The 576,716-nt window shown below is 34.9% G+C and overlaps 1 protein-coding gene, 1 non-coding gene and 2 pseudogenes across 2 annotated transcripts; all 4 read left to right on the forward strand.

Annotated features, from left to right (window-relative positions):
* The first annotated feature begins 24,903 nt into the window (after window positions 1–24,903).
* On the forward strand, window positions 24,904–421,474 carry KLHL1 (kelch like family member 1). The gene is made up of 11 exons (XM_059144513.1): window positions 24,904–26,145; window positions 152,033–152,215; window positions 172,258–172,394; window positions 197,379–197,575; window positions 258,285–258,497; window positions 299,095–299,281; window positions 327,037–327,261; window positions 373,094–373,256; window positions 392,979–393,191; window positions 413,431–413,602; window positions 420,363–421,474. The coding sequence occupies exons 1-11, from the start codon at window positions 25,646–25,648 to the stop codon at window positions 420,420–420,422; spliced, it is 2,250 nt and encodes a 749-aa protein (XP_059000496.1). The 5' UTR covers window positions 24,904–25,645; the 3' UTR covers window positions 420,423–421,474.
* LOC131814187 (U6 spliceosomal RNA) lies at window positions 218,944–219,050 on the forward strand. The gene has a single exon (XR_009347188.1). It is a non-coding gene; the product is annotated as a U6 spliceosomal RNA (small nuclear RNA).
* Window positions 389,390–389,552, forward strand: LOC131814246 (U2 spliceosomal RNA; annotated as a pseudogene).
* A 24,525-nt stretch (window positions 421,475–445,999) lies between the features above and the next one.
* LOC131813598 (spindle and centriole-associated protein 1-like) lies at window positions 446,000–451,142 on the forward strand (annotated as a pseudogene).
* Window positions 451,143–576,716: the final 125,574 nt, after the last annotated feature.

The following is a 576,716-nucleotide window of genomic DNA, read 5'->3' on the forward strand; positions in this document are numbered from 1 at the left end:
AGAATTAACTGAACCAGTAAGTGAGTGGTGGAAAGTGCTTTATGTGGAGGAAAGAGGCAGTCCAAAGCCCTTGGGAGAAACAAAAACAGAAATTAAAAGCAAGATTAATTCCAGGGTGTAGAGAGTTTTCAAGAAAATGTGTAAAGAAAAAAAGTAGGGGCCAGAAGAAGCAGGAAGCTGCAGACCATGTCAGGGATTCTGTTCCATGTGCTAAGAGAGATAAATAATATAGTCATACTTGCAGTTTGTGAATAGAGCCCCACCTACAATTGAGAAAGGGAAGAATTGCTTCAGAGAAATAATTCAGGAGACAAGTGAAGTATTAATTCAGGTAAGAGATATTTGCAGCTTGGACTAGAGATTTGGAAATGGAGAGAAATAAATGGATTTGACAAATATCTAAGATGTATAGCATGCATACACTAAGATATAAATGTGAAAAGACCATTTAACTATTTCCTATACTGTGTATTGCCTTTCCTTAGAACACCATTCCTGTTTCATGCTTATGCATACTCCTATACAGATATTAGGGGGAGCAAGAAATGATATGAATTAGGGATAAGATAAAAATTGCCAATGAATATTTGTTCAGTGTACGTTGGTGTCACTTCTAAATTATCCTTGGGATATTCAGTCAATTCAATGTTCAAATCCTGATAAGTGCTATTTCCTCTCTGTCAAGTATGTATTTTCTTCCTGTAGTCCCTCTGCATTTGAAATGAGAGGTCTGGATACACACTCTCCGGTTGAGGGAGGATCATTTGTGTGCTTTACTGTCTTCTCTATGCCTTCAACAAGTTGTCCTTCACTTAGCCTAGTCACTGAGGTCCCAAGACTGAAATGAAGTCTGTACTATGGGGAAATAAAACATTTGTCAGTAGTCTTGGATTATCTCAGATCTATCTAGATGATTTTCCTCCTGATCTCCCTGAGGTTTAGATTGTAAATAGGAAGCCAGAACACTTTTTCAGTACTCCTACGTTTTCGTTTCTTTACATCACTTGCCCATCTCTCTCCCCCAATTCACACCAACTCTCAGTATCTAAATAGTCTATCCTGTTTCTTCTAAGAAAGGATTTTGCCTACATTATATCATGCATTGCCATATCATACATCCTTCCTGCAAAAGGCTTTATCAGAATGAAATTTGTATTTTTTCCTCCAAGTATACTTTATATTCCCCAAGCTTTATTCCTGGAATGTAAATATAAACTTTTGGAATTAGAAGGCCTTTGCTGCTATCTATAATGCCTGGACTTCAAGATTAACATTTCACCACACACGCAAAATAAATTCTAATATGAAAGTCAAAGTTAAGCAGAGAACTATTTATTCTTGACTATATCTGCCCTACACAGTATGCAAAGATCCAAAGCTAGAAAATGTGGGAGTTCATAATGGAATTATATCTACATGTAATAAAAAAAATGAAATATGTTTAGTATCTTGGCATCTGTGTCTGGTTACATCTTTTCCTCTCCAAGAATATCATTCTCTTCACAAGATGGCATCTGAGTACTTAGTAATGTTTAGATATTTTCAAGTAGATGGGGGAGAAAATCCATGGTTCATATGTTACAATTAAGTGCTGGCTAGTTTAATGTTCTTTGCTCCAACACCATTGTGAACATGAGTCAACTAATATGTAAATGATCCAGTGTAGTAGTCTTTGTCATCATCTTCTTCTTGTTGTTGTCTTGTGTGTGTGTGTGTGTGTGTGTGTGTGTGTCCAGTAGGCACTGACCATGCACATTGCCATTATTTGTGAGCACATCTTGATGTTCATACTTTGTTCCCTTCTTGATTCTGCTCCACTCTCTTCTCAACATTTCAAATTTTATATATATACTCTGCTAAGAATTTTGTCATTATACAAAGCTACCATGATTGAAGGAGAGAGAAAATTCAGGGAAAGACATAAGGAGACACATAGAAAATATTTTGCCAGTCTGAATATATTGCTCAAGTAAGTCTGGTATTAAGAACATTCTAGATCCTCTAAATAGATGCAGAAAAAGCATTTGACAAAATACAGCATCTTTCTTAATAAAAACCCTCAAGAAAGTAGCGATAGAAAGAACATATCTCAACGTCACAAATGCCATATATGAAAGACCCACAGCTAATATCATCCCCAATGGGGACATTCTGAAAGCTTTTCCCCTAAGGTCAGAAATATGACAGGGTGTCCACTCTCACCACTGTTATTCAACATAGTACTGAAAGTCCTAGCCTAAGAAGTCAGACAACAAAAAGAAATAAAAGGCATCCAAATCGTCAAGGAAGAAGTCAAACATTTATACCTCACAGGTGACATGATACTTTATGTAGAAAACCTGAAAGACTCCACTAAAATCTTGCTAGAATTGATACATGAATTCAGCAAAGTCACCGGATGTAAAATAAATGTACATAAATCTGTTGCATTTCTGTAGAGCAAAAATGAAATAGCAGAAAGAGAAACCAAGAAATCAATCCCATTTACAATTGCACCCAAAACTATAAGATAGCTAGGGATATACCTAGTCAAAGAGGTGAAAGATCTGTACACTGAAAACTATAGAACACGTATGAAAGAAATGGAAGAAGACACAAAGAAATGGAAAAACATGCCATGCTCATGGATTGGAAGAACAAATATTGTTAAAATATCTAAACTACACAAAGTAATCTACACATTTCAGTGCAATCCTGATCAAAATAACATCAGCATTTTTCACGGAACTAGAACAATCCCAAAATCTGCACAGAATCAGAAAAGACACTGAATAGCCAAAGTAATGTTGGAAAAAAAAAACAAAGTAGGAGGTGTCACAATCCCAGATTTCAAGCTTTATTACAAAACTGTAATAATCAAAACAGTATGGTACTGGCACAAAAACACACACATAGTTCAATGGAACAGAATAGAAAACCCAGGAATGAACCCACAACTAAATGGTCAAGTAATCTTTGACAGAGAAGGAAAGAATCTCCAGTGGAAAAGAATCTCTTCAACAAATGTTATTGGGAAAATTGGACAGCCACATGAAGAAGAATAAACTGGGCCACTTTCTTATGACATACACAAAAATAAATTCAAAAGGGATGAAAGACCTAAATGTGCGATAGGAAAGTGTCAAAATCCTAGAGGAGAAAACAGACAGAAACCTCTTTGACTTTGGTCACAGCAACTTCTTACTAGACACATTTCTGGAGGTAAGGAAAACAAAAGCAAAAATGAACTATTGGGATCTCATCTAGGAAAGAAAAAAAAAAAAAAAAAAAAAAACTCCCGCACAGGGAAGGAAACAATTAAAAAAAAAAAAAAAAGTCACCTTTACAATGGGAGAAGATAATTGCAAATGGCAAATCAGATAAAGGACTAGTATCAGGAATCCATAAAGAACTCATCGAGATCAACACCCAACAAATAAATGATCTGGTTAGGAAATGAGCAGAAGACATGACAGACATTTCTCTGAAGAAGACATACAAATATTTGACAGACATGTGAATAAAATGCTGAACATCACTCATCATCAGGGAACTACAAATCAAAACCACAATGAGATACCACTCACACCTGTTAGAATGGCTAAGATTAACAACTCAGTAAACAGTAGATGTTTGTTGGCAAGGATGCAGAGAAAGGGGAACACTTGTGATGCTGGTGGGAATGCAGATTGGTGCAGCTGTTCAGGACACAGGGTAGAGGTTCCTCAAAAGTTACAAATAGAACTGCCCTACTATCCAGCAACTGCACTACTAGATATTTATCCAAAGGATACAAAAATGCTGATTTGAATGGGCACATGCACCCCAGTGTTTATACCAGCAATATCTAAAATAGCCAAATACAGAAAAAGCCTAAGTGTCCATCAACTGATGAATGGATAAAGAAGATGTGATATATATATACAATAGAAAGTTACTCAGCCATCAGAAAGAATGATATCTTGCCATTTGCAACAATGATAGAACTAAAGGGTATTATGCTAAACGAAATAAGTTGGAGAAAGACAAATACCATATGATCACTGATATATTGGAATTTAAGAAACAAAACAGATGAACACAGGAGAAGGGAAGGAAAAATAAAATAAGATTAAAACAGAGAGAGAGAGTCACCATAAGAGATTCTTAACTATAGAGAATAAACAGAGTTGCTGGAGGGAAGGAGTGTGGAGAGATGTGCTTAATAGATTTGTGCTTAACGGGCATTAGGGAAGGCTTACTATGATGTGTTTAAAGGACATTAAGGAGGGTACTTATTGGGATGAGATTGGGTGTTACAGGTAAATGATGAATCACTAAGTTTTACTCTGGAATCAGTACTATACTATATGTTAACTAATTTGAATTAAAAAAATTCTAAATGTATTTTAAATATCCAACACACATAGACACATTTAACGTATTCGCTTATCATGTAAAAGACCACATATGAATATAGATTTTCTCAGGTAAAGGAGTTTGAAAACATTGTCTATCAGTTAAATTTATTCCACTATCTTATTTTAGATACATTGACTAAAAGGGATATTCATCTTGCATATATATCCACAGAGGAAACAGTATTAGAAGGAAAAACTTGAGTGTATCCAAAAGAGAAACATTGCACATTTCGTATATTCGTGAATCTGTACTGCACACACATACAGTTACACACACAAGAGTAAATTACAAACACTGATTTTGGGTTTTTTTTTTTTACTCTAATAATTTATAATCCAAATATGATAACATTTTTTTTAAGACTTTATTTTTTTTTATTTTTTATAAACATATATTTTTATCCCCAGGGGTACAGGTCTGTGAATCACCAGGTTTACACACTTCACAGCACTCACCAAATATGATAACATTTTAACACTATTAACAATACACGGATCCTTCAAGTAAAACTTTATTTTGAAAATCACCAATATGTTTTAAATTAATAACTGTGATAAATGACCATTATATTGGCATATTTAATGTATTAGACTTTCTGAAACATAATGCACTGATTGGGGAAAGAAAGTAATCCAGACAGGCCTAAGAACTCTTTTTGGGGGCCATAGCTATCATTTTAAGGCAGTATTCCATACACAAATGCCCTCGATATCTGAAAGAAATAAATGGACAAAAGATTTTTAGGGCATTGGGAAAGAGAATTTCAATATTAGAATATAGAAACAATATTTACCAGAGTGAATTTTTACAACAAGGAAAACTATGCCACTTGGTAACACTTGTTATAGTGAATAAATGTTAGCTCTTTGAGTTATGAATTTCTATCTGAATCAATAGGTCTAAATCTTTGAAATTTACTACTGTGATTCTTGCTTTTTTTATATTTATATTCAGGTCAATACAGATTAAATGGGCCCATAAATCTTAATGTTACTTCTAAAGTAAGGTGTTTATTCTCCCTACCACCACCTCCTACCCTCTCTTCCTTAGTATAAACACAGCTTTCGAGTTTTTGTTTTTTTGTGTTTTTGTTTTTGTTTTTTGTTTTTTTCCTTCGATAGAGTCAAGTGAAGGAAGCAAATGAATTAAATTGTAGAAGACAGTTATGGAGCACTAATGTTCAGAGAGAACAGTGGGTATGAACATCATTTAGCTACCCAACAGCTAAAAAGAATCTCGGTAAAGTGGACCCCAACTGTGTTATTTCAGATGCCCATTTTTTACTTACTAACCATTAGAACGAGCAACAAAGCAATTAATGGATCTCTGAAATGAAAGAAAAAGCCGCCAGGTAGATCAAGCTTTAAATGTCTAAATTTGTAAAATGATCCAAGCAAAAATATGATAAAAGGCAATTTCTCAATTAATGTTAACCTTTTATAAACATTCTTCAATACTAACTTGCCTCTAGCCTAATTTATATCTAATTTGATAAAATACAATCAAAGTATCTTAATGTAGGAAAGAGTGTCAGGGACTGCTAGCTCACCCCAGTACCACACATCCTCCTAAATCAAGAATTCTATCTACAATGGTATAAACATGTAACAATTTAGCCTCTGGTTGGATAACTGAAAACCCAAACTCACTACTTCATAAAAAAATGTTTCATTATTTGGCAGTATTTCTTTTTAATAAGTTATTCTCATTAATGGCTTAAAAAGTGTACTCTTTAAATTCCTCCACAAAATTTTAAATTGCTCTGTGAGGCAAAGTAAAGGTCCTATTTATTTTCACATGAGAGACCTCCAGTGCCTGTCTGGGTTGGGGGAGATGACATAGGTATTTCTCTTTTTCATCTGTTTTCTAATACCAATATTCCCAATACTTTTAAAAATTCCTTGTGTGAAATGAATATAATAGAAATCATGCTCATAAATTTTAACATTCATATACATCTATTAGTTTATTTCTAGAATACAAAGCTAATTTATTATGACTATTTACATGGGTAATTCCCCATAGTCTTGTCCATGATATTTAATAATTACGACTGGATTAAAGAACATTATCAACATTTTACCATGATTGGAAATATTCATAAGAAGAGTTTGCTCTTGACCTCATTGATTAAAGAACAGCTGGTAATACTCTCACTTAAATGACATACTTAATAGGATATAGATATCCTACCTTGAATAATTTTTGTCCCCTTAGGTCATAACTATTTTGAAAGTTGAGGCATATATAATTGATGGAAAGAGTTAGATGACATAAAGGAGAAGATAAATCATCAAATTATATGAATTGGATTTTTTTTCTAATTTCAGTTTTCAATCTTAAATTTGCTCAATAGGTAAGTAGGTAGATAAATGATATAAATAAAAAGAGATTGTATATATTAATTAGCATACGTTAATGTAAGGTTAGAAATACATGAATAATGAATTGAATCAATAGATCAGATTTGAGTGCTCTGTCTATATTTTCTCCTACCATGAATCAGAAAGAACACATGTATAGACATTTCTTTTATGCTATAAGAAAATTATCTATGAAGATATAGATGTATAGACACATAGATATATCTATATAACATGTATCTTTGTATTTTTGTATGCATATGTATTACTGTGCTTATAAAGTATCATAAACAGGAAATAAACTTTTAGAAATGCTCAAAAGGCAGAAAGAGGCTGAGCTTACAATGGCCAGAGACAACCAGATCTTAACACTTGGTAGAAGTGTTTAATTCTGGGGTTTTTATTAGTGGGGAGGAGGACTTCTAGGTATGCTTCAAGCATAAATCCAGAGAGGTCCTTCATGTAATTATCAGGTTTACTAATCATGAACTTGCACTAATAGAACCAGAAGATTTGCCCCCTCCCTCTTCTCTTTACACCACATGTCCTCAGCTAAAGTAGCCATATTTGTACCTTGTCTCCATTCACCCCCACACTCCTTCTCAAGAGTGGGGTTTAGGAGTAAATGAGGTAGGGCAAATATTCCAATAATGAGTAATGTCTAAGAAGAATGTAGATCCCTGAAATTCAGAAGTCATCTGCACACCATAAAAAGCAGCATATGCCACGCTACCCCACATATTTGGAGGTATTTCTGGAACCAGTTTCTGCAACTGGTTGACAAGGGAGACAAACAGGGATTCTTACACCAATGAAATATCATTTGGTATCTGAGCATGCAACCAAACACCACCAAACATTTCAGAAAAATTAAAATCAGCTAAAAGACAAAATCTCAAGCAATTTTTAAGGATACAAGATCATAAAAAGTAGTAAACCAAGATAATTAAATCCAAATCTTAAAAAATGTGGATCTTAGGGGTTGCCTGGGTGGCTCAGTGGGTTAAGCCGCTGCTTTCGGCTCAGGTCATGATCTCAGGGTCCTGGGATCGAGTCCCGCATCGGGCTCTCTGCTCAGTGGAGAGCCTGCTTCCTCCTCTCTCTCTGCCTGCCTCTCTGCCTACATGTGATTTCTATGTGTGTTAAATAAATAAATAAAATCTTTTTAAAAAAATGGATCTTAGGAATATAAAATATGAGCATCGATATTTAGAACTTGAAATGGTATGAATCTTGCTTAAGTGCCAATTCAATTAAAAAAAAAATTCAACTCAACTGGCAACCCTGGTTGATTTGAATACTCATTGCATATGTGATACTATTATTTATTTTTTTTGCTTGATAATGGTATTCAGTTTATTTTTTTTACTGAAATATAATTGACAGATAGTATTATACTAGTTTCAAGTGTATGACATAATGATTTGATATTTGTATAAATCGTGAAGTGATCACCATAATAGGTTTAGTTTACACCCATCACCACACATAGTTATAACTTTTTCCTGTGATGAGAACTTTTAGGATTTATTCTCCTAGCCACTTTAAAATATGCAATACAATATTATTAATATAGTTGTTATGCTGTACATTACAGTCCCAGGACTTAGTTATTTTACAACTGGAATTTTGTACGTTTTGACTCCCTTCACTCATTTTGCCCATCCCCCAACATCCTGTCTCTGGCAACCACCAATCCATTTTATCTATGAGCTTGTGCTGTTTTTTGTTTTTGGGTTTTTTTTTTTTTTTGCTTTTTTTTTTTTTTCATTTAGATTCCACATTTGAGTGAGATCTTATGATGTTTGTATTTCTCTGACTTACTTATTTCAGTTCCTAATGTTTCCAAGTTCCATCCATATTGTCATAAATGGCAAGATTTCATTCTTCTTTGTAGCTGAATAATATTCCATTGTAAATATATACCACAATTTCTTTATCCACTCATCCATCAATGGCCACAGGTTTTTTCTCTTATCTTAGTTATTGTAAAGAATGCTGCATTGAACATCAGGGGGCATATATCTTTTTGAATTAGTGTTTTCTTTTTGTTTGGATAAATATTGAGAAGCACTGGATCATATGATAGTTCTATTCCGTGGTGTGTTCAGAAGATATGAGCCACCCAGCCGCCCCAAGGGTTCCTTTTATTTTCACATTCTCACCAACACTTATTATTTTTTGTCTTTTTCATAATAACCATTCCAACAGGTGTGAGGTGATATCTCATTATAGTTTTAATTTGCATTTCTCTGATGATTAGTGATGTTGAGCATCTTTTCATGTACTTGTTGGCCATCTGTATGTCTTCTTTGAAATAATGTCTATTCAGATCTGTCCACTTTTAAATCGGATTGTTTGGGGGTTTTGCTCTTAAGTTGTATGAATTCTTTATATATTTTAGATATTAACTCTTTTTCAGACATAGATTTGCAAACATTTTCTCCCATTCAATGTGTTGCCTTTAAATTTGTTGATAGTTTCCTTTGCTGTGCAGAAACATTTTGGTTTATTAGTTCCACTTGTTTGTTTTTACATTTGGTGTCAGGCCATTTTGGCTCAGGTGGTGATATCACGGACACGATCTCATGGTTCTGATCTCTGGCTTGTGAGCTCAAGCCCCACACAGGGCTCTGCGCTGAGTACGGAATCTGCTTGGATTCTCTTTCCTTCTCTTCCCACCCCAAGAAATAAACCTTTAAAAAAAAAGTCATTGCCAACACCATTGTCAAGGAGTTTACTGATTATGTTTTCTTTTAAGAGTTTTATAGCTTCAGGTGTATTCACTTCTTACATTAAAAAATATATATTTTTTTCTTTAGATATATATTTATATATATTTGTACATGAAATAATGTAATGTCTGGGATTTCTTTCAAAATAATGCACAGGAGGGGCACGTTGGTGGCTCAGTGGGTTAAGCCTCTGCCTTCTGCTCAGGTTATGATCTCAGGGTCCTGGGATCGAGCCCCGCATTGGGCTCTTTGCTCGGCGAGGAGCTTGCTTCCCTCTCTCTCTCTGCCTGCCTCTCTGCCTACTTGTGATCTCACTCTCTCTCTCTCTCTGTAAAATAAATAAATAAAATCTTTAAAAAAAAATAATGCACAGGAAAGTAGGTGAATAATATAAATGTAAATAGAGATGAAAAAAATCCATGAATAGGAAAATGAAATTCATGTGATGGGTACATGAGGCTTTATTATACCAGTCTCCCTATTTTTGCGTATGCTTTCAGTTGACAGGAAAGCAGAGGATACAAAGATAGGGAACAATTTAATGAGTTAGATAATTTGAAAAAAAAAAAAACAGGGTAATTGGTCAGTATATGTTCTAAAAGTTGAGCTGTGAATGAAACACCCATAATTTATAACTGACTAATTGACATTCTAAGAGGAGGGAATAAGATATATATGAAAAAAATACAACATTGTGCTGAAGAAAAACTCATATCTTCTGAACACACCACGGAATTGAAATGAAATGAATGCAAAAAGAAACCAAAAAACAAAGAACACCAAAAGCTCTATTTAGGTACATTGTCCAAGAATTTAACATCCCAGAGGAGATAAATAAGAAATTCAAAACAATTTTAAGTGAAATGAAATAGATTATCAGCTTTGCAAGCAAAAAACATGTGTGCGCCTACAAACATCTAAGCTTCTTTTATTAGCAATCCCAGTGCATGCTGAAGGCATAGTACAAGAACTTAAGAGAACTTTGTGTAACAGCTAGACCACATTAGTGGAGGAAGGTAGAGGGCAGTGATACAACTGAGCCCAACAATGGTAGAAGGGAAAGAAAAAAAAGACTGAAAGAGATGGGTGAGGCTTGGGGAAAGGCAGATTCTAAGGTAGAGGGGAATTAGAACAAAAACAAACAAAAGCAAAAACAAAACAAAACAAACGCAACCCCTAGAAGACAGAATGTTGCAGAGATTTGTTATCAGTAGGGATAACAGCTTATTGAGTCATCCACTTGTTTATTCTTCTACCCCATTTATTGTTGCTCTCACATGCCACGCACATGCCTTGGAGGGTTTTTACTTGCCTTTTTTCTGCCCTGATGACTATTTCCCTGGTAACTGCGAGCCTCCCTCCCCCCCTCCGACCTCTTTATTCAGGCCTCTTCTCAAATGTCATTTGATCAGAGACTTTCTCTAACCATATTATCTAAAATAATTGTTGCAGCTCCCCCAGCTTCCTCTGGTTCGCCACTTACTTCATTTTTCTACATAATAATTAAATCCCCATGACATTGTTGACTTATTTATTTGCTTGTTTGTCTTTTCCCACTAGGATGTAAACTCCACTAAAGCATCTAGAATGGGGTTTGACACTAGTATGAAACAGAAAACATTATAAATTATTTAAGGTCTTGGAAAGGAAAGAGCTGAGACCCCCCACCAATGCTTCTTTGGGAAATGATGGTTTCGTGCTAATGTACAAAAGCAGAAAATTATACAGGAAAAATACATTATTTATATCTTTTTTAAGTGCTAAGGAAAGAATAGGAACAAAAATGACATATGAAATTCAACAACAAAGGCTTTTCACTGGATTTAACATTGTGTTTCTAAATATATTTCTTACAAACTAAATTAATGAAGTAAATTCAATTCTGTTTGTATTTTATCAAAGAAAATCTTATTTTCAAAATGCCTACCTTTGCTCTTTAACATACTCAGATGACATTTCAGCAATTTGACTGCAAATTGCACATAAGCAAAATTATATATTCTTTAAATATTGTGATCTTAAATAAATACAAGAATTCAACAAAATGGGATCCTTGGTGAAAGCCTTAGGCACTGACTTAAATATTTATTATGAGAATGATTTTCTATGTGCTAATATCTGCTTTCTCCTGAGGTTTCTCCTTTTGATATGTGTTCCCCATTATTTAGTGATGAATTCTTATTGTTTAAGCACAATATATTTGGAATCTTTGTTACCCAGATGATTGCCATTTGGGTCCCTCAGACTGACTATGGGACTATTACCTGTCAGTGGTATCTTTAGAGCTCCTCTAGTCGGGGAGAATGACAGTGTTTGAGCCTTTACCATCTGGCCACTAACCTCAAAGTGATCCCTTGATGCAGGTCATATAAGGTGAATATGGGTAATATTAAAATTTGGTAATATTTTCAATAGTAAATGAAACTTTGCACATTCTTCACAATCACTTTCAAGATTCACTCTGGTAGGTATGATCAATGAACAAAATTTTTGATAACACAAACCTTATCACACTTCACCATTAATTAATGTAATCACCTGCTATTGAAAACTTTATTGTTAAGTGCATGATTATTCTTTAAAGTCAACTTCAAAATATCCATTTTTTCCTTATAACTTATGGACATTAATACATTACCTTAATATTTAAACAGTGGTATTTTCCATCTATAATATCTGATTTTCTTAATTTACTCATTAACTAAGAGTTTCATACTTTATATATTAAATAGTAGCGCATTTATGGTGAACACCTCAACTGAGAAAAAGGGTATGGAAAGACAGAGATTAATATTTGTTGAGTATCTTCTATATGCTGGGACTTGTAATAAAAGATATAATTTAATTTATTTTCCTCCAAATCATTTTCCAGATTAGGAAACAGAGTCTCTGAGAGGTTTTGAAACAATGTCAGGTTGACGCAATTAATAAGTGCCAGTCTGAATTCAAAACCAAGTCTGGTTGCTCCAAGAGTAAGCTCTATCTGTGTCACTTTACTTTTTTGATCATGCTCCTCTCATATAGTGAATATTGAAGATGCATCAATATATCTCTCCTCTTGAGGTCTTCTCTTGTTATTTTGTTATCTGTTTCTACTTTCAGCAAATTGATTCTTTTCAATATACTATTTTCAAAAAGTCCCAAATCATACATATCACAGTTTTACAAAAATGTGCAGATATTTTGTTTTTCATTCTACACATTTTTAAAAAATGCCATTTTTGATTTATGGAGAGTTTCTACTTTTTATGAATCCCCCCTTTTTTTTTTTTTTTTTTTTTTTTTTTTGCTCCAAGCTAATATTTATGTAGATCATACAAAAGAAAGTAGATAGAAAGTAGATAATGGACAACATTCAATGTTTTATTAAGTTAATTTTGGGGAATTCTTGTGTATTTACAATCATGTTTTATTCAGAACTGTGTAGCTTTCTGAAGTTAAATCATAGGATAAAATGGATTAATTATACTTAATGTTTGAAAAATCACAAACTTAGTGCTCAGGGAGTGCAAATTGCAGATGAAATGCAGAATACTAGATGAGCAGAGGACAATAAGAGTGAGTTAATCTTCAAAGTACTTGGAACTAGACTGGTGAAAGAGAAGAATTATAGAGATCACCCAGATACAGTTTCTGGAGTATATGCCAACAGACCCTCTACGCTGAGAACGTAAGTTCAACATCTGTAGATTTACCTGGGTTTGTTCGTTACCAATATTTCACCTCAATATTTTCAGGAAGGGATTAGTGTGCTATGGCAATTTCAAAAGATCTATATCTAAATTCTGAAAAATGCTAGAGACCAATACAAATTTGTATAGGTTACATCATAGTTTTAACCTTTAGGTTAATAATCTAAAAAAGTGCTAGGAACCTCTCCTGTGTTTCAAAACTGCTTCTTCCCACAATATCCCTTCAATTCAGTTAAGATGCTAAGCAGTCTCCTCACCCAAACACCCAGGATGTTTGCATCTAATGTTTCTTTTTCTTCTTGCTTTCTCTGTGGTTTGCTTTCCCTCGTCCATCAGATCTCAGCTTTACTGTCAGAATGTAGAGCCGCGTTTTCTTCTTGAAAACTAGCATGGTGGTTATAAAGTGAGAAAACATGTGAAAGTGTTTTAAAAAAAATACAAACCCCAGCACTGTCATTACATCACTTTGGAAGATGACAAAATTCCTGAATTAAATTAAGATGGCACTACTCCATGAAAGCAAGTTTAATACTGCCCAGTTTTTTTTTTTTTTATTTCCAAAATTTATTACTGAATGATCCTTGTGGACATTATTGAGTCTTTCTGTTGGGGAAGAAAATATTCCTCAGTGATCTATCTTGTTCTTTTGATTTTTGCATTTTTCCAATCTAATCAAGGTAATTAAAAAAATCTTAAATTATACATTATCTCCCTGCTTAAAAGCCTTCAATAACTTTCCACTATAGGTACAATTCAAGTTGAAACTCTATACTATGAATTTCATCATCCCTTGACCTCTCTTCCTCACGCATACTCACTGACGGTGGCCTTTATGTTCCTCCAAGACCCACTGCATTTTGCTGCTGAAGTGACTTCCAGCAACCATTCTCTCTCTCATTTGCTTTTTCCCCTGCCCTTATATCAGTTTTCCTCTATTTCTGCATTCTGTCTCTTTTCTGTCTCTTCATCCATGTGCTAAGTATATCTCTTCTATTCTTTGGGTGGGTTCTAATGTCAAATTTGTGGGGAACACTTCTTTAAGAATTTCTGTGTAATGCCATTTGGTATCTCACAATGTTGATCACCTCATAACACTTAAAATGTTTAGTTTTGGTTTTAGTTTATTTAGTTGTTTATACCTCTTCTCCACAAATAAATTATAAGCTCTGTGTGGACAATGAGAAACCCCCTTCACAATGCACTTTACAGGCACATAGCAAGTGCTTAATAAACATTTGTTCCATAATTGAATAGATTCCAGTAATTAAATAACACTAAGTCAAATATCTAATCATTTCTACCTAACAGTCTAAGTTATTATTAGAAATTAAATTATTTCAATATTGGACGGTCTAACTAAATGACATATTAGTTAAATTGCTTGTTTTATTGAAGATCATGAGTAGGTCTTTTCTTACTGTTGAGTTCCTTTATTTATTATAATTGTGACATCATTGAAATTATTATGTCATTGAAATTTCCTTCTCCTTGTCTTCTGTTCGAATACTATATTGAAAGATTAGAGGTTGTATGTGTCAGTGACACCCCCCAAAATGCCCCACCATCAATAGCACTAACAAAATAACAACAATGTAAAAAATTGCATCTGTGTGAAATTCAGCGACTTCTGTAAGTTGGCTCCACTTAAAGTTTTGACACTATGTTTTAACTTCTAATAAATGTTGTTTACCCCATAATCTAACCGCTCTCTGTCAAAAAGAAATAAATGTCCAACTGTTCATTTTCACTTTAATGTCATTGACTATATTTTTCTCTACGACTTGAATCCCTTTCGTACCCTCTGTGTTTTCACGCAGGCATACACACACACACAAATATGCATGTGCTATGTGTTTGAATAGGAAATGATTAATTCACACTGCAATAACTGCTTTCTTCTATGGCTTTTTTAGAAAACACTACCCATAGGAAAGGAAAAGACATTTTAAGAGGGGTTCGCACAATCGAATGCAAAGGAAGTGGGCAACTTTAGGAATTATGTTGCATATGAAAATTAAAATTTTACAACTCTATAACCTATAAAAGTCTCTCTCGTTAACCAAAGGAATAGACTCAGGCATGGCTTACTAGGAGTCTGGGTAATTGTGTGATTGCTAACTTGGCTTCTCTATGCTTCCTTTTCGCATGTTTGGAAAACAGGCATGTGAAATAATTGTGAAAAAGTAGCGGCAAAACCTGTGTGTATATATAAGAATTTGAAAAATGTTTAAAACATCTTATGTTGTGGGATAGTCATAATTTAAAATCTTCCTTCCTAAAATCTTTCCTCCTGTTCATGTTTTCTAAGATAAGTTCTTATACCCTTCACTGCACAGGGCTAAGTACACAGCCAATTCTCAATACTAATTGATTGATTGATTGAAATATCCTGTGGCTTCAATTAGTCTGCTTGGCTAGACATTTTTGTGAGTGTCAGAAATCCATAGTCTGGATTTTCAGTGCTTATACAGAAGTATAGATTTGTAGCAGTAGATCAGAGATAATGAATGAGTCTTCTGGTAAGCTTGTTCTGTTGGATGTAAGTGTCAATCTTCGACTCCTCAGGCAAAATCTAGAAAGAGGAAATGTGAATTGTAAGGTAAATTGTTCTAGTAGTCTATTCTATTCATGCAGGCAGTTTTGGTAAGTGAAGGGACATTCATTTATTGAAAATTTGTTTCTGCAAAGCAAATTAAGTTTTTAAAAATTGTTTGATGAAGTAGGGTTAACATCCCTATGCAAAACCAGCAGTTTGACTAGCACACATACATTCTTCATTTGACTAGAATTTTTCTACAAATAAAAACAAAATGATGTCTCATAATGCATCAAATCTGGCTAATATATGTAAATCCCATGTACACAATTCAATAAATATTAAAGGACAAGTTTCATAACTGGCAAAATATCTTCTAATTTCCTTAGTAAAATTATAATTTCACCTACATTATCAGAAATTTATTTAGTGCACCAGGACTTTTCTTAATTCCTCACAGTTCAATGCCAATAATAGTTTTTTTAATCTCTAAATTATTTTATTTATTCATTAACTTCTCATTACCCTTCCCACTCACATGAGAAAGTAAAATTAACTTAAGTGTTTTATCAACTGAAACAAGGATTTTTTAATATATTTCTCCAACTTGAAATGATTTTAGAATATATCTTATATAAGAGCATTTATGAATCCTGGCCATTCCTGCAATTAAAACTATATAAAAGATCAATTGTCAATTTTTTTAAAGATTTTATTTATTTATTTGACAGACAGAGATCACAAGTAGGCAGAGAGGCAGGCAGAGAGAAAGGAGGAAGCAGGTTCTCCTCTGAGCAGAGAGCCTGACGAGGGGCTGGATCCCAGGACCGAGGGATCATGACCTGAACCACCCATGCGCCCCCAGTTGTCAGTTTTTGTCATTCGCTTGCAAAGCTCCTAGGTCACCAGAAGAGCAGGGCTATGATTAATCAGAAATCGTATATTTTAAATACTCAAATGTATAGTAAGTTGTATTTTTTATAAAAAATGTTTGCAAAAGTTGCAAGACCAACAACTAAAAGCTTTATTTCCAAAACTCTGCCTACATCAAGATGAGGTTAATTAAATATATAAATAATTGAGTTTCAAGTATAAGTAGCTTGTCAAAACACCAAGGAAGGGGCAGCTAGGTGGCTCAGTGGGTTAAAGCCTCTGCCTTATGCTCAGGTCATGATCTCAGGGTCCTGGAATCTAGCCCCACATCAGACTCTCTGCTCAGCAGGGAGCCTGATTCCCCCTCTCTCTCTGCCTGTCTCTCTGACTACTTGTGATCTCTCCCTAGGAATGCTCCACTTAGCCATACTACTGGTGCAAGCTTACATCATCTCTTTTTTTAAAAAATTTTTTCAATTTATTTATTTTCAGAAAAACAGTATTCATTATTTTTTCAACACACCCAGTGCTCCATGCAATCTGTGCCCTCTGTAATACCCACCAACCTTCCACGCCCCCCCCCGCCGCCATATCATCTCTTACCTACTCTACTGCCACAGCCTCCTAGGGTTTGTTTGTTTTTTTTTTTTTTTTACCCTGCTTTCTTCTGTTTGTTTATTCTTAACACGTTGCCCAGACTTTCTTAGAATATATGTCAGATGTCATCACACCAGTGTTTCACGTCCTCCAATGACTTCCCATCTTATTTGAATGAAAACGAACTCTTCCTGGACTGACCTAGAAGCTTTAATGGGGAACCTGGTGCTACTGCCTCCCTGAGCTCACCAGCTCTGGCCCCCTTTACTGACCCAGCTCCAGGCTGTCTGGCCCCTGAAATATTCCAAAATTGATAATAACTTGGGACCTTTGCTTTTCTGTTCCTTCTGCCTGGGACAATATCCCATATACTTGAACAGTGTACACTTCCATTTCCTTCTGGACCCGGCTGAAGTGCCACCTTATCACTGGAGCTTGGCCATGCAGACTACTTAAATATCAACTCCCTTCCCTTCGAAATTCCCTTCCTTCCTGATCTTTATCTCCTTAGATGTCTTTATCATCTGATATACTCATTTACTTGTTAAATGTTAATTTCTATCCCTCATTTTAAAAATGTAAGCTCAAAGTAGACATGGATCTGGTTTACCTTTTTCCTTTTTCTTTCTTTCTTTTTTTTGACACCTAATTCTCACTTCGAACAAGGCTTGGCACATAATAGGTGCTCAGTAAAACAACAACATATAGATAGAAACAGGTATGTATACGTATGTATGTATGTTTGAGTATATAAAGGGATAAAGGGATAGATGGATGATGGATGGATGGAATATTATTTATTTATTTACTGGAACTTTTATTTTTAAAGTAACTAAAATTTATGAATTTAAATGTGAAGACTTTAAAACTAAATTTTAACAAATACAATGAAAAATATTTTTAACTGATCGAGCCACCCAGGTGTCCCAATGAAAAATATTTTTAAATATGTTGCACATGTCATTGCCTTTTTCTTAAAATGTGTATCCAAAATATATGCTATTTTTAGTATTTTAGAGTCCCCTTTAGTAATAAAAATGAAAGTACTGAAATAGTCTAGAAACCACTGTTTTATAATTCCATTTGCCCTTATACTAAATAACAACAGACACAGTTTTTTTATGTTGCTTTTGTTTAAATATATATTTGTTGCTCTCTCCTTCATTATAATGTGTCATCCCCTGCACTGAACTGGTCATTATTATTAATTCAAAAGTGTTTATTCATTTCCCATGTCATGATGGCCAATGTGTTAGGCACTGCTAATTCAGTATTAAATAGGACATTATTCTTTTCCCTCTAGCACTATCCTAACATTGAAAGATAATCTCCATTTTTTCAAAAATTACTGCTCTAAAGGAAAAAAATCATTAATTTGATTTCAAGTCTAGGTACACACACACACACACACACACACACATACACACACACACACACAAATACACACTACCCTAATATTAGAAAGCTCACTTTTGAGAGTGCTAAAGTTTCTCTTCTATTAGAGGAGGGCAAATTTATTACTAGTTACCAGCCTTTAAACTTTGAACCATATAATTCAGAAAAGGATATAGAGACCACCAACCCATGATGAGAGTATTTTTTAAAAAACTTTATTCTTGTACATAATAGGAGAAAAAACATAGCTGTGGAAGTGTATCTAAGATAGATAACAAAAAAGGAGATATCTGTAACAAGTGGTTTTAAATTTATTTTTCCTATATTAAGCGTCTTTTATAATATGTACCTAATAAGACTTTTGGAAGGATTAAATTAAATAGCTAGCTGGCATACAGTGGGATGCTGCAAAATTATAACCCTCATCTGAGTTTCCCAGTTGATTATTTAAGAAGAAAATAATAACATTAAAAATTCTATATCTAATCTAACTATTGGAGAAAATATTCTATATTTAATCTGAGAGTCTATGTAGTATGAATAGATTTAAAGAATCTAATATAATCTGTGAATTCATCTTTTATTTTCCCACTCTCATCTTCTTTTATAATTTGTCCTAGAATTATACATTAAAATTTAAGTAAACTATAATCACAGAAACTCTATGTAGTATTATGATCTTCAGATTTATTTATCCTAATAGTTTTCAGATTCAGTGTGCCTATATTCCATACATGTCACATTTCCTCTGCTTTCCCCCCTCAAAAAAGTGACAGTTTCCATCTTTCATGATGGTTACCTAGAGATCTAGAGAAATACAGCAAGAGAGAGGTCACTGTAGGTGCAGAAGATGGTGTCAAGGACAAAGGATCCCTTGGTTAGCTTTTCCCAAGACAGAGAAGTAATATTCTTTTAGACTGTGGACTGAACAATAATTTGACTGGTAGTAAGAGTCATGAAAAGATATTAAATACCTTCAGTTCTGATATGCAAATTAGAAATTAGAGGCTTATTTACTATAAAGTAACAACATTCACAAGGAATTTGATTTCTCAGAATAAACTCCTTGAAGATCTATGAATATATAATTTAGTTGAAATAAAAATCACAGTACTATTTCTAAAGCAGTGTGTATAAAATGTTCTCAGCTGTTATAAGTTCCCATATTACTTACACATGAACATCTGGAAAAAAGAGCATTGATAAACTATGTATAATTTATTTTATATCCCTAATCAGAATTATATATATTATATTATATATACATATATTTATAATTATATATATATATATATATATATATTTGGCAAAATGGGGTTTTAGCTGCCTAAGCCAGTTTTCCCCCCCACCCCCAGCAGATTTTTAAAAGATCTGATAATAATGCAGATGAAATGAAACCAGGTCTAACGTTTGGCAGATGCATCTCGAGATGGAAAGAAAGATGAAAGTGTAGAAAACTGGCATGTGTCCAAATGAGACATGCGACCATAAAATATCATCCACTAAGTTCCATTTAGGTAGGTTTAAAAGAAGAGGGTATCTTCAGATCTCCTAAGCAGGAAAAAAAGAAACCATATTGAGACTAATATTTTAAATTTCAGTTATTTTTATCCATGTTTATATAGACATCATATACATTTTCTTAAAACTTCCAAATCTGTATTTTATACATTACAATCTTACTATTTTATTTTGATAGTAATGGTTAAAATTTCAAGGGGCACACATTATCTCAAAATGATCCTGGAAAATTTAAATAAAATAGGTAAAGTAATGAAATTACTTTATACCATGGAAATCATAACACTTGGGAAAATATAAAGTATTAATTAAGCAGTTTTCTCTTTAAAAGATTGCTATATTGTACAAAATAAGTAATATAATTCCCCCAAATGTTTTCTATAGTAGAAAGTATTCTTCAGGGGGCGCTTGGGTGGCTCAGTCAGTTAAGCATATGCTTTAACTCAGGTTAGGATCTCAAGGTCCTGGAATTGGGATTGAGCCCTGGTTCTGGCTCCGTGCTCAGCAAGAGGCCTGCTTCTCCCTTGCTCTCTACCCCTCCCCACAACTCGTGTGCTTGCTCTCTCTCAAATAAAGAAAATCAAATTAAAAAATTACTCTTGAAAAATAATTATATTAAATATATCAATATCTATATTAAATATGCTCATATAAAAATCTATATTTATATACTTGTGGAAATATTTTCATTAAAGACATAAGGCTTCCCTTAATTGTATCATATTGCCCTGAGCAGTGTGATTAATCAAACAGGACCTAGTACAAAAGTCAAAATAATGAATTTTCCCAAACCACCTTGGACATTCTGCATATGATTTCAGGAAATGAAAAGATACTTAACAAAAACCTGAGTCATCATAAATATGAGTGCATTATTTTAGTGCCATTTTGTATTCCTACATTCATGCAATTAACTCAGCGATTTACATATAAGAATTTCTCAAGTATATACATTTATTGCTTGATTCAAATCAAAAGTTCAAATAAACCAAAGAGGTAGAGTGAATTAAAATGGCCCCTGAGGCTCAATTAACACCTACAAAGGATGTTTATTAAGGAGTCACTCAATTGCTACTTAACCAAACTATACTTACACTGTAATGAAGATTAATAGACTTTGAACAGGTTATGTTTGTTTTAAGGAACAGTGGGAGTCCTTGCTATTATACATAAGATTACTAAATACTAATGTATATGCTATTGTGTTTCATTCATTTTTGGAAAGAAAATGTCATTAGAAAAAGATCTTCATTTAATTTCCACATCCACAATGTTGTACACTCATTTTGAATGATATACACTTGTTTTAAGTGATATTTTCTAGTGATGTGCATAATATGTTATTAAAATAAAACAAAGATAAACAAAAATAAAAACACAGGCACCATCATAAGGCATGATCATTCAATTGGATCGTAATTAATCATTTAAATGCTTTCGTTGAGTGCTACAATGTAGAGGTGACTTATTTGACATTCTAGAGGGGCCGTCAAAAGGAAGAGAATCAGAATTTACTTTTCCTAGATAAGCGCACCTCTAATTCTGTTAGAAAACAATTACTAAAAGGGAAAAGTCCTCCACTCAGAAAATGCTTGTGTCTAAATCCAATTTTGTTTATTGTTTAAATGTTTGAGTTATAGGAACTTTCACTGTGGCATATTTAATATCCATGTTGGATTTAATAACTATGTAAAGAGTTTTGTACATGTGTATAGTTATAAATGCTTGAGCACCCTCCAGATGTTTAGCATGCTGATTGATGTCTTTTGCTAAGGTTGTGTCAGGGAATTATGGCCATAATATGAACACTCATTTGAAAGATTCTGAGGACTAAAATTACAGTTCAGGTTAATTAAATAGGATGAGAATAATTGAATTGATTTAGTCTTTAAAAAAATGTAATGTGATTATTAAGATTCTTTTAAAAAGTGATCTTTATTATGTCAGTGTTCTCTTCCTTATAAACTTGGTTATCTTAACCCTTAATTTAATTGACTTTCAAGTCAGTTATTTATTATGACTGGCTAAACAAATCTTTTTTGTTAGCTCTTCCAGCCAGTTGCAAGGAACTTGATTCTTACATATATGCTAATACTTATCATCGGACCCAGTATGTAGTAAGTGTTCAGTTAATTTTTAAAAATTTTTGAATAGTGGATAAATAAATTAATGAGTGCTGCATTTCAAAAACCATAATTTTTCAAGGATTTTTCTTCTAATATGTAAAGCCAAGTCATGATGTCTTAGAAAATTGATTCTTTTCTTTCCTTCTTTCTCTTCTTTTCTTCCTGCTTCCTTTTTTTCTTCCTCTCCCTTTCTTCTTTGTTTTCTTTCTCTTTCTTTTTCTTTCTTTTCTTTTCCTTTCCTTCTTTCTTTTCTTCCTTGCTTCCTTCTTTTTTTCTTTCTTCCTCTATCTTTTCCTTTCCTTTCTCCTTCCTTTGTTACTTCATTTTTTTCTTCCCCCTTCCCTCCTTCTTTCTTACCAATAGTATAATAATAAAAAATAATAAATAAATACTAAATTTTAAGAATATAATCAAGCATTTTCTTCAGTCATCTCATATTATTTCAGGCATACTCTATTTTCTAAGTGCTGTATATTTTACTTGGAAAAGTAAATGAATTATGTTTAAACATGTTCCTCAGCAAGAGTGATTATTGTATACAGATTGATAAATATAGAAAAGTGGTATTTTAAATAATAGCTTGCAACAGTGTTTTCAGATCACAAAATAGTACTATAAGACTACCAAAGACTAAGAAAAAGTACTAAATATCACTACCTGACAAACTATATTAGTCATCATTTGCTAAATATGCTTTAATATTTTAATTCAGTTTCCTTTATAACAAAACTCAAAATTATGATATTATGATCTCTTTTGGATCATATAAATTACTGACCTTTAAATAGATAACTTTTAAGCTCTATAGTATTGCAGAGTAAAAGGGTAATACAAAATGGAATTTCAGAATACCAAAAAAATGAATTTTATATTACAGTTTTTGAATGGTTACAAATATTAATTAATGGAGAATATATAGAGGGGTGCCTGAGTGGCTCAGTGGGTTAAGCCTCTGCCTTCAGCTCAGGTCATGATCTCAGGGGCTCGGTCATGATCTTAGGGTCCTGCAATAGAGCCCTGCATCAGGCTCTCTTCTCAGCAGGGAGCCTGCTTCCCCCTCTCTCTCTGCCTGCCTCTCTGCCTACTTGTGATCTCTGTCAAATAAATAAATAAAATCTTTTTTAAAAAGAATATATACATATAACAAATGTATATTATTTCTGTTATTTTGTTATATTAATTAAATTTAAAATTATATCAAGTTAGAAAATTGTGAAGCACCAATTTCTATAGAAATCATTTAATTATGTGCATCTGAAATTCCTACATTAGCCCTCACAGAAAGTTTTCTCTGTCCTGTTTGTGATGTGTAATTTCATACACTGTTTCCTTCCCTGAGGGAAATACTTGACTCAGTTCTTGGATAAAAATGATCTGTCACCATTGTTTGCTTTAAAGGGTTTTTTTCTTTTTCTTTCCTTCCTTCCTTCTTTCTTTTTTTTTTAAACACTGAATACTGAAAGAAAAATCAAGGCACTGGGGATTGCAGCCCAGCTGTTGTGGCATAAATCAATATTTAAAATGCACAACAGTGATTTTTCTTCCCTTGAAAGTGGGGGGGGGGGCATGTGCTTAATTTCTTGTTTTATTAAATGTCCAACTTTGTCTAAGAAGAATCTCATATTTAGCTTTGGTTTCTATTTAAGTTTATTACTCAACTACAGGGTAACAGAACAGTAATAGAACTGCCCTTTAATATTTGATTTGTTATGAACACATATATGCTGAAGCTGTGAATTTCATGAATGGACAAGAACCACATTCCTGGTGGACTTGGGGACCTTGCTGCTTCTCCCACCCCCTTTTTCTTTCAGCAAAGGTGACTGGGTTCTATTTTAGTGGCTCATTAATGGAAAAGATGAAAATTTCTGAGTAGTCATAGTTAGAAGGCCATCATAATCCTCATCATTCTAAATATAGGTATAAAGCAAACACATCTTCCTCTCTTCAAACAGGAGATTTTTGCAGGACAGTCGTAGCCGTTGGATACATTTGTTCATTGCCTAAACTCTTCTATGCATTCAGTATCATGATTTATGCACTGGAAGGTTATACCTTAAAATTCTCTTTTATCATTTTATTCCACTGCTTGGTTTACACCGACAACAGCTTTCATTCTAAGGCTACACACCAAATGCACTGATTTTGCAAAAGTCATCCCCTGTGCTCAGATGCCCATCTTCCAATTTCTACTGTATGCCTCTGGCCCCCCAGGGTGAAGCACTGCCCGAGTGTATTAATGGCAGAATCACAATGTAAGTGTCAGAATGGTGGCATTATCACACTTTGACGCCAGCATCACTGTTTCTTCTGTGTCTCACTACAGGGAAACTAAGGCGAAAGGTTAAAGGATGCGGTTTATTAAATAATTCAAGCCATTAACCTGCAACCTGCAAACCGATGGCAGCCTATTAAGTTTACGCTGCCATGATTCATGTTTGGTGTTTACTAATGCTAAAACATAATGCCTGTTTGCTTTACTTTTATTGCTATACTGTAATGTAGTGAGGAAAGGGGATGAAAAAAGGTGACAGGACCTAGCAAGGGGACAATAAGAGCGGCAGACTCACTTGCATAAAGAAGATTGAAGCCTTCCCTCCCTCCCTCCATCTCTCCGTATAGGCCCCAGTGCACATCTGCGTCACTTGCAGGGGAGGAGGAGGCGCTGAGGCAGAGAGAAAATTGTACTGTGAGGACCTTGACAGCTTCACGGGCGGGCTTTTCCTTCTGCCTCCCTATATTTTCTGGAATATCTGTTCTTCTCTTTTATAAACTGACTATATAAAACCACCCCTTCTCGCCTTGCAGAAGGCATCTGACTTTCTCAAAGAAACAAGACAAGCTCTCAGAGCATCCTCGGAGAGGCCAGGGACAGGGGCGCAGGTGCACGGGAGAAGACTAAGGGGTGCGCTTCTTCGAGACTTGGGGCTCTTTCTCTCTCTGCGCTCTCCAGGCACTGAACTCTGAGCTGCAAGGACAGGAGAGCCGACCCTTCCCGACAGAGGCTGTGTCACCGGTGTATCCCAGGGAGGTGTATCCAGCTGCCGCCGCCTCCCGGGCTTCGGAGCGCGCAGACCTCCTCCATCACCCGGGTCGTCCCTCCCTGCCGTAACCACGGGGCACCCGCGCGCGGATCGAAGAATCTCTGCCCTCTGCGTTCGGCTCCTGCCTCTGTTCACGGCCGGTGGGCTCCCCACGCGCGGGTCCTTCCGGACCTGACCGCCGCTGAGCCGCGCGGCTGTGCGGTCCGCGCTCTGGTGGTTGCCTAGCAGGGCGCGCATCCCGCCTCGCAGCGTGTGCTCCGGGGGTGCAGAGGGAGCAGTCCTCCTCCTCCTCCTTCGCGACCCCTGGCTCTGCTGGCCTCCCCCACCAGCTGGCCCGTCTACTACCGCGCCGGGCGAGATCTCTCTGCCTTCTTGCGTCAAGCATGTCAGGCTCTGGGCGGAAAGACTTCGATGTGAAGCACATCCTGCGACTCCGCTGGAAACTCTTCAGCCACCCGTCGCCGGCCCCCGGCGGCCCGGCGGGGGGCGGTTGCTTGCAACAGGACGGCAGCGGCAGCTTCGAGCACTGGGGACCCAGCCAGAGCCGCCTGCTCAAAAGCCAAGAGAAGAGCAGCGTGAGCACTTTCTGGAAGAAGCCTTCCTCTTCCTCCTCTTCTTCGTCGTCCTCCCCGTCCTCTTCCTCCTCTTCCTTTAACCCACTGAATGGCACCTTGCTGCCAGTGGCCACAAGGCTGCAGCAAGGGGCGCCCGGGCAAGGCACCCAACAGCCAGCCAGGACTCTCTTCTACGTGGAGTCTTTAGAGGAGGAGGAGGTGCCAGGCATGGACTTTCCTGGACCACACGATAAAGGGCTGGTCCTGCAAGAGCTCAAAGTGGAGCCGGCCAACTCAAGCCAGGCAACAGGTGAAGGATGTGGACACAGGTACAGTCAGTCCCCATGGGGCATCTAGCATCTCCCAATTTCCACTCGCCTCCCCCCGCCCCCCCGCGGTGTGCTTTGGTAGTTACTAAGCTTAAAATTTTTCAGTTTGAAAATTCTGATTGAGAGAGGACAGCTTGTTTTTTATTACCCAAGTTGTAATCTCACTAGAAGTTTGCTAATTCATTTTTACTGGCTTATCCATCTATTTTTTTTTTTTCTTTTTGCAAGTTTTCAGAGTTGTAATCACAAATTGAATATATATCCATTTGGGTAAATCTCTAAGTGGAGAGGTTCTCATATGTCTGAGATGAGGGTATTCTTCTGTCATCTTTTGTCATTATATCACATCGGTCTTCCAGTTATCTGATGCAAGGTGGAAACTTGCTTTCAACACCATCCAGAAGGATCTCCTGAATGGGCCTAGAAACTGACTTAGTGTGTTATTCAGAATCCCTGTGTCTTGAATCTATATTCCAGGACTGAGGAATTGGACAAATGAGGCCACTGGACAGCAATAGTTTCTCTTTTTTTCTTCCCTGATATAGAGTGTCGTTATTCTCTCTCCTAACTTCCCTTTTTTATCCTATTTCATGTTCACTTTTGCCTTGTTTGAAGTCTCAGAATTAAACTGTTGCTGAGCCCCTCTGCATGTTGGCTAAATGTGGGATTGTGTATCTTTAGGAACCAGGTGAACATTTGTATTTTGTGTATTTCTACCGTTACATTCTTTGAGTAGAGTTCTACTTTCAAGACTTACAGAAAACCTTCAGACACATAAAACTTCTGAGTTTTACATTTTTAGAGAATTGACTCATTATTCTGCACTAGATCATTACTACTTTTGGCAGATAGTGAGGATATGAAAAGATTTGCATTTAAATTCGTATGATATCAGAATACATTACTGAAGAAACATAGGAACCAGAGGAAAATGATAATGGATATGTTAATAGAATTCGGTTACCTCTCAATAACAAATTAGAAGCAGAAACAACTTTTTAAACTTCTGGTTGGTTGAATCAGCTTCTTATAAAGTTCATTAAGTCACAAAAGGAATGCAGAGAGCAAAATAATACTACAGGTGCTCTTTAATTATGTTGACAAATGTGAAGTGAAAGACATAAAAAATTGTCCTTAAAATATTCAATTATGTGGATTATATGGATTTGAATTTGAATTTAAGGAGCCTTGAACATAATCTAATATACGAAGACATTTCAAATAATGTAAAACTATTTTTTTTAGATTTTTATTTATTTATTTGACAGACAGAGGTCACAAGTAGGCAGAGAGGCAGGCAGATAGAGAGAGAGGAAGGGAAGCAGGCTCCCTGGTGAGCAGAAAGCCCGATGTGGGACTCGATCCCAGGACCCTGGGATCATGACCTGAGCCAAAGGCAGAGGCTTTAACACACTGAGCGACCCAGGCGCCCCTAATGTAACTATTAAAGAAGGAGAAGTTTAGCTTAAAATTTTCAAGTATGATGAAGTTTTTTTCCATGTACAGCAGACCTAAATAAAAGTTTATCTATTATTCAATTAAGATATTTTACCAAAATGGTTACAACTTTAGGTACCATTAATACCATAAAGTAATTTTATTTATGTATTCATTATATATTATAGTTTTAGACCTTATTTCAATAAAATATGTTGACCTTTACCTCTTTTAATGTAGAAAATATAAAACCTCTTTTTTTCCAGTTTTCAGAAATAAGCACTTAGCAATTCAGCTTATACATTTAAAAGAAGTAAGTTTAAGTTAAATATATACTAATTACTGTATTGAAACTAAAATTTTTGTGACTCAAACAGTTCATAAAAATCATTTTTTTCAATTTTGTGAAGTCTTCAAATCAGCTTACAATATGTAATCTGAAATATTAATGTTTGATAATTTTTAAAATTTTGTTTTATAGCAAATACATTTAAGTAAATGAGATATATTTGTCATGAGTAATTTCTGAAGATTTTCATGTGAGTTGAAGAATTTGAAAATGCTAATGCAATATTGCTTTGCTAAATTACAATAAATAAAAAAATAAAACTAATAACTAATAATAGCTCAATTAGGGACAAAACACCCATCAAATGTAACTTCTGACCCTCACTTTTGAATGTATACCAGTGATTTAATTTACAAAGAGTCATAAGTAAAAAGAATTCTGAAAATAAGAAAGTACCACCAAAACCATCTTTACTGTTTGAATGAGGGTGTCCGATGAGTTCTTACATATAAGATACTGAAAATCAGGTCTTATTTAATTTTAAAATTCTTATTAAGACTTAAATCCTTTAGATAAATGTAAAGTTCTCAATGGACAAATCAGCACTGATAATGTGGATTTCATGAGTTCCTAAACCTTCATAAAGCATTGGTTCTATGCTCATGATGGATCAAAACCATGCTACTAAACTTGATAGTCACTATATATAGATATTACATATATATTATGATTATATATGTATAAATTTTAATATGTGGTAAGAATAAGGTTGACCTTTCAGAAGAGAAAGCATTTTCAAAGTTAAGTACTGAATGAAGAATATCATGTATAATAGTCAGTAGTGTGGATTTACTTTTGTGTCTATCACATCACATGCAGGGAATCTACATAGTGTTTATAATGATCAATGTGTGCATAAATTACATAAACCCTGCATGATAATTTTAATTACATGGGTCATTATTATATCACCCTACTGTGATGTCACATTTGATATTTAGCATTTTGTTTTATGAGTTCTGACTTATATGCAAAATTAATCTTCTTGTCTAAAATAAGAGTTGGCCCCTTTTCTCTTCATTTTCTGATCTTCTTTTTATTCATCTGGTCCCATGCTAGTTAGGAATATTGTTTTAGACAAGTATAAGTGGCTTGGTTGGTTTTACTTATTGTTCAAAAGCTGCTGGAGGATGCTCAGGGAAAAATTACCCATAATCTTAGAAATTCTGGAAAGGTCAAACTCTAATGGAGTTTAAGCATAAAGGTAGCAAGAAGACACTGGTAAACTAATTGATTGTCTAAACCCAGTCTTTATCTTATCCCACCCTACTAGGCATACGTAAACAGATCTCAGTATTCTAATACCTTGACCATTATACTGTTAAGAATTCTAACGTATAGTAATAGGCTCCTGACCCATGTTATTAAGTCATTTATTTTCTCTACTTAGTTCTGAACTTTTGTTGGAAAGTGTGTAATTTCCTAGCTATTCAGATTATCATGCATTTGTGGTGTGGATAATTTTAATCCAAAATTCTATAGGTAATGAACTAAGAACCAGAGAGAAATATTTATATATTCTTGCAGTTTGTAGTAAGGTAGGTGGAAGAGGAGATGCCATGTTCAACTGTTCATTTTTCTGGTTAGTTTTCTTAGTTTTCACACAATGCAGTCATCACATTCCAAGGTTTCAGTTGCTGTCCATAAACTGTATTTCTAAATTTGCATCTCAAAATCTGGACCGCCCCTCCTGCCCTCCCCTCCCTCAACCTCTGGTCTCACACACCTACCTCTCTGCTTGACACAATATACTGTGTGGATATTGCAGACACAATATAAATACAACATGTACAAAACTGAGCTCATAATCTCCTCCTCTCTCATGCTCAGTTTCCTTCTTTATCTCAGAGAATAGCTCTCCATGCATTAGGTTGTGCAAGCCAAAAATCCAGGATCATATTTGTTAACATCCTTTTCCCCATCATTTTCAATATTCCATCAAACCTTGATACTTTCATTTAAAAAATTTCCCTCTTCGGAGTGCCTGGTTGGTCCAGTGGATTAAGCGTCTAATGCTTGATTTTCGCTCAGGTCATGATCTCAGGATCCTGGGATTGAGCCCCGTGTTGGGCTCCAGGATCAGCAGGGAGTCTGTGGGGATTTTCTCTCTCTCCATCTCTGTCTGCCCCTCCCCACTCTGTCAGTCTCTTAAGTAAGTAAAATAAATCTTAAAAAAAAAAAGTTCCCTCCTCTTTCTGTCCAGTATCCCTCCATCTCTCCATTGTCTGTACATAATTCTATGATATGTCCCCTTTCAACTGAACTTCTATCACTGCTATCTGCATCATTTTCCCTCATTAATTTTGCCACCTCTAATCCAGTCTCCATAGTGGAGTGAATGAAAATTATAGAATAAAAATATGAAATAGTTTACCACATCTCTGGATCTCCTTTTCTATTTTTCCTTAAAAAAGAAAAAGAAAAAAAAAAGCATTTCCACCCCAGTCTGACCACAATCCGTATTGTGCACAGGTAGGTTCTGGTTGATTTGTCCTTTGTCTATTATCTAGGTCTTTCACTCACCAGCCTCCCCAACACCCTCTGTCTTCCAGACTCAGTGTCCTCCCTTAACATTTTCCTCTAGCTTTGGGCCTTACAAACTTATTTTGTACCCTTGTATAGTCTCCTCCCCTCAATGCACCCTTTTCTGAGTTCATTCTTATTTATCATTTAGATGTCTTAAGTAAGAGCTTTGTACCTTTCTCAAAGAGGCATTCATTGATCCCCAAGACAAATTAATTTAAAAATTTTTAAATTTATTACATCTGCTTATTTTAAGGTCTTAGAGTAAATGCTCTCTACTTTTTCTTCAATTTCTCCTTGTAACCATATATTAATATCTATGTTGTTTTTATTGTTTGTCTCTAGCAAAAATTGCCCAGGGGACAGAGTATATCTATTTTCCTCATCATTTTGTCCCTATAACAGAGCAATTAGTTACTCAATAAATACTGTTAAGTAAGTAAATATTTGTCAAAATCATAATGAGTGACATTGAATAAGAACTTCCTATTTGCCAGATAGCATGTTGAATATTTATACTGTACAACTTAGTATTCAGAACTGTCCTCTTATTCTGGCACAATTATATATCCCTTAGGTATAATGATTGCATAGATGAGATATAGACAGGTAATTAATTTTTCCAGAATCACAGGCTTCTTTTTTTTTTTTTTAAGATTTTATTTATTTATTTGACAGAGATCACAAGTAGGCAGGGAGGCAGGCAGAGAGAGAGAAGGGGAAGCAGGCTCCCTGCTGAGCAGAGAGCCTGATGCAGGGCTTCATCCTAAGACCCTGTACTTCTACGCAGTACAGCTGCACTTTTGATCCTTCCTATCTAAATCCAGACATCATGTTCAAGGCAACTTTGCCAATTCTTCTTTCCCTCTGCTTAAACAAACAAACAGAGCAGAAGAAAAGAGGCTATAGCTAAGGTTATGCTGAAGCAGTTTTCTTATTCTCCTAGTTGTAATGAGGCTGTGTTTGAATATTTAAATAGACTTCTTAAAATAATAGTGATGGACAATGTCTGATAAGACTGAAAGTGGACTTTTTTAGCCTGTTAGAAGACACTGAATTTTTTCCTGAAGTATGGATCATTCCATGTATTTTACTTTACAATTAAATACTATGAGGAAATAACTTAGGGAAAACTAATTTAATTTTGGAATCTGAAAGAGAGCTTTATGACAGAAAATCTGCTTCTGGGGTGCCCGGGTGGCTCAGTCAGTAAAGCGTCTAACTCTTGATTTTAGCTTGGGCCATGATCTCATGCTTCCTGTGATTGAGGTCCATGTGAGACTCCATGCTCAGTGGGGAGTCTGCTTTAAGATTCTCTCTGCCTCCCTCCCTAGTCATGTATGTGTGCTCTCTGTCTCTAAAATAAATAAATAAATCTATAAAAAAAAAAAGAAAGAAAGAAAAAAGAAAATCTGCTTCTGAAAATCAAAAAACTGATAAAGAAAGTTGTCACCAGAAGAAAGCATACATAAATCATTAAAATGTCATGGGCACTGGTGAGAAACTGAGCCATGTATTTGTTGGGAATGAAAAGGAATCAGCCTTGCCTCAGTCAAAAAGGAAAAGAAAATTTAAAAATGGTTAGAGACTATCTCTATGCTTCTGTGGAACACTAAAATAAAATCATGTTCATATTTTCCCTATCAACCCAGTTTTTAGTGGACAAGAGTATTGAATGATTTTACTCAATTTTATATCTTCTTGGCTTATTCATCTCAGGCTGAATATTATAGAGTCTACTACTTTTTAAACTGGAACTAGCAACAGATGATACCTTATTTGGCGAGAGTGTCTTTTACTTATTTTAGGATGGCTTCATTAGTATTATGAACTATTTTCTAAAGAAGCCCACAATTTCCAGGTGCCCTCCCCTATAAGCTAGTTTGCTTCAGAAAACTAAGGAGATCATAAGGGAGAAAGAAATGAGACCACTTGCTTGGATTTATACGTACCCCAAAGTCCAGAGCCATCTAAGAGAAAGATGTGAATGTAAGTGCAGAATGAGACAAATGCAACTTTTAATAATAACAAACAAAAAATCCATGCTAATTGAAGAATGATTTTCTTCTTTTCATTAGTGAATTTCTACTGACTGCTTTGTAAACTACATTATTAACCTCTTTAAGGTACAAGTTTAAATAATCTAAAAATAACAAGATTTTTTAAAAATCTAAAAATAATCCCTGTCCAGTCAAAATAAGCATGTGGTTTATATGGAATATAATATTGATCAGATATTTGTTATGTGGGTTTATTTTTTTCTAAGGCTCAAAAGATAATTTGTGTATTTGGGGGATAACATGCTTCTGATAACTAATTAGATGATGGTGTTTCTAAGTCAAATTTCATTGTTTTTGACCAGGAACTCTTATGAAATTTACCAAAAACTGAGATCTGAAGTATATTTTAGAGTTTCAAGTTTCTGGACATGAAAATGTGCAGCATTTTAAACAGAGTCTCTAAGTAACAAGACTCTACTGATTTTATTTTACCATCTAAAATAACTGCAGATATTTTTGTAGTAGTTGTAAAACAAATGCTCTAGAATTTACATACTAGTTTGGACCAAATAATAATTAATTACCTTTCCACATTTAAAGTATTATTACCTAAACTTTGAAGAAAATTTCTGATACAGACACATGAAATCTGAGCAGAATTAAAGATCTGAAGATTTTGTAAGTCAAGAATAGGAAAATAACAACAAAAAGCTGTTGCTGTATATGAGTTTGAGGCTGAGTACTTTGCTGACTTTTCTGGCCAGAATTTGAAAACAGATTGATGCTTATGAAAGCTTAACATAGTTTTTCCTGACCAGAGAGCATGTGTGCTATAATTTAGGATCCCAAGAAAAATCTGTTTTGAACGCAAAGCCTATGAGGTAGATCATTTTGACGAAGATCATGTCACAGAAATGTTGCTTTTTGAAAATGATCTGAAAGTTTCCAATAATAATAAAGTAGAATCAGTTGATGTTATCTCTAAATCTGGCCTTTCCCGTTCGTTTGGTGGCCTTAGTCTAGTTTAGATAGCTGATTCTCATAGGAAATCTTCCAGTTTGAGAACTTATCATAATTGTTTGTGACACTATGTCCTGGTAGGTTATCCAGGCACCTTTTTCCTTAGTGGTATTCATTGGTATTTGCTCATGTAAATCAACACTTTCTTTCTTGACTGAATTTTGGTGGAACATCTTAAATTATGATATCAGAGAATTGGGAAAGGAAGAATTCAACAATTTCATAGTTTTTCAAGAGATGAATGCCATAAACCTCTTTGTATCAACAATAAAGTATACAATTTGTTTTGTTTCTTTAGTAGATTCTAATATTACTAAAATATCTAAGATGTGTCTTTAGGTTAATATTTGAAGGTACCAGAGCTCCAGAGAAAATGGAAAAATAGCTTTTGGAAGGAAAAATATTTTTAAAATCTATTATTATTAAATTTATGAATACCAAACATCCTGAATTTCTAACTCTGAGATTCAAACATCAACTCTACTATTTTGAAAATAAATTTGGAGTTGTTTATGTCATTTGTAATAAAATTTCAAAACAATTCCCACTTTTTCAGTTATCTTACATTTGATATACTCATATGTAATTTTAGTAGAAAAGTTTGTACAAATTAATACCTAGATATTTGGCACTTGGTGATCCCCTGATGATTTAAACAGTTATTTGTTTATTTTTAAATACACACTTATGGGGCGCCTAGGTGGCTCAGTGGATTAAATACACACTTATTTTTGTATTAAACACTTATTTGTGTATTTTTTTTTTCTTAAAAGGCATAACATTTTTGTATTATAATTAGTTTATGATTCTGGTTTTGGATAGATCAGTAAACTGTTATTAGCTGGGAAATATGGCCCTATCATCTGTATATAATTTACAGACTGTGGAAAAGCAATTAAGACCAAAAAAATCCTAGACCAAAAAATATTCTAATCATTTTATTAAAGTTATCATGAAAGAGCTGGAACACTTGCCTCTAGCTGAGACAGAATAACATGGACTGGACCTACCCTCTTACCTGAAACAGCAACAAAGAATGAAAGAAGGAAGGAAAAGAAAGAAGACAAATGAAGAAAGAAAGGGTAAAAAAGGGGGGGAAGGAAGGAAGAGGATATACAAAACATTTTTCAAGATGCTGGACATCAGGTACTGAAAGAGAGTGATTCTTGAGATGTGAAAAGCAACTGAAATGACCCTGTACTAGTTCCAGCTCACTGCCCTGAAAGAGATTCCAGTTACTGATATAGGCCAGGAGAAACCAGGAAAAATGTGATAACTACTCTGAATTGAAGAGATGGAGCTGTGTCCAAAGAGCCCAAGGCAGGGAGATCTCACAAGACAAGAAAACTCCAAAATCTGTGGAGGCTCCCATTGAGTATTCAGCAGATCAGTATTCAGTAGAATAATGACAGATATGTATTTATGAAAAAACCCAAGTCTTGGGAAAGAACTATACCAGAATTAGAGGGAATAACACCTGTTCCTAACAATCAGAATGGCATGATTCATGGAATTAGATAAAGTATTTGGAGGGTTATTACACTAGTAATAGGAAATGACTAGCCCTAGAATAAACAGTGCCATGGTTTCACTTAACAAATCTTAACAGCAAGATCCAAAATTATCAAACTGTTTTCAAATAATGTCAACTGAACCTTGGAACAAAGTTGAAGAATAATTCAAGTATTCAGAAGCATTTCACACAAAACAAGGTAAATTTTGCAATGTCTGACATCCAACTGAAGATAACTAGTCAACAAAAAAGTAGGAAACCGTGGACCATAATGAGGAGCAAAATCAATCAAAACTGACTCAAAACTGTAGCAGAAAAAGTATTTAATGCAGTTAAACCATATTCTGTATATTCATGTAGTTAAATAGGGTCATGATAGACAGGAAGAGATCAGTGTCAAACTGTTAGACCAAAACAAAGTATAATGCCTGAGATAAATATATATACATATATATATATGTATAAATGAATGACAGAGCACAGACTGCAGAAAGACAGGGCACTAGCTGGTGCAAGGAATGGAAATCACCGGAAATTATAACTACCTGGGTAAAGAACTAAGATTATTTTTTAATTATTTAAATCTGGAACATTTGAAAGATATATGATGGTGAAACAAACAAATAAAACTACTATAATGAAAGTACAGTACTACAAGATTATTATACTGGTGTGAAATGGTATATCATTTGAAGGTGGTCTCAGATGTATATTATAAATCCCAAAGCAACAACCAAAATAACAAAACAATGATAAGCAGCTAGTAATCCAACAAAGAAAATAAAGTGTTCTCATAAAAATTATTTAATTAATCCAATAAAAAGAGGAAATGAGAACAAAGATGGGACCAATAGAAAACACACAGCACAATTATACAGTATGATTATAGTGTTCAACCTAACTGTATCAGTAATTACATTAAAAGGAATCGCTCTATGCATCCCTACTTAAAAGGCAGAGATTATCAGGTTGTATAAAAAGCCATATCTAAGTTTATTCTGCTAGCAAGAAATACACTTTTAAAATAAACACAGATATTTGTTAAAAGGAAAAGAATAGAAAAGATATAGCATGCTAAAACTAATCAAAAGGAAGCTGACATGAATATATTCATAATAGATAAAATATAACCTGGAACAAAGAATATAAGAAAGAAATGGGGCACCTGTGTGGCTCAGTGGGTTAACCCACTGCCTTCATTTTAGGTCATGGTCTCAGGGTCCTGGGATCGAGCCCCACATCAGGCTCTCTGCTCAACAGGGAGCCTGCTTTCTCCTCTCTCTCTCTGCCTGCCTCTCTGCCTACTTGTGATCTCGCTCTATCAAATAAATAAATAAAATCTTTAAAAAAAAAAAAAAGAAAAAATTTATGGAATCTACAAAGCAGATAATGGCTTTTTTTTAAGGAAGCAGGATATAGAATGAGCATACAAAAATCAATGATATTTCTATACAATATCAAAGAAGAATGGAAACTTAAAATATAAAAATAATAAATTTCATATTAACATCAATAAAGTCTGAAATACTTAATAATAGATACGACCAAAAGCTTCTGAAAGACTCATACACTAGAAACAATAAAGCTACTCTGATAGAACTCAAAGACCTAAATAATGGACAGATACACTATATTCATGGATTTGAAAAAGTTACTATTATTTAGATATCAATTCTTTCCCAGTTCATCTATAGATTATACACATCCTCTGAGAAAATCTCTGCATTATTTTGGTTCAAAGTGAGGGACTTATTCTAAAATCCATTGAAAATTTAAAGGCTATAGAATAAACAAAACAACTTTGAGAAGAATGAACAAATTTGAAGACTAACACTTCCTGGTTTCCAGACTTGTATGAAACTACAATAATTAAGACAATGTGGTATCAAGATAACATCACATAAGTAGATTAATGGGGAATATATAAATAATTCTGGTAATAGCCTTATTATGAAATACATTATGCTATTAAAAAAATAAACAACCAATCCTCAAACACCATGGTTAAATGAGAAAATATTTTGAGCCAAAAAGCTCACTGTGTGGTGTATTTTGTCCTTAAATTTATCTATTATAAGCAAGATAAACTTATTCATTTATTGATAATTCATACTTTGAATAGAAATTTGATTCTAACTTGCTTTGAATCATTTATTGGAGTCATATACCTCTTGAGTTTGATATATGGCCTAAGAAGTTATCCACTGACACCTTGCAGAAATTAATAATGAAATATTCACACTGAATTTTTTGCTGCCTTCCTCATGGCAGCAGATGAGAAAGAAAAGAAGGCTAAATAGTTTTAGAGTAAGTATTTCTGCAAAGAAAGTTCAGAAGGTCTTGCCATATGACCACCAAGGGACTTTTTCTTGAGGCAACAGAAGCATCTCCTTTGACAGAACTTGAGGAGCCGTAATACTGCCCATGAGCTTTACCTTGATACAGAAAAGAATAAGCTATGTCCTCTTTTCTGACTCCTCTTTGTTTTTAACCAGATGACTTGAAAGTACCATAAACTATTTTTCCACAGAGAAAAAAGGGGCTTCTTTTTCACTCCTTTTGTTGTCCTAATAGATATAAAATTTTTACATGTAATTATTCTCCCTAACAATAGACAGTGACTTTTAAATAGATTTCTTACCAAATACTTTTTCAATTGTAAAATTAAATTTGTATTAGAGCCTTTCAAAGACACAATTTAAAAATATTTTCTGAATGGAATTTTTTTTCTTTCCCTAGATTGATACACCTGTTTGAAATCTTGACTAGTTAAAGATGCCTTTTATCTGTTCTCAGTCTTAGGTTCTGTCTTTGCCTCATACAAAATTTTTTCTAAGTATGGTAAATATTTTAATTTTTCTTCTTCAATAGACTCCAGAAAAATCTTTTGTTTTTATAATATCACAACTGAAAATATGCATGGTCTATAAATATTGATAATTTTGCATACATGTGTAACTATAAGTTAATATTGCTTGCCATCAAATATATCAGCCTCCACAGTTGCATGCTACAATAGAAAGAAGACTGGATTTGGCATTAGAAAACCTTAGTTTTAGAGTCAACTCTGCCTGTTTAGGAAAATGTCACCATTGCCACTTAAATTGCTTTTATCTTATTTTGCCATTAGAATATGACAGGAAAGGGCAAGAAATACATCATACGTAAAGTCCTCTAGCCTTGCCACCATAAAAGAAAATAGTGGATCTTTCCCTATAGTTGATTCAGCTTGACTCCTAGCATAGCAGCATGAATTAGGCTGCACTTTAACGACTTAAGATATGAAGTAAGCTCTATTTTGAACACTCAAGGTATATTCTAAGCCAGATGTACCCCAAGGAAAACACTAAATGTTCCTTCACTTAACAAAAAACATTTTAAATCAGTTATTCATTTCCAGACAATACGCCAGCTTTCTGAGATATGAAGAAGCATAGAAAACTCTCTTTTTTTCAGAGTTAAAAAAAAAAAACTAGTAATAAACATAAACAGATGAGTAATTTAGAGATTTAACTTGTGCTATACTAAATATATATTAAAAGGACTTTTTAAAATACAGAAAAGGAGGTTTTCAAAAAGCTCTTAATAAAATTCAGACCAGCATCAACATGTGCAATTGCTAATTAGAAGGACAACTAGCAAGTGAATAAGCATGGCTATTCACTATTCACATAACGTAAAACGTTAAGGGTTCTGACTGGGGCGACAGATCATAGTCAGACAACAAGGGGCTTTCAACATCATGTTAAAAACTTTGGATTTTGTGTATGGTGACTGTGGATGAATCCAGCTGATGAGATTCAAACTTCAGAAAATTTCCCTGTTACAGTATGTGAAATGGACTAGAGAAAAGATGGGGAAAGATGGAAGTGGAGAGTCCCGTTCAAAGGATCAAACAACAGTCCTGGTGAGGAATCACTACTAAGAAAGAGGACAAAAGGAAAGAAAGCATTTAGAAAATAAAATGCCACAATTGCCAATTCGTTGAGGTTTCATTGTGTGTATGTGTGTGAGAGAGAGAGAGAAGAATATCTACAATTCTGGACTAGAAAAAGGATGGACTTTCTTGTTGTGCCACAAAGTGGACCATGTAAGAGTCTGGAGGGAAGAGAGGAATCGGAGTTCAGTTAAGGTGTTGATGTATATACTTTGATTTTTGCTTCAGTCCTTGTGCAGTAGTTGTATTGGGGTAAAAAAACAATATGAAGAAATTAAAATTTAGGAAAATGTTGTTAGGGAATAGGTAGAGACTTAAGATTTCACATGAAGAATAGACCTGGATAGTGACAGCTATTTGACTGTGTGGCTGTGAGAATGAGTTAAAGGTGTGGAATTCAAGGAACTGGCAGAAGGGGCTGCATTGTTTGAGAAGTCTTCTATAGATGATTGGATATACTCAGGAATATAGTTGGATTTGAGGGGCTTCAATGTTTTCAGTGATTAGAAGACACAAAACCAGAAATATGAGGTATATTAATTCAAACAAGTCACTTGAGTCTTCAAAAGAGGAAGGGTTTTGTTGCTTGAGGACGAAAGGCCCATGGGTGCGCAAATAAAATGCTACACATTTCCAGACTGTACCTCCAGGTGCCATAAATGTGAGGACTATGATAGCCTACAAATTAGAGAGTTGCAAGGGAAGTAAAGCAATGTATAAAAGCACTTTTGAAAGGAGTAGTGCAAGTTTCAGGCTGAAAATCTCAAAAAATTAGCTGAGGCAAAATTCACATCTTTATGTGTATAAGGCTATGAAAGAACAGAATGAGTAAGGGTTAGGTCAAGGATGCAATGGTCAAGGATGGTAAGGGTTAGGAGCATTAGTGAGATTAATTGGATATTGTTCCATATATACCCATGATGAAAATTTGGTGCATGTAAGTCTATTCTTTAGGTACTTTGAGAGAAGTTATGACAGGTTACCTGTCTCATCAAGCATTTGAGAGATTTTTTTCATAGGTAAGAGAGTGGGGTTGGGTGCTGTCATTATGAACAGTCCCAGGACAGATTGTGTCATCTGTGGGGCCCAAAGCAAAATGAAAATATTAATTATTAATAATTAAACAATTATCAATTGTTGTTGAAAATTACTAGGAATTTAAAGACCAAGAAGATAAGGCGTAAAACCAAGGGCCTTTCTGAACATACATCTCTGTATGACTATGCACGTCCACATACATGAAGCTGGCCTTGAATTGGAATGTGACCACAGAATATAAAATGTTGGGAGTGCCTGGGTGGTGTAGTTAGTAAGTGAATGACTCTGGGTTTCAGGTCAGATGGTGATCTCAGGAACTTGAGATCAAGCCCTTGTCTAGCTCTGCATTTAACTGCTTGGAAATCTCTTTCCCTCTCCCTCTGCCACTCTGCTTGTGCTTGCTTTCCCTCTCTAAAATAAATTAATCTTTAAAAAAAGAATATAAAGAGTTGAAATAATCTGTAAAGTGACCTCTTTTACACAATGCTAGGAATAAGATGCATTTTGGAAAGCCAAGAAATGGAAAATCACTTACAGCTTAAACAGCTACATCTTCATCTTCAGAGTTTCACCAAATAAAACTTATAAATGGTCATATGTAATTACAAAACTCACAGAATACCTTCAAAAATGCTCTTTAAATTTACTCATTTGAGGTGATAAGTAACTTCCCCAAACAATACAATACTTCTAAAACAGCCAACATACTATTATACTTGAAAGGAAGGCTATTGGAAGCAAGAAATTAGTGTCAAAAGCCTGAGCCTCAGGGTACTTAAAAGTATGTATCCTTAGCTCTACTTCAAAATAGTTTTTCCATGTTCACACACATGCCTGTAATCTCTCATATTGAGTTTTACATATTAATAAAGTTGATTCCTACATTAATTTTTTTAGAAAAAAATTAGTTTATGAGTAGCTTTATATTTCATTCAGCTTTATCCAGTTGTACTCTAGGTTGAAGAATTGCATTGTTCCAGGAGCGAGTCAACGATAAGCATATCAATGTGAGCCAATGCAATATCATCACTGTCTACATGGACATCAAAATAGTATATTCAATTCTCAAAAATCAGTATTGCCATTATCTCAGGAAACTCCCTTCTTATTTCTTATTGATCACAATTATACTATGAGGTTAAGTATAACTTTCCTTTTAAAAAATATTATATTAAAAATAAATAAAATAAAAAGTATTGTATTTTATTTAAATTTGTAGTAAATTTAACTGGAGATATAAAAGTAAATTGGCAATTGTTTTTGACTTTACGTTCTTCAGAGAGAGAAAAACTGTGGTAGTTAAAAATTGGAAGAAAGGATGACACACTTGAAATGACAAATGTAGGATTCCTTAAAATAATTATGAAAGTTTTATGATGGAAAAGGTTAATTTCTCTTAAATAGCAAACATAACTAAAACAGAAATTATATCATGATACTCACATTTCCATTAAGTAAATGGCTTAAATTTATGTAGTTATAATATATAGGGTTAGAGATAATTATGAAATATTTCATTGCTGGTAGGAATAATTTACTATAGTGTAGGGGTGTGGAGAGAGCAATGGGACAATAGCTAATAGTATAAAAGAATATAAAAGGCTTTAAATTCAGGAACACAAATTTTGAGAACATATCTTTCAGAAATAAAAACACTAGACATTAAGGAACAGCCATGCTCCATGCTTATTCATCAATAGAATTACAAAAAAAATCACTTTATATTCGTCATGTAAAAAATCATATGAAACATATGATATAAAATATATCCTGTAAATCTGTAGAGGTAGGAAAAATATAATCAAATGTAAAACGTCTTAGATAATGCTAGTGTTCAATGCATAAAGCAATTTGAGATATGTGTGTAAAAATAATGCGTGAAATATGACTACAGTATAGTTAAAATTAAAACCAAAAAATCACCACATGCATATTTATATGTGTAAATTCCTTTGTAAGATCAGAGAATAGTATAGTTGAGTCAAACAACACATTTTTACATTTCTTACCTAAAGATTATCAGATGGTTTTCTATGTTCTTGATGTGTTACACTGAACTTTATTGCTATTTTGTAATTAATAAGCTAAGAAAAGGTTGCAAAAAAGTTCATTTATAAAACTTTGGGCATGATGCATATAATGAGCGCCAAATTTTGGTAAATGCCTATTGGAGGTGTTCAGAAAGAGTAATGTTGCCATCTATTGGTCATTTATTCACATGGACGATACATGGTCCCTTAAAAACAATGTGAGAGATGATTGAGCAGTTAAAACTATGTATAATACACCAGATAAATAAGGGTGTCAACATATCCTAATATACTAATGAATTGCTGTGAAATATTTTCTTCTTATTCTTTATATTCAATTTTCACTACACTCTCAAGGAAATGATGGCCTTGTAAAATGAGTTTGGGAGTGTTCCCTTTTCTTTGATTTTTTGATGGTTTCTATACCTTTGTTGAATTTCTCATTTTACTCAGGCATTGTTTTCCCAATTTCACTTAGTTGTCTATGCGTTCTTCTAGTTTACTAATCTCCTTTAAAAGGATTAATCTGAATTATTTGTCAGTTCACAGATCTCTACTTCTTTAGGACAAGTTATTGGAACTTTATTAGTTTCCTTGGTGGAGTTGTGTTCACCTGATTTTTTGTGATCCTTGTATCCTTGTGTTGGCATCTGCGTTTGAGTAAGTGATCTCCTCTTACACAATTTTCAGGTTCACTTTTGAAGGAAAGCCTTCACCAGTCTGCTCAGCTTGAGATATTAGATAGATAGGCAGATATTGCCCACAGGCAGGCAGGGCTTACTATAAAGTTTCTTAATTGGGTGAGGCCTCTGCCCACCTTCTGAGGTTTGTAGTGGGGGGGCGGTGAGTGAGGGGGTAGTGGTCACTGACTGAGCTCCATGACTGGGTTAGCCTGCTGGTTAGGCTTATATTTGAGTGGGGCTTCTGGGTAATCTCCCTGGTTGGGCAGGACTCCTGATATGCTCTGTGGTCAGGTGGGGTCACTAGCTGGATTCTGTGATCATCTCTGGGCAGGTGGGCTCACATACTGTGTTCTCTGGCAGGGCAGTGCTACTAGTGAGACTCTGTGGTGCACAGGGCTCCAGGCGGGACTCCATAATTGCTCCTGGTTAGGTGGGACATCAGGCTGTACTCCTTGACCAGATAGTGCCACTGGCTGTGTACGCCCCAGGGCCACAGTGTGGGCTTCACAGGCTGCCCAACTTTACTGTTCAGGCTCCCTGGCTATGCAGAACCAGGAGATATGCTAAACATCCAGGAGGGCTGCTGCCTTGGATCCTAGCCAGAGCAGACAGGTCTGTAGGATGGATTCTATGACTGGCTGGATTCTATGACCAGGCTTCCTGGTGGAGAGGGACTAGAGGCCATGCTTAGCAGTTGGGTGGGGCTGCAGATTTGTTTTCCTACCCTTGCTATATTTAGTAATACTAAATAGTATATTTAGTAGTTAGGTTGAGCTTTTAAAGTGCTTCCCTGTCCAGTGGGGACATAGAATGGACTTCATGGACAGTATAGGCTGTTGGCTGGGAACTTAAACAGTCAGAATGGCCAACTGAGCTCCCTGGCCAGATGGAATCACCAGCTTAGCTCTGCAGATGGGCAGAACCACTGGATAGGATTTTTGTTTGGGTGCTGCTGTTAAGCAGGAGCTCAGTCCACCAAGATCTGAGCACTCTTTGCTATAAGCCCCATCCTCTTCTATCTCTCTATCTGATTCCCAAGTGATTGAGCTCACACAGATTTCCCCTCATGATCCCTGAGCACTGAGACCTGGGTGTCCACATGAGCCTCACTTTTCCCAGGAGAAACCCTGGGGTGGCTTCTTGTTGAGGTGCTATGCTGGACTGGGACAGGAGAGATGTGGTCAAAGTGAAACTAGTGAGGTCCTTTGCAAATTGTCTGTGGCCCAGGAAGGGTCTATGGCTTCAATCCCAGATTCTGGAATTTTTACAATAATGTCTTATCTGGATAGTTGCTAGTCAGTCTTGTGAGGGGGAGTGAAGTCAGGAGCAACCTATGTCTACATTTTCACAATGTTACTCTCCCCAATTTTTTTAATCTCAAATTTTACTTAATTTTTTCCAATATTGAGAGAGAATTAAGCCTGTCTACCTCATAAAATTCAATAATTTCTTTTTTTTTTAAGATGTTATTTATTTATTTGACAGAGTGAGACACAGGGAGAGAGGGAACAAAAGCAGGGGGAGTGGGAGAGGGAGAAGCAGGCCTTCTGTTGAGCAGGGAGCCTGATGCGGGACTCAATCCCAGGATCCTAGGATTATGACCTGAGCCTAAGGCAGTTGCTTAAGACTGAGCCACCCAGGTGCCCATAAATTACATATAAGTATAATGTATAATGTAGTGTTAAAAGAGTACTACCTATAATTCTAATGAAATTTTGTATTTTAAAAAGCACACATTCAAATCATGCAAAGCAAACTTATGGAGTCTTGATTCAAAGGAAAAATTAGCCTGCTAATCTTAGGCCTGTGTCTTGTTGAATTACATGAGGTTCCAACTCTGCCTTACCACCTCACATGTAGATTTGTTGAGTGAATTATGGCAGAGTATCTGAGAGCACGTGGAGACCAACACATTGCCCCATAACGGTTGAGCTGGCAATGTTGGGAGTATGGTCCATATACCCAGAGTTAATGAAGCTAGATTGAAAATGTTGGCATTATGTCACTTTCCCCCGTCAGACCAGAGCTTTTATAGGCTTTATTATTGCCATGTGAAATTTGCTAGAGCATTTTTATATAGAACTTGCTAAATAAAGCATGTAACCTTTCAACCAGTATTACATACTAACCTGACAACGTCTCCACAGTGGTCCGTGGGGTACTATAAGGAAAATAAAGAAATAAAAAGAAATCTGAAAACAAGGCAAACAAGAGTCAAACACTGGGCACTCTTTAAAGTAATTCTCTGAAAGTTTCTCGGATTTCTAAAATACAGTATCAGGACAACATTTCAAAGTCTTTATAGCAGCAGCACGCTTTAATTCTAACTCTAGGTATATTCCTCAGAATATCATTTTGCCCTGAAGCTAGTAATTACAACTAGAGCATTCTCATTTAGCTAATTGTTGCCTTAATATTTCAAATTAAGTTTTGTCCTCACTCAGACTAGATAATCCGACAACTGATTCCCCTTTTTATTCCACTTCCTTCAAAAGAGACTGTATATTGATAATTCCCTAATCATATCCCTCTCCAACCTAGAATGCGTGGTCAAGTTATAATACACAGAGCAAAGAACTTTGCCCCTGCTTTGAGGTTTGCTTCTATTTTTGTTTGTTTGTTTTGTTTTGTTTTTAAGTCTATTTTACCACAGAAAATATGTTTCAGAACTTTAACAATTGGAGAGTTTTTCCCGTTAAGTACAAACCCTGGTCAGTTACTCAAATGGAGTTGTTCTGAAAAGTCACTTTGAGTTTTCTCCTTAGGATATTGTTTGAAAATTCTCAAAAGCCTAGTAGTGTATGTAAATTATACTAGAATTGAATCATATTATCGAGAATGCCATTAAAATTCTAATTTGACGATTACAAAAGAAAATTTGCCCCCCGATAATTTACATGGCATTGGAATAGGGACCCATTTTACACAGCATGTGAAACAGGATCTAATCCAGTTCCAAATCCCTATTGGTCTTTTGTGACCTATGGAATTTAGATCAAACTCTTCCTATCCTTCCAGGAGCATTTAATTGATTACTGTTCCCTCCCAATCTTGCTACTGTCTTTTGATTAGAAGATTTCCCTCATCCTTAACTTATAATAAGAGATAGCAAGCCATGTTGTAATTACTCACCTTCGAGCCTATCCTAAAATAATCACAAAATAGTAATGTATTTTTAAGGGATACTACCGCTGGCAACAAAAAGAAAAGAGAAATGACATAAAAAGAAAATTACAAATTGGTACAATGTCTCAAGAAAAACCTAGCCAGGGTCGCCTGGTTGGCTCAGTGGGTTAAGCCGCTGCCTTCAGCTTAGGTCATGATCTCAGGGTCCTCGGATCGAGTCCCACATCGGGCTCTCTGCTCAGCAGGGAGCCTGCTTCCCTCTCTCTCTCTCTCTGCCTGCCTCTCCATCTACTTGTGATTTCTCTCTGTCAAATAAATAAATAAAATCTTAAAAAAAAAAAACAAAAAAAAACAAAAAAACAACCTAGCCATATTTGAGACAGCACAAATTTCATGGACATGCAATCTGCCAGTGTCTCAGGGCCCATGCTTAGGAGGGTCCTAAATTTGGTTTAATGTTCTACTCTCTCTTTCTTGAAACTCCTAATAATGTTGAATGTTTTCCTGCACTTGCATTTTTCACTAAGTCCCACAATTATTTCATCAGTTCTTGGTGATTCTGAGAATATAAGTAGAGCAAGACTTTCCCTTTCCTGTGTCTTAAACATCTTTAACCTTCCTCTTGAAACTTCTGCCAATCATTGCAAAATTTTTATTTTGAAAGTATAGCAATAAGCTCTCTCATAAAGAGTCCCAACATCTCAGGACTATTCCAGATTTCACTTAGATCCTATAACTGATACTATGTTGAAGAGATCAATGACTGAAACAATACTTATTATTTGGAACAGTAATTAGGCTTTTGATCACTCTTAAGATTGCATACATCAACACTATCTCAGAGTCATTTAAAGTACGATGTCTAGGTATATGCAGAAAGGAAAGACTAGTTTTGGTAGCATTGGAAACTAGGTATAGGACACGAGATTTATTCAACTCCTTTCCCACTTCTCTTGCGATCAGTTCTCTTGGCTAGCTCAGCATTTAAGTGAGTTGAGAAACAGGAATAATTATTTTGTATATTGGGGTGGTATGAGAAGAAAACCAGATAGGCATTTAGAAAAGAGTTTCGCAGAGGAAAGAATGATGGAGATCAAAAAGATGTCCTAAACTCACTTAAGTAGCTAAGGAAGACATTCAAGTTACCATGTAAAAATGGCAGTCTCCAGTTTTCTCCCAAAGAAATAAAAGTACACTCACAGTAAAATGGCTCCTTCTGCTTTAGATGGATAACTGAAATGTGGTGTCTCACAGCTTAATTCTAAACCTTTTTAAACACAATCTACCCAACAGCTTTCTGACAATGTGAATTTTCTATTTTAGTCTACATGAGTCTAATAATGTTACCAGGTGAACTTTTGCCATTATTCCAAGCAGACCTGTTTTCCCAAATTCAATCCAGTCAGCAATAAGTGAGTCCATATTGTCTTATATCAAAAAATTTTAGAGGATTGCATTGTATTTCTTTAACATAAATTTTAGACAAATTTCTAGAATCTTTAAGATGACCTCTCTGCCTCATATAAGAGGGCTCATTTCTACATAATATCCTGGTTAAAGAATCCAATTTTCTCATATTAGAAAGAACTACTGGTAATTTAAAACAAAATTAGTTCCCATGATTGGTAAAATTAAACATAGCCTTTTACCATGTTTTAGTAAAATGTGTAATTCCACAATCAGATATGCATATTATCCTCAAAAATGTTATTATAGAAATTCTTATTATTTAATTATTCAAGCATATTAACTAACCTTAGTTGGTTAAAATATCTTGATAAAATATATATAACAATCCATAGTATGAACTGCAGTTCTAATTGTCACATAGCTTTTATATCTTTGCCTTCATACTCCACCATTTAACACCCCCCTCAAGTCTGAATCAATCCATTTGTGGAAAAGCTGTTTGAGTATGATATAATTGGTTCAAAATACCACAAGAAAATAGAATCATAAAATACTCTGTCAAAGCCGACCGATGTCAAATACAAACTTAAATTTGGAAATAAAAAATTATTTTAAAATCTAATTAATTAAGTAACACCTCCACACAAACACTTCCTATGCCCAACGTTTTTATGAATTTTTTTTCTTTTTTTACAGTGGGGCAGATTTTTCAGGACCCTAAGAGAAAAAGTTGAAAAAAAAAAAAAAAAGACATTGCTGCTCCTTCAAAGAATATTTTTTGAAAACTTATAATGCCTAGAAATACTTAGATTTTTTTTTTCCTCCCTATTCCATTATCTACCTGAAGGTAAGAGTCTGCATTATTTAAATGATCTAAGCCTTCAGTACCAGTCCATTTCATTTGGTCTTTGGAGGTACTGTGATAGAGGACGTGTGCACTATACCTCAATAACAAAGCCACTATCACCCACGTGCTTAAGGATAGCATCCACAATTAGCATAAGAATATGAGCATAGCTAAGATGTCAAGAAATAGTTCTGGTCACAAAGTTCAAGGCAAGACAGAATGTAATAACATCAAGCAGCCAGGATTCAGGAGATAGATTATAGCAGTGCCATGAAGCAGTGCTCCTCAGTACTCCCATTTCCTCCCTTTTTGAGCAGGTATGTGTATAGCTGTTATCCTGTGTTTGTTCTACTGTCATATATAGGGACTGTTTAGGGTAGATACTTTGTCTCTACTTTCACAGATCTACAAATGAAGAAGAATACTGGAGTAGTAGCTGTACTAAGTGAACAACATACAGGATTCTCATCTGCACATGGGTCTGATTTAAATGATGGGATTTGGAGCCTTTGAGTTGACACTGTAACAGGTGGAGGCTCTTGAGAGAGAAGTAAATGCATTTTGCATGTAGAAGGAGCATGCATCATTGGGGGTCAGAGGGTGGATTGTCACAAATAGACCTTAGGAAATGGCTGTCAAGTCCACATCCTGTATAATCCCTTTGCTTGAGTACAATGTAACCAGCTTCTAACTAACAGACTATGGCAAAAATCTTGGTATTCAACTCCCATGATTAGCTTACATTATATTGCAAAGGAAATAGGATGATAGATATAGATATAGATAGTTGTAGATATAGATAGATAGAAATATAGACATAGATGATATAGATAGATAGAGATATAGATACAACTACACTGCAGCATATACAGTATAGATTCTCTTTCCTTGCTGGCTTAGAGGAAGTCTGATGCCATGTTATGAGGGAACTATGGAGAGATCCACATGTCATGGATCTGCTGATAGACACTAAGCAGCAAGGAACAGAATTTGATTAATCAGCAGAATAAGCTTGGAAGCAGATTCTTAGCCACTCGAGCCTCCACATGAAAAATCAGACCAGATTACACTTTGATTGCAACCTTGTGAGTCCTCCATCTTGACCTAAGAAAACCAGGAGGTAATAAATGTGTATAGTTTTAAACTGGTAATTTGTGGTGATGTGTTATATGGCAATAGAAAATGAATATACCAACTGTGCCAGTTACCCAGAAGTGAAGTGTTCCCCAGGATGTGGAACTTTCAGTTTTAACTCTGAGATATCCCTGAGCAAACAGGGATATATTTGTTGTTCTAAACCTCCCTTACTTTTTTGTTGCCTCTGATGTGAATTTTAAAGGATTGTAGGTAAAATTCTTCAGGATTTTTACCTAATTTTTAAATGATATTTACTTTATAATATTTTTGTAAAATGAAGAATATTTATAATATTATAAATTTTAAAAGAATATAGACATTGAATTAAAGGAATATAGACATCCAACATCCCTAAGAATAATATTAAAAGAGACAATGATCTTTCAAAATAGTTAAACACTTAACAAAGGAACAAATAATGGTTGAACAAAATTAATTTAAAGCAGTTGAATTTCTGTGTACCAGGACCAATCTGAAACTGAAATTTAAAAACAGTGTAATTTACAATGGCATCAAAAATCATCAAGCACTTAGGAATACATCCAATTAAAGATGTGCAAATCATCCACAATGAAACATACAAAATTTTTTTAAATATTTTATTTATTTGACAGATAGAGATCACAAGTAGGCAGAGAGGCAGACAGAGAGAGAGGAGGAAGTAGGCTCCCTGCTGAGCAGAGAGCCTGATGTGGGGCTCGATCCCAGGACCCTGGAATCATGACCCGAGCTGAAGGCAGAGGCTTTATCCCACAGAGCTACCCAGGCAACCCATACAAAATATTTTTGAGAGAAGTTCAATAAGATCTAAAGAAATCAAGAGACATACCCTTTTTATAGATTGGAAGACCTACTACTGTCAGTATGTCCTTTCTACTAAAACTTATCTATAGACTTAAAATGCAGTTGGAATCCAAAAGCCAGATACTTTTGTTGACAAAATTGATAAGCTGATTTTAAAATCTCTGTGGAAAATGTAAAGGATATAGAATAACCATAACAATTTTGAAAAATAACAATTTCAGGGCCTACACTTCCTGATTTCAAAGTTTAATATAAAACTATAGTAATGGGGATAGTATAAGGTACAAAATAGAGCAAATGGATCAAATAGGATAAAGAATCAAGACATACACCTCACACATTTATGTTCAATCAATATCCAATCAAATCTCTGAGTCAATTCAATGAGGAAAGAAAAGCTTTTTTTGTTTTGTTTTGTTTTAACAAAGTGTGCTTAAAATAAGCAAAAATTTGTATTGGGCAAAAACCAAACCTCAACTTCTACTGTGCTCCCTACACAGAATTTAATTTCACATGGATCACAGACCTACCTGTAAAAGCTAGAACCATAAATCTTCTAGGAGACAGTGTATAAAATATTTTTTATAACATGAATGGAGGCAAATATATTTTATACCAGAATAAAAAGCATTAAACATGGAAGAAGAAGAAAAGTGATAAATTGGATTTAATCAAAAGTTAAAATGTCTACTAATCAAAAGATACTATTAGGAAATGAATATATAAGCCACAAGAGTGGGAAGAAATTATTTTCAAGGAAATATTTTGGATAATAAAAATGGTCTATATTTTATACTGGAGTATGAGTTACACTGGTATATATAAATGTCAAAAGAAAGAAAATTACAAGTGGGTGATATAATATTTAGGCACAAAATCCAAAAGTAAGAAGATAGAATATTTAACTAAATGAAATATAAAACCTTTAATGACCAAAAATATCCAACTAAAAGTCAACTTAAAACAATGATCTGTAAAAGTCACTTTAGATGCTGATGACTGAAGGAAAATGGACATGTAATATATGGGCATATAATAATAGGGAAATTAAAATAGTGATCAAATATAATAATTTTATTCAAATTTGGTAATAATTTATGAAAACAAGAGATCTCATTCATACTCATCAACCTAGCAAAAAAAAACTTAAAGGAACTGACACATGTATTAGAAATTTTAAACAGGTAACAAAAAGTACTCTTTAATGTTTTTGGCAGAATTTTGAAAGTTACAACATTGCAGGAACATTCTGAAGACAGCTTAAATATTCACAGTTACAGGGATGCCTGGATGGCTCAGTCAGTTAAGAGTCTGACTCTTGATTTTGGCTCAGACCATGACCTCAGGATGCTGGGATCAAGCCCCAGGTCAGCCTCAGGGCTCAGCGGGGAGTCGACATGAGGATTCTCTCTCAGCAGCCCCTGCCCCAGACTCTCTCTCCTAAATAAATAAATAAATACATAAATAAATCTTTAAAAATTTTTAACAGTGCAGATATTCTTTAACTGAGACATTCTCACCTTGATTCAGTTGATCTGACAAGAATATCATGGTGGGGTCTGTCCTATGCATTGTAGGATATTTAGAACATCCCAGTGTGACTGCCTAAAATGTCTCTGGACATTGCTCAGTGTCCTTGGGGGGACTCTGTTGCCCCTAGTAGGAAACAGAGTTTTAATTCACTATATGTCAAATAATTGGAATTTAAATAAAAACTTAAAAAATGATAAACACAGTTTTAATTTAACCTCTCAAAATATTTTTGTTGCTTTGGTATATTAGCAGTTTGGTAAAGATTATGAAAGACAGCCAAAAGTACAAATGACACCATGAAATAGTATTCAGATATTAAATATTGAATCAACATTATACTATACTGATTAATTAGAGGGATGTTCATAAGACGCTACTGCGTGGAAAGAAAAGAGAAAATCAAGCTGGAAAATATGATCATCCTAAAACATAAAGAACACTTGTGATCTTCATAGGCCTCTATCCTTACATTTGAATTAAAGTGTGTCCATATGTATGTGTACATAACAAAAATAAATAAGATGGTTGAACATTAAAAAACTGAACTGTAACATGACTGTGGTTGACCAATATATCAGTCTGCCAGCATATTTGTAAAACTAATGTGAGCCAGAGTGAGAAGAAGAGATACAGCAAAGTGAAGAGGCAACATTAACCTCTAGGTTTATCTGGTGGATACAGAATGACTTTGTTTTTTTTTTTTTTTTTTTTTTTTTTTTTTTTTTTTTTTTTGGCTTTGACTTTTTATTTTATTTTATTTTTTTTTTTTTTATTTTTTTTTTATTTTATTTTTTTTTTTTTTTTATTTTTTATAAACATATATTTTTTATATACATATATTTTTATCCCCAGGTCTGTGAATCACCAGGTTTACACACTTCACAGCACTCACCAAATCACATACCCTCCCCAATGTCCATAATCCCACCCCCTTCTCCCCAACCCCCTCCCCCCGGCAACCCTCAGTTTGTTTTGTGAGATTAAGAGTCACTTATGGTTTGTCTCCCTCCCAATCCCATCTTGTTTCATTTATTCTGTAAATGATTTAATTTTAAAGCTCTTTCCTCCAATTATCGTACCTCTTTCTGCTTTTATGATTTTCTTTTGGGAAGTATAAATGATCCCGTGGTCACTTAACGGCTGCACTCCCTGAGCCCTCGCCAAATGTTGTCAGGTGTCTGAAATTAGAGCCAAGCCACGTTGGCACGCACCTCAGATTCATTCCCTGGTCCAATCAGACAGCACTCAGACTAGCAGACACACAAAGGCAGTCTGAGACCCAAGCCAACAAGCATCCTTTCAGACTCTGCCAAATTCTTACACCAGGCGGCATGCTGACTAAGGAACACCATGCCTTATTAGTGGCAGTAACCGCCCAGTGATTGAATCAAGAATTATCGGATACACAGTCGTGTCCTGGTAGAAACCTACCCTGGCGATCTGCTGTGGGATTATTCTAAAACCATTCTAAAAGAGTAAAATAAATTGGGTACCTGGGTGGCTCAGTGGGTTAAGCATCAGGCTCTTGATTTTGGCTTAAGCAGGGCGTGATCTTAGTGTAGTAAGACTGAACCCTACATCAGGCTCTGCACTGGGCGTAGAGCCTGCTTAAGATTCTCTCTTTACCTGTTAAAAAACAGTTCAGTTTTTTAATGTTCAACCATCTTATTTATTTTTGTTATGTACACATACATATGGACACACTTTAATTCAAATGTAAGGATAGAGGCCTATGAAACTCACAAGTGTTCTTTATGTTTTAGGATGATCATATTTTCCAACTTGATTTTCTCTTTTCTTTCCATATATATATATATATATATATATATATATATATATATACTTTATTTATTTATTATAGTACCATATAGTACCCTGAGTTCAAATAACAGGTCTAACACTTACCTAAAGGTGTGACCATGGTGAAATTAGTCTCTCTAAGCCTCTATTCCTCATTTGCAAAATGAGGGTAGTATTACCTACTTTGTTGGGTTGTTGTAAAGAGTCGATCTTCTTAAAACCACTTAGAACAACATCCAGCACATTATAACCATTACATAAATGTTTGTATTATTACTATTATTCCACCTTTGAAAATGTTGAGACTATAATGTATGTGAGTAGTCTTAAAATATATTACTCTGTTCTTGTACAGATGAAACTAGGATAGAAGACACCCTATTTTTTTTTTAAAAGATTTTATTTATTTATTTGACAGAGATCACAAGTAGGCAGAGAGGCAGGCAGAGAGAGGAGGTGGAGCAGGCTTACCACTGAGCAGGGAGCCTGATGCAGGGCTTGATCTCAGGACCCTGAGATCATGACCTGAGCTGAAGGCAGAGGCCTTACCTCACTGAGCCATCCAGGTGCCCCAGAAGACACCCTATTTTGGATTAGATGGGACATTACCAAACAGAAATATTTTTTTTAGACATGATGAAACAAAGTGAATAGCATAGGTTCCATAAGCCTCATGAACAGAGTTAGAAAATTATGCACCCTGATACTTTACTAGGTATCTACCATGGCATCTATGCCACAGACTAGAGACTTTAACGTACAGGGGAAATTACCTGGGAGTCTCTGAGCAGTAATTTTTGATTAGCCCCATCCTTGCAGATTTGGGTTTGGTAAATGTGGTATGGACTCTGGGAATAGGAATTGTTAAGAAGCTTATCACAGGAAACAACCTGAGGGCTGCTGCTGGGGAGGGGAGTGGGGAGATGGGGTAACTGGGTGATGGACATTAAGCAGGGCATGTGATGTAATAAGCACTGGGTATTGGATAAGACTGATGGATCACGGACCTGTACCTCTGGAACCAATAATACATTACATGTTAATTAATTTAATTTAAATTTTTAAAAAGTAAAATCTTAAAAGAAAGAACGAAAAAGGAAGGAAGGGAGGGAGGAAGGAAGGAGAGGGGAACTTGGGTGGCTCAGTGGGTTAAGCCGCTGCCTTCAGCTCAGGTCATGATCTCAGGGTCCTGGGATCGAGTCTTGCATCGGGCTCTCTGCTCAGCGGGGAGCCTGCTTCCTCCTCTCTCTCTCTGCCTGCCTCTCTGCCTACTTGTGATCTCTCTCTGTCAAATAAATAAATAAAATCTTTAAAAAAAATAAAAAAATAAAATAAAATAAAATAAAAAAGAAGGAAGGAGAAGAAAGAAAAGCTTGTATGTGACTGTCAGGGTCAAGCTGGTCTGGCTATCACTGATAGGAACAAATTTGCTGAAATTACTGACCCTGCCTTGATCCAAGTCTACATTCCAGGAAGTCTTAGAGAGTCTATATCAACTGTCATATGTATGACATGCTTGATAATTGTCTAGCTTGCATTTCTGTCAAATACTCTGGAACATTCTGTCTTTAATTACTTGGGTTGAATATCTTAAAACTGCTCCATTCCTCTGCTGGCCATCAAACTGTACAGCTTGTCAAATGGAAGAACTGATAATTTGAGCTAATGAGAAAACCAATGTATGTATTTTGAGATAGATCATTTTAAGAGCATTGGTTGTTTAAATTGATTCATTGCAACATAAATGCTTTCATTTCATGTTTTTTATAAATATTTAATCAACCATATTAAGTTCCTTATTTGCATACTTACATATTTTATTTTTGGTGAAAGAATTCTAGTTATAAATGCATTTCTAATAATAAAAATATGTTTATACCAGTGCACCGAACGGAGTGGTGATATTAAAAGAACAGTCAAGCTGGCAGTGATCTCCATTAGCTGGAATCATTCTTATTTTATAGAAGAGAAGGCAAGGAGACTAAAGCTCTCAAATGTTAATTGACCTTTACAAGGTCCCAGATCTCATTAGCAGTTTCCTGAATTCTAGAAAATTGTTTGTCTGACTACAAAGCCAATATCCTTCACTAAGCTCCCTGGCCTTCCAATAACTGTGAGTTTGTAAAAAAAATTTTTGTTGTTTTTTATTGCATATTTATGAATAATTTGAAGAAAAATTTCAAAGTTACACAAATGGAAGTTTTCTATGATTAAATTTGTCATTAAAAACCTAATGGAGTATTTAAATAACTCTTTGAACATCATTAATTTGCTAATCCCAAATACTCTTTTTGTGTGTGAATGAGGAGCCTATTTAATATGACCTTTTAAATATAAGCAGATGAAATTGAATCTACTTTCCTCACTGTGGATGTTGTAGTAAGAAGATTGTTGGCTGGTGCTTAAGTGGTCCAAGAATCTCCTGCAATATATCTTTTCCTCTTTTGCCCAGAGTGAGTTAATTCCCTTCATTAGAGAATGCCAGGCACACAGAGAGCTGAGCCATGCCAGTAAATCCTCCCTATCTCTGCTTAGACCAAGCAGAACAGATGCGGAGACTCTGCTGCTAGGTAAAGAATGCCCTCTGGAAGGGCACCTGTAAAGAACAGGTTAATAGGATATTTTCCAGTACAGGATTTTTTAAAAGAATAATAAATATGGACTGAATTCTACTTGACCTTTTATTTAATGAGAAGAAGGTCTTTGAAAACACACACACACACACGCAAAACCTAACACAGTAAATATCACAGAAAGGGCACAGAGCATATGCAGAGAGATTTTGCATGGCTTCTATCTCATTGGAGAAGACATTATTTTCCCATAACTTTCTGTGCTTATTAACTAATTCCTAATATTTATAGCCCGATATCAATTTTAAAATAATAGAATCTATTTTAGAGTGGCTTAAGTTTATGGGAAAATTGAGCAAAAAATATAGTTCCCATAAACTTTTCACTGCCCCCCCAACCAAGTTTCACCTATCATTAACATCTTGCATACATGTGGTTCATTTGGTACAACTGATGAGTCAATATTGATACATTATTTTTAACTAAAGTCCATGGTTTATATTGGGGTATATACTCTTTGTGTCGTATGGGCCTATGAATTTTGCCAAAAGCATGAAGTCATGTACCAAACATTGTATGGTACAAAAGAGTTTCACTGCCCTAAAAATCCCGTGCTCCACATACTCATTCCCCTCACCAAGACTTGCCGTTAATTTTTTTTTTTTTTTTTTACAGTCTGAACAGTTTTACCTTTTCTAGAATGTCATATAACTGGAATCATATGATATGCAGCATTTTCAGATTGGTTTTGTTCACTAAGTAGTATGCATCTAAGGTTTTTCCATGTCTTTTTGTGACTTAATAGCTCATTTTTTAATCACTGAATTTTATTTTATGGATTATTATTTATTTTATGCTTGTTTACGCAGTCATCTTTTGAAGGACATCTTGGTTGCCTCCAGTTTTTGGCAATTACAAATAAAGTTGCTATAAACATTTGCAGGCAGGCTTTTCTGTAAACATAAGTTTTCAGTACATTTGAGTAAATATCTATGAGCACAATTTCTGTATCATACGGTAAGAGTATATTTAGCTTTTTAAGAAATTGCTGAATTGTCAGGGACAACTGGGTGGCTCAGTCAGTTAAGCAACTGTCTTCAGCTCAGATCATAATCCTGGAGTCCTGGGATTGAGTCGCACATCAGGCTTCCAGCTCCATGGGGAGTCTGCTTCTCCCTCTGACCTCCCCTCTCATGCTGTCTCACTCTGTCTCTCTCCTAACTAAGTAAATAAAATCTTTAAAAGAAAAAATAAGAAATTGTTGAACTGTCTTCCAAAATGGTTTCACCATTTTGCCCTCCTGCAAACAATGAATGATAATACCTTTTGCTCCATATCTTCACCAGCATTCAGCATTGCAAGTATTTTGGATTTTAGCAATTCTTACAGCTGTATAGTGTTATATCATTGTTATTTGAATTGCAGTTCCCTAATGACATATGATATTGAACAACTTTTTCTATGCTTATTTGGATCTGTATTTGTGTGTGTGTGTGTGTGTGTGGTGTCTGTTCAAGCCTTTTGCTTACTTTTTAAATTCTTTTTTCCCTATTGTTGATTTTTGAGAGCTCTTGTGTATTTTGGATATAGTTGTTTTGTTAGATATGTATTTTGCAAATATTTTCTCCCAGTATTTCGTTTATTTTTTCATTCTCTTAAGAAAATCTTTTGCAGAGCATAAGTGTTTAATTTTAATGAAGTCCAACTTCTCAATGTTTTTCTTTCATGGATCAGGCTTTTAGTGTTGTGTCTAAAAATGCATTGCCAATCCTAAAGTCACATAGATTTTTTTTCTCTGTTATCTTCTGGAAGATTTATAATTTCATATTTTACTTCAGATGTATGATCTATTTTGGTTAATTTTTGTGCAAGTGTAAAGTCAATATCTAGATACATTTTTGATACTTTTTTTTTTTTGGCATGTGACTGTCCAGTTGTTCCACCACTTTTAAAAAGACTATCTTTTCTTCATTGGATTGCTTCTGCACCTTTGTTAAAGACTCATTGATTAAATTTGTGTGGTTGTATTTCTACATTCTTTATTCTGCTTCTTTGATCTATATGTCTGTTCTTTCTCTAACACTACACTATAGCAAATCTTGAAGTAAGCAGTGTTAGTCCAACTTTGTTCTTCCTCAATATTGCATTGGCTATTCTGGGTCTTCTGCCTTTCTATATAATTAGTCAATTTCCACAAAGTAACTTGCTGAGATTCTGATTGGAAGTACATGGAATCTATAGATCAAATTGGGAAGAACTGACATTTTAATGATGCTGAGTCTTCCTATCCATGAAAGTAGATACATTCTCCATTTATTCAGAGCTTCAATTTATTTTATCAGTTTTATAGTTTCCCTCATATATATTTTGTTTGATTTTTGTATGTTACTGTAAATAGAGTTGTGTTTTAAATTTCAAATTCCAGTTGTTCATTACTGGTATATGGGAAAGCAATTAACTTTGTTAACCATGTAGTATATCATGCTGTATATCATTGCTGTATATTATCATACTGCTTAGTAGCTACAGGAGTTGTTTTGTTGATTTGGAAAGGGGATTTTCTACATAGACAATCCTGCAAAATGAGACAGATTTATTTATTCCTTTTCAATATGTATGCCTTTTGTTTTAGTTTTACTAGTAGAACTTCTAGTATGAGGTTGCTTAAGAAAAGCAGCATCCTTTCCTTGTTCTTGATCTTTGGGGGAAAGCATCTAGTTTTTCACCATTATTGCTATGCTGATAGCTGCAGTTTTTTTCTAAATGTACTTTATCAAGTTGGGTTTTTTCTTTTTTCCTAGTTTGCTGAAAGCCGTTATTGTAAATGGTTGTTATACTTTGTCAAATGCTTTTTCTGCATCTATTTGATATGATCATATGATTTTTCTTTTTCAGGTTGTTGATTTGATGTATTCCATTAATTGATTTCTTTTTTTTTTTAAGCTGCCAGAGAGAGATCACAAGTAGGCAGAGCAGCCAACAGAGAGAAAAGGGGAGGCAGGCTCCCTGCTGAGCAGAGAGCCTGATGAGGGGCTGCATCCCAGGACCCTGAGATCATGGCCCGAGTGGAAGGCAGAGGCTTAACCCACTGAGCCACCCAGGCACCCCCATTAATTGATTTCTGAATGTTGATCCAGCCTTGCATAACTGGTATAAATTCCACTTGGTAATGGTAATAATTATCTGTATACTTTGCTCTATTTTACTTGTTAATATGGGGATTTTTGCATATTCAGGAGCTATACCAGTTTATGGTTCCCCTTACAGTCTTTGGGCTTCGTTTTAGTGGAATGACTCACAGTATAAGTTACAAAATATGGCTCCTGCTTCTATATCTGGAACAGATTTCAGGAAGCCTGCATCATTTATTCTTTAAATGATTGATAGAATTCATTAGTGAAAACATCTGGTCATCGTGCTTTCTGTTTTGGGTTGTTATTTATTTGATTCAGTTTCTTAAAGGCTATTCAGATTATCTGTTTCTCTGCTTCTGTGAGTTCTGGCAGATTGTGTCTTTCAAGAAATTGATCAATTTCATCTAAATTACCAGACTTGTGAGCATACAGTTGTTCATAATATTCCTTAATTATGTAAATGTCCATGGATTCGGTACTAGAGCCTTCTTTTTTGATATTAGTAATTTGTGTTGTTTTTCTTTTTTTGTTAGTTAGCCCAGGTAGGCGTTTATCAATCTTATTGATCTTTTCTAAGAATGAGATTTTGATTTCTTTGAAATTCTCTATTGTTTCCTTAATTTCAATTATATTGATTTCTATTCTGATTTTTATTATTTCTGCTTTATTCTTCTGCTTACTTTGGATTTAATTTTCTTTTATTTTCCTAGTTTCCAAAGGTAGAAATATAGACTATTGATTTTAGATCTTCTCTTCAAGTATATGCTTTCAATGTTAAGTTTCACTCTTGTGGTTTTGATATATCCCACATACATTGATAGGTTGTGTTTTCATTTTCACTTAGTTAAAAATGTTTTTAGATTTTTCTTGAAAACTTCTAATTGATCTGTATTTTATTGTGAAGTCTCAAAATCTCCTAATATTTTGGGAATTTTTTCTAGTTATCTTTAGGTTATTAATTTCTAGTTTAATTCCACTTTGGTCTGAGAGCATACTTTGTATAATGTCTATTCTTTTAAATTTGTTAAGGTGAGTTTCAGAATGTCATCTATCTTGTGAATGTGAGCTGGAGAAGAATGTATATTCTGCTGTTGTTTGATGAAGTATTCTATAAATGTCAATTAAATCCAGTTGATTGATGGCCCTGTTCAGTTCAATTACATCCTTACTGATTTTCTGCCTACTGTACCTGTCGACCACTGATAGAGGAGTGCTGAACTGTCCTAGTATAGTAGTGGATTCATCTATTTCTCTTTGCAGTTCAGTTGCCTCACATATTTTGACACTGTGTTATAGGCACATAGATATTAAGGATAGTTATGTTATCTTGGATAATTGACCCTTTTATCTTATGTAATGCTGATCCTTATAATTTTTATTGGTCTGAATTATGCTCTGTCTGAAACTAAACCAAGTTTTCTTTTGAGTAATGTCAGCCTGGAATCACTTTTTCCATCCCTTTATTTATAATTTATTTATATCTTTATATTTAAAGTAGATTTCTTGTAGATTATATATAGATGTGTCTTTGTTTGAGTTTTTTTTTCCCACTACTATCAGATTCTCTGTCTTTTTTTTTGTTTTATTTAGACCATTCACATTTAAAATAATTAATAGATGCATTTCTTACTATTTATATCTACTATATTAAATGTCTTCTATATGTTGTCATTGTTCTTTGCTTTTCTTTTGTTTTCTGCTTTTTCTACCTCTTTAGTTTTAATTAAGAATTTTATATGAGGGGCACCTGGATGGCTCAGTGGGTTAAAGCCTTTTCCTTCAGCTTAGGTCATGGTCCCAGGGTCCTGGGATCAAGCCCCGCATTGGGCTGTCTGCTCAGCGGGGAGCCTGCTTCCTCCCCACTTCTCTTGGCCTGCCTCTCTGCCTGCTTGTGATCTCTGTCTGTCAAATGAATAAATAAAATCTTTAAAAAAGAATTTTATAAGATTTCAATTTTCTCCTCCCTTAGATTATCAACTATACTTCTTTAAAAAACAATTAGTGGTTGCTTTAGAGTTTGAAATACATAATTATGAGTAATATAAATACCATTCCAAATAGCATTATAGCTTCACAGATACTGCAGGCACCTTATCAGAGAGATTGCCCAATTCTTCCCTCTGTTTACTTATAACATCCTACCATTTATTTCACTTATTCACAAGTTTATTAACCACCAAATACACTACTGTTTTTATTTTGAACAAATTACTAAATCAATTAAAAATAAGAGAAAACTAAATTTTATATATTACCTTCAATTATTCCTTCTCCACTATTTTTCCTTTTTTATGTAAATACAAGTTTCTGAACTATAACATTTTCCTTCTCCTAGTATAACTTCTTTTAACATTTCTCATAAGGCAGGCTCACTGATGATAAATTCTATTTTTGTTTCTCTGAGATTATCTTTATTTATCCTTCATGTTTGAAGAATAATTTCACTGGAAACAAAATTTTGTGGGGATTTTTATTTTGTTTTTCTTTCAATCTTTTAAACATTTTACTTGCTCTTTCTTCCTTACATAGAAGAGAAGTTTCTAAAGAGAGTTTGATATAACTCTTATCTTGCTTCACTATGAGCATCTTGTTTCCACCTTCCTTCTGGTTTCCTTCAAAATTTTTTGTCTTTCATTTTCTGCAGTTTAAATACAATATGCTTAGATACAGAATTTTTGGTTTTTATCCTCCTTAATGTTCTCTGAGCTTTTTGGATCTGTGGCTTGGTGTCCATCATTAGTTTTGGAAAATTTTCAGCCATTATTAATTTAACTATTTCTTCTGTTCTTTTCACTAATTCCTTTCCTTCTGGTATGCTACCCTTTTTGTAATTGTCCTAAAGTTCTTGGATATTATGGTTCATAGTTTTTTTTTTTTTTCTCTTTGCATTTCAGTTTTGAAAGTTACTATTATCCTATCTTTAAACTCACGGATTATTTCACTAACTATGCCTGGTCTTTTTGTCAATCCACCAAATGCATTCTTCATTTCTGTTACAATGTTTTTGAATTCTAGGATTTTTTTTTTTCTTTGAGTTTCCACCATTTTGCTTATATTACCTATCCATTCGTGCATGTTGTCTACTTTTCCCAATAGAATCTTTGGCATGATATATGTAGCACATTACTGTTCCCATTACAGTCGGCATAGTTATTTTAAATTGCCAGTTTGGTAATTTCAAAATTTCTGCTATATCTGAGTCTGGATCTGATGCTTGATCTGTTTCTTTGGATTGTATTTTTTTTTGTCTTTTTAAACATGACTTATAGTTTTTGTTGTTGTTGTTGTTAAAAGTTGTATATGATGTGTCAGGTAAAAGGAATTGAGGTTTTATGGTTGTCTGGCTACATGTTAGGCTATGTTTACTAAAGCTGTGGTATCAGAGGTTAAAATTTCCTCTGGTGCTCTTATTTTTGTCTCCCTTGTTTTCATTACTCTTTAAAAAGAATCCAAGACTTGCAGTTCTTTTAGCTATAAGCTCCTTTTACTTTACTGGAATATTATTGATGTGGTGGTAGAGTGTGGGGTTGTGGAAGTCCTATGATTAGTTCTTAGGCTTTTAGTGAGCCCGAAATGAGTTTTTCACTGGGTTAAGTTTCAATAAAATCCCAATAGGTTTGATACTGATACAATAGTTTAATACTTTCCCTTATGATCAGGCCTTTAAGGGAAACAGAGAACTCTTTAGGCATTTCTAAAGAATTACTTTTTTTTTCCCTTGCCCTGCTGGAAGCAAGAGGGGATTTTTCTCAGTTTCTCAGTTTGTTTCTCAGAGTTCATTGTGTCTCATGGTTCATCTCCCCACCTGATTTCTCCCCTTCACTTTTCCCTTCCTTCTCCTAATGTCTCCATGCTATTTCTTATGTTCCACAAATAAATGAAACTGATAATTGACTTTCTCTTCTTGACTTATTTCCCTTAGCATAGTCTCCCCCACTCCCATCCATGTTGATGCAAAAGTTGGGTATTCTTCCTTTCTGATGGCTGAGTAATATTCCATTATATACATGGACCACATCTTTTTTATCCATTTGCCTATTGAAGGGCAGCATCTTGTCTCTTTCCACATTTGGCTATTGTGAACTTTGCTACTATGAACATTAGGGTTCATGTGGCCCTTCTTTTCACTACATCTGTATATTTGGGGTAAATACCCTAGTATTTTTAACTGAATGTTAGTTATTTTTATGTGAAGGTGGAAAAAAGGATAGCATTAGCAAACAAATCAATCTTTCAATTATTTACATGAATTTATTAACAAATTTCTCTATCATAATTTACATAAAGCCATAAGCTCTTTAGTTATTTCTTAGATGAGCTCACACATCTCTATTTCCACTCACAAAATAGGTACATTTTAAAAGACTAGATCATATACATAACCAGTGCATATAATGACCCTGAATACAGTATTGGAATTTCCTTGTAGGTGAGGGGACATATGTGAAACTTAACTTGAGGTCCAAAACTCAAATGTGTGCCACTGTAAAAAAGATAAAGAATTGAAAAACAATCAGCTACACCCAATACAATATATCTTATTCTAGAAGACCTTAATGACTTTAAAATCATAATAATTTGCTGAATCATGTCATGAAAAATATTATTTTCACATATACTATTTGATAGTTCTAATGGTCAAAACTTGAGTGAATAACATATGGTTTCTCCTGGTCAATGAAAAGTTTGCAAAGGAACAGCACATTCTGTTGAAAGTATAACTCTGTGACAGATACTGAATTTATAAATATAAAGCATATAAAAAACTTGTTATTTTATGCATTGTGTTAAGTTTAGAAGAGTTGATACATGTTTCTGCTAGTTTTAAAACAAATTCTAAAATGAATTGAAATAATTAATATTAAGTAAAAAATAATTAGGAATATATGCAGTTCTCAGAAATCATAAGTAACAAAATATCAGTGGCATGATTTAAAATGAATATTTAGTGACATAAGCCAGACAGACGGACAAACACTGCATGGTGTTGCTTATATGAAGAGTCTAAAAAAAAGTCAAACGCACAGAAACAGAGAATTGAAAAGTGGTTGTTACAGACTGGCAGGTGAGGAAAATGGGGAGAGATTGGTAAAGGAGTAGAAACTTCCAGCTGTAAAATGAATAAGATCTTAGTATCTAATGCAAACCATGGTGACTGTAGTTGGTAACACTATATTATATAATTGATATTTGCAAAGAAAGTCGACCTTAAATGTTCTTACAAAAAGCAAAAAATATAAATATGTGAGATGATGGATGTGTTAATTAACTAGATTAGGAGAATTGTTTCAGAGTGTATACATAAACCAAATCATCACAACATAGAGTTCAAACATCTTATAATTTTGTGTTTATACCATAATAAACCTGAAAAAAATTAAGAAGAGAAAAAGGTAACATGTAAAAGCCATTTGGAAAAAAAATAAAGCTGGATCCATATATCAGAAAAGTTAAATTAAAATTGATTTAAAATTAGCTTGGTTTTCATATGATAATTGGGTGTGTGCATGTACACTGACTTATCCCTAGGAAAACAAACCCAAACATTTTTATTTACATTAAGAATAGCCTTCAGAGTTAACAGAACAATTGAATGTGCCACACACTCCTCCATAAAGGTGGCTGGGAATGATGATCTATGTATCTGACATTGTTGGTAATGTCTGGACTAGTCTGGACTATTTACTGTGCAGGCCTGTCTGTTTCCAGAGACTTCCTTCTTACCAGAGTTTTGGGGGGGTAGCAACTGTACCTTCTACTATTTCTTCTGTACCTCCTTTTCATTTGGGGTAAAATTCTGTTCCAGTGGTGGGTGGGATTACCTGAGGTTAGCAATGGTTATGGTCGAGATAATAAGGAAGGATGGTGGCTCTTCTATGGCTCCAAAGGAAATTCTGGATTCCACAGTTCTTGGAAAGTGCCATTGCTTGGGGATTTCAGCCTGTTTCCAAGAACTGTGGCACCAAGGACCTCCCTAAGAAGATTTTGTGTAGGAACCTGTCATCCCAACTCCCCTCTCTGTTATTGCATGTCCTCTTTCTATTCTGTAGGAAGAAATTCTACTTGAATGATCTGCTCATGTTGGACCACAACTTGGGAAGCAGGTGATCTGGATGACAGTTTACCACTAGTTCCTCACTGGCTCTCCCCAGACAGGGTTCAGACCCTGGGTAACCACTTAGTGGCTATGTAACATTTGACAAGTGTCTCACCTTCTCATAAACCTAACATTCTCTGAATAAAATGGAAAGGAAATTGAGATAAATATAGGAAGAGGAAAAAAAATGATACCTATGTCACAGGGTGTTTTGGAAGAAGTAAAACAGATAATGCTATTAGTTCAATGCATTACATAGAATAAACACGGACTATGGGGTATGTTTTACATATTGCCTTTTTTTTTTTTTTTTTTTTTTTTTAACGTATAAGGTGAAAATGCTGAGACACGTTTCCCCAGGTTGGATTAGTATGTTTTTTAGGTACATTCTGAACATTTGTTTAGACACTGTTTGGATGGTCATGCCATGACAGTTTCATCCAGTTGAACTTGATTATAAAACTGAATCTTATGAAAACTAGAATGTGAGAACCATGGGACAGAAATGGGGTTTTATTCTTTCTTTATCCCCAATGCTCTGGTTAGTGCCTAGAAAGTGTTCATTAAATATGACTTTGTAAATTGGATGCTGAAAGCTATGCTTTGGGAGTCCTAAAGAAAATATGAGACTCTGAACAAGGGGAAACGTGCCTAGGGAGGTGAATAGATAGATTAGCATTTAAGAGTTGTCATATAAAATGATTGTTTTTCATTCTGTTAAAATGCAATCTTTCCACTTCAGCAGAAGTGTAGCATAAACAAATTGTGGTTACAAATAGGAATCCAAGAATTTACCCAGGCCATACTGTGCCATGCAAATTATCTTATATAATTTCAGCCCTGACAGTGCCAAAGACTCTTGCAACATGCCTTGCGAGTACTGTCCCTAATGACAAAAGCAGATAAAATAGAACATCCTTTTCATTATCAGGCTCTGGGATAAACCTTTCTCATGACCCAGGAAGAATCATGGATCTGAGGCCAAAACAGAGGTAATATATGGCATTTCTGATTCCCAAACCTGTTTTTAATGTTCCCTTAAGGAAGAATTCAGCTCATTTTCTTGATTTACTAAGTCAGTAACCTGGAGTTTAATTATTCTTCAGAATTTTGTATCATGTCTCTATGTTTTATTCTTGCACACCCTAAATATCTTCTTTAAATCTATATCCTCAGACTTCTCACAGTTCCTGGCATACAGTAGGTGCCGAATAAAAGCTTAGCAAACTTGTTTCACAAAGATTTTTTCCAATAAATCTTTCATTGTCAGATGACTTAGACTGACTGAATTAGTAATTTTATCTGTAGTTAATGTTTCTAAAACGTGCTTCAAATTCTACCACCTCTTGAGAACTCAAAGCTTGAGTGTAAATTCACAGTGCAGACAGTAAAAAGCACAGCTGGTAAACCACAGGGCAAATTTGCAAACCCTTGTGTTGCTTGATTTAGTTCAGTTAATTACTGTTTATTTTGAATAATTATGCTATAGTCTGTAGTTTAAAAAACATTTTTGTCTGAGCAAATTGATAGAAATATTTATCAATGTCTTTAGTTAATGCTTTAATTTCCCCCAGATAATCACTGTGGAATGCAAAATTTAGCTTACTAGTCTCCATAATAAGAGTTGATATATGCTTAGCCTTCTCTTTTAAATATATTTTGCTTTATCTTGGTTTTGATGAAGCAATGAATGTTAGTGGTAAACCTGGGAATTCTGACTACCATCTGTCTGATCCACCTGCTAAGCCCTTACGTCAACGGATGCTCAGGTGTCATTGAACAAAGGCAATGCTTCTGGCTTTAAAGTGAATCTGTGAAGTTCTGACTATAATTGCACACTTTATTTCCCCCCAAACGCAGAGATTTAAAGAACAAAATCCAGGGGGAAATGTTATATTCCCTAAAACTTTCCATTATTAACATTCTATTTTAAAAGTAATTAATGATGCAGGTGTATTTCTTTTCCTATGTTAGTGAACAATAAAATTAAATAAAAGAATGACTGCTTTCTTGTTACCGATTGTTATAAGAACAGGCAAGCTCTGGGTCTTTCAGCCTTCCATTCTTAATTATCTGCTTCCCACCCCTTCCCAATGTACTGTCCTTTCCCTACTATGGCTCAAGGTGTAGGGAGGATTCACTAGCATAGCCATAGTCTAGAGAGATTTGACCTTGAAGCTGGAGCTGATGGTGTTGCTAAGACCATTTCCTATAAGTGAGGTGCCTTGGCCTGAATCACTCAAGGACATGAAATTTTGCATAAAAATACCACCAGATTTTAGTCACTTGGGTAGTATTTAATTTATCCTTTACCTCTATATGCACCCATAGTTAAGAATATTGCTATAAACACAAAGGAATCACTGAAAGAAGAAATGCTGGTAGATCTGTATTCAAATATCACTGTTCCTGATGGCTTTAGTCTATAAACAGCATTGTAGTATCAAGTCAGCATCAGTTAATCATGACCTGTATGGTTGTCAGAATTACCCTCTCCATTCTTTTGAAACATGGTTCATCTTTTCCAAATGGACTTTTCCTGTTATTAAATAACAGCTATGTTTTATTTAATAATATCCATATTGCTAGAATATAAAATCTCCTAAAGGTAGAAAACATGTGATGTTTTGTTGGTTGTAGAAAAGCCTATCTCAGACTTTGGGTATGTTTTCAAACAATATTAAATAAGTTTATGGTAATTTTAAGTTTTTTTTTTTTTAACAGACTTTATTTATTTGACAGACAGAGATTACAAGTAGGCAGAGAGGCAGGCAGAGAGGGAGTTGGGGGGAGCAGGCTCCCCGCAGAGCAGAGAGCCCGATGCGGGGCTCGATCCCAGGACCCTGAGATCATGACCTGAGCTGAAGGCAGAGCCCTAACCCACTGAGCCACCCAGGTGCCCCAGTTTATCATAATTTTAAAGGAATATCAGAAGTGAAGCAACAAAGAAGGTAGCAGTCAATGTTTATTTCCTCCTTCCCTTCCCTGATATGTTTCCTTCTTTCCTCTCATAACATACTTGTGTTAAGGAGTGACTCTGGTTCAGAAGGAAGAACGAATGTGGGGGGAATTGAAGTTGGGCCAGGAACTGACAATTGAACAGTTCAGTAAACATGGCCTCAAGCCAATTTGTGATGTGCTTTAGAACAAAGAAGCAAATGGGGTCAAAACTGTTCATTTTTGTTCTGTCTTTGAGAAGGGAAATCATGAACTATTTCCCCTACTCTGTGTGCATGTAGGCACATATAAAACATGTTTCAGAGATTCAGAAACACCAGGGATACCATAGGTTTGATAATTTGGTGGTCAGAAGTCCAAGAAGTAGAGACAAGAATCAAGAAGGTAAGAACTTTATTCAAAATAGCCCAAATCTGGAAATACTCTAACAAGAAAATAAATACATATATTTTAATTTACAATATATTAATAAAATGAAACTAAGCAATTTTTTTAAAGTTGAATCTCAAGAACATGCTGACCAAAAGAGAGTTAGATATAAAGAGTACATACTATATAACCCTATTCATATGAAGTACTATGAACCAAATTTATTTCCTATGAAGGCCAAATTTATTTATGGTGATAGAAATTAGATGTCTTTGCCTGATCAAAGGGTTTGAGTGGGTATTTGACTGTCAAGGGATACAACAAAGCTTTTCTGGATTAGGGAAATAAAATGTAATTCAGAAGGGATAGTTTCACACGTGTACACATTAGTCAAAATTGGGCAAACTGTATACTTTATATGTGTGCATTTAATGCATTAAAATTATATCTCAAGATTAATTAAAAGAAAGTAAATAATCAATAGACCTTAAGAGCTTCAAGCTGCAGGTAACAATGTTGAGGAAACAGTGTTTAGGACTCCGTTTCCCTCTCCTAGCCTTAGACCTAAGTCAAAGTTAGCTGCAGGAGTCTGTTATGCATGAACATGGACAGGTGGCCAAGTTAGCAGTATATTATAACTCCTCATTTATCCAAGATATATTCACTGTACCAGACACTGTTAGTCATTAGAGATACATTGGTAGGCAATGTTACTTACCTTGTGAAGCTTACATTAAGTGAATACTAATCAAACAATTGAAAACATGAAACATTACAACCCTAGTGAGAGCTATCACAGCAGATGTGTGAATGACAAGTTAGAACAACGCAGCAGCTTCTGAATGACAAGTTAGAACAACCTTGTACATGTTAACGTTGAACCTACTATGGCATTCCCGTATATTTAATGTTCACATCTGAATATTTAACTCAGAATAATTAATTCTAATGAGGCTGACCATCTCAGATCACCCTTAATTTTCCAAAGGTCTGGTGAGGTGAGCACACAAACACTTTTCTTGATTACTTTGTTCTTGTTTATATTTATGACATGAGACATTAAAAAAAATGGTATGGTTTTTGCTTATACTATGCTTCAAACAGATATTGAATTTGAGGGCAAGCACTACCTTCTTTTTGTCCAAGAAAACTAGCAAAAATTTGGTGCCAACTGGCCAAAATAAATATTGTTGCTTTGTCCCTTCTCTTTATATGCTGGTTAACTAGTCCCCATAAATCACTGTTGCTTTGTTCTGTGTGTCTCATGACCTTTAATTAGTCCTCTTAAGTTTGATAGTCAGTTTTCGGGATAACTAATTTTTATAACCATGTTATTACCTCAGTATTTTGATGAATATTTTTTTGAAAAAAAAAAAAAAACAGAATTTCACAGTTTTGGTGTTTCGAGTTGTTTTGAGTTAACCCTGCTGAGTTTAAGAATGACTCAGACCCTAGGAAGAAATAGAAAACATCCAGTTGCATAGGCAAGCCTACAAATATAATCTAAGTCAAAAGTATTGGTATTTGCAAAATTTATTTTCCAAGGCATTGCATCTCACATACAGCAAAGCAAGGCACTCATGCAACATAGTTAGTTATGAGCTAGTTTTGAAAGATGTGTTATTAGCAACACAGTACTAAGTATTTTCATTTTTTTAAAAACTAGAATGAATTCAAAATTATCTCAGTGGTTTTCCTCTTTCTCTTTTGGATTTCTTCAAAGTAAAAAGGTGAAATTATAACATTATATAAAATCAGGAATTTTACAAAGCCAAATTTCAATTTTATTTTCATTGAAGGTTCTGATAAAGTGTGGTGGAAAGTGGGTGGAATTTGAGAATTATCATCATGGTTGTTAGATTGTGAATTTGCATTTCCTTTTTATTTCTCATTTATATTTTTTTACTTAAGTTTTACCGACAGATACTTTTTTTTAAATTTTTTATTTTTTATAAACATATATTTTTATCCCCAGGGGTACAGGTCTGTGAATCGCCGGGTTTACACACTTCACGAAGTGGTGATGCAACATGGGGGCTTAAGTGGGTAGGAGAAGAACCGATAGATATGTTTTTAATTCAGATTTATTTATTTATTTTAGAGAGAGGTCATGCATGTGGGGGGGGGAGGTAGGAGAGAATCTCCAAGCAAACTCCCTGCTGAGCATGGAACCCAATAAGGGGCTCAATGTCATGACCCTAAGATCATGACTTAGACTAAAATCAAGAGTCAGAGGCTTAACCTGCTGAGCTACCCAGGCACCCCACCAAGAGATTAATTTTTAATGACAAAATGACCTGGGGAAATGAAAGTACGAGTAAAAGTGATGATATGAACATTGTATATAACATTTCATTAGTTATAATAATCAAATCAGAAGCCATGTGATGATACCAGTGAAGGTTTAGTAAATGAATTACATGTTAAAATCAGTAAAAGCAGTGGTGGTGGTTTTTAAAATGATCTTAAAATTTATCCTACTTAGAGGTAAAAATTGTACACTTATTGATGCTGTCTATGGAGTGGCTGCCTGGGGGAAAGAAAGACAAAACAAAACAAAATATCCCACAACTATAACTCCTGGAAAAATTTATTGGAATATAGAAAATACTTGTACCTCCCAAGGACCTTATATATCCCACCTAAAACAGTCTACTTAAAGAGAAGCAATCAGAAAGAGACCTGGAGGCTTAGTTTTAGGCAAAGGTTTGGAATCATTGATGACTTAAAACTGAGCTGTGTTCAGAGAAAACTTAATTGCCATTAGGAAAGATCAGAACCTGTAGCCAAATTTAACAGTACTATGTATCTCCAGGAAGCAAGCATGATGTGACTTGGAAAGCTAAAATGATAAAAAGGAACTTTAGAAGAGAAAGTAAAATTCTTTATTAATTTAAGGTAAAAAGAAGATCAGAGGTAAAACACACGCACACATCTCTGAACAGGAGAAAAAATTGATGACTAAAAAGTCAAATACATTTAGTTTTTTAAGTTCTTTTTCTTTTGTAACAAACTTTAACCTTGTCCAAAAAACCAGAATAGAATTCTGTTACATAAATGTATATTGGAATGAAACTATTGAAACTAAAAAAAAAAATAGTATGCTTGTCCACAAAGGCAAGTTTAAAACATTAAAAATAATAATAAATTCAACAAAGAAGGTTAAGATATAAAATGGGCATGGATGGATATTTACTTATTCATCAATTAACTTATTTATACCAAATTTAGAAAGTATCCATTGTTATCTTGAACTGATTAAAGGTCAACCAGTGCAGTTTTACCTAGACTAGAAGAAAAGAAAAAGTTGTGTATCTTATATTTGGAAATTTTGATCTATATTTCTAGTTCAATATGTTTATGTACCCTAAATAATTTACTTAGGTTACATGTAACAGAGATATACTTTAAAAACACACATTCTGCCTTCACATTTCTATCAGTTGAGTGGTTAATAATAAACTGGCAAATTTGGGTGAATAAATCTCAAATTTAAAATATTCATGTATACTTCAAAATTTCACCTGAGTTCAAGTTAGTTCTATATGGATTTTCTGCTGCCCTTCAAATTTATTATGTGTTGAAGAATGTAAGATATATGCCTCGGTGTCACTATGTCACAGAAGTTGGAATCAGATACACCTCCAGCTGAGAATGAAAAAATGTGTATTAAAAGTAAACAAGCACACAAACAAAACCAGAAACCAAGACAGCAAGGATTTGGAGATGCAACATCCTGGAGTATAGGGAATGGAATTGAGATGAGCTCTACGTTTGCAGCTACACTTTATCCTCAAATCCTTTGCCAATTCACAGGGCATGTAATGGATACTATGCAAAAAGCCATGAATTGGAGATTGTTGCAGCCTCTCTATGCAGTGAGAAAAATGACTTTGGGCTACCAAGTCAACAAAGATTTGAGGGTCAAAGTTCCCAGATATAGGGAAACAAAGGGGAGTGAGCCTAATATCCTGTCCACATCTTGTCCTCTTAAGGCAGCTGCTGGTTAATACACGGCTGAAGTTTTGGAAGGGATGCCAACAAACCAAGAAGTAAATGGCTATTAGAGCTAAACACTAAACAAAAATATAAGATTCTCATGTAACTGTTTTGTCTCAGACAAAAACTGGAATTCAGGCCTGCCAAAAAGGAGGGACTAAGAAAAACTCTCCAGGTGTCTTGTTGTGATCCCCAAGTGGGCTATATCCCAGGGGTAGCTACAAATTAGAATTTGACTTTCCTTACCTATCAAAAGATGATCTGTCCATACTTTATCATTTTACCAAAAGAAAATGTAATCACCTTAGAGGAAGATAATGTGAAGAATCTCTGTAATATTTCATATATAATATCTGGTCTCAAATAAAAAGAATCAGGCATCTCAAAAAAATCAGAATCAAATGACCAAAATCAAATAACTTCCTTCCCTAAAAAACTTAATCTGCAGATAAATATTTGAATGACTTTGGTGAAATTGTTAGGTGCAAGATCACTATATAAAGTCACTTTATGGGACGCCTGGGTGGCTCAGTTGGTTAAGCAGCTGCCTTCAGCTCAGGTCATGATCCCAGCATCCTGGGATCGAGTCCCACATCGGGCTCCTTGCTCCGCAGGGAGCCTGCTTCCCCCTCTGACTCTGCCTTCCACTCTGTCTGCCTGTGCTCGATCTCACTCGCTTTCTCTCTGACAAATAAATAAATAAAATCTTTAAAAAAAATAAAATAAAATAAAGTCACTTTATCACCTCTAAATTAGAATGAGCTGTCTAAACCAAATGTGTGGAAGATGATTTTTACAAGAACTTGAAAAATTTAATCACATTACAAATAATAAATCTAATTAAACATATACAAAAATTCTATAATGAAAACTGTGAATATTACTAAGATGAATTTTTTAAACTAAGTGATTAGACAGATTTAGCATATTCAAGAGTGAAAAGATTCAAAAGTATAAAAATACTAGTCCCAAATTATGTATAGATTAAGTTATATCCCAATTAGAATTCCATTTCTTTTTGATAGAAGTTGTTAAGATTGACTATAATTTTAAGAAATTTTTATGGATCAAAAGCAGTTTAAGCAATCTTAAAGAGTTACTCTTCAAAATACCAAAACTTATTATAAAGCTAAAGAAAATAAAAATATTGTGTTATTGGTGCTAGGATAGCTGGTCATCATTGCAATGCAGGGCAGAAATATGGTGTTTTTAATAAACAATGCTGGGTCAGCTGTGTATCTGAAAAGAAGTTTAATATTTTGATATCTTTCACACTATATAAAAAATCAATAATAAATTTATCATAAACAAAATATAAATAGAACAATAAAACATATAGACAAAATATGAAAAAATACCTTCTTACATTGTGAAAATCAAATATTCACAAAGCAGAAAGATTAATAAATTGGACTTTATATTGGAATTCAAAACTTCTGTTTATCAGAGCACACCATTATGAGAATGAAAAGGCAAGCCAAAGAGTAGATGTTCATGATATATTGTTCCAAAAATATATATATAGGACTTCTAACAGACAAGGTTGATATAAAGAACCAACTTTTCGAAAATAACAAACTTAGGGGCACCTGGGTGGCTCAGTGGGTTAAGCCGCTGCCTTCAGCTCAGGTCATGATCTCAGGGTCCTGGGATCGAGTCCCACATCGGGCTCTCTGCTGAGCAGGGAGCCTGCTTCCTTCTCTCACTCTCTATCTGCCTGCCTCTCTGCCTACTTGTGATCTCTGTCTGTGAAATAAATAAAATCTTTAAAAAAAAAAAAAAAAGAAAAAAAAAGAAAATAACAAACTTAAACAGGCCACTTTTCAAAAGGTGACATCCAAATGGTTATCAATGCAATAAAATCAAAACGTGATGAAGTATAACTAAGTACTCATTAAAATGGGTAAACTTTTAAAAAAAAAGAAATATTTAATATCCAATATTTTCACGATGCAGTACAACCACTGGCTTGAGTGTAAATTTGTCTACGAGTATGAAGACCGTTTGGCAGTGTGTGCTAAAGATGAGCGCACACACACTTGATGGACCACCAGTTCTGCTTGAAAAGATGGACACCTTCAAAATAATCACATATGTGAACTCAGACATAAGTGAAAGAAGTTCATAACAACATTAGTTTTAATGACTCAAACTGGAAACAACCTCATATCTGTTCTTAATGGAATGGAAAGGGGGTATCTGAGTAGCTCAGTTGATTAAGTGTCCAGCTCTTGATTTTGGTCTTGATCTGGTCTTGATCTCAGGGTCCTAAGGTGAGCCCCACATCTAGCTCCTTGCTGAGCCAAGAGTCTCTGCCTTCTTCCTCTGCCCCTCCCCACCCCTGCTCTTACACAGGCATGAGTTCTCTCTCTCTCTAACAAACAAACAAAAGCAATGGAATGGATAAAGTGTGCATCTTCATACACTAGACTATTTTAAAGCAATAAGAATTGATTCACAGCTACACACAACCCAGTGAATCTCACAGACATAACTTTAAGAAAATTCCAGACACAAAATAGTACTTACTGTACACATACATGAAACGAAACTTCAAAACAAACATGGGTTTATTTAATTTGTAAAATTACACTTTTACCAGTTAAAATTATGCCATGATATGCAGTTGGCTTTTCCTGACATGCTTGTTCTTCAGTGAAAGATGAAGACGATGTCTGTTTCATTACTTCCTCGTGGAAAGCAAATGGGATGAAGTGTATAGAGTACCTAACACAGCATGTGGCACAGAGTAAATAAATGTCAGTGAAAGCTCTTTTCCATCTGATCCTATTCAGAACCTGTTCATTTCTCCAGATATTCTGTATTTCAGAATAGAAACCTTGAAAGCATCTTTCTTCAGTTTTTCTCTTTTGTCTCCCATACTAAGTCAGCCCTCAAGCCTTTTTATCTCTCAAATACGTCGCCAGTCTTTTTTTTTTCTTTTCTCCTTTGCTTCTGTTTCAAGTAGACTTTCACAACTGTATCATAATTAATTTCCTGTATTTAACCTATTTACCTTGACAAAATCTTCTGAATTAAATTTATCTTTAAAAATGTATCTTGTTTTCACTTTTCACAAAGGTCTCAGTGTCTCCCATGGCTTATACCATAAAGAATAAAATTCTTGGCACTGCACAGAATGCACTCATCTCTCTTTCACTTCCTATATTACCCATTGGATATTTAAGGCTCTGCCATTCTGGAAAACTCTTATAGTTAAATATCCTAGAAAAGTCTTGTAGTTAAATATCTCTTTCTATGTTTTATTCATAGAACCTGCTATACTCTTTAAACTTTTGATTTCATATCATACTTTTTAAAAATGCTATGTTTTCTTTCTTTCTTCAAAACTACAACCAAATTTCACCATTTACATATAATTTTCTATCTTCTTCTCAAAGTTAATAGTCTATTTCTTTGTCTGCTCATAACAGTTCATTTAGTGTGTGTGTGTATATATATATATATATATATATATATATATATATATATATATTAAAGATTTTATTTATTTATTTGACAGACAGAGAGCACAAGTAGGCAGAGAGGCAGGCAGAGAGAGAGGAAGGGAAGCAGGCTCCCCGATGAGCAGAGAGCCCAATGCGGGGCTCAATCCCAGGACCCTGGGATCATGACCTGAGCCAAAGGCAGAGGCTTTAACCCACTAAGCCACCCAGGTGCCCTTCATTTAGTATATTTATTGTAATAATCATTTTTGCCTTATATATGTTTCTGTTAATCAGGTACTTATTTTGCCCACTTCAGCCTATTTTCATGCATATCAAGTAACATGTGTAATTCATATTTTTATTTCTCCATATTCGAGAACAGCACTTAGCACTTGATTGATTCCTCCCTCAGCTCCCACCCATGATTTTGCACCGAATTTAATATATGTGGGAAAGAAAGGAGGAGAGCCTATTTCAGTGGAAACAAACAAAAATCCAAGTTAGATTTTGTTTTCATTTCTAAAGGTAAGTTAAAAAGAACTGTTGTTAGGTCTTTAATAATAAATCACTTTGAGTAGTTAATATTGCTAAATCTTGGCACTCAAAATACACTGCAGAATAACTAATATTAAAATGTGTTATGGTATGTCTAGGACCTTTACCATGTTTAGCAAAAACATTTTATTAAATTCAAATTTTACTTTGTAAAAGTAATAGCTTCAAATATGGGAAAACCTCAGTTTGATAGTGCCTTCTAAATTTGGAAGATAAAAGATATGGATATTGAGGTTTTTTCCTTACAGTTTAGCTGCTATCACAAAAGAAGTCTCTTCTTTTAGAATACAGCTACTCAAAAACACTCCTCAGAAATACTGAAGAAGTGTGAAAAATAAATGTTCTTCAGGATTGTGCCTTAACTTTCTCTCAAGTTCTCATAGGTAAGAATATTGATTTTTTTTGCCTTTATGTTCCATGGTTAAAGGCATTATAGCCTTATACTAGTGACACCAAATATACTACATTAAAAAGAGACATAACTCTTATTTTATTATGGATTCATTAACTTTGTATTTCACTGCTGTTTGAGCAAACACATTTTCAGTGCATCGGAATTTTTGCTAGTTATTGGAAATTTGGATTCCAGTGTGAACTGAATTCGAAATCAGTGCCGACTACAACTGCTAAGAAAGCAGAGACCAATGATAAAGAATATGAAATCCAGGTGTCTGAAATATTGGAAATATTTGTTACATATAAGAATAGAAGTTAATATTTAGGGTAAATACCCAATAGTGCAATTGCTGGGTCATAGGGCAGTTCTATTTTCAACATTTTGAGGAACCTCCATGCTGTTTTCCAGAGTGGCCTCACCAGCTTGCATTCCCACCAACAGTGTAGGAGGGTTCCCCTTTCTCCGCATCCTCGCCAGCATCTGTCATTTCCTGACTTGTTTATTTTAGCCATTCTGACTGGTGTGAGGTGATATCTCATTGTGGCACGTGCACCGGAATGTTTATAGCAGCAATGTCCACAATAGCCAAATTATGGAAAGAACCTAGATATCCATCAACAGATGAATGGATCAAGAAGATGTGGTATATATACACAATGGAATACTATGCAGCCATCAAAAGAAATGAAATCTTGCCATTTGCGACAACATGGATGGAACTAGAGTGTATCATGCTTAGCGAAATAAGTCAAGCAGAGAAAGACAACTATCATATGATCTCCCTGATATGAGGAAGTGGTGATGCAACATGGGGGCTTAAGTGGGTAGGAGAAGAATCAATGAAACAAGATGGGATTGGGAGGGAGACAAACCATAAGTGACTCTTAATCTCACAAAACAAACTGAGGGTTTCTGGGGGGAGGGGGGTTGGGAGAAGGGGGTGGGATTATGGACATTGGGGAGGGTATGTGCTTTGGTGAGTGCTGTGAAGTGTGTAAACCTGGTGATTCACAGACTTGTACCCCTGGGGATAAAAATATATGTTTATAAAAAATAAAAAATTAAAAAAAAAGAAAAAAAAAGAATAGAAGTTAATATATAAAAGTATAGCTTAATAGAGTTTGACAAATAAAAATAACTTTGTAAAAGCAAAAATGGAAAAATAATTTTTATTTCCATTTCTTTAAGTTAGGATTTTTATTTTGGAGCCCATAATCAATCAATGAATCAATGAATCAGATGTAGACTTCCTTAGTGATTTACCATTATCTATGAAAAGTTAATAGGACATATTGGCAGAGTCCATAATGTCAACAAGGGTAGACAGAATCATAAATCATAGGTGGAAAAGGCCCCTAAAATCAGTGAGGCATCCACTCATCTAGTCCAGGAAACTCTTTTAACATGTTTGTCATGTGCCCCATTATCATAAATTTAAACAATTCAATTAATGTGTAATTCATTACCTCCTTTAGACAATCTCAATGCTGGAATTATCCTTTTTTTTTTTTTTTTTGAGTTAAATTTGATTCATGGAATGTCTTCATAAAAAACTTGCCCCTTAATAGGGAACATCCATTGGAGTTCTTTCTGGTGAATATCAACTACCTGCTGCATTGGTTTGCTCAAAGTAAATAGTAATGGCTAAGAATATCATATAGTAAAAGCTCTAGGATAACACTAATATTTTCTGTAATCAAAAGTAAAGTCTGATGAGCTGAAGGCAACTATCAGTAAATTCATTTTCACTTGATAAGTAGGGGCAGAAGAAATGTCTTCAAATGGTCATCTTGTGACATTTTGGTTTTAGGAAAAGCAGTATTGTTAATTAGGATTAAATAAAATGCTATGAAATCTATATATGACATAGTTAGGCAACAGTAAGAATTACTTATCAGATCCCAAATTCTTACATGGGAAAACATATTATTGATGATTTTATAAACCATCCTAACTCCCCATTCCCTATATCTATTTTGATAGAAATCTGTGATCTAAACATATCTGTCTTTCCCAGTGACATATGTTATATTCCAAATAAACTTGGCTTGGTAATGTGACTAACTTCTTCATATTCTCCAGTATTGATTTCTACCTAAAATTCTTTTAAAAGTATGACATTAGACAATAACTCACTCATCTGCTACAGCTAGCTATGGAAAATATGTTGTTCAACTTTTTTAGGGATGATAATTATTATCACAAAATTTGTTGGTGCATATAAAAACTTTCAAAATAGTAAAATGCCACACAGATATTGATGATAATACTTTAAAGACTATTGTGAAATGCTCTCATAAAAATGTTATATTTAGGGCTTGATAGTTAACAGCTACCAAGTTAAAATTTGTCTTTTACCATAATTAAAAATATTTTTTACATTGTTTCATAGGCTAGAGAAGTGGAGCTTGCATCACCATAATTAAACCTAGATATAAAAAAAAAATAATTCAAATCAGCATAGTAACTGGCCAGATTAATATTTATTTTAACTTGAGTCGCAGTACCCCAGTTATGACACATGAAAAGGGGAATCAGTCAATCACCAAGGCCCTTTAGGGAATTTCTGAAGTGCACCGTATTTTTAGTTCTTATGCTCTTCATAGAGAAAAGAGTAAGAATTTAAAAAAAGAAAAAAGAAAAGACTCAGCTCACTTTCTCTGAGTGAACATATCAGAACTTCAACCTTTATTTTAATATTTTACAGTCCTGAACCTTATAAAATTTTAACTCTCTAGATAAAAGTTTCATACAGAGGTGGATGCTGGCTTCTGAAGAAGACTTTTACGGAAAGGTTTCTTAAGAAGAAGGGTCCAGAATGATGTGTGAATATTTCATGTAACACAAGTCAGTTTCCATCAAATGGCTCCTTTTGATGACATACAGAGCATCAAAATTGACTTTCAAATTTTGGATAGATTTTATTACTAAGATTAAAGTGATAACATTAGTTGTTATTTCTTTTTTATAGTTTGACCTAATCAATTTAAATGATCAATTATAGGCAGTGTTTTCACAGTAAAACGTTAAAGCAGTAAATTGACTGTTTACAGTTTTTATTTTATATTTCACATTATGGAAAAAATATTTGTTAAATTATCACTTCTAAATAAATTATCTATTAGTCTGACTCATTCTTCATGTTTTCCTCCCATTTTAATGTTTTGCAATTTTAAGTAACGGCTTATTGTCAGTACTAATGTTCTGTCAAAGGACAGCAAGTAGGGTAATTTGGTTTTTTGTCAGGGTAAGCCAAAACAAATTTGAACAGTACTAAATTTGTATTCCTAACTCCATGTCCTGGAGACACCACATCATTTATGTGGGCTTCATTTTCCTCAATATAAAATGAGGACAAAAACTCTTTCTCATTTTTAAGTTCTGTACTCACATTGTTCTGTACTTAAAAGCACACCATAAATCATAAAATCCGGTACAAGTAAACTATGAAAAGCTGACAGAGCTTTGTGTGGTGTCATTTTTTGCCATGTCATAGATTATCCATGCTGATGTTTATGGCAATGATGATTACATTCTCTGCAGATGGTGGGAGCACAAGCGAAATAGCTGCAGGTCATTTGTGTGAGGATTTAGGGGCTCATTGATGTTTTTATTAGTAATTCAGATCAAGGTCAAGTAGTGATTGCTGGAACTCTGAGAAGTTGTTAGATGAAGTATTTTAAAATGTAAGTAGAAAATTTTAAAAAGGAAAAATGTCCTTTATCAAGAACTAACGATATTTCTTCAATTTGATTTAGAGAAAAAAATAAAAGAATTGGTGGGATGCCTCGGTGGCTCAGTCCATTAAGTGGCTACCTTTAGTTCAGGTCATGATCCCAGCATCCTGGGATCTAGTCCCATATCAGGCTCCTTGCTCTGTGGGGAGCCTGCTTCTCCCTCTGCTTCTGCCTGCCACTCTGCCTGCCTGTACTTTCTCTATCTCTGTGACAAATAAATAAATAAATAAATAAAAATCTTTTTTAAAAAATAAATAAATAATATAACTGGATTTAGGGACAAAAAAAAAAAAAATTAAAAGTTGGGTTCTATTGTCACGTAGAAGCTCCATGATGAATACTCATCTAAACCCGCTTGGCCTCAATTTTCTGTATCGCTAAAACAGGGTGTAATAGACCCCTTTTGGAAAAAAAAAAAAGTCACAGGAGATATAATATTAAGTAATGAATAAGAAAGGACTTTCTAGGGGCACCTGGGTGGCTTAGTGGGTTAAGCCTCGGGTCATGGTTTCAGGTTCCTGGGATTGATTCCCTCATCGAGCTCTCTGCTCGGTGTGGAGCCTGCTTCCCCTCTCTCTGCCTGCCTCTCTGCCTACTTGTGATCTCTCTCTCTCTGTCAAAAAATAAATAACATTTAAAAAAAAAAAGAAAGGGGGCGCCTGGGTGGCTCAGTGGGTTAAGCTGCTGCCTTCAGCTCAGGTCATGATCTCAGGGTCCTGGGATCGAGTCCCGCATCGGGCTCTCTGCTCAGCAGGGAGCCTGCTTCCCTCTCTCTCTCTCTGCCTGCCTCTCCATCTACTTGTGATTTCTCTCTGTCAAATAAATAAATAAAATCTTTAAAAAAAAATAAAAATAATAAAAATAAAAAAAAAAGAAAGGACTTTCTAAACTATAAATTGCTAATGAAACATGTATTATCAGTACTAAGATATTGCATCCAATTTGTGCATCTGAGCTGTGACAAATGAATTTTTCTTTAAGAGGAAGTATACTTACACCAATAATGGAGACCATATTAAAGCAAAATAAAAGTGGATAAAATGACTCTTGTAACCTTACCATTTTAACTGGCTTAATTTTTCCTGTATTGGCCCCTTTTTTATTTTTTCCTTAGGTTTCAGAATCTTTCTAATAGACTGCCCTACCAGATAAAGTTATTTAATAACCTCCTCACTTACCAAAGACTATGATTGAACCAATCTGTCTTTTCCTCAGATATGCTTAAAGGTAAAGCTAGAGCTAATCACAAAAGCAAAACTGAATCTTAAATTATATTCCAAAATATACACAAAATTTTGGTAGTTATACATTCTAAGTATCACCAACATTTTTGGTAAGTGGATAATCACTCACCATCAAGTTCTGACTTCTCAGAATGTCCATTTCTTGTCAAGCCAGTTTGGCTTAGTGAAGCTCTAGGGAACATACATTTGAATTATATTCTTGGAAAACATAATTTGTGTAATAGTGTCATGTTTCTTTTTCTACGATTTTCCTTGAGATAGCGTGCCAAGTTGTGGGGTGATGTATGCCAGTGATAAAGAGCTGAAGTCTTCCCCCAAAATGAAATGAAATCTTGTTGTTTCAGACTTTGAAGTGATCTCACCAATAATTTATTTGAACATTTCCATTATGATATAAAGGATCTAAGGTCCAGAGATACAAAGAGCCACATCCAAGGTTTTAAATCTGACCACTGAAAGCACCAAGACCAGCCTCTGGCTTTAAATGAGGCACTTTATCTATGCTATCTTTGAATATTGTTCTGTTTATGCCTCGAAATCCAGAAGTAGCCAGAAAAATAAGATGTAGTTACAAGCATCCATGGAAGAAGGAAAGCTACATTTTGAAGTTAAGAATTTAAGTTTTGGAGTGCGTGAGTGACTCAGTGGGTTAAGCCTCTCCCTTTGGCTGCAGTCATGATCTCAGGGTCCTGGAATCAAACCCCACAAAGGGCTTTCTGCTCAGCCGGGAACCTGCTTCCCCCACCCAGTCCTGCCCTCTGCCTGCTGCTTTGCCTACTTATGATCTCTCTCTCTCTGTCAAATAAATAAATAAAATCTTAAAAATAAAATATTTTTTTCTAATACAATGTTTCAATTCACATGTTTAGCTATATATTTTTTTTAAATTTTATATTTGTTTTACTAAATGGAAATCCCTAGAATGTGACACACATACTACTGCTTAGAGGTTAGAAGAATCTTTCTTTTCAATAAGACCAGAGTTTTATACTTAATGAATGATTTCCCTAAATGATTATTGAGAAATAGTGAATGGGTGAAGTAATGTGTCTCTAAAGAACGTGGCCTTCATAATAATTACTATACGGAAGCAAATTATTCCTATATGATTATTATGTATATCAATAAACTAATTTCCTTTTTAAGCTAATTGGGGTAATATGGATATTTTTGCACAATGAACTGATTTCTAATTTGGAATATAATCTCTTTCCTGATCTTGTTTTTAATCTGTTAAAATCAAACTGTCCAAGCTAAATTTTTATATTTTTTTATGTGTTATATCTATGACATTGTGTTTTTATGAAAAAAAAAAAAAATAGTGTTGTGTAAACATTCCAGACTCAGCTATTCCTGTAATTTGCACTGGTTCACATCAGTACTATTACGTATATGTTAGGATGCATTAGGGTGACTCAGTGCAGGCTTCACAAGGGAATAGGCATCTTATTGACAGAACTATTCATAATCTCTAACACAGGATAAATCTTGGTAAAGAAGTTTATTAAAACCGATCAATGTACCCTAAGTTTAAAACTATAAAGCGAAGATGTAAATCTTTAGAACAATAACTGCCTTAATACTTTGGATGAGATGGGAAGAGAATCCAGGATTGTAGCTTCAGTGCTTGGCGTGGTAATCTACGAACACATAAGCTGTGAAGTCAGATGAAGCTGGGCGCAGGCCTAGAACCCGTCACCCTGTGCTGATGGGATCTTAGTGTGTTATTTTATCTGAGCAGAATGTTTTTCTTTTGTAAGATGGGGACAATTATCCATACTTTCCGGAGACTTTGTGGGAAATAAATGTGATCATTAATGTAAAACTCTCTAACGATGTCTGCCACTGTGGTCCTCCTTACCGTATTTACCATCTTACTCTTTGTGACCTATTATCTCATACTCAAGCCCCAGTGACAAACACAAGAAACATTCTCAGTTCTTTGCATGTCTTTTTACCAGCTCTATCCTCTTGGTAGAATGTTTCACTCTGCTGGCTTCTTGGCCTAATTGAATCTTCTTTCTATAGTGAGTTTGCCCTGTACTAAAAAGAATTCAACATTATGCCCTCTTTTCCTTTTAAAGAAAGGAACAGAAAAAGAAAATAGAAAAGAATGGCTTAACTAAAAAGTATTTCCTTAAAAAGGTCAGTTGAGTGTTTGATTGAAGGAAAGATAGCTTTTACTGGAATGAGAAAGTTTTCAGGCATAGGGTTTAAATGTGATTAAAAGTTTTGACAAAATTGGGAGAGGAAAGTCTCTCTGCTAATCTGGAAACTAAACATTACCTCTTGTTCTTATTAATAAGTAGAATTAGGGAGGTGTTCCCTGACTCGAAAGAACTAATGTGAAACATTTGATTTTGTCAGTTAAGGAGATGGATGTTATGGGGATGCCCATTTGTCATTTAATTTTTTTTTCCTTTATGTTAGACAGGCACTTATAAGAGTAAGCCCAGCAATGTTTTAACATTTAAACATATATTGCACTGAACTTTAGATGTTAGAAGGGAATTTGTTGTGCTTTGTGTTCTTTTTTTTATGGAGCTCAAATTGTTATATTCGTTTATTAGCTCTTTCCCTATTCTGCTTCTTGCCAAGTGTAAGACACTTATCTCTGTATCTCCCACTTTTTGCATTTTAACTAACAGATGGTAAATTTCATATAAATATGTGAAGAATTAATAATGGTTTTGTTTTTAGAACACAATAGGAAAAATATTTCTAGACTATGTTTTCTAAACAGTTAGGAGAATGCTTGCAATTGAGGAATTGTACTAACAAAAAGTAAAACTTTAAAGATCAAGATAAAAAGAAAAATTGGCTTGATTTATTGGATTTATCATAGATTCCCTTGCTCCTGACTGCAGTATAGTTGACTTAATAATTTTGAAAAGTAGCGCTATTTTCCTCTTGGAAAGATCATCTTAGAGAAAGAACTCACAGCCTTTTGGATGATTTGGATGATGGTTATATGAATCAAGGCTGCATTCTTTGTGTTGTGTGTTAACTTTGGTGCTACAGTTCAAATAACAATTTGTGCTGTGTGTGTTTAAAGACGCTAAGAATAACTTCAAATATGAATTAGTGCATATAACACCCATGAGAGTTAAGTGTTTCCTTTTTATATCAACAAAACTCCATCACAGAAGGTTAAATGACTTTCCAAGGTTACTCAGTGGGTCATAATCAAAACTGGAAATAGAGCCCTGAAGTCCAGTTCAGTTCTGTGACTCCTGTATGCTGACTATTTAAAACTGACAGATTTGCTTCTGGGAAGATGGAGTAGATGGACTCTTCCCTATTCCTCTTGATAAGTAAGTTAAAACCATGACACACACACACATACACTCACACTCACACATATATATATTCAGATATGTATGTATATAAGTACGCATGTAAAAATATATATGAATGTAAATTATATGTATAAATAGGTAAATAATACACATATCACACACATATAAGTAACACATGTATATATAAGTAACACACACATGTATATAGATATATAGTAGATATCTATTTGAATAAATATATGTCAGTAAGTAACACATAAGAAGGTAGAATATAAAAAGAAGACAGACTGGTAAAGTACCTGGGGAGCAAGAAATGACATAGTGATGAATTCTCCAGTTTTTTTACTGCTTTATATACCCCAGATTGAATAATGGAGAAGTCAGCAAACTGGAAATACAAATAGGCAGAGAAAAAAGTGCCAAGAAAATCTGTTCTCTCTAACCAAATACTAGGAATGGGCAGCCTAGCAAAACAAAAAAGTTCCAAACCAGAAAATTTTAGGTAATCAATAATCTTTACAGCCAGAAACATGAGGAGAAATCAATAGCTTCATCTTCATTCCCACCAACAAATGCTGAGTGAGGAAACTAGGTACCCACCTTTGTTAGGAGATAAGGAGGTCCCATCATTGTGGTCTCAGGGAAAGCTAAGTGGGATATCTGGTGCTCCCTGCCCCCCCCCCCCCACATGGTAATAACAAGACCCCTTCTCAGTGTCTCTCCTTTACCCCATCAGTGAAGACCATATGGGAAGTCTGGATTTCTAGCCTCACTAAGGGATAATAAGACACTTCTTCCCCCCTCCCCCCACTAGGATGGGGTCAGAGAAGTACTAGTAGAGAGTACTCATCCCTCATTATTATTAAGGCCACCACTCTATGGTACCAGTGAAAACCATGTGGGAAGTAATAGTAACTTGTCCCTACCCATCCCAGTCAGAGTAATATCACAGAGACCTAATGGAGAGCCTGACCTCTCACTTTATCTCTATCCCAAAGTAAAAAATAGCACCTTACACCCCCTACTTTTCCATTACGCTGTCCACAGACAGGAGAACTTAGACTTAAATCTCAGGATGGAAATACTGTGGTGGTGCCCCCCTTCACCCAGCAGAGCAGTGCCAGAGAAGATTTGCTAAAGCACAAGATTTAAACAAGATCCAGAGTATTACAATATAAAATCCAAAATGCCCAGTTACAATTAACAATCACTCATTATACTGCTAATGGGTCTCAAACAGAGTAACAAAAGCCAACACTGAAATAACACAGGTGTTAAATTATTTCACTAGGATTTAAGGCAGCCAACATAAAAATATTTCAAGTACTATTATAAACATACTTTATACAATAGTTGATACAAACTTGAGAAATTGTTTCAGAAAAATGCACAGAAAATATGACAAAGAATCACATGACAATTACAGAACTAAAAAAAAATACAACAATGAAAATAAAACTCAATTGATTGGTTCAAAAGCAAATGTCAGAAAAATGAATTCTTTAACTTAATAGATCAATAGAAATTGCCTAATTTGAACAACAGAATGAAAAGAGATTGGAAAAAAAAAATGAGCATAGCCTCAGGGACCTGTGGACTACTATAATCAAACTTTTGTGTCATTTGAGTTCCATAAGGGGAGGAAGAGATGACACTTAAAGATTATTCATGTAAGTAATGGCTGAAAACTCTAAATTTGATACACACAACAAAATTTAAAAATGACAATACCAAGCATGTTTCTACAGAGTCCAGAAGGTGAATGAACTCAAATGAGAATAAACCACAAACATTCCATATCTTGACACATCATAATAAAATTTCTGAAAACTAAAAACAAATACAAATTCTTGAAAGCAGCCATAGAAAAACAAAGCATTGCCTATAAGGGGAAAACAATTCGGATGACAGTAAATTGCTCATCAGAAATCAGAGGTCAGAACAAAGTGGCACAATAGTTTTCAAGTACTAAAAGAAAAGAGCTGTCAACATAGAATTCTATGTTGAATGAAAACATCATTCAGAAATGAAGGGGAAACCAAGACATTGTCAGATGAAGGAAAGCAAATGAATTTGTCATCAGTAAACCTACTCTAAAAAAGTGACTTTAGGGTGTCCCTGGGGAGATCAGTTGTTAAGTGTCTGCCTTTGGCTCTGTCCATGGCTCCCGCACTGAGTCCTGCATCAAGCTCCCTGCTCAGCTAGAAGCCTGCTTCCCCCTCTCCCACTCCCCCTGCATGTGTTTCCTCTCTCACCATCTCTTTTTCTGTCAAATAAATAAAATCTTTGAAGATAAACTAATGTAAAAAGTGCCTAAAGATGTTATTTAAATATCAAAGAAATGATAAAAGAAGAAACTTTTAAAGGTCAGGAAGAAAGAAAAGAATAAAATTATTGGTAAACACAACATACATTGCTTCTTGAGTTTTCTTAATTATAATTAATGGTGAAAGCAGAAATTATAACACTGTCTAATGTTACCAATGTGTGTAGATAAATAGAGGAAAGCAAAAGAGTATGGGGGAGGTAAGGTTTTAACACTTCAATGCAACTGGCAAAATGTTGACACATAAAATTTACTGTTATTTGGGTGTAATGGAATACTTAACAGCAACCACTAAAAATGTTATAAAAAAAGATACACTAAAAGATACTAAAGATAAATCAAATTGTAATTTTAAAAATGTTCAGAAACTTAAGGGAAAACAGTAAGAAGAAAATAGAAAAATGAAAATCAGAGAGAAAAAATATAATACATAAATAAAATTAAATTAAAAACACTCACTCTTTGAAAGCCCTATTTAAAAAAAATAAAAATAAAATGAGCTACATATGGAATAAAATCTTTACTAACCACATATCTTCCAAAAGACAAATATCTAGAATATATAAACAATTCTTAAAACTCAACCACCAAAAAAAAAAAAAAAAAAAAAAAAAAGAATCCTCAAATAATCCAATTAGAAAAACCGTGGAAAGAACCAAGATGCCCTTCAATGGATGAATGGATAAGGAAGATGTGGTCCATATACACTATGGAGTATTATGCCTCTGTCAGAAAGGATGAATACCCAACTTTTGTATCAACATGTATGGGACTGGAAGAGATTATACTGAGTGAAATAAGTCAAGCAGAGAGAGTCAATTATCATATGGTTTCACTTATTTGTGGAGCGTAACAAATAACATAGAGGACATAGGGAGATGGAGAGGACAAGGGAGTGAGGGAAATTGGAAGGGGAGATGAACCATGAGAGACTATGGACTCTGAAAAACAATCAGAGGGGTTTGAAGGGGCGGGGGGGGAGATTATGGGGTATTATGGAGGGCACGTATTGCATGGAGCACTGGGTGTGGTGCATAAACAATGAATCCTGTTACACTGAAAAGAAAAAGAAAGAAAGCAAGCAAGCAATCCAATTAGAAAATATGCAAAGGACATGAAGTAATATTTCACATGAGAGCCAGTCACTTTGAGAAGATGTTCAACATCACAACCAATTAGGGAAATTGAAATTAAGACTATGATGAGATATGAGATACATTTCTATTAAAACAAGCAATATAAATACAATGATAGTATCAAATACTAGTAAGGATGTAGAAAAACTGGACATCTCTTATTATTGCTGTTAGGAATGTAAAGTGGTACAACCATTGTGGAAAATAATTTTGCAGTTTCTTTAAAACACACACACACACACACACACACACACATTGGATATGACCCAGAAATTATACTATTGGGCATTTACTTTAGAAAAATATGAATATTTATTTCTGTACAAAAATCTATACATGATATTTCATTATCATGTACATGCAACATTATGACCCCAAACAGAAAAGAGTCCAGATATCTTTCAACAGATGAGTGGTGAGAAGATATTTGCAGATGACAGCACAGACAAAGGGCTGATATCCAATCTATAAAGAGCTCCTCAAACTCAACACACAAAAAACAGATAATCACATCAAAAAATGGCCAGAAGACATAAACAGACTTCTCCAAAGAAGACATGCAAATGTGTGACAGACACATGAAAAAATGTTCATCATCGTTAGCCATCAGGGAGATTCAAATCAAAACCACATTAAAATACCACCATACACCAGATAGAATGGTCAAAATTAACAAGACAGTAACCAACATGTGTTGGAGAGGGTGTGGAAAATGGGAACCCTCTTATGTTGTTGGTAGGAATGCAAGTTGGTGCAGCCACTTTGTAAAACAGTGTGGAGGTTCCTTAAGAAATTAAAAATAGAGCCTCCCTATGACCCTGCAATTGTACTACTGAGTATTTAGCCCAAAGATACAGATGTAATGAAAAGAAGGGCCATATGTACCCCAATGTTTATAGCAGCAATGGCTGCAGTCATCAAACTGTGAAAAGAACTAAAATGCCCTTCGAAAGAAATGGATAACAAAGGTATGGTCCATATATACAATGGAGTATTATAACTCCCTCAGAAAGGATGAATACCAACTTTTGTATCAACATGAATGAGACTGGAAGAGATTATGCTGAGTGAAAGAAGTCAAGTCATTGAGAAATGACTCAATTATCATACAGTTTTGCTTATTTGTGGAGCATAAGGAATAACATGGAGGACATGGGGAGATGGAAAGGAGAAGGGAGTTGGGGGAAATTGGAGAGGGAGATGAACCATGAGAGACTTTGGACTTTGAGAAACAAACTGAGGGTTTTGGAGGGGAAGGGTGTGAAGCATTGGGTGAGCCTGGTGGTGGGTATTAAGGAGGGCATGTATTGCATGGAGCACTGGGTATGGTACATAAACAATGAATTCTGGAACACTGAAAAGAGAGAAAAAAATAAATTAAAACTAAACAAACAAAACAAAACAAAACAAAACACCCAGATGAATGGTTACACAGACTGTGGACTATCCATACCATAAAACACTACTCAGCAATAAAAAGGAAGAAACTGTTGATAGACACACAGCATGGCTGAAGCATAATGGTGAGAACAACAAAAACAACTTTTATTTACTGTATGGTTAAATTTATGTAATGTTCTCAAAATGGTGTAGTTATAAAGAGAGAAAACAGATTAATGTTTGTCAGGGGTATAGTGAAAAGTCAGAGAAAGATAGATGTGACAATAAATATGTAGCACAAGGTAGCTCTCTGAAATAAAATAAAAATACCTGTTACTCACAGGTAACAATTATTAAAGTGATCAGGATGAAATATATAAAATGTACATACAAAATATCTATAGAAATAAAAAGGAATTATATAAAAATATAATGAAAAGCCCATCAAAAAAAAAAAAAAAAAACAAAGGTCATACATATTGACCACAAAAAAATAGAAAAACTACTATTTGATTTTTTTAAATTAACATATAATGCATTATTTGCTTCAGGGGTACAGGTCTGTGAATTATCAGTCTTACACAATTCACAGCACTCACCACAGCACATACCCTCCCCAATGTCCATAACCCAGCCACCCCATCCCTCTTACACCATCCCCCAGCAACCCTCAGTTTGTTTCCTGAGATTAAGAATCTCTTAGGGTTTGTCTCCCTCCTGATCTGATCTTGTTTTATTTTTTCTCTCCCTACCCACCATGACCCCCCACTCTGCCTCTCAAATTCATCATATCAGATAAAGCATATGATCATTATCTTTCTCTGATTGACTTATTTCACTTAGCATAATACCTTCTGGTTGCATCCACATCATTGCAATTGGTGGGTGATAGGATAGCACTATTTTCAACTTTTTGATTAACCTCCCTACTGTTTTCCAGAGTGGCTGCACCAGCTTGCATTCCCACCAACAGTGTAGGAGGATTCCCCTTTCTCTGCATCCTTGCCAACATTTGTCATTTCCTGATGTTAATTTTAGCCATTCGACTGGTGTGAGGTGGTAACTCATTGTGGTTTTGATTTGTATTTCCCTGATGCCTAGTAATGTTGAGCACTTTTTCATGTGTCTGTTGGCCATTTGGATGTCTTTTTGAAGAAATGTCTGTTCATGTCTTCTGCCCATTTCTTGATTGGATTATTTGTTCTTTGGCTGTTGAGTTTGCTAAGTTCTTTATAGATTTTGGGTATTAGCCCCTTATCCGATATGTCATTTGCAAATATCTTCTCCCATTCTGTCAGTTGTCTTTTGGTTTTATTGACTATTTCCTTTGCTGTGTAAAAGCTTTTGATCTTAATGAAGTGCCAATAGTTTATTTTTGCCTTTGCTTCCCTTGCCTTTGGCAATATTTCTAGGAAGAATTTGGTGCAGCTGAGGTGGAAGAGATTGCTGCTTCTGTTCTCAAGGATTCTGATGGATTCCTTTCTCACATCGAGGTCTTTCATCCATTTTGAGTCTATTTTTGTGTGTGGTGTAAGGAAATGGTCCAGATTCATTCTTCTGCATGTGGCTATCCAATTTTTCCAACACCATTTATTGAAGGGACTATCTTTTTTCCATTGGACATTCTTTCCTGCTTTGTCAAAGATTAATTGACCATAGGTTAAGGGTCTACTTTTGAGTTTTTATTCTGTTCCATTAATCTATGTGTCTGTTTTTGTGCCAGTACCATACTGTCTTGATGATTACAGCTTTGTAATAGAGCTTGAAGTCTGGAATTGTAACGCTGCCAACTCTGGCTTTCTTTTTCAACATCTCTCTGGCTATTCGGGGTCTTTTCTGGTTCTATATAAATTTTAGAATTATTTGTTGCATTTACTTGAAAAAAGTTGATGGTAATTTGATAGGGATTGCATTAAATGTGTAGATTTCTTTCGGTATCATAGACATTTTTACATTAATGGTTCTTCCAATCCATGAGCATAGGATATTTTTCCATTTCTTTGTCTCTTCCTCAACTTCTTTCATGAATACTTTATAGTTTTCTGAGTACAGATTCTTTGCCTCTTTGATTAGGCCTCTTTCCTATCTTATGGTTTTGGGTGCGATTATAAATGGGATCAACTCTTTAATTTCTCTTTCTTCTGTCTTGCTGTTGGTGTATAGAAATGCAACTGATTTCTGTGCCTTGATTTTATATCATGACACTTTACTGAATTCTTGTATGAGTTCTAGCAGTATTAGAGTGGAGGCCTTTGGATGTTCCACATAAAGTATCATATCATCTGCAAAGAGTAAGTTTAACTTCTTCTTTGCTGATTCGGATGACTTTTATTTCTTTTTGTTTTCTGATTGCTGAGGCTAGGACTTCTATTACTATGTTGAATAGCAGTGGTGATAGCGGACATCCCTGCCGTGTTCCTGACCTTAGAGGAAAAGCTCTGAGGTTTTCCCCATTGAGACTGATACTCACTGTGGTTTTTTCATAGATGGCTTTTATGATATTGAGGTATTTACCCTGTATCTCTATACTGTGAAGAGTTTTGATCAGGAAGGGATGCTGTACTTTGTCAAATGCATTTTCAGCATCTATTGAGAGAATCACATGGTGCTTATTCTTTCTTTTATTAATGTATTGTATTACATTGATTGATTTGCGGATGTTGAACCAACTTTCGAGCCCAGGAATAAATCCCACTTGGTCGTGGTGAATAATCCTTTTAATGTACTGTTGGATCCTATTGGCTAGTATTTTGGTGAGAATTTTTGCATCTGTGTTCAAGGATATTGGTCTGCAATTTTCCTTTTTGATGGGGTCTTTGTCTGGTTTTGGGACCAGAGTAATTCAGGCCTCATAGAATGAGTTTAGAAGTTATCCTTCCATTTCTATTTTTTGAAACAGTTTCAGGAGAATAGGTATGAATTCTTCTTTAAATGTTTGGTGGAATTAACTGAAGAAGCCTTCTTGTACTAAACTCTTATTTTTTCAGAGATTTTTGATTAGTGCTTCAATCTTCTTACTAGTTATGATAACGTTTCTATTTCTTCCTGGTTCAGATTTCTATTTCTTCCTGGTTTAGTTTTGGTAGTTTATATGTCTCTAGGAATCCACCCATTTCTTCCAGATGGTCAAGTTTGCTTGGGTATAGTTGTTCATAATGTGTTATTATAAATCATTGTATTACTTTGGTGTTGGTTGTGACCTCCCCTCTTTCATTCATGATTTTATTAATTTGGGTCCTTTCTCTTATCTTTTTTCTAAATCTGGCCAGGGGTTTATCAATCTTATTAATTCTTTCAAAGAACCAGCTCCTAGTTTCCTTGATCTGTTCTCCTATTCTTTTGGTTTCTATTTCATTAATTTCTGATCTGATCTTTGTTATTTCTTTTCTCCTGCTGGGTTTAAGCTTTCTTTGCTGTTCTTTCTCCTACTCCTTTAGGTGTAGGATTAGGTTTGTACTTGGACCCCTCTTTTTTCTTGAGAAAGCTTGTATTGCTATAGACTTTCCTCTCAGGACCACCTTTTCTGTGTCCCAAAGATTGTAAACAGTTGTGTTTTCATTTTCATTTGTTTCTATTATTTTTTTAAATTCTTCTTTAATTTCCTGGTTGATCCATTCATTCTTTAGAAGAACACTCTTTAGCCTCCATGTATTTGAGTTCTTTCTAACTTTCCTCTTGTATTTGAGTTCTAGCTTCAGAGCATTGTGGTCTGAAAATATTAAGGGAATGATCCCAATCTTTTGGTACTGGTTGAAACCTCTTTGTGACCCAGGATGTGATCTTTTCTGGAGAATGTTCCATGTGCAATAGAGAAGAATGTGTATTCTGTTGCTTTGGGATGGAATGTTCTGAATATATCTGTGTTGTCCATCTGATCCAGTGTGCTATTTAAAGCCTTTATTTCCTTGTTGATCTTCTGCCTACATGATATGCCCATTGCAGTTAAAGTCCCCTACTATTATTGTATTATTGTCAATGTGTTTCTTTGATTTTGTTATTAATTGGTTTCTATAATTGGCTGCTCTCATGTTACGGGCATAGATATTTAAAAGTGTTAGACATTCTTATTGGACAGACACTTTAAGTATGATATAATGCCCTTCCTCATCTCTTATTACAGTCTCTGGCTAAAATCTAATTTATCTGATATAAGGATTGCTACCCCAGCCCTTTTTTTTTTTTTTTTTTTTAATGTCCATTAACATGGTAAATTTTCATCCCCTCACTTTAAATCTGGAGGTGTCTTTGGGTCTAAAATGAGTTTGTTGCAGGGGCACCTGGGTGGCTCAGTGGGTTAAGCTGCTGCCTTCAGCTCAGGTCATGATCTCAGGATCCTGGGATCGAGCCCCACATCAGGCTCTTTGCTCTGCAAGGAGCCTGCTTCCCCCTCTCTCTCTGCCTGCCTCTCTGCCTACTTGTGATCTCTCTCTGTCAAATAAATAAATAAGATCTTTAAAAAAAAAAAATGAGTTTGTTGCAGACAGCATATTGGTGGGTCTTGGTTTTTTATCCAGTCTGATACCCTGAGTCTTTTGATTGTGGGCACTTAGCCCATTTACATTCAGGGTAACTTTTGAAAGATATGAATTTAGTGCCATTGTATTGCCTGTAAGGTGACTGTTACCTTATACTGTGTGTCTTCCTTTCTGGCCTGTTACTTTTAGGCTCTCTCTTTGCTTAGAGGATCCCTTTCAATATTTCCTATAGGGCTGATTTGGTATTTGAAAATTCTTTTGTCTTTGTCCTGGAGGTTTTTTATCTCTCCCACTATTTTCAGTGACAGTCTAGCTAGATATAGTATTCTTGGCTGCATATTTTTCCTGTTTAGTGCTCTGAATATATCATTCCAGTCCTTTCTGACTTGCCAGGTCTCTGTGGATAGGTCTGCTGCCAATCTAATATTTCTACCATTGTATGTTACAGACCTCTTGTCCCAAGCTGCTTTCAGGATTTTCTCTTTGTCACTAAGACTTGTAAGTTTTACTAATAGATGACAGGATGTTGGCCTATTTTTATTGATTTTAAGGGAAATTCTCTGTGCCTCCTGGATTTTGGATACTTGTTCTCTTCGCCAAATTAGGGATATTATCTGCTTTAATTTGCTCCAATATACCTTCTGCCCCTCTTTCTCTTTCTTCTTCTTCTTCTTCTGGGATCCCTATTATTCTAATATTGTTTGATCTTATGGTTTCACTTATCTCTCAAAATCTCCACTTGTGGTCCAATAGTTGTTTATATCTCTTTTTCTCAGCTTCTTTATTCTCCATCATTGATCTTCTGTATCATGAATTCCCTCTTCTGCCTTATTTATCCTAGCAGTAAGAGCCTCCATTTTTTATTGCACCTCATTAATAGTTTTTTTTTTTCCCAACTTGGTTAGATTTTAGTTCTTTTATTTCTCCAGAAAGGGATTTTATTTCTTCAGAAAGGGATTCTTTAGTCTCTTCCATGCTTTTTTTGAGCCCAGCTAGCACCTTGATAATTGTTATTCTGAAATATAGTTCTGACATATTACCAGTGTCTGTATTGGTTGGGTCCCTAGCCATTGATACTGTCTCTTGTTCTTTTTCTGGAGGTGAGTTTTTCCACCTTGTCATTTGTCATTTTATCATGGTAAGAACAGATGAATGAGAGAACAAAATACTAAAAGTGTATCAACAACCCCAGAAAAATATACCCTAGCCAAATTGGAAGAGACTTGAAACTGGGGGAGAATAAAGGAGGAAAAAAAATTACACACACACACACACACACACATACAAAATCAGGTGTGTATTTTGGTCTGTTAGAAGAAACTGTATCCAAAAATTTTTAAAGAAAGAAAAACATATATATACAAAGTTAAGTACAAACATGATGAAGGGATAGAATATGACTGTTATGATGAAAATTACAAAAGATTCTAAAAAATTGATAAGATAATAAGTTGGTTAAAAAAAAGAAAAAAAGAAGAAAGAATGTGATCAGGCTGAAGACTAGAACAAAGTCATATGCTAGATTTAGAGTATATTTTGATCTGTTAGAAGAAACTGTATCCCACAATTTAAAAAAATATGTATACAAAAAATAAGGTTAAATACATATAGAATATGACTATAACAATGAAAACTTAAAAATATTTTAAAAAAGGTATTGATAGGATAAAATAGTTAAAAACCATTAAAATAGGAAAGGGGAAAATTTTTTTAAATAGAGTAAGAAAAAATAAAATTTTAAAAATGTAACTTTGAAAGACTAAAGAATCATGGGGGGGAAAATCATGAATCCTATGTGTTGCTTTTCCCTAGCTCTGGAGTTCCACAGTTCTCACTATCAGTGAACTTGGTCTTGGCTTCATGTTCTTGCTAATTTGGGGGGTGAGGGGCCTGTTGCCATGAGTCTCAAATGTCTTTGCCTGAGGCAAAATTGCACCACCCTTGCCAAGTGCAGGCTAAGTAATCTGCTCAGGTTTACTCTTGGTAGCTTTTGTTCCCTGAAGGCTTTCCGTACAGCTTTGGAGGATGGGAATAAAAATGGCAGCCTCCAAATCTCTAGCCCTGTAGGAGCTGAGAGCTCGGGGCCCTTCCTCAGTGCACCCTCAGAGAAAAGCAGTCACTCACTCCCATCTCCCTGGTCTATGGCCACACTCTGTGCTCACCCAACCTGTGACCAAGCATTTCTATCTCCGGTGTATGGTCCTGTTTGGATTCTCCAAACCCAGAAGATTCCTACAGTGTGCTCCCATGCTGCTCCTCCCAGAGGAAGGACGCAGTCTCCCTGGATCTGTCATTTGTGTCATCCCTGCTCGAAGAGCAGCAGCCCAACCTTGGATCATGGTTTTAGGTAACCCTGAGCTGAGAACCCCACTCCTTGGCACTTTCTCTGCATCTGGGTTCCCCACTCTGAAACCTGGGAGTTCTGCCACACTCAGACAGCCCTGGTCTTTTTGTGACCTGATGGGTCCTGAGACCACATTGTCCCAGTGAGGGCTCCATGCCCCCACCCCAACCCCTACTTAGCCTCTGGAGCAACATCCATCCATGGAGCAGAGTTCTAAAAGTTCTGATTTTGTGCTCTGCTGTTCTCACTTAGGAGAAGCCAGCCCCTCCCCCCGTGGCTTATCTTCTACAGGAAGATATTGCCTCTGATTTACTTCTCCACACATCCTACCTTGCAGAGAGTAGTCACTTTTTTGTTCCTAGAATTGCTGCTCTTCTTCTCTTCAAATCACCTGTTGAGTTTGTAGGTGTTCAGAATGGTTTGATAACTACATAGCTGAACCCCTGGGACCCAATGATATTGGGTCCATCTTTCCAATACTAACTGAATTTAAGAAACCCAATTAATCTGTTAAAGCATTTAGTACTGGAGGGAAAATTTGTGAACTGGAAATAGTTATGAACCTCCTACATGAAACAGAGCTTAGGAAGACAGAGAAAGATGATAAATGCTAAAGAAAAGCTAAGAAATACTGAGGATAGAGAGAGAAGTGCCCCCCCCAACAGGGGGAGTTCTAACATATATAATTGGAATATCAGAAAGAAAATAAGGAAGTGATACAAAGATATGAAGGTAGAGAATTATTTAGAAATAATAAAAGACATATTATTAGATTTTAGACTATGATTACAAAGAATATAAATAATGAGAAACTCACATTGAAACAAAACATAGTTATATGGCAGAACAAAGACCCTAAACTCAACCAGATTTTCCCTACAGAATTGCAAAACTAACTCTAAATTGTCAACAGAAATGGTAAAATCCATAACACTGTAATTGCATCTTCAAGGTGCTTATATGATGAAAGTTAAATAAGTCTAGGATATATCTAGTGACACTATCTTTCAAGAAAAATGACAAAACCATCTTCACAAAATTCCTATATCTACCTATATAAAACTGATATTTAGTTAGTTCAGTACATTATTCTCAGATAAAATAAAATTATGAAAACAAAATACATAACTGTTGTAACTATTTCAAAAACATAACTATTATTTCCAAATGTAAAATCCTTTGTAATCACTGGAATTATTCAATACATTGATCTTTATCATTGAAATATTTGTTTTGAAGCATTAGTAAATGATATTCCATTGCTATAGTTGCTAAAGCACTTGCATTATAAAGTTAAATACTTTCTCAGTCTTTATTTTTTTTAAAGATTTTATTTATTTATTTGAGAGAGAGGGAGAGAGCAGTGTGCACAAGTGAGGGGGAGGGCCAAAGGGAAAGGGAGAGGGAGAAGTAGACTCACGGCTGAGCAGGGAGCCTCATGCAGGACTCAATCCCAGGACCCCTAGATAATGATCTGAGCCAAAGTCAGACACTTAACTTGATCCACCCAGGTGTCCTTATCGATCTTTCCTTTTGATCTATTCTTTTCTCTATTTGTAACTATAGACTAAAAAGGCTCCTAATTAATATGTTAGACACATCCATTCCTTTAGCAGTATACCATACTTAATTCCATGTCAGTCCTGATCAAGTTCTCATCACCTCATTTGATTCCCCCAAAATGAAGATTTAATATCAAAGATTTTGCCCTGGGGCACCTGGGTGGCTCAGTGGGTTAAAGCCTCTGCCTTCAACTCAGGTCATGATCCCAGGGTCTTGGGATCGAGCCTCGCATCAGGCTCTCTGCTCAGCGGGGAGCCTCCTTCCTCCTCTCTCTCTGCCTGCCTCTCTGCCTACTTGTGATCAGTCTGTCAAATAAATAAATAAAATCTTAAAAAAAAAAAAGATTTTGCCCTTTTATCATCAAACTCAGGCTCACATGCTCCTGCTTTCTACTTTCCCCAAACTCTACCAGCTTCATTTCCCTAATTTCTAAATCTCCGCCTTGTTTTAGAGTGAAACAGTGGTTCAGCCTGGGTCTCTAAATCTCTATAAACAGTCCTGCTAGTAAACAGAAGACTCTTCCTTAATATTTTCCAAGACTGATTTTCTTTGAAGACCTATTGATAAAAGTGATTTTTATTTTTTTTATTTAATGAGTAATGTTAAATGTCAAATTATTTCATTTAGTCACTATGCCATTTTAAAGAGTATGCTTCATTATTCTATAAATACCACTAAATATTAGTGTTTATAACTATACACAACACTTGAATTAAATGGCATAATAAATTTTATGAAGAAAAAACCTCTTCATTATAATTCTATGACTTTCTTAAAACATTTATTTTAAAATACACATAGCAATATTGATCAGTATATTTTAGTTTTTGGCTACTTTTATAATCTGATTCAATTTCATAAGTCAGTTAAGGTGTAAAATATATTGATCTTATTCTAAACTATATGTAGTTGCTTAATGAAATTCAAATACTTGTATGTGTCTCAAGAAAAAAAATAAATATGGCTTATAATTTCCTAAATGAATGTTAGTTGCCTTTCCCAAAAACACAGACACACATACACAAACAGATACACACACAAAGACAAACATATGCACCCACATTTTTATTTTTTCCTGGAAAAGATGACTGCAGAATTTTACTTCCTGATGTTTTCTGATTCTAACAAGGGAACTTTTTTTCTCAGTCCTTCTCTTGATCCTGTACAAGCAGTGATGCATAGAAATGCAGTTGTCATGACAACTGTTCCACAAATTTAAGGCAAACCCATATCATACTAATGCTGAGACCCTGATCAGCAGACAGATGAAGATCCCAGGTTCATATTCTTTTTTCTGACTCTTCTGACCTGAAGAATCCATTTCAGCATGGAGAAGAGTTTGGTTTCTTTAATCAAAGTTGATAGTTAATACTTTCTGTATTCAAATCCTTAGTTTCTGTATTCAATCCTTAGTCTCTTACATGTGAAAGATTTTGTAGTAAAGCATTTATTCAAACATTCAATAAAATAGCAACAACAATTCATTTAGAATCTGTGTCTAATCACAGACTTTCAGAGCAGAACAGTAATATTGTGCATGATTTAAACGTTAATGATATGTAAGTTCTGGAAAGATTTTTTTTAAACATTTAAAGCTGCATGTATTATATCACTTGAAGTAATTCTTAATACTTAAATAACTGAAACACTGTCACTTTTTCTCTCTATTTTAGGGAAGTGCTCAGTTGTAGGTTGCATCTGAGTAAGGAAAGAGTATACCCAAGGCATTTGTTTAGCCTCTTATAAGGATTCACGTTTGGATTTTCATCAAGAACACTTATTAGAGTCTTTTTTTTTTTTTTTTTTTTTTTTTTTAAATTTTTAATTTTTTATAAACATATATTTTTTATATACATATATTTTTATCCCCAGGTCTGTGAATCACCACTTATTAGAGTCTTAAGGGCTGCCCTGATTATGGGGTTTAAGAATAGTTGAGAGAAAAATAAACCAGGCTTTACTTAGATAAAGGAAAGTAAAATTTTTTCTTCTAATACATGTCAGTGAAACACAAAGCTATTCAAGGAATACATAAAAAAAAAAAAAAGAAATGAGCAGTTCAGAAGGGAAATATTTGAGGAAAAATAAAGGTAATTAAAATATATCTAAGTGCACATTTTTATACATATCAGCTTACCAAATTATGTTTGTAGATTCAGATGAAATACTAAGTCAGAAAGCAACCTCACTGGATTGTGAAGGGAATCTATGCTCAAAAATGAAAAGCTTCAAATGATATTTAAGGAAGTTGAAAAGTATTATTGTATGAAATAGTTGAAAAGTATTTAATGATCATAAAAATATTCTAGTTATCTGAAAAAGTCTAAAATTTTAGTCATTATATTTAAGATGCAATATATTTTAGTCATTATTTTGAACAGAATTCAAATCAACAGATAAATATTTTTCATACACATATTTAATATATATATATATATATATAAATGCATAAAAACCCATTTGAAGAACTTTTGGAAACTATACATTTTTTAAAATGAATACTTTCAAGTACTTAATGGTCTTGGAACTTTAAGTTTTTGTTTTGTTTTGTTTTGTTTTGCCAAAGTAATATATGAGAATAAAATATAAGCTTGCTTGGCAAAGACACACACAAACATTGTAGAACATTATACTTGTTCCACGTTTATGAAATTGGTGTGCTCTACAATCTTTTACTCCAGTTGCCCTGTCATTGCATTTTCTACCAAGTTTTTCCATGAAATAAGATGTAGTTTATTATTGGAATCTCCTGGTTGATATTTAAGCACATTGTTTTCAAATCTCTCCTCTGGTAATAAAAGAACTGCCTACCCTACCCAAGCTTTGAAGCTTTGGGAATCATTTACATTTACATTTCAAAAGTAATCATGGTAGTTATTACTTTCTCCCTTCAACCTTCTCTTACCTTCCTGTTCCACTCCAATACTCCATAATCATAGCAGTATTCGTGTGTTTTGCCTTAGACATATTGATATATCTTAAAATGTCCATGATAAACCTTTAAGGGAAACATGCTATCCATATTTTACCAACTTTGATCCTGAAATTCATACCGGTTAAATAGATATGCCCAAGTCTATATATATTCAGGTATCAAACTCTACTCTTACATATTCTAAATCTTGTCCTCTTTCTTCTCTATGCCATATATTTCCATCCTTTCAAATCCTGCCATATTTTGACTCTGTTTTACGTATCTTTTTCCTTCTTATTATTTTCATGCTTATATTTTATTAATCCATTCTAGATGGTAATGAATTATTATTTTTATTTTTTCATTGCCTATTTTTCATTTCCTATAGGATAGTATATCATCACTGCAGCATAACTGGGGAAACTACCACATCCAAACTAATCACTTCTTACAACTTTCTTTCTGGCCAACAAAAGAAAAAAAGAAAAGAAAGATAAAGAAAAAGAAAAAGGACAGCGATTAGGTAAATTGGTATTCAGAGGAGCCAGCTCATTTCTAGCTCAGGATCTTGACTGATCATCCAACACCAATTTGCAAAGATTGCAGAGGTTGGCAACCTGTCCACAGCTGATATTTGGGAACCAATATGTTAGATCTCATTTAGTCTTTTGCAGTGTCTTAGACCACGCCTAAGGGAAAGAGGAAAAATATATTTTTTTTGTAGGCACTTTTCTCTCTGACTTCATCTACTCCCCATAGTACCTTATTCAATGTGGTTCATAAAATACAATTTGCTTTACTTTCTTCTAGGAATTTCTTTAGCCGAGCCATAACTTCATTATGTATATGTTCTGCCTCTCATATATTCTATACAGTAGGTTTACCAAATATTTTGCCAGTGCATAACATGGCCACTTTATTCCCTGAAACAGATTCCTGACTGATCTCTGAAAACAGATTCTTCGCTGTCCACCACTTGGCTCTGAAACCTATTCCAAATATTTAGGGTTATCTTTAGTCAGCGGTTGCAGTGATAGAGAAACTTTTTATACTGTGTGTTTTGAAAGTGTCCCCTATTAGGTGACATTCAAGGACATTTGAGAGGACAGTAACTGTCATGGTAGAATTGCAATATTGTTTTTGGTACAGTTTTTGCCTTTCCTGCTCTATGAAATGTGATCACTTTGGACTGCTACAGTAGGGAACTTATATTTGTATTCATATCTTGTCTTGGTTTTGTGACTGCAAAGTTCTGTCCTGAAGAAATGTGGGCTTTGTTGGGAGCCATAAGAGAAGGGAAAAGAGCAGAATTTACTTTGAACTGATTCTAAAAGGGATTTAGGCTACTATCATTCTCCTTAGGCATTGTTTTGTACAAAAGCACTCACTGTAGATCTGTGCTTACTTTGTTTGTCTTTCCAGATCAGCATTCAGAAATACAAAGTTTGTAAATGAGAAGTAATGTTATTTTTCTACCTTTTAAAAATGTTACATTTTTAAAAACAGGCAAAAATGCTAGAATAGTCTTTTTAAACAGAAACATCCTATATTGCGTGGTTCTCTTTCTCCATTTACTCTTTCAAGGTCACTCTTGTATTTGAGAATATTTCTTCATTACAATTACTTTAAACTGCCAACTTTATTCTCATAATGATACAAAGATACAACTCAAATAGCGTCTCCTTCTCTCTCTCTCTCCCCACACACACACAGTATATTTCTGATCCCTTAAAACCAAATTTCTGAAAAATGTCTTATCTTCTCTATTGAACTCTGCACAATACTATTTGCTGTTCAAATATTTATGTCTTAAGAACCATCCACACAATTCTATCAATTTTATATCATACAAGGCCTTTTGTTTTTAGTTTCAGTTATACATTTCTCTCATGATATGTTGGAAAATCAGTTATTTGTTGACTATTTTTAATTTTTATGTGTAACTTCCTTTGGTGCTATCAAATATTCATTTATCTAGATTGTTTATTTACCACTGATTCTGTTATGCCTTAACAAAGGAGCTCTTTTAACTTTAAAAAAACCTAGCAGCCAAAAGGATTTCCTCCTCTCCTTTAACTGCAGGATGTTCCTGCAGTGAGCAAGGCATTTTGCATGACCTCCAGAGGAAGGCTGATGTGAGGAGACAGGGCCTGCGCTGCCTTTCCTGAACCTTCAAAACATTTCACCTGAGTCAGTGCTTTTGGGACCTGTGCTTTATTAGCTTTAGAGCTTCCACTGAGAGTGTTCTGTCTCTGTTATTTGAGCAGAGTAGGCAGTGTAAGGCTAGCATAAAGATGATCAGAGTTAGTTTACATATGTAAGGCAACTGAGTGCCCCCAAATTCTTTCAATTGGAAAAAGTGAAAAAAAAATCATAAAATTAGTTTGGGAAGGTGACATGTTTGCAAATTGGGGTGATGTCCTAAACCTAAAGGCCATCTTTCTTATTTAGCTTTTCTTAACTTATATACATACAAGACTTGGATCTTCTGACTCTAGGATGGGCTGCTTTTTCAAGTAATATGACCCCAAAACGTACTACTTAAATATTTCATGCATGTTCTTGTCCAGATGCTCTGTTCAGTAGTAAGAGCATGAATAAGGAACAGAATACTAAACCCCATACATAGCGTGTACCAAAATTCTTAAGGATAAATAAAGAAATGAAATATCAAACTGAGCACCTATATTGACTCATAAAATAATCCCACCTCACAATTAACTAAAGAAGATAACCATTTAGAGATACAATCTATACTTATTTAAATAAAGAACTTGATCCTCATTAACACATCAAACTCACAGATTAACTTTAAAATATCCATGGAAACCCCTTGTTTACAATTGTATAAAATTCTGGACCTCATTTTGGAAAATTAGTCAAAAGGACTTGACTACAGTTTACGGGTGAGCAGCAACTTTGAAAAATGGAAAGATGGAGGTTTTGTAGTCTCCTGACCTGGTTAAATTCCTGCAGGGTCACATGAAATTCATGTGTATGCAAATCTCAGATTTTACATTAGAAATATAATACTTTCTTCATTGGACTCTTGCGAAGCTTATAAATAAAATATTTAAGGGGCCTGACCCATATTAGAAACTCATGAACTATTAGCTTTAAAAATGTGATTATTTTTAGACCAGAGATTTCAACACTGGAGTATACGTACCTTTCAGAGCTATAAGGATTGGACTGTAGTCAAGGAAATTGATTTGCATATCCTCAACTTTCATAAATACCCCCTTCCTAATTTGATTTATGTAAGAATGCATCTGTGCTGTGCAAATTCTTCTTTCCAACTCCTTTTCATAATTATCATTCTCCTAAGTTGAAGCAAGAAAGGAAGAAAGGAGGGAAGGAAGGAAGGAAGGAAGGAAGAAGGAAGGACGGACAGAAGGAAGAGAAAGAGAAAAAAGGAAGAGAGAGAGAAAGAGAGGAAGGGAGGATTGAAGGGAGGAAAAAAGAAAAGGAGGAAAGGAGGGAAAAAAAGAAAGTTTTCTACTCACTTAAGCCCCCATGTTGCATCACCACTTCCTCATATCAGGAGGGTTGCTGGGGGGAGGGGGTTTGGGAGAAAGGGGTGGGGTTATGGACATTGGGGAGGGTATGTGCTTTGGTGAGTGCTGTGAAGTGTGTAAACCTGGTGATTCACAGACCTGTACCCCTGGGGATAAAAATATATGTTTATAAAAAATAAAAAATTAAAAAAAAGAGAAAGTTTTCTCCCTATCCAAATCTTGAAATGGATCATTGGGTGCTAAAAATAAATAAAGAGACAATTGTAGAATATATTTTTGTTAAGGAAGTTCCCCTGAAAAGCAGAGAAAAGACTTCAGTAAGAAAAAAGACAAAGATACTCTTTATCTCCTCTTCGTGAAAACATCATGGCAAGCCTCCCTGTTTCTCTCTCTCTCTCTCCCTTTCCTCACTTTTCATATCCCTGTCTATCCATGAATTTAGAAATCATATGGCTATCATGGGAATATAAATAATCATGTTTTTTCACATTATAATGTTGTCATACTTCTGTAGTTAATATTAACTCTCATTTAGCTGGGTTATTTGCCAATTCAGTTTAATAAGAAATATTTTCCATAAATTAAATGAACTAAGTTACTGGTACAAGGTTTTGAAAAAAATATGTATTTAAAGCCCATATTAGCCAAGGTTCTCTGGAGACACAGGATACACACACATACACACACACACACATGTATACATATAAAATGTGTACACACACACACACACTCACACACACATTTTTTATGAGGAATTTGCTCATGTGAGTTTGGAAGCTGAGAAGTCTTATGACCTGCCATTTGTACACTGGAAACCCAGGAGAACTGGTGATATATTTCAGACCAAGTCCAAAGGCCTGAGAACCAGAGAAGCCAGTGGTGTAAATACCTGTGTAAAGGTGGGAAAAGATGAAAAGAAATGTCCCAGCTCAGGAGTGAGGCAGGAGAAAGGGACACATTCTTCCTTCCTTTGCCATTACTCCATTCAAACCCTCATCTGATTAGATGATGCCCACCCACATTGCTGGTGATGGGGAGTGATGCAGCCTACCTTCCTGTGTCTACCAATTCAAATGCTAATCTCATCCAGAAACACCCTCACAGACACTCAGAAATAATGTTTAATCTTAGCATTCTGTGGCCAGTCATGTTGACACATAAAATTAAGCATTATGAAACATATCAATAATGTCTAAAAATTCTAGGTCATATCCACTTGGCAACAAATTGATCTTATGACAAACATTTCTGACATCAAAATAAAATGTGTGAGGAGGGTAATTACAAAAGAAAAATAAGTACTTCTATAATGGAGGTATCTGGTAATCACCCCCGAAGCAGGTTATCAAATTTAGTAAAACAAAGAAAAGACAACTTGACATATGGAATCTGATCAATGGAAAGCATGACCTACACTTGCCACAAATGTTTAACTTTCAAATAAATTTCCAATTACTAGAAATACAAAAGGTACACAAACAAGACAACTTAGACAAAACAATAAGAAAGTGATTAAAATAATAATGTGAGATTTGCTATGGAGAATTGCCCTGGTTGTTGTAACAAAGTTAATGTTATGGAAAAAAATAAGAAATGAAAGTTTGGAGGATGTAAAGTGGCTCTAGGTTAAAGGTGTTCAAACAGATACAACAAACAAATGCAATCTGTGAAGTTGGTTAGATCCTAAATTAAAAAATAATAAAAAATAAAAGATATTTAGGACAATTAGGGAAAAACTGATATAAACTGAGATGATGTTATGGGATTATTGCTAATTTTCTAGGTGATGAAAATTGTAATGAGTTTATACTGCAAAATGTCTTTATTATTTAGAAATTCATACTGAAGCATTTGGGAGTGAAATAGTTTGATATACTGAGGATATCAAGTGTTTCAGGGAACAGCAAGTATATATATATATGTTGGGGAGGAAGGCATATAAGCACATATATGTATGGAGAGCTTTAGAGCATTAAATCACATGGGAAAAATTTTTAACACTAAATCTGGTGAAGGGTATCTGAGTAAAACATTCTTTTAACTTCTTAATAGGATAAGTCTGATAGGTTTGAACATTTTCTAAGTAAAAAGTTAGTATAAATGTTATATGTAACCCCTCAGAAATATATGAAAGAACATATATTTTTCTAATATTTGAAAGGTATAGTGAGCAAAGGAATGTGAACAAAAACAATGAAGAACTCTCCTTAAACAGAGGGACTCCTTAAGAGGACATAGATATATTATCCATCTGGAAAATATAATCCAAACTTCAATATAAATAAACCATGTTGTAGTTCTGGGCTTTGTGATGTAGTTTTACTCAGTACAGATTTTATCTTACTTGAGAACTCTTAATACAGTTACAGTTTGCCAGATTGCTTACTTTATAAACTATGCATCAAGGAAAGCATGAAATTAAGGCATAAAAAGGCTTAAGCTTCAACATATGCTTAGAGAATAACTTCACATCTGTCCATTTCATATGGTAGCATATAAAACAACTAGCTCTGTGTTTTGTTAAATTCACCTAACCTCATAGAGTAGTCCACTAATTTGCATACATTAAAAAATCAAGGATTTTTGCTTATACTCATTAGCAGTATTAAATCTTAAAGTTATATAAATAGTAATATTGGGATGAATCTAAATAAACACACTTTTATCTGTTCTTTATATGAATATTTTCATAATATGCCTATTTGTTTACCATATTTTATTACAGATATATTACTTGTCATTTCTTAACTTAAGCAGTAGAGTATAATAAAGACAATGACACAGAATATTTTGATGCATTCTGTTTATAAAACTCTGACCCCATTCCAATAAACAGGTCAGTGTCATTAGTAACAGTGGTGACAAGGAAAAAAAAAATGGAAATCAGATCAATGAAACAGAATAGAGAGTCCAGAAATAGACCTACTTAGATATAGTCAGCTTGAGAAAGGAATAGAGACAATACATGCAGAAAAGATAGTCTTTTCAACAAATGATGAAACAATGAGATAGCTACATGTCAAAAATTTAATCAGACACAACCTTACACCTTTCACAAAAATTAACTCAAAATGAATCACAAACTTAAATGTAAAATGCAAAACTGTAAAACTCCTGGCAGGGGAGGGAACTTAGAAGAAAATCTAGGAGATCTTGTAAATGGAAATGACTTTTTAGAGACAGAGCACCAAAGGCATCATCCATGAAGGAAAGAATTGATAAGCTGGAATTCATTGAAATTAAACATTCTTTATACATTCATCAGTTGATGGACACTTGGACTGTTTCATAATTTAGCTAGTGTAGATAATGCTGCTAAACATTGGGGTGCATGTATCCCTTTGAAACAGCATTTTTGTATTCTTTGAATAAAGACAGAGGAGTGCAGGTTCTGGATCACAGAGCAGTTCTCTTTTTAACTTTTTGAGGAAAGTCCATACTGTTTTCCAGAGTGGCTACACCAGAAGATGTGACATATACATACACAATGAGATATTACTTAGTCATAGAAAAGCATGAAGTCTTGCCATTTGCAATGATGTGGATGGAGCTAGAGAGTATTATGCTAAGCAAAGTAAGTCCTTCAAAGACAAATACCATATGCTTTCACTCATTTAATAAATTTTAAAAACAAAACAAATGAGCAAAGGGGAAAAATAAAAGAGGGGGGTGCAAACCAAGAAACAGACTCTTAACTCTAGAGATCAAACTAATGGTTACCAGAGGGGAGATGGATGGAGTATGAATTAAATCAGTGATGGGGATTAAAGAGTGCACTTGTGATGAGTACCCAGTGTTGTATGGAAGTGTTGAATCACTATATTGTACAGCTGAAACTAATATTACACTGTATTTTAACCAAATAGAATTTAAATAAAAACTCAAAAAATATCCAAACAGAACATTCCTGTTCTTCTAAAGACTAAAAAGAGATTGAAGGGACACCTGGGTGGCTCAGTTGGTTAAGCAGCTGCCTTCGGCTCAGGTCATGATCCCAGCATCCTGGGATCGAGTCCCACATCGGGCTCCTTGCTCAGCAGGGAGCCTGCTTCTCCCTCTGCCTCTGCCTGCCATTCTGTCTGCCTGTGCTCGCTCTCTCCCCCCCTCTCTCTCTCTGATAAATAAATAAAATCTTAAAAAAAAAAAAAAAGAAAAAGAGACTGAAAAGACAAGCCACATACTGGGAGAAAACATTTGCAAGTAGCTTATCTGATAAAAGATTATTATCTAAAATATACAAAGAACTTTTAAAATACAACAATAAGAAACCAAACAACTCAATTATAAAATAGGACAGGGACCTTAATAGATACCTCACCAAAGAGAATTTATAATGGCAAATAAGCATATGAAAAGATTCATCACCTTAAATTTTTATTAGAGAGATGCAAATCCAAACAATGAGATGCCACTGTACACCTAGTAAAATGGCTAAAATCTGGAACACTGACAGTACGAAATGCCTCTGAGGATATGTAACAACAGAAACTCTGATTCATCTTTGATAAGAATGCAAAATGATACAGCTATTGAAGATAGTTTGTTAGCATCTTATAAAACTAAACATACTCTTAGTATCTGATCCAGCAGTTGTGCTCATTGGTACTCACCCAAAGGAGTTTTAAAAAATGTTTTTCCACTCAAAAATATGTACATGGATGTTTTACAGTGTCTTTATTCATAATTTCCAGGAGTAGGAAATAACTGAGATGTTCTTAGTAGGTGCTACTCTTCAGTAGATGAATAGATAAATAAACTCATGGCACGTGCAGACCATGGGCTGTCATTCAGCACTAGAAGAAATGAACTATCAAGACTTGAAAAGACATGGAGGAAACATAAATGAACATTACGAAGGGAAAGAAGCCACTCGGAAAAGGCTACATACTGTATGATTCCAAGTATATCCGTTCTGGAAAAGGCAAAACTATGGGAAGAGTAGAAAGATCAGTGATTGCCAAAAGTTGGGGAGAGGGAGGGATGAATAGGTAGAGTGCAAAGGATCTTTAGGTAATTGAAACTACTCCACAGATTACTATGATGGTGGATATATGTTATACATTTGTTCAAACTGATTGAATGAACAGCACCCAGAGTGAACCTTAATGTAAACAGTGGACTTGGGAGGCTAATGATGTGTCAACATAGGTCCGTCCATTAATTATGACAAATGTACCACTTTAGTGGGGCGTGTTGATAGTAGGCTATGCATGTGTAGGGCAGGGAGTATATGGGAAATCTTTGTACCTTCTGCTCAATTTTGCTGTGAACCTGAAACTGTTAAAAAAAGTCTACTAATATATGTAGATCCAGAGAGAGAGAGATGAATTGGTTTAATCCATTGTCAGGGTAAAACAATAATGCAATATAAAAATAAAGCATGTAAACTAATACTTTATTGATGTACTGGAAATATGGTATTGCATATATAAAAAATAACTACCATTAATAAAGTCAGCCGACTTGTGTTGAGTGACTTTCTGCAACTTGATTAGCTATGTGCTACGATTTAGAGATAAAAGGTACAGCTCCTGCTCTCCAGGTTGTCTCAGGATATAGAGCGAGACAGTCAAATTAGCCAAAGATGAGAACACAGGTAAGTGTGATAAATCTACAACCATGATGCTGCATACTGAGAAATATGCTTAACCTATATTTTAAGGGCAAGGACAAGGGGATTATAAAAGTCTTTTTAAAGAAGTGTGATTCTGTGAGCCTTGAAGGACTAATGTGAAAGAGGTGGAGGAAGAAGGTCAGAAGAAAACTGGGATACTTCTTTAGACCATTGTAGCTAGTGAACCATTCTGGAGAAATCATACCTTCTTGCATACTGGTGCCATTATGGCTCCTTTTTTTTTTTTTTTTTTTTTTTTTTTTAATCCTCTCACCTGTTTGCTTTAGTGGCACTAATCTCTTCCATTTCTCTCCTGTCTTTTTGGCTCCAGTACTATTTTTATCTATTTAATATTGGTGTAATTAAAGTCCTTTTATTTTTCTCACTGTACCAAATGTCCTGAAGTGACCTCATTCGAACCATTGGTTTCAGCTTATACCTAAGTACTATTGAGTTTCAAGTATCTTTTCCTACCCAGGCCTCTCTTTAAATCTTAGGACCCTTTATTCTGTTTGGATTAATTACATGTACGTCCAATAATGCAACTGAACTAAGTGTTTTATTTCCAACCTACTCCTTTTCTTTGCTCCCAGTCTCAGTGATGTCACAGTCATCCCACAAGTCACCTAAACTCTAAACTTCAAAATCACTCAGTAATTTGACTAGTGTGATAATGCTGCTATCAACTTTGGGGTGCATGTATCCCTCTGAATTAATATTTCTGTATTCTTTGGGTAAATACTTAGTAGTTCAACTGCTGGATCCTAGGTGTAGTTCTATTTTTAATTTTTTGAGGAATCACCATACTGATTTCCACAGTGACTAGACTGGTTTGCATTCTCAGAAATAGTGCAAGAGTGTTCCCCTTTCTCTACATCCTCACTAACCCCTGTTATTTCTTGTGTTCTTGATGTTGGCCATTCTGACCAGTGTGAGGTAATATTTCATTGTAGTTTTGGTTTGTATTTGCCTGATGATGAGTGATGTTGAGCATCTTTGCATGTGTCTCTTGGCCATTTTATGTCCTCCTTGGAGAAATGTCTACTCATGTCTTCTGCCCATCTTTTTTTTTTTTTTTTTAAGATTTTATCTATTTATTTGACAGAGAGAGAAATCATGGCCTGAGCCAAAGGCAGAGGCTTAACCTACTGAGCCACCCATGCACCCCTCTTCTGCCCATTTTTAATTGGATTTTTCATTTTGAGGGTGTTGAATTTTTTAAGTTCTTTATTTTAGATACTAACCCTTTATCAGATATATCATTTGCAAATATCTTCTCCCATTCCATAGGTTGGCTTTTAGTTTGTTGATTGTTTCCTTAACTATGCAGAAGCTTTTTCACTTTAATGAAGTGTCATTAATTTATTTTTGCTTTTGTTTCCCTTGCCTCAGAAGCTCTATCTAGAAACAAATTGCCAAGTCCAATGTCAGAGGTACTGCCTGTGTTCTTGTCTATGATTTTAATGATTTCCTGCTTCATATTTAGATCTTTAATCCATTTAGAATTTGTTTTTCTGTGTGGTGTGAGAAAGTCCAGTTTCATTCTTTGCATGTTGCTGTTCTGCTTTCTCAATATCATTTGTTGAAGAAATCATCTTTTTCCCATTGAATATTCTTTCCTGCTTTGCTGAAGATTAATTTGCCATATAGCTGTGGGTTCATTTCATGGTTTTCTATTCTATTCTATTCTGTTCCAGTGATCTATGTGTCTGTTTTGATTTCAGTACCACACTATTTTTTATCTCTACTGCCATGTAATATAACTTGCATTCCAGAATTGTGATGCCTTCAGCTTTGCTCTTCTTTTTCAAGAATACTTTAGCTACTTGGGTTCTTTTGTGGTTCCATATCAATTTTAGGATTGTTTGTTCTAGCTCTGTGATAAATGTTATTGTATTTTGATAGGGATTGCGTTAAATGTGTATATTGCTTTGGATAGTAGAGATATTTTAAAAAATGTTTGCTCTTCCAAACCATGAGCACAGAATGTCTTTCCATTTCTTTGTGTCATCTTCAATTTTTTTCATCAGTTTTCATAGTTTTCAGAGTACTGGAATCTTACCTCTTTGGTTAGGCTTGTCCCTAGGTATCTTATGGCTTTTAGTATAGCTGAAATGGGATTGGTTCCTTAATTTCTCTTTCTGCTGCTTCATTTTGGTGTATAGAAATGCAAAAGGTTGCTGTGCACTAATTTTGTATCCTGTGGCTTTACTGAATTTGTGTATCAGTTCTAGCAATTTTTGATGAAGGCTTTCAGGTTTTCTATATAAAATTTCATGTCATCAGCAAATAGTGAAAGTTTTACTAGAAAATATCTCCATCACTCCCTGCAATCAAACACTAATCCCAATAGATTTCACCTCTCAATTTGAATAGATGAGGTCCTCATTACTTTTGGTTGTACTGTTATAACAGCTAGTTAATTAGACTTGAGGAATAAGCAGCAGGGTGGGAAAGGGGGCAATCTCTAAATCCCTATTTTCTGTGTTCAATTCTCAGCTCTGGCACTTTATAGCTGTATGACAATGGATGATACTTTGTCTCCATTTTTCAACTTCTATAAATCTATAGATCTATTTAACCTATAAATAGGTCAATATATAGATCTATTCAATCTATAAAATGGGGATAACCAGAATACCTATATCATAAGCCTTTTATAATAACTACAGTAACATAATAAAAAATCCTGTCTAATGTATGCATTATTAGGGTTAGTTGCTATTCTAGCTCCCCTTAAAATGTTCACCTATAGATTACAAGATAAATTATAAACGTTTTTTTCCTTTTCACATAAAATACGTTGTGATTTTACCCCCACTCCTAACTTGTTATAGTTATCTCTTTCCTTTTTCCAGAAAGCATCTAAGATTCAGTCACAACATTACACTTGAGCCCTACATTATGTTTTACATTTGTATTTGCTTTTTATTTCCAGGCCATCAATTCTGTTTCCTTTGCTTTTTTTAACACCAGGATTTTGTAGTCATAATTGTGTGTGTTTGTGTGTGTGAGCATATGTGCATATCTGTGTGTGTTTTTTGTTGTCATAGATGGCTAAGTTAACCACAGAGGCCTACTGGAGAATTTTCTGGGGTGAAGTGGTAAAAAATCTTTAGAGGACAGAGAGGACACCTCCATTATCGAGTGTGTTCTTCCCTGTACACAAAGGTCAGTGCATTCTTTTAGAAAAGGTTTGAGTTCTGAAACTGATATTTTCAAAAAAGCATGCAAGACATCATTGAACCTTCCTGTACATTATTTTTATTCCTCTCTAAAATAAAAAGTATTAAAAACATAGGGTCTAGGGCGCCTGGGTGGCTCAGTGGGTTAAGCCGCTGCCTTCGGCTCAGGTCATGATCTCAGGGTCCTGGGATCGAGTCCCGCATCGGGCTCTCTGCTCAGCAGGGAGCCTGCTTCCTCCTCTCCCTGCCTGCCTCTCTGCTTACTTGTAATTTCTCTCTGTCAAATAAATAAATAAAATCTTTAAAAAAAAAAAAACATAGGGTCTACCACACAAAGATGACATATACATACTCTACTACTTCCAGTTTAATGATGAATTCTGAACATGTTTATGAATCATTTCTCATTAATATAAACTACTTTAAAGTTTTTGTTATAATTTTTATCTTGCCTTATTTCTTTCATAATACAATATGCATTGTAATATTGCAATACAATATTCTGTGAAACAATACAGCCTTCTAGAAACCTACTCCAATTAAAGGGGAAAATGAACTAACACACCCTGTTTACCAGCACATTTTTTCTCACCAAAGCAAATGTGTTTTGACTGTTTCTGTTTCTTCATTTGTTTTAGCTCTCTTATATTTCAGCCCCAGAAGCTCAGTGAAAATTCATAAACATCTAACATCAGTATCATCATTCATACACTCCATTTTTATAAGACTTCACAATGCTTCACATTGATATTATATAAAGGTCCCATAGCAATTGGAATAACATTCTGAATCTTAGAGATTCTCATTATATATGCATGGATGATAGTATGAGAAGTATGAAAAACATCCAGACTTTATTTTGTGCTTCCTTATCTTCTTCACTAGCTTTCAATTTGACAGACTCAGTGATGATTTTCTTAGCTGTCACAGTCAAAGTAAGATTTCTATACTTTTCTCCTTTACTTTCTATCACATGATAAATGCTATTGGAATTCTTATTATGGACTGCAGCAGAGTATTCTGACATTCTTCAAACAAAAACAATGAATTTTATAGCCACATAAAATGATTGATTTTTGATAAAGTTGTGCATTCATTTTAGCCTCAGAATTCATTTTATGTTTTCCTTACAAAGTTTATTAATTTTGGTTATTATGAAACTGGAATATATCCAATTATTTAAGCACTAAATTGATAGGAACATTGGAAATATCAAAACCATTTCAGCTCATTTTTTGTCTCAGTTCTTCAGGAAAAAAATATTTTCTTTTTCTCATTCAAATGCATTAATCTATGTAAGCACCTGAAAAATGAAGATACAGTTATTATTTTATATTCTGTATTGATATTTTTATTAGTATTCTATTTCGTGGGATATACGTCCCGAGAAACAACATGAGTTTGAATATATTATTTTCTCCTTGAATGTGTTTCCCAGCACTCCTTGTATTAGCCACCATGTAAATGCAAAGTATTATGCAAATAATTGTGTGAATTTTTTTAATTATAAAAATTAGAGTATATGCCATAAATTCATCTTAAATCACTGCTTATTTATAAAAAGTAGTGATAAAATAACTTGCTTTATTAAATCTGGATTTTGTCTTATACCAAAAACCTGTATTTTATGGGTATGGAATTTTTCTATATTATAGCTTAAACTGAATCATAGGCATCTGTGATATGATAAGCTTCTACCCTAGCAGAATAACAGAATATATTCTAGAAATTTGTCTTTTTAACAGCTTTCAAATATTTTATAATAGTTTAAATGCAAATATCATACTGAATCCCTATTAGGAAACTCTAAGTATCATGAGTCATTTAATGCACCAACTCAGAATAAAGCCAAGCTATTAGAAATAAATAAACAACAGCAACAATGATGAAAAGCAGTTATAGCCTATTAAAATACACAGAGCAGTGCTTCAACTTTATGAGGTAACTTTCACTCTGATAAAATTAATGTAGAAAAATTAAAAAAATTAGAAATTAGAAAATTAATATAGAAATACTCCACTACTGTTATATCACCATTTGGCATTTTCTCTAAGTTGCCCACAAGGAAAGAAATCTGTGGGAGAAGACTGAAACTTTTCTTACTGTCCAGACAACTTATAAGAGTCATGAAAAACTCCTCTAGTGTAAGGCAAAGTACCAATGTAATACATAATCACAACTGGCATTTGCTGATGGGTTCTACCATTTCCTTTTTTGTCTTTTCGTGAGAATTTTTCAAATATAATTTTAAAATCTAGAGTTGCCTTCAGTGTTGTATTTTGAAATGATATTGTGTCTTCCATAATGTTCTTGACTACATTTATTTTTCACAATGTGAATTTTTCTTCATGTTCTTTCAACATAAGAGGGCAGTAGAATTTGGTATACTTGTTCTTCATTTCCTAATATTTTTATTTTTTTAAAATTCTTACTATTTTTCAAAGTTTTATTTAAATTCCAGTTAGTTAACATACAGTGTAATACTAGTTTCAGATGTACAATACAGTGAGCCAACAGCTCCATACAACACCCAGTGCTCATCAAGACAGCTGTACTCATCAATTCTCACCACCTATTTCATCCATCCCCATCCCTTCTCCTTTTGTAACCATCAGTTTGTTCTCTAGTTAAGAGTCTGTTTCTTGGTTTGCCTCCCTCTCTTTGTTCTCCTTTGCTTATTTGTTTTGTTTCTTAAAGTCCACATATGAGTGAAATCGTGTGGTATTTTTCTTTCTGTAATTGACTTATTTTGATTATCATAATACTCTCTAGCTCTATCCATGGCATTGCAAACATGGCAAGATTTCACTATTTTTAATGGCTGAGTAATATTCCATTACTTATATATGTGATGTGAGATATACAGATATCTCACATCCTTATTCATTCATCAGTCAAGGGACACTTGGACCGTTTCCATAATTTGACTACTGTGAATAATGCTACTATAAATAATAAATAATTTGGCTATTGTAAGTAATGCTCTGGGGTGCTTGTATAGCTTTGTAATATTTCTGAATTGTTTGGGTAAATATGTAGTAGGGGAATTACTGAATCATAGGGAAGTTCTATTTTTAATTTTTTGAGGAACCTCTATACTGTTTTCGAGAGTGGCTGCACCAGTTTGCATTCCCACTAACAATGCAAATAATTGCTGTCTATGCCTAGAAAAACATAAACAGCCTTTGGAGAATGTTTTGGAGAAACAAAATGAATTATAAAAAACTACATAACTTAATTAAAAATTACCTGAATAGAGTAATAAATACTTTCAAGAGGAAAACATGAATTCTAAGCCTGAACTTTTCTGAGAAGTGAATTTTCTTACCTGCAAATATTTATCTGACATTATCTATCTGGTCCTGTGTCTCAACCGGGGATATACACCCATAAAAATAACATCAGACAGTGATGTTCAGAGCAAAACTCTCAAAATAGGGATGAATTCGGGTCTTGGAACCAGTAGCCAATGTTGATGGCTGATAGAGAAGACCTAACTCCTGAATTCATTCATTCTTTCTTTCTTTCTTTCGTTCTTTCTTTCTTTCTCTCTCTCTTTCTTTCTTTCTTCTCTGTCAAAAGAGATGTTCTTCAAAATGGAAAGGGCAGAAAAGATATAGGCTAAAGCAAATAAAATATCAGCAAAGAAAGAAAGAGTGTAAATAACTACTCAAAATCAAAATAAGCTTCATATCCAGTCTACATATACTATAATGAAGACTCTCTCCATATTTTTTGAAACACACTGGCAATCCAGAATGAATCCATAAGGTTAGAGGAAAGTAACCTTTTGGGGCTGCTTTCCAAAAAAAAGGGGGAAAAGAGGTTTTTAGATTATAGTCCGATGAACCTGATATTAATGGTTTGTACTAGAAAATTTTCAGATTTTGTAAACCCTAAAAGAGAGATCAGTGATCATTATTCATGATTTGCTAGATTAATTTGGACAAATGTCATGGACAAGAGATATTTTTTAAAAGATTTTATTTATTTATTTGACAGAGAGAGATCATAAGTAGGCAGAGAGGCAGGCAGAGAGGCGGGGCGGGGGGGGAAGCAAGCTCCCTGCTGATCAGAAAGCATGATGCAGGCTCAATCCCAGAACCCGGAGATCATGACCTGAGCCAAAGACAGAGACTTAACCCACTGAGCCACCCACAGACCCCAACAGAGGATAGTTTTACTTCAGGAAGGTATTTGATTTTCTCCCAGCAGATAAAATAAAGCAGTAGGGGCATATGAAAGATTATTTGTTCTTAGTTGAACAATTCTATAAAAAAAAAAAAAAAAAAAAAAAAAACTGGTGAAGAATAAAATGATGGGAAGTTTGCCACTGTTCTTTCTATGAGTTTAATTATTCAATAGTTACATCTGTTACTTTGCCAAAAGTTAGAAAATACACTCCTTGAATTTATGTGATTGCAAGCTGGAAAATACTGCAGGCTTGTATATGACACAGTCCAAAAGAATGCTGGCAGTTTGAATCAATCAAGATACTGTTTAATGGGGCGCCTGGGTGGCTCAGTGGGTTAAGCCGCTGCCTTCGGCTCATATCATGATCTCAGGGTCCTGGGATCGAGTCCCACATCGGGCTCTCTGCTCAGCGGGGAGCCTGCTTCCTTCTCTCTCTCTCTCTCTCTCTGCCTGCCTCTCAGTGTACTTGTAATTTCTCTGTCAAATAAATAAATAAAATCTTTAAAAAAAAAGATACTGTTTAATAAACATGTAAGATCTGCATTAGTTCTGAAAATAAATGAATACAGAATATGTAAGATGTACCTTAGTAGTGCTGTATGTCAGACATGATTCAAAGTTTTAGTCGGCAGTGGTATTCCTGTCTTCTTTTTTCTTGTCGTTATCCAAAAAACAAACGTGAATTCATTCTGCAAGGAGTGTAGTTAAAGATGGCACAGCTAAGAGAACAATCAATTATTACTTATCTAAATGGAAAAGCAAAGAACATGATTTCAAAGTGCATTGTCCAGTTCAGTGGTTTCCTTGAGATATGTGTATTAGAAGCTAAGAAAAACATTTGACTCTCAACAGACAAGAGTATTTTATAAATCATCTGGTTCCATTGCATGTAAGTGGCATCCAAGATATTATTTCAACTAATTGGACAAAAATAATAAGTAAATTATTTGGCACTCCAAATTTGACTTATAAGAGTTATACAAAATTATAAGAGTTATACAAAATTAACTCTTAGTTTAATTTTGTAATAGTTATACAAAATTAACTCTTAGAAAATTAACTCTTAGCTGTATTCTAGGTAGCATTTGGATTATATTCACTTTCTATGCATATCAAAAATGATACCTTATAATAAATACACAACCAAATTATCAATTCAGAGAGACAGAAACAAAAATGAACCTCTTTATTTTCTAGTTATTCCTCCACATTTTCTTCAAAGAATACATCCAATTAAAAAAACAGAAATAACTTTGGAATTAGAAAACTTCTTGATTTTAATTTCATGAGTGCTATATTTTGGCTGGACCCTAGAGGGAAGTAAGATAGTTATTCTAACTTCTGAAAAGGAAGTTACTGTTAGAATGTGAAAAATTAACAGAAAGTGAAGAATCTTTGTATTTCCAAAATAAAATTTCCAATATTTTGGCCCACAAAATTGTTTAAATTACAGGAAAGTAATGATAATATAAAGTCTACAATTTGACTTATTTCTGTCTTTACCTTTGAATTTTTCTGTAGGCCGAGTATAAAAAACCCAGAAGCCTTCCTTTTCTTTTGTAAGGTCTCCTTTGCAACTCTGCTTACAATTCCATTACAATTGTTGTTGTTGTTGCTGTTCTTATTGTTGTTTGGTATTACATTATGGAGCCTATATTAGCCAGTGAAGGCATTATGACAGACCTTAGACAGACAAGTAGAGCAGTCAGACATTGCTCAAAGGAATATATCTTAATTAATAAAATAAATGCTATGGTGATAAGAAACATTGAAAAAGCCAACATAAAAAGAAGAATTTAGAATTATTTGAGAAGTCATAACTTTTACCACTTGAAAGTACATGATTTTGTCCATGCACATGTCCTTAGGAAGTCAGTGACAGAAAATAAAAGAGAAAATGACAAAAAAAGTTTGACTAGAACTCACCATTAGGAGTTTGCCTGGAGTTTTTCTATTTGTTTGTTTAATGCATATAATCCAATATATTGCCAGATTCTATAGCAGTCTCCCCATATTTATCCTAATAGATCTATTATTAAACCACTTACCCCCACATACTTTCTCTTTCTGTCCTTCGAGACACCAATACCTCTTGATTTGCTCTATTTCTCACTAGAAAATTCTCCTTAGTTTCATTTACTGGTTGTTCTCAGGACTCTGTTCTTGGTCATTTTACCTTTACTACATGTCACAAATATGTGATCTGACCCAGTGGCATGATTTAAATACTTCCTATTAAAAAATAAAGTAGCAAGGGGCACTTGGGTAGCTCAATCAGTGACGTGTCAGACTCTGATTTTAGCCTGGGTCATGATCTCATGGTTGTAGGATCAAACCCAGTATCAGGCTCTGCACTGAGCACAAATTCTGCTTCAGATTCTCTCCCCGCCTCCTTCCCACTTGTGCTCTCTCTCTTTCAAATAAATAAATTTTTTTAAAGATTATTTATTTATTTGTTTGACAGAGAGAGAGAGCGAGAAAGAGCAGAAGCAGGCAGAGAAGCAGGCAGAGGGAGAATGAGAAACAGAAAGCCTAATGCGGAACTTGATCCCAGAATCCTGGGATCATGAGCTGAGCCAAAGGGAGACCAACTGAGCCACTCAGGGACCCCAACAAATCAAATCTTATAAAAATATATATATATAAGGCAACCAAATTTATTATTCAGATTCTTAACTTGTCCCTGAACTCAAGAATATATGTCCAAAAGGCTAACTGACCAGTCTTCACTTGCCCCTGAGTTCTTCTATATTTTTCTATATTCACATTTCATTCCTCTTCTCCATCTCAGTATGTCAAAATCATCTCCAAGTTGCTGACACCAGAGGCCTTTAAATAATTCTATATTCCCCTTTTTACCTCATCTTTTATTACTTCATACCTAATCCAACCACACATTCCCTCAACAGTACCTTTGGAAAATATCCCAAACACATCTTCTCACTTCTTTGCTACTGTCTGTGTTCAAACCACCTTCATTACTTACAGTCGTCTCTTGCAATAGGCTTCTAATTGTTCTCCCTGATTTCACCTTTGTCCAAATAATCTATTCTACACACAGAAGCTAGTAATTCTTCTAAAGCATAATCTTTTAATAGTTTTTCATTTTACACAGAATAAAATGCAAAGCTCTTACCTAGTCCCACAAGGCCTTAAAGAATCAAGTTTCTTGCTATCTTGTACATTTTCCCTTATTCTTCCACTCCAGATACACTGGCTCCCTTACTATTTCTAAACCATTGGAAATTCTCTGACATATTTTTTTTTTCTTTTGGGGAAGCAGTCTCCCTAAATATATACATTCCCTATTTATTTACTAATTTCCTTAGGTTACTTGTAACTTGTCACCTTATCAGAAAGTGGTAATTTCCTCTTTTCCATTTTTATTCTATTACTTAACATTTTCCCCACCCTGGCTAGTCTGCCTTTCAACTCAAAGGTGAGGTATGTGAGAAAAGGAAATTTGCCTCTCTTGTTTACTGCTATGACCCTAGATTTCAGAGTAAGGCTTAACATGTAATAGCTCTTAATAGGTATCTGTTGAGTAAATGAGTGTATATACTGATGAATAAACAACAATGTAATATACATATTGATCTCATGTTACAGAAGAGAAAATTGAAGCTTACATGAAGAGAGGTTTTACTTGACCACATTTACACAGTCTGTAAGTAGGAGAGTCCATATTTCAACCTCAGTTACTTTTCTCCAATTTTGTCTCACTACTCAAGTATGTGAAGCAGCCCACCATCAAGTTACTCAAAGATAGTAGAATTTAGGACCTTATTTCAATATTCTGAGTACTTCTTCCCTCCTTTCTATTAGAAAACCCACTTTTTAAAGTCATAGTGAATTACTTCTAGTTCCCCCAATACTTCATGTAATTTTTTGAGCCTTTAAACATGCTCTTCTTGTTGAGAAGCCTATATCAATCCCCCACTCTTTACCCATGCAACTCTTCAGGATTTCTTGAAATTCACTTTTCCCTTCTACAAAGTCTTGGTAGATACTCCCCAATCCTCAGTTCCAGAGATTGAATCGAATTAAATTCCACCCTCTGATCTCACTGCACATTGTGTATTCCTCATTCAAAGCACTGTGACCCATGTTGCCCTTGATTTATTTGTCTGTCTTCCCATAAAGCTTCTTAATGGCAGAAACTGTGACTTGTGCATAGTTTTAAATTTTTTCCTCAGTATGTAATAATTCACATGCTTATGGTTTAAATAAATATGATTTTTCAAAATACACTAAATTTAAGAAATACAGTGAATGTTATAATCTTATTCTTATTTTTTTGTTTGTTTGTTTATTTTAGATAAAGCATCCTATAATCCTGAACATTAATGACAAGTTTAAAATCTAGGAGGGAGAATGAAGTACATTGTATTGTGAGAAGGATTATTATAGTATTGATCCACTTAAGTGGGTTGTTTTCTATTGTAAGTACACAATTTTCTAAATCAATGAAAACTAATTAATTTGATTACATCAAAATGGCACATTCATGCTGATGAATAATTAACTTGATATCACTTTTGGTGTATATATTCAGCACAATTCAAATGCTTGATAGAGTTTTGTCTTCAAGTCACTAAAAAAAAGATAAGCAATCAATTGTTTTTAGCAGCATCTGGTAAAAGAAAAGAGAAAAGTAGTTTCAGAAGAAAAACTGTGAATCTAAAATGAGAATCACATAATTATGGGTGAGAAACCCATGGAAAATATAGAGGATATATTGAGATAAATGGCCATTTTTGCTGTCCCCAGTAGACTTTTAATGTATATATCATATGGTTACTTAAGTGCTTACTTGAGTGCACTGTCAGGTGCACATGAATGTATCCAAAATAGGAGGCCAAATCCCCAGACACAATAAATAGATATGCACACAATTTTGTATCTGCAGGATGATAAAGATCTTTATAACTCTGAAATGATAGTACTAGAGACATGAAAGCTACCTGAGACACATGTGCATGTCTTTAACTAAATTAATCAACTAGAAGTTTTTCCATAACCTTTATTCTTAAGAGAATGAAGATTCCTTCTATGAGTTATAGAAGCCCCAAAATATTTACTTTTGAATAAATATTCAAAATGAAACATATAAATATAATTATATTTTCAGCCTGATTTTCAATGCAAAAATTTTTGAATATGGTTGTGTAATAGACACTTCAGAAAATGATACTATACTATAAAATAAAATAATAAACAAATACTTATATAAATATAAATAAATATAAAATAAATACTTCCAAATATTTGGAAATTGGAAAGGTTAAAGCTACAACTCTTAGAAGAAGAGTCTACTAAGACACTCAGGAAAACAGAACAAAGGCCACCAAGTCAGAATACACCATTATCTGTTAATGCCAAATTACATTCATTTTCAACATGAAATCATAAATACTACATAAAGTTTAAGTATGAGCATGTTGTTGAGAAAAGTACTTATCCAATTTTGGATAGTATTTCCATCTAACAAAAATACCAGTTTTTTTATTATGCCATATTTATTACCAGGATCATCATATATTTATTACCAGGATAATATAAGTAAATAAAAGCTTTTGTAGTAAAAATGAGTTTTGACTTCTAGACAATGCTATTTATTAAATTATATAAGATGGGAAAATGTGATGGGCAATGTAGGAGCTAAACATCATATCTTATTACAAAAGGTAACATTTCTGTGGTTTGTTAAAATTTTGTTTTAGTGAATTAGTGAAGAAAGTTGCAACTTGTGTGGGGGTAAGTTTGAAACTTAATTAGTGATGGAAACAATAAGTACTGTATTCTTTCAAATATGTTTCAACACCTCTTAGGAAAGCATCACCCTGGAGATGAGCTGGCTTTTTCTCAATTAGTCCAAAACCATCTGATTTTCTTTCAGAAAAAGTGTTTAGCTCTTTTTGTTTTTGTGGGTCTGTGTTCAAACCAGATTATTTACCTAATCTATATTTAAGGGTCAGGTAGCACAAAACATATGTATCTCGTCTACAAAATTACCCTATGTGCAATATCCTTTCACTGAGAGAAACTTATAGAATAGAGACCAGTGATGGGGCCAGGATGTTACACCTTCCAACTCCTGCTCAATACTTGAACATACACTCTGTGAGTGGGATGTCACACCTGCTTGTTTTCAAATTTTATTTATTTTTCATCTATCATACTTTTTACTTTTGCAGCTCATCATTTGAATTGCCACATGTTTAGGGTACAGACTTCCTTTTTTATGGCTAGAAATACATTCTTATAGTATGTAAGAAGCAGCTGAATGAGCAAATGAGATGTTGCAGTATATATAGTAGTAGAAAAATAAATTTTAAAAAGCAAACCAAAAGTCTTTCCACAGTCTCAAAATCCTCATTGTGAGTGTAAACCTCTGTATCTGTTTGTATTTGTTTTCTTGTTCTGTGTTTCAGTGAATGGTTATGGCCTGTGAATATTTGCTTCTTTAAAATATCTCAATATGTGAAGTTAGAAAGTAGGCAAGTTGAGACTCTGCTATTTAATGGCCTACCAACAAATTAAAAAGATTTCAGTAAAGGTAGATCCTATAACCACCCTAGCTGTATTATTAAAAAATGCAAATACCTATTTTGGTATTGTTCTTTATATTAGTGAAAAGTACATCAGCCCAAGTGCCATCATTATCTATTCTAGGCTATACTGTTTTTAAAGTAGATATTTTCCATATATATGTCAGACACTCAAAATGTAAGATTCACTTAAATAATGAATATATCCACACATAAATATATAAAGGTATATGTGCTTATTTGTGTGAATGGTTTTTGGGAAAATTTATTTTTGAGCAGAATAGAATTTTTGGAAAAACTTATAATGAAGTCTAACTTCTATAATTTTATTATGAATCTTAGAAGTACATATTTTTCAAAATCAAATGAATGTGCTTGATTTATTTCAATATTTAAATATAATTTTTCCATTCTAATTATTATCACTGGGTGTTGCTGATAATTTCTCAAATTATTTTCAGATTACATCACCAGCAGCCTTTCCCTTACTATCTTTGAAATCGAAGCCAACACTGGAAAAGATGCTTAACATCATTCATCATCAGGGAAATATAAATCAAAACCATGATGATATTCCTCCACACACTAGTCATAAATGGCTAAAATCAATAATGCAAGAAATAACAGGGGTTAGCAAGGACGTGGAGAAGAGGGAAGCATTTTGCCCTTTTGGTGGAAAAGCAAACTGGTGCTGACACTGGAAAATAGTATAGTGGTTCCTCAGAAGGTTAAAAATAGAACCTATAGAATTACATACATACATACATACGTAGAACTACTCTATGATCCAGCAATTGTACTACTAGGTACTTACCAAAAGGATACAAAAATACAGATCTAGAGGGGTACAAGTACTTTGGTGTTTTTAGCAGCATTATCAACCACAGCCAACCATAGTGAAAAGAAGGACCATCTTTTACCCCAGTGTTCAGAGTAGCATTGACCACAGTAGCCAAACTATGGAAAGAGCCAAGATGCCCTTCAGCAGAGGAATGGATAAAGAAAATGTGGTCCATATATATAATGGAATATTACTCAGCCATCTGAAAGCCAGCTTTTGTATCAATATGGATGGGACTGGAGGAGATTATGCTGAGTGAAATAAGTCAAGCAGAGAAAGTCAATCATCATATTGTTTCACTTCCTTGTGGATCATAAGGAATAACGTGGAGAACATTAGGAGAAGGAAAAGAAAAGTGAAAGGGGGGAAATGGGAGGAGGAGATAAACCATGAGAGAATGGACTCCAAGAAACAAACTGAGGGTTTGTGTGTGTATGTGTGTGTGTGTGTGTGTGTGTGTGTGTGTACTCAGTGACCAAAAGGAATAAAATCTTGCCATTTGTGATAAAGTGAATGAAGCTAGAGTATATTATATGCAAAGAGAAGTAAGTCAGGCATAGAAAGACAAATACCATATGATTTCATTCAATGGGTGATGCAAGGATAGCACTGTTGTGATGAACACTGGGTGTTACACAAAAGTAATGAGTCACTAAATTCTATTCCTGAAAAAAATATCACACTATATGTTAACTGACTAGTATTTAAGAATTTGAAAAAAACAAAAAGGAAGAGAAAAACTGGATTCATAATTGCAATCATGTTGTTTTCTTAAAACCTACATTGTAATAGCTTCATAGATGTTATGGTTATCATCCAAATGCCATCAATTTTTATTAAGTATAATCAAATGTAGTGGCAATGTATTTTGATTTAAAAAACAAAAAGAAATATTGTCAACAATGGACATAATGATAGAATAAAAATAAAAAAAAAATTTCAACAGTAGAAGTAATAATGGCAATAAAAAATAAGTTATCTTTAGGGACACCTGGGTGGCTCAGTGGGTTAAAGCCTCTGCCTTTGGCTCAGGTTATGGTCTCAGGGTCCTGGAATCAAGCCCTACATCAGGCTCTCTGCTTAGCAAGGAGCCTGCTTCCCTTCCTCTCTCTCTGTCTGCCTCTCTGCCTACTTGTGATCTGTCTGTCAGATAAATAAATAAATAAATAAACAAATAGATAAATAAATAAATAAATCGATCTTTTTAAAAAAAGAGAGTTATCTTTAAAACAAAAGAGAAATTTGTGCATATGTAAGATTAACCTGGAAACCTCTTAATGGTTGTTCATATAATTCTAATTATGAAATTTAAATGATCAGCAATTATTGCTTATAGTTCTAGATTTTATGATCATGAAAAATACTTTTCTTCTAACAAATCTTTCATGGAAGTAACTTAGTATTATTCACACACCTTTTTTTGTGACAATTTTTAAAATTTTTATTCTAATTAAAAAGAAACACATTCATGTAAATTATTGCAGGATCCTCAATATGAACTTCATTCAATGTTAGAATTCTCAGAGACCGATATCCTCCTCTTTCCAAAAGTTTGAGTTAACACCACTTCACTTGTAGAAAATACCCACATTAGTAGAGTAATGGCTTTCCTTGTAAAAAATGAAAGCAGGGAGATACTCTTTGCTGTCATTTTAGCTTACACAAGGTTTCATAGGTGGGCTCTATCCTCAGCAGGAGTGGGGCAGAGACTCTATTTAGTTTGGTTTTTAAATGAAGATTGAGAGAGCATTAAATCCTCCAATGACTCCACTTCATCCACAAAATGGCAGTAAAGGTAAGCAATTTTTTTCATGACCTGAACTCTGCTTTGCTCTCAGATCTTAGCACTTGTTGTTTTCTATGTCAATAAATTACAATTTCTCTTTCAAGACTTCATGATATTAATGTGTCCCTGTTGCTGCTTATGCTACCTCTATCCGCAATAGCCTTTATCTTATCCCTTCTGTCATACACACTTGCACAACTTTTGAACCTTAGTTCAAGGCTCACCATTTTCTTGAAGATTATCTTGAATCCCCAAGGCATTATGGACCACAGCTTAGATATTTCCACAAGACTCTGTATAGATATGTATTATTGAACTTTATTTTACTTATACATTTTAAAAAAATATAGGTCTCTGAAAGTTTAATTCTTACTTACTTTGGGTATAATTTTTGTTAAGGCTCACTCTCAAATATCATGTTTTTATCTCAAAATATTGTTCTGTTTTTCTAACTTTTAATGTAAGCAATATATTGGCTCTAGTACCTAGTGGCAGATAGCTGTATGGATATTTGAAGTTGCACAATTAGAATTACATTTAAGACTGGAAATTGTCCACATTCATCTTTGCTTCTCCACAGAATTTTGATATAAAAAATTCAGTGGAGACCCATAAATCTTGATAATTCACAAGAGTGAGTGGAGGGAGCCATTTAAGAAGTTATTAATGTGTATATAAGTGATTTAATTTGATTTAATGTTTAACCTTGAAGAATGTTAGTACATAAATAAATTCTTATTTATCCAGGTTAAAATTGCATTTAAAGTCTAATGGAAAATAATGTACATCTTGAAGATGATTATACATAATGCTTGAAGGAATATTTATGCCTATTAAGTAAATGAAAGTAAAATTTATTATAGCCATGAAATCAAAGCTGCTTTAGGATTAACTGCCAACAATAATTTCCTGTTATGTACTTAAAATTAATCTTTATCCTTGTCAACAGTTTTCCATTTTGGTCCTCAAGTTTTCTTCAAATAAGATAAACACTTACTAAATAAGATGAAAATATTTATTTTAATTGCATATTAACTGATCCAGTCCATTATATCAAATAAATCTAAGATATTTATTTTATAACTAGTGCTTTTAACAAATATTTATTTTTAAAATTCCTTGAAAATTTTTTGCCATTCTCAGGGATGAACTCATTTTTAACCAAGAAAAATACATTTAGTCATTGAGGGAATACTTACCAGCAAAATGTATAATGCTGGGAAACCTGGGTGGCCCACTCAGTTAAGCTACTGACTCTTGATTTTGGTTCAGATCATGATCTCAGGGTTCTGACGTTGAGCTGCCCTCTCACACTTCTCCCCCTTAAGGGGCTCTGCTCTCAACAGGGAGTCTGCTTGAGATTCTCTCCCTTGTTCCCTCACCCCCATTGTTCACACTGATATCTATGTCTATATATAGATATATACATACATATATATATGCATATATATATATCAACCAGCGTGAAGAATGTCGTGTTGTCTTTGTAAGTAATCAAGGGACACTGATCATGAAACATTCATCACTTTCAATGACCACTTTGATTTAATGAATACAGTAGGACTCTTTGCCATGTAACCCTTTGAAGTTTGAAACTCTCCTCTGTTGTTAGTCTTATCTTCTGTCAATGTACAGTGGTATTTTCAAGTAGGTGCTCTCTCTGCCCCTTAGCTCACCCTAAAAAATCCCCAATTGCCTGCCATTGACCAGGGAAAGGGACTCTTTCCCTCCTTATATCAATTATTTTTTCTGGACACTGAACTGAATATGTGCATACAATCTTGAAAAGTGATTAAACCAATTCTCTTCAAAGTCTGTAGTAGTGAATCTAAACCATACATGTTGGATGAGTAGGTCTGATAATCCTATGACCATTATTTTTTGTTTGTTTTTTAACTTAACACTTACTGTCAACTTAGGTTGTTAGTCCATGGAGGTTTGTTTGATAGGCTGGATGACAGTGCCATGAGTACCTCTCCTTTCTTCTCGTTCTTCCCTTTACTCACAATGGCCCCTAAAGAACCCTTGTTTTAAGAACTTCCTTCTCCTGAAATCCCTGTCTCTCTTGTTTCTCTTACTCCAGTACCCTTCCTTCAAATTTAGCAAGTCTAAGTCTCATCATGTGTCTTATCATTATTGAACCTACTGTTCCTCCCTGCTTCTGGGAAGAGAAGAAAGGACTTGGACTGAAGTACAAAAAAAAAAAAAAAATAGGGATATCATGGGATTATTATTATTATTATTTTGCATTTTAAGTTTATTACTATTTATTTATTTATTTATTGGTCTTTCTTCTGATCCTAAGTTAGTTATTTCTTTCACATAGTTGGAGGCTAAAGAAGGAAAAGCAAACAAATATCTTTCTCCTTGCCCTTAAAAGGAAGAGGAAAGATTCTAGAAAAATTGCCAACGTTATGGCTTGGTGAGTGGAGGTCAAGGAGTTTAAAGAATAGTGTCTTGGGATAAATGATTAGAAGCATTATAACAAATATAAAGAAGATAAATTGAAGTGAGACACATTCTCAAAGACTAAAGAATGTCTCTAAGTGGATATGCTTAAAAGTTGGATTGTGAAATTATATCCTTCATTTTTAAAAATTTTTTATTGTGTTATGTTAGTCACCATACAATAAATCATTAGTTTTTGATGTAGTGTTTCAAGGTTCATTGTTTATGTATAACACCTGATACTCCATGCAATACATGCCCTCTTTAATACCCATCACCAGGCTCACCCATCCTGCCAATCTCCTCCCTTCTAAAACCCTCAGTTTTTTCTCAGAGTCCACAATCTCTCATGGTTTTTCTCCTCCTCCCATTTCCCCTTTTCCTTTTCCTTTCCTTCTCCTAATGTCCTCCATGTTATTTCTTATGCTCCACAAGGAAATGAAACAATATGATAATTGACTTTCTTTGCTTGACTTATTTCACTCAGCATAATCTCCTCCAGTTCTGCCTATGTTGATGCAAAAGTTGGGTATTATCCTTTCTGATGGCTGAGTAATATTCCATTATATATATGGACCACATCTTCTTCATCCATTCGTCTGTTAAAGGGCATCTTGGCTCTTTCCACAGTTTGGCTATTGTGGACATTGCTGCTCTGAACACTGGGGTAAAAGATGGTCCTTCTTTTCACTACATCTGATCTTTAGGCTAAATACCCAGTAGGACAATTGCTGGGTCATAGGATAGCTCAATTTTTTAATTTTTTGAGGAATGCAACTTAGCTTACTAAAAGTCCTACTATCCCAAAGTCTTTACAACCTCTCTTCTTTTTAAAATAAAATTTGGATATATTAAACTAATTCTTGAGAGAAGAACTATGGAGCATTCCCATTCTCCTAAAGTTTTGCACATTTCATTTCATTTGCTTCATTTGAGCTATTGAAGGGGGTAAACAGGCATATAAATAGAATAGTGCCTTATTCACAATAGTGACCTGAAGGCTGGAAGTAAAGAGATCCACTTCCAGAGGACATTTCTAAAGCTAAAGGGATAATAATGGAAATAGTCATGCCTTGCTTCCCCTTTCTCCAACCAGAAGAAAAACAGATTTTGTAGTAAAATGGTAGTTTTAATTTTGGTATATACCTAGATTTGTGAATATAAGCGCAATTGCTAACCAAAATAAAAATTAAACCATCCGGGAGAAATAAAAAGTAACTTTACAATCAAGTAATCTGACAAATGCTACCTTAGTCAGATGGCCCAAGTTGACATCAATAGTAATGTCATATCATCAGTATGTATTCTTTATATATGTTACTTTACCTCTGTGATCTTCTCCCCAAATCTGATAACCCCAGTCTGTCCATGAGCAAAGGATCAATCTGATTCCAATTAGGGCATCTTACAAAATACGTGAGAAGTACTCCTCAAAACTGTTAAGGTTGTTAAAAACAGGAAAAGTCTAAAACTCTGTCATGACCAACAGGAGACTGAAGACACATACTGACTTAATGTGATGTGGTATTCTGAATAGGATCCTGGGACAGAAAAAGACATTAGGTAAAAACTAATAAAGTATGGACTTTAGAATAATGCATCACTATTGGCTCATTAATTATAATTAATGTAGCATAATAATGAGTTATTAACAATAGGGAGAACTGGGTGTGGGATATATGAGAATTCTTTCACAATTATCTTCATAAAAATTTTCAACATAGAAGGTTTGATTTTAAACTTGCTGTTTTAACTTTCAAATATAACTATAATGTACATGTCAAAGAAACAATGGTTAACATACACCTGCCACAATTCTTTGAACTGCTTTCTCTTTTTTATATAATTGTGAAATATTACAATTTCTTTCAGTTTCTTTAATTCATGCTGTTCTTAAAGGTAACAACATCAATTTTTGCTTTGAAAACAGTCCAGTTAATGTTCTACAATTGCTTAAAATCTTGCCCAGGATCTATCAATGCATAGCAATTCTCTTCCTCTTTGTGTTTTCAGCTGAAGAAAATTTCCCAAAACCTAAATTGTTGATGTACTTTTCTCAATTTTCTTGTGTGCTTCTTTTCTTTAAGTTTAACTCATAAAGTTCTATTACCAAGTTTAAGAAAAAATCTATTACCATATAAAATGTAAGATGCATACTTTTCTTTATGTCTTTCAGTGACTAGCCGTCTTTAAGAAATTTAATACATAATCTTTCCGTTTCCCAGTTTTCTTTCTTTTAAAAGATTTTATTTACTTATTTGAGAGAGAGAGAATACAAGATAGAGTTGGGTGGGGAGGAGCAAAGGGAGAGGGAGAAGCAGATTCCCTTTTGAGCAGAGAACATGACTGAGGGCTCAATCCCAGGACTCTGGGATCATGACCTGAGCCAAAGGCAGATGCTTATGTGACTGAGGCAGCCAGGCACCCCTACCCAATTTTCTAATATATTAGCTATTATGGCATATACTTATGGGCTTCTGTTATTTTTAACTAACCTATATCAGTACTATATTGATCTAATTAGAATGACTTAAGAGTATTTTCCGATACCAATAAGGCAATGTCCCTTTAACTATTCTTTTGTATTATTTTTGTTGTTAGTTTTAGGTATCTGTTTTTTTTTTTTAAGTATATATTTTTTTTAATTTTATTTATTTATTTGACAGAAAGAGAGATCACAAGTAGACAGAGAAGCAGGCAGAGAGAGAGAGAGGGAAGCAGGCTCCCTGCTGAGCAGAGAGCCCGATGTGGGGCTCGATCCCAGGACCCTGAGATCATGACCTGAGCCGAAGGCAGTGGCTTAACCCACTGAGCCACCCAGGTGCCCGGTATCTGTTTTTTTAATGTAAAATGTAAAATACTTTAATCAAGTTAAAATAAGCAAACTATGTGGTTTTAGTCACTAAAACATATAAATTGTTTTTGTTTTGCTATACTGGATGTAATAAACATACCTAAAATGAATTGTTTTTAAGCATATTTTAAAGAAACATGTTAAATTAATAAATTTATTTAGTAAATTTAGTTATTAAGTTAATAAATTTAACTGTAGTTAAACAATCTTTGGGTTTTTTAAACTATTGATTATGAAAATTCTCTAATTCTCAAATTCTCTTTGAATTGAGCAAAAGATTTTGGTTATTTATTTTGGAAATAAATTTTGTTTTTGCTCTAAGTCTGTTAAGTAACTACCTAGTTTAAATTGATATATATGATGAGTGTATGCTTATATACTTGTTTTAAAACACAACTTTTTTTACAATTAAAATCGACTCTTTAACAACATGGGCATGAACTGCACAAGTCTGTATTTATATATTTTATAAATACAGTATAGTACTAACTCTTCACTTCCTTGTGATTTTCTTTCTTTTTTTTTTTTTTTAAAGATTTTATTTTTATTTTTTATTTATTTGACAGAGAGAAATCACAAGTAGATGGAGAGGCAGGCAGAGAGAGAGAGAGGGAAGCAGGCTCCCTGCTGAGCAGAGAGCCCGATGCGGGACTCGATCCCAGGACTCCGAGATCATGACCTGAGCTGAAGGCAGCGGCTTAACCCACTGAGCCACCCAGGCGCCCTCCTTGTGATTTTCTTAATAACATTTTCTTTTATCTAGATTACTTTACTATAAGACTACAAGACGTAATACATGTGAGATGCAAAGTATATGTTAAATGGTTATGTTACCATTAAGTCTTCTGGCAAATAGTAGGCTATTAGCAGTTAAGTTTTTGTGAAGTTGAAAGTTATATGCACCCTATTTTCTACTGCATGCGGACAGGGATGGGTAGTGGTGGTCTGCCTCCTTAGTCCAATGTTGTTCAAATGCCAACTGTATATTTCTTTGTATGTACATTAGCATTTTGCATTATTCTGGAATAAGCATGTACATTTTTTCATAAAATAACATAGACAATGTTTTCTTTGTCATTCCTGGAAAAAAAAGGAGCTCAAATGAATTTTTAGCTTTGGTTACTCAGTAAATTTGTGTGTAAAAATAATGTTTCTGAATTTATTTTCGTAAAAAACATGGTAAATATACAGAGAGCTTTAAATTGTGCATTTATGCATCTAATAATGCATAAACTAATCATTTATGCATCTGATTAGTTGAGCAACTTGTTAAAGAAGATATATTGCAGGTATATAAAGGCATAGCTATGCCTCTTAATTTAAAGGGCTTTTGCAATCACATTATCACTCTAAAAACCTGCACAACAGGAAATTATTTTCTAAATAAGACATTGAGTTAACTGGATTTTCCTACTTAATTGAAAATAGTTGGCGTCTTTATGGAGGTACATATATCTCTACAAAAGTAATAAAGTGTACTTGTAGCAAATTTTAATTGTAAGTATAATTATCTAAGTGATTATACCAATTTAGTGGTTCTTTTGTTTTGTTTTGTTTTTAGCTAGTGGGTTCTTTTTGCTAGTACAGTAACTTTGGTTTTGTTTTCCCAGCATAACATTTTATTTTATATAATCAAATTATTTGAGGGTAAAAAAGTGGGAAAACAATAACATTTTAACCAAAGCACATTTAATGCTAAGACATTTGGTCTTTAAAAACCATAAGCGCCTGGGTGGCTCAGTGGGTTGAAGTCTCTGTCTTCAGCTCAGGTCATGATCTCAGTATCTTGGGATCAAGCCCCTCATTGGGTTCTCTGCTCAGGGGGGGAGCCTGCTTCCCCATCTCTCTCTGCCTGCCTCTCTGCCTACTTGTGATCTGTCAAATAAATAAAACTTTTAAAAAAAAAGAACCATGAGATAATTTTTGAATGTCATGTAAGGTTTTGGTGCAGAAAGAAATGTGATACAGGAATAGATTGAGAATTTTAAAGTTATTAATTGCATTAAGCCACCAGGAAAGAGAATAATATGAAGAAGGAAAAGTGAACTGGTTAATGGGGATGGTGGGATAAAAAGCAAGCATTTGTAATACTCAAATGAGAACACAATTACTAGATAGCCAAGACGTAGCCCTCAATGAGCTTTTCTATGACCAAAGAAAAAGTCAGGACAAAACTAAAAGCAACGTAATTTTGGATGGTCTTATCTGGTCCAGGTTTGTATCATCTCTCTTGATTACTACAATAGTCTCCCAATACATATTTTGTCTGTAATCTTTCCTTCTTATAATCCATGTATTTAGTTATTTCACTCTACCATTTTAAAATGGTTAAATGCTTAAAACAGCTTTTTCCTTGGGGTGCCTGGGTGGCTCAGTGGGTTAAAACCCCTGCCTTCGGCTCGAGTTGTGATCCCAGGGTCCTGGGATCGAGCCCCGCATCAGTCTCTCTGCTCAGTGGGGAACCTGCTTCATCCTCTCTCTCTGTCTGCCTCTCTGCCTACTTGTGATCTCTATCTGTCAAATAAGTAAGTAAGTAAGTAAATAAATAAATAAAATCTTTAAACAAACAAACATCTTTTTCCAAAGTATTCTGTGGTGCACAAGTTCCATGAGATATTAATAGGGATTTTCCTCTTGTGTCACTCTCCTCCTTGAGAAATAAACAAATGTAATAAAACAGTATGTATTGTTTTAATACTTCATTATTAATTAATATAATTAGTAATTAATTAATTGATAATTAATAAATTAATAAAGATAAATTTATTTGGGAAAACAAAGCTAAATAAAATTAAGTTCATTTTATTTCTTTCTATATCCTTTGTTATCTTCATGTGTAACAGGAATCTCTTAAGTGAGGCAATAAATGTGGCATTTTTCAAAATGATCATCTCTATTTAGATCCCGTGATAAAAGTATTACATGAAATACACCTCATTAGATGCAGCTTAAAAGATAAATTCTAATCTCTTTAATATTTCATTCATAGCATTTTCAGCCTTTACTCTCAATATACCTCTTTAGGCATCTCGGTGTCTTTAATTGCTTCCTCATATCTGAACATTGCATCCACTTTTCTCTGACTCTTATTTTTTCCCTTGAAATTTTATTAGTCCCCTTAGTCATTAAAAAATATTCTTATCAGGCACCTGGGTGGCCCAATGGTTTATGCCTCTGCCTTTGGCTCAGGTCATAATCTCAGGATCCTGGGATTGAGGCCCACATGGGGCTCTCTGCTCAGCAGGAAGCCTGCTTCCCCCTCTCCCTCTGCCTGCCTCTCTGCTACTTGTGATTTTTTCTGTGTGTCAAATAAATAAAATCTTTAAAAAAAGAAATATTCTGGGCGCCTGGGTGGCTCAGTGGGTTAAGCTGCTGCCTTCAGCTCAGGTCATGATCTCGGAGTCCTGGGATCGAGTCCCGCATCGGGCTCTCTGCTCAGCAGGGAGCCTGCTTCCTTCTCTCTCTCTCTCTGCCTGCCTCTCAGTGTACTTGTGATTTCTCTCTGTCAAATAAATAAATAAAATCTTTAAAAAAAAAAAAAAAAAAAAAAAAAGAAATATTCTTATCATGATTCCAGACAAAGCTTGCATATTACTTGTCAGTACCTTTAAATGTTTCCAGTATTGTGGACAAAAATATTTATACATAATTTGTATGTTCATAATTACTATTTCAGTTTCATCTTATTTTAATATAATTATTTTCCATTTATGCTTTGTTTCTCTTTTAAATCAAATGAAAATATGTTTTGTCTATTTTTGTTTATCTTTTTTTAATTATTTTTTTTAAAGTGCTTTGAAAATCCAGGTACTAATCCCTTGTTTGTTATATAAGCTAAATAGTTTCTTAGAGTGTGTGTCTAGTACTTAAATGTTTATGATATTTTTCTCATAAAGATAATTAAAATACTTCTGTTGTCCTTTTTCCTTTAAGAAATATGGAATTTATGACTTGAATAAGAATGCACCCCACTCAAATCATACAGCAGTCTGCCCCCTCCACTAATTTTTCTTCCAAATATTAATAGATTTGCCATGTATACTTAGCATTTTAACATATCTGAAGTTTATGATATCATGTAGTAACCTAAGTTATTTTTAATGGAAAGCAAGTTGTCCCAAGGTCATTTGTTAAATAACCTATCCTTTTGTCATTGGTTTGGGGTTTATTTAGTATTTATCCTACTTTGAGTGCACTGTGATTTTTGGGGTTGTAGACTGAAGTATTCATTAATGTGGAAATATTTGTCTTCTTTTAAAAAGTGTTGAATTTTGTTTGTCAAGCTGTCACTTGACTAGTAGTCTGTTTTGATATCACTTAATGATTTTATGCTTTGTTGGGGGTGGTGTAGAGTAGCTCTTATTCTGTTGTGTGGTCCTTACTCTTAAGATATTATGTTTTTGACACCTCAGAAGATGTGTGTATTGATCAAATTTACTTTATTTTTTAAATGGGATGAAAGAGAGCTAAGTCCTTTATTTGTTAAAATGTTGTGCATACTATATCCATTTTAGTGATTTTAGCATTTCACCACCATTTTTAATTTTTCCTTTCAACTTGTAAGATAAGATAGTAGTTTTAGCCTAATTTTTCTTTTACCACCCAAATTCAATTTCTAAGACTCCCAAGGGATAATATTGGGTACTCTTTATTTTAAAATGTACATGAGGGGCACCTGAGTGGCTTAGTTAAGTGTCCAACTCTTGATTTTTGGCTCAGGTCATGATCTCAGGCTTGTGAAGTTGAGCCATGTCGGGCTCTGCACTGAGCATGGAGCCTCCTTAAGATTCATTCTCTCTCTCTCCCTCTCTCTCTCTCTCCCTCTGTCCTTACCCCCCAGTCCATGCTCTCTCTTTCAGAATTTTTTAAATTAAAAAAGTTTTAAAAATGCACATTATGATTCAGCTATATTGTTCCAATTATGCATTTTATTGGCATTTTGATGATTATTTCTTATCTATTTTATAATCTAGATTGTTTAAAATTTTGCTTGAGTTTACCTTATAGTAATACTTTCAGAGTGAGTCTGTCATAGAGTTTTTGCAGACTTTCACATCTAATTCCTTATAAAAGTTATTTAAGTTCTCCTGGCATTAGTTTTCAAACCTGTAAGATGGGCACGAAGCAGTTGTAGATCGAATATGAGATCAAGTAGAAGAGCACCTGCCACGTTATATGTCCTTAATAGAAGTTAGCTGTTATTATCATGTTATGTTATGTCACAATTTTAAGTTTATTATATTATCATCCTAAATATAGTCAGAAGCATGATAACTGAAGGAAATTTTTTTATTTGGAAATCTTTATCACTTAGAAAAAGAATAAATTGTAGGCTAAAATACCAACAATAACTTTTGTATTTTAGGAACATCTTTTTCTTTTTCTTTTTTTTTTTTTTTAAGATTTTTATTTATTTATTTGACAGAGAGAGATCACAAGCAGACAGAGAGGCAGGCAGAGAGAGAGAGAGGAGGAAGCAGGCTCCTGCTGAGCAGAGAGCCCGATGCGGGACTCGATCCCAGGACCCTGAGATCATGACCTGAGCTGAAGGCAGCGGCTTAACCCACTGAGCCACCCAGGCGCCCCGGAACATCTTTTTCTAAATCCTACATATTTAAGGCATGTTAAGTGATGACTAAAATTTTAACTGTTTCCTTTTTTTAAAAAAAAAAATTGTTTCATTTTATTTTTCTAAAAGAAGTTTCTCTTGTGGACTTCATGCCATCACAAATAACACTGATCAGTAATTTTGCATTTAGCTTATTTTATGTTTTGATGTTTAATGAAAACAGAAACAGAATTTGTTTTCTAGTTTATTAATGATAAAATATTAATCTCTTCAGGAGGAATCAATATCTTACCAAATCTTTAATATATCATACCATATTATCATGATATCCATACAAGGAAAATGAAAGAAGGTGAATTTTGTGGCTGGTGAGTGACCTAGGTTATTAATCCCAACTTCTTTAGTTCCCCAACAGTTTCATATACATCTTGTCCTCTGATAATACCAATTTTATCAACATTATTTACCTGGTGGAGTAAGCTAAACTTTGTTCCTGAAGGTGCTGAGTCCTTACTGCTCCTCCTATATTGAATGGAGTGCCCACACTGATCTTTAACACTGGATATAGGATTGCTAAGTGGCATTACAGTCAGTCTTCAGGTTTCCAGACATATTTCTCATTAACCACATTTTACAACCAGCACAATTTCCTTCCTTAGTAATTGGGACTAATCACCCTACTGACAGAGTAACCTCTTGCCTCCCTATTGATAACCCTCTTGCCTCCCCAGTATCATGGGGAGCCTAAAGCTGGTCAGGAGAAAATTTACACTTGAAAATAGATTGCCAAAACTTTAGTGTTCAGTGTTAGTAATTGTAAGCAAGAAGTCCATGTATTATCAGAGTGATAATTTTCTTTAAAAGATTTTATTTATTTATTTGAAAGATAGAGATCACAAGTAGGCAGATAGGCAGGCAGAGAGAGAGGAGGAAGCAGGCTCCCTGCTGAGCAGAGAGTGACAAGCAGAGCTCGATCCCCGAACCCTGAGATCATGACCTGAGCCAAAGGCAGAGGCTTAACCCACTGAGCCACCCAGGTGCCCCAGAGTGATAATTTTTTTAAAGACCACTTAAATTAGGACCATCTATAAAGCATATCATAATTTCACCATCCCTGATAATGGATCATGGTCTCTTTGCAAGGTCTGTGGTATTCATGAAAAATGATCCCTGCTTTCTGGAATTCATAGTCTTAAATGACTCTCTCTGCTTGAGTACAAGAAGGACCTGAGACTTGAGTCTTCGTGATAGAATATGGCAAAATTATGCAATATTTCTCTTATGATTATGTTATGTAAAATGCCATCTTGCATTAAGATTCTCTCTAGAGATCCTCTGGGCTGACTTGATGAAGAAAGCAGCCCTAGTGAGGAGACATGTGTGGAAGAGAATTATAGATGGCTGCTAGAAATTGTGGGTGGCCGTTAAGAGTTGCAGGTGTCCTCCAAGACCTAAAAATGACCTCTAGGAAAAGCATCATCTAGATGAAAGTCAGCAAGTAGGGTGCCTGGGTGGCTCAGTCATTAAGCTTCTGCCTTTAGCTCAGGTCATGAGCCCAGGGTCCTGGGATTCTGCCCCGCACTGGGGACTCCCTGCTCTGCGGGAAGCCTACTTCTCCCTCTCCCACACCCACTCCCATTGTTTGTGTTCCCTCTCTCTGTGTGTCTCTCTTTCTCAACTAAATAAATAAATTCTTCAAAAGAGAAAGAAGAAAGAAAGAAAGTCAGTCAGCAAGAAGCCTGGTCCTTAGTTCTACAGATACAAGTAAATGAATTTTGCCAACACCCTGAGTGAACTTGAATGCAGATTCTTCCCCAGTTGAGCCTCAAGTCAATAGCTCATCCTGGCCAACACCTTTACTGTAGCCTTCTGATACCCTGATTGGAGGTCCAAAACCATGTCTTGACTCCTGACACACATGAACAGGATTGTTTAAAGCTGTTACTTTTGTGGTCATTAGTTACAATCAATAGAAAACTAATATAAGGCCCTAGGTACTGGTTGAAGTAGAAGTGTTAATAGAGCAGAAATAGATTCCAGGGAGTCTAGCCACATATTCATGCAATTTACTTCTGGAGCTCCTAAAGCCCATTCTCATATATAACATTTCCATATGAAGATAGAATGCTAATGCGCACATTCTTTTCAATTATTTCGTAAACCATAATGGGCTAGTCAGTTCACAGTTGCCTCCTGGCCAGAATCCAGTCTTTCCCAAGACCCAGTGGTAAACCAGGAGATGATTCTCAAATTGAGAATGTTTATTGGAAGAACTATGATTTTGTTCATGAAGTCTTTCCTGGATGATAATTCTCTAATAGGCCCCAGGGCTCCTTTAACATACCTGGCAGCCATAGACACTTCTCCTAATGTTTATTCTTCTGGATCATTGGGCTCCAGGAGCAGAACTAATTGTTCAACAGCTCAATCCTACAGGAGAGAGCTCTCTTGTTCTGGGCCTCTTGTTCTGAGCTCTCTTGTTCTTGGTCATAGCTGATAGATTCACGAGTTTACTGGCAAACTGAGGGGTATAGAATACCTAAATTTTGCACGCTATGTCTCCAACAAAAAAGCCCATCAAACCTGTGTCTTTTTCTTAGTGGCAGGTATCATAAGGTAAATCACTTAAGGTATTTCACTTTAAAGGCAGTTTTTTTAACATATTCAAACTGCTATACCCCTAGAACTTTCACCAATGTGATAGGCACTTTAAATTCTGCAAGATTTTTCTCGCACTTCCTGGCAAGGAAGACATCTAGCATACCTGCTATTTCCTCCCCACAAGATCCAATGACCATAACGTCGCAGATGTCATGGAAACGTGTAATGTTTTATGGATATCATGGTGATAAAAGTTCTTACACATTGTAAGGAGAAGAATAGTTGTCATTTCCCTGTGGTAAGACATTGAAATGATGCTCCCATTAGAAATTAAATAAATTCTTATTTCCTTAATAATGATGATTGAAAGAAAAAGTGTTCTGTCAGGTTGACAGCTGCATACGAACTGCCAGGGTTGTGTTGATTTTTCTTTCTAAAAATATCACATCTGGAATATATTCTATAATTATCATCACTCTCTCATTGAATAATCTAGTCATTATTCAAGATCCATCTGGAATTTGTACCTAACAAATGAACAAATTAAGGTGGACTATAATAGAATCTCTACTCTTTCATGTTTTAATTTTTTTAAGATTTATTTATTTGATATATATAGAGAGAGCTTGCTAACAGGGGGAGAGGGAAAGAGAGGTAGAGGGAGAAAAAGAGAAAGAGGCTCCTCTGCTGAGGCCTGAGCTCAACACTGGGCTTGATCCTGAGATCATGACCTGAGCTGAAATCAAGAGTCCAGAAATTAATCCATTGAGCCACTCAGGTGCCCCTTTCATATTTTACATTTTTTAATGTGCGCTGATACCTGCAAATTCCTTATGAATACAGTATAGCTTTGAATTTACTACTATTGTAGATGTGTGGTGGTAGTTCAGTTGACACATTTGTGAGTCAGGAAACCTATAAAAGAATTGTGACAGTTTCTGAATGCATTTTTTTCCAACTATGCATTCTGAGACCAGGAAAATAACTGCAGGTTGAATCCATCAGCCCAATGAGTGCACCAGAGTATGGACTCCGGCAAATACCAACTCTGTTGCTTAGCTTTCATGGGCTTCCTCCCTATCTTGTGGATGTGGTGGCAGTTTAAATTTGCAAGTCACTTGCTTTAATTCAGGGATAATATTTAATTACTACTAAAATGTTTGGGTATTTTAAATTTTATAGTGTCTAGGAACTGATGTCTGGGGAAAACATGGATAAATATTCCCATTACAGAAATGTGGCAGTTTTTCAGCATTCACTCTTCAAAGTCTTTTAATCCATGAAGAAACTCTGAATCTCTGAGCTAATTTAGATAAAATAGCATAAAGAGAAAGTATAAAGTGATGACTCAATTCAGATTGCTACACAAAAGACCTGTACTTTTTCTCATTAAAAGACTAAGTAATAGGGGCGCCTGGGTGGCTCAGTGGGTTAAAGCCACTGCCTTCAGCTCAGGTCATGATCCCAGGGTTCTGGGATCGAGCCCCGCATCGGGCTCTCTGCTCAGTGGGGTGCCTGCTTCCTCCTCTCTCTCTGCCTGCCTCTCTGCCTACTTGTGATCTCTGTCTGTCAAATAAATAAATAAAAATCTTTAAAAAAAAAAAAAAGACTAAGTAATAACTTAGTGGACTATCCATTTCATGCAGGCACTTCATAATAAAGTTGTATTTTCCAGCAATATACATTATCAGTAACTAAAATCTACCAAACACCATCCCATTTCTATGATCATACTAAAGACCAGCAATTTTCTTTTCTTTTTTCTTTTTCTTTTTTTTTTTTTTAAACAAAGGATCAGATAGTAAATATTTTTGGCTTTGGAGAGCATATGGTCTTTCTCACAACTACTGGACTTCCATGTTGTGGCAAGAAAGCAACCACGAATAGTACATAAACAAATGGGTGTGTCTATATCCCAGTAAAACTTTATTTACTGAAACTGATGGCAGGTTTGATTGGACACTGACAGTAGTCTTTGGTGACAGTAGAGTTCACATTGTATTTAATACTAAAGCTTTATCATCTAGTACAATAATGCCATTGACATTGGAGAGCTCAATTCAATTGTGTCATCAGCACCTATAGTACTTACCAGGGAGCTTCAAAGGTATGCTGTTCTTCTCCTTGACAGTAAATTTCATGATGGTAAAAAGAATGTTCCCTAGGCCGTCTACCAATTATAGTTACACAGGTTGGCTATGATAGATCTGCTCTATCATGCCCATATACATAAGCATTTTTAATTCTTCTACAATATGACTAGGAAATGTTAGCATTACAGATTCTAGGATCGCTTTTAATTCAGGCTTCTATTAGCTCAATAGCTATTAGAGCCACTTCTCTGAATCCTGATTGAGTAGAAATACAGCATTTATTTTGCCTTAATCTGATATCCTTTGAATCTTTCTCTACAGGTGCTTCTCAGGTATTTACTATCCAAGTTCACAGATTATTATAAGTCCTTTGTTCTGTGGTACATCTTCTCAGAGCAGAATTTGCATTAATTAATCATTCATATATCAATTTCCAACTGCATTTCATATTAGTAACACTTTCAGATTTTATAGCATTTCCCATTCCCTCTGAGTAGTTGCTTCTCTTCCCAGATTTAGCATTTTTTCTTGTTGAGAACTTTCAGATTCTAAATATAATTTATTTGTCAGCTGTTTTCATCATGTCCTCAATCATAATTTTCTTTATTTTTTTATTTTTTTATTTTTTTATTTTTTTTTTCTTTATTTTTTTAAAGATTTTATTTTATTTTTAAAGATTTTATTTATTTATTTGAGAGAGAGACAGTGAGAGAGAACATGAGCGAGGAGAAGGTCAGAGAGAGAAGCAGACTCCCCATGAGTTGGGAGCCCAATGCAGGACTTGATCCCGGGACTCCGGGATCATGACCTGAGCTGAAGGCAGTCATCCAATCTACTGAGCCACCCAGGCATCCCTTTAAAGATTTTATTTATTTATTTGACAGACAGACATCACAAGTAGGCAGAGAGGCAGGCAGAGACAGAGAAGGAAGCAGGCTTCCTGCTGAGCAGAGAGCCTGATGCAGGGCTGGATCTGAGAACCCTGGGATCATGACCTGAGCTGAAGGCAGAGGCTTAACCCACTGAGCCACCCTGGTTTCCCCATAATTTTCTTTATTATGAATTTAAAGTCCTTGAAAATATTTCAGATATTTCAATTTTTTTTAAATTTCAAATATTTAAAAATACTTTTAATTTAAAAAGGTATATCTATAGATTATACATTTTAAAGTTTAGAAGAGGAAAACAACAAATTATTATTTATGTTTTACATGATTATTTATTATTAAAGGTAGATTTAATTTTTCAAGCAACATATTGCACCATACTGATACACATCTAATTCAAAAAAGTACTCTTTTTATTTTAAAAATATTGTTGGTTAATTTTCTTTTTTTAAGATTTTATTTATTTATTTGACAGAGAGAGTCACAGTGAGAGCAGGAACACAAGCAGGGGGAGTGAGAGAGGTAGAAGGAGACCTCCCAGCGAGGAGGGAGCTGGATGTGGGACTTGATCCCATGACCCAGGGATCATGACCTGAGTCGAAGGCAGATGCTTAATGACTGAGCCACCAAGCTACCCTTATTGATTTCATTTTTTATGTCTGGTATTTTATTGGAAATATATTTAGTGCTTTCAAATACATATTTTAGTTCTTTCCACAAACATCCTATAAGTAGGTTTTATTTTATTTTATTTTTTAATGTTTTACTTTTCTTTCCTTTTTTTTTTTTTTTAAGATTTTATTTATTTATTTGACAGACAGATCACAAGTAGGCAGAGAGGCAGGCAGAGAGAGAGAGAGGGAAGCAGGCTCCCTGCAGAGCAGAGAGCCCGATACGGGGCTCGATCCCAGGACCCTGAGATCATGATCTGAGCCGAAGGCAGCGGCCCAACCCACTGAGCCACCCAGGCGCCCCCTATAAGTAGGTTTTAATGATACTCTATTTTTTTTTTAAGATTTTATTTATTTATTTGACAGAGAGAAATCACAAGTAGGCAGAGAGGCAGGCAGAGAGAGAGAGAGGGAAGCAGGCTCCCGGCTGAGCAGAGAGCCTGATGCGGAATTCGATCCCAGGACCCTGAGATCATGACCTGAGCCAAAGGCAGCGGCTTAACCCACTGAGCCACCCAGGCACCCAATGATACTCTATTTTATAGGTAAATTAATTGAGATTCAAAGTGTAGTAACTAATGGAGCTTAGAATATATATAGTTTTTCTCTAACTCATGAATTCTTCTTTTTTTAAATTATTTTGTCTTACCAGTGTGTGTGCATGTGTGTTTCAATACTTCTGATAAAAAGCCACACTTAAAATTCCAATTATTTTTTAAGACAAAATTGTACCCAGAAGCAACTTTAATGACTAGATTCATTTTTTTTGTTTCTAAGTAGTAGCACCTGGTGCTTGAACTCTATCCTTTCTTATATTTCCTGTATCTAAACCTCTCTCTTGGAGGTTATTAAAGGATTTGAAATTAGTGTGTTTGTATAACTAGACATTCATTCTGAACACCAGTTTACTCTGCCATGCCAATATATGATGATGATGTTTCATTTGTTAGTATTCTAATAATGCAAAGTTGATTCTTTAAATTTATTTAAAAATGTTTCCCTTTTCTTTTCTTTCTTTTTTGTTTTATTTTTTTATTTTTTTTTTAAAGATTTTATTTATTTATTTGACAGAGAGAAATCACAAGTAGGCAGAGAGGCAGGCAGAGAGAGAGAGAGAGGAGGAAGCAGGCTCCCTGCAGAGCAGAGAGCCCGATGCGGGACTCGATCCCAGGACCCTGAGATCATGACCTGAGCCGAAGGCAGCGGCTTAACCACTGAGCCACCCAGGCACCCATCTTTTTTGTTTTAAATTATGAAATATTAACTTTAGATGTAGAAGTTTCAAGTTTAAATAGGTATGCAATAATGTGTTTTCTTGTCTGAGAATATTTGCTTATTTCTTTATCTTTGATATTTTTTACATAATAATTTGTAAAAATGGCTGTATGGATTTAAAATTGAAATGACATGTGCTTCATATAAAATATTTAAGCAAAAGGAAGGAATAAAATAGAAAACTTTTGACCAGAAATATTTTTACAAGTTACAATAAATATTTTGCTAATGGAAACTTAATATGAAGAGAAGTCTGCAGTGTACACTAAATTGTATGGCGAAAACAAATAGTTATTTTTCACTTAAATAACAGCATCTTTCACTACGTTCAGGTCTTGCCCAAGAATTATGTATCGGTAATTTCTTTATCTGGTATTATAGAATTTTTTTTTTTATTATTCCCTCAAAACAAAAGCTAACATTCAAGAGAAAAAAAGAAAACTGCTTGCAAATTTATTTTTTTTCATTCTAATTCTACTCTTACATAGTGACATTAAAGATATAATAATAAGGCATGCCTGGGTGGCTCAGTCACTTAAGTGTCCACCTCTTGCTTCCAGCTCTCAATCATAATCTCAAGGTCCTAGGATCAAGCCCTCCACCCCCCGCCCCACCCCTGCCAACCAGGACTCTGCACTTAGTGGGAAGTTACCAGGGTCCTAGGATAAAGACCCACACCAGGCTCCCTGATCAGTGGAGAGTCTCCTTTTCCCTCTCCCTCTGCTGCTCCCCCTGCTTGTGCTCTCTCTCAAATAGAAATAAAATCTTGAAGAAAAAAAGAATTCTAAGTATTCTGACGTGGAAACCCTTTTTTAAATCCTGAGTCAAAGTTCAAGGTCAAAGAGTTCTACTCAAGCCTGGTTTCAGGAAATGATTTATGAGAAAATGTGAAAGCACTATGATAATAACTTTATAGGAAGGAAATCAAGTCAAACCAATTTAACCAATTTTTCTGGCAGAAAAAAAAAAAAACAACCTTCAAGAAAAAAATATTTAAAATTCTCTTAAAAAAAAAAAAGAAAAAAGAAAAAATAACTAGTTTTCAGATGTAATAGGGAGAAATTCAAAGAATTAGCACTTTTAAGGGAAAAGCTAGGAGTGAATAACAATTCTGGAAAAAAAATAGTTTGGATCCTAGTTTCTAGCTCTCTGTTCTTTTGATTTATCCTTTTAGATTACTTTCAAGTTCTTTAGAAGAGGCCCACCTCTGTATTATAGTCAAGATTTGTTAGTATACCTTGATTATGGAAAAAAAGGTTCTACCTTGAGAATAATTATCTCTAAATAAATCTTGTCAAATTCTATGCCCTGTTTGATTCACTGTCTGTGGTCTCACTAAACTCTAAAACTATATTACTATATGTCTTTCATTATTTTCTCTAATATCATGTCCACCCCAACTTGAGTGACTTGATGATAAACTACTACACTAAATTATTTTCCTGAATAACATATCCCAGTCTATGAAAATCTTAGTGAGGTATAAAACTTTCTGCCCTAAGTATGTTATTTGACTTGTAGGAAATTAAAATAAGGATCTGAATGTAGTCTTTATCCCCAATCCCCTTTAAGCCTATCTGGAGTCATTCTGCAGGACTGTTTCTAGTATCTTGATGTCAGGACACTATTCATGCAGTCTTGTACCAGACCAGAAACATAAGGATATCAATGGGGCAGTTTTTTGTTTTTTGTTTGTTTTTTTTTTAATTTTTTATTATTTATAAACATATATTTGTATCCCCAGGGGTACAGGTCTGTGAATCACCAGGTTTACACACTTCACAGCACTCACCAAAGCACATACCTCCCCAATGTCCATAATCCCACCCCCTTCTCCCAAACCCCCTCCCCCCAGCAACCCTCAGTTTGTTTTGTGAGATTAAGAGTCACTTATGGTTTGTCTCCCTCCCAATCCCATCTTGTTTCATTTATTCTTCTCCTACCCACTTAAGCCCCCATGTTACATCACCACTTCCTTATATCAGGGAGATCATATGATATTTGTCTTTCTCTGCTTGACTTATTTCGCTAAACAAGATACGCTCTATTCCATCCATGTTGTCGCAAAAGGAAAGATTTCATTTCTTTTGATGGCTGCATGGTATTCCATTGTGTATATATACCACATCTTCTTGATCCATTCATCTGTTGATGGACATCTAGGTTCTTTCCATAGTTTGGCTATTGTGGACATTGCTGCTATAAACATTCGCCTCAATGTGCGAAAGGAGTCCATCAAAATCCTTGAGGAGAACACAGGCAGCAACCTCTTTGACCTCAGCCGCAGCAACATCTTCCTAGGAACAACGCCAAAGGCAAGGGAAGCAAGGGCAAAAATGAACTATTGGGATTTCATCAAGATCAAAAGCTTTTTCACAGCAAAGGAAACAGTTAACAAAATCAAAAGACAACTGACAGAATGGGAGAAGATATTTGCAAACGACATATCAGATAAAGGACTAGTGTCCAGAATCTATAAAGAACTTAGCAAACTCAACACCCAAAGAACAAATAATCCAATCAAGAAATGGGCAGAGGACATGAACAGACATTTCTGCAAAGAAGACATCCAGATGGCCAACAGACACATGAAAAAGTGCTCCATATCACTCGGCATCAGGGAAATACAAATCAAAACCACAATGAGATATCACCTCACACCAGTCAGAATGGCTAAAATCAACAAGTCAGGAAATGACAGATGCTGGTGAGGATGCGGAGAAAGGGGAACCCTCCTACACTGTTGGTGGGAAAGCAAGCTGGTGCAGCCACTCTGGAAAACAGCATGGAGGTTCCTCAAAATGTTGAAAATAGAACTGCCCTATGACCCAGCAATTGCACTATTGGATATTTACCCTAAAGATACAAGTGTAGTGATCCAAAGGGGCACGTGCACTCAATGGGGCAGTTTTGATCTACTTGGTAACCTGCGCTCCTGACTTTATTCTCCATAACTTCCTCTAACCCAATAATGAAAAATTCATTCTAGATTTAAAAGTCCATCCTACAGGGAATTTTGTGACTTTTCTATTCAATGTGTTTGTCAATGTGTAGAAGGATGTTCTTGCCACATATTCCTGAGTCCGAATTCCTAAAATGTACTCTGGGAAATGATTGTATTCTGGAGTTGTAATTTGCAAACGTGTGAAAGGCAAACGTGGTACAGCAAAATTTCTATTAGTTTTAAATATTTAAAGGAAATGGGTAAAGTCTGATGGAAATAACCATATTGTGTAGACAAATATTGTAGGTAAGAGAAAACACACATAATTTTAGTGGATTTAGATTTGTAAACTTGTCTGCAGTTCTTTTGGATTTTCTGTGTGCACAAACATCTTCTGGAAATAATAGCAATTATATATGTACTTGCTGGTCTAACTCTAATGGGCTTTATTTCTTCTTTCCTTTTTACATTACATGGTAAAGACCCTCTAGAAAAATGTTGAATAGAGATAGTAGTAACAAATTTCATTTTCAGTCTCAAGAAAGGAAGGTTTCCATTAAATATGGTTGCTATATGAATGAATTAGGTGGTTATATGATTGAAATGTGTTCCTTAATTAAGTACAACTTACTTGTGATTCATTATACACTGTACATTTGATATACTTCTTTTTTATATACTTTTTTCTTTTCTTTTCTTTTCTTTCTTTTCTTTTTTTTTTTTTAAAGAGAACTAGGGGAGCAGAAGAGGCAGAGGGAAGGAGAAATAATCTTAAACAGACTCCACACCTAGTGTGGAGCCCAATGCAGGCCTCAATCTCATGACCCTAAGATCATGACCTAAACCAAAATCAGGAATCCAACACCTAACCAACTGAGCCCCCTAGAAGCCACATATATACATTTATTTTTTACATACAGTTCGTCCTTAGTTGCTAGTGTTTTGCTTAGGATTTTTGCAAATAAGTTTAGAAGAGAGAATGGCCATTAATTTTCTTTCCTTGTAACATCCTTTCCAAGTTTTGTTCCCATGGTATATTTGCTTCATTAAATGAGTTGGAGGAAGGGTTTTTTTTTTTTTAATTAATTAATTTATTTTCAGAAAAACAGTATTCATTATATTTTCACCACACCCAGTGCTCCATGCAATCCGTGCCCTCTATAATACCCACCACCTGGTACCCCAACCTCCCCACCCCCCCGCCACTTCAAACCCCTCAGGTTGTTTTTCAGAGTCCATAGTCTCATGATTCACCTCCCCTTCCAATTTACCCCAACTCCCTTCTCCTCTCTAACACCCCTTGTCCTCCATGCTATTGGTTCTTTTTAACTGGGAACTTTTAAGAACTTGTTTTACTGTTGATGGATAGTGAATCTTTAATTTTTGTCTTGATGTCTTTAACACATTTTTGAAAACTCTTGGCCATTATGTCTTCAGATGGCTTTTGCCCTATCATGCCTCTCCCTGTTTTTAAGACTACAATTATATGAATATTGTAATTTCTTACCATGTTTCATTTGTTTCAGAAACTGTTTATCTTTTTATCTCAACAATTCAGTTTCAATATTTTCTATTTATTTTTCAGCTTATGTTTTTCTCACCTGCATGCATTCTGCAAGTTCAGTTCCTCTATCAAAATCTTGAGTTCAATTATTATATGTCCACTTGATTTTTTTATATCACTTAATGTTCTTGATATTTTCCAGTTTGTCATCTATATTAAAATATAAAATATTTTATTATTAAGTTCTAATAAATAATACTTTAAATATATCAATATTAATATTAATCAAATATATTTAATGTAAAATATAGAATATATTTAATATAAAATATAAAATATAAATATATTTAATTAAATATTAATATATTTATTTCATTTTTTAAAGAAATAAATTTTATTTTTAAATATTTTGTTATTAAAGTACTATATTAAAATATAGTAATGATGGTTATTTTCACATCCATAACTAATTGTGATCTTTCTATTCAGAGATATATCTGTAGCACCTTGGAGCCTGTTTCTATTGTCTTGTTTTTCTCCCTAGGTCTAGTTTATTTATAGACCTGCTTTTATTTTTTACCTTAATGTCAAGCACTACATACATACACAAGAAATCAGAGTTTCTATGAGGTTATCTTTTTCTAAAGGGGTTTATTTTGACTGTTTGCTGACATTTAGATTAGATCACATTAATGCACTCAGAGACTTCATTGATTCAGATCTAAGTTTCTATCTTTATCTGTCAATTTCCATTTCCCTTGACTCTTAGGATAGAACCCTTAAGGGAGTTCAGCTGAGAGCCTGTGTATTTAGGAGGGCCAGTCATCTTTCCTGGTCCTTGAATTCAAATTTTTATCTTTCAAGCTCTATTTAACTTTTCAATCTCCAATAAACCATTTTCTGCTTGCCTGGTGGTGCTTAAGAATCACAAATATCTCTGGGGAAAGTGTGCACAGTGACAGCCTTCCCAAACTTTCCTCCTTTATGGCCCCTCATTTTCTCTCAAGTTCTGGCTACCTTTGGAACCCATAATTCCAATATCTATCTTTTCATCCAAACCCCGTGATACTATTGACCTTGGCATTATGCTGAGTTTCTCAGATTCTCACCTTGCGCTGCTTATAATTAGTAAATAGCTTTAGAGGGAAAGAAGAAGCAGTGTAGAATTTTGAGCTGACTTCCATGATTTTTTCTTTATTCTAAGATCTTGGTCTTTCAAGTCCTGGTTGTCTTAGTAGCTATTATTAAATTCATTTAGTTATTTTGATAGCATATGTAACATTTTTTTCTGGTGTTCTCAGTGAAGGGCTTAGTCAGCTACAAGTTACTGCCCTGTGATTAGAAGAGGAATTCTCCATCCTTTCTGTCTTAAAATAAGCTACTTCACTATTATTGTTATATATCTAATTCATTTTAATTTTTAAAGTTATAAGGATTTAATTAGCATGGCATCAGAATACTTGATTCATTCTTCTGGCCTATCATGCATATATTTAGAGTATCTCCTTAATATACAGTATAGTATTTTAAGGCCTTCATTGTGAAACAGTCTATGATAGTAATGGATTTAATAGTCAAACTTAAGTATCATGAATGTTTCAAAATTTAAAAATTTATCGCATATACATTCATATATATGGTTAAAATATTTGTTAGTACTGAGCTACTATGTTTTACATATTTTTTAAATTAGTTGGGTATGGAATATGAAACTCAATAATTTACTTTTTAATTTGTTGCCAATCTTTTTTACAAACCATGTCTCATAATTTCTTATCATGAAAGTCACCTACTTCTGTAAAGGAACATTTATATAACCTCACAGGAATCATAATTTAGAATAGTATAATTAGATGATCTACCTCAATTTCAAATGGATTAAATTAACTTTTTATTAGTAATCAATTTTAGAAGAGGCATGTTAGTAATTTATTATTTCTGTTACTTTCTCAGGTTTTTAAACTTAATATCCTACTAAATATAGATAACCCATCTTTTAAATCATTTTTAAACTAGAAAAAAAGATAATTAATAATTCATTTGTTGCCTCCTAGAGCAAATTATTTCACCCAAAATAGATTTTTCTGACTTACATTAATAATGATTAACATAAGAAGACATGCACTGATTTTCCCCATAAAATTCTAAAATTCTGTATTGTTTTGGACAATTCCTAGCACTTTATAAACACCATCTTTTTTGTGTGTGATTTGTAGGCTGACAGCAACTGGCCACTCATTGACCCCTCAAAGTGATATGGACTCCAGTAGCTCTGAAGAATTCTATCAGGCTGTTCACCATGCTGAGCAAACCTTCAGAAAAATGGAAAGTTACTTGAAACAACAACAACTCTGTGATGTTATCCTGATTGTCGGGAACCGAAAAATACCTGCACACAGGTACAGTAACCTGTCTTAATTGGATAAATGGATATGTTTAGAAGTGATGGTCTGGTATATAGAGTGTAAAACCTTCTATGATTAGAGAATTAATAATCCATTTTTTGTGGCACAATAAAACTTTACATTTTTAAAAGATTTTATATGACACAGAAAGAGGCAGCAAGAGAGGGAATACAAGCCAGGAGAGTGGGAGAGGGAGTAGCAGTGTCCCTGCTGAGCAGGGAGCCAGGTGCACGGCTCAATCCCAGAATCCTGGGACCATGACCTGAGCCCAAGGCAGACACTTAACAACTGAGCCACATAGGCACCCCAAAATAAAACTTTATTAATGGGCACTGGGATTTGAATTTCATATACTTTTCACATGTCATGGAATATATTCATCCTTTAATTTTTCCCACCATTAGAAATGTAAAATCTGTTCTTAGATTGTGGGTTATGCAATAGGCCACAGGCCAGATTTGGTCTATAGGCCATAATTTGCTGATCCCTATGTTAAAGGACTCAAAATTTCAGGCCTTTGATTCATAGAAGAAAGAAGGGGGTTCAAATGAAATTTGAAATATTTTGACTTTGATATTTTGTTATGAATTTCCAGGTAATTTATCATATAATAAATATGATATACATGATACTTTATTATAAAAATATTGTGTCTGTGTGTTCCTATGTGTTTATTCATTAAGTGATTATTATGCTCTCAAATGTTGTCAGGCTCAGAGATTATTAGATGATCAAAAAATCACTGAGAATCAAAGCTAAGATTTTCCAATAAGAACATCAAGAACAACTTGCTATTCCATCTATTAACACATGCCATTTTTCATAATGCTATTATTTAAATGCAAAGAATAATGAAGCATACAGGTAAATTGGCAGAATTCTAAATCACAAATGTATCCTACTAAGTTTTGTCAAATGATCATAGCTACATTTATTTATAGTAGTTGAGAATCTATATTTTTAAGGGAGCTTGAATTATTTTTCTTTTACTCCTTATTTCTTTTGTGGGAAGAATTACAGTGCCATTTTTAGTAATCTCTTTTAATAAATAAAGCAAATATAAATACCTCAAAAATGAAACTTCCTCTACCTAGTTTTGATAAATAGTCCATTTAATGTGAATCATAATTACACTAAGTGGAAATCCATTTTAACCGAGGAGAATGTACTTAAGATCTGAAATGAGATATATGTTTCTGCCACAATTAAAAAAAATTTGGTTTTCTTGGGTATATATTATTTGTTTCAACTAGGAAATTTAAAGTATTTCATGTTGGGGCGCCTGGGTGGCTCAGTGGCTAAGCCTGCCTTTGGCTCAGGTCCTGATGCTGGAGTCCCTACATCCAGCCCTTTGACAGGCTCCCTGCTCAGCAGGGAGTCTCCTTCTCCCTCTGCCCCATACCCTTCTCCTGTGTTTTCTCTCTCTCTTCAATAAATAAGTTAAAAAAAGTATTTCATGTTGACATCTTTATTTTGCATTTATTAATTTAAAAAAATTTATAACATACTAATATGATTCTTATGGTCCAATATATTTGAAAAATAATATGCTTTTAAACATCCCTTATGTATTTATGATTTATAATTCTAGGTTACAAGAACTAAACATCCAATTATTTTGTGCATTAATTTCTTACTACTTCACTTATGAAAATTCATTAAATTTGATATTTCTTACTTGTTTTTCTATTTTTTATTTTGAAATTACAATTGAGAAAATAATTTAATTTTGATACTTATTATTTTATTATTTTAAATAGTTGAATATATAGGCAAATAGCTTTAGACTACCCTGATGTATGTTATTATTATTAATGCTAGTGAATTGGTAGAAAGTGTAAGTTATCAACATATAAAAAAATATTTTCAATGTACTCCTCTTTCCTATATTTTTAATTTAAATTTTATTATTTAGGTAGTGTATTACATCTAAGTGCTAACTATTAAAAACATTCCTGAAGAATTAAGCTATATTTCTGCTATGATAGCAATATTAAAATGTGAAAGTGAATTTGATACACAAGAAATGCATAGGAGGGAACACTTAACATTGAAAAACTAATGTAGGTCTAGTAGGGTTCAAAATATCAGTTAACTATGGCAACAATTCTAATAATATACTATCCACCTGCATTTTCAAATATTTCTATGACAGTGCATTATTATCAGCAGAAAGCCATTAACAAATAGTCATTATTATTGAGATATTCAATGTTGTAATATTTGTGGCAAATATGCAAATTATCCTGAAATCTCATCTTAATAGCATCTAGTTAAAAATTCTATTGTAAAAGATATTCTTAATTTGAGAGTGTAAATAAATTTACCTCATTTAACTTATAAATTGGTTAAATAATTATATGTGTGTGTGTGTGTGTGTGTGTGTGTAAAAAGACAGAGGGACTCAATCAATTCAAAAGTATATTAGCACATCAAATGCTCATTAATATTTTAAAAGAGCAGTGTTTCATGTAATTTGCATAAACTTATTTTATAGCCTTATATTGGTAGTAATTTAATATTTCTCATTTGAAGTATTTTTAATCAGTATACTGAACAATTCTCTCATGTTAATTATATTCTACATTGTTTTCTTTGTTATTCTTTTTATCTAGATTTTTAATATTATTTTCTAAATAACTTAATTATACAAATTATTTTATAATAATCAAGATGACTAAGAAATAAACTTGCTTGTTACTTTAGATTATCCTAAAATGTCTGGGTAATTGTTACTTTTACACATATAAATTTGAACGTTTAAATATTTTATGTAGTTAGCAGACATTACAGCGAGTAATTATTGTCAACATCGATACTTTCCTTAAATGTGATAAGAATAATTTTAGCCTAAGGCTATCTGCTAAATTCATGCAAATAAGAATTTATATTTTCTTTACATCATGACTTAAGACTTTAGTACTATTTTATAAGTAATTTATGTACTTATGATTCTAAGTTAAACATACATTAACTAACATGTGGGAAAATATTTATGGGGCATGGGGAAAAGGCAAGTGCTGTTTTTAGTAATCACAGTTACATTGTATGTCCTTATTTACACTTTTGCACAGTAAAATGATGATAAGTAATGCAAAATCAGTTCTTTGCTATAAATAAATGATCATCTTAGCATCAGTAACAAACAAATGGGTTTTACTTATTTTGTTATATTTTGATTAGCACAGATGAGTATTGCCTTTGGGCAAAATATATATGATGTTATAATCACTAGCACTGGAACATGGGGCAATTATAATAATTTCAAATAATGAAAAAAAGAAGCAATTTACATTAAGATCTACTGCTCCTTTAGGAAAGACACTGAAAGCTAATCTTATAAGCACTCACTAAATATTCATTCATAAAGTAATGTATATTTAATTTCTTATTATTATCTCATCATTCAAACCTTTCAAATCAATCCCTACTTAAGTTAATAGATTATGACTATTAAAGGGCTCTCCATAAAACCCTTTGTTTTTGTTCTGGTTATATTGTATATATGTTTTTAACCTGATATAAGTCATACCTATCAATGTATTTATGAAATGTAATGTTTATATAGATACATTCAATTACTGCTAAGCATATATTTAAGTAAGTTAGTTCTAAAAAGCTAGTAATACTTAAGATAAAATGTTAATACATTTTTGTCATGGAAAATAATCAAAATTCTGAATTTATCTGTGCTTTATGTTTTCAGAGAAATTGTAAAATAAATATAAACTTCCCATAAATGGCCCAGAATAATTGATCAGCAACAAGTGTACCAAAAAAACTGAATATAAATCCCTGAGTATTAAATATAGGGAATTTTTGTTAGGTAGTCTACCTGTAATCAGGGATGTCAGATGCTAAAAATTAGACTGACAGGATCAATTTTATCATTGGACAGGCAATTTTCTTTTCATTTCTTCTTTTTTAAGATTTTATTTATTTATTTATTCATTTGTCAGAGAGAGAGCACACGCAGGGGAGCAGCAGGCAGAACAAGGAGCTGGATGCAGGACTTGATCCCAGGACCCTGTGATTATGACTTGAGCCAAAGGCAGACTACTTTAACCAACTGAGCCACCCAGGCATCCCTGGACCGCCAAATTTTCAATGCTAGGAGAATTAAAGGGTTTTCAGGGCCTACTTCGTTAAAATGTACAGGTATAGAATGAAATATCATTTAGTCTGTGAAAGTTTTTTCCCTCTCTAGCCATTATTAGGAGTAAGTGCATTACACAGAAGTAAACGAAAAAAATCTTAAACAGCTAACATCTTCTGAGTTGGAAATAGTATTATTTATAATTTTATGTGCATAGAAATACACATATATATAGATATGTGTATATATATGATACATATATATGATTTAGTATTTTTTACAGAGCATTAGTATCATGAAAATAGTTGAAGCTAAAAGTGGCAATTGAAATGATTATTTAGAAACACTTAGGGGAACCTGAGTGGCTCAGTCAGTTGTGTCTGCCTTCAGCTCAGGTCATGATTTCAGGGTCTTGGGATCAAGCCCCACATCAGGCTCCCTGTTCAGCAGAGTTTGCTTCTCCCTCGCCCTCTGCCCCTTTGCCTACTTGTGCAATCTCTCTCTCTCTCTTTCTCAAATAAATAAATAAAACCTATTTTTAAATAAACAGTTAAAACATATTAAATGCAGTAAAAAATTACTTTCATAAGTAATTTTGATATTAATATTCAGAAGTAGACATGTAGTACTATATCTATACTGATGGAAAGTTTATTTACATAGATTTTCTGTGATGACAGAAGAGTAGCTCATCTCTTCTATTTTATTAAATCCAACATCCACCTAAATCTCTCAGTCAGCCTGATAGGGTGACTTGGTGGCTTAGTTGGTTAAGCAGCTGCCTTAGGCTCAGTCATGATGATAGGGTCTTGGGATTGAGCCCCACATTGGGCTCCATGCTCTGTGGGGGAGCCTGCTTCTCCCTCTCCGTCTGCCTGCCACCCCCTGCTTATGTTTTCTCAGCTTTATAGTTAATAAGGCTCTGAAAAACTTCAGGATTAAAAAAAAAAAAGTTCTCAGTGCCTTCTGGCTTCAGTGGCCCCATGTAATAGTCACAGTTCCAGGCAGTACCCATGGTAGCCAGCTTCCAGAGGGCTTCTATGAATGCATAGACAATGCATTCATATAATACTTCCTTGAATGCATAGACAATAATGCAAAGCTGCAAGGATCATGAGCTAAGAAAATATGTCACCACTAGACATGCCTTAGAAGAAATGCTGAAAGTTGCTCTTCAAGCTGAAATGAATGGACTTGAATTAGTAACATGAAACCTTGAAAGTATAAACCATACTTGTAAAGCCAAATATACAGTCAAATTCAGAATATTTAAGGGGCGCCTGGGTGTCTCAGTGGGTTAAAGCCTCTGCCTTCGGCTCAGGTTATGATCCCAGGGTCCTGGGATCGAGCCCACATCGGGCCCTCTGCTCAGCAGGGAGCCTGCTTTCCCCCCTCACTCTGCCTGCCTCTCTGCCTATTTGTGATCTCTGTCTGTCAAATAAATAAAATCTAAAAAAAAAAAAATTTTAAACTGTAATGTCATAATGTGTTAATCATGTAACTTTAATACAGAGATTAGAAGACAAAAAAAAACAAGACAAAAATTTTAAAGATAATTATTGCAATCATCATGAGTTAATGGATGTACAGTATACAAAGAGGTAAATTGTGACATCAAACAAAATATGTGTGGAGTAAAAAAAAAAGTAGTTTTTGTATGTAATTGAGATTAAGTTGCTATCAGCTTAAAATAGACTTTTATATTTATATTTATACTTATAGGTTGTTTTGTGAGGGAACTGCAAAACAGCCAGAAAACAATTAGGTGGCATTGGACATCCTTACCTATCAATAATTATTCTAAATATAACTGGATTAAATTATCCAATCAAAAGGTATAGTGTGAATGAATGGATTATAAAATAAGACCCAACTCTATGCTGCTTACAAGACACTCACTTAGGCTTTCAGAGCACACATAGTCCAAAAGAAAAAAATGGAGAAAAATATTCCAAGGAGGAGAGAGGAGTCAAGATGGCGGAGAAGTAGCAGGCTGAGATTACTTCAGCTAGCCAGAGATCAGCTAGATAGCTTATCTAAAGATTGCAAATACCTGAAAATCCATCGGCAGATCGAAGAGAAGAAGAACAGCAATTCTGGAAACAGAAAAACAACCACTTTCTGAAAGGTAGGACCGGTGGAGAAGTGACTCCAAAGCGATGGGAAGATAGACCCTGGGGGGAGGGGCCGGCTCCCGGCAAGTGGCGGAGCAATGGCGCAGAAAATCAGGACTTTTAAAAGTCTGTGCCGCTGAGGGACATCGCTCCAGAGGCTAAACGGGGGCGAAGCCCATGAGGGGTCAGCGTGGCCTCAGGTCCCACAGGGTCACAGAAGGATCGGGGGTGTCTGAGTGTCGCAGAGCTTGCGGGTATTGGAACGGGAAAGCCGGCTACAGAGACAGAGCCGACAGAAATCTCACAGCTCGGTGTTACCTTGAACCGGCTGCAGGCTCGGTGAGCTCGGAGCACGGCCGGAGGTCAGGCAGACGGGAGTAACTGGGCGCTGTTCTCTGAGGGCGCACTCAAGAGTGGGGCCCTGGGCTCTCGGGTCCTCCAGGCCGGAGACCAGGAGGCGGCCATTTGTATACCTGTCCTCCGGAACTCTACAGAAAGCGTTCAGGGAACAAAAGCTCCTGAAAGCAAACCCGAGCGGATTACTCTCCCCGGCCCCTGGTAAGGGCGGTGCAATTCCGCCTGGGGCAAAGACACTTGAGAATCACTACAACAGGCCCCTCCCCCAGAAGATCAATAAGAAATCCAGCCTAGACCAAGTTCACCTACCAAGGAGTGGGTTTCAATACCAAGGAGAGCAGCAGAATTCCAGAGGAGGAGAAAGCAAAGCACAGAACTCATGGCTTTTTCCCTGTGATTTTTTTTTTAGTCTTGCAGTTAATTTAATTTTTTTCTTTTTCATTTTTTGTTTTTTTTCTCACCTTCTGGTAAAATTTTTTTTTAACTTTTACCTTTTTCTTTTTTAACGTTTTTTAACCAGTTTATCTAATATATATATTTTATCTTTTTTATATTTTTCTTATTTGTTTTCTTTTTTTAAATTCTTTTCTTTTTTTTTCTTTTTTTTTTGTTCTTCCTTTTTGAACCTCTTTTTATCCCCTTTCTCCCCCCTCACGATTTGGGATCTCTTCTAATTTGGTTAAAACATATTTTCCTGGGGTTGTTGCCACCCTTTTAGTATTTTACTTGCTCCTTCATATACTCTTATCTGGACAAAATGACAAGACGGAAAAATTCACCACAAAAAAAAGAACAAGAGGCAGTACAGAAGGCTAGGGACATAATCAATACAGACATTGGTAATATGTCAGATCTAGAGTTCAGAATGACAATTCTCAATGTTCTAGCCTGGCTCGAAAAAGGCATGGAAGATATTAGAGAAACCCTCTCGAGAGATATAAAAGCCCTTTCTGGAGAAATAAAAGAACTAAAATCTAACCAAGTTGAAATCAAAAAAGCTATTAATGAGGTACAATCAAAAATGGAGGCTCTCACTGCTAGGATAAATGAATCAGAAGAAGAATTAGTGATATAGAAGAAAAAATGACAGAGAATAAAGAAGCTGAGCAAAAGAGGGACAAACAGCTACTGGACCACGAGGGGAGAATTCGAGAGATAAGTGACACCATAAGACGAAACAACATTAGAATAATTGGGATTCCAGAAGAAGAAGAAAGAGAGAGGGGAGCAGAAGGTATACTAGAGAGAATTGTTGGGGAGAATTTCCCCAATATGGCAAAGGGAAGGAGCATCAAAATTCAGGAGGTTCAGAGAACGCCCCTCAAAATCAATAAGAATAGGCCCACACCCCGTCACCTAATACTAAAATTTACAAGTCTCAGTGACAAAGAGAAAACCCTGAAAGCAGCCCGGGAAAAGAAGTCTGTAACGTACAATGGTAAAAACATTAGATTGGCAGCTGACTTATCCACAGAGACCTGGCAGGCCAGAAAGAGCTTGCATGATATTTTCAGAGCACTAAACGAGAAAAACATGCAGCCAAGAATACTATATCCAGCTAAGCTATCATTGAAAATAGAAGGAGAGATTAAAAGCTTCCAGGACAAACAAAAACGGAAAGAATTTGCAAACACCAAACCAGCTCTACAGGAAATATTGAAAGGGGTCCTCTAAGCAAAGAGAGAGCCTACAAGTGGTAGATCAGAAAGGAACAGAGACCATATACAGTAACAGTCACCTTACAGGCAATACAATGGCACTAAATTCATATCTCTCAATAGTTACCCTGAATGTTAATGGGCTAAATGCCCCTGTCAAAAGACACAGGATATCAGAATGGATAAAAAAACAAAACCCATCTATATGTTGCCTCCAAGAAACTCATTTTAAGCCCGAAGACACCTCCAGATTTAAAGTGAGGGGGTGGAAAAGAGTTTACCATGCTAATGGACATCACAAGAAAGCAGGAGTGGCAATCTTTATATCAGATCAATTAGATTTTAAGCCAAAGACTATAATAAGAGATGAGGAAGGACACTATATCATACTCAAAGGGTCTGTCCAACAAGATTTAACAATTTTAAATATCTATACCCCCAACGTGGGAGCAGCCAACTATATAAACCAATTAATAACAAAATCAAAGAAACACATCAACAATAATACAATCATAGTAGGGGACTTTAACACTCCCCTCACTGAAATGGACAGATCATCAAAGCAAGAGATCAGCAAGGAAATAAAGGCCTTAAACGACACCCTGGACCAGATGGACATCACAGATATATTCAGAACATTTCATCCCAAAGCAACAGAATACACATTCTTCTCTAGTGCACATGGAACATTCTCCAGAATAGTTCACATCCTCGGTCCTAAATCAGGACTCAACCGGTATCAAAAGATTGGGATCATTCCCTGCATATTTTCAGACCACAATGCTCTAAAGCTAGAACTCAACCACAAAAGGAAGTTTGGAAAGAATCCAAATACATGGAGACTAAACAGCATCCTTCTAAAGAATGAATGGGTCAACCGGGAAATTAAAGAAGAATTGAAAAAAATCATGGAAACAAATGATAATGAAAATACAACGGTTCAAAATCTGTTGGACACAACAAAGGCAGTCCTGAGAGGAAAATATATAGCGGTACAAGCCTTTCTCAAGAAACAAGAAAGGTCTCAGGTACACAAACTAACCCTACACCTAAAGGAGCTTGAGAAAGAACAAGAAAGAAACCCTAAGCCCAGCAGGAGAAGAGAAATCATAAAGATCAAAGCAGAAATCAATGAAATAGACCAAAAAACAATAGAACAAATCAACAAAACTAGGAGCTGGTTCTTTGAAAGAATTAATAAAATTGATAAACCCCTGGCCCGACTTATCAAAAAGAAAAGAGAAAGGACCCAAATAAATAAAATCATGAATTAAAAAAGAGAGATCACAACTAACACCAAAGAAATACAAACTATTATAATAACATACTATGAGCAACTCTACACCAATAAATTTGACAATCTGGAAGAAATGGATGCATTCCTAGAAACATATAAACTACCACAACTGAACCAGGAATAAATAGAAAGCCTGAACAGACCCATAACCAGTAAGGAGATTGAAACAGGCATTAAAAATCTCCAAACAAACAAAAGCCCAGGGCCAGACGGCTTCCCAGGGGAATTCTACCAAACATTTAAAGAAGAACTAATTCCTATTCTCCTGAAACGGTTCCAAAAAATAGAAATGGAAGGAAAACTTCCAAACTCATTTAATGAGGCCAGCATCACCTTGATCCCAAAACCAGACAAGGATCCCACCAAAAAAGAGAGCTATAGACCAATATCCTTGATGAACACAGATGCAAAAATACTCAACAAAATACTAGCCAATAGGATTCAACAGTACATTAAAAGGATTATTCACCACGACCAAGTGGGATTTATTCCAGGGCTGCAAGGTTGGTTCAACATCCGCAAATCAGTCAATGTGATACAACACATCAATAAAAGAAAGAACAAGAACCATATGACACTCTCAATAGATGCTGAAAAAGCATTTGACAAAGTACAGCATCCATTCCTGATCAAAACTCTTCAAAGTGTAGGGATAGAGGGCACATACCTCAATATCATCAAAGCCATCTATGAAAAATCCACCGCAATTATCATTCTCAATGGAGAAAAACTGAAAGCTTTTCTGCTAAGGTCAGGAACACGGCAGGGATGTCCATTATCACCACTGCTATTCAGCATAGTACTAGAGGTCCTAGCCTCAGCAATCAGACAACAAAAGGAAATTAAAGGCATCCAAATTGGCAAAGAAGAAGTCAAATTATCACTCTTCACAGATGATATGATACTATATGTGGAAAACCCAAAAGACTCCACTCCTAAACTGCTAGAACTTATACAGGAATTCAGTAAAGTGTCAGGATATAAAATCAATGCACAGAAATCAGTTGCATTTCTCTACACCAACAGCAAGACAGAAGAAAGAGAAATTAAGGAGCCAATCCCATTTACAATTGCACCCAAAACCATAAGATACCTAGGAATAAACCTAACCAAAGAGGCACAGAATCTATACTCAGAAAACTATAAAGTACTCATGAAAGAAATTGAGGAAGACACAAAGAAATGGAAAAATGTTCCATGCTCCTGGATTGGAAGAATAAATATTGTGAAAATGTCTATGCTACCTAAAGCAATCTACACATTTAATGCAATTCCTATCAAAGTACCATCCATCTTTTTCAAAGAAATGGAACAAATAATTCTAAAATTTATATGGAACCAGAAAAGACCTCGAATAGCCAAAGGGATATTGAAAAAGAAAGCAAACGTTGGTGGCATCACAATTCCGGACTTCAAGCTCTATTACAAAGATGTCATTATCAAGACAGCATGGTACTGGCACAAAAACAGACACATAGATCAATGGAACAGAATAGAGAGCCCAGAAATAGAGCCTCAACTCTACAGTCAACTAATCTTCGACAAAGCAGGAAAGAATGTCCAAAGGAAAAAAGACAGCCTCTTCAATAAATGGTTTTGGGAAAACTGAACAGCCACATGCAGAAAAATGAAATTGGACCATTTCCTTACACCACACACAAAAATAGACTCAAAATGGATGAAGGACCTCAATGTGCGAAAGGAATCCATCAAAATACTTGAGGAGAACACAGGCAGCAACCTCTTTGACCTCAGCCGCAGCAACATCTTCCTAGGAACAACGCCAAAGGCAAGGGAAGCAAGGGCAAAAATGAACTATTGGGATTTCATCAAGATCAAAAGCTTTTTCACAGCAAAGGAAACAGTTAACAAAATCAAAAGACAACTGACAGAATGGGAGAAGATATTTGCAAACGACATATCAGATAAAGGACTAGTGTCCAGAATCTATAAAGAACTTAGCAAACTCAACACCCAAAGAACAAATAATCCAATCAAGAAATGGGCAGAGGACATGAACAGACATTTCTGCAAAGAAGACATCCAGATGGCCAACAGACACATGAAAAAGTGCTCCATATCACTCGGCATCAGGGAAATACAAATCAAAACCACAATGCGATATCACCTCACACCAGTCAGAATGGCTAAAATCAACAAGTCAGAAAATGACAGATGCTGGCGAGGATGCGGAGAAAGGGGAACCCTCCTACACTGTTGGTGGGAATGCAAGCTGGTGCAGCCACTCTGGAAAACAGCATGGAGGTTCCTCAAAATGTTGAAAATAGAACTGCCCTATGACCTAGCAATTGCACTATTGGGTATTTACCCTAAAGATACAAACGTAGTGATCCAAAGGGGCACGTGCACCCGAATGTTTATAGCAGCAATGTCCACAATAGCCAAACTATGGAAAGAACCTAGATGTCCATCAACAGATGAATGGATCAAGAAGATGTGGTATATATACACAATGGAATACCATGCAGCCATCAGAAGAAATGAAATCTTGCCTTTTGCGACAACATGGATGGAACTAGAGCGTATCATGCTTAGCGAAATAAGTCAAGCAGAGAAAGACAACTATCATATGATCTCCCTGATATGAGGAAGTGGTGATGCAACATGGGGGCTTAAGTGGGTAGGAGAAGAATAAATGAAACATGATGGGAATGGGAGGGAGACAAACCATAAGTGACTCTTAATCTCACAAAACAAACTGAGGGTTGCTGGGGGGAGGGGGTTTGGGAGAAGTGGGTGGGATTATGGACATTGGGGAGGTATGTGCTTTGGTGAGTGCTGTGAAGTGTATAAACCTGGTGATTCACAGACCTGTACCCCTGGGGATAAAAATATATGTTTATAAAAAATTAAAAATTAAAAAAAAATATTCCAAGGAAATGGAAACAAAAAGAGACCAAGGGTAGTAATACTTTTATCAGACAAGATAGACTTTAAGGCATAATGGTAACAAGAAACAAAGGTGGTCATTATATAATGATAAAGGAATCAATTCACCAAAAGGATACAATTATAAATACATTGTGATAATCATTTTCAACATGTATGTGCATCAAATCATCACATTTTATACCTTAAATAAATGATATGTGTTAATATCTCAATAAAACTGGGAGAGGGAGAGATAGAGAAGCTGAAAAACTTTTGTTTCACTTGTTTTCCCATCATTAAAGTATCATTTTAATGTCCTCCTTTATACCTACCACTGGTATTCAGCAGTACATGAAGCATCTTTCCTTGCATAAAACAAATGCACATTAAATATGTATGTCTTAGTCTACTCCTTGTTGTTGATGCAAAAAGATTATAAAACATAACACCATTCCACATGTGCTATTTCAGATAGTGAAAATAATACGGAAAAATAGAGAGTAAAGAATTTGTGAAACTTCTGAGGTACTGGCTTACTTAAAGTGGAGTCATTTGTATTGGAAATCCTGGAAAACTCAGCCAAAAAAATTGGGACAAATTGATTATGACAGATTTTGAAAACCAGTAGAGAAACTTGGATGTGAAATCATGTGCATAATTAGAAGTTCATGTAGATTTCTATATGAGTATCATAATTAAGAAGGGAGTATCATAATTAAGTCAATAATAATAATAATGGTCCTAATGCTAGTTAACATTCACTATGTTGGTTATGTGCAGGCCCTGCTGGACATTCTTTGAATTTACTTAGCAATTGTGTCCTAGGAGATAAGGGAATTCTTGTTTTCCTCAACTTTTTCTTACAGAGTAAAAACTGGAGATATAGAAAAATTAAGACATTCACCCAAGTTAGTAAGAGGTAGTACTACTACCTACTGTCACCTGTGAATGCATTCTGCATTTATTATCCATTGTCATTGGGCCCACTCACAGGTGACAGTAGGAGGAGGTTGTGCAGGTCAGAGATGAGCTAAGAGGAGCAGAACACATAAACTCCCAGGGAGGCAGCTCCTATTGGGCCAACTGTGATTCTAGAGAAGGGATAGATGGGAACAGATAGATGATATCACTAGCACTAGGGACCTAGTTGTGCCTCATAAAGGGGGTCTGACCACGGTTAACACAAATTCCAGTACAAAAGAAAAGATGGATTTTGTGTCTTATTTGATATAGACAATGAAAGAGAAGGCGACATAAATAGTGACTTCTTAATATCTACTGTAAAAGTTCAATATGTTGGTGGTGCACCAGTTAGTAACAGAGAGGTTAAAATGAAAAAATAATCTCACAGGGAAGACTCGGAAGTTAGTTTAGAGCATCCTGAAATACTGCTGGGCTATCTAGTGAGCAGTTTCTATAGGCGTTCAAATACATGGCAAGATTTAAAACTACCATAATGGTAATAATTAAGACCATGCTCCAGGATGATTCTGAAACAGTGAGTGTTAAAGCAAAAATTTAGAGGTCTGAGAAAAAACCTAGGCTAATGAAAGAGTCAAGAAATAAGAATAGAGGGACACCTGGGTGGCTCAGTTGGTTAAGCAGCTGCCTTCGGCTCAGGTCATGATCCCAGCGTCCTGGGATCGAGTCCTACATCAGGCTCCTTGCTCAGCAGGGAGCCTGCTTCTCCCTCTGCCTCTGCCTACCATTCTGTCTGCCTGTGCTTGCTCTCTCCCCCACTCTCTCTCTCTGATAAATAAATAAAATCTTAAAAAAAAAAGAAAAAAAAAAGAAATAAGAGGAGAGAGAGAAGTCAATGAATCAGAGGTAAGCTGAGATAAGAGAGTCTCTACTGCCTTAGCTAAAAAGGGGATTTAAAGAAGAGGAGGAGGTCAACAATGTCAAACCCTGCCAATAAATTGGAGTACAGCTAGAAAAGTTGAATAGATTTGACAGAAAATAAATTTGTGATGACCTCAAGGAGAGATTTTCCAGAATGGCTGCATGATTCACATATTTATGCATTTTCGGCTCTTGCTTTCCTTGCATTAATAGAATTTATATACATACATATAAAGATACTTCATTCTGTTATGCATTAAATCCCTCCTCCAAAATCTAATTTCCATCTCATGTGTCACTTAATCTAAATGCAGTATTAACTTGTTTGCACTTCTGTTAGTGAATGAAAGAATATAACATGTTTTGTATGTTATACTTAATTGAAAAAATTTCATGTAATTAAGATTTAATTCTACAAGTCACATATTTTTCTCTATGTGGATGTGTCCCTGTTATGAATAAAGCCTTTCTGTATGTAAGATTAAACTGGTTAACTTTATATCAGTATACTTGTTGTGCTCTAGGAATAATATATATCTCTCTGGTTTATGACAGCTTATTTTCATAGCATATAATATCATATTTAGTTCTTTTGATAAAACTGATTTGACACTGATCTATCTAATTGGTATGTAGTAAATATTTGAAGACACCTGGGTCTGCAAAATTTTGTCAGATTTTGAGAATATAAAGATATAACAGGTTTAGTTACTAATGGCTCAATTAAATGTGTAACCAATTGATAACTTTAAGTATTTTCAACATGTTTTCACCCTAGGCATTAATATTAATAGGGTAGCTAAAATCATGGGTCCCATAAAGTACTCTTTACATACATAAAGTATATATTGAAGGATTTTTTTTTTCAGTTAAAAGAAGAAATGTTTCTATTTTTTTTTTTTTAAGAAGGAATGTTTCTCTTTGTTGAAGTTAACTTTTGCTATGCCCTTCATCTATATAGAAATAAGATTACCTATGTAGAAATCTATATAGGTAGAAATCTTAGAAATCTATAGATTACCTATATAGAAATAAGATTATTACAAAATAAGTAATTGAAAAAGAATATCTCCAGATTTGAAAACTATGAAAGCTTTTAGATAACAATGCCCTGTGTTGACCTTTATTCCTTTCTTTTCCCTTACAATGTTCTTAGAAAGAAGTGCATCTGTGGCACCTGGGTGATATAGTTGGCTAGGCATCTGACTCTTGGTTCAGCTCAGGTCCTAATCTCAGGGTTGTGAGATCATACCCTAAATCAGGCTCTGCACTCAGTGTGGAGTCTGCTTGAGACACTATCTCCTTCTTTCCCCTCACCCCACACGCTCTCTTTTGCTGTCTAAAATAAATAAATTTAAATCTTAAAGCAACAACAACAAAGTGGGTCCACAGTTTACTGTTGTTTAGCTTACAGATGTAAACATCACATTTGGTTCTTTTGACATATCCCCTATCACTTTGTAACATTTCCTCGCTTTCAAGAACAGAAGATGTTCTAGGCTCATCTTGTGTTTTCCATATTTCAGCCCTGTAGTCTATTTTTTTCCCAAAGATTCCTTAATGTACATACACATGCACCAACAGTATTTCTATTTTTTAATTTTTTAATTATTTTTTAAGATTTTATTTATTTATTTGATAGAGAGAGAGATCACAAGCAGGCAGAGAGGCAGGCAGAGAAAGAGAGGGAAGCAAGCTCCCTGCCAAGCAGAAAGCCCCATACAGGGCTCGATCCCAGGACCCTGAGATCACGACCCAAGCCGAATCTATTTTGCTTTTAAATTTAGAACTGTAATTTTACACTTATATGTCTGATTTTAGTCCAGAGTCATAGGATTTATTTTAGTCTCCATTTACATATTTGTAACACCATTTTCCATCAATGAGTAACCTTTTCTGATTGTCTTTAAGAATGTACTAATTTAATCTATTCTATGCAGAAAGAAGTTTCAGAATTTATAATTTAAACAACTATGAAAAAGATACCTCTTAACCACAATGCATTTTTTTTTTTTACAGTTCTTATTTTTTGGAATCAGAATATATTGTCAAAACTTTTACTCAATGTTTTTGAAATTTATATTTCCACTTAGGATTTTAAAGATAGATTTATTTATTTATTTATTCATTTTAGAGTGAGTGAAAGTGTACGCATGGGGTGGGTGGAAGGGAGAGGGAGACGCAGACTCAGCACTGAGCATGAAGACTGGAGTATGACTGATCCCATGACCCAAAATCAGTACCTGAGCTGAAATTGAGTTGGACACCCAAGACACTGAGCCACCTAGGCACCCCTCCACTTAGGAAAAAATACATAAAAAATCTTCACTCCCCTAAAATGACAAAAAATCATCAAAAAGTGAAATATTTATATCTTTTCTTTAAAGCTATCAGAAACCTGTGGCATAAACAAGAGAAGAAATATAAATAAGCAAAGAGGAGAATGACATTCCTTTCTTAGTCTCAACTTTTTTTTTTTAAAAGGCTATTATACAACTGAAAATTGCAATACAGTGGGAAAAACAGAGGAATGTAATTCATTGTTAAGAGTAAAATCAGTAAGTGGAAACCAACCTAGAGATGATCCAGTTGTTAAAATTTTCAGTAAAGGCCTAAAGCAACTATGAAAAGTAATTTAAAATATCTACAGGAAAAAATATATATAATGAATAAAGCAGTGGGAATATTGGAAATATTTGGAAAAATTCAAGTCACTAAAATTCATCTACAGTAAAACACAGAGTAGAAGAAAAATTGAGAGAAGATGAACTAAGACTGAACAACCTGTGAGGCACTGTCAGTTACTGAAACATATATGTAATTAGAGTCCTAGAAAGAGAACGTGAAGTCTAAATTTGGATTTCAATCAAAAAATGTCCATTCATGGCTCTAGAAAGCTTAGAAAACCATAGTCAGAATAAATATGAAGTAACCACACCTAGGCATATCAAATTGTTAAAATCCTAAGATAAAGAGGGAAAAAAAGTAACAACAGTTAGATATAAAGGACATAGTAAATCAGGAAAACAATTATACGAAAACAGCTGATTTTCTATTAGAAACATTGGAGCCTAGTTCATAATAGAATGTTATTTACCTAGTCCCCAAAGCTAGAATTCTATATCAAGTGAAAATAAGTTTTTAAGATATTTCCAATGCAGCTAAATAAAGACCTTTATAGGTAAATGAAAATTGGGAGAATTTATTATTATCACACCTGCAGTACAATACTAAAAAATTTCTTCCAGTTTAAGGTTATTGATACTAGATAGAAGTATACTTCTTCAGAAATGAATAGCGCCCCAGAAAAAGTGAAGAAGGGGATAAATATAAAATAAATTTTTACTTTTACATATATGTTCTTCTTTTAAGAAATTCTTGGTTAACCAGGATTGGGTAAACAGAATTATGCTGTTGTAAGGCTCTTATAATATTCATGGTAGTATAATTTTATTTGATGATACTGCTATTAGTTAAAGATCAATATTATAATCTCTGGACAAAGTCAGCAAACTTCTGTTCAGGGGTGAAATCGGTATGTAGCTTATTTTGCATAGATCATGAGCTAAAAGTTATTTTTCTAATTTTAGTCAACTGAAAATTATTTTTTGAAAAAGAACTGTGTGATGGACTATATATATGACTCTAAGTGCCTAAAATGTGTAATATCGGCCTTTTTACAGAAAAAAAAAATTTGGATCCCTACTCAAGAACAACTAATTTAAAAAAAACAAACAAAAAATTTCATCAATATGCAAAAAGGATGTAGTTAAAATGTTAATGAGTGAGATTTTTTTTAAAAAGACAATAAAAAAATTCACCCAAATGAACAGAGAATATATATGTAGAATTAAAGCCACATGTAATGTTACATACATTACTATACACCAATAAATTTTAGAACCAAGATAAAATGTGTAAATCTTTAAAAATGTGAAATGTAAGAGTGGATAATGAAGACACAGAGCACAAAAATAATCCTTTTAGTTTATTAAGTAATTAAAATGAGATCATGTCACCTTTTCTCAAAATAGTCAAATCAAGATATTTTTTCAGGTAAGTTATACAACAATTTAAGGGAAAAATTAATTGCTTTCTTCTATAAATCATTATCCAAAATTAAAAAGAGTTGAAGTTGCCACCTCATTTTATGAGGCTTTGTAATATTAACTCAAAAGTCTGATCAGAAATTACTACAAGAGAAAATTATAGATTTATCTCTCTTGTGACTATAAATAGAAAATCCTAAAGATAATTTTGATTAATATAAAAGGCCTTTTGTGAATTTTAACACCCATATATTTTAACAGTGGTTAATAAAGCTAGAAATTGAAGGGGACTTTCTGACATGGTAAATTTACATAGTAATACACTCAGCAAGTATCTTACTAAAAGGAGAATCTTTAGATTTGTGCCTTTGAAGACAGAGAAAAACAGAAATTTTCTCCCCCTGGCACAGTGACTTTTCAACACACCACTGGAATACTAGAGGTCCTGGATGAGGTTTTAAGAAAATCAACAGAAAAAAAGTTATAGAAAACAAACTAGAATAATGTAAAATGGGATTATTTGCAAGTGATATAAATATCTACTGAGAACGAAAAATAGCAGAGTCAAAAGAACTAGTAAGATAATTCAGTAAATGTGCCAGATAAAAGATATATTTATGAAAGATTCAACTAATGAATTTTAAACCAACAAAAACCAACACAAGAAGAATTTTTTAAAAAGTTAATACACATAATGCCAACAACACTTTAAAGTATGAAAAAAATCAACCAAGAATATATAAGGCAATTTTAGGGAAAACTTTAAAATTTGAATAGAAAGCAGCAGGATATAATGAATACATGGAGAGATATTTTATACTTCTGTGCTGGATGACTTTATATTATAAATGATACCAAAAATCACCAAAATCAGAAATTCTATACATTTTTAATTAAAATTCCATTTAACTTATTCAAAGAATTTAACAAACTTAAAGATTTAAAGAATAAAACTTCACTAATAGATAAAAATAAGATGGAGGACTTGTCTCATATGGTTATAAAGACATATTTAGAATCATATCATTGAAAAGAATATTATATTGTCACAAGAGCAGGCAAATAAGCAAAAACAATAGAAATCTCAGAGATAGATAAGTTTACATTCAGGACTCAAATTCTCAATATAGAAGCACCATTAATTCAGTGGGAAATAATCAGAGTCTTTAGTAGATAGTGTGGTTTAAAAGTGAGTATATAGACAGAAATAATTGGATTCTCATCCAAAAGGATGGAAAACTAAATATGACAGAAAGAATGTGTACTGAAATGAGAGAAGAAAACTAAATGGGGGGGTGTATTTAAAATGATAGAAGGATGTTCTGTGATCAAAGGTGGTACAAAATTTCCCAACTCAGTTTTGAGAAGTAAAATCTATAAAGCAATAAATAGATTGATAGATGATAGATAGCTACAGAGATACATAGATGGTAGGTAGGTAGATAGAGTACCTTTGTACTGCATTTTTTTAAAAGATTTATTTATTTATTTTAGAGAGAAAGAGTGAGCGGGGTGGGAGGGGCAGAGAGAATCTTAAGAAGACTGTACACTGAGTGTGGAGCCTGACGCAGGGCTCCATCTCAGGACCCAGAGGTCATGAGCTGAGCTGAAACCAAAAGTCAGTTGCTTCACTGACTGAACCACGCAGGTGCCCTGTACTACATTCTTATTGACACTTAGCATCTGCTGCTTTACATTCATGACCTAAACTGGACCCTATGATTCTTTCAGGCTTGTTCTCAGCTCAGTCTCCGACTATTTTGCTGCCATGTTTACCAGTGATGTTTGTGAGGCCAAGCAAGAGGAAATCAAGATGGAAGGCATAGACCCCAATGCCCTCTGGGACCTTGTGCAGTTTGCATATACAGGTACAGTAAAAGAATTATAGCTTCATGTTGCTGTCTTGTAAATTTGAGAATTTGAGAATTTAAAGGTTAAAATGTGCTTAGTTTGTATCTTTCTCTTTTTCAGTTAAAAGGTTATCAGGGAAAAATCAGACTACCTTTTCATTTGTCATGGACTCACATATGTATATATGTATACATGTACCCTATTCCCATCTACAAAGGTCTTAATAAGCTTATAAAAATAAATAGTCAATAGAGTGAGCTTGGGAGTGGAGCAAAGAGGTTATTAATTATTAAATAAGAATTTTTTAAATGTCCATCATGAGAGCATCAGGAAGAGAAATATATTATCATTGGAAAGTATGGGTTGAAATAACTCTTTTCTCCTTAAAATTTATTATTTTAATATTAAAATCTTCATAGAACATTTAAGGTGGAATTGACAAACTTAGCTGAAAAGGACAATGAAGATACTTAGAGTTATGGAAATGACTACATTTTGAGGTTTTTTCTTCCTGATCTACTATGTGGACATTTTCTAATGGCCTTTGCATTATGTTATATTTAGTATATTCAAATAAGTTTGCTAATTTAGCAAACATTTGTTGAACGTTTCTCAGTGTGCAAGTATCAGCTGTGTCTCTGGAGAATAAACTAATGAATAAGATGTCTTCATCTTCCAGAAGCTCATAGTCTGAGAGGAGAAGAATTAGATGTGGGAATAAATATTGATATAATGTGACACCTGAAGAGTTAGAAGGCATAAACCCTGCTGTTCGAAGCATTATCAGGGCTCATATTAATTTAAAACATTTTAATAATTTTCAAGATGATTGTGGTAAGGGGAGTCATTATAATAAGGTATTGTGATACAAGCCAAGGTAGATAGTATGAACTGAAGTTGTCTATATACATATATATATATATGTATATATATAATTTGAAATGCCATGTGGCTTATTTTGCATGAACTCTCAATCATACTATGAAACAAGAAAAACTGTAGACTAGGGCTTGATAATCAAAGCAGCAGGACCCTAGTTTAAGGAGCTGTGTTTTTGTAGCGTATTTGGTTATGGGAAACAAGAGGTTGGCATTGCAAAGATCAGCTGCTAGGACCAAAATGCTGTGGGACTAGTGGGAATCTGTCTTCCTGAAGGAGGATTTGGCTTCTCATAGAGGGGGGTTTGCTACTATAACACTTAATCAGTAAATGAAGACTCTTTGAAAAGAAAAATGCTCATGCTCTGGGTGCTTTATCTCAAAGTAGCAATGTGATGGACAGACACACATTTTCCAGCCTCAGTTCTTTTTATTTATTTTCATTTTTAAATAGATTTATTTATTTATTTTGAAGAGAAAGAGAGAGAGAGAGTGCGAGCACATGCACACACAGAGTGAGTTCCCATGCAGGGTGGAAGGGCAGGGGGAGAGGGAGAGAGAACTTCAAGCTGACTGAGCATAGAGCCATACAGAGCTGGATCTCACAACCCTGAGGTCATGACCTAAGCCAAAATCAAGAATTGGGCACTTAACTGACTGAGCTACTCGGCACCTGACCACAATTATTTTTAAATTATATTTTGCCCAAGCAAATATTGCACTGGACAAAGGTAAGCGAGTGGAAAAGTATGTATTCAAGGCTGTTGCAAAAGGAGAGAAAAACAAAGTTCAGTCTTTAATTCTGCTGAAACAAAGAGAGGGAGAGGTTTTTAAGTGTTAGGATGAGAGTACACAGACCATCTGTGTTTACTGTTTGGCTTTACTTAAAGGAAAAGTAAACATTTTCCTATCTTTGGGACATAATGTAGTTTTACAACTCAGAGCAAGACATTCACTCATATTATACGTCTATTTCCCACAAAAACTGAAAGATAGGGGTACTACTATCATCCTTGAAGCTGACATTTCAAAGAGAATGCTTCTGGGGCCTTAAGAACAAGATTCCTGGGTTGTAAAACTGGCAAAAAGGCTTTAAAATTTACTTACATCTCAGAGGGGTAGAGAAAGAACTTAACAAGTACAAGTTCTCTGAAGTAAATTCTCTGAGAAAAGGGAGACCAAAGATCTGAAGTTCAGAAAGTAGCCTGTTTACAGCTCAGTCAAACTGAAGGCCATTAAAACCATCTAGTCAATTTCAATCTACATACAACCTGAAATAGTAACATAAAGGATCTTTGGCCTCCCAACCAAGAGAATAAACATAACCGCACTGTTTCCTTGAAAGGGAAGAATCATGAAACTTACATTTTAGGGATCTTTCTAGGAACAAAAAGACATAAATCCAATCCTTACAGTCTCCATGGCCTGGCAATCTTGCATTTCTCTTATTCAAAACTAGGTCAAAAGACACTCATCATCATGCAGAACAAAGTTGGAAGGTGTTTCAAAGCTCCCTGCTGAATGTAATGACCCAGATTTGCTCAGCTTTATGGAAGGCAGAAAAGATATAAAGTAGCCTTTCAGGTGCCACTGCTCCTTTGGTCTTTGATGCAACATCCATAGCTCCCTGGTCATTGATAAATTTCTTATTGTTGGTTTATAGAGATAGATGAGCAAATAATTTACAAGCTAATACTGGGAGAATTTGGGGCATAAGATAAAATACCTTATCTTTTTATAGATTTTTTTAAACAAATTACAACAATAGAAGAGATGTAGTGAGCAATGACAGAAAGGTAATAATAGGATGAATCAGTATATGTGTCCATTTAGGTAGTGTGCTAGCTAGTCTCTGAGACTTTTCTTGGTAGTAGGTTAAAAAGAATGCATCACAGAAGAGGGAAAAAATGAATGAGCAGTAAAGACACTTAAAAGGTCAGCTATTTGATATTTTCTTAAATTTTTAGGTTTGAGAGGCTTTGGAGAAATTAAGGAAGATCAACTCTGTAAAGCATTGATAGTTAACTATTAGCTGTAGAAGTAAAGTATTCAGTAGAGATCCATAAGATTGCTTTAAAATAATTTAAACAGATTAAAATTTCCATGAGATCTGGAAAGTCTGGAAGGTTTGAAAGAACCATATGTAGCTAATTTATTCATTAATGTAGAAATTAAGGGGGGAAAATGAAAGCGTAAAGTAGCTTGCAATAAATTCTTGACTAAGATAAGCTTCAGTGATTATAGGGTTTAATAATCGTTGATTTGAAGAATGAGGAATTATCCCTTAAAGAATTTCAGGTAGTAAAATTTGCACATGGTAAGTCATGGGAGACATCTTCCCTGTCTACAGCTCTTTCCTCCTACTCTAGCAAATTTGAATAAAGTGGGACCAGGGGCCTGATAGAGCTTCAGTAAGAATGAAGGCAAGTAGCTACAGATTTATTTTTCTGGTAGCTAGGAAGACGGACCTAGGTACAAAGGAGGTGACTGCGGTGATGGTAATAGCTCAAGGGTAATATGAATATTTTTAAAGGAAACATATAACAATAAAAAAGTTAATACTAGCACTATATAAAATAGGATTAAAAAAACAGTAAGGTTTTCATGTTGACAAAATTAAACCGTTCTAGTGGCATAAAGGATTAAAATACAGCAATAAAAATGATGTCTAATTATTACAGTATCAAAATTAGCTCCTTTAGGTCATTTTTTTTCACACATTGTCATAGTTCAGGAATGGAAAAGAAATGAAAATTTACACTAATGTTAGAAATAATTGTATTTCTAATATGAGGTTCATATCAATTTCCTAAGTTCTTACTTAGCTGTTTAAATCGTTTCAAAATTTCTTTTTAAAACTTTCTATTGGATTTTTTTAATGGTTTTCAACCAAGAAATCTGAGTATGATCTTAACTATTCATAGAGAGCAAAAAGGGCAAAATCAATAGTGCCTGTCATAAAATCATCTCCTTTTATAACTGGTGACTTACATTTAAAGTTTGAATTCTTAGTTATAATCCAAAAGATACATAATTACAATATTGTGTATCAGTTTTCAAAATGAAACCATAATTCAGCTAACAATATTTAAACATCCTGCATGAAAAGAGTCACACTAGGGACTAGAAGATAAAATACAAATTAAGACTGGATGGATACAGGTTAATATAACATAAACCTTTAAACAAATTTGATAATGAATGAAATTATTAGAACAGGGCATAGTGAAAAAGCTCTTTACTTCTGTTTTCAAAAGCAGTAAGATCTGTGTACCACTTTTCACTTTATGACTTTCTCAGTTATTATAGTGCAAATACTTAAAAACAGCTTTTTGGGTATTTTCCTACATGTAATGGAGCTTCTGTTCTGTAATTTTACAGAATTTCTATTCTAATTTCTAGAAAAGAAACCTGAGATAGTAATTGTTGAATCTGTAATAAAGCCTGTGATTTGAACTATGAAGTCAAGGCTGTTCTGGAGTGATTCTACAGAACATATTTACAAGCACAGAATCAAAGAAGAAAATTTAAAAAATATATATGTTTATAGTTTATCTCATTCTACTTTCATATTATATAGAAACTTAGAGATGTATAGAACTATAGAAATTCCATCCCTTACATTATAAATTTTATAGATGAACATTTTTTTCATGGCTAAGTATGTGAGGCAAAGCAGAGGCACCAAAACTGTCTTTTGTAAGAAGTGCGTATTTGGTATTTCAAATAAGCATTGAAAAATCTTCTAAGACAAATCAGAACTTTGTTGATCTCTTTTGAATTAATGTGAGGGGACAGATTTTTTTTCCAGCTTTAAGAACCTCTGAAGTTCTTCAGGCAGTCCATCAATGAAATAAAGTAACCTGACAAAGATCAATAGTAAGACACTGAATCTAATACTAGAATGAAACATCAGAACACACATTTAATGGCATTTTCTCTACTGAATCAATGTCCTTTGTAAAGTTATCAGTTATGCTGGAGTTCCTTGGAGCAGCTTGTGACCAAAATAGTTTGGGTAGCTTAAATTGACAACCACATTACTGTACAGTGGCTTACTTTGGATCATGTTTCTTCCCAGTCTTACTGCTAGTTCCCTGCACAAGGCAATAGTACCTATCAACTTAAGCACATTAATGCCTAATAGTCCTTGTCCTGTAAATGCACTGAACAACTTTCAAGTGTTACTGGATGCCTACTATGTGCTGTGCCCGATAGTCTTTGGAAGACAATTTACTTAATTACACACATTTTCTGTCTTTATGGGACTTTCGAGTTTAGGGTATAAAATAACTAGCTTTTGCTGTCTTCTTTTCATATAAACATATATTTGATAGACAGTCTAATATTTCTTCCTTACAGAATGGTATAAAGCAAATGTTGAAGGCCATTACATTGGTTGTGTGTATGTATTTAAATGAATACATATATGTAGATATACATACACATACCACACACACACATACACATATATTTTACATGTATAATATTTATACATATTTCAATATTTGCATTCTGGCCCAAAACTGATGATCCTATAGTGAAAATAAAAGAGGAAATTTAATATATTTGAAAAGGATGCTCTGGAGTTCACTATATTTTAGCGTTCTTTCAGGTTGATTGAAATTTCCTTCTGGTTTCTCTTTTATATAGTCCCTACTATCCAGACATACTTGAAAATATACTGTGTTCATTGATGCGTAAGGAAATAGAGTTCTAACAAATGTGGGAGATGGGACTGCAGGGTTACTAGCAAAGTGTCAGGTCCTGTAGAGAACTGATAAGGACACAGTTTAAATAAAGGAAGCTGTCCATCTAGCAGTGGTATTAAGAAGAGAGGTAGAAAATTAAACTGCCAAATGGCAAACATTTAATCATACTGAAGAGTTAACTTCCTTATTAAAAAAAGAAAGGTTTATGTGCCACTGAAGTTAATTAAAATCTTAGTACATGCTAACAAATGTTAAGATAGCTTCTGCTTACTGCCAAACATTTGAACAAAATAAATACACACATACAGGAGACGAGATGTTTAATGTTCTGCTTTGATATTAAAAAAGCATACATCAATATAGTCAGCCTGGACTGAATATTCTAAACTCCCCTCAGAATTTTTTATTGTAATTAAACGTAAATTATTGTTTCATTTTTATTACTGGTTTAATTCAAGTGGCATGAATTATGCAAGCACATTAGCAGAATATTAGTTTTAAAGTTAGAACTTTCACTAGTTGGAAAATTTCTGTTCTCAATTTAAGAAATTGTGACTTTAAAGACTGGCTTTATCTATTATTATTTTATGCATTAATTTAAAATATTGATTTAGTAATTTCCATAGGATGCTGACATAATCTATTCAGGAAGAAAAAAAGTAAAAATAATAAAAATAAATCAGTTATATTATCATCCTATTTCTGCCTTTTCATTATCCCAAGAACCTTTATTTGCTTGTGTGTGTGTGTGTGTGTGTGTGTGTGTGTGTGTGTGTGTGTGATGAATGATACAAGCTAATTTGGAGAAATTTTTGTATCAAAATAGATAATAAAAATTATGTACATTTTCTGAATATTTTATAACATTTTGTTGTTACTAAACTGCATCTTGGCTTCATGCTATGGAATTTCATAAACAGATTGAGAAAGAAATTGGTATATGAAACTTAATATTTACTAGCGATAGTGGAAAAGTTATGTCTCTTCTGCTCTGTAATTCACATTTACTTTCTGGGTCACCAAGTAAGGAAAATCTCCCAGATCTCATCTTATAATCAACTTTGTTTTCTTAAAAAATCTGCTTGGATTTTATTTTATTGTTACTCACAATCTTATAATTGTTGACATTTTTCCTTTGGGAACTAGGAATTGTATAGAGAAACTGTTTACATGTCCTTTTTGTCCTACGTTTTGCTTTGGATCCTCGGAAGGCAGGCACTGACTCCTGTGTCACCATGCATGTGTGCAGAATGCACGCTGTGTATTTTTTGCATTAATCTCCTTTTGACTATATTTTTCGGGGTCACTTCACCTTCACTCTAATCCCAAAATATCTGCACACTTGTTCCTGTTGTACTTGCGGGGTAGTATGTAGAATTCAACATCAGAGACCTGTGGGGTTTTTCTTGGCCTTCACCAGGACTAACATTCAACCAAAACTCACTGAGATGATTCAGCCCAGTATTCGTTCAGACTGTTGGGCATTTATTCTAATTGGCATGTTCTTACTTCTTACTTCTCAAGTATTTTAACTATATCCTTTGAGCTCCCCCAGTTTTACTTAGAGGTCTTGGTCAACTTACTTAACTTTATAGAGTCTTCATATTACTCAACTCTAAGAAAGGAAAATAATAATGTCTAAGTACATGAGCTAATAAAATTATGTGGGTTTAGCATACTGCTTAGAATGTTATAAACACTCAATTGTGATGATTATTTGTAATGGGTGTTTTTACAAGTTCCATCAAATCCTTTGTAGAATCCATATAAAAAATGAAACTGGAGATAAAACTGGGGAGTGAATCATCACTTTGTCGACCGTTATTAATTTTAAATCTGATTTATTATTTGTGCTAGTATTATAGTATGAACTCTCATCTATATATAATTTGGTATACATTTTTAGTGATTTTTACTGCCTTATATATTTTAATTATTTTGATCACCTATTGTCTTCATTATTTTAGCATATCTTATCTCATTCCACCCAGTAACAAGATGAGATGAGCAAGTAGTCAACTCTTACTGTCAGTTACAAAAATGAAAATACCTTGCTATAGAGGACAAAAAAATTCCATGGACATGGGAGCATAGTCCAGTTTTCCCACAGGCATTCCAATGTCTTTTCTGCTAGATCTGAAGGTATTCAATGTTCCGTCTGATTAACAAGAGAGGGAATGCTGCCTATATGTATTTATGTTACTACTTCCATTTTATTGCTTTCCATTTTACTAGTTCCAATTTCCTAGTACCAACTGCCATCAAATATAATTTCTTCTTACAATTAATTTCCTTTTCCACAAAATCATGAATAAACTGAAGAAAGTATGTAGATGCTACAAATGGAGAATTGTGATTGATCCTAGCAGTATACCACTGATCATCCTAAGGCTGGGACATTCACAATTTCATAACTTTGCAAATGTAAGTCTGATTTTGTTTTGTTATTATTATGTAAGTAAGAAAAATGATTAAAAAACCCTACATGTTTAACATGTAACATTTTCAGGATGTTTTACACACATCTGTATTACTTCTTATAACTTTCATGCAGTTGGGAACAATGCAGCAACAACCCCACATAGGTTTCTGAACAATACATATCTTTAAAAATATACTTGAGTTGTGTTTTGATTATTCTCAATACTTTGCATTTGAAATTGGATAGTGGGGATTCTTTCTGCAGAAGTATGTGGTGGAAAAAAACAACTAAAAACAATAAACAAGCAAAAACAAGCAAATAAAACAACTCCAGTCACCCCCTTTAAAGACTTCCAGGAATCATCATTTTGTCTGGTTATCACCTTCATTCAGGCGAGACTTCCCCTTCATGTGGAGACATGAAATTCATAAAAAGAACTCTTAAGAATTTTGTTTTTAAATGCTTTGTCTACCTCCCATAAAGGACACTAAGGGTTACCCAACAGGGAAAACATTTCAGCCAGAAGTGAATGGTATGCTGAAAACACATCAGAAGGGAATACCTTGATCTCTTGACTCATTTAGATTGTGTGCTTGAGCTTTCTTAGACACATTATAGCCCTGTTGTAGTCCTCTTGAACTCCTTTTGCCAGAGAAAATATTCCACTAAATGACATTCGTGCAAGTCTGATGCTTGTGTCTGCCAGGTCTTTTCTTCTTCTCTGGAGATGTTGTTTAGGAACATGTGTGTGTGTGTGTGTGTGTGTGTGCGTGTGTGTGCACAGTGGGGAGTGGGGGGTGAGGTACTGCAGAATAAAATATCTATAAAAAATCTAGACTAGTAATGGAAGTTCAGTCTTGTGAGAAGAATTATCAAAATCACTTTAATATATAACATGTTTATTTCTGATTCATTCATGTCAAAATGTAAACAATACTTTGAATTATATGTCATTAATTATTTTCATGTGTTTTCCCGGACCATATAGTGTACTTTCTGATAAATGGGTATTTTAATAGGGCATTTTAAAATTTTTTGACAAATTATTATTTTACTTATCAAGTCGAAGAAAATATATGTAGGAACTCAAGCACAAGCCTTATTTTTCATATGTATTTTATTTAAATTTGCCATGTCACAAACTGGCTCAAAATGGCTCCAAAGTAAAATATATTCAGGAGGGAAATAAGTGGTCAATAATGTATAGGGTAGTTTTTTGACATGTATTAGAGAGTTAACTGTATATTCCTCCAATAACACTTTGTAACTATTTTGAGGCTAAGAAATACTGATTATGATTAGGTGCTGTTAGATGTGAGGATTTCAAGAAAAATATGAATGCTTATAATCAGAAAATGAAAGTGGTTAATCTCTGAAAATGATCTAAATGATGGCAGAAAAAGAATAAGATAACATATTAAGCATATTTTGAAAGCCAGGATACTGCTCCAAAGAAAATTATCTGTTAAACAAACAAACATAAAAACATCTGGCAACTCAGAAGCCTGGCAGAACGGAGGAAATTGGGAATATGGCCTCCTGCACATGTAGAATGCTAGAACTCTCGATCTGGGCAGATTGCCAGATGATAACATATCAAAACTGTAGCCTTTATTTCCACATCACAGCCAGCCAAGTTAGTGCATAAAATCTTTAAGCATCCTAAGACGGAGCAACTTTGTAGATAACTTCAATTCAACCTAGTTCTATAAGAACATTCTTTTCCATAATGTTACTGTAACATCTGTCCAGTGAGAAGGTGTATTTTCTTATACTTACCTTTCAATCTCCCCTCTGTTTTACCCACCGAAGTAGAAAAATAAAGGAAGAGCAAATCTAAAAAGTCATTTACAGAAGCCACAAGACTGATTTGGTCTTAATTTTGTGGCTCAGAATCTGTGATGTATGTATAAGGCTTTGAAATTCAAAGAAAAAAGACCTGAAATAAGCATTCATATGCAAATCAACAACACCCCTGGTATGATTTATACGCTAAGAGTCGTAAGAGTCTTAAGATTCTGTTTGTAGTCATAGAAATTACATACTAATTTGTTTTAGCTTCTCAGGCACCAAGGTAGAGAAAGAAGCATAATCAGTTATAAATAAAAACAAGGATTTTCCTCAACATACATAGGTTTCTAATAGTGAAATCTGAGAAGAATATTTTTGAATATTTGGATATTTATAAAACTCTGTATTATGTACTTCAGACACCTTCACTAATATGCCAAAAGTGGATATAGTAATGAATTATAAAACTGTTTCTTCTGTTGGCTGATTCGGGTTCAAATGATACTGCCCAGACACAGAGATTACTAATCATTTCATACATCAAACAGGAAGATATTAAAATCCAGGGATAAATCTCAGTTGGGTTGAAGGTACTTTTAATTTAAAGAGATTAATACTGGGGCACCTGGATGGCTCAGTCAGTTAAGTGCCAGACTCTTGATTTTGACTCAGGTCATGATCTCAGGGTCATGAGGTTGGGGTCTGCATGGTGGGTGGAGCCTGCTTAAGATTCTCTGTGTGTCTTTGCCTCTCCACCCATCCCCACCTCCACTCTCTCTCTCCTTCTCTCTTAGAGAGAGCGATTGTTGTTACTGATGCTGAACTCAAAAGAATGTGTTTCACCTAAAGATATTCTAAAATATTAAATTCTGTAATGGCCAAATGAGCATATGTGTAGTATGTTTGATTCATCGGTTGACCAATTATGTTACTTACAGTAGAAGTTTGGATAACTTGTGTAACTATGAGTTGATGCTTACTTTTTTCCCCTCACAATCAAAATTTCCGTGAGTATTGAGTGGTAGCCTGGGTTACACTAAACACTATAGCAAGTAGTGCAAGTATAGCAAGTAGAAAAAAGTCTATGTAGTTTATTAAGGACAGAGTTATAAGCTATGATATACTGAAAATAAGGGGTCCACTTGATGGTTAAAGTCAAGTAAATTGAATGCCTATGTATGGATGTGGGTCAAGGGATTATTCAGAAAAAGTCAAGACTATTTCGTGTTCTTTTCCAAATGATAGATATGTGAGAATACTAGATTTAAAACAATTTAGGTAAATGAGAACTACTGAAATTTTTAGTTCTAACCTGCTACCCACTGGGCTTTTTAAAGAAAAAGGTGTGCAGGTAGAATTAGAAAAATCATGGGTTTTATGATCACAACTACCTTTTCACTGGCCCTTGCATAGGTATTTCCCTGACTTTTCTAAAAGTGAGCCCTTAAACTCTGAGATATATTTAGTGCTTGAAAAACACAAAGCATGTTTCTCTTATAGCTGGAATCCATAAAAGACATTGTTTATTAATAAGCTCTAAGTTGATAGGATTTTCCAGGCATAGCCTGTCATTCTGTTTTCTAAAGCTAGTTTGCAACCAGGATTTTCTTCCAGATGAGAGGTGGAGAGAGAGACAAGGAAGTCAATAATGTGGTGCATACTAGAATAAGGAATAATTTAATGATAGCAAAAGTCCAAAGTGCAGTAAAAATCACTTTCTTTTGGTAACTGTTAAAAAGACATGTAAGCCTACTAAAAATAATGAAATGACGTAAACCGAAACTTTCTTAACTCTCCTGCCTTTTTCAAAACACTCAAAAAATGCAGGAATTTGTTGCTATAAATAAATTATTAAGTAAAGAAGTCACGGGGAAAATACAATTCTCTTATGAAGAACTTCACATCATTTATGTAATTAATTTTTCCTCAAGGAAAGAGAGCATGATGGCCCATTCGTTAAGTGTCGTTATGCATAGCGTCCTCCTCCCAGAAATCACAGTAAGGAGACGGAGACAAAAGGATCATTTTACAGTGGAAAAACCTGACAAACACGACCTCTACTGTTGGGTGACCTGATTGTGTGGAGGCCAGAGGCACAGGTGGTGAAAGAATTCACCCAACACAGAACAAAAGAGATAGACATTTACTAAATAATAATAATAATAATAATAATAATTTATTTTTTTTAAAGAAGAAGTTTACTGAATATACTGTAAGGGAGCAGCAGGCAGAATTGCAAGGAAGTTGCAAGGAAGCAATTTTCTGCCTGGAGGCAGTGGTTGGGATTGTAGTTAAAAAAGGAAAGGTGAAGAGGTATGGGAACATATGGAAATTTCCTTTTTGGTATCTGTGTCTGGGGTATAAGTTATTCATTGTTCATGTAGGACTTAAAGATGTTTTGAGGTGGTTACCTAATAGGCCTGCCTGTATTCAACCTGAGGTCACTGTGGACCCTTTAACTAACTCAATTTTCATTTTTCAAGTTGCTTGCCTAAAAGACGCCTCTAGTGATCAAAGTTAACATCACCAATGATAAGCATGTTGAGTGTATGTGATGCAGGAAAGATGTTAGTTTCGGAAGTCGATGACCAAGAAGGAATTCTTGAGACATCTTAGGTGCAAAAAGTTGATTTTATTAAAGCTCAGGGACAGGACCTGTGGGCAGAAAGAGCTGCCTGGGGTCATGAGGAGTGGCCCATTACATACTTTCAAGTTGGGCTGGGGTTAGGGATAGCATAAGTCTCAAAGCAATTTCAGAAGCAAGGATTTCAGGACCTTGAGGGGGCTAGCTATTGTTGGGAAAGGGTCATTTATTACCATCTAATAAAACCTTAGTCACCAGACCCTTCAGATGTATATCGGTGGGCCATATGGTTCGGGGATGATTACCAACATGTATCTTGGGAGTAGAGATAACTGAAGTTTCCAAAAAAAAATTGTATATGTTAAAGTAGACTATAGGATCCTAAGGTTGCCCTAAGCAATCTGTCAACATCAAGTCATCTGAGTCCCTAGAGAAATGTCACTCTGCCTATTTCAAGGACTTGTCAATGGGCTGTAGGTAGTAAGGAAATTTAATAATTTTTCTTCTGCTTTTGTTTCCCACATGAGTATGTACTCTTGATATGATGTGATGAGACCAAAACCCATATTCCAGTGTAATCATAATTAGATGACTCGCAATTGAGGGATATCCTACAAAATACTTAACCAGGGGCGCCTGGGTGGCTCAGTGGTTAAGCCTCTGCCTTCGCCTCAGGTCATGATCTCAGGGTCTTGGGATAGAGCCCCGAATCTGGCTCTCTCCTAAACAGGGAGCCTGCTTCCCCCTCTCTCTCTGCCTGCCTCTCTGCCTACTTGTGAGCTCTGCCTGTTAAATAAATAAACTCTTAAAAAAACAAAAACAAAAACAAAATACTTAATCATAACTCCTCAGAACTGTCAGTCATCAAAAACAAGAAAAGTCTGAGAAATTATCCAATGAAGAGGACCCTAAGAAGACAAAGACTAAATGAAATATAGTATCCTGCATGAGATCCTGAAACAGAAAAAGGGGAATAGATAAAAAAGTAAATAAATCAGTAAATGAGAGTAAAGTATGGATTTAATTAATAATAATATGTTCATTAATTTAACATTTGTATCATACTAATGTAAAATGTTAATAACTAGGGAAATGGGATTTTTGGTATCTGTGTATATATATATATATATATATATATATATATATATATATATATACAAGAAGCCTCAGTACTATCTATTCAAGTTTTCTACAAATCTAAAATATTTTTAAAGAAGTTTATTTTTAAAAATTTTTAAAGAAGTTTATTTTAAAAAATTCTATGTACTTAAATATTAATTTTTAATATTATTTCAATTCTAGTGGGGTAATCATATTATTTCTCTTTTTTTCCATTGAAGGTAGAGATAAATAGATGATAGATGGATAGATAGATATATAGATAGATAATTTGATTTAGTTTATGGATTTTATAGGCAATTTTTATGATTATCTAGTAAAATGCATTTTTAAATGTGATTTTAATAGTAAAATATGGTTATACAGTACAGTTGGTAATAGGATACCACTTTTCCATTAAAATTACAACATAAATTCACATTCTTCTATTATCTTCACTTTTTCCTCCCCATCCTATTTTCATTTCAATACAGTGTAAATTTAAGCATAGCTTCTAGAAAATCACTTTAAGTCTACTACATATTTGGAATACTCAGTAGCATTAGCATTTACTTACAGTGGGACTGTACATACATGTAGCATGTACTTGGAAGTACCATATTCAAAAGGCATTCTCTTTCGATTCCCAAAGTTGAGTCTAATTCTATCTAATTCTATCAATCTAATTCATATAGGGTCAAATCAATTATTGGGGTTTTAACCCATTGGTAGCTATTGAGTGAGACATGGACATATGATACAGTTTTTGTCAAAGCAACATAGAAGAAATATTTCTGAGAAACTTTAGTAAAGATTTCTTCACTGATTCAAGGGAGACATGGAGGAAGGAATAGTTTCTCTTTCAGTGATGTTTTGCTGTCTGAATGCGAAGCTTGAAACTATGGCAGCTATGAGGGAAACGATAAGGCATTTGAGAAGATGGTTGCTTTCTGATGATGTGTTGAGTCTTTCAATTTTTTTTTTTTTTTCTGGAGACAACTATCTTCTGCACTTGTCAAAAGAGGGTATAGCTATAGCTATTTCCTTATTATTTAAGAAAATATTCTCAGGGCTTTCAGTTATTCTAGTCACAGGCTCCTTAGCTATCTGAAGTTTCATGTAGGTATCTCATATGTTTAAGCTAATTTTCTATGGAATCCAAAGTAAAAATATGTAGACTTACTCTGTTCATACATCTAACATTTGTGAATATTATGCCTTAAAAGTTAACTTTGAATGAATGTGTGGAAATATTTTTTTCTTTAAGAGTATTCATGTTTTCTTTTTAGGTTCAATTTTAAATCAAATGTTTGGTAGATTTTTGCCTTTTTACCATAAAAGACTGTCAGAGAAATAGCCAGGTTCTATATACATAGAAAAATTTTATATATATATATATAAAGAAAAATATAATCATGACGTATCTCAGTTTGTATGAACTCAAGCTTAACACTCACTAATATGCCTTCTGACTTTTTACAAAGGGTCTTTTCATTGAATATATTCCAAGTAGAAAAAAATAGAGTATTTTAACTCTGAAACAAACAAGGCTTGTATCTTCCAGATTTGCATCCAGAGTTACCATAGGTAACTTGAAAAAATTAGTCTATAGATATCCTGTGAAAATTCAAAAATTTTCTCCATTTCCAAGAGGAAGTGCCTGCTAAAATATGATCTAAATTATTATGATGTATAATGCTAGATTCAGTATTTGAACTTGGACCCTTTGTTTTAACAGACAAATAAATTGCATATCCTCTGGCTTATTACCTAGATCTAACATCTCTGAATCACTTTCCAAGTGTTGATCTGGAAAGATAAATGTACTAGCATGCACACATACCCACAAACCATTTTACATGTTACGTTTACATTTATAAGATTATTTTGACAATATGTTGTCAAGCATTTTAAGCGGTAGCATTTGAAATATAGGGCATATATGAAATTTCATAGCATATATGAACTTGCCATAACTATAATATGTTCTATATATTGTTAATTGTAAAAAAAAAAAAAAAAAAGCACACAATTTCCTTAAGTTATAATGTACTATCTTTGTGATTTTTCTAGTAAAGTTTTAATTAAAGCCTTCGGAAAATAAAGTACTAGTCCACCCAACTCATCTTTGCTGACATTTAAGTATTCTTTTTAAAAGCTTTATTGATGAATAATTGATATACAATAAACTGCATATATATAAGGTATACACTTTGACTTTTTGACATATGTATACATTCATAAAATCCTTGCCATAATCAGAATAATGAATGTATATTCATCACCCACTTTCTGATCCATCTCGTTTATCCTCCTTGCTTTTACTCCATACTCAGGTACTGATGATCTGATTTATGCCATAATAGTGTAAACGTTTAAGAATTTTAATTAAGCTGCGTCATAAGGTTTATTTATTTATTTAGTTTTTTTTTGTTTGTTTGTTTGGTTTGTTTCACTTAGCATAAGTATTTTGCACTCAGCATACATAACCATAATGTTGCATATATCAACAGTTCTTTCCTTTGTATAGGTAGTATTTCATTGTAGCCCTCGTTATTTCCAGTTTTGTTTTCAACAGTTTCAGCTATCCAAGCCAGATGATCCCCCTTCTGACATGATGTCAGAAGGCCAGCAATAAGGTCATGTTAGGTCACAAACCTGCCTCATTCACCTCACTTCATCTCATCACACAGGCATTTATTATCTTACATCATCAGTAAAAGAACGGTGTGTACAGCACAATAAGTTATTTTAAGAGAGAGACTGTTGGGGTTGATTCCATGTTAAAACATGTTAACCCCTGTACCCCTGGGGATAAAAATATATGTTTATAAAAAAAAAACAAAACAAAACAAAACAAAAAAAAAACATGTTAACCCCCTAGGGCCTGCCTGGGCCTACTTAGCCATAGTGACTCTGTGTTGCCCAGGTAGACATTTTGTTGTTTAATAAATGCCTCAATAGTTACTAGTATGGGTTTCAGGTAACCGTTACTAAAACACACAGATAGGAGACATCCAATCAGCCAAAGCCACGTATGCAGATGTCTGTGATTGTGCCCTATAAAAACTAGCCTATAAGACCAAGGGTCGTCACTCTCTTTGGAGGTGGCCCTGGCTGGTCAGTCTGACTTCTAATGCTTGGCATAGAATAAAGCTTTAGATAATTTTCACTTTGTCTCAGCCTCATTTACCTGGCTGGTCAGTCTAACATCTAATGCTTGGCATAAAATAAGGCTTTGCATAACCTTGTCTCAGTCTCATTCCTTTGATAATGGACCCAACAAGACCACATTCACACCATCTTTATTACAGTATATGGTTATAACTGTTCTATTGTGTTATTGGTTATTTTGTTAATCTCTTACTGTACCTAGTTTATACATTAAACTTTATCATAGTTATGTATGTATAGGAAAAACAGTGTGTAGAGGGTTAAGTACTATCCATGGTTTCAGGCATCCCCTGGAGGTCTTGGAAAATATCCCCCACAGATAAAGGGAATTACTGTACTAGAGTTTGTTCATCTATTCACTTGTTAATGAACATTTGGGTTGTTTCCAGTGTTTGACTATTACAAAATTAATCTACTATAAACATTCATATACAAGGCTTTATATCAACATATTGTTTTATTTTTCTTGAGTTAATACTTAGGAATGAAATGGCTGTGTCATTTGAGAGGTGAAATTGTAAACCTGTTTCCCAAAATGGATATACAATTTCACATTTCCACCAGCAGTGCTAATGCAGGTGTAGTGGTATTTCATTGTGCTTTTAGTTTCCATCCACCTGAACATTAATAATGTTGAGGACTTTTCATCCATGTATCTTCTTTTATGGACCATCTGTTTAGATTATTTGCCCATTACATTTTTTTTTTCTTGATATTGAGTTTGAGGCTTCTTTATGTATTCTGAATGCAGGTACTTTATCAGACATGATTTTGCAAACATTTTTTTTTTCCTGGTCTGTGGTATATCTTTTTGTCCCTTTAATATTGTCCTTTGCAGTGATTTTTATGAAGTCTAATTTAACAATCTTTTTCTTATGGATTATGTTTCTGATGTCTTCTTTAGGAAATCTTTAACTTAAGGTCACAAAATTTTTTCTATTTTCTTATAGAAGATTAATAGTTTTAGTTTTTATATTTTTACATTTAGAACTATGATCCATCCTGAGTCATTTTTTTCTCCCATTAGCCCATCACATTTATTGTTTTGTATTCTATAAGTTAGCTTCTGTGGATAACAGTTGCTTGTCCCCCAAATTTTTGCCCCAAGGCTAATGTCCTAAAACAACAATGATTTTTTTGTTTATAGGTTTGTGGCTTATCCGTGGGCTGGACTTGGCTGAGAATTTTTTCTGCTATTTTAGAACAAAGCTCAATCATGTGTTGGTGCTCAGTTGTCTGTCAGCAATATAACTATCTACCAACAAGGAGTCAGTTTGATGAAACAGGCTTGCCCTGGCTTAATGACATGATGGTCTCAAATAGAGCTCACACACAACGGGGGGCATGCCTCTCATGACCCTGTTTTCCTCATGTTTTCCACTTTTCCTTTCTCCATGGTATTTCCCATGGCCGTAGTATATAAGAGTATTTCTGAAGGACAAATGTATAAAGAAAGGCATGATTTATGGCCATACACGCCTTTTATCCTGCCTGCTCTATCTTACATGAAAGTCCTCTTGTGTACCCACTGCCCTCAATTTGAACACAAATTTATTCCTCTGGAAGGGCATCTAAGTCTGCTTTCCAGAACTTGACTCAGGTTCAGACCGACAAGGATATTAATCTTCGATCATGCTTACCTGTCCAAATAGTAATCATGTGTAATGCTAAATGTGAAGGAACATATGATTTGCCATATTTACTATACAACATTTCAAACTGATAAAAGTTACTGATCATATTTTAATGGGAAGCTGGGCATCTTTCTTCTCACCTAAGAAATAAAATATGAATAAAATCAAAACTCTGTCATGATGGATGCATTTCTCCCTTATGAAGAGATATGATCACTACACTGATTTGGGGATTTATTATTACCATACATATTTCTACCTACACAAAATTGCTCTGTCACTATGTGTGTGTGTGTGTATATGGAGTAATTTTCATATATATATGAAATATATATAATTTTCATATATTTATGAAAATTACTCCATGTATATTTGTACAAGTCTCTTTTTTCCCTAAACTTCATTGTTGTTGGATTAATCCATATTGATAATGTAGATCTGGTGCACTGATCACTAGATGATTGATGTTGTATTCTATTTGATTTATGAATATACTATGCTTTATGGGATGCTCTGTGGATGGATACTATTGTGCAGTGTGATTATACATAGTGTACATCTGTAATTATAAAAATGAATAGTTTTTTAAAGAACTATTTTTAGTTTTTTAAAAAAATGAATAGTTTTTCACTTGCTGAATTAATTAGAACTAGATAATCTGCTATTGTTAATGTATTAGTCATCACACTTTCAAATAAAATCTATCTCCTATATAAACATAGATTACAATAATGAGATGAGTAGATATCTAGAAACTCATTGTAAAACCCAAGGTCACACTGATTACCTCCAGATATTTTATAGTTTTACATTTTGCATTAAAGTTTACTATTCACTTTGAATTACTTTTTGTATAAGGTGTGAGGCAGGGTCCAAATTAAACAGTTTGTGTTCAGAAAGCCAATTGCTCCACTACCAGTATTTAAAGAGGTTTAAGTTTCTTCACTGAATTACCATTTCTGAGTAAACTTCATAAAATGTGTGGGGTATGGATTAAAATACAAATTTCTGCCTGTGGGTATCTGATTGTACCAGCACCATTTTTCCAAAGACTATCCTTTCTCGTTTAAATTGTCTAGTGCCTTTGCAAGAGCTAGTTATTAACATATGGGAGGTTCTAATTCTGGAGTCTATTTTTTCCATTGTGCATATATTCAGACAAGTCCCAGTTTTAATTATTATAGCTTTGTAATAAGTCTTAAAATCTGGTAGCATTATTACTTTGTTCTTTTTCAAAATTGTTTTGGTTATTCTAGGCCATGGCATTTGCACATGAATTTTAGAATCATTTCTGTAATTTCTACAAAATGTCTGCTGGGATTTTGAATATGATTATAATAAATCTATTATTATTTGGTTAATTTGGGGTGAACTGAAATGTTAACAATGTTACATTTTCCAGCCCAAAGGCACAGTGTATCTCCAACTTCACCTACTACTCCAGCAATTCTAATTAGAATGCTGTGGTGGGATATCTCAAAACTATCTCCCCAAGTTCAGTGATTTAGTAGGATGGCTCACAGGACTCAGCACATAGTCATACCAACGGTTATGATTTATTATGGAAAAGGATTCAGTGCAGAGTCAGGGAAGGGAAATGGGTGAAGCCCCAGAGAAACAAGGCACAAACCTCCAAAAGCTCCATTCCAAGTGCAATCACACTGGGCACACTTCATGTCCTCTTCAATGAGATGTGACAAAGCATGTGAATTATTGCCAACCAGGGAGATTCATTAGAGACTCAGTGTCCTGGGTTTTTATGGAGGTCTGATCACATAGGAAGCGTCTGCTTAGCATGTGCCAAAATTCAAGAATCCCAGAAGGAAAGCAGGTGTTTAGCATAGGCCATATTGTTTACACAAACACTTTAGGTAGAATGAACCATTTGTATTAGTTAATGGTGAGAACCTCTTTGAAATCTAAGTTTTTAGACACCAGTCAAGGGCAAATCTTACAAGCAGGCCTTTTCAAAAATAGAAGGTCAGAGCTACTGTGTTAATTTTTTTTTTTCTGCATAATTGCTATCGAAAACAATTAGTTAATTGGGGCACCTGGGTGGCTCAGTCACTTAAGCATCTGCTTTAAGCGCAGGTCATGGTCCCAGAGTCCTGGGATCCAGTCCTGCATCAGGTATCAGGCTCCCCGCTGAGCAGGGAGCCTGTTTCTCCTCCTTCTCCGTCTGCCCCTCCCCCCTGCTCACTCTCTCTCTTTCAAATAAATAAATAAATACATAAATACATACATACATACATCTTTAAAAAACAGAAAACAATTAGTTAAAATTAAAGGAAGTTATTCTCCCAATGTCCTGAAATCAAAACAAAATGGAATCTATAAAAGCTATACCATCTGTATTTATCTCTTTTATCTGATTTTCACAAGACCCATGCTAGGAAGCATGTAACCATCTTCTTGGCAGTCTTACTGGAAGTTTTAGGTAAAATTCCTCTGAGGGTTTGAAATCATGACAATATTTTAAAAGATATAAATATTATCAAAAGTTGTTATGCATATGATCAATTATAAATAACAAATTTTAATGTGTTCATGTTATCTCCTTTATATTTCATATTTTTATTCTTATAAGTTTAGGTGCACATTTCATAAATCATTTAAAATCTATAAAATACAGGTTTCTGTAACCTGTAGAATACTTCATTCTGGTGCCTACTATAATATTCATAAACCTTAAAATATAGATCAATAACTGCACTGACATAATTTATCTTAAAATCATCCAAGCTTGTGTGAATCTTTCAACTTCAGATGAATATTTTATTTGACATTATTACTGAATGATAATGTGAAATATAAACACCTCCAAGAATTGCACTGGCAAATGTCTCCTCTGCTGAGTTGACCTATGTTACTCAATGTTCTACTAGTTGATAATAACCAAATAATAGGATCTTTGTGCATTTATCAAAATCTTGTAAGCTCAAAAGCAACTATTTTAACTTTTATTATTGATAATGTCCCACTTTTATATTAAAACTAAACTTTAGGTAGCTAATTTAAGTGGAAATTAGTATATAATAAAAAAGTATTTAATTTTGTTCTACTACACTGTTCCTTTTAATTTATTGTTTCCACTTTACCTGCTTTTTTCTTCATTAAATCCCTACCTACACTTGGAAGCATGCTTTAGTTTCCTTTGCTGTCTTATTCTATCAGTGACACTTATAAATAAAACATAATACACTTTAACTACTAAACATGTTAAGTTTTAGGTGAAATGTCATGTTTGAAAGCAAAGTTATCCCCCACCCAACAGATTACTAATTATAAAGGAAAAAAAAAAATCTTTAAAATGAAGAAGTCTAGTAGACATTGCCTTAAATAGGGTACCAAACTTAACACCATTAACCATGAGATCTACTCACATCATGAACCTCCCTGTATAAGCCACTGAAAAGGGTACCATATCACCTATATGGTGTCCCTGCCAAAAAAGGTCCCAGCTAAATGTAATCATGGGGAAGTAATATGACTAATCCAACCTGGGGAATTCTACAAAATAACTAATCTGGATTCTTCACTAATATAAATGTCATGAGTGACAAAATGGCTGGAAAACGGTTATAAATTAAAGGAGACCAAAGGGACATAAGAAGCAAATATAATGTGAATCTTGATTAGATCCTGAATTTAAAAATAAAACCTATAAAGCACATTATTTGGACATTTGGGGAGATTTTACATCATAGCAAATACTATTATATTAGTTTTGTAAGTGTAAAAATTACATAGCAGCTATGTAGGAGAACACTTTTGTTCTTAGAGGCACATGCTGAAGAATTAGTGGTGAAATATAATGGTTGGAATAATAGAATAATTCAGCAGCTATAGTGTAAACACACATGTGCAGAAAAATATGTCAAAATGATAACACTTGGTGAAATTAGGTAAAAGAGTAAATGGGTATTTATGGAACTGTTCTTGCAAATTACTGTAGGTTAAAAAAATCCAGAATAAAAACTTTGGCATGGAAAAAAAAATAAAGGCATTCTATTTATAAAGTTCTTTCTTCATAAATATTCTGTCCTTGAAAGATTAACTTTTGAAAGTAGACAACTTTCCTAACATGCTATAGAAATACTACTGATGAAAAAGGTAGAAATCAAAAAAAATTGTAGTAACATTTTAAAGTTATAAAAGACCTTCCAACTAGCAAGGATACACTCTTAAATTTCAATTAGGTGATAGCATATTAATAATGGAAGTTGATTAATTATTTTTCCTATACTTTTACATTTGATTTTCAAATTTGTGTAGCCTGTCTTCCAAATACACCAATGAATTAAAATATCCCTTTTATATAGAGACTGATGACTATTATTGAATATTAGAGACTGTAGTGTAGGAAAATAAAACACTATTATCTCAGAAAGATATCCGAAGTTCTCAAAATTTTGCTATTAATGGAGAACACAGATACTTATTTTGGGGTAATAATAAAACAATGTGGTGGGGGCACTTCAGTGGTTCAGTCAGTTAGCCATCTGCCTTGCACTCAGGTCATGATCCCAGTATCCTGGGATGGAGCCCCAGGTCAGGATCCCTGCTAATCTCCCTCTCCCTGCTCATATTCTCTCTCTCTTTCTCTCTCAAATAAATAGAGAAAATCTTAAAAAAAAAAAAAAACTAAATGTGGTAAAGTTACATAAAGACAGAAGAGTAGAAATAAAATGAATCCATGATCAAAGAAAAAGAATGACATTATTAAAACTCAGGAATAAAAATTTATGTTTATGAATTAATTAAAAATTATGTAAAATGAATAATTCCCATTGGTAGAACTTTTACTATTAAAACTTATTTAAAATTTTAGTAAGTCAAGGTTAAAAAGTATATAATATAAAGCAAAAATAAATCTATGAGTTTAAAGGTAAATATGAAAATATTATAAATTTCAACACAAATAATTCTTATGGGGAGAACTTCTAGAAGTAAAAATAAAATACTTCTAAAATTTAACATATCAACTTTAAACAAAATATAAAATACACTGGAGAGAGAATGCATAAAGAAATTATAGATAGGGAGGAGAGAATGATTTGATCCAATACATAGCACTTGATAATAGTCTCTAAGAGAAATGAAGAAGCAAAGGTAAGGAGAAAGAACCATTTCCATAAAAATAGGCAATACTTTTCCAGAATTTTCATATTTAGCAAAGTCAATAATTTATTAGCAAAATTAACAAAAATATATTTTCTAAAAATCTGTCCATTACTATTACTCTATATTATGCATTAATAAGACTCAAAAAAGTTGATTCTCTGAAATGAGTAACAATCCACTGAAAAATAGGTTAATTTAACAAAATAAGGATGACAGAAGGCAAAAATAAAAAAAACATGGTATGAAAATTTCCAATAACTTTATATACACACTAAAATAAAATTAAAACTGTACAATTTAGAGTAAATTGGACTGCAAAAATAAATAAAACCAATAAAACAATAAAAGTAAAAATATATTTGAGTATTGGAGTTTATTATTTAAGTATTCGTAGCTTAAGTATTGAGTATCATTATTTGAAACTAGTAGCTCTTGGTTTAGAGCTCAGGTACCGAGGTTCCTTGCTCTTTGTGCATCCACCACCCACCAGGGGTTTATGTTGTCTTTACTTTGCTGGTAGAAGAGAAAGAGAGCTTGGATGAAGGACACTCATGTCACAGATGCCTTGGTGTGGTAGTAACACACATCCCTCTACTCATAGTCCACAGACCTACATCATGATGTTAACATATGGCCTGACCCTGTGTCCAGGAAAACCAGTAAAGCTATTTCTAGTGAAGAGTAGCAGTCTGTGCCACAAAAACTAAGATGAAAAAAGCCATCTATATGAATTAGAAATACTCAATACTGAGTGACACATAGAAAGTCTGAGTGGTGAATAAACCTATTAAAGATGTGTTGAATTGCTAAATAAAACCTAACCCCAAATAGTTAATCCCAGAAGTCTTCACAGGAATGTTTTACAAATATACAGAAATAGCCCTTTCATTAATAAATTATTCCAGTAGTTAGATAAAAGAGGAAGCACTAAAAGAACTCTTTTTTCAAGTTAACTGAGAATTAAGAAAGAAAGAAAAAAAAAAAAGAAAAATTACAGAAAATTATAATCATGGGTACAATGAGTTAAATACAATATTAGCAATCTACAATACATGTATTATATATGTATATATAAGTATCTTCATACATTTATTCATTATCCACACATAGGTGTTTTGTATTAATATAGACATGAATGTATTGTCAGAAACTTCATGTACCTTTGCTCTCCAAAGCTTGTAAACATGCTTTGTGAAACTTACTTGTTACTCTTTTATTTTCCTTAATTCACAACAAAAAGTACAATCATAGTTCCTACTGAAGTGGACATAGATATTTCATACATACTACGTGATTTTGAACATTACATGAAGTAAGAAATGCAAGATGCTTAAAACAGTTGTTGGCCTTTAGTAAGTTATATTTATCTTGGTTATGGGTCTAGGTTCAGGTCATTTCTAGCAGATTGACCTAATGTTTTAAATAATACAGTGGTACATGGTTGTTGTTTTGTTGTTGTTGTTGTTGTTGCTGCTGCTGTTTTGTTTTGGTTTTGTTTGTTTGTTTGTTTGTTTTTTGTTTTTTATTGAGTTTTTTTGGTACATGGTTTAAACAGTTTCGTAATTCTCTTCGCTAACTGTTTAGGTTGCTTGGAATTAAAGGAAGACACCATTGAAAACCTTCTTGCTGCAGCGTGCCTTCTTCAGCTTCCTCAAGTAGTGGAAGTGTGCTGCCATTTCCTCATGAAGCTGTTGCACCCATCCAACTGTTTGGGGATCCGAGCCTTCGCAGATGCTCAAGGGTGCATTGAGTTAATGAAAGTAGCCCACAGCTACACAATGGTAAGGAGATTTAATATTTTAATCATAGAGGCAGAGCTGTATTATCAGAGGTTAAAACAATGACTGCCATTGCATCGAATGACTTCTTTCTGTTTAAAATGATTTCTACAAGCTTGGCACATTTCTATTATGGGGCACAATGTGGTACATAGTATTTTATAATAGCAAAGTTAAAAAAAAAAAAAAAAAAGCCTGTTCGTATGGACTTTATATCTGCATTGCCTATAAATTGTAAGCAAAGCCATAAAGCAATTATAGACTGCTTTAGATTTTAGAACTTATTTAAATGAATCCTTCTTATTGCTTCCAACAAATCTCTCTTTTTATATCTACTTCCACAGCTGCCATTTTTTTTTCCTTTTCTTTCTAGTAAAGAGTTACCAGTCTGTTCCACAAAAAAACCTCTCTTTTCCCTTTTTTATCTTACAAACTTTTTACTATGGAATAAGTTCTATCGACCAAAATTCAGTGTTGAAGTTTCACCCACAATGTATTAGTATGTGGAGATGGGGGCTTTTGGTTGCAATTAGGTTTAGATGACGTCTTGAGGGTGGGTTCCTCACGATGAGATTAGTGCCCTTATACAGAGAGACACCAGAGAGTTTGTGTATCTCTCTCCACCTTGTGAGGACACAGTGAGAAGGTGGCGATCTGCAAGCCAGCAAGAGAGCCTTCACCAGGGACCCTAATCAGTCTACCCCTTCATCCTAGATTTCCCAATCTCCTGAATATTGAAAAGAAATTTCTGTTCCTTAAGCTACCCAGGCAGTAGTATTTTGTTATAGCAGCCCGGGCTCACCGATACATTTTCATCATAGCACATTATATTTGGTATAGCTTTGCCTATATGATTTGTGGAAGAAAAAAATCATACTTACAGTATATATTATAAATTATTTTATTGGTAGAGTAAATATTTGATTTTAGAATTTCTGGAAACTTCTACAGTAAGTGAAAATATTTAGATATATAAACCAAATGATCTACATTTTTTTTTTTAATAACTGACTTTTTGTACCATTTTAATGACAGGCTTAAATGGAGTGAATGCACTCAGTAAATACTCCAAAAATAATTTAAACTTGTTTATATTTGTCTCTGATTTTTTCTACATATAAATAAGTATTTTAACAGCTTTATAGAGATACCAAAAATCATTTGAATTGCATACTTTAAATGTGTGAATTTTGTGGTGTGGGATTTTTTTCATGTTATCTCCTTTCTAGAGTAGAATAATGAGTAATAACAATTCATACAATATTTTATACCCTAGAAATAATCATTATAAAAACACTTAATTTAGTTTCTGACATATAGTAAACCCTATATAAAATGTTACCCATTTTTCTTATTTTTGTTAATAACATTATTAATGATTTGATTGTTATTATTGAAACAAACAATTGTAAAATATAAAACTTTCCCTTTCCAACTCACAGCAAGAATTTATATAAGATAAATCTCATTAAGTTTTATACTTGCTACTTATTAAAAAGCTCTTATTTTAAGATTTTACATCTTTTCAAGTCACTAATGATTGTCAGCCATATAAATCTTCTAATTGTTATTCTTATACAGAATTTCAATATTATTTTTTCTTCTTTAATCTTTTAAGCTGATTAGTAAATTAAATAAAAATATACCAATAAAAAAGAGGTAGATAACATGCTTTGTAATTCTACTGTCATTTTTTTCTTTTGAAATATTCCATGACAGGGCATAGTACTGCTACTGAAATTAAATGAACCATATAAAATCAATGTAAACAAATACTTCATCAACCAAAATATCAAAGTCCAACTGCAGTCATTTAATTATGCACATTTAATTGCAATTAGGAGTTCCTGGCTTAGCTAAGTCAAAGAACAATATGCCTCCATATCCAGAGGGATAATGGTCCCTTCTGGTCTAGTTTGAAATTATTAATTTAGTAATAAAGATGTTTTTCTTGCAGCTGCTTGGACTGGACTGTAATTTATCACACAGTAATAGCAATAGTTTTTCCTTAAACATTTTAAAATATATATTCTGTAGTAAAGTATATTTAAAATCAAAATATAAAGAATTCTAGTTAATACACTTAATATTCTAAACAACTCTATTTTAATTTATTTTTGAGAGTATGAATGGATTATATGTTTTGTCATGTCTCTTGAAATTTAAATGATTTCAAATTCTTTTGGAAACAAGAAACTTCAATATTTTCCAGATGCTCATGGGTCACCATTTTAGTGAAGAAAATTTACTGACCAGTTATCTTCCCACTTGACTATTTTCTCTCAATTCTAACACTTTAAAATGAATGTTTTGCATCTGGTATTATAATTTCTCACCACATCTTTGCTTCTGACCCTTGTTTAATCACACATGTGTCCTCATCTAATCTATTCAATCTACGCTTTGAGAACAAACCTATTATCAGGTTTGTTTTTTTTTTTCTTTTTAACTGCTTTAATATAGCTTCCTGGTACATCTGGGACTAAATTCTTTATTGGCTCTTATTATTTATTTTTTTTTTATAAATAACATTTTTAATCTAATTTTTAAATTTCCTTGCTAAAATTATTTAGATATGAACTTGACCTTGAATGGTCAGGTCTTGCCTTGCTGGCTACCTGCCTTTACTATTTATATCCTTTGCTAACTTTCCTTTGGAAATTTCACTCAGTTATTTGGCTTCAGCTATTGATTTTGTGTGGATGATTCCAAAATCTATTTAGGAAGGTGACCCAATTTGGCAGTGGTTCATGTGCAAAACACTGGAAAATTTTGAATGCAAGCTCAATATTAGGCAGAAGTGTGAAACTAATTCTAAAACATTAATTTGGACTTTGACTTCATGAATATGAAGACAGAAACAAAATAATTGAAGGAAATAGTCCCCCTCTACTATTAGTCAGAGTTCATTATGAGATCTGTGCTTAATTTTTGACATCATATTTTAAAAGCATTGGAGAGTGACAAATAAAAACATAAGAATGATGACAATAGTAAATATTTTATAATCATATCATATGAAGGGATGCTGTGAGACATTTGGATGCCCGTAGCTGAATATTATTATGAGATGAAAATAGCCATTTTGCATATTTGTTAGAATAGACATTTCTAAAACAGGGTTGTATAAATGTTTCATTCTGTTTTTCATCTTAGTAGTAATCTGTTCAAATTAAATGTTATATGAAAGAATAATTTTAAGGTTGATTTGCTTTTTGTGAGGATGAATGGAAAGTCCGGAAGTCTACTTTAGTCACCTGATCTTTCTTTCTCTGCTGGGTTGTCTATTTCCACTAATCGTCACTGCCACTTCCCTCCAAGGTCATCTGGTCTTTTGAGGAAATTCCTAGAACTGCATTTTCCAGAAATACTCTCTCCATTTGGTTCTAGGTTAGAGTTTACCAATAACAAGCATCCATGTAGAGGTTGGGAGGTGGGAGAGCCAGGTACAACTTCTGTTGAGAGCAGGAAAATGGACAAATGGAAAATTGAAATACCTTCTTTGTAAGCCTTTGAAAGAGGTGTACTTCACTGCTGGAGACTGCGACCTTCTGGAGATTCTTGAGGAATAGAGTGCCTTTGCTGAGTGCTTTTGAGAACAATTTACATAGAACTAAAGGTCGAGACCATTAACATAAATTTCCTGACCTTCACTTGTACCACCCGTCAATTCACTATCTACAACCTTTCTTACATTGAACATAGAGTGGCTTGTTTTCCTAATCCAACACTTACCTCAAAAAAGCAGACTCACACTCCAAATTTGGATGTGCATAGTCCTCCATGCCTAACTTCTAAACCACCCCCTGGGCATTTTCCATCAAAAATAAATGGAATTGACTTCACTCCTCCTAAACATGCTGTGAATTCCTTTCACTTATACGTTACTCATATTTCTCTTGCCTGGAATCTCTGGGATCTAATTCGAAATAACCCCTCAGTTTCCAGTTTTCATTCTTCCATGCATACAAAATGTCTTAAAACTTTTCATAGCATTCTTTCTCTCCTTTGAAATCTTAGTATTCCTTTATTTAGGATTATGTGATATCATCATAAATTTCCTTATACAAATCATTTCCTATTTATAACTTTGTGATTGGTCTTCATAACTGTATTACAGAATCCTTTCTGACAGAGTATTTTTTGTGGAAATGTATTTTTCCCTGACAAAGTACCTAGTACATTATAATATAATAACATCTTTCCTTTGGATAGTCTTTCAGGATTGTGACTCTCAGCACTCATGAATTCAGTGACTCAAGAAGACCACACATGGTTTTCCTTTCTTTTCAATCCATTTCTGACCATTATTTTCCCTAGTCACACAGTTCTAGCCACACCCATCATACTGCTTTTTGACTACAATAAGCATCTCACCTGACGACTTTTGTGTTTGCTCTTCCTTCGCTCTGCTAGAATCACTCCCCTGCCAAACACTTATATCCTTTAATCCTCTGCTTCATTCAGATGTCTGCTCAAATATCACTTCCACAAAGTCCTCAACTCTGAATAAAGATTTATTTATTTGTTTTAGAGACAGAGAGAGGGAGGGAGAGAGAGAGCGTAGGGAGAGAGGCAGATGAAGAGAGAGGGAGAGAGAGAATCTCAGCAGACTCCTTGCTGAGCATAGAGCCCAGTGAAGGCCTTGACCGTATGACCCTAAAATCATAACCTGAGCCAAAATCAAGAGTAAGACGCTTAATGCCCTGAGCCATTCAGGCACTCCTCATTTCTGAATAGTCTATATAATGTGTCACTGCCTTCAAAACCCTCTTTACCTTTACACCATTTCATATCCTCTAAAGTACTTATGAGTATCTGGCTTTATATTTTTTTATTTTGTCATTGTTTTGTAGCTTTCTTCTCTACCATTACTATGGTAGCTTCTTGGTAACTTTTTTTTTAACTTTTTACCTTAAGTGCATAGCATTTATTGTTGAGTGAAAGAGTGAGTGACTATTGAATACTCTGTATCAGGAACTATAGTAGGTGGCCCTGGAGATATAAGGGTGACTAAAACAGACATAGATTGCCCTTAGCATAAAGATGAATATGTTGAATGCAAATAAATTATTACTATAAATGACAATTATATATATACATAAATATCACATATATGTATTTATATGGTAACTATTAGAAAGGACAGTAAGATGCTGTGGAAGAGTTAAAACAGCCTTATACTGAGTTATAAAGGATTAGGCAGAATTCAACAGGGGAAGAACATTCATAGAACATTCTTGATGAGGCGATGACCTGAGGTGGGAAGGAGCTTATTCTGTTTAAGGAAATTCAAGTGTGATGGGTTGGTGGGGCAGAAAGGAAGAGAGGTGGATGTTATCATGATGGAAATTATTATATATATATATATATATATATATATATATATATATATATATAACATCCATGATGTTATCATGCTGGAAATTTAGGCAGAGTCAATTTTCCAAAGTTAATGAGAATTTGTTAAGGATTCAGATTTTTATATTGAATATTAAAGTATATCATTGAAAGATTTTGAGCAAGTAAAAGCCAAGATTTAATTGAAAGACTAGTTGTCGGACTGCCATGAGGAGGAACAAGAAGAGACCAAGAATAAAGGTTGGCACTTTACTAGAGACTATATGTATGTTGTCTGTGTGAGAAAGAAAAGGAGAAACTGAGGTGACTAACTTCTGCCATTGTGTTTGATAGCAATGCTTTTCACTACTGGTGCTGACAGTATACAAGTTAAGTGTATATAGTATGTATCAGGCATTCTTCCAGGTGTTACACATACTTAATTTAATCCTTTCAAACCCCCTGCAAGGTATGTGTAATACCCATTCCAAAAATGATATAACTAAGATTCAGGAATGTTCAATAATTTAGAAGAATAATATCAAGAACATGGTAGAGTGGGGATTTAAGCCTAGGGCTGTCTTACTACAAATTAGATATTTTATTTAATATGTTAATGATTACACAGTGATTATATTTTATGCATTATATCAAATCAGATTTCTGATGTCCAGAACACCTCAAAACATGGATGAGTTCAGACAAATGGGCTTTAGAAATCTAAAACGTAGGTAAGAGCCCAGAACTTCATGAATATTCTGTTCCTCAGTTTTTGTTTTTGTTTGGTTTTCATTTCCCTGTTCAGTGCCCTCTCCCTTTCATCCCAGTGTTACCAGCCTGGCATGTAGCATCTTATCATGTTTATGCTAGAGGCAGAGGCGTGGCAGTGGGACTTAGCAAGAGGCTACCATATTCAAACAATAGCTTTGAAAGGTGGAAGTCTCAGAACTGGAACATAAAGCCTCCCCGAGTCAGTGTGAGAGTAGCTGCCCTGTCAGCCTGGTACTCTAAAAATCCTGTATGTCATTCATTGATCCTTCAGAGCCATTAGAGCAATACTAGAGAATGCTGTAATGAAAGCAGTGCTTTCTGTTCGTGATTTTGGAATATCTGGCATTTCTTACAGTTCCTAGCTAGCAGCCTGCTCTTTTTTATCTTTACCAATAACCCTTCCAATAACCCATAAATTAGAGTTTGCATTGGGAAAATACATGGAACTTAATTTTAAATTGCTTTGTGTTTCTAAGTCATTAAAGCAAAAAACTATCATTGTTAGTTTTCTCAGGACAATTATGTGATAAATTAGTAATAAAATTTGTGTTAAATGTTATCTTGTTTTATTATTACTCATTACTTCACATTACTACTTTTCATTATCTTATATACATAGCTGGTTTGAGTAGAGTTTAAGTAAATATACAATTGTCAAGCTTAAAAAAGGCAAAGTTTGACTTTCAGCATTTCTTTGTAAATTGAAGTAATGAAGGTTCAATACAATGAGGGGCTTGGATGACGACTGCCATCAGAGCTAGATGATCACAAGCAGTAAGGAAGCATGTGGAAGCTTCCCTAGAAAGGAGCTTCCTTTGTTTTTCTTTACTTCCTCTGTCCCTAAATTAAGCTTGCACCTCTTTATAGGAAGTCATCTGCTAACTCACAGTCTTTGGTACAATTCTAGTCTACTGGTTAAAATGAAGTCGATTTGAGTGGACTTTTTAAAAAACTGACTTTTGTGTTTAGTGTCATTGTGCAAACAGGATATTCACAATTCACTGAATAAGCTGATAGAGATGTATAATAAATAGTAATATTATAACACATAACTATTCACTCATGTGATTGCAGTTTGATTACACAGAACTTTGTAATTGTTAGGGCTCATAAAATAACTACAATTTAAATATACATTTATGACAATTTCAAAGACTAATTAAACATAATCACAGAGTATGCCATGAAAATTATAAGCTTTTAAGGGTCCACTTTAGATACAGTTCATTTCTTCTATTCAGATGCTCTTCAAATATGTTTCCTTTTTAGGTTTTTATAGCCAAACTGAAGATCATTCTATTTTAAGAAACTTGTCCTTCCACTTTCTTGATGTTGATGATGTTGAAGATAATGATAATATTCATCTACTTGAAAAGTATTTTATTCATTTAAAGATGGTGTCATTTGCATATTTTAATTTTATTTTTATTTCTCCTACAGAGCTATTTCTAAAACAAAGATGTAGCACATAGCTGTATAAAAGCACAACACACACACACACACACACACACACACACACCCCACACACGTGAAATCTATTAAAAATGTATTGCATTTTCTTTATTGTCCAACAGATATAAATGTTTGTATAGCTACTGTTGTCCTGAGTTGATGCTATAGCAACAGAAGTAATGAAGTATCAAGAAGGAATTATTGTTGCAAAATATCCTATAGAATATAAAAGATTTTCATGTAATTTGTGAGTAGTCCCCAAGTGTTTAATTATTTCAATCACTTAACTATAGAATTCCCTTCTGTAACAAGTAATATTACTATATTATTAAAATAATCTTGAAAGGGCTTCTTATGTAATGTCAGGAGAAAGGAAAGCCAGAAATTTTTGGCTACAATGCCCTTTTCAGTTTGCAAAGCACAATTTCTTCAACAAATGAAATCAGTAACATGTTTTTGATCAAGTGAAAAAAAATTCTGATTATTTATGCTATGAAAGTTTCACTTTATTATAAGAATTTGCACCTCTAGGGGTATCTGTGTGGCTCAGTAGGTTAAGAGTCTGGCTTCCATTCAGGTCATGATCTCTGCGTCCCTTGGATTAATCACTGCGTGGGGCTCCCCAGGCAGCAGGGAGCCTGCTTCTCTCTCTCCCTCTGTTCCACTCCTTGCTTGTGCTCTCTCTCTCAATCATATAAATAAATAAAATCTTCAAAAAAATAATTTGCATGTCATGAAATAAAGTGAAATATTTATATTTATATTTTCTGCTGAGGTGAAATGAATCACATATAATGAAACTAATTTTTTTTGCTTCTCTTTAAGATTTTTTTTTATTGTCAGTGTTCAGTAAAAAACTACACTTGTGCTTAAAGATCACTAAAAGTATTTTTTTTAAGAGGAATAAAGGTAGAGAGATGGATTGTAGTTCATGAGAAACATGATACATCCATCTTTGCTTGAAGGGAAACTCAGTCTGCCCTTTGTAGGTAGGACATAGTTGAGGTGGGGCAGATCATTTCCTTAAAAGAATGCTTTTAGAAATTTACTGTACAGACAAAATTTAAGGAAAAAATAACTTTGTATAGATTACCAGGCATCTCCCCTCAGACTTCAAGTTACTCTAAATATGTAATACTATGCACAGACCTCGGGGTGTCGGGGTGGTTCAGTCAGTGAAGCTTCTGCCCCTCCTCCACAGAAACCTACTTCTCCCTCTCCCACTGCTGCTCCCCCTGCTTCTCTCTCTCTTTCACACACAAATATAAATAAATAAATCCTCAAAAAATACTATGTACAGAGCTAGATTACATGTTCCACAAGGTAATAAACTGCATCTTACTTGTTCACTTCTGTATTCTTAGTTCTTAATATATAACACCTTTCTCATTTTATTTATTTTTATTTTTTGAAGATTTTATTTTTAAGCAATATCTATATCCAACATGGAGCTTGAAATTGCAGCCCCAAGATCAAGACTTGCATGCTCTACCAACTGAGCCAACCAGGTACTTCACACCTTTCTCATTTTAGGTACATGAATATGATATTTGAAAGAACATATAAGTGAAAAAACAATTTCAAACATTAATAATTTTGGGTATTAAGGAGGACATGTATTGCATGGAGCACTGGGTGAGGTGCATAAACAATGAATTGTGGAACACACACAAAAAATTTAATTTTATTTAAAAATGCTATTATAAATTTTATCTGCTTAAATGAAATCTAATGAATATTAATAATTTGTAGTGAAATATATTATCTATATTCTGCAATAATTAAAAATATTTATATTGTTCCCAATTTTACTTTTCATACATCTTTATTAAAATATATTTGTAAATACATACATACATACAGAATGCATCCCTGATCTTTAAAGTTCTTTAGCTTTTTTTAAAATCAGTTATTTCAAAACTTTTCAGCAGGTAACATATATCCCATATATGATGTGTATATATTTTTAAGTTTTTAGTGGATTCATTTCATAATCAAGACCTATATTTAGGGGCGCCTGGGTGGCTCAGTGGGTTAAGCCGCTGGCTTCGGCTCAGGTCATGATCTCAGGGTCCTGGGATCGAGCCCCGCATCGGGCTCTCTGCTCGGCAGGGAGCCTGCTTCCCTCTCTCTCTCTCTCTCTGCCTACCTCTCCATCTACTTGTGAATTCTCTCTGTCAAATAAATAAATAAAATCTTTAAAAAAATAAAGACCTATATTTAATATTTTTAGTATTTCTTTTTTTTATTTTTAAAAGCAAGAGCATGCAAGCAAGGGGGCATCCTGAAGGAGAGGTAGAGAGAGAATACTCAAGTAGATCCCCCACCGAGATCCCCACTTGGAGCTCCATCTCACGACCTTGAGATCATGACCTGAGTTAAAACCAAGAGTCTGATGTTCAACCGACTGAGCCACCCAGTCATGCTAATATTTTTGACTATTTCAGATGAAAGTTATTATTTAAAATCAGTTTTGGGGCACCTGGGTGGCTCAGTTGGTTAAGCATTTAAGTCTTGATTTTAGCTCAGGTCATGGTCTCAGGTTCATAAGACTGAGTTCTGCATCATGCCATGCCCTGAGTCTGAAGTCCGCTTAAGAGTCTCTCTCTCCCCCTCTCCATATGCTCCTCCCCCTTGCTCACAATCTCTCAAGAAATAATAAATAAATAAATAAATAAAGTGAAATTGGTTTTTACTGAAGGTTACTATACTAACAAGGAATAAATATGAAAAATACATACAATACAATGGCACATACAAAATATTAATAGGGCAAATGTATCCTATTTTAATATATGATTGCCGATTATATAAAACAGCACATCATAATTAAAAGTCGCTGGATAATAATAAGCAGAAATCAGAAAAGTCTGAAGAATGGGATTCAAATCCTGACTTTGTTAAGTAAATTCAATAAACAATACACTTTAGTGGGTGGGCTTTATCCCCAAAACCACTAATAACTATTCTTTGCTCTTTCTATGTAAGGTGATATTTATTTGAGCAACATAAAAATATTTTAATGATATTAGAATTATATAGTTTATAATCAGTGAAAAGGTTTTCTTCAAAATAATGAAGAGTAGACTTACAAAGCAAAATGAACTATTTCATCAATACCAAATCTAAGCAGATTTACTGAAGACTGAATAAAGTTTCCAACTAGATATTATACTATTCTAAGCAATTGTTAAAGAAAATTTGTATTTTAGTTGGCTCTAAAGCTAAAAGAACGTGAAGAGATTTCCAAATATATAGATAGAGATGGAATTCAGTTTCTTCTCCAGTTTTTTATTTGAAAGGAAAATAAGCTGATTATCAATTATAAAGTAGTGTTTCTATTTTTACTTCTGGTAATGGATAGGAATAATGGAGGATAACTAAATGATGAGGATACAGAGAATAACACAAAAGGTAGAAGATGCTTTTCAAATAAATATATTGCAATTGAACTAGAAGAAAATTAATGAAGTTAAAATTAGGTTTTATTATATAGAGTTGCTGATTAAGACATATATGCATAAATTTACATGCACAAATAGACATCTATATGAACACTGACTGCATATATTAATCCAGAGAAAGGTTATTTTTTTAGTAGTAAACTCTATAACCCTAGTTTACATTGTTTTAAAAATCTACCTTTTCCACAGATCACATACATGTATACTTACATTATGATCATCATTATCATATTAAATTTTACATTTTAAACATATAAATTGACACAAAGCTAGAAAAAGCATAAATAAAATATAGACAACAATTAGGATATCATCTTCATTAGTAAAGTTTGTTTTGTCGTATTTCTGATGGATACCACTGTAGGATACAGTAATATACTTTTCTCCTCATTGGCAAGTGCATTTTTCTTGATTATTCAGAAGGATTATGGGGAAAGATATTATTAAATACTGAAAACTTGAAATCCCAACTTTTCTCAAAGACTCTAAAGCTTGGTTTTTAAGTAACTAATGCTGCCGTGTGTGTTTGAATGGCGCGCTTCCAAATGTAAGAAGCCTTTAGTGATTTGTGATGGGTTAGTAGTCAGCCAATGGAAACATCTTTGACTTAAGAAAGAATATTATTTTACTAGGTCATTTAAATCAAACGTGAACAGTTGGAGGAACTTATTTGAAATTCATCATAGTAAATTGACATTCTTTTCTTTTACTTTTGAAGTCATAAAATGCCCTACGGATTATTGCTTTACTTTATTTCAAGAAGCCAGAAATATGAGTGATATATTCTAGCTTAGTACAAATAAAACTTGGTAATAAACATAACTTAAGATAAACAAAATCAAGATCTATAAACTTCTCTTCATAAATATGTCTTTCGGCAGCCTGGACAGCAGAAATAGGAATCAATGGAGCCTCAGGTTCCAGGCCAAAATAAAAGGAATTTTCCAATAGATCAATAGATGAAAAACTTACCAACTCCATGAATCAGCTTGGGTGAACAGAATAACATAAGGCAACCATCAACTCTTCATTCAATGGTATTCTCCAATATCAAAATAGCTTTATTATATTGACCAAAGAACAAAAAATTTTATCATAATCTACAGTACACTTTACCTTATTTTTAAAAGCCAATATAACGTATATCAAAATTAGATTTTGAAAGGTACCTAATGTCCTCCAAATATTATTTTTGTTGCTATTATTGTTTTAATCTGAACTATGAGTAATAATAAAATTTTATACAAATATGATATTAGCATATATTAACATTAAATGTTGTAACCTAAAATTTTAATTAATAATAACTTAGAATTTTTTACATTCTTTGAAGCTCATTTTTTTCCTTAAAGCTCATTTTTAAATTAATTTATGAAAGCACAGAACATCACTGAGATTTAAGGGAAAAAATGGTCCAAATCTTGATAAAGATATTTCAAATAATTCCAGTTAGATCGATATACTAAACTAGATAATTTCTTGGGACATTTGGGTGGCTCAGTTGGTTAAGAGGCTGGCTGATTTCAGCTCAGGTCATTATCTTAAGGTCCTGGAATCGAGCCCCATTTTGGGCTTCAAAATTATCAGGGAACCTGCTTTGGGATTCTCTCTCTTTCCCCTGTCTCCCTCCCCTCCTCCCACTTCACAGACTCTCTACATAATAAATAAATTAGTCTTTTTTTTTTTTTTTTTTTTTTTTTTGACAGAGAGAGACCCAGCAAGAGAGGTAACACAAGCAGGGGGAATAGGTGAAGGAGAAGCAGGCTTCCCACCCAGCAGGGAGCTTGATGTGGATCTGTATTCCAAGTCCCTATCCTGGGATCATAACCTGAGCAGAAGGCAGATGCTTAATGACTGAGTCACCCAGGCCCCCCTATAATAAATCAATTTTAAAGAAAGAAACTAAATAATTTCTCTTGTCTCTCTTTAAAACATGGGATAAGAATCTAGACTGCATTCTTTCATTTATTTATTTGTTTTTTTTATATTTTGTCCAGAATATATTCCCACCAGTGCTGCTTTGATTTTAGCCAACAATCTCATTTTTTTAACTAGTTTTTTTCCAACTATATCCTAATTGTTGAAGGTGTGTGAGATTTCAACCCTTCTTGAACAAAACGGAGGATAACATTTAAGAATAAAATTGCAGAAGGTATGTGCTATGGGAGCGCTGTGAAGTGTAAACCTTGCAATTCACAGACCTGTACCCCTGGGGCTGGTAATACATTATATGTTAATAAAAAAATAAAAATGTTTTTAAAAAGAATAAAATTGCACTGAAAATTTTAAGATTCAGCTTTTTAACTGTTTAATAAAACTGTGTGTCTTTGAACAATTCACTTGAGATCTGTCTCATTAACTGTAAGATGATGTGGTTTATTTTAAATCATTCTGGTCCCACGTGGTCCCTTGCAGCCTTATGATTTTCCAAATATCTTGTTAAATCTGAAATTCCATGAAATGTAAATGCATTTCTAGGTAAGGTGGATAAGTGCCATTTTGTCATTAAGTAATAAAACCTTAGTGTCACTACAAGTAGAACATTATCTGGTAACAGTAGAGGCTCAACAAATAATAGTGCAAGAATGAGTAAACATTTTCCTGCCTCCAAATATTTTATGTTTTATAAAAACATTATTGAGGTAATAATTCACCAACCATACAATTCACCAATTTAAAGTGTACAACTCAAAAAAAAAATAAAGTGTACAACTCAGTGCTTTTTACTATATTCACAGAATTGTACCTCCATCACCATAATCATTTTCAAACATTTCCATCACTTTATAAAGAAACTTCGTATCTATAAATAATCACCCTCCCCCATTGAAATCATGCAGTATGTGGGCTTTTGAGATTGGCTTCTTTTGCTTGGTATAACGTTTTTAAGATTCATTCCTGTTGTAGTATGTGTTAGTACTTCATTTGGTTTTATTACCAAATAATGTTATGTCACATGGTTAGAACCCCATTTTATGTATCTATTCATGAGCTGTTGGGCATTAAAGTTATTTACACTTTGGGGCCATTGTGAATAATCCTGCTATGAACATTTGTATACAAGTTTTTGTGTGGACATAATATTTTCTTCTTCTCCTCTCCTTCTTTTTTTTTTTTTTTTTTAAGATTTTATTTATTTATTTGAGAGAGAGACAGTGAGAGAGAGCATGAGCGAGGAGAAGGTCAGAGGGAGAAGCAGACTCCCCATGCAGCTGGGAGCCCGATGCGGGACTCGATCCCGGGACTCCGGGATCATGACCTGAGCCGAAGGCAGTCGTCCAACCAACTGAGCCACCCAGGCGTCCCTCTCCTTCTCCTTCTTCTTCCTCTTCTCCTTCTTCTCCTCCTTCTTCTTCTTCTTCTTCTTCTTCTTCTTCTTCTTCTTCTTCTTCTTCTTCTTCTTCTTCTTCTTCTTCTCTCTCTCTCTCTCTCTCTCTTTCTCTCTCTCTCCCTCTTTCCCTCTCTCTCTCTCTTTTACTTCCCCTGGCTATGTAACCAGGAATGAAATTGTTACATAGTAATTCTAAGTTAAAGATTCTGAAGACCTACCAGATTGTTTTTCGATGTAGCTGCACCATTTCACATTCCAAACGAGTGTTTAAGGTTTGAATCTCTCTATATCTTTGCGAATATTTTTTTTTATTGACTTTCTTCTTGATTATAGCCACCTCATTCATGTGAAGTAATATATTCTGGTTTTGATTTGTATGTCCCTATTCTTAATTAAATTCAGCATCTTTTCATGTGCTTAGTGGATATTTTTATATCTTCTTTGGAGAAATATCTCCTCTGCTCTTTTGCCCATTTTTAATTTTTAATTTGTTTTTTATTGTTGAGCTTTAAAAGTTCTTCATATATTGAAGACTTTCTCTGGGCTTAGCATAAAACCTTTATGTGAAAAACACCCCCATGAGATAGGTAAAACTATTGTCCTCATTTTATAGATGAGAAAACAAAGATAGAAGATTAAACGTCTTGCCACAAAAGCCACCCACCTAGTGAATTGTAGATACTGAATTTTAATATTAAAGCACAAATATTAACCACTATGTATTACTGCTTTGGGTTTTACTTATAAGATTACAATGATTGAATTGCTTTATTGAAAATAATATATTATCCAAAGAAGAAGGTAACTTTTCAAAAGTGATTTTTAAAAACACGACTGGAGAAGGTACATGTTTTGGCCTGAGCTTAAGTAAAATAATGTGGGATAATGCAATCAACATCAAACATGGACCATATATGTAAAGTATTTTAAGAAGCATAAAGAGCAAGGCTAATGAAAGGCATCATTATATTTTTATCAACACACTACATTTACTTTTAATCTTAGAAGAGCAGGTATTATTCCCAACTATCTAATTCTTCCACTTCTTGATCTCAGCCATCCTCTATTATTATTATTATTATTATTAGATTTTTTTTTTCTGTTAAATACCTTCTTTTGTAAATTGTCCTCTTGGTTTTGCACTGATACAATTTAAACAAAATGTTTTTCTCTCTCTTCACTTCTCCATCACCATCCACTTTGCAGTATAATCTTAAATTTCCTGTAATAATTAATTATGAGAAGGAGATGACTCAGCTTAGTTGGCACTGAGTCCTTTAAATAATGATGGACTATCAAGTTTGATTGGAAATTACACTTTGAGGGTTTTTCAGGAAATTACTTGGGAATTAAGGAACATTTGTTTATCTTCTATCTACCTGTTCCTCATTCTTTCTCTCCACTATACACCCATAACTCAAGGCATACTGTCTAATAGAGCATAGAAAGTCTACAAAATAAATCCAGAAAGGAATTTAGTAGGCTTGTTTGATCTGGGTTTCATCTGGTATCATCATTCAAAAATAACTTATCTGGAGAAAGAAAGAAGACTTGCTGCATGCCCGTACTAAACAAATTCATAGTAATAAGGTTTCTTTTGATCAAGACAGAAAGAAATGGGACCTCTGTATCTTTCAAAAGACAAAGAGCAGAGCAGGCTATAGAAAGATGCTAAAGCTTTAGGGGATGTTCAGTGCCCCAGGCCTTTATATTTTGGAACAAAATATAGAAGCAATGGTTACCTGAGTAATTTGGACAGTTTGACTGTTCCTAAGATGTAAGAAATGAGGTCCCTAAATATTTTAATCATATTTCCATATCCAGATGAGGATTGCCTCCTTTCAATATCACTAAATTTCTTATTGAACCTTATTTTATACTGGCTTACTACTACTACTACTATTACTGTACAAGATGGGAAAGTAGGTAAAAGTGTATTATAAACAAACACTTTCTAACGTTAAAACATAATGCTAATACAAGCAAAAAATCATGAGAGCAAATCATGAGTCACACAAATATATATTAAGCACATGCCATATAATTTTTCCTATGAATGGGAGTATCAGGAGGGTGGTAAACTAGTATAAAGAGACCAAAGTCACTCAGAATTAGAATGCTGAAACAAACTTGCAAAGTTAAAGACAAAGCCAATTAATGTCCTACATGGCATTAAACTTGAAACATTATTGTTTCTCTTTTCCACAGGCAGAAATTATTTGCAACTATCATTATTCTTCAAGTTAATATGTAATTTCACAGAGCTTAAGCTGTAATCAATAGAAATGGTGAATCAAATGAACATATATTCTCCTGGAAAATTAAATAATTCTTCAATGGTGACTTTCATGTACCAATATGACATTAAGATGATATACAATCATCCATGTATCTTATTTACAAGTGTTGCATAATATTTCTTAGCTACCTAGCAAGCAGAAAGGACAAGCAATTTTAATTTCTTCACAATTATACCAAAATAGTATTACTAATTAGAATAGATTACTATAAATCAAAAAATATTCTTATTATATATTAACTACTCTAATCCTAACAATGCTATGAGATGGGTAGTATCTTTACAGTCAAAGAAATTGAGGCAAAGAAAAGTTCATTAACTCACTGAACTATATTCGTTCATGAGTATATGGAAGCAGAATTCAGATCAGGGGAATTAGCTTATAAGTCTATAACTATAACCATTGCCCTATATTGCCTCTCACTAATTCTCCTTCTTATATCCTGATTCCTCCTCAACTATTTTAGTGCCAAAAGATCATCTCCGTTCCCATCAACACTTCCTAAAATGACCTCAAAGAGCAATATAATATCATTAATGATGATGATGATTGTTCAAATATTGACATTTTGAAAAGTAATGTAAGTGTAAATAAAAGCATCTTAACAATGTAACTTTTTGATCTCTAGTTGATACTTAAAAATTTCAAATTTTCTTATAATCACAATACCAACATAAGAACCCCAGCACCTGCTCTCCAAACCAGAATACCATCCCTAAGCAACTCCAAAGTAGAAATCTTGAACCCCCATTGCTGTATGGATTCAGTCTGCACTAAGGCATAGAAAAGATATGACCAAATTGACCAATGACCCCCACAGTTTGAAAATCCAGTTGTACTTTTCTGCTCCAATTTTCTGCAGTGTTAGACCCTAATGAACACTTTCTTCTTCAGAGTGCCTCTAACCTTGAATTTTGGGGCAGCCTTCAGTCCTGTTTTCCTTTCTCTCTTACCATTGACTGAACCTGACTTCTTTTCTTTTGCCTAGAGTTCCTCTGTTAAATCTCTCATCTGTTCTTACCTGAGATGTTGAATTAGCTTCTATTTATTTTTCTCCCTATCTAATTCATTTAAAAATATTTTATAATGTAATATTTGAAATTCATTTGTATTATTTTAAAATATTTTGTTTGTAACTGTTCATTCATTTTAAGCAGTTTGTTTTATAAATTTTGAATCTTAGAATATATATTAATGTTACCAGGATAATACTTAATTAACTTTCTATTATCATGGCACCTAACTTAAAAAAAATCAAACTTCTTAACTACAATTCTACCTGTGCACTCCATGAAATACTTTCTATCTGTTGTTCCCTCAGTGGTAAACATTATTCTTGGAGGATAGTAAGAATTTCGTGTTTTAACCACATGTATTTATAACTTATTTACTATACATGCATGTACCCCTAAATATATATTGTTTAGTCATGCTTGTTAGCCACCTAACTTAAGAAAAGTAAATAATAAAGTGCTATTTTTACTCCATTGAAAAATATGGCAATACAATTTTTATAAAGCCTGACAACAGGGCACCATGGCTCAGTTGGTTAGGAATCTGCCTTCAGCTGAGGTCATGATTTCTGGGTCCTGGGATGGAGCCCTGCATCTGGCTCCCTGCTCAGAGGAGAGTCTCATTCTCCCTCTTTCTTTGCCCCTCCCCCTGCACATATTAATTTCCTTAAATCCAAATGTGATTAAATCTATTGGCAGCTAGACATTCTTTAGTGTTTCCCCAGTAATAAATATAAACTGTTAGCAGACAGTGATTTTGCAATCTGGTGCCTACCTACTTTTCCAGTTATGTTACCAGATTTCCCTGGACCTCTGCTACCCTGCAATATTCAATACTTATAGCTCCACACCATTCCGTGATATTTCATCCCTCTGTATCCTCACACACTATTCTCCATCTACTTAAGCCTTTTTCTGGGGTGCCTGCGTGGCTTGGTGGGTTAAAGCATCTGCCTTCGCCTCAGGCCATGATCTCAGGGTCCTGGGATCAAGTCCTGCATAGGGCTGTCTGCTCTGCAGGGAGCCTGCTTCCCTTCCTCTCTCTCTGCCTGTCTCTTTGCCTACTTGTGATCTCTGTCTGTCAAATGAATAAATAAAATCTTCAAAAAAAAAAAAAAAAGAAGCCTTTTGCTTTTCCTTCTATATGTTATCAAAATTACAACTTAATTTTCAACCTTAAAATATAACTTAAATTAAATGTTCACTTGCATATCTCCTAGCCACCTGAACACTTTTTCTATGCTTTCATGTAATCTTGTCCTTTTATCTGTTGTAGAACTTATTATACTTTATGTGTATTATTTATTCCTCATCTCCATGAGACATTAGTTTTTCTAAAAGTTAGAAGTTACTGGTCTACCTCACCTTGGTCAGTAAAGTCATCACCTACAACTTGAAAAAAAAATGTATTGTTTTGATTGAATGATAAGGCAAGTGAACAAATCATAGAATAAGTTTATGAATGAGAGAAAAAGGGGATTAAAATCCCACACAATATTTGAGAAAAGGAAAAAATAAGAACAGGGCTAGGATTTGGAGGCAGTCTTCACACTGATTTTGAAATGACCAAGATTCATCAAATAGGGAGGACAGAACTTTGAGATCTGTTGCATAGATTTGGAATACTATGAAATAACTTCAGAAAGAACTATAAACCTGGATTAATTTAACTATACCAACTCTAAGTCCATATACTATAACATTTATGTAGCCAATGCTCATTTGAAACACCTAAGATATTGCTGTGCAAGATTGAGATCTGCTGAAGAGAACCATATTATTGCACTCACATTGATGAATGGGGATTATAGGATTATATACGCATCAGTAGATGTCCTACAAGACACATGCTTTATAAATCATGTTGCTGACAATGAGAGTGACTTGACCTGCAGTGTAACTTTATTTTATCAGATTTCTAGTAAGGTGTTTGATAATGTTTCTTTTTACTGAAGAAAGAGGTTTCTAATTTATTCCAAAGAAAAATATTGTCATTGCAACCCTGCTCTAGTTTTTTTACTGGCTAGATTTTCTTATGGAAAAGAAATATATGTCCCCTGTTACTTGGTCAGTAAAATCATTTACATTTTCACATACTGAAGTCTCATTATTAGCCAAGTTGGTGCTGAAACAGCATTAGGCATTAATTATTATGCAGAAATAGACTTATGAATATGCTAAAATGGGATGGGGTTAACATTTATGACTGCTTATGTATTTGTATATTTAATGTTCCTGTTTATTTCATGTGGAACCTTTACTTTATGAGTGCATACAGAGGAGAATTTATGTTTGTGAGGGGTTTTGTGTCAGAGATAATATGTGAACAAACAGTTATGTTTGCTGACCTCCATCTTTTCCCCCTAAGAACATTAGTGAATGAAAAATTCAGTGGACAAGATTTTTTTTTTCATTCACTGTTACTCTGTTCTGTGATTATGTTTGGTATAAAGGGGCATATCTGTATACTCAAGACAGAAATTTATGTAAAATCTAGTATTTTCTAATATGTCAAAACAAATACAAATACCCAAGAAAACCCATTTATGCCTTACTAGATTACTCATGAGGTTCTTAAATTTTTTCAACCAAAAGATATTTTTGCAGAAAATTTTTTACCCCCTTTTTACTTTCTTGTATGTGTGAAGTAATGTTGCCTAATCCTTCATGGTGACATTTCTTTAAGAATGTCACTTTCATTATACCATTTCATTGTGTTCTGTCTGAATATCTGTTAAGTAATACTGTAAACTACAAATGGACTAATGATTTATGTCTTTAAACATTTATTTACTTTCTTAACTTTCTGTTACAATGTGGTTAACCAAGGATTCACTTATTGTCTTCCAGTGTTTAGAGAGAGACAAGCTTGCATATGTTTTAAATGAGTGGGAATTCTAGTAAAGAGAGTAAGCACTGTTTTCATATCTCCTTTCACAAAACTCTCCAAAATGAATGAAAAAAAAAAAAACACAGAATAAAGAGGAAAGTTCATCTGCATTTGAGCTAGTGAATTATAATAACTCAATAACTCTAAAAAACTCTTTAAAAAAAACAATAACCTGCCAAATCAAGTAAAAATTAGACCCAATGTAAAAGAAAGCACCAATTTGACATATATCATCTTTAGTACCAGCAGGCAGATTGTGTGAGAAAGTGAATTCTACTTTGGAGGTGTGAAAGGACATCATTAGGCCATCAAAAAAATGAGGGCACCCCATTTTTTTCCATCAGCTAAGTAGTTAAAGTAATGGAAGAAGCAGAACTGAAAGAAACATATTCAACCTTTTTTGGGGGGTGGGGGCCAATTTTAACCTAAACTTGAAGATAAGGCAGGGCCAAATAGAGAACAGAAATATCTGAGTACATTGTTTTGGACAGTGGGCTCTGAATATTGCTTCAGGCTTCCCCGGTTTGCTTACCCAGATGGGTTGAAGTCTCAGGACATTTCCCTGAACTTACTATTAGACCCTCCTGCAGATCTGGCCTTGGCTGTGTGATGGGAGAGTCTATCTATTTGCAGAGAAAATTGGTGTCACTAATGTACCCAGTATGCATTTTCCTGCCATCTGTCTTATTTATCTTTTCCACTCAAGTAACTTGACCACTGAACAAAAAATGACAAATCAACAACCTATGCAATCAGTTTAAAGTTCATAGTTAGAATTCAATCTATGTCAGGTAAAAAAAAGAAGAATCAGTACTTGCTTGGACAGCACACATACTAAAATTGGAGTGATACAGAGAAGATTAACTTGACCCCTGTGCAAGGATGGCATGCAAATTTGTGAATCATTCCATATTAAAAAAAAAAAGGAATCAGTTATGGAAAATTGGCAATATCTGTTCTGGACATAAATCAGTCCCAGATACCAGATAAAAATGTTTCCATCTGATAGTAATTATCATCATCACCACCACCATCATCATCATCATCCTCGTCTGCAACAAGCACAAACCATACAAATAATGAAAGACATAAATATTGCATATAAGATATGTAGATGCTTTGAAAGAATATTCTACTTATATAGAAAAAGGAGTAGAATTTCCAGAACTCTTTTCTTTTCTTTCTTTTTTCTTTTCTTTCTTTTTTCAGAGCTCTTTTCATTGAGTGTAACACTGAAATACAGACTAGCCAAACCTCAGGTACTTGCTACCCCTGGGGCAAAATGCAACTTAGCCCATGATGGTGCAAGACAAGTGGCCATTTCTTCCAGTTTTATAGTTCAGATACATACTACGAAGACACAGAAGTTGTATTTCCAAAAGTTCATAAAGGTACAAAATATTTCCCAGAATTGTAAATAGTTTGTATGTTTGATTATGGAGTATGTGAGAAATAATATTGAGTTAAGAGCTGGTAAACTAGTAGACAATTATCTCTGAAGGATTCTGTTATCATAATAAATAACATGAATATTGCTCCTATAATTGAACGATGACCTTAAAAGATTTTAGGTCTGATAATTCTACAAACTGTGTCTTACAGAGATGAGAGAGAGGAGAATGTAGTTAATCGATTTGCGATTTGTGGGAGGGAACCCTAGAAGGGAAAATTGCTGTAGGCCACCACAGTAATCTCTTTAGGATGTGGCTGCCTTTCGACTCTTAGGAAGGAGGATTTTGGAAATGTTAGAGAGGCAAAAAGCACCAGAAGAGATTAGACACTAAGTCCAGTTGAGCCTGACCTTTAATTATATTGTATTATTGTGGTTGACTCTAAACTGTTTTAGGTTTGTGGTTTCATGAAAGGAGTCCAGTTATCCAGAACATCTGCAATTAACTAACATCAAGTGACTATATAAATCTTTTGTGAAGTGCTAGCAAAGGAAGAAAAGTAAACAAATAAATAAAAAAATTATTTACTTTGTTTCTCATGCAACATTCAATTTTATGGGAAGTCAAAAATAAACAATGTATATAAAAGTTCATGCTGTAATGAGACAAAATGCAAATAGCATTTTGGGAGAAAATATTTAAAAATTTTAATTAAAAAAGATTACATGTAATAACATGAAACAGATTTACAAGTTATTTTTTAAAATTAGTCAATGAATTAAAAAAATGTGGCAAAACATAAAAACCAAGGAAACCAATGTACTAAAATTTAGTGCCAATTAAATAAACAAAAATTAGAGCAAATATGCTATTTTACTTTCCTCCTACAAGGTTATCACAAATAAATCAATAAAATTTAAGTCCAATAGCAGTCATTGGGAAGGTGAAGTTAAATATAGTATTTCAAGAATTGTTGTTAAGAATGTAAGTTCTGGAAGCAATTTAGTCTTACATACTGATCAATACAGCAAGTGTGGGGTACCCCACAAAAATCAATCCCAATTTTAGGAATCAGTGCTATAGAAATACACATATAAGTACAGATGTATAGACAATAAAGTACACTTCAGATATGTTAGTAAAGTACATCACTGAAATGACTATGTAGACTATCTAAAAGCCTCACATGTGAAGTAAAATATAGTGCTATGCTGCTACCACAATGTGACAGAAGGATAATTTACTGCCATAAAAAGATATGAGACATAATGTCATACCAAAGGAAAAATTTAAAAAAAAAAGTTTGCAGAAAACAATAGATAGCAGAAAAATGGTTTTGTGTCTATTTGTGTTTGTGTATATACATGTATTTGTATGCCTGAGTGTAGGTGTGTGAGTGAATAGATACACAGAAAGGGAAGGAGAGAGCATGACAAAAATTAATTACCCTCCAAACTTTGTAGTTTCCTCATGTTTGTTATTAACTATAGTTCTTTTATGTTTGTTTAACTTTAGTTTTTTTATGTTTGTTTTATATTTGAGTTGGGCACATAAATATTTACAATTATTTTATCTTCTTATTGGATTATCCATTTTATTATTATATAATGTTGTCCTTTGTCTCTTATTACAGTTTCTGTTTTAAAGTCCATTTTGCCTTATGTAAGTATTACTACTTCAGCTTTCTTTTGATGTCCATTCGTGTGATAGATGTTTCTCCATCCTCTGACCTCCAATCTACAGATGTCAGTAGATCTAAGATGAGTCTCTTATAGGCAGAATGTAGATGGGTCCTGTTTTTTGTTTTTTATCCATTCTGTCACCCTAGGTATTTTTTTAATTTATTTTTTTATTTTCAGCATAACAGTATTCATTGTTTTTGCACCACACCCAATGCTCCATGCAATCCGTGCCCTCTATAATACCCACCACCTGGTACCCCAGCCTCCCACCCCCCGCCCCTTCAAAACACTCAGATTGTTTTTTGGAGTCTATAGTCTCTCATGGTTCACCTCCCCTTCTAATTTCCCCCAACTCCCTTCTCCTCTCTAACTCTCCATGTCCTCCATGCTATTTGTTATGCTCCACAAATAAGTGAGACCATATGATAATTGACTCTCTCTGCTTGACTTATTTCACTCAGCATACTCTCTCCCAGTCCCGTCCATGTTGCTCACCCTAGGTCTTTTGATTGGAGTATATAGTCCACGTACATTCACAGTAATTATTGCTAGATACATTTTTATTGCCATTTTATTACCTGTTTTGGGGTAGTTTTTGAAGATTTTCTTTGATCCTTTCTTGTCTTTCTCTCTTTTGTGTTTTGCTGGTTTTCTTCAGTGATATATTTGGATTCCTTTCTCTTTAGTTTTTGCATATTTATTGGCAGGTTTTGATTTGTGGTTAGCATTAGGTTTGTATATAATATGTTCTGCATATAGCGATCTATATTAAGTTGATGGTCACTTAGGTTTGAAACCATTGTTTATTCTCTTTCTCCTCACATTTTAGGTATATGGTGTCATATTTTACATCCTTTTATTTTGGGAGTTCCTTGTCTGATATTTTACAAAAATATTCATTTCTTCACAGCTTTGTGTTTTCTACCTTCATACTGTCACCTTTGGTCTTTCCATTGAGTCCCCTTTAATACTTCTTGCAGAGCTGGTTTAGTGGTCATGAACTCCTTTAGTTTTTGTTGGTCTGGAAAACTCTTTATCTCTCATTCTGTTGCTAGATAGAGTATGTAACTGCAGATTTTTCCCATTCAGCAATTTAAATATACCCTGGCACTCTCTTCTGGCTTTGAAAGTTTCTGCTAAAAACCTCCTGGTAGCCTTCTGGGGGTTTCCCTTCTAGGTAACTGTCTTCTCTCAGTGCTTTTAAGTTTTCTTTCTTTATCATTATATTTTGCCTTTTTAATTATAATATGTCTTGGTGTGGATCTGCTTTTGTTGATTCTGTTGGAGGTTCTCTGGGCCTCCTGGGTCTAATCTGGGGAAGGATGCCTGTATCCTTCCCCAGATTAGGGATATTCTCAGCTATTACCTTTTCAAACAAATTTTCTGCCCCCATTTTCTCTCTTCTTCTTCCTAGAGTTCTATAATGTGAATGTTATTACATTTGATGGAGTCCCTGATTTCTCTAAGGCTATTCTCATTTTGCATAATTCTTTTGTCTCTTCTTTGTCCAGCTTGATTACTTTCTGTTACTCTGTCTTCTAGATCATTATTTTGTTCCTCTGCTTCTTCCAGTCTACTATTCATTCTATCGATCTTGTTTCTCGTTTTGTTTATTGAGCCCATTATCTCTGCTGTTATTACTTATCTCTGTGTTAATTATTTCACTCATGCCTTCCACTCTTTTCTCAAGTCCAGTAAATATCTTATCATCATTACTTTAAATTCTCTATCATGGATGTTACTTATATCTGTTTCACTTAAATATCTGGCAAGAGCTTTGTCCTGTTGTTTCCTTTGGAACAAATTCTCTGTCTTTCCATTTTATCTAAGTCTTTGTGCCCGCTTCGGTGTGTTAGGGAAATATGTCTCCTGTTCTTGAGAGTAGTGGCCTTATGAAAAAGAGGTCCTATAGTAGCCTGAAGTATAATGTCCCCTGTTCCCCAGAGCCTGATACTTCAGGGAGTGTCTCCACTGTATGCTGTTTGTGCTCTGCTACTGTGTTCTGTCTGCTTTATCTGTCTCACTTTTCCTGTTGTGGGCAGTGTTTGGTCCCTTACCTGAATATGGCACATTTTAACTATGTGTGCTCTGGTATGCTTGTGAAATGAGACCTGTCACTGCTGCTTCCAGAACCAAGGCCCTATAAAACTCTGGTTGGAAGACATAGTAGGAGTAGAGATTTGGGCTGGTCCTCAGGTGGAGGAGTCCCTGCCTTGCTGGGACTGAGTTATGACTAGGAAGGGCAATTCTTCCAGGTCATGTGGAGGGCTTGATGTAGGCAAGTTAGGTTCCTTGAGGTGGTACTGAGTTTATGCTGGGCAGCAGGGGAGGAAATGGCACCTGCCAATTGCTTTGCTCCCAGAGGAGTCTGTGAATGCTGCTTTTCTGGGACATGTTTCAAGATAAGCAAACAACATCCCTATTGTGTGCCCTAGGCCCTCTTTAGATCACTGTTTCCATGCTATATGTCTGCAGACTCTTTGCTCTGCCTTCTATCCAGAAGCAGCCCCAATACCTCTGTCTGGGCTCTACCTGAGCCAAGCCCACTGACCTTTAGACCTCTAGACTTTAAGCCCCACAGTTGCAAGAACTCATGAAATTTGGCTCCTCTTTCTTTCCAACACAACTGCTATGGGGATTTGTTTTCCCCATAGCTCCCCTCCATGTGCTAATTTTAATCTCACCCTTTTCCACAACCTAGGCTCCCTCCCCACCACAGCAGCCACTATCCATTTCTCTTCTAAACTTGCATTTTTTACCTTCTTCATTGTGGCCTCTTTTCTACCTTTAATTGTGGAGTTTGTTTTTCCAGGCTTCAAGTCAATTTCTGAAGTGTTTTGGATGATTTGATAGTTTCCTAGTTGTGTTGTGGATGAGGTCTTCCTACTCTACCACCATATTACCCTCTGAGAGATGTTTAATATATGTTTTAACTTAGTATTAAATTCTTTGTGGTATATTGGCCATTTACTATGTGGTTTGCAAACACTGGAAATTTATGAAACATTGTTAAATTTCGGAGGCCAAGGTAATCCAGTAAATGTACTTTAAGAGCTTCCAGGCATCTTTGTTAGAGATGGTAGGCAATGTTAAATATGACAATATTTTTTCTAGGAGGAAAGTTTTTAGTGCAGTGGGATTGGCCAGACTATTTGGAGACCATAAAGGAGGGGACTCTTGACTAAAGAACTTACGAAAGATTTCATAGTTGATTTAAAGCCTCATAGGAAGCTTGGGGAAAAGGAAAGAAAATAAAAGAAAAGAAAGGAAGAATAACAATGGATAGAAAGAATGTAGTAACATTAATTACTGATAATTTCTGGATTTAATGCATTGTTCTTACTAGCTTTATAAAATGGCTTTCACAAACTCAGAGGGTTTTATAATGAAATTCTATATTTTATCCTCATTATATAGTTGTACATTAAAATATAGAGACTTTTATTCCATTAAAAAATGCTAAAATTATTTCCAAGTCACCCACTGTCATTCGTGTAATGAATAGGAACATTTTTATGATCTATATAAATGATATTTGGTAAACTATTTGGAAAATATTTTGACTGTAGTGAGAAAATATCTGGATTTCAAGATAAGGTGTGTTTTTGTTCTTTTTTTAAAACTCTCTCCAACAATAATGACTACAAAGTCTGAATATGTTCTGTTTTAATAATGGTGTCATTTTGTGTATATTTTGTAACCTTTCTTTTCTTTACTGGAGGTATTTGCTATTAACCTCCCTTAAACTGTAATTTTGAAAGAAAATTCTTTGGAATAATATTAGACAAGATATTTTACAACTGGATTATTTATTCACTCCAGAAACATTATTTATGTGGACATAGATCCATTTTGAATAAATTCTCTGTGCATCTCAAGGTGTGCTTATTCTGCATAAATTCTGCCATAAATTAAAGGCAGTTAAGATTTTCTCTGGGGTAAAATATGATCAGTAAGCATTGAACTTGCAGTTTTAGTCCTCCTTTCTTTTCTTTTCCTTCTCTCTCTCTCTGTTTTGAACATCCAATGAGCTATTCCGCCTTTTAATATATTATTTTATTATACTATTATATACTACTACTTATATATAATGAAAGTAAATAATTAGTTGTCATAATTCAGTTGAAGCCATACTTAGGAGCCAGGATTTACCTTAAATAGAATGAGTACTTTTAGCTATATGTATCATGTAAATACATTAATATTTAAGATTATTTTAAGTGATATTTTGAATGTAGAAAGGAAACCTAGTCTAAAAAGGGACAAATATCTATTTTAACACTGTAAAATGATTGGCAAAATACTGTAATCAACTCTATATTATTTGTTCAATTTGGAAGAAACATTGATAAATAGGAATTCACTTATTATATTCTTCAGCCTTTATTTGCAAATGGAAACAAAGATAATAGAAACCAACATCCCCTAAATCAGCTAGTGTAATGAATATTCATTTCTTTTGGCCCTTGTGTAATTAAACAAGTTATACTTGTTGAAAAGATACAATAGCTCATAAATTGTATATATTATATATTTCATTTTATTTGTCAAAAAGTTTTTTTTTATTTTAGTGAAAGTTTTTTCACATTTTTTTTTTCAAATTCTTCCCATACTAAATTTAGGGAATAAATTAACTATATAATTTTTATACTTCCTGGTTTATACATTTGACTGAAATGTTGAATCAGATCACAGAAAAAAAGGTAACTTCCCAAGGAACAAATTCTAATGCCATCTCTTCTCATACACCATTTCCGCACCATGTTCAGACTTAAATGACAATACTAATAATTGATAATTACAGTTTAATCTGCAACTTCTTCTCATGAATCTCTGAAAATGTTTCCCAATATTTTTCCTTGGCTACTCTCACCATCCCCTGCCCTTCACTCCTAGAGTTTTGTTCTTTTTATCTTCTCCTAATTATCTATATTCATTCAGTACTTCCATGGCCTATGGCTTCAGTAATTATTCACAGACCACAACTCAAACTAAGACCTCACTTCACAAAATTTTCCCCATCTCCATTTTGCTTTATTATGATCTATCTTGCATCCTGCTAATATAATCTTCCTATGTATAAAGCTAAGAATTCTATGAATTGGTTTTCCATTCTCTGCAGTATAAAGCTTTAACTCCTTTCAAGGTCCCTGAACACTCTTTAACAGTCTCTATTTCATCAAATTAGCATGTTTTTGGTTAATTCCAGTTTTCTTCAGAGAATCTGTATTATCTACATTGCAACTTTATTGCAACATTGTGCACAATGAAGACTTGTCCATTTCACCCATAACTTTCAAATATCTAGTCAAGCATTAATGTAAGTGAATCAACTATTCAGAAATATTTGAAAGTAAGAGCAAAATTTACATATAAACACAAAATATTTTTAGCATTTTATATGAATTAAATATTTCCAGGTTTTTATTTTTTGAAGAATACAATTATGATGTAAATAGAAGAAATAAGGGAAATATCTTCTGTTCAGAACATTATCATAACTGTTTGCCATTTTGAAAACTTACAACCCCACCGTCAACACTTCTATGGTATTTTAATTGCCAGTAAAGTGGACTCACTTGTAGTTTTGGGAGTCTTCATGAATCTATGTGAAATAACACACTTATTTAAGACTTTTAAAAAGGTCAAATTTTTTAAAAAAAGAAGAGTAGTCAGGTAAATATTCAAAATTGTGTTATTGATCTGTGTCTACAAATGTTAGCCATCAATGGGCCTACACTGCCAACCAGTCAACTGTTATGTTTGTTTTTTTTGTTTGCTTAATGAGGCAAAGATTACATCAGAGCTTTATGAAGAAATACATGTTAGAATTTGCAAAAATAATTTATACTTCTGAGATTTAAGGGAAAGTTTAAAAATCACCAGTAGTAGGGGCACCTGGGTGGCTCAGTGGGTTAAGTGTCTGCCTTTGACTTAGGTCATGATCCCAGCATCCTGGGATGGAGCCCCACACCAGTAAGCTCCCTGCTGAGTAGGAAGCCAGCTTCTCCCTCTCCTTCTACCTGCCACTCCCCCTGTTTGTGCTCTCTCTCTGTGTCAAATAAATAAGTAAAATCATTAAAAATAAATAGATAAATAAATAAATAAATAAATATCATTGGTAATATTATGAATGTGAAAATAAATGTTTAGATCAGAACAATAAACCCATTTCTTTTGGGGACAGATGATTTAAAAATGTGGCAATATGGTAATATTCTTACCAACTTAGCTTGCTAATATAACTAAAATCTAAGTGAAATATATATATATGTGTATATATATATATTTTTTTTAATCCATCATGAGTTATATTATTTTAGGTAGACTTGAAAAGATGGAGCAAGATGTCCAAAGTATATGTAACAATTACTATCAAGTGAATTTTCATTACAACTGAAGAAAGTATTACGTATGATAATCAGGATAGAAATTTTACCTCTTTGGGGCACCTGGGTGGCTCAGTGGGTTGAGCCTCTGCCTTCGGCCTAGGTCTTGATCTCAGGGTCCTGGGATTGAGCCCCACATTGGGATCTCTGTTGAGCAGGGAGCCTGCTTCCCCTCTCTCTTTGCCTGCCTCTATGCCTACTTGTGATCTCTCTCTCTCTCTCTCTGTCAAATAAATAAATAAAATCTTTAAAAAAAAAAGAAAAAGAAATTTTACCTCCTTTGTTTATTCAATTTCAGTACCAAAGAGAATGAATGAATAAGAACAAAACCATATTTAAAAGGACTTTTTATTCAAGATAAAATAAAGGCCAGAACATTATAGTTGGAAAATTATAATTTTTTCTCATTATTAAAAAATACTAATTCCAGAAAATTTAGAAATTGTAAAACTAAGCAAAAATTAAAAAATTAAAATAAACCACTCAAAATATCATTACTATAAGCTGATTAATTTTAAATGTTTCATTGTAGCCCTATTTTCCTGCATATTAATTTGCTTAATTAAATTGATCATACATTGATCAATTTTGTCTTGAAGGGGCAATAAGAACATGGAGATTTTTCTCACAAATATTCCTGTCAATACATTTTGCAAGTCCCCTATTCCTTGACCCACTGAATAAAATAAAAACAGGCACTATGGATTTTCTGATGATTTTTAGTTAATAAAAGTTCCCCCCAGGAATCCTGAGTCACAGAAATAGCCTCATTTCTGTAATTAAAATGTCCAACCTTGTCAAATACTCATTAGGTGAGTCCTGTGGAACCCTGGTGACTGCTTAATAAGTGGCAGTTCTCATGGGATGTTAAGAAAGAAAGAAAACACGTAGTGTATTTACCTATTAAAAATTCACCATGTGAGAACAATTTGCTGATCAAGATTCTTATGCCAGTTATTTTAGTTCCTTGGGAGACTTTGGTACACAGGGTTAATCTGGGGACATCAATTAATTAGTGTGGCAATAATGTTAAATGATCTTTTGGGTTGCTGTGATAGTGTATATTTGTAAAACTTTGATTTAACTTATTCCAGTGTTCCACTCCCAACCATTTATCAGTGATTATTTTGGCAAGGAGCTAGCTAGCATTTGATTAAGAACATGCATGGACTTTGCAAAACCACACTGCCTGGATTTTTTGTCATTGTTGTTAAAGATTCTGTCTATCTATCTATCTATCTATTTATTTAATTTATTTATTTGAGAGAGAGAGAGATTGCCAGCACAGGAGGAGAGCAGATTAGGAGGAAGGGTAGACAGAGAATCTCAAGCAGACTCCAAATAGAGTGCTGAGCTCCATATGGAGCTTGATCCCATGACTCTGGTTTCATGACCTGAACTGAAACTGAGCTGGAGCTAAACTGACTGAGCCACCCAGAAGCCCCAGATTTTTTTTTTAAGATTTTATTTATTTATTTCACACAGAGATCACAAGTAGACAGAGAGTAAGGCAGAGAGAGAGAGGAGGAAGCAGGCTCCCCACTGAGCAGAGACCCCGATGCAGGGGCTCAATCCCAGGACCCTGAGATCATGACCTGTGCTGAAGGCAGAGGCTTAACCCACTGAGTCACCCAGGTGCCCCACAGATTTTTAATATAAGCACTTTAGAAACTGTTTAAGGCCAGAAATCTTATTATGACTCACTTTTCTCACCTATTAAAGGGAGTAATCACTATCCATCTCACCAACTTGAGTATTAAATAATATATTCAATATCTTAAAAATAGGAAGTATAAAATCCCACGTTCATCATAGTTGCAACCATCTCAAATGGCATAGAGTTAATCGGCAGGAATCCGAGACTTTTTTTGGTGTGGTCTAAGCCAATTGAAATCAAGGGCTCATTACTTTTTAACAGAAAGTCCTGTCACAGAGTGAATCATCAATAAGTGCTTTTAGATAAATGATAGAAAGAAGTCACCGTATTCAATTTTCAATATTAATAACTACAATTGATATCCAACCAGCTCTAGCATTTGACCAATTTAGAAAATAAACAGAAGAAAGATCATCCCTACATTACAGTGCATGGTGCTCTCCCCCACAGGCAAATTTATTTTATTTTATTTTTAAAGATTTTATTTATTTATTTGTTAGAGAGAGTGAGCGAGCATGAGCACAGGCAGACAAAGTGGTAGACAGAGGCAGAGGGAGAAGCAGGGACAAGCAGACTCCCCGCCGAGCAAAGAGCCCGATGTGAGACTCGATCCCCGGACGCTGGGATCATGACCTGAGCTGAAGGCAGCCGTTTAACCCACTGAGCCACCCAGGCATCCCCTCCCCCGACAGACCATTCTAAAAACTGAGTTAAAAATTAAAGGATAGTGATTAAAATTTATGAAACTCAAACAGCACTGCCGTAGAATCAGCGTTGTTACTAATAGTAAACACATGATCTGCACACCACACTTGAAAAATCAGCCTCTAGATTATATTCACATTTTGTGGCATTAGACAAGATTTTTGCTTGAAGACTTGTCATGAACATTATACAAACCTGAAACTGAACCAATCCAGATAATTATTTTAAATGTGTTTTATGTGGGTTAGAGGTAGGAAACAAATTGAATTTACCCAACATAGGAAGAATGGAAGAAAAGTAATTTTAACTGTTCTCTCAATTTCTTTTTCTGAATAACCATGAGATAGTCAGTTTTCTTTTTTTCTAGTTGTTTTAGTAAGACATTCCACTATGACAGAAATTGTACGATAGCTACAGGAGCTATTACAGAAAACAGGTTAAATATGACCTATTGGTGGTAAATTTCCTCCCCAAGTTAAAGAAATTGTATTATGATAATCAATACAAATTCAAAATATTTCAGCAGCATTTTATTTAAGCCATACTGAGAGACAACATGACTTAGTAGTGATTAGTATGAATGTTGGAGCCAGAATGAAAACCTGTGAAGCCCTTCTCAACTACAAGCTGTGTAATTTAGAATATTTTACTCCTCTTGCTTGGGTGTCCCCAAAAGGCAAACATGGAAAGTCAAAGAGGTTTCTACTTTTTAGAGCCATTGTGAGAATAATATGTGTAAACTGTGAGTCACTTAATTATCCTATGGAGTACTGTCCTCAGATGGTACCAGGACCTTTAGGAATAAGATGCATGGAAAATGATCTGAATTCAGTTTAGAGATTTTTGTAATAGTCGGTGTCAGCTCCTTCAACTGCTACAAATTCCTTTTGATTGGAGGGATGAAGAACTTTGGAGACTTACCAGGATATCAAAGAAAGGTTTGCACAATAGGAATCTAGCTGAAATGTATGTATATTTCTTCTAATATTCAAATTCTATTACTCTCAAGGTGAGAATTTTCATAATGATCATTTCAGCTCTCCCTATTAATACCCTGGTCGAGACTCATAAAATTTAAACAAGATAACTTTGTAAGGGATTCTTCTACTTTCATATTTCTCAACTTCAGCAAAGTTTCAAACTCTAACCTTAATGAATTTTTCTCATGAAATAATGCATACAAAATTATTTTCATAAATCTTTTATAGAGTCTTTTTTATTTATTTATTTATTTTAATTTTTTATTTTTTATAAACATATATTTTTATCCTCAGGGGTACAGGTCTGTGAATCACCCGGTTTACACACTTCACAGCACTCACCAAAGCACATACCCTCCCCAATGTCCATAATCCCACCCCCTTCTCCCAAACCCCCTCCCCCCGGCAACCCTCAGTTTGTTTTGTGAGATTAAGAGTCATTTATGGTTTGTCTCCCTCCCAATCCCATCTTGTTTCATTTATTCTTCTCCTACCCACTTAAGCCCCCATGTTGCATCACCACTTCCTCATATCAGGGAGATCATATAATAGTTGTCTTTCTCTGCTTGACTTATTTCACTAAGCATGATAAGCTCTAGTTCCATCCACATTGTCGCAAATGGCAAGATTTCGTTTCTTTTGATGGCTGCATAGTATTCCATTGTGTATATATACCATATCTTCTGGATCCATTCATCTGTTGATGGACATCTAGGTTCTTTCCATAGTTTGGCTATTGTGGACACTGCTGCTATAAACATTCGGGTGCACGTGCCCCTTTGGATCACTACGTTTGTATCTTTAGGGTAAATACCCAATAGTGCAATTGCTGGGTCATAGGGCAGTTCTATTTTCAACATTTTGAGGAACCTCCATGCTGTTTTCCAGAGTGGCTGCACCAGCTTGCATTCCCACCAACAGTGTAGGAGGGTTCCCCTTTCTCCGCATCCTCGCCAGCATCTGTCATTTTCTGACTTGTTGATTTTAGCCATTCTGACTGGTGTGAGGTGATATCGCATTGTGGTTTTGATTTGTATTTCCCTGATGCCGAGTGATATGGAGCACTTTTTCATGTGTCTGTTGGCCATCTGGATGTCTTCTTTGCAGAAATGTCTGTTCATGTCCTCTGCCCATTTCTTGATTGGATTATTTGTTCTTTGGGTGTTGAGTTTGCTAAGTTCTTTATAGATTCTGGACACTAGTCCTTTATCTGATATGTGGTTTGCAAATATCTTCTCCCATTCTGTCAGTTGTCTTTTGATTTTGTTAACTGTTTCCTTTGCTGTGCAAAAGCTTTTGATCTTGATGAAATCCCAGTAGTTCATTTTTTCCCTTGCTTCCCTTGCCTTTTGCGTTGTTCCTAGGAAGATGTTGCTGTGGCAGAGGTCGAAGAGGTTGCTGCCTGTGTTCTCCTCAAGGATTTTGATGGATTCCTTTCGTACATTGAGGTCCTTCATCCATTTTGAGTCTATTTTTGTGTGTGGTGTAAGGAAATGGTCCAATTTCATTTAGTGGCTGTCCAATTTTCCCAGCACTTTTTATTGAAGAGGCTGTCTTTGTTCCATTGTACATTCTTTCCTGATTTGTCAAAAATTAGTTGACCATAGAGTTGAGGGTCTATTTCTGGGCTCTCTATTCTGTTCCATTGATCTATGTGTCTGTTTTTGTGCCAATACCATGCTGTCTTGATGATGACAGCTTTGTAATAGAGCTTGAAGTCTGGAATTGTGATGCCACCAACGTTGGCTTTCTTTTTCAATATCCCTTTGGCTATTCGAGGTCTTTTCTGGTTCCATATAAATTTTAGAATTATTTGTTCCATTTCTTTGAAAAAGATGGATGGTACTTTGATAGGAATTACATTAAATGTGTAGATTGCTTTAGGTAGCATAGACATTTTCACAATATTTATTCTTCCAATCCAGGAGCATAGAACATTTTTCCATTTCTTTGTGTCTTCCTCAATTTCTTTCATGAGTACTTTATAGTTTTCTGAGTATAGATTCTGTGACTCTTTGGTTAGGTTTATTCCTAGGTATCTTATGGTTTTGGGTGCAATTGTAAATGGGATGGACTCCTTAATTTCTCTTTCTTTTGTCTTGCTGTTGGTGTAGAGAAATGCAACTGATCTCTGCGCATTGATTTTATATCCTGACACTTTACTGAATTCCTGTATAAGCTCTAGCACTTTTGGAGTGGAGTCTTTTGGGTTTTCCACATATAGTATCATATCATCTGCGAAGAGTGATAATTTGACTTCTTCTTTGCCAATTTGGATGCCTTTAATTTCCTTTTGTTGTCTGATTGCTGAGGCTAGGACCTCTAGTACTATGTTGAATAGCAGTGGTGATAATGGGCATCCCTGCTGTGTTCCTGACCTTAGCAGAAAAGCTTTCAGTTTTTCTCCATTGAGAATGATATTTGTGGTGGGTTTTTCATAGATGGCTTTGATAATATTGAGGTATGTGCCCTCTATCCCTACACTTTGAAGAGTTTTGATCAGGAAGGGATGCTGTACTTTGTCAAATGCTTTTTCAGCATCTATTGAGAGTATCATATGGTTCTTGTTCTTTCTTTTATTGATGTGTTGTATCACATTGACTGATTTGTGGATGTTGAACCAACCTTGCAGCCCTGGAATAAATCCCACTTGGTCGTGGTGAATAATCCTTTTAATGTACTGTTGAATCCTATTGGCTAGTATTTTGTTGAGTATTTTCACATCTGTGTTCATCAAGGATATTGGTCTATAGCTCTCTTTTTTGATGGGATCCTTGTCTAGTTTTGGGATCAAGGTGATGCTGGCCTCATAAAATGAGTTTGGAAGTTTTCCTTCCATTTCTATTTTTTGGAACAGTTTCAGGAGAATAGGCATTAGTTCTTCTTTAAATGCTTGGTAGAATTCCCCCGGGAAGCCATCTGGCCCTAGGCTTTTGTTTGTTTGGAGATTTTTAATTACTGTTTCAATCTCCTTACTGGTTATGGGTCTGTTCTGGCTTTCTATTTCTTCCTGGTTCAGTTGTGGTAGTTTATATGTTTCTAGGAATGCATCCATTTCATCCAGATTGTAAAATTTATTGGTGTAGAGTTGCTCATAGTATGTTCTTATAATAGTTTGTATTTCTTTGGTGTTAGTTGTGATCTCTCCTCTTTCATTCATGATTTTATTTATTTGGGTCTTTTCTCTTTTCTTTTTGATAAGTCAGGCCAGGGGTTTATCAATTTTATTAATTCTTTCAAAGAACCAGCTCCTAGTTTCGTTGATTTGCTCTATTGTTTTTTTGGTTTCTATTTCATTGATTTCTGCTCTGATCTTTATGATTTCTCTTCTCCTGCTGGGCTTAGGGTTTCTCTCTTGTTCTTTCTCCAGCTCCTTTAGGTGTAGGGTTAGGTTGTGTACCTGAGATCTTTCTTGTTTCTTGAGAAAGGCTTGTACCGCTATATATTTTCCTCTCAGGACTGCCTTTGTTGTGTCCCACAGATTTTGAACCATTGTATTTTCATTATCATTTGTTTCCATGATTTTTTTCAATTCTTCTTTAATTTCCCGGTTGACCCCTTCATTCTTTAGAAGGATGCTGTTTAGTCTTCATGTATTTGGGTTCTTTTCAAACTTCCTTTTGTGGTTGAGTTCTAGCTTTAGAGCATTGTGGTCTGAAAATATGCAGGGAATGATCGCAATCTTTTGATACCGGTTGAGTCCTGATTTAGGACCGAGGATGTGATCTATTCTGGAGAATGTTCCATGTGCACTAGAGACGAATGTGTATTCTGTTGCTTTGGGATGAAATGTTCTGAATATATCTGTGATGTCCATCTGGTCCAGTGTGTCGTTTAAGGCCTTTATTTCCTTGCTCATCTTTTGCTTGGATGATCTGACCATTTCTGTGAGGGGAGTGTTAAAGTCCTACTATTATTGTATTATTGTTGATGTGTTTCTTTGATTTTGTTATTAATTGGTTTATATAGTTGGCTGCTCCCACGTTGGGGGCATAGATATTTAAAATTGTAAATCTTCTTGTTGGACAGACCCTTTGAGTATGATATAGTGTCCTTCCTCATCTCTTATTATAGTCTTTGGCTTAATATCTAATTGATCTGATATAAAGATTGCCACTCCTGCTTCCTTCTGATGTCCATTAGCATGGTAAATTCTTTTCCACCCCCTCACTTTAAATCTGGAGGTGTCTTCGGGCTTAAAGTGAGTTTCTTGGAGGCAACATATAGATGGGTTTTGTTTTTTTATCTATTCTGATACCCTGTGTCTTTTGACAGGGGCATTTAGCCCATTAACATTCAGGGTAACTATTGAGAGATATGAATTTAGTGACATTGTATTGCCTGTAAGGTGACTGTTACTGTATATGGTCTCTGTTCCTTTCTGATCTACCACTTGTAGGTTCTCTCTTTGCTTAGAGGACCCCTTTCAATATTTCCTGTAGAGCTGGTTTGGTGTTTGCAAATTCTTTCAGTTTTTGTTTGTCCTGGCAGCTTTTCATCTCTCCTTCTATTTTCAATGATAGCCTAGCTGGATATAATATTCTTGGCTGCATGTTTTTCTCGTTTAGTGCTCTGAAAATATCATGCCAGTTCTTTCTGACCTGCCAGGTCTCTGTGGATAAGTCAGCTTCCAATCTAATATTTTTACCATTGTATGTTACAGACTTCTTTTCCCGGGCTGCTTTCAGGATTTTCTCTTTGTCACTGAGACTTGTAAATTTTACTATTAGGTGACGGGGTGTGGGCCTATTCTTATTGATTTTGAGGGACGTTCTCTGAACCTCCTGAATTTTGATGCTCCTTCCCTTTGCCATATTGGGGAAATTCTCCCCAACAATTCTCTCCAGTATACCTTCTGCTCCCCTCTCTCTTTCTTCTTCTTCTGGAATCCCAATTATTCTAATGTTGTTTCGTCTTATGGTGTCACTTATCTCTCAAATTCTCCCCTCGTGGTCCAGTAGCTGTTTGTCCCTCTTTTGCTCAGCTTCTTTATTCTCTGTCATTTGGTCTTCTATATCACTAATTCTTTCTTCTGCCTCATTTATCCTAGCAGTGAGAGCCTCCATTTTTGATTGCACCTCATTAATAGCTTTTTTGATTTCAACTTGGTTAGATTTTAGTTCTTTTATTTCTCCAGAAAGGGCTTTTATATCTCCTGAGAGGGTTTCTCTAATATCTTCAATGCCTTTTTCGAGCCCGGCTAGAACCTTGAGAATTGTCATTCTGAACTCTAGATCTGACATATTACCAATGTCTGTATTGATTAGGTCCCTAGCCTTCGGTACTGCCTCTTGTTCTTTTTTTTGTGTTGAATTTTTCCACCTTGTCATTTTGTCCAGATAAGAGTATATGAAGGAGCAAGAAAAATACTAAAAGGGTGGCAACAACCCCAGGAAAATATGTTTTAACCAAATTAGAAGAGATCCCAAATCGTGAGGGTGGAGAAAGGGGATAAAAAGAGGTTCAAAAAGGAAGAAAGAAAAAAAAAAAGAAAAAAGAAAAAAAAAGAAAAGAATAGAATTAAAAAAAAGAAAACAAATAAGAAAAATATAAAAAAGAAAAAATATATATATTGGAAAAACTAGTTAAAAAACGTTAAAAGAGAAAAAGGTAAAAGTTAAAAAAAATTTATCAGAAGGCGAGAAAAAAAAAAACAAAAAAATGAAAAAGAAAAAAAAATTAAATTAACTGCAAGACTAAAAAAAAGCACAGGGAAAAAGCCTAGAGTTCCGTGCTTTGCTTTCTCCTCCTCTGGAATTCTGCTGATCTCTTTGGTATTGAAACCCCACTCCTTGGTAGGTGAACTTGGTCTTGGCTGTATTTCTTGTTAATCTTCTGGAGGAGGGGCCTGTTGTAGTGATTCTCAAGTGTCTTTGCCCCAGGCGGAATTGCACTGCCCTTATCAGGGGCCCGGGTGAGTAATCCGCTCGGGTTTGATTTCAGGAGCTTTTGTTCCCTGAGCGCTTTCCGTACCGTAGAGTTCTGGAGTATGGGAATACAAATGGCGGCCTCCTGGTCTCCGTCCCGGAGGAGCCGAGAGCCCAGGGCCCCACTCCTCAGTGCGCCCTCAGAGAACAGCGCCCAGTTACTCCCGTCTGCCTGACCTCTGGCCGCGCTCTGAGCTCACCGAGCCTGCGACCGGTTCAAGGTCACCTCGAGCTGTGAGCTTACTGTCGGCTCTGTCTCTGTAGCCAGCTTTCCCGTTCCAATACCCACAAGCTCTGCGACACTCAGACACCCCCGATCCTTCTGTGACCCTGCAGGACCTGAGGCCACGCTGACCCCGGGTGGGCTTCGTCCCAGTTTAGCTTCTGGAGCGATGTCCCTCAGGGGAACAGACTTTTAAAAGTCTTGATTTTGTGCGCCGTTGCTCCGCTGCTTGCCGGGAGCCGGCCCCTCCCCCCGGGGTCTATCTTCCCGTCGCTTTGGATTCACTTCTCTGCCAGTCCTACCTTTCAGAAAGTGGTTGTTTTTCTGTTTCCAGAATTGCTGTTCTTCTTCTCTTCGATCTGCAGATGGATTTTCAGGTGTTTGCAATCTTGAGATAAGCTATCTAGCTGATCTCCGGCTAGCTGAAGTAGTCTCAGCCTGCTACTTCCCCGCCATCTTGACTCCTCCTATAGAATCTTTTTTTCTAGTATTCACCTTAATTCCAAAAAAATTCTTTCTGTTTTACATATCAATATGCGACCATAGCACAGTTACATTTCTTTTATAATAACTAAATAAAACATGGTATTTCCTGATAATTTCCAGCATGTCTTTTTAAATATATAGGGCATGTAGTAAGCTCTCTAATTTTTTTTCAAGTTTTTATTTAAATTCCAGTTAGTTAACATACAGTGTACTATAGTTTCAGGAGTACAATATAGTGATTCAGCACTTCCATACGATGCTGGTGCTATCAGAGGAAGTAGTAAGCATTCCTTTAAATATGCGTGAAAATTGTAAGAAATAATATCATGATCTTTGATACAAGCCCACCAGGGTTCAGTTGAATATTTTAATTTGTTTTTCTTTAATACTGTGTTTTTGGATCATAGGTGCTCTTTCCATTTCATTGCTCTGTTGGTCAGTGTACTTTCCATTTTTATTTACTCTCCATTTTTTGGAATTCTGTAGGTGTCCAGTAATAAAATCTCAGAACTAACAACCAAAAATTCATTTTATTCACTTATTTATTTATTTATTTATTTATTTATATTTATTAGAGAGAAAGAGAGAATGTGTGTGTACAATTGCGGGCAGGGAAAGGGACAAACAGTGCTGTTTCGAGTGCGGAACCCCCTATGAGTCCAATCCCACAACTCTAAGACCATGACCCTAGCCAAAATCAGGAGCCAGATGTGCAACCAACTGAACCACCCAGGTGCTCCCAAAGATTCATTTTAATATTGACAAGTTTGCTTTTTGAAGTTTTGATTAAAATCATTATTATCACTCTTACATGATTTTTCATTCTTTTCTTTTTCTTTTACTTTTTTTTTTGGTGATCTCCTTTACTTCTGTTTTCTTCTTACTCTTATTTGAGGTCTTTTCTTATGATTGTATTCAGTTTCTCTTCAGCAGTTACTTCTCCCTACATTGTAAGAGGTTCAAACAAGTATTTATTCTAAAACAAACAAACAAACAAAAATGTTAAACACCAAGTTGTCCAAGGCTTGAGATATTTATCAAGGATTTAGTCAAGTAGATGAGTGTTATCTTAAAAAAAAAAAAAATGTGTATTGTAAAACCAAGGTATTGAATTCTCTCTTTCTAGAGCTGTAGTTCTCTCCAAATAATGTTGTTTCTTCTAGCACTAAATTTACTATCAGGCCTTTAAATTCTTTTTTTTTTTAAGATTATATTTATTTATTTGACACAGAGAGAGAGATCACAAGTAGGCAGAGCAGCAGGCAGAGAGAGAGGGGGATGCAGGCTCCCCACTGAGCAGAGAGCCCAATGCAGGACTCGATCCCAGGACCCTGGGATCATGACCTGAGCCAAAGGCAGAGGCTTTAACCCATTGAGCCACCCAGGTGCCCCACTATTAGGCCTTTAAATTCTTACCATGAAGCTTCTACACCCACTGCTTTGCTGGAAAGTGCTCTTTAAGGACACTAATGGCAAATCTATGGATTTTGTTCTGCTTTCTTTCTTTTTTTCTTAAGATTTTATTTATTTGAGATAGGGCAAGAGCAAGAAAGAGCATGAGCAGGGGGGAGGGGCAGAGGGAGAACGAGAAGCAAGCTCTCTGCTTAAGCAGGGAGCTGGACACTAAGCTCAATCCCAGGATCCAATAATCATGACTGGAGCCATAGGCAGACACTTAACCAACTGATCTACCTTGACACCCCAGGTTTGTTCTGTTTGTACTCTCCTTCAACTTTCAATATTTTTCAGTTGTGTTAATTCAACTGTTGAAATTTTATTTTGCTTCCTTTCTCTGTTTTTTTTTTCTTTAAGATTTTATTTATTTATTTGTCAGAGAGAGAGAGAGAGAGAGAGAGAGAGAGGACAGGGAGAACAACAGGCAGTGGAAAAGCAGGCTCCCTGCTAGGCAGAGAGCCCAGTGAGGGACTCAATCCCAGGACCTTGAGATCATGACCTGAGCTGAAGGCCGCTGCTTAAACTGACTAATCCATCCAGGTGTCCCCCTTTCCCTGTTTCATGAATCTCTCTTTTCCTTCCCTTTTCCTTAAATAAGCCATGTTGGCCAAACTATGACACCAGGTCCTTTCTGCCCCAAACTTCCCTTTTCATGAACTCCTATTTCCAGCTTCCTGTTAAGTAGTCCCCATATATTATGCCTAGTTACTTCAAAAGCAATGCGTCTTATAAAAACCTTTTGTATTTTTAACAGATGTGAAGTCTCAACATCTTTGTTTCTGCCAAAAGTAGCATTGATGTATTTGGCAAACACACTGCAAACTGTGTCCAGATTTAGGCCGGCATTCAGCCTCTTACACCTGATTCCACTCTGCTCACTCTACGTTGTTCGTTTGCTCTCCTCAAATAGGTCATCTGTTTATCCTTGACAAAGACTGTCATTTGTCCCCCAAGCATATCATATACATTTCTGTCTTTCAAATTTTTTGTAACTTTTCGATAACTTTCCATTACATGTTTTATTTATCAGCCAGCTCATTCATGGGAATTTATCTGTCTACCCTAGTCCTTGATAATATAATCCCATCCCAAACAAAGTTAAGTACAAAGAGGAATGGTTTAAAGATACGTGATTCTAGGTTTAAATTAACCACTAATCTAGGTATGTGTCCTTGGATAAGTCTCTTAATCTCTATGAGCCTCATTACTTATGCAAAGAAAGGATACCAAATAAGATATAGGAGTAAAGTGCCTGTCACAGTAAAATCAATATTAGGTACATTAATATTATTTGTATGCCCCTGACAATTTTCAAATGGTGCATTTTTTCATTTATTTCTGTCTTCACAATTAGGCATTCAAATACAAGACCAAAAACATTATAATATAAAATATTTTAAGCAGTTTCCCTATATAATAATACTCTGCAAGTGTTATTTCCATTCTAGTCACCTGTTTGCATACACAGTGTCTTGAAACAGCACTGCAGCTGGTCTTACATACTTCTTACTGGCTAACTTAAGGCCCTTGATCTGTAACAGAACTAATTTACTTTCTTTGAGATTTACAGTCCACTGGCCTTGGGGAATAAAGGACCAGAATGCTCCCAGGCCACAGAGGCCAGCAAGTCTGCTGGAAGCCCCCTTAGCTTGCTGATTGGCCCAGCAATCTTTTAGCAAAATGTTTTTCTTTTTTAAGGTCACATGAATGACCTTACTGACTTTCCTTTGCACATCTGTACACCTTGCCTCTCTTTGCAGAAAGAACAGAGCTCTCTTGCACAACAACTGGGTACCAAGGAACAGATCTTTTTGCATAACCACCCCCACCCCTGCCCCAGTCACCAAGGAACTAGGAACTACTTGCACAACCTCCAAACACTGAAATAACCCTGTAGCTGACATCATTGAGTCTACACGTAATCAAAAAATATCACAAACCATTGGAACGTCTGGGTGGCTCAGTGGGTTAAGCCTCTGCCTTAGGCTCAGGTCATGATCTCAGAGTCCTAGGATCTAGGCCTGCCTCAGCTCTCTGTTAAGCAGTGAGCCTGCTTCTCTACCTACCTGTGATTTCTCTCTCTGCCAAATAAGTAAATAAAAAAATCTTTAAAAAAAGAAAAAAGAAAAGAAATGTCACAGACCACTGCACTCCTTTACCTGATTAAAGGCCTTTAAAAATCTCTGGGCCAAGCAGAAACCTGAGAGTTGGCCTTTGGCCAAGAAACTGCCTTCTCCTCAGGTGGCCAGCCTCCTGAATAAATTTCATATTCCTTTCCAATCAAAACCTATCTCCTGAGTATTGGCCTTTCCAGCAATTGGCAGCTGAACTTGGGTTTCTGTAACTGTCTGACAAACGTAAACATTCTGTGAGTTTCTGGTTTGTGTTTATGGTGCTATTTAGATTACTGCTTAATTACTTCATTTCAAAGAGGAAGGATCTTTGTTCTCCCTAGAAAACAGAATCCAAACAAAATCCAAACAAAATGAATGGGTCAAGGTTTTATTGGGATATACAACCTCAGGGTTGCAAAATTGAGGAGAAAAGGGAAAGGAGGCTAGGAAGGAGAGAAAGCAAATACCAGTTAGTACATTTGTGAACTTTTCACAGCTTAACAAGCACAACTGGTAGTTTAGTAATGAGAAATGTCTTCCAAACAGACCAGGTGGAACCCCACTGTGGCTCAGATCTGCCCATCAAGGGGATAAATGGGAAAAAATTATCTGCCAATACATACTCTGTTTTCAGAAGTCAAATTTTGTCTCACTGTGCATTATTTCTCTCTCTTTCTTCAAAATTGTGTTAACCAGCTCTACTTAGCCAGTCAGTAATCCCACACTTCAGTTCAGGGAAACTCTTACCATGTCTACTCAGAGGGCAGAGGTGCCCCTCCACTAGGACCCAGGATCTCTTGCCTAATAAACCTAAAGTTGTAGAGAAGCAAAATACACATTCACAAGTGAGGTACTGGGGGTAACAGTGAGACTAATCCCAAATCTTTTTTTATCCTCCTAACCCATTAATTCTAACAACTGGGGATGCGGAATTAAATATCAGCATTGATTTAATGCATATACTATATCTTGGGGTACCATGTCCCAACCATGTGTGATGTTATGTCCAAAGCTGGTGCTTCATTCAAATCTTGGACATGCTCTTCTACCATTCTTCATGCCAGATGTTTAGGGGTCGTGTGGTAAGACCAATGAATCTCATGTTCAGGAGGCCATGGTTGTATCGCCTGTTCTGTAAAATAGGTTCCTTTTTCTAAGGAAACTTTGTCAGTCATAATTTTGTCAATCATACTATATAATTGGATCAGGAATTCTCCAAGACATAGGATGGTGCTGAGGATCCAAAGATGTAAACCTATGTCCAGAATATGTATGAATTCCAGAAAATATGAATGTCTGCTTCCTGCAACGTAGAAGTGGATCCATAATGCACTTTCCCACTGGCTAGTCTTTAAAGGATTGTGCCATATTAGGAATTAGCAATGATATAACTAGATCAGCTTTGTTGAAGGAAAGCTCGTGTTTTCAGACCTGTGTATAATTTCTATCTTTGCTATCATGGTCATCTTTTTTGGGCCCATTGTAATACTAAGATAGCTAAGGAAAGAAGATAACTCATGTGCATGGCATAAATTACATTGAGAGCCTCCTCTGTAATGGATGCTGCCTGTCAAGCATTCACAAAAGATTCTTACTTTATAATCACTCCAGGGGACTTACTGATGTAAGTTGTCCCACTTCTCCTTGCCACTGATTTTTTCCTTTCAGGCTTCTCACCAAACTGTCAGTATGTATCAGTATCAGTGTCAGCACTATGTATCAGTATGTATCAGTATCAGTATCAGCACTATGTATCAGTGCTCAGAAGTCCATGTATGACTTTAGACCATCTTTCTCTCCTCATACAAAGTAGGTACCTAAGTTTACTTTCCACAGCTTTGCCTATGAAAACATTTCCTTTCATCGCTAGCCTGACTAGCACTGGTATTCCATGCCAACCTTTCCTAAACTAGGACTGAATTCTTTCCTTTTCCATAAATTTATTATAAGTTACCCCTGAGGCCATCCATGTGAACTGAGGAATAGGCACGCACTTGCTAGAGATTTTTAGACCTTACTCATGCCTGGTTTAAGTGCAATGCTTCCTTTGGAAAATTGCACTCACCAATGGATGGTTTCTATGATTACTTCTCATTACCACCCAGTAAATTTAATAACACCAAAACAATTTTCATAATCCTTGAATGTTCCTTGGTTAAATGCTTGGTCATCACTTGACCCTAATAGTGTTCCAAGACTTTTTTTTTTTTTTTTTTTCCAAAAAGAGAACAATTCTTGATTGCACTGGGTAGTCTTGCTACAGAACTTTAGAAGTTGGAACTATGATTTTATCACTGAAACTTGACAGACTCTCTTCCCAACATTCTTATTGACCATGGCTACTTCCAGAACTAACTGAATGTCAAGTGAGATGGTACAAATGGAGAGAAGCTTACACAGTAACTGGGATTTGTGTACTCTAGCTCCATTAGAAACATATAGCCATTTTTGGCTTTGTTTGTTTTCTTTGCCTTTGGAAACAAAAGCTAAAATGAACTTTTGGGACTTCATCAAGATCTGCACAGCAAAGGAAACAGTCAACAAAACAAAGAGGCAACCCATGGAATGGGAAAAGATATTCGCAAATGACAGTACAGACAAAGAGCTGATATCCAAAATCTATAAAGAGCTCCTCAAACTCAACACACACAAAACAGATAATCATGTCAAAAAAAAATGGGCAGAATGGGGCGCCTGGGTGGCTCAGTGGATTAAGCCGCTGCCTTCGGCTCAGGTCATGATCTCAGTGTCCTGGGATCGAGCCCCGCATCGGGCTCTTTGCTCAGCGGGAGCCTGCTTCTCTCTCTCTCTCTCTGCCTGACTCTCCGCCGACTTGTGATCTCTCTCTCTGTCAAATAAATAAATAAAATCTTTAAAAAAAAAAAATGGGCAGAAGACATGAACAGACACTTCTCTAAAGAAGACATACAAATGGCTAGCAGACACATGAAAAAATGTTCATCATCACTAGCCATCAGGGAAGTTCAAACAAAAACCATATTGAGATACCACCTTTCACCAGTTAGAATGAACAAAATTAACAAGAGAGTAAACAACATGTGTTTGAGAGGATGTCGCAAAAGGGGAACCCTCTTACACTGTTGGTGGGAATGCAAGTTGGTGCAGCCACTTTGGAAAACAGTGTAGAGATTCCTTAAGAAATTAAAAATAGCTACCCTATGACCCTGCAATTGCACTACGGGGTATTTACCCCAAAGATACAGATGTAGTGAAAAGAAGGGCCATCTGTACCAATGTTCATAGCAGCAATGGCCACAGTCGTCTTGGAAAGAACCAAGACGCCCTTCAATGGATGAATGGGTAAAGAAGATATGGTCCATATATACAATGAAATGTTATGCCTCCATCAGAAAGGATGAATACCCAACTTTTGTATCAACATGGACGGGACTAGAAGAGATTATGTTGAATGAAATAAGTTAAGCAGAGAGTCTCAATTATCATATGGTTTCACTTATTTGTGGAGCATAAGGAATAACACAGAGGATATGGGGAGATGGAGAGGAGAAGTGAGTTGAGGGAAATTGGAGGGGGAGATGAACCGTGAGAGACTGTGGACTCTGAGAAACTGAGAGTTTGTGAGGAGATGGGTGTAGGGGGTTGGGTGAGCCTGATGGTGGGTATTGTGGAGTGCATGTATTGCATGGAGCACTGGGTGTGGTGCATAAACAATAAATTCTGGAACACTGAAAGAAATTTTTTAAAATAATTTTTTTAAAAAAAGAAAACATATAGCCAACCAACCCATAGACTTGAATCATATTCACATGACCTTTAAAAAGTTCAGAGGAACCTAATAAATGCTGTGCCTCATTTTCACTGGTTCCATATATGAAGGACAATGACTTGCTATCTAGAGAAGTTCTCCTGCTATACTCCAGACTATAAGATTATTGAAAAGTCCACAGATGCAGCAGATCCTTGTAAACTCATGGGATTTAGCCCTTGCCTTCTGGCATACAGGAGTCTTGCTAGGTCATCAAAAATATTTGCCACTTCCTAATCACTGAATCAGATTAGTATGATGATATCAACAGGGCGGCTACCTGTAATGCTCTGTGGAATGTCAGGATAGTCAAGGCTTTTGTAGACCCTATTATGGCAGAAAATAGTTATAACCAGAGTTCTGTGATTATAATAATGTACTGCCACCTTTGTGGTATAGAGAGAAACTTTTTTTGTTCTTTCTTGATAATGAGAATTGTGAAGAAAGCTTTTCTCCAGTCGGTAGCCAGATAATAATGCCCCTGGGCAACTAGGAGGGTTGTCCCATACCTGAGAGCACGACCTAGGTCAGGCTCCATGCCTGAGGGGATGCACTCTTGCTCTTTCCAATCCTTCCTGAGTTTAGTTTCTGTTTATTTCTTCCTGCCAACTCCTGAAATTCTTCAGGCCAACTCCTAACATTCTCCAGAGATGAGGGACAAAGTACAAATCTTGTAATTTTCTTGATTCCTCATATGACTTCAGTTCTCTGCTAATGGCATTTAAAACTAACATTGTTCAATGTAAAGATGGGATAGTAAAATTCATGCTAGTAGTTTAAAATTTTATTTTTTTTAGCAACTAAAAAGCAAATAGCAAGTAAAAAGCACCAAAGACAAATAAAAAGTGAGACAGTAGAAAAAAAGAAAAGCTTTGTATGTATCTTTAATAGCATTTTTTTCATGCTCCTTTAAAAAGAGGCTCTGCATTCACTTTGCATTGTGCCTCACAAATCATGTAGCCGGGCCTGCCTCCAGGAGATTCTGATACATTCAATAACTCAAGAACCACTGTTCTAACACATCAGGGAATTAATGAGAGAGCTCTGCCAGATGTTAGCATATCTTAATTAGGCATTTATATCTCAGCAGATAATCACAGAGAAGGTCTACAGAACCATTGTACCCACAGTGAGACAAAACTTCATTTTCATGCAGCTTCTATAGGCCCCACTATACCCCAAAAGCCATTATGACATTTCAATGTCACCACAAACCTCTTATCAAACAGTCCTCAAAGGTATCTAGTTTCCCTTTCTCAGTGCTCATCAATCCTAGCAAAGGCTGCAGATACACGGGGGAAGGATCAGAGGGAAATTTATTGTATATACTTGTGGTGGTATACTTCTCAAGGGCTCGCATTCTGAAGTTAGTAGATTCTGACTCTGTGAAGCTATATTGATCTAGAGAGTGTACCGCCTAGAATTAGTCATTTCAGTAGCTAATATCCAGTATCTTATCCCCAGCTATCACGTTTTCTTCCTCTTCAAAGGAAGCAATAGCGTTGGTGGTATAGTGGTGAGCATAGCTGCCTTCCAAAGGAAGCAATACCCTGAGGAAAAGCCCTTCACTCTAACCCCAACATACCTAAAGATCAATTCCATAGATTCTCAGGGATCTAGGAAATCTATATGACAGGCAGAGCACCCTGCTCTTTATTTTTATTATATGCATCTTGCTTCTGATGATTAACTGCTCCCATCTTGACTCTTCCATTCTGGAATATCAATATTTCCAGTGATATTAAACTCCAGGAAGAAGATAGCCCTTCTAACTCTGGCTTCTTAATAAAATGGTGCCCCCTTCAGCATCAGTTTTCAGGCCCTTCCAAGAAGCATAAAATGAAGGGATATTTAGCTCTTTAAAATAATCCCCTTTATTTTATATTTTAAAAGTATCTATTTATTTATTTTTATGAGAGAAAGAGAACAAGCATGTGGGAGCAGCAGAAGGAGAGGGAGAAGCAGGCTCCCTGATGAGCAAGAAGTCCAAAGCAGGACTCAATCCCCGGGCCCTGGGATCATGACCTGAGCCGAAGGCAGACACTTAACCGACTGAGCTACACAGGTGCCCCTAAATAATCCATTTAAATATTTCCACCTCCTCTGACTTCTGTTGTCTTCCTCAATAATACGCTAATAAAGTTCTAACATCACCAGCTCATATACAGTAGGGCATAATCCTAGTAAAATCAACTCTTAGCCAGTATACTGAATTCCAGATAATGAGTGACTGGCCAACATAAATAAATTTTCTTCATTCCTACATTCCTTCACCCTGACCATTAGTTTTTTACTTATTATTTAGTGTCTTTATTTTGTTTTGGTTCCCTCTAGTTGCCAGGTAGTAGGACACAAGCCTTAAATACAACTCTTAATCCTATGGCTACTCTTGAATAAGTCTTATAATATCATCCCAAGACAAGGGGAAGGGGAAAAGTGAGGTAAGGGGCTTGGTGGGAGTGGGATCAGGTAGGCCCTTAGGAGGGTGTTAAGTTCTTAGTGTTAAGTTCTCCACACATGATCCCACAAGATCCCACGTGCCCTTCTTCGACAAAGACTACATTAAAGTGTCTTGTTAAAATTATATATATATATATATATATATATATATGTAATACAATTTATATAAAAAGTTTAAAGTTTTCTATCAAGCATTTTTAGATAAAAGACCACATGATTTTATCCACTTGATATACCCTAAGGATCTTAATACACAATGGTAAATTTATATCTTTTCTGTAACTTTCCTGTTATCACAAATTTAAAAATGTTTGCAACATGATTGGTTATATTACAAGTTTGGAACTAGGTACAATGCTTTTGGTTGAATTACCATCTATCCATATTATCACTGATGTTCTAGTAGTTTTTATGGGATTCCACTAAATTTCAGGGTGGTGAATGTAGGAATGAAGAAAATTTATTTATGTTGGCCACTCACTCATTATCTGGGATTCATGGCAGTTCTTGACTCTTTTTACTATATTTTATTTATAAAATATAACAATATTCCATGGAATTATGTTTGGCACCAACTTTCATATTTAATGCATTGTATTTAAACATACATGTAATGTAGCTAATGGTTCCTTTATTTTCAGAGAGAAAATGGCATGCACTAAATTATTTGGCAAACTGGAGGAAAATTTATTATACATTTATATAACTATTAAGGGGATTATCCTCTTGATTCCAGTTATTTTACATAATGTATACTCTTTCATTCATTTCCATTTTACAGTTTTCATGGGAGAATTTTTATAGCTTGCTTTTCATTTTTATTTGACTTTTTTTGGACAGCAATTACAATTATGTTTGCTGTTTAAAAATTTTAAAATAGGTTAAATATAAGAGAATATACTGTGCTGTAATTTTTAACGTTGGTTGTAAGCAGCTAGTAAATTAGTCCACCCCAGGAGGAAAATAGTTTAAATCCTTTTATTAAGCAATAAATGAATGCAAAATTATAATTAAAAATGTACATGCTTCTAGAGACCATTTAGACCTTAAGATCGCAAAATTGCAATGTATTCTTTGTTGCAGAATGCTAGTGCTGCTTTTAACTGCAAACTAATCAATGTGGTTATATAAGCAACTTCCATACTCACCCTTTCCTTTTCTTCCGCACATACTTTTTGCCCCAACTTTCTGGCTATTTTAGATTATGCATATAACAGGTTTTCCTGATGAATCATTTATGCTTATAAACATAAGAACAAAAGACTGTATAAATACAGGTTGACAAAACAATACTTTTTGGTCTTGAAAAAATTTATTTTCTGTTATGATAAGGGATAAGCTTTCTTTCAATTTTCTGTAAGCACAGAATGAGCACTACCATATACATTTTATGCACCAAATAAGATTCTTTTAGTCAATTTTCTGAAAGATGTCCTTGCAAGGAAAACAGAATATTTATTTATTATCTTGTGTTAAAATTCTGTTTTCTTGCAAAGTTGTAGAGGATCATTATTTTTATGTTTTTATGAGGCATTGTAATTCCTTTAAGAAAAAGTTTATGTGATCAGGTAGGTGTCCTGGACACTTGGCTGCAGTGAAAAGAAACAGTTCTGAAGTCTTAGGTATGCTGTTGCCTCCTGATTTAATTGGCAATGATACCATTTCTCCCTGGGCTGGCACAAATATGTGCCTCTCATAAAGACTGTGCAGAGATTTTCACATTCCTCCTAACTTTTCTGTCTGCTGCTATTCTCTATGGTATCTATAAGACACTGAAAAGAAACTAGGCAAATACTGATGTAGAGCAATTTATGAAGAAGTTTGGGGGGCGGGGATCAGGTAGGTTTGGACTCTATAAAGGAGTAAATTTGCCTAATATTAAATTATAAAAATCAATACTACTACTCTAATAATTTATGCATGCATAGTATTACACAGTGTGCAAAGCATTAGGTTTGGGAATGGTTAGTTACTTGTCTGTTAAACCAAAAAAATGGAAGTAGAACTGTTTAGCCGACTGGCCTGTTTTTTTGGTAGTCAAGTTTATAAATGATTTGTACGTGCTCCCCTTTTTCCTCTTCTATGTATTAGCAGACAATATATATTGTATATTTATATTTTTGAACAGTATATTTCCAGTATCAAAAGTAGACCAACTTATTACAACTGTTGAAGAATCCAGTGGAAATAATTGTTTAGTTTGCATAACATTGTAAACTTAGGGATTATTTCCTTCTAAGTTCAATGTGCTCAAAAGCAAATCAGAAAGGTTTACAGAGTAGGTGTTATTACAAAACCCACTTTCAAAGTGAGGAGATGATATTTTGGAATAATTAAATGCCTTTGTCTGGGAAACCCTGACCAGAGAGTATTAGAATGGGATCTTTCTCCAGTCCTTCTTACTGAAGAATTATTGCTCTTCCCACTATAATTTCTAAGTTATCTTACCCCTTTAGCAACATTTTGTCGGAAAAGATGATGTCAAAATGTATGAGTCACAGACTCATATTTTCTAAGGAACTTAAAATAACAAAATTAGTTTTTGTTCCATATGATAATTTTGAAAGATGACCATCAGAAATAATTTCTGATACTGGACACATTTTTGGAATTGTTATATAATGTTTCATTTTAACATTGATACTCTAATATTTTTGGGGGGAAAAGTTGCTACCACTGAAGTAACCACACTTAATAAATGGAAAAGTCTTAGTAATGAAATTGGTAACTGCTCACTTTAGTCTGGCAGATTTGGATGTCGGTCATTTTCCTATAGCTAAAGAAAACTCAAAATAATATATATATATATATATATATATATATATATATATATAAACACAAAATATATGTGGCCATTAAAATATACTGTTATTAAGAAAGGCTCTGATTTATAATTCAAATAAGAATTATATTCCAGGGGCGCCTGGGTGGCTCAGTGGTTAAGCCGCTGCCTTCGGCTCAGGTCATGATCTCAGGGTCCTGGGATCGAGTCCCGCATCAGGCTCTCTGCTCGGCAGGGAGACTGCTTCTCTCTCTCTCTCTCTCTCTCTCTCTGCCTGCCTCTCCGTCTACTTGTGATTTCTCTCTGTCAAATAAATAAATAAAATCTTAAAAAAAAAAAAAAAAAAAAAAAAAAAAAAGAATTATATTCCATAGTCATTTCCTAAGCACTGACAAAACTGACAAGAAAAATACTGTTATATACATTGATAACTCTTTGAACATTTTTTCCTCATTTTATTAACTAAATAGTAGTAATTATATATGTGTGCATATATACACACCTATATAAACCATATATGATTGAAACTAGATTTTTATACAGTGATTGCTTAAAATTTTTTCCTGCATTTATTTGGAAAATGTCCTTGGGAAAGGTTAAAAAGTTGTATTTAAATAAACAACAGAGTCTGTAAGAATGTTTTTTATTTTTGTTTTATTTTTTCTCATTGTTGAAGGAAAAAGAAAAGAATCCATGTATTTCAGGGGAAATTCAGCAAAAATTTTATCTTTTACTGTAGCATCATTTTCTGGTTTTGAAGATTAAGATCATTTAGAGAGATTAAAGAATGATAGTTCTTTAACTTTTAAAAGGCATAAGAGAAGACAGAAAAAATAAAATCTTCAATATTTGAATAGCTGATCAACAGAATTAAAAATTGGAGTTAATGTAAGAAAATTTTAAGGCAGATTTTACTTCGAAATGAGGCAATTTTCTGACAAAGCTATTCCACTTTGATATGGCCTTTCTTATAGGATAATGGGTCTCCCATCTTTGAAAATACTCCCGTCATTGAAAATATACAGAAAAGTATATGGAGCATACATTAAACTAAGTAACCTCAAAGATTGTTTCCAATTTGAGATTATATGAGGCCATGGCAATTCTCGTTTTTAAACCTGGTATCCAATGATATGAGAATTATACCATACGCCAGCAACATTTCTTTGGTGCTCTGTGGACTACGAATCCATGAGAAATATTTCTTTGTTTGGGGAATTGCTATTCCAGAGAGGAAAGCGGTATATATCCTAATTCAAACTCCCCCTGGGCCTCCTTTATTCACCTTTCATTCTTATTCCTTTGACTTCATTAAATCCCCCATTTTTTTCTCTCCTCCTCATAAAATGTGTATATTTCTCTTTTAACATTGTAATTTCCTTCTCATTAGAAAGTATGTTTCTTAGGAGTCAGAACCTTCTTTTTCAGTCGCAGTGTTTTTTAGTATTATGAACATACTGGATAGTGAAAAAAATACTCGATGAAGTTTTGTTGACTAAATGATCAGTAAAGAAAATAGGGAAGACAGAGCAATGTGAATGTAGACAACACATCTAACAATATGAGGCTAAGTAAAGGGTAAGCTCAGAGGCAGAGTAGTATTGCCTCTGTCACACTTGCTGAGTATCCAATCCTTTAAGAACAGTAAATTAATTTAATATTCACATTTAATCCTCACAACAGTGCTTTACAGTGGATACTATTTTTATCCCATTTACAAAGAATCCAACTTCTTCATCACACCACCAGTGGGTAGCAGGGTTGGGATCTAATTCCTGACCAATTCTCCAAGTCAGTAGTAATATGTTGATTCTCCATAATCACCATGCAACATCATGGAACTCAGATATACCAAGAAAGAGGTGGAAACAGGTTCAGGGGAACACTTAAGAATCAGGGTGCATACATGTGCCATAGATCAAAGTAAGACAGTAAATCTAAACTAGATGAACAAAGGAGAACAAGAAGGGGAGCCTAACCAAAGGAGATAGTCTAGGTAATGTAATAGGACAAGAGACTGAATTCCTCATCCCAGACTTACTTTGACTATGTATGAGCTCCCCCCACCTCTACATTTTCATCTATAAAATAACAAGATGTGACTCTCTCCTAATGAGTCTCTGTTCCGTTTGAACTCTAAAGTAGTATTCAAGAGTTCAAGCAGCAACTTTAACACAGGTATTAAAACTTAAAAATTCAGGGGCGCCTGGGTGGCTCAGTGGGTTAAGCCTCTGCCTTCAGCTCAGGTCATGACCCTGATCTCAGGGTCCTGGATCAAGCCCCACATCAGGCTCTCTGCTCAGTGGGAAGCCTGCTTCTCCCTCCCCCTTTCTCTGCCTGCCTCTCTGCCTACATGTTATCTCTCTCTCTCTCTGGAAAATAAATAAATAAAATCCTTTAAAAAATTAAAAATTCAGACAAGGCAAATAATCAAAAGCCTGGGAAAAGGTTAGTCTTGACACCAATATATCAATATAGCAACTTTAAGGTAGCTGATACAAGAAGCCCTTGATAACTGGAAGAGGTATCTCTTCCCACCCTACACTTTTAAAAAATTTAAATTCTAAAGTCATAGGAATATAGATGATAGATGATATATATGTATATCATTGATCAGTCAATCCAGATCTTAACAGTAGCCCAAGACTCCTTTGGATAATTGGAAATGTAATATTTCTTAAAGGCATCATTCTCAAAAATAAAGAGCTTAGAAATTATAATTTAAAAGATTGGGACTAGGAGTGCCTGGGTGGCTCAGTCAGTTAAGCATCTAACTTAAACTCAGGTCATGATCCTATAATCCTGGAATAGAGCTCCATGTTGGGCTCCCAGCTCAGCAGGGAACTTGCTTCTCCCTCTCTTTCTAGCTTGTGCTTTCTCTCCATATCTCTGTCTCTGTCTCTCTCTCTCTCAAATAAGTAAATAAGATCTTTAGAAAAAATAAGACATAGGGACTAATTATCATACTTTCTTAGGCTTATATTAGAGTTTTTAACATAACTATTTTTTTTTAATTTCTCTTATGATACTTATTATGTTTTCTGGGGCTGCAATAACAAAGTTATTAAAAACTAAGGTAGCTTAAAACAACAGAAATTTATTCTCTTATAGTTCTAGAGTCTAAAATTCTGAAATCAAGATGTGAGCAGAGCCACGTTCTCTCTGATGGTTCTAGGGAAGAACCCTTCCTTGCCTTTTCCAACTTCTGGTGGTTCTTAACAATCCTCATCATTCCTTGGCTGGTGGCACCATGAGTTTTATCTTTATTTTCACAAGGACTTCTTCCCTTTGTCACCTCTGTCTTCACATGGTATTCTCATCATAGTGTCCCTGTTTCTGTCTTTTAGCACACCAGTAATTAGATTAGGGCCCACTCTAATCCAGAATGGCCTTAACTGAGTTTAACTAATTACATCTGCAATAATCCTGTTTCCAAATAAGGTCACATTATGAAGTTCCAAGTGGATGTGAAGTTTTGGGAGACACTACTCAATCTGGTACATGATGTGACTTCTGCTTCAGAAGTTAAGGTACACATTTTTCAGTCTTGTCCTTGACAATAGTAGAATCATGCCTATACCAGAAATTCTCATAAAAATTTCCTTGCAAAGGATGCAAGGAATTATAGTTTTATAATTCAGACTTTAAACCCAAACTTTACATTTTCATACTTCTAAAATGAGCCTCAATCAGAGGATGTATGGCAATTCTCGGGATTACCTTTTAGTTTTCCATTTATTTGATAGTATGAGCCTCCTAAGAATATATCTTTCTAACCAATAACTTTAAAGGGGCAATTAAATGAATCTCATAGCCTCTGGTGATTTGGAATCAAGCCAGAGATTCTGTGGTAGTCTGACAAAGAATTAACATTCCCAACATAATATTGAAAGCAGTGATGAGGAGGTTTTTCTCCTTCTCTTTCTCCTTCTCCTTCTTGTTGGAGGTTCTTCTAACTGACCTCTGGTCACAAAGTGCAACATGGTAAAACAGATTTTAATTCAGTAGACATTCATAGCAAAGTAGTTTCTTTGTTTCAACCATAATGGTGTGTATAATGTATGCTATTTGTAGTAACTATTAATGAAGTAAACACTATAAAGCTTATGTTGAAGTTATTTGAACATGAATGAAATATTTTACTATAATTACAAACCATAATATCCACATTTTAAATTGAATCAATAACTAAAATCTGATCATTGAAAGGATTCACTTATATCCTGCTTGACCAATATGACCACGAATTGCTAGCTAACTTTCAAAATGACATAGAAAAATGAGCTTCTATTGGAATTTCAAATTATTGATATATTACCAATAATAAGATAAGAGGAAGACAACAATACAATTGTAAAATTTTTTAGATAGCAGAATTATTTAAAGTATTATGAAGTAGAAAAAATAGATAGTAGAATTGAATCTTGTTGTAATTAATAAAGATTGTCTGTGTCTTTCTTAGGTAGTGGCAACTTAAATTCGATGCTAAAATTTTCCTTTGTAATAAATATTTCAATCTATGTATAAAAGATATATGTATAGATATATTCCCATTTAATGGAAAGACTGTCAAAGTTTTAGAATAAATTTATTCCATTATATGGTCTAAATCACCCTGTCAATATTATTTCTCACAATTTTTCTGTGCTCATTCTTAATCAAACTGACATACCAAATATGGCACTTTATACTATATTACCTGTTATTATGTCTTTGCTTATATGCTTTTCCCTAGTTGTAATACTATATCTTTCCATTTCCTGTTTTCTAATTTACTCTCCTACCTAATATTCTAGGTCCATTTGAAAAACTGGCTTTTCTAGACTTGACAAGTCATTTTCTAAGCACTGCACATTTTATAGGTGTCCTATGTATGGTAAGCTTTTGATGCAAATCCATTTTGTTCTCCTCACTACAATTATCCAGGCCCATATGTTAGGTGTTCGGGAAATCTATATAGAATGAGTTATTGAATAAATTTAAAGTAAAGTTATTGTACAAAAGGTAATAGGCCAAGGAATATTGATGCCTCTCCCTACTTGTTCTCACACAAAGAGTTCTCTGAGGTGCACAAGCAGGGTTAAGGAAACTCATGTGAATTTATATTTTTTCTTTAGTGAATCAAACATAATGAAATTAAAACAATTTCCAGAAGCTAGGTTGCAGAAAATGGGAAAATGTTAGGCAGGGTATCATGAAAAGGAGAACTGATGGAGAAAACAAAAAAGAGCAAAGAGAACTTTAGAACTCTAAAGTACATACAGAAAAAATAATAAACAACATAATATGTGAAACAGTATGAGTGATTCAATAATATCTGATATTAGCTCGTAATGTCCAGTTTATTTATAGCCATTTTTCCAAACCATGTGACTTATTCCCAAAAATGTAGTATGGCTAGCAAAGATATAAAATTATAAGAATACATCCTAAATCAGATGCAAGGATAAAAGAAAAATATATAATCTGCTGTAGTGATATTAAATGAAACTATTATTGGAGGTTTCTGAAAAAGAAATGAAACTATAAAAGACTATAGCCTTCCTAACAGATAGATTTCAATTCAATGTTAAGTTTTCTAGAGGCCAAATAAAAAGAGATATCTGATCAATTTCATAATTTACAACATCCATGATAAATGCAAACCAATTTACTCAGGAGAAGTGCAATTATTCTTGCTACTAAAACCTGCAAGAAATTTCTCCCAAGGGTCATCATAAAGAGGCAACTGTAAAATATAATGAAATATGCCTTAAACAATATCTTTGATAGACACCACTAAGAGTTTCATAGACCTGATTTTTTTTATGGTACCCCGTACTATGCTTTAGCTCTTCAATTCTGTGTGCGCTTTAATAGAGGCATAGATTTTTCAGTAACTGGAAAACCAGATAGGCAAGAAATCTTTCAAAGATTCTTGAGAAACATCTTTGTCTTACTAGAGTCTTTTAGACAAACTTGGTGGCGCCACATCTCAGAACACTCAATCGGTTAATTCGCTAAATAGATATTGGACAACTATAATTTGCATAGTACTTGTATTAGGCACAGAGGAAACACAAGGGATAAAAATTTCCAGGAAATCAGCTATTCTATGATGTCAATCAAATGTAATTAAATAGAACAAAGGACCAGAACAAAAGTAAAAGTAGACATTCTTTTGTGACAGCTGAAAGCACCTCAAGCCTTGGGTTCAGTTCCAAGGATATACTCAAAAGGTGGATTAGGTCTCTTTTAGAAAATAGGTTTGGATCTGCTCTGACATAGAGATTAACAGCCACTGGCTGATTCTTCTACCCAGGGTTAGCTTAGTAGCGTAGTCATCATGCCTTCTGGGAAAAAAATCTAGTCCCATCTGTTTCAGGTTTTTTCCTACAATAGGCCTGTATTGGGATTTCTACCACAACTGTGCCTTTAAATCAATGATCTGAGAAACCTTACCTCTGTCTTCCTTGGAATTGAGACCTGGGAGGAGGTGGAACAAAAGAGGCAGCCAGTCAGATCACTGTCTTCTCTAACCACTTAGAGGCAGTATCTGCCACCAAAGCCTCTCTGCTAGCATGTAAGAAGGTCTTTGAGAAGGTCTTTGACAAGTCATTTTAAAATTCTGTTTGAAAAATGCTTCCCTGTTGTATACTATTTCTAAAATTTTATTTTTCTCCTCAAAGATCACCAACACATCTATTCAATAAATACGTACTGTTCACCTGCTATGTGCCAGGATCTAGATATGCAAGGTTAATTGTCAAGGTGAATTTGTATCAAGAAGCTTAAAGTTGGTGATAACACCCCTAAGGTGCTGAAGATGAGGCCACAGTTTGGTAACTGCTGTCTCAGAGATACTAAGTACCATGCACTGTGCACACATGGTGGGTGGGGTAGCCAGATCCAACATGAGTGAACAGGACTCAAGAGTTCCATCTGTAACAAGTAGCTTTTGAATTGAATCTTGGAAAATGGCAGAAATTAGGAAAACAAAGTGCATAAAAGTCATTTTTGGGGCACCTGGGTGGCTCAGTTGTTAAGTGTCTTCCTTCGGCTGGGGTCATGATCCCACGGTCCTGGAATTGAGCCCCACATTGGGCTCCCTGCTCAGTAGGAAACCTGCTTCTCCCTCTCTCACCAGCAGTGCCCACCTCCCTGCCACTTGTGTTCCCTCTCTCTCTGTCTCCCTCTCTGTCAAATAAATAAATAAAATCTTTTTTTAAAAAAAGTTATTTTAAGCAACAGATGAGTGAGGGGGTACATGTTAAACAGGATGGCAAACTGAAAAAGTAATGGTGACAAGAACACAAGAAAAGTTAAGAACTGTGGTCTTCAACTAAGGAAGAGGTCAGATCATGATGAATTAGTGTACTTAACCAAGAGATCTGAACCAAAAGACAAAAGGAGACCAAACCAAACCAAGCAAAAACTTCAGAGGAATGCCCTGAAATTTATGTTGTAGAACTATCATTTCACCATGATTACAGAGAATATAGTAAAAGGCTAAGAATAGAGTCAGGCAGAGTAATTAGAAGGTTATGGCAGCAATCTGGAAGAAAATAAGTGGGGATCTAAATTAAGCCAGAGAAATTATCATGAGAGGAGGGACGTATGAGAGGTAATAAAAGGGTGGAACATATATGCTTTTGGGACTTCTAAGATCTATCTGTCCTGTTGTTTTCCCTTCTAAATAAACAATGGTGCATCTTATAGTGTTACTTACTCCCTATGTAATTTCGTTCCTACTTTCTTGTAGGATTCATGTATATGTAGTCTAGCTTTAAAAATTTTGAAATTCTATTCTCTTCATAGTCACCAAATCTTACATAGCAGTCCACTTGAAACTTGAACATTTAATCACTGAGTACATTCTGCCTGCATCATAAAGCTCAACGTTATAATCCTCCAGTTATTACAAGATCTGTGCTGTCTCTGATACATTTACACTTCAATTACAATTACAATGCTTTCATTTTAACAGCTTCTGGTTTCTGAAGGATTAAGTCTCAAGGATTATGTTCTAATGAGAACAAAGGTTATTGACGACTTTTCTCATTTCTTTTTGAGATGCTTTCCAAGCTAAATCAAAGTGAAGCCAAATTTATGCCAAGATGTTTTCTCCCTGCAGGAAAACATAATGGAAGTTATGAGAAATCAAGAGTTTTTACTGCTTCCAGCTGAGGAGCTCCATAAACTCCTGGCCAGCGATGATGTAAATGTTCCTGATGAAGAAACTATCTTCCATGCCTTAATGATGTGGGTCAAGTATGATATGCAGAGGCGATGCAATGACTTGAGTATGCTTCTTGCCTTTATAAGACTGCCACTGCTTCCACCACAGGTAATTGCATGGGATGCTGTGTTAACAGCTACTCTATATTGAAAAATCCTATATTAAAAGTAACATCAAAATGTAAATAAAACTAACAATAATTTAAAATAAAAATAATAATACCCATAAAGCATTTGGTAAAATAGTAACATTCAATTGATACATATTATGGTATACACACATGCACAGGCACACTGACTTGAAAGTAGAAAGTCCCTAAGTTTTATGCCTCTCTGTTACCATTTTCTTATAATTGTTTAATTCTTTATAAAAAAGTGGTATCATAAGCCATTTGTTTTTCCTTTTCACATTTTTGGTTTTTCTTCTAATCCAATACTCTTTTTAGGAAAATTTGGTGATGGAAAATGATGGGTGATGGGTCTGAAGCTCATCTCTGCCATATATTGACTCATGCTCATATGACTATGCGAATGCCACTGAATTTCTCTGATATCCGATTTTCTCATCCATAAAATGAAATTGTACTACCGCACAAAACTTTTGTGAGGATTAGATGAGACAATACATGCTAAGTACTTAATCTCATTACAGTATCTAGAAGATTTTTAAAACATTATAATTAATTCCTTGCTTCCCCATTTTGGAGATCAATGGATTTATCATCTATCTATCTATCATTTATCTATTTATCATAATCTGTTTATCTATTTATCCCTCCATTTCTACCTTTATATCTTATGATGCAATAATACAATCATTCTCTGATGAAAACACATCCTTGGGTTACATTTTAACACTCAATACATAGGATTTCTACCCTCAATAAACAGATAACACATATTACTGAATCATACACAGTTATGGAGTTAAAGCATTTAGCAGTTGGAATTATGGAATCTTTAATAACTGAAGCTAAGGAGAATCCAGACACCAAGTGTACCAACCCCCTCATTTTACTGATGAATTATGTAGGACAGGTGAACTGGTAAGAACAAGTTCATTTAGCTTGTAAGAATAAGAGTAACTATTTTTCTCTGATTCATTATGTCTGTAAGTTGTGATGTTGCAAAATTGTCTATGCACAGCAATGTTAATCTGGGGTTTCTGCCTTCTAAGATCATCTAGAAATAAGCCTGAAGGCTATTCCTACCTCAGAAATGGCAGGTAAAATTGTATATACACTTTGTCTGGGGGATGTGAGGGACCTCTAGTATTCACCTGATTCATCATTTGGCTCCATACTTCCATCAACACTTTCACTAATCCATATATTACTAAGAGTGTTAGATAGAGAATTATGACATTGGGAAAGAATGACAGACAAGGGCACGTTAATAAGTGAAGTGAAAATTATGGTCATATATTAAGATTGGAAAGTAAAAAAAACAAAAAACAACTACCAAAATTGGGAAAACAAATGAAGTTTTATAAATAAAGGAATAATTCTGTTTCACTTGGCTGCTGAAATGAATAAAGCAGTAAAAACAGAGGAGAAAATTTTATGGAACTCCTGCTTAAGCAAATTATATGAGCTTATCTTAACACTAGGATCTTAAAAAGGAGGAGAAATGCATTTAGGTAACGAAACAAAGAATAAATTGTGAATCTAAGCCCTGAATTTTTCCAAATCTTCCATCCCAGGTTTTAATGCCAGGTATCCTTTCTCTAAGGATATCCTGGGGATTTTCTATCCTGGGGATTTTCTCCCAGGATAGAAATGGCCAGTGAACACTATTAGCTAATAACAGGTAGAAAGCCATTAACCACTCATAGATGCTGTGGCAATTGGTACCTTAGACTACTGCCTACCCACTCCAACTGTTTGTTGAAACGTGGGGAGCTTTTGGGTTTTCCACAGAAAGTACTATGTCATCTGCAGAGAGTAAGAGTTTGACTTCTTTGACAAACTGAATGCCTTTTATTTATTTTTGTTGTCTGATTGCTGAGGCTAGGACTTCACCCCACAATTTCTAGAACTCATGCAACAATTCAGCAATGTGGCAGTATAGAAAAATCAATGCACAGAAGTCAGTTGCATTTCTGTACACTAACAATGCACTAACAACATGACTGAAGAAAGAGAAATTAAGGAATCAATCCCATTCACAATTGCACCAAAAACCATAAGATACCTAGGAATAAACCTAATCAAAGAGGTAAAGGATCTGTACTCAAGAAACAACAGAACACTTATGAAAAATTGAAGAAGACACAAAGAGTTGGAAAAACATTCCATGCTCATGGATTGGAAGAATAAACATTGTTAAAAATATGTATTCTGGGCACCGGGGTGGCTCAGTTGTTGGGCATCTGCCTTCAGCTCAGGTCATGATCCCAGGGTCCTGGGATCAAGCCCTGAATTGGGCTTCCTGTTCAGCGAAGAGGCCTGCTTCTACCTCTCTCACTCCCTCTGCTTGTGTTCCCTCTCTCTCTGTGTCTTTGTCTGTCAAATAAATAAATAAATAAGTTTTTTAAAAATAAAATAAATAAAAAACAAACGCAATGTGTATAGTGCCTAAAGAAATCTACCTATTCAATGCAATCCCTATCAAAATAACATCAACATTTTTCAGAGTTGGAACAAACAATCCTAAAATTTGTATGGAACCAGAAAAGATCCCAAAAAGCCAGGGGAAGTCACAAAGCCTGACTTCAAGCTATATTAAAAAGCTATGATCATCAAGATAGTATGGTACTAGCACAAAAACAGACACATAGTCCAATGGAAAAGAACAGAGACTTCAGAAATGGACCCTCAACTCTATGATCAACTAAAATTTGACAAAGCAGGAAAGTTTATCCAATGGAAAGAAAGATGGTCTCTTCAATAAATGGTGCTGGGAAAATTGGACAGCCATATGCAGAAGACTGAAACTGGACCATTCTCCTACACCATACATAAATTCAAAATGGATGAAAGACCTCAATGTGAGACAGGAATCCATCAAAATCCTAGAGGACAACACAGGCAGTAACCTCTTCAACCTTGGCCTCAGCAACTTCTTGCAGGACACATCTCTAAAGGCAAGGGAAAAATAAGAAGAAATGAACTATTGTGACTTCATCAAGATAAAAATCTTCTCATGGCAAAGGAAACAGTCAATAAAACTAAGAGGAAACCTACAGAATGGGAGAAGATACTTGCAAATGACAAATGACAAACAGATAAAGGGCTGCTATTCAAGATCTATAAAGGACTTATCAGACTCAACACACAATAACAGATATTCCAGTTAAGAAATGGGGTAACAGGTGGTAGTTAGTATAAGGGGAATGGATTGCATGGAGCACTGGGTGTGGTGAAAAAAATAATGAATACTGTGATGCTGAAGATAAATTAAAAAAAAAAAAAAGAAATGGGCAGACTTGAACAGACACTTCTCAAAAAAAGACATACGAATGGCCAACAGACACATGAAAAACACTCCACATCACTAACCATCAGGGAAATACAAATCAAAACCACAATGAGATACCACCTTACACCAATTAGAATGGCTAAAATTGACAAGACAGGAAACAATGAATGATGATAAGGACGTGGAGAAAGGGGAACCTTCTTACACTGTTGGTGGGAATGTAAGCTGGTATGGCTGCTCTTGAAAACAGTGTGGATATTCCTCAAGAAGATAAAAATAGAGCTACCCTACAACCTAGTGACTGGACTACTAGGTATTTACCCCAAAGATACAGATGCAGTAAAAAGAAGGGACACATGCACCCCAATGTTCATAACAGCAATGTCAATGATAGCCAGCTGTGGGGGGAGCTCAGATGTCCTTCAACAGATGAATGGATAAAGAAAACATGGTCTGTATATACAATGGAATATTAGCCATCAGAAAGGATGACTATCTCAGATGTCCTTCAACAGATGAATGGATAAAGAAAACATGGTCTGTATATACAATGGAATATTAGCCATCAGAAAGGATGACTATCTACCATTTATGTCAACATGGATGGAAGTGGAGGGTATTATGCTAAGTGAAATAAGTCAGTCAAAGAAAGACAATTATCATACGGTTTCACTCTTATGTGAATTGTGAGAAATAGCTCAAAGACTCATAGGGGAAGGGAGGGAAAACTGAATGGGAAGAAATCAGTGCGGGAGATAAATCATGAGAGACTCTTGACTCCGGGAAACAAACCGAGGATTGTGGAAAGGGAGGTGGGTGGGGAAATGGGGTCACTGGGTGATGGGAATTAAGGAGGGCATGTGATGTGATGAACACTGGCTATTATAAGCAACTAATGAATCACTGAACACTATACCAAAAGCTAATGATGTATTATGTATTGGTTAATTGAATTTAAACAAAAAGAAAAGTGGGGAGCTTTAAGCTAAACCAGTAGTCAAAAATCATCATGGGGAAAAAAAAATCATGAATGATTGCTAGGAGACATAACTGAAGAGGCCAAGAATGTGACCAGGGTTCAATCTTTTCATGCTATGCCTTTCCTTCATACACTCTTTCCCCACTCTTCTGTCACCAAAAATGGGAGATGCTTTTACCACTACATCCATCTATGCTATTCCATCACAACAGACATGTGCATCCTATTAACTTGTTACTAAGGCTACACATTACAAATGGAGTTTTAATTCTTATTGACTCAGCTGCTTCATCTTACTTAGTGAAACAATATTCATTAACTTTAGGAAAATAAGATATAATTTTTTGGTGTAACTAACTAGCAAAAGACTCTTTTGTTAATTCTTATTACAGCATGTAATAGTCATAAGTACAGCATATGTCTATTCTCTATTTCTTATTTCTCAATTTAGGGGTATTAAAAATATAACTTTATACTTTCAAATTAGACACGCAGGGAAGAAAGAGTAAAATACATTTTCTTTTCATAAAATATTCTGTATATAAGAGCGGTTATCACTTTCTTAACTAGTACTAATGAATTGCATGTTATTATAAGCATTTTCCACATATTTCTACCCAGATTTTGAAACTTCCAGTAAAAAAAAAAAAAGACATAGTAAGAATAGGGCAATAGGAAATATTTTTTTCTTTCTTTCTTTAGATACCAAGCATACTTTATTTCATTTAATTTCTATATTTTTATGTAGTAAATATTATTATTTTCAATTGGACAAATGAATAAATTGAGAATCGGCACAGTAGCCATCTTCCTATTAAGTTGTAGCACTCAGATTGCACTCTTGATGTATCTGACATTAATGTGGTTCTTATTCCACTGAAGGGCAATGAGAGCAGTCTCTTCTTCAGATTTAACTCAATGTCCCACCAGAGCTAAAAAAGAGTTTAATCAAATCTAAGATTCTCCAGCTTTTTATGTGAACTTTCAAAGTGGCTAAGCATCTTCTATTCCTTAAGAAAAGCTATTATGAGGATCAGGAAACACTTTTTTCTTAATCCTGGAGCCATTATATATAGGTTTGACCCTAATATATATTGCTTGTGTGCATGCACTCGCTCTCCCTCTCTCTTTCTTTACATAATGTTTACATGTTTATATCCTTAATATTTAATAACTATATAAAATGTGATATTATATTTTAAAGTACTAACAATATTTAAAAGGAGAAGAGTCTTCATTTTTCTAGTGAGGTAAGAATTTATTTTCAAAAGGAAAGAGTACATAGGCTAATTTTTGAAGGACACTTGAGAGAATTTGGCTTGTGTTTTTGTAAGATAATTCCTGTAGAAGTAAATGATGGGTTTCGGGTTAAGTGACAGAACAATATCTGGAAGACCTTTTGTGAGCTGCTTATAATGTTGTCAAGCAAAACCTAACAAGTACTGACCAGAACAAGAGTAAAAACGATGAGATTTAGAGATGCTTAAAACAATAAATTAAAAAATACAGAAAAAAAATGCTTCTAGAATAGAGTTAAACTAAATAACTGTAAGTAGTTTTACAGCTGTGAGCTTCTAGTTTCTATTTAGTAAATGCATAGAACAATTTCCAGAGCTTAAAAAAAGTAAAAATAAATACAACGATGGAGATTTCATCAACAAAGAAAACATGTTAAAAAAGTAATTATTGTCAAAGAATAAATCTAGATTACAGTAACAGTCTTATACTCACGGCCAGTTGACCAACTTGACTTAAGTGGATTTCAGTTAATCATTTATTATAATCTGAATTCTCATATCTGGTTTTTTTTTCATTACTAGACCCATCATATGTATCTGTGTTTAGTTATTTCTTAAATTTACAAGAAAAAAAATCCATTCTGATACTCTTTATTATTTACTATTTATATATTTTACTATATATTTATTATTTATATTAAATAAACTATATATTATATATAAATTATAGATAAAATATATTGTATATAATATGTATATTATATATAATATTTTATCATTTATATATTGTTTATTATATCATATATTATTTATATAATGATGTATGTTATTATAATGTATACATTGTGGGAATTTGGTGCAGAAAAATATGAGGATATAAATTTTGGTGGACAGTATGGATTTCAGTTGAGACAAGTGGTAGACAAAATGAGCTTCAGAAAAGAATAAAAGAAGAGACATAAAGTGACTCAGAAGTGAAATGTCTATTTTATCTTGTATTGAAATATAACAGCTAATGATGAAATAAATTCAGTTGGCTTTGCTGCAGAAAAGACCAGAGGAAAAAGCAAAATGAAAGAAATATATAATTGAGTTATAGTCTAAGAAATAGTGAATGACTTCTATTATCTTTTTAAATTAGTGAGGAATAGGATTTTTCATAATAGTTTCTGTGTTTTTTCTTGAATACCCAGAGGTTTAAAAATTTCAACAGAACTGGAAAAAATTATGGAAATTTCATTTTAGAGAGTGAGTGATTATATAAACAGACACACACACACACACACACACACACAAGTAAGTTAACCAATCTTATATACTCATTTTTCTCTATTTTCTCTTACAAAGATGCAACAAAAGAATATGTGGGTATGCAATAAACATGTAAACATATAAACATATAAATAAACATTATGTAACTATCATTTCCACTGGTTTTAACTAGTTTACAAGATGTATCCTTGTAATATGTACATAAATATATATTTATTATACACATATTTTAAAAGGACACATGACCACCTAACTTTTGGTAGGTTCTTTTCTAATGATTGGTTTGGAAAGTTGAAGCATGCTATTCAAAAAAATCAAGGGAATGCAATTCTATATCTAGTCAAGCCAAAAGGTCTTTAGGAAAATACAGTTTTATCATAGAGATTATTTAGAATGTTAGAGATATACAAATAAACTTTGCTTCCTATCTTGAAATTGGTATCATCTCTTTTGAGATGACAAGGATAAAGATTTCTCAGATCTTGCAAACCAGAATGCCTACTGACTCTTAAAAGCAATATGTAACGGTGTGTGTGTTTATGTGCATAAACATTTATTATCTGTATCAAAATGTAAAAGGAAAAAATTTGCAATTGAATAACAAATTATTTCCTAAGCTTAGAGGCATATAGTTTAATAATAAAAAATAATAAAATAACAAGGAAACTCAATATTGTAACTTAAGGGAACAGATACTACCTCTAGTTTAGAAGCATAAATTATTTTTATGTAAAGCTGTAATTTATCCCAAAATATTCTTTTTTTTTTTAAGATTTTGTTTATTTATTTGACAAAGAGAGAGATCACAAGTAGGCAGAGAGAGAGAGGAGGCAGCAGACTCCCTTTCGAGTAGAAAGCCCGATGCAGGACTCGATCCCAGGACCCCGAGATAGTGACCGAATGAGCCGAAGGCAGAAGCTTAACCCATTGAGCCACCCAGGCGCCCCAAAAGATTCTTTATGTAATAACAGCAACACGAGAAGAGAGACGTTATCAACATTTTTTACTCCATTGAAAATGTGATAGTTGATCAGATACCAGTGACATAGACTCTTCTGTCCATAAAAACTATAGTCACAACTAAAAACACTAATGAAAAGCAACCAAAATGACAGAGAACAAATCAGTATAAAAAGAGCATTCATAAATCACACTGTAAAATCTACAAAGTAGATTATACTCCTGAGTAATTTATGTTTTGTTTGGTTTTACTTCTCCAAGTATCGGCAAGCATCGGTAAATCCTATAATTTTCCATGTTTGTCAGTACTAATGTTCACTATTTAGTGTATTATAAATCTTATTTTTAAAACCTTTCAACTCTTACAACTGAGTAAGGCAAATATTAATCAAACACTAACACAGTCTATTAGTGGTCTTTGTTACTTTTTAATTTGTTTTTGTCCTTTTACTTCCTCTCTGATCTGCTTGCTGTCTGATTAATTAATGTTGACACCAGGCATCATCAAAGAAACAGCCTTCTTCATAAAACTAGACTATAATAGCTTTTAAAAGTGTGTAATAATGTTATTCTTCTCTAAAAAAAAACTTGAGAAACAGTGTCTTTAAAACAGAAATGCACAGATAATACATGTTTCTAAACTCTTACAGATTTATCTTTAATACAATTTAGTTTCATGATCACTTAAATTATGATGACATTCACAGTTCAAGTTACATTAAAAAAATATAAAAGCTTTTTACTTCAACAGTTATTGTCAGTGAGGTATAATGTGAAAAATGACACATACAAGCACAAACTCATACATACATACATACAAAAACATTACTGTCTTCGGTAAAGAGAGCAGAGAAGTTGGAACCTAATCTGAAAGCCTTTACTTTTTGCCACAGTGCTATAGTATCTCTGCTTTTGTCTAGGGCTGAGCCCACTGCTTGTGGTTTGTATCCCATCAGTCTTGCCACTGGAATTTCTCTACATTGGTGACCCTTCTATGTATTATATTACCAATTTGTTCCATATTGGATCGTTCTAATTAACTTGCAAAGACTTATTGTTCCACACATAGTAAAACAAAACTCATATTCCTACAACCGTTCCAATTCTGTTTCCGTTTCTAGCAAAACATGTAGCTATTATTTACCGTTAATAAATATATTTAATAATCATCATCACTCTCATCAGTCCACTGTAATCAGTCGTTGGAACTCTTCAAAATCACCCAAAACCTCCATGCTGTCACTTCTTCCCATCTTTCCCCATCTCATTTGTTTTCATCTTACTTGGCCTTCCAGCAGCTTTGACAAAATTGATCTGGCCCCTCTGACTCAATTGTCATTACTAATTTTTTCTACTCGGATATATATTGCAGTGCCCTAGGACACCATATTTTCTCCATAAAGAATAACATTCTTCTATACTTTTAAATACTATATAGCCAATTATAACTTCTAAATTTATAGCTTTAGCTAACCTCTTCTTGAGAGATAGATACACATACCCAGTTAACAGTTTGACACCTCTAATTAGATATCCAATGGTCATTCAAAACTTCACATGGTCAAAATGAAAGATTTCAAAGTCCCAAGACTTCCTCCATAACCCCCATTCTTCATAAATAACACGATGAACCATCTAGTTGTTCATACCTAAATTCTAAAATCACTTTTAATTCTCTACATTGCACTGCATTTAATATTCAATTTCTGAGGAAGTTCTTTTTGCTGTATTCTAAACTAGATCTTAAATCTGTTTTTTTTTTTTTCCCCTTTCTTTCTTTTTCCTCAGCCTTTCTACAGCCCCATCCTAAAATAACCCACCACCGGGGGCACCTGGGTGGCTCAGTGGGTTAAAGCCTCTGCCTTCAGATCAGTTCAGGATCCCAGGGTCCTGGAATCGAGCCCCACATCGGGCTCTCTGCTCAGCAGGGAGCCAGCTTCCCCCTCTCTCTTTGCCTGCCTCTCTGCCTACTTGTGATCTGTCAAATAAATAAATAAAATCTTAAAAAAAATAATAATAACCTACCACCATCTCTCTTCTGCACTATTGGAATAGCCTCCTACCTGTTATATTAACTTTTATATTTAACTATAGCAATAATTTCTAACTAGCAATGAGATGGAACTTTTGAAGTATGAATGAATTAATTTCAAACTTAAGAGTTATACCCTAAGAAAAAATCCTATATCCCTGTCCTACAAGGTGTGTATCAGAAACTGATGACTATTTCCCTGACCTAATTGCCTCCCAGCACTTAGTATTCTCTAGGTGCGGTGGTATTCTTTCTGTTTCTTGCACAAGTTAGGTTTATTTCTTCTATAGCATATTTGAACTAGCCAGTTCTGGGCGCTAGAATCAGTGGCCTGCCAGTGGAAGAGGATGGTGGTGACAGGAATAGCCTTCTCAGGTATAAGCAATGGAAGGGAGGTGTTGTTTATAGATAATTAAAGACAATAATAAAATGGCTGAAGGTTGTCTTTCTCTGCTTGACTTATTTCGCTAAGCATGATACGCTCTAGTTCCATCCATGTTGTCGCAAATGGCAAGATTTCATTTCTTTTGATGGCTGCATAGTATTCCATTGTGTATCATATGATCTCCCTGATATGAGGAAATGGTGATGCAACATGGGGGCTTAAGTGGGTAGGAGAAGAATAAATGAAACAAGATGAGATTGGGAGGGAGACAAACCATAAGTGACTCTTAATCTCACAAAACAAACTGAGGGTTGCTGGGGGGAGGGGGTTTGGGAGAAGGGGGTGGGATTATGGACATTGGGGAGGGTATGTGCTTTGGTGAGTGTTGTGAAGTGTGTAAACCTGGTGATTCACAGACCTGTACCCCTGGGGATAAAAATATATGTTTATAAAAAATAAAAGATTAAAAAAAATGGCTGAAGGTCAGTCTGCTTTTAGTATTATTATACCTTGACGATTCTGTAGAATGCCATTGATAACACATTCCTACCTGCTCGGATGAACTGTCCACCATATGCTTTCTCTGGTCCTCTACTGCCTAGAATATGTTCACCTTTATCATGGCATGGCTTATTCTTTCTACTTAATCATATGCCACATCCAATAGGTCCTGTTCTTAACATTCACCTACTATTTTCTTGTTTGGTTTTAGTCTGTTTCTATTCTATATATTTTCAGAAAACCAGACTTGAAGTCCTTGTCCACAAAGTTCTTGGTATAATTGATACTCAAAAAGTGCTTGTCAAATCAACAAATGAAAGGTTTATTCTAGGTCTTAGGAATTTGAGCTTCATTTTACCACCTGCTGATATATGATTTACCTGGAATGAGAGAGAAACCTACAATAGTGTGTTATGATGGAGCTAACAGTGGTTACTAGGAACACAGTAATAAAGAGCACATTGATTTGGACTTTACTAAAATTCCTTATCAAATGGACAATGGAAAGGCAAAGTAAACAGGATATACTGTCTCATCTCTTTGCTTTACTAGGTATATTCATAGAACATAAATTCATCAGAATTCCTCTAATTCAATGAAATGTTTAAAAAATAACTTAGCTACAAGAAAAAAAAGTTCCATTTTCACTGTTAGCATAATAAATAAGAAAACAAAGTCCATTTCATGAAAAAAAAACCCTGAACTTAAGTTAGTTCATAAGCATTTTTGCACATATTAAATAATATACATAACATTTACCAAGAGGCCACACAGTGCAGAAACAATTATTTTTCTCAATTAAACATTAAAGAAGAATTTCATTTTTTATTCATGCCTATTTTATATAACAATGATAAAATTAAAGGATATAATAATTTGTAAAAGGACTAACAAAAGTTGTGGAATGTTTGTAATGAAGCAAAAGCTACTTAAATCATTGAACCATTTCCAGTGATTTTAATTTAGGATTTAGGGAACTCAATTAACTCATAAAGCTACTTTAATATTTTAGTAACTGAAGTTTATAGAGATGAAATCTAGAGATTAAAGTAGAATCCTTAGACTGCAGAATACTCTTAATCTTTGGGCACATCTCATAGGTAAAGCTATAGTAGAGGAAATTTATCTTGATCCAATAATAAAGTTATTTTGATATATTATTTACTTAGGATATAGATCAAATATGTAAGTTCCTACATCCCTTATCAACACTGCTATTTTTACAAAATATTTTTCCTTGTTATTCTTTGAGGAAAAGTAGGGAAGTCTGTGTGGGTGAAGCAGAATGATCCAGGGGGTAAGTTGTTGGAAAAATTTAGAGAAGGTGAGGATATAAACCATTGAATGGCTTGTAAGCAATTTTAATGACTTTGGTACTTCCTCGGAGTGTAATGGAAGCCATTGCAGAGTTTTGAGCAGAGGAGAGCTTGATCTGATGTACACAATTAAATGGAATCTCTAGTTGCTGTGTTGAGAGTATACTGCAGGGTAACAAGAGTAGAAAATGGAAATCAGTTAGAAGATGATAGCAGTAGCAGAGGTGAGATATTTGAGAAATCAAATAACACTAATATGGTAGTAACAATAAAGACACTGAGAAGTGTTTCCATTCTAATTATATTTTAAAGTACAGTCATACGAGATAAGAGGGGAATCAGAGATGATTCCAGGTTTTTTGGCTTGAGTTCCAGTTGAGGAAGGATACTATGGAGCATTGACTTAAAGATTTCTTTGAAGTCTTTAAGTGGAGAGGTTGGGTGGGCAGTTGAATGCATCATTCAGGTGTCGTGGAGGTATGGCAGGAGATATAAATTAGGAAACTGTTGACATATAGATATAATTTAAAGCCATGATGTGATATGGTATCACCAAAGAAGTCAGTATACACAAATACATAAAGAGAATGAAGAAGAATGATGTTCTGGGCATTGAAACCTTATCAAATTAGAGATAAAAAGAAAGAACCTAGAACTGAAATCAAGACACAGCCAAACAGAATAAAAGCCAAGAGAGCTTGCTGTACAGAGATTTCAGGGAGTAAACCATCAGAGAGGACTTACTGATCAGCTGTATCAAATGCTGCTGAGAGGTCAAATAGAATGATGCCCGATAATTGACTTTTGAATTTAAGAATAAGAAAGTCATTGCTAACTTTGATAAAATAAGTTTCTGTAGAATAGAGCTAAGCAAATATGGGGAGAATGAAATTTAAATACATAGAATCTTTAAAACTGCAAAACTGAACAACAACAACAACAAAAAAAAATTGCCAGTAGGTGACTGGGTTTATCAGCCAGAAGCCAATGAAGAGAAACAAAAACACAAGTGATATTTTAAAAATGGAAAGTTTGTATAAAGAATCAATAACTATAAGAAGGTTTTGGAGTAAAGGATAATTAGAACGTATGAAGTTAAAAAAAAAACTCCAAAAAATATAGAAATAGCAGGTTTCCAAGGCATACCTCAAAAATATTGTGGTTTTTGTTCCAGACCATCTCAATAAGGTAAAGATCAACTAATAAAGTAAGTCCAGTGAATTTTTTGATTTCCCAGTGCATATAAAAGTTGTTTACTTTGCACTGTAGTCCACTAAGTGTGCAATAACATTATGTCTTTAAAAAAAAGTATGTACCTTTTTTTAAAGATTTTATTTATTTATTTGACAGACAGAGATCTCGAGTAGGCAGAGAGATAGGCGGGGGGGGGGGGGAAGCAGGCTCCCTGCTGAGCAGAGAACCTGATGTGGGGCTCAATCCCAGGACCCTGGGATCATGACTGGAGCCAAAGGAAGAGGCTTTAACCCACTGAGCTACCCAGGTGACCCCAAAAGTATGTACCTTAATTTAAAAATACTTTATTGCTAAAAAATGCTAACCTTCATCTGAACTTACAGTGAATCAAGATCTTTTTTTTTTTTAAAGATTTTATTTATTTATTTGACAGAGAGAAATCACAAGTAGATGGAGAGGCAGGCAGAGAGAGAGAGAGAGAAGCAGGCTCCCTGCTGAGCAGAGAGCCCGATGCGGGACTCGATCCCAGGACCCTGAGATCATGACCTGAGCCCTAGGCAGCGGCTTAACCCACTGAGCCACCCAGGCATCACGAATCAAGATCTTTTTGATGGTGGAGTGTCTTGCTTCTATGTTAATGGCTGCTGACTGATCAGTGTGGTAGTTGTTGAAGGCTGGGGGGGCTATGGCAATTTCTCAAAAAAAGACAGCAATGAAGTTTATTGTATTGACTGACTTTTGTTTTCACTAATAATTTCTTTGTAGCAAGCAATGCTGCAATGCTGTCTGATAGCATTTTACCGACAGGAGAACTTTCTTCAACATTACAGTCAATCCTCACAAACCCTGCTACTGCTTCATCAATGAAGTTCATAAATTAATATTCTAAATTCTTTGTTTTAACAGTATTCACCAGTAGATTTCATCTCAATAAATCACTTTCTTTGCTCATCTATAAGAAGCAACACATCACCCATTCAAATTTTATCCTGAGGTTTCAGAAATACAGTCACATCTTCATTCTCTATTTCTAATTCTAGTTCTCTTTCTGTTTCTCCCATATCCTCAGTTACTTCCTCCAGTGAAGTCCTAAATCTTTAATTTGTAACAAACGCAATATACACAAAGTATAATAAAGCAAAGTATGCCTGTATAAGGAGCAACTGCTTACTATCTTAAGGCTGAGTTAGAGCACCCAAGGACACACCCCACCTGAGATCCAGAACTCCTTAAAAAGGATGCAGCCATGGCTGACTGGATGGCAGTGAAATCACTGTGTGGCAGCTGTGGCAAAAATTTCTAGAAAACTGTCCTTTAGAAATCTACCCTCCAGGTGTCCCAAAAGAGATATCCTCCTACAATATCACCTGAGGGACCTTCTGGTAGAATCTTTTAAGTTCTCCTGGCCACCATGCTCTGCAGGAGGCAAACATGGGGCAAACCATTCATTGCAGGAATCTGGTAAATAGGCACACTCAAACCAGGGAGCAAAATCTCTCATCCTAAGATCTCTCCAGTGTCCTCTACTGACAAAGTCCATCATAATGTTAACTGGCAAAGAAAAAAAAAATATTTGAAGGGCCATTTTAACATCCATTTTCACAAAATAGTTGAAAAAGATAGTTTTGGAGCTGGGGATCAATAAACTGATAACCAAAACAAAACAAAAATAAATTGATAAACACCAAACTGGGGTGGGGGAGGGGAGAGATCAAGCATGTTTACATACTCACAGTTGTGATTCCGAAGAGAAGCAATTTGATGATATAAGACAGGGAAGAACTTTTGGAATATTTTCTTTGAATGTGCTAGAGTAGGGTAGGATTTCATGAACAAATGGATAGATTGATTTTAGAAAAGAGGATTGAAAAATTATCTATAAGAACAGGTGAAAAGCAAAAACACATGTACAGATCTTGGTAGGTGAGCAGATGCAATGGTATAAATGAGTGTTTATTGGGGTCCTATTTTTGATTCTGATATTAATTCAGTGTTTGATCATGGAAAGTTTGTTTAATTTCACTGGGCCTCAGTTTACATATCAGGACAAGAAAATGAAAATATTCTTTCTGTCAGTAACATTGCATGAATGAAAATGGGTTTTCATTTCCTAAGAACTGATGCCAACTCAATAAATAATTGACATAAATAATTCTATAGTGAATTAAGATATGTATGCTTCCCCATCTAAAAAAAATAATTTTGACAATGTCTTAAACCTCTCAAGGAACTTCATTCAGTAGACAATGAAAAAAACTTGAACTTTTTGCTCACCAAATAAATGGTCTTTAGTGAAACATAGATTCCTTCCATTGTAGTCATTTTCTTCCCTAGTAATCATCATTCAGGACGTTTAAATGACAAAAATCTTATGACTTAAAAAAATAGATAAACTGTTTTCAAATTACTTTGCAAACTTGTATAATTTAAATCATTCCTAAGAGGAAAGCAAGCCAACTATAAGCTGTGTGAAGGAATCACAAGCGAATTGAATTTTATCACACGTGTATTAAAATGACAACTACTATAACTTTAATTTCTAGGAGTATCAATAATACCTGTAGGTATAAAAGTTTATTATTATTATTTATTATTATAATGACTCTGAAAATGGAAAAACTACCTCCCAGAGAAGAACAATTTAACGTTAATGACTATCCAGAGAATCAGACAAATGCATTGATTTCCTTTCTAATTAAATGGCAAATACCTGTAGGTATAAAAGTCATTACTTTATAATATTCAAAAAAAAATAGTACACTGCTAATAGTAAAAAATGATAAATACTTGTATGTTATTTTGCATAACTACTCAAATTTATTGGAGTTTTTTTCTTAAATATAAAGGTAAATTATCTTAGAATAATGTTATTGGTGCTAAGTCTCATGAAATTTCATATTTTATTAAGAAAATGGAGTACATGTTAATTAAGTATTTCCCACAAATACATCAAATATTCCAATTCATTACTCCTGATAAATTGAAGAAAATTTTCAATTTTAACTTAAAGAAAATAATTCTGAGTTTGTTATTATCAGAAATTCTTAGTCTTCTATAATTAAGCTTCATCAAAGAGAATTCATTGAGTGGGCATATTACTTTTTCTTTTAATCCAAACAATAATTTATGTTGTTCAGGAAAATTTTTTCTTTGAATTACAATAAAATTAGGCTTTGTGATAAATTATCTAACTTTCCACCTGAGATATAATATGAAAAATGGAAATGTTCAGAGTCTCCATTGTCTTTTCTACCTTAGGTGTCATGATGACAGTTAACCACTCACCGAATTCAAATCACTAGTGTGATATTTTTAAACTTTGTTAATTTGAAGTTACGTTTACTACAGTATTTTCAAATCACTGTTGACTTCATTATCAGAGCAGTTCAGAGCAGCTTAGAATTTATTTTTCCATAATCACCAGGGGAAATATGTGAATGATCACCTGACACCCTACTAAAATGTGTATCTACCTTACTGTCACATTTTTATTGCAGAAAAGACCTTCAAAACTAGCTCCCTAATATTTTGCAGGGAGAAACTGAGGCTCTGAGAATTAAAGCAAACTATATTAGATAATATTTTAAATTTAAAAACTCACTGATGCATATATAATAGAATTTAGGAATTCTAACTCTCAAAACAGATTTTTTTCCACCTATGAGAGTAAGCTATCAAACAGACAAACAAAAAATATCTTCACTCTTACATCTGAACCTGTAGCACCTGGTGAGTGGTTAACTGTCATCATGACACCTAAAATAGAAAAGACAATGGAGACTCTGAACATTTCAATTTTTCATATTATATCTCAGGTGGAAAGTTAGATAATTTATCACAAACCTAATTTCATTGTAATTCAAAGAAAAATTTTTCCTGAACAAATTAGTAACATATAGTTATATTTCAGGTATGGAGCACCTAGTTGGCTAAGTTAATAGAATGTGTGACTCTTGATATAAGGGTCATAGGGTCTAGCCCCACCTTGTCTGTAGAGGTTACTTTAAAAAGAAAAAAAATCTGGGATGCCTGGGTGGCTCAGTTGGTTGGACGACTGCCTTCGGCTCAGGTCATGATCCCGGAGTCACAGGATCGAGTCCCACATCAGGCTTCCAGCTGCATGGGGAGTCTGCTTCTCCCTCTGACCTTCTCCTCGCTCAGCCTCTCTCTCACTGTCTCTCTCTCTCAAATAAATAAATAAAATCTTTAAAAAAAAATCTTTAAAAAACATAAATAAATAAATAAATAAATAAACAAACAAACAAAATATTTCAAGTATGCTTCTGAGCACCTGTTTCTCCACTAAAGTAACTCTATCGGGCATGGAATAATTATTTAATAAATAGATGTTTTTCTTTTTTCTTTTTTCTTTTTTATAAACATATATTTTTATCCCCAGGGGTACAGGTCTGTGAATCGCCAGGTTTACACACTTCACAGCACTCACCAAAGCACATACCCTCCCCAATGTCCATAACCCCACCCCCTTCTCCCAACCCCCTCCCCCTAGCAATCCTCACTTTGTTTTGTGAGATTAAGAGTCACTTATGGTTTGTCTCCCTCCCAATCCCATCTTGTTTCATTTATTCTTCCACCCACGTAAGCCCCCATGTTGCATCACCACTTCCTCATGTCAGGGAGATCATATAATAGTTGTCTTTCTCCGCTTGACTTATTTCGCTAAGCATGATATGCTCTAGTTCCATCCATGTTGTCACAAATGGCAAGATTTCATTTCTTTTGATGGCTGCATAGTATTCCATTGTGTATATATACCACAACTTCTTGATCCATTCATCTGTGGATGGACAACTAGGTTCTTTCCATAGTTTGGCTATTGTGGACATTGCTGCTATAAACATTGAGGTGCACGTGCCCCTTCAGATCACTACGTTTGTATCTTTAGGGTAAATACCCAGTAGTGCAATTGCTGGGTCATAGGGCAGTTCTATTTTCAACATTTTGAGGAACCTCCATTCTGTTTTCCAGAGTAGTTGCACCAGCTTGCATTCCCACCAACAGTGTAGGAGGGTTCTCTTTCTCCGCATCCTCGCCAGCATCTGTCATTTTCTGACTTGTTGATTTTAGCCATTCTGACTGGTGTGAGGTGATATCTCATTGTGGTTTTGATTTGTATTTCCCTGATCCGGAATGATATGGAGCACTTTTTCATGTGTCTGTTGGCCATCTGGATGTCTTCTTTGCAGAAATGTCTGTTCATGTCCTCTGCCGATTTCTTGATTGGATTATTTGTTTTTTGGGTGTTGAGTTTGCTAAATTCTTTATAGATTTTGGACACTAGTCCTTTATCTGATATGTCGTTTGCAAATATCTTCTCCCATTCTGTCAGTTGTCTTTTGATTTTCTTAACTGTTTCCTTTGCTGTGCAAAAGCTTTTGATCTTGATGAAATCCCAATAGTTCATTTTTGCCCTTGCTTCCCTTGCCTTTGGCGATGTTCCTAGGAAGATGTTGCTGTGGCTGAGGTCGAAGAGGTTGCTGCCTGTGTTCTCCTCAAGGATTTTTTTTTTTTTTTAAAGATTTATTTATTTATTTATTTGACAGAGAGAGAGATCACAAGTTAGGCAGAGAGGCAGGCAGAGAGAGAGGAGGAAGCAGGCTCCCTGCTGAGCAGAGAGCCCGATGTGGGACTCGATCCCAGGACTCTGAGATCATGACCTGAGCCGAAGGCAGCGGCTTAACCCACTGAGCCACCCAGGCGCCCCTCTCCTCAAGGATTTTGATGGATTACCTTCTCACATTGAGGTCCTTCATTCAATTTGAGTCTATTTTTGTGTGTGGTATAAGGAAAGTGTCCAATGTCATTTTTCTGCATGTGGCTGTCCAATTTTCCCAACACCATTTATTGAAGAGGCTTTTTTCCATTGTACATTCTTTCCTGATTTGTCAAAAATTAGTTGACCATAGAGTTGAGGGTCTATTTCTGGGCTCTCTATTCTGTTTCATTGATCTATGTGTCTGTTTTTGTGCCAGTACAATGCTGTCTTGATGATGACAGCTTTGTAATAGAGCTTGAAGTCCGGAATTATGAGGCCACCAACGTTGGCTTTCTTTTTCAATATCCCTTTGGCTATTCGAGGTCTTTTCTGGTTCCATATAAATTTTAGAATTATTTGTTCCATTTCTTTGAAAAAGATGGATGGTACTTTGATAGGAATTGCATTAAATGTGTAGATTGCTTTAGGTAGCATAGACATTTTCACAATATTTATTCTTCCAATCCAGGAGCATGGAACATTTTTCCATTCCTTTGTGTCGTCCTCAATTTCTTTCATGAGTAATTTATAGCTTTCTGAGTATAGATTCTGTGCCTCTTTGGTTAGGTTTATTCCTAGGTATCTTATGGTTTTGGGTGCAATTGTAAATGGGATTGACTCCTTAATTTCTCTTTCTTTTGTCTTGTTATTTGTTGTGAAAAATGCAACTGATTTCTGTGCATTGATTTTATATCCCGACACTTTACTGAATTCCTGTACAATTTCTAGCAGTTTTGGAGTGGAGTCTTTTGGGTTTTCCACATATAGTATCATATCATCTGCGAAGAGTGATAATTTGACTTCTTCTTTGCCGATTTGGATGCCTTTAATTTCCTTTTGTTGTCTGATTGCTGAGGCTAGGACTTCTAGTACTATGTTGAATAGCAGTGGTGATAATGGACATCCCTGCCATGTTCCTGACCTTAGCGGAAAAGCTTTCAGTTTTTCTCCATTGAGAATGATCATTGCGGTGGGTTTTTCATAGATGGCTTTGATAATATTGAGGTATGTGCCCTCTATCCCTACACTTTGAAGTGTTTTGATCAGGAAGGGATGCTGTACTTAGTCAAATGCATTTTCAGCATCTATTGAGACTGTCATATGGTTCTTGTTCTTTCTTTTATTGATGTGTTGTATCACATTGACTGATTTGCGGATGTTGAACCAACCTTGCAGCCCTGGAATAAATCCTACTTGGTCAAGGTGAACAATCCTTTTAATGTACTGTTGAATCCTATTGGCTAATATTTTGGTGAGAATTTTTGCATCTGTGTTCATGAAGGTTATTGGTCTATAGCTCTCTTTTTTGATGGGATCCTTGTCTGGTTTTGGGATCAAGGTGATGCTGGCCTCAAAAAATGAGTTTGGAAGTTTCCTTCCATTTCTATTTTTTGGAACAGTTTCAGGAGAATAGGAATTAGTTCTTCTTTAAATGTTTGGTAGAAATCCCCCGGGAAGACATCTGGCCCTGGGCTTTTGTTTGTTTGGAGATTTTTAATGACTGTTTCAATCTCCTTACTGGTTATGGGTATGTTCAGGCTTTCTATTTCTTCTTAGTTTGGTTGTGGTAGTTTATATATTTCTAGGAATGCATCCATTTCTTCCAGATTGTCAAATTTGTTGGCATAGAGTTGCTCATAGTATGTTCTTATAATAGTTTGTATTTCTTTGGTGTTAGTTGTGATCTCTCCTCTTTCATTCATAATTTTATTTATTTGGGTCCTTTCTCTTTTCTTTTTGATAAGTCTGGCCACGGGTTAACAATTTTATTAATTCTTTCAAAGAACCAGCTCCTAGTTTCGTTGATTTGTTCTATTGTTTTTTTGGTTTCTATTTCATTGATTTCTGCTCTGATCTTTATGATTTCTCTTCTCCTGCTGGGCTTAGGGTTTCTTTCTTGTTCTTTCTCCAGCTCCTTTAGGTGTAGGGTTAGGTTGTGTACCTGAGACCTTTCTTGTTTCTTGAGAAAGGCTTGTACCGCTATATATTTTCCTCTCAGGACTGCCTTTGTTGTGTCCCACAGATTTTGAACCGTTGTATTTTCATTATCATTTGTTTCCATGATTTTTTTCAATTCTTCTTTAATTTCCCGGTTGACCCATTCATTCTTTAGAAGGATGCTGTTTAGTCTTCATGTATTTGGGTTCTTCCCAAACTTCCTTTTGTGGTTGAATTCTAGCTTCAGAGAATTGTGGTCTGAAAATATGCAGGGAATGATCGCAATCTTTTGATACCAGTTGAGTCCTGATTTAGGACCGAGGATGTGATCTATTCTGGAGAATGTTCCATGTGCACTAGAGAAGAATGTGTATTCTGTTGCTTTGGGATGAAATGTTCTGAATATATCTGTGATGTCCATCTGGTCCAGTGTGTCGTTTAAGGCCTTTATTTCCTTTCTGATCTCTTGCTTGGATGATCTGTCCATTTCAGTGAGGGGAGTGTTAAAGTCCCCTACTATGATTGTATTATTGTTGATGTGTTTCTTTGATTTTGTTATTAATTGGTTTATATAGTTGGCTGCTCCCACGTTGGGGGCATAGATATTTAAAATTGTTAGATCTTCTTGTTGGACAGACCCTTTCAGTATGATATAGTGTCCTTCCTCATCTTTATTATAGTCTTTGGCTTAAAATCTAATTGATCTGATATAAGGATTGCCACTCCTGCTTTCTTCTGATGTCCATTAGCATGGTAAATTCTTTTCCACCCCCTCACTTTAAATCTGGAGGTGTCTTCGGGCTTAAAATGAGTTTCTTGGGGGCAACATAAAGATGGGTTTTGTTTTTTTGTTTGTTTGTTTTTTAAAGATTTTATTTATTTATTTGACAGAGAGAAATCACAAGTAGATGGAGAGGCAGGCAGAGAGAGAGAGGGAAGCAGGCTCCCTGCTGAGCAGAGAGCCCGATGCGGGACCCGATCCCAGGACCCTGAGATCATGACCTGAGCCGAAGGCAGCAGCCTAAACCACTGAGTCACCCAGGTGCCCCAAGATGGATTTTGTTTTTTTATCCATTCTGATACCCTGTGTCTTTGACTCGGGCATTTAGCCCATTAACATTCAGGGTAACTATTGAGAGATATGAATTTAGTGCCATTGTATTGCCTATAAGGTGACTGTTACTGTATATTGTCTCTGTTCCTTTCTGATCTACCACTTGTAGGCTCTCTCTTTGCTTAGAGGACCCCTTTCAATATTTCCTGTAGAGCTGGTTTGGTGTTTGCAAATTCTTTCAGTTTTTTTTTTGTCCTGGCAGCTTTTAATTTCTCCTTCTATTTTCAATGATAGCCTAGCTGGATATAGTATTCTTGGCTGCATGTTTTTCTCGTTTAGTGCTTTGAAAATATCATGCCAGCTCTTTCTGGCCTGCCAGGTCTCTGTGGATAAGTCAGCTGCCAATCTAATGTTTTTACCATTGTACGTTACAGACTTCTTTTCCCGGGCTGCTTTCAGGATTTTCTCTTTGTCACTAAGACTTATAAATTTTACTATTAGGTGACGGGGTGTGGGCCTATTCTTACTGATTTTGAGGGGTGTTCTCTGAACCTCCTGAATTTTGATGCTCATTCCCTTTGCCATATTGGGGAAATTCTCCCCAATAATTCTCTCCAGTATACCTTCTGCTCCCCTCTCTCTCTTTCTTCTTCTTCTGGAATCCCAATTATTCTAATGTTGTTTCATCTTATAGTATCACTTATCTCTCGAATTCTCCGCTCGTGGTTCAGTAGCTGTCCCTCTTTTGCTCAGCTTCTTTATTCTCTGTCATTTGGTCTTCTATATCACTAATTCTTTCTTCTGCCTCATTTATCCTAGCAGTGAGAGCCTCCATTTTTGATTGCACCTCATTAATAGCTTTTTTGATTTCAACTTGGTTAGATTTTAGTTCTTTTATTTCTCCAGAAAGGGCTTTTATATCTCCCGAGAGGTTTTCTCTAATATCTTCTATGCCTTTTTCGAGCCTGGCTAGAACCTTGAGAATTGTCATTCTGAACTCTAGATCTGACATATTACCAATGTCTGTCTGTATTGATTAGGTCCCTAGCCTTTGGTACTGCCTCTTGTTCTTTTTTTTGTGGTGAATTTTTCCGCCTTGTCATTTTGTCCAGATAAGAGTATATGAAGGAGCAAGAAAAATACTAAAAGGGTGGCAACAACCCCAGGAAAATATGCTTTAACCAAATCAGAAGAGATCCCAAATCATGAGAGGGGAGAAAGGGGATAAAAAGAGGTTCAAAAGGGAAGAAAGAATAAAAAAAGAATTAAAAAAAGAAAATGAATAAAGAGAAGTATAAAAAAGAAAAAATATATGTATTAGATAAACTAGTTAAAAAACGTTAAAAAAGAAAACGGTAAAAGTTACAAAAAATTTTAGCAGAAGAAGAGAAAAAAAGGAAATAGAAAAAAATTAAATTAATTGCAATACTGAAAAATCACAGGGAGAAAGCCATGAGTTCCATGCTTTGCTTTCTCCTCCTCTGGAATTCTTCTGCTCTCCTTGGTAATGAAACTACACTCCTTGGTAGGTGAACTTGGTCTTGGCTTGATTTCTTGTTGATCTTTTTGGGGAGGCGCCTGGTGTAGTGATTCTCAAGTGTCTCAAGTGTCTTTGCCCCTTATAAGTGGCCGGGCTGAGTAATCCACTCGGGTTTGCTTTCAGGAGTTTTTGTTCCCTGAGTGCTTTCCGTAGATTTCCAGAGGACAGGAATACAAATGGCGGCCTCCTGGTCTCCGCCGGGAGAAGCCAAAAGCCCGGGGCCCCACTCCTCAGTGTGCCCTCAGAGAACAGGGCCCAGTTACTCCCGTCTGCCTGACCTCCGGCCGCGCTCCGAGCTCACCGAGCCTTCGACCGGTTCAAGGTAACACCGAGCTGTGAGCTTACTGTCGGCTCTGTCTCTGTAGCTGGCTTTCCCATTCCAGTACCCGCAAGCTCTGCGACACTCAGACACCCCCAATCCTTCTGTGACCCTGCAGGACCTGAGGCCACGCTGACCCCGGGTGGGCTTCGTCCCAGTTTAACCTCTGGAGAGATGTCCCTCCGTGGAAAAGACTTTTAAAAGTCCTGATTTTGTGCTCCATTTCTCTGCTGCTTTCTGGGAGCCGGCCCCTCCCCCTAGATAGACGGGGTCTATCTTCCCGTTGCTTTGGATTCACTTCTCCGCCAGTTCTACCTTTCAGAAAGTGGTTGTTTTTCTGTTTCTAGAATTACTGTTCTTCTTTTCGATCTGCCAATGGATTTGCAGATGTTTGCACTCTTTAGATAAGCTATATAGCTGATCTCCTGCTAGCTAGCTGAAGTAGTCTCAGCCTGCTACTTCTCTGCCATCTTGACTCCTCCCCCTAATAAATAGATGTATAAAGATCAAATTTAATTACTAACTTTAAAGCAAAAAATATACTTTTATTTTTTTATTGTTCCTTGTAACTTTTTTCTTTTTTTTTTAATTTTTTATTTTTTATAAACATATATTTTTATCCCCAGCGGTACAGGTCTGTGAATCGCCAGGTTTACACACTTCACAGCACTCACCAAAGCACATACCCTCCCCAATGTCCATAATCCCACCCCCTTCTCCCAAAACCCTTCCCCCCAGCAACCCTCAGTTTGTTTTGTGAGATTAAGAGTCACTTATGGTTTGTCTCCCTCCCAATCCCATCTTGTTTCATTGATTCTTCTCCTACAATATACTTTTATTTTGAAGAACATTTAAAAAGTAAGAATTATGTCAACTGAAAAATAGCTTTTAAAAATATATATATTATAGGGGCTCATGGGTGGCTCAGTGGGTTAAGCATCAGAGTTGATTTGGGCTCAGGTCATGTTCCCAGGGTGGTAAGATGCAGTCCCAAGTCAGGCTCTGAGCTGAGCTGAGCTGGATCCTGTTTGAGATTCTCTCTTTCCCTTTACCCTTCCTTACATATATATAATGTGAGTCATATTCTATTATTCTATTCTTTTCTGGTATCATTTACATACATATTTCTCATGTTCATTGTAAGACAAAGAGCTGCAATAATTAGCTTAAGCAAATCAGGATTGTGGGTGGTGGAGATTTCATCAGTGACAACCATAAATTAGAAATAGAAGAGAAGAAAGATTAAAAGGCAATACCTTCATTATCTATTTTTAAATTTTCATGCATTATACTATGGAATTCATGACCAGTAACTCTGTATTTAAAGGTTTATGTCATTTTCCTTAAAAATGTATAAAATATTATTTCATTTAAAAATTATCCAAAAAGGGCACCTGGGTGGCTCAGTGGGTTAAGCCGCTGCCTTCGGCTCAGGTCATGATCTCAGGGTCCTGGGATGAGTCCCACATTGGGCTCTCTGCTCAGCGGGGGGCCTGCTTCCCTTCCTCTCTCTCTGTGATCTCTTCCCTTCCTCTCTCCTACTGTGATTTCTCTCTGTCAAAGAAATAAATAAAATCTTTAAAAAAAATTATCCAAAAAAATTATTTGATAGACTATCTTTTTAAAGATTTATTTATTTTTGAAGAGTGACAGAGTATAAGGATAAAATATGTGCTCTTTAAGCCAAAATATCCCACGTTTCCCACGGAATAAAGGGGCAAATTTTGATGTTAAAATTATAAATTACTAAAACAAAAGCAAAATATGCTCTCTGTTTGAATTATTAGGCTTTCTCATTAGAACTACATTTGGTCTCTGAAATAGATTTACTGTAAACTAGCATTTTCTTACACTTTAACCGTGGGCAAATAGTATTTAAAAGTATTCATCCCAAAGTGTATCATGTTAAAAAAGAAGTTTATGAACCCATCTTGCAGGGCACCTGGGTGGCTCAGCTGGTTTAGCATCCTCTCCCTCTACCTGCCTGCTCCCCCTGATTGTGGTCTCTCTCACTCTCTATGTCAAATATATCAAATCTAAAAAAAAAAGTAAAATAAACCCATTTGCTATAACCCCTCCTTTTAAATTTTGTAATACAGATTGTTATAATAATCTCTTAATAAAGAAACTCACTTAAATTCATGGCTTTTCTGAAGAAAAACTTATTTCAAGTAATGACTCTTAAAGTCTCATGGAAGGAATGATCTACAGAACACATTAGGGAAGCATGGTTCTGGGTTATTATTTTTTAAAGTTTTGGAACTCTTCATGAAAAAGGTTAATAAACAATAGATTTTCATTTAGAGTAAATTATCCTAAATTAAAGGCACTCTAGATGTGTTTATACTTAAAGAAATAGGCTCTCTTCCATTTCCATTGCTATGAGTCTATCTACCATTAAGTAGCCTGCAAAATTGGCTTGGCTGAGCTGGAAAAGCAGCATATTCAGTGAATTCAATAAGCTGACCTATAAAGACCTGGAAATAGAGTCATAAATAATAATGAGTGTGTTATTCTCAATTCAGTCAGCTGTGGGGGTTTTCCAAACCATTAAACAACTTCCCAATTTGCTACAAATCAGCATAACTGTTGTACTCTTTTCAAAAGGAAGCTAGAATAAGAGATGGCAAGTATATGGTAAGATTTAGAGAGTAATGAATATTTAATTATAAGGAACACCTAAAACCTGATTACAGTGAGCAGTCACTCATAACATTCATCTATTATAAAAATAAATGATGGGATTTTATCTTGACCATTACATTTCACCTCATGCTAATGCTCATTATTTCCTGTATATGCATATATATATATATATATATATATATTGGGCTTAAATAAGATAAACGAGTCCTGCTTGAAATATAAAGATCAATTTGAATGGTAAATGCCCATTTCATCTGATTGGTCACTTTTTTAGAAAACTGGAATGGCATCTTGTCGTGATGTAATCTCCAGAAGCAATGACTAGATATGTGTTATCTCTTTAAATAAAGTCCTTATTGACAGCTATTGTCTTACTCCATATGCCACCAAGCTTTTTTCTTTTTCTTTTTTTTTTTTGTAAATGTGATGTTTTAAAATGTTCTAAATCTCTTCTTTCCATGTATATTATTAATACCTTTAGATTTGAACTTATCATTATTTTTTTTTTTGCAATGAACTCAATGGTAATCATCCAATTGTAGCGACCTCTTTCTCCACCTATATCCATTCTTCATAATGCCTCAGGAATGAATTTTTTAAAACATAAGTTCACTTTATAGATATTGATTAAAAGGCAAATCATACATACATACAACAGGGAAAACAATAAAAATTCAAAATGCTACTATTAATAATACCAGAATCAGTCATTAGGTGAAAATTAGTCTAGAAATCTCTTCATTTATTAATTCACTCACTCATTTCATAAAGACTTTCTAAGAGCCACCTATATGCTGGGAGTATGCTCTTTGTGCTTAGCATTGCACATTAGAGTAAAGACCATTCTTTACTCTAACGCAGCTCACATTTTAGCAGGAAGGGGAGGATAGGGTGAGGGAGGCAACAGGCATCAAAAAAAACCATCCACTCATTATAACTCAGATGGTGAAAATAATTATGAATTAAAGAAAATAAGTCAAGGTGAGAGAGTGTTTGGGGGTTACCAACTTAGGTAGGCTGTCCATGGAAGTCCTTTATGAAAAAGTGACTGTGAGCAGAAACAGAAGAAATGAGGGAAAAATCAAATAGATATGAGGCAAAAGAGTGTTCCAGGAAGAAGGAACTGCAAAGAAGCCAAGGTAGAGTTCTTTGGGCAGGGTGGCAGGGGTGTGGACGAGGAAGTCAGAAGTGTTCAGGAGATAGATAATGTAAGGCTTAGATGCTCATAGGGAGTTTAGTTTTTATGCTAACTATGGAAAGCCACTGCAGGATTTTGAGCAGAGAAAACATGTACTCTGGTTTTTTTTTCTTATTTTTTATTATGGAAATATTCAAATGTATTCAAAAGTAGAGAGTAATTCTATTTTAAAAGGAGTATTCTAGCTGGTGTCTGAAAAATAAACTATATAATAGTGCAATAGCTAAGATCCCAGCAGGAGATCAAATTTACCCAAAATGCTTCATATGAAGAGATGTTAATGAAGGCACTACTTACAGAGGTGTGGCCAGTGTTCAGGAAATGAACAAAGGATGTTGAGGACTCAGGGAACCTGAACCAAGGTGATGATGGAGGAAATCTTACTACATAGTTCAGAAAGATCAGAGGTATGGCAGAGTGGCTGCCCTACTTGAGCTGTAGTCATAAAGAGACATCACTACAGCCACATCATGCAGAGAGTAGGGAAGAAATATACTTATATTCATTTTCACCACCTGACTTTCTGGTTATAAGTCCCATTGGCTGGAGCTAGCCAAAAGCAAATCAGCAAGGGAAGCAGGTGATGCTGTTCCAGAAGGTTCAGCTTCACAAGGAATGGAACTGGACAGAGAATAGTGCAAACTGAATGACAAGGAAGCAAATGAAAATAACCAGCACTAAAAGGGCAGACTACAAGCACATATACTAGTCAGGAGGTTTTATAATTGTCCAGGTGAGGATGTTAGCTTGTCCCAGGGTTGTAAGAGTAAATATATTCTAGACATATCTTGAAGTTACATACTACAAGTATGTCCAGTGGATCTGACATGTTGAATGAAGGTAAAAGATGATTCATAAGAACATTAGAGATATATGATTAGAAGGCGGGCTTCATATATAAGGATGGAAGTTTGGATGGATGGATGGATGAATGAAGATTGAAATAAATACAGGGATAAGAGATAAATATTTTATTAAGAATAGACACTCCCTGAACAGTGTATTTTGAATAAATGTCATTAGTTTGGATTCTACTTGACTTCCTTTCATTCCTCTGTACCTATGAACTTTTTTCTTGAAATAGTCTTTATTATTTTCCATGCCTGGAAAATAGGCACTTATTTTATTGATTTGGTTTAAAGAAGGCACCCTGTTGTACGTATTTCTTTAATATGTATTTAATATGTAGCACATGGTTAAGCATATCTTCTTATTTCCTAGAGTACTTTGTCCATGTTTCTTGTACCTTTTGACTACCTTCACCCATTTCTCCCACCACCTTCCCCCACCTCTGGCAACCACTTATCTGTCCTTTGTATCTATGAGTTTGGTTTTTGTTTGTTTGGTTTTTTATGTGTGTGTGTTTAAGACCCCACATATTAGTGAAATCATAAAGTATTCGTCTTTGTCTTTGTGACTCATTTCACTTAGCATAATGGGCTCACGGTCCATCTATGTCATCAAAAATGGCAGGATTTCCTTCTTTCATAGAGATGAATATATTCCTACATATATACATATAACATCCTCTTTATCCATTCATCTCTCAATGGACACTTAGGTTGTTTCCATGTCTCCACTATTATAAGTAATGTTAATGCTGCAATGACTATGAGGGTGCAGATACTCCCTCAAGTTAGTTAGTTTTTGTTTTCTTTGGATAAGGACCCAGAAGTGGAATTGCTGAATATGGTGAATACCACTTTAAACAGTTATCTTCCTGTACATCTACACATTAACTGATTAATGCTGCTTCATGAAATGACTTTCAACTGCTATGCAAGTCTAGGAGGGTTATATGTAAGGAAAAGAAGAAGAGTGAATGGATTAATGATCCCTGTTTTGAAAAAGTCAACTAACTGAAAACTGGGATGTTGGATACAGATATAACAAGCTTCTCAGCACAACATTATATACGTTTGCTTAGCTGTGAGTACTAGAAAACCATAACCATATGCTCCACTACATTATAAATTATATTACATATTACTCCATTATAATATAAATTATATTGTGAATTATCAAAGTTTAGGAATAGATACATTATTTTTTTGCATACTCCAAAGGGTCTGACATGAGGTTTGACACATTTCAATTATTTTAATACCCTTAATATTAATATTCATGTTTATATTTTCCCTTATCCTTGAAGTTTGTTCAATAAAATGTTTGAACAACTCATTTCATACCTAAATTTTAGAAACTCCACAGGCAGAGTGTATGCCCAGTGGAATTAGCTTTACTTGGGAGAATTATTTTAATCCCTTATTGACTTGCAAGATGCATCCACCCTGATGTTTTCACAGGAACGTATCGCACTGATGATGATCAAAAGAGGTATGTTGGACTTTGATCAGAGTAAATCTAAAGAAAGCTGAAATCTGCAAATACGCAGTGATTATAATTCTTTCTCCATCTTCTTTTAGTGGAAGAAGGGAAGTGAAATACTGACTCATACCTTATAATTAGTGTGAGAGAAATGGAAAGTTTTTTATTTAAGAAAATTGAGACAGTGCTAAAGCAAAATAAAAATTTAATACTGTGCACGTTATTATAATAGAAATCAGGAGATCTAGTTTTGCAGAGTAAACTAAATGTGGTCCCTTTGATTGCTTTCCTGCAGATATGTGTCAAAGAACTTCCAGAAGCATCATTTGCTTCTTACCATCAGCATTAACTACTCTGAGACAGAACAGAGAGAAGCAGAAGAATTTTCAATCTTTCTGGTAACACCAGATGCTCTTTATAGGCTTAAGACATTTACTTCTTTTTGGTTATTGTGTGTAGGCCACTTGCAGATTTATCCCTCTCAATGGAAGTATACTTTAGAATGACCTTTACACTTAATGCTTTGTGCTTGTTAACTATGGTTAGTCAGGGGACATTGTGTCATCAACTACCTTCTTAAAAAATAGGATGACAAATAACAGAATTTTAGAAAGAGAGATTTTACCTTTAAAATTCAAGTAAATACAGTTAATATTTAAGAATGAGACAGCCACCTATCAAACCATAAAAACGAGATAAAAACAGTATATTTTTCTCCTGGTAATTACTAAGTATAAGCAATAGAATACTAAATAATGAATTAAGGAAATTACAGATCAAGTCTAAGTCCTGCTTCTCCCTCTCACACTCCCCCTGCTTGTGTTCCCTCTTCCATTGTCTCTCTGTGTCAAATAAATAAATAAAATCTTCAAAAAAAATGTTTGATCTTTCTAAAAAATTCAGAAAAGAGTTAATATCTTCTGGCAAAGTGGCTTTTGGAAGGAGAAGGGAATAGTGAATGGAAGGATCTTAGGCAGTATTATAATAATAATATCTGATGACTCTTTGGAATGGGCTTGACTAAGAACATAAACTTTTCTAAGTAGAATTACCAGTGGATTAAGTCTTGAGTGAGTTATCAAGGGGTCTCAGTAAGAAAGACACATTTTAAGAATATTTACTTATTCACACCCTACAGTGTGAAGCCTTTGCCTTCAGCTCAGGTCATGTTCCCAAGGTCCTGGGATCGAGACTCAGTCGGGCTCTCTGCTCAGCAAGGAGCCTGCTTCCTCCTCTCTCTCTCTCTCTCTGCTTGCCTCTCTGCCTTCTTGTAATCTCTGTCAGATAAATAAATAAAACCTTTAAAAAAATATATTCTTATATTCTCACACTGTATTTTCCAACATTTTGAATCTAAATAGAAGTAGCTTAAAACAGAAGTACAGGTAAAGAAATACCGTAATCCATCAACAAAAATCAGAAGGCATAAGTCAATATAAGAAGAAGAATGGCAATGCTAAAAATAAGTTCGGATTTAAGTGTGTAGTTTCAATTGCCAGTGCAACATCCAAGCTCAGTGCTTGGTTGGAAATCAAATACTTGGTTACGAGTCAAATCACCTTACAGTAATGTCCAAGAGCCCGAATTATTTGTGTAATAGAGTTTTGCTATTGACTATGACTGGAAATAAGCATGCCATCAGCTGAATCTGGGATAAATTATTTAGAAACATAGATGTTTTGTTGGTTGTTAAGCAAAGATGTTTTTGAACGACCATAAATATGTATGAAGATGATTAATTTACGCATGTAATTTGAGATGTGATATTGAATATATTTCTGCCTATACATTATACACTTTTAAGCCTCAATACTAGATGTGTTGTTTAAAATAAATTAATAGATACTCTAATTAGAGTAAGTGATTGATCACTTAAATAGTTATCGAGCAGTTCCTAGGAGCCTGTAAACTTGTTAGTGGAATTCAACAAGGGGTGGCAGATATTTTTTTCTGGTTTCCTACAAATTTATGACTAGCATGCATATGAAGCCCTTAAGTAACCACACAGATGTGAACTCATTAAAGTCTGACACGACTGAGAAAAGCACATTGTGTCGATTGTGGCCTGAACATGAGGGAAATCCTCATGGAAGTAATAGAATCTACACTGGACTCTGAAGATTGGGTTATATTTTGATAGAAGCCCCAGAGGGAAAAAGCATTACCAATATTACTTTGAAAAAGGGCAGGATCCTTTAGGACCAGAGGAAAGAGGTCTGAAAAGCTAAAGGATGAAATACAGAAAAAGATGCATGAGGTATCTTGGAGAGTGTCTGAATAGCTAAAATGGGTTGTATTTTTGGCCTGCTAGTCTGAAGATATGATATAATGTCCTGGAAGCAATACTAAACTCATGCAAGCTTTAGAATATAGCTAGACATGGGTAAATTAACACAAGTGTTCTAAGAGGTGGGGAGGGGGATATGCTTGAGTAGGACCGATTAGTGGTGAGAGAGATCGCAGGTATCTAGGAGCTATTACAACACCTGGCACAAAATAGGTGCTGACTACATATTTGCTAAGTGAATGAATGAATGATTGAATGTGTACAAGATCCAGAACCTGCCTAGGATGCAATGACATTTTTCTGGGGGAAGATGATGTTCATACAGGGCATGTTATCACTTATTTCAGCTTTAGAAATTTTGAGCTTTCAAACTACATTTAGAATAGCCAATTTATGTTAAATAACTAGAAGTTAATTATAAATTAGCAGCATTAAACCCCATCTCATTTGTCACTAATAACTACCATCATTTTAGTTAATTTTATGATCTCTACTCATTGTGATTATGTTATTATTCTTCTTTATTTGTACTGTCAGTTCAGCCAAATATTTTTCATCTCAAGGAATCAAATATTCAGAATTCAAAATATTATGTATTCAGAATAAAATTAATGAACCTCATCTTTATTTTGCAGGTGCTTTCTTTTTGTTCCTCAAATATCTGAGCAGGAATTATTCAAATGTATCTGATGGTAGCATGAACATGTCAGTAATTTGTATTTTCATTTTGAAATGACAGTACAGGAGGAGACTTGAAAAGCTACACTGTATCTGCTTTCTCATTTATTTAAAAATATAAATAATATGTTCAAGGAGTTTAGTCAGAACAGTGATTGTGCCAATAGAAAGAATGAAAAGATATTTCTGTCTCTTAATATGTCATGATGCTATCCTTTGCCAAAATTCCTTTCAATGGATATAAATGGGATTTTAAATGTACTTTAAGGACCTATCTACTTGTGTCAATGAGTTTCTTTCAGCCTGCAGATTGATATCCTGGCTAGAGCTGAGTTAGTTCCTCTTGGGGAAGGTTTGGCTGTTCCATTCCTCGCATATACTCAAACTGCTACCGTCAAGGTGTTGTTAGCATTGGTGCACCAACTAACTTATATTCTTAGTTGTCAAAGGAGTTGTCCTGTTTCTTCCATCTATGTCTCTGAAAATCTATCTGAGAGAGAGAAGAAATATACAGAAAACCTCTCTAGGCATGAGGCAGTTTATATCTTGCCTTGCAATGCAGAACAACTCTACCTGGGAGCTCCTCGTTTATTACGCTGCTACAGAGTTCTCTGATAACTTAACTCTCTCCATTCACTGGCACCGTATACCGACAATTCAACAGGCTCTGGGCTTAGGTAGCACTGCGAGTGCTCATTAAATCACTGTTTCTCTTCTGAGAAACCGTTTAATAAAAATACCTGAAAATTTATTGTCTCAGACCCAATTATAAGATATTGAAGTAGAAAATCGTTTTTTCTTGCAGCTTATGGCATATGATAATATTTTATCATTCGTCCTATTCATTCTGTCAAGCAGAGAACTTGAAAGACTATGTATGAAACTGTCACTTGTTCTTTAAGGACTGTCACTTCTAATAGGAATCAATTTTGTTTTGTGGATTCAGATTCTGTGAGTAGATTTTTTTAGCACAACACCCAGTAGCAAAACAAAAGTTTGAAATATTATGAAATAATGTGTGGTGTATGAAATTTTGTCACACTGTTATGAATGTGAGACTGTTTTCATAACCTTGATAGCCCAAGGATATAGTGTTAGAAGAGTTAATACTTCCTTTGGTCCACAGTAAGTCTAAATTTTTCTTACTTTAGGTGTTTTTCCATTATTGCACTCCATTTTCCAATGAACTCCCTGACCAGAAGAAAGGTACAGATGTGTTTGCTATGCTTTGTGCAGGTCCTGTTAGTCACCTTGCCTTTCAAATTACGTCTCCATTCATGCAGTATTACTATTCCTTAAGAAACATCTTACAACATAGATATTTTTCTTGTTTCCAGTCATTAACATGACAGGAGTATAACGCTATAATTTCTACCTCCTAAACAGAACTATTTTATGATATTTTTTAAAGTCTGTGGAGATTCTTTAAGAAGCGGAGAAAGACAACTATCATATGATCTCCCTGATATGAGGAAGTGGTGATGCAACATGGGGGCTTGGGTGGGTAGGAGAAGAATAAATGAAAGAAGATGGGATTGGGAGGGAGACAAACCATAAGTGACTCTTAATCTCACAAAACAAACTGAGGGTTGCTGGGGGGAGGGGGTTTGGGAGAAGGGGGTGGGATTATGGACATTGGGGAGGGTATGTGTTTTGGTGAGTGCTGTGAAGTGTGTAAACCTGGTGATTTACAGACCTGTACCCCTGAGGATAAAAATATATGTTTATAAAAAATAAAAAATTATATTAAAAAAAAAGAAAAAAAAATTAAAAATAGATCTACCCTATGACCCTGCAGTTGCTCTACTGGGTATTTACCCCAATGATACAGATGTAATGAAAAGAAGGGCTATCTATACCCCAATGTTCATAGCAGCAATGGCCACAGTCACCAAACTGTGGAAAGAGCCAAGATGCCGTTCAACAGATGAATGGATAAAGAAGAAATGGTCCTTATATACAATGGAATATTATGCCTCCGTCAGAAAGGATGAATATCCAACTTTTGTATCAGGATGGACAGGACTGGAGGAGATTATGCTGAGTGAAATAAGTCAAGCAGAGAGATTCAATTATCACATGGTTTCATTTACTTGTGAAGCATAAGGAATAACACGGAGGACATTGGGAGGTGGACAGGAGAAGTGAGTTGGGGGAAATTGGAGGGGGACATGAACCAGGATAGACTGTAGACTCTGAGAAACAAACTTAGGGGAGGAGAGTGGGGGTGTGGGGGGTTCGGTGAGCCTGGTGGTGGATATTAAGGAGGGCACATACTGCATAGAGCATTGTGTGTGGTGCATAAGCAATGAATCTTGGAACACTGAGAAAAAATTAAATTAAATTAAATTTAAAAAAATAAAATAAGATAGAAATCACCCAGAAAAAAAGTCTGTAATGCAAATTATTATAATATAAATATTTTGATTTTTGCTATAAAATTAGAATACTACACCCTTTATGCAATAAGAATAGGTCATGCAGCTCAAACAAATTCATGCATTTGATTTTCTTTGCTTGTGATATAAGAAAGTTATTTACAATGTTAGAGAAGTATCTATACATGCAAGTTAGTGCAGAGAATCATGACAAAGATTCTAACCAACAGAGTATCTTCTTTGACATATTAAGGAAAAATATAAAGATAGGAGACTATTTTCTGAATTACATGACAATTTATTCTATTATCTTATTGGAAGGTTGGGAAAACAATGCAAACTCTAGATACTTGAATAATGCATTCCATTTTCATGAAGCAATACTTTTTTAGAGTCATAATTTCCAATGTATTGCAAGGATTTGAAGTAAATTCATATAAATATTCTTGGAAAACTGCAGTTTGATGAGTATCTATGTGTAACTATATGGGATTAAATCATTTATCAATATTTTCATGTTCGTAAGTGTGGCTATTTTAGGCACGTGGTTGAATTTCTCAAGACATCATCAACCAAATTATTGGTATTTTAATGACAAATGTAATGGCCACTTTTAAGAAATAGTGTTTTAATAATTGAATTTCTTTTTTATTCCCCCAACGTGTAGTTAGAAATAAAGCCAATGGAACTTTACAAAGAGTATGCAAAAAGACAATAGCAATGTTTTTACACACAAAATTACAAAGAACATATCTAATCAAAATTCATGACGTTGCTGGCAACTGGAATGCGCTCTAACAAAGTTATGATGGAGAATTCTAGGTATAAATGGATAAATAATTCTTATTTTTCATATTAGTCAATTCTGAATATCATACACGTTTCTTGACCATGTTCTATTCTAAAGGTTTACCCTTTAACTTGCAGATCATTATTTAGTCCCAAGGAAAACCTGCCAAGGTGAGATAGGGAGTCAGGACATACTTGCAAAGTGACTGCCTCACTGACATAGATCAACCCGTTAGAATTTTATGTAATGCTGTTAATAAACCCTATGCTGTCCTTCTTATTGAGTCTCAGGACATTTTGATTTTTTTTTTCAAGATTTACTCATTTATTCATTTGACAGACAGAGATCACAAGCAGGCAGAGAGAGGAAGGGAAGCAGGCTCCCCACTGAGCAGAAATTCCCCATGCAGGGCTCCATCCCAGGACCCCGGGACCATGACCTGAGCTGAAGGCAGGGGCTTTAACCCACTGAGCCACCCAGGCACCCCAATATTTTGATTTCTGATATATCTTCTGGTTATCAAAATATTTTGAATATTATTATTGGGAGAGATTAGTATCTTTCCTTGAGGTTTAATACACAATTTATGATATAGTCAATGATTATTCTAAGTATAAGAACATACTAAAAGTGAAGACATTATGAAACATCCATGAATTTTTTTAATTGTAAAATAAATTATATTATGATTATTATTGATTGGAGGGGTATTGGTTGGTAGTATCCTAGATAAAATATCTAATTTGCAGACAACTGTTGTATAAATTCTTATGTGTAAACATGAATATGTTTCTAAGTAGTATATAATTTTTGAAACCTATTGATATATTTTCCAAATTTGAGTGGCAAAGGAGCTGTCACAATAGCTTAGATTTCATTAAAATTGAAGAATATAAAAAAAGTATTTTCCTTTGATAAGGAAGAGCAATAATTGTGTGAATCTTAGATTTCTGCAGGAAATCTAATGATAGTTCAAATTTATTTATTTATTTATTTTATTTTTTTTTTTTAAAGATTTTATTTATTTATTTGAGAGAGAGACAGTGAGAGAGAACATGAGCGAGGAGAAGGTCAGAGGGAGAAGCAGACTCCCCATGGAGCTGGGAGCCTGATGTGGGACTCGATCCCGGGACTCCAGGATCATGACCTGAGCCGAAGGCAGTCGTCCAACCAACTGAGCCACCCAGGCGCCCGATAGTTCAAATTTAAAAGATAGCTTAACCATTTTATTTTTCTGAATTTGTGTCTTAATTTAGGCTGTAATGGTAATGCTAAAAAGTGTTGTCAGAGGAGATGAAATATAGACACAGTCATACTATCTATAAGCAATAATAATAATTTGAAAATACATAAAAATAAGTAAAAGCAATTATGAAAAATTTAATTTCTTTCAAGATTCAAAAATAAAATTTAAAAACTCTCAAATGATTAGGGGTATGCTAAAATTAAGAAGTTTTATACAATGTTATGTTACTTAAAGGAAAAAGTATTTAAGTACAGAATAGCTTGGTTATTTTATAGAATTCAATTATAAATTTTACTTTTATTTGTATATCTTCCTTGTCATACTTTGAAATAATTTATAATATTTTTGCTATGCATACATCTATGAACATTGAGCAATTAATTTCCCTTTAAAAAGAACTATTTGAAAGTATTATAAATAAAAGTACTTATTATTAATATAATTATTAATATATTTATTAATACATAAGATTATAAACAATAAATAAGGTTGACTGTCCTCTGATACTGTATTTTGGCAAAGTTCCTTAAATTTTCTTTTACAATTACCTATTTTTAATGAAAAATTAGAAAGAATCCTTATTTATCTCTGCATTTTGCGTTTAGAAACATATAGATATTTAGCCATTCAATAAGTAATACAATTATGTTTTTAAGGTTGGCTTTATCATGTTGCACATTCTTTAATCTATGTCCATTTTATATATATATAAAATAAGGAACCAGGAAAAGTTAGAAATATTTCAGAGACTAATGTGACTTTTCTTAGAAATCAAAACTGTATTTAAAAACTAATCTTTTAAAATTTTTTAATATTGGTCTATTGTCTTAAGGTTTTCTGAAGAAATAAAAACTATAATGTAAGCCAACATCAGTGACCTTTTTGATATACAGGACTACAAGAATTCACAAGACTGAACCTTTATAAAAGATACAACTTAGTAAACAATTTTATATTTTGGTAATCCTAAACTGTTTATTAAAAATAATAATTTCAAACCCATACAACTAATGTGCAAATTTTTTAAACTTTAAAATATAAAAATTAACCCAAGTCTTGTATTTATTTAAATATTATACTAACCTAATTTTTAACATGGTGAAAAAATATAAAAGAAGGCATAGAGGTATTTTTACGTTGAAACAAATCCACTCTAATTAGTTCAAAGAGTCATCTACATATTATGACTACTATATGAACTCCTTTTAATGTAAGTGACACTATGTACCCATAGGTCAAACTTTTAAAATATTAACATCTATGCCATGAATCTATATATCTAAAGCCTAAACCCTAACGCAAACTTCCATTTGAACTCATTATGAGTTATAGTTTTCCAAGAAAAAAAAATACAGAAATGAAGCACATATCTTTTGAATTTTTTCTTTTTTTCTCCAATTTTTTTTTCTCTTCTTACCCCTTTCATTTTTTTTTTTTTATTTAACTGTTTATCTGGATAAGATACTCCTAGAGTGTGCTGCTAATAAAAGAATAGTTTCTTATGATCAACTAATCCCAAGTTTCTCCAAAAAGGTGGAAAAGGGAGAGAAGAAGAGAAAAATGATGGGAGCCAAGTTCAGCCATATATTTACATTTATCACCAGAAAACCTAATTGTTTTCCTTTTAAGGAGAGGAAAAGGTTTATATGTAGAACAAATATACTTTAATACCCAGATGACCAAAAGTCATATTAAAATACTTTTTTTTCTTTTACTTTATAAAGATCACTTGGATCTTATTGGAAATAGATATTCTCTTTGACAGTTATTTATTTATTCATTTATTTATTTATTTATAGTTACTAAAAGAGTAAAATAGTAGTCCTTAAAAAAAAGAAAAAGTCCATTAGATATCTCCTATCCTACTCCATACCATTAAAAAAAAATTATTTTTCTTGTTTAGTGTTTAGAATGAACGTGGGTAAGAAGGCAACTAAGATTTCAGTATGTAAAAAACGCAATGAAGCCAAGAATTTAGTTGAACATCTTCCCTTCTATATTTCAAAGTATTTTGGTAGCTCTAATACATTACATTCCTATTCAGCCTCAGAGGTATTGTTCTTTCTCACATGTTACATTCATTATTTTATGTGTTTTTATGTTCTTGTCGACTCCAACAATGTATGCATCAAATTGGCTGAATAAATTTACTTAATTAAGGTTAAAATGTGAAATCTAATTATTTAGTTATATGCTGCTATCATATATTAACTTATTCATTCAATACATATTTGTGTCCAGATGTGGTAAAGTTTCTTATCAATGTGGATGAAAAGGTCAGTGTATTAATATTAAATTTTCAGCTTCTTAATTTTCTAAATTTATGTGACAGATTTAACTGTCACTTGAAATGAAATATTCATTCATTAAGGAAGAAAGTGATCCTGAAAGAATCCAGAGAAAAAGAGAGTCTAAAGAAAAACAGAAGAGGAGGAAAAGAAAAGATGTTTTGTATGTGCTCAAAGAAATGTACACAAAAGAATCTGGGGGGATGAAACCCTGGTGTAGCAAAAGAGACACATACTACAGCTTCAAACAGCTGATCTCACTCTATTCCTCCCTCAGGTGCTGGATTTTTGGTATAAAAGTTCTTAATTTCACTATTGGAAACTTTACCTTCTCTACTATACTACTTTCCATCTGTTTGCATCCTTAAAGAGATAAGAATAATTGTTTTCATTTTTATTGATTTTTTAATTTAAAAAGGGTTTAAATTATACCTGGAATATCTTTTTTTTAATTTTTTAATTTTTTATAAACATATATTTTTATCCCCAGGGGTACAGGTCTGTGAATCACCAGTATACCTGGAATATCTTAAAATAAATAAATGAAATTTACGAAGGTTGTTACCATGAATTTGTTAAAGGTTTTTTTTAATTTCCTTTGCTGGACAGGTTTATGGCCAACATAGCCAACTATATACAATTTATAAACAGGTTTCATAAGAGGAAAATGATAAGAAAAAATGATTTCTGGAAGTTCCTTTAAACTCTGTGTCATAAAATGACAATAAATAGTATTGAATAGAAAATAAAATCCATTCTGCTTCTCATGAAAGGTCTTCTGTTATACTCATTTATTTATCAGTGTAATTAGTTGTTATTACATTCTTCATCTCTCTCAATATATGAGTAATATCACAGGCATTAAGCTTCTAATTTTAACTACTGATGTCATATACTCAGTCCTATAAAAACATTATTGACAGTGATTATGTATTATTCACAGATACTGGCTGACCTAGAAAATCATGCATTATTTAAGAACGATTTGGAATGTCAGAAGTTGATTCTGGAAGCAATGAAGTATCATCTATTGCCAGAAAGAAGAACTTTAATGCAAAGTCCAAGAACTAAACCTAGAAAATCTACTGTTGGAACTCTGTATGCAGTAGGAGGAATGGATAACAACAAAGGTATACAATTCTTCATCTCTATATAATATACACCCTGTATCATACCATGGCATGATCTTAATACTGTAATCTGTATAATACCAACAAAACTCACATGTTTTCTACATTAAGATTTAATATTAAGGGAAAAATCCAAATAACACCTCTTATTTTCAGTCTGTGTTTGCTGCTTCTGTCTATTCATCTTTAAATCCTTTATCTCTTGTGCATTATGGGCCAGACAGACTTCATATGAAATGAAAAGGGGATTTAAAGCACTTACAAAACACAGGCCAAATAATGTGTTGGATATATTGACAACTGTATTTCAATTCCAAGCAAAGAAAATGTAATGTGCCAGTCACATGCTGGCTGAGAGCAATATCATGAAGAACAGAGTTTCTTTTGAGGCATTTAGAATCTCATATGTAAGCCCAACAAATAAATAGCTATACATAGTGGCAGTTATACTTTAGAAACTTAATGGTGATTACCAATTAGGCCCTTCAGAAGGAAGTGAATGATTCATTTAAAAGTTGAACACATACATTTGAAGGTTTCATTCTTACTTTTCTGTAGTTTGTGGAAAATATTCCATGAATATTTGTCTTCAGCTTGTCTTATGTGATACACAAGACAAATACAACTGCCATACATTTGTGTCTGGTAAGTGATATAATTATCTGCTATATATGAATATATATATGTATATATATATATATATATATATATATATATTTTTTTTTAATTTGAGAGAGAGAGAGAGCATGAGCTGGGGGCAGGTGGAGGGCGGAGTAGGACAGGGACAAATAGAGACTGTCTGCTGAGCAGGGAGCTAGATTGGAAGTGGGGTCCAACCCAGGACCCTGAGCCAAAGGCAGACTCTTAACTGACTGAGCCACCCAGGTGCCCTAATCCACAATATACATAGTTGACAACAAGAGACTATACATACATGTTTGATCCCTATTGAAGAACTTTGTTATTGAAGAAATAGAAGGAAACAACAAGGGATGCCTGGGGGGCTCAGTTATTTAAGTCTTCAACTCCTGGTTTTGACTCGGGTCATGATCTCAGGGTTCTGGGATCAAGTCCCACCTTCAGGTCTATGCTCAGTGGAGTCTGCTTGTCTCTCTCCCTCTGCCCCCCCCCATACTCTCTGTGTGTCTCTCTCTCAAATAAATAAAATCTAAAAAAATAAAAATTAAAAAAAGGAAGCAACTAAACTTACTTCACCATTGTTAAGTGAAATCCCAATATAGCAGCTAAAAGAAAACACTTTAAGTATTAATCGGGAAAGACATATAATTCCATATTTTTGTCTGTCATGAATATATTTTGTGGCCATTACGTGGTTTTCACTAGTCTAATTTTTTGAGAAGTTTACTTTCTGTTTACTGGGACATTGATTTTTAGTAATCATCGCATTAAATGAGCACTAGAGAATTTCTATTTCCATTTACATATATTTTGTACATATGATATCTATGTTGTATATTATGTATATACAAAACTGTCAGTTAAAGGGAGTAAATAATTTGTTGCTTTAGGAAGTGGGGAAATGGCTTCATCTCTCTTTCCCTCCTTCTCTCCCTCCATTTTTTGCTGATCCTGTAATATATGTCATTACATAAAAGAACATGTCAGACATTTTCAAAAAGTGTGGTTCAAATCCCTTTTTTTAAAGCAGTGAAATAGAAAATATCAGATACAAATCTGATAAAAATCATTAGAACTTATACTAAAATTCTGAAGAAATTTTTCAAGCTAAGAAAACAAATCTAGTAACCTATACTCGCATTGTCCTTATGACAGTAATAAATATCAAATGACATACACCACATGACATAGTCATCTCTTATAGCAGAAGAATGCAAACTTTATTTTAACCTTATAATATGTTCATTGTATCTGTAAAAATAAATACCCTGATTTCCACGGCTTTCAATAAACATACACAAGTCTCAGGTTTTATAAAAGGTAGTGGTTTAATAATAGTTACCAAATTTTAAAGTCAAATGAGTGAAATTCATTTTGAAAGAAACTATTCTACAGGAAGAATGCCCATACAAGATCAATTCCACTTGTAAATCTGCACATAATATTTTTTTTTCTAAAGAAATAAAAAAGAAAGGCAAGAAGAGAAGAAAAAGGGGAAAGGAGTAGGAGGGGTAAGAAGAGGAAGAGAAGGAGAAGGTAGAGGAAGAACATTTATTGAATCTGGCTTGCCTTTAATTAGTAGTGAATAATAAGCATAAATTAAAATGGACAAAATTACTATGCCATTAGAGAACCAAAGAACATAACTAAATTTGAATTTTTAAATCTGGTGACTTCAAATTGTTTTAGCACGAAAGAATATGAGACTAGGGAGTCTACTGGGTTAACCTGTTGCCAGCGTTTGAATTTCTCAATGCAGTTTTTTTTTTTTTTTTTTTTTTTATCTTAGGGATTCCAAGTCTCACTCTAGATTTGAGTAATACCAACAATTTATTTATTGTTGCACATATTCAATAAGTTAGAGGCTTAAAAGAATGTGATACTATAGGAGGTCTGAACAGATATTCCAGTTTAAATCAGCAATACAATGGAAAAAATTATTTGAAGGAACATTTAAGAAATTCACCATATCCTTAGTCCTATGGGAATGAGATATTACTATCCCATAAACTTAGCTAAAAATCTAATACTTAATATCAAACCTCAGAGAACCCATTTTTCCTAATGAAGCAAAAATTTATAAAAGCCCAGTGTTTCAAGGGATTTAAAGAGCAAACAGAACATTTTCACAGTAATCCCTCCTATTTGTATCATGCTTTTACTGCTTTAATAGTGCTTTCTATACCTTATTAGCTTTTATCTTTAAATAGGCATTAAGATTTTATCTTAAAATTGTGTTTTCTTAGAAGGTAATGAGGAAAAGGGAATAAAATGTGAAAAAGAGAGAGAGAGAGAACGAGAATAACCCAAAGAAAACAGCAAAAAATTGAAACTTACTTGGCAAGATTAATTTGAAAATGAATACAATGCATAACACTTGTTGTTTTTTTCAATTATTGACATATTCATATTGTGCCTTATAAAGGGCTGTAGAAACATTTTGTTGGAATTCCTCTTTAGCTAGATAATTACTGAGATTCAGATGATATCAAATGAGGTAGATAAACTATAGACACAATCTTCCACAGACATGAAAATTCAGAGCACTGGCCTCTCCTCTCTCCCTTCTTATAATCATATTTATAGGCATTCAGTGCTGATGCGAATCTTTTGCACATCTATTTTGTGCCAGGTTCTGCATTAAGAACCTGTGTACCATGGTGAACATTATGAATATAACCCATACCTTGCAGAGCTACCAAGTTAATCTGGGAAAACAAATAATAAACAAAATATTTACAAAATGAATGTTACAAGAAGGGAATGGCAAGTAGAATGAGTATAATGCCCTTGGAGCAACCCTGGTCTAATCTAGGAAAGTTGGAATGGAAGCATGGTCTTGGTGGTAAATTCCAGACTCTAGGTATATCAAATGTGAAGGTTTCTAATTGAGAAAAGTGACATCTTCAAAAGAAAAAAAAAAAAATGGAAAGAAATCCCTATGACTGAATTATGACCAGTAGGGAAATGAAAGCCTGGTGGTTAATGGAGGAGAGACACAGTGGGCTTCAGTGAGAGACTTTACAGGATCAATTCTGACTTGAAACTACAGAGGTTTTAGAAGGCTGATGATGTTCCTAGTGGAGAGAGCAGTCTTTGAAATCAGAGAGATGCCCATTCAAATCCAGGGGTTTCACTTAAAATCTCTAGTATAGAGATGGGTGGCTTAGTGGGTTAAGCCTCTGCCTTCGGCTCAGGTCATAATTTCAGGGTTCTGGAATCGAGCCCCACATCGGGCTCTCTGCTCAGCAGGGAGCCTGCTTCCCCCTCTCTCTCTGCCTGCCTCTCTGCCTACTTGTGATCTCCCTCAAGTAAATAAATAAAATATTTTTTTAAAAAACACATTATTATAAGAATTAGTATTTGTTCTACTATGAATTGAGAAATGAGGAGACATAAAACTAAATATGATTTTTAAGAAGCAATATATACAAGCTGTTTTTATAAGGAGAACGATTTTCTTTAAATGTTGTCATCTGAAATCAAATGTGGATTTAAATCAATGCAGTACACTATACTGATCAATTTGTTGCTTTTTTGGTAAGACTTTTGTTACAAATCACACTAATCATAAATATTTTAGAAGGTTGATTTAAAGGTAAAACTAGGGATGTCTGGGTGGCTCAGTTCGTTTAGCGGCTGCCTTCGGCTCAGGTCATGATCCGAGGGTCCTGGGATCGAGTCCCACATCAGCTCCTTGCTCTGCAGGGAGCCTGCTTCTCCTTCTGCCTCTAGGCTGCCACTCTGTCTGCCTGTGCTTGCACTCTGTATCTCTCTCTCTCTCTCTAACAAATAAATAAAATCTTTAAAAAATAAAAATTAAAAAAAATAAAGGTAAAACTGATCACTTTCAAGTGCTTAGATTGACTTAACACATGTGTGCTTCGTGTAAACTATGAAATAAAATTTGGTGGTAGTGATTAATAGAAAATATTTGCATCAAAATATTGTTATTGGATTCATGTTCTGATATTGACTGTTTATTAGACAATTCCTTAGAAAAAGGAATGGTTTGGTTTTGTTTTGATCCAAACAGTACTTTCTTGGAGATAACTTCATTCTACTAAAGCATGAATTGAAAATCTGATAAATATATAATAGTATAGATAAGAAAAATCGGCTTATAACTTAAGTACAATCATTGTTAACAGAGTGACATATTTCTTTTCTCAAATTTCAATGTACATGTGTGTGAGTGTGTACAGCCCTAACTATATATCTACATTTATATAGAGACATACCTATTAACATTTGTCTTCATAAAATCTCTGTGATTGTCTAGATAGGTATAACATATAAGTATATGTGAATTTATTAACCTTCTTAAAATTGTTATTCTTGTTGCTTTTACTCATTATTTATATGTGTAAATTTATATTTTATTAACATTTTAAAATACATCATATCAAGAATCTTACTAATTCTTATTCACATGGAAATCCCACAGTTTTTTTGAGCTTAAGCTTAGTTTTAAACTGTTGGTGGAATTCAATGCCATCATCAGCATCCGCATGCATCAGGAGTTCTTCCTAACCTTTGAGTGTTCTTTATAAAGATTACAAAATGAAAAATTATTGGGTGGGAAGGTAAAGCTGTTGTGACATATGAGCTAATATCTTTCCAGAAAGTTTATAAGAATTTATAGTACCACTAAATTATAGAGTAGTACCCGTTTAAGTGTCTTCTCAACCAGTTCTTTGCCTTAAAAAAACTTATAAAAATTTTCAAACATAACAATAGTAGAAAAAATTATACAATGAAAATTACCATTTCTTGCCTCTTCATTTATAACCCTCTTAATAGTGAAAGTGAGTTTTTGTATACTGAATTTTTATGTATAAAATCATTTGTAGAATGATATAGAAGGACATATTCCTCTTTTCTAATTATTATAAATTTTATTTCAGTATTTTGAGCTAATTGCCTTTACTATATAGTAGAAAGTCCAGTTTACAGTGTGAAACTTTAATTTTCTTTAAGAAGAAGAATGCTAATATTTTACAAATTTGCTATAACAAGAAATACAGCATTACTTAGGAATTTCTGGAGGAATGACTCCTCTTGTATATTAAAATATATGTAGATTGTGGATAACATTAAGTTGTCTCTCAAAGAGAATTTATGTTCCTTTTGGCAGACACTCCTGAGTAAAAGGAAAACCCTTCCTCCAATTCAGGATTTGATGATTTGAGACTATGATGTAATATTTGTGAGAGCTGCTTTATTCCTGGTTTCTTTCCAGTCTGTATTTAAAAGCCATTCTTCCATGGTGGGCCCTAAATACCCTTTTATTTTCAGAAGGATGAGCTCTAACTCATTTTTAGCATTCAGGTTCCTCTTCTGCCTGGATTTCAGGTATGTCTTAGGGCTCAGCAAATGCACAGAGAAAACAAGCAACAATGCTCTGTCATGCTCTTTTTTGAGTCTAAGATTGTAAGGGCCTTGGTTGTCTAGAACTGCAATTAGGGTCTTCCCACTCCAGGAGATTCCCAAGAAGCCTGAACCCATGAGTATTGCCATGGCCCTCAGCCTCAAGGGGCTTGTGAATCAACATCGTAGTTAAAACTAGAGGCTCCTGTGGATTTGTAATTTCAACAATTCCCATTTCTGAAAGTTCTCTCTTTTGCTTGAGACTTATAAAATAATTTTTTATATTATCTTATTAATGTTTTATTTTCACTGATTAGTTACTTAAATGTTTTACATATTTAACTTATATCCTGTAATGAGTAATTTCAACATCTAAAGTTTGAGTGTCTAAGCCTGTTGTCTGTTGTTTCTGAGAAGTCTCATTTTTGTTAGTTTGGTTCTTTTTTGTTGGTTAATATTATTTTGAAGTTATAGTTAATTTCATCTGCTTTGGGGACCTGTGGGGGACCTAATTTGGGTATGCTTTTGTCTAGTGAGGATGAGTTAGCTTCAGCCAAGAACCAGGGGCACCACTGACATGGGGCAAGTCAGCCCTCTTCAAAGCTCCAGACTTCATGTAAAGTCTCTGGTTATCTTCTGCTTCATTTTAGGTCCCAGGCAAGTGACGTTGATCCTTTCACAAGTGTAGACATCTGCCCCAGGGAAGTGCTGACTTCTGTACTCCATTAGCTCTCTCCCAGGTTTTACTTCACTGTTCTTTCAGCTACTTGGTTGTGCCCTTGTAGTTTTTTCTCACTCTCATTTAAATCCAGAAATGCAAAAAAAAAAAAAAATTATGTTATTGTTGTAATTTGCCCAGGTTGTATTGGTGTTATGATTAGAGGGCACAATAGCATGTCTTCTGTTCTCCAATAAAGAGAAGGCACCTTTCTGTTTTCAATTTAGATTTTTTTTCCATAGATTATTTCACTTGTTTTATGTCCTATCCTTTATGGAATATATTTTATTTAGAATTCAACTATTGGCAACCTGACTTTTTCCTCCCTTTCACGTATTTATAAAGTTGATCATCAACATATCCGTGGTTAAATAATTCTTGAGTATTCACAAATTTGGCAATAGTATTGAAATATAACTTTAAAATCTCTAAAATAGAGATTATAATTCTAACTTGAAGTATTAAATTAGATCCTGTAATAAATTAGAAGAGCTCTGATACAATGTAGATGGTGACTCACTAATAATTTGATCAAATCCCCCCACATTCTTCTAATAGAAAATGTAACTAAAATTCATACCAGAGCTTAATTAGATATTGATACATGTCTTGGTTCTGAAGGATCATTAGCAAATATTCAGAGCTACAAGTTTAAATTTAAATTCATAAGTTTATCTGTTCTAATATATTAACTCCCTTTCCTGGTTTATAAGCAAACTGGAGAAAGGAATTTCTGGTGTTTTTTTTGTTTTGTTTTGTTTTGTTTTGTTTTGTTTGTTTGTTTGTTTTTAGAGAGTGGGGAGAGGTGTGGAGGGGCAGAAGGAGATAGAGAGGATATTAAGCAGGCTCCGCACACAGCATGGAACCCAACAAGGGGCTTGATCTCACTACTTGATATCATGACCTGAGCCAAAATCAAGGGTCTGATGCTTAATGGACTAAGCCATCCAGGTACTCCCAGAACTTTACATTTCTAACTTCAGGTACATTGTTACTTCTAGTGTGCTTTCAGCAAATATTTGCCATATTTAAATTACAACTTATTTAACTGATCTTAATAGATATCCAAAATGATCAAACCTCATACGTACATACATATGAAGCATTAAGTTTTAAGTGTAACATTGATCAATATAATCTTTGTATTGATATGAAATTCTCCTTTATTCATAATCATTTGAGGATCTGAAAAACAGACTATAAGTAGAAGATTGCTATTGCAGTCTTGAAACAGAAGACAGTATTATGAATCTCTGTCTCCAGTAACTGAACATTTAGGAATGATAAAATCACTTCATCAATGATGTATTTTCAATACCTAATTCTAAGAACCACCATATATAAATTTCACTTACTTTGTACAACAAACTTGTTGACAATATATTCCTGATCATTTGATTTTAACAAAAGTTCAGAAATATTTTTAATTTCTACCTTTCACTAAGTATGTTTAGGTAGAATTTAAATGCAGAGATCTGTGTAATTCTGAAATCTGTGTTATGTCTTCTACCTTTTGCCCACATTTAACCTATTAATGATGAGTTGTGCTGAAAGTGACTTTTTTAAATGCCAGTATAAAAGCCTGACATACTTTTTTTTTTTTTTTTTTTTTTAAGCCTGACATACTTTTAATTCTTAGTATGTGATGTTTCATTAGGACTTTACTGAATGTTAGGACTAGTTCTCTGGAGAACACATTAGGAATATAAGAAAGCGTGCAATTGAAAATATAAAATATTCTCTATTTATTTCTCTTTCATGTTTTGTAAATTAGTTTTGATGCACACAGAATTATAAATATTTTAACTATTTCCCCTTAATTTAAAATTCTCTATTTGATCAATTTCTCATAAGCTTTACATTTCAATAACATATCTTCAAAATGTAATACAGACGTTTAATAAGAATTCTGACTGTATTTTAAATTTTATTCTAAGGATAGGTATGGAGAATTATTAAACTTGTATTTTTAAATAACAAAAACATGCATTTGCTTTATCTCCAAAAAACCTATATACATGAAAACAAATCTATAAGGTTCACATTTCATATATTGTGATTAAGATTTATTTATTTGACAGAGAGAGAGAGCTCACAAGCAGGGGGAGCAATAGAGGGAGAGGGAGAAGCAGGCTCTCCACTGAGCAGAAAGCCTGATGCAGGATTTGATCCCTGGACCCTGAGATCATGACCTAAGCAGAAGGCAGGCACTTAACTAACTGAGCCACCCAGGTGCCCTTCGTATATTGTTTTTAAAATAAAAATTTCTTATTATAAGTGTTTCAAATTATTCTTTTTTATTTAACCTTTAGGTCTATATTATTTCTTCAAAGAATAAGTTATCCATGTGAATAGAGCAACTTCCAGATATGAAAAGTAAAATTCCTACTTTTCTGTGACTTTGTAACACATGGTATAATTATTAAACAAAAGCTCTATGATTCAGACAAGGTGATTATATTTCCTACTATAAAAAAAATCATTAATATCCTGTCTAGAATACATCCTGTCAGCAATATTTCCATCTAATGTGGCTTCAAATGTCTGTCATCAGAATTGCTCTGCCTTCCATAGCTAATCAGTTATCAGAGCCTGTCTGATTTACATCAGCATTTCCACTACATTGGTTGAAGCTTTATCGCCTTATGCTTGCAGATCTGGGGTAACACATGTGCTTCTCAAATGAAGTTTTTTTTTCTTACAACGTATAAATGAGCTACATAAAGATCTTCCTACTTCCGGTCTCTCTCCAGCTCACTACGGGCAAATCAATTAATCCTGACTTCTAGCATAATCACTAAAATGCAAAATGATGATGATGACAATGATGATGATGATGATGATAAATAAAAATAAAAATAAAAATTTCCATTAGTCCCCATCCTCCAGGTAGAGCCCATTCCTTATCAGTGCATTTATCCTTCACTGTCTACCATTTCAGATTTAACCAACAGGTTTTTCCTATTTTATCTCCATCAAAAATGTCTTGATAGAATACCTCTAATCTTTATCAAATTTCACAACTCATTTCCTCAGTGTTGAAGCTTTACACTAGTTGCAGTATGGTCCATACATAAACATTGCCTTTTGTTTCAGTGTCTTACTCTTTCATCACCCCTTCCTTCGTTTGTCTAACCGTACTTCACTATCTGCCCACCCCTTAGCTGCATATTGTCCATCTTTTGAAATGTTGCAGCATTACGTGCTTACCATTTTTATTACACCAATCCAGCTACATTGAAAACATGTTTTTAATTATTTTATTTTTCCCCAAATTTTATAAGATTTTTGAGCACATAAAAGTTAAAAGAATCATAAAGTGAGCATCTATATACTCAGCCAATTTTACAGTTAATTGTAAGCTCATCCATCAAAGTAGTTTTAGACATGGATACACTTTATCCTAAAAACACTGGCATACTCAGTATTAACTAGATTTCAATATATTTTAGAGCTTTTAGGTAAAATTAACATATATAAAATGCATAAATCTTGTGTATCCCTCAATGGGTTTTGCCAAATATATGTATCTATATAATTCAAAGCCCTAACAAGATTTAGAACATTACCATTACCCCCAGACAGTTCCCTCATACCCCTTTTAATTAGGCCCCAGCTTCTACATCTCCAGAAAGAACCACTCCTTAAAATTTTTTTCACCTTAAATTAGTTTGGCCTATTCTTGAACTTCATATGAATGGAATCACACATTTCATACTCTTTAAGGTTTCTATGAAACAATATAATATTTTGATGATTCATCCAGGAGGTTGCATATACCAATAGTTCTTTCTTTTTAATTATTTAATAATAACTGTTTATCCATTTTCCTACTGATGAGCATCTGGGATCTTCTCAGTGATAGCTATTACAAATAAGTCTGCTGTCAACAACCATGTACAATATTTTTGCAGCCACTGCACATTTACGTTTGAGATACATAAACTGATATTATGACTCAAGATTTGCAAAAAAAAGTATGTAAAACATCTCTGAAAATGTTTCCTTCTTGAATACTACATAAATATGTGACTAAATAAATCACAAAAAGTGCTGTTTTCATAAACTACATAAATATGTGACTAAATAAATCACAAAAAGTGCTGTTTTCATTATGCCGAAACCTATTTGCTTTTTCATGGTTTGTCTTCTACTAATAATAACATTTCACATGTGCAACCTGGGCTTTTTGACATTTTTTTAGGAATATGAAAGATTACTTGATATACCAGAATTACAGGATGTAATTCTACTTAATGTCAAAGCTTTTGAAGAAGTTTATGTTAGTTCTGTTTTGTACTCAGGTAGTCTTGATGTATGATTTTGATGAATTCTTTTAAGACCATACAGCATTAATGTGGTTTAGAAATACAAATGCACATTTGTAGATAATGGTCTATACACATAATGATATATCCACCAAGAGGTGATTTAATAGCAAGAGTAAAATGCATGAATAAACACCAAAGGGGATAGGCACATTTAACTGATACTATTACAAAGGAGTCATATTAACTATACATATTACTCAAGGAATCCAACCATACCTGCTGAGAGAGGGAGATAATAATTTCAATGATGAGGGTATTGTCAATTTCAATTTCTGTCGAGTAAGCATGAGATGGGAAAAGTGAAGGTTGATACCTCAGAAATCCCCAATATCTGTGTCATGTGGGAGTATAGTTGTACAGCTAATTAACTACTTTTTTTAACTATTAAAGAAAATTATAAACAAAAAATTGAATATTCCATTTTCTATCAAAAACAAAATACCAAACCAAAAATAAGTTTCCATACTAGTATTAAACTTTTGAAAATATAATTATATATTTTTGTAAGTACATACTACACATATGCATGTGCACATATTCATGGGAGCCCATATTAATGTACATTTACTAGAAATGTAAGGGGTTTTCAAAAAAACCAATTTTAATTATTTTAACACTTGCGGCTTACCTACAGACTTCAAGACCTCACTCCTCACCAACAACTCCAAATACCTTTTGGTACATGACATTTACTAATTTTGGTAAAACTGAAACAGAGCTGTGTGAGCTTTATGATCTTTAATAAGATAAGTAAGTATTCCAAATATTGGTGTGCCTACATATAGAGAGTGAGAATTATTTTACATATTTATGAGACACTGTGAGAAATATCAACAGGAACACATGCAAAAAACAATTGATTCAATAAGTGATGGTGGGAGTAGTATTTTGAAGTGTTATATTTATTCAATGACGGTAAATTTTTGTTCATAATTAAACCACTGGTGTTGAAGCATTTAAGGTTCATGGAACAAACCCAACCCTAAGTAGTTAACTAAGTAACATCATAGTAGTAAGCTTCTGACTTCTAGACTAAGCTTCTTTTAAAAGGAAGTTTATATGAAAAACATGAGTTCACTTATAAAAGCATATAGCTATGCTTTTGAATCAAAACTTGAATGTCAGTATTAATTTAATCTTTATCCAGATAAGAGTTTAAAAACTGATTTATTCTTTACTATAAGGATAGTAAAATTAAGTATATTTTATAGCAATTATACACATGAATTATTTTCACATATTATGCTATTTTTAAGCTTTACTTGATCTATTGTTATAAGATTCCAGTTAAAGATATTTTTGTTGTACATAATTCCAATTTCCCTTTAAGTTTCTTGTTTACAAGAATCTCTATAGGCAGTCATTGCCAATGTCTACCTCTGAAGCATGGACATGAATAAATAACAGTTTCATATATTTGGCGGTCTAATTATAATTTTTATATAGGTGTTTACATTTTGGAAAGAATATGTGATTTTTCTGATAATTCTGCTCATATTGATTTTTCTCCTACATAAGGAAAAAACAGATTTAGTTTTTTTTAATCTTTGCCTCAATTATTGGAAAGTATTAATTATGAAATTAGACTGGAATTGTCTCCCTTCTATAGCTGGTTCTTCAGCATTTCTTAGGTTCTCAGATGACGAACTCACTCTTTTTGAATTATCTAATTCTGCTACAAGTATTCATATTAACTTTTTTTTAAAAAGATTTTATTTATTTATTTGACAGAGATCACAAGTAGGCAGAGAGGCAGGCAGAAAGAGAGAGAGGAGGAAGCAGGCTCCCTGCTGAGCAGAAAGCCCAATGCGGGACTTGATCCCAGGACCCTGAGATCATGACCTGAGCCAAAGGCAGCGGCTTAACCCACTGAGCCACCCAGGTGCCCTTCATATTAACTTCTAATACTGTTTTTAGTGCTGGTAAACTAAATAGTAAAGGTCTCTGGCCTGTTGTAGCTCAAATTATGTTCAGGAGGCAATAAACAAGCATACATGTTAATATAAAATCACTCATATGATGACTAGTTATGGAGAAATATAAAGTGAAGAAAGCAGGATAAGGAGTATAGGCTGAAGGACCATGTTGCCATTTTATGATGACTGGCTGAGGGAGGCAGGCCACTCTAATGAGTTAGATCTGACACACACATTACTATATGGTAATTTGTTTTTTTCCTTTAAAAAAATGTTTATTTGATTTATTATAACCAACAAACATTTGCCAAGGGCCATTTTCTCCAAATATTTCTATTATATTGGCATTCTAAGATCAAAGGTTGGCAAAAACTAAGGCCCACAGGCCAAATTTAGCCCTCTATCTGTTTTGTATGGCTTTGGTGTTTACATTATAAGCATTGAAAAGAATAATATTTAGTGATGCATTTAGTGAATATTTGCATTTTGTGAAATTCATATTTCAGTAGCTATAAAGTTTTATTGAGCCTCTCTCATTTGTTTGCCGATTGTTTATAGCTGCTTTCATTCTATAATAACCATATGGTTACAACAAAGAGACCCATAAGGAGACCCACCGACTACATTTTTTACTGTCTGGCCCTTTATAGAAAAAGCTTTCCAACCCCACCTACAGAAGAAAATAAACCTCTCTACAGTATCTGTAGGAAACTTGTAGTGCCAAATGCCACATTCCCTTGACCCACCTTTAAGGTATTGGCAGGTCGAATGGACAGTTTCTGTGCATGTTTACAAGGTTCCACCACAGGTGACCTCCTTGTCTCCCTGCTTATCTACCTAAGAGAGTTCTTTGTGGTATTGAGACCAAGCTCAGATTGCCTGGCCCTTGCACAGGCAGCCTAGTACTGAAAAAAGTATAGGATGGGGATAGAGCTCCAGAGGCAATCCACAACCAACAGGATATGAAAGTCTGTGATTCTACTGTAATTTCACTTTATGCTCCACTCATATCTTTCTTAGGCAATTCTCTCTTCAATTATCCTTTTTTCCCCCTTTTAAATGACCGTGAGTTTATCACTAGGAGACAAAAAGGTGACACAACAGCCTGTGCATGAACTTGATAACAGAAATGCAATGAACAATCACTTGGCAAACTTGGAGATAAGAGACGTGATTGGTCACTGATCCTGATATATATCTGTTATTTAAGTAGTGATTTGTGCACTAAAGAGCTAGAAGCAAAGTTTGTGTTTTACGTAATTACTCACTATTAACATATTGCGGTATCTGAAATCTGTTGGGGGATTAGTGTTATTTAACTAAACCATGGTAACTAAAATTCATGCATATCAGAACCATGCAAAGCAAAGACTGTATTTGAAGAGATATTGTAGAATCATGCTGCTCGATACAGAGAAATAGGACTTAAATGTTGGGGTGTGAGGTTGATGGCCACTGCAAGGTTGTTCTTGTAGGCATTAGTCTATGAAGTAGCAGTCCTCTTTAGCTTTGGCTGAAGGGGAATTAAGATTTTTGATAGGCACTGCTCTCTTCTTGACACAAAGCAATCACAGTGTGCTTTCCTATTTACAAGAACATAGCCGGTGAGCAGAGGTCCCTCTGACTTAGAGGAAGCCATGTATAAGAGACAACAGCTGACCCTGGAAAGATGGCAGAGTTGGGGCACTGACCCCTGCACAGTTGAAAATTCATAGATAACTCTTGACTTCCCCAAAACTGAATTACTAATAGCCCAGTGTTGACCAGAAGCCTTACCAATAACATAAACAGTCAATTTACATGAATTTTGTATGTGCATTATATTCTGTATTCTTATAATAAAGTAAACTGGAGAAAAGAGAATGTTATTAAGAAAATCATGAGAGAGAAAATACAATTGCAGTCCTGTACTGTGTCAAATAAAAAGGAAAATCCACCTGTAGGTGGACCCACATAGTTCAACCCAGTGTTGTTCAAGGGTCAATTATTTTAGTTCCAAAGAAAGAGTGAGCAGAGGGGTGCCTGGGTGGCTCAGTTGGTTTAGCATCTGCCTTCGGCTCAGGTCATGATCCCAGGGTCCTGGGATCGAGTCCCACATCGGGCTCCTTGCTCAGCGGGGAGCCTGCTTTCCCTCCCTCTCTGCCTGCCTCTCTGCCCACTTGTGATCTCTGTCTGTGAAATAAATAAAATCTTAAAAAAAAAAAAAAAGAGTGAGCAGAAAGTTAAAAGCTAAGAATTTTCCAAATGGATATACTTTGGAGGTAAAAGAGAGAAAATAATAATAAAATTGAAGTATTATATATTCTGTTTATCATCTCACGCATGACAGCTGTGAATGATAAATGGAGACTAAAGGTAAGCAAATACACTGGTGACAAGATCACAGGAGCAGTGATTCTTCTCTTAGATCACGATAGACTGAGTGTAGTCTTTTATTTCAACATGTTTTCATTGCCTCCTTGTTGACGGCCTAGCTGCAGCCCCATGTCAATTATTGATTTTCATTAACAGCCAGGTGTCTGATTGATCAGACAGCCCTCCTTACATCTTTCATGTGAACAGAAAGAAAATTTTCTTAATGAAACTAATAAGAAGAATGTTGATTTAAAAAAACCTTAAAGGAGGAAAAATTATAGTTATAGTTAATTCTTAACTATAAAATAAAAACCTTAATTTCCTTAAGATTTTTTATTGAATCATTTGATTATAGAGTACATATTATTATGGCATTTAAATATTTAATGTGTCCCTTGGATTTTCATATATTTTTTTAAAAATTAAACTATCTAACTTTAGGGATAAGCTCCTGATATTTGTCTTTTTTATCCAAAGGACTAGAATAAAATTATTGAATAAAATTATTCAAAGAACTTGACCAGGTTATTTTATACTGAATTTGTCTCATCACACTGCATCATTATAAGCATTATTAAAAAGGAAAAAAAGAAAATGAAATTGGTAGAATTAACTATCTTGACCTGATTTTTACTTCCTTGGCTTGAGATGGACAAGCTTCACTATCAAGAGCTTTAAAATGAACAGCTTTTAAATACTGCAATTCTACAACTGGATAATTTTTAAAGCATTTAACTCAATAGTAATCATCAATGATTCACTTACAATTCTGTGTCAGAGAAACCTGAGCATTTGCAGTTAGGTGGGTGAAGTAACTTTAAAATACTGTATGACTTTTTCTGAAGAAAAGCCATAAAATGGGAGAAAGCTTTTTCTTTCATTTTTGTCCTCTGAGTACAGCCCTACTTGATCTCTGCCTCAGTAACTTCATTCAGTCACTTTGGTTCTACTTCGGTACGTTTTCTTTGAACCTGAAGTATACCATTAGAGGTTTACTAATTCAAGGTCATCAGTCTGCACAAAATTATAGAAACAACTCAAAACTATGGATAACGTCATGTTAGCCTCAGCCTAGTTTGTTTTTCAGATACAAAGAATTGTCTTCTGGCACAGGTGTCTACTTAGTAGGCTGCTAGCAGATATTTAAGGGAAGAACCATACTTGCCCGAGGGTCTTGGGGAAAGAACAAAGTAAAGTCAAGGCATCAGTTTCCTTAACATTCTTTAAATTCAGAGATGCTTATGTGTTAGGTTAAATTCTGGTTGTTTATATCATTCTCAAGGAGCCTATGGACAAGGACTTTCAGCCCTGGAAGTACTGCTTTTTTTTGTTTGTTTGTTTGTTTTGTTACATTTCTATTTTAATTCCAGTTCGTTAACATACAGTGTTATATTAGCTTCAGCTGCACAGTATAGTGATTCAACACTGTGCCCACCACAAGAGCACTCCATAATGTCCATAACCTGTTTAACCCCCATCTCCCCACTTCCCCCCCTGCCCTGATGACCATCTGTTTGTTCTCTAGAATTAAGAGTGTGTGGAAGCCGTGTTCTTTATTGAAAAGTGAAAGAAGGCTCTTTCTGGTGAAAAGTGAATCACTAGTCAGTAAAGTCTCCTTTCAGAGCCCCATACTCAGAAAGAAAGCTTAGTGTTTAATATGTTATGTTCTTCTGGTTTCTTGGTTGTAACTTTTTTGGTCTATCCTCTGAGGATAAACCAGGATTAAAATTGTAAATCAAATTCTTCAAAATTTAGTCTGTTTATAACTTTATTTCTCCTTTTAGTAGTCATAGAACTTGAGCCACATCACTGTACATTTACAGATCTTTCTCTGAATGTGGATTGAATAATAAATTAGGGTGTTATGGTAAAATGCCTACCATAAACATAACCATAAATTCTGGGGCACTCAGTACATTCTTTTTTTATCACTTTTCCTGTGAATATATAGCAAATGATAATAAATACATCTGTCTTCTAAATGTAGTCTCCTTTTGCAGATCCAAGGGGAGTAAGTTTGTGTGTGTTTGTACAGATGTTTCATACAAACCAAATCTTAATTCTCCAATGTGTGGCTCTTTCCTGGCAAAGAAGGGCTCCTCAGGGCTACTTTAAGTTACTTCTATGATAGAGATTTACAGAGAGTGAAAAGTGAGAGATTATTTATTTATTTACTTATTTACTTATTTTGAGAAGTAAGAGATTTAAAGATAAGTAGAAGTTGCTACACTTTCACTTAATGTGGTACTAATATAAGGTTTTACTTTAAATGAGCAAATATTAGGAGATCACAGAGAGTCTTCAATTAATACATTTTTTTAAAGTGGGTACTCATTTACGTAAAAGGCAAAAATACATTTCCCAAGGGTGCATAGTTTAGGTGGAGATCAAGAAAACCTCATGTTATTTTACTATACTTATGAAAAGGCATTTCAGTGACTGGTGTTTTTATTATACAGTCAATAATAGACTAGAATCCAATTGTCATGACATTCATTTTTCCTTTCATTCATTGATACCCACATTTTCAACAAAGGTTAGAAAAATTCTTATAGATATTTTATGGGAAGTATTAATTACGTCATGGGGTACTTGATAATCTAAATAGCAAGGATTTGGTTCATTTTGGCAAATGTTAGTTGTGAAAATAAATATTCAATTTGAAAATGTTAAACAAATGAGTTTATGTTTAATGCGTATTTGTTAAAAAATGAAAAAACTATACTTGTAATAATGCTTTATATATATGTTCTTTTGCTATAAGGTTATTTTAAAATATGAGCTCTGTGCTGTAAAAAGATAGCTAAGTAATAGTGATAGAAATAATAATTACAATTTTGGATTATCTTTTTAAGTCTCTTTCCTATGTCATTGTTAGCAACAGCAAAAGCTGCTTTCATTTTATTTTTTAAGATTTTATTTATTTATTTGAGAGAAAGAACAAGAGAGAGAAAGCACAAAGAATGGAGGGTCAGAGGGAGAGGTAGGCTTACCACTGAGCAGGCACCCCTGATGTGGGACTCGACCCCTGGACCCCAGGATCATGAACTGAGCAGGAAGCAGTTGCTCAATGAACCGACCCACCCAGGCACCCTCATCAAAATCTTCTTTTAAAAAGAAATTAGGGGCACCTGGGAAACTCAGTGGGTTGAACCTCTGCCTTCTGTCATGGTGTCAGGGTCCTGGGATCAATCCCCACTTGAGGCTTTCTGCTCTCTGCTCAGTGGGGAGCCTGCTTCCCCTCTCTTTGCCTGCCTCTCTGCCTACTTGTGATCTCTCTCTCTGTCAAAGATTTTAGAGATTTTAAAATCTGTTTAAAGATTTTAAAATCTTTAAAAAAAATTAAAAAAGAATATTTCAGTTACAGAGCTAAGACATATTTATGAAAAAATATTTAAAGTAGGAAGTTACAAATAAAAATTCAACTCTCCCCGTTTCCTAAATTTATAATATATTTTATTATACACACTCAGAACACACACACACTCACACCCTCTGCATCAATTTAATGTCAACCAGATGGTTTTGATGTCAATGTCAAAATTATTCATTTTCTAAATCTGCTATAAATCTAATAAGGTTATTTATTAGAAGCTTAACTAAATCTTCTGATATTTATATGTTACTCATATCACTTTCCCATTAATCGCCTACTAATATCATTATCATATCACTATTTTTTTTAAGATTTTATTTATTTATTCAACAGAGAGAGATCATGAGTATACAGAGAGGCAGGCAGAGAGAGAGAGGGAAGCAGGCTCCCTGCTGAGCAGAAAGCCCAATGCGGGACTCGATCCCAGGACCCTGAGATCATGACCTGAGCCGAAGGCAGCGGCTTAACCCACTGAGCCACCCAGGCGCCCTATCATATCACTATTTTAATGTGTCTAATTTACTTCTTAATCTCTAAAGCCTTTTTATTTATCAAGGAAATTCACCCTTTGCTAGATTCATAAAAAGTTTTTGTTAATGTTCTCAGTCTTTTTGTTTTGTTTTGTTTCTTTTTTTTTTTTTTCGACTTGATGTAACTATTTTTTTATTCAGATGATTGGTAATCATATATATATATACACATTAATACTTAATTTTAACTTCTGGGTCATAGGGTTTTACCTCATGGATCTGAAGTCCACATAGAAGTAAAAATAAATCACCTATTTTTTTAATTATTTTTTTATTATTATGTTTAATTAGCCAACATATAGTGCATCATTAGTTTTTGATGTAGTGTTCAATGATTCATTAGTTGTGTATTACACCCAGTGCTCATCATCTGCTTTTTTATCATCTGGGTTATTTAAGGTTTTATTAAAGTGTAATCCAGGACAATCTGCTTAAAATCTCCCTGTCTCTGTTAATGTGTGTGGAATCTTGAGAAAAGAACCATTTGATGGGTTCTGTGGCTTTGTGTCCTGGGCTTTAGTCACTGGTTCATCCCAAGTGCATTCCTGTATGAAGAGTAAGGCAGGAATCCAAGTTTGTTTATTTTTCTATAAAGGATAACTAATTATCTTAAAAACCTTTTTATTTATTTTTTTAAAAGACTTTATTTATTTATTTGACAGATAGATCATAAGTACGTAGAGAGGCAGGCAGAGAAAGAGAGGGGGAAGCAGGCTCCCCACCTAGCAGAGAGCCCAATGCAGGGCCCAATCCCAGGACCCTGGGATCATGACCTGAGCTGAGAGGAGAGGCTTTAACCCACATATATTTTTATCCCCAGGGGTACAGGTCTGTGAATCACCAGGTTTACACACTTCACAGCACTCACCAAATCACATGCCCTCCCCAATGTCCATAATCCCAACCCCTTCTCCCAAACCCCCTCCCCTCGGCAACCCTCAGTTTGTTTTGTGAGATTAAGAGTCACTTATGGTTTCTCTCCCTCCCAATCCCATCTTGTTTCATTTATTCTTCTTCTACCCACTTAAGCCTCCATGTTGCATCACCACTTCCTCATATCAGGGAGATCATATGATAGTTGTCTTTCTCTGCTTGACTTATTTCGCTAAGCATGATACGCTCTAGTTCCATCCATGTTGTTGCAAATGGCAAGATTTCATTTCTTTTGATGGCTGCATAGTATTCCATTGTGTATATATACCACATCTTCTTGATCCATTCATCTGATGATGGGCATCTAGGTTCTTTCCATAGTTTGGCTATTGTGGACATTGCTGCTATAAACATTCGGGTGCATGTGCCCCTTTGGATCACTACGTTTGTATCTTTATGGTAAATACCCAATAGTGCAATTGCTGGGTCATAAGGCAGTTCTATTTTCAACATTTTGAGGAACCTCCATGCTGTTTTCCAGAGTGGCTGCACCAGCTTGCATTCCCACCAACAGTGTAGGAGGGTTCCCCTTTCTCCGCATCCTCGCCAGCATCTGTCATTTCCTGACTTGTTGATTTTAGCCATTCTGACTGGTGTGAGGTGATATCGCATTGTGGTTTTGATTTGTATTTCCCTGATGCCGAGTGATATGGAGCACTTTTTCATGTGTCTGTTCGCCATCTGGATGTCTTCTTTGCAGAAATGTCGAGAGGAGAGGTTTTAACTGAGTCACCCAGGTGCCCCTTTAAAACCTTTTTAAATAATAAAATGTTTTCCATTGATTAAGACAGATTTTTTATTATATTATAAATATCAAGTGCATTAGGGTTATTTCTGGCTTTCACTTCCAATTCAGGAATACAGCTTTTTTCCTTTGTCATAAAGCACTTTGTCAGGTCATGATCCTCGAGTCCCGCATCAGGATCCCTGCTCAACGGGGAGTCTGCTGCTCCCTCTGACTTCTCGACCCTCTCATCATGCTCTCTCTTTTTCAAATAAATAAATAAAATCTTTAAAAAGTGCATTTTTAATATTTACATTTGAATTTGCAGTGATACAAGCAAAAGTTCATAAATACCTTGTACAAAATATCATATTGTGATCATAGAAGATAATAATTCATATTTCTGCAAACAAGCCATCTGTTTAAATTAGTATGATTCTTTCTACTGATTCATATTAACATCTTTCTTTTTTTTAAATTTTTTTAATTTCTTTTCAGTGTAATAGTATTCATTATTTTTGTACCACACCTAGTGCTCTATGCAATCCGTGCCCTCCCTAATATCCACCACCTGGTGCCCCAAACTCTGACCCCTCCCCCGCCCCTTCAAAACCCTCAGATTGTTTTTCAGAGTCAATAGTCTTTCATGGTTCACCTCCTCTTCCAATTTCCCTCAACTCCCTTCTCCTCTCCATCTCCCCTTGTCCTCCATGCTATTTGTTATGCTCCACAAATAAGTGAAATCATAGGATAATTGACTCTCTCTGCTTGATTTATTTCACTCAGCATAATCTCTTCCAGTCCCGTCCATGTTGCTACAAAAGTTGGGTATTCATCCTTTCTGATGGAGGCATAATACTCCATAGTGTATATGGACCACATCTTCCTTATCCGTTGAAGGGCATCTCGGTTCTTTCCACAGTTTGGTGACTGTGGACATTGCTGCTATAAACATTGGGGTACAGATGGCCTTTCTTTTCACTACATCTGTATCTTTGGGGTAAATACCAAGTAGTGCAATTGCAGGGTCATAAGGAAGCTCTATTTTTAATTCCTTGAGGAATCTCTACACTGTTCTCTAAAGTGGCTGCACCAACTTGCATTCCCACCAACAGTGTAAGAGGGTTCCCCATTCTCCACATCCTCTCCAAAACATGTTGTTTCCTGTCTTGCTACAAATTAACATCTTTCAATAAAGTTTTAATTCTTTTCTTTAAGTCTGGAATCTGTCTGGCTGATTTTTAGATAACTCACTTTTAGTGGTGTTATTTTAAATAGGTTCTTTACACAATCTAGGTGAATATAATTTTTTTCTAAAGAAATTACACTGATTTTTGCATTTTGCTTATCTGACTTGCCAACTTCTAAAAAAACTTAATTTTTTTCTAAGATTTTAATGGTGATAATTTTTAGTTATTATAGTAATTATTATTATTATTAAATAAAATACAAAGAATAAAAATTATCTTCCATACTTTTGTTTCTCTTGGCTATGAATAAAACAGTTGGCATCCTTTGGAATTCTTGAACTGATTGAAATTAGTTTAAATTAAACATAATGCTAGATTTTTGAAATTTATATATCTACCTCAAAATCTAGCATTAAGCTTAATGAAAAATATTTAAATTTTTATCTCTATTCATAGCTATGTATCAGTCTATCACCACTCATAAAAGGCTTATAATAAATTAAAAAGGGACAAATGAGGAATTTTGTTGGTTTATTTGGCACATATGAAATTATTTTGATGATTAGGAAATGTTTACAATCCCATCCTTGTAAAACATAACAAACTACCTAAAAAGGAATGACCTATTTGCCTTTTAAAATTATTTTCCCTGCAGTGATATCTTTTATATGTGTAAGAATGTTATCCCAAAGCTATATTTTTCATAAGCATCTCGACACATGAAAGTCAATGAAAAGCTTATTCCATGAAAAATTCAAGAAATAAGTCATTCCTTATACTGCCATTTTCTTTAAAGCTTGAAGTTTTATATTGAAGTATCCTTAAAAAAAAAAAAAAAAAAAAAACCTCTTTGCTTGAAAATTTTTCCAATATGCTTCTCCATATTTATTGCTTCCTTAAAAAGAATACATCTGACATAATTTAACCTTTTCTGAATGATTTGATGGCATCAAGATCACTATCAGTGTTGGTACCAAAGTCTTTAGGCGAAAAAAAATGTGTTTTTTGTTTAATAGCTGTGAATGAGTGTTCTATTTCGGTTAAAACATAATTTGTTCTGGTTTCTCCCTCACTGTCAGTTTTTGCTGCTTTCAATTGCTCCAGCTCACTCTCATTTGAGGTTTGTAAAAATTCTTGTGAGTCGGGTAACTGAGCTTATTAATATGGCATTAGAATTATAGTACAAAGGTTTTTTGAGAAGACCTGAGGGCGTTTCTGTTGAGTTGAATAAAACAGCTTTATCTTCTTTCTAGGAGCTTTTTTGTGACATTATTTGTCAGTTTAGAGAACTATTATCATTTTATTCTGTGCTGTGCTCAAGGTATTTGAATTATAGACTTTGGAATAAGTCCTGCTATCAGTCATGCCAAAGTGGAAGGTACAAATATTAATTCCTGTTGTTCCCAATTTAATCACATATGACTGTATAATGAACAACTCTAAAGAGACCCAGTAATATCTTGAGCACTTTTTCTCAGTTGATATTTTGAGACAGGAGCCTGCTGTTTGTTTTGTCATGAGGAAAATACTTTTGTATTTACATTATATCTAATATAATGTTATGTTTATTCAATTTGGAAAACAAATACTTAATAAATTTTTAAAAATTCAAATTAAAACAAAGTATACTTTATTGCTGCTGTAACAAATTACCACAAACAGTAGTTTAAAACAACCCTCATTCTTTTAGCTCATGTCCTGTAAATCATAAATCTAGGATGGCATGTCTAGATTATATGCTCAAGGTCTCAAAAGGCTAAAATCAAAGTATTGGCTAGATTGTACTCTCATCCAGTGCTAGAGGCCATTTTCCAAGCTCATTCAGATTGCTGACAGAATTTGTTTCCTGTGGTAGAACTGAGGCACTTCTTCCTTGCTGGCTGTCATGTGAGGGAAACTCTGGTCACCTAGAGGTTACCTCTATTCCTTCCATCTTCAAACCAGCTGCTGAAGTCCTGCTCATGCTTCAAATCTCTTTGACTTCCCTTTCTGCAACTAGCCAGAGAAATATCTCGCATTTTCAAGGGTTCATGTGACCAGGTTATCTTCCTAGATTAAGGTGAACTGTGACAGCATAACAATCCAATGGAGTGATTTCTTATCACATTACCAGGTTCTGGGAAATAGGTCATTCAATCTCAGGAAAAGGCATTTATAAAACTCTTCCTTCAGCATATATTAAGTGCAATTAATTTGTCCTGTAACCAGGTCAAGTGGTAAAAAGATGTGTTTATCAGAGTGGGTTCTAGAGCCAGGTTAATACTGTGGATCCACTAGTTATTATCTGAGACACACTGAGCACTTTACTAAAGCTTTTGCTGATTCATCTTTTCTATAAATTTGTCATAATAATAATAATACCTGTGTCATCAATTTTTAATAAAAATTAAATATACTTCTCATATGGTTTCACTTACTTGTGGAGCATAAGGAATAACTTGGAGGACATTAGGAGAAGGAAAGGAAATGTGAATTGGGGTAAATCAGAGGGGGAAATGAACCATGAGAGACTGTGGACTCCAAGAAACAAACTAAGGGTTTTGGAGCACGGGAGATGAGTGAACCTGGTGGTGGGTATTAAGAAGGGCTCCTGTATTGCATGGAGCACAGGGTGTGGTGCATAAACAATGAATCTTGGAACACTGAAAAAATAAAATTAAATTAAAAAATTAAATGTATTAATACATGTAAATCTCTTAGAGCATAAGAAGTACTCACTAAATACTATCTTAATGTTACTATCTTATTTTTAAGTCTACTCAAAACCCTTTACTCAATATGGACTTAACAACCATATTTCAATAAGACATGCATAATATGTTAGTAATCCTAAATAATATGTGCCATTATTTCCCTTGATGTTATGACTACTTTTTGCAGAAAATGATATTTCAGGAGTTATTTCAAATAAAGCAACATCAAAACTTTATATTATTTTAAAGGCCAAGCACCTTGCCCTTACCTAATACAGAGTATATGTTAAGTAAATTATAAAGTATCTAAAAATATACAGAAATATATGTAGTTTAATACCATAAATATAGTCTCAAAAATAGCTGTCATTTTATTTCATATTATTATATATGCCAAGAATGAGATTTATCTTTGAATTATGTAACTTCATTTAGTAAGGAAATTTTACAAATTGCTTTATATTCTATAGTTTTAGCTAAAACTAATTAGCTGACTTTAAGCAGACTATTCTACATTAAATAGGAATAGTCTGCATTAACTCAGATTATATATGGGTGAGCCCAATGTAACCATAAGAATCAATGTCTGAGATGCAATGTTGCTGGCTTTGGAGATGGAAGAAAAGGTCATAAGGAATACAGATAACCTGTGGAAGACAAGAAAGGAAATTCACATCTTCCCTAAAGCCCCTGTGAACTCTTTGATTTTAGCACAGTAGGACCTATTTTTAACTTCTGACCTCCAGAGCTATAAGATAATAAATGAGTGCATTTTTTCACCTACTAAGTTTGAGGTAATTTTTCATAGCAACCATAGGAAATTAAAACAGTAATCTGAAAAATGAAGACAAGGGTATATTCTATTTCTGACGTAACAACTTTAGGATAAAGTGAGTAGCTTACCTTTGAAGACTCAGTTAGAGGGAAAACACTATAAAACTAAAAAATCCTGCTGTATGTTGTGATTTAAGTCATATCTAGCTTTTTGGATATGATTTTGAAACTCAGATCAAATATTCACTTCCCTTTTGAATAACACTTTTTTGGTTGCTTAGAAGCCATTAATTTCACACATTACCAACTATTTTCTCTTAGAAGGATAAATAGACCTCAAATTACCTGCAAAGATTTTGACCAAGGTTTGGGACATTATGAAAAGTGCAGTTGTACAAATACATACTTTCTTGCCTACCTATACCTCCAAAATATGGGTCTCATGGAACTGGGCTCATTAGGATTAGGTTATACTATTTCCTCTACTATCACTTGTCAAGATTAGTCATAAGAGAGAGGTACTTCCATATAACTTAATTTTTAGTTAGGCATTCATGAAATCCCAATGCTATCAAGCTTTGAGAATTTAGATGACTTTGAAATTATTCAACAAATTAGTTCACCTTGGAATTTTGATTTGTTCATCATTGAATAAAACATTAAATGTAAAATATAGTAAATACACTTAGGCATAAAATAAACACTTATTTAAATAATTTTTCCTATGTAACTAAATAGTATAAATAGCTTTTATGAACATTACAATTTATTTTTATTCCAATAATGATAATTTAATAATTTTCATATTTAGTTATTTGGAAATTAGCTCACTTTTAATATGATTAAAAACAGATTTAATGCATCTAACCTAATATCTAAATTATTACTTCTTTGTTACTTTGAATAAAAAGGGAGTATATATTGTGTCATTTTTACTTCAATTAGCAAAACTTCTCCTACCATGCTGTTCATATTTGTTTAGTTCAGTGCCGGTTACTCTCTAAACAGTAAATGAGTCCCCCTGATGAATGCTTTCCCTAGTTTGTAAAATTTTATTATATTACAAGTAAAAGAGATCCTTAGTGAATAAGTGAAAGTACACAAGTATGTTGACTCCCTTTGTAAGGAAATATAAAAACTTTGGTGAACATAAATCTGAACATTAAGAACAAACACTGAACAGCATGATTAGTGTTTGTTAGCTATATCTTGTCATATAAACATTTGTGAATTTGTTTAGGGCAGACATTTTTAATTGAAATGTGTAAATGAATCCATGAAAACATATCTAATCAGCAAGTTAACTTATTTCTTCTTTCAATTTCTATATTGCTATCAGATTTATTTCATTTCTCAAATTTATGTATAAAAATCTTTTATGAAAGATAACCTATTTTATTTAGAGATTATAACATGTTTGATAAGGATAGAAAATCATTGTATGCCTCTAGATTCTATTAAGCTATTCCCCAGATGCAAAAAAAAAAAAAAAAAAGACTTTAAAAAGCAAAGCTGACATTTGTTTACATAACTTTAAATTTACTTTTAAATGTTTTCTTATTTTGGAGCACCTGAGTGGCTCATTCAGTTAAGCATCTGCCTGTGGCTCAGCTCATGATTTCAGGGTCCTGGGATCAAGCCACACACTCGGTGTCCCTGCTCAGTAGGGAACCTCTTTCACCCTCTCCTATGGCCCCTCTCCCTGCTTGTGCATGCTCTCTCTCAAATAAATAAATAAAATCTTTAAAATAAAATAAAACAAAAGGTTTTGTTATTTTAAGTCATAAAGTAAATTTTAAAAGAAACATAAAGAATTTATTCATTTATCTTCACTTCCAGAGATTTTACAGGAATAATATAGTAATTATACTAATATGTTTTTTTAATGGCAAACAGTGATAGAAAATTTGTAAAATCTATGGACAGAACTGTGGCATGACCAACAATTATTCTATTGAATCAATAGTTTACCATGAGACAATCAGGTAATTCAAACAAATTATAGATGTGTCTATTTTGATCATTAGTGCTTGCCAAGAAGAGAAAATAATGTAAATTACTATTCCCTTTGGTTTTCTGCCACATTTTCTCTAAGAAAAATAATTGTGACAAGAATGTTTTCACATCTTCATTTGTACATTGCCTTGGGCAGGTTATTTGGTGAATTAGTAGTAAATGGTGACTATTTGATTTTGTGTTTTATCAGGAGCTACAACCATAGAGAAATATGACCTCAGGACAAATTTGTGGATCCAGGCAGGGATGATGAACGGCAGGAGATTGCAGTTTGGTGTGGCTGTGATTGATGACAAACTCTTTGTAATTGGAGGTCGAGATGGCTTAAAGACATTGAACACTGTTGAATGTTACAATCCCAAAACTAAGACCTGGACTGTCTTACCACCAATGTCAACACATAGACATGGTCTAGGTAAGATCTCTTACTTTATTGATATCATTTTTAGAACATTTATTGATAGTGAAAATGTATGTTAAAATATAGCATTACCATCATTAATTATCATTAACTTTAGGTAAATCATGGGCTTATTTGGAGCATTTTTAAGTTTATGACATTTTACTGTGTTGATCAGTGTGTGTTAAAATATAGAGAAAGATGTTGAAGATACCAGAATAAGTAAATCTCAAGCTATCATCAAAATTTTCACAATCTGACATTCATACACTATGTAAAGTTGAATAAGGGGGAAAAAAAAAGAGGTAGAACTATCAAGGAGAGGCAAAAGTAATGAAGCCCAGAGGTAGAAATAGTTAAAGTGCATTGAGAAAAAGTTAAAATTGAGATAGCTCACCCCCATATTGCTGGATAGACAAGCCTACCCATACTTTTGCATGTAATTAATTCCACCTTGAAAACTCAATTGGAGAAGGGTTTAGAGAAAGGGTAACATCTATTTGGCACCAGCAGTCAATAATACAGGATTCAACTGATTTATAGTATGGAATAACCTGGTGATGGGGAGAACCATACTGGGATTCGGAAGATCTGGGTGTGCATCTTGAAAATAACATATTGACATGATTTAAGGGCAGCACTTAACTAAGAGCCCTCAGTTTCCTGATTTGCCACCAATTCAAAGTTATTAAATAGATAAAAATCTAGTGATGATAAAGAATATGAAATCACTGTGTAAATTGTAAAGTCCTATACATAGTTTTGAAAAAGAGGAATGTAATAATGACTAACAGTTTCTGAATTTGTATTTTGTATCATGGGGATAATAAAGAGAAGGGCAAATTGGTTTTTTTGAAGACCTGAAATATGTCAGGTAGTCAAATAAGTATCTTTCGTATATTTAGAATATACACATTAGAGAGGTATCAGGGTTTAATTGAAAATCCACTGATTTAGACATTCATTGGCAAGGAAAATTATAGATCATTTAAAAAAACATATTAATGATAGTTCAACTTTGAGGTCTTCAGCACTGTGTTTCCCATTCTTATCTACTCTACCACTGATCTATGCAAAATTTAAAAAAAAATAAGTAAAAGAGCTCTGACCTAGAGCAACTTACCTTTCTGATCTTCTAGTTTACTTCCCTTTTCTTCACATGAGTCATTATTAAATTAAGGAATAGTAATAGTCATGTGAGACCATTTCAAGTTTTAAAATTCTGTGCTTTAAATTAAAACCATATAATTTATTTAAACCACATGGAACCCAATCATAATATGGAAAATGTGAACAGGCATATGATTCTTTCCAGGTAATATTCATGAGTATGAAAGTTTTCTTATACGATTTTTTTCAAATATATTGGAGGATATTGGTTTTTATATCCATGTGAAAGCTCTATGTGTTGTTTTTATTATCTCACTATCTAATTATCTATTTCTATTGGAGTGAAATACAGAAAATAAGCACTCTGGATTGGAATTTTTGGAATTTAATGTCTTCTCTCTTTTTGTTTTAGACAATTCAATTCTTTTCTATCTACTAAGGTATATTGAAGTTCAATTATTCAGGTTATTTGCATGCCAAGAGAACATACCTCAAAATGTTTCACCAAGAATACATCTTATGTGGTGTTAATTTCAAGTGCTTAAAGCGTATAAGATGATGGTTTTGCCTCAAAATACTATCATACAGATTCTGGTCTTTTTGGTATCAAGGCGGGGCAAAGTAGTAACCTTGGATATTGCTTTTTAGTTTGTCTTATGTGCTAAAGAGTTTGTTTTAAAGGTCCGTGTGGAAGTAAGGCTGCATAACAAATCATATGAATTTAATAACTATCACAAATGTCTGAAATGTAATGCAGCATTTCTCATAAGTTTTAGTGACCCAAAGCAACTGTAGTCAGCATTTTCATGCCACAGCCTCTCTTGTTTTGTGTTTTTTGTTCTGCTTCACTTCCATTATCAAGTGGATCACCTCTCCTCCATATCTCATGCCACTGGTTTCCTCTCTATTTTACTTCCAAGTGGTTATTGCTTCCTGTCAGTTTTGTAAAAACTCTCTACAATACTCTTCAAGATCTGACCTTGTTGAGTTAGTGATAGACATCATGTCTGGACACAATTCTCATCTCAATGTGCTTCATAGATTGCTAGCAATGCCCAGTACACAGAAAACTACCTTCAACTTGGATGCCAACCCAAAATCCAATCAGTTGAAGCCAAATTGATAGCCACACAAGATACATGTGTTCTCTGATGAAGCTGAATGTTTTCTTTAATATTAATCACATTCCTTATCATCAGTTGAATCTCAGAAAGTTCATCATTCTGTGTCATACTAAAATGCAGTGAAACTCCTTGGCCTAAGATTCTTGTTCCTTCAATATAACATATCAAGCTTTGATTTAGCTTCTTTCATCCAAGGACTGCCATTACACTGATATTGGTATTTCTTATTTAATCCATCATATCTTTCAAGTTTAATTTTATATGTTTCCCTTTATCCCTTCCTGATGATCAATTTTACCATTTAGTGCTCCAAATTGTTCCTAATCTGTGTGCATTATGGTACCTCTCCCATGTATTGATGTCTTGATCTTTATTGACTTTGTTTTTTACATATTCATTATTCCTATTTGATAATTCACTATAATTGCTTTCTTCTCCATGACATTAATATCCTTCCTTATCTCTGTGAGACTATTTATTATGCCTATTTCAAATTCCTATCTGCCACTTTAATTAATTTTTTATTTATATGTGATCATCTTCCTTCTATAAGCTCTCTCTCTTTTACTCTTCTCTTTCTCCTGTTAGTCCTTTGTCTCCTCCTTCTGTTTCTCCTCTTCTCCCTTTTCCTCTTCTTCTTCCTCATACCTATTTTTTTCTTCCGCCTTTTCATTGTCCTTCTCTTTAAATTCTATTTAATAGTAGTTGAACCCACTGAAATATGTAATATTTAACTCTATTTTCAACTGTAATTTTTAAGTCATATGGATATATCAGATACTTTGGCTAAAGCATATGCCATTCTTTGTGTCTTCCCAAAACATTCAGGAGTGGATGGGAGAATTATGCCAGGGTGTGGAGCCCTGAGCCTGCAAAGTGACTCTGGTCAACCTATCTGCTGTTATTCCTATCACATAACCTTCTGGGACACATCTATTACTTTCATTTGCACACAAATATCCTTGAGCCTTTCTTCATCTGTAATGCCCTAACTATAGGATTGGGAGCATGGATAGGAAGAGAAAATTCTGAACCAGCAAGAGCTCTTAACAGTTCCTCATCTAAGCTGGGCTCTGAGGACTTCCTGACATCATCCAGCCAATTATTTCAAGCTCTTCATAGGTGCTACTCTGTCACTGTCATGCAGTGTATAAGATGCAGTAGCTCTTCTTTTAGCTACATCAAAAGAGCACAGATCAAATTTTCCCTCCAAGATATTCCCCCAGGGAAGTGCCATGAATTTTTGTCTCACTAGTAAGTCACAGCTGTTGTTCTGTTTCTCTAATTATTTTTCACAGTCCTGATGTCTGCTTTTCAAAAACACCGTAACTCTCACTTTCATGCAATCCCCAGGATTGGGTCTGAGTGTAGATCAACAGTCTTCTGTGCTAGTTTTTTTTTTTTTTTTAATTTGTTCAGAAGAAATTAGAATGTCCCATCTTATTTGCTGTAGAGTTAATCAGTACCTATTCTGTGATATACCTATTTGACTATGTAATTCCATATTAAACTTTCATTTACATTTTTTTTAATTTTTTATTTTTATTTTTTATAAACATATATTTTTATCCCCAGGGGTACAGGTCTGTGAATCACCAGGTTTACACACTTCACAGCACTCATCAAAGCACCTACCCTCCCCAATGTCCATAATCCCACCCCCTTCTCCCAAACCCCCTCCCCCCAGTGTCGGACTCCGGTAGGTTTTGCGGGCCGACAGGCATGAGGAGAGCGTCCGGGCCAGCCGGTAGCTCCCCTTGGGGCTGAGCGGGATGGCGAGTGTCGCGAGTCCAGGCGCATTAATGAACCACACCAGACTCGGGGGATCTGTCGAAGCAGGATCTCACTTTATTGAGCGGGGTTGCAGCTTATATTGGGTAGGGGATGGGAAATGAGGTCAGCGGGGAGAGAGCCTATGGGGTTTGGTTACGTAGTCAGTAACTGGGTAGGGTGTGTTGGGCGAGAGGAGAAAATATCAGAGATATGCGGAACCGAAACCGCCACGTTGGCGCCAATACTGCCACGGTGGCGCCTTTTCTAGCCGGAAGAGAAGGCAGGCCAGCGCCATCTTTGCTGTGCCCAACATTTCCCCCTTTTGTTTTTGTAGGCATGACTTCTGTCTTAGGTTGCCAGTGGTGAGGTAACAGACTTACCCGTCATTGAGGGTCATACAGCAAAGGTATGTCCTCTGTCTTAGGTTGTTCTGTCCCTCCCATTGGTCTTACCCGTCATTGAATATCATGCAGCTACAAGGGGAACTTTCCTCTAAGGCCTGTCTTAGGTTGCCCCGGTCTTCATGGGGTCTTACCCGTCATTGGCCAATAAAGATCGTTGCGCTATTAGTAGGTGTCTTCATCATGGGCGGCCAATCTCTGATAATGTACTTGGACATTCATTAATTGAATGGCTTCCATCCTCTTTTGCACGAATTGGGCCAACTTGTTTATAATGCAGGGGCCAAAGGAAACTAGGAGGAGTAGGGTTAAGATGGGTCCCAGGAAGGGGAGGACGAAGGGGAGTAGACCATTAAAGCCTGTCCAAAAACACTGCCTTTTTAAGCTCCTTAAGGTCCCCAGGCTCCCATGGGTACCATGGAGCTGGACGGTTACCCCCTGGGTTAACATTAGTGGAGGGGGGTCGCACAGGGGGGCTCTTACTTCGAGGTTTGGGTTGGAGATCTGGGGGCCAAGGGGCTTCATCAAAAGGGTTTAGAGGGGGATAGATTTTTTTGGGTCTAGCGGAGGGGCCGTCAGGAATGTTTGAGGCGGGAGTGGGAGACTTCTCTTGTGGCTTGTCTGATATAGTCGGAGTGGGCGTCCCAGAAGGGAGTTTGGTTGCCTCGGATTGGGAAAAGGGAGGGGTGCAAGATTTCGGGGGGCAAGGTGACTCCTTAAGCCCCTTTAGGGGTCTGGGTGGAAAGCAACTCTTTAGTGCCGCCAGAGTACCCAAAGGGGGTTTCTCCCCCCTGTTTACGTGGGCTTTATGGATTAGCTGTTCAATACGATCCCACGTGTCCCAATCAAAAAGGTTACCTTCCGGAAGCCAAGGAGCCACCTTAACAAAGGCCTCCCATGTCTTAAGGGCTTGGGAATCGGTGAGGGAAAGACCACGGCTTCTCAAAAGAAAACGCAGGGATTCGAGGGCAGGGTCACTTTTGGAAGATGACTGCCCCATAATTTATGGGGGTACACTCACCCGAAGACCGATTGGCCCGTCAGCGAGAAGAACGAGGAGAGGGTCCTCGCACGGGGCACCAGTTGTCGGACTCCGGTAGGTTTTGCGGGCCGACAGGCAAGAGGAGAGCGTCCGGGCCAGCCGGTAGCTCCCCTTGGGGCTGAGCGGGATGGCGAGTGTCGCGAGTCCAGGCGCATTAATGAACCACACCAGACTCGGGGGATCTGTCGAAGCAGGATCTCACTTTATTGAGCGGGGTTGCAGCTTATATTGGGTAGGGGATGGGAAATGAGGTCAGCGGGGAGAGAGCCTATGGGGTTTGGTTACGTAGTCAGTAACTGGGTAGGGTGTGTTGGGCGAGAGGAGAAAATATCAGAGATATGCGGAACCGAAACCGCCACGTTGGCGCCAATACTGCCACGGTGGCACCTTTTCTAGCCGGAAGAGAAGGCAGGCCAGCGCCATCTTTGCTGTGCCCAACACCCCAGCAACCCTCAGTTTGTTTTGTGAGATTAAGAGTCACTTATGGTTTGTCTCCCTCCCAATCCCATCTTGTTTCATTTGATGCATATTAAACTTTCAAGTGACTAGAAGTAAAGGCTAAAGTAAAATTTAAAAAAATATATATATATAATAAAAATTCAAGACTTTTGACCTAGATAGCTTTTTTCCTCCCTTGATTTATATAGGAAAAACAAAACTTGCATTATTTTTTGAGAAAAACAAAACTTGCATTATTTTTTGAGAACATGAGTTCTTTGGTTGTTAAAGATGATTATATGACCCAAAATTTTCTATCAATAAATAGTTAGCTATCAATAAATTTATTTCTATCAATAGAAAGTTAGCTATCAATAAATGAAGAAATCTCCTTCTGCTGAATAAAATAGCATAGAAAAATTATATGCATATGAAGTCTGGATGTCAAGGGAGCAATGCTTCTGCCTAGAGAATTAAACTAATTAAGACCACAGTTCTCTCAATACGCTAAGAGGTTTTATTTTGACATTTATGTCTTTGAAGCACATAATTCTAGATATCATGCTTTTTCTCCATCACATTATATATATACATATATATATATATATATATATATATATATATATATATATATTTAAAGATTTTATTTATTTATTTGACAGAGAGAAATCACAAGTAGATGGAGAGGCAGGCAGAGAGAGAGAGAGAGGGAAGTAGGCTCCCTGCTGAGCAGAGAGCCCAATGCGGGACTGGATCCCAGGACCCTGAGATCATAACCTGAGCTGAAGGCAGCGGCTTAACCCACTGAGCCACCCAGGCACCCACACCACATTTTATATTATATAAAACTGAATAAGGGGTGCCTGAGTGGTTCAGTCTTTAGATGTCTGCCTTCAGTTCCAGTCATGATCCCATGGTCCTGGGATCGAGCCCCACATTGGGCTACCTGCTCAGCAAGAAGCCTACTTCCCCCTTTCCACTCCCCCTGCTTATATTCATCCCTCTCTCACTGTGTCTCTCTCTGTCAAATAAAAAATGAAATTAAAAAAAAAAAAACTCTGAGTAAAACATTACTGCTATACGTTGTTTGCAATTATGTCTTTTCAAGAGAAATTGATAAAGAGTAAGAACTATGTTTTATTATGGATTTTCTATATGCTAGGCACCATGTTGTATATTAAATATATGGTAGAAGTTGCTTTAGTTGTTTTTGTGTTTAGTTGATTTAGTTGTCAATTGAGGCAAAATTCTCACACCATAAAGATAAGCTTTATTTTATTTTTATTGAAAGATTTTATTTATTTGACAGGAAGAGAGAGAGGAAGAGAGAGCGAGATCAAGGGGGAAAGGCAGAGGGAGAAGCTAGCTCCCGCTGAGTAGGGAGCCAAATGCAAGGCTCCATCCCAACCCCTGGGATCACAATCTGAGCTGAAGGCAACCATTTAACTGACTGAGCCACCCACATGCCCCTAAAGTTAAGGTTTAGAGTACAGAATTGAGTGCCTTTGAGTACATTCGTAGTTGTGCAGCTATCACCCTCTCCAATCCCAAAATATTTGTGTTATTGTAAAAAGAAATTCTCCACCCAATAGCACTTGTTCTTCATTGTCCCATTCTTCTAGCCTCTAGCAATAATTAATCTACTTTTTGTCTCTATGGATTTGCCTATTCTGGGCATTTCATATAAATGAACTCATACAATTTGTTGCCTTTTGTTTATGGCTACTTTTACATCGACTGCACAGTTTCAAGGTTCATTCATGTTGTAGTGTATATCAGTTCTTCATTCCTTTTATGGATGATAATTTCATTGTTAGAATTTACTACATACATTATGTTTATATATCTTAAACAAAAAAAAAATTGGATGGTTTCCACTTTTGGTCTATTATGAATAAAATAAAACTGTTGTGACCACTCATGCATAGATTTTTTTCTATACTGTGTATTTTCACTTCTCTTAGGTATATATATATAGGAGTAGAAATGTTGAGTCATATAGCAACTCTATATTTTACTTTTAGGGGAAGTGCAAATTGGTTTTCAGAATGGTTGTGCCATTTTCTATTCCCTCAGTAATGTATGAGGGTGTAAATTTCTCCACATCTTTGCTAGCACTTATTATCCTTTCCTTTTATATTGTAATTATTCTAGTATATATGAAGTGGTATCTCACTGTGGTTTTATATGCAATTCTCTAGTGAATAATTTTGAGATTCTTTATATGTGCTTATTGCCATTCATTTCTTTGGAGAAATCTCTATTCAAATATTTTGTCCATTTTTTGTTTGAATTATTTTTTTATGGTCGAGTTTAAGTCATTCTTTATCTATTCTGAACATATCCTCTGTCAGGTATAGGATTTTCAGATATTTTCTCCCATCCTATACATTCTATTCTGTCTTAATAGTGTCCTTTGAAGCACAAAATTACTAACTTGGTGAAATCCAACTTAATTTTTTTTCTTTTATTTCTAATATTTTTGGTGACATATCCAAGAAGCTATTTTCAAATCTATGGTCATGAAAATGTATGCTAATGTTTTCTTTTAAAAGTATTGTGTTTGGGGGACATCTGGGTGGCTCAGGGGTTAAGCCTTTGCCTTAGCCTCAGGTCATGATCTCCTGGTCCTGAGATGGAGCCCCACATTGGGCTCTCTGCTTAGCAGAGACCCTGCTTCCCCCTCTCCCTCTGCCTGCCATTCTGCCTACTTGCAATCTCTCTCTCTGTGTCAAATAAATAAATAAAATCTTAAAAAAAAATCTTAAAAAAAATCTTAAAAATCTTAAATCTTAAAAATCTTTAAAAAAAACCTCAAGTATTGTGTTTTTAATTCTTACATGTAGGAATATAACTCATTTTTAGTTTTTGTAAATGATGTATAGAAGCAGTTTGACTTAATTCTTTTGCATGTTGTCCCAGAACCATTTGTTAGAAATAGTAAAAAACACAAGCTTTCTTTCCCACTGAATTGTCTTTTTTAAAATTTAATTTTATATTTATTTATGTTTTTAATTCAACTAAAATTAACATACAATGTTATATTAGTTTCAGGTGTACAATATAGTGGTTCAACAATTCCATACATTACTCAGTGCTCATCATGATAAGTATATTCTTCTTCTATTTCCCCCATCCCCTTACCCATCTCCCCTCTGGCAACCACCAGTTTGTTCTCTATATATAAGAGATTGTTTTTTTGTCTCTTTTTTTTTCTTTGTTCATTTGTTTCATCTCTTAAATTCCACAAATGAATGAAACAATATAGTATTTGTTTAAAGGAAACCATCTACAAAACAAAAAGACAACTAAGTGGGGGGAAGATATTTGCAAATGATATATCCAATAAGGTTTAATATCCAAAATATATAAAGAACACATACAACTCAACACCAAAACCCAAAATAATCCAATTTGAAAATGGGCAGAAGACATGAACAGACATTTCTCAGAAGAAGACACACAGAGGGCTAACAGACATAGAAAAAGATGTTCAACATCACTCATCATCAGGGAAATGCAAATCAACCACAATGAGATATCACCTCACACCTGCCAGGAGGGCTATTATCAACCACACAAGAAACAACAGGTGTTGGTCAGGATGTGGAGAAAAAGGAACCCTCATGCACTGTTGGTGGGAGTGCAAAGTGTTAGAGTCACTCTGGAAAACAGTATGGTGGTTCCTCAAATAATTAAAAATAGAATTATCATATGACCCATTGAATTGTCTTGGTACCCTTGTCAAAAATCAATTGACCTTAAATGTGAGGATTTATTTACAGAACCTCAAATCTATTCCATTGATCTCTATTTCTGTCCTTATGCCAGTGCCACACTGTCTTTATTGCTGCCAGTTTCTAGTGATTGAAATTTTGAGAGTGGGTAGTATGAGACCTCTGACTTTGTTGTTCTTTTTAAGATTTTTTTGGTTATTTGGATTCTCTTGCATTTCATACAGATTTTAGAATCAGTTTCTCACGTAAGCGATTCAGATACTGATTGCATTAAATCTGTAGATCAGTTTGTAAGCATTGCCACCTTAACAATACTAAGTTTTCCAATCAATGGACATTGGATATCATTCTGTTTATGTAAGTCTATTTGTACTTTTTGCTAAATTTATTACTAAATAGCTTATTATTTTTGATGTTATTATAAGTGCAATTGTTTCCCTATGTTCATTTTCAGATATTTCATTACTAGTATATGGGCACAATTTATACTTGCACATTGAACATGTATCTTGAAAATTCTCTGAACATTTTTATTAGTAGTATTCTTATGAGCTTCCTAGAACTTTATATATATATATATGTATATATATATATATACATATAAAATATACAACATACAAAATATATGTATTATACATGTATCATCTAATAATATCTAATATATATATATGATTATATACATATAGTCATGTTATTTGCAAAGAGAAATACTTTTACTTCCTTTTTAAAAGTCATATGGTCCTTTAAAAAAATTTTTTTTTATTTCTTTTCAGTGTTCCAGAATTCATTGTTTATGCATCACACTCAGTGCTCCATGCAATACATGCTCTCCTTAATATCCACCACCAGGCTCACCCAACCTCCCACCCCCCACCCCTTCAAAACCCTCAGATTGTTTTTCAGAGTCCACAGCTCTTATGGTTCATCTCCCCCTCCAATTTCCCCCAACTCCTTTCTCCTCCATCTTCCCATGTCCTCCGTGTTATTTCTTATGCTCCACAAATAAGTGAAATCATAGGATAATTGACTGTCTCTGCTTGACTTATTTCACTCAGCATAATCTCTTCCAGTCCCGTCCATGTTGCTACAAAAGTTGGGTATTCATCCTTTCTGATGGAGGCATAATACTCCATAGTGTATATGGATTACATCTTCCTTATCTGTTCATCTGCTGAAGGGCATCTTGGTTCTTTCCATAGTTTGGCAACTGTGGCCACTGCTGCTATTAATACTGGGTACAGATGGCCCTTCTTTTCATTACATCTATATCTTTGGGGTAAATGCCCAGTAGTGCAATTGCAGTGTCATAGGGAAGCTCTATTTTTAATTTCTTAAGGAATCTCCACACTGTTTTCCAAAGTGGCTGCAACAACTTGTATTCCAACCAACAGTGTAAGAGGGTTCCCTTTTCTCCCTATTGGCTATAGCTGGAATCTCCAGCACAGTATTGATAGGAAATAGCAAGAGGGGACATTTTTGCCTTGTTCTTAAACTAAGGGGATGAGGTTTCAGTCATTCACCATTAAACATGATGTTATCCATTATATGTGTGTGTGTATATGTGTGTGTGTGTGTGTGTGTGTGTGTGTGTGTGTGTGTGTTTATGCTCTTTATCAGGTTAAGAAAAGTCCCTTATATTTCTAGTCAGTTGAATGTTTTATCATAAAAGATACTGGATTTTGTCAAATGCTTTTCCTGTATCTATTAGAATGACCATGTGATTTTTTCCCTTTTATTCTTTTTTTAAAAATATTTTATTTATTTATTTGACAGACAGAGATCACAAGTAGGCAGAGAGGCAGGCAGAGAGAGAGAGAAGAGGAAGCAGGCTCCCCACTGAGCAGAGACCTGGATGTGGGGCTCGATCCCAGGACCCTGAGATCATGACCTGAGCCGAAGGCAGAGGCTTTAACCCACTGAGCCATTCAGGCGCCCCTCCCCTTTATTCTAATAATAGAGTGTGGTATACTGATTGATTTTCAGATGTTAATCAACCTTATTTTTTTCAAAAATATCTCACTTGGTCATGGTTTATAATCCTTTTCATATGTTGCTGTATTTACTTTGCTAGTGTTTGGTGAAAGATTTTTCATCTATATTCATAAAGAATACTGGTCTGTAGTTTTCTTATGATATCTTTGTCTGACTTGAGCATCAAGGTAATGCTTCTTTCCTTAAATTAGTTGGGAAATGTTCATTTATCTTCTATTTTATGGAATAGTTTGTGGATGATTACTGTTAGTTCTTGAAACATTTAGTGGAATTCATCAGTATAACCAAGTTTTTTAATTACAAATCAATCCCTTTACTCTAATGATATGTTCATATTTTCTATTTCTTTTTGAGACAGTCTCTGGTTGGTGGCTTTCTAGGAATTTGCCCATCTCTTTACATTATCTAAATTGTTGACATACAATTCTTTCTAGTATCCTCTTATAATCCGTTTAGTTTCTGTAAGGTAGGAACTAATGTTCCCTATTTTATTACTGATTTTAGTATTTGACACTTGGCTCTTCTTCTCTTGTTCAAGCTACTTAAAGATTTGTCAATTGTATTGATATTTTCAAAGACCCAGCTGACATTTTTTTTTAATTGTTCTACTATTCTCTATTTATTTTCTTCCTATTTTTGGTTTCTATTTCCTTCTTTCTGTTTGCATTTTGTTTGTTCTTTTTTTTTTATTTCTTAATGTTAAAAGTAGATTATTGATCTGAGATCTCCTTAATTTTTTACAGCTACACATTTCCATGCTTTAGGTGCACTCCATTAAGTTTTGGTGCTTTGCATCTTTGTTTTCATTCCTCTCAAAGTATTCTTATTAATTTTTAAAATTTTCTTTCTTTCTTTAAAATTTCTTTGATCCATTGATTATTTAGACTGTGTCTAATTTCTACATATTTAATATTATTGTGATATAAACTACATGTTTATACATTATATATTCATCAACACAGTTTTAAAATTATTGTTGTTATCTTTTAAATACAGCAGGAGAAAATAAAGTTGTAAACAAAAAATACATTTATATTTTAAAAAAATATTTACCTTACTAGTAGTCTTTCTTCTTCATGTGGATTTGTGTTACTGTCTAAAAATGTTTGCATTTTGACCTGAAGTACTCCTTTATTATTTCCTGTAGGGCAGGTTTGCTGGCAATAAATTCCCTCAATTTGTTAATTTTTTAACCTGGATTTATGATATCATTTATTTATAACCTGGATTATGATATCATTTCTCCTTTATTTTTGAAGATTATAAAATTCTTAGCAGCCTTTTTCTTTGAATATGCCATTCCACTAACTTCTGGCCTCCTTGGCATCTGATGAGGATAGTCTTGTTAATTGTAATGAGAATCCCCTGTATGTGATAAGTTGTTACTCTTTTGCTATTTTCAAGATTTGGTGTTTGACCATTTGTGATGTGCCAGGTGTGCATTTCTTCGAGTTTATCCTACTTGTGGCCCATTACACTCAGCAATCTCTCTCACAGCTTAGTTGAGCTCCTAACAAGGCAGAGTTGTAAACTGCCTATTAAAGTGTTAAAGGATTATGTCCAACATGCACACTGACCCCCAGCAAAAGCAAGTTTTCCTCCTCCTCCCCCATAAGAAGACTTTGGCAGAGGTGCCTAAAGAAGACCCTCTCCTAAGATCTAAGACAAAAAGCCCTGGGAATAAAGGTGCCTTTGTTAGGAATGCAAATATGTGAAGGTATAACCACCCAAAGGTGTCTACCATTCCTGCTGATGTAACTATGTAGGAATTGTTTTTACTGGGTACAATAAACAGAAATAGGTTGATTGGTGAACAAAAGGAGTCTACTGAAACGTAACGCTTATCTTAGAAAACTGATTGAAGGTCAAGTGCATGTTCAGAGCTGTGCACATGCTCAGGTAAAATCTGGAACCTGGCTAAAACCAAGAGAAACTTGGTAATCAATCCAAGACCAAAATTACATCCTTGTGAAAGTCTGATGAAGCTAAAGATGTTTCCATAAAAGACACTGGATGCCCCAGCTGGCACCTGATTCTAACTATTCTAGATCTGCAAAGTAGCTGAGTCACATTACCCATGAAACTAGATGTTACTGCAATCTTTGCCAATGCAAAAACAGAACAAAACAAAAGTATTACTTTCCTTCTTTGCTTTTTTCATTTTAGTTTTAAAGTCCCTGTCAGGAGCACCTTAGTTTATAGGTACAGGGTTCAGTTTTTCAGAATCAAGAAAAAGAAGTAACTCAATTAGTTGGCATTGATAGTGGAAGACAAGGCCTGCTTCCTATGAATATTTATATGTGTGAATATTCACAAAATAAAAGCGATGTTGGGGGAATGAAGGAAAAAAGGTCAATGTCTACTATTCATTTATTAACATATTAAATACAGCCACCCTATAATTCAATGATTCTTTTTGCCATTTTAAAGATTAAAAAATTGTGCACAAAATAATCAGTTTACTTCTTAATATCACATTATCTTACAAAAAATATTTGTGATTTTAGTTTAAACTTGTTTGACTCCAAAATAATATTTGTTTTAATACAATGTGATGTTACCAATATAAGTTAAGTGGTAATATATATTCTATCTGTTGGTAATAAATATGTAAATATATTCTATTTACTATATTTTCACTTCCACTTATCAATTAATATTCACCTATCACCTTATCTGTACAAAATAAGACATCTACACAAAAATATGAATTCAGTGTCTGGGTGTTTAACATGACTGATCAATTGTGAAGATTCCTGTAGGATGATTTGGAGGAATGAGTCAACCAAAATATTTTAGATTTGAAGTACAGATGTATAGATATATATTTAGATATAGATGACAAACATATAAATACATAAGTAGGTAGATTAATGATAGATGATGGGTAGATGACAGATGGATGGATGGATAGATAGATGAATAATAATGGATGGATATATTCTGTGCTATTTTAGTATTCATGTATATTCTTATGTTTAGGATTATGTTAAGAGTGGAAAAAGGGAAAATACTGGTAGAATCGATTATTATTTTCATATCAGTGATTTTGATGCCATTGGAATGATACAGTTTGGAACTAATAAATCAGAAAAAAAAAAACTGTGTTCTAGCACTTCAGGATTACCCTCTTATAGGGTGGTCTACCATCTAGCCTTCCTAACAGAACTCTTGTAGGCACGTGTAGGAACTTATTACCTCATTTTTAAAATGTACAAACTATCAAGATTCTTAGGCTATTTTGGAAATAAGAAAAGGGTAAAGATATATGTACATGCAACATTCTCTGAAAAACCAAATAAGTTCATTTTCAATAAAGAAGAGCATAAAACATAAAAATAACACAAATTCATTAGTATCCTCTAATATAAACTGTAAAATACTAACTCTTGAAACAAATAATTATGAAGAGAGAGAGAGAAAAAAAGGAAATATAAGAAATGTGTCTTTAAATTTAAAATGTTTGCTGAAATTAAGTGCAAATAAAAGTTATAGAAAAAAAAATAAGTCAATGTCCTCTCAAAGTCAATGAGAGGAAATATATTAAAATTATGGGAAAATAGATGAGATAAAAACCAGTAGTAAGAAAGCATAATATTCTACCCCTGGTAGTTTCAAAACTGTAACAAGAAAGTGGAAGAGAAAATAAGAAATTGTGTGAGTGTTTCTCTGAAGACAGCACATGGCCTCAAAAATGAGTAGCTCAGAGAGCAACCAGAAAAATGAGAAAGAGCAAATTCATTCTATCTGAGTCAAACTTCAGAATATTAAGGATAAAGAGATGATTATAATATCTTCCAAAGAGGGAAAAAGTGAACCTGAGCTAACAAGAATAACCCTGAACGACCAGCAATGAAATAGCAGTGAGACTCCCAAGTCAACTACAAAGGAAGGATAATCAGACTGGATTCAGGCTTTTCAGTATCAATCTTAGATGCTAGATAATAAAGAAAGCATACTTCAAACCCCCAAAGGGCAGAACTTTTCATCTCACTTATGTCAAGTCAAACTATTACTCAGGTATGAAGGGAGGAAAAAAAAATCTTCAGATATTATTATTTCTGCTAATCTCTGTAAGGACCTGAACCTCAAGATCCATTCTCACAGACTTGTCATTGGAAAAGGACTGTCTCTAGGAGAACAAATATTCTAGTGTTAAGATTCAAAGATCCCCTTCACTGTCAGAAAACGTATGGGATAAGCGTTCTGTATGCAAAGAATTCTCATCCTCATGGAAGAAAGAAGCCATGAGGTGATCTCTTTGTGAAAAGCAAACATAGGACTGTTTCCCAAATGTCAAGATTTGGGCAGTCCTAATGTGTCACTGAACTGCCCTCCTTCTTGTAGCTTCAAAGAAGTCTGCTTCCACTTCTGGCTTGTTATCCTTGACTGGAGGGAGGTTATTAAAGCAATATGAGGATGATCTGCCTCTAACCTGGGACCAGATGGGAAGATGGAGGGAACTGCTTATCTGCATCTAGAAACACTCAGCCTGGAGAACAAAAAAAAAAAAAAAAAAATTCAGGTTTCATAAAATGCATGGGAGAATGTGATGTTAAAAATTAAAATATTAAAGAATATTTTCCAAACAGGATGAAGTATTTGAATGTGACATTTATTATCAGTTTTTTTTTCCCTTGGCTTTTGGAAACTATGCTTATAACAACTAGTAATGAGTGGACTGAAAAAAAAAAACAAGAGCATAATAAAACCTTGCATTTATTTGTGATATAACCCGTTAGACTAGAAAAATGTCATTTTAAGCTGTCACTTCTCATTGCCTTGAAAGGAATACTTGCTTCAGCTCAACCTTTGTTTCTTAAATTATATCAGTATATGTTTGTCCTCTTCATGTCTTTTTTACTTAAAAAATAGCATTTCTCACAAGACTGGAGGGCCTACGTTTCTTTAAAACTATTCTCTCTTCAAAGTTTTGCAGATTTTTACAAGGAAACAAAATTCAAAAGTGTCCACTCAATTTTAGGCACCAGATATAAAGAATAATATTGTGAAAAATATTTATACTGGTGTAAGTCAGGATTACAAACAAAATATTTAGTTCTTTTGATAATGTATTCTCTTGTATGCATACTCAAACATATAAACAAATGTATATACAGACCCACAATTTTCAGTACTTATGAATGTCAGATTGATAAGATAGTGAAATTTCTGAATAGGATATGGGACATAAAAACAAGTTTTTGGAGCTGATAACTTTGCCATTTACTTTTGAAACTTTAACTGAGTAGCAGAAAAATCATAATAAAGTCACCTTTCTTATTATTTATGCAGATGTAATATCAATACATACATGTGTGTAAAATTTCTAATAATATTTTAGGACTTTTATACCTATTTCTCTAGTTTTATCAGTTCCTCTTAGAAATATCATAGACACACCATTAGTAACCCTAGCAACAAAGAAAGAAAAAAAAGGAAGGAAAGAAGGAAAAAGAAAAGAAACATCAGGAAACTAAAGACTTTTCTCAACAGAATGTTATTTTATATACTGATTAATAAATTTTAAGTACCAGCAAAATCCTCATTATATTTTTAGTCTTCTGTGGTCCTGTTACCTATTGAATTCTAAGGTTACATATTCCCTGATGTCTTTCCACTGAGTTATGTTCTTGTTCAAATAAAGATTTATTAAATTCTTTTGGTGCTAAAAATTCCCTCAGATGCTGGGTCAAAAAAAGAGATGAATGAAGGAATATCTGCTTTCAATATTTTACACACTAGTCACATAGTTACAGATAAAATTTATTTATTCAGCCACAGAGAATGTGTGTCATTTGTTGTGTAATAATTTTTTACTTAATTACTCATTTCTAGAAGCAAAATTTTGTATTACAAAATGTTTCACTTGTCCTCAATATACTCCTCTGAGATTAGTGGATATCACTTCTCTTAGCCAAGAATTATATTAATCAATGTAGTATTTACAAAAAAGTACAGAACACTGAATTCTGCAATGGTGTTAAGGATTTGTGGACTGACTAGGCAGAATTCTTTTTACTATACTGTGCTTTGATAAAATGATAAAGAACCACCGATCTTCTAGAACACTGGCCCTGGAAACTAAGATCTGATTCTGAATACTAAGAGTTTCCTCTTTATGAGACAACCTAAGAAATTTAACTGTTTGATCTGAGTCACAGTATTAATTTTCTCTTCCTGAACAACTGGTCAGATTTTATCCCCAAAAGATCATAAGTGATGTAACTAACTAGATTTTCCCTTGAGTATTAAATGCTATAAAATCTAGAATTAAATTTGCTGTCTAGAAGTAACAAATATGCATACCATTTTTGTAGCAATCTGACACTTGGCTCTATTTTATATTTCTTTGCTTATTTTGCTATCTTCTTTCATATGTAGTTTTAATCAAATATATCATCTCTTTTTTATCTATTTTGGGAATCATCTTCATTTTTTTTTGACATCATTTTATTTTATTTATTTATTTTTTTTTGGTATTTCTTTTTTTTTTTTTGACATTATATAATTTTTTATTTTTTATAAACATATATTTTTATCCCCAGGGGTACAGGTCTGTGAATCACCAGGTTTACACACTTCACAGCACTCACCAAAGCACATACTCTCCCCAATGTCCATAATCCCACCCCTTTCTCCCAAAACCCCTCCCCCCAGCAACCCTCAGTTTGTTTTGTGAGATTAAGAGTCACTTATGGTTTGTCTCCCTCCCAATCCCATTTTCTTTCATTTATTCTTCTCGTACCCACTTAAGCCCCCATGTTGCATCACCACTTCCTCATATCAGGGAGATCATATGATAGTATGGAAAGAACCTAGATGTCCATCAACAGATGAATGGATCAAGAAGATGTGGTATATATACACAATGGAATACTATGCAGCCATCAAAAGAAATGAAATCTTGCCATTTGCGACAACATGGATCATCTTCATTTTTTAATAGTAAGATGAGGTATTAAGTTAAAGATAAGTCTAGAAGAATTAGTCTAATTAAATCTTAGGATGGTTTGTATAAGAATGTTCATTGATTCAATCATTCCATACTTCAACTAGCAATAAACCTATACCTCCACATGCTAGAATATTCATGTTAGAATTAAAAAATAAATAAGATATTTTACTCAAGGATCTTATAAATGAGGAGGAAGACCAGAAAAGTTAACAGACAATTAAAAATAAAGTGTTTTAAGTACAATAAGTGAATGTTATGATCATACTCTGTTAAGGCAGAATGGATAATTAGGAAAAGTATATAAAGAGAGGTAATTCCTAAACTTAACCATAAAGGATTAATAGGCAAAGTGAAGAAGAAAAATACATTTCATACAACAAAGCAAACTCTAAGGTTTTTAAGATTTAATTAATTAATTAATTGATTGATTAGACTTTAAAACTAGTCTCTACACCCAATGTGGGCTTGAACTCATGACCCTGAGATCAAGAGTAGCACGCACTTCCAACTGACCAGACAGGTGCCCCAACAAAGTGAAATCTGTAATAAGACAAAAGTGAAAAGAAAGCATAGAATATCTGGATAGTAAATCATAAGGTTATTAGAAAACAAATTAGTTTCAATGATATTTAGTATCTTTTATGTTTTTAAGACTCCATTAATTTATTGATAGAGATCACAAGTAGGTAGAGGCAGGCAGAGAGAGGGAGGGGGAAGCAGGCTACTCGCCGAGCAGAGAACTGGATGTGGGGCTTGATCCCAGGACCCCAAGATCATGACCTGAGCTGAAGGCAGAGGCTTAACCCACTGAGCCACCCAGGTGCCCCTGATATTTAGTATCTTAATAATATATTTTAAAATATAACAAATGACCTATTTCATGTTTAATCTTCAGTACAAGAGATATGGGAGAAGAGATAACAGGACCTCTATAATTCCATTCTATGATAATATTTCAATTGAAATTTGAAACTGAATAACAAGATATTTATTTTGAGGTAATTTATTGTCCCTAACTGGCCTTATCTTTGAATTCAACCCAAATTTCAAAAAATAAAGTTATACATTCATGGGATATCTTTTCCATATTAAACAGAAAACAAATGAGATTCAGTTTTCAGAAAACTTGAGGCAAATCTAGTTGCTCAGGTGAATCCCACAGAAAGAGCTATTAATAGAGAAAGAAAAATATTAAATCAACTACAGTAAGCTCAGAACTTTGGTTCCTTTCTGGTTTTGACTGCTTTTATTCCTTGCTTTTTCTTTTGTAGATTTATCTGGGGAGATAATTTTAGTCTACATTTTAACTTTTTTCATTGATGTTTTCAGCCTGAATGACCATGGAAATCTAAGGCTCTGTGTAAGATGCATGTTAAAATAATGATTAACAGAAAATTTCTTTCAGCCCTAATGGTTTCAATGTGCAGGTGGTAATGAGATGCGAAAGCAAATGAAACGAAAAATTATGTGAACTAACAAGTACTTAAACTTGGAGAGGATGTAAGAAGATATGTACTGCAAAATCTTAATTTTACAAATAAAAAAAAATGGAGGACCAAAGAGATTAGATAGCTTGAAGTTCATATGATTCCTTAGTGGCAAAACTTGGTTTGGAATTCATCAGAGATTTGTGTTTTATTTTGCTTTGCTTTTTGCACAGTTTATCTACTTCATCCTGATTATTTGTGTATTACTATTTCTAGAATATATCAAGTTTATTTTATAGAATAAATATGGTGAGCCTGGAGCAGAACCAGGTGTGGTGGGACTTAATGATGAGACTGTCCTTAAGAAAGAGAAATGCAACTGTCATCTGAACACATCCTTAGGGCCCCTTCCAGGGCCCCATAAGGAACCTGATTAGGGAGGGGCACTGATTTTTCAGCTTCATCAGCTCATAGAAAATCCCTTCTCAGTGAGCACAGTTTGAAGCATTTACTGTAAGACCATATTTGGTAGACTCAATACATTATGTAATTTGATATGTTTTTCTTTTTATGGGGATTACTGATGGAATTATATTCCATAGAAATTCATATCACAATCAAGAGTATATTCACTTTCTTAAAAATTGGTTTCTTTTTTCATATAGTAGAAAAACTATAAGCATCGTGACATACGTCCTGGCTATACATTTACTAAGATGTAAAATATTTAAAATGAATATGTAAATATCCAACTGAAATTCTATGGATATGCATGCTTATGAGGTTTATTTGAGTGGCTGATTTGATAAAATGGTCCTAAAACATTAGAATGATTGTTCATATAAATCTTGAAATTTCTGAATTACTTACACCTGCTATGAGATAAACTATTTATAAATACTTTTGTCATGGCTGATGTTATGATGCTATAAAAATGTTATTTGCCATTTTATTAATGGACTAATTTAATTTAATTTAGTTTTTTTTCAGTGTTCCAAAATTAAACAATGAATTTTGGAACACTGAAAAAAAACTAAATTAAATTAAATTTTTAAAAAAGAACTAAAAAAAAAAAAAAGAAAAAAAAAGAACTACAGAACAAAGCACCTCACCCAGTGCTCCATGTCCTATAACTCTTAAATTTATTTGTTTATTTATTTCAGAGAGAGCAAGCAAGTGGGGAGGAAGGTTGGAGGGGAAGGAGAAGAGGGAAAGGGAGAGAGAAATTCAAGCAGACTCTATGTTGAGTGCAGAGGCTGAGGCAGGGCTCAATCTCACAACCTTGAGAGCAGAGCTGATCTGAAATCAAGAGCTGGATCCTTTAGCCAACTGTGCTACCTGCCCTTGTCCTATAATTCTTTAGGCATCCAGAAAAAAAACACAATGAATGGAAATTACCCAAGAAATATCTTCTTATGAAAATAAAGACAATGTTTTTTATTTCTAGGTGAAATCAAATCAACCTTTTTCATATCTTTATTCAGATCACCTCACTAGAATGTAAGTCCCAAGAGGACATTGTTCTTGGTTATTGTGGTCTGTGGTCAAGCACCTGACCCAATGCATATAGGAAACCAAATATTTTTAAGTGAACTAGTATTTTTAATTACATGTGTACCCTATAAGGTTGAAGGTATCAATACGGAGAGTTACTAATAGTTTATGTATCACTGTAATGTTTATTTTTATTTGTCATGTATAATGCAAATCTTTACATTCCAACGTTTGAATCACTTGTACCTCTTATGACAATTGGGCAACAATGTCACTTCACTCTGCCTCTTTAGATGTCATTGGTGTAATATAACAAACATTCCAAGACACCAAATACTTAAGCTTGATTGCGTCAGCAATGCCATGCATAGAAGCTACTCCTGCCTTTAATAGTGATTTATCTATTAATTTCATTAAATGATTTCATCATTCAGCACTCACAGGAAAAGATTTAAATAAAAATGCATTGCATTTTTTTCCTTTGCCCTGATAAGGGCATTAGATTCTCAGATTTAATATAGACAAAAGTTCTTTCCAAAAACATTTCACATTTTCATAAGACATGAAACTTCTGCTCAAAAAACAATAAAGATGAAAAATGACATCTTAGCAACTTTTATTTCATGGTCATTTCAGTTAAAAAAATAGTTTTAAATGCAGGAGTTCAAATAGAATTCAGAAGGTGCTTCAATGATAATCCTCTTGCTACAATGAAAGAGAGTTCATGGGTCCTCAGTAAAATGATTTCTGAAAGTAGTAGGTTCTAAGAAGCTAATACACAAGAAAATATTATAGCATTCATATATTATAATCAAACAGAATGATATAGGCTATTTATGCTTTGTTTAACCAGTTAGATTCACACTGCATTTTAAACTTGGGATAAAAGGAATGAGCAATGCAAACATTAACCCACACTACATTTTATGCTTGGGAGGAGGGAAGAAAAAAAGCACAAATCATTTTGATTATTTTGCCAGACTGTACTATTTAACTTTCTTAAAGGATGGTAAAATGCAGAATCATTAATATTGTTATAAGGTAATATACAAAACCCACAATATATTAAATTTTAAGAAGTGGAAATAGATCACAATATTTATATATTTATACATATACTTGTGTAACTATATATTTGAATTCTCATGTCAAAATCTCATTAAAGCCTTTTTTGAATTAGACATTTTTAAGATTTTATTTTTTCACTCGAAAGACAGAGATCACAAGTAGGCAGAGAAGCAGGCAGAGAGAGAGAGGAAGCAGGCTCCCTGCTAAGCTGAGAGTCCTATGCAGGGTTCCATCCCAGCACCCTGAAATCATGACCTGAGCTGAAGGCAGATACTTTAACCCACTGAGCACCCAGGCACCCCTGAATTAGACATTTTAATGCTTCCTACAAATATATATATATATATATATATATCACAGATATATATATATATAAATCTGTGAGTTTTCACAGATATATATATATATATATCTGTGAGTTTATATATTTTTATGAAAAATAGTATATTATGATTAATCCTTATCTTTAGTCTGAAAGACCTAATTATTAGAAGGACTCCAAGCATGTTAAAAAGAGGAATTCTGGCTCTGACTCTTTTAAGAAGGCTGTTTTGCAATAGAACTATTTACCTCACTTATGTTTTTAGAAAATAATTAGCTATTAATAGTGAGTCTGGGCGTGCCTGGGTGCCTCAGTGGGTTAAGTCTCTGACCTTCGGCTGAGGTCATGATCTCAGGGTCTTGGGATCAAGTCCTACATGGGCTATCTGCTCAGCAGGGAGCCTGCTTCCCCCTCTTCCTCTGCCTGCCTCTCTGCCTACTTATCATCTCTCTATATATATCAAATAAATAAATAAAATATTTTTTTTAAAAATAGTGAGTTTATAAGGCATTTACAGATAATTTAAGTTCAACATGATATTTTATTATAATAGATTGAAAATTTCAGACTAAATTTTATTAATTCAACATAGTTATTGCCAAGAATTTCTCTGGGTGCCAGAGAGAAAACTGTGAGCAAAAATGACCCAACTCTCGGGGAGCCTGGGTGACTCAGTTGGTTAAATGCTTGACATTGGCTTAGGTCATGATCTCAGGGTCTTAGGATGGAGCTCTTTAGAAAGCTCTGTCCTCAGTGGGGAGTCAGCTTCTCCCTCTCCCTCTCCCCTTGCCCCCCACCCTTTTAAAAACAATTTTTTTTAACTTAAAAAAAAATGACCCTGCTCTCTTATTGCTTCAGGCTTAGTGAGGTAACAAAAACCTCATTTATTTAGTATTTGTTGATCTTTGAATCTAGGAAAATTTCTTTTGGGGGTTACTTAAAAAAATACTACACTTATAAACAAAATGTGTACATTATTATAATAGGTACATCACACTATTAAAGTTTTCAAAACTTTTCTATAAGAAAGCTTATTATTATGTTCTCAAATTTAAAAAGTAAATTTTTTAAGAAGTGGAAATAGATCACAATATTTAATTTAAATATTTAAATTTAAAAATTAAAAAGAATTAAAAATTTAATAATTAAATTTAAATAATTAAATTAAATTTAAAAATTAAAAAAATACTACACTTATAAACAAAATGTATACATTATTATAATAGATACATCACACTATTAAAGTTTTCAAAACTTTTCTATAAGAAAGCATATTATTATGCTCTCAAATTTAAAAAGTAACAGTAGATTTACCTTGATACAAAACGGTGTTGCATAAAATGTCTACTTGCCAATGGGACAAAATAATGAGAGCCTCTGAGAAAATACAAATTAATTTTATATATATTTATAACTATAATATGTAATATAAATGTATAAATAAATATATAATAAAACATATGTAAATGTATGTAATATATAATATAAATGCATATAAAAGTACTCTTACTTTGAAATAAAAGTATCAGAGTTTCTTTGGAAGATATTCATAGCCTTCAGTAGCTGTAGGTAGTTGTGGAATATAATTATTTTCCCCACAACCTTACTGTCTGTGTCAATGAAAAATAAAGTGTTCAAATCTGATACATATAAACTTATTTGCAAATGAAGCAGAAAGAAGCAAGCCTAGACTCACTAATTGATTTTAGGCTAAATAAAGGACAGTATTTTGTAGTGAAATACAGCTAAAATTGTGGTTTAAATTAGGCAATAGAATCTTTATATTTGGCTATAATCGAATACATCCTTGAAATTGACCGGGTGACTGAACAACCTATTATAATCTTATAACCTTATTCTTGAGTCATTTAAACTATTGATATGAGGGCAGGGTGCTTATAAAATATCCCTCCTTAGCCCACATATCTTAAAGGCTACTAGCTTAACCAAAGGACAGAAAAGGTCTATGAAATATCTTTAAATAAATCATTAGAAGATTAAAATAGGTGATGGTCATGTAATAGTCCACACCTGAATCTAAGCTTCTGATTAGAGGGTTTAAAAGCTAGCAAACCAAACCAAAAAAAAAAATTTTAAATTAAAAAAAAATAATAAAGCTAACAAACCACTCTTTTTTGAGCAGCTACTTTCCCACTTGCTACTTTATATAAGGATAATTCAGATATTAATTAATGGGTCTTTCAATAGAGGCTAAAGTAAAAAAAAAAGAGAGAGAGAGAAACACATTGTACTCTAGTTGCTAACATATTCTAACACAGAGACAGTGAGGAATTAAAACTTTCGGATTTTTTTAATGAATAAAGCAACTTTAAATTGTTCCTAGTACATTATTTCATGTTGAATGTATAAATTCTCACACTATTTGTTAATAAAGAGACAAACACTCTAATCTATAATTTGGGTTTTTTTTTTCTTTAGGTTTTTTTTTTTTTTTAAACAATAGTCCCATTAGTTTTTTTCCTAAAATGCAGCTTATCATTTTACCTCTATTATTAACTATTTATATTTCATTAATACCATGTTAATTATAGATAACACAATCAAAATAAATGTTGAGGTTTATTTTTCCTTTCAACCATGACAAATATAAATTAGCTGCATATTCCATAAATCAGTATGAACAAAAACATATTGATCATTCAACATCCTCAAGCAGTAACTTGATGCTGAGTCTCAATAGCTGCTAAACATTAGAGATACTAAGTGTAAAATGTCAATATTATAGGTAGAATTGATAATTAAGAAGAATAAGGGGGAAAATTATAAGAAAAATGGTGCAAGAATCAATTGGACTCATGTGAATCCAGACAATTTCTTTATTCCTTCCTAGACAGAGATTTGACCTTGACCTTATATTTGACTGGCAGTACATAAAATCACATTAAACCAAGTCACTTTTTTAAAAACAAAGAAAAATCTAAGTGCTAAAATCCCTCCCAAGCACTTTAAGTACATTTCCCATTTAATTCTCACAATAGCTCCTTGAGGTTAAGTACTACATTATCACTATTTTATAGATTGGAAAACAAGCTCAAAGAGTTGAAGCAATTGACTTACTGACATAAGGATACTCAAAACTTTTCACAGCCAACTCCCTGCTTTAAGAGATATTTTTTATTAATACTTTGCTAAGGCTCTAGCCTAGAAAACACTTCCATGTCAAACAGTTACTCTCAGGCAATGGGCAAATCCTTTAGATTTCGTAATGGAATGATGTGTATGCAACCAGAATTGGGGGTGGCGGCGATTCAACAAGAAATGACATCACAGGGACTTGTGAGCAGTTATTTTCAACTTTTACAACTGTTTATTTTGTTTATGTTTATTTTCATTTGTTTCCTTTTAATTGAATATAGCTATGTAGGTATAGAAGAATAGGGAATAGTAAATAAATCAACATGCTTTTCTCTGCTGCTTCTTAAAATAGCATATCCTAGTGTCAGCTGTGAACGATACAAATCCAGGACAATAAAATGATGGATTCCTGGGATCCCAGCCTTAATGCAGTTATATTACCTTATTTAAACATTTGTTTAAATAAGGGATGCAAATCATAAAAATAGTTTAATGGAATTTGCTGTCTTGAAATTATATCTACACATTTTGATTCACATGTTTCCATATTGCAATCATTTGGTTAAGGAATAAAAGAAACATGTCATAGCATTATCATTGTTAAAGAGAATACCACTCAAAATAATTTTATAGCATATAATCCTTCAAGTTAACATTTAGGAAACACTGAGATCTAAAGTTATGCACCCAAATTCTTTCGCTAGTGGTCCCTTTTGGCAAAGAAAGTATATCTGGTTCTCATTTTAGACTTTTACAACTGTTTTGACTAGAAGCAGCTAACATCAATCTGTAATAACAAAGGTCAATCGCTGATACAGTGTAAGCAAGCGTGAAATGATAGACAAGGGCGGTGTCTCCCTTTGGCTCTAGTCTGGTCCCATGGTCCTGGGATCAAGTCCCACATCATCAGGCTCCCTGCTCCGCGGGAGGCCTGCTTCTCCCTCTGCCTCTGCCTGCCACTCCCCTGCTTGTGCTCTCTTCTCAATCTCTCTCTGGCAAATAAATTAATAAAACTTAAAAAAAAAAAAAGGAAACTGAGGCAGTGGATTCTTATTGTTTTAAACAATTTTGACGATAATGAATTAAAAATGTTGTCATAAGATATAGAAGATAAAAAGCCTGCTTTTTTAAATTTTTTTATCTGAGGAAGTTGCTAAAAGCACACAATGTCAAATAGCTGAGACACAGAACAAGCTAGAATAACCAAACAGAACAGGACTCTTCAAGGTGTAGAAGAGGTAGAAGAGTAAGATCCATGTGCAGGCAGTGTTGATTAATTGCAGGGACTCTGATGTGGAGACTTATGGGGCAGAGAGGAAGAGGTTGGTTAGAGCCAGAAAGCATCTGGTGCCGCTGAATAGCACTGTCTTGATGACCAGACATTCTAGCAGTGAGATCAGTCAATCGCAGCTTCCCCCAAAATGCCCTGAAGATTATATACTTGCTTTACATTTACTTATGCCATATGTACTTATATAAATAAAAAAGTTTGGGGGCTCAGTTGGTTAAGTGACTGCCCTCGGCTCAGGTCTTCATCCTAGGGTCCCAGGATCAAGTCCTGCGTGGGGCTCCTTACGCATCAGGGAGCCTGCTTCTCCCTCTCCCTCAACCTGCTACTATACCTGCTTATGTGCTTGTTCTCTCTCTCTCTCTCTCTCTGTGTCAAATAAATAAATAAGCTTAGTCTAGGATAAATAAGATGATAATGATCTTGTATGTCATTCTGTTGTGAAGGAGAAATACCTATATTAGTCTGCCTTTCAATTAATTCTCCCTAATTCCAATGTTAACTTCCCAAAATACAAACCAAAAGCAAAACCAAAACAAACAAAAAAATATGAATCTTATTGTTTATTCCCTTGTGTAGAAAGAACAAGCTCCTTAACATGACATTCACTGCTCTCCAATATTTAGCATTTGCCTCATGCTGCCTTAAATCCTACTACCCTCTGCTACCATACCCGGAGATTTATCACACTCACTAAATGAAATAACAAGGTGGAAATTCAAAAACCTGCTTTACTTTGTGCAAAGCTACTTTGCACAAACTGTTTTCTCTACCTGGGCTGATCCTCTCTTCCTTGACTAAAGAATTCTTATTCATCCCTCAACAGATCGGTCTAATGCCATTTCTTAGGTCAAGTCTTCCTTTACTCATCTTTGCGAAGCTATTATCCTCTCTCATGGCTCCAGGTACATAGTGGATGTATTATAGCACCCATGACTGCAGACCATGATTATTTAATTATGCATTTTTCCACATTTAGTCTCTTAGCTTTTAGAATAAGGCTATGTCATAATTCATTTTTATTTAACTGTCCACAAGCACCTGAAACACTGTTAACTCATATTAGAAATAAAATAAAACACATACACAAAACATTTTTTAAAATAAAGTACATTCGATTATCCAACTTTTAGATGTAAATGCATTTGCAATTTTTTTTTCAAAACTGGCAGTCTACTATAGAAACAGGTTAAGAAACATGATTAAAGAAAGTAAAATGTTGAAAAAATATTGAATAAAAAAGAACTCTTTAAAATGAATTTAAAATACTGTTACAGGTTACAGAGAATTATTAATAAAAACTTTTTAAAAAGTCAGTTCTCTGTTATAATGAGAACCATATACCTGGTCAGTTTCTATATGTGCCTGAAGTTCAAACATTTTTTTTTTCTTTTAGTCAATAAACCTACAAGAAACTCAGGAATATCTCAGTTCAATCAAGGAATACTTAATAATTAACCAAAGTATAAATAGGATCTTCACATAGTTGTTAATAATTATGAGGCTTTTATATGACCTGAAGGTCAATGTATAATAGAAACAAACTATGCTCAATTCTGGGAAAAATTAATCTCTAAGACTGAGTCAGATGGAAAATGTTTTTTAGCACTGAAATATTTGATGTCTGGAAATCACCTGAATACCTTAGTCTTGACTTTATACTTGATAAAATATCACCTTTAAACCTTTAGACACTTGTTTTAGCCAAGATACTAATGCAGGTGTTTTTTATCTGCTTTTCTGGTAGAAAGTTTAAAAAAAAAAGAAAACTATGTAATCCTCTGCTTTTAAAAACTTCTATAAAAATAATTCAGGAAAAAACCCCATGATTCAAGTATAACTCAAAATATGTTGACTTGGAAAAGTTGATATCTTGATTAATTTTTGATTTACAATGCAAAAATTAATTACTCCTTTATTCTGATAATTAGTTATATTACTTTATATAAAATCATGGAGAAAAACATTTTTCAGTTCTAAAAATAATACTGTTTCATCTTACTATTCATAGTAAGTACAGTGTTTTAAATAAGACACTGAATTTCTTTTTTATTGAAGTATAATTGACATTCAATGTTATATTAGTTTTAGGTGTAGAACATATTGATTTGACAATTCTATACATTACTCAGTGCTTACTACTACAATAAATAGAGTCACCATCTGTCACCATCTGTTATTATAGTATTGTTGATTATATTCTCTATGCTGTACTTTTTATCTCCATGACTTTTTTTTTGTTTTATAACTGGGAATTTATACTTCTTAATCCCCTTTATCTATTTTGCCCACCCCCCCCATCAGTCTCCTCTTTGGCAACCACGAGTTTGTTCTCTGTATTTAAGACCCTATATTCTTATTTGTAGTGCTTTTACTTACTAATTTGGAAATTTATTCTATGAGCATCTATTAAATAATTAATATTAATTCAACATTATGCTCTACCTTAACAATTAAATATGAGCAAGAATCAGTATAATTTTCTCATAGAGGAAAATTTCTTATACTTTTATCTTCTAATTTTCTTTCAAACTACTCCACAACCCTTTCCATACTTCTAGGGAATCTGGAACATCATATGCTTCATTTCAAACCAATGAAGAAGATTAATTTGTTATTCTGAGCTTCAGTTCACTTAATTAATCAATTTTTTCATTCTTTCTATTTCGTCCACGGTTCATCCACTCATGCCTTTGGTGAACACTCATTTATTGTGTCCACTAAGCTTAACTCATGGTTGCAGGGGCTTTGTGAGGTATAATAATTTATCCAAAACAAAACAAAACCTACTTTTACAAAGACTGAAATTTCGTAGGAGATACAGACTGCATTTCCTTAATATAATCTACAAAAATACAACTTCATTTTTAAAAAAATTATTAAACCAGCTTGTATTCTTTGTTGCTTGGTAAGAAAAATTTTATCTCTGAAGACTTGAGCAGAGATTTGAATGATGGGTAGAATTCTGACATGTTACCATAGGGGAAGATCTTTTGCAGTATAGAATACAAATATAGAAAATATCATGAAAGAGAAGACACACAGAAGAGAGATGAAACACCAAGTACTGGGTTTCACTGATTTAAAAACTTATGGATATAACTAGTGGTAGATACAATTACAAAACATGAAGGCCAGATACTGATCAATCTGTTATATTACATGATGAAGTTTCTCTTTAAGCTTTTTTTTCAACAGCAGAAAATCTTTGAAGCTTTTGAACAGGAATAGTCTGTGCTACTGGAAGTTTAGTCTCAATCTTAGGGAAGCATCAGAAGTCAATTGGAGGATATAGGTACACTGCAGTAAATGCAGTTAGTTACTACAACATATGTCAGATTTGAAAAAGATTTAAATGATGGAGAAAACAAAAGGAAAGAACATGTAGAAGATATTTTATAAATCGAATCTCCCATTAAAATCATTAGTATGGAGCATCTGGGTGGCTCAGTCGGTTAAGCGTCCGTTTTCAGCTCAGTGCATGATCCCAGAGTCCTGGGCTCAAGTCCTGCATCAGGCTCCCTGTTCAGTGAGGAATCTGCTTCTCCCTCTGTCTCTCACCCCACTCTCATGCTCTCTCGCTCTCTTTCTCAAATTTTAAAAAAATCTAAAAAAAAGGGTATTGTTAGTATGTAAATGATTAATCTATTAAAATTCTGTGAAATTGACTTCAACATAAAGATTAATGACAGTAATTACATTAGTGTAGATTGATATTTCTTAAAAATGTGTAAGACAGGTTGCTGAAGCAGTTTTAATTTGTAAATGTGTAAAATTTGAGTGTAAATCATGTATAACGTGTTTTTCCTCACTATCCTGCTGGTACACAAAATTATCTACATGTTAAAGAAAAAAGAATCCAGATTATGAATTAGTTAGAAAAGTTTCTGCTTCAAGCAAATAACTCTAGGTTAAGCCTGAAACATAAAACAAACAGAATAATGGATAACATACTTGATTTCATTTCCAAAATTACCTCTTAAAATAATTTTGTCATTAATCAATGTAGCAATAACTAACTAAAACTAGATATAGGCATACCTATTCTATTTCCTGTTTCTTTTCTGAAAGTTGGAGAAAAATCTGACAATAATATCATTGTCCCTTTCATATGAATGGTATATAGCAGAGAAACAACATTTTCCATTGTCAATTGTCAACCTAAACACATAACCAAAATGGCAATAGTGTTCGGCTGATTTTTCAAAAAATTAATATAAATTAACATTGTTACTACTGCATCACTTGGTGACAGCTTGTTTGCGGGAAAGGTGTGGATCGATTTGTGTAAGTACTTCAGGGTCCTTTTGAAGAATAGGATGGAGATCTTCCAGGTCCAAGGTAAATGTAAACTGTTGATTATTTTCAACAAGGAATTTCTATTCAAAGTCCAAGGCAGGGAAAAGTCTTGAAGCCCCAGCTTAAAACTCCCTGAGAGACCAAGGTAAACTTGATGATGGAACAGCTGAAGCAAAATGCCTAAGGTTTGAGAGGGGGGGAATGCCTTGTGACTCCTTCATTCTATTTTGTGTATATATACATATAATTGTATCTTTTGCATTAAGTGCTATCAAACCATGTATGATTAGCAGCTTTTCTTTTCTGACTTAATGTGGGCAAGTGTAAGTGCATAAAGAATGGCCTCTTCCTTTAAGTATATCATTTAAATTTTAAGTCTTTAATTTCACCATACTACCTCAGTCGGCTCAGGCTGCCAAAACAAAATACCATTTTCTTGGAGGTTTGAAAAACACAAATGTGGGGCACCTGGGTGACTCAGTGGGTTAAAGCCTCTGCCTTCGGCTCAGGTCATGATCTCAGGGTCCTGGGACCAAGCCCTCAATCAGACTCTCTGCTCAGCAGGGAGCCTGCTTCCTCCTCTCTCTCTGCCTGCTTCTCTGCCTACTTGTGATCTCTGTCAAATAAACAAATAGATAAATCTTAAAAAAAAAAAAAGAAAGAAAGAAAGAAAGAAAAACAGAAATGTATTTCTCACAGTTCAAGAAATTGGGAGTCTGAGGTGAGCATGCCTGCATGGTCGGGTTCAGCTGCCGGCTCGCCGTCTTCCTGGCTTGCAAGATGGCTGCCTTCTTGCTGTTGTCTCCCCATGACTTAGAGACAGCTGTTCTCTCCTTTCTTCTTGAGAGTCACCAGTCTCATCGTAACCACCTTGCCCTCATGGCAGCATCTTACTCTGATCATCTCCCAAAGTCTTCATCTCCAAATACCAATACCATTGGGGGTGATGAATGCATCTGTGATAATGTCTTCTTCCTCATGCCTAATCTAGGCAATTTTTGCTATCCCAATTTTTAAAATCAGGTACACAAATATCAAAATATTTGAGCAATCTGTTCAAAGACAAAGCATTGGACCCTAACTATAATACTTAACGTTGGTTTGTTTTCTCTTTCATTAATTCCAACTATTTTATTTTTATTAATGATGTCTCCCTAGTGGAATCTGTTTAGCTTTTTAACTTGAAAATATATTAAATTTTACTTTTTATCTCCGAAAGTTGTATATTTTCCACTTAAATAAGCTATACTTTATACTAATCAATTAAACCAAGTTAATTTGTTCAGTTCTTCAAACATTGTTGTATTTTTTACTATATCCTTCTAAGACTAAGAGATACATATTTAAATCTCACACTATAATTGTATTTTTTCTCATTTCTGTCATTACTAATAGATTTTACATTATGAATTTAGTTATGTCTTTTGATCCAAAAGGGTTTTTCTTGTGGGAACTTTGAAATCAATTCTGTATAAGTTGTATATAAATTTAGCCATATCATATTTCCCCATGTATCCTTGTGTGAAATTAATGTTAATACAAATTTTTGTTCACAAAGCATTGGACCCTAACTATAATACTTAACGTTGGTTTGTTTTCTCTTTCATTAATTCCAACTATTTTATTTTTATTAATGATGTCTCCCTAGTGGAATCTGTTTAGCTTTTTAACTTGAAAATATATTAAATTTTACTTTTTATCTCCGAAAGTTGTATATTTTCCACTTAAATAAGCTATACTTTATACTAATCAATTAAACCAAGTTAATTTGTTCAGTTCTTCAAACATTGTTGTATTAACCAAATTAACTTGGTTTAATTGATTAGTATAAAGTATAGCTTATTTAAGTGGAAAATATACAATTTTCGGAGATAAAAAGTAAAATTTAATATATTTTCAAGTTTGCCCATTCTTTCTTTTTTTTCTTTTTTTTTTGCTAATCAATTTGTTTTCCATTTTCATCACTTTATATATGTGCTTATTGGAAATATCATGTGACTGATTTTTGTTAGCCTAATCTGAAAATCTCTTTTTTATTTCAAAATTTTATTTTATTTCACAATTGTATTTTATTTAAAAAAACAAGTCTTTTCGTGGTTGGTGTTGAGGCTAAGATCAAGGCGAAGACTGACCTTCTTTCTCCTCCTCCTCCTCCTCCTCCTCTTGCTTCCCCTCCTTCCCCTCTCAGCCTCCTCCTCCTTCTTCTTGTCTTAATATGTTCCCTCTCACCCATCCTGTATTTCCATTGATTTAGAAGATGTTATTTAGAAGATGCTCTCTACTCTTGTTAATTGGAGGTTTTAATTTATTATTATATGTTCTTTTAATCAGAAGTATTTGACTCCCAGGCGCCTGGGTGGCTCAGTGGGTTAAGCCGCTGCCTTCGGCTCAGGTCATGATCTCAGGGTCCTGGGATCGAGTCCCGCATCGGGCTCTCTGCTCAGCAGGGAGCCTGCTTCCCTTCCTCTCTCTCTACCTGCCTCTCCGTCTGCTTGTGATTTTTCTCTGTCAAATAAATAAATAAAATCTTTAAAAAAAAAAAAAAGAAGTATTTGACTCCCATATTTTAGATCAAATATTTTTTAGCAAGACAACTTTTTCTAAATAAAATACTTTATTGCTCCTGTAATTCCTCACCCAATTCCAACAAAGTAAAATATTTAGAAGCTCAGGAGTTTTACAAAGATATGTCCAAGTGTGAATTTTTGTTTTCTCATTAATCCTATCTGGAACTCAAGAATGTTCCAATCTATGTATCAAGATTTTTTTCTTCAGTTCTGGAAATTTTTCTTCTAGCATATGAAAAATTATAACACTTACATGTCCCCTTTTATTTCAAGGGACTGCTATTATTCACATATTTATCCTTCTGGATTTTTTTTTCTAGTCTATTTTATTTCAGGTCCCCATCTATTTATATATTTATTCTATGCCTTAAGCTATTTCTTCCTCAATATTTCTCAAGGCCACTCATTTGGATCTCAATATAATTCTGCCCAAATACATTTCCATAACTGTTTAGTAGAAAATAGATATTTTAAACATATATATTATACATATATATAACATATATATATTATTTATATATATATAAATATATAATATATATATTTTAAAACACTTTTTAAAATCACCATTAATTTTCTTTTCTGGTTGCAAATTAATTCCCTTAGAGTTTCCCTTCTTTTAAACAATTTGGCAGTTCTGCAATTCTATTTAGATGAGAAGGCTTATAGATTAGTCTAGTTTTCCTCTCTGACAGTTGGGCTAGAGTTGGTGTCTTTTTTCCCTTGTGGCAACAATTCTCAGTGCTGGCTCCATATTCAAATTATCTTGGCAGCTTTTAAATTATGGATGCTGGGCCTCAACTCAAGCAAATTTTACCACAACCCTTCTAGGTAGAGCTTATGCAAATACATATATAGATAGATAATATATTTTATATATTAATATATAATTATAATTTCAACATATTATGTATCTTTAAAATACATATTTATATATATTTTTTAACTTTTCCTTGATTAATCTAAGAACTACTATTTATAAGGTCATTGTGTCTCAGGTTTAGGTGACTGGAGTGCCCTAATTGATGGAATTCTTACAGACCGTGAGAAAGGCAACTTGCATTCAAACCTCATGGGGTCTGTTGTGAAGAAGCAGTGAAACCATCAGTTCTCTGTAATGGCTTCTGGACAGGCAGAGGGTCCCTGTTCTGCAGTCTTCATACTGTCCCAACTTAAGAAGACTGAAGCCATCTGTTCTACACATTTTTGGCTTCTTAGGAAGCCAAAGTCAAGGAAATCCAAAAAGTCATTTAAAACAAATGTCAGCCTTCTCTTTAGGGATCAATGTCTACGATGCCAACTTTTTTGCTGGATTTGCTCTTTGATGATTCTTACCAGTGGACTCTAGTGTGTCTCCCAGAAACTTATCCAGCCCACATTGTGGAAGCTCAACAATCTTACAGCCTTACTTCTACCCTGTAGCCTGAGCATCTCATCACCTATTTACCTCCCAGAAGCAAAAACTTAGAGTTGGAAGTAAAAAAGAGAATTTTGTTAAGTAACCATAGTCCAAAAACATTTCCCTTTACAAAATTAACTTCCAAATAAGGCTTGACTTAGATACAAATATATTTAGGCTAGCATTGGTGAAATATTTCACCTTGATTTGTTTTTCATACTTCCACATTATACCTAGAATCTCCTGAAAATTGATATTCTCTACCAGGACTATCACTTTGACAGTAGACTTCAACATTTAAAACACAGGTACAAAATACAAAAATAATAACTCAGCTCTGAAATGTTTGCCATCTATACTATGAGATTTAAAATAAAATGCTAATTATTGCTTAGAACAATCCAAAGAGAAGAGCTCATATCCCTAATTTAAAGATTAACAAAGTGAGAGTCAAAGAGGTTAAAGGATTTTCACAAAATCACAGAGCTAATAAATGATTAAGCTTAATACAAACAACCTTCAAAATGTATGATCTTTCTTCTACCAACATGCTTCATTGTCATTTAACATGAAAGCAGTCATTTCCCCAACTTTATTTAATTTATCAGTTGTTGAAACATAATCAATGAGGTATAATCAATAGGCTATACATAAAAGTGAGACAAGATAATCCCAATGAAAGAATTGCATGAAATGATTTAGGAAATTAATTATTTCCACAGTGCTGTTCTTTTACATTACTCTTCAAAGCAATACAAATATAGAACATCTTTACTAATTGGTATCCATCATATTTTAAGTACATAATAGTAGAATATAATTAAAATAGGAAATGCATATAATGGTACTTCATAAGTAATCTGGATATTATGTATTTATAAGATATTTAGTATACATATTGTGTCTCAGAACGAGGATTTATTTTTTTTTATTTTTATTTTTTTTTAAAGATTTTATTTATTTATTTGACAGAGAGAGATCACAAGTAGGCAGAGAGGCAGGCAGAGAGAGAGAGAGGAGGAAACAGGCTTCCTGCTGAGCAGAGAGCCCGATGCGGGACTCGATCCCAGGACCCTGAGATCATGACCTGAGCCGAAGGCAGCGGCTTAACCCACTGAGCCACCCAGGCACCCAGAACGAGGATTTAAATAACGTTTAGCAGAATCATGGGTAAAGGAGGGACAGAATCTTACTAAAAGCATGGGAAATCTTACAGAACGCTTCCTATTTGCATTAGATCTGAAAGGAACAGAATTTCATCCGACGAGCTGAGGTACAGAATGTTAAAGTTCGGGAAACATATGGGTATGATAATACATCAAATGATAAGGGATTTGGGAATGCAATGAAATTAAGCCTGGACTGGTGGAATGAGGCCAGGCGATGGAGAGTCACTGTGCAACAGCCGAGTCCATAAGACAAGTGTATTAGCAAGAAAGCGCCTGAGCATGTTGGTGTTAGCATGATTTTTCAGGGGGGCACTGTGAAGAAGACAAGACTGCAATATGAAAGGCTGCTGGTGCACACTGGCAGTGTTATATTAGGTGCTCTGGGGAGCACATGTATAAAACACAGACCCTGTTGTTAGAGAGTTTACAGTCCATTTGGGAATGCAAGACATTAACATTCAGAAAGTAGACAACAGTGGAAATTTTCATAGTACACCAAATTTGTGAATTCGTTCATTTGCCAAAATGTTTTGAACTTTAAGTATGTGTTAGGTGTTAACACATAACCAGGCAGGTGTTAGGTTAAGCCTGTATATTAAGCCTGGGTATGTCCCTGTCCCTTGTCAAATTATAAACAAATGAGGAAAGAAGTATATTGGCACTTTATGTAATTTGGATTATACATATTTGTTTTTATGTTCATTACTAACATCCTGTGTGTCACTATATATCTTTGAGAATAGTTACAAGCACCCTGGGAGAAACTGGTTGTCCTGAAAATTACATCGAGTCTCATTTATTTTTTAATCATCCTATCATTCGTTAAAGAAGAGCAGCTAAAGGGTATCATCCCGGAACATTTATTTTTTAGTATTTCTACGTCATTAAGGAAAGTGAGCTTGAAACCTCAAGATGCTGATATTGTCATACACAATAAAATGTATTGTGTGTGTTTCGGTCAACCCTGGCTGTGATGCAGTAGAGAGCAATATTTGAGTCGGACAATTGCTCAGATATTAACATCACCAACTGAATTTATGATCTCTTTGCCAAGGGTCGGATAGGATATCTTAAATTCTCAGATTCTGTTGTGAAAAATTTCAACAAATATTCTTATTTGCCGAATGGATGGCTCTTGATTTGTCTGCCATATTGAACAATAATATCTACCCCTGGCTCTTTCAATACTTCCTTCATGATGTGTGTCCCATCTCTCTGGTTTTGTATCAACGGCCATATTTACACATTGGCATCTTCCTTACATTTATCTAGATAGTGGGAAAGATATTTTTAATGGCATTATCACTTGTCTCTGCACATAGTCCCTACAATGATCTAAAAACTGGGGTTAGAGTAATCTAATTAGAATACAATTCTAATGATGCCACTCTTCTGTATAAAAGCCCTCCTCAGAGCCTCACATAAAATCAATACTTTTTAAACTGCCTACTATATCCTGCTTGCCCCCATCCCACATTTTCTTTTTTCAACTCTATCTACAACTTTTTTTCTTTTAACAACAGCATTAGTTTGGGTTCACTAAGCATCAGATGTCAATAATGCATGGGATTGGCCATTCAAGAGGTTTATTGGAGAAAATAGCCTTGAAAAATCCAGAGGGTGAAACAGATTTCAGACCATCATGTTTGACCTATCTTCTGTGAAGGAAATAGGGGAGGAAGGAGTATGGGAATTGGGTAGAAAGAGCCTCAGACTGCAACCCTATTCCAAAAACAGTTTGGCCAGCCCCAGAGAGACTCCCACAGGCAGATCTTTGATACAGAGAGCCCCATGTGTTGCGGGAATGGGCCCGTGTTAGCACCTTCACCATACACAATCCCTGTCTGGGAATGGTTGGAAAGAAGTGTGGCCTCTGTGGATGCGGTCAATCATCAATTATAGGTGGGCACATTTTTATGGTTGGCTTAACAACTGATTAAAGTTGCCATTCAGAGCCTGCTTTTTACTTCTGTGTTATGCTCAAGTGACTCCCTTCTCTTACAATGTCTTGCATCTGTGTTTGTGAAAATTATAGCTAACTTTAAACCACAGTTCACTTGCCTCATCTTCTGTGATATCGTCTCTAATCACCCCGTTACAACCTACTGCCTCTATAACACTTTCCTGTATTACCTCAATTGTAATTTTTGCCTTAAAAGCCAACAGTGCCTCGCTACAAGGGAAGCTGGCATTTAGAAGGATAGCACTTCAAAATCTATTGTGATTGCCTATTTTTGGGTGTGTACGACATTGCTACTTTCGACAATGACAAAGTATTACATGAAATCATCCCAATGATTTTCATAAGAGGAAACATATATTTGTTGAGAAAATATTTAGAGAGGGTACTTTTTGTGAAAGGTTTTCAATCAGTATTTTATTTTATTTATTTTTTAAAAATATTTATTTATTTATTTGATAGACAGAGATCACAAGTAGGCAGAGAGGCAGGCAGAGAGAGAGGGGGAAGCAGGCTCCCTGCTGAGCAGAGAGCCCGATGTGGGGCTCAATCCCAGGACCCTGAGATCATGACCTGAGCTGAAGGCAGAGGCTTAAACCACTGAGCCACCCAGGCACCCCTCAATCAGTATTTTAAACGGCCTACAAGGAAACAAACATAGATGGAGTTCTCAGTAATAGTAACAGGGTAGAATAGTGGAGTCTATTTAAGACTTTAACTGATTCTTCACAAGCCTTCTCCACATCCCCACTGTGATATTATAGACTAATATTTGATGAGAAGACTTAGGGTCTTGATACATTGCTACCATATTCTTCATCACACTGAATGCTTACATAAGGCTAACTATTTACCATATACTTTTCTAAGTGCTTTGCATGTATTATTCCATTCAGTCCTTGAAGCAACCCTGTGGGTTAGGTACCTTCTCATACCAATGTGATGTGATGTACCATCACATTGTACAAATCAGGAAACTGAGGTACAAGAGGCTAAGTAACATTTCTAAATCACATGACAGGGATGTATTTTCATTTCATTTCTTTCTTTTTCTTTTTCTTTCTTTATCTCCCCCCACCCCACCCCGAACAGACAGAATGTGTTGATGGAATGGATGAAGAATTGATATTAGGAAAAGGATCCAATCAATACATCTTCATTTGAAAATATTTCCTGAGTCTTTCATTTTTTTCTTCTATTAACTGCTACCACATCAGTATAAGACTCTCATCTGTCACATACATTATTGTGGACTCATCCATGCTCATTTCTCCACACCATATCTTATAGGGAATTTTTTGAAACATAAATGCAGTTTCATCATGTCTCTGCTTAAAAAAATTTAGTAGTTTCACATGGCTCTTAGGATTAAAAAAAAAAAAAAAAAAAGAATTCTTATTGGTGCATAGGGCCCCACATTGTGTGGTACTTTAACTCTTCAGGCTTACAGTACACCACATTGCCTGTCCCTTAACTCTCCAGTTTTCTTGCTACACAGGCCCTCTTGCAGCTCTTCAGACATACTCCTACTACCAGGTACGCCTGCATACCAATGTTCCTTCTGCCTAGAATTCCTTAACCCCCAAATGAATCCTAATATTTCACTGGGTTTTAGCTCAGTCATCACTTTTTCACTCTGGAAAAGAAGCATTCCTTTCATCCTATGGACAGGTACTAAAGGAACACTTGTTTGCAGGCTTCATTGATTTACACCTCCCCCCCCGCCCCCGCCCAGTGCACTCTGTGAGGAAATGAACTGGTAGGAGTTATACCATAAATATTGGAGATGAATGATGAAAGAATCCAAGAAATGAAAATAGCATAGTAGTAAAAGTGGATGTTGGCCGACTACTAAACTTCCATGACAACCTTGATTCTGTATGAACTCCTCACCCCCAACACACAAGCACACCACACAACATGAATGAAAGATGCTAGCAACTTATAAGGTAGACAGATTACTGGTTGGAGACATTCTGCCTAATGGTTCTAGTACTAGTTCATTTTATACTGTGGCAGTCATTATCCATCTTGACTGAGGATTCAGTCAAGTTTTCACCCTACAAAACTTGGAAATGTCTCTTTGGTTAGGCATCCTCTCAGCCCAATCATATAAGAATCTCTCTAATTCAGACATTAGTATTTTTTCAAAAGTTTCCAGATTATTTCAGTGGACAGCCAAGACTGACAATCACAGTCTCAGATAAGGAAAGAATGGATACAATACACCAGTACAAAGTGTGTTTTCTTGGCAGATCAAGGAAAAATAAAAATGTATCTTAAGCCTACAGGATTTTGTAGGATTGCATGAAAAATATCCCTATACAACATAGTCCATTTTGCCCTGCCTATGATCAACATTTAAAAATCATATATTAGCCTGTTAGTATTTTACATCATAATTATATAAGAAAGCATTTGTATATACTTTATATTATATTATATGCATATATAATATTGGGTAAATTCTCACAAAGACTATATATATATCCACACATACATATATCATACATATACATAAATATGTATATGCATTTATATTTAATATCACTGAGAAAATTTTGTAATGTATATAAAATATTTATAATTTTATTTCCCTATTTCTCCATTTCCAGTTATGTATGTTGTTTTCATTTAATTTTTTGCACAGAACAAAAATCCCTAAATGAACTATTATTTAAGGATTCATTGTTTCTTAAGTAAAACTATTTGATAATACTAGAATTAAATCACCCTAATCGTTAGTTATAAGTATTTACTAGGTGCTACTATATCCTTGATGGTGATTTTTAAAAACAGCTTAGAAAAGAATATTAAAACAATAATAATTAGTAATGTTATAGTAATTTATTGGGCACAATTATTACACCAAAAGAAATTTAAATGTATTATTATTCACTTAAAATAAATATTCTCTATATAGACAAAAGGAAATCTCATTTTTTACAAGCAAATGCTTTTCCAGTTATGTAATTAATGGTAAAAATGCAATAATAAAGCAATATTAAGAACTGGCTTTATGTTATCACAATTTTTAATTAAAATGTAGTATCTTTAATTTGGAAAAATTTAGAGCTTCAGATAAATTTAATAATACTTTAAATGGATGATATTAATAGGTGTAGAGAAGAGTAATAATTTCTTTTTCAGGAGAACAAATTAAGTGTCTGGTTGTATTGATAGAGAAGTAGTAAAATAAATATTTTGAGGTAAATTATGTGAGTAAAATTAAATTTTTCTTTTATTTTATTCTTAAAATACTCATTTATTTATTTTTAGAGAGAGATAGAGTGATTATGAATGGGGGAGGGGTAGAAAGAGAAGGACAAGGAGACTTCGCACTGAGCACAGAGCCTAATACCAGGCTGTATCCTAGACCCTTGATCATGACCTGAGACAAAAAAAAAAAGCATTTAACTCTTTTAGATGCTTAACTGATTGAGCCAGCCAGGTAACCTATATGGGAGAATTTTAATAAATATTTTACAGCAGAAGTCTTAAGGGGAATAATATGTGCAATACCTATAGTGTAAAATATATAAATAATTATGCATTTTGAAAAAGTACAATTTGGTAATATAAAGCATTAAGAAGACATTTTGAAATCCTTTATCAGAAGTAATCATGCAATTACAAAGCTTGAGATGTTCAAAAAATATTTCAATTAAATTACTATTTTTTTTAGTGCAGGCTTAATAGTTTTATTGAACAAAGCACAGAAAAATATTTTTACACTATTAACCTTGCTTTATTGAATCTGTAAGATATTTTTGGCAAATAAACATAAGGAAGAAATTGAATGTATCACTCCAATTTTGAAATTATTCTGGTCTCTCTTCATCAAATCTGCAAAAAATATGCAAATTACATTGTAAGGCATCCAGAGTTCATAAATCTGTGGCATTTTATATATGTTTCACTGTAGGACTGAAACATATTCATAAAGTCAAATAATCTCAAATAGTAAAAAAAAAATCATAGATCAATGAGTTTTGTAGGCTATTTGATTAAGTAGTTATCAGGTTATATTACAACTTGTAATACTCCAGAACGTACTTTGAAAGTGAACAATAAACTCCATCTTTCCAAATCCAATAGAAATTTATTTGTATTTGGTCAGAAATATGCAAGTGGATGATTACCCCATTCCCCCTATAAATACTCTCCACTCTTAGATTTCAGATACTGAAAGTTTCTGGCTTTCCTTCCACCTGTCTGGTCATTTCTTCTCTCTTTCATCCTCTTTTCTTTTAATTGATATTGAAGCTACTCAGGGCTAGATTCTGGTCTCTGTTACCTTCTCTCGTAATACTATTTACTTAACTGACCTTTATCTGATTCTATGCTTTTAAATGCCATGTCATTGCTGGTATGTCCAAAAGTTAAATATGTATACTTGAACTGAGTTGAACTCTTGACATGTATATTAAGCAGCCTTTTTAAATGCTCCACCTAGATGTCTGATAGTCTCCTCAAACATGGTATCTTCAAAATATAGTTCTCAAATTTTTCAATCAATTTATCTATCTGTGAATTGTCCTTTTTACTCATTACTCAGATCCAATCCATTAGCATGTTCTAGCAATAAATCTCCAGAGCCATAATAAATCTCTACTATAATAAATTTCTACTTCTCTGTATTTACTCTTTAACCTACTAGTTAAAGCCACCATCTTCTCCTTTTTAGATAATTGCAATTTCCTCCTAATCATCTCTCTACTGCCACCTAAACTGACTCCAATTCATTTGCTACAACACAACCAAAATAAAAATCATGGTGATCATACATCTCACAGATAAACACTTCAGTGATTTCCCTCTGTCCTTAGAATAAAATTCAAATTCATTAGATTTGTGATAATCATCTGGCCCTTTCTGATAGATATATCTTTAAAAACTTTATTGATGTTTAAAGTTTATCTTGATATAATTAATTATTGAGACACGTGAATGATTATACATATGTCTACAAAAAGTCCATAAGATATATCCATATCCTTTGGAAATTGCCCCCAAATATTTAACACTTATTCATCCTTTCTGAGCCCTATCTTTTACTTTGAGCTATCTAGAGAAAAATCAACATCCAAAGTCTATGCCCTTCGATTTTGGCAATCACTAAGTCAGAACCCTATACTTCACATGGATATCTATTACTGGTGTGTGTACAATAGCATCCCTAAGTTAAATATATGTATCTGAGCCATTTGATACTCTAATACAGTATCCTCTGTTAAATTATAAAATATGTATGAAGGACTTGCTTACTGTGAATAATGTACTTAGTCTATTTTAGTTACGTATTCGTTGACCAGTACATATAAACTCAGCACAGGAATGGATTTTGTTTCCCTTGTTAACCTCTGTGTTTTTGGCCCCGTGTGGTACTAAGAACAATTCCTGACACATGACAGACATTCAAAACAATGAGTAAATGGATGAATGAACACGGGGTCATTTATTTTCAGGTTTGTGTTGAAAGACAATTCTCCATGGGTCTCTAACATTTTTGCACAACTTTCAAGCAAGGCACCAACTGCCCAAAAGGATGTTAATATGATAGAGTTCCTCTTTCCTAAGTGAAAGACAGGCATGCTTAAACATGTGAAGATAATGTCTCCTTCTGTAGAAATAGGCATGTACATTTATTGCTCATTGAAAATTATTTCCTTTCTCGTAATACAATCCACTTCATGTTCAAGTTCCAACTGACCCTTGTCAAACAAAAAATGCATTAGACAAATTTAACAAGCCAGGAAGACTATTCAAGGCTATTGCAACATGGAAGAGAGGCCAGAACTGCGGCTGAACTCAACCTCACCAAAACAAAATGGAGTTTTTCTTAAGAGCTCTGGTAGGAACAGGGGATTATAGACAATCTGTGTTTGCTAATTGGCCTTATCCAAAGGTAAGGCAAATTTTCTATCTTCCTGACAAGTTTTACAACCTGAACCAAGGTACCGACTGAAGTTAGGCTCTCAATATCTTTCTTGATGCTTACATTTCAAAGAAATAATTCCCAGGTCTTTGAGGAAAAAGTCCTGGGTTGTAACATGAGCAGGAGGCATTTTTAAAAGATTTCCATCTAGAAAGGACAGAGAAATAACGTGCAATTACACATTTTCTAAAATAAATGCTCTAAGGAAAATGAGGTCGGGGCCCTAGAAGCAAGAAGAATCCTGTCTAAATTTTGGTCAAGCTGAGGAAATGTTAGGGTCGTTTTGGTCATCCTCTTTGGGTCACCCTATTGGAATCAGGGCTTGATGAGCAAGCGAAAAAAAAAAAAAAAAAAAAGGAAAAAGAAAAAAAGATGATACTATTGCAGGTGGTACAAGTAATGAACTACCTTTCCCCTCTGACCCAGAGTCTCATGTTTTCTACCAATATCCATAAATTTATGGCAGTCTAACTCTGCAGCTGGCAAGTAAGGTAAAATCTCAGACTCTTCAAAGCCCTTGACAATCAGACTTTGAACTTGGGAGGAAATTTCATCAGAATTTCTCTATATATAATGAAATCATTTCAGCCAATATTAACATGATACTTAAATATTTAGCAAATGTTAGCATTTAAGAAAATTCATCTGTAAAGAAGTGGGTATACTGGAAAAGCAATATATATGAGTGTGTGTGTGTGTGTGTGTGTATAATCATGTATAATTGCTTCTATTGATGACTCGATATTAATTTAATTACCTATGTTTAGTGATCTCAGTTTATAAAATGAAATGCATCATAACCTTTAGTTAACTTTATCATGAAGTTACTAAGAAGCCAAAACACAGAAAATCCTACCCTGAATTTCAAATTGATAATACTACATTGCTTTAATGTAACATTGCTTAAAGTAATAAACTACTTTAAGCTGGAGTGTAGAAATGCTCTTCAAAAGTAGAGGCACAATATGTGTCATCTCTGATTTTTAGAATTTACTTCTTCTTATGGACATAAATAAGGAAAATCATTTTTTTTTATAAAGCATCTAGATCATATTAATTTTTGGTTCTAAATTTTTGCCACTTTAACAAATGGTATGATTAATAGTAAATAGTTTCTACCCCACTGCTATTGGGTGATGGCTAGAGCTTACTCTGAATTGCACCACAGTTTTTGCTATTAATCTGATTTTTTAAATCTCACTGAGAAACAGTCAATCCATTCAGTTTCCATTTCTCCTGTTTTAGGTGTAACAGTACTTGAAGGTCCTATTTATGCTGTGGGAGGCCATGATGGCTGGAGTTATCTGAATACAGTGGAGAGGTGGGACCCCCAGAGTCAGCAATGGACATTTGTAGCCAGTATGTCCATTGCCCGAAGCACAGTTGGTGTGGCAGCATTGAATGGCAAGTGAGTAGATTTTTCTTCTTTTATCTGAGTAAGTATCCTTTGAGTAAGTATCCTTTTTAAAATAAATTTTAGTAAGCTGACTCAATAAAAAGCTCTTCAAATATTTTAAGATTGCCATTTTTTTCTTTAATTCAGTCTTCATGGATAACTGATGAATCAAGACTGCGTATTTTTCTGGTTGTTTCACCATGTAAAAGAGAAACTAAAACTCCCCATTAATTGCCAGTTAAAGCAGCATCGAATATATTTCATGAAAATTATTTCCACTGGAGATCTGCATATTTACATACTTTATGGTAAAATTATCTGAGGAGCATTCAAAATGCTACTAAATGTTTGGTGCCTAATATGTATTTTTTGTGTGATTATACTAGTGTGTCCACTTTCCACCATTTCCATTTCTATCATCCTAAATCAAGAATTTTTCATTTTAATATTGTTGTAATTTGGAGCCAAATAATCCTTTACTGGAGGTGAGGCTCTGTGCTGTGCACGGCAGGATGTTCAGCAGAATTCTGGGCTTCTAGCCACTAGATACCATCTCTGTCTCTATTCCAGTATGACAGACAGACATTGAGTCATATCCTATAGGGATGACAAAATACACTCCGTCTTACTCCCATGAGAACCTCCTCCCCTAAACAAAGTTAGTAACACATCGGTCCTGAACAACTGCCAATGTTTCCACTCTGGTTTCCCTACTTCTCTTTCTCCTACCATCCATTTGCTAAAGCAGTCAGAACAATTGTTTTACAAATATAGATCAAAGGTCATTTCTCTTCAAGGTCTTCTCTTTGCAAACCAAATAGAGAGCCTATCTTCACCAAAAGAGATCCACTGGATCTTGCCCGCGCCTGTTCCACTTTTTTCTTTCCTCTCTGCATCAGCCTCAAATATGGCAAGTTCTACCCCCTCAGTCCCTTTGCATTTGCAGTTGGCATTGAAACCATCCATTTTGGCAGTTTTATTGAGACCTCTCAGAAACCATCAGCACCAGCAGACTGGCCCCTTCTCCCGAGACCTCAGGGTTCTAGTGTAAGGTCCCTCTTTCATGTCACAGACACCAACTCTTGCTAAACAGTGGCCCAGTAGCAGAGGTATGGGCTTCAACAACACAAGTTCCTCCTCCAAACTTCAAAATCTTAATTATTATAATCTGTTCTTTTTGTTCCTCAGTACTTGGGGTGGGAGTTATTTCCTTTAGTTGATATATTTATGATATAGGATTGGTAGGAACACTATCCCAGACAAAGAAAAACTGCTAGATGGATGATCTCAATGCCAACTGAGTGGTTTCAATAAGGCTCATTTTTGTAAGTGTTAAAAACCACCAAGTGGATACAAAAAGAAAGGATGAGGTGATTCTCTTAGGAACATGAAAAAAAACATAAAGGAGCAAGACTCTTCTCCTAGGGGAGACCTAGCCCATAGTCTTTTCATTCCTTTCTTGCATGAATTACTGCCAAAATGGAACCAGGTGACAAATCAGAAAAATGGCTTGCAGAATTGCAAGCCCAACATCGAAAAGTACAGCATAGAAGAGATAATGTGAAAGAATGTGTGGACAGATTAATAACTGAAATATACATCATGAAATTCAAGATGTTGTTCACCTGGGTGGTTCAGTTGGTTAAGCGTCTGCCTTCAACTCAGGTCATGATCCCAGGATCCTGGGATCCAGCCTCACATCAGGTTCCCTGCTCAGTGGGGGGTCTGCTTCTCTCTCTCCCTCTGCCTGCCACTCCCCCTGCTTGTATTCTCTTTCTCTCTCAATCTGTCAAATAAATAAAATCTTTTAAAAAATTTCAAAATGTATGCTTTTTGAAATGTATGCTTAAAAAAAAAAAAGAAATTCAAGAAAATGCTTACCAGGGTACAATCTGATGGCTACTTTTCTTTAACTTAATACTTGGAGATTCATTTTAATAAACTCAACTAGGTCTTTCATTTACTTAGGAAAGTTTTTATGTATTGAGAATTTTTAAAAAATTGTTCCCCTTCCCATTAGTATGCGTTCATGTTGGTGATTCTGTGTGTGTTCCACAGTCATAAATTCCTTTTCTCTCTAGTAATTTTCTTTACCACTTAACCTGGGATTTTTTTTTTTTTCTATATCGCAAATCCAATCATTGCCATTTTGTTTATGGACTTTATTATCTCCAATGCAGACTTAAGTTTTTTGTATTTTAAATTTCCTTATCTGATAACCCTGACACCTTTCTTTCCTATCTACTTCATATCCATCTACTTCAATTGAGTGTGCTGTCTTATCTTATCTTTAAAAATTCTTGTATCATGAAGTGTAATATTTTCTTAAATTGTTTTTGGAACACAATTTACGTAGTTTTCCTAGAAATCACAAGTCATAAAATACACATTTTTTTAAAAAGTATCAATTGCTTAAGTAGTAAGATGATCTTATGTTATGAAAAGACTCTTCTTACCTGTGCTCTGTTGTTCTTTGTTTTGTTTTCTATGTACTCCTTGTGATTTGTCCTGTGACGAGCCATTAAGTCTTAATTTCTCTCATGGTCAGTATGTTTAATTGTTCTCAAAATCCTACTCTCAAATATTTTGTTTGAAGTTTAATTAACGTCCATACCCACTAACGTTTCATATTAGATGAGAAAGGAAAGATGGAGCCGAATCATGGAAAGGCAAAGCAAATTGCTACCTGTCAATTCAGTTTCTTTCTTTTTTTCTTTTTTTTTTTTTGGTAAGCTACATTTCTGTAGCATAGTTATATGTATCAAACTTTCTAAATCTCTACTAGTATTGTCTTCAGTATCAAATAATATCTATACACATTCCTGTTGGATTCTTTTTGGGTACAGTTAAGAAAAATCGAGAGTCCTATTATCACTGATGCTTTGGAAAACCATTGTGTAGGAGAGTGAAAAGAGTTAAAATTATATGCATCTCTTCAATGCACAGTGGTAGAGTGCTATGTAAAAAGTGGTCAGAGGTGCTCTTCAATAGCTTCCTAGTTATATGGAAATTTGTCAGAAGAGGAAATTGAAGCTTAGCTCCTCCTTCCATCTCATCTCATTTGAAAATTATCTAAAGGAAATTTCTTACAATTGTTTCTATGTGAATTAGATACATCCCATTCCCCACTCCTCTCAACAGATTCTTAAAAATTCTGTTACAAAAATATATATATATAAATATATAATATATAATATTTAATTGCTATTAAAAGGTATAACAGAATTTTATATGTATATAAATATATATAACATATATAAATATATATAAAATATATTTAAATAATTTATAATTTATATAAATTATATTATTTATATATATAAATAATTATATATAATTTATATAAATAAATGTATAATTTAGATAAATAATTATATATAATTTATATAAATTAAATTATAATTTATATAAATAAATATATAAATATATATATAATATATTTATATACATATAAAATTCTGTTACACCTTTTAATAGCAGTCATAGGAGATGTTTTTTCATTTGTGTTAATATGGTCATTTTACTCAATAGAGAATATGTATTATTAATATCATTTTCTTGGGGCGCCTGGGTGGCTCAGTGGGTTAAAGCCTCTGCCTTCGGCTCAGGTCATGATCCCAGGGTGCTGGGATCCAGCTCCACATCCGGCTCTCTGCTCAGCAGGGAGCCTGTTTCCTCCTGTCTCTCTACCTGCCTCTCTGCCTACTTGTGATCTCTGTCTGTGAAATAAATAAATAAAATCTTTTAAAAAATCATTTTCTCCTATATTTACCATTTCTTTTAAAAGAACTATTTTTCTTTAAGCATTACAATATTTTTACTTAAAAAGCACTTATTTTGGAAAGAGTAAAATTTCACATTACTCAACATTAAATATTTTTTTTTAAATCTTTCTTGCAAGCAAATCTATTCACAAATAGTAAAACTTACCATAATGAAATGAATACTTTTCTTGGATGCTAATGTTCATAATTCCTGTGTGAGAAAGCATAGGTCTTTTTTGCCTTTTTGCTTTTCCTGATATTTATTTATGAGAAATAGTCCATTAGTTTATTAGTGACTTTTCCTTACCACTTATATTTGATGCTAATGGATTCATTCCTTGCATTCTTTAGAAAATATATATCTCATTGATAGAGCAAATCTGTTCAACAGGGATGACAAATATCTACTCCTTTATTATCTTATTCATTTGCTGCATTATTCTGTTATGTATTCTGTAACATACATGCACCTCTCTCTATTAAAGTTTTAATACATTGCTTATCTTATTCTAGATCCCTAATAATTACCTTACATTATAGCTTTGTGAACTTTCCTAATACTTTACTTTGAAATATCTTAATATATGTGTACTTTGTTACAAATCTTCTCCAAACTCAATCAGAAAAGGGTGGGATAAAAATCTAGCAAATCAGATATTAAATGGACAGTTTTATACACATATACACATTATAACATAGTTGTTATAACTAAATTATCTTTCCACTTTCTTCTAATGCACCCTTCAAGTTGGTTTTTAAATTAGCTATCCACGGAATTCATTATTTGGATTGTTTTTCTTGTCCTTGTATTTTCTGGTCAGCTAGGTTATGTAATATCTTAAGAAATCCTCTTTTACTCTAATACCATTATTCATAACCAATATCACAGTGGGATAGCATTTAATCTTAGTTTTTATTCTCGAAATTGTCACAATTTAATTGAGTACATTTTTTTCCAAATTTAAGCCTATTCTATAAAAATGTTTTAAATGATTTAAGTTTCAAACAGTCTTTTTCCTTTAAAATCAAAATAGTATAGCTCTCTTTTGAATATCTCTTTTTTTCTCCTGTGTGTGATTTAATGACCTCAAAATTCTGTGGTTTGATGACTATCTATTAATGTCTAGTTGCTTTTCCTGTTTTACTCAGAGAGAAACATAATTACTAGAAAGTGACCTTTCACGTTCTGACCCGTAGCAGAAAATTGTTTCAACATCACCTTCTGACAGTTGTTTATCTTTTTCTCATCTCTACTGACAGGATTTTTTCCTCTTGTTTGCTTTCACATCTCACTAATGTGTCATGGTAACCTGACTGTTGCCTCTCTAAAGATTGTTTTGAATAATTCTCCCAATTAAGACAAATAAAAGCCAGTGAACAGCCCTCTTAAATTTAGATTCTTTATGACTCCATTTGTTATAGAAAAATAAGAAATTGGTTCCTGAGTCACCTGAGTGGCTCAGTGGATTAAGTCTGCCTTTGGCTCAGGTCATGATCCCAAGGTCCTGGGATGGAAGCCCTGCCTCAAGCTCTCTGCTCAGTGGGGAGCCTGTTTCTCCCTTTCCCTCTGCCTCTTCCCTCCCTCATGCTCTCTCTCTCTCCAATAAATAAGTAAAATCTTGGGGCACCTGGGTGGCTCAGTGTTAAGCCGTTGCCTTCGGCTCAGGTCATGATCTCAGGGTCCTGGGATGGAGTCCCTCATCGGGCACTCTGATCAGTGGGGAGCCTGCTTCCTCCTCTCTCTCTCTCTCTGCCTGCCGCTATGCCTACTTGTGATCTTTCTCTGTCAAATAAATAATGGAATCTTAAAAAAAAATAAGTAAAATCTTAAAAAAAAGAAAATAAATTGGTTCTTGGCTTAAAATTTGAGTCTATTCTGATAAATTCAAGGGCAAAAATTGTATCAATTTCATGAAACATTTTGGTTTAGTCTCCCAATAAGACAGAGTAAGGTAAGTGGTAGATACGTCATCTTACAGCAGCACAGCCAACAGACTTACTTGATAAATGGAAAAAACACAACGAAACAATGGGTAGACATTGTGCTGTGGTGATTGGCCATACAAAACCTTAGAATCCCCAGCTCTCTGTACCAGTGATTCTTTCTGCTTTTTCTTTGCTTTCTGCTTGGTTCTTTCAAACTTTGTAGCTAATAGGTCATTCTGTGTGCGTCTCTTTATTTCCTGAGTTAGTTCAAAAAGCAGATACTGATACTGCCTAAGCACATCCATAAATTGGCTTGAATTTTAATAAATGTATGTGACAGACTCTTGAGAACCTCCAAAACAGACAAAAAAAGCAGGGTTTGCTTCATGATTCACCATGGCTAAACTGAGTCCGCTTATGCATTCAAAACCTCATGTTAATAATACTCATGGGGCAGTTGCAATTTCTGTGCAGCCTGAAGCTTATACAGCTTGAAGAATCATAAGAGGAATCAATGTCTGTTGTTTTCTCCAGTATGTCCCAATATCTGGCACAGTAATTTAAGCCTTAGGGCCTGTCATTTGCAAGGTGCCTTTCAAGAAAGAGCTTATTTTTTTATTCAAACTTTGATATTCTTTTTCTTAAAGATAGAAACCCAAATTGTATAACCTTTTTTATGAAAAGCAATTTGTATTAAAATTGTATTATCTTAGAGTCATGCATAAGGAAAAAACAAACAAACAAACAAACGCATGTTTGCTGAGTCCCACTTGGGACTAGTAATATACTCTGGAAGTTCATCATTTTTCTCCTGGGGTAGGAGATATATATATGTGTGTGTGTGTGTGTGTGTACGTATATATATGTGTATATGTATATATATGTGTGTGTGTGTATATATATGTTTATACATACACACACACACACACACACATATACATATAGGACTTGATTGATTTAACAGATTTCCAGAAAGTGGAGGAGCAATGTATTGAAAAGCAACAATTTGTGTCAAGTCTCCAAGTGTGAAAAGCAAAGGAGGAAAAGTTAAGTTTGACTGTAACATGAGAGACAGTGGCCCCAAGGACTGGATAGAAAGGCCCCGGAATATACAACAATTTAGCTAAGGTAAAGATGTTATAAAAAAGTCAGAAAGGACAGTGATGTGGTTGCATTTTAATTTTATAAGGATCACTCTGGCCGAAGAATAATTGATAACTTTTTGAGGAAACTATAAAATTATTGGAGTCTCCTCACACTAGTAGACTGGATATAATGTATCCAGAGAGTTCAACGGGGCTATTTGATAAACCATGCCTCAGAACTAGAATGCAGAGCAACAGCAGACAATTCATTTGGGCTCCCTATTGAGCATGGCCACTGCCAGATTCTCCTCAGTCTGGAATTCAGTATCTTTTAGGATTGAGACTTTCTCCAGTCTCTGCTCTTCCCAACTGCCTTAGAGTCATCCTATGTCCCAGTCATACTGAATCGCTCAGATCACTGGAACACGGTAACATGGTCCAAACGATTGTTTCATTTCACAGACTGATCTCTCTCCTTCCATTTCTTTTTCATTGTTATTTTCTCAATAAAATGTGGCTATGCATTGCTCACTATCCACTTAAATTTTCTCCTCAGATTTGCACCTGATCTGTGGATACCTCTGAAATCTTTCCAAAGTGACACAACTTCAGCCTAACACAACTCTGGTTCTCTATGAGCATTAAATGTCATCTGGAAAGGGCAATATTAAAAGGATTCATTTTATTACACTTGAGAACAATAATGTCAGGAAGTATTAAAAATACATTAAGATTTTCTTTTACCTAAATAAAATGTAAATGATACTGTTATATATTATTTTCCACTATCTGAAGCCTAGTTTAATCTGTACCATTCCATCAACCATTTTTTTTTTAACTTCACCCATTTAAAATTAATCTTTCCTTCATTTGTGACACCAAGACACATGATTAATACTTTTCTCTGCCTTTCGTCAAAATTTTAATTTAGAGGGTGCCTGGGTGGCTCAGTTGGTTAAAGCCTCTGCCTTGGCTCAGGTCATGATGTCATGATCCTGGGGTCGTGGGATCGAGCCCCCATCAGGCTCTCTGCTCAGCAAGGAGCGTGCTTTTCCCTCTCTCTCTCTGCCTGCCTCTCTGCCTACTTGTGATCTCTGTCTGTCAAATAAATAAATAAAATCTTTAAAAAAATTTATTTCAGGGGAACATAGATGTTTTTTCTTTGAGATAGTCCATAGATGAATCACCCTTTTTAAAGAATTGGAAACCAATACTTGATTCATTAAAAATAAACACACACACACACAAACAAACTAAATATGTACAAACATGTACTGGCCACTGTGATATATTAAAAAAAAAAAAAAAGATAAAGCAAATCTGCCCTCAGAGAGCTTACATTATATTAGAGGAAAACTGGAAACATCAAAGGAAGGAAATGCAGACTCGTAATAGGTATAGTGTGGGAGCTGGCAAGGAAACATGGGGATGGAGGGATGAAGGTAGTAGAGACCATTTCTACCAGGTGTTAGGTTAGTGAATTCAACCAAGTTTTGGAGTGTGTTAAACGACCTAACTCAATATGCATGTTTACAAGTAGAGGTTTCTTTAGAAAGAATAAGCACATACTAATAAATAAAAGTACGTATTTGCTATCAGATTTCCCCACGCAACCTTGCTTACGAGCCATGTTACAACGTCAGCAACTCTCAGACTGCATTTGCCACATTTCACAGCGAACAGGAACAAGAGCAGTCATATAACCCGTGGTAAGCTTACTGAAATTATTTTTTCTTAGATTTTATTTATTTATTTATTTGAGAGAGAGAAAGTGAGCAAGTGAGAGAGAGACAGCACAAGCAGGGGGAGAAGCAGACTCCCCACTGAGCAGGGAGCCCAACACCTGGGCTTGAGCCCAGGACCCTGGGATCATGACCTGAGCCAAAGGCAGATGCTTAACCCACTGAGCCACCCAGACGGCCCTTAAGCTTACTGAAATTCTGCTCACCGTACAGTCAGATACCCTAACAAGAACCTCTCAAGAAAAAGTTCACTGAAGGACAGATGCTGTAGTATTCTGATAGCAGCACGCTCTCAGAATCAGACTAAAGAGTTCTCCTGTCAATTAAGAAACACAGAATCAAACTGAGTTCTGGATCCAGGGAATTGCTTCAAAGGTTTTATCTAGTAAGGGTTGTGGAATTCTTATATTTTTATTACACAAGGGAAAGGATATCTGAACATATTTTTGGAGTAACAATATATTGAGTGAAAATTGTATTTAATTCCAAAGACTTCAAATATGGAGGCAATGATCTACGAAGCAATTTCTATAGCCAGGAAACTGGTAACCAAGTGGTTAACAGAACTCCTCTCAATTGCATATTATTAAGAGAAGCTATAATATTTTACCCAGACTTTCTGCCTTTAAATTTCCTTAACATCCTTCAGAAGGGTAGTTTTGAGACTTGCCCTCCTGTCTCCTTGTTTGGCTGCCTCTAGAATAAAGCCTTGCTTTGCTGCATATGCCATGTCTTGGTGACTACTGCATACCTGGCAGAAGAACTTGGGTTCAGTTACAATCTTGGTAAGCCAGGCAGGAGCTCTTTGCTGTGGTTTGTAAGTCCCCAGCCACTAACAGGAGTCTGGTGTTAAGTCTCAAAAGCAGCCTAGACCCTTTGTCCTATGGACCATCCTGGGGTGGGGGTAGGGGTGGGGTTGTGCCATCTCTACTGTGGCAAGGATGTGGTTTGAGTTTCAGTTTGGACAGACATCCCTTGGTGAGTATTTCCCGTGCAACCAGAGGTGAGTTCACTTCTTTCTCCTGTTTAGTTTGGCTTCGATTCTTTCACTTATTTGGTTGCCTCCAAATACAGGGCTTTGGTTCTCTTGGCCTCCTTTTCTTGCTTAAGAAAAGGCTATCTAGGAAACCATTTGGTTCAGCAGGCGAAGTTCTGACTTTTAGGGAGGAACCAGTGCTCACGGAGGTGCTGGGTTTCATTTGGTTTATTTACTGCTGTGGCTTATGATAAAAACAGCCTTGTTCTCACTGGAGAATGGGGAATGACCTCTTGATTCCCTCATGCAGCTCTCTGTCCAAAACTAGAAAATATTTTTTTTTTTTGTTTTGTTTTGTTTTCAATGCTGGCCACAATATTTATTAGACTCCAGAGAAAAAATGGCCAATGAATAGATCCATAAATCGTAATTAGATTTGTGTGATAAAAGGGAGATATTGAAAAGTGGACCTTTAACACGTTGTTTGCATCTTGTTTGTATACTTGTATGTGTTTCCATGCATATCGTAAATGTGAGGTATCTTTTCTATCTCTGGATGGCCTTTCTAAAGTTAATTTGTAAAAGAGCTCTACTTAGTCAATTCAAAGGTAAGCACTTTTAAAAATGGGGCATTCTAAAACTCAAAGATTGAAACTTGTTTTGCAAGTTCACATGATCTCGGAAGATATTTAGTATTAAAGCTAAATTAAGGTTGTTTTAATTAAAATGGACATGTCTTTAGAATTATCATTACATATGAAATTTTTACTGCCTCTGTTTACTGAAAGTCAAGTAAGTTCATGTTATCTCCCTTGCAAAATCTGTCAGAAAAGAAAAAAAAATGAGGTTTGTCTAATGTCTCATGAAGTTGTATGAGTAATCTAAGAATAAACAGATGTAAGTAATTTTTATAAATGTAACTGAATACTGGAAATACTAAGGGAAACAGCCATTTAGGCAAGGGAAATGAGACTGGTTATTTAAAGATGGTAAACTTGGGACAAAATCTGTCCTAATATAAAAAGGAGAGCTGTAGATGGTTTGTGAGAAGGGACTCTTTGGAAAGGAATTTTATATGCAGTACAGACTGACTAAGATTATGTAAATCAGTTTATTAGGGAAGAGAAGGAAGTGTAAGAGAGCAAGATGGGGCAGAAGTTGAGCAGTGACACAGTATCAACAGAAGCCTAACTAGTTCTCTAAGGAGCTCCAAAAGTTGGATTACCCTTCAGAACGCTCCTAAATTCAGGCAAAAGGGCTGGGATTTTATAACAGTCCAAGCATGTGACCACCTGTGCAGAGAGTATGCCCTTGGCAAGGCAGCTGTCTTCAGTCCAGGCGATCCCTGATGGCCTCTGAGAGTTGAGGACTATTGGCAGCATTCTTACAACTGAGAGTCCTTCATTCCTGACAGAGATTCTGGTCAGCACATCAGAGCATCTATGGAAGAACTCAAATCCATGCAGTGCCCTGGATATCCTTGTCTCAATAAGTATATATCAACATGGGAGATGACAAGAAGGAATAAAGAAGGGACAGCATACATTTAAAAAACAAATTCCTCTTGATGGAATAAAGGAGTTTTAATATCATAAATACACTAGTATAAAACTGGAATTTGGTTTTCCTATTAAATTGAGTTTCCTTATATTATTGGTCTAAACTGTAAACAAAGGTTTTTCTTTAATCTGCCTAGAAAATGTGTTTCTATATTTCTGTCTTTATTAAGCCATTGGTTATTTAAAGTTGAATCTTTTCAATATTAAAAGAGCTTAAGTTTTTTGCTTTTTGTTTTTAACAACTATGTAACCCTCTGCATTTGTCTTTAGAATCTCTTTCTGCCACCTTGGCTAAATAGATCATCATTAAGTTCTGTGATGATCTGTAATCTAATTTAAGCACGTGCTTTAAAACCTCATGATATTTCACAAACTTCCCAAAATTCAACTTCTAAATGAAGTATTTTGTACTAAGCTTATTTTGGGGGGACATCAAATTACATGGGAAGCACTGCCAAATGAGTGATGATAATCCTTCTTAAGTTTTATTTTATGGTTGAATGCTATAACTCTTCTAGAAATTATACAGAATCCCTAAGGTTTTAAAAGATTCTGGTATAACTATTATCACTTGCAATTTTAACTATTAAAGTGTTGTAAGCTACAGAATTCCACTGTAATGACAAATACAGGTCTCTGTTACCTTTAAGATCACAAAACTAAAGTAAGAATTTCTAGAACTAAAGGAAAATCTGTATTCACAGAGACTCTTGTTTAGAACATTGCTGGTTTTCTACTGTTTGCTCTTCCAGATTTAAGGCTATCTATGACTTACAGATATTTGGAAAATATTTCTTTGTAAATAAATATAAAACGTTTATCTTTTTCATCCTATGATTCTTCCAAAATTAAAAAAAATTCTCAGTGTGTATTCTTATATTTTCATGACAATGTATTTATTCATGTAAGTTCAATAAGTCCGATCTCCTTATGACAGGACACAATTGAAAATACTAGTTATTTTAACAAGGTTTTGAGTCATCAGTCATGTTTTAGGGAGATGTTCATAGACTCAGATATGACCAGATAGTTTTAAGGAGCTAAGGCTGACTTTATGGAACCAATGACGCCCCTTAGAAAAATTGTCCTGGTACTTGTTTATAGGACTCTGAGCAGCCTTACCAGGAGAGTAAAGAAGGTTACTTCCTGGCTTATACAGGAACCTCAGGATATTTTGGGAACTTATAGAAGAGAGGAATTCCCCTAAATATATAGGTATTATGGGTAAAACCTGATGGCAAGTATTTGGCTTGGCTTCTTAGCCTTGAGAGACTGTTATAAGTTCATTAGGAAATTCCTTATGAGCATTTCCAGTAAAGCAGACAAAAGAAAACAAAACAAAACAAAACAAAGGAAAAAAAAAAAAAAAAACCTATATGGCCAATCACTATTCTTATTGTGCTTATGTAAATAATGAAGCCAAATTTGTTAAAATTGGGCTTATTTTACAAATAAATTAGTTTTAATTTGGCTATCTTTGGAAATGAGGGTGATTTTAGAGAGAAATTATGTTTCAGTAACATGCCTTTGTGGATATGAGATTCTAGCTCTGATTAGCTGTCTTAGAGTGTTTGTTGTTTGCCTAAAAAATGACTGGATCCTGAATTCTTCTGGTTTTCTCAAATATCTGACAAGACTCTCCATACCGATGTTTCCATTTTTTTTCCTCCATTCTCTTGACTTGAAATTACCAAGAACTGGGCGCCTGGGTGGCTCAGTGGTTGGGCCGCTGCCTTCGGCTCAGGTCATGATCTCAGGGTCCTGGGATCGAGTCCCGCATCGGGCTCTCTGCTCAGCAGGGAGCCTGCTTCCTCCTCTCTCTCTCTCTGCCTGCCTCTCTGCCTACTTGTGATTTCTCTCTGTCAAATAAATAAATAAATAAATCTTTAAAAAAAAAAAAAAAAAAAAAAAAAAAAAAAAAAAAAAAAAAAAGAAATTACCAAGAACTAAAATTGCTCTATTTTTCCTGAAGCCCTGGAAACTGAACCTAACAACTTGAGGTAAACTTTAGAGAAAAATTTCTACATGGCCCATGTTAAATGATCTTCATGCCTATTGCTGTCTAGCCACTCAGAAAGATCACCAGAGACCCACAGATAATTGAGTAAGTTTATTGCAGCCATCCTAATTAGATGGATCTACCATTGGAAAATCCAGACACTGAAATATTTATGGATGGAACAGCTTTATGGATCAAAGACAATGAAGATCTGAATGCAAAAGTGACCCAACAGCTGTTGTCCATTGTTTAGGACACCAGAAATTATACCGTTCAATTGCCCAACAGAACATTTAGGCAGATCAAGCTGCCAAGCTGGCAGTCAATACAAAAAGCCCAAAGCTCTCTGTAATGATTTTAGTACCAGACATAGATGTAACTAAATAACCACCTCAGTTTTCCTTGGTGGACCTCAGAAAAGCTAAGAAATGGGGTTTGGACACCATTTTGGCATTAAAACCAGCTGGAAATACATTGATTCCTTATCCCAGAACATCTTACAGAAGAAATGATAAACCATATTCACCAAAAGCATCCATTATGAGTATGATGCTATTCTTCAATGGATCTGGAATTATATTGCAGGTCCCAGTCTTCAGAGAACTGTTCCAAAAACGTGACCCTGCAGTAAAAACAATCCTAAGACTGGGCTTTCACCAGCTCTAAAATGTATACAAGTTATGTTGGGGTCCGTTATCAAAGGAACGAGACTGAGACAAAGTGAAAGTTATGCAAAGCTTTATTCTATGCCAAGCATTAGAAGTCAGACTGACCAGCCAGGGCTGCCTCCAAAGAGAGCAACCCTGTCCCGATCTCACAGGCTCATTTTATAGGGCATAACCACAAACCCAAGGTATGTGGCTTCTATTGTTAAGGCGTTTGCTCTCGGAATCGATACCTGGAACCGATACCAGGAGCTACTGGGGTGTTTATTCCCAGAATGAAGTCCGTGGATGTAAACAACAATATGGCTACTTAGGCAATATGGAGTCGCTCTGGCTAAGCAGGCCCAAATAGTTAAACAGGTTTTAACATTAAATCAGCCCTAACGCTTAGAGGCACTGAACCTGGAGAAAGGTGGCAGGTAGATTTTATCATGATGCCATAAACAACAGGAGATTTTTAGTATTTGCTAATATTTGTAGATCCCTATGCAAGCTGGTTTGAAACCTTACCATGACCTTCAAAAAAGGCCTCCTAAACTGTCAAAACAGTCTTAAGCAAAATTATTCCTAGAATTGGATTGCTGTTAATAATTCAGAGCAACAATGGAGCAGCCTTTGTGGCAGAGTCACACAGGCAGGGTCCCATGCCTTGGGCATTCAATGGAAATCACACATTTTCTGGAGAGTCTACCCAACTGGGGAAAAAAAAAAAATGAACTTTTGGCAAAGATATGCCAAGAAAGCAACTGAACTTAGGAAAAAGCTTCTTGGGTAAGAGTGGCCCCTAGAAGCAGGCTTGAATTAAGTTTCTATGAAATGTTATATGGAAGGCTCTTTCTACACTCATTTGTTACTTAGAAGTCCCCATTAGGGAACTGGATACTATGAGTTACACTCAGTATAGCAGGATGATGTACCTCAGAGATGGGCCCTTACACCTCCTGAATCTTGGAGACTTGGGGTTATTAAAGATCTGGAAGAGCAAGCACCCAGAATACCAGCTCCAACCTTGTTGGACAGGACCCTATAAGGCGCTACTAACCCTACTTTCTTCAGTGAAACTACAGGGAATTAAGCCATGGATTCATCACACTAAAAGGACAAGAATCCATAGGTTTGCTATACTCAATCAGCAAAGAAAACGTTGAAAAGAATGCTGCTTTTTCCAGCAATATTCTGATGGACCTAAAACTACTATTTAGGAGAGGTGGTCTGAAGATATCAATAAGTACAACAAGCTTCTTGGTTATAGCAAACTTCCCCTGAGGTCCTAGAAAAAATACAGTGATAACCAAAGTACAAACCCTTTGGTAATATAGAATGTTGAGTTTCAACCTGGAACTAAATGTCCCATTCTGCTAACCCCAATGTTCCCTCCATTTCAGCAGAAAGTGTTCATCATCCCAATTCCCTCAAGAATGAGGAATGACCAAAAGACAGTGGGGATTAAAACTAGAAAATAAAGAGTTAATGGGACAAATCTCAGGTGCAATTTTTAACCAGATCTTTTTCATCTGCCTTTAAATTTCCCTTACTCTACTTCTCAGAAGGGCAGACTTGAGGCTTACCCTCATGTCGCCTCATTTGGTTGCCCCTAGAATAAACCTTTCCTTGCTGCATACTCCATGTTTCAGCGATGGTCTTTGCCATGGCATCAGGCAGAGGGACTTGAGTTTGATTACAGTCATCCCAGAGTATGCACTATTGATAAGGTATGACAAATATTAAATAACTTTACCTAGGATAGAGATTACAAACAATGTTAATTTTCTGGGAAAAAGAAAAAGTGGGACCAGAAAAAAACTTTCTAGTAGAGATACACCTGAATTGATTGAGAGATGAATGAGAGGTATCTAGCCTATGCAGGAAAAAAGTATCTAGGTAGAATGCACAGTGGCAAAATAGGGCTAGAGAAGACCTAGTGCTGTGTCAGAAACTTCTAATTGTCTCCTAATACTTATTCACTCCTTTGTCTATGAAATATAAATACTCACTGGTTAACTAAGCATATGGCCACCTAAAATAAAAATAACATATTGTAGCACCTTATCAATTACTTGTTGCCATTAACTAAGTTTGGTCAGTGGTATAACAAAAGTGAGATATGCAACTTTTTAAAAGATGATTTACTTAATTTTATTTTGAGTGTAGTTTATATACATTGCTACATTAGTTTTCAGAATAAAAGGTAATTATTTAATTTCTCTGTTATTTAATGCTCACCACAAGTACAGCTACTGTCACCTTACAATGCAATTACAGTATCATTGACTATATATCTTATGCTGTAACTTTTATTCTCATGACTTATTCCATAATTGGAAGCTTGTGTCTCCCATTCCCCTTCACAAATTTTGCCTCCACCCCCTTTCCTTCTGGCAACCCTTAGTTCGTTATTTGTATTTATAGGTTTGATTTCTGCTTTTTGTATCGCTTCTCGGCCTTTTGGCTAAGATCAAGTGTGATTTCTGCTTTTTGTTTATTAATTTGTGGAATCTTAAAAAAAAATCTTAAAGGGAGAGAGTGCACGCCTTCCACTTTTCCTTTGTCCTGTTGTTTGAACTGTAGTGGTGACAGGTAGGGCTACCTTCAGCCTTCAGGACAAGAGTGTTTGTGGAGAATTCTACAATGGGATTTTAGCATTTATGTACATTTTCCAAGTAAGAAGTGCTGCCAACTTTTTCACACTGCCTGCAAGGATATTTGTAAATCAAACTTCTAGGAAGGTAGAGACTGTGTCTTTCTTTGGGGCAGAGAACAGATTTGTCCCTTGACCAGAATAATAAAGATAACATCTCCCTTCAGAGCAAAACTTGGGCAGCTTTGTTGACAGGTTTCTTTAAAGAATTAGCATTTCTTCAACTCAGTGTTCTTCAGATGTGAGAAAGGCCAAGGCGTACTGCACGTGCAATATTTACTTGAGCCTCTATTGTCCTATTGGGCTTTGAGGTAGAGGGTGGACAACAAGAATCAATGTGAACTTGAAGATCATGGTGCTTAGTTTGCTGTGAATAATAGCAATTGTTCTCTGTCTTTCTCTAACATCTACAAAACTATGATGGACTAATTTCTTAGATTTTAAGTAGTAAAGTATTCATATTTCTCACAATTCTTGACAAAGGGTCATATTCTACAGATGATATGTTTTAAAGTGAAGACAGCCTGGGTCTCATGTTAAATACATTTGAACCCATATCCTAACTAGTACAGGATTTGTTTCCTGAAATTGCTATATTTTATTTTCTAGAATATGACATGTGTGACACTCATTTAGATGGGCACATGGCAAATAGGTCTCAAAACACCGAGACCAGGTCACTAAACTCGAGGTAAAATTCATCTGAGTGTTGAATAAATACACAAGTCAGGGAAAGTAGTGGGGAAGACTGATTCTTGCCCTTCTCAGCAAAATTCAGAGGAGTTCACTTAAATCAGGGATCTTACCGATCTCATATTATCCACAGCAAACTGAACTATGTACCTGATGATTCCTAAGAATGTTATTTCTCTGTCCTTTTCTCACCACCTCAGAATGAAATCGCAGCTCTGCAGCATGGCATCAATGCCTGTGTTCTCAGCCTAGTCTTTTCATCTACCAGCTGCATCTCTCCTTACCCCTCTTCCATAACCCCCCTTCCATCAGTATGACATACCTGTCACTCTTTATTTATCACCTGCTATGACCTTTCTTGCCTCTTGTCTTTATACATAATGTCTTCCCTGTTTGTGATGCTTTCCCCCATTTCTTCATCTTACAAATTTCCACTCATCTTTCAACTCTAAAATGTCACGTTTCCTTTCTTGCTGTGAAATTGTCAGCTGCCACTTCCTATCTTGTCAGTGCATTCACATCTCACATCAGACTCTTCTCTGCTCCTCAGGTTCTCAACATCTAATTTGTCATTGTAGTGAAGCAAATCAGGGAATCAAGCGAAGTCATAATTAAACAGCTTATGAAGGGAGATCTGAGAAAATAATTGTACATGAAGTTATATGTATACATTCTAGCATTTATTCTAACTGCTTGGGAGTATATTGTTTCTATCTTTTGGTTATTTTTAGAACTTTAACTATAATTATAGTAATAGTTATTATTCATTTTTTCATTATAATTCTTAGTCACTTAGAAAATTTATGTTTCAGAATAAGTGGATTAGAGATAATGTTAGCTGATACCATATTATTTGTAGAGTACATAATTTTCAGAATCTTTTTCAAGTATTAAGATACATCTCTTAGTTTTAACAGTGGATTCATAGAGCAGTCCAAGAGGACACTACTATATTTTACAAAAATTACATTTTTATCATTTGTTTTTTGAAGCTCATTTTTGAGGAAAAACCCAGTGCATTTACTCTTGTCAAGTAATTCTACCTTAATATTAATCACTATGTTAATTGCTTTAGTTGCAACTACATTGTTCCTCTGGAGCCTATATAATACTATATAGTCTATATAGAAAGACATTAAAAGGGACATGTACCAAATGAAAGAACCTACAGATAACATAGCCTAGGCTTTCATAAGTAATTTATAAAATAAGAGCTACCATACATCAAATATTTATGTTACAAAAGGGATTGTCAAATATTATGTCATTTTTATCAAGGCATTATATAAATTTCTTTTTTGTATAATCCCTGTGTTACTGGATTTTATTAATGGAGTGTTCACACAGAAGAAAGAGATTTATTGAATAGTGGTTTGTAACAGACATAATTATATTGAAGAAGTCATTGATGTTGTAACTTGTGAACTTTACAGGAATATTTAATTTCCAAATAAAAGGCTATACTAATAGGCTTAATATTTGACTTCTAAAATGTAAGCAATAGGCTTAATTATCATTAGTTTCTATGTACATTTAGCTATATATTTGTATATTAGCATTTTAAACGATTTTGGGGAAAGAAAATATGGGATATATTATTGCACAGAAATACTCCATTAGCAATGCTGGGTTCAGATAAATCAACACTGTACTTTATAAATGTAAGAAGTCAACAATTCCCTTAAAATTATAGAAGAAAGAAGGATACTTTTTTTATATATAAATTATGTACCAGGAACTGTGCAAGATGCCTTGTGTGAAGAGACTTACTCAATAAGTAAGATTTCTGCAAAAAAATATTTAAATTTTAATAATACTTCATGATTATAGCATACTTCTTCTGAGTTAGATCATCACAGAAATAAATGAAGCTCAGATTTCATGAAGTGTTTAGGATGACAAAAACTTCTCCGTTTCATTTCTGGGTGCTTCTGTAAGTTAAACTGTCCAATACATGTTCTTTAAAATGTTCCTCTTGGGGCGCCTGGGTGGCTCAGTGGGTTAAGGCCTCTGCCTTCGTCTCAGGTCATGATCTCAGGGTCCTGGGATCGAGTCCCACATCGGGCTCTCTGCTCAGCAGGGACCTGCTTCTCCGTCTCTCTCTGCCTTCTTCTCTGCCTACTTGTGATCTCGCTGTCAAATAAATAAATAAATAAATAAATCTTCAATAAATAAATAAATAAAATGTTCCTCTTGATTAATTTCAACTTACTGAAGATTGAGATTTGGCAGATAACTGTGAGTAACCAAGCAAAGAGGCGTTACAACCATAAAGCACATACTTGGGCGGTCAGAAACATTTTATCATGGCAGGCTTTCAGAGAAAGAAACATAAACAGCTTTTTAAAAAGTCTCTAGGATTTGAAATTAGTTTAAACATCATATTTTAGTTACTAAATTATATTAGAGCATGCATTTGCAAATCTAAGACCTGCATGGCTTTATATACTAAATAATAATATCTTCCTATGCATTTACTTCAACTTAATACTATACGTTTCAGTTTTTATTTACCAATATATTAATCGTAATGTCCACTGATAAAGCAAAATTTCCACATCTAATCTTATTAACACACATGTGAGACTCATATAGTGATAGAAAATTTATTTTTAAAAGACTTCTTTTCTACATTTTTGTCATTCAGACTATAGTATTAAATCCTATTTTTCTGATTGTGTTTTTAGGTTATATTCAGTTGGAGGTCGTGATGGAAGTTCCTGTTTGAGTTCAATGGAATATTATGACCCTCATACAAATAAGTGGAACATGTGCGCTCCAATGTGTAAGCGGAGAGGGGGTGTTGGAGTGGCCACCTGCGATGGGTTTCTCTATGCGGTAGGAGGTCATGATGCTCCTGCTTCAAATCATTGTTCCCGGTTACTAGATTATGTAGAAAGGTAAGATCCAAGGTCCCAGTTATACTGAGAGAAATAATGTAAATTATACTGATGCCTAATTCAAGTGACTATAAAAACTGCATAATTTAAGAAGGGTAAATTCTGCTTTTTAAATCTTTTTATCCCACTTTATCTTTTTTTTTTTTTTTTTTTTTTAATTTTTTATTTTTTATAAACATATATTTTTTATATACATATATTTTTATCCCCAGGTCTGTGAATCACCAGGTTTACACACTTCACAGCACTCACCAAATCACATACCCTCCCCAATGTCCATAATCCCACCCCCTTCTCCCCAACCCCCTCCCCCCGGCAACCCTCAGTTTGTTTTGTGAGATTAAGAGTCACTTATGGTTTGTCTCCCTCCCAATCCCATCTTGTTTCATTTATTCTTCTACCCACTTAAGCCTCCATGTTGCATCACCACTTCCTCATATCAGGGAGATCATATGATAGTTGTCTTTCTCTGCTTGACTTATTTCGCTACTTTATCCCACTTTATCTTTATCCCACTCCCCCGACCTCATACACACACATGCACACTTTCATTCTTCTTTTTTTTTTTTTTAATTTTAATTCCAGCATAGTTAACATGCAATGTCATATTAGTTTCAGGTATGATACAGTGATTCAACAATTCTGTATATTACTCACTGCTCATCAAGATAAGTGTACTCTTAAGACACCTGGGTGGCTCAATCTTTTAAGCCTCTGCCTTTGTCTCAGGTCATGATCCTAGGGTCCTGGGATCCAGCCCCACATCGGGCTCCCTGCTCAGCGGGGATCCTGCTTCTCCCTCTCCCTCTGCTGTTTCCCCTGCTTGTGCTATCTAGCTCACTCTCTCTCAGATAAATAATAAATAAAAATCTTTAAAAAAAAAATAAGTATAGTCTTTTTTTTTTTTTTTTTCTTTTAGAGAAAGGGAGGAGAGATAGACAGAGGGAGAAAGAGACTCTTAAGCAGGCTCCACACCCAGCTTGGAGCCTAACATGGAGCTCAATCTCTCACCCTTGAGCTGATGACTTGAGCCAAAGTTAGGAGTGGGCTGCTTAACCAATTGAGCCACTGAGGTGCCCCAGGATAAGTGTACTCTTAATCCTCTTCACTTATTTCACCCATTCCCCATTCGCCTCCCCCTGATAACCATCTATCTGTTCCCTATAGTTGAGTTTTTTCTTTTTTTTTAATTTGCCTCCTTTTTCCCACATTTTTTTTGTTTCTTAAATTCCACATATAAGTGAAATCATATGGTTATCTTTCTCTGATTGGCTTACATAGCTTATCATTATACTCTCTAGCTCCATCCATGTTACTGCAAATGGTAAAATTTTGTTCTTTTTATGGCTGAATAATATTCCATTATATATGTGTGTGTGTATCATATATATCATATCATATATATATCATATCTATGTATCATATCTTCATTATTCATTTATCTGTTGATGGACACTTTAGCTTCTTGCATAATTTAGTTATTGTAAATAATGCTACAATAAACATAGGGATGCATACATTCTTCCAAATTACTGTTTTTGTATTCTTTGGGTAAATACCCACTAGTGTGGTTATTTATTTATTATTGGAGCATATAGTAGTTCTGTTTTTCTCCACATCTTTGCCAACATTTATTGTTTCTTGTGTTTGATTTTAGCCACTCTGATAGGTGATATCTCATATATGAGGTGATATCTCACTGTGGTTTTGATTTATATTTTCCCAAGGATGAGTGAATGATGTTGAACATCTTCTCATGTCTGTTGTCCATTTGTATGTCTTCTTTGGAGAAATGTCTGTTCAGGTCTTCTTACCACTTTTTAATTGGAATTTTATTTTATTTATTTATTTATTTATTTTTTGGTATTGAGTATTATAAGGTCTGTATATATTTTGGATACTAACCCTTTATCAGATCTGTCATTTGCAAACATTTTCTCCCATTCAGTAAGTTTAGGTCTTTTAGTTTTGTTGATGGTTTTCTTTGCTATGCAGAAGCTTTTTATTTTTATGTAGTCCCAATAGTTTATTTTTGCTTTTGTTTCCTCCACCTCAAGAGTAATAACTAGAAAAATGTTGCTACAATCAATGTCAGAACAATTACTGCCCATGTTCTCTTCCACGATTTTTTATGGTTCAGGTCTCACACTTAGGTCCTTAATCCATTTTGAGTTTATTTTTATGTATGGTGTAAGAAAGTGGTCCAGTTTCATTCTTTTGCATGTTGCTGTCTGGATTTCTCAATACCAGTTGTGGAAGACACAGTCCTTTTCCCAATGCACATTCTTGCCTCTTCTTCAAAGATTAACTGACCATATAATTTTGGGTTTATTTCTGGCCTTACTTTCGTTCTTGTTTTTTCCATGCTTTCTCCTTCCTACTCTCTTTCTTATGTCCCTCCTTTTTTCCTTCAACTAATATTTAAAACCTTGTTAGTTTTTTCACAAGAATTTAAAGTAAGATTTTAAAAGATCCTTTAAAACAGTTTTAAGTAATCTATTTATAAATACTTGTTATTTCACTTTATAAAGATTAAATATTTCATTGTTCTATTCATCCTATCTTGTTCTACTACTCCCTTCAAACTCTCAAAGGTGAATTATGGACTGTGTTTTGTGTCATAATAGAAGACAGACTTATTACATGTCTATTTTCTGTAATCCTGGTCCTCTTTTAATTATTCCTAAAAATGCCCAAGTTCACAAAGGTCTGGAGTGGAAAGTCACCTTGGCTTTAGGCTTGGTCCAACAACCCAAACACTTCCTGGCATAGTTATAGCTAAATTCTCTCTAAGAGCTGTACATCACTTAAAACTATTACATTGTGTGCAGTAAGGATTAGAGAATTAGTGAATCCTAGGATGATATTTCTTATTACATAAAGATGCATGCTGATATGTAGGGAAGTGAGACTAGGGAATAATCAGGTCAACTGTTTTATCAGTTGGGATAGAATAAATAATTCTACTGTAATAAATAACTTCAAAATTCTCTGTGACTTAATACCATAATTTTTTCTTACTGATGTTACATGTCCATGACAGATCCATGATATCATTGCTCTGTTACTCAGATTGGCATATAAGCTACAACATAAGCACTGCTGGTATCAAAAGGGAAATGTATACATTGTTCACAGATTCCTAAAGATTCCACATGCCAGTAACATAATTCTCTTTTCTTCATCCTTTGGCAAACCAGTTACATGGCCACAGAAAACCCCATGAGGATAGGATAACTTCTATATGGGAGAAGAACAAGAGATATGTGGCAGATTGCAGTGATGAGCATAACAATTTTCCTCTTAACATTAAGAAACCACATCCGTCATATTCATGTTTACAAGTTGTACAGTCAATGGCAGAAAGGTGCTCTATCTTTTTTATTGTCCTAAGGATAGGTGATGGTTTTTGCTGAGAATAAGGCCATTGGCAAGAGAAAGCTTTTAGTAAACAGACTCTGTTCAAACTTAAACCACTTCTTGAATAAAACATATTTAATGTTATTGCTACTATGTGAAATGGACTGTAGATATATAGCTATTTAAGCACAGGAGGAAAGCATTACACTCAATACAGTTTCACTTCAACATTCTCTTGTCCAGTGAAATTAGGAACCACAGGTGTTATAGTGTGGACAGTGGTCAGAGTCCAAATAATGTAAGATGTATACTTTTATATACACAAACATGAAATAATTCACTTAAAAAATACTGCTAATAGACTGACAGCCCATTCACATTTTCCTCTGCTACATTCTTGGAAAAATAGCAAGAAAGATTAATATGATGTGGCTCCTATTTTTACTATATATCTTATATAAATGTTACAAATGAAATGATATTTCATTTATTCCCTTTTAACTATACTGTATAATGTATTGCAATGTTGTTTGTGAACAGAGGCATAAATAATTCAGTCTAGGAGTACATTTATGATGCAAAATTAGACTTAAATAAGCATAGCTATTTTAAGTTATAGGAGTAGTGAGTAAGCGCAGCTTAAGTAATGCAGAAGCACACAGCCTTATCATGATTCTTATACCAGCTCACATTATGTGTCAGATTAATAGCATTTTTGAGCTTTCTGTAACATACATTATATATTGATGATTTCACATGTAAATCATCAATAAATCAAGGTACATAATAGTACTCTGTTCAATTATTTTACACATGTAATGTAAAGACTATTTTTCAGTATATAACCATAGGAAAACAAACTATTAGGAATAACAAGTAGTATAAAATGGTATCTATTATAGATTGATAGAACAAATTTCATTGTAGGACAATGATTTCTCATGGAAACATAAAGGTATTATATAAGAGCGCTGTTAAAAGTACAGTTATATAAGACATCAAAAGTTATAAAGTGTCAGGCTGTCTTGAACACAAAAAATACTTGCTCCTCAAATCAGAGCAGGAAAGATGGCAAGACCTCAGTAAAGTTAAGGAGTTTAGAATAGTTGATGGAATGGTGAATAGTAGTTTTGCAGCCAAGCCTCACTCTAATAAGAGCATCTTAGTGGACAAAATCAGTGTCCAAAAGATGCAGTAAGTTCTAGCAGAATTGCCCAGAGGGTGCAATCCATTAGACAAAACATTTATCTATTTTGCTTACTCTACAAATATTATTTTGCATATATTTTTCACTATGCTAACTTGAACTTAAAACTTACTAGGAAAAAAGAGACAGATAAATAATTAGAACTTCAAGCTCACAAATAAAACAGATAACCAGGCAATGGATGAGAAAATATGTTCAAAGGCATCAGTACCACTGCTGGCTAATAATAGATCAAGACCACCTTTGACTTCAAATTTGCATCCCAGGAATAAGGCCTGCAGGAGAGGGATATCCAGATAATAAGAGCCTTCTAAATCTGCTTTTGTAATATCCACTTTTGCTTCCTCCAATTTATTCTCCATATAGTAGCCAGAGAGATCTTTTCATAATGCAGATTTGACCGGAAAGTGCAATGGAGTTTTTCTTTGTACCAATTATCAATATTATTATGAAACATTATTTAAAATTTTTCAAGACAGTCAGGATTAATGTGCTGTTGATGATCTAGATTAGTTTATTCACAGTTCTACTCCTCCAGTTGGCATAATTCTTGGTGCAAAGTAAGTCCTCATCAAGCACTTAGTAAATCAGGTAGAAAAACAGATCTCAAATTTCTCACAGGCGAAGGCATCTGGAGATACACTGTACATAGGAAGTTATACAGATTAACAGAGAGATGGACAGATAGAAAGAAAGGGAAAGAAAGAAAAAGAGGATTCATGAAAGGATGGAAGAATAAGAATGGATGGGTGAATGGACTGATGAAAAGACATAGATTTTTTTTTTATTTTTCTATTTGCATGTGAATGCCCATTTCCATCATTATAGATGGAGTATCATTGATTCACATACATACATTTTAAGCATTTATTGGGTAGGCACAATTTTTGACAAGGCCTAAAATATTAAGCAACTTTTCAGACATAAATTAAAAATTATCTTTATATCTAATCCAAACACTATTAACAAATAACCACCTGTGAAAATTTTTTTTTTTTTTTAGATTTTGTATTTATTTATTTGACAGAGGGAGAGAGATCACAGGTAGGCAGAGCAGCAGGCAGAGAGAGAGGGGGAAACAGGCTCCCTGCCAAGCAGAGAGCCCAATAGGGGCCTCGATCCCAAGGCCCTGAGATCACGACCCAAGCCAAAGGAAGAGGCTTAACCCACTGAGTCACCCAGGCACCCTGAATTTTTTTATGTTACTTAAATATAAAGCTTTTGTTCAAAGTTTACCAAAATTCACACACTGGTCATATCAGAAAAAGTCATCTAAAATAAAAATATCTAATTTTCTGTCAAGATATGGTTCAATATTTTGTTTAAGATTTTTATTTATTTATTTGACAGACAGAGATCACAAGTAGGCAGAGAGGCAGGCAAAGAGAGATAGGGGGATGCAGGCTCCCTGCCCAGCAGAGAGCCCAATGTGGGGCTTGATCCCAGCACCCTGGGATCATGACCTGAGCTGAAGGCAGAGGTTTTATCCCACTGAGCCACCCAGGTGCCCCATGGCTCAATATTTTTATCTTCTTTAGGTCTTGATAAAAATTAATAAAAGTTAGGATTTTCTGTCAGACATACTGCAATAATATTAATTTAACTAAACAGTTTTTTTAAAGTTACCATAAAGATTAATACATAAGGTAAGAATAGAATTTTGGATTTTTTCATTTGTCTTCTTAGTTCATCTTTTTGGTTTTGAAAAAACCAAGAGTTGTAGCAATTCTAAATAGTGAAAACAGATGACCAAGGAGAGACTTTTTATTTAAATTATGGGCCCTTATCCTAGGCCTTATATAGCATAATAATACATTCACTCTTATTTTGATATATGTGAGATCCTAAATTTTCTACAAGACAGTAATTACTTGAACTGTTTAAAGTTAAAACATTAGATAGGGCCTTCTGAACTTTTTAGTAAGATACTTTCTTCTCCTTCCTAAGATTTTACTGTTAGCAGTAGCCAAATGAGTATAGCATGCAAAGACTGACTAGTTTGCTGTTAATGTTATTTTTCTATTATTGCGCACATAGGATCTTTGCTATTTCTTTGATAGCAAATTATATTCAAATTTCTTTTAGACACATATACAAGAAATGGAAAGCACAGCAGCCTCTGTATGTAGGGGCCCTGCTTTACAAGTGGATGCAAAAGCTATTAACTAGCACCGCAGCTAAACTAATTTAGATGTGTGATCAGGTATTTGCTTTAATGGCTTAGGAGGCTTATGGAGTATCTCTGAAGTGGTCAACCAGAGAGTGGGAATATCAGAATAATCTGCTGTCCTTGTCCTGCCTGGAAGGATGGCATCGTGGCCATTCATCTGCATGCTTTGCAGGAAGGAGAAGAACAAGTCTATGGAAAGGTAGATGTGCACGAGTAGATGAAACATTATGTCCTGTATAGCTGGAAGGATTTCAACTCTGCTGGTCAAACTGCAGAAGTCACTTTCATGTTGTGAGAGGCTATTTAATACATAATTTGGACTCATACGGCTGATAGTAGTTTCTGTTATATTAGTGGAGGAAATGACTATATAATTGATTATTCCTTACTTCTGAACTGTTAAAAGCTATTTATTTTTTAAAATGAGTTTTAACTAGCATTCAGGCCTCCTGGGTATGCTCCATGTTCTATTGATTGACAATAATTTAAGTAATTTTTGAAGCTCTGCTGAGGAAACTGCATCTGAGGAGTCTAAGAGCTGTGCGGCTTATCATGACTTTCCCTGGGTCTGTCAGCGATTTATTTCTCCTCTCCCCAACCTTGAAGACGGGAGGCAATAAGTATGATCTAAGTCAAGGTAGGATTTTTCACATGCTTTCATAGAGAAATTAAACTGAACTGAAATCAAATTAATTTTTTAAAACATTTTTGTATATATACACAAGGGATATTGGAAAGGGGTGCAGAAATCTAGTTACCCCATCCTCTTTCCCAGTGTTTCTGTGACCATTATATATTTAAGAGAAGTATTAAGGAAGATTGGGAGAATATCAATAAATACATTTTAAAAATCTATCTTAAAAGTGAAGATGAAGCTCATAATCAGTGTAAGAATCACAAACACCCAAACAATATTGAAAATGATTTTTTTTTACCCCCTAACAGTGCGCCGACTTTCCCCCTCCATCACAGGATTGAAATTGATAGTCAACTCAAAACCATTTCACTTGTCTTGTGACCCTAACTCACACAACCGCCGCAACTAGATCAAAACAGGGGACGTGTCCTTACAGAACATGTGGAACATCCTGTGAGAGGAATCTATACTGATCAGAAAAATTTTTATGTTGAGACTGAATCTGAACTAAGAAGTCCTGTCTTGGATGATTGCAGCCTGATAGTTAAATTATTTTGAAGTTTTCTTTTTCTTTTCTTTTTTTTTTTCCTGAAGATTTATTTATTAGAGAGAGAGAGAGTGAGAGTGCATACATGCACAGAAGTGGGAGAGGGACAGACTGAAAGGGAGAGGGAAAGAATCTCAAGCAAACTCCCCATAGAGCATGAAGCCCGACACTGCACTTGATCCTAAGACCCTGAGATCAGGACCTGAGCCAAAATCAAGAGTTGAATGCTTAACTGACTAATCACCCAGGCACCCCCATAAAGGTTTCTTTTCTTTTTAACGTAGAAGTAGTGTTTGTTGATGTCATATAAAGGAGAAAAACATCATTAAAAAAAAGTGATTTCATCAGTAACTGAAGTTCATTTGTGTAAACAGATGTCTACATTTGATTATTTTTCAATGTTTTAAAATACATTTACTAGTAAAGGTTAAATTACAGAAAAAAAATCAGTCTATTTCTTTGTTCCTTTTTCTAATGGTACATTCAGTTTCTATATGTCAGGAGTAGAGCATATAATGAATAGTTAAACACACTGTCTAAATAAATCAATGGACAGATTAATGTACATAGTTTGATAGATTGTGGCTTCTGATCTTAAATTCTACCAGGACTTGTGGCTTTCTTTCTTTCTTTTTTTTTTTTTTTCTTTTTTGGACACAGGTTTGAATCAACAAGACTCAAACAGGTATTTCATTTATTTTTATAAACTTTAGATATAGTTGTTACTAACCATATGTAAGTCATATGGTTAATACAGATTTATAAATATGTTTCAATGTTTTCTTTAAATGCAGATATTTTTATATTTCTTTTAAGGCAGATAATAAACTTCATGAAATTATTGTTACTGTTTATATTATTTCTAACAATTCTAAAATCTTAGTGGGTTAAAATAACTATCATTGTTTCTTTTATGATTGAAATCTTTCATGATTATATGTTGACTGGGTACAGTTTGGGCTACTTTTCTCCTCCACATAATATTGGCTGATGCTACCATATCACCTGGGTCTGGACAGGCTTAAACCCTTTTCTGGAAGAGCTAACGATTGGGGCTGCCTCTCATCTGAGAGTTCAGCTGATGCTTCAGGCAGAGAACCATGGTTCCCCTTGCACTGGAATTTCCACCATATAGAAGCTGGGATTCCAAGACAAAAAAGTCCAAGAGAAGTGGGGTCAAGAGGGCAAATATTCAATACGATGAACCATCATGCCTCTGCTTGCATCACTTGTTAAAGTCACACTGGCCAATGTTGGTCACAGCAAGGTGAGAGTGTAATACTCAAAGGTATGACACTAAGAAGTGTGATATATCAAGGGCCCCTAAAGTAACAATGAGCACAACTGTGCTTACATTTTAAAAGTAGTTTTCCATCCTGAGCTCATGTATATATGTATATATGTGTATAAACATACATATTTTATTCTCATATTATAGCGTTTATACACACACACACACACATACCACACACACACATACATGTATTTTATTTTCATCTTATAGCTTTACTTGTTATCAGTTAAATCTTTTTATTTATTTGACACAGAGAGAGAGAGGGATCACAAGTAGGCAGAGAGGCAGGCAGAGGGAGAGGGGGAAGCAGGCTCCCCACTGGGCAGAGAGCCAAAGGACCCTGGGATCATGATCTGAGCCAAAGACAGAGGCTTAACCCACTAAGCCACCCAGATGGCCCTTTATTATTATTTTTTTTCTTTTTAAAGATTTTAGTTATTTATTTGACACAGAGAGAGACAGCAAGAAAGGGAGCACAAGCAGGGAGAGTGAAAGAGGGAGAAGCAGGCTTCCCACCGAGCAGGGAGCCTGATGTGGGGCTTGATCCCAGTGTCCTGGGATCATGACCTGAGCTGAAGGCAGACACTTAATGCCTGAGCCACCCAAGTGACCCTCAATTAACTCTTTAATCTGTTTAGTAAATCACTTGGCAAATATTATAAAATGCTCATCTCCTTTTACTCTTTTCTTTGGGACAGTTACTGAGGTCATGTAAGCTGACTCCTTTCCCTGCCTTTAGGGGAACCAGTCCTGCAGGTGTGCACTGCACCCATCTCCCTTTCTTAAAAGGCACTGCCATTGTGGGACCCTTGGTAGGTGGAAAACAGAAGCACCAAAAGCCACCAGTGCCTACACATCACAGTAAAGAATAAATAATTTCTAGGGCCTCTCTGGTTAGGCCCCTAGAAGCAGATAAGTCATGCAGATCTGTGGTGGGGCAAAAACTGAGCCCATGCCTGAAGCAAGTTATTAGGAAAATGATTGATTTCCTTCTATGTATGTTTTATTAAGCCGACTCGCATCTATAAGAATTCCTAGAATTAGATTGTTTCAAATGGAGATATTCTCTCTCCATGTTCTAGTTTATTACACACAACTTTCTGAAAAATATCTAAATAATTGTGGTGATGTAGTGATTATCTTTATAAGTAATAATTGTAGTAAGACATGAAATATTTAGCAAAATTTACTGTTTTCTGGGTCATAAAATAAACCTCAACAATTTTCAAAAGCTTGAAATCTCATAGGGTATGTTCTCTGTACAACATGGAATTAAACTGGAAATAAATAACAGAAAAGATAAATTTTTACATGCTCAGCTGTTTGCTTTGTGGTTTTGTTTTAAGGTAAGCTCTATGCCCAGTGTGGGGCTTGAACTCACCACCCCAAGATCAAGAGTTTCTTAGTCTACCAAGTGAGCCAGCCAGGTGTCCCATCTCCAACTGTTTGAAATTTAGGTGATATACTTTGAAACAAGATGTGATTCAAATCAGAAAATAATTTGAGGGGCGCCTGGGTGGCTCAATGGGTTGGAGCCTCTGCCTTCGGCTCGGGTCATGATCCCAGGGTCCTGGGATCGAGCCCCGCATTGGGCTCTCTGCTCAGCAGGGAGCCTGCTTCCTCCTTCTCTCTCTCTCTGCCTGCCTCTCAGCCTGCTTGTGATCTCTGCCTGTCAAATAAATAAATAAAATCTTTAAAAAAAAAAAAGAAAGAAAAGAAAATAATTTGAGCTGAATACAATGAAAATACATATCAAATTTTGTGGGATGTAGCTACACTAAATGCTCACACTAAACTTGGTGTTTCCAGTCTCATTGCAAGTCTATAGGAAAGAAAAAAAGATACAGATTCATACTGTTGCTAAAAGATGTCTCCCAATGTTCCTAGATTCTTTTCAAGATTTTAGTAGGAATGTACATCTTTAAACTTTGTTTATACTGCACAATGCAAACTGTTAAGGAGCCATGCAATTACACAAGACTGTTTGAATTACTGGGAAAGCTCAGATTAAGATACTACTGTATGTATCAAAGGTCACCAAGCCACTCATGTGACATGTAACATGGCGTATGAAGTTTCAGCATTTCTAAAGAAATTCTTAAAGAGAAATATAGACTTAAGCACAGGCACTTAACAACTTAAAAGAGCTAAAATGCTAAAATTTAAGTTTCAATCTCAAGTTATAAAAATTAGACCAAAAAACCTGCCAAAACAGAAGTGAAATAATGATAGAAATATATTAATTAAATATAAGACAAACATGAAATAGGATTAAAAAGAAGTCTAATTTGTTTCTCTAAATATAATTGCAATAAAATTTATAAGCTAGATGCCAGATTGTCAAGGAAAAAGAGAAAATTACCTACCTAAAGGAAAAAAAAAATCAGAAATGTAAGTGGACATCACCATGTAACAATAAAAAGAGAATGTTTGAGTATATATGCCATTATTTGAATTTTAGATGAAATGAACAAATTTATAGGAAAATAAAACCTTATATATATATTTTGCAGGAAAAAACAAGAGAAACAAAAGAAGCAGTTAAACTTATGAGCATAGATACAAATATCCAAAAGAAGTATTAGCAAATCAAACCTAGATATAAATGAAAATGATAAAGTATCTCAACCACTTTGTGTTTATTTCAGAAATACAAGTTTGGTTTAGGATAGAACAATTAATCAGTGTAATTCAATATAGTCATAAAATAAATAAACATCTAAATAAATGCAAAGATGATAAAATCTAACACCCACCATAATAAAAACCTCTCACCAAACTTGGAAGAGAAATTAATAGAAAGATAGCCAAATATTGAAACCTGTTGTTTTGAGATTTTCACTAGAGAAAAAAGTGACTGCTAATGCCACTTTTACTCAACATTTTTTTTTTTTTTATTTTTTATAAACATATATTTTTTATATACATATATTTTTATCCCCAGGTCTGTCAAAAGAAATGAAATCTTGCCATTTACTCAACATTTTAAAAGAATACCTAACCAGTGATAAAGCAATAAAGGGAAAGAAAACTCATAATTAGAAAGGAATAAATAAAACTGTCAGTATTCAAGGTTACATAATAAATATCCAATGATAATCTAACCACAGTGTAATTAGAAACTATTTGATTTAAAAAGTGAATTAATGAGGTTGCTATATATAGTCAGTCAATATATGAAATTAATTATATTTCTACATGCAAGCAATAATAACAAAATGTGGGGCGCCTGGGTGGCTCAGTGGGTTAAAGCCTCTTCCTTCGGCTCAGGTCATGATCCCAGGATCCTGGGATCGAGTCCCACATCGGGCTCTCAGCTCAGCAGGGAGCCTGCTTCCTCCCCTCTCTCTGCCTCACTCTGCCTACTTGTGATCTCTGTCAAATAAATAAAATCTTTAAAAAAAAATAATAACAAAATGTATAAAAGTTGTCATTAAAAAGGGAAAAAAAATACCTGGCAATCAATCTCACAAAATATATGTACTACCTCTAAATAGAAAATAAAACTTTGAGAAAAGCTTGAAAAAGTCTTAAGTAAATCGATGGGAATGCCATGTTCATGGAAGAGAAGACTAAACATTATAAAAATATGAATTGTACTCTAAAGTGATTTATGGGTTCACTGCAGTCCCTACTGAATTGTAAATTCTTGTCCAGTGGACACCTGGGTGGCTCAGTTGGTTAAGCAATTGCCTTCTGCTCAGGTCATGACCCTGCAGTCCCAGGATCAAGTCCGGCATCAGGCTCCCAGCTCCACAGGGAGTCCGCCTCTTCCTTTGATCTTCTCCCTTCTCATGCTCTCTCTCACTCTCTCTCTCACTCTTAAATAAAATCTTTGAAAAAAAAAAAATTCTGTCCAGTGGGGACTGTGGATGTAAAGTTGAAAAGTTGATCCTGTAATTTAAATAAAAATGAAAAGGGCCCCAAATCCCAAGAAAACTTTGAAGAAGTAGTAGATATTACAAACAGTTGTAAAGTTACTTTAAGGTACTGTGGCATTGGCCAAGTATAAACAAGTAGACAAAATAGATTGGTGTTCAGAAATAGGATCACACATACAAGGAATCCTGACTTATGGTAAAGGCAAAAAAGTGTATTACATATGGAAAAAGATTAGTTTTAGCTCTTCTCTCTTATCACACCAAAAATCAATTCAAGATGGATCTTAGAGGTAAATATGAAACAAAGCTTTTAGAATATAAGAGGGAGCTATCTTCACAATTTTAAGAATGTGAAAGATTACTTAAACTGGATCTGGAAAGAGTCATTCAGATAGAGAAATATTACTGTTAAAATGCCTTTCCTCAGGTGTGCCTGACTGGCTCAGTTGGCAGAGCATGCAACTCTTGTCTCCAGGTTGTGAGTTCGAGCCCCATGTTGTATGTAGAGAGTACTTTAAAAATAAATAAATATTTCAGGGTGCCCGGGTAGCTCAGTGGGTTAAAGCCTCTGCCTTTGGCTCAGGTCATGATTCCAGGGTCCTGGGATCAAGTCCCACATCGGGCTTTCTGCTCAGCAGGGAGTCTGCTTCTGCCTCTATCTCTGCGTGCCTCTCTGCCTACTTGTGATCTCTCTCCCTCTGTCAAAGGAATAAATAAAATCTTAAAAACAACAACAACAACAAAACAAAAACAAAAACAGAAGTTCAGGGGAGATGGCCTTTAAAAAAAATAAAAAGATAAATAAAATAAAATAAAATAAAAATAAATAAATATTATAACAGCATTTTTCAAAGAGCCAGAACAAACAATCCTAAAAATTGTATGGAATCAGAAGAGACCCCAAGTTGCTAAATAAATGTTGAAAAAGAAAAACAAAACTGGGGGCATCACATTGCCTGATTTCAAGCTTTATTACAAAGCTGTGATCACTGAGACAGCATGGTACTGGCACAAAAACAGACACATACACCAGTGGAACAGAGTAGAAAGCCCAGATATGGACCTGCAACTCTATGGTCAAATAATCTTTGACAAAGCAGGAAAAAAGACAGTCTCTTCAATTAATGGTGCTGGGGAAATTGGACAGCTATGTGTAAAGGATGAAACTTGACCATTGTCTTACACCACACACAAAGATAAACTCAAAATGGATAAAAGACCTCAATGTGAGGCAGGAATCTATCAAAATCCTAGAGAAGAATAGAGGCAGTAACCTATTTGACATCAGCCACAGCAACTTCTTTCAAATTATGTCTCCAAAGGCAAAGGAAACAAAAGCTAAATTGAACTTTTGGGACTTAATCAAGATCAAAAGCTTTTGCACAGCAAAGGAAACATTCAACAAAACAGACAACCCATGGAATAGAAGAAGATATTTGCAAATGACACTACAGACAAAGGGCTGACACCCAAGATCTATAAAGAACCCCTCAAACTCAACATACACAAAACAGATAATCATGTCAAAAAATAGGCAGAAGATATGAACAGACACTTCTCCAAAGAAGATATACAAATGGCTAATAGATACATGAAAAAATGTTCATCATCATTAGCTATCAGGGAGATTCAAATCAAAACCACATTGAGATACTATTTTGCACCAGTTATAATGGCTAAAATTAACAAGACATAAACAACAAGTGTTGGAGAGGATGTGGAAAAAGGGAACCCTCTTACACTGTTGGTGGGAATGTAAGTTGGTGGAGTCACTTTGGAAAACAGTGTGGAGATTCCTTAAGAAATTAAAAATAGAGCTTCCCTATGACCCTGCAATTGCACTACTTGGTATTTACCCCAAAGATACAGATGTAGTGAAAAGAAGGGCCATCTGTATCCCAATGTTTATAGCAGCAATGGCCACGGTCCCCAAACTGTGGAAAGAACCAAGATGCCCTTCAACGGACAAATGGATAAGGAAGATGTGGCCCATATACACTATGGAGTATTATGCTTCCATCAGAAAGGATGAATACCCAACTTTTGTATCAACATGGACAGGACTGGAGGAGATTATGCTAAGTGAAATAAGTCAAGCAGAGAGAATCAATTATCGTATGGTTTCACTTACTTGTGGAGGATAAGGAATAACGGAGGATGTTGGGAGATGGAAAGGAGAAATGAGTTGGGGGAAACTGGAGGGGGAGACAAACCATGAGAGACTGTGGAGTCTGAGAAACAAACTAAGGGTTTTTTTTTGGAGGGGGTTGGGGGAGCCTGGTGGTGGGTATTAAGGAGAGCATATATTGCATAGAGCACTGGGTGTGGTGCATAAACAATGACTCTTGGAACACTGAAAAAAATAAAATAAAATTACCCAAAAAATTTTAAAAATAAAAATAAATAAATAATCTTTCCCAAAAGATAGCATGAAGAGTAAAAATTTATGCCAGAGAGTGGGAAAAATATTTGCAAAGTATATAACCAACAGAAGCTTTGTTTCTAATACATAAATCTAATACATCTTGCATAAGATTTGAACAAGAACTCTTGAAACGATGACTATTGGGGAAAATGCCTGATGTTATTAGGCATCTGAGAAATGAAAATTAAAATCACAATGTCATACCAGGACCTACTCGAAAGACTAAAATGAGAATAGTTAATACCAAATGTTGGAGAAGATACAGAGCAACTGAAACTCTTACTACATTCATGGCAGGAGTGTAAACTGGCCCAAATTCTGTAATACCAATAGGTAGTATTTACTGCATTTCAAAATATGCATTCTCTTTGACCCAGAAATTCTATTCCTAAATACCCATTAGATATGCATATATGAAAATATCTGAACAATGATGTTTATAGGAATAGTTTTACAGTTATTCTGAAGTTTTTCAAAATTCATTTTGTTAGAATTAATTTATTTTCCATTCCCATCACGTAAGCAGTCCTGAAGTCAAGGCATATCTGTTTTGATAATCTCAGGAGACCTGATACATAGATATTGGTTTTCTTTACAGGAAAAACAAAATTTATTTCTGACCAGCATTACTGTTATTCTTAATTGCTTAATTCAAATAATTTATGAAAATTCAAACACAGATTGTATAATTTATTTACTAGAACTCTTAAAGCCACTCTTTCAGAGCTGTTTATCCATTTATACAGCATGGATCTCATCTTATTTCTCTGTTTTTTGTTTTGTTTTGTTTTGTTTTCTTTACTTTATTTTATTTTACAGGCAAACAAATCTGGCTACAAATCACTTCTATGTTGTTCAATTTGCTTTCTGGCTGAATATTGCTGGTACAAATTTAGGAAAATGAGTATGAATTCTATTTGTTCCCAAAGTAATGCCTGCATACTTAAAAACTGCTTCCCTTCAAATATTTTAAGATCAATATTTATCCTTACATAATGGGAAAAAAAGGTGTAAAAAATTAATGGTACCTCAAAAATGGTACTTCAATAGAAATTTTCAATGAGACACTAAGTTTTATTCTGTGACTCTCATATGCCTTCAGCAAGTTTCCATTTTACAGCCAATTTTAGCCAACTACATATTGGTGGTTCTCTTGCCTAAGGGCTATAAACCTTAATAGAGTCCCTGATACACAGCTCACCCTCTGCCCAGGAAGGCCAAGTTGAGACATCAGAGAAGCAGACAGTCTAAATACAAAAAGACAGCTACTCTACTTCCCCCCTGCCCCCACTGCCTTGTTCTTTTAAATAAATAAAGAACCAGAGAAAAAAATAATATTTGATAATAATATTTATAAATAATATTTATCAAAAATGTTAACTGACAATGACAGAGTTCACTGTTAATTGTTTGGGAAAGGGTTATACATCTGTGGATCTTCTCCTTATGTTAAAAAAAAAAAAGCTGTTAATTTCATTTATGTCAGTCACAACTTTGTATATCTCCAGACTGAGAGGTGAATCCATTGCGTTCTGAATATAGAAAAATCAATTTAGAGTCATTAATGTGAAAACAAGGAAAACCACTAGTAGGTAACTTTGTATTTCTGTAATTATTTCTTCAGTATCTTGGAGAGAGTGTGTGTATGGGTGGGGATGAGGTAGATTGTTTTTGTTTTGGTTTCATATTTTGGGTTGCAACATACACATTTAAATTTAAATTTAAATTTTCACCATTTCCAGATATGAATTAAAAGTTTACTATTATAAGGAAAACACATATTACTTAGATTTGAAGACAGTCACATCTAATTCAAAGATCTGGATTTTTCAGAATGCATTAAATTTTTAAAGTTCTCTTCAGGAATTTTGTAAAATATGTATAAAAAAGAGGTATCTATTTCTAAATGTAAGATATTATTTCTAAATGTGCACCTAAATATAGAACATACTAGTGTTTTCTTATTTTCCCCCGGAATATGAGTATTTGAGAATTGTTCTATATTTGAGTTTCACCTGAAATTTCCTAAGTCTTCAGAAATTCATTTATTACTGCTTCCTGCACTAGTGATGGCTATTTTCTCAGTTCCCCCACCTTTCTGCAAAGTGATAAAGTTGGCTTTGCAGACAATAGCTGAAAAAACTCTATAGAACCGGATAGCAATTAAATGCAGGATAAAATATGACTTCAGAAAAAGCTATGTAAGTGAAGTTATCGTGACAAAAGCCAGCCTGGATTTCACTGAAGAATGAATGAAGTGTAAAGAACGTTTGCTTTGCCCTGAAATTAAAGTGCACGATACATTCTTACTGTTAAAGTTATTTTTACCGCAGATCTTTTCTGACAAACAAAAAAGTAAACAATAGAATAAACTTCCCTGTACTCACTACCCAGCTTCAACTAGGATCACCAGTGTGTCATTCATGGTTTACCCATTTCCCTTCTTTCTCTCTCTCCCTCTCTCTCTCTTTTTTGAAGTATTTCAAAGAAGTTCTGAAATGTATCATTTTACCTTAAAATATTTCTGATTTCATCCCAGAAACAACCAACCAAAAATGATCAGGACTTTTTTTTTTTTTCTTTTATTAACCTAACAATAATCAGAACTAATAAGAACTTCAGTAATTCTCAGGGTATATTAAAATTTTCAAACATCCTTTAAAGGTTGGTCTATTTGAATTGGGATCCAAATAAGATCCACTTATTTTTTTGTTCTGTTTAATCACAATCCGTTTAGAATAACGACTTCTTGCTAATTATCTATTCATTATTACTGGGGGTTTTGCTTGCTTGTTTCACTATTGACTTGTTGGAGAATTCAGTCAGTTATCCTATAAAACATTACACTCTCTGGATTCTCCTGTTTGATTCCTTGAGGTGTCTTCTTTCCTTCTCCTCCTCTTCTGATGCCTCTTCTACCTCGTCCTCTTCTTTCTTTTGTCCTTATTTTTAAAAATCTTTTATATTTCAAAATGTTCATGGTAAGTTGTCTTTTCTTCATGGTAAGTTTAAATAAAAGTCTTAATGGCATAGACTGTGTTTGTGTGTTTCTATACGTGCCTGTGTTCGAGATGTTTTACATTTATTAACTATAGCATGCAAAATTACATTTTTAATTGCTAGACAGCATATGGTTCGTGGTAGCCATTTTACAGGCATTCAACCAATCTCTCATTTCACATAGATTATCTTGGCTGTCACAACCTCTCCCACGGCTCTGTGTAAATGCATGTAACACCTTGGAAAATGTGACTATAGAGAAATATAAATTTCTGATCCTTGGGGTCCTTCCTGGCCATTTCTTTTGTAACAACCTTCTTTATTTTCAATAAACATGTGGTGGCTTTTTGTTTTTGTTTTCTGCTTGTTCGTGTTTGTTTGTTTGTTTTAGGAGACTGCGGTTTGAAAGTTTCAATTGGTGAAACACAAGATTGGAGTAGAAAAACAAACTAAAAATATATTTATTGTGTCTGTTAAAAAAAAAAAAACAAAAACAACTTTCACCCAGTCTTTTTTTATATTTACTCTGCTGGGCTCTTACTAGCTTTTTCATTTCTGTATCTGACCTTGAAGGTGCAGGTTAAAGGCAAAGAATTGGTTTAATCACTCATTCTTAGCTGAAATAAAGTACATTCACGAAAGTATTTTTCTGGTTTTTGCCACTCAAAATACAAAATATCCGTATGTAAGGCATGGTAATCAGACTTTCTGGAAATTAAATTATTTTTGGTTTAAGTTCAGTAATAATAATTTTGGCCCCCTGCTTCAATCTCTTGATACACCAATCTCTCCCTTACAGTGAATCCCAAATAATGCCACTAAAGCACAGTTCTGTTCACATCGTAATTATTTTTCCCAAGTTTTTCTATTAGAACACAAAACACCTTCCTACTTATCACATGAACCATAAGCTGATCAGAAACCACCCTTTCAGGCACTCTGCTCCTTCTCTGATCCCTGAATTTAGCCATCCTGCATGCCTGCTTCCCTCAAAACTGGCCATGCATTCTTATTAACACATCAGGGTTTTTTTGCATGAACGTCTCCTTTTCTTTCTAGCAAATTTAGCTACACCTTTAGACCTGACTTAAAGGGGACTTCAATTGTGGAGAATTCCATAATCCTCTCAGATTTTTAACCATTACTTGTGTTTCATTATCATAGCACTTAGCTTATATTTGCTTTACAGAAACTCATCCTGCAGTGGAAAAGAGATATTTACAGATCAGCCTTCCTTGTAGAAAGAAATCATGATGTTTATTCTTATTAAGTATCTGGGCATCCACCTAAGAGTCTAGGTGTATGTTTAAAATACCTTAAAATTTAGAAAGCCAGACATTGTGGATATTTTTTTTTAAGATTTATTTATTTATTTGACAGAGAGAGAGAGAGAGTGAGAGATCACAAGTAGGCAGAGAGGCAGGCAGAGGGAGAGAGGAAGGGAAGCAGGCTCCCTGCTGAGCAGAGAGCCCGATGTAGGACTCGATTCCAGGACCCTGAGATCATGACCTGAGCCGAAGGCAGCAGTTTAACCCACTGAGCCACCCAGGCGCCCGACATTGTGGATATTAACTCTTAAACATGTGCTCAAATGACTGAGCTTCTAGAAAAAAGGTAGTTTTGTTTCTCAAAACAAAACTTTTGAAAAAGTACTATTCATATAGTAAAAACTGAATGTGATTAGAATGTGCTATGTCCTATTATCCTTACATTTTTAGATATGATCCCAAAACAGACACATGGACCATGGTGGCTCCTTTGAGTATGCCCAGAGATGCTGTTGGAGTCTGTCTCCTTGGTGACAGATTATATGCTGTTGGTGGCTATGATGGGCAGACATACCTCAATACCATGGAATCCTATGATCCACAAACAAATGAGTGGACACAGGTAAGACTGTTGCCAGCATAATTTACTTCAAGTACAAAAACTTACTTCATTTACTTCCTTCTAAATTTCCTTGAACCCAAAGTGATTGATTTAGTTCATTTTCATGTTCATTTTGTAAAAAGTTCACTAACCCACATTTATGTATACTTTTATGTATTCTCTACTTTAATAAAATTCATATTAAAAGGTGATATTCCTGTCTCGATGGGATTTCCACTTTATTATAAGTAATAACAGACAGGAACTGAATTTTAATTAGCTGAAACAAACAGAAAACAAAGAGGAATATATTGATTCACAAAAACCTAACTTTAGAATATCTGGTCTTAGAGATAACTGTAATAAAATGGAAAACTACAGAAATCAACTTTCTGCCTCCTATATTTGCTTGACAATCTTTAGGTCCTATCAGGTTCCCTTTTCATCTATCACAGAGAGAATTTTCCATGGAGTGGAGCTGCTGGAATCTCCAAGTAGTAATCCTCACAGCCATAAACAGAAAGCAAAAACAAAACAGCAAAAAGCTCTAAATGATCTGTCATGTAGAAAGAGCTCATTCCCAATCACTTTGGCTGGGAAGATGGAGTAACATATTTAAGCGGGGTGTTATCTCTTGGTATATAGTATACTGTCGTTAGAGACTCGAGATCATGCTTAGAATTAGGCAGCTCCCGTTCTGGTCACACAACTAGATTTGTGTTGCATGTATGGGTGCTGGGGGAAACTAAGTGCAGTACAACTTAATTATAATGGAAAACAGCTTATTCTGTGTAGCTACCGTGACCTTGCTTGTAATGGAGGGAAGGGATATATTCTCAGACTTGTGTCCCTACATTCAATTTCTCCCTATTTTCCTCCTTTCTTTTCCAAGTGTCTCAATATTTCTATTATTCCTCCCCTTTATCAGAAACCTAAAAGCAAGATACCATTCCAGCAAACAAATCATTTCCATTAGTGGGTGCACTGAGATTCCAAAGCCTTATTTAGTTGAAGCAGATTAGGAACCTCATCTCATAATATTCCTCAGTGGATGAACGGTTCTATTTGCTATTGGGGTGGAGGGTGGTCCACAGAAATTGACTAAAGTTTAATCTTTAGAACTTGGACACTGATTGAAGTATATTTCTTTTAAAATATATTGACTTTTAAAGACACCGTAGTTCCTTGATTCTGTAGCTTGATGATGTATGTTCAACCACAATATTGAGATAGGCTGACTCTGAAGTACAAAACTAAATTCCTAATGTCTAGACAAAAGTGCCTGCCTTATGAATCTTACCTTTCTCTAAGAAAAAATCTCTCTGGTTTCAATGTAAATAGATGAATTTGGCTAAAAGGAAAAATGAAGGAAGAATGAACAAGATAAGGAAAAGTATTTGGAGAACTAAATCATGTGATTTTCTATGTTTTACTTTAACTGTAAGAGAAGATGCGTTCATCATCCAAAGAGCAGCAGCAAATATAAAAGAAGATTGTAATCATTACACTGAAATTTTAGAAGATATGTTTAACCTCTTATCTTTCTGGGTCCTGAGTATAGACAGAGAAATATGGCATGGATTAATGATCCTTGATTTGCTAATGAAAAGTGCCATTTCAATGATATATATTTAAAGTGTATCACTTTTACAAATGAACATTAAATAAAGGAAGTTTATGGGCATATCAATGACAGAATATGGTCTTCATTACGTATAATAATGAGACATGAACTAGAGCGTATCATGCTTAGCGAAATAAGTCAAGCAGAGAAAGACAACTATCATATGATCTCCCTGATATGAGGAAGTGGTGATGCAACATGGAGGCTTAAGTGGGTAGAAGAATAAATGAAACAAGATGGGATTGGGAGGGAGACAAACCATAAGTGACTCTTAATCTCACAAAACAAACTGAGGGTTGCCGGGGGGAGGGGGTTGGGGAGAAGGGGGTGGGATTATGGACATTGGGGAGGGTATGTGATTTGGTGAGTGCTGTGAAGTGTGTAAACCTGGTGATTCACAGACCTGGGGATAAAAATATATGTATATAAAAAATATATGTTTATAAAAAATAAAAAAAAAAAAAAATAATGTATGTAGTAATAATAGGTAAAAACTTCCTGAACATTTTCCCTCATTTTACTTTATTGTCCTTTTTTGGATCATATAATATCTTTCAAATAATCAGGTGGTATTTAAAATGTTTTATAACAACTTTGTCTAAGTACTATAAACATTAGTTTTAAAGCTCTTAAATTATTTTATAATTTTACGTCCGTATATTTTCATTATTTATATTTTGTAGCGTCCATCAGCAGACCCACACAAAATGCCTTTGAAGATTTTCAGGATTCTAGGTCCCGAGGAATAAAAATCCCATATGGCTAGATAATGCCTGTCACTTTCCCTCCATTTACTCCATAAACGGACAAAACCAAAAGGTTATCCTATTTATCACTGGCATCCCCAAATGACCGAACATTAGAATAAATAAACTATATTAAATATCCAAGAATGTATATCTGCAAGACTTCCCAGATCTGGGAGCAATTGCCAGATTCATGTCTTAGACAGTTTTACTGAGAACACATGCATACATGTGTCCATGGGTGTGTATGTATTTTTATAAATAAATTTGCCTTTGACATTTAACACTGGGTTTATTTTTTTCTATTTTATTTGGAAAAAAAAATATCTGCTTCAATACATAAGAAAAGATCTTTATTCTATTCCCCCTGGTCTGGGTAAAACCACCCTTTCATGTGTTTTCTTAGTCCATTGTCACAGTCCTGTCAGGCTGCATCCACTTGCAGTGGTGTGTGATTTACTATCATCTCCCCATAGACTAGCCTCATTGTTGGCATGGGGTAAGAAAAAATGTGAATATTTCTTTTTTTTTTTTTTTAAGATTTATTTATTTGTCAGAGAGAGAGCGAGCGAGAGCTAGCACAGGCAGACACAGTGGAAGGCAGAGTCAGAGGGAGAAGCAGGCTCCCTGCAGAGCAAGGAGCCCGATGTGGGACTCGATCCCAGGACGCCGGGATCATGACCTGAGCCGAAGGCAGCTGCTTAACCAACTGAGCCACCCAGGCATCCCTGAATATTTCTTAAATAAAGCTGAGAATTACTCTTGCAACTCAGTTTGCGCTGCTGTGCATGGGTTATGCTTATTTGCACGCAATAGGTATATACGGTCATATCCTCTTATCGGCAGTTTTGCTTTCCATGGTTTCAGTTGATAGTGGTCTACTACAGTCTGGAGGCAGGTATCCCTCCTTCTGATGTGCTGTCAGGAGGTCAGTAGTAGCCTAATGCTATGTCACAATGCTGACATCATTCATCTCATTTCATCTCATTATGGAAGCATTTCTCATGTCACATCACACAAGAAAAAGGGTTAGTACAGCAGAGTAAGATATTTGGAGAAAGATAGAATGCATTCCCAAAACTTTTATTACAATATATTGTTATAAATATTCTATGTTATTATTAGCTATCATTGTTAATCTCCTATGGTACTTGGTTTGTAAATTAAACTTTACCATAGGGTATGTATGTATATATAGGGAAAAACAGTATATAATGGGTTTGGTATGATCCATGGTTTCAGGGATCCCCTAGGAGTCTTGGAACATGTCCCCCTTCAAGGAGGGGCTACTGTAGAAAATATTGAGAATAAGTTCTAGGGGAGCCTGGTGCAATATCTATATTCTCTGTTTTGTTTGTTTGTGTTTTTTTTTCAATTGGTTCTGTGGCCAACATTTTTAGGGTGTCATTCTAAGGCTGAAGGTATAACTTTGGAGGGACAGCATGGCAGATTTTTTAAAAATATGTATTAAATAAGATTAAGTTAGAACAAGGGGAAGAAGAGGAAAAGCTTTCTTAAATATTTAAAATGTGATTATGTAGAATATATTAAATGCTCAAAATAACATGATAACTTCTGTGATAAGGGAAATACTTAGCACTAGGATAGAAACTAAGTGTGTTGAGTAGAGAAATATTTGCTCAAGGAATGACAAGTAGAATGAAGCCTGACAGGTGGGTAATAGTTAACCAGGTGAAAATATGGGGAGTGGTTTAAGAAACAGAATTTGTAAAGAACTGCAGGAAGAACAAGTAGCATGCAAAAAATAAAGAGATGAGAAAGGAGTTTGGAGACATCAACAGTGTCTATGGGATGCACGGCCTGAAGCCATGTGATGGAATCGTGACTTTACTATAAGGCTGAGTGGAAGTTAGTGAAGCTTTTAAGGAGGGAAAGTAAATAATCAGAATTGCATTTTAAAATGATTGTACTTGATGGGATGTGAAAAATCATTAGGAACAAGCAAGATTAGAGTCAGAGAAATCCGTTAGGAGGATATTTTAACCAATCCACAGTGGAGCTGGAAAACGTTTCCCTTCTCCCTTCTAGGTTATTTGGTTGGCCTAATAATTAAACTGATATAAGACACATTAACGGAAGAAAACTGTAGTTTTGTATGTATGGGAAGCCCATAAAAATAGGAGAGTCAAAAAGCGGGCAAAGCAGAAAGCTTTATAACTTCTGGACAAAATGATAAATTTGTGACAAACTGTCAAACCAAGGATTTGAGCTTGTGGTAGTGAATTGCTGACGTAGTAACAAGCTTTATTTAAACAGCTTTTTGGCCCTCAATCACTATCTCTGGTGATAACGATGACTTCTACCCTCCGGGTACAGGGAAGTTACCTTTCACACTGCAGATTTATCTCCTGCTTTCAGTGGGGCCAAGGGACAGAGAGTCCCTCCTGTACCAGACATCTATGAAGTACATTGAATTCAAAATAATCAATATGCCAAATTTGCATATCATGGGGTGGCATACTCTGCAACCCTTCATACTCAAGGTAGAATTGTAATGTGAACCAGGCTGAAGACCACTGGAATGGGTATAATCATGTTGGATGGAGAGAGACTGTAGGACTTGAGTATTCAAATGTGGGGTTGATGAGGCAATACTAAAGGTCATGGATGTATCCAGGTTTCTGTCTTGAGCAACTGAATAGAGAGTGTGTCATTACCTGACACCAGAAACACAGGATGAATAGCACATTTTGGGGGAAAAGGACAGAGATTCATTTTTACAAACACACACATGCGTGTTTAGAGATACAGATGTAGATGTAGAAATAAAGTAAAGCTATTCATTCTATACTTTGTCTGGAAACTGTGTATAGGATTTCTCAGTATTGAATGAACATCAGAGGGTATTTGGGAATGTTTTAAAAAATACAACTACCGGGGGCTCCTGGGTGGCTCAGTGGGTTAAGCCGCTGCCTTCGGCTCAGGTCATGATGTCAGGGTCCTGGGATCAAGTTCCGCATCAGGCTCTCCGCTCAGCAGGGAGCCTGCTTCCTCCTCTCTCTCTCTGCCTGCCTCTCTGCCTACTTGTAATCTCTCTCTGTCAAATAAATAAATAAAATCTTAAAAAAAAAATACAACTACCTGATATTCCTCCCATTTCTATAGTGGTGGGCATTGAGCGCATATATTTTGTAGAAGATCTTTAAGTGACTCTGATGTGAAACAACACTTAAAAATTATTGGAAATGAAAAGAGAGATGATGAAAAATGTATACATTTTGGAGTCACATAACCTCCAGTTTGGGCTCATTGATTTATATATTGTCTCCTGACATTCTGTTCACATACCTGTCCTACAAAGATAACAATACATGATGGGATTAGAAAGGTGATGCGGTGCTCCATAAAAATTATTCTTAACACAAATGAGTAAAAATAGATTATATGGGAAGTTTCTGCTTGTTTTTTTTTTTTTTCACCCTGCAAAAGGATGTCAGTTAACAGTAAGTATGTTTAGAAGAACTGTAGATGATATGGTAATTTTCATATTTAGAGAGTGAGACCATATCCTTTCTTAATCAATAAAATAATGTATGTGATCTGAGGTTATTTTGCTCTTGGCTGTTTTATTTTTTACATTTTATTCACTTTCTTTACAGCTTGGAATAATATCCTGTAATTTCTACCCTACTCTGATATTTTAGGTGCATAAATTATTCTTAGAAAACTGTTATAAAAATCATTCACATCAGAATGCTCAAATTATTAAAATCTTGGCTTATCCTCATGGAATAAATTTTCATTACAAACTGTAAAAATTACTGTTTTAATATATTTCTAGCCAATTTCACATTCACAAATTACTAAAAAATATCAATTCTCATCTTAGAGATTATCATATGGAGGAATTTTTTAAATAAGCACTACAGCAATTGTCAATTATGGTCTATTTATGACAAATATTGAAGTTACTTCATTGTATGGCTCTGTTTAGAATGAATGAATAACACATTTCAGTATAATATCTGAAGAAATAAGTTCAAGATGATTTCAATAAGTGTAATAGCTGTTCCATCCAAAATATACTCCAAGATACCACGATGAAATATCATCACAAATGTGCCCATGTAAGCCCAGAAATAAATCTTTGCTGGAAACTATTCTATAGCACCTTTGTGTCACTAAAAATCATTAAATACTTTACTACTTGTATTAAAAATTCCAAAAATGAATGCAAGTTTTAACAGTTTCAATATGCAAATTATTGCTCTTTTGTAAAATCCATTTTCAATGCTTCCATTTTTATTTTACTACTTGTGACTAAATTGGGAAAATATAAGCACATATACTTGTGATTTTCACACATATGAATGTTTTAAATATATTACGACTGTATGCTTTCCTATGACAGTAAAATTTGTCTTAAATTGTGTTTCATCTTTTTCAACAGATGGCTTCTTTGAATATTGGGAGAGCAGGTGCCTGTGTGGTAGTCATCAAGCAACCTTGACTTATTTTTATTTGGAGAGATTTTATTTGCTGGAGTGGTTATTTTTATATCAGAAGGCAAGAATGAGAACTTCCTGATGTGAAAATTCTTCAAGAACAAGGATTTCTGTAGATTTACCTACTGATGTCAAAAGAGATAGAAGATCAAAGAGAATTATAGGAATCGAAATAAACATCAAACTGCTATGGGAAAAATGTCTGGCCGTCTATTAGTTAGTTCAGGAATGGTTATTGGTAATTTGTTTTGTATTGTAGCATACAATAACTAAAGTTACCAAAGGCTTGTTTTTCTTGAGCAATTAAAAGGAGAGATCCATTTGTGACATGGATAATTTCATGACTACAACTCCTTCAATTGTTTTACAGTTTGTGGCAATATCAAAGAGGTCGAAGACATGATATTTCATCTGACAGAATCTGATTAGTTTACTATTTCCTAATCAGATGTGGTCATTTTAGGAGGCAGAATGATGTTTTATTAAAACAAACACGCTTCTTCCTCATTTTCTCAACTATGAGGGCAATTAGAGAAACAGATTCATGCCTGTCTCTTGCATTCAGAAAACAAACTGCTCTGCTAATCAAAGCTGCACATTTCATCAGAGAGGATGGTTGAATTTTATTTCAACCATATTAGCAATCTGAAGCTGGAAAACAGTAAAGATTGTTTTCATTAGGCTTACCACATTGCTTTGCTTTTTGAACACACTGAGCCAAAGAATCAGTACAATTATGGGCTTTTGCCTTATGTTGAGTTCAGTGTAAGCATGGAAGCTAGTTATTCTGAATGTTATATATATCCACTGCATGTTAAAGTCCCTTAGAATTTTGTTCATTAAAAAAAATAATGTTAGAATTTTGAAAGAGAAATCTATGATCTGTTCATTGGGAGTGTTAATGATCATCATTAGAAGGAAGGCAGACTTCAGATTCTCATTTCCCACTCTTCAAACTTGTTACATTGTTATGCACATTATTTTATGCCAAATGTTTGTAATTGTTTAAAGCATAAAGTGAAAACATTACATAATGTCCTTAATAGATTCATGTAAATTTTAAATATAATTAATAAATGATAGAACATTTGCTTTTATCACTGTATCATTCTTCAATAAATTTTAATTCAAATCTGAGTACTGAGGTGTACTGCAGATAGGTCATTCTTATTGCTTGACTGTTCCTAAAAATTCAAGGAAATATATCTCCCTCAAAATGTGTATTTCCTCCCAAATATTACACTGGCACTGAATGTAGTCTTTAATTATTGCTTTCTTCTGTAGTCACTCATTTGAGGCAGTTAGCAATAATGCTTACAAAACACACATCCCATAATGAGTGCTTATAATTGTGCAAGAGCTAGAAAAGACAAGAAAATTCCTCTTTGAGTCAATGTAAACCATGGAACTGATTTTTACTAGTTGGGTGGAGAAAAATGTTTGAAATCTAATAACCAAGGAAAATATTGATAGTTTATATCAAGGAAATATTAGGAAATCTAAATTTTCCCAATATATACATGTGATCAAATTTGTTAATCACATTTTATGTCAGAAAAATTATGTCACTAGAAGTATAAGATAGGAAGAAGTACCAATGAATTTAAAAAATTACAGGTAAAAATGCATAACATAAAATTTACCATCTTAACCATTTTTAAGTGTACAGCTTAGCAGTATTAAGTATATTTAATTTCTTCTGCCCACAATGCATAGAGCATACATATAATATTAGCTAACTGGAATAGAAAACTTAATCTTGAAACTCGAAAGAACAGAGAAGATAATGTAGGTACAACTATTATTATTTTTTTTAATTAATTTTTTATTTTTTATAAACATATATTTTTATCCCCAGGGGTACAGGTCTGTGAATCACCAGGTTTACATACTTCACAGCACTCACCAAAGCACATACCCTCCCCAATGTCCATAATCCCACCCCCTTCTCCCAAACCCCCTCCCCCCAGCAACCCTCAGTTTGTTTTGTGAGATTAAGAGTCACTTATGGTACATCTATTTTTTAATCAGTAAAGTTTTGTGGCGGTCATATTTAAAATTTGCTAATAAATGTATTGATCGTTTTACAATGCTCTTTCCTGAGAAGGAATTTACCTGAAATGAATTTGCTGCATGCAGCCAACTCTATCTGTAGATCATATTAGCCTATACTACTACTTATATTGCATAGAGTGAGTATATACATCAATTGTCCAAATGATGACACTGAAGAGCACCCTGGACAATGAACTCTAAGCGTATATGAGATGGGGGAATGGATACCATTGTGCCAATTTGCTGAAAAGGAAACTGTCTTCCAAGGTCACACGTTAAATAAGTCCCAGCACTTGCTATATACCTGCCATGACTCCAATCCAGGATTCCTGAAACTTGGTTCTGTCAAAATTTCTGCTAAAAACAGAATTCACTATTTGGCTCTTTAATTAATAAGGAATATTTAAATAAAGAAAGTAGAGAAAATAGCATCAAGGAGGCTAATTTTTCCAAGATACTGTTCAGTATTTTTCTTACATTGATATCCTTGGAGTATAACATATTATTTATAAATAGCACTATGAGGACAACTTATATTTATATATACCACTTTGAAGTCTTAGAATATTCTGCAAATACTTCCAATTTTAATGATGACTATTAATAAGAATAGGAATATAAAATACAGTTCAAAATTATTTATAAAGTATACAATTACATCCAAATCTCCAAACACTGCAGTACTGATTTATTTTATGTTGCACATTAAAAGTCAATAAAGCACAATCAATCATACAGTTAAAATAAAATATAAAAGGTGATATTTGTAAGTTTCTCCTGGATACTGAAACAAGAGACTGAATAAGAATAGAAGCATTAGTGCAAAAATATTGGCTACCCAAAGAGTATAAGGAATTTAAATTATTAATCATATTATGTATGGTTTGAAGAAACCAGCCAGTCTATGTATAAAATAAAAAATTGCAACCAAACAGCTAAAACCTGTGATAGTGGTTCTAAAAAAATTAACATTTAAACATAGGCTAAAATACAATATTTAAATATCTATGGTCTTATATCCAGACTTAATCTAGAAGATTAAAATGTTTCTATAAAAAATTTAAGATTTTGCAGCTTTGGGGAATTCTTTTAACCATATCCATGTCACTCCTTAAACCTGTACATAGTGTTTTTAGTATTTCAAAAGAGATGAAAATTAAGTATAAGTAAGGAAATGAGAATTAAAATTAATCTTTTAGGCATGAAGGGGAACAGAATTTGCCACTCCAAAATACCCCTCTTTGGCACAAGTATTATCTTGAGCTGGTTAATTTTAAGAAACAGCAGACAGGGGAAAAGCTTTTTAAACAGTATAAGAAAACTTTTCCTAAGGGACTTCTACATTTACATGGAAAATCTCCACTTGTAAAAATGTTTCCATCAGGGGCGCCTGGGTGGCTCAGTGGGTTAAGCCGCTGCCTTCGGCTCAGGTCATGATCTCAGGGTCCTGGGATTGAGCCCCGCATAGGGCTCTCTGCTCAGCGGGGAGCCTGCTTCCCCCTTCTCTCTCTCTGCCTGCCTCTCTGCCTACTTGTGATCTCTCTCTGTCAAATAAATAAATAAAATCTTAAAAAAAAAAAATGTTTCCATCACTGTAACTGGAAAAGGAGGATGACTAAAGCTCTAGAAACTCTTAAGACATCAACAACCTAAATCTGCTTAACAATCTTATCCTTGTTTGCTATGCTTTTCTTGATAGTTTCCCCAAACTGGCTCCCACCCCCAACAGTTCCTTTTATCTTTTGCTGGGGAGGGTCTTTAAGGTGGTGCTTTAGGCCACTTTGGAGAGTTAGTCGGTTTTCTTGGGTATCTTCTGTGTAAACAGGAGGTGTACAGGTTAGTAAACTTCTGTTTGTTTTGCTCCCATTAATCTCTTTCATTCCAGGGGAGTCTCAGCTCAGAGCCAAGAAGGCTAGAAGGGTAAAGGAAAAAGTATTTCTCCTCCCCTATAGGCAACTATACTAATTTGTTTCCTTTAAAGGTTTAACAGGACCTTTTCCTATAAATAGCCCACTACTACCCTACTAGATAATTTGAAAAGGCCTGGAATTTTATCATCTTTTTTTTTTTTTTTTTTAAGATTTTATTTATCTATTTGACAGAGAGAGAGATCACAAGTAGGCAGAGAGGCAGGCAGAGAGAGAGGGGAAAAAGGCTCCCCAGTGAGGAGAGAACCCGATGTGGGGCTCCATCCCAGGACCCTGAGATCATGACCTGGGCTGAAGGCAGAGGCTTAACCCACTGAGCCACCCAGGCACCCCTAGAATTGTATCATCTTATGGACTATGGTTAGCTCATGGAAAATGAATGTTTTGTCACTGTATAAATCTTATGTATTGTTTTTGTTCTAGGTTTCTATAATTTGATAGTCACAGTAATTAGATACTTAATATATACAGATTTGAATTCAGAAACTCATAAGCATTTATATATTATATACATGAATATAATTGGAACAATTTTAATTCATTGCTTTTAGATCAATTTGTGGCTTTTAGTAATTGAAACTTTACTGACATTTAAATTTCTTATCCTTGGAAATAAATGAAGAGTAACACAAGCTACAACACACCAAAATATTTATGTATTCAGAATACCTGAAAAACACAATGTGAAAATGAAATCACTTATTTTATTCACTTATTATTTCCATGACCAAGTATCAAAATCTACATGCAGCAGGTACTGTGCTCAGTGGACATTACTTGCACTCATGTAGCTCAGACATGAAAGAAGACAAACTAATAAATGCATAGTCATGTCACATTTGTTGAAAAAATCTCTTCCAGAACACTATGGGAAACATGTGAAGGGCATCTAACTTTATTTTGTAGATGTGATGCCTGAATTGTTAAGGATGATGTTAAAAGAATGCTTCTTCCCTACTTCATGAAGAAATACTTTTTTCCCCCCAAGACATTCCTGGTCTTTTATCCCACCTGTATCCCCTCTAAATGATATGGTAGGTAGATGACAGTGTTCAAAAAATAAATTAAACAAGCAAAAATATTCTAAAACCTCCCCACAAAGGTAGTAGGAGGGAAAAAAAAAAAACAACTTCTTTTCTTGCTGAATTATCATGAAAATGATGAGGGAACAGATGACAAAGCAAAAGGCTGATACCTTGCAACCTCCCCCAACTCCCACTCTTGTGTGGGACATAGGTGACATTCTTTAGGAATCTCCCACCCATCTTAATGTTAATACCTTGCTAGAGGGCAAAAAGACCTGGCTTCTGGTATCAGGTGTCTTATAGGTCCTCATTAGCATATGAAAGTTCTATTGAAACTTCCCTTTTCCTTACTTCCCCAACCCCCATGGTAAGTAACCTGCCATCCCTCACAACCCTGGGAGCAGCAGCTCTTCCTGCCCATTGGTCCTGTTGCAGTGCTTTAATATACCACCATTTTGCACCAAAGATGTCTCAAGAATTCTTTCTTGGTCATTGGCTCTGGACCTCACCCCACCGAACCTCATCTATATTCTAGAACTTCATCAAAACCAGGATGTGAGGTCCATCCCAGGCAACCTACAACTATACAGACAGAGAGATACTACACTCTGATATGTGGCCAAACAAACACAATCCATTACCACATATTTTCCTTTTTTTCTTATAATCATTTACTTTTATATTTAGGTGATTGCTTTTTAATCCATCCACAGTATTTTTTTTTATTCCAGTTAGTTAACATACAATGTTATACTAGTTCTAGGTGTACACTATAGTGATCAACACTTCCATGTCACCTGGTGTTCATCAGACAACTGTACTCCCTTAAGTACCCCACCCCCTATTTAACACATTCCCTCACCCACTTCCTTTACTGGTCTACTCCCTCCCCCTCTGGTAACCAACAGTTTGTTTTCTACAATTTAGAGACTGTTTCTTGTTCTTTCTCTTTCTCTCTCTCCGCCCCCCCCACCTTTTCTTGATGGTTTTGTTTCTTAAATTCTACATATGAGTGAAATCATATGATACTTGTCTTTCTCTATCTGACTTATTTTGCTTAGCATTATACTCTCTAGCTCCATCCTTGTAATTGCAAATGACAAGATTTCATTATTTTTTATGTCTGTAGCATTCCATTATGTGTGTGTGTGTGTGTGTGTGTGTGTGTACATACCACATCTTTTTATTCATTCATCAATCAATGGACACTGGTCTACTTCTGTAACTTGGCTATTGTAAATAATGCTGCTATAAACATAGTGGTGCAAGCATCCCTTTGAATTAGTGTTTTTGTATTCTTTGGGTAAATACCCAGTAGTGCAATTGCTGAGTCATAAGGCAGTTCTATCTTTATTTTATTTTTAAAGATTATTTATTTATTTATTTGACAGACAGAGATCACAAGTAGGCAGAGAGGCAGGCAGAGAGAGAGGAGAAGCAGGCTCCCTGCTGAGCAGAGAGCCCAATGTGGGACTCCATCCCATGACCCTAGGATCATGACCTGAGCTGAGCAGAGGCTTTAACCCACTGAGCAACCCAGATGCCCCAGGCAGTTCTATTTTTAAATTTCTGAGGAATTTCCGTATTTTTTGTCAGAGTGGCTGCACCAGTTTTTATTCCCACGGACAGTGCAGGAGTGTTCCTTTTTCTCTACATCTCCACCAACACCTGTTGTTTCTTGTGTTGTTGATTTCAGCCATTCTGACAGGTGTGAGGTGATCTCTCATTGTAGTTTTCACTTGTATTTCCTTGATGATGAGTGATGTCAGGCATCTTTTTCTGTGTCTGTTAACCATCTGTAGGTCTTTAGAGAAATATCTGTTCATGTGTTCTGTCCATTTTTAATCAGACTAATTATTTTTGGGGTGTTGAGTTTTAGAACTTCTTTATATATTTTGGATACCAATCCTTTATTGCATATGCCATTTGTAAATAATCTTCCCCCATTCTGTAGACTGCCTTTTAGTTTTGTTGATTATTTCCTTTGCTGTGCAAAAGCTTTTTATTTTGATGAGGTCCCAATAGTTTATTTTTGCTTTTGCTTCCCTTGTCTCAGTTACCACGTATTTTCAAGATAAAGAGTTCACAAGCAAGAAGACTGGATAGAACCATTTTTCATACATGGTTCATCCTAACTTTACTGGGTGATTGGAATGAGCATCTGTGTTAATTAGCTCTGGGGCGGGGGATGGGGGGTGCATACTTCTCAAACTTTACAACAGCAAGTTATTTTGCAACTTGGAACAAGGACCCCACCAAAGTGAGGCTCCAATCTTCCTTTAGGAAGTAGAGGTACAGCTGCTATCTTCCTTGATGATTACATTTCAAAGAGATGGCCCTCATTGAAGGAGGGCTTAGCTGCCTCCATTTTGATCTCAAACTTTCTAGTTGGGCTCCTCTTTCCAGCTTGTCTCTTGGTTCAGATTAAGACACTGAGGGCAAAGGATCCCCTGATGGGATCTGAAATTATCCTCTCAAAGAAGCTGGCCCTGAGCCAGCAAGACCCTGCCTGTGACTGACTCCAAGACAAAGGCAATTTGACTTTCACTGACTACCTGCACGTTTCCACCCACTTTTGCCTCACAGTTTCCTTATATAAACCTGGAAGTATTTTCAGCATTTTGGAGACAGTCTTGGAGACGCTGGTCCTCTGTCTTCCTGGTGCTGGCCTCAATGAAATAACTTCCCTTCTTGTTTCACCACCACTCTTTTGTCTGCCTTTGGATTCTGTCAGCAGTGACTCCCTGGATGAACCTGGTCCCCAGCCACGTGCTCCTGCATCCCTGCCTGCTGATTGTATCAGGTCCTTGAGGAAAGGGTTCTGTTGTCACAAACTTGACAAAGACCTAGTTTTTAAAACTATTTACATATAATTCAAAGAAAGGAGCGAATACTCAGAATTACAAGTTTTCTAGAGTAAATGTTCTTGAGAAAGAGAAGGGAAGGAAAAATCTCTTCCCTCATTTTAAACAGAGAAAATTAAACCTCTCCATTTTCACTTGTTATTTGTCCTTAAAATAGATATTAGTGTATTTTTCCTCCAGTTGCTTGTCTAACTTCAGATTTGCACTTTTTCTGTTTTTCTCCTGAGGTTACGGTGAGGCAATGATCTATGTTGGGGTCTGTAAACTAGGGGCCACAGGCCAATGATAGAAAATATATATCAGAAGAATAATATTTCATGACACATGAAAATTATGTAAAACACAAATTCCAGTGTCTATAAATTAAGTGTTATTGAAACCCAGCCGTGCCTCCTCTACTGTTTACAGTGGCTTCTTTCTAACTATCCCAGCAGAGTTAGTTGCAAGAGAGACCATATAACCACAAAGTATTTAGTCTCTGCACCTTTACAGAAAAAGTTTGCTGACACCTGGTCTAGGTCCTTACTAATCAGTTAATAGTCCCTTGAAGAAGCAACTTTACTATTACCTAGAGCTTGTTAGAAATGCTAAATTTGGGATCTGTCCAGAGCTGCTAAATGGGATTCTACTTTTTAACAAAGTATCTAATGTGACTTGTGAAAGGTTGAAAAATAGCAATGTAAGTAATTTCTCTGCAAACTCTATATCCTTCTCTGGTTTTCTCAATGAAGGTGTCAAGTAGGGAGTCAGCAATCCTGCTCAGCTCTCATATTTAATCCACATAACTCCAGTATGAATTTTATCAGGAATAACAGTAATGTTTTAGCTTTCATCTACTTTCCCTTTGCCTAATTTTTTAACCGGTTCAGAAACTAGATGAGGAAGGGTGCTACTTATTGGATTACTCCCCAAATCCAGCAGAGAAACAGTAGTGAGCTCTGTGAAATGGGCTATATGCTAAGCAGAGAGTTCCAATTATGAGAAGGTGTAATTTTTACAAAGGAAGATACAAGAGAAAGTAGATCACATGTTTGTATTATACCCATTATTTTATAATCTGTTTCAGTTTTAACGACACTGGAGAGGATAGGCCGTGGTTTTCTGTAGCCAAATTTCTGGCTTAGAATCAATCAGACTGATTCTTACTGACCTCAGTTCTCTTGAGATGGTAATTTTGGTTTGCTTGGGAACTAAGCCCCAGCTTGCTTAGAGGGGTGGACCTATTCTTCTGCCTACTGAGGAACATGTCAAAACAAGACTTGGAATTCTTACATGGATGATGGAGAAAACCAAACCCACAGCCGCAGTTCCTTTTGCATTAAACCGAGAGGTAAAATTTAAAGGTTTGTACTGTTAAAAGGTAAACTGAGGCATGTTAAACATTTTAAGAGTTAACTGAAGAAAAATAGATTCCACTGTGGCAGAGCCAAACCAGAAGTGGTTAAAAGCATTCCACCTAAAGGAGTCAAGGGAAAGACTTACATAAAGGTGCAGAACTGAAGGAAATTACTTGATTGGCTAAAGCGTAAAGCTTTGTTGGCTCTTTGAGAGTGGTTGTTCTTAGCACTCTGATTTCATAAACTAGAACCACTTACAGGCTTATATTTTGATTTAGGCCACCTCAGTCTAATGGACTCCTTGTTTGACTGATTTAATAGTTTTTATAGATTTTGATGTGTTAGAAAGTGATCATAATTGACTTAACATCCTCGTAAGTAATATTAAGATTTAGGAAGTAATAATGATTTTAGATTTTAAATTTTATGTGGAAGGGTAAAAGAAAATGTGACAAAGTTTATAAACAGCATTTGGATTTTAAAAATTAAATCATTGAATTTATTACTGTAATACATTTATGAGAAATGACCAATGTTTTTAAAGTTTTCTAAGGATAAATACTTCACAAACTTAAAACACAAGCATTATTATATTTATGAATGTAGATGAAAGTGTCGGAGGAAATTTAAATAAGCTAAAGATAGGGCTAATCATTAAAGGGAATTTAATATGTTTAAATTTATATGAGCACATATTAATCAAGGGCCCCCTTAAAAAGGATTGCTACTATTTTGTAGATTTATAACTAAATTACAAGGCTTTGAAAGTTCAATTTAGAAACTTAAGGAAAATATTGTTGGTTGACATAATTATTTTTAAAAGTTGATATTTATTCTATGAAGAAAACAACCACTAATAGTATTTTTCGAATACAAAGCACACTCATTCAAAAACAAAAATATTGTTCACGTTTATAAAATACTTTCATACATATTATTAATTTGTCATACCCTCAATATTCAAAATAATATTTTCTTCAGAATTATACTCTATCCATCATAGAACTAAGAATAGAATTCCATAGTACAGCTTTAAAAATTCATTTTATTAATAATGCTTAGGAGAAAATAAGTATTTGCTCACATGGGCTCAAATTACCTAACTTATGGATTCTAGATCACTTAAAGTAAAAAATGGACAATGTTTATTCTATATAGATAATAACATACAATGACTATATTTTTGTGTAGCATAAATGTATTTCTATTTTACTACATTTTCCCCATCTTTGAACCAATCACCTTTGTTAGTTAAGATATTTAAACATAAAGTTAAATAAGTCTATTTCTCTTAGTAATAATTCAGAAACTTAAGATATGACTGCATGGACATTCACAATTGTCATATCCTTTATCCTTCATGCCCAAACACAAAATATTGAAGTCCTTTTAAAAATAATGCATATTTAAATGTTTATATTTCCTCAAATGTCCAAAACCTGTTCCTTTTCCTCACTTTTATTTCCAGATATAAATGATGTATAATAATTGGCTGATACAAATGGCATGTTTAGATTTTAACTGGTATAGAAGATGCTTACAGGGATTTTATTTTTAATTCAGATGTTTGAAAAGGGGAATTACATTAAAGCTGGTTTGATGTCAATTAAAAAATTAAGAGAATTCCTAAAGGACTGTAGAAAACTGGCCATCAAGTGTACACATTAGGAGGAATAGCTAAATTGTATGTCCAAACAGTGTCTTGATTGATTTTTACTCTGATCTTCTCACCAAATTACATTTGCAAAAGTAACCATGGAGACTAAAAGCTTAACTACTGAACTGAACTAGCAAAGTAATACCAAAGAGTGTAGTAAAAGAAAGTAAAGGTGTCTTCAGAGTCAAAAAGGTGGCTCATTGTAACATATAATACGCTACATTAACTTTTCTAAATCCTAAGAAATCAAGAGCATCTACTTACTCTCTGGAAAAGTAGGAACAGAGAAGCAGATTAACCAGTCAACAAAATGTTTATGTTTTAATGCCTAGTTTAATATTCCATGCATTTGTTACTTATCTAATGGTTTAGGGTATAGAAGTACATTTCTTTAAAAAATGTATCATATCCCTAGATCTACATTCACAATCAGAATTAATCAGATCTATGGTCATAAAATACATTATTGTAGTGGTTGAAAAACTTTTTGGACTAAAGCTATTTTTTTAAAGATTTATTTATATGACAGAGAGAGAGAGAGATCACAAGTAAGCAGAGAAGCAGAAAGAGGGAGAAGAGGAAGCAGGCTCCCCATTGAGCAGAGAGCCCCAAGCAGGGCTGGATCCCAGGACCAGGAGACCATGACCTGAGCCGAAGGCAGAGACTTAACCCACTGAGCCACCCAGGCATCCCTGAACTAAAGCTATTATCCATATATTCTACTATTAATTTAAACAGAACACCAATCAAAATAATTAAGAATTTTCAGAAAAATCTCAATTCTTCAATTAACTTGAATTATAAAAGGATATGGAAATTACAGATGTAGGTTAAAATGAATAAATGATTTTCTAATTTATAGGGTGAAGGTAAGTTAAAAGTAATATGTTCATAGTGTCATCTATTTATCGGTCAAATATTCACTAAAAACCTTCTACAATGCCAGGAATCCAAAATGGCATTGGTGGCATAATTTCAAACAACAAATGGTTCCTTATAACCAGCACTGTGAGAAAAAAAGGCACTTATAAGCAAATAATACTCTGAATAAGTACTATGATAGATTTAAGTACCAGATGTAAAAGAAGTTGATTAGGGAATATCATATTGCTCAGGGAGATGAAGAAAGATTTACTTAAGAAACTCTTATTTGTAAGGATAGAAAATTCAGGAGGAGGGATCTGAAGTAGTCCTGAAGTGCGAGGTAGAAAGCAATTCTGTTCTCTCCCTAACCACTTCCTACTTGTCCCCCTGCATACCTAACACTGCTAAATCTAGGTAGGAGGAGGGTATTTCTGCTGGTCTTTTCTTCAGAAGCTCAGAGATCAATCTCACACTGTTTTCTGATGAATCCTTAGGAAATGCAAACTGATTAATCTCCTTGAATTCCTATGTTCACAATGCTAAGTAGCTTTAATTTGGAAAATTTTAGGGTGCCTTTCTCTCTGTGTAAGAAAAAGAAATCATGAAGAAATGATTTAAGAAAAAGAATCATTATATGTATTTATCATTTGACTTTTCTTTCTTTGGAACTATAAATTATGGATAAGAATCCGAATTGTAGAAATTACTGAAGGAACTTCCATTTTACTAGTTTAATTCAGAGACATACTTTTTTGTCTTATATTTGTAGTAAACTCGATAATATACAAAACGTTTCCTTAAACATTTTGGAAGTATTCTTAGTTAAGAGGTTATGTGGGTTTAGATCACATGGGCTGTGTTTAGACTCTGTCTTTTTCTAGTTACGTGAGTAGGGCAAATTACCTAACTTCTTTGTTGCTGACCTTCCTCACTGTAGATATATTGACAGGATTGTGAAAATTATTTAAACCACTTAGGCATTGAGCTAAGCACTCTCATGAGGCCTTTTCTGGCTCAGTCTGTGAAGCGTCCACCTCTGGATTTCGGCTCAGGTCATGATCTCAGGATTGGGATATCAAGTTCCCTATTGGGCTCAATGCTAAGCATGGAGCCTGCTTAAGATTCTTTCTCTCCTGATGGCCACTCCATCTCTCTCTCCCTCTCTAAATAAGAAAAAGAAAAAGGTCCCTTGAATTATGCATGGTAAGTGTTTACAGAGAAAATCAAAAGACTGCTTACTACTTGACAACCATTTTAATAGAAGCAATTATATGAATACATTTTTCATAAAGTTCTTTTCTCTAAGAAATGTACACTTATTAACAAAACCCAGGTTAATATTAGCACTAGCTCTGAATCAGAAATAAATAAAAAAAAAAGCAACCAACCCCCCCCCTTTTTTTTAAAGATTTTATTTATTCATTTGACAGAGACAGAGATCACAAGTAGGTAGAGAGGCAGGCAGAAAGAGAGAGAGGGGGAAGCAGGCTCCCTGCTTGATCCCATGACTCTGGGATCATGACCTGAGCTGAAGGCAGAGGCTTTAACCCACTGAGCCATCCAGGCACCCCCAAAAACCTTTTAAAAAATATAAAATAAATAACTAGCTCATCGAGTAATTTCATATGTCATGAAAGTAATCCTGTTAGAAGCAGGGTCAGGGAAAAAAGGGAAAACTTACTAATTCAAAGAGAAAAAATAAAATTGTTAAAAATTAAAATACACCTATAAAATATACAAAAATTATGTATTCCTCTCATACTCAAACTCTTCCTAATGTCCGTTTACCACTTTCTATTCACTTTATCAATCAAACTAGTCTCATGAAAGACCAAATTACATTGATGATTTTATTCAGGCTGTTGTAAATAGAAAGGATGTTCTTTAATGCAGACATTTTAAAAGACTAGGGAGGTAAAAACGTAAGGTTCATTATCATGGAAACAAGGGTGTTATGAAGAAGGATGACAGTGAGTCTTACTTGAAGGCTGGAGGTGTTTAATTCTTGGAATATGCGGAAAAGTCATACCTTTGCAGTTAGCCATTTCTCAGGACATGGGAGGGGAGGGGAGGTTTTCTCAACAAGCTTTCCAGGAAGACAGGACTCAGATAAATTCAACATTGTCAGTCCCTTATTTATTCAGTATTAATATTCAATGTTGGACAATTTGGAGATAATCCTAAGCCTCCTGAGTAGAGTGGATTAAAGGTGAACTGGAATAGGTAAATTAAGTGTCCAGAGGCAGGGATGTGGTACCTTTATAGTCAGTAGCAGAAAACCAGAACTCTTACTATACCAGTAGGTGAACACAGGATCATAAGCATCAAACCTCATATATGATCTGTAAGGTATAGTCCACAGGTCTGATAGATATATTTTTTTTTTTTTTGCAAAGATGGGCATTGTCTTTAAAATATTTTAGGTAATTCACAAAATTAAACACATAGAGTTTGATCACTGAACGCCCATTTCTAACAGTTTCTTGTTGATTCTGAATTAACAAGCAAATTAAATTCATTCTTTACAGTCTTCCTTCCTATACTGAACTCACAATAAGATTTCCTCTATTCAAATATCTTATTTTAATATAGTAGAGGGAAAAAAAGATGAAAAAGTCAAGATGATTGCTCCAAATTAAATGGGCTCTTCTACTTTAAACTTCAATAGCAGTCTTTTAGAAACACCTATAATGGGGCACCTGGATGGCTCAGTGGGGTAAGCCTCTGTCTTTGGCTCAGGTCATGATCTCAGGGTCCTGGGATAGAGCCTGGCATTGGGTTTCCTGCTCAGTGGGGAGCCTGCTTTCCCCTGCCTCTCTGCCTACTTGTGATCTCTCTCTCTCTCTCTCTCTGTCAAATAAATAAATAAAATCTTTAAAAAAGAAAAAGAAACAGCTATAATGTTGACAGACTAGATATTGTTTTATTTTCCACATATTCTCTTTTTGCATACCATAGGTCTTCTAAATTTTTTTATTTCTGATGTCATCCTAATGTATCTTAGGGTGCTCTTCAAAAGTGATAGGAAGCTTAAGATCTGTTAAAATTGCCATGTTGGTATTTACAGTGGAGCAGGCTGTTACTAATAAGTTCAGTTTGTTAAAATACAAATTAGTTGTATAATGTTTATTAGGAAACTCCGATAACCCTCTCAGATTCCTAAAGTTATTTTAAAAAAGTGTAGTAATTGCCTGTGTGGCTGAAGTGTTTATGCCTGCCAACTTCATAGCTGTATTTGTTTAAAAAAAAAAAAAATCCAATGTTATCTCCCAGTATTCAATATTTACCTAACACTAGCATAAATATAACTTCTGAAGGGGTACAATATGCATTACCCCAAAATATGGCACCCTCCCACATTGAATATTTTAAGCTGAAGGAATTTGAGAAAATGGCAGATGGAAGGAAGATCCCTCTGACCTTCTCTCCCAGCCCCTTGTCCTTCTGAACCAAGTCATAAAACCCTCAAGTGAGAGGTGCCTTCCCCATACCCAGAAGAAAGGAATATCCTTATCTTTGAAGACGAAGACCATGATGAAGAATCTCAATAAATAGACTGTACTTGCCAAGTTCAGTCTCATACTCTTCAATCTATCACACTCATTATACTCCTCAACCTATCATTTTCCATCACAGCTGTTTACTCTTCATGAAACCTAGCATAAAAGTACATATGTCGAAGTGTTTCTTTGGATTTTCATTTCCTTAGGAAGACTCCCATGTCATGTAAAACTTGCATATTAAATAAATTTGTCTACTTTTTCTCCTCTTTATCTGTCTTCACCAGTTTAATTTTCAGATCCAGCCAGGGACCCTATAGGATCAAGGGAAAGCTCTTCCTTCTCTACATTTTCATTACTGGTTCTTTAAAATATTTTTTCTTACTATTGTTTTTGGTTTATTATTATTTTTTTATTTACTATTTACTATATAGTTTTGCTTTATTTTCCTTCCTTTTTTTCCCCTATTCTGACATAAGCTTACTCACTTGAGAGCCATATAAATTTTTTTCCTTCAATTTTATTTATTTACCTTAGAGAGAGAGAGAACACAAGCAAGGAGGAGCAGGCTCCCCACTGAGCAGGGAGCCTGATTTGGGCCTTGATCCCAGGACCCTGGGATCATGAGTTGAGCCAAAGGCAGCCAATTAACCAACTGAGCCACCCAGGCACCCCCACTTGAGAGCCATATAAAAATGGAGTAAACTTCTGTCTGTGAAATGGGGTTATAACTCTTTAATATCATTTAGTACAATACCTGAAAGAAAGTAAGTCTGTAATAAAGATTAGTCATTACTTGTATTAGGTATATTTAATAATTATAGTTAAATTATTTATTTAATTTTTAATAAAATTTTATTTCTCTTTGCTCCTTTTAAAAATATCTCAAGTACATGGTTTCTGGGTGGTTTGGTTGGTTAAGTGACTGCCTTCGGCTCAGTCATGATTTTGGGGTCATGGGATTTCATCGATATTGGGTTCTTTGCTCGGCAGGGAGTATGCTTCTCCTTCTCCCTCTGCCCCTACCTTCTACTCTTTCTCTCTCTCAAATAAATAAATAAATAAAATCCTTAAAATCTATCTATCTATCTATCATCTCTTTCAAGGACAAAATTTCACTACTGTTTTTGTTTATTTAAGAAACATCACTGTTTTACTTATTTTGAGAATTGTAATTTAATTATTTTTATACCTCTTACTTAAATTTTATTTACCCTCAAGAATTACATTCTCTCCGTATCTGATTGGAAAAGACATCCAGTTCCCCCTAATAACTGAGGCACGGTTTATCTTTAAGTGGCAGTAGGTAATAATAAAGCTGACTTTCTCTCTCTTTCTCTCTCTCTCTCTTTTTTTTTTTTTTTTTTTTTAATTTTGGTCTATATTGTTCATAGTTGCAGCAAAACCAGAGGCTGGAGTACCTATTAAGTTGTATATTTGATAGACTTTATAAAGCAATCTTCAATATAAAATAAGAAAAAACCAAAACTGCGTAATAAATAAATGACTAAAATTGAAATGAATCGCATGTTGCCTGGAAAATCACGGAGACAAGGAATAAGAACATTCTGTTGTCTGTAAACCATGCATCACCTGCTTTTCTTTTCTTTTATTTTTAAAGGCTGCTTGGAGGGGGGATATTATTTTTTATAGATGAATGGTGATTATTATATTTAATTTCCTTTTTTGCTATGGTATGATACAATAATTTAATATATCAACCATTTCCCTACTTTTGTGTGAAATAGAACTAGCACCATACATCTATAGAAGCTAGAGAAAATATGAGTTTTCATTCCTGCTTTTCTCTCCCTCCCTCCTGTCTCTAACTTCCCCCACCCTCCTCTCTCTGTCCTTCAGCTATTACATATCACTTCTTTCAGAAAAGTATTTTACCTTGAACTCTGTCCCTTTGGGTTATTCAAGAACTGCCATTTCTATTGACCTTTTTCTTGGTCAAATATAACTTGTTCAGTGGTAGATATTTCTTCACAATTGGACCTATAATTATAAACTCACATCATGAACTTTGACAAACCCAGGACCAAAGCACAAAACACTCTTACTACTTCTATTAGAGTCTCAGGATTCACACAGATACTTGAAACTCTTCTAGCTAGGTTTTGGAACATGTTTGGCACAGGAAATACAATTCTAGGAGTAGCTAGAGTGGGTTCCTGATTATCGTTCAGAGCCAATAGAAACAGAGCAGACACAGAATGACTTCACCCCTGTTGAACAAGTTTCAGCTCTTCAGATAAAGTCTGTCCTCCATTAGATATTCATTCATGATGGAAATAATAATTACACAGATATGCTTACACATATAAACATAATAAATATTGCCTAAGCAGTCTCTAATTAACTGTGATAAAGATCCCTATAATTTTTTTTCTTGTCTAATCCAGAGGAATACTTTTGTAAAATACAATTAAAAAACATCACATCAATACTAATTGTTCTAGAACTTTCTAAATGTTTATTTTCTATATCTGTACTCAACTTGTTAAAGACTTGTAACAAATAATTTGTAGCATGTTATATTGACCTGAACATCTTTAGTCCCATGAAAAGTCACTGTATCTTTTGGGATTAGATTTTAGTGAAAGCACCAAAATCAAAGTGTCACAAACCAGAGATGATATTTCTATTTTATTTAAAGTCTGAAGGTATGCAAACCAGGTATGGTAGCTCTGTATCATGGAGTCCCCAGATACCCAGCTTCTTCTATTCTACTGTCAATGTACTTGGGCTCTATTGGTTTTCCATTTGGGGAATATGGGGCTTTATCACTTTGTCACCACATCTGAATAAAAGCAGCAGGAGCCAAGAAAAGACAGTTAATGAGAAAGCTCTTGTGGGAGCTATTGGAATTCCAAGTACCTGACATACAGATAGCACTCTGTCTTTAACTTATCAGCCAAGATTTAGTTATAGGGACACACTTAACTACATAAAGTGTTTGAGATGAAGTCTTTATCCTGGAAAGTTTGACTAACTTAAAAGAAATCCAGGATGGGAAAGAAACTGCAAGCTCTAAATCTACTTCAAGCTCACCGCATAGGTACAATTTAGTGTTTAACAGAGTTCCCAGCAATAACACATTTGATTCATTACTTTAAGAAAAATTCTATTTAAAGTTTATTTGCCTTCCAAAACTTTCTGAAATAGAACAGAACTACTTTTTCCCCAAAATTGGAATTACTGGAGCTCAGTTTCTGCTCATATGCTGTCTATTCCAGGAAATAAAATGCATATTTAATTTTAATACAGTTCAATGACCCTCTCTCTTAGATATGAGTGATAAAGTTCATTTCACTGCCTCAGTGACTTTGACATCACTGGACGGTCATATCCTCAACAGTGTCATTTACTAAGGAGACCAAAGGAGGATATATACTATTATCATTTTAACCTGACAAACCCATATCACTTCTGGGATGGATTAAGTACTGGCATGGCAAATTTCATGGTCGCTTTTGGTATTTCAGGATGAACTTTCAAGAAAAGGATATCCTTTCAAGAAAAGGATAGTGCTTAAACACATCTGGAAGACTTTTTTCCTAATAAAATTTATGAAATTGCCTGAAGTCATTATCAATGTAATTTGCTAATGTAAGTGAGCCACTGAAAACAAAAGACTCATGTTAATTTTAAGATATATGAAGATTACATTTCTTTTGGACTTTTGGTAACAAGTCACATAAAAATTTTTGTTTCCCTCCCAAAACTTCTTATTTTCCCCAGTTCCCAGAACAAGAACAAAAAGAAAGTAAGAAAGAAAGAAAGAAAGAAAGAAAGAAAGAAAGAAAGAAAGAAAGAAAGAAAGAAAGAAGGCTTGGATTAGGATATATTAGAGGGTATTATTTAGATTACATTATGAGGATTGGGCATAAGATGGGTAGGTATGTAGGTACTAAAAGAAATGGGAATTTATATCGTGTTTATTTTCCTAAGAGTAGCATACGTGCTTTAAATATGCATTTTGTTACATTGTGATCTTAAGGTTTGAGTTCTGTTTGTAGTTTAGACAGATGTAATTCAATAGTTTAGGTAAGAGATGATTATATCTTGCATGAGGTTAGTGATGATGAAGAGGAAATACATGTGAATAAATTGGAGCATCCATCAAAGGGTTTAGTGATGGATTCTATTTGCAGGGGGCAGGTAAAAAGAGTGATGCCTGGCTTTTTAAGCTAGTGAAACATAGTGGATATCAGTATCATTCATTGAGATAGGGAGAACTGAAAGAGAACCATACTTTGAAATCAGTGTTGTGCACAATTTCAGAATGGATTCAACAGAAAGTATTATTATCTCACACAATTACAAAGTACATTCTTAGAGTAGAAAGAAACCTTAGAAGTTATCTGGTCTATCATCTTAAATGATGATAGTTGTACTATTTCTGCTTGAATGTCTCAAGTGATAATATCCTCTTGGCTTTATAAACACACAATAATACTTTTTAAATAGGCATCATTATTTTGATATTCTTCTTATGCTCAGACAACATCTGCCCCTTTGTGGAAGATTAATAACAATTTTGGAAGTAGAGTTTTATAAGGTTTTCCTCTACCTGTTCAAAAAGATCTTGACACTCCTTAATGAAATGTTTATTGCTTAGAATGGCAAACCTGTTCCCCTGCCTACTGAGGAGGTTATATATTCAAAATGAGAAAAAGTTAGAACTGATATACAGATGATGGAGACAATCAAACCCACAACAAAAATACCTTTTTTATTAAACTGAGGGATATGATGAATGGTTTTGTATGGTTAAAAGATACACTGAGGTATATTAAACATTTTATGACTTATTGAGCAAAAATCAATTCCAATGGGGCAATGCCTAATCAGATGTGGTTAGGAATGCTCCACCTACTGGAGACAACTATGGGCTTCCCAAATATGTGGCAAAGTCATTGCATATATACATGCTTATGCTCTTTGATATACATGAAAGAGAATATACATAAACATATATATGTTTATGCTTTTTAAAAAATTTAATTTAAATTTCTTTTCAGTGTTCCAAAATTCATTGTTGATGCACCACACCCAGTGCTCCATGCAATATGTGTCCTCCTTAATACCTACCACCAGGCTCACCTATCTGCCCACCTCCATCCCCTCCAAAACCCTCAGTTTGTTTCTCAGAGTCCAGTTTCTCATACTTCATCTCCCCCTCCAATTTCCCCCAATTCACTTTTCCTTTGCTTCTCCTAATGTTCTCCATGGTATTCCTTATGCTTCATAAGTAAGTGAAACCATATGATAATTGACTCTCTCTGCTTGTCTTAATTCACTCAGCATAATCTCCTCCAGTACCATCCATGTTGATACAAAAGTTGGATATTCATCCTTTCTGATGAAGGCATAATATTTCATTGCATATGTGGACCATGTCTTCGTTATCCATTCATCTGAGGAAGGGCATCTTGCCTCTTTCCACAGTTTGGCAACTGTGGCCGTTGCTGCTATGAACAATGGAGTACAAATGACCCTTCTTTTCACTACCTCTCGATCTGTGGGGTAAATACACAGTAGTGCAATTGCAGGATCATAGGGAAGCTCTATTTTCAATTTCTTAAGGAATCTCCAAACTGTTTTCCAAAGTGGCTCCACCAACTTGCATTCCCACCAACAGTGTAAGAGGATTCCCCTTCCTCCACATCTTCTCCAGCACTTGTTACTTACTGTCTTGTTGATTTTGGCCATTCTAACTGGTGTAAGGTGGTATCTCAATGTGGTTTTGATTTTAATCTCCCTGATGGCTAGTGATGATGAATATTTTTTCATGTGTCTGTTAGCCATTTGTATGTCTTATTTGGAGAAGTGTCTGTTCATGTTTTCTGCCCATTTTTTGACATGATTATCTGTTTTTTGAGTGTTGAGTTTGAGAAGTTTTTATAGATCTTGGATATCGGCCCTTTTTTTCTGTAGCGTCATTTGTGAATATCTTCTCCCATTCTGTGGGTTCCCTTTTTGTTTTGTTGACTTTTTTTTTTTTTTTTTTTTTTTTTTTTGCTGTGCAGAAGCTTTTGATCTTGATGAAGTCCCAAAAGTTCATTTTCACTTCAGTTTCGTCTTTGGAGATATGTCTTTAAAGAAGTTGCTGTGGCCAATGTCGAAGAGGTTACTGCCTATGTTCTCTGCTAGGATTTTGATAGATTCCTGCCTCACGCTGAGGTCTTTTATCCACTTTGAGTTTATCTTTGTGCATGGTGTAAGAGAATGGTCGAGTTTCATTCTTCTACACATAGCTGTCCAATTTTCCCAGTACCATTAACTGAAGAGACTTTTTTCCATTGGGTATTTTTTTCTTGCTTTGTCAAAGATTATTTGACCATAGAGTTGAAGGTTCATATCTGGGCTCTCTACTCTGTTCCCGTGGTGTATGTGTCTGTTTTTGTGCCAGTACCATGCTGTCTTGGTGATCACAGCTTTATAGTAAAGCCTGAAATCAGGCAATGTGATGCCCCCAGTTTTTTTTTTTTTTCCAACATTTCCTTAGCAATTTGGGGTCTCTTCTGGTTCCGTAGAACTTTTAGGATTGTTTATTCGAGCACTTTGAAAAATGCCAGTGTAATTTTGATTTAAAGTAAATTTCTCTAGGCAGTGTAGGCATTTTAACAATGTTTACTCTTCCAATCCATGAACATGGAATGTTCTTCCATCTTTTTGTGTCTTCAATTTCTTTCATGAGTGTTCTGTAGTTCTTCTAGAGTACAGATCCTTTACCTCTTTGATTAGGTTTATTCCCAGTTATCTTATGGTTCTTGGTGCTATAGTAAATGGAATCAATTCTCTAATTTCCTTTTCAATATTTTCATTGTTAGTGTATAAGAAAGCAACTGATTTCTATACATTGATTTTGTATCCTGCCACATTACTGAATTGCTGAGTTCTAGTAGCTTGGGGTGGAGTTCTAGTAGTTCTAGTAGTTTGGGGTGGAGTTTTTTTGGTTTCCTATATAAAGTATAATATCTTCTGTGAAGAGAGAGAGTTTGATTTCTTCTTTGCCAATTTGAATACCTTTTATATCTTTTTGTAGTCTGATTGCTGTTGCTAGGACTTCTAGTACTATGTTGAACAACAGTGGTGAGAATGGACATCCTTGTCGTTTTCCTGATCTCAAAGGGAAGGTTTTTTTTGTTTTGTTTTGTTTTGTTGACTGTTTCTTTTGCTGTGCAGAACTTTTTGATCTTGATGAAGTCTCAAAAGTTCATTCCCCATTCCCCAAAAGTCAGCTTTTCCCCATTGAGGCTGATAGTCGCTGTGGGTTTTTCATAGATTTTATGAAGTTGAGGAATGTTCCTTCTATCCTTATACTTTGAAGGGTTTTAATCAGGAATGGATGCTGTTTCTTGTCAAATGCTTTTTCTGCATCATTTGAGAGGACCGTGTATTTTTTCTCTCTTCTCTTTCTGATTTGTTCTGTCACATTGATTTGTGAATGTTGAACCACCCTTGCTTCCCATGGATAATTCCTACCTGGTAATGGTGGATAATCATTTTAATGTACCGTTAGATCCTATTAGCTAGGATCTTGTTGAGAATCTTGGCATCCATATTCATCAGGGATATTGGTCTGAAATTCTCCTTTCTGGGGGAGTCTTTACCTGGTGTGGGGATCAGGGTAATGCTGGTTTCATCAAAAGAGTTTGGAAGTTTTACTTCTCTATTTTTTGAAACAGCTTCAGGACAATAGCTATTATTTCTTCTTTGAACGTTTGATAGAATTCTCCAGGGAATCCATCAGTTCCTGGGTTCTTGTTTTTTGGGAGGTTTTTGATCACTGCTTCAATCTCGTTACTAGATATTGGTCTATTAAGATTGTCAATTTCTTCCTAATTCAGTTTTGGAAGTTTATAGGTTTCCAGGAAGGCATCCATTTCATCTAGTTTGCTTAACTTATTGGCATATAGCTGTTGGTAATGATTTCTGATGATTGTTTCCATTTCCTTAGTGTTAGTCATGATCTCTCCCTTTCATTCATAATTTTATAAATTTATTAATAATTTTATAACATTATTGCTTTATTAAAATTATGAATTTACTAATTAATAATTTTATTGATTATTGATAATAATATTAATTTATGACTTTTTGGATAGTTTGGCCTGTTTATCAATCTTATTGATTCTTTCAAAATCTAGCTTCTAGTTTTGTTGATGTGTTCTACTGTATCCCTAGTTCCTATCTCATTGATCTCTGGCTTAATTTGTTGTTGATTCTCCCGTTCTTTAAGGTCTAAAGAGAACTGATGTATTCTGGATTTTTTAATTGTTTTGAGTGAGGCTTGGATGGCTATGTATTTCCACCTTAAGACCACCTTTACCATGTCCCATAGGTTTTATGCCAATGTGTCTTCCTTCTCATTGGTTTCCATGAATTGTTTAAGTTCTTTGATTTCATGGTTGATCCAAACATTCTTAAGCAGGGTGGTCTTTAGCTTCAAGTGCTTGAATTCCTTCCATACTTTTTCTTGTGACTGAGTTCCAGTTTCAAAGCATTTTGGTCTGAGAATATGCAGGGAATAATCTCAATCTTTTGGTATCGGTTGAGCCCTGATTTGTGACCAAGTATGTGGTCTATTCTGAAGAAAGTTCCATGTGTGCTCGAGAAGAATGAGTATTCTGTTCTTCAGGGTAGAATGTTCTGTAAATTTCTATGAAGTCCATCTGGTCCAATGTGTCATTCAATGCTCTTGTTTCTTTATTGATTTTCTGCTTGGGTGATCTATTACTGAGAGTGGTTTGTTAAGATCCCCTACTATAAATGTATTCATATCAATATGACTCTTTATCTTCATTAACAGTTGTCTTATGCGTTGGCTGCTCCTGTATTGGGGGCATAAATATTTACAATTGTTTGATCTTGGTGGGTAGGTCCTTTAAGAATAATGTAGTGTACTTTTTTTTTTTTTTAATCTCTGCCTACAGTCTTTAGTTTAAAATCTAATTCATCTGAGAGGAAAAGGCTACCCCAGCTTTCTTTTGAGGCCCACGAGCATGAAAGATGCTTCTCCATCCCTTCACTTTCAGTCTGGATGAATCTTTAGGTTCCAAATGCATCTCTTGTAGACAGCATATGGACAGGTCCTGTTGTTTTATCCAATCTGCAACCCTGTGTTATTTTATGGGACTGTTTAGGCCGTTTACATTAAGAGTAATTATTGAAAGATATGTTTTTATTGACAAAATGTTGCCCATGAATTCCTTGTTTCTATATATTGTTTCTGTATATTTCTGATCTATGTCACTCTTGGGTTCTTTCTTCTTTTATAGAATCCCCCCTTAATATTTCTTGTAGTGCTGGTTTGGTGGTCACATACTTTTTTAAACCTTGCCAGTCTTGGAAGCTCTATATCTCATCTTGAATGTCAGCCTTGCTGGATAAAGTATTCTTGGCTGCATGTTCTTTTCATTTAGTGCCTTGAACATGTCTTGCCAGCTCTTTCTGGCTTCTGTGGACAGGTCTGATGTTATTCTGATTGGCCTTTCTCTGTACATAGGGAATGTCTTCCCCCTAGTTGCCCTCAGGAGCTCCTGTCTAAAATTATGATTCATCAGTGCCACAATCAAGCGTCTTGAGGTCTTTCTAGATTCTATCTTGCAGGGTGTTTTTTCTGCCTCTAGGTCACGAACATTGGTTCCATTCCCCAGATTGGGAAAATTTTCATTGAGAATTTGTTCAACTATATCTTCTAGCCTTCTTTCTTTATCTTCCCCCTCAGGGATCCTGATAATTCTCATGTTGGAATGTTTCATGGTGTCACTTATTTCCTTAGTTCTATTTTCATGGTTTCCAAGCTATTTCTTCCATAACTCCTCCTAATCCTTTTTCTCTAACAGTTTGTCCTCTAGATCACTAATTCTACCTTCTGCCTCAATTACCCTAGCTTTTAGAGTATTTAGATTAGATTGGATCTCATTGATAGCATTTTTTACTTCTTCCTGGGTGGCTTTCACTTCTGCCCTAATCAATTCCATGTTGTCACCTAAGGTTTTCTCCAACCTAGTCATTACCTGGGTAATTGTTACTCTGAATTCCCTTTCCGACATACAGTTTATGTCTATATCCAATAGTTCTGATGGAAAGGACACAGTCCCTGGATTTTTTCTCTGTTGGATGTTCCTCCTCCTAGTCATTTTGGTGAGAGGTAGTTGAATGGTGAGGGATGTGTAGCTGAATTTATCAACCATGATTCAGGCAAGGTGCACCCTGGAACTCTTTTGAACAATCAGAAATCATCACCAAAAAAAAAAAAGGAAAAAAAAAGAAAAGAAAAAAGAGAGAGAGAGAAAGAAAGAGAGAGAGAGAAAAAAAGAGAAGATCCAGCCAGAATGGTCCCCAAAGGTAAGTTTTATACAAACAAAAACGGACAAACAATAAGACCAATGTAAATAAATGATGAGGAAAAAAATTAAAAAAAAAAAAATAACCAAGGCAAAATGAACCCCAAGGATAAGATTTATATAATACCAGAACAAAAACAAATACACAGAAACACTGACAGAAGAAATGGATGGGAGGATGGTTATAAAACCTTGATGTGGATGAGGAAGGTTATTTTGATTCTTCCTGGGTGTATCTTGATATCTTTGTTAAAGGACTCAACTCTCCAGAGATAAAAGGAAATTAAAACTGCTTTCTATATAGGGGTAGTACTGATTAGGGAAAGAGGATTACCTTGAAGCTTATATCTATATGTATATTAAAAAAATAGAAAAGCAAAAGAAAAACACAGGTATATGTATTTAAAAAGTGCAAGTTAAAGGATTATTATGGAATATGTTGTATGGAACCTGTCATTGTAATGGTAAGTAGGTTAAAAAAATTAAAAAAAAAAACAAGAATAGTGAGAACGAATTAAAAATATAAGTTGTATTTATAAGGTTTTAGGTAAATACCAGGAGCTTAATATCTGGTTTTCCCCTGATATTGGGGTTTTACAGTTTTATGGGGACCCTGTGGTGGATTTCCTCTTGTTACTTTGGCTGGCTTTCTGGGGGAGGGCTTGCTGCGTTGCTTTTCAGTCAGTCTTGCTTGGGTTGAGTTCTCCTGCCCCCTATCAAGGGGCTGGGTTCTGTGGAAACCAGTTTTCAGGCTTTTGTTCTCTGGAGGTTTTTGTTCTTTGGTTTCTTTTTCAGAGGTTTAGTGGAAAGCAAACTGCACCCAGACTTCCATCTCAGAGAGAAGCCTCAGTCTGCTCCCCTCTGGGTGGTCCAGAGCACATAGATTCCCCCTTTGCAAACTCCACTGAGTCATGAATACTCCCACAGGCAGTGCACATCCCCAGCCACCATCCCAAGGGTTGCCCAAAGTGCCCGCTTGTCTCTGCACTCCCATGCCAGTAAAACCATGAGCGATATTGGTCCAGGGAGCCCACTTCCAGTGACTGCCTTGGCCTGGACTGCTGTCTGGGGTCCAGACCTCAGGGTTTTGCAGGTTGTTGCCTGGTGTTGAGAGATCCCAGCCAGAGACAGCCCACTGAGATTTTCAAGCCTGGGCTTGAGACCATCAGCTAGCATCCAGATGGAGCTCTTTCAGGGGAAGGTGGTGAGCATGATTCAGATCCCAGTCACACAGTGCATGCAAAGTGCAAAAGGCTGTGGTTCTAGAGAACCTAGTCTAGTGCTGGTACAAGCAGCAGAAAGCCAGCGGCTCAGAGACCACCGCCTGCAGGCTTTGCCACACTCTCTCTGGCCCGGGTGGTCACCGGTGATGGCTGTCCTGGGTCCATGGGCTTAAGACCATGCCTGTGACCACCCAATTTCACCATTTTCCCCTTAAGATATTTGCTCTTTTTGAGTGCTTTTAACCAGAATCCAAGTTAATGCTGGTCCCCAATCACAGGGCAGTTTCATATTGGGGTATTATTTTCCAATGGCCCAGTTCTGGTGGGCCCCTCCCCTTTCTGTTTATCCTCTGATATCAGTCTGATTTTTCCCACTCTGCTTTACCTTTCCACTGGTGTCTTCTGCCCTCATAGAGATCCAGAAGTGTATAATCCTACATCCTGATTTCATGGGTGTGCAGAGTGTTCTGGTAGAAAATTAGTTCACTCTAGGGGACTGGTTGAAACAGGGTCTCCTAGTTCTCTGCCATCTTGTCCTTACTGCTGTTCATACTCTTAATTTACAGTTTGTTGATTTTTAAAATATCCATTGATGCTTGGTTGTTTTTTGAACAGTATCATAAACCAAAAACCACAGACACCAATATCTTGAGGGAAAAAAAAAATCTAAATACTAAGCATATTATTGAGACCGATGTTATTATTATTATTTTTTTTTTGAGAAACAGGTACTTAACATTTGTTTGTGTAGAATATTTTATGTAATATATGTTATGTCAGAAAGTGTAAAGGGTCTAAGACTTTACCAGACTTGCGAGTAAACAAGTTAGTCTATGGAATTTCATGTATATCCTGACAGAAGTACCAGACTGCAGAGACACAGGCCATGCACTACTCACACCAAAAACACCAGCCTGGGTGGAATCTTGGTGCCAGTCCTTTGAGCCCCAATCCTCAATGGAACACACAGTGTCACAGTTTGGAGGCTGATAAGTCTAAGATCAAGGTACCAGCAGATTTGTTGTCTGGTGAGTGCCCACTTCCTGGTTCACAGACATCTATCTTCTTGCTGTGTTTTTACATGATCGAAGTGGGGAGGGAGCTCTCTGAGGTGTCTTTATAGAACACTAATCCCATTAATGAAGGTTCTACCCTCATGACCCAATCACCCCCAAAGGCTCCACCTCCTAATACAATCACATTGATGTTAGAATTTCAACAAATGAATTTTGGGGGGAACACAAATGATCAGCCAATAGTCCACAGTGAAAATCAGGTATTATTTGGGTATGCAGTGGATTCATATTATAGGAGAGGTGCTCCAAAATTATAACACGAAGTATTGGATAGCAGCTATATCATCCCTTTAGCCCTATGGGAGAGAAATACTTTATTTTAATCTAAAATGTCAAAGGGTGTTGTGATCTGAGGAGGGGAATCTCTCTTGGTTTTTTACACTGAAATCAAATCTGATGTCCCTCACGGGATGGTGTGCCTAAGTTTCTTATGACTCTAGAATGTAAGCGAATCTTCAGGAAGATGAGGGCAATTTCTACTATCCTGAAATGTGTCCAGGAGTGAAATGTTCTGTAATTCCTTTCCTAAGAAGACCTGAAATATAAAAGACAAAAGAAAAAGTAAAAAACAACCCCCAGAAATCCAGGAAGAACTATTGTCTGGCATTATGTTTATACTAGAATCAAGTAAGATTCTCATAGGCTCACAGGGTTTCTGAACACAACAATGGCTCCTAATTCTTCTCAAGGTTTCGGTGTGGTAAATCAAGACCCTGTCACTGAGACTATTCTTAGTGAAACTGTCTTGGAGCCTCAGGCTCTTAATGAAGTGGAAGATAAAGAAAAAGAACTATTACCAGCCAGTTAGAAGAAAGTGAGAATGAATTGGTAAGTATAAACTTTCAGTCAAATAGGAATGCAGACAAGTTTCTCTGCCAACTAAAGGAAGATAATTCTGAGTTAATTAATAAATTGTGGACTCAGCAGAAAATTGTGACACAGTCACAAATAACAACCCCTCCAGGAACTCCATCATCTGCCCCCTCCATCAATGAAATAAAAAGCTGGCTCTCAATACTACCAATACTGCCAGGAGAATCCACACCAAGATTCAATCTGAAGAATGTACTGAGACTCTAGACTCAAATTATATTGTGGGACAAGTGTTTTTCACTTAATACACTTAATAAAAGTGTATTTACACTTAAAGTAAAAGGAAAACTGGACTTGCATGCTTTTATCAAGCAGAAGATAATCACTTTAGCAGCTAGTACACCTCCAAAGACTTACCAAACAGCAATAAATCCAGGCTGGGTGCCCTCAAACACATGCTACGTGAAGTGGAACACTAAATGGAAGGATGTGAATGGTGGACAGAATGTCAGGTCAAGGGACTACAGAGTAGTCAGTCTTACAGGTTTCATTCTCTCACCGGTGAGCTCCCTCTATTGTCTGGTTTGGTACCATAAAGAATGTGAGCTCCAGCTGCATAAAGTAGAGATAAGGCAGCAACTGGAACAACTGTTAGGTGATCATCGAGAGCTCACTGATGCACTTACAGCAGAAATTCTTCTTAGAGAAGAAAATACTGCTACCCAGGCAAGAGTTTAGCAGTGCATGGTCATAACGGGTGAGCACCTTCTATCACTCACACATGCCATGAAGAACTGTCCTTTGATAAACAGCAACAAAAAAAAAGTCAGGCATCAGAAAGGGAATCCATGAGTAGGATATTTATAGATAAATCAGAGGCCCTGCTATAAATGCTAATGTCTCTGTGCCACTGATGTTCAGAGTGGAAGAAGTGGTTGAGTTCCCAGAGGAAAACTTGTCTGTTAGACTATCTCGAGTACCAACCTCCCCAGATAGTGTGAATCTGGCCAATAATTTTCCAGCACAGATATTTGGGCCTGGCAGCTCAAATAACACCATAAATACAGAAAATCAACTCAGAATTATCTCCCCTGTAGGATGTATTAAGGAGGACTGTTCACACTCATCCTGCTTTACAAATCCCTTCATTATGGAAATGATTGAGAAGGAACAAAATTGAGAAAAGAAGACCTTACCTAATGGTGCAGACAATCAGAATTCAAACAAGGAAAGTTATGGCTTCATACTCAGTGGTTGATGGTCTCTTCCATGGGAGGAGATCTGGAGAATGAAGCCCAGTGTCCTTACATTAACCCCTTGAAGCCTCTCTGTAGTTCTTATTCAAACACTCAGCAGGACCAGAACCTCCAGCTTCTTAGAAGAGTCCCCAGTACTGGGAGATGGGCAACAGCTTAGAACAAATGAGGCATCAATACAAAGAAATGACATCATGGCACGAATTGCTGTGTCAACAATGTGGAATTCACCTATCAAGGCACATTGGAAAAATAACACTGGGCCAAGAGAAGAGCAATGGGATGGACTTCAGGAATGAAACAAACAAGAGGTAAGTCATGCAAGTGACACGAAGGCTACTTTTGTAGCAACATGATGTCTAACACCAAGTAGCATGGAGGAATGGATTACAACAACGAATCAGCAGAGTATGGCTGCTCATGATGAAAAGCTCTTGCAGAGCAGCAGACACTTGCTGGTTTGAATCCCTCCTCTCCACCAAGATCACCCATTCTGTCACCTCTCAGAGCACAGACTGAAGGAGGAACGAGGACAACTGAGGTATCTCTTATAGGAACAGAATCCCCTGCAAGTTCAAAATGTAGTGCTATCTCTCTCACTACTGGGATAAATATAATAAGATCTTAAGGGGCTACTAGGTATTCTTGTTCTCCATTAAACACTACCTTAGGAAGTAAGTGATGCATACCTCTTCATACAAGAGCAAACATTGAGGAGAAAAATGAAGAGGGTTGGTTTGTTCTGTCTACCCACTTGTCATGAATGAAGTTAGCTGTACAGATTTTGTTCTCATTAATATATCCTTGGGCTTCCACTCCCTTTTCCCTGTCCCTGCTTTTAAATTTTCATGTCCTTCTTTTAGATAAAACCTACACAGATCTTATGACATAGTATTTATGGAGCAAAGTATTTTAATTCTGACCTTTTCAATTGACTTTCCAACAACTAACCAATCTATAATCTCTGGTAAATATAATATTGACTATAGGGGAAAATTATAAACTTAAAAACTTTCCAGGAACACTTTTTAAGCCTCTAAGATTTCTTAATTTTTTATATTTTTTAATTTATCTATCTACCTACCGACCTATTTATTTTAAGTAGGCTCCTTGCCCAGCATAGAGCCCAGTACAGGGCTTGAATGCATGACTCCAAGATCAAGACCTGAGCTAACACCAAGAGTTGGATACTTAACTGAATGACCTACCCAGGTACCTCTTCATTCATTTATCGTTTATTTAAAGTATTATTAATCTCTAATGATAAAATAAACACAGTCACAATCCAGCTAAAAACAATGTATAACCACACAAGTAGACAGAAAACTGCAACTATGAAAACAGCTACCAATAGAATTTGACAGTTACAGAGATCAGAGAAGCTTCCCTGAGGCACTGATGCTGCTTAATGAAGAATGATTGTAATTTACCTAGAGGACCAAGGAAGGAAGGAAGGATACTCCAAGGAGAAAGAATGGCATGTGTGATGCCCCATGGAGGAAGCATAGCCTGAGCAGAGGGATAAGGGCAGGTGGGATCCTGGTATAAGAAGGTGGTGGTATATAATATGAACTTTGTTTAGGGATAACTGGCTTTATTTACTATAATAAATAAAAAGCCATGGAGGTGTTTGTAGGGGGGAAAGAGTATGGTAATTTAATATACGTTTTCAAAAGAGCTATGGCTGAAGTTTATCAAAACAGAAAAAGACCTGACAATATAAATGTATCTTGCAGTATGAATTCAAGCAAAGTACAGCCCATAGTGAAGTAAAACACTAAGTGCAGACTTCTTATGTAAGTATTTCATGACTTATGATATCACATATATATTATGATAGGCAGAATTCTGAGATAGCCTTAAGAAGCCTAAATTCTACTGTGGGGCTCTATAGACTACTCTCCTTTTTGAGGAAAGGAATAGTTTGTGAATATGATGCGATAAGACTCCTCTGATTAATTTACTAATCATATGACTTAATCAAAAGGGAGATTACATAAGTAGGCCTGTACTAATCAAGTATGCCCTTTAAAGGGTCTTGTCCTTCTGAATTTAGGGAAGTCTTAAGGTAAGAGCAATGGATGAAGGCACATATCAAGGATCTGAGAGTGCCACCTGGGAGCTAGGAACGGCCCAGATTAGGCAGCCAGCAGGAAAGCGGGGCGGGGGGGGTGGGGTGGGGGGCGGTGATTGATTGCAGTCAGACAAACACAAGGAACTGAATTCTTCTAATCACCTAAATGAGTTTGGAAGACTCTAATCCCAGATGCCAATCTCAGTCCCACCCAATACATTAATTTCAGCCTTGTGAGATCTGAGAAGAGGATCCAGCTAATTTGCCCAAACTCCTGACTCAGAAAAAAAGTGTAAGATAGTATGCGGGTGTTGTTGTAAGCCCCTAAATTTTTGACAACCTGTTATACAGTGTTAGAAAACTCGGTGTGTGTTTGTGTGTGCATGTTCATTCTATAAACAATGAAGACCTTTTTCTTGAATTGCTCTTAACAAACAATTATTGCTGTGCTATTGAATTCCTAACTTCATTGTTAAATTAGGACAAAGTTTTAGTCAAAGTTTTGACAAAGAACATTAGTCATCACTATACAAAAATACACTGGTATGATATAATTGTTGAGTCATTAACATGAAGTTGAAGATACATTGCAATTAAATTAAAAAAACAATTTTGAAGATGCTTTCTGACCACTTAGATTTGAAGAGGTTCAAATTTATAGTCTGAATTGGGGGTGGATGCTGTTGTGTAGTCATAGGTAAAATTAATGCTTTCATCCCAACATTGTCCTCTCCAGATTAACCTCATGTCAGCACAGTGCATAACACCTCACCTGAATGGCCACAGAGAGTGTTAAATATTTTCTAAGCTGAAAATTAAACGATTTAAAAATTCTAGATTCAATATACTGAAACAGAGAAATCATAGTGGTTGGTAGTTAAATGAGTCTGCATGGTCAATCATTTCATTATTAATTGTATTTCTTTTTTAAAGATTTTATTTATTTATTTGATAGAGACACAGGAGAGAGGGAACACAAGCAGGGGGAGTGGGAAAGGGAGAAGCGGGTTCCCCACCAATCAGGAAGCCTGATGTGGGGCTCAATCCCAGGACTCTGGGATCATGACCTGAGCTGAAGGCAGATGCTTAATGACTGAGCCACCCAGGTGCCCCACTTCTTTACTAGATGTCCATAGATTTTCCCCAAATGCTTAAATATCAAAATGAAGTTTCAACTACTGAATAATACATATAGTGTATACTCTATGTTTGTATAAAATAGCATAATTTTGATACTTAAATAAATCTCCATTTATTTTACCAGTATTACATAGAAGAGAAAAAAATAGTCAATATATATCCATATATATCTATCTCCAACATACACATGCATATGTGTTTATATTATAATAATTAATGAAAACAATTACTAAAAATAATTTCCCCAATAATTTTTGTATATTTATACTCAGGACAATTCATGTTTGATAAACCTATATGTATGTATGTATACATATATATGTATAAACTTATATAAACTTATATATATAATCCTATATATAAATGTGTGTATAGATATATATGTATATATAAATACATAGTCATATATTTATATATAAATATATATATATATATATAAATACATAGTCATATATTTATATATAAATATATATATATATATATATAGAGAGAGAGAGAGAGAGAGATACAGACCTATGTGTGGAATACTATCATATATATAACTTGAGTATATAAACTTGTATATATATATATATATATATATATATATATATATATATATATACAAACATTCATGCTGGTTGACTGAATGAAAAAATACATTTTGATTATATAACTAAGTAACTATATATCTCTTTGTAATTAAAGATATTTAATAGAAAAATATTTATCTTATAAAATATAATTATATAATTAAAAGTATTCATAGAAATATCAGTATTATTTTTAGAAGAAAAATTTTTTATTCTTATTAAAATTAAACATTAAAATTTTGATGTTTTATGATAATTTTTTTAAAGATTTTATTTATTTGACTGATAGAGATCACAAGTAGGCAGAGAGGCAGGCAGAGAGAGAGAGGAGGAAGCAGGCTCCCTGCTGAGCAGAGAGCTTGATGTGGGACTCGATCCCAGGACCTTGGGTCCATGACCTGAGCCAAAGGCAGAGGCTTTAACCCACGAGCCACCCAGGCGCCCCTGTTTTATGAGAATTTTAATTTAACTTTAATGTTTTATGTTTTAATGTTAAAACATAAAAATTAACATTAAAATAATATTATTATTTTCAGAGAAAAGAAAATATCCCTAGCTGAGTCTTTTCAGCTTTTATCAAAGGAAAATTAGAAGTTTTCCTATGGATGAACAGAGCAGTAGCATTCTCTCCCTTTTGAGTGACACACTAGGCAAATATCAAACATTTTGTTAGTGCACTGCATAGAGAGATGTATTTCCCAAAGGTCTCAAAGTCTTGACAACTATATGTTTATGTATATATATTTACATATATAACTATCCTTGGATGAATTATAGCATAAAAACAATTCATGAAAGATATGAAGCAAGATGTGTGAAAATATTAGACTCTTCTGAAATTATAACTTCTAATCATTATAATTACCCAATATTTTAATATATTTCAAAAAGTTATCCAACTTTGTCAGTAGTTTAGTCACCAGTGACACTGTACTAACTGAAAGATATTAAATTAAAAATACACAGCACAAAAACAAGGTTTCTAAAAGTTAACTGTTGATATATCTCTATATATATATATTTCTCATTCTGAAAAATTACCTACATCTACCATTTTGACATTGTGTATTCAATATGTAGATATTGTAAAAAGAAATTTAGTTACCTAAATTTTCAAATGAGGATGATATTGAGGTAAGCGAGTTAAAACCAAAACTTTTTCAGTGAATTACCTTAATGACATGACTATACATTGGCTTCTATACTAAGATGCAGAAATGGATGTATAATTAGTGAAGATGTACATTATAACGTGTTGTGTGATAGAAAATATTGGTATAACTTGCTTTTCTTGCTAGTATTTCACCCATTGTATTTTGTAGAAATAACACTTATGATGTGGTAAGTGTCCAATAAGACTAAAGGTGTCTTTCAACATATAGATATTTCTCTCTTATGTATGATATATAATTCATATTGAGCTTTCCTCAAAATAATCAAGTCTCCCAATATCAAAACCTTACTCATTTATTTTTCTTCAGGGAGAAAGAGAAAGAGAGAGAGCATGAGAAGGGGTGGGGAGCAGGGAGAGAATTTCTCTCTCTCTGAGAGAGAGAATCCCAAGCAGGCCCCATACCCAACACTGAGCCCAGTACAAGGCTGGATCCCACAATCGGAACATCATAACCTGAGCCAAAATCAAGAGCCTGATACTTAACTGACTGAGCTACCCACGTGCCCCCAAACTTTACTCCTTTAAAAAAAAGAAATAATGCTTAAGTGATTCATGAAGGATTATGATATAACGCTAAAGACAAATAAATTGGTTGGTGTTGTTATTTTATTATATCAATTGTGCTAGTAATAATTTATAATTTAAAAACCCATTTTATTCCAAAATTTATAGAACATGAACCATAGAATAGATGTTTTATCATAAGATCTTATTTAAAAAAAAAAGACTCAATTAAATTAGCGTCATCTATTTGTTTGGCCAGTAAAGATTTTAATATTCCCATTTTGGTAAGCAAAACAAAGCTTAAAAAGTAAATATGTTAACCAAGATCATATAGTTAGTAAGTAGCTAAATCTGTTTATATCCAAGACTTAAGTTTTATAATTATCCTACTTATACAGCAGCCCACATAACCAATGAACTTGGACTTTTGACATAGAAGAAAATTATTGATTAAAATATTTTTTTAAAAAAAGTAAACTTCAATGACTTTGAAATCTTTTGTGTGAATGGTTGAAGTAAAATATGCACTTCTAGCTTATTATTTCATTACAATTTTCTTTTTTTTCTTTTTTTTTAAAATTTATTTATTTATTTATTTATTTTAATATAATTTTTTATTTTTTATAAACATATATTTTTATCCCCAGGGGTACAGGTCTGTGAATCACCAGGTTTACACACTTCACAGCACTCACCAAAACACATACCCTCCCCAACGTCCATAATACCACCCCCTTCTCCCAAACCCCATCCACCCAACAACCCTCAGTTTGTTTTGTGAGATTAAGAGTCACTTATGGTTTGTCTCCCTCCCAATCCCATCTTCTTTCATTTATTCTTCTCGTACCCACTTAAGCCCCCATGTTGCATCACCACTTCCTCATATCAGGGAGATCATATGATAGTTGTCTTTCTCTGCTTGACTTATTTCGCTAAGCATGATACGCTCTAGTTCCATCCATGTTGTCGTAAATGGCAAGATTTCATTTCTTTTGATGGCTGCATAGTATTCCATTGTGTATATATACCACATCTTCTTGATCCATTCATCTGTTGATGGACATCTAGGTTCTTTCCATAGTTTGGCTATTGTGGACATTGCTGCTATAAACATTCGAGTACAGGTGCCCCTTTGGATCACTACGTTTGTATCTTTAGGGTAAAAGCCCAATAGTGCAATTGCTGGGTCATAGGGCAGTTCTATTTTCAACATTTTGAGGAACCTCCATGCTGTTTTCCAGAGAGGTTGCACCAGCTTGCATTCCCACCAAAAGTGTAGGAGGGTTCCCCTTTCTCCGCATCCTCGCCAGCATCTGTCATTTCCTGACTTGTTGATTTTAGCCATTCTGACTGGTGTGAGGTGATATCTCATTGTGGTTTTGATTTGTATTTCCCTGATGCCGAGTGATATGGAGCACTTTTTCATGTGTCTGTTGGCCATCTGGATGTCTTCTTTGCAGAAATGTCTGCTCATGTCCTCTGCCCATTTCTTGATTGGATTATTTGTTCTTTGGGTGTTGAGTTTGCTAAGTTCTTTATAGATTCTGGACACTAGTCCTTTATCTGATATGTCGTTTGCAAATATCTTCTCCCATTCTGTCAGTTGTCTTTTGATTTTGTGAACTGTTTCCTTTGCTGTGCAAAAGCTTTTGACCTTGATGAAATCCCAATAGTTCATTTTTGGCCTTGCTTCCCTTGCCTTTGGCGTTGTTCCTAGGAAGATGTTGCTGCGGCTGAGGTCAAAGAGGTTGCTGCCCGTGTTCTCCTCAAGGATTTTGATGGATTCCTTTCGCACATTGAGGTCCTTCATCCATTTTGAGTCTATTTTTGTGTGTGGTGTAAGGAAATGGTCCAATTTCATTTTTCTGCATGTGGCTGTCCAATTTTCCCAGCACCATTTATTGAAGAGGCTGTCTTTTTTCCATTGGACATTCTTTCCTGCTTTGTCGAAGATTAGTTGACCATAGAGTTGAGAGTCTATTTCTGGGCTCTCTATTCTGTTCCATTGATCTATGGGTCTGTTTTTGTGCCAGAACCATGCTGTCTTGATGATGACAGCTTTGTAATAGAGCTTGAAGTCCGGGATTGTGATGCCACCAACGTTGGCTTTCTTTTTCAATATCCCTTTAGCTATTCGAGGTCTTTTCTGGTTCCATATAAATTTTAGAATTATTTGTTCCATTTCTTTGAAAAAGATGGATGGTACTTTGATAGGAATTGCATTAAATGTGTAGATTGCTTTAGGTAGCATAGACATTTTCACAATATTTATTCTTCCAATCCAGGAGCATGGAACATTTTTCCATTTCTTTGTGTCTTCCTCAATTTCTTTCATGAGTACTTTATAGTTTTCTGAGTATAGATTCTTAGCCTCTTTAGTTAGGTTTATTCCTAGGTATCTTATGGTTTTGGGTGCAATTGTAAATGGGATTGACTCCTTAATTTCTCTTTCTTCTGTCTTGTTGTTGGTGTAGAGATATGCAACTGATTTCTGTGCATTGATTTTATATCCTGACACTTTACTGAATTCCTGTACAAGTTCTAGCAGTTTTGGAGTGGAGTCTTTTGGGTTTTCCACATATAGTATCATATCATCTGCGAAGAGTGATAATTTGACTTCTTCTTTGCCGATTTGGATGCCTTTAATTTCCTTTTGTTGTCTGATTGCTGAGGCTAGGACCTCTAGTACTATGTTGAATAGCAGTGGTGATAATGGACATCCCTGCCGTGTTCCTGACCATAGCGGAAAAGCTTTCAGTTTTTCTCTATTGACAATGATATTTGCGTTGGGTTTTTCATAGATGGCTTTGATGATATTGAGGTATGTGCCCTCTATCCCTACACTTTGAAGAGTTTTGAAGGGATGCTGTACTTTGTCAAATGCTTTTTCAGCATCTATTGAGAGTATCATATGGTTCTTGTTCTTTCTTTTATTGATGTGTTGTATCACATTGACTGATTTGCGGATGTTGAACCAACCTTGCAGCCCTGGAATAAATCCCACTTGGTCGTGGTGAATAATCCTTTTAATGTACTGTTGAATCCTATTGGATAGGAATTTGGTGAGAATTTTCACATCTGTGTTCATCAAGGATACTGGTCTAGAGCTCTCTTTTTTGATGGGATCCTTGTCTGGTTTGGGGATCAAGGTGATGTTGGACTCATAAAATGCGTTTGGAAGTTTTCCTTCCATTTCTATTTTTTGGAACAGTTTCAGGAGAATAGGAATTAGTTGTTCTTTAAATGTTTGGTAGAATTCCCCCGGGAAGCCGTCTGGCTCTGGGCATTTGTTTGTTTGGAGATTTTTAAGGACTGTTTCAATCTCCTTACTGGTTATGGGTCTGTTCAGGCTTTTTATTTCTTCCTGGTTCAATTGTGGTAGTTTATATGTTTCTAGGAATGCATCCATTTCTTCCAGATTGTCAAATTTGTTGGCGTAGAGTTGCTCATAGTATGTTCTTATAATAGTTTGTATTTCTTTGGTGTTAGTTGTGATCTCTCCTCTTTCATTCATGATTTTATTTATTTGGGTCCTTTCTCTTCTTTTTGATAAGTCTGGCCAGGGGTTTATCAATTTTACTAATTCTTTCAAAGAACCAGCTCCTACTTTCGTTGATTTGTTCTATTGTTTTTTTGGTTTCTATTTCATTGATTTCTGCTCTGATCTTTATGATTTCTCTTCTCCTGCTAGGCTTAGGGTTTCTTTCTTGTTCTTTCTCCAGCTCCTTTAGGTGTAGGGTTAGATTGTGTACCTGAGACCTTTCTTGTTTCTTGAGAAAGGCTTGTATCGCTATATATTTTCCTCTCAGGACTGCCTTTGTTGTGTCCCACAGATTTTGAACCGTTGTATTTTCATTATCATTTGTTTCCATGATTTTTTTCAATTCTTCTTTAATTTCCCGGTTGACCCATTCATTCTTTAGAAGGATACTGTTTAGTCTCCATGTATTTTGGTTCTTTTCAAACTTCCTTTTGTGGTTGAGTTCTAGCTTTAGAGCATTGTGGTCTGAAAATATGCAGGGAATGATCCCAATCTTTTGATACCGGTTGAGTCCTGATTTAGGACCGAGGATGTGATCTATTCTGGAGAATGTTCCATGTGCACTAGAGAAGAATGTGTATTCTGTTGCTTTGGGATGAAATGTTCTGAATATATCTGTAATGTCCATCTGGTCCAGTGTGTTGTTTAAGGCCTTTATTTCCTTGCTGATCTTTTGCTTGGATGATCTGTCCATTTCAGTGAGAGGAGTGTTAAAGTCCCCTACTATTATTGTATTATTGTTGATGTGTTTCTTTGATTTTGTTATTAATTGATTTATATAGTTGGCTGCTCCCACGTTGGGGGCATAGATATTTAAAATTGTTAAATCTTCTTGTTGGACAGACCCTTTGAGTATGATATAGTGTCCTTCCTCATCTCTTATTATAGTCTTTGGCTTAAAATCTAATTGATCTGATATAAGGATTGCCACTCCTGCTTTCTTCTGATGTCCATTAGCATGGTAAATTCTTTTCCACCCCCTCACTTTAAATCTGGAGGTGTCTTCGGGTTTAAAATGAGTTTCTTGGAGGCAACATATAGATGGGTTTTGTTTTTTTATCCATTCTGATACCCTGTGTCTTTTGACAGGGGCATTTAGCCCATTAACATTCAGGGTAACTATTGAGAGATATGAATTTAGTGCCATTGTTTTGCCTGTAAGGTGACTGTTACTGTATATGGTCTCTGTTCCTTTCTGATCTACCACTTGTAGGCTCTCTCTTTGCTTAGAGGACCCCTTTCAAGATTTCCTGTAGAGCTGGTTTGGTGTTTGCAAATTCTTTCAGTTGTTGTTTGTCCTGAAAGCTTTTAATCTCTCCTTCTATTTTCAATGATAGCCTAGCTGGATATAGTATTCTGGGCTGCATGTTTTTCTCATTTAGTGCTCTGAAAATATCATGCCAGCTCTTTCTGGCCTGCCAGGTCTCTGTGGATAAGTCAGCTGCCAATCTAATATTTTTACCATTGTATGTTACAGACTTCTTTTCCCGGGCTGCTTTCAGGATTTTCTCTTTGTCACTGAGACTTGTAAATTTTACTATTAGGTGACGGGGTGTGGGCCTATTCTTATTGATTTTGAGGGGTGTTCTCTGAACCTCCTGAATTTTGATGCTCGTTCCCTTTGCCATATTGGGGAAATTCTCCCCAATAATTCTCTCTAGTATACCTTCTGCTCCCCTCTCTCTTTCTTCTTCTTCTGGAATCCCAATTATTCTAATGTTGTTTCGTCTTATGGTGTCACTTATCTCTCGAATTCTCCCCTCGTGGTCCAGTATCTGTTTGTCCCTCTTTTGCTCAGCTTCTTTATTCTCTGTCATTTGGTCTTCTATATCACTAATTCTTTCTTCTGCCTCATTTATCCTAGCAGTGAGAGCCTCCATTTTTGATTGCACCTCATTAATAGCTTTTTTGATTTCAACTTGGTTAGATTTTAGTTCTTTTATTTCTCCAGAAAGGGCTTTTATATCTCTCGAGAGGGTTTCTCTAATATCTTCCATGCCTTTTTTGAGCCCGGCTAGAACCTTGAGAATTGTCATTCTGAAGTCTAGATCTGACATATTACCAATGTCTGTATTGATTAGGTCCCTAGCCTTCGGTACTGCCTCTTGTTCTTTTTTTTGTGTTGAATTTTTCCGTCTTGTCATTTTGTCCAGAGAAGAGTATATGAGGGGGCAAGTAAAATACTAAAAGGGTGGCAACAACCCCAGGAAAATATGCTTTAACCAAAGTAGAAGAGATCCCAAATCGTGAGGGGGGAGAAAGGGGATAAAAAGAGGTTCAAAAAGGAAGAAAGAAAAAAAAGAAAAAAAAAAAAAAAAGAAAAGAATTAAAAAAAAAAAAAGAAAACACCTAAGAAAAATATAAAAAAGAAAAAATATATGTATTAGATAAACTAGTAAAAAATCATTAAAAAAGAAAAAGGTAACAGTTAAAAAAAGAAATTTTACCCGAAGGCGAGAAAAAAAAAAACAAAAAATGAAAAAGAAAAAAATTAAATTAACCGCAAGACTAAAAAAAATCACAGGGCAAAAGCCATGAGTTCCGTGCTTTGCTTTCTCCTCCGCTAGAATTCTGCTGCTCTCCTTGGTATTGAAACCGCACTCTTTGGTAGGTGAACTTGGTCTCGGCTGGATTTCTTGTTGATCTTCTGGGCGAGGGGCCTGTTGTAGTGATTCTCAAGTGTCTTTGCTCCAGGCGGAACTGCACCGCCCTTACCTGGGGCCGGGGTGAGTAATCCGCTTGGGTTTGCTTTCAGGAGCTTTTGTTCCCTAAGCGCTTTCTGTAGAGTTCCGGAGGATGGGAATACAAATGGCGGCCTCCTGGTCTCCGGCCGGGAGGAGCCGAGAGCCCAGGGCCCCACTCCTCAGTGTGCGCTCAGAGAACCGCGCCCAGTTACTCCCGTCTGCCTGACCTCCAGCCGCGCTCCGAGCTCACCGAGCCTGCGACCGGTTCAAGGTCACCCTGAGCTGCGAGCTTACTGTCGGCTCTGTCTCTGCAGCCGGCCTTCCTGTTCCAATACCCGCAAGCTCTGTGACACTCAGACACCCCCGATCCTTCTGTGACCCTGCGGGACCTGAGGCCACGCTGACCCCGTGTGGGCTTTGCCCCGGGTAGCCTCTGGAGCGATGTCCCTCAGCGGAACAGACTTTTAAAAGTCCTGATTTTGTGCGCGGTTGCTCCACCGCTTGCCAGGAGCCGGCCCCTCCCCCCGGGGTCTATCTTCCCGTCGCTTTGGATTCACTTCTCCGCCGGTCCTACCTTTCAGAAAGTGGTTGTTTTTCTGTTTCCAGAATTGCTGTTCTTCTTCTCTTAGATCTGCCGATGGATTTTCAGGTGTTTGCAATCTTTAGATAAGCTATCTACACACCCAGATTTTCAATGCACGCATGTATACTTGGGGCTCTGCACTAAAGAAACCTATGAATATGTTCAATACAGGACTTCCTAAATCTATTTCACCATGAACTCTTTTTTTGATGGGTTTTACAGTTATTCTTAACATCCCATGCCCATTACAATTTTAAATAAAAAAATCAAGTGGAAAAAAAAAGTAGGAAAAATGAAGCATTATTTAATTTGTCAATGTACAAAATATTTTCACTAAAGTAACTGCAAAGTCGTTGACAGTATTAGGTCTTCTCTCAGACTAAAATAAAGATTTGACTGACAAAAAAAAAAAATACAGCCTAATTTTTTAAGTGAATTGGATTTTCTGAGTACTTGATGTTTTGTCTCTATAGGATCAATGAGTTGCCTGTTTTTCCTAGATGGAAACAGTTGAATTAGAAAGCGTGCTTCTCTTTGTCAGTCCATTATAAAGCCTAACAGAGTAGCCAGTCAATGTCAATTTGTGTGTAACATTTCCAGTGAGGTTCCCAGGAATCAGAAAAAAGAACAGCATGGGACCTAGGGGCAGGACCTGCTCTTTAAATGGTGTTTCAGAAGAAAGAGTCATGTGCCTGTTACTAGCTCTTCTGAGATACCAAGCAGAGGAGAAGTCTTTAACAAACTGAATTTTAAATGAACGTTGATCTCTTTGTAGAAACAGAAACAGCATTTCTTGAAAAGGAAACAGTCAGGCAATTAATTCCGGGTAACTAATTTGGTATAGAAAGGAAGAAAATCAGGCTAGCTTGTCAGTTTAAAAAGTAAGGATGACAGGAAAATAGTGAGGGAGATGCGAATCATTTCACCCACCTAAAATATGGATTTGTCAGGATGAGAAAATATCACTATTGAATGTGTCTATATTAAGATTGAAATTTGACATTCTACATGAGGAAAAAAAAAACAATATTAATAATATTTTAAAAGTATCCTTTAGCCAATTTGATGAACTTATGTAAACTGAATTGTGCGAATAATTTAGCTTTCCAAAATATATTCACAGGAGCATATATTTCAACTGATTTTTACAGGTGTTGAAAGGTTTCTGTAGGATATTGAGTATAAACATTTAGACTAACAGTTTTGTTTTTTTTTTTTAAGATTTATTTATTTGAGAGAGAGAACAAGAGGAAAAAACGTGAGCAACGGGAGTCACAGAGGCAGAGGGGGAAAGAATCTTAAGCTCACTGAGCTCAGAGCCCAATGTTGCTCAATCCCAGAACCCTGAGATCATGACCAGAGTTGAAATGAAGAGTCAGCCACTTAACTGACTGAGCCACGTAGGCACCCTTAGATTAACAGTTTTATTTGATGAAGATATTCTGCTGTCTTTAATATCCTAATATGTACGATAAATCTCTAAGATAGGATAGAGTATTCAGTAGTTCCTCAGTAATTTTCCTTTTTTATCATTCATTCATTCAGCAAAACTGTTTTTCAGATCTCCCAGACACTGTTCCAGGTACTAGGAAATAGCAAGGAATAAAATAGATAAAACTTCCTACCTTCAGTAGTTTTGCATTCTAATTGAACATCTTATGGGTATAACGTTCTCTGTAGTAGTCTGTGAAAAATGCTGACAAAATATATACATATTGTTTCAGAATTTAATAGGATAATAGGTAACACTTTCTGATGTAGAGCAATGTGGTTCTGGATATTTTGTTAGCAGAGAACTTGAGACTTTATTTGATGCCACTCTGAGAATACTTATTCAAGGAATGAGCCATTCAACATATACAATTGATAAAATTAGAAGATAAAAGGCCAATAATCATAAATATCACTTGAGAAGTCAGACCAGTTGAACAGTGAACTAGAAAATCATACAATTTCATATTGGGGGCTATCATGGTAAATTAAAAGAAGTGATGCACGGAAAGTTCTAAAATTTTAAGGCACAGGTAGCAAGATTCAGACTATTTCCTAAAAGAATACAGTTTAATGCAAAGTGATATTCTCTGTAGTATAGCCACAGACTACCACACAGCTCTTCTTCTTCTAAGAATTCCAGTAGTTGGCATTGTTAGTTGAAAAAAAAAATTATTAAAAGTGAAACCATTATTCTTGGTATCATTCAGATTAATGGGAGAGCCACGCTCATACAGTGATACACTCTGGAAGCAACAAGGGTGCCCATCAAATATGATGACTGCCTTTATATGAGGCTGTCTACATTGGATTATCAGTGTCAGTGCCTTTATGCTGTCAAACGGAATCTGATCCGAAAATATGAACCCACATGAAATATAACAGATACATTTTTTTAAAAAAATAACTGCTGGATGTGGCTCATGTTCTGTATTTACAAAAAAAAAAAAAAAAAAAAAAATTAAGCTCCACTGTAGATGTGAAGCCCAATGCAGGGCTTGAACTTATAACCCTGATATCAAAACCCAGACTGAGGTCAAGGGTCAGATGCTTAACCATTTGAGCCACCCAGGCACCCTTCATGTTCTATACTAAAATGAGAAAAGAACCGTCCAAAGTGGGTCTCAATATATTTCGGTCACTTGAAATCTCAACCACAATAATACATTTATCAAGGCTCACAATGGCTTATAATTATTACTCAATTATTATTCAATTATCACTAGTTGCCATTGTTGAGTTCTCACATATTCCAGCACTTTGCATATCATCTCACTTAGCCCTTACAACAACTTGGATAACTACTATTATCCTCATGTTGCAGAAGAGGACACAGAGACATATCAAAGTTAAATAACAGATGAAGTTCACACAGTGGCCCTGATTTTTACTATCTCATCTGTGAGAGGCCAAAGACGGCACTGGCTCCACTATTCTCCCAGTTTTAATTCAGGTCTGAGCTCTTTCTTTGATAAACACAGGATCCAAAACACAGCACAGCAATGCTCAGCACATAGGGATTACTCAATAAATATTTGTGGATAAAATCAGAGATACGTATATAATCAGAACAGTCTTCACTCTCACTTATAATTGAAAAAATTCCATACTAGGAGTAAATTCCATACTAGGATCGAACATAAAGTTGATCGTTAACTTTGATCATTATCTAGCAATAGGAAATGGATGTTTTTTTCATTCCCAACCAACACTGTGTTTAAAATGTGCATTCTATTTTGAGACATCGCTTTTCAAACACATTTTCTCCAATCTACTCCTCGAAAACTTATTTGAATACACAAATTGACTCTTGGATATGCAAATGTACATCACAGTTTAAATTTAATTTAATTTGATTCCATATAAAATAAAACCAATGATTAAATTGGTCTTTTTATTGTATATTTACTTTACTTTTGCTAACAGAATGCACTGCTTAAAGAGAGACACTTCTGGTGTTTGCAAATGTGTCCTGATTTGCATGCCTGGAAAAAATTGCAAACAACTCAGTTCTATTAGTCAATACTTATTGATCACAATCAGAGTTAGTTATTCAGGTATGCTGATCATAAATTATAACCATAACATTTATTTTATAATAATAAATTACAACTTTAATTAGAAACTCTCTTGTGATTTTTTCATTTGTAAGGATCTCTTTATTGTTATTTAGAGCTCTTCTATGTAATCAATACTCTATTAAGGTTTCAAGTTAATAGTCTGTATGAATCAAAAATTTAAAAGCTGTCCTCAATGAAAAAATCATTATCATTATTATCTTGTTGTTTAATATTTATTATGCACCACATTTCTTCACTGAGCTTTGACATTATTTATATTAGTTTTAAAGGTCTCAGTAAAATACCTATAATAAAAATGAGAAAATTTTCTATTTGCTTGAGCTTGAAAGGCAATTATTTTTAAACTTGAGGTTCTCTGTATTCTGAATTTACTTAAAGTTTTATTTGAAGAAAGGGGGCCAAAAAAGTTGAGCTAAAAATTTCAGAGATTTCTAAAGTATGAAAAATTCTCTTATATCCTTTTTTGCTTTTTACTTTGATATTATTATAAATCACTTAGTAATCAAAATAATTAGCAACAGATACTGTCCTCCATTCTCCCAGACTAGAGTCTATATATTGGTTTCACTTTTTAGAATAATATGTTGTAAAGGCAATTACATATTCACAAACCTCCATGTTCTCTGATATATTCCCAAATTCACACAAAAACCATACAATGGAAATTTTGTATAATTTTTAAATACAGATATTATTAAGATATAATTCTTCAAATAAGTATTACTTGAGGGTAAATTATGTGGTAGTTACCGTGTTATCCTCTAAGGGATGTACAAAATGAGACTACCTTTGAATTAAGCTAAGAAAGTGAAACACTTGCATATAAAACATAATAAATAAGACTGTCGCTCTCGACCCACAAGGACGACAAGAAGCCTGGTTCGGTGTTAATGCTTCATTCCCTTTATTTAATGCTTCATCCCCCTTTTATTTCGTCAACTTCCTTAGCTTATATACAGCAGGGTGACCAATAAGGGGCCAAGCAATAGGGAGAGCCAATGAGAGTCTTGTTACTATGCTGATGAAATTTGAAACAGCCAATGACTATGTCCTCCTTTAGGCGGGCTTCACCAGAAAGTTCGTTGTTTACTTGCAGCGTATTTTGCTGGCAATGAGCCAAGCGCCATCTTGTAATGGCAGGGACTTTCCCGGCCGGAGGCGGTCCCCAACATCACTAGACAGTAAACAAATGTAGGAACATTGAGGTAAAAGGAGCTCTTATTGACAGTTAGGGATGATGGGAACAAGCCCCAAGTGAAAAACATGCACTTGGGCTGGGAGGCCTAGGTGGCTCAGGTCATGATCCCAGGGCTCTGGGATCCAGTTCTGCATTGGGCTCTCTGCTCAGCAAAAAGACTGCTTCTCCCTCACCCACTCCTCCTGCTTGTGTTCCCTCTTTTGCTGTGCCTCTCTCTGACAAATAAATAAATAAAATCTTAAAAAAAAAAAGAAAAAGAAAAACATGCAGTTGGGGCACTTTCTGTTGGCTGTTATTGTTATGCTGATTCTCTGACAGAGCAAACCCAGGATTCAGCCCAATATATACAAGCCAGGCTTAATACAAACTCCACAAACCTGATGACCACGGCTCCAAGGCACTAGTGAGTTCCCTGAGTTGCCTACCAATATTACTCAATCAGGAGGAGGACCTTCTGACCAGGCAGGAGGTGGCTTGTCCAACCAATTAGGAGGAGACATTTTTTTTTTCTTTCCTTATTAGCATATTGGGCCAGCTTGGGAACTTGAGCAGGAACTTTATATAAGCAGGGCCTTCCCCTGTGTTGCAGAGGTCCAACGAACTACTCTGTTAACGCTACGTCTCCCTTCAGTTCCAGATATAGCTCCAACAAAGCCTTGCTTGTGCCTTTGACTTTGGGGTCCAAACTTATTTCTCTTCCTTCTACGGTTATTGCTGGGCCAAAGACCCCAACTCGAGTTCTTGGTTCTCTGACCTTCATGAACACATACAGTTGGTGAAGGCTGGAAAAGCTATTCGGGAATTCATTTGGATTAACTACAGTTCAACAAACAAGCCAAAAGTTATGTTATGTTCACTTGAGAGCAACAGAGAACAAAATCCCCCAATGGTTTAAAACACAAAATATTTAGAAGTGTGCAGTCCAGAGCTGATAGGGCACTCTGCCTCACAAACTCCTCACAGACCCAGAATCTCTTCATTACTCTGCACCCCTAAAGTGCAGCCCCTATCTTAGTCCAAAGAATAATCTACATTCCAGACATCAGGATAGAAGAAGAAATTAAAAGAGGACAAAGGTGATATATATTTTTTGTTTTGTTAAAGAATAATCAAGACTGCCTTAATGTTAATTTCAGCTTGATTAAAATTTAAACAGATGTTTTCCTGACTGTAAATCCCTAATCTCTTTTTTGTTAGAACAATTACTTTAGAAACTTCTAATTGCAGATTCTTCCTCTGCTCCTTTGAAATGTATGTAAATCTCCCAGCCTCTAGCCAGTTTTACAATCTAGAAATGTCTTTCTCAGGGACCTGGAGCCATCCTTTTCAAATGTGATCAAGAAAGATAGAGCTCCTATTTCTCAGTTTCTATGGGACTTCTGTAGCCTTACTTTGATGAACACCAGTTAGGAAACACAGATGATCTAAACACAGAGAAAAAACACTTGCAAACTCAGGAATGACTCAATGTGCTCAACACATCCCAAAGGTCAACTGACCCCAAGGAAGTCTGGTTCTCTACTACTTTCTACTACTTTCTCCATTGTTTAAAAACCCTCCTGCCTTTTGTTGTGGTGGATTTGAGTTCATTCTCTCTTCCTTATTGCAACAGTCTTGAATAACATCTCCCTTGCCTGTTTAATTTTCTTCCGTATAATTTGTCTTTGACAAGTAGTTTGCCACAAGTTCCCACATAATACTCAACCTCATCAGATTGACCAGAACTTTGCTGCTAGGCCACTGGGAAATGTAGTCTTTCTTTTGAACAAAAGAAATTTTTTGAATAAAAAATTTTATTATTGTGAAAGAAAAAAGATAATTGACAATGGAGGCAGCTAACAGTCATTACCATGCAATCATTTACTTAGTAACTTATGTGCAAAAATAATAAGAGATGAATATCACTTTTTGGCAGTTCTTAAAATATGCAGTACTATTTTCAAGATTCCTAGTGTTTTATGTCTTTCTTCTCTTATCCACTTACCCTACAAAATTTAGCTTCATAATTTAAAAAAAAAATGTTTTCAATTGTTTTTTAATGTTCTTTCTTTTCTTTTCTTTCTTTCTTTCTTTCTTTTTTTTTTTTTAATTTTCATTCCATTGTTCACTAATTGACATTGGACACCATCTTGTGTTGTGTTGAGTCATGTACATTGCTTCAGTTTTTAACGCTTAAGTTCCTAACACTTTTCCCCAGTGTTAGGAACAAAAGCTTATGGATGGCTCATGTTCAGACTGTCATGTGCTCATCCTTGATCAATTATTGTGGTCAAAGGGATAGAATATGATGATTATTTTATGTTCACGTGACACATTCACCCCACTAAATGGACTTATTTTATCAAATCCATTTAGGCTTTACTCAAAGAAATTCAGGAAACTTTTACTAAAACAAGGGAAAATGTACTGAAACTGATTTTTAATGATTATGTTTTAGGATTCTTTCTTTTGCTCTTTTGATATCTCTCTGTCTCCGTGTCTCCCTCCCTCCCTCCCTCCCTCCCTCAGTTCTTTACAACTGACCTATACTACTGGATTTCTAAAGCTTTAATAAAGTGTTATAATTGGTGTTAAAGGAAGTTTCTTTGGGTTACCTCTCGGTTTCAATGTAGGAATGCAAATAAACCTTACTTGAAATTACTTTAATGCTTTCTTTTTCTTTTTTTTTAAGAGTGTTTTTTTTTTTCTTTTTAAGATTTTTTTTTTTTTTTTTTTTTTAATTTATCTGACAGAGAGAGCTAGACAGCAAGACAGGGACCATAAGCAGAGGGAGTGGGAGCCCAACTGCAGGGCTGCATTCCAGGACCTCAGGATCATGACCTGAGCTAAAGGCAGATACCTAATGACTGAGCCACTCAGGTGCCCCACTTTAATGTTTTCTAAACAAATAAACTGTGATCTTTTTGAGATGAAACAATGGATTTTATTTTTCAGTATATGCCTAGCCTTGAAAGCAATGCCAATTTTTGTTTGCTGAATGCTAATCTGGTTTAGGAAAATGAATATAAAATGATATTGACTGTATTACCTTTGAATGCTGAAATTTTATATGGTAATTATTTAATGATAAATATGATCATTACATTCTTTATTAATCACATATTAATTTCTTAATTTTAAGGGTGAGCAATTGTACTACGATTGGTTAACAATGACTCTGGACCAGAATAAACTCTACTAAATACAACAATGCTCAGTGAGCATGGACTTAACCAGAACTACCATGAATTTGCTCTTTTTCCAGTAGCAAATATTCATAGTAAAAATATCTGAGCTAATTAGTCAGGAACTAAAAGAACTTGGATTACAAAATTAGAGTGTACTAGCCTCTCTGGCTCTCCATTTTGAGAGTCTTTACAACTAATTCATCCGTAGATCTTTACAATTTATTTTTACTCCACAATTTATCTCTTGTTGCAATGCTGCCTTGCATATTACTTCTTGGAAAGCAGATTTTAATGTTGTTGTTATATTTTTTGATAGTCTTAAAAACTCATTTCTTATCCCCATTTCTTAACTCGTCAACACTCACTTAACTTGCTTTTAAGTATTATTTATTTATTTAAATTTTCTTTAGCATATATTTTAGAATTTTTTATATACTTACAGTACAATGATTATCATGAATACTGTATTTATGTGGTAATCCTTTTTTTTTCCCCCCAGGGAAGAAAGAATGCTATGAAAGGCATGATAGAAAGAGAAAAAAATAATGGTGGATATAAAATAGATCTCAATAATGTCAAAAAGCCACTTTGAATTACAAAGATGAAGGATAGTCATTATAAGTCAAGTTTAGCATTTAAAATATAATATTTTAGAATTCCATTTCTGGGGAATATAAGGTCTTTGGTCCTCTTGCAATGGCTAGCTAAACAGAAGTATAAATAAAGAGCTTGTGGTTATTATCAAGATCAAAATCTCAAGAGAAAAGTTGTGTATGATCATCTATATGGATATTGAAGTCATTAATATATAATACAGATTAAAGTTGAAATAATTGTGAGCTCAATTCAGATAGCACATGAGAAGAGAGATAATAAGATTCATTGTTATTAAACCTAAATTGTTTTAGATGAAGGACAAGGCATGATTAGCTTGCGCTGAGATTCCAGGGGGTATAGGTGGAAATTTTAGGAGGAGATAGAGGCTGCAAAACACTGTCAATATGTCAGTTTGTCCTAATTGGCAGTCTAGAAAGAATGCTATTGGGTTGCCCCTCAGGATTCCAAAATTTGGATGAAACTGTCACAGTTGGGCAAACAAACATAGAACCAACTTTCTGAGACCAGATAGTAGCAGGAGAGGATTCTTTGGTTTTATAATCTTCTGGGGGAAAAAAAAAAAAGAAAAAAAAATATATATAGCGCCTAGGTCATTTGGAGGTCTCATACTTCACAAGTAGAATTAGTCTTTCCAGGCAAAGTTGTTCAGTGCTTCTTTATAATAAGTCATTTGAACAGATATCTAAAAAAGAAGAGGTTTCAGTTTACCTTTGCTTACTGCACTGAGTGAGTGAGATTGGAAAACATCAATGTGCTCCCCTCATAAACTCAAAAACACATATTATACATGATGCAATTGAAGGGGCAAAGGCACTAACATTTTTTGATTCACTATATTCTTGGAGTACAGAAAATGCTGATGTTATCTCAATTAGATAATAAATTACTGGTGGCAAATATGGGTCATATATTCACTTTTAATAACATATATGATACACAAAACACTGCTATGTTGGATCACAATTGTCATTAATAAATAAAATTGAGCATTAAATATGTAATGTTGCATTCTTTGCATGAGAAGATAAAACTTCAACCAAATTTGCATTGTCAAGAGTTAAACTTACAGATACACATGATCACAAATACTAATTGCTGCTTTTTTCAGAAGACACATGTTACATTCTGTACCTTCTATTTACTCATTTTTCAGCAGAATTTTCTTTGAATATTTCATTTTTATCTAATTATTTTATTATTTAGGATAAATGCACATTATTTTACCTTTTACTGATAGGCTCAGTTATATACTGCTACTTTCCTAGTTTTTGATTATCTATGTGTTTACTTTCTTAGTCTGTCTTAGAATCTATTTTAATACACTACCAACCATGTACAAAACAGCTCAAGGAATAGAAATAAACAATTAATGTAATTGATACTTTAGGATGAGTACTGGAAATTACTTAACATCAAGAACAAGAAGGGGTCTAGAAAAGAAGAGAATGTAGAAAACACTAAGACAGGAGTCAGAAGCTATTATTTAATAAAGAATTTGCAAATGAAAACATAATGAAAATGAATTCTAGATAAGTAATAGCACATAATGGGATCTAAATGCTGATTAGAAGTTCTGAGATTTAATTCAAATAGTTATTGGCTATCCTTTTAAATTCCCAAATGAGATGTTTATTTAATCAACAAATATATGTATTTATTCATGGAAAAAACCCATACAAATGCCTGATTAGTGAATAATTTGCAAAGAAACTCCTCTCTCTCTCTCTCCCAGCCCCCCCTTCTCAAAGAAGAAATCAGTCCAAGAGCAATACAAACTATAAAACTGTGTAATAGTTAATAACTCAGTAACACCAGATAGTAAATGAATCACTATGTGTTCTTCAACAAATTTCTGTACTTAAAAATGGGGATAATTATACAATTCATTAATAGAGGTTTTGACAGGATTGATTGAAATAATACATATTCTGTTTTAACATTATGTTGTGGTTGAGGACCTATCTCTGACATATAAATCAACATCACCAAACAGTATCTTTTGAGGGCTCCTTCTTTTCTTTTTCACATATTGATATTATAGTGCCCAGGATATCTTTTCTATCCATGCTCATTGTCCAGATAAATAAAACTAGTCTCTGTCTTTAGATATGATCTGTATATTTTAAAGCTTTCCCTTTTATATCTTCAACTCATATTTTTCTTCAATCCTCTACACTGTTATTATCAACTTTTCTCCACAGTGCCTCTCATTAGATGGCTAATCGATGTCTTAAAACTTGATAGGTCAATAACCAAACTCCCAAACTTCTCTTCCAATACCTAATGCAGACTCAGCCTGTCATACTTCAGTTGATGACATCCCATCCCTCTAATGGTTCAGGCCAAAAAACTTAGTGCTTTCTTTGAATTCTCCTTTTTTCCCCTCTGCTATCATTCAATACGTCTGGGAATCCTCTTGGTAACTCTTTCAGAATAAATCCAGAAGTCTTTTAATATTCCAATGCATTCTGGAATAAGCCATAACCATTTCTATAGCTGATTATAGTAACAGCTTCCTAAGTGGAAATGTGGCTTCCACACTTGTCCCCTAATGGCTTATTTTCTATCATTTTCTCAGAATACAACTGAAAACATGTCACTCTTTTCAAACTCATAGTAAAAGTCAATTATCATTATCTTTTTGGCCCCATCCCTTGGCTACACGCCATTGTACTCTTAAAATACTTTTCTTACTCTAGTTTCATAGCATTTATTATGTTTCAAAATGTTTGATGAGTTATAAAATTAATGTGTTTATTATTTTATTCCTTCTCCCTAACTAGAGAAGAGAAGGAAACTCCACATGGAAGGAACCTATGACAGAGTCCTTCACTGGCATATCCCAAGAGTCCAGAATTGTGTCTTAAATACTGTAGGGACAAAATCAGTATTTGTCTATGAATAAGCAGTGACAAAATATTATCTAGAGTATGCGTGTGTGAGTGACTCAGTCAGTTGAAGACCAACACTTGGTTCTAGCTCAGGTCATAATCTCATGGGTCGTGAGACTGAGCCCCATGTCTGGCTCTGCACTCAGTACAGAGTCTGCTTGAAAATTCTCTTCCTTTGCCCCACTCTCCGCTTGGATGCATGTGTGCAGCCTCTCTCTCTCTCTCAAATAAATGAATCTTTAAAAAAATATATATATATAATTTAGAGCTCAAGTATTTTGTTATTTTTTTTCAGTATCACTTGATTTTCTGAGTTTTGACTGAGCTATATTGTTGTAAGAGTATATAAATTGATTTTCTAGTCGCTATACTGTATTTGTCTGACGAGCCTATTGTTGGAAAGTAAGAAACAAGAGGGCAGGGACTACATGTACCTTGTTGAATGTGGTCTCATATAATCTAGTACAGTGGCAAATTCATAAAACCATTCAAAATGTTTCTGATGACTGTGAAAATACTGACTCCTTAGAACAATATTATCTCTTCATGAATGAGGTATGCAAATTAAAATTTTCAGAGTTTAGAATAATGTAATGCATGTAACGGTTTATATATACATAACATAGCATTTTGAAATTCTGGGTGCTCTTTGGAACATTTGAAAATAAAATGATATGAACACATACCTTTGACCTTAATCTCAAATGTCCAATAATTATTTGCAATGAATATATGAATAAATTATTTCTTCATCCCAGTAGATACAGTGATAATTTTCACAAGTTAGTAAAAAAATATAAAATACAATTGTCTTTTTAAAGGTGGTTCTATCCTCAACATAATATTTTAAGCATTGCAAGGTATGTCATTAGTATAATCAAAAAAGCCTTATTAATTACATAAAATTTTATAGTATTTCAAAAACAAATTAAAAGTCATCATGCATTTCTTTTTACTTGAGTAATTCTGGAATTTTCACTTCATATTACTGTTAATTCTTTCAGTATTTTTATGCAAAATAAAGAACATATTCTTTTAAAAATGTTTCTATTCAAAGTTAGAATTATCTGACATGTATTTGCAACTTTAGGTTTGGATTTAGCAAAGGTGTCTTACTCTATTAGGACTGCTATAACAAAATACCAGCCTGGGCAGCTTATAAATAGATGTGTATAGCTCACATCTCTGGAGGTTGGAAGTTCAACATAAGGGTGCCAACAAGACAGGTGAGGGCCCTCTTCTGGGTCAAAGGCTTCTCATTTTATTCTCATACGGTGGAAGGGGCGAGGGGGTTCCCGACATCTTTTTTATAAGAGCACTAATCCCATTCATGAAGCAGCCACCCTCATGATTAAATCACTTCCCAAGGGCCTCACCATCAACATTGGGATTTAGGATTTCAACAATCTTTTAGAGGACATAAACATTCAGACCTCAGCAACAGATGTTTCAAATTTCTTTTCTGCCACTTGTTGAATAGATGTTATATAATCCTGATCAACTGTGCAAAACTGCAAACTGTACTCCCTCCACTATATATTTATGTGTGTGTGTGCATATATATATGCACACACACCCAGTAATACCATGACAACTCTCAAATAAATGGAGATGAATACTAGAAACCTAGTTTTTAACAGTTTCAGAAATTAGATGAAAATTTGAAGACATGATTTGTAGAAAAATGTCAGCAGCACTGACCATATCTTCAAATCTTTCTATATTATTTATGTATTTTTCTTTCAGACATTCAGGTCTTTAATTGCAAAACCATCAAATTACTCAAATATAGGGGCGCCTGGGTGGCTCAGTGGGTTAAAGCCTCTGCCTTCGGCTCAGGTCGTGATCCCAGGGGCCTGGGATGGAGCCCCGCGTCGGGCTCTCTGCTCAGCAGGGAGCCTGCTTCCTCCTCTCTCTCTGCCTGTCTCTCTGCCTACTTGTGATCTCTCTCTGTCAGATAAATAAATAAAATCTTAAAAAATACTCAAATATATGTGAAATATACATTATATATGAAAAATGTTATTTATCTATATACAGGGTAATTTAATGGTTATCCTATTTTAACCATATATATCTGATACATATATATATATATCTCTGGGTGTAGATAGATTAATGCCCCTTAGAAAGAGAAAGAGCAAAAGACAGAGGAGGAGAGAGGGAGGTAGTTTTATTGTGAATATGGCTTTAAAGTATGGGAAATCCAAATGAAAAGCTTGCAAAATAATCACATTTGTTTTGACCTTATACAGAAGTATGTGTGTGTTAAAGTTAAGCTCATGTGATTTATTTTTAAAGCACAGCTATGTGTATTTTCCATTTTCCTGTGATCCAAAACAATGATGTACTGTTGGCTTTATCTCCATGTTATTACTATTTTTTTAGTTTATATAGTATAGGTGAGTTTGGTTTATGTATGTTGTATTATTTAAATTTGTTGTTTCCATAAAGCATTTACAGAGTTGATGTAGACAACTAGTTTAAAAAGTCCAGAAAATGTGAAAGGTGATGTCTTGATTGTGTTTTCCCTTTATTCTGTGATTTTACTAAAATCTCTTAAATGTATGAATGTGTAGAGAATTAATGTTATCAAGGAGTATCAAAGCATTATGACTGTAATATGCAAAGGTTTTAAATGTTTGCACTGTTAACCCCTTTTAGTCCAGTAGCTGAATCTAATGAGTTATTTGAGTTCGAATAATTTCTTTTCAAGTTACTCTTGCTCTCTTCATTCTTTTTTTGTTTTATTATTATTAAGATACAATTGACAGGTAATATTGTGTAATGTCAAGGTGTACAATGTGTGTTTTGTTACATATATTACAATATGATTACCACCAATATAACATTAGCTAATACCCCTATTGAGTCACACAATTATCATTTCTTTTATGTTGTGGGAACAATTAAGATCTAGTCTCCTAGTGACTTTGAAGTATATAATGTATTATTGTTGATTATAATCACTATGCTGTGTATTTCTAGAACGTTTTTTATCTTCTAGTTGCAAGTTTGTAGCCTTAAGCACCTCCTGAATTTCCCCATCCCCAGCCTTGGTAATTACCATTCTCCTTTCCTAGGAGTTCAGCTTTTTTAGATTCCACATATTAATTGATAAGATATAGTACTTGTCTTTCTCTGTAAACGTCTCACTTAGCTTAATGCTCTCAAGGTCCCTCATATTGTTGCAAATTGCAGGATTTCCTTCTTTCTCATAGATGAATAATACCCCATTGTATAAACACTACATCTTCTTTATCGACTCATCCAATGATATACTTGGGTTGTTTCCATATCTTGGCTAATGGAAATAATGCTACAATAAACATGGGTGGCAATTTTTTTTTTTTTTATATGCTGCTTTCATTTCCTTTGGATATGTACCCAGAAGTGGGATTGCTGGATCACATGGCAGTACTATTTTTAATTTTTGGAGGAACTTCCATGCTGTTTTCCCTATTGGTGGAACCAATTTACATCCTCAATGAGAGTGCACGTGTTCCCTTTGTCCACATTCTCACCAATAATTATTGTCTCTTACCTTTTTCTGATAATCATTTAACAGATGTGAAGTGATAACTCACTGTAACTTTAATTTGCATTTCCCTGAAGATCAGAGATGTTGAGCACCTTTTCACATACTTGTTGGCCAGGATGTCTTCTTTGGAAAAAACATCTATTTGGATCCTCTGCCCATTTGTTAATTGGGTTGTTTCTCTGTTAATTAATTGCATGAGCTCTTTACATATTTTGGCTATTAACTTTTTATCTGAGTTATGGTTGTAAATATTTTCTCCCATTCTGTAGGTTGCCTTTTCATTTTGTTAATGGTTTGTTTCATTGTGCAGAAGTTTTTTAGTTTGATACAGTCCTATTTGTTATTTTTTGTTTTTGTTGCCTGTGCTTTTGGTGTCATAGTCCATCCCCTCCAAAAAAATATATTGCCAAGATCAATGTCAATGAGTTTCTTTTCTGTTACTTCTAGGAGTTTTATGGTATCAGATCTTAAGTTTAAGAATGTAACTCATTGGGGCACCTGGGTGGCTCAGTGGGTTAAAGGCTCTGCCTTCAGCTCAGGGCATGATACCAGGGTCCTGCAATCAAGCCCCACATTGGGCTCTCTGCTCAGCAGGGAGCCTGCTTTCCCCTCTATCTCTCTGCCTGCCTCTCTGCCTACTTGTGATCTCCGTCTGCCAAATAAATAAATAAATAAAATATTTAAAAAAAAAAAAAGAATGTAACTCACTTTGAGTTAACTTTCCTGAATGGTATAAGATAGTGGTCAATTTCATATTTCTGCATGTGGTTATCCAGTTTTCCCAACACTATTTGTTGAAGAGACTATCTATTCTCCTTGCCAAATATTAGCTGTATATTCAGGGAGTTATTTCTGAACTTGCTAGTCTGTTCCATTGGTGTATGAGCCTATATTTATGCCAGTACAATACTATTTTAATTACTACAGTTTTGTAGTTCAGTTTGAAACCAGGAAGAGTGATGCCCCCAGCTTTGATCTTTTTTCATGTGATTATTTTGCTATTTGGGGTCTTATAGACAAACTCAGAGCTAATATCATATGAACAGTGAAAATGCTTCAAGCTTTTCCTCTAAAATAAGGAACAAGACAAAGACAAAGGTGCCCATTCTCACCACTCTTATTCAACATAGTACTTAAGGTCTTAACTAGAGGAATTAGGCAATACAAAGAAACAGAAGGCATCACATTAGAAAATGAGAGGCAAAATTGTTATTATTTGCAGATAACATTATCTTACATACATAGAAAACCCTAATGATTCAACCATAAAACTGTTAGAAATAATCAGGGAATTCAGTAAACCTGCAGGATTTAAAAATCAACAGAATCAGTTGCATTTCTAAACACTAACAATGAATATCTGAAAAAGAAATGAAGAAAACTATTTTCTAATAGCATCAAAAACAATAAAATACTTAGGAATAAGTTTAAACAAGGAAATGAAAGATCTATACAATGAGGGACGCCTGGGTGGCTCAGTGTAAGGTTAAGCCTCTGCCTTCAGCTCAGGTGATGACCTCAGAGCCTGGGAGGAGTCCCACATCAGGCTCTCTGCTCAGCAGGGAGCCTGTTTCTCCCTCTCTCTCTCTCTGCCTGCCTCTCTGCCTACTTGAGATCTCTGTCTGTCAAATAAATAAAATCTTAAAAAAAAAAAAAAAAGATAGGTCTATACAATGAAACTACAAGACGCTGGTAAAAGAAATAAAGAAGACACAAACAAATGGAAAGGTATACTATGTGGATGGATTGGAAGAACTAATATTGTTAAAATGTCCAGATTACCCAAAGCCATCTATCTCTATCAGAGTCCCAACAGCATTTTTCCACAGAAATAGAGAAAATAACCCTCAAATTTATATGCAGCCATAAAATATCCCAAATAACCAATGTTCTGTTCATTGTTATGAATTAAAAAAAAAAAAAAATTAAGATTTATTTATTTATTTATTTGACAGAGAGCGAGATCACAAGTAGAGAGACAGGCAGGGAGGGGTGGGGGGAAGCAGGCTCCCTGCTGAGCAGAGAGCCTGATGCGGGACTCAATCCCAGAACCCTAAGATCATGACCTGAGCCGAAGGCAGTGGCTTAACCCACTGAGCCACCCAGGCACCCAAAAAAACATTTTTTTTTTTTGAAGGAAAAATTTTAAATTGTAAAAATTACGATCAAGCAAGCAAACATTCCTGTTTGTTAAGGATAATAATCAGTATGGCTAACAGCAGCATACAGGGATACTTTTAGCTTCCACAGGGCAAAATCCAAGGCTTCCACAATCTTGTAATAATCCCTACAGTCACCAAAGTTAAGGAAGATATATATTTTCATCAATCCTAAAAAAATCTGCTCTGTGTATGTTGACTTTTCATATGGAGAAGGAGATGAAATGAAGGGTGAATTTCCAGTTTCAGTGGAGAATGAAAAGCTGGAAACATAAAACTAATGGTTATATGAGATACAATGTTAAAAATAAATGGTACCTAATACAAATTATATTTTAGCTACACTCTTCATTTGTTTTGTTTGTTTTAAGTAGGCTCTCCGCCCAGTGTGGGGCCCAACATTAGGCTTGAACTTATGACCCTGAGATCAAGACATGAGCAGAGATGGGGTCAGACACTTAACCAACTGAGACACCCAGGCAACCCTGACTTCTTAAAAATACATTTTATACCACAAAGGATACTAATAAAATATTTAGATATCAACATATATGAATTAAATTTTGCATTTTGTGTCATTTTTAATGACTTTTCACCACCTCTATCCCTTTTGGAAGTAGAGTAAATATAAGAAGACCAGAAACCTGAATTGGTTACATAGATTTTAGACTAATAAATATGTTAACCATTCAACAATGGTGTTTAGATTTTTAAAAATTTCATGGAGAAATAATTTAAGTGTAAAAATATGTGGCTGTTAAAGCATGAGTATATATGAGTATTGTAAAATCATTAACGAAATAGTAATTAATTTGAGTAGTTCTTAATAAACTTCTGAGTCTTATGCATAAACCTTGGCAGGTGTTAGACAACATGATAGACTCTGAAATTCTGCCAGATGCCAATGATAATAACTACTTGACAGTGATAAGTATAAAATGTTAGCAGATAAAATTACTTCAAGTAGATTATTCCTGTCAAGCCTCAGCTGGCTGAAACTCAGAGTGAATATAACAGTTGCTTTGATGTCCCCTAGGGTATGCTCTGGGAGAAAATGTGGGCAGAGAGTGGAAAAATTTCCTCTAATTTCTATGAAATTTGTGTTCTGTTCCGAAGAAAAGAAAATTGAGGACAACATTATACATTACTACATTCCATTACTTTGAAATAATGTGCAGACTGTTAGTGTCTTGTGCTGTTCTTGACTTTAAACAATCCCATAAAATAAGTTCTATATATCCCTCAATGTGAAAGTTTGCTTTAATTCAAATGTTCCCATTTTCATCTTCAAAATTCTAGAAAAGAATAAAGATACATTATGCTAACACCTTTTGGTGTTATCAAAATGAAATCTATGAAAATGAAAAATCTAATAAAATATTTGGAGAAGCTTGTACAGTATATGAAACAAATACATAAATTTATCTAATAGGGTGTTTTCCACATTCTCTTCCTCCACTGCAGCATGTAGGTATCACACATTCATTGGTAACGAAGCAACTATTTTAAACTCAGGTTTACACTAAGATCTGATTTAGGAGGTTAATATTTGGAATTAAATTGTGCCTAACCCAGTGGAAAAAAGAACAAGTCAAATGCTCTATAAATAGGATATAATTGGGGCACCTGGGTGGACTCTTGATTTAGGCTCAGGGCATGATCTCAATGTCCCATGAGTGAGCCCTACGTCAGGCTCCTCCACACGCAGTGGGGTCCACTAGAGGATACTTTCTAGCCCTCGGTCCTTCCCCCTCCTCACTGGTGCATGGGTTCTCTCTCTCTCAAATAAATAAATAAATCTTTAAAAAATAGGATAATTATTCTTTAATTTTAACATACTCTAACGTTACATAGAAGAAAAAATACAACTTGTCTAGTCTCAGTTATCATAGTCTTTGTCCAATTCGCAGGAAACGAAAGGATTATGAAATAGTTTTGGCAATAGTATCTGAAGTCTTCAAGCATTTGTGTTTCTATTATATATCTTAATAGGGCTCTTAATATAGAGTTTGTTTAAAACTAACAATTCTCTCCCACCTAAGAACTAAGATATAAAGGATCTTAGTTCTTTTTCTACTTTTACATTTGTGTAGATAGATACTGAAATTTTATAGATATTAAAACAACAGGCAACACAGTGAGGATCATAAAAACTCAGTAAATTTTGCTCTTCGGCAGTAATTCTCATTTTTTTCCATCAGAGCAGAACAATAAAAATGCTGAGAAAAAAAATCTTAATAGGATATACAGCAATTTCCAGGCCTGAAGGCTGAGTTTTCATCTTTTCTATAAGCTGAACCTGCCATTACTATATTCTTCTGAGTGGCAGAGCTGCTTGTGTGTGTGTCTGTATGTGTGTGTTTGTATCTGTGCGTAAATGCAGGAGGAGATTTGTAGACCTCCAAGACTCTCAGTGAAGTTTTGGCTTTCCTTTTTAAAAATTTTTATAATATAAAAGAATTACAAAAGAATTCACTTGCTGAATACTTAATGTACAAAACAGAAAATGGGGATCCTGATTAATATGTAGTTAATTATTTCATTTATAGCTCAAGGGTAGAAGGAGCTCTCAAAGATTTATTTAGTACATGAAGTATTCAAAACTTAATGAGACAATAAACATTGGTTTTATACGGTGAAATCTGAGTACAATAAAGAGTATTATTCAGGCATTACATCACATAAACTTTTTAGTGTTTAGCCTGAGTGGCTCAGTGGGTTGAGCCGCTGCCTTCGGCTCGGGTCATGATCTCAGGGTCCTGGGATCGAGCCCTGCATTGGGCTCTCTGCTCAGTGAGGAGCCTGCTTCCCGCCCCCCCCCCCTCGTCTGCCTCTCTGCCTACTTGTAATCTCTCTGTCAAATAAATAAACAAAATCTTAAAAAAAAAAAAAAAAGATTGCATTTGAACTCCTTGTCCAGCATTCCTATCCCTAGTTGCTGGCCACCCCATCTAGTAAACTGATATCTAACTAGATTCTTAGGACTTATCTTGTGGTAGCACTGGTGGATCTGTGTTTGTCACACCAGGTCTCCCTGGAGAGGAGAACTTTACAGATCTTTCCTTTTTGAGCATTCTCTTCTACTTCCTCTGGAGTCACAAAAGCAACATTGTAACAGGGCTTTATGGGTTGTTTCTTTCCATAATCAAAACAGATCTTTCATTGTCCAAAAAAGAAATGACAACAAAATACTTTCTGCATATCATTATCAAATAAATAACTCCTGTGGTCATTACAGCTCTTCATGTTTTATTAATTTGCCATTTCATAAACATTACTGTTAACATTATTTTATACATCCATCTACACATCAGTTTCTCTGATGGACCATTTATAGGTGTCCTCAATATACTAATAGTGAAATAAAATTATTTCAGGAAAAAAATCATTGAAGAATCATAAAAATCTATTTAATTTTTAAGTAACACATGTATTTGTAAATATAACATGTTTGATATAAAGCAAAATGAAAGAAATACTCCTGATCAACCACCTAACCAACCCATAGAAGCTTGCCTATATCTTTACTGCATGACCTCTCCATTTCTTCCCTGCCTCTCCCTATGTTACCACTAATGGAAATTTTATTTTTATACCGCATAAGCATATTTATTTATTTATTTAGTGCATGTCTTTTTTTTTTTTTAACATCTTAATTTTTTTTTTCAGTGTTCCAAGATTCATTTTTATGTACCACACCCAGTGGTCCAGGCAATACGTGTCCTCCTTAATACCCACCACCAAGCTCACCCAACCTCCCAACACCCCCCTTCAAAACCCTGTTTGTTTCTCAGACTCCACAGTCTCTTATGGTTTGTCTTCCCCTCTGATTTACCCCAATTTACTTTTCCTTTCCTTCTCCTAATATCCTCCATGTTATTCCTTATGTTCCACTTATGTGAAACCATATGATAATTGATTTTCTATGCTTGACCTATTTCACTCAGCATAATCTCCTCCAGTCCTGTCCATGTTGATACAAAAGTTGGGTATTCATCCTTTCTGATGGAGGCATAATACTCCATTGTATATATGGACCATATTTTCTTTATTCATTCATCTGTTGAAGAGCATGTTGGTTCTTTCCACAGTTTGGCAAATGTGCCCATTGCTGCTATGGGAATTGGGGTACATATGGCCCTTCTTTTCACTACGATCTGTATCTTTGGGGAAAATACCTAGTAGCGCAATTGCAGGACTCTATTTTTAATTTTTTGAGGAATCACCACAGTTTTCCAAACTAGCTGCACCAACTTGCATTCCCACCAACAGTGAAAGGAAACAAAAGTGAAAATGAACTTTTGGGACTTCATCAAGATAAAAAGCTTCTGGCAGCAAAGGAAACAGTCAACAAAACATGGAGGCAACCCAGGGAATGAGAGAAGATATTCGCAAATGACACTACAGACAAAGGGCTGATATCTAAGATCGATAAAGAACTCCTCAAACTCGACACCCAAAAAACAGATAATCATGTCAAAAAATGGGCAAAAGACATGAACAGACTTTCTGCAATAGCCATCAGGGAAATTCAAATCAAAACCACATTGAGATACCACCATACACCGGTTAGAATGGTCAAAATTAGCAGGACAGGAAACAACAAGTGTGGGAGAGGATGGGGAGAAAGGAGAACCCTCTTTGTAAGCATTTTTAAATACTTTAAACTCATATATGTATTATAAATAATATACTGCTATTTTGTGTTTTTTTTGGAAAGCTTTGTAACTAAAAGATTTTACGTGTTATTTTACAATTTTCTTTTTTCACATAATATTATATTTCTCTAGTCATCCATGTTACTCCCTATAGTTCTTATACACACGATCTTGTAAAATTGAATATATATATAACCTATGTCCCAGTAAATTTATTCTTATGTAGGGGGGAAGAAAAGAAACCTTGCTCATGTTCATTAGTAGATATGTACAGAATTAGGACACCTGGGTGGCTAAGTCGGTAGATACATACAGAATTGTTCACTGCAGCATTAGGCATAACATCAAAAAACAGACTAGAAGGAAGGCAATGCCTAAAAAACTGAGAGAATTTGAAATTGGATAAACTGTGGCATATGTATATCATAACATATTATGCAATTGTAATTTATTTTTGAAATGCAGAAATAATTAGTCCTGAAAATGGTTTTTTAGCTAGAATAAACTTCTGATAAAATCAGAGTTATATTCAGAGCTATATTCTAAAGGTATCACTTAGAAATTAACAATCTCTGACTGGAATGGAAGTACTCTCGGTTTTTAAAACTGCTTAGTCAAGATCAGTCTTTCCCCAGTCTCTCATCTCCCTTTTATTAGCTACTTTGTTAGAGATCTGAATGATCCTACTTTGATCCAGCACTGCTTTTCCCCAGGTGCTTCTATCTGCAGACAAAAATCTTTCACAGAGTCCATACAGCACTATCAATTATTGATATAATATAGATCCTACAGCTGCTCTACTTTTATAAGTGCTCTAAACTAACAATGAAAATGTCATAAATAAATAAATACCTACCAGGAATTTTCCTAAAGAATCATATGCTGGAGAAAGGAACTCTACGGGTTTTTTTTTTTTTTTTTTTGGGCAGTTGAAGTATTTCAGCTTGAGTTAGACATTGTTTCCTATGAGGTTTGGGGATGAATTGCAGAGCAGGTCAGAGTTTTTGCAGGAAAAGGATGTTGTCTATGATAGTGTAAAAGGGTCCTTAAGGGATACAATATGTCTTCAATATGAATGATACACTACATACGTTAGGATGAGGTAACCAAGAAGATCATCTTGAAAATAAAAAGATTAACTGTTATGAGAAATGATTTTTTTACTAAAATAAATTTAATGCTCCTCAACATAATGCTTATAATATAGCATTTCATTGGCCATGCTGGAAATTTGGTGCCAGAGACGAGACTAAAAGGATGGAGAGGAAAGAAGGTAAGGACACAGAAATATGGGACGCTTTGTCATTCTTTATTTTTTCTCTTTTTCTTGGTGTAAAATTTCTCATTATAATTCATCAATTCAGAGAATAATAATTCATGGTGCTTACTGAATAAATACTTATTGTGCTTGGTATTGCAAATGCACAAGAAAATACAGTGGTGAGAAAAACAGAAAAGGTACCATCCCTTATGAAGTATATATGCTACTACTTTTTGTACTTTCCCATTCTGTGAGTGACTAAAGACAGAAATTACTAGATAAATGATCAAAGATGTTGGTCTTATAGTTAGATTACATTGTTGAAAATTGAATTATGATTTTAGTATAACTATTTTAGCTACACTTATGGTAAACCATGACAAAGAAATACAGCCAAAACACAGATCAGGAGAATGAGCAGAACTGCAAAAAGTAAATTCATAGTAAAAGGCAAAATCTATCTATTGCTTAATTTATCTGTTGACACACATGCACACATATATATGCACATGCCTACATTCATACATACATACTTCATATTACTGGAAGTCTCAGCCTGGCTTTTTAAATTTTTTTCAAGACATGTACATAATTAGCTTTGCTTAAGTTTGCTTCTTCTGGGAAATCAGGTGTGAGAATGCAAAGGCAGACAAATAAATAGAAGTCAGTAGAGAGTACATTTTTTTATTGCTTGAATTTAGATTCACTGAGTGAACCCTTCCTAGAGTAGAATCTGACATGGCAAAGCAGGAAATCAAAACAACAGCAAAAACAATACCAAAAAGAAAGAAAAAAGTAAAAAGGAAAGAAAACAATGTATTTTTATATAAAAAAAAAACCTGGTAATATAATTAAAAATGTGATTTACTTTGACTTGATTTTTGGGTGTAGCTAGGTAATGTATCAGAAAATATGTGAAGTAATACTTGTGACTATTTGTTGAATATTCCAATTCAAAGAAGAATTACTACATAAATAATATTGACATGGGAATAAATCCTTATAAAAACACCACAATTAATGGAATGGAATACACATTGTAAGTGAATTAGGTTCAATATACTATGGTGAAATCACTGGTGTCTGGCACACATAGAAACAATGATACATCCATCGTATACTCAGAAAACATGACCATGATGCAGCATGGAGAAGAGGCAAACATAAAGCCATTGAACATTATTAAATCAAATGATTAAGTTTAATTAATCCATTAAATCAATCAATTAATTAATTCAAAAAATCAATTAATCAAATGATTAAGATTTAATTTCAACTGGATTTTCTGGTAACATTTTGCATTGTACTATTTACATTAGTAATTTACATTTAGAAAGGTGATAAACAAGGAGATATCATTGCCTTATCACACATAATGCTTACTGAATTGCTCAAAACAACTGTGTGTGTATATCTATATACACACACACATACATGTATATATAGACATATATGTACATATATGTTATGTATATTTAGCTATAAAGAAATGTATTAATTGTATTCTCATATAATATAAATGCATAATGTTAAAAATTGTACAAATATTAAAATGTGTCAGGGATTTCTGTTTTTACTTTTAAATTTTATAACATTTATGTAAGAGATTTTGTGTTTTTTCACATCAATGTTTACTATAGAGAAACTAAGAATTTATTCAACTAAAAATGTAGCTGAATATTTTCTTAATATGAAAGCTATGTTACATTCTTTAATCTTTTTCATGGTAGGAATATTCCCCAAACCAAAGGAGATGAAATATGCTTATAGATAGTAACATAAAAAATAAAGTTCTACCATGTTAATAAATCTAAGAAATTAAACTACAACAACAGGAATAAAAAGAATTGGCTTAGGCTCCAAATTAGCTAAATTAAAAAGAAACAAAAAGATAGTAGTTAATGTTTATAATGCCTTTCTGCATTAAAAGACTTGAAGCTATAAACTGAAACCTTTTTGGAATTCTCCTTGAAAATATATATCAACAATCTTAAAACTGTTCATACCTTTTGACTATGTTATTTTGTTTATTAAAATATATCCCAAGGAATAATCCAAAATCCAGATAAATACCACTTTTGACAAAATTTGAAAAAGTTCAATGTTATTAAAAGATACTTAATATACTGCCACATGAAGTAGAAAAAAATGCAGTAATAATATATTGAATCCTTTCTTTTTTTTTCAATCATCATATTACATAGATGGATAAACACATTTATTTATTTGAGAGAGAGACAAAGATAGAGTGGTGGGGAGTGGAAGAAGGAGGAGAAAAAGATTTTTTTTTTTCTTTTAAAGGCTTATTTATTCATTTGAGAGAGAGAGAGCAGTGGGAAGGGGCAGAAGAAGAGGTCGAGAGAATCTTAAGCAACTCTGTGCTCAGTGTGGAGCCTGATGTGGGACTCTATCTCAGGACCCCGAGATGATGACCTGAAAGCTTAAACCAAGAGTCTGAAGCTTACCTGACTGTGCTACCCAGGAGATCCATAGCACTTATCTTTAGCAAACTTGAGGAAGTGTAGGCACTTCCTCATTCTACTCCTACTCTCTGACCATGTAAGATTGCTCTCCTTTACGGTTTTTTGCTTCTGTCTGTAATTTAAACTGAAGTGTTCCTTCAGACTCAGTGGTATTCTCTTTCTACATATTCTTGCCTATATCATTTAATTTCCTCCTAGTATGATAATAACTTCAACATCATGATTCTACCACAGAACACTTGCCTGAACTCTGAGCCTATTTTTCCCATTACAAATCATCTACCCATATGCCTCAGAGGAAACACAAGGTTAACACCCCAAAACTAAACTTCATCATTTCTCTGAAACCTGCTCTACCCTTGATATCTCTGTTTGGTGAAGAGCACCATATTTTTACAGTTGCAGAAAGGAACTTCACCCTTTCATACCATTCATACCTAGTTATCTTGAGTTCCTGTAGAATATTATTCTTCAGTAATGCCATTATTCAATTATTTTCCCAAGAGGACCCCTTTTTAATTTAATTTATTTTAAATTTTATTAATTTTTAAATTTTATTAATTCTTATTTATTATATTCAATCAGCCAATATATAAGACCATTTTTTTAAAGTGATATGTCTTCATAGGTTAGACCAATACCTAATATAGCATTAAACTAGCTCAATAGATGTTTGCTGAAGGTTAGATGGATGAATGAATGAAATACTTTGAAAATATCTTTATAGATATTTCTATTTAGGTTAGGAAAATTAATGTTTTTAAGTGATTTAAGTTCTGTCAGTAGAATGTTATGATTAAAAATTGACAAACAAACTGAAATGGACTCCTACTTACATAGTTATCAATGAAAATTGATTTTGCTTCCACAGTGATAGATGTTTTTAAAAGAAAAACTTCTCCTTTCTAGAAAAGGAATGTACACCATAAAGGTTCATTAAAAAACTCTGGATACTAAAATTTCCATAATTTCTATTTCTTGTTGACAAAATAATATGAAAAGGCAAACTGTTCTGATAATCTTTGAGGACAAATTCTATTATTAATGAAGCTGATGTGGATGCTTGTTTTTCATTCAAATTCAGATTTAGAAACTAAAGCTTGTCTTGGATCTAAGGATTGCATTATAAAGACAAACAGAAATAATTCTTTGATTTAAAAATACATATGGAAACTTCTATACAGGAAATTCACTTATTTTTCACTGCAATAAATATTTACCGAGAATTAGCATGTGACATCGTTCTTGGTACTAGGATAAATTAATGAAAAATGAAGTTTCTTGCCTACATGCAGCTTACATTTTAGTGATGGGCAATCAACTGAAATAGACAAATATGGTAAGTCATTAAATTTTATTTTATGTTATAGAATATAATATGGAATCAAATTAGACTTTAAAATATCAGATCAATTTAGATATTATCAGAAAGGTGAAGTATGAAAGAGAGGCTCATTTGTCTAGGTTAGGAGCATTCTCTGTGATGCAGACAGCCAATGCCCAAACTGTCAGGTGACAGGAATAGGAGTGTTAGAAAAATAGCAAAGGATAAGGAAAAATATAATTGTGGGTACAGCAGAGTGAAGTGAGGTGAAGAAAATAAATAATAAATGTACAGTGATTATAGAAAGTTGGTCCTGAAGGTACCTTTAGGGTATATCAGGACTCTGGCTTTTCTTTGTCTAAAATTGGGAGACAGTTCAGGTTTCTGTAGAGGACTGATATGATCTGGCCTAAATTTCAAAGACATCTGTGGTTACTTTCAAAATACACATAAGAAAAAAAATTTTTAAAAAGTAACTCTTTTTAAAAAATTTTTTATTTTTTATAAACATATTTTTATCCCCAGGGGTACAAGTCTGTGAATCACCAGGTTTACACACTTCACAGCACTCACCAAAGCACATACCCTCCCCAATGTCCATAATCCCACCCCCTTCTCCGAAACCCCCTCCCCCCAGCAACCCTCAGTTTGTTTTGTGAGATTAAGAGTCACTTATGGTTTGTGTGTGGTGGTTTCTGTTTCCTCAACTAGATCTTATTGGAACATGGTTAGTTAGGTAGAGAATGGCTTCTGAGCAACAGAAGGGGGAGGTGAAAGTGGAGCTGAAGCTTTCATCAGTAAAGACAGGAAAGTCAGTGAGTATTGAAGGATTCAAATTAAATGAATTTTATAATTTTTTATTTATAAAACAAAAGTGGAGATTATAAGTAAACAGTATAAATAAGATGATCAGTAAAAAGTGAGTTCACAACTAGAAATATGAATTTGGAAGTTAATGCCATAGAGAATTGTGGTAGAAACTTCTAATCATATAACTAAATTCCTTCTTTCCCTCCATTATAATAAAATTTTGGCTGGGACTATGCTATTTTACTAGATATTTTTAAGCTTTCTCATCACTGGTTAAGTTCTGATCACTGGACAGAAGTATGTTAATTACAGATCAGAACTTAAGACAGAAGGCATGTTTCCTGGAAGCAATCTTCCTTCTTCCCAGTGATCGGAATCCAGGTATGGATTTGAACCATAAAAAAAACCCAACATTATAGGGGACTGTGAAGTAATTATCTAAATGACATCTGGGTCTCTGAGGTGCAAAAATGAAACAGTGATTCCAAATTCTAATGAGAGAGAAACATTAAATTTTATATTGTAAAAACCATTATAGTTCAGGGTCTCTTTGACCCAAAAATATAGAGATACTAGAGCCACAGATGTGTAATAAAAGTTATTTAAGGGGCACCTGGGTGGCTCAGTGAGTTGAGTTTCTAACTCTTGACTTTGGCTCAAGTCATGATCTTAGGGTCCTGAGATCCAGCCCCATTAGGTCCCACGCTCAGCAGGGTGTCTGCTTGATTCTCTCCCTCTCCCTCTGCCTCCACCCCCCGATCTCTGTCTCTAAAATAAATAAATAAATCTAAAAAAGTTATTTAAAATTATTTCTAACTTTTTGGTTCTGGGTTAATTGTACTTCAAAGAGCTGTAACAACTTGTAAAAAGGGAAAGTGTTCATTCTATTTCAGACAACTATGAGAAATAACTTCCATCAGAGTCTTGGAATCAAACAACCATATTCTTCCTTCTATTTATATTTTCTTTAACTTCTTGGTCGATTTTTTTCCAGAGCTCTCTTCTGCTAAAATTAGCAAATACTGCAACTCCACTGACCCTTGCAAACTAAAGTAAATTCAACGGAGTAAGTACACCGCTTTCAGTGATCATGATCACAGAATGTAGATCAAATATATAATGAATTTGCTGATTTCAACTTTTATTATATCCTTTTCCCCCCTCATTTCATTATCTGTCATTGATATGAAGGCATTATGGTTCATCAGTGCTTTTTCTTTTTTTTAAAGATTTTATTTATTTATTTGACAGAGACACAGTGAGAGAAGGAACACAAACAGGAGGAGTGGAAGAGGGAGAAAAATGCTTCCTGCTCAGCAGGGAGCCTGATGCTGGGCTCAATCCCAGGACTCTGGGATTGTGACCTGAGCCAAAGGCAGATATCTAATGCCTTAGCCACACAGGCACCCCCATAAGCACTTTTTCATGCATGTTAACTTCCTCTATTTTTTATGCTTTTAAAAAATGCATAACACTATAATAGTATTAGTAGGAAATCATTGAATAGATTTATCTACATATTGACATATTCTCTTTCCCAATCTTAGTCACTTAAAATAAACAGAAGAGCCTTTCAAATCTTTCAGGAATTCTGTTGACAAGTATATTTACCACATTCATCCACACTATACCTATATAGAATACATAAAAATTATGGTATTCTTAATGATGGTCTGAACTCTTCATTTCCTAAAAATACATTGTGAATCCTTATATTGAAGTTAATCATCCCTATATATCAGAAGAAATGGATAGCAGTCACTGGATTGCAATCTTGGGACTGTCATCTCCAAGACATATATTTCAGAAAGAAAACACTAAGCGAAGGATTTTCAATCATATCAGAAAGATAATGAGTTTATATTTTCTCTAAATATAAAAATATGTACTAACTTGTGCTTTCAGTCATGAAGAAGTAACAAAGAAGGGGTTACCCTCTTTACTTAAGCAAATAAAGACCTAGAGAATATATGAAACAGTGGTTTTCAGACATTAGACAAAAGGAGGCAGTGGACAATGATTCCTGAAGAATGAGAGATTCCAGTCTGCAGCACAGGAAAAGAAAAAGTGAATGGAGCCCAAAGTCAAGTGACTACCATAACAGTCATAACTCACAGGGAAGAGCTCCAAAGAAAAGGGAGTTCTATAGAGAGAAAAAGAGTTCAGAAATTTGCACACAGACCTGTGTCGTAACACTAAGAAGCATCAGAGAATATGCATGAGAAAATGGCCAGAAGCTTGTGAAAGAATACGTGAAAAGGATCAAGTTAAACAGTTCCTGGAGCCCACACAGGGTTAAGTATTGTTTTTGTTCCCACCATCCAAAATACAGAACAGTAAAATATGGATCTTAGGGGTTATTGGGTAGAGTATTTATTTGATAGTGGGTCAAAATTGCTGGAAAGTAACGCCCTGCCTAATGAAGTGTAAAAGGCAAAACTCCTTCCAAATAATGAAGATGTCTCACACAACAAACGTCAAGGATATACTTTTTTAAGATTTTATTTATTTGAGAGAGAGAGAGAATGAGAGAGAGAATGACAGAAGAGGATGAGAAGGGGGAAATTCAGAGGGAGAAGCAGACTCCCTGCTAAGCAGGGAGTCTGATGTGGGACTCAATCCCAGAACTCCAGGATCATGACCTGAGTCAAAGGCAGTCACCTAACCAACTGAGCCACCCAGGCACCCAAGGATTTTTTTTTTTTTTTCAGTTTTTATTTTTAAAATTTTGGGGTATACAAAAAACTGTATATGTTTAATGTATATATTTTGATAAGTTTGGACAGATGCATACACCCATGACACCATCACTATAATCAAAGTAACTAAACATATTCATCACCTCCAAAAATTTCTTAGTCTTCTTTTGTGAATTCCTTCCCTTCCTTCCATTTCCTTCCTTCCTTCCTCTCTCTTTTTTCAGCTTTGTAAGAATACCTAATTGAGATCTCTTTTAATATGTTTTAAATGTACAATACCATATTACTAACTGAAGATACTATGTTGTATAGCAGATCTTTAGAATGTGTCGTGCAAAAATGGGGGAGCTTTATAACTATATTTGGTATGTTCAAAAAGGGGGAGGAAAATAAAATATATTTTTAAAGATTTCACTTATTTATTTGAGAGAGTGAGACAGAGAATAAGCTGGGGAAGAGGCAGATGAAGAGGGAGAAGCAAACTCTCTGCTGAGCAGGGGGCCTGACATGGGGCTTGATCGCAGGAATCTGGGATCATGAATCCGAACCAAACGCAGACACTCAACCAACTGAGCCACCCAGGCACCCCAGAAAGCACGAGAACATTCAAGTATTGTTATTAATACTAATTAAAAAGACCCAAATCAAACTTTTGGAGGTGAAATGAATTGTGTCAAGATTTAAAAAAAAAAAAAGGAATTAACAATATATTAGACTTTATTAAAGGAAATCTTTGAACTTGAAATACAACAATAGAAACTAACCATATGAGGGGCACTTGGATGGCTCAATCAATTAGGTGTCTGACTCTTGGTTTCTGCTTAGGTCATGATCTCGGGGTTGTGGGGCTGAGCCCTATATCACATCAGGGTCCACACTCAGCGGGGATTTTGCTTCCCTTCTCCCTCTGCCCCTCCCCTAGCTTATGCACTCCTTCTCTCTAAAATAAACAAAAATAGTAAAACAAACAAACAAAAACAAAATCCTAACCACATGAAACACAAACAGGTTAAAAAGAAAAAAAGACTAAAAAACAAATTCTGATCATAAATGAGATATGGGATAACTTTAGCCAGCCACATAGACATATAATTTAATTCCTGAATCAAAGTAGGAAACAAAAAAGATATTTGAAGAAATAATGGCTGAACATTCTCCAAATTTGATGAAAAATACAAAGCTTTAGAACCAGGAAGCTCAATGAACCTCAAACACAAAAAGCATGAAGAAAAACTATACCAAGCTATAATCTAATTTCCTATAACCAGTGTTAAATATATATTTTTAATGAAGTCACAGGAAAAAAAATTTTTATATACAGAATAACAAAAATAAGAATGATCAATTCTCATCAGAAACCATATAATGCAAGCCAAACATTGGTGCAACAACTTTAAAATACAAAATAAAAAAACCTGCCAACCAAAAAAATCTATATATAGTAAAAATATCTTCGAAGAACAAAAATGAAATGAAGATAGATGTGTAAAAGCCAAAATATTCATCACCAATAGACCTGTACTATTACAAAAGTGAATTTTTTCATGCAGAAGGAGAATAAGGTCAAATGGAAATCTATATCTACACAACAGAGTAGAAAGAACTGAAAAGGGTGAATATGTGAGCAAACATAATTCTTTGAAGATTTTATTTATTTATTTGAGAGAGACAGAGATAGTAAGAGAGAGCATAAGTGAGGAGGAAAGGGAGAAGCAGGCTCCCTGCTGAGCAGGGAGAGGGGCTCAATGATCCCAAGATCCTGGGATCATGGCCTGAGCTGAAGGCAGCAGCTTAACAGACTGAGCCATCCAAGTGATCAAATGTACTTTCTCTTAGCTATCTAAAACAAGACTGTATAAGAGGAAAAGGCGAACAAAGAACACATAAGACAAGTAGCAAAATAACAGCAAAATGGTATATTTAAACCAACCATACCAATAACCAAATAAAATTGGGCTCTAAATATCCCAATTAAATGTGAGAGATCATCACACTGAATTAAAAAAAAAAAAAAAAAAAAGTGAAACTCAGCTCAATGCTACTAACAAGAAACCAACTTAAAACAACAACAACAACAACAAACTACAAACAAATTAAAAGTAAAAGGAAGGAAAATACATACTATTGTGCTAACACTAATCAGGAGAAAATGGCTGGAGTGGACATATTAATATCAGACAAAGTATATTCCAGAGAAAAGAATATTACCAGGTTGAAGCAATCATTTTACAATGATAAAGAGGTCAATTCATCAAGAAGACATAATCTATGATGATAGAAAGTACTTTCATGTTTGCACACAGATGGTTTGGGTAACAAAGGAACACAAAAAATCTTCTGTGGGTGACAGACTTCCTTATTTTCTTGATTAGGTGATTATTCCAAGCTGTATATGTGAAAAATTATAAAATTATCCTATTTAAATATGTGTAATTATGTCTTAATTATAACTCAACAAGATTGTAAGAAGACATGTGCCCTCTAATGAAATTCAGAAAATAAAAAGTGAGAGGAGATATTCTCACCTCCGTTAAACTTTAGGGGAGGGGAGCCTGGGCAGCTTTGCTGGCTAAGCATCTGGCGCAGGTCATGATCCCAGAGTCCTGGGATCCAGCCCTTAGTAGGGCTCCTTGCTTAGTGGGGATTCTGCTTCTCCCTCAGCCTCTCTCCACTATTAATTCTCTCTCTCATTCTCTTTCTCAAATAATAACATAAAATCTTAAAAAACAAAACAACAACAACAGCAAAAAATCCTTAGGGGAAAGTTATTCAACTTTCAACAGGAAGTATGATGGTAACCATAGGCTTGTCCTAGGTGCCCTTTATCAGTTTATGTTCCTTTCTGTGCCTAGTTTGCTGAAAGCTTTGTACTCAGTAAAGGTTAGATTTTGTAAAATTCCTCTTCTGCATCTATTGAGATAATCATATCATTTTTCTTTTTTATTCTCATTAATATAGTGAATTACACTGCTTAATTTTTAAATTGTAAACCCCTTTCATTTCTAAGATAAACCCTATTTAGCCATGATACATTTTTGGATTTTACTAAAACTGTGTTGAGAATTTTTGCATCAGTGCTCATAAAATTATTTTTGTCTTGCCTTTTTTCTGGTTTTCTGCCAGAACATTGCTAGCCTCACACAATGTGTTTGGAAATATGCCTTTATATTAAATTAACTGGAAGTGTTTATATAAAATTGGTATTCTTTCTTTCTCAAATGTCTGGCAGTGCAGCCACCTTGGTCTAAAATTTTTTGATAGAATATATTCAAGTGCAAATTCAATTTGTTTAATAACCGTAGAGATATTCCCTTTTTGAGTGAGCTTTAGTAGCTTATGTCTTTCAAGAAATTTATCCATTTCATCTATGTTTTGAATGTATGTTCATTAAGTTGTTTTTAACATTTTCTTAGTAGTCTTTTACTCTCTGTAGAATTATCAGAGATGTCCCCTTTCTCATTCCTTATTTTGGGGAATATATTCCTTACTATCTTCATTGAGGCAGAATATAAAGCTCATTACAGATTTTTTAAAAAGACTGATCACTTTACTGTCCTATTGATTTTTTTTTTTCCTTTGACACAAGGCTACTCTTCAGCCCAGCATGAGAAGACTCTCTAGCAGCTTCTTCATTCCTATTTATCCACACGGATTACATATTGGTTAACTCAAAGTCTATAACAAAGGGATTCAGATGAACTGACAGCAAAAAGGTGCAAACACCTAAAGCCAGGGTCTACTCTTCAGGTTCACCAAGGATCACCCTTCACTCTCCAAACACATACAGGTTCCAGTCCAGTAACAGGTGTAAGACCAGGTGTTAGATGTCATCCAAAATGGATAGCTACACTCATTTCAGGTATCTTTTTTTCAACCTGGAACATAATGATTTTAACAATATCTAGACTACTTTCAAAATGGGAAGTTTTTATTTTATATCACATTTTCCAATAATCTAACCCAATAAACAGAGAAGAGGACCCAGGCATTTGCTATAGGTTACCTTAGATTCTAGGTACTATTAACGTCTGCTTCAATGGCTGTTTTCATAAGAGAAAAGACACATTCCACATAGGGAGCCTAAGAAAATGCTTCCACATTTAGGTCAGGGTTATTTGATTGAGTTTAAGGGTCTACATTGTGTATCAGCCTGTCTAGAAAATTAAGATTCATGGAGCATTTAATGTTTCCAAAAATAGTTTCAGAATGGCCAGACTGATTTATCTGTACCTCACTATATCATTCTGTTACTGGATCCAACATTTCCCTGTAATTTACTGCTCTTCCTTCTAACGCTTCAGTTGGACAAACTTTGTGTGTATTACCTAAGGATATCTATGTCCCCCCACAACTTTCTCTCATCTCCCATATGAATATATCTTGGACCAATGTTTTAATACTTTCAAATCTTTGAGTTCTCGTTTCTGGGAGTAAAGTCTAATAGGGTATCCTTTACAAATGAATAAATTCTTCCATATTTTTATCAGAAAAGAAGAGAGAATGTAAGATGAGAATTCTAGAAAAGTGTATTGTTAGGTGCATTTACAGCCAAATAAACCTTCACATTTTATCTACTACATATTCAAATTATATACACTGATATATATCCTTTAAATTATATCTATGTATAGACAATAAAGCTTTAAGTATGACATTATCAAATTATGATCAAGATGATGTGGTACTGAAGTTGTTTTAACTAATGTGTTCTGTAGCTTTGAAAGAGGAAAGCCAGTTGTTGCTAAAGAGCTTTGTTAAATCAGTATATGATTCATTAAGTGAAATTTATAAAACCTTATGCTAATTTCCCTTTGAATGAATATTTCCAGTGGCAAAACTTGCACATCAATAGTTAAGATATTCATTGTATATTGAACTGTTTACCATGAACTCAAAATGAAGTCATCACAGAGTTATTCATCAAATGAATTTATGACTTTGAAAATAAAAATTTTTTAAAGTGACCAGGGTACAATAAAATTACAGTCAGTCATGGCTAAACAAAAAGAATAAAAGCCAAGAAATTTAAGTGCCTTCTTGTTCTTTGATGTATTTGTTTCAGTGGAAAATTTCCCTTCTGATGACAGCCTTTAACATTTAATTTATATTTATTCACATCAATCTGAGCCCTGTAAAAAGAAATTGCCATGTATTATATACATTCCCTGTATCTTACAAAATACCTAAGGTTTTAGATTAAGAATTGAAGTATAGGTTCATTTAGCACCAATCCAGTGGTTCTAATTGCAGTTCTAATAATCATTGAATCACATTTCCTGCAATGTTGGAGCAAACTTCTAGTACAGAATTCAGAAGTGAAGAAAATTACTCATCTTTCTTAATCAGTGTGAAATGTGGCTTACTATCACTGCATTGGCCTTGCACAGCCATAATACATCAAGCTGTGTATACTGAGGCAAAAATCAAGTTGAATTCAGAAGAGAAATGAGCAGGAACAATGATACTTCCTAATTTAAAAAGTTTGGCTTCTCACTTAGATAACTGCCATGGACTCCAAACTCTGCCCTCTGCTTTCTTATATACTTTCTTTAGGGGATTATGCCCAAAGCAGAGAGTTTTTCCTAAATAAATCCTAAATCCTCCATAAATTATGTCATGTTATCAATTTGCTTAAAACTTAATATACTTGGTAAAAACTGACATTTCTCACTATTACCTGTAAGGCCCTGCATCTTCTGGACCCTGTAGAGCACTCTACCCTGATCTCTAGCACAATGCTTGAGACACATGGGCTGCTTTCAGAGTCAATATTATCCCAAGCTCGCCGCCATGTAACAGTCTTTGTACAGCATTTTCCTTCTTCCCGGAACTCTCTCTTTCCTGCTGTTTTATCCGAAGATTCCATTAGGGCTTTGAATAAATTTAACTTCTGACAGTTCCTCCCTGAACTCTTCCTCCAGAGGTAGTTTGGATTCTCTAACTCTCTAGTCTTAACCACTGTAATTTCTTTCTTTCTTAATGGCACTTGCTATACCTTTTATTATTACTTGGCTGTCTAACTGTATTTCTGTCTTCCCTTCCATACTGTAAGCTCTTTAATGACAGGAGCTATATTTGTTTGTCTTTAGCCACCCAGCACTCAGCACAATGTTGGTATAAAGAAATATTTTAGCAAATTAATCATTTATATGAAACATCTGGACAAATAATTATTTTTTAAAATATTCCACTTCCTGTAAAATTGATATTTTATTGATAGGAAAAATGTCACTTGGTTTTTCTAATAGCTTTGGTGAATAAGAAAGCAACGTACTCATTTCCTCATGCCTTCTTATTCCTCTTGTGACTAATAGCATTCATTAGCAAGTTGGCTTTTAAGAATCATGAGTACATTTCGAGCTTATATAAGAACCAAATTTATGTCATTAATATCATTCCTCCCAATAGCCCCTTGGTAAGAAACTGTAGAAGGTCACTGTGGAGGGATAGACAAATTTGTGCAAAGCCAAGGGATCTCCTAAGAGTAAAGGAATAGACATCCTTCCTCTTTTTAATGTTATTAAGCGGGATGAAAAAGGCTTATCCCAACTGAGAGATTTTGGGACTCCATCATGGAAATGATCATGAGGAAACAGGAAGCCTGGGCAGGTAATCCAGGTTTAGTGCCAGGGCCAAAGGGAAGTTAGAAAGGGGTGGCTCTGGTACAACATGTGGCTGCTCTGGAACATGTCACTGAGACAATCACTGGCATCGAGAAAACACTTTGCCAATATGGTAATTCACGGAAGTATAAAGTAAACAGCCACCATCTGTCTGGAGAAGACTGTCTGGAAGTAACCCAGGAGGTCTGGGTTTATGTTTTATTGAAAGACCACGGAGGCCTGTAAGAAAATCAGCACAGTGGTGAGCAAGGCTCTTCTGAATTGTGGAACCCTAGTTTTCTACAGGAATCATAACAAAAAGAACTGTAGCCAAAGGGCTGGCCTAATAGCAGATTACTCAGTACAGACCAGCTGAGCCCAGGAGTTCTAGGAAATTTGGAGAAAGATCTATAGGTGGATGGTCCATATAATTTGAATGTGAATGAACAACATGTACTTATTTGAATATCTCTAGCAGACATTGTCAGTGATCTATTTCCCATAGGTCCTTAACATTTCCAAGCACAGAAGCTCTAGTTCCAACTGCTGGTCTTTGTGTCCTTGTGCTTAAGGACTGACCAGAGCCTGAGTGCTTAATGCATCAGAAGTGTTGGGGAACAGAACTCTCTGGAAAATAGCATTTAACCGATGGGAATTCTTAGAGAATTACCCCAATTCCAGCATTTTCAAAAGGAATAACTGAGGAATGTATTCTATATGGATGCTCAGAATTCCCAGGTGGGAATAAGTTACAGCAGCTTGGAATTTGATAACATAACCTCTCTTGACTTCCTTCCTCTCCCAGCCTGTATTATTTCCTAGAGCTGCTATAAAAAAAACAAATAAACTAAGTGACTTAAAACAACAGAAATTTATTTTCTTAGGCTGGAAAACCAAAATCAATGCATAAACAAAACCATGCTTTCTCTGAAGGCTGTGAGGAAGAATTTTTCTTTGCTTCTTCCTCATTCTTGGTGGTTGCCAAAAATCCCTAGTGTTCTTTGTCTTACAGTTGTATCACTTGAACCTTTGCTTCCATCATCACCTGACTTTCTTCACTGTCTCTTCTCTGTGTCTCTACCTCCAAATCACCCTTTCCTTTCCCTTACAAGACACCAGTTATTGTATATGGGGCCCTGCCTTAACCTAGTATGACCTCACTTAATTACATATGCAAGGCTCCAATTCCAAAGGTCATGTTCCAGGTAGACATGAATTTTGGAAGAACACTGGTCAACTGGTATACCATCTCATTTGTTTTTCCCACATGCAGTGTCTCAAGGAAACAACTTGCACCTAAATCTTTGTTTCAAGGATAACTTTTGGGGGAGCTCTCACACCCTGCCTAAAAACCATGCAAAGATCTCACACGAAATAGATTTCTGTTATGACAATACCTTCCTCCATTTTATCTCATTGTTTCTAGATTAATACATCTGACCAAGTTTTGCTATGGATTAATGCAGGAAGTACTGTTTCTGCTGTAGGAGATAAGGGATTATTCATCAAAAAAGTAGGAGAACCTAGCTATTAAAACCCAGAGATCATGACTGGGATGGTGCTAGATCAATGAGGGCTGAACATAAGGATGAATAAAGTTGAGTTTATTAATAATAGGGTTCCTATGATTTCATAATTTATATCTGTCAAAGATATGTAGAGCTAGCCTTAATATGTTGATGGATGAGTTCTTTAAAAATAAAAAAAAATAAAAAAAAAAAAGCTAAGTAATTAACGGAAATTAGGTAGAAATGCCAGAATTGCCTTTTGGTCAGAAGGCTGAGAGCATAGCAAGCTAGAGTAAATTGATTATATAAAATTAAAGAATCCAAAAGCTGGCTCTGCTTTCCAAGGATTATCTCTAAGGATAACTTCCCTAAAGCAATGAGGCAGCACCAGTATTGTTGAGAAGCCAGTGGTGGCTATTCTTTGCAGGCTAGGGATTAATGGTAGAAAGGCTGCTATTCAACTGGATAATATAATGTCAGTGAGGACAGAATTCCAAAAGAATGAAGGTCAAGTTTCAGCACTTAACCATCAGAGACAAGTAGCTGAAATTGTGGTATGGTAGAAAGGCTGAAATGACACTTGTGACTCCCAGGAATCTGTGGAGGGCTGACAGACTATGGTGTTCTTAAGGTAAAGGCCCATGAGCAGCCAGTGATTTCTTAACTTTTGTAATGAAGAAATTTATTTATAAATTTATAGATGGTGCCTGGCTGGCTCAGTCAGAAGAGCATGTGACTTCTGATCTTGGGGCATTGGGAGTTCGAGTCCTATGTGTGGTGTAGAGATTACTTAAATAAAGAAAACCTAAAAAAAAGAAAAAAAAAAAAAAAAAAAAGAGGAACCAGAAGGCTGATGGTAACTGTTACAATGCAAATTATAAACCTGAATCTAATTTCCAGATCTGCAACATTCCTCAAACAGAAGTTTCTCTGACAGAAGCTGAGGCCAGGGCTCTTTGAGAAATAAGTATTTAATGCTACAGCATGAATACATACTAGTAATTATTCCTATATATCTCAAATGACCTATAGTCATTCACCAGAGTAACTGTATAGTGAAGAAAGAGGAATACTCAATTATTTCAAGGATTGGTGAATATACTTTGAGCTGTCATTCATACTAAGGACCCCTAGTTGGAGTGGGGATTTCAAATTTTAGATGTTAAGTGCTCTAAATCCATCTCACAGTATATAAAGTAGATCTTAGCATCCTATTCTGTATCATCAGGAAAAGAGCTACCCTGATGGACATAGTTAATGCCCCATCAATGGCATCCTTATAGTATTCTTCAAGATGAAAAAAAAAAAAAAACATACAAGGGCCCAATAGCCAGGATATGCTGACTTATTCTATTATTTGGAATATATGGGTTTGAGATCTAAGGGTTAGAAGTAGAAGGAACCTTTTATCATCATCACCAATGAATCACATGTAGAATTTCTGCTTCGTTTTCTCCATAAATACAGATTCTGCTTGACTAAATTCCCTGGTCCCTAAAGGCACTTTTCTCCCAGGGGACACAGTAAACTAAAACTGTGGTTACTACCTAATCACTTTGAAATCCTTATCCCAGAAGACCAAATGGCAAAAGTCACTACACCAGCAGGAGGAACTGATCATTATACTATATAAAACATAGAGAAAACAATGTCTGAAACCCATGTGATTGGTGTTCCCATGCCTAGTGTCAGAAGTAAATGAGCATTTTATAACAGTTATGGTCTGACATGGAAAGGGTCATTTGGGGGATCAAATCCCACCATGCAAATAACTGAGAACAATAAAACTGTTGGTTGTGGATGTGGGTGAGGGGAAATCTAGAAATGGCATGACAGATATTGTTGCCATTGGACCAATGAAGCAGTAAATATTGGGGGCATCTCAGTAACAGTCTTATTTTTTGTGTTTTGTTTGTTTGTTTGTTTCAAGAAAGTAGACCTGCCAAAATTTTGAAGAACTATAAAAGGGCAGAGTAAAATTGACTCAGCATAGAAGAAGTACATTTCTCTTTTTTTTTTTTTTTCATTTCCCATTTTTTATTTGCACATTTTCTAAGATAAAAAAAATATGGTCTTATAATATTGTAAATAGGATATGAGAAGGAAAAACTAACTATAATTTTGCCATTATTTACTAGAGTTTGGCAGCATATGTAGATATAGAAATTTGTGCCCACATCTTTGAATATTTCTGAAAGCAGAAGGCTTAGTAGAGAAGTTTGCAAACACAATGAATAGGGACTCATAGAATGGTGTTTCCAGGAAAAGGAGAATGAGAAAAATGTTCTCCCATGTTCCCACAGCTTTCAGATTCTTCAGGAAAAAAAAAATGTAGTATTCTAAAAATTTAAGTGGAAAAGGAGGCTAAACATTGATCCCTGTCTCTTCAGAATACCGTTTCAGAGATAGTCATGAGCAACTAAGAGGACCAGGCCAAGTAAGACCTCTACCTGAGCTGTTCTACCATTGATATGTGGTTAGTTTTTAAGAAGATTCCTGTCATGGCCTTTTTTCCTTCCTAGCCCACAACATCAGAGGAGGAAGACCCAGAAGGAGAGAGAAGAGAATACCAGAAAAGGCATAGCTCCAACACACTCATCTCCATTGTAGAGAAAAGACAGAATGAAAGACTAAGTCCTGCCTCCTTCTCACTCCAAATTCCTGGGACTGAAACAACCATCTAGGAAAGATGTAAGACTTGAACTGAATATTAATTGGAAGTTTAATTACAAGGCTATAAGGAAATCAATAATGGAAAGTGTATAGAAGGAATCATATAATCTTAACACTAAGGAATTTACTAATCATTAGAGACTCAAGAGTCTATATTATTCAGTGGGGAGATAAATATATATATATATATTTTTTTTTTTAAGTGAAGAAATAAAAAAGGAAACAAAGTCCAAACTCACCCAGTGTATTTGTCTTGTTTAATAAACTAGTTACATATGATGACACCAAAGAGTTCAGAAGACACTACATCCATTACTTTACAAGCAGAAGGACTGATAACTAAGACATATCTAAGCAACCAGTGTGATCTGCATCACTGAGGTTCTCTTTGATAGGGTTCTCTCAAGACAACTAATTTACATGGAAGTAATTTAAGAGCAAATTCCAGTAAATACCTGGAGAGGAGCTGAGTAGTGAAACAGAAAAGGGAAGGAAGTCTATCCTCCTACCTTTCCCCCACTTTTACTTGACATCCAGAGAACTGGGGTCACTTATTTACAACGCTGAGCGCTCTCTCTATTTTATGTTTTCCCCAGTCTTTTTCTTTATAAACAGGTAAGAGAGGTGGTGGAGTTAATGACAGGACTAGTAGAGCCAGTTAGGCTACCTCCTAACAAACTGTTTTTTAATTGTTATTGTGTAACAACCCACTCCACAAATTATTGGTTTGTCATGAGAAGAACCATTCCTTTTGCTTACATATCTGGAATTTGATCAGAGCTTTATGAGGAATTTTGTCTCTGTTCTATGTGGCATCAGCTAGAATGTCTGGACTGGGGCTGGAAGATCCGCTTCCAAAGATGGCTCAATAAACATGGTTAAAAGGTTGGTGTTGGTGAGCTAGAGCCCTGGCAACAGTTTTGTGGCGCATGAGCCTTTCCATGCGGCTGGTTGGGCTCCTCACAACTTGACTCATATTCTGTTTTTCAACCATTTAAATTTATTTGCCCTGATTTAAAAGTGACAAAGCCATTTCATTAGCTGCTTTGGGACTACTTTGAATTTCATTTGTATGTTTTTAATCCCTTACAAATCCTTTTTTGCCCACATTAGATTCAATGTCTCAAGAAATGAATAATCTTCAGAAACGTCTTACGTATAGGAAAAATGAAGGAAGTAGACTAGGAAATAGCTTTAAGCTAAGACTTATACATCTCTTTAACAAAGTAGTGCTTCATGATGTAGCTATCTGCTAAATTGGGCCTATCAATTTGAATTTCTCCATGCCCTGTTCTCTTTCCCTTGTTTCCACTGTCTTACTGTGTTTTCAAATCAGCACTGATGCCTTCCACCTTCCTGACGGATTCGGATTCCTTTGTCACTGGTAAGGCTTGAACCTGGCATTGAACATAGGTCTGTCTGACTGGGAGGACACGAAGAGTTTGTTGGCAAGAAAATCACCCTGAAAAAGAGTTTTCTTGCTAGTGTGCTTAAATATATCTGTGAGTCAGATGGTTTTCTTCCCAAACATTTCTTCTTCCTAGGGAGAGAAATGGCCTTGTGGAGGCAAGTCTCTCTGTCTGAATAAAAACAGAATTAACTATAGGGGAAATTATTTCTGTGCTGAAATGAATTCTTCTTTGTGGCTTTATTTTGAACTATATTACCTATATTCCTCACGAATACAAAACTGGACAGCCGAATTTCATATCATTTTGATGAAATGAATAAATTCAGTGGGGACTAACACTGGTGCTGAGGGTCTTCAAGACCGGGAGAGTTTGTGCTTATTTTGAAGAGTTATCAGATAAGAACAAAAGACAATATAAGCTCCAAACAGGCAGGCTGATTTCATGTTTGCCTCAGGCAAACCAAATGTTCACTGTTGATTTACCATTGAATTGTGAAAGCAAAGGCTATAAAAGTAAAAACAATCTTTGTTCTTTTTTTCCCCACTGTGGTTCCTTGATACTCAAGTAATATGATTTGCTATGGAGGATGTGAAGAAGGGTTGGTTAGACTTAACGGTTCTGGAAACTTTCAACTGTTTTAATATTGCAGACACGAGCATTAAAAAATCAAACCATTTCTGTGACAAAGGTTAGAAATATTGCTACAAAGATAGGGGAATTGAGTTTTAGTGATCTCTTTCCACCTTAGTGTCCCTGTAAAGGCTGTGAGGTGAGGTAAAGCAGTAACGCCACACAATGTGATTTCTACTATAATTGGCATTCCTTTAGAAGGGCACAGGCTTATGAAACATTAGCTCTAAGGACCAGAGAGGTCACTAATATTTAAAGGCTATCTCCTGTGTGAGCAAGAATCTATGTTGTTAGACAATGTGTTGCTGAGCATAAAGAATCATTTCTTCCCTGAGTGATTATACCAATCAATAATGTAAATTGTGATTTTTCCCCACCATCTTAAGGATAAAGTTGCTTACTTTCCTTTCTTCACCAAAAAAAAAAAAAAAAAAGAGAGAGAGAGAGAGAGAGAAAAATCATAACATCGTGACACTTTTATAGGAATCTTACTAACCTGATAAAACTTATCTTGTCAACAATGTGAGGAGTCAGATGAGGGACTAGAAACTCAAAAAAAAAAAAAAAAATTGCCTAAGTGAGCAGAGTTAAGGAAAAGAGAAGCATGGGACTCAGACTCATACTTTACTGACCTCAAAAATCTCTGGTCAATCCCTTATGAATTACAGCTCCTACTGGCTCTAAAGGTTATTAGGATCATTTACTTCACATTCTCATCATGAGGAAAAAAGTTTTTTTTGTTTTGTTTTGTTTTTATTTTTGAGGAAAAAAATTTTAAAATACATTCCTCCCACTGGTTAAAAAGGAAAAATCCTTAATCATTTTGAGATTATATTAAAAATGTAATACCTAAACTCTGAATCAAATAATATATAAATCTCATCCTTTAAATTGTTTTAGAATTAACAATAGCCATGGATTTCTCTAGAATTTCCACATGTCTTGGGCCACATACTATTTCTGGGGCTGCTGTAATAAGTGCCACAAAATTGGTGGTTTAAAACAGCAGAAATTTATTGTCTGACAGTTCTAGAAGACAGAAGTCTGAAATCAAGAGATCAGCAAGGTTGTTTTTTCCTGAGGAGTCTGATGCAGAATCTGTTCCCTGCCTTTTCTCTAGCTTCTGGTGACAGCTGGAAACCCTTGTCATTCTTTGGCTTATAGACTCATTACTGTAATGCCTGCTTCGATCTCCACATGGCAATCTCCCTGCATGTCTCTTCTCTCCTATGAGGTTAGTGGTCATATTAGATTAAAGGCACACACACTCCAATATGACCTCATCTTAATTTGCATCTTAATTACATCTACAAAGATCACTTCTCCAAATAAAGTCACATGCGCAGGTATTAGGGATGAAGACTTCCACATATCTTTTGGGGAGACACGATTCAATCCATAGCATATAGAAATCATGCAACAGAGATCAGTTAAAAAAACAATCAAGCATCTCTTACAGTTTGTCTCCCTCTCAAACCCATCTTGTTTCATTTTTTCCTTCCCTACCTCCCATGACCCTCCGCCCTGCCTCTCAAATTCCTTATACCAGAGAGATTGCTGGGAGGGGGAGGGTAGGGATAGGAGGATGGTTGGGTTATGGACATTGGGGAGGGCATGTGCTATGGTGAGTGCTGTGAAGTGTGTAAGCCTAATAATTCACAGACCTGTACCCCTGGGGTAAATAATATATGTTAATAAGAATAATTTAAAAATAATTTTAAAAAGCAATCAAGCATAAAATATAAAGCCTGAATGAGCTGGATAGCTGTGATTATATGTGTGTGTATGTATATACACACACTTATGTATGTGCTAATATATTCAGATTTATGTGTGATGTCGCAATTAATACATTGATTTTAGACCAGTTCCTCTTTTTGATATGAATATGAAGATGTGGAAAGTTAGGAATCTGAACAGATTACTTCAATGATCAGGTATGCAATTCCATCTTCTCTGTCTAGAAACAATTTACCAATGTTAAGATTTCTTAGCTGGAGATTTACCTTCAAGAAATATTTCTGGACTTTGCCTTTGGGACTTGTAAATTTTATTCTCCGAGAAGTTTCTCAGAATTCTCCAATCTTCTAATATAAAAAGAAATCCTGGTTTTAGATGTATAAATTTATTATCTTTTTTCATATAAGTAGGAATTGATCATACTTTCTTCAGGGATTTTTATCATGAATAGTTAAACATACCCTTGGTCCCATATTCTAATTTTCTAGTATTTAGAATTTTTTTTCTTTTTTGGGGTAAATATTTATCTAAATAGCTAAAATTATACCTAGCAATGATGAAGTTTCAATGAATATATAGAATATACAATAAAAATCTGAAAGCAGCTTTATAAAACACTGAAGACCATTATTTTACAGTTATATAGTGCAAGAGTTAAGAAGCTATTCATCTGGAAAACCAGAATAAAAATCCTTAGGTCAACATTCACTTAATTTTTTAAAAAAGTGAAACACCTCCATAATATTTTAAAGAGATCCTTTGCCTACTATGCACAAAGCAGAAGTTCATTTGGAGCAAAATATATTGGCTAAGCTGCTGAGAACTCAAGTCTTCCTATTTTCTGTATGCATTTTTATTTATGTGTTCCCCACTTTTTATGGGTCTGATCTATGCTTGCTATAGAGTTTAAAAGCCATTCCAAAACCTAATTGAGTTGCTTTATTTCATTTTCTTTATATGGCTTTTTTTTTCCCCCCCAGTAATGATACTCTCACAGAACACTAATGCTTAGATGTCCTAAGAAAGTGTTATTTGCTTTTGGTTTAGAAACTAAATTAGAGTAGCAAAAATACCCATAGTATCTGCCTCTCTTATTTTAAATGTGCTGGCTTTGGCTTTTATGTGACACAGATTCTAGAGGAAGTGTAGTAGAAGACAACAATTATTAATTTTTATTCTCTCCTTCCAGCTCAGAAGGTAGTTACCTAAATGCTATACTAAATTTGGAGAAAAGAATATTACGTCTGTGATCCACGTTCTTCCCCTAATCTACTGAAGTAGGTTTATTGCCCAACAAGCTAATGAAGAGGAAAGCAACCATGGAGCACAGACAGTGAAACACTAAAAAGAAGAGTGAAAACTGTAGTTATCCAGCTCTTCTCCACTCCATCTAGTGGGTGGCAGGGGGAAGATGTGGTGACACGGGAAAGAAAGAACACCAGTTTCCTTGCTTACCCTCTCTTCCTAAGACCCACCAGAAAAACAGAGAAATCTATCTAGTGGGGACAATCCTTTGGCCCCACTTAATGTTCACACTGAATGTGAGCACACGCACGTGAAGGTACGTAAGACTGCCCTTAATGGTTTTATCTCCCTGTTCTAGCCAATCTTACTGTTGTTTTTTTTTGTTTTGTTTTGTTTTTTAACATTTTATTTATTTGATAGAGAGAGAACTCACAAGTAGGCAGAGAGGCAGGCAGAGACAGGGCATGGGAGGAGGGGACTGTGGGGGAAGGAGGCTCCCTGCTGAGCAGACAGCCTGATTCAGGACTCCATCCCAGGACCCTGAGATCTTGAGCTGAAGGCAGTGGCTTAACCCACTGAGCCAGGCAACCCTAGCCAACCTTCTTTTAATTGGCCATACCGATTCTCTGCTAAAACTCTTACTGTGAGGACGCTCTCTCTCCGTCCATTGTTGGCCAGTATGGGTTATAAAATGTGTTCCCTGGTCTGCAGATATGATGGTCCACTGTCCAAACTGGTGCAATATCTTTTGTTCTGGTTCTTTCATAATACTCAGCATTTGCACCCACACTGAGTAGGTGTAGCCCAATGCACAGTCAGTGTCTATTCCTATCGGGACCCATCTGTAGTTCACAGTGCTACCGGCATCAGTCTCACTTGCCAGCTACGATCAAGGTCTTTTTCCACCAGGGGATCTACCACATAGCCATCTGCATCTCCCTCTCTTGGCAGACAAAACAGTTTTTATTGGACTTTTTTTTCTTTTTGCCTCAGAGGGTACAAGAGGGCTATGTTTAGATCAAGCCCATCTCTGCACTGCCACTGTATCACTGAGTTCACTCATTTCATGGACCCTGGTGGCCACCTTAAGTGGGCACTCAGGGATATTTGCTTAATTCCAATCATCTTCTGAAATGGAAAGAAGATTCCTCTAAGGGCATCACCATGTCCACTTTAATACACTACTCAAATTCCCAATGATTTTCATAAGGCTGTGTGTGCCCCATAAGGACATCTTTTAATAGGCCAGGCTTCCATTGCCCTCCTGAAATCATACGACCAGGCCACAAGCACTGCCTGGGAGTCAGTAAAAACCCATACCTTGGAGATTCTACAACTGTTCAATTCTTCCATCGCTGTTAGGAAAGCAGCATGCAATTCAGACCACTGAGCTGACTTGTTTTTACCTTCTTCCCTCAGAGTGGTAGCCTTCCATAAGAGTATAGTCCATTCACCTTGGAATTGCCATTTCTTTGTGGGTCCGCTGAGAGCTCTTTATAGGACACTATGTTAATAGAATCCAAGAGCCTCTCATGCACTTCCAGAGTCAGTCTGAGAGGAAAAGAGACTCCCTGCTTGTACGTACCTCTTCCTTGCATTGCCCAGATGCCATGATCCTGTACAAACCATTTAAATTTTATTGTGGAATTTTGGGGGCACTGACAACTGCATTAAAGTGTTTGTCTAGGGCACCACCCAGACATTTATAGCTACTTCAGATTTTAAGATCACTTTGTCTGCTTCCTAGAGGTAACTTTAGTGAATAACATCCAATCACAATGTAGTAAATGCCCCTCAAATGGAAATTCTTGTAGTCCAAAACCCCAGTAGAGTTTCTAGGCGATGCTCATAAGCCCCAATCTGTGTCCCACTTAGGGCTACCACACAGAGAATTTGTACCTACCAGCACTCCAGCTTGTCTTCCACACTGTGTGGGTTCAGGCAGTCATACTGGATCCCATTTATATGTCCAATTAACATTGCCTGAAGGGCAGACTTACAGGCTTTCTATTTTACAGCACTAGGTAGGGAAAGCATTCCCCAGTGAGATACAATGTCTATTTCTACAATGTATCAGGTAAAAGAGACTTCACATAAAACCCTTTCCAATAAAACCTGTACAAACACACCACTTCTACATATTTCTATCTTAATTCCATCAACTCTTACTCTTACATCAACTCTTCTGTTTTCTAACTGTAGCTTCTATTAAGTCTTCATCCACAGATTTTTGTTTTACAATACTGGACAGGGGAGGTATTCCCCAGCAAGACATATTATTCATTCTCAAAAAACATTCAGGTAAAGACAACACAACTTGTTTACATAAAGCTTATTCAAACATTCCAATTTTCACAATCTTATCAACCATTACATTTTTATATTCTCTCAATCCAGTTGTAGCCTAAATCAGGGTTTTGCCAATGGGTTGGTACATTTCATGGAACAAAACCAGGAATCCTGGTAACTTCTCTTCTCTACCCCTGCCCAATTTACCTACTCCTGTGCAATAGGCTTTGGGTCCCCAACAAAGAGTAAAGCAGAGAGACCCTTTTGTCAATTTTTTATCTTTATTAGCCTAATCATTGTCCTAAGTGATTGCTGGTCAATTTTCTTTTCTTTTCTCTCTCTCTCTCTTTCTTTTTTAAAAGATTTATCTATATATTGATTTGAGAGTAAGAATGAGAGAGCAAAAGAATGGGGAGGGGAACAGCAGAGGAAGAGAGAGAAGTAGGCTCCCTGTTGAGCAGGGAACCCTGACAACTCAGGGCTCCATCTCAGGACCCTGGGATCATGACCTGAGCCCAAAGCAGACGCTTAACTGACTGAGCCACCCAGGTGCTCTGGTCAAATTTTGCATAGTAATAGCTACATTACAACTTTTTAAATTTTTCCAAGTTGGGGTAAAGAGAATAGATGTTTTTAGGGCTATTTTGTGTTGGAGGATCAACAAGCGATCTCTTTGGCACCCTAAAGCCTTGACAGTGTTGTATTGTAACCTTTGTTTTACTCCAATGTCCATTTTACTCATCCCATTTGTTTCTTTTTTTTTTTTTTTTAAGATTTTATTTATTTATTTGAGAAAGAGACAGTGAGAGAGAGCATGAGCGAGGAGAAGGTCAGAGGGAGATGCAGACTCCCCATGGAGCTGGGAGCCTGATGTGGGACTAGATCCCAGGACTCCAGGATCATGACCCTGAGCTGAAGCCAGTCATCCAACCAACTGAGCCACCCAGGTGCCCCTACTCATCCCATTTCTTAATAACCATCTACAGATTTCCTCCCGGCTGGGATGAGACCTGTAACTCCTCCCCTCCTGTTTCTTCTTTGTTTCGCTCCTGCCAACATTTGCTTTACCCACCTTATTTCTTAAAATTATCTTTTACAGATTTCTATCTAATTGGGAAGAGCCCTTTGACTCTTACCTAGGTCTCTTCTCATTCTCTTGTTAATAAACCTAATTTATTTAATTGTATCTATAATACTCAGGAGGAGAAGCTGAGAGAAAATTCTGTCTCTTGGCTATATGGGGTGCCCACATAAGAAAGGCCCCTTTAATCACAGCATTTATTATGACTAGGTAACTGGCATATTCATTGGGTAAGTATCCCTATCATTATAAAGCCAGTCCCATGTAGCCTGCATATGAAGCGTAACAGCTACCACATCTGGGGAATGCCGCATGGCATTTACAGGGGAGATGGACAGCCTCCCTTCTCAAGGTAAACAGACCATACAATGGCTCTTATCCAGTTCGTGAGGCTGGCATATAGCCATCTTTGATTGTTCCATAGTGAGATGTGGGCCCTGTTGTCAACCCAAACATGCTCTTTCATTCTGGAGCATTCAAAACCAAAGATATAGCTCCTACATTAGTTATACTCAACCTGTTTCAGTGAAGGCTCCTCAAGAACTTGATGATATCAATCCACAAAATGAAACCGTTCTTGTATACTATCCTCCCTGGTTTTCTGGTTTGCTCTTTCCCTATGCTGCCGACCTTATTGGTGACCAATTATATAATTCAGGGCCAGCCAGATGGAAGAGAGACATAGGGCAAGGTATGGGGAAAGGGTGTGAGGCTTCCATGCCCTCTTGAGTCCTCCTCAAATATCCACCTGTAGGTCAATCAGGAGAATTTCCAAACCCCACCTTTTTGGGTTTTTATGTAAGTTCCATTATATAGGTATGATGGATGAAATCTTGGGCCATTGGTGGCTGAACTCTATCTCTTGCCCTTTTTCCCTCTATAGAAATCTGGAGGAAGCCTTGGCTCCACAAGCAACAGGGCCCTCATCTTTAAAAAGTGTTTCCAAAAATGACCTCGTTAACACAACATTGCTCTCATCACAGAAAATTTCAAGAGTTTTAGGGTTTCTGTGCCAGAGACCATATACTTATTTCTTGTTACACATCACAGTATTATGGTACACTTGAAATTTCATAGAAATCTACTTTATTGGAATACATCATGGGACTTAGTTTCTAAATACCTCCTTTTTAAGAAACAATGACCTGTACAAATGCTTCTCATCCTTTTTGACTGTAGAACCAGAATGAAAATAGGATCACTTATGTCAAGGACAAAATGGAGTTGGCCAAAGCAGGTACATTAAAGAAAAATGAAACTCAACCTTACTGAAGTTGCAGGAATTTATAGTTCTCAGAAATCAGCAGAGGATGTCAACCAGTCCCCAACTGCCACATTTGTTTATACCATCTTTGGGCTCCCCAGTTCCCCTGACTCAGCAACCCTAATCCAAATAAGGAAGAAGGCCACAAGGCAACCAATCAGCTGAAAAAAAAGAAAAGAAAGAAAAAAAGAAAAAAACTTCAGTCTGTGAGCAACCTGGAAATCATTGCTCCATTAACCTTGAGTTTCCTGGTTTGCAGGTAAGAACTCTTGCAATGAACTCATCTTCCTGATGTACAGAGTTTGGTTTCAGACATGACAGTGACATTGTATTTTTTTTTTTTAAATTTCTAATTTTTTTAAAGATTTTATTTATTTATTTGACAGAGAGAGAAAGAGAGATCACAAGTAGCTAGAGAGGCAGGCAGAGAGAGAGGGGGAAGCAGGCTCCCCACTAAGCAGAGAGCCCAATGTGGGGCTTGATCCCAGGACCCTGAAACCACGACCCAAGTCGAAGGCAGAGGCTTAAACCACTGAGCCACCCTGGTGCCCCTACAGTGACATCTTAAAATGCCAAACAAAAAATAATGATTCCATAGGGGATGGTCTCTGGAATTTACTATAATTTGATTGAGAAAATAACTTTTTATAAAGGTAAAACCTTCTACCAATGAAGGACTTTTAAGAGGAAACAATTACTTTATGAATTTGAAAAATTAGTAGTTTTTTGAGAATTGGGTACATTAGTTTATAGGATAACACTTTGTACTGAGTCTAAATGAAAATTAAAGCAACTTTATTTTGACATTAAATTTTCTGAAAAAAATATAATTGTTTTTTTTCTACAAGTAAAAAAGCTTATTTTGAATTAGCTTGAAATAATTACTTTAAATTAAGAATTTATAGCATTCTTTTAAGTAAACCTCTCCATATATGTTTTCACAGCAGTTAAAAATGTGTTATTCCTATTCACACAGTTTTACTGATTTCTCGTTGCCTTTCAAAACTCTTCCTTCATGCCCCTTTCATTTTCTAAGAGGTGGGGAGAGGCAAAACTATAATTTACATCAAAGTGAAATTCTCATAATATCTTTGAAGATTTTAGACTTTTAAAACATGGTTTGTCTTTGAAAAATCAAGTATCACAGCTGTTACTAAGAAGCACTGACTGCCAGAGTTAAATGTGGTAAAAATGTTAAAAACCCATCTCTTTGATGAAGTATTTTATCTTGGTCTTCTAGTTCAGGACATTGATTGGCCGAAGATTCTCTGAGCAGTAAATACTGACATATCAACACCATATAGCTAATTAAGTTTTCTCTTCTCTTCCAACATTTACATTATTCCCTTTCCCACACACTTATTCATGAAAATATTTCTAAACTTACCTATCTCCTGTTATCTCCTCCAGTTGCTTTGCTGTTCTTGGGTCATTACTACTTTTAATTCCTTGGTTCTGTTATTCAGCCATAAATCACACGTTTCTTCCTTGAAAATAAAATAGAGTATTTCCTAGAGGCCGTTCTGTTCTATTTTGTTCTGTGCCCAGCTTCCCCTTAATTTTCTACATTGGAGGTCTACCCTAGGTGCACATGCATACCCAGGGATGTTCTTTTTGTTATTAGTTTTACAGAGAATGGCAGAAATGGACAAGTGTTTGTTGCCTTCCCAGCATGTATCCACACTGTCCACTGTGAGCAACCACACAACTAAGGTGAGTTGACTCTGCTCCCAGCCTTCCAGTTTGCTCTATCACCTCAGCCCCCTTGCCTTAGTGATTTGATTTACACCATGCCTATCTCAGCACAAAGCAAGGTTGGAAATCTGTGGTAGGCTGAATCATAACCTTCCATAGATGTCCATGGCCCAAGCTCCCAAATCTGTGACCATTACCCTATATAGCAAAAGGGTTTTGGTATTTGTAATTAAATTAAGGATGTGAGATATAGAGATGATCCTGAATTTTTCCCTTGGGTCCTAAGTGTAATCACATAGGTTTTTACTGGAAGGATTCAGAAGGAGTCAGAAAGCAAGGAGAAGGCTATGTGATAATGGAAGTAGAGATTTGGAGTGGTACATATTGGAGACAGAGAAAGGGACCATAAATCATGGAACACAAACAATAAACACCGGAAGACACCAGTAAACATTGAATATGGCAAAGGGATAGATTGTATTCTCTGAGCTTCCAGAAGGAGCCAGTCTAGCAGATACCTTGACAGTAGCCCCAAGAAACTGATTTCAAACTTCTGGAACTGTAAGAGACTAAATGTGTGTTCTTTTAAACCGCAACATGTGTGTTATTTTGTTGCAGCAGCAATAGAAAACTAATACAGAATTAGGACCCAATTAATGGGCTTTTCTTGTGTAGTTGGTTACAAAAGAAATTTCATTTTTTTCTGTATGGTATATAGAACAGATGTGAAGTAGGAAACTATTAACCATTAACCCATATGATTGAGGACAGCTTGAATGTGAAACTGACAGATGTAGGAGAGTAAAACAAAACAAAACAAAACAAAAAAAGTACAGGAAAGCAGGAGCACAGCCCTGGTCAAAACGTGCTTGAAACCTGCAATGATTCAGGACTGTTACAGTTACATAAGCTTATCGATTATCTTCATTATTGACAAGAATTTTTCAATTACCTGCAATGGAAACCAACTTAGTTGATGCAACAGTTTTGCACAAAACATAAATTTTTAAATACAATAGCTAGTATGCTTTCAAAGCTGGTCTGAACCAGTGTCACAGATTAGTAAGGACTCTGAAAGCAAGCATGGTATTATGGTGCCTGAATTGCTCACCACCATATCCTCTCTCTCTAGCAATGTTACTGAAAGTAAATAGGTGCTTTTTTTTTTTTAAAGATTTTATTTATTTATTTGAGAGAGAGAGAGAGAGAGACAGTAAGAGAGAGTATGAGAGAGGAGAAGGTCAGAGGGAGAAGCAGACCCCCACTGGAGCTGGGAGGCTGATGCGGGGCTCAATCCCAGGATTCTGGGATCATGACCTGAGCTGAAGGCAGTCGCTCAACCAACTGAGCCACCCAGGCACCCAACAGGTGCTTAATAAATGTTTTTGAAATGGGTTGATGACTCCAGGGCACCTGGGTGGTTCAGTCAGGTAAGGGCTGGACTTGGTTTTGGCTCAGGTCATTATCTCATGGTTCTGAAATTGAGCCTTGGACCAGGCTTCACTGAGCAGGGAGTTTACTTGAGATTCTCTCCTTCTCCTTGCCCCTCTGCCCCTCCTGCCATGCCATGCCTGTGTGCACGCTCTCTCTCTCTTTCTAAAAAAAATCAACTCTTAAAAAAAAAAAAAAGAAATGTGTGCATGACTAAATATAAAAAATACGAAGTGAAACTAGAATGCCATTATCAGCTAACCCTGCCTTAAAAATATAAGCGATGAGAGACTGAATATACAAATGCCAGGCAGTAAAATGAAAATAGAACTCTGACCCACAACCTCTAGAGTAATCAGTCGGGAAGTAAATCACAACCTTGCAAACAAATAGCCCCAAATGGTCAGAACTTGGTCAGTGACTGAGAGCTTCCCCATCTTTGCCCTATGATTCCAATTCAGGGCTAATCAAAGAAAGCCAACTATGCTCCTCACTCCAATCACATCAGATGCCTAACTTCTCATTAGCCTGCATCTAGCTTCCCCTTGTCAACATCTGATAAGAACATACCTGATGTCATCTCTTTTTCTACTAAGAAGTTTCTCATTGCCAAGTTACAGTGGCTGAGTCCTTTGCTACATCAAACTCGGAATTAATAGCTTCTGTTTCATCTCACTTGGATTGTCTTCATTTATTTGTACAGCTATACAAATGAGACTGACAATAACTTTTCTTCAGGTTATTTCTCGCCTTGGTCATTTATGCATAAGACACAGTTTCTAAGAAAAGCTATCTTTTCAATAAAGTTTCACCAAATAAATGGGTCAAACAAATGTTTTTGAAATGCAAAGTCAGTAAGTCAGTAGATGGTAATTACGTATTTCTGTCCTGAAATAATCTCCCACTGATCTGGAATTTGCTTAAGGTTTGACCACTGGGGTTTTATTTAATTCATTTATTAATTCTTTTAAAATGTATGCAACAATTAAAACTCTCCATGACTGGCACTAAGTACAAGAGCAGAGTGATGGACAGACAGATTCTGCTCCACACTTCAGGGAGGTTATATTCCAAACGGATAGTGAAGATACTGCACATTTACATAATTACATTTTAAATTATAATCTTAGTAAGGACCAAAGGTAGAAATTCAGGAAGATAAAAGGATATGGTACAAGAGTTCCAGGCTTGACTGGAGACTGAGAAGGTCTTTATAAAGTAGTGGTAGATGATCAATTAATGGGCTTAATGCCCCTCCCCTTAATTATCTTCTAAAATTTTAGAGAGATTCCAAGAAGAGTTTAAAATCCAAATGACTGTAATTAAATTCCTGTCATTCTGGTAGAATGGAGCATAATAAGAGAAGTCATTTTGGCTTATTGGAAAATAAAGTTACATTTCTTAACATACTAGAGATTTTGGACTCTGATTTTGGAGATTTTGGACTCCGACTATACTTATATGCTAAGGTGTTAAAAATGATTATTTCAGATTCATTTATTTTCGTTTTAGCAATATCTGTGCTTTTATAGTAAACTAGTTATTAAAAAAAAAAAAAGAAAAAGAAAAAGAAAAAAAGAAAAACTGCATGAAAACCCTTTGGCTTTTGTTTCCTGGCAAAATATAGGGCAGCCTCCTTAGGAGAGTCTTTAGAAATACTCTTCATCATTTACCCCCAAAACTGTCTTCTTCTACTTTCTTTTTTTTAAGATTTTTTTTTTTATATCTGACAGAGATCACAAGTAGGCAGAGAGGCAAGCAGAGAGAGAAGAGGAAGCAGGCTCCCTGCAGAGCAGAGAGCCCGATGTGGGGCTCGATCCCAGGACCCTGGGATCATGACCTGAGCCAAAGGCAGAGGCTTAACCCACTGAGCCACCCAGGTGCCCCTCTTCTTCTACTTTCCTAGGACTATCCATCACTCCTTTTGAAACCTTTAGTGTTTTCAACCTACCAAGTGTCTTTCCTGTTTTCATGGCTCCATTTTTCTACTCATGGGCTTTAGTCCACTTGAATTGGGTTCTTTGCCTTCTCTCTCTTGTGGCTTCATTACATATCCCCAGGCTAACTATGAGCTCCTCTGTGAGGCTTTTCCCACCCAATCTTCCTCAGATAAGCACTATTAATTTCCTATTTTACCCTTATAATGTAGTACATTTTCTTATCACTAATTTACTTTTCTAAAGTATTAGGGTTAGTATTTGGAGATGAAAACCACAAACTTCAGTTGTCTTCATCAAAAGCATTCACTCTGCCGTTGTTCAAACTTCTATTTGACATTTTTTTAACCTGTATCTAATTTATTATGGAACTAATTTAACTTAAAACAATATAATACTTCATATAACTAAAATGTGGTCTCAAAGATCTAGATTATTTCAACTACATTTACAATTTAGAAAAGCATTTATCCAGAGAAGTTAATGGTGCAGTTATGAGCTGTAATTTATAGTGGTTAAGAGGCGGAGTTCTGAAGCTGTAAAACGAGACTGCCCCAACTTGACTTTCAGGTCTGCTATGTATTTATTAGCTGTGTGACCATGAGCAGATGACTTCAACTGTTTTTGTCTCCATGTTTCCCTTTCTTGATATGTCAAATGGGGACATTTATACTACCTGAAATAGCCTTTGCAGTGAGGTATACATGCAGAAAAAGACATTAGAACAATGTCTGGCACATAGTAACCTCTCAGCATATTTTACGGATACATTATATCAGTAGTCATGATTGTAGTGGTAGGAAGAGAAGGCAAGGGATTAGTTTTGGTGTTAGTATGCACCAGACAATATGCTAGTTTGGAGTTATAGTCTATCTAGGGGGCAGAAATTGTAAGCAGATCAACACATACCACTGTCACAAGAGGTGAAGGCACACAGAAGATCAGGATCATTGTGGGAGAAGCATTAGAGAAGAAGTAACATCTGGGCTGAGTTATGGAGTCCTAGTAGACGTCAGCAAGAGAGAAACAGAGAAGCAGGGTCCCGCGCACTGTACGGGCACACATGAATGCAGGGAGACTGGGAGAACATGGTACCCAGAGTCCCTCACTGGAGTACAGCATGGTCAACAGAGAAAGACAGATTTTAGATTGGAAAAGAGTTTCTGCTTCATGTGGAGATATCTGGAGTTTCATAAAAGAAATTAGAAAAAAAAAATTCAGCACAGAAATTTTACTTTTGGTTGGTTAATTTAAAAACATTATTTGCGGGGCACCTGGGTGGCTCAGTGGGTTAAAGCCTCTGCCTTTTGCTCAAGTCATGATCTTGGGGTCCTGGGATAGAGCTCCGTATCGGGCTCTCTGCTTGGCGGGGAGCCTGTTTCCTCCTCTCTCTCTCCCTCTCTCTCTCTCTCTCTCTCTCTCTCTCCACCTGCCTCTCTGCCTACCTGTGATCTCTCTGTGTCAAATAAATAAATAAAATCTTTTAAAAAAATTACTTGCATTAGTGTGGATAATGTATCAGGAGACAGTGAGTTAGGAGCAGGTATGCCAGGTAGAAATTTATTGCACTACTTCAAAAATAACCACAAAGCCCTGGATAGAAGTAGGAATGTGTATATGGAGTAGAGAGACACTGCTTGAAAAATATCAAGGGGGTTCAGAAGAATAAAAAAGCTAGAGGTGGAAATGGGAGATTATGAGGTTGGGGCATGGTTGCAAAAATGTAACTATAGTTAAGAAGAAGTTTAAATTGAGGAAAAATGAGGAATATAAAACTGGCTGTATGGCATTGAATGTTCACTATGTTCTAGCTTAAAGTAGTTTTTTGATTAGTCAATTTATGTCCTGAACTCGGAAGCCACACTACATAAACAAAATAAGAGCTAAGTAAATATCTGCACTATCGTTATGAGAACACTGAGGATATAACTTATTATAAGCTATAATTTAAATAATTTATTTTGGAAAATGAACTGGAAGGTAAAAATTAATAAATCATGTTACTTGTGTAATTTATGTTAGTTATGTAACTTATGTTACTTATATTGTGTTCCTGGCATTGTGTTGATCATTTTAAGTATACGTTACAACACAAAAACAAGCTTATGAAATGGGTATCAATATCCCATTTTATATAGAGAAATGTGAAATTAAAAGCATTTAAATAATTTGTTTAAAGTTAGATGAGAAGTGGAAGAGCCAGGATTAAAATCCTAATCAATCAAACTGCATATTTTATTCATTCACAACCACATTATACTCCTAACAAAGTAAAAAATAAAGCAAATAAAAAGACTAGAAATGCAGTAAATCCAGTTTTGTATAGGAAGGGCACATTTCTTCTAAATGAGAGGAAGAAAGTCTCCTCCAATATAAAAAAAAAATAATATTGTACTTCTTACAATGTGCTGATATTGTGACAGGAGTTAGACTTTAAAATAAGAAAAGTAGGGGCACCTGGGTGGCTCAGTGGGTTAAAGCCTCTACCTTTGGCTCAGGTCATGATCCCAGGGTCCTGGGATCGAGTCCCGCATCGGGCTCTCTGCTCAGCAGGGAGCTTGCTTCTTTCTCTCTCTCTGCCTGCCTCTCTGCCTACTTGTGATCTCTGTCAAATAAATAAATAAAATCTTAAAAAAAATTAAAAAAAGAAAAGTACTGTTTTTGCATGTAAGAAATGCAAGGCTTGGACTTCAGAAAATATTTGGAGACTGCTACTGAAAGTATAAGAAGGTAGAAAAGTGAGGGTAAAATGGTGAAGCAATACTTAATACAGAGGCACAGTTTTGCATTGTTCAAATTCACTTTCATCTGTATAATGATAAAGAATCTCAGATTTCAGCTTTAGGAGATCTAGATTATTAAGAAGAATTCAGAGAAATCATGATGGCACTCCCACTTGATACTCTTTACAGAATAACTTTTTATCCCCCCCCCCCCCAAGAACTTTTTCCTTTTATTTCAGAGGGAAGGAAACAAAGTCAGACACTCTCCCACTCCATCCCCAAAGCTCCCGCCTCACCCAGAACGTGAAAGAGGGACAGGGCCCAGTCTCCCCAAAACCCCACAAAGGAGCAAGATTAGAAAAATTGTAACCATATTGTTCTGCCTCTGGCACTACACAGAGGCCCCACTGTAGCCAAAAAGTAAGTGGGAGAGGCAGATGCGGCAAAGGGAATTCCTTCTTACTACACAGTAAGATGATGCCCGAGCTACTGGGTGATGGAGAGGTGGAGACAAGATCTGGGGCAGGGAGAAAGCCTCCAGACCTTTTCCTTCAACCTCATATACTTCTATATTTGCAGCTTTCAAGGAGAGGATGAAGTTTGGAATGACACTAGTTCTGCAAAGGCAGGAAATGAAAACCAAACAGCACCTCTTTGGGCCATAATTTCTTGCCTCCTTGCTCCTAAAATCTTGAGTGGGAAAAAGGGAAACAGAAGCAGGCAGTGTCGGGAGGTAATGTTTGAGGGTCACGAGCCCAAAGCTCACTGCGAGAGAAGGTAAGGCAGCGGATCAGGGGCGGCCGGGTCCTCGGAGAAACATGTAAGAGAAGCAGCCACTCACATCCCGCCTCTCCTCCAGCTCCCCAGGTCTCCAAAGGCTCGGGGCGGCGGCTCCACCAGCCATCTCCAGCAAGAGCGCTCCTCCTCCACCTGCAGCAGGTCAGCCTGCCTCATGGCCTTCAGCACACGCTCTCTGAAGCTGTCCTGGATTTCATCCCCCCATCGAAATCTCATCCCGGAGGAAGCCGGCTTTCTCAAGGTCAAAGCCGAAGTCCATCTCGCACGCGCTGCGGAAGTAGGAGTCCAGCAGCTTCACACCTCGGCGCATCGGCTCCGGCAGGACGAGTGCATCGTCCACGCGCTCCACGGCGCAGCAGTAGAGGCTGGCCTATCTTTTATAGACGGCTTTGAGGTCCTTCTCCTCCGGGAAGCTGCACATCATGGGCTTGCAAGCCGGAACGACCTGCATAAGCTCCGGAGCCGCGGTCCTTCGCGGCGTGTCTGCCGTGGCCAGGGACCGTCTCGGCAGCCACACCTTCTGACGCCCGCCTATCGGCTGCGTGAGTCGCTTCGCCTCGCCGCAGTCGTCTCTGCGTGTCCCTCTTTGGCCACCGTAGGCCCTAAGTCCTCTTTTAAAATCCTTTCTTCCGGTCCCTCTTGAAGCCTCGCCTGCCTCAGACCGCCTGGAAACTTCTAAGACGCCTGGCTCAAAGCAAGACAGGTCAGAAGGCTCTCTCCTAACTACGAGTACCCTGGGGGCAGACAGGCTTTTGACCAGACTAACGGCTCCCCTGCCGCTTTATCTAGCGTGCCTAAGTCAGTCTTGCTGGGGGCTTTGACTTTCAGGGATCAGTTTTTGCTGAGGACCGCTGACATTTCTGGTTTTTCCACGGGCTGAACTTTGGTGAACTTGAGACATAGTTTTTATTCTATAGTGAAGTTGTTTTATAGATATATAAAATTATATATATATATATATATACACACACACACATATATAATTCAAAGCAGAAACAATTTGTTATATATGTAGAATCTTATGAATAAGCAAATACATCTTTTACCCAGTTTTCCAGAACATTTTTAGAACTGGCTTAAGATAACGGTAATTTAACTTGAATTGCTTCTGGATGCAATATAAAGCCATTCTTTTCCCATGATTGCTTGATTCTAGATTTCAGCTTTGTCCTTGTCTAGAATTACAATGTCTTGAATGTTTTTCACTAAGGAAATATTAGGCGGATTTGTAAAGCCCGTATAAAATGTAATTCAGCAATTTACATGATCAGGTATCTATCAAATATCAGTTAATCAGGGTTTTAGTGAACAAGCAGTTCAATGACAACACAAAATCCTGTGTTGTCTCTAGAAGAATGGCAACGCTGTATTAAAACAAAGGTCAGCTAGGATGCCTGGGTTGAAATGCTAGCTCTATGGCTCTATGAGTTATTAGGTGTAGGACTTAAGGAAAGCATTTCCCTTAACCATGCCTCCGTTTCTTCATCAATAAAAAGTGTCCTTAGCTTTGTTGTAGGTGTTAAATGACTTACAGAGGTAGTGGGTCTGAAGCATTTAGCCTGTTACTTGCCATAGTAGTTAGCACTAAATAAGCATTATTATTTATCTATTCCATACCCACAGACAGATATGGGAAGGGGTGAGGCTACATAGTGAGTCGTCTACCTTTATTTTTCCTGTTGCCTAAGATAACTTGATAGGTACAAGTGGGGACTGAAGTTAACTTCTATTGGGAGAACTGACTGGGAAATTTTTAGGAATTTTGGGAGTTGGTTGATGTTGTGTTGGTAGCTTGAAATTGGCTATGATGGGATTATTTAGACCAACTAGTCCCAGAAAACAGTTGCTAAACATTCACCAGGATAATACTGAAGTTAGCTTTGTTATCCAAGACTGTAGTTTTCTCTGGCTCTGATCTACTGGTCACATGTAAAGGATCTTTAGAAAGATACTAGAAAATATTACACTTGTTAAAAAAAAAGGGGGGGGAGAAATTGGAAATTTGGCAATTTCTTAGATTGTAAAAATTTTACCTACAATATGAGCCAGAAATTCTACTCCAAGGTATTCACCAAAGAGAAAGGAAGAGATAGATCTACAAAGGAATTGTTTAAGAATTTCCTAGCAACGTTATTCATAATAGGCAAAAACAGAGTTCTCACAAGAGCATAAAAACAAATTTTCTATTTGTACAAGTGAATACTACATAATAATAAAAAGAAATGAATTGATGATACATGAAGCCAAGGGAAATAATCTCACAGAAGTAGAGCTGATTGAAGGAAGCCAGACAGAGAAAGAGTGTGCAGCATATGACTATTTATACAAAGATTAAGACCAGACAAAAGAGATCTATGGTGAGAGAAATTAGAACAATTTTTGGGGCGCCTGGGTGGCTCAGTGGGTTAAGCCACTGCCTTCGGCTCAGGTCATGATCTCAGGGTCCTGGGATAGAGTCCCGCATTGGGCTCTCTGCTCAGCAGGGAGCCTGCTTCTCTCTCTCTCTCTCTCTGCCTGCCTCTCCATCTACTTGTGATTTCTCTCTGTCAAATAAATAAATAAAATCTAAAAAAAAAAAAAAAAGAACAATTGTTGCCTTTGGGGGGTGAGGGGTTGTGGTGGTGATGGTGGTGTTGATTGGAAAGATGCATGACAGAAATCTTTGCGGTGAGAGAAATGTTCTGTATTTTGAAGGGGCTGTCGGCTACATGGGTATACACATTTTTTTTTTTTTAAGATTATTTATTTATTTATTTGACAGACAGAGATCACAAGTAGGCAGAGAGGCAGGCAGAGAGAGAGGAGGAAGCAGGCTCCCCGCTGAGCAGGGAGCCCGATGCAGGGCTCGATCCCAGGACCCTGGGATCATGACCTGAGCCGAAGGCAGAGGCTTTAACCCACTGAGCCACCCAGGCGCCCCTGGGTATACACATTTATCATATCTTATCAAATCGTGCACTAAAGAGCTTTACATTTTACTTTATATAAATTATGTATCAATAAAGAAAAATAGAGCAATGTATTTTAATCGAAATGCTGCTTAAGAATAGATGGGGTAATGACTAAATTTGGTAATTAGAAAATAAAGTTTGGGGAATATGTACATTTATATGAAGAGAAAAGAAGAGTAGTAATTAGGCATACAATCCATTTATTTCATCTTTCAGTCACTATAATTTTTTGAATTGTGTGACCTTAGATAACTAGCTTGACCTTAAGTATATTCTGGTTTCTGATCTGCTGAAATGGGATTAAATATAAAATTTACCTTAAAAGATGGCTAGCTGGATTAAATGAAATAATCCATCAAAGGAATTTAAGGTGCTTGGCATTTAGTAAATACTTAATAAGTATAAATTCTTTTATAGCTATTTTTATTATTAAAGGATATATATAAAAGAAAATATAAAACTCAAAGAGAATACTTACTGAATTTCCAGCTTCATCTCATGGAAGTGCCAGAAACAATGGAGTAGGTAAATAAGGAACGAGTAGCCTAAATTTCCCCGGAGCTGAGCACCTGGAATCTTCAGAATGAAAGGATCCAGGAAGTACAAAATAAATAAGAAACAAAGCTAATCACTTTTGCGGCAGTTTTAATTTTCAATTAAAAGGAGAAAGCATTCCTCCCAAAGAGGGAAAGTGATATGGTTACTTTTACTAAGCAAGGGGCAAATTGTTATCATCCTTCTAACCAGCAATAATGTATATTCTAGAGAACAATGAATCTGTTCCTTCTAATGCACATGGGAAATAATTTTAAATCCAGACTTAAATGTAGGAATAGAAAAAAAAAAATACAGGCATGCAAGTACTCAGAAATTCAATTGTGACATACTTCAGTTTTCTAGTAAAAATAAAATCGTTAGTATTTTCTATTCTGCATTAGTAATCAGTGATAAAGAGAAGAATGGAATTAGCTTTGTGGGCAGAAGAGAGGTTAATTTACTTCATTGTATACTATTTACTTCAAAAAAATGTTTCACTATGGTTACTTGTTACTTTTATAATAATAAATGGATAACTTAGGTAAGTTAAATGAAAACATCATATATGTATCATTTTTTTTAAGATTTATTTATTTGAGAGAGAGAGAGAGAGAGAGAGAGAACACATAACAGGGGGAGGGGCAGAAGGACAGGGAAAGAATCTGAGGCAGTCTCCAACCCACCATTGAACATGGAGCCTGATGCGAGGCTGAATGTCACTACCCTGAGATCATGACCTGAGCTGAAATTAAGAGTCTGACACTTAACCAACTGAGCCACCCAGGTACCCCCCCTTAGGTTAATATTTTTTTAAAGCTTTATCTATGTTGTTTTTAGTACCAATAGTTTATATTTTTTATAGCTGAGTAGTAATTGCATTGTTTGAATATACAGGTTGTTATCCATTTCTTTGTTAAGGAATGTTAAGTGTTTCAAGTTTTTGGCTATTATGAATTAGTGTGGTCTAAAAATCCTCATATGAATGATTTTGAGAACTGTATTTTCAATGTTCTTGGATACATAGTCTAAGAGTGACTTTTCTGGCCCATAAGGTGTACACATGCACACACACACACACATACACACACACACAAACAGAGTATACACACAATGTTTTTATGTAGTAACAGTATGTTATTTTGTTATACTGTTAATGAAAAACAATTTTCCAAAATAATTGGAGAATATTCTTACCAGCAGTGTGTGAGAGTTCTAGTTGCTCAACAGCTTTACCAACATTCTGGTACACTTTTTAACTTTTCGCATTCTAGCTCATTGTAATTTCAGTTTGCATTATTCTGATGCTCAAAGATGTTGAGAGCTTTTTCATGTGTTTATTAGTCATTCATTGATTTTATGAAGCTTTAGTCCAAATTTTTGCCCATATTTATTATATTTTTTGCTTTCATTTTCATAGTTGATCTTTAAGATAAAAGACTTTAAGAGTCTTTTTATCTATGGTGAATATATATTCAGATAGATTTTTGGGTTTTTTTCCCCCCTTACTGTGTCTTGTCTCTTCATTTTCTTTTCTTTTTCTCTTCTTTTCTTTCTTTCTCTCTCTCTTTCTTTCTTTTTTCTTTCTTTTTTTTTTTTTAGGATTTATTTGTTTATTTTAGAGAGAGAGAAAGATAATATGTACATGATCAAGCGGGGAGAGGAGCAGAGGGAGAGGGAGAGTCAAAATCTCAAGTACACTCCTGGCTGTGCACAGAGCCAGACACAGGGCTTGATCTCTTGACCCTGATATCATGACCTGAGCTGAAACCAAGAGTTGGACACTCAACCTCCTGAGCCACCCAGGCACTCCTGTCCCTTTATTTCTTTCTTTTTTTTTTTTTTAAGATACCTAGGAATAAACCTAACTAAAGAGACACAGAATCTATACTCAGAAAACTATAAAGTACTCATGAAAGAAATTGAGGAAGACACAAAGAAATGGAAAAATGTTCCATGCTCCTGGATTGGAAGAATAAATATTGTGAAAATGTCTATGCTACCTAAAGCAATCTACACATTTAATGCAATTCCTATCAAAGTACCATCCATATTTTTCAAAGAAATGGAACAAATAATTCTAAAATTTATATGGAACCAGAAAAGACCTCGAATAGCCAAAGGGATATTGAAAAAGAAAGCCAACGTTGGTGGCATCACAATCTGTCCCTTTATTTCTTAATGGTATTCTTTAACTGAAAATTTTAATTTTGACAAAGTTCAATTTTTAAATTTTTTTATTTCAGTGCTTTTTTATGACCTGTCTGATAAATCTTTGTCTACCCAGCAAAGGTTTATTTCTTAAACATCAGGTTTTGAGGTGGGAATGTTCTACCACCCTAATTATTCTTTCCTTCCTACTGATTATCCATATCCACCTTTCTATTCAAAGAATGGGATATGACAAATTAAAATAATTAATGAAACTTCCTGTTAGAGATTACTAAATAAGTCTGGTTGCTCCAAAAGATTATTGAAATTCCAAAGCAACTCCACAGTGTTTAAGTAGATTATGTTTTTGTGGAGGACATTATGTTTAAGCTTTTTCCCTCAGAAGGAGATGAAAAAACATATTTTAAGCCAAATTTTATACAAATTATGTGGATATAAAACCCTAAATACACATCTGGTCTTCTGGGAAACTCTTTCAACTTCACAGACTAATGTTGTAACAAAAGTTACAGAAATTTTAATCTGTAAAGTGTTTTAAGGCAATGATTATTCAAATACAAACTCATGTCTATATTGCAGAATACATACAGTTGCTACAGATAGATCTAAATTTATACCAAAAATATAAAAACACAAACTTTCTTGGCAGTATTTTTTTTCTAGTTATGTATAGACATAAGCATTTTTACAGGAAAACATCTTGCATTTTCAAAGTGGTACTTGATTTTGTAACACAAATAAAACATTTGAATTTTTTTTAAAAGGTTTATTTATTTATTTTAGAGGGAGAGAGAGTGTGCACACCCAAAAGAGAGTGAAAGTGGGTGAGGAGCAGAGGGAGAGGGGCAAGTTGTTTCCTCTCGAGGTTGGAGCCCGTGCAGGGACTTGATCCCATGACCTTGAGATAGTGATCTTAACCCAAACCAAGAGTCAGATGGTTAATCAACTGAGCCACCCAAGTGCTGCAACATTTGAATTCTTAATAGAAAGTTTCATTGCTCTTTAGCATACCTTTATACTTTCAAATGATGGTCAGATAATACAAAAAATAAGTTTTAAAAGCATAATCAGTGCTCCAAAACTGAAGAAAATCTTTGTCTAAATGTTTACCTTTCTTACAATTTAAAACTCTGTTAGTAAAATACCATTATTTCACTCCTATGTCATATGTACTTTTAGTATGTATAAATACACACTCTGCACATTTGTTTTCTGTACTTAAAGTATATATGGATAGGAGCACCTGCGTGGTTCAGTCAGGTTAGTGTCCGGCTCGTGATTTCTACTCAGGTCACGAGCTCATGGGTGCTGGGATTGAGCCTCACATTGTCAGGCTCTGTGCTCAGTGGGGAATCTGCTTGAGATTCTCTCTCCCTCTCCCTTTGCCCCTCCCCACACTCACTCACACACACACACTCTCATTTAAAATAAATAAATCTAAAAAATCAAGTAAAGTAAAAATGGGTAAATAAAACACCAATGAACAGTCAAGCTCTATTGTTTTGCTGCAGATTTCTGAAAAGCAACCAAGTAGCATGTCATCCCAAGGTCAAGATCGTTAAAATAATATTTTTTTTTTCTCAAAATGAACTAGAAACTGCAATTACGGATGTGCCTAAAGTTGTTTCACAGGGATCCCAAGGAGAATGTGTGGTTCCTGATTTCTGTTTTTACTTGATCCTAAAATTTAGGGTTTTAATCTTCTTTTCCCATTTTACTGGTAGTAATTGTTTTATATAATTATTTAATGAAAATTTTTATTCACAACTTCGTGTTTAGAAATCTGCCCAGATTCAAGATCGTATGTATGTTCAGTAAACCATATCAGGCTTTTCAAAGCTGAGGTTATTATTACAGGTTGACCTTGATCAGGGATCCCCTATATTAAATTAAGTCAGGCACTCCAAAAGGAATGTAGAAAATATAAGCAGTTGCTGAAGTGACTCTTTTATTTATGAGCTGGTTGAAATTATTAAGCTTCTTAATTTCTTATGTTGTTGGCCTGAAAGGGCATATGCCAGGATATGGCACAGAGATCTCACAAAACCTGGTATAGTTTACTTTTGGCTCAGGATATATGAGCTTTCGAATTTTTTTTCCCTTTCACATGAAATGCTCAGTTTTTAAAGTTTTTTTTTTTTTTTTTTTCAGAAGGGCAATATTTAACCATTTCTGCACACCACAAAGGAAAAAGGAATAGCAGCAATTGCCTTAAGTTTCAGGTGTGTATACCATGTAAAATAATATATAGATTACTGGATTAGAATGTTATCATAGTTATGCCAAAAAATAAGGATTTATGCTAGAAACATAGATCAAATATTAACTCCATTTATTAAATAATATAAGAAGAGCAGGATGATATGGCAAGATTTAGTTTTATTTGCCATGTTCAAAAAATATATTCTACATATCTTCCTTTTAGTTACTTATTTCATTACATCCATTCTTTTTCATCTCTTAGATAAAGGAGAACTAGTAAACACTATATAAATTAAACGCACATGCAAGGGAGAAACAAGGAGTGCTAGGGACATTAAGGAAGACTTCAGAGAGCCTTGAGTTATGACCAGAAGGATGGTAGGCTTTTTCCAGATGGACAATGCAGTTCTAATTATTCTTTTTACTCCCCCCTCCAGCTGTTTTATTTGTGATCTTTATTTAAAGTGTTGACTCTTGTATTTATAATACTTTTTTTCCTTCCCACATACTGTGCATCTGGGAAAATAGTTACTGCAACAGTTCTTCATTGGTTGGTCCAGATGTCCAGAGGGTGAGGAATTTGTAGAGGCTTTTCTTTTAGCCATGACACAGGTAGATTTATTCCTACAAGCTTTCTCAAACCTTATTTGGCAAAACACCTCTCTCACTCTTACTACTATTAAATCTCCAGTGAGCTTTTATGATACATACAAGAGTATAAGGAAGTAAGCATCTTTTTTATGTTTGGCCTAGTTAATCTTGTATGTAAGGAAAATAGCTTCTCATATACTTTTTACAACTCTGAGTATATAGGAAAAAAAACATCATAATCATGAAATACCCATTTCATGAATTTTTCCTAAGGCAGAGTAGTAAGTAGCTAAATCACCACTCTTCCACTTACTTTTGTGTACTTCCTTGGCCCCCAGTTTAATCTGAGTTAATTCTTCTTTAGCTTTAATTGCCATCTCTTTTTTCAATGGTTAAGTTATATATTAAAATTTGTGCAATTTCTAATGAACTGCTCATTAAGATAGCTGTTATATGACTCATATTAAGACTGTAGAAAAAATATAACATTTCTTCCTCTTAACATGCAGAAAAAGTACATATTAAATACTTGTTAATGTGTATTAAATATAACCTTCCCATAAGATGTAAGTGACTCCTTTTCAGCAAATCATGTTCATGGAAAAAGTAATATGAGATTCAAAAGATTAAATAGGACTATTAAATTGCAACTCATTTATGTGCTATAATTCATGCCCTTTTTGGGAAGTAGTTTTAATCACAGAACATATAAAATTATTTCTAACCAACTGACAAAGAATCTAAAATTTAAGGTAGAAGAAAGACTTTTTACTGAATAGATTTCCTATTAAGAGTATTATTTCTTGGGGTGCCTGGGTGGCTCAGTGGGTTAAGCCGCTGCCTTCGGCTCAGGTCATGATCTCAGGGTCCTGGGATCGAGCCCCACATCGGGCTCTCTGCTCAGCAGGGAGCCTGCTTCCTCCTCTCTCTGCCTGCCTCTCTGTCTACTTGTGATCTCTCTGTCAAATAAATAAATAAATAAATAAATCTTTAAAAAAAAAAAGAGAGTATTATTTCTTAAGGAAGGCATTATGCCTAACTGCCCGATTTACATGCTGATTTTATGGACAAGATGCTTGTGTTTCTGTGTTTGCAACTTGTAGAAGTAAAAGTAAACTAATGAAGTTTTCCATTTTTTAATCGTATGTTATTTAATAATTGCTTCTGCATTAGTTACATGGAATGCGGTATACTTTCTGAAATATATGACTTAGTTCATGCATCCGATGAATAAGGGTTAAGAGTATATGGCCTAACTACCTCTGAGAATGTTGAATATTACCTGAGCCTTGTCCTTCTGTAAACACCCTTCCTCTTCCCCTCCCCACTTTGTGTTCTAGGAAATGCCCTACTGCATATAATTACCAGCATGTAACTTAGATAAAATATTCATGGATAGCCTTCTTGCTTATGTATTGACAAGGCTAGACATAGACCCTCCAAACTCCTATTCTTCGGCTCATAAATGAATAGTTAAACTATGCTATCTGATTTGACCCAGATTTAGTAAGTTTTTGCTTGGCCACTGAACTTTGGTCCCTCTTTTATGAGTCCCTCCTGATAATCAGCTCACCTCTCAGAAAAACATTCCTTGAACACACTACCTGTTTACCCAACATTCACACAAGAGTTCTTTCTAGCCTTGTTTACTCATTTCTATAAATAAAATTCATTTCTGCCTGACCTTTGAGAGGTTTATAGATGTTTAAAGTTCAGAGTACTTTTCTCTACTGTCATAGTCTGCTTCCCCCTTATTGCAATAGCCTTTTCTCCTTACCTGAGTCTGGATTTAGTTTTAATTGATAATCCCTTTTTAAATTGTGATTGGTTTCTGACTTAAGTTAAGAAAAATTGTTACAGACAATAATTCATGCAAACCCATCTGTACAAATCAGAAATAGAATTAAGATCCCTCTCAAATTTGAGAGTTTAACTTACATATTTTTAGGAAGAAAGAATCAGAATAATTTAGTCTTCATTTTAATGCTGGCCTAGGTTTCAAAACACTCAATTATATCTAATTTACTATTATAACTATCTGAAAAAGCTAATGAAGTATCATAAAATTGAAGTAGAAAATGAAGCAAGCTCAAGACTTTCACTTTGCATGTTAGGGTAAAATTCTGGTTTAAATGTGTATCTTGGGAAAGCTGACATGCTCTACTTGTTGAAAGTTTTAGGTATAATCAAAGGCCCATCTGTATATAGGGTGTGGCAAGTCATGGAAGAAGACAGAAAGCCTTTAAATATCTGGAGATACTGGACAATTTATTATATTATATGCCAGGTGCCTAGCCCAACATGTGGGACACAGTGTATATTGACATAGTATTTATAGAATAAATTTATAATATCCTTTCTTTATAGTATCTTTTTTTTGACACAGGCAGATTTCATTTATTTTTTAATTTTAGTTCACTCAAAAACATGTCAATTATTGGAATAAGATTGACGAAAGGGAGGATGTACATATTTATTCATTGAACAGAAGAAAGGGGATGTTAGGAAAATGAGAAAGTGACATGTGCATGTATTTTGATCTCTCATTTTCAAGTTTAATAAGCAACTCTAAATTTTATGCTTAGTCATCTTGAAATGAAATTTTTCATGGCATTGTGTATTTTTGGTCATTTATTTTTTATTTTGAACTTATAAATGATGTTATTATATAATTTTATGAAAGTATAAACTTATGGAATGGTAGTATATTGTGAGTTAATAAATACAAGATTAGGTTCAAAAAATCCAATCTGATATGAATAATAATTTAAAAGTCAGACTCAGAATGAATTTGTTGAGAACTACAATCTTGACCCTGAAAAATTTTTCAAAAAGTGTAATATGATAAAGTCATTGTCAGCTGCAGTTCTGGCCACTCTTGGTGCTCTCTCTGTCTCAATGTATACCCTTCATTTAGATTTGCAGATTTTAGGAAATAGCTTTGATGATGCTATTTATGTAGGGAAATTAATCTAACTGTTATGCACATACTTATGCTACAATGGACCTCTCTCTCCCTCTAATCTATATCTTATTCCCTCCCACACTATGCTTCAGAATTCATGTCCATTAGGAACCTTAGAAAGTAACTTTCTTTGGAAATAAGGTTTTTGCAAACGTGATCAAGTTAGATGAGATTGCGATGAATTAGGGTAAGCCCTGAGTCCAATACGACTATTGTCCTTATAAGAAGAGGAAGTTTGGACACAGAATCACAGAAAACCAAGGATTGCCATCAGCCACCAGAAGCTAGAAGAGGCAGGAAGGATTCTTGAGATTTAAGGGGGAGCTGAGACTGCTATCTGGATCTCTAGCCTTCAGATCTATGAGAGAATAATGTCTTGTTTTATGCTACCCAGTTTCTGGTACTGTTATAGTAGCCATAGGAAACTAATATTTGACACAGGGAAAGAGAGGGAAAGAGTACAAGCAGGTGGATTAGCAGAGGGAAAGAGAGAAACAGGCCCTCCACTGAGCAGTGAGCCTGACGTGGGGCTTGATTCTAGGACCTTGGGGTCATGACCTGAGCTGAAGGCAAACGCTTAACTGACTGAGCCACCCAGGAACCCCAGAACCCTTTTGGGTATTTAGGATAGGGATTTTGTAAAAATGAATAAAAAGAACTATAGGAGCTTTCAACACTCACAGAGTGCCATATGTTTCTAAGGGCTGACAGTGAAGTGTTTTTTGTCTCTAAAGGGTGATATCACCGATTCCTTCTCTTAAAAAGGAACAAGATTTCTTTTCTTTTCTTTCTTTCTTTCTTTCTTTTTTTCTTTCTTTCTTTCTTTATTTCTTTCTTTTAATAAGATCTGACTTAGGTAAGGTGACAATATATGCTGTAAATATCCAAAATAGTTAGTGACTTAAAATGATGAAAACAACATGACTCACTCATGTAGCTGTCTAAAGCAGATGGTCCTGATTGGAAGCCTATTCTCCTCCAAATGTAGATTCAAGGACCCAGGGTCCTTCTCCTGTTTTGCTCCAACATCCTCAACACTTGGCTTCAAAATCACCATGGAAAGGGAAAGAATGACAGTATGGGAAGATTTTAATGGGTCAGATTTGAAATTGGTACACATTTTTAGTCATTATATTTTATAGCCAAAACTCAGATTATATTGTTACAAACAGGGATCTAGTAAAAGATCTGGAGAAATTTTATTCATATCTTATAACTAGCAAATAGAGAAAGTAGGTTTGGTTACAGGGTCAATTCATTTCAATAAATAATTACCAAGTAATTATGGTGGTCCAAGAATATGTGCTGTCAATCAGTAACTAATGAGTTACTAGGGATTGTCTATAATTCAGAATTCATAATAATTTAAGCCAAGTTTAAATGGTTTTTAATATATTGAATATTAAACATAGGTTGATACATTTTCTATTTTGTTAGTTTTTAGGTTTATTTTTCTAAGATTTTTTTTATTTGAGAGAGAGAAAGTGTGTAAGAGGCAGAGCTTGAGCTCATGAATTGAGGGGTGCATGGGGAGGCAGAGGGAGAAGACAACTTTCCGCTGAGCAGGAAGCCTAATGCAGGGCTTGATTTCAGGACCCAGGATCATGACCTGAGCCAAAGTAGCTGCTTAACCAACCCAGACACCCCATTATTTAGGTTTTATATTTTAACTTAGCTTCCCTGGTATAGTATTGATATTTAATTGTCATTCTTTATTCATTTGTAAACATTTTGCAATTTCTTCTATTATAAATGTTCTGAAATTTTTAAAATAAAAATAACTTTGGTACAGATAAAGGAGAGAGATTAAGCAGTATTTGAATATGTGCTCACTTCAAACCCATAATCACACCAGTCATTTTAAACTGATATAAAAATTAGAAAAGCGGGACGCCTGGGTGACTCAGTTGGGTAAGCAGCTTCCTTCAGCTCAGGTCATGATCCCAGCGTCCTGGGATCGAGTCCCGCATCGGGCTCTTTGCTCCGCAGGGAGCCTGCTTCTCCCTCTGCCTCTGCCTGCCATTCTGTCTGCCTGTGCTTGCTCTCTCGCCCTCTCTCTCTGATAAATAAAATCTTAAAAAAAAAAAAAAAAATTAGAAAAGCATGGTTAAAGGAAATGGGCAAGTTTGAGTCTCTGACAGACCTAACTTGAATGACCTCAATGTCAGCTGCAGCATTTGAAAGCACGTTTACAAGAGTTAATCTAGAAACCATTACAAGAATGTACCCTTCTGCAGTATCTGGAGTTCTTAACATAGGACTGAATAGCATCAGAAGCATCTTAAAAAAAAAAAAAAAAAAAGATACTTTTTGTTCCAGTGATAGGCATTATATTTGTAGACTAAGTTATCTCTTGGTTTAGGAAAGTGAAATGTTGACAGTGTTCTCAGTAATTTATACCATTCTATTTTAGCTTAGAGGACTTCAGTTAGGTGTCTTCACTCTTCAGTTGAGGCAGGACCAGCAGGTGCTGAGGAGGCATTCCCTGCAGTATTTGGACATAAAGTTTGGAAAAGGAACTGAACTCAGCAGGTTCTTAATACAGAGTGACACTATTATCATGTCAGTCTCTTGCACTTAAATTAAGAGTTTCATTAAGAGACTACAGAGTTTATTTTCTGGGTGTTTTGATCAATGGATTTTTTTTTAATTTAAATTTAATTTTATTTTTTCATTGTTCCAAAAGTCATTGTTTATGTACCACATCCAGTGCTCCATGTAATACATGCCCTCCATAATTCCCACCACCAGGCTTATCCAACCCCTCAGTTTGTTTCTCAGAGACCTCATCTCTCATGCTTCATCTCTCCCTCCAATTTCCCCCCACTCACTTCTCCTTTCCATCTCCCCATGTCCTCCATGTTATTCCTTATGCTCCACAAGTAAGTGAAACCATATGATAATTGATTCTCTCTGCTTGACTTATTTTACTCAGCATAATCTCCTCCAACAATGGATTTATTTTTGGCTATCCTGGGACAAAAATATCTGGAACAAAATATGTGTTTTTTTCTCTCTCAATCTCTCTCTCATTTTCCTGCTCTGGAAATTGTCTTTGCAGCCCTTTATCTTAGACAAAGTTAAAATGCAAATGGAAGTGAAAAGCTAAAGTGTTCATTGTTGTATATTCATAACAAATTTGTATTAGAAAGTAAAACATCTTTTACTAAAACTATAATTGGAGGCTGAGTTAAATTTGTGATTAAAGAGGAAACAACCATGAAGTAAATGGTAGTTAGGCACAATAAATTAAAACAACTACAAACAATGTGTCTAAGAAATACGTAGTTTGGTGGGTAAAAAAGTTACCACTGTCATATTTCAGACTAGTTATTAGCTGTTAGTACTTACCATAAACTGTTGCTGAAATTTATCATATTCCAAACTTGAAATTGCCTAGTAAGAAGTAGTGTGAGAGGCAGTGGGAATCACAATAATCCCAAGTAAGGGAAGTTGCAGTTCTTATTACTAGTTATCAAACACATAAGACAAAAAGCTTATTTCACTTTGCAGGAAAGCCATGTATTTAACCTGATTGTACATTATGAGATTTGGTAGGGGATATTAAGGATGTCAGAGTGGTTTGTTAATTTTTCCCCTTCTTAAAGATTTGGTAATATCCTGTAATAAAGATATAGATCTGAGTTAAAAACTGACTCATCGGAAGGAAAGTCATACTTTTTCCTCTGGCCAACCTCTGAGAATATAATAACCTGTTTGGATAAAAAAGCTAAATTATTTAACAAAAAGCTTGTTAGTGTTAGCAGAGTTAAGGAAGTCAGAACCAAAATTGGCGATAAGATTGAGTTATGTGAGAAGCCTGATTCCCGTAGGCCCTTTCCATGAATCTCCTGTTATATACTACCAGGCAGACACAGGAGACAATTATTTTTATGGTATAAGTGCAGATAGCAGGGAGAAGTGCAGATTAACTGTGCCTCCCCATCCTGAACCATTGTCTCAAATTGTCCAAAGCAGATGCCTCAGTGGAGGTCATTAAATTAAGGGCTAGGGAAGTGAACATATAACTGAGAATTGTTGCTAGGAAACAGATAACTCCAGGTTCCAGCTCTAGAATCAGGAAACATGGCTGAACACAATATCTGACTTTAAGAGAGTTGCTTTCCCAGTGTCTGGGATTAAGAGATGGTGTTTGAGCTTCCACTTAGCAATCAATCTTCTATTCACACACTTGCTCTACTCACACACAAATGAAGATACATTCACATCAACCCTGCAGGAAGTGAGATGATGAAGAAAATCAGCACCCAGAATAGGCATTCTTGCCAATTGCCTCTCAGATGTGGTCATGGATAGCACTAAATAAGGGACTCCTTTAAAGGCGGAAACCAAGAGGCAGGGTGGGGGGTGGGGGTTGAGCAGGGGAGAGATTGGGTATGAGTAATGCACCTAGAAATTTTTTCTAGAAAAATATCTTGGAATCTTCCCACTATCAGGGCAAAAAGTTTATACTGTTCTTGCAAACAGGATATGAAGTATGGAGCAATGACCACTTTGTTTCCAATTAATTTTTTTCTCCAATGATTTTTTTTCTGATGTATTATCTTTATCCTCCATTTTATCTAGAAATATCTAGACTTTGCAGTTATGTGAAATAAAGTATTTACTTAGTTTTCAGTCATGGTAGACTGACTTTTCTTTTAACTGATATTAAAAACTGATATTAAAAACCTTAGAATGGCTACATGGACATTCAATTCTCTGATCTTTATGTTTTAGAGAATACATTTATTTTATCTTCTGACTTAATTAAGAGTTTGGTAACATCTTTTAGTCAAAATTATGTTCTTTCTTAATTTTAAAAACATTTATACTTGATCGAGAAATCCAGAGAGATGTCTGATTGAAATTTAATTATTGTTACAGTATAGAGAACCTGCTTTCAAAATCTCAAATCCTTTCACATCTATTTTTTTCCTACTTGAACTTCTAGAATAGTTTTCAGTAATGAATTGTTTATGCTCATCTTGCTTGACCTCCTGTGTGCCATTTGAAATTAAAGACCTCTGTCTTCTTTCAGTTAAGAGACACTCTTGATTAATTATTTTTCCTTTTTTTTTTTTTTTTTCTTTCCCTCCCTGTTTTAGTCTATCTGAGTCATATATTTTAAATTCTGGTTTGATTCCTTCTTGTCTTTTCTTTCTTTTTGACCTTTGTCTTTTCCTTTTTGCAACTCATGCTGGGAGATTTTTTTCCAAATTCATAGTCCAAATCATTCTATCAACTACATTTTTAGGATGGTGATTAAATATTTTTATATTTCTTTAAATTACCTTTTCTGTTCTATCCATATCCCCTGCTGGACAACTCATCTTGTTTCTTTTAGTACAAGATTAAGCCCATGCAATAACCTCTTTATAAAATGCCTCTCTACTTGCATTTATATATTTCCTATGTATTCATCATATTTCAAATAATATATCACATTCTGAGGGAATTATTTAATTCCAAGGATTTTTTTTTGCTGTTATTAAATCTGTTATTTTTATCTTCATTGCATATATAACTCAGTTTTTATGTTCTTATTAAATGATTTTTCTTCAGTTACTTTAGCACTTCAGAAGAAAAATGATGTGTGATTACAATCCATTGTAGTGTCAGTTTGGAATATTATAAATATGTGTGGTATGAGTGAATTAACAAATTAGGGCATGCAGAAGGAAGTTTCTTTTTCTCTTCAGCTTCTTCTCCAGTTCTTGTTCTGTTCTTAAACCCTCGTTGGGGTGCCTGAGTGGCTCAGGTCATGATCCCAGGATTCTGGGATTGAGTTCCCCATTGGGTTCCCTGCTCAGTGGGGAGCCTGCTTCTCCCTCTCCCTCTGCTGCTCTGCCTGCTTGTGCTCTCTTGCTCTCTCCATCAAATAAATAAATAAAATCTTTAAAAACAAACAAAAAGCCCTCCTTAGGGATTTCTGCCATTTTTACAATTAGTGATTAATTTCCTAAGACCTTAGCTCCACAGTCCTCATTAAAGAAGTGTTTGTATTTTTATTTATTTAATGCTGAGATATTTGCCCTAGAACTTACAAGAATCTTACCTGTTTTTTCTTTATATCCCAAACTGTGATCGCAGTATTATCCTTATTATCATGTTTAATTTATCTCTCTCTCTCTCTCCTCTAAGCATGGTATTCCTGACTTTGTCTTCCACCATTGCTACAAGGAATTCTTCATTGAGTATTCTTATTTTAGCTTTATCATCCTACAGTCAAATTTCAATCTGAGAACATTCTCTTGATTATTTGTTGTGACACTTAGAGTAACACATCTCCTCATTTGTGGAATGTGCAGCTGCCATTTTCACACTTCTGAATTCTGACTGCAGCTTGCAATTATGTGCATTTGTTGATTTCATATATCTTTTGATTTATTATATATCTCATTTAAGTCTATCAGCAAGGAGAAATCTGAAATTCAGAGATTTAAGCACACTTCTCAATAGCTCTCATTAATAAATGACTGAGCTAGCTTACTCACATAAGTCTCTTTAATATGGAAATCTATTTTAAAATCAAAATTTGTCCATGTCCTTCACTTCCCTGCTTAAATTTTTCAATTGCTCCCTGTCACCTAAAAGATTAAATCTCAATCCTTAAGCATGATACATAAGCCCTTCCATGAATTGGCCTCTTTTTATAGATCCTGCTTCATTTCTTGCTCTTTTACACCACAAACTTCATACAAAGTGCTTCACATAATATATCATTTCATAGTTCTATTCTTTTATTCATAGTTTCTTTTGACAGAAGTGCCGGCTCCACATTTTTCTTTAACATTTATAGTTCCTTTTCTTCCAGTCTCGGCTCATTTCTGCTCTTAATGCTTTCTAAGATTATCTATGTGGTTTAAATGTTCATCTTCTGCTCTTTCAGCACTCTGAATATCTGCCTTCTTACATATATTATACATTATGTAGAAATCAGTGATGTTTTGTCTTTGTCTCCTCCACCAGTATGTAAAGTACTTGAGGAGAGCACCTCTATTTTTACTGACTTATTTAGTTTTAAATTAAGATATAATTGACATATAATACCATTGTAGTTTCAGGTACAACATAGTGACTTCACATCTGTGTACACTGCAAAATGATCACCATGAGTCTAGTTACCATCTGTTGCCTTACAAAGTTAGTACAATGTTATTGACTATATTCCCCATGCTGTACACTACATCCCCATGACTTATTTATTTTATAACTAGAAGTTTGTTTTTCTTAATCCTCTTCAACCATTCCCCCCTATCCCCCCCCATGCTGGCAATCACTAATTTGTTCTCTGTATCTATAAGTCTGGGTTTTGTTTGGTTTGTTTTGTGTTTTAGATTCCACAAATGAGTGAAATCATGCAGTATTTATTTTTCTCTGTCAGACTTATTTCACTTAGCATAATCTCCTTAAGGTCCATCCATGTTGTTGCAAATAGCAAGATTTTATTCTTTTTTTATGTCTTTGTGAGTATAACACATCCTTTTTATGCATATATCTATTGATGGGCAATTAGATTGTTTCCATAGCTTGGCTAATATAAATAATGTAACAATGAGCATAGGCATTCATATATCTTTTCAAATTAGTGTTTTCATTTTATTTGGATAGACACCCAGTACTGGAATTCCTGGATCATATGGTAGCCCTTTTTCCTTTCCTTTTTTCTTTCTTTTTTTTTTTTTTTAGGAACAACCATACTATTTGTCATAGTGGCTAAACCAATTTACATTCCCAACATCAGTGCACAATGACTCATTTCTTTCCACATCTTTGCCAACACTTGTTACTTCTTGTATTTTTGATAATAGCCATTCTGATAGGTGTAAGATTGTATCTCATTGTTGTTTTGATTTGCATTCCCTTCATGATTATTATCTTTTCATGTGCTTATTGGCCATTCGTGTGTGTCTTTTTTTGAAAAATGTCCATTCAGATCCTCTGCTCATTTTTCATTGGATCATTTTTTTTTTTTTTTAATTACTGAGTTGTGTGAATTCTTTTTATGTTCTGGATATTAACCCCTTATTGGATATACAGATATCTTCTCTCCCATTCAGTAGGTTGCCTTTTTGTGTTTTTGAGTGTTTTGCTCAGTCTGCAGAGTGTTTGGTTTGATGTAGTCCCAGTTATTGATTTTCACTTTTGTTATCCTTGCCTTTGGAGTCAGATTCAGAATAACAATGCTAAAACTACTGTCAAGGAACTGACCACCCATTTTTTCTTCTGGGATTTTTTTTTTTTTTTTAAGTAAATTCTAGGCCCAATGTGGAGTTCACACTTATTACCCTGAGATCAAGAGTCACGTGCTTTACTGACTGATCCATCCAGGAGCCCCTCTTCTAGGATTTTTATGGTTTTAGCTCTTTCATTCAAGTCTTTAATCCATTTTGAGTTGGTTTTTGTATATCGTGTAAGATGGTAATCTACTTTTATTCTTTTCCATAGAACTGCCTAGTTTTTCTGGCAACATCCATTGAAGAGACTGTCTATTCCCTATTATATATTCTTGCCTCCTGTGTTGTAATTTACTTGACCATAGATGTATAGGTTTATTTATGGGCTCTCTATTCTGTTAAATTGATCAAGATATATGTTTTTATGCTGATATCATGCTTTTTTGATTATTATAGGTTTATAGTAGAGTTTGAAATCAGAGTGTATGATGCCTCTGACTTTATTCTTCTCTCGCGAGATTGTTTTGGCTATTTGGAATCGTTTGTGTCTCCATATAAATTTTAGAATAATTTGCTATAGTCAGTGAAAAATGTCATTGGAATTTTGATAGGGCTTGCACTGAATCTATAGATTGATTTTGGCAGTATGAACATTTTACAATATGAATCTTTCCAATCCGTGAGCATGCGATGTCTTCCCATATATTTATTTTCCATTTATTTGTGTCTTTTTCAATTTCTTTCATCAGTGTCTTATAGTTTTTAATGTACAGATCTTCATTTCCTTGGGTAAATTTATTTTAAGTATTTTATTCTTTTTGATGTGATTATAGAGGGATTATTTCCTTGATTTCTCTTTTTGGTAGTTCCTTATTAGTATACTGAAATGCAGCAGATTTTTGGATATCAATTTTATATCCTGTGCCTTTATTGAATTCATTTGTCAGTTATAATGGTGTTATGGTAGAATCTTTAGGACATTTTATATAAAGTATTCTGTCATCTGCAAATATTGACAGTTCTACTTTATTTTTAATTTCTATGCTTTTGTTTCCTTTTATTGCCTAATTGCTATTGTTAGGACTTTCAATACTATATTGAGTAAAAGTAAAGGTAATGGTCATCTTTGTTTTATTCCTGATCTTAGAGGAAAGGCTTTCATTTTTTTTTTTTTTTTTTATTTTTTTTTTTTTATAATTTTTTTATTTTTTATAAACATATATTTTTATCCCCAGGGGTACAGGTCTGTGAATCACCAGGTTTACACACTTCACAGCACTCACCAAATCACATACCCTCCCCAATGTCCATAATCCCACCCCCTTCTCCCCAACCCCCTCCCCCCGGCAACCCTCAGTTTGTTTTGTGAGATTAAGAGTCACTTATGGTTTGTCTCCCTCCCAATCCCATCTTGTTTCATTTATTCTTCTTCTACCCACTTAGCCTCCATGGAAAGGCTTTCAGCTTTACACTGTTGAATATGATATTAGCTCTGGGTTTGTAATATAATGCCTTTATTATGTTGAGATACATTCTCTCTCAATACGCACTTTATTGAGAAATTTTATCATAAATAGATGTTGAACTTTGGCAGATTATTTTTTTCTGCATCTATGGAGATCATCATATGATTTTTATCTTTTATTTGGTTAATGTGGTGTATCACTTTGATTGATTTGAATTGTTGAACCACCCTTGCATCCCTGGAATAAATCCCACTTGATCATGGTGTATAATCCTTATAATGTGTTGTTTAATTCAGTTTGCTAATATTTTGTTGAGGACTTTTGCATCTATGCTCATCAGGGATATTGGCTTGTAATTTTCTTTTAAAGGAACTATTTTTGCAATCTATTCTGTAAATAAATAACAAATGAATAAATAAATAAATGGTTTTTCCCTTAAAAGTGAGGAAAAATGCTTTGATAGGAATTGCATTAAATGTGTAGATTGCTTTAGGTAGCATAGACATTTTCACAATATTTATTCTTCCAATCCAGGAGCATGGAACATTTTTCCATTTCTTTGTGTCTTCCTCAATTTCTTTCATGAGTACTTTATAGTTTTCTGAGTATAGATTCTGTGCCTCTTTGGTTAGGTTTATTCCTAGGTATCTTATGGTTTTGGGTGCAATTGTAAATGGGACTGACTCCTTAATTTCTCTTTCTTCTGTCTTGCTGTTGGTGTAGAGAAATGCAACTGATTTCTGTGCATTGATTTTATATCCTGACACTTTACTGAATTCCTGTATAAGTTCTAGCAGTTTTGGAGTGGAGTCTTTTGGGTTTTCCACATATAGTATCATATCATCTGCGAAGAGTGATAATTTGACTTCTTCTTTGCTTATGCTAAAATTTTTTATGTGACTGACAGAGCTGATGGTATAAATCAATAATTCTCTTTAAGACTTTTGGAAAGTAGAGAGCTTCATGGTATGAACAGAGTAAAATTCCATTTTTTTCTTTGTATAAGACTAACATCTAGCTCACATTATCAATTATTAAATTATATGGATTCAAGATATAATACATTTTTTAATTTTTTTAATTTAATTTTTTTAATTTTTAATTTTTTCAGTGTGACAGTATTCATTATTTTTGCACCACAATATCAAGTTAATCTATTTCAGAATTTTTTAAAAAATTACAACATTTTAAAACAAGTAACATGTTTCCAGTGAAAAACCATGTGATGTCCTTATTCCTTGCAGCCTCATCTGTACTTTTAATTTAGTTTCTTTTGGAAGCACATTTTATTATTTATTTATTTATTTGTTTGAGAGTGAGAGAGAGTGTGAGCAGGGTGGGGGAGCAGCAGAGGGAAAGAGACTAGCAGATTCTGCACTGAACATGGATCTTGATGTGGGGCCCAGTCTCATGATGTGGATGTTATGACCTGGACCAAAATCAAGACTCTGTCACTTAACCAACTGAGCTACCCAGGTACCCCAGATTCCAGGTACCCCGGAAGAACATTTAAAAATACTTCTTTCATAAAAGATTTTAAATTTTTTATTAAATTATCAATATTTAATTATTGATCGTGAAGAATAATTAGAAGTTAATATAATTATTTTATATTATCATATTGAAGATATTATTTCATTTATAGTTGGCTTCTGTTCCTACAAAAATATCCACTTTGAGCCAACTTGTTGATTCATTTTGTGAAATTGATCTTTTATTTCCACGAGATTCTAAGATTTTCTCTTTGTCTATGATATTTTGTAGTTTCAATACCATATATCTAGAAATTGATTTATTTTTTATGTATCCGGTCAAGATCATCTATATTAAATATTAAATATTAATATTAAATATCAATAATATTAATATTAAATATTAAAGTTGCTACTATATTATTTGGGATACCTGGCTGGCTTAGTCAGTAGAGCATGTGGCTCTTGATCTAGGATTGAGTTTGAGTCCCATGTTAGGCATAGAGATTACTTTAAAAAATTTACTACAGTATTATTCAAGTGCCCTTTTCCAGTTTTACGCATGTCAGGAGGCGGTTGCATTTGGGCAGTTCTAGTCTCTGTAGCTCCTTGGTTTTGACTTCCTTATCTCTTGATTTCCACCGCGTAGTGTTCTTTTCCTGTAATGTAGTGCTGCACAAGCAGGTGCAACCAAGCCTACTGCTTGTCATCCTGTGTGAAGAGGCTTGGGCAACTTACACAAATGCTGATACTCCACTATTGCTATTGCTGTGAGCAGTAAAGGTCTTTGTTTTTGACCTAGGAGTCCTGTGTCTTCTGCCACTGTTCAAGAAATTGGAAAACTAATTTATCTTTCAAGTATAATAAAATCTCAGACCTTTCACCTTTCCCTAGATATGGATGTGTCTTGATCTCAAAGACAGTAGTGTTGCTACTTGCTTTACATCCTGATTATTTTAAAAAAATATATATTTTATTTTGACTTTCATTCTGATTTATATCTTTTGCCAATTCTATAAATTTCTTATCAAAACATTATTTTCAATATTCCTTTTGTTTCATCTTCTTTATTATTAATTCTTAAAACTTTTTTGTACATATATTGATGCATTTATCTTTCAGATTATTTAAGTTCTCTTAATTATTATCCATTTTTTCAGTTCTTCAGGTTGTATTTTATAAGATTCTCAGTTTTGTCTCCTAATTTATTAATTCTCTCCTTCCCTGCATGGATTTTTAAGTTAACTGGCCCAAGGAGTTTTACATCTAAAGGTCTGCATTTTTCTGTAATAGAAATACAATCTTGGTTCTATTTCACATCTACTTGTACTTTTTCATATTATCTCATTCTTTTTATATTTTTAATCCTTTAATCTTTTAATCATTTTAGATACACCATTTTTTAACATTTTCTTTTAGATTATAATATTTTTAGCTTAAGACCTTGGAGTTTCAATCACTTTTATTGTATCTGATTATTATAAATTATGGTTGATTGTAATTTTGAATTGCTCATATTTTAGAAGGTCTGTGTTATCTTTCGCAACCTGAAAGGAGCTTTCTTTTCAAATACTTATGTGGATCCATCTTTTGTCCCTGCATGGCATTCCACTCCAAACCCTAATTTTTTTTTTTAGAGCTTTTAATATAATTTTTTATTTTTTATAAACATATATTTTTATCCCCAGGGGTACAGGTCTGTGAATCACCAGGTTTACACACTTCACAGCACTCACCCAAGCACATACCCTCCCCAATGTCCATAATCCCACCCCCTTCTCCCAAACCCCCTCCCCCCAGCAACCCTCAGTTTGTTTTGTGAGATTAAGAGTCACTTATGTTTTGTCTCCCTCCCAATCCCATCTTCTTTCATTTATTCTTCTCGTACCCACTTAAGCCCCCATGTTGCAACACCACTTCCTCATATCAGGGAGATCATATGATAGTTCTCTTTCTCTGCTTGACTTATTTTGCTAAGCATGATACGCTCTAGTTCCATCCATGTTGTCGCAAATGGCAAGATTTCATTTCTTTTGATGGCTGCATAGTATTCCATTGTGTACATATACCACATCTTCTTGATCCATTCATCTGTTGATGGACATCTAGGTTCTTTCCATAGTTTGGCTATTGTGGACATCGATGCTATAAACATTCAGGTGCACGTGCCCCTTTGGATCACTACGTTTGTATCTTTAGGGTAAATACCCAATAGTGCAATTGCTGGGTCATAGGGCAGTTCTATTTTCAACATTTTGAGGAACCTCCATGCTGTTTTCCAGAGTGGCTGCACCAGCTTGCATTCCCACCAACAGTGTAGGAGGGTTCCCCTTTCTCCGCATCCTCGCCAGCATCTGTCATTTCCTGACTTGTTTATTTTAGCCATTCTGACTGGTGTGAGGTGATATCGCATTGTGGTTTTGATTTGTATTTCCCTGATGCCGAGTGATATGGAGCACTTTTTCATGTGTCTGTTGGCCATCTGGATGTCTTCTTTGCAGAAATGTCTGTTCATGTCCTCTGCCCATTTCTTGATTGGATTATTTGTTCTTTGGGTGTTGAGTTTGCTAAGTTCTTTATAGATTCTGGACACTAGTCCTTTATCTGATATGTCGTTTGCAAATATCTCCAAACCCTAATTTTAAAGACCTAACATCTGTGTCAGCAGCTATATACCATATGCATCCCTTATTAGCCACAACATCACTTGTTGTTTCTAGTGTCTCAAAACGACTTTCAAATTAATTGATTTACTAAAATGACTCAAAGAACTCAGTAGCATATTACAGTAGTAACTAAAATTTATTACATAAGATACAGCGCAAGATCAGTATGAAACAAGCGTGCATTGGGAATCTACAAGGGTCAGGTAAAGGCTTCCAAGTCATTATCCTACCAAGTCTCATTGGATGCATCCTTCTATCTTGTAGCAAACTACAGTGCAAAATGCCTCAGCACAAGAAGTCCATTTGAATCTCAGGGTACAAATGTTTTTGTGAATAACTGGTAATACAGATATGTTCTATTACACAACCAGCTGTGATAATAGAAGCTCAAGATCCTGACGGTGAAGGGGCACCTGGGTGGCTCAGTGGGTTAAGCCGCTGCCTTCGGCTCAGGTCATGATCTCAGGGTCCTGGGGTCGAGTCCCGCATCGGGCTCTCTGCTCAGCAGGGAGCCTGCTTCCCTCTCTCTCTCTCTGCCTGCCTCTCCGTCTACTTGTGATTTCTCTCTATCAAATAAATAAATAAAATCTTTAAAAAAAAAAAAAAAAGATCCTGACGGTGAAAGCAGGTGTGTCGGTAATCTTAATGTTTACATAAAAATCATCCTCATATGTCCTGAATATATGGTTCAGCGTGCCCCGTTTTTCTGGATATATGAAACATAAGTAATATAAGAATATGTACATAAGATAATCATATTTTGGGTTTGAACTAGAGTCAGTCTTGGTTCCATATGACTTTAGAGTCACGCCAGGACTGAGACACCAAATCAGCCATGTTAATCTTTTCTCACATGAGCTTTGGCTTATTTTTTCACTCCCTTCTTGAATTCTGTTCTTTAAGCGTTTTGTATAAATACTCAGAATATTGCTTTATTTTATTTAATATTTATAAGTATTTTTAGAATTTTTTTTTTACTTTTTCTTATTCTCCATCTTTTCCTTTATATATTTCTTTATATGATGGACTCTATTTTTTAACTAATGAATTATTTGTGCATATATGTGTGGCTCATCATTTCTCACAGTGGTAATGAAGAGCTGAATGTGTGAAGTTTGTGTACAGAGTATGTACATTGCAAGCATTAATAATCTTTTCATACATCTATTTATATATCCATCCATCCATCCATCCATCCGTCTAATCTTCACTTGTTTAGTAACTGCTACGAAAATGTTATAGTATAGTATAGTTTAGTATAGTATAGTATAGAAGGGGAAAAGAATAATAAGATATTTTTAAAAAAGCTTTGTATAGTCTTCTACAATTTTATCTTTGCATCACAAATGATTCCAGTTCAAGAGAAAAATATTTCAAAGATATGAACTATCCTACATCATCATAGAGTCAAAAATTCTCCTTTAAATTGATTTCTTTTGAATTTTCAATGAAGATCTTATTCTTTGGAAAAATTTTGTTATAGCTCAATACTACTGTAATACAGCCACTAGCTTCCATATCTCTCACATTTACCTATTTTGCTCAAATGTATTAGTTTCAAACATACTGAATTTTCACTAGTAGTTATTAAGTTGTGTTTTGTACATATTCCACTCCTCAGTTGTAACTGGAGCTCCTCTCGAGTTATTTGCGTAGCTTTCTCCTTATTAGTTAGATCCTTGTTTACTCTGATGTATTGCTTTGTATCAAGTATGACCTTAAGAAAATTTAGTAAGTTTTCAGTTATGCTGCCAAATGCATTTCTAAAAATCTATTTGAAATATAAGAAGAACTATGGTATAACATCTGCAGATGAATTACCAGGACTAAGACTGAAAATTTACTTGCTTGCTTATTCATTTTTCATTCAACACATATTATTGGGCAACTATAATGTGATCCCTTTTCTGTCCTAAAAACTGGGAATACAGAACAAATAAAATTTGAGGCATCCATGGAGATTACCCTTGGAGAAATTATCATGCAACACTGGTATCCTCTTTCTATTTAAGAAATTACCACCTCTTGCAAGAACTTATAGATTATTCTCTTCCTTTGATATTCTTTAACCATTGCAATGCCAAAAATTGTCCAAAATATGTTCAAAATATGTTCAAAAATGTTCAAAAATAGGTGTTAATACACATCTAAAAGATGGAATGTTAGTCTCATAGAAATTAATTCTTGTCCAAAAATTGGATTTTGCTTCATTCAGATTAGGATGACTTTTCAAGTCAAAACATTAATTTAATTTTTTATTTTTTATAAACATATATTTTTATCCCCAGGGGTACAGGTCTGTGAATCACCAGGTTTACACACTTCACAGCACTCACCAAAGCACATACCCTCCCCAATGTCCCTAATCCCACCCCCTTCTCCCAACCAAAAATGGTACAATCACCCTTCATCTAGTTCTGATGGTCCTTTTACCTGTGGCAGAGTGTTGGGGGTGGAAGGAGCATTGTTTTGTTGCTTTTCTGCTTGAAATGCTCTTCTTGTTCTGACACAGTGCATTCTTATTCAATTTTTAAGACACAAATCCAATATCAAATTTTATATGCAACATACTGATCCCCTTTACCATCCTGACAGAAGATGTTATAAAGTGCTATTACTATACCTTATGGTTACCTTAAAAATCCATCTAACCTACTATATTACTTGGATTTATTTACTTATTTGTTTATATTTTTACTCCTTTTGATAGATTGGGAATTCCTACAATGTAAAATTTGTTAATTATTTTCCCATTTTTATTTCCTTGAAATATAAGGCCTACCGTTTGCACATTTTGGCTCATATAATAAGACAGTGTTGTGCTAAAAAGATGAATGAATGAATGAGTCTTATGCAAAATGGTGCAAGTCCAAAGACTTTCTAAGCAGTGTTCTTACCCTTCTGGGCTCAAGTGATATTATAACTTGTTTGAATGTTTTATTTCTGATTTACTAAAATATGTTTGTTTCATTAATCTATGGTATTATAATTGCATTCTGTAATGAAAAATGTTTAAGTTTTTTTTTTTTTAATAGGTCTAATTGTCTTGCCAAATGTTGAAATAATGCAATCTTTCCACCAAAAACAACATATGTCTTATGACTAGGAACTAGAATTGAATAAATATGTCCTAGGTAGATTGTAATAAAGGCTGTTTCTCTTGGTAGACTTTAAGTGTTTAAGTTCTTTATGAGTGACAGGTATTAAAGATAGGATGGGAGGTAAGAAGTGAAGGATCTAGGCTAAGACATTTGTAATTTTTTAACTTGATCTCTTAAGTGAAATATATGTTAGCTGTGGTGCACAAGCTGTTTTTTAAAAACCTGCATTTTGAATGCTTTACATTAGTCGCTTGGTAATGAGTATTATTATTATTCTTTAGTAGAGAATAGTTTTAGTAAAATAATTTTAGTAAAGAATAATTTTAGTAAAGTCAATTTGTAAAATTTTCTCTTCTTTTCAACTCTTCAAGGAAGAAGAAAGGGAAAGGTTTTATCAATGCCTGATTCTCTCTGTATTGTTGGAATAGTGTTGGCACAGAATAAGAGATCTCCAATGAGACATTCAGGATCTATGGTCAAGGTCATGTGGACTAGAAGCCTCTTCCTATCCAGAGATTCATTTTTCAGGGTGAGTTTATTGTTTTTGGTGTTTTCTCAATTCAAAAATGTAAAAGCTTTTTAAACTTCTGGTTAAAAGAAGTTTACTCAAATCTTTCCAAAGCTGAGTGTTTGTCTACAAATGTGCAAGGGTATACTTAGTGAGAGGTGCCACTACTTTAGTGAAAATTGTCAGAACAGATGATTTGCTCACCAAAAATTGAACACATGTCAGTGAGTGGACTGAGAGCCAGAACCGACAAGTTTTGTTTATTGTTGTAAGTGATTATTAGCAGTTTGGGTGAGTAGAACTCACTATAACAGGCAATAAGGGTTAAATGCAGAAATATTACTAGAATATTATTTTAGAATAATATGTGAGTTTCTAAATGATAGAAATATGTCTAGCAGACATTTTCAAAATAATATTGGGTATGGCTTAGAACTTAGTGAAAACAGACTTCATTTCCTTCATATATATAATCATTCTGTCCTTAAAGATCTGGATTTTTTTTTACTGTGTATCGGTGACAGTTTGTGTTTCACAAGAGAGACTTGATTACAGTAGCTTAAGCAAAAAGGATTTATCTCGTGTAAAAATAAATAAATAAATAAATCTACTGGTAGCACTATAAGCTAAAATTCTGCCTCAATTAATGACAGGAAATGGTCTCCTTCTATTTCTTGGTACATTTTCCTTGGCATTACTACTCTATTCCCAGTTACCACCAGCATTCTAGAAAAGGAAGAAGGAAAAGCTATCAAAGTAGTACCAGTTGACCTCCTCTTCATTTCACAGTTCAGAAGAGAGTCACATGAACACTTTTTGGCTCAAAGAGGTTTAAAAAAACTGTAGGGATTTTAAAAAAGATTTCTAGCCTCTCTTTTGGAGGCAGGGTAAAAAAATCATTTTCTGTTGAGTTCGCCAACTACAGTATCTGTCATACTTTCTTCTGAAATGTCACTATATTTTTATCATCTCAAACCTATGGTTGACTTTTCTTATTCTATATTTACTAATTTCTCTGCATTATAATTCATGTAAATTCTTTGTAGTTGCAATAGTAATGCATATCACTAAAATTCTTAATGAAATACCCATTGAGTTAGACAAAAACAAAAAGAGTAAATAAACATTGAGATAAATCATAAGATGGTGTTATTTTATTTTTTTATGGTGTTATTTTAGAAAAAAAAATACAAATGGCAGGCCTTGTGATGGTTGAGAAATTCATTTACAACCTATAGAATCTGCCATGTGGGGAGAAAAAGAATTAATGACAATAAAGAAGATAGAAAGAATATGTTATTCATTGTTTTTTCCCTATAATATTGACTCCTTCGAATGCAGCTTCAATCTTTTGCTGAGTATGACCTAAAACAGCCATTTTTCTTCACCTGCCACTGAGGTCTTATTTTTCTGCATCTATTCATAGGGTACAATAGAGGGAAATGGACTGGGGATAGAGGGAAATGGACAGTGCCAATTCCGTAATGTTATGTATAGTAGTTATTTGTCAAGAAGCATACAGGAAGTGAGGTCAGTATGTTTATAGTGACCAAAAAATGCTGGTGATTTATTATTTTTTTATACTGTGCTAATAAACAATACAGTAAAATTATCTTCAGGCACTTCCATACCAAGAGAACCTGGCAGCAGAATGATCCATTCCTTTGCTTCAGAACCTGCATTAGATGAATGCCTTCCAGGGTCTGAACATTTCTTAGGGCGTATTCATACTGCAGTCTAGAAAGTACCACTAAAAAGTGGGTTATATGTATTGCTAAGAACCATCCATACTCTGATTTTATGCTAGACACTGACCTGGAAATGCAGTTTTCAAGTGAAGTTGTATAAAAGATCTGTATGGTTTATATAAGTCCTAGTACTAATCTGGAACTAAAAATCCTGAATGCATTAATGGATAGAATGTGAATAGATTGTGAATTCCTCATTTTATTAAGGGAGCAATGAAAGGTTGCTTCTTAAAAAACGTTGTGACAAATAAAGAAGTAAAATTTTAAGTTTTAAGTCTCTATGTCAGAATAGCAGGAGAGAGAAATTAAATTACTTATTTCGCGTCTGCAAGCTTCACATAATAGAGAAATTAAATTACTTGTTTCTCATCTGCATGCTTCACATCCTTCCTCTGTCTCTGTAACTTTATGAGAGTTTGGTGTCCTAAATGTTTCTCCATTACATTTGGTCAGGAGATTATAAAGAGTTACTTGATTTTGAAAGTCATAAGTTGGTCATAAATTAATAGCCAAGGGTCTTACCTTGCCTTACAGTTACTTTATTTGGCTTACATAATGTAAAAAAAAGCGAGCCAACATTTTGGTTTTAAAAGACATGAGATAAAAATACACATTTCTGATTTTTCTTTCAGAATTAGTCGTTTTGGTTATTGTCATTCCACATTTCTGCACAGCAGCATTAGCTACAGTTGAGCAGTCCCACTCTCTTTGGTTTACTGTTTTCATGATATTTTCTTCCTGTCCTTTCACTTTTAACCTGTTCAAATCTTTGTAATCTCTTGGAGATGGCATATTATTTGGGTCATATGTTTTAAGACATCTGTTCTACAAGTCTGACATTGATTAATCAATTTATAGTCAATGTAATTTCTAATAAGGTAGGATTAACATCTGAAATGTAGATTTGATTTTCTATATGTCTGATGTCATCTTTGTGCCAAATCCAGGCTGGTGAAGAGAAAAACTCGTTATCTAGAGTTTCTTGGCTTTGAGAAATATACAGTAACTGGTGGACTGTTGAAGTTACTGTTGTTTACATACTTCAGTTTAATTTAAACCAATAGATGAAAGAAAACAAATAAAAGAATTTTGAGACAATATAATATGGTATTAGTGGCCCTTAGTTATTTTTTAAGGTTGCTCAAGTTTGAATACATGTGAAGTAAAATAAGTTTAAAATCAAAATTATAGCATTTTAATTTTATAGATTTTAATTTTCAAATTTTTGTGCATGCTTATAGCATGCAAAGTGGAAAGAATTTCAATTTTGGTCTATTTCTGTATTGGGATAATAATCAGTGGAGGCATAATCAAATCAAACTTTAAAAGAATAGCTTTTTTTTCTACATTCATTATGATGAATTATAAAGCAAGAAAGAAAGGTGCAACTTTAATTCAGCTTTCTCATGGTTGAGCATTTTTTAATCAACATAGCCACAGGGTGTCTAATTTTCTCCTTTCGGTATGATTCTTTTCTGTATTCAGTAACAATTGCAGTTGATAATGGTTATGATAATAGAGGCTACATTTATTGAATGTACTCTGATCCAGGCTATAAGCTATTAGTATCACATTCTTGTATGCTTGTATGCTTACTTTTTTTAAACACTGTCTTTCTGGTTCTGATTCTTTCTCTTTCTCTTTCTTATTGTCTCCCTCTCTTTCTCTTTCTAAACTCAGTCTCTTCACTCAAACATAAGACCTGCTGGCTTATAAATGCCCCCAATCGTTAATAATAATGTGTTTGCAAAACAATGACAAAAAAAGTTGACAGTCATAAAATATTTTGTGCTGGAGTTTGAGATTTATTCAGTATAAGCAAACTGGACTGTGCTCTGCTACCACAGATGGATTAGTGTTCTCTGCACGTGCGTGCGTGTGTGTATGCATATGTATGTGAGTAAATAGATCTGTTTTAAAAAATTGAGTTATGCAATTATGAAGGCTGGCAAGTCCCAAATCTTCAGGGTGGACTGGAAGGCAGGAGACCAGGGCCGAGCTGATGCTGTAGTTTGAAACCTGAGGCAGTCAGGCTGAAGACATGGAGAAGAGCTGATGTTGCAGTTCAAGTCCAATGGCCATCTGCTGGCAGAATTACATCTTTCTCAGGAGAGGTCAGTCTTTTGTTATACTCAAAATTCCAACTGATTACATGACATTTCCTCACATTATGCAGATCAATCTGTTTCACTCAAATTCTATCACATTAAATGTTAATCATCATCTGAGATCCTACAGAATAATGTTTCAACATATATTTGGGCACCACAGCCTAGCATCCTCTGTTCACTTGCCACCCAAATGCCTCTCTTTAAATCATATTTATTCTCCAAATAAAGACAATACCAATGTCATACTTCCCCTAACATGATACAGCTATCCTGCATACAAGAAAAAACACATTCTTTGCCGAGAAGGGGAAGAAAAGTTCTTGAGTGATGTTTACTCTTTTTGATAGCCCATAATTTAAATACTATGATGTAAAGTCCATATATCTTATGTTATAAGATTACATGATATGGGCATAGGAGAGGGAAGAAAACAAAGATAGATATATATGCAACACATACATATCTAACACACACACACACACACGCAACACATATATATCTAACACACACACACACACACACACACATATATATATAAATATCACACAAACATATAACAAAGTAAAAAAGAAATGTAACAGTTACAGTCCTTAGTTCTACAATTGGTCATGTGATCATAGCTGGTATTTATTATTATCTTCTTCCATGACCATTGCCTTCAGCAAGCACTTCTTCTGGTCATGGTTCTTTACCTATTGAGATGACCCAAGCCTTCATTCCTTAAGGGTCTGGGTTATTAGTATACTTGCTTGGATTGAACTGCTATAGTTTTCCACTGACCTTATCACAGGGCATGGTAATACTAAGAGATGCTCCAGGGTATCTCCTATATTTCAGACATGCTTCTTGTTTTTATTTCTGTTGTAGAGGAGTAGTATCTTTGGTCATTAGGATCATTCACTCCAGCCAATAGCATCACTCCTTTTTTGCTTTTTGATTCAGAGTCATGAAAAGTTAAAAGTGGGGCTTTAACTTCTAGTTCAGTGGAATCATTGTTGTGTCTCCCCATAGAAGTGCTCCTCCTTTTGGAACTACATCTCTAGGTCAGCAGAGTATAAGGTTGCAGGGACAGGGAGCAAACATTTGCCACTGGGTCAGTAGGCATAAAATGAGTGATGCAACTTCCTTCTCCACCCTTTCATTCCTGTATCTGTAAATCCTGGCTATCTGAGAAAACATCATATATTGGACACTGATATAACCTCTTAGAGAATCTTGCCTCAGTCCTGCAAGGTATTGCCATCTAGCTGGAACCATAGCTGAGTCGTTAAAACCTTATTCCACTGACTTACTGTTAACCTTATCTAAAACACCCTCACAGAAGCATCTAGAATAAAATTAGACTATATTATTTGGGCTCTGTGGACCATGTTGACCCATAAAATTAATCATCACAATGGACAGGATTCTTTCAGACCTTAACATTGTAGTGTGATCTTCCATCAGTTAAATGACTGTAGTGTCAAGAGGAGAGAGGGTGCTATCCACCACCAAGTGTTGAAAGTGATATTTTAGATATCCATGTCTACTTCCTATCTTAAGAAACTTACTTTGATAGGCCTAAGTCATCGTGACTTGAAGCTGTTTCCTTCTTCAACCAATATATTTAAAACCATGTAATTAACACTAACCCTTAACCTTCCTTGACAACAAGTTTTGAATTGATTATGAGCCTCATCTTGTGAAAACTTCCTTTCTCTTTTGGAAATCAAGCACCATGCATCTATCTCAAGCTATTCTCTAAGAAAACTTGCATTCTGTTTAAGGCCAGTCTCATATCTAACATGTTCTTGAGACATTTTAGTTATATATGGTATTGGCTGCTGTGAGAGCTTATTGATCTGGAATTTCTTCAACTTAATAAATGCTTTTAAATAAAAATTTCTCTCATACCTCCACATTTATTTTCATTAGATAATCGCCACTGATTTCTGTATTGAAGTAATTATTTATATTTACAGAAGTGATTATCACAAATCCTAAAGAAGACCAATAATTTTGTTTAATTTTCTCCCAGACATTCCTTCCCAGCTTTGGAATTTTTCTTTCTTGTATAACTTTGCTATTTTAATGATAGTACCTGTATTTCCTTATAGTCATTCTTTTTCTTTTGTGAAGGAATATGACTCAAAGTTTCTAATTCTGTATGACAATGCATTATATTATTGAATAATTACTGAGCACATAGTGTGTTCAAGTACCCTTTAGGAAATTGGGGTTCATCAGTGACCATGATGGGTAAAGATCTTTATCCTCTTGGTGCTCTTTAACTTCCTCCTGCTCTCTTCAGATGAGTTCAGTTGAATATTTTAATATTTTAATCTTATTTTTACTTGGTTACTTTTCTACCATATATGGATCTTTTGAGAACAATGGGAATGTGAAGCCATTTTCACAAAAACAAAGGTTGAAGTTTCATCAATAACATAAGTTCACTTCAGAAAGAGATGAAAATATCACAGAAGAAAGACCTGAAATACTAGAAGGAAGGATGATCATAAACATTAGGAAAAAAAGAGGGAAAAGTATTAAAAAAATTAAAAATATGATGATAGTAATATATAATTAATAATAATATATAATTTGAAGGAATAGAAATCTTCAGACCAAAGCACAAGACAAAATTAGCATGTAAATCAACAAGAGGTTGATTGGCAGTAAAATTCTCTAACATATTTACATTAGTAAAGAGTAAAGTTAATTAACACTAGATTCCAAAGTCAAAATAGTAGAATTTCAAAGGTAAACATTGAAAGGAGAAACTAGAAGAAGGAATTAGGAAAGCTATAAGAAGAGAAAATAAAATATCTACTAAAAGGAGAAAATGATTAAAATAAAGCATAAAAATGAAAAAAATAGAACAAAACTAAATATTAAAAAATTAAAACCTCAACAATGAAAGCAAATATGAATAGATTAAGCTCACCAGTCCAAATAAAGATTTTTCAGATTGGATTAAAAATCCAGCTGCAAAAACAGATTCGCATGAGTAAGTTGAAAACAGGAGTGGAAAAAAGCCATAGCAATAAGAGATGCCTGGGTGGCTCTCAGTTGGTTAAGCATATGCCTTCAGCTCAAGTCATGATCCTCTGGTCCTGGGTTTGAGTCCTGCATTGGGCTTCTTGCTCAGTGGGGAGCTTGCTTCTCCCTCTATTTGCTGCTCCCTCTACTTGCGTGCTCTCTTTCGCTGACAAATAAATAAATAAAATCTTTTAAAAAAGCCATAGTGGTAAGCCAGTAACTTAAAGGAAGCTAGCATAGCTATAGAAATATGAAACAAAGTAATGCTTAAAAAATAAGAATTAATATTTATGAAATGGGTCACTATATGATATTACAGGTTTAAACTTTGAGGAAAATATAATTAAAAACAAAATGTTCTTCTAATCCAGAAATCCTCTCCACAAAGTCAGTACAGAAATAAAACACTTATTATCAGATAAGCATTAAACCACAATGTTACGCATTATAGGTAATCCAAAAAAGATATTGCACAGATAGAAAAAAATTTCACCCCTTTATATAGCCACATCAACGCAACCCATTATAGACATGTTCTCAAGATAAACATTAAGTAAGAGGACTTGACAGTACTTTCTGTCACACATAGTTCATCTTACCTTTACCTGATAATTGGGCAACCATCAGTGTTTACTACTTGCCTTTTTTCCAAGGAAAAACTACTGTTGTATCTCTATGACAGGGAGTAGTTTTGCAATTTAGGGGAAGGAATCCCTTGGAATTAGGCTCCAGATCTCCAACAGAAAATAAGAAAAAGGAGTTCTGTTTCCTTTTATATTTACATTTAAAAAGTGATGTTTCCAAAAGACATTCCTGGATCCTACATATGACAAAAGGTCTATCTTTTCTTCAAAGAGATGTATAAACATTTGAAAGAGAGGAAAAAGTACTTAGAATTAAAAGTCTCTAAAGTAAATGCTCTGAAAAAGTGGAAAGGGAAATATCTCATTATTTTTATCTTGTTCCTGTCCTTATGATGCTCATCAGGAAATTGCAAAGAAAGAAAGAAAAAGGCAGAAAGAAGGAAAGAAAGAAAGAAAGAAAACAAAGTTGTATGTACCTGATAACCTCACACTATATAAAGCAATAATTGATAAAATTACAGAATATGACTACTATACCACAGCATTAAAATATTCCAGTATACCTCTCTTTAATATTGACAGATAAAGCATATAAAAACAGTAACATTAATCAAAATATATTTTCATACAATATACAAGGTTGATTTAATGGAACACAGAGAAATCTTTCCAACATTAGTAGACTAGATGACTAAGATATTTTTATCCCCTAGGATCTGGTCTATAGAATGGTAAGGATTTTTTTTTTTTTCTTTTTGGTGAGGATTTTCTAAAAGCACTCTTAACAAGAAAGTAATGGCCAGTTGTGAGATTATACTGTTGTGCCCTGACTAAAGACAAGACAATTAATGATTAAATAAGTAAAAGAAAGGAATAAATCTACTACATTGGTGTTTTAGGACAGTCATAATAAAATACAGTATATTGAGGGGCTTAAACAAGAAATTCATTTTCTCATAGTTCTGAATGCTAAAAGTCCCAAATTAAGTCTGGTAGTGTCAGTTTCTGGAGAGGATCTCTTCCTGGTTTGCTAATGACTACTATTTTGCTTTGTCCTCACATGAACTTTCTTGGCATGTGCACATACTAGAGGTGGGGATAAGGAGGGAGGGAGGGTGAAAGAGAGAGAGAGAGATTGAAATTGGCTTCTGGTATCTCTTCTTATAAACACACTAATCCTAAGATCTGGGTCTGACTTTTATGATCTCTTTTAATCTTTTTTTTTTTTTTTTTCAGACTTCATCATCAAATATAGCTAGACTTGGTTAGGGCTTCAACATATGTATTTTAGGGAGACACAAATATTGAGCCTATAACTCTGTCATTATCCTCATTGTATAAAATTTGTTACATAGAAAACAAAATAATCTATAGATACTTTATTATGGTTAATAAGAGATTTTGTAAAAATTGTTAGATAAGGTATCAATGAACCAAAATCAGTTTTACTTTTGTGATCCAGTGGCCAGAGAAAAGTTAATAATACAAAACACTATTTCCAGTGACAGCAAATATATATGTGATTTATCAAAACTTTAAAAAAATTGAGAAAATTCCATGTTTATTTTAGAAACAAAATTTTAAATATTACTTCACAAAATTATCTATATATTCAATTTCATTCCAACCATAATTTCAAAGGGATTTTGCAAGTAACTTGATAAACTTATGCTACATAGAAAACAAAATGCTTCAAGAAAATCTCAATACATGGGTGCCTGCATGGCTCAGTGGGTTAAGCCTCTGCATTCAGCTCAGGTCATGATCTCAAGGTCCTGGGATCCAGCCCCACATCAGGCTTTTTGCACCTCAGAGAGCCTGCTTCCCACCGCCCACTGCCTGCCTCTCTGCCTACTTGTGGTCTCCCTCTCTGTTGAATAAATAAATAAAATCTTAAAAAAAAGTCTTTAAAAAAATTTAAAAAAGAAAAAGAAAAAAAAAAGATCATCTCGATATATATTCCTTATAAGAAGTAATAGAGTATTTTTATTTTTGGATATCAATATTTGTTACAAAGTTAGTGACTTACAGGACTTTATAAATTAGCAAAAAGCAATATACAGACAAGCCAAACAAGAATACAAATTGAATCTGATGAACCAGAGCAAGGAGCTTCAAAGCAGCACATAATTAGTGAAACTTGATATATAGCAGAAGTTATTTTGAAAATCACTAAGTAAGGGAAATGTAAGATCAATACATGTGGAAAATGGGGAATAAAAAACAATCTGGCTACTTACCATAACTACCATTCACATTCACAAAAATCAGTTCTTGACAGATTAAGGACAAAAAATAATGACAACGTTAAAAATAAATAATTAAAGAAAATATCACTATAATATTAAAATAGACTGAAAATTAGATTGTATTTAAATGAAAACATTTTGCTTGGTAAAAGAACAAAATAAAATTGAAAAATTTACAGATTAATACTACACTTTAAAAAATTCTTATAGTCTTTGATGACAGTAAAGTCAACTAGATAAACAAAATCAAACAAAATTTAACAAGGTCCAATATAAAAATAAGGGAAAAGAATATAAGCATTTCATACACAAGGAAACTCAGTTCTAGACTTAAAGTATTAAAAAAATTCTCAATTTCCTTAGTAATCAATACAATGCAAATTAAGACAACAATGATGTTAGATTTTACATCTAATGAGAGTAGTGATAGTTGAAAAGCTTAATAATATAAATTAGTGAGATTATGGAACAAAAAAATTTACATGTTGGTGGAGGGTAATTTGTTGCAAACACTTTGGAAAATAATTTGGCATTATCTTATAAATACCAACACACACACACACACCCTTCAATCAAACATATTCTTTTTTAAATTTTAAGGAATATTTTCTATTATTTTTATTTATTTACTTTTTATTTTCAGCATAACAGTATTCATTATTTTTGCACCACACCCAGTGCTCCATGCAATCCGTGCCCTCTATAATACCCACCACCTGGTACCCCGACCTCCCACCCCCTGCCCCTTCAAAACCCTCAGATTGTTTTTCAGAATCCATAGTCTCTCATGGTTCACCTCCCCTTCCAATTTCCCCCAACTCCCTTCTCCTCTCTAACTCCTCATGTCCTCCATGCTATTTGTTATGCTCCACAAATAAGTGAAACCATATGATAATTGACTCTCTCTGCTTAACTTATTTCACTCAGCATAATCTCTTCCAGTCCCGTCCATGTTGCTACAAAAGTTGGGTATTCGTCCTTTCTGATGGAGGCATAATACTCCATAGTGTATATGGATCACATCTTCCTTATCCATTTGTCCATTGAAGGGCATCTTGGTTCTTTCCACAGTTTGGTGACTGTGGCAATTGCTGCTATAAACATTGGGGTACAGATGGCCCTTCTTTTCACTACATCTGTATCTTTGGGGTAAATACCCAGTAGTGCAATGGCAGGGTCATAGGGAAGCTCTATTTTTAATTTCTTGAGGAATCTCCACACTGTTCTCCAAAGAGGCTGCACCAACCTGCATTCCCGCCAACAGTGTAAGAGGGTTCCCCTTTCTCCACATCCCCTCCAACACATGTTGTTTCCTGTCTTGCTAATTTTGGCCATTCTAATTGGTGTAAGGTGATATCCCAATGTAGTTTTAATTTGAATCTCCCTGACGGCTAGTGATGATGAACATTTTTTCATGTGTCTGATAGCCATTTGTATGTCTTTATTGGAGAAGTGTCTGTCCATATCTTCTGCCCATTTTTTGATATAATTGTCTGTTTTGTGTGTGTTGAGTTTGAGGAGTTCTTTATAGATCCTGGATATCAACCTTTTGTCTGTACTGACATTTGCAAATATCTTCTCCCATTCCGTGGGTTCCCTCTTTGTTTTCTTGACTGTTTCCTTGGCTGTGCAGAAGCTTTTGATTTTGATGAAGTCCCAAAAGTTCATTTTCACTTTTGTTTCCTTTGCCTTTGGAGACATATCTTGAAAGAAGTTGCTGTGGCTAATATTGAAGAGATTATTGCCTATGTTCTCCTCTAGGATTCTGATGGATTCCTGTCTCACATTGACGTCTTTTATCCATTTTGAATTTATCTTTGTGTACGCTGTAAGGGAATGGTCGAGTTTCATTCTTCTACATATAGCTGCCCAGTTTTCCCAGCACCATTTATTGAAGAGACTGTCTTTTTTCCACTGTATATTTTTTCCTGTTTTGTCGAAGATTAATTGACCATAGAGTTGAGGGTCAATATCTGGGCTCTCTTCTCTGTTCCACTGGTCTATGTGTCTGTTTTTATGCCAGTACCATGCTGTCTTGGTTATCACAGCTTTGTAGTGAAGCTTGAAATCAGGTAACATGATGCCCCAGTTTTATTTTTGTTTTTCAACATTTCCTTAGCGATTCGGGTTCTCTTCTGATTCCATACAAATTTGAGGATTATTTCCTTCAGCTCTTTGAAGAATACCGGTGGAATTTTGATCAGAATAGCATTAAAAGTATAGATTGCTCTAGGCAGTAGGGACATTTTAACAATGTTTATTCTTCTGATGCAAGAGCATGGAATGGTCTTCCATCTTTTTGTGTCTTCTTCAATTTCTTTCATGAGTGTTCTGTAGTTCCTCGATTACAGATCCTTTACCTCTTTAGTTAGGTTTATTCCCAGGTATTTTATGGTTCTTGGTGCTGTAGTAAATGGAATTGATTCTCTAATTTCCCTTTCTGTATTTTCATTGTTAGTGTACAAGAAAGCCACTAATTTCTCTACATTGACTTTGTATCCTGCCACGTTGCTGAATTGTTGTATGAGTTCTAGTAGTTTGGGGGTGGAGTCTTTTGATTTTTCCATATAAAGAATCATGTCATCTGCAAAGAGAGAGAGTTTGACTTCTTCATTACCAATTTGGATACCTTGTATTTCTCTTTGTTGTCTGATTGCTGTTGCTAGGACTTCTAATATTATGTTGAACAAGAGTGGTGAGAGTGGGCATCCTTTTCGTGTTCCTGATCTCAATGGGAAGGACGCAAGCTTTTTCCCATTGAGCATGATATTTGCTGTGGGTCTTTCATAGATAGATTTGATGAAGTTCAGGAATGTTCCCTCTATCCCTATACTTTGAAGCATTTTAATCAAGAACAGATGCTGGATTTTGTCAAATGTTTTTTCTGCATCAATTGAGAGGACCATGTGGTTCTTCTCTCTTCTCTTATTAATTTGTTCTATCACATTGATTGATTTGCGAATGTTGAACTATCTTTGTAGCCCAGGGATGAATCCCACCTGGTCATGGTGGATAATCTTTAGAACCTAAAGATACACCCACACTGAAAGTGAAGGGATGGAGAAGCATCTTTCATGCCAGTGGGCCTCAAAAAAGGCTGGTGGAGTGATTCTCATATTAGACAAATTAGATTTTAAACTAAAGACTGTAGTCAGAGTTACAGAAGGACACTACATCATTCTTAAAGGGACTATCCACCAAGATGATCTAACAATTGTAAATATCTATGCCCCCAATATGGGAGCAGCCAATTACATAAGAAAACTGTTAATCAAGATAAAGAGTCATATTGATATGAATACACTAATTGTTGGAGATCTGAACACACCTCTCTCAGAAATAGACAGATCTTCGAAGCAGAAAATCAATAAAGAAACAAGAGCATTGAATGACACATTGGACCAGATGGACCTCATAGATATATACAGAACATTCCACCCTAAAACAACAGAATACTCATTCTTCTCAAGTGGAACCTTCTTCTCATGGAACCTTCTCAAGAATAGACCACATACTGGGTCACAAATCAGGACTCAACCAATACCAAAAGACTGTGATTATTCCCTGCACATTCTCAGATCACAGTGTTTTGAAACTGGAGCTCAATCACAAGGAAAAGTTCAGAAGGAACTTAAACACCTGGAAGCTAAAGACCACCTTGCTTAAGAATGCTTGGATCAACCAGGAGATCAAGGAAGAACTGAAACAATTCATGGAATCCAATGACAATGAAGATACTTTGATCCCAAACCTATGGGATACAGCAAAGGCAGTCCTAAGGGGGAAATACATAGCCATCCAAGCCTCCCTCAAAAAAAAATGAAAAAATCCAGAACACAGCAGCTGTCTCTATACCTTAAAGAACTGGAGAATCAAGAACAAATCAAACCAGCTCCACACATAAGAAGGGATAATCAAGATTAGAGCTGAGATCGATGAGGTAGAATCCAGAGATACAGTAGAACGTATCAATGAAACTAGAAGCTGGTTTTTTGAAAGAATCAATAAGATCGATAAACCATTGGCGACACGAATCCAAAGGAAAAGAGAGAAAGCTCAAATACATAAAATTATGAATGAAAAGGGAGAGATCACAATGAACACCAAGGAAGTAGAAACAATCATCAGAAGTTATTATCAACAGTTATATGCCAATAAGCTAAGCAACCTAGATGAAATGGATGTATTCCTGGAAAACTATAAACTCCCAAAATTGAATCAGGAAGATATTGACAATCTGAATAGACCAATATCTAGTAACAAGATTGAAGCGGTGATCAAAAACCTCCCAAAAAACAAGAGCCCAGGACCTGATGGATTCCCTGGGGAATTCTACCAAACTTTCAAAGAAGAAATAACACCTATTCTCCTGAAGCTGTTTCAAAAAATTGAAGCAGAAGGAAAACTTCCTGACTCTTTCTATGAAGCCAGCATTACCTTGATCCCCAACCAGGCAAAGACCCTACCAAAAAGGATTATTTTCTATTATTATTATTGGATTATAGTTGACATACAATGTTGTACTGGTTTTAGTTGCACAGCATAGTGACTCAACAATTGTATACATTATGCAGTACTCACCAATAAGTGTATTAATCAAGCAACTTGATTTCTAGGTATAATACCCACATAAAGTCTTAAACATGGACTTGAAGAAAAATATTCAAGAATGGTCATAAACCAAATTATTCATAATAGAAAAAATCTGGAAATAATGTCCATCAATAAAATAATGCATCAATAAATTGTGCATATTCACAAAATGGAACATTATAAAAGTTGAATGTAATTAATTAGCTTTGTAAGGATAACATGGGTTAATTTTACAGATAAAACTTAGTAAAACAGGTCACAAAATGGTATTTCCAGTGTGATATTTTATAAATCTGTTAAACAAGGAAAATGATTATTAATCAGATATGCATCTACATATCCACACATACTGTGATATATTGAAAGAAAGAAATGACAGGCAAGATTTAGGCAAAGGGATGAGGTTGAGACAGTGTATACATAAAATTTTTTTATTTGGCAATGTTTCTTTCTTAAGTGTGCAGTGACTTTAAAGGTGTTCTTTTTATTATCAATGTGCCATAACTTACGTGTATAATACGTGTATATTTCTGTGGTCCATATATTACATAATTTATTGTCCCATAGAAAAACATTTAAAATACAAGGAAAAGAAGTAGAATTTGAAGGAAGTGATTTTGTGTTGTTTACCCATGTCTGGCACCAAAATGTGACCTAAGAATCTTTTGTAACCTGTACCACCTTTAACACATTTGTGGTCTTAACCCAAGACATCAGCCTTGGCTGAAAAAGAAAACGAAATAAATAAAAATTGCTCAACCCACCAATATTTATTCTCATAATTTGAAACTGTCATTTTCAAGGGTAGCCTTGTATTGCATTAAAGACTCTTTCTCTGGGGCGCCTGGGTGGCTCAGTGGGTTAAGCCGCTGCCTTCGGTTCGGGTCATGATCTCGGGGTCCTGGGATCGAGCCCCACATCGGGCTCTCTGCTCAGCAGGGAGCCTGCTTCCTCCTCTCTCTCTCTGCCTGCCTCTCTGCCTGCTTGTGATCTCTCTCTGTCAAATAAATAAATAAAATCTTAAAAAAAATAAGACTCTTTCTTTGATCATCAAAATGCTGCCTTGTTTAACCTCCATATCTGCAGAACCAGCTGTGGCCAAGTGCTGAGGTTTGTTGGACACAGAGGTCTGCACAATCTGTTCACCCAACCCATGCAGCTTGTATTGCTCAAACCTGCACCTGTGATAAACATTCACCTGCCTGCATACACCTGCTGTGGCAGCTGCATCAAGAGGCTGGTTCTCATCATGGAGTATTTTGGTCCCAAAATATGAATCCTCTTGCCAGTTTCTCAAAGTTTCCTTGCCAAGACCTCATGTGTTAGAGTGTAGAGGTAATGATTTTGTATATATTCTTATAATCTACATTTTGAAACAATTAGGAAGCAGATATAGAATGAGATAGAGGTAAAAATGTACATGATATGTTGTATTGTTTTGGGTTGTGTTATATGTTATATTATTATAGGAGAAGGCGTCTTGTACCTGAGACTAAAATGATCTTTTTAAATACTTCCATCACTATCACCCTAGACCTTTGGACCCATCGAACTGGATGATCAGTTTCCCAATCAGTTTTACAGAGGTTTACACTCTTCTTTGGGTAGGGTTCTTACAGTGTGGAACAAGGGTGCCTGGGTGGCTCAGTCAGTTAAGTGTCTGCTTTTGGCTAAGGTCATGATCCCAGGGTCTCCATTAAGTCCTCCATTGGGCTCCTTTCTCAGCTGCTTCTCCCTCAGCCTGATACTTCTTCTGCTTGGGAGTGCTTGCTTACTTGCTCTTTCATAAATAAATAAATAAATAATTTTTTTTTAAAAGTAAAGATATGGAACAAAATTCGGTCTTATATTTTATTATTGATAGTATAAATTGGTAGAACCATTTGAAAAATTGTTTGTCATTATCTTATAAACTTAAATGTGCATACTCCATGTATAATGTGAGGAGGTTCATAACAAAATTATATACAAATACACATGCACACAAAAATATATAAATACTCGTAAGACTCACATGTATACCGCTTCTATAATATAGAGTATGTAATACATATATACAATGATTCCCATAATATCTGTTTATGAGTATATAATATTTATATATACCCCAATATAGATATATATTTTAATGTGTGTATTTAATGTGTAATTATATGTGTGTGCATGCATCTATAAATATATGTGTGTGTGTATGTATATTTGCATCTATCTAGCTATATAATTATTGGCAGTTCTATGGAGAAGGTTGATAACAATACTCCACAAATTACAGGTTACTTACGGTATGCCCTGGTTTATTATGTAATCATGGATAAAAGTGTAAAAATGATTACATGTATAATATTGTTCATTTTGTCCCGGGAAATATGGTATGTATTATTCTTATTCCATCAACTATATCTTTACAATATTTTATGTGCACTGAAGATTTGCCCAATCTAGATTGGGATCAGTTTACTTTCAGTGTGTACTTTGACTCAAACTCTAAATATTATTTAATGACTTGTAGGTCTCCCACATGTTTGAAGTCTGCATAAATTATTAGAGATATAGATACTCCTTTTGAAGAAACTTAATGAGAAATAAAGGGATAAATAAAAGAAATAAGAAATAAATAATAATAATAAGAAGAAGAAATAAAGAGATGCAATAAAATCTTTTATACATGCTATGGTATAATCTGTATAAGGATATACTAAAGGTAGAAAAGGTGATAGGAACAATTTCTGTTTGAAGGTATTGTTTCAGGGATGACTTTCAAAATATAATATAACTTGAATAGAGACACAAACTAGAAGGTGATTTTCCTGGGCAGATTAATGTGGAAAAATATTTTCCAGGAAGGAAATTAGAGGAATCAAAGAGTCTAAAAATTTAAATAACCAAAAGCCCTTTCAAGGCCATATTTCTGGAAAGACAAAAGTGTTTTATTTTTTACTTTGCAGATATCTTGAGGGAAGGAACAACCAGATGGATAGCCATATACTTCACATTTCTTTGGGAAAATAGCATGAGATAGAAAATTGACTTTATTTGGATTTTACATTAAAAAGATTTTTTAAGTGTTATATCTTAAATATTGACAGGAAGTGCAGATTTATCCATTCACTTTTTCCTAGAAATGTACACTGAGGAATTTCATTACAGCTGAGAGACAAAATTTCATAATTTTGTACTGTTTTACATCAGATATTTTTATTTTTATTTTCTTAAGATTTGTGTTTCTTTTTAAAATTTCTTTATTTAAATTCAATTTAGTTAACCAAATACTGTATTATTTGTTTCAGGGGTAGAATTTAGTGATTCAACAGCTGCATATAACACCCAGTGCTTATTACATCAAATGCCCTCCTTAAAGCCCATCACCTAATTACCCCTTCTACTCTTCCACCTCCCCTATAGCAACCTTCAGTTTGTTTCCTAGAGTTCAGCATCTCTTATGGTTTGCCTCACTCTATTCTCACCTTATTTTATTTCCCCTTCCCTTTGTTCATCTGTTTTGTTTCTTAAATTCCACATATGAGTGAAATCATATGGTTTTTAATCTCTTTCTGACTGGTTTATTTCACTTAACAATACCCTCTGTTTCTGTCCATGTTTTTGCAGATGGAAAGATTTCATTCTTTTCAATGGCTGAGTAATATTTCACTGTGTGTGTGTGTGTGTGTGTGTGTGTGTGTGTGTGTGTGTACCACATCTTTATCCATTCATCTGTCAGTGGACATTTGGGTTCTTTTCATACTTTGGCTATTGTGGATATCGGTGCTATTAATAGTGGAGCACATTTACCCCTTCATTGTGTTTATATCTATGGATTAAGAAGTAGTGCAATTACTAGGTTATGAGTGGTAGCTCTATTTTTAATTTTTGAGGAACTTCTGGACTATTTTGCAGAGTGGCTTTACCAGTTTGCATTCCCACCAACAGTGTAAGAGAATTCCTCTTTCTCTGCATCCTTGCCAACAACTGTTGTTTCCTGAGTTATTAATTTTAGCCATTCAGACCAGTGTGAACTTGTATCTCATTGTGGTTTTGCTTTGTATTTCCCTGATGCTGAATGATGTGGAACACTTTTTCATGAGTCTTTTGGCCATTTGAATGTCTTCTTTGGAGAAATGTCAGTTTGTTCATATCTTCTGCCCATTTCTTAACTGGATTTTTTGTTTTTTGGGTGTTGAGTTTGATAAGTTCTTTATGGATTTTGGATAGTAGCCCTTTATCTGATAAAACATTTGCAAATATCTTCTCCCATTCCTTAGACTGGCTTTTAGTTTTGTTGACTGCTTTCTTTGCTCTGCAAAATCTTTTTATCTTGATGATGAAGATTTTTAAGTAATTTTAAACCCAATATGGGGCTCAAACTCAAAATCCCAAGATCAGTTGTTGCATGTTTCACCCACTGAGCCAGACAGGTGCCCTCAGTTTTTATTTAATCTTCAAACCCATTGTGAATTTTTTGCATTACTGTCACCCATTTGTGGGAATTTTTTTTTTTTTTTTTTTTGGCATTAGTCTGTAATATCACCATTGAGGTAGGACTTGGCACTCAATAATGAAACTTTGTTTTTAGCATATCCAGCTATCCCCAAAAGCTAACATGTCATTTTCATGGGAACAAAATAATATTTAAAATATTAATGTTTTATTACCTCTATGTTAACAGGGTAAAATAGCAATCAATTTATACCTTCAAGATGGTTGTGAGAAAATATATAATTTCATATGCAATAATATTTGACTTTTCATGTAGTGGAGTATTTAACAACTTGAAACACAAAAAACTTAATACAGAGAACCAAAATGTAATCTTTGACCAGAAAGTTAGAATAGGTCTCTTTAAGCCCATCTACTTTATTCTTAAGTGGTTCCTTTTTATCTAGAAGGTTGTGTAATACTTATAAAGCCAGCTGAAGAGGTTTGATTTTATGGCTTCTGTTTGTATCACATGGCTCCTTTCTGGATAAAAGTTAGTAGCTGAGAAGAAGGGTTGGGTTTGTGAGACATTTCAGTAGTGAGAAGTGAATGGCTTTATTGAGAAGAAATATTTACTTTAAACATCTAATGGAACTGTAGTAAAGAAAACCACAAATGTTGCATCAATTATAGCAATCCTAAAGCACAAGAGTCCTTGAATTGTCTTAAATATTTTGTGTTTACTAAAGCGACACATTAAAACACTCTGATTCTTTAATTAATTTTTCAATTCCAACAAGAATAATTTCTTCAAAGATGAGGCTTGATTATGCTGCTTTACTGCTGCAAATTTCTTAATAACTTCCCATTACTTCTAGGAGTAAATCTCTCACACTCAGAAACTTTTGCTTTTATTGCTGGAATACTTTGCATCTAATTTTCATGTTGTAATTGTAGCAATCTCACTTCCTCAAGGTTGTGTTCCCTGAACATTTCCAGACTAGGTATTTTTTCCTTATCTAACAATCTCAGAGTATCTCTTTTCCCCTTTTGAAATACTAATTAATTACAGAGATTTATTAGATGACTGTCTTCTTGTTGAGACTGTAAACTCTATGAGGTCAGATACAATGATTATTTTAATCCAACTGTTATTTAATCGATAAATTTGTACCTAAATGATGAGATAAATAATTTTATACATTTGATTTAAAATATCCTCAATCTAAAAAAACTGACATGATGTTAGCAACATGCAAGGCAAAACAAATAAGTGCTATAAAGACCATGATGAAACTTCTACTAAAAAACACTGAGTTAGTGGCTTAAACAACATCAAACTATTATAGTCCTAGAACTCAGAAGTCTAAAATAGGCAGCACCTCCTGGAAGCTTGGTGGAGGGGAGGGGGTCCATTACATTTTTCAATGTGTAGGGACTTAAATTCCTTAAATTTTGTTTACATGTTACTTCAAACTCTGCTTTTGTGGTAACATTTTCTTCTCTGACTCTCAGTCTCTTGCCTCCCTCTTTCCATTTTAAAGACCTTTTGATTACATTGGGTCTTCTTGGACAATCCAAAATAATCTCCCCATTTTAAGATCCTTAATTTAATCACATCAGTTAAATTTTTTTACTGTTGAAGTAACATATTCACAGGTTCTGTGGGTTAAGACGTCGATATCTTTGGGTGGTCATTATTCAGCTGTTTGCAGCAGAATATAGTGTATCTCAGTCATAAGCATCTTCTTTTCTCTGTGTATTTGAAGAATAATGAAGGGAAGGAAAAATTTTCCTCTACTCATTTTAGGTGTCCATAACAAAAGACATGAGAAAAGCATGCAAATTTAAGTTGTATATGATGGGGGAGCCCTCAAAAGGAAAAGACCCGAGGAAGTGGCAAAATCTAGAGTAACTGGAAATATGGTGATGATAAAGGAAAATTATAACTATTTTAATAAGGTCTTTTGAGGCAAGAAATGAAATCTTGCCATTTACGACAACGTGGATGGAACTAGAGGGTATCATGCTTAGCAAAATAAGTCAAGTGGAGAAAGACAACTATCATATGATCTCCCTGATATGAGCAAGTGGTGATGCAACATGGGGGGTTAAGGGAGTAGGAAAAGAATAAATGAAACAAGATGGGATTGGGAGGGAGACAAACCATAAGTGACTCTTAATCTCACAAAACAAACTGAAGGTTGCCGAGGGTCGGTAGGTAGGGAGAGGGTGGTTGGGTTATGGACACTGGGGAGGGTATGTACTAGGGTGAGTGCTGTGAAGTGTGTAAACCTGGTGATTCACAGACCTGTACCCCTGGGGATAAAAATATATGTTTATAAAAAATAAAAAAAAATAAGGTCTTTTGAGGAGAATTCTCTTGGTCTCAACTTCTCTTCCTCAAGGAAATGTTACTTTCCTTCTGATATAGGTAGGGAGGGCATCATTCACATGGAATTTCATCTCCTATCTTAAGGAAAAAAGAGGAGATGAGAATGCTTCTTACATTTCCTTTTTTTCCTCAAGTGCCTTTAACACAAAATAACCCTTTGCTGAAGCGGCATATTTTGGGGTGCCATATTCTGCCATCATTTAAATGCTACTCTTGAAAAACAATGTGCAAGAAATAGAAAACAGTACAGAGAGCATTCTACATTCACATAAGCAGAGATTACAAATCAAAGCACTCTAGGCAAGACTGCAGACAGGACATAGCTGTGCACCAGGGGTGGTAGTCATTTAGGTATAACATTTATTCAGAGTATCAGAACACAGGGCACCTGGGTGGCTCAATGGCTCAGGCCATGATCTCAGGGTCCTGGGATCAAGTCCCACATGGGGCTCTCTGCTCAACAGGGAGCCTGTCACTCTCTCTGACTGCCTCTCTGCTTACTTGTGACGTCTCTGTCAAATAAATAAATAAAATCTAAAAAAAAAAAAAAAAGAATATCAGAACACAATCTTGTAACTATAGCAGGTTTCCCATTTCAGATGAGCAGAACTGCACTAATAATACAACTACCAAGGCCATAGTATTTCTTTAATAGTTGTAAGGAATTTCTCTTAGCATTATATACATAAGCATGTGTGTGTGTGTGTGTGTGTGTGTGTGTGTGTCTACAGGTATATGAATATGTAAGTGTATATTACATATATGCACAAGATGGATCATTGTGTATATATATATATACACACACACATATATATATCTTTTTCTAAAAGATATATATTTTTATATATAGATATCTTTATATATATATATCTTTTTCTCAAAGATTAAAAAAGTAAAAGTTGAAGCATACAATGAAATTAAATATAGGCCTCCTTCAGTTTGAAGGCCTTATTCTTAGCAAAGCAATCCATCACCAAGATAGCCTAACAGAAATACAGCTATCTACAAAACCACCAACACATGCTGTTCATTATCCTTCTATTTTGTAGCACAGATAGATCCAGAGTTTTGAAAGGAAAAGTTTGTGCTATAATCAAACACTTTTAATCCAAGTAAGTTGACACTTTCATGAATAATGAAAGACAATCTTCAACACAAAATGGGAACTCAACATACAAGTTTGCATGAAACTGACTGAATCATACAACATGAAGTAAGGCATTACTGCAGATTGGTAGAATAAGTTTTGGTTAGAAAAATTTCATTGTCTTAAAATCTTACTGCTCTTGGAATAGTGCCTGAAACTTATCAAAACTGACTACTAAAATCCAGATAGGAGGGTGCTTGGGTGGCTTAGTTGGTCAAGCAACTGCCTTTGTCTCAGGTCATGATCCTGGAGTCCTGGGATTGAGTCCTGCATCAGGTTCCCAGCTCCACGGGGAGTCTGCTTCTCCCTCTGACCTCCTCCCCTCTCATGCTCTCTCTCACTCTCTCTTCTCTTAAATAAATAAAGAAAATCTTAAAATAAAATAAATAAAATAAAATCCAGGAAGGGTAACTTTTTTCTTTTTCCTATAATGATGACAAGGTAGCCCCTTGTTCAATTATCTATTCTTATTTCTCCCATGATTATGGCATTATTTCCTTGATCTTTTCACAGTCGTCCATTTTATTAATTTCTTTGCTTACTGTGTTATGTCCTGTTATTAACATATAATTATCATATTATCTTTAATTTATTACTTAAAATTATATTTTTCCCTCCATGTTTTGCTAATTTCTGTTTTCAGTAAGACAGAACTACATAGCATTTTTTGGGGCACCTGTGTGGCTCAGAGGTTTAAGGCCTCTGCCTTCGGCGCAGGTCATGATCCCAGGGTACTGGGATCGAGTCCCACACCGGGCTCTCTGCTCAGCAGGGAGCCTGCTTATCCCTCTCTCTCTGCCTACTTGTGATCTCTGTCTGTCAAATAAATAAATAAATAAACTTAAAAAAAAAAAAAGAACTACATAGCATTTTTAATTCTTTGTGTTTTAAGCTTATAAAGCTTACAAAAAGTGGAAAATTATAAAATCCTCTAATAATCAACATTGCAATAATTTTCCTGAATAGACTTCTAGAATATAACTTCAGGTATCTTTACTTATCTATATATATGTATCTATACTATACACTCTTATGAAACTTAGTTGTTTACTTATTTTTATGGCAGGCCAGTTATCTTAAGAATATATATTCAATAGTAATTATTTTCTTCACTGACATACCACTTTTATCATATACTAACCAGACTTCACATATTGGGTAATTTTATGAATTCTACTTATTTCCATTCAGAGGCTTCTTTCTCAAAGCTTCCCTTTTTAAAAATAATTACAGCTTTATAAGAATTTCCAGTAAATGTAGGGTTAAAACTTTCTTAAAGTAGAATTTTATATAATTTTAGTGAAATTATTAACAATACACATAATTTCTAGTTAGTATCTTAACTGGTATTCCATTAAAGATAGATTAATCTAGGAAGAACATTTTTTCCCACAGTGAGTCATTGTTTCTTAGAACTATTTCTTTTGTACTGTTGAATATTTTCGAGTAATTTTTATTTATTCTTCAGATAGGTACAATATACTTCTCTTTTTCTCTTACGTATGCTTTTTTCCCTATTTATATTGATATATTTTCTTCCTGGCACTGTCTGTTTTTAGCCAGTATATATAGAAATTAACACACTTTTATCCCATAATTTTGTAGTTGGTTGTTTTACAGGATAATCTTATTATTTGACTGAATTTTCAAATTATTCTCAGTAATTTTCTAGGTGTACAGTTTTATTAACTAAAAGTTTTGCATTAATTTCTCTAAAGAATTTCAACTAAATAATTGTCTAACTATGTTTCTTAGAATAAGTACCAGAAAAAATTTTCAAATTGACAAAAGTATTACATTTGGTTAGAATAAAAACTTCAAAGATGGTTTTAAATGACCTCTAAATAAATATAGTAGATGATTATAGAATTTTAATTTTCCAGGTTGCCTGGGTGGCTTAGTCAGTTAAGTGTTTGCCTTCAGCTGAGGTCATAATCCCAGGGTTCTGGGATTGAGCCCCACATGGGGCTCTCTGCTCAGTGGAGATCCTATTTCTCCTTTCTCAGCCTGCTCCCCCTGGTTGTGGTCTTTCTCTGTTATATAAATAAATAAAATATTGAAAAAATAATAATTTTAATTTAATTTAATTTTTCAAAGAAAAGGCATTCACTTTATATTTCTTATAAGAGAACATTTTAATAGATGATGAGACTTTGCTAGCACTGGCTTTGCAAAGTAAAACATTTGCATGTATATACTGACATCTGGTGGATATTCAGTTTATGACCAGGAAGATATTCAGTTTAGCATTTCTAATGTAAAATGAAGGAAAATAAATAAAACGTACCATTGGAAGAACAAAGTTCTAGCTAAATTTATAAAGCCAATAAAAACTTATTATTTTGTCTTTATTTTCGTGGGAATCTAAATATCAGAAAAATGGAAAGAGTTTCACTAGACGTTTTTTTTTTTTCTCCTCATATGATGGAGGTAAAGAAAACAAGTAGGGGGAGGAGCAGAGGAAGAGGGAAAAGCAGGCTTCCCACTGAGGAAGGAGCCCAACCCAGGGCTGGATCCCAGGACCCTAGGACCATGACCTGAGCAAAAGGCAGCCACTCAACTGACTGAGCCACTCAGGCGGCCCTCACTAGACTCTTAATAAACTTACTTTGAACTGTGTTTTGTTTGTAGCATGTGTAGAAATTATTTATGCTATTATATTCTTGTGCCTAGCATCATGTTTTATATACTGTAGATACGCTATATTGATAGTATTTACACAAAGGTATTCTGTATCTATGGATAGCTTAAGTTGTTACTGGGTCAAACATTTAGATAGAAGAATTAACTGTCAAAGTAGAGGTGCTACATGTTTAGCAGTGTTTTGTAAATTAGAAAAATCTTGAGAGGTGGAGAGAAAATGGAAAATGGAGTTTCAGTAAAATAAAATAATCCAGAAGCAAAGGTATTTTTTTTTTTAAATTTTGAAGAATCTATGTAAAGCAAAGCACTTTGTTTTTGTTTTTAAGTGGCTAGTTCTGTGGTGTGAAGATCTTAGATGGGCTCCAGCACGGCTGATCATAATATTGTTAAAACTGTTGTGTTTGACTTTGGGTACCATGGCATAGGAAGAATGTATTAGTCTCAAGTCCGGATCTGATGCTCAGGGTTTAATTACATATTTTTATGATAATAATCCAGGCACTTAAATACTGAATGACCCTTCCTCATCCTACAAAAGAATAATCCTGAAGTTCTGTGCTCCTCCAACCTTGAAGTTCTGTGCTCCTCCAACTGGAAGGTCTGTGGTCTCAGTATTCCTGGAGGTTTCACATTCCCCAGGAATACTGAGACCACAGACCTTCCAGTTCATCCACATTATCTTATTTCTTGATCTTGTGTGTCACATTGTATGTTTTTGAGCTCTGGAGAAAAATCTCAGATTCAAGTTCTGATTCTTGCCTAACTTACATGAACTGCTTTTGTGAACTAGCCTATCTCACATCTGATTCTGAGTATTTAACTTATTAAACTGACTAGGTCCAAGATTTGTTAGTCTGAAAATATAAGCAAATTCAAGAACTGTTTATGTAAACCTGCCTATAAATTTTGCTTCCTTTTATCCTACCTAGGAAGAGTAGAGCCTA

Source organism: Mustela lutreola, chromosome 13 (genome assembly GCF_030435805.1).
Source record: "Mustela lutreola isolate mMusLut2 chromosome 13, mMusLut2.pri, whole genome shotgun sequence".
Classification (NCBI taxonomy): domain Eukaryota; kingdom Metazoa; phylum Chordata; class Mammalia; order Carnivora; family Mustelidae; genus Mustela; species Mustela lutreola.

Excerpts from the sequence above, each read along its gene's own strand:
- KLHL1 (XM_059144513.1), top strand. The coding sequence starts at position 25,646 with ATGTCAGGCTCTGGGCGGAAAGACTTCGATGTGAAGCACATCCTGCGA. Across the intron at positions 393,192-413,430 it reads TTACTAGATTATGTAGAAAG|ATATGATCCCAAAACAGACA; the intron begins GTAAGATCCAAG and ends TTACATTTTTAG. Across the intron at positions 413,603-420,362 it reads AAACAAATGAGTGGACACAG|ATGGCTTCTTTGAATATTGG; the intron begins GTAAGACTGTTG and ends CTTTTTCAACAG.